The 576,716-nt window shown below is 33.3% G+C and overlaps 20 protein-coding genes and 2 long non-coding RNA genes across 86 annotated transcripts; 13 read left to right on the top strand and 9 right to left on the bottom strand.

The window, feature by feature from the left end:
- The first annotated feature begins 29,080 nt into the window (after window positions 1–29,080).
- LOC145318243 (uncharacterized) lies at window positions 29,081–61,601 on the top strand. The gene is made up of 9 exons (XM_080159570.1): window positions 29,081–29,138; window positions 34,242–34,300; window positions 38,226–38,358; window positions 57,959–58,033; window positions 58,478–58,540; window positions 59,479–59,601; window positions 60,146–60,249; window positions 60,506–60,630; window positions 60,714–61,601. The coding sequence occupies exons 1-9, from the start codon at window positions 29,085–29,087 to the stop codon at window positions 60,965–60,967; spliced, it is 990 nt and encodes a 329-aa protein (XP_080015696.1). The 5' UTR covers window positions 29,081–29,084; the 3' UTR covers window positions 60,968–61,601.
- Window positions 38,946–57,254, bottom strand: LOC145316224 (uncharacterized). 3 transcript variants are annotated; one of them, XR_013878379.1, is made up of 14 exons: window positions 57,234–57,254; window positions 56,285–56,401; window positions 55,526–55,718; window positions 54,608–54,699; window positions 54,144–54,286; window positions 53,382–53,854; window positions 52,579–52,635; window positions 50,443–50,507; window positions 46,572–46,756; window positions 46,162–46,261; window positions 45,296–45,368; window positions 44,352–44,715; window positions 39,298–44,123; window positions 38,946–39,190 (listed from the first exon to the last, which is right to left on the bottom strand). XR_013878379.1 is itself a non-coding variant. In XM_080156602.1 (13 exons), exons 2-13 carry the CDS (start codon window positions 56,337–56,339, stop codon window positions 43,107–43,109), a joined length of 2,817 nt encoding a protein of 938 aa, XP_080012728.1. In that variant the 5' UTR covers window positions 56,340–56,401; window positions 57,234–57,254; the 3' UTR covers window positions 38,946–43,106. The 3 variants fall into 3 exon arrangements, 1 of the variants encoding a protein (XP_080012728.1); XR_013878378.1 differs by having other exon boundaries at window positions 39,303–44,123; XM_080156602.1 differs by having other exon boundaries at window positions 38,946–44,123.
- Window positions 47,938–48,971, top strand: LOC145318242 (uncharacterized). 3 transcript variants are annotated; one of them, XR_013879269.1, is made up of 3 exons: window positions 47,938–48,043; window positions 48,452–48,501; window positions 48,803–48,971. It is a non-coding gene; the product is annotated as an uncharacterized LOC145318242 (long non-coding RNA). The 3 variants fall into 3 exon arrangements; XR_013879267.1 differs by lacking the exon at window positions 47,938–48,043 and adding an exon at window positions 48,064–48,112; XR_013879268.1 differs by lacking the exon at window positions 47,938–48,043 and adding an exon at window positions 48,065–48,116.
- Window positions 61,602–64,216: 2,615 nt separating the features above from the next.
- Scox (Synthesis of cytochrome c oxidase) lies at window positions 64,217–65,292 on the top strand. The gene has a single exon (XM_080156601.1). The coding sequence runs from the start codon at window positions 64,217–64,219 to the stop codon at window positions 65,078–65,080; it is 864 nt and encodes a 287-aa protein (XP_080012727.1). The 3' UTR covers window positions 65,081–65,292.
- On the top strand, window positions 65,189–76,552 carry mrn (general transcription factor IIH subunit 4 marionette). Of its 14 annotated transcripts, XM_080156591.1 has the most exons (16): window positions 65,189–65,325; window positions 65,737–65,830; window positions 66,385–66,529; window positions 66,670–66,930; window positions 67,526–67,618; window positions 68,189–68,296; window positions 68,755–68,838; window positions 70,072–70,163; window positions 70,708–70,803; window positions 71,290–71,404; window positions 72,466–72,701; window positions 73,654–73,747; window positions 74,140–74,629; window positions 75,193–75,250; window positions 75,709–75,793; window positions 76,059–76,552. In XM_080156591.1, the coding sequence occupies exons 1-12, from the start codon at window positions 65,295–65,297 to the stop codon at window positions 73,679–73,681; spliced, it is 1,383 nt and encodes a 460-aa protein (XP_080012717.1). In that variant the 5' UTR covers window positions 65,189–65,294; the 3' UTR covers window positions 73,682–73,747; window positions 74,140–74,629; window positions 75,193–75,250; window positions 75,709–75,793; window positions 76,059–76,552. The 14 variants fall into 14 exon arrangements, with proteins under 14 accessions (XP_080012717.1, XP_080012720.1, XP_080012719.1 ...); XM_080156594.1 differs by lacking the exon at window positions 75,193–75,250 and having other exon boundaries at window positions 75,709–75,787; window positions 76,098–76,552; XM_080156593.1 differs by lacking the exon at window positions 75,193–75,250 and having other exon boundaries at window positions 75,709–75,787; window positions 76,078–76,552.
- LOC145316222 (lysocardiolipin acyltransferase 1-like) lies at window positions 76,465–93,049 on the top strand. 14 transcript variants are annotated; one of them, XR_013878374.1, is made up of 15 exons: window positions 76,465–76,605; window positions 79,420–79,580; window positions 80,841–80,938; window positions 82,444–82,516; window positions 83,417–83,607; window positions 84,423–84,496; window positions 85,093–85,190; window positions 85,669–85,683; window positions 87,624–87,692; window positions 88,083–88,229; window positions 89,472–89,586; window positions 90,203–90,254; window positions 90,615–90,666; window positions 91,199–91,602; window positions 92,921–93,049. XR_013878374.1 is itself a non-coding variant. In XM_080156596.1 (14 exons), the coding sequence occupies exons 1-14, from the start codon at window positions 76,572–76,574 to the stop codon at window positions 91,226–91,228; spliced, it is 1,209 nt and encodes a 402-aa protein (XP_080012722.1). In that variant the 5' UTR covers window positions 76,465–76,571; the 3' UTR covers window positions 91,229–93,049. The 14 variants fall into 14 exon arrangements, 4 of the variants coding, with proteins under 4 accessions (XP_080012722.1, XP_080012725.1, XP_080012724.1 ...); XR_013878373.1 differs by having other exon boundaries at window positions 92,886–93,049; XR_013878372.1 differs by having other exon boundaries at window positions 91,199–92,123.
- A 3,398-nt stretch (window positions 93,050–96,447) lies between these two features.
- LOC145316240 (centrosomal protein of 192 kDa-like) lies at window positions 96,448–102,872 on the bottom strand. The gene is made up of 5 exons (XM_080156628.1): window positions 100,048–102,872; window positions 99,484–99,591; window positions 98,823–99,023; window positions 98,396–98,488; window positions 96,448–97,683 (listed from the first exon to the last, which is right to left on the bottom strand). The coding sequence occupies exons 1-5, from the start codon at window positions 102,799–102,801 to the stop codon at window positions 97,519–97,521; spliced, it is 3,321 nt and encodes a 1,106-aa protein (XP_080012754.1). The 5' UTR covers window positions 102,802–102,872; the 3' UTR covers window positions 96,448–97,518.
- A 129-nt stretch (window positions 102,873–103,001) lies between these two features.
- LOC145316236 (uncharacterized) lies at window positions 103,002–114,649 on the bottom strand. Of its 2 annotated transcripts, none has more exons than XM_080156622.1 (19): window positions 114,533–114,649; window positions 114,213–114,245; window positions 113,755–113,837; window positions 113,251–113,334; window positions 112,708–112,770; window positions 111,929–112,014; window positions 111,156–111,424; window positions 110,882–110,971; window positions 110,313–110,398; window positions 109,731–110,041; window positions 109,487–109,581; window positions 108,921–109,289; window positions 108,461–108,621; window positions 107,662–107,951; window positions 107,413–107,493; window positions 106,958–107,011; window positions 106,620–106,669; window positions 105,004–105,141; window positions 103,002–103,763 (listed from the first exon to the last, which is right to left on the bottom strand). In XM_080156622.1, exons 1-19 carry the CDS (start codon window positions 114,578–114,580, stop codon window positions 103,026–103,028), a joined length of 3,129 nt encoding a protein of 1,042 aa, XP_080012748.1. In that variant the 5' UTR covers window positions 114,581–114,649; the 3' UTR covers window positions 103,002–103,025. The 2 variants fall into 2 exon arrangements, with proteins under 2 accessions (XP_080012748.1, XP_080012750.1); XM_080156624.1 differs by having other exon boundaries at window positions 107,413–107,487.
- On the bottom strand, window positions 114,623–117,491 carry DCTN6-p27 (dynactin subunit 6). Its single transcript, XM_080156627.1, has 4 exons — window positions 117,285–117,491; window positions 116,814–116,923; window positions 116,248–116,370; window positions 114,623–115,167 (listed from the first exon to the last, which is right to left on the bottom strand). The coding sequence occupies exons 1-4, from the start codon at window positions 117,427–117,429 to the stop codon at window positions 115,006–115,008; spliced, it is 540 nt and encodes a 179-aa protein (XP_080012753.1). The 5' UTR covers window positions 117,430–117,491; the 3' UTR covers window positions 114,623–115,005.
- On the bottom strand, window positions 117,458–128,389 carry LOC145316237 (uncharacterized). The gene is made up of 13 exons (XM_080156625.1): window positions 128,278–128,389; window positions 126,743–126,873; window positions 126,081–126,216; window positions 125,495–125,645; window positions 125,225–125,350; window positions 124,705–124,796; window positions 122,977–123,158; window positions 121,969–122,232; window positions 121,378–121,701; window positions 120,958–121,034; window positions 118,922–119,011; window positions 118,370–118,430; window positions 117,458–118,104 (listed from the first exon to the last, which is right to left on the bottom strand). The coding sequence occupies exons 1-13, from the start codon at window positions 128,357–128,359 to the stop codon at window positions 118,084–118,086; spliced, it is 1,737 nt and encodes a 578-aa protein (XP_080012751.1). The 5' UTR covers window positions 128,360–128,389; the 3' UTR covers window positions 117,458–118,083.
- On the bottom strand, window positions 128,366–139,724 carry LOC145316235 (uncharacterized). The gene is made up of 17 exons (XM_080156621.1): window positions 139,638–139,724; window positions 138,825–138,899; window positions 136,200–137,659; window positions 135,949–136,015; window positions 135,439–135,648; window positions 133,910–135,159; window positions 133,589–133,673; window positions 133,012–133,200; window positions 132,468–132,579; window positions 131,950–132,076; window positions 131,497–131,603; window positions 130,932–131,173; window positions 130,704–130,817; window positions 130,240–130,356; window positions 129,467–129,535; window positions 128,973–129,047; window positions 128,366–128,741 (listed from the first exon to the last, which is right to left on the bottom strand). Exons 1-17 carry the CDS (start codon window positions 139,719–139,721, stop codon window positions 128,586–128,588), a joined length of 4,539 nt encoding a protein of 1,512 aa, XP_080012747.1. The 5' UTR covers window positions 139,722–139,724; the 3' UTR covers window positions 128,366–128,585.
- A 2-nt stretch (window positions 139,725–139,726) lies between these two features.
- Window positions 139,727–142,049, bottom strand: Nse4 (SMC5-SMC6 complex kleisin component Non-SMC element 1). The gene is made up of 5 exons (XM_080156626.1): window positions 141,788–142,049; window positions 141,341–141,568; window positions 141,045–141,225; window positions 140,627–140,784; window positions 139,727–140,347 (listed from the first exon to the last, which is right to left on the bottom strand). The coding sequence occupies exons 1-5, from the start codon at window positions 142,010–142,012 to the stop codon at window positions 140,156–140,158; spliced, it is 984 nt and encodes a 327-aa protein (XP_080012752.1). The 5' UTR covers window positions 142,013–142,049; the 3' UTR covers window positions 139,727–140,155.
- A 16,889-nt stretch (window positions 142,050–158,938) lies between these two features.
- Pkn (serine/threonine-protein kinase N) lies at window positions 158,939–303,361 on the top strand. Of its 8 annotated transcripts, none has more exons than XR_013878340.1 (25): window positions 175,243–175,830; window positions 200,106–200,216; window positions 220,437–220,577; window positions 222,976–223,156; window positions 226,636–226,673; window positions 227,914–227,988; window positions 228,417–228,512; window positions 228,863–229,207; window positions 231,108–231,211; window positions 232,030–232,099; window positions 232,802–232,886; window positions 233,185–233,235; window positions 234,574–234,751; window positions 235,516–235,591; window positions 236,370–236,565; window positions 275,853–276,040; window positions 280,451–281,173; window positions 292,981–293,160; window positions 293,685–293,836; window positions 298,950–299,137; window positions 299,648–299,787; window positions 300,099–300,239; window positions 300,650–301,179; window positions 301,385–301,629; window positions 303,221–303,361. XR_013878340.1 is itself a non-coding variant. In XM_080156572.1 (23 exons), the coding sequence occupies exons 2-23, from the start codon at window positions 200,184–200,186 to the stop codon at window positions 300,791–300,793; spliced, it is 3,525 nt and encodes a 1,174-aa protein (XP_080012698.1). In that variant the 5' UTR covers window positions 158,939–159,021; window positions 200,106–200,183; the 3' UTR covers window positions 300,794–301,629. The 8 variants fall into 8 exon arrangements, 3 of the variants coding, with proteins under 3 accessions (XP_080012698.1, XP_080012696.1, XP_080012697.1); XR_013878339.1 differs by lacking the exon at window positions 303,221–303,361 and adding an exon at window positions 302,221–302,514; XR_013878343.1 differs by lacking the exons at window positions 301,385–301,629; window positions 303,221–303,361 and adding an exon at window positions 301,748–301,917 and having other exon boundaries at window positions 300,650–301,115.
- On the top strand, window positions 202,411–326,630 carry Hem (Nck associated protein 1 Hem). Its single transcript, XM_080156573.1, has 11 exons — window positions 202,411–202,450; window positions 318,606–318,747; window positions 319,100–321,074; window positions 321,237–321,474; window positions 321,912–322,021; window positions 323,197–323,492; window positions 323,925–324,013; window positions 324,595–324,723; window positions 325,178–325,288; window positions 325,531–325,743; window positions 326,116–326,630. Exons 2-11 carry the CDS (start codon window positions 318,642–318,644, stop codon window positions 326,227–326,229), a joined length of 3,381 nt encoding a protein of 1,126 aa, XP_080012699.1. The 5' UTR covers window positions 202,411–202,450; window positions 318,606–318,641; the 3' UTR covers window positions 326,230–326,630.
- Window positions 202,411–331,405, top strand: HSPC300 (hematopoietic stem/progenitor cell protein 300). The gene is made up of 3 exons (XM_080156580.1): window positions 202,411–202,449; window positions 330,433–330,605; window positions 331,225–331,405. The coding sequence occupies exons 2-3, from the start codon at window positions 330,451–330,453 to the stop codon at window positions 331,322–331,324; spliced, it is 255 nt and encodes an 84-aa protein (XP_080012706.1). The 5' UTR covers window positions 202,411–202,449; window positions 330,433–330,450; the 3' UTR covers window positions 331,325–331,405.
- LOC145316219 (prostaglandin E synthase 3-like) lies at window positions 304,632–308,058 on the top strand. Of its 2 annotated transcripts, none has more exons than XM_080156577.1 (5): window positions 304,632–304,810; window positions 305,609–305,795; window positions 306,254–306,366; window positions 306,808–306,872; window positions 307,516–308,058. In XM_080156577.1, the coding sequence occupies exons 1-5, from the start codon at window positions 304,794–304,796 to the stop codon at window positions 307,677–307,679; spliced, it is 546 nt and encodes a 181-aa protein (XP_080012703.1). In that variant the 5' UTR covers window positions 304,632–304,793; the 3' UTR covers window positions 307,680–308,058. The 2 variants fall into 2 exon arrangements, with proteins under 2 accessions (XP_080012703.1, XP_080012704.1); XM_080156578.1 differs by having other exon boundaries at window positions 304,635–304,739.
- On the bottom strand, window positions 309,539–317,841 carry emei (transmembrane protein 161-like emei). 3 transcript variants are annotated; one of them, XR_013878367.1, is made up of 14 exons: window positions 317,319–317,841; window positions 316,683–316,779; window positions 316,235–316,353; window positions 315,937–316,002; window positions 315,457–315,583; window positions 314,867–314,975; window positions 314,063–314,228; window positions 313,447–313,587; window positions 312,901–313,009; window positions 311,925–312,050; window positions 311,076–311,195; window positions 310,567–310,711; window positions 309,920–310,109; window positions 309,539–309,759 (listed from the first exon to the last, which is right to left on the bottom strand). XR_013878367.1 is itself a non-coding variant. In XM_080156576.1 (13 exons), exons 1-13 carry the CDS (start codon window positions 317,420–317,422, stop codon window positions 310,024–310,026), a joined length of 1,515 nt encoding a protein of 504 aa, XP_080012702.1. In that variant the 5' UTR covers window positions 317,423–317,841; the 3' UTR covers window positions 309,539–310,023. The 3 variants fall into 3 exon arrangements, 1 of the variants encoding a protein (XP_080012702.1); XR_013878366.1 differs by having other exon boundaries at window positions 309,539–309,742; XM_080156576.1 differs by having other exon boundaries at window positions 309,539–310,109.
- Window positions 331,406–335,857: 4,452 nt separating the features above from the next.
- On the top strand, window positions 335,858–344,694 carry LOC145316216 (uncharacterized). 23 transcript variants are annotated; one of them, XR_013878362.1, is made up of 11 exons: window positions 335,858–336,050; window positions 336,713–336,815; window positions 337,136–338,460; window positions 338,865–338,981; window positions 339,438–339,668; window positions 340,173–340,317; window positions 341,456–341,587; window positions 341,920–342,090; window positions 342,367–342,428; window positions 342,776–342,869; window positions 344,565–344,694. XR_013878362.1 is itself a non-coding variant. In XM_080156574.1 (8 exons), the coding sequence occupies exons 1-7, from the start codon at window positions 335,962–335,964 to the stop codon at window positions 341,555–341,557; spliced, it is 2,112 nt and encodes a 703-aa protein (XP_080012700.1). In that variant the 5' UTR covers window positions 335,858–335,961; the 3' UTR covers window positions 341,558–341,587; window positions 341,920–342,433. The 23 variants fall into 23 exon arrangements, 1 of the variants encoding a protein (XP_080012700.1); XR_013878359.1 differs by having other exon boundaries at window positions 342,768–342,869; XR_013878356.1 differs by having other exon boundaries at window positions 342,753–342,869.
- Window positions 344,695–356,417: 11,723 nt separating this feature from the next.
- Window positions 356,418–465,067, top strand: cac (calcium voltage-gated channel subunit cacophony). 2 transcript variants are annotated; one of them, XM_080156566.1, is made up of 44 exons: window positions 356,418–356,555; window positions 373,621–373,766; window positions 374,074–374,138; window positions 374,464–374,559; window positions 379,477–379,591; window positions 382,888–383,015; window positions 393,952–394,107; window positions 394,542–394,762; window positions 395,253–395,356; window positions 396,402–396,517; window positions 397,515–397,752; window positions 400,388–400,515; window positions 401,062–401,161; window positions 401,752–401,808; window positions 402,911–402,982; window positions 403,228–403,345; window positions 406,183–406,269; window positions 407,816–407,880; window positions 408,368–408,500; window positions 408,773–408,975; window positions 409,285–409,474; window positions 410,718–410,824; window positions 413,838–413,937; window positions 414,554–414,625; window positions 416,381–416,470; window positions 417,808–417,953; window positions 418,450–418,651; window positions 420,785–420,949; window positions 423,775–423,885; window positions 427,798–427,881; window positions 428,333–428,449; window positions 429,046–429,111; window positions 446,334–446,425; window positions 451,738–451,783; window positions 452,281–452,408; window positions 452,866–453,000; window positions 454,819–454,902; window positions 455,266–455,374; window positions 456,338–456,452; window positions 456,656–456,762; window positions 457,192–457,301; window positions 457,829–457,878; window positions 460,803–460,835; window positions 463,289–465,067. In XM_080156566.1, exons 2-44 carry the CDS (start codon window positions 373,669–373,671, stop codon window positions 464,227–464,229), a joined length of 5,700 nt encoding a protein of 1,899 aa, XP_080012692.1. In that variant the 5' UTR covers window positions 356,418–356,555; window positions 373,621–373,668; the 3' UTR covers window positions 464,230–465,067. The 2 variants fall into 2 exon arrangements, with proteins under 2 accessions (XP_080012692.1, XP_080012693.1); XM_080156567.1 differs by lacking the exon at window positions 460,803–460,835.
- LOC145318241 (uncharacterized) lies at window positions 431,488–443,661 on the top strand. Its single transcript, XR_013879266.1, has 3 exons — window positions 431,488–431,753; window positions 442,362–442,437; window positions 443,309–443,661. It is a non-coding gene; the product is annotated as an uncharacterized LOC145318241 (long non-coding RNA).
- Window positions 465,068–473,482: 8,415 nt separating the features above from the next.
- On the bottom strand, window positions 473,483–479,564 carry LOC145316213 (myophilin). The gene is made up of 5 exons (XM_080156568.1): window positions 479,494–479,564; window positions 475,494–475,622; window positions 474,865–474,987; window positions 474,155–474,334; window positions 473,483–473,838 (listed from the first exon to the last, which is right to left on the bottom strand). The coding sequence occupies exons 1-5, from the start codon at window positions 479,533–479,535 to the stop codon at window positions 473,800–473,802; spliced, it is 513 nt and encodes a 170-aa protein (XP_080012694.1). The 5' UTR covers window positions 479,536–479,564; the 3' UTR covers window positions 473,483–473,799.
- Window positions 479,565–513,720: 34,156 nt separating this feature from the next.
- On the top strand, window positions 513,721–519,806 carry LOC145316210 (uncharacterized). The gene is made up of 9 exons (XM_080156565.1): window positions 513,721–513,913; window positions 514,982–515,048; window positions 515,488–515,598; window positions 515,884–515,956; window positions 516,579–516,636; window positions 517,240–517,320; window positions 517,671–517,714; window positions 518,105–518,179; window positions 518,968–519,806. Exons 1-9 carry the CDS (start codon window positions 513,899–513,901, stop codon window positions 519,032–519,034), a joined length of 591 nt encoding a protein of 196 aa, XP_080012691.1. The 5' UTR covers window positions 513,721–513,898; the 3' UTR covers window positions 519,035–519,806.
- The last annotated feature ends 56,910 nt before the right edge of the window (window positions 519,807–576,716 follow it).

Raw genomic sequence — 576,716 nt, 5'->3', positions numbered from 1 at the left:
TAATAATTATCAATCGGAATTTTTTTCAATATCATTTCATTGTGTGGAACAGGACGCCAGCAATTTTGCTGGATCATCAAAAGCTTTTGAACTATAAAATATAAAATGATTGGTGTTGAGGAAAATTTCAAGTTCCAGGCACAATCCTGCGTGTCCAGATTCCCAAGTTTCCAGGTAATTTTTAATAAATAATGTGACTCAGAGAAAATCATATTTAGAATTTGGATGCTGTCTCTTTAGTTATCAGTGATTAGGAACTGGAGCATCGTTTTTTGGAGCGACTCTGCTTCCTGGAGCCCCATCCAAAATTCAAGAAGACCAAAATTAAGTATAACTTCTACATTTTTGGGGGATTTATTCAAAATTATAATCATTTACATCTTGTTGTATAATTTATAAAAATATATTAGACTAGCGGCTTCGCCCCAAGAGGTAATTAAAAAATATGCAGTACCACTGATGCAACAACCATCACATATAAAAAGGGGGGGGGGGGTTGTGGGTGTCCTACCCCCAAGAAAATAGCCTAAAACCACCACAGGAACAGTAAGTATATTCCCTGAAGAGTAGAATCCTATCGGTTCTGTGGACGGACATACATCAAGCTACTTTGTATTATAGATTTTTTAAAAAGCTTGGACGTCCCTAGTGAAATGTCAAGATGGCATGAAAGGATAGCGTACATGAAATGGGACTGAAGTCCCCCCCCCCCCAACTGTGTTTGGGTTTTGATATTTAGTGTATAGTCTCCCTTCCTTAAAATTTATCTTCAAATTTACCCCCCTTAAAATTTTCTCTCCATCTCACACTGAAAACTTTAAATCCATGTGATATGAAGAATATAAAAGAATAAAAAGCCGTAAATCTACCCACCCGGGTTTCTTGCTCTCACTCTCCCGTGTCTGCAATGTAATGAACCACGGAGAAGATAATATATCTATTGGTCTCTCCCCCCCAACCCGGCCCCGCTCCTCTCGGAGACTCAATATTATTAGCGGAGATTTTGTGAGTATGTACATCTGTTTGGTTACCGCACTGTGCCAGTCTTTGAGTAGTAATCAAATCTTTTGGTTCCCCACGAATGAAAGAATCATAAATTGATTTAGGTTTAAGTGAAAAATATTTTTTAGTAGCAAAGCTACTCTGTAATTCACTTAGTTTGTCCGTCCGTCAGTAACGCTTTGGGGGAAATATTGCTTTCTCCTCTTCTAAAATAGATAGACAGCTGAAATTTTTAGTGAAGATTCCTGTGACCTAATCTATACATTTACATTGTTTTGTCCGTTTTTGTCCGTCTATCTTTTGTTGTCATGATTCTAAAGATGTAAACTTTATTTTCTTAAGGTTTAGTGATTTTTTAAATATTCTCTCTCTTTTTTCCTTTGACATTAAAACTAGACATCTGCTCTATAACTCACTTTATCCTTATGTCCATTCCATGATTTTCTGTGCTTCGCTACTTATGGATGTTATCATCCTTGTTTAATCATTTATGTAAGTAATTTTATAAAGTTTTAAACGACAAAAATTTATAGATAAGACTATTTTAAGAGTTTATTTTGGTAATATTAGATAGCATCGGATGGGTTCACCTTGAAATATGCATCTTTTCTGAGTATACCCAAGCAAGATGGTAGATAGTTGACGTACATATGACGTAGATAAAGCCAATAATGTATTAAAAGTGGTTTTGTACAATAATAGATTTATTATTACTTGGACTCTAATAACGTGAAACTCGTAGCTGGCTAAAATAACGGCTGCCCCCAACTACCCCCTTTGGGGAGTTATTTTAGCCAGCTACAAGTTTCACTTTATTAGAATTCCATGATGATCTGGGTTAAGATCCAAGTAATAATAAATCCATTATGAACATAGAAGTATTAGAATTGCTGCAGGGCAAAGATAAAAGTAATAGGCCCATGTCTACTCAACAAGGACATGACAATGCCTAAATTTTGTTAAAATTGTGTCAAAAATGATCCATGTGACGTAATAAAAATGGGGGATTGTCAATCTCTTTTTTTAGGGGTTTTCTTTCCCACTTCTCCTATCAACCCCCTTATTTTATTACGTCACATGGATCACGTTTGACACTTTTAACACATTTTGGACTTTGTCCCAAAAACGCACTGTATTCCTTTTTGGAAAAAATAATTTTGGTCTTATAAAAAGTTTATTTTATTACATGCCAGAGGCAAACCTCTAGATTAAAAAAAAATATATTGAAGTGAAAAGCGTTGGTAATTATTAAAATGAAATGGGAATACATGCAATAGTTTGCAATTGTCATTTTTAGTTTTTATGCAACTAAACCAAATTCTAAAATGGCAATCCCTCTTTTCATCCAAATTTCTGGGACATCCAAACGGGTTTAAATTGGAGGCCTAGGCGCAGCTGCCGAGCTCTGAATTTTACAGCTGCTTGTTTTGTATATTATAAAATATGCAAAATAAATATATATTTCTGTCCCTCTTGTGAATATTATGTGAAAAATTGTTGTCAATTTAGGTTGCTAACATGGAACTCAATTTGTTCGTTCATTCAGTAGGAGGTTAGGGGATGGGTAGAGGGGGTGGATGAGGGGCAATGTTATTTTAGCCCACTACGAGATTCACTGTATGTATAAACATCCTGTTCAGCCAATACCACTGGAATGGAATATTCAATTTTTTTCAAACTTAATATTAAAATATTAAGGGTAATAAGTTTAGTGAAAATTATGGTAAATTATCCACATTTGTTTATATTAACTTAGTATAATGGATGTAGAATATACGCAGATATTATGAAAAGGAAAAAAATGTCTTCATTTAGGTAGCTATTTCTCTTAGGTTCTGAGGTTGAGGGAATGTTATCTTATCCCACTACAAGGTTAACTTTATTAGAGTACATGATAATCTGGTGTAAGATCCACGTAATAATAAATCCATTCTTAGGATTTTGCAGTTATTATATTTGTTCATTTACTGACAGGAATATCAAACATTAATAAAGGGAGAGGTAGGTTTCGGTTAAAATCCGTAAAGGTTATGTGTTATAAGTTAAAAACAGTAGTAGAACGATAAAAATCTATGTTAACTTTTAAAGAAAATTGTCTATAATTCTTTTCAATAAGAAATACACATATTTAGTGAATATTATCGTTCTACTACTATTTTTAAGCCTTAAAACACACACCTTTACGGATTTTACCAGAAACCTACCTCTCTCTTTAAATAAAATTTGACTGCATATATTCTATGTATCCTATTATATAAAGTAGTGAGTTTTTTTTTGTCTGAAGTTCAGATATCGATAACCTGAACCGATTGAGTACTGTATATAGGACATTGGGCTGTTTATTACACTAATCTCCGAAGTTTTATAACAACGTTTTTTTATTCGGTGGCTCAACAATTTTGGGGACCTCCATCATATTTTGATTGGTTGAATGATTAAGTTGAGTGTCCAAACCTTTCAACAACTGATTGTAATCTACAGAAGGGGTAATTTTGAGTATCATCATTGGGTATGTACATCAATTTATCAGTCATTGTTTTATCCCTTTAGATCCCTGGGTAGTATGTGAACCCTAAAATAGTGAAAATGAACATGAAGTTTGATTCTTGTTGTTTTGTTTTGTTGATATGCATTGCACTGTATGCCAGTCAGGGTGTATTTACTTAGGGTTAGGTAATCAAGTTGATATGAATTGCACTGTATGCCAGTCAGGGTGTTCGTACTTAGGGTTAGGAAATCAAGTTTATACAAATAAATAGATGTAGAATATACGTGGATTTTTTTATCTTGCTAATACGGACATTTATTGGTCAATTCGTTTATCCAGTAGGAGGGAAAGGGATGGAAGGGGGGGGGGTCGATTTTTTTGCCCGCTGCGAGTTTCACTTGATTAGAAAACATGAAAATCTGGTGTAACATCCAAGTAATAATATATCTATATTTAAATAAAATTAAATAAGGATGACAAAATCCATAAAAAGAAGCTTTAAATATATGAACAATAAACAATAATGAAAAAACAAACAATAATGCTAGTAGAGTATCAGAAAATTAATTTGTCAGTCTAAACAAAATTGTGCATAGTTTTGTTGCATAATTGCATAAATACTGGATACATAAAAAGAACATTCTTTTATTTTCGGATTTGATTATAAAGATGCCTCGCTTATAATATTGTACTTTTTTTCCCTAAGAATTATTATTCCAAAAATCAGATAAATAGGTTTATATACCAAAAATTGTTGTCCAAAAAGTTAAAAAATCGGCATGTTTAAAATAGACGTATGGACTTTCTGATAGCAATTAAAGAGTTGCTACGCTTACTAGATTGTACTTTACTATTACAGGAATCATCATGCAAAGTTTGAAATTAATAGGAATTATAAAATGAATTGTTTTATCTGACAGAAACTATAGGAGTAAAAATATCGCATTTTTAATGTTTTGGTCTCTAGGAGCATGTTTAAGTAAATTTACCCTGGAATATGCAATGCTTTTCACACACATGAACAAATGTTTAATTTCATTCTATCTTCCATTCTAAATTTAGCTTTAGTTATTAACAAGTTAGAAATCTAAAGTTTTGTTTACACAATCTAGGGGCTCTGATAAAGGGGAAGGAAGGTTAGAAAACAGCCTTGAATTTTCCAAAGGCTCAAATCTCAGCAAAAAATATACTAAAACCATCCTAGGACCTATGTGAGGCTTTCCAAAATGAAGAACTTAATCAGTTTAATGATTAGTAAGAACTTATCAGAGGTGAATTCTTAAAAAAATTTGCCTCACTTAAATCAGTTTGTCCCACTAAAATCAGTGAGGCTCGCTAAAAATTTAGAGGGGATAATTTAACCTCACTAAAATTTGAGTAAGGCAAACTGATTTTAGTGAGGCAAAAGTTTTTTTTAATAATTCACCTCAGATTAACAAAAACCTAACCACTTTATATAATACAACTAGCGGCTACGCCCCTAGAGGCCTCTAGTGGCACTTTGAATATGTTGCGTTTGACGTTTGTGTTTGCGTTGAACTCTCTTTCTAAAATCGAGAACGTAAAAAAAATTTCGATTTTTTGTGATTTCTCTTGGGAGTGTGGTGGTACCCTCCCCCAAAAAAGTTAAAACCTTCCCTTTTACGTATTTTACATCTCCTTGTACGTATTCTTATTCATGATTTTTTTGTGCTCCGCTACTTATAGATGGTACTACGTCAAACCCTAGATACGTCAAACAGTAGATGCGACAAACGCTAGACAGACAAACAGTAGACAGACAAACCCTAGACACGACATACGCTAGATACGACAAGCGCTAGAATGCGACAAACGCTAGAATATGACAAACGCTAGATTTTTTCTAAAGGCGACAAACAATAGATACGACAAACGCTAAAATTAATCCTTATAAAAAGTAAAGTTTGTTTGTCTATACCGAAGGATCTCGCTAAATGCTGAACCGATCGGATTCTCCTTAATAGGGTAGCTTCTCATAGGTCCTGGGAAGGATTATAACTATTTTGGGGGAGGGTACCACCACCCTCCCCTGATATTTCGCCCCTAGAAGAAATTACTCCCCCCCCCCCAAAAAAAAAACAAATAATATTTTTACATATACTAAAATAAAAAATGAGGTTGATGGGGGGGTCAAACGTTTTATAAGAAAGTTTTCTTATTATGGCTAAACAACTTTTGACACTTTAATGAATTAGATTGGTTGGTTTAATAAGTTGAGTGTTCAAACGTTTTAACCACTAATTTTATGCTATAGGGGATGTACATTTTCGGCCATTATCTTATCCCTTTAGATCCCAGCATTGATAGTAATATAAATTTAGTATTTATGAACGAAAAAATCTTTTAATATTTTTTTAAGTTTAAATTCTAGCGTATGTCGCTTCTAGTGTTTGTCGCACTTTAAAAATTCTTCTGTTTGTCGCGAAATTGAAAATTCTACTGTTTGTCGTAGTCTAGTGTTTGACGCATCTATTGTTTGTCTGTCTAGCGTTTGTCGCATCTACTGACGTATCTAGTGTTTGTCGTATTACCTTATAGATGTTGTCATCCTTGTTTTGCTCTTTTCTTATTTAAAGAAGATTAATCTTCCACTTAGCGTTGAAATTGGCAACGATCCCAAACTATTTTTTCTCTCACTTTCATTGTATGAAAAACAAAGTTTTAAATTTTCAGAGTTTCTAAGAAGCTGGACAAAGTGTCTCAAAAAATCTGCTATGTGACGTCATAAAAATGAGGGATTATCCATCTCTTTTTTAGGGGTTTTCTTTCCTACCTCTCCTCTCATCTCCCTCATTTTTATGACGTCACAGGGCTGATTTTTAAGACACTTTGTCCAGTCATGTTTCTAATTTAAACAAGAATGAAAACATCCATAAAAAAAGAAAATAACAATAAATTTTAGTGATGTTAAGAAACAGAATATTCTTTCATGAAAAATACGTCTAAATCCATCTCTTTTTTAGGGGTTTCCTTTCCCACTTCTCCTCTCATCCCTCCTTTTGAGACGTAAGAGTTTAGGTGATACTATATAATTGTAGAGTAGATCCGCTGCATGGCTCTAAAAATAAAGCAAGTTTAATTTCCTCTTTATCTCCCGGACACTCTCCCACTCATTTATAATAAAATAAAACAAGGAAAATTATGTTCATAGGTAGCGCAGCATTATTGTCAATACTGAGAGAAAACATGGGAGAATGGATATAAAAAAACGTGGAGAGATTCTCCCATACCCTGATAAAAATGTTTCTTACAGCTGGTTAATATAACCACCCTCCCCCCCCCCCACTCCTATGTATTATCACATCTACTCCCCTGACGATGTAGGAGACAAAGACCAAAGTGTGTCAAAAATCACCCATGTGACGTCTTAAATATGAGGGAGTTTAGACGTGGGAAAGAAAATCCTTTAAAAAGAGATGGATAATCCCTCATTTGTATGACGTCAAATGGGTGATTTTTAACACACTTTGGTCTTTGTCGATGTAGGAAAGTATTGACCAATATCTGAGGACTATAGTAGTAACCTAAATTAACGATTAAAACGCCCCCTGTCACAATATCCACGTATTCTATACTATTCCAGGGAGGGAGGGAATTTTGGATTGTAAATTATGCTAGTACTAAAAGTTTTATAAACAAGTTTTCTACTTCGTAGGCTCAAAAACTAAATTAGATATTGATTGTTTCCTTTAAAGAGTAGTGTCCAAAGTTTTAATAATTTTAGATAACACCAGGGTAATTTTGTTTATTGTATACAATTTATCATCCATTCTCCCTTAAGATTGAAGGAAAAAAAGTAGATAGATATGCAGGGGCGTCCAAGCTTTTACATTAGGGGGGGGGGGGGTAAAAATTAGAAAATAAAAATTTTGGGGGTGGAATATTCCTTATATCATAGAGGTATTTTTTTATTTTTTTTTGGGGGGGGGGGGTAAAAATTGAAAATCCAGAATTTTTTTTTTTGGGGGGGGGGTAATCACCCCTTTCCCCCCCCTCTTGGACGTCTTTGTAGATATGAATTATTTTAAAAGATTAGCATTGGTCTTTGCTGGTTTTAAGTTTTTAAAGAAAAATTACCCCTTATCAGATCCGAATGATTTTATTTGGAATACATTCTTGTGTATAAATTATGAGCTGGCACTGAGAAGCAAATATTCAAATTATATTTCTAGTATTTTTGGCTCCCTTGTAATATCACGGTAACAAAAAAAATATAGAAATATTTTTTAGTTTGTAATTTAAATTCTTTTAAGTATTTATTTATAGATATTTTTAGATCGATGCTTTTCTTTATTTAGGATTTGTACTTCCGTAAAAGGTAGCTCTGACCGTTGATTTAGAATTATCCTATTGATTACAAACTAAGCATGATGATTACTGTAAAAGTTAGATACAATTTATTAAGCGTAACAACTCTATAGGCAATACTAGAAAATCCCTTTAACATTTCCGTTTATCAAAATGTTTTAAAATTATTTTTTTATTATTTGGGTTTGGAATAATGATTTCTAGAATGATTAGGCATATTGTAAGAAGCCTTATGTTTACAACCCAGGCTCAAAATGTCTTTATGTCCGAATTAAGCATCCTGTATTTAAGAAATTCAATTTATATTAAACTAATTCTTAAATTAGATATCTAAAAATCATCGAGTAACCTATGTAAGCATCCTTGAAAAGACAAAACAAAAGCCCTACTACTTTATATAATAGAAAAAGTAGAGATTTTCAGCGAAGTAAAGATATTTGACTTTCATAACCCTCTTCATTTCTGGGCCCCTGCTATCATAGATTTCAGGGGGGGGGGGGGGGGGGTTGAAAGGTTGTTCAACCCGCCTAGACTTTAAAACCCTAATTTTATTATCATAAATTTAAAAATACATTAGAGTAAAATGATTTAAATATAACTTCCAAGAGGAGGGGGGGGGGGAGGTTAAGGGGTGTCCAACCCGCTCACACTTTGAAACCCCTCATTTTAACCCGTTTAAAAAGTAGCTTGTATGTCCTTGCCTGCTATGATATTATCTTTATGCAATGTAAAATATATGCATGGATCTGGATGCCAAAGGCAAGTACTATAAATTACAAAAATGTTTGACCCTTTTCATACATGTGCATTGAACACTAGACAAGGAGAAATGCGTCTATTAGATGTGCAGCTACAACAAAATAAAAATATTTTCAACAGTGTTTGTTAAAAGCGAAGCTTTTCTATAATTAGGGCTGGGTCGTCCGTCCTCAACTATAGCTCTTTTCGTTTATTTATGCATTTTACATTAATTTAGAATTTAGATTCCTGTAATAGATAGGTACGATTTAGCAAGCGTAGCAACTCTACCAAAATGTCCGTACGTCAATAATTTTGCTGTAATATAATTTCCATATTCATTTGATTTTTGGAATACTAATTCCTATAGGTCGACAAAGTACAATGTAATAAACAGTATCCTTTATTTAAGCAGTTGTGCAACAAATTTACTTACAATATTGTTAAGACTTTTACATTTATATTAGGTATGCTTATTCAGCTTTGATACTCTTCAAGAATTAATGTTCGTTTGTCTTACCGGTTCAGAGCTTCGATTTTATGAATGTTCGAAATCTATTTGAATGTTAAATGCATTGTTACTCTTCATTTGTGAATGTTCGTTTGCCTGACAGTCTGATTTATTGAGTTTTGCTTGTATGAAAAATCCCGTCCTTAATTAAAGGATTTTTATTCTATTATCTAAAAAACGCAAAAAATTGGATCATGGAAAGAAAACGAAGTAGCGGGTTTACAGTAGCTTTTAATAGGTTATTTTAGGTTAGGTAAACGTTTATGATTGCCCCGCAGAGTTTGGAAATTGGTCCCGCCGGGTTAGAGCCCCCAGTAGGGGCTAGAAATATGTAGAAGAATATACAGGGCGTTTCAAAAAAACTGCGTTTTCCAGATTTGGGAAACAACCATTAGGAGTACAAAAAAAATAATTATATGTCCATATTCTCTATAAAAATATGCATCGAATTTGTTACAGGCGTTTTTTAATATCTCTTAAAACAACAGCGCATTTTAGAGCCCAAAGAATTCGAAATGTGTGTGTGTTATTGCATTCTTAATAATTTTTTGCTATAACGTTGAATTTAATCCTTTTTTTTACTTGAAAACAACATTATAACATAAACTTCAAAATAATCTAATAATTACATTTAAAACCTAATTTAAAATGCCTTTTTTAAAATAAAAAATCAATATTCTTTTTGCTTGGATTTTAATTCTTAGTATTAAAATTGTTCATATTCGTTCCTCGCCCCTCCCCCCTTAATCTCTTAATCTCTTAATTTGATTGACAGATTATAAGAGATCATCTTAAAAAACATGAGTAATTAATGAAAACGCACTTTTTACGAACAATTTCAAACCATGATAACTTGCTTATTTTTAAAGATATTGAAATGAAATAAAAAGTGTTTTGTTTTATTTGTCAATGCACACAGTATTAATAGAGATTTTTTTCTAAAAATGACTTTGTCATAGAGAAATAGAAAAAACTAAATTCTGAAGAACCTAAAAAGGTCTTTGCATGGAGCCAAAAAAGAAAATATGTAAAAAAAATTTCATATGAGGACATTGATTTAAGCTTTTACTACTTTGATATTGTACTTTTGAAACAATATGTTGCAAAATATACAAGTTATCTCAATCTAATTGATATCTCATATTCAACATCAAGCATTTTTACCCTACATGTACCAATCAGTACAGCCGCATTTTTAGAGATATCAAAAAACACCTTAAGTAAATCTGATGTACATTTTTACATAGATATTGGACATATTCTCCTTTTTTTCATATTCCTTCTGGTTGTTTCTCAAAACCGGAAAACGCAGTTTTTTTTTGAAACACCGTGTATACTGTGAAAATACGATGAAACCCGCTACTTCGTTTTCTTTCCATGATCCAAAAAAAATTTCTTCTTTGAATGAATGACAGGAGAGAGATATCATAAATAAGTTTTTCTCGTATTCATTCGAATCCGGTGGATAGGAACCAGTTCTCATCCATACGAAAAAACTATGTCTAGCATCGTATTATATCCTGCTTTCTACGAATATAAAAATGTACAATCATAAGATTAAAACCAGTGTTTTTAGCCGGTGCCTTTGTACATTCTATATCCGCGGAAAGCCGTTTATAATACGATGCGAGAAATACTATTCTTTGTTAAAAATCATAAAGAAGATCTACTGACATAATAAATAAATATTTATGAGGTAAAGACTAGGGAAAAAGGTATAATTATTACCTAAAAATAAGGCTTAATATACCATTTACAAATGTTTATAAAACAAAAATAATATTAAGAAAAATGTGTGTAGGTGTGTTTAAATTATTTATTAATTCTTTTATAAATTAAACTTTACTTTTTTGAATAATTTGTTAATTTCAACATTTGTTAGCTTGGCCTACTTGAATTAACAGAGATGACAACATCCATAAGAAGCGAAGCTTAAAAATTATGGATGGACATATGGAAAAAATGAAACCGTTTATGATTTATAATGTGAAAATCTAGGAATCGATCTAGCACCACAACAAATAATTAAATCTTAAAGAAACTTTGAGAAAATATGTAAAATGTGAACTTATTTAATCCCTGAAAATTTCAGCCGTCTATCTTGAATAGGAGTTGAGAAAAGCATGAAAGCTTAAAATATAGGAATCGAACAAGCACCCCAATTAATTGACATATCATAATGAAACTTGGTGAAAATATAAAGAATGTAAACTTGTTCAATTCCTGAAAATTTCAGGAGTCTATCTTCAAAAGGAGTCGAGAAATCACGTTTCCCCCAAATTTACCAAAGAAATTTATATTTTTATATATAAATAAACAAGGATGACAAAAAAGCACAAGCAACACAAAAGTTTTATCTAATTATTTGAAATACCAGGATATGATTGAAGCTCCCTATGTGCCTATAAAAATGACGTCATCCAATACAAATGACCAATAATAGGGTAATACACAGACTAAATCACCAATGACAGGCAAGTATACATTATAGTTGAGCATTGGTAGGTCAGTATGACGTCATTTTATGAAGGCACTATAAAAAACTTCAAGTTGATTGTAAAAATTTTAAAAGCCAAGACATACAGCAGCAGTTAACAGTCACTAAAATCAGACGATTATTTTTATTAGGATCTTTTGACAGTGTTATCCAGCTCTATTTAGTATTCTTTTTATATATGTAAGAGATAAGTCTTTTTGGGAGAAGTGATATTGCAACATTGTTGATGGGTAGTTTTGGGGGTAGTGATATTGCACCATTGTTGATGGGTATTGTAGTTTTGGGGGTAGTGATATTGCACCATTGTTGATGGGTAGTTTTGGGAGAAGTGATATTGCACCATTGTTGATGGGTAGTTTTGTTGAAGTTATATTGCAACATCGTTGATGAGTAGTTTTGGGGGTAGTGATATTGCACCATTGTTGATGGGTAGTTTGGGGGGAAGTGGTATTTCACCATATTTGATGGGTAGTTTTGGGGGAAGTGATATTGCACCATTGTTGATGGGTAGTTTTGGGGGAAGTGGTATTTCACCATATTTGATGGGTAGTTTTGGGGGAAGTGATATTGCACCATTGTTGATGGGTAGTTTTGGGGGAAGTGGTGTTTCACCATATTTGATGGGTAGTTTTGGGGGAAGTGATATTGCACCATTGTTGATGGGTAGTTTTGGGGGAAGTGATATTGCACCATTGTTGATGGGTAGTTTGGGGGGAAGTGGTATTTCACCATATTTGATGGGTAGTTTTGGGGGAAGTGATATTGCACCATTGTTGATGGGTAGTTTTGGGGGAAGTGGTATTTCACCATATTTGATGGGTAGTTTTGGGGGAAGTGATATTGCACCATTGTTGATGGGTAGTTTTGGGGGAAGTGGTGTTTCACCATATTTGATGGGTAGTTTTGGGGGAAGTGATATTGCACCATTGTTGATGGGTAGTTTTGGGGGAAGTGATATTGCACCATTGTTAATGGGATGTTTTTGGGGAAGTGGTATTTCACCATTGTTGATGGGTAGTTTTGGGGGAAGTGATATTGCACCATTTTTGATTAGGGTGGGTCGATTTTAGACATTTTTTTCTGAGGCCAAAGCGGGGATCTGCAAATGATTTGTATGAGTATAATACACCTCTGGATGATTTAAAATTTAACCTAAGTCTTAAAACCGCTGACGACCAGACATTTAATTGTATAGCTATTTGTAAATGGGAGTCAAAAATTTATTGAATCAGAACTATGGCTTCATGGTGCGTCCAGGAAAGGCATTGGGGAGTAGAATCAGGAACTTTTGACCGTTTCAAAAAATCTCGTTCCTAGCCAGAGAAAATCTAAAAAACCTCTACAAATTGGACAATTCTCAATAAACCTTTAAAAAATGTGATTTTTTAGTGATTTCTAAGGCTAGGAACGAGATATTTTGGAACGGACAAAAGTTCCTGATTCCGCTTCTCAAGGCCTTTCCAGGGAGCACCATGAAGCCATAGTTCTGATTCAAAAAAATTTTGAATGTCGTCTTTGCATATTAATAAGTAATCAAATATATTTTTTAGTGGTCACGTTCTAAAACTCAATTTTTTAAAATTCTTTTTCGGTCAGAAATGTTTTAAAGGTTAATTTTATCTGTTGCATATCCCCTCTTTGTCTAATTATGATATGAACCCGCCCTATTGTTGATGGGTAGTTTTGGGGTAAGTGGTATTTCACCATTGTTGATGGGTAGTTTTGGGGGAAGTGATATTGCACCATTGTTGATGGGTTGTTTTGGGGGAATTGGTATTTCACCATTGTTGATGGGAAGTTTTGGGAGAAGTGATATTGCACCATTGTTGATAGGTAGTTTTGGGGGCAGTGATATTTCACTATTGTTGACAGGTAGTTTTGGGGGTAGTGATATTGCACCATTGTTGATGGGTAGTTTTGGCGCTTGTCTCAAGTCATGGATTAACATTTACTTGGCAGATGTTTAGATAGAGACACAAGTAAACATATATATGAGTACATTTGTTAGCATTATATTCTCAATTCAATCTACTTTAGTGAAATTTTAAAAAATAATAGCCGCTGCGCCTCTAGCATCAAGGGTCTCATAATCTAAGAGGATGAAAAGAAAAATAGCCTAAATTTATACCAATACTATATTCTAAAATTAAAGTAGCCTAAAACCAGACAAGAATCTATTTGAACCTTCCCTATAGTTAATAATCCAATCAGGTCAGAAGTCATCAGAGACCTAAGCTTCGAACAAAAAAAAACCTTACTAAAACTTTTAGTAAAACGCTCTTCTTAATTATTACCATTTCATATAAATACGTTTGGTCATAATTAGGAACAGTTTGACTTAATAAGAGCATTTGACAGAAAGCTTACACCCCAACTTTACGGAAAATTCGCGAAATAAATAAATATAATAGATAGGGTTTGAATTTTAAATCAAATAAAAGTACTGAAGTTTTTACCAATAAAAATAAAGCTCTAAAATTAGACGAAATGACAAACGAACATAAACACTTGAAGAGTGTCAGAATTTTCAGAAAGATTCATTATGGTCTATGGAAAATTTGCAACAGTAAATATATCCTAACATCCAAAACTTTTTTTAAAAGTAAAAATAAATATATTAGGGTAAAGAAACTAGTATATAGCATACTAGCTGCTGTGCCCCTAGCATCTAGGATATCTTTTATGTTTTGGAAGGGGTAGAGAAGATAAAATAGCTTTAAACCACCCCCATGACCTATGTAATGCTTGCCTAAAATAGAGAACCCAATTAGTTTTTCAGTATTGAGATCCTAAGCTTGAGACAAAAAAAACCTTACTTCTTTATATAATAGGATAAGGCCTTTTTGCAAAACATTTGTTGATACTGTTGAAAAAAAAAGAATATTATTGGTCTGCCCAATGTTTCGTTATGGCTGGTGATTTTATCCTATTCATTGCCAAATATATTATTCTTTTCAGCTTACACTCAACAACAGCTACAGTTTTTTTTACAAGTAAAGCATTTTTGCATTTAAGGTGAGTTCGAATGTCCGTAATGCTTAGCACTAGTCATTTTAAATACAAACTTTGCTGTAGGATTCCTGTAACAATGAAGAATAAGCTTTAAAATGTAGGTATGTTCATTAAGATATATAAGCTGGAAAGAATTTTAATGTTAGAGGGAGATTTGAAATCTGCATCAAATTTTAAGGATTTTTTATAAAATTCGTTTTTTGTATAATTCTTTATCTAAAAGCGGAAATACAATTTAAGTTAATTCATTTTGACATCTGTGATTAGTGGATTAAAAATTATATTCGCTCTGATAGGAGAAGCTTAAGTGTCGCACATCATTCAACCAATTAGAGCGCAGGTAGTTTCTAATCCACCTATCCTATTGGTCAAAATTTATTAACTTAAATTGTATTTCCGCTTTTAGATAAATAATTATACAAAAAACGAATTTTATAAAAAATTCTAAAAATTTGATGCAGATTTCAAATCTCCCTCTAACATTGAAATTCCTTCCAACTTATACATCCTAATGTTCATATTATACATCCTGGCGAGTACAGAGAATAGCTTAAACCCATCCTAAGGCTTAATTCTAAAAATTAAATAGCCTAAAACCATCACAGGACATATATGAAGCTTCTTTAAAAAGGAGAACTCAATCAGTTCAGTAGTTATTTAGATCCTAAGCTTCAGACAAAAAAAGTGATGTTAGGGGTGTCCAATCCACGAAGAAAATAGCTTAAAATCATCACAGGACCAGTAGGTGTATTCCCTGAAGAGTAGAGCACAATCAGTCCAGTGGTTACTAAGATCTTAAGCTTCAGGCGGACAGACGGACGGACAGACGAACAGAAAGACATCGTTCTACTTTATATTATAGATGATAAAATATGTATGATCTATCTTCAATGAATTAAAAGTAATTCTAGACAACATTCCTTTTTTGTATGTTGTCCTCCTTGTTTTATGAAGCAATGTAATCTAGGTAATGGAATTTATTGAGATTATTACTTCTAATTGGAAGAATTATATAAATAATTGATATGATCATTACATCCATTATATTCACACACACACACACAAACAAACCCACACACACACACACTATTCATTATGCTTAAAGTTTTTAAAAACGAAGCTTTTCTAAAATTTAGGTCTTATCGTTAATTTAGGCAAGTTGTAATTGATCTTTCGATTTTATATCAAATATATCAATATATCATTAAAAGTCCCCAAGGTTGTAAAGCCAATGATTAAGAAAACGTTATCATATAAGACTTTGGGGACTAGTGTAATAAACAGCCCAATGTCCCCTCCCTCCCAGAATATAAATACTTTACTGCATATGTGTATAAAGAAATAGGGTCATTTATAACAGGATAAGAATTATAATGTGCAGAGTTAGGTAAATGCAGGGAGAGAGGGAGGGGACATTAGGCTGTTTATCACATTAGTCTCCAAAGTTTTCAAACAACGTTTTCTTTTTTGTTAGCCTAACAACGTTGGGGACTTTAATTAAATTTTGGTTGGTTGGTTCATTAAGATAAGTATCCAAATGTTTCAAACACTAATTGTAAGCTACAGAAGGGGATATTTTGTGTATTATAAATGGAAATGTACGTCAATTAATCGGCCATTTTCTTATCCCTTTATATCCCTAGAAAAAATGTGTGTAATATATTGCTAACAATTATGCAAATTTATTATGTATAAGTACACGTTCTTCCTTAATCAAGTCAACAGTTTTTTCAAAGTCGTAAAAAATAAAGGCCTAAATAGCCAAGGAATTGATTATTCAATTCTTGCTCGTCTTTGTTCTTTAAAGAATATAAGAATAGTTATTTATCGCATAGTATTATAAACAGCTTTCCGAAGATATCAAATTGTACAATTATAGGATTAAAACCAGTTTTGTTAGCCTTGAGATGCCGAAGGCACGGGCTAACCCTTGTTACCTTGTTGTAATAGGAATCAGTATTCAAAACATTCATGTAAATAGGATAATTATATCACATAAAAAAGGTTTAAAATTCACTATGTTTTAAATAAATCTACTAACGTTTTGGTAACGATTAGAGTTGTTCCGCTTTCTAAATCGTACTTAACTTTTATAGGAATTGTCATACCTAATTATTAACAAAAAGAGCTAAACGTTACAGACGGACGGACATACGGACTGACCATAAGCTTCGCTTCGCTTTAAAAATATTTTTGTCTAGATCAAGAAACTATTTTGATCTTATTAAAGAAGATAGTAAATAATCTGCAATAAGAAAGTCAAATAAGAAAAATAAGGCAGTAGAAAACAGATAATCGATAGATGATAAGTATGAAAATGGTCCCATTTTTTTGACTGCCTGTTTGTTAGTTAAGTAAAGCATTAAGTAAAATTGTGGTGCTTTTTCTCAATTTGCCCAGCGAGCACAGAAACCTCCTCCCCCCCCCCCCTTGTACTTAAAGGGAAACCGCATGATTTTTTTTTCTACAAAAAAACAATTTCAGATACTGGAACGATTGATTTCTTATTTTCTAGTAAAGCTTACAAATGATTTCGTAACTTTTTTTAGGCTCTATGCTTTATTAATACAACTTAATACACTAAGACAAAATTAATCTTGCTTATTTAAGTGTAAAGAAGGTCCATAGTATATAATATGAATACCTCTTTTAAGTCTACCTATCTAACCTGCCTATAATCTACATACACATTTCTAAATAATTTGTGGACATAAAGAATTCATGACAACCCATATGTCTTACATGAAATACTTGGATCATGTCTAGAAACCCATAGTCTTACATAAAACTCATGGATAATGTCTAGAAACCCTTGGGTCTTACATAAAACTCATGGATCGTGTCTAGAAACCCTTGGGTCTTACATAAAATACTTGGATCATGTCTAGAAACCCATAGTCTTACATAAAACTCTTAGATCATATCTAGAAACCCTTGGGTCTTACATATGATACTTGGAACGTGTCTAGATTTCCATATGTCCTACATAAAATACTTGGATCATGTCTAAAAACCCAAATTATTCATATAAAATTTTTGGATCATGTCTAGAAACCCATATGTCTTACATAAAGTACTTGGATCATGTCTAAAACCTATATGTCTTACATAAAATACTTAGATCATGTCTACAAACCCAAATGTCTTATGTAAAATTTTTGGATCATGTCTAGAAACCCATATCTATAATACAAAGTAGAACGATGTCTGTCCGTCTGTCTGTCCGTCTGTCCGTCTGTCCGTCTGAAGCTTAAGATCTCAGTAACCACTGAACCGATTGGGCTCTACTCTTCAGGGAATATACCTACTGGTCCTGTGATGGTTTTAAGCTATTTTCTTAGGGGGTGGGACACCCCCAACCCCCCCAAAAAAATGAAAATACCCCCCCCCAAAAAAAAAAAAATTTTTTTTTTTACTTTTTCTTTTTAAATCTAAAATACGAAAAATTAAGTTGATCAAACCTCTTGGGGCAAAGCCCCTAGAGGCTAGGGGCGAAGCCGCTAGTGTCTTGTATAAAGTACTTGGATCATGTCTACGAACCAATATGCCTTACATGAAATACTTGGATCATGTCTAGAAACCCATAGTCTTACATCAAACTCATGAATCATGTCTAGAAACCCTTGGGTCTTACATAAAACTCATGGATCATGTCTAGAAACCCTTGGGTCTTACATAAAATACTTGGATCATGTCTAGAAACCCATAGTCTTACATAAAACTCTTGGATCATGTCTAGAAACCCTTGGGTCTTACATATAATACTTGGATCGTGTCTAGAAACCCATATGTCTTACATAAAACTCTTGGATCATGTCTAGAAACCCTTGGGTCTTACATATAATACTTGGATCGTGTCTAGAAACCCATATGTCTTGTATAAAGTACTTGGATCATATCTACGAACCAATATGCATTACATAAAATACTTGGATCATGTCTAGAAACCCACATGTCTCACATAAAATACTTGGATAAAGTCTAGAAACCCGAATGTCTAACATAAAATTCTTGGATCATGTCTAGAAACCCATATGTCTTACATAAAATACTTGGATCATGTGTAGAATCTCATGTATCTTATATAAAATACTGGGATCTTGTCTAGAAACCCAAATGTCTTACATAAAATACTTGGATCATATCTAGAAACCAATATGTCTCACATAAGATTCTTGGATCATGTCTAGAAACCTATAGTTTTACATAAAACTCTTGGATCATGTCTAGAAACCCTTGGGTCTTACATAAAATACTTGGATCATGTCTAGAAACCCAAATGTCTTACGTAAAATAATTGGATCATGTTTAGAAACTCATATGTCTTAAATGAAAATTTTGGATCATGTCTAGAATCCCAAATGTCTTACATAAATTAATTGGATCATGTCTAGAAACCCATATGTCTTACAGAATATTCTTTATGTCTAGAAACTTATGTATCTTACATTAAATACTTGTATCATGTCTAAAACTTTCAGTGGCGTGCGAACCGAAGGGGGCATTTGGGGCAATCGCCCCCCCCTAGCGACCAAAACGCCCCCCCCTGCCCCCCCCTAAATGTTAAAAAATGCCCCATTTTGCCCCCCCCTGGTCAACAAAAATGCCCCTTTTTGCCCCCTACCCTACAAAAAGCAAAACTATCCCAGTTTCCAAAAAATAATCAAGAAATAATCCAAAAAAAAAATTTTGGCGCTTCGCGCCAAACAGACAGTTACTATTCATTTAACCTTACCAAATTTTTAAATTAGTGTAGAAATTAGGTTATAATCTTTTTTCACTGAACATAACAAACCAGGTTATAGGAAGTATTTTATTTTGTATAATATAAACTTTTTACCAAAGACATTTTGTACATCCCCAATGATGATACACAAAATTACCCCTTATATAGATTACAATTAGTGGAATGTATGGAAACTCGAAACTCGACTTAATTAACCAACCAATCAAAATTCCATTAAAGTCCCCAAAGTTGTTGAGCCAACGAATAAGAAAATTTTATATGAAATATTGGGGACTAGTGTAATTAAAATAGCCCAAAAACCCTTCCCTCCCTGCATATTTGAAGAAAAAAATTTGCGCTTCGCGCCCTTCCAAATGGTTTCTGCTATGAAATATTGGGGACTAGTGTAATAAATAGCCCAAAAACTCCTCCCTCCCTGCATATTTGAAGAAAAAAATTTGCGCTTCGCGCCCTTCCAAATGGTTTCTGCTATGAAATATTGGGGACTAGTGTAATAAATAGCCCAAAAACCCCTCCCTCCCTGCATATTTGAAGAAAAAAATTTGTGCTTCGCGCCCTTCCAAATGGTTTCTGCTATGAAATATTGGGACTAGTGTAATAAATAGCCCAAAAACCCCTCCCTCCCTGCATATTTGAAGAAAAAAATTTGTGCTTCGCGCCCTTCCAAATGGTTTCTGCTATGAAATATTGGGGACTAGTGTAATAAATAGCCCAAAAACCCCTCCCTCCCTGCATATTTAAAGTAAAAAATTTGCGCTTCGCGCCCTTCCAAATGGTTTCTGCTATGAAATATTGGGGACTAGTGTAATAAATAGCCCAAAAACCCCTCCCTCCCTGCATATTCGAAGAAAAAAATTTTCACAATGAAAGGACAAGTAATTTTTTTAAAATTTTTACACAGTTCATTATATCTTTGGTTTTTATGGTACGATAAATTTTTTTGTGGATTATAATGCTTAAAAAAATAAAATTTCTTGCTGTTGCGAGCATCCAGTATGTAATTTACTTTGACTGTCATCACACAACATACAGGAAAAAGGATTTGTGACTTTTTCTACCTAAAATATATATTTATTTCAACTGATGCTCTTTAAATCTACTTGTCTGTATTCTTATTAATGATTTTTTGTGCTTTGCTACTTAAAGATGTTGTCATCCTTGTTGTCAAACAATAAAGAAATAGTTAATATCATTTTTTCATATTAGGTTATTTTTTGGTAAATTATTTCCAAAATGAGTGTTTTTATCTCCCCCCCCCCCCCCAATTTTTTTAATGGGGTTATTCATCCTTCCTGCTGAGATTTTATAACATCCCCTTCCACCCATTAAAAATGTTTTGTGGTGGAGGGGGGGGGGGGGAGGTTAATTTATCTTCTGTACTATTTTTTCGAAGATGCTTTCTAGCTCCCTTCCCTTCGGTCATTGCAGGGTGGGGAGAAGAGATGGGGGGGGGGGGAAGAGATTGGGGGGGGGGAAGAGGTGGGGGATATAAATGGGAAATAGGGATGGGGAAGAACGGATAAGGACTAGGAGGCCCATAATCAAATAATCCCACCCCTTAAAACGCCCTTATTAAAAATTAGTATATATAATCAAAATGCCCCCCCCTAAAGCAAAGTGCCCCCCCGGGGCACTTTGATTTAGGGGGGGCAAAATTTTACAAAATCTTCAAAATGCCCCCCCCTAGACAAAGTGCTTCGCACGCCACTGAAAACTTTAAAACTTAATGATATTAAAATGATTTTAATGCTGGATGGGATATTGTAGGGTCTGGACATGATCTTAATAATTCTTTCTATTCTGTCATTTCTTCAAGGACTTGAAGCAAGAAAAGAAAAGAAGAAATTGTGATTCGAATTGATAAGTTCTTACAATCATTTTAAGATAAATCTTTTTTATATGTGGAGTATGATGGTACTTTTGTATGAGGAAGACTCTTTTTATTATAAATTCAGACATGTTACAATGGTCTTATTGCTTAAAACCTTGTATGGGGATTCCTGCGATACAATTTTGATAATATCAACTAAATAATTTTGACCAGAAAATCCGTAAGTCCATTTTTACCTCATATTACAAACTAATTGTTATCTCATAAAATTTGCCTTGGTTTTTACATGCTGATTAATGTTATGCAGTATTGCTATAAATTCTAGATATTTGTAGAAAATTTGAAAAAGTTTTGTTTTGTAGTATGAGTGTAAAGCAAACTTTATTACCTACTTAACATAAATGCGGCTAAATCTCAATATTTTGGTAATGGACCCCCCTCCCTTTATTAAATATCATACAATTGGAGAGGTTGGAGGGTCTACCTTTTGGACAGTAAAAGGGACTTTCACATAATTTTGGCCAAGGTGGATTTAATAACATCCCCGACCCCTAAATTTTAAGAGAATTTTAAAATTTTTGGTTTGCCCAAACTTAGTAAAGATTGAAAAAAAACACTTATAGATTACAAATTCATAAAGTGTGAGGGGGATATGTTTGGTCCATTAAATAATTAAAGGATCCTACCATAAATGTTTTCTCCTTGAGCCCAACACTTTATACAATACAATGGCGTAAACAGATTGGGTAAAAATATTCTTTTAAAACAAGGACGATAGTTTTAATAGTTGTTAAAATAGGTAAAATAAAGTATATTATTTTAGTTTTAACAGCTTTAGTTTATAAATTAGAAATAATTACAATTACATTCACAATTTGCGAAGCCTAGCGAGCACAACCATCTCCCCCCCCCCCCCCCCGGCCACTTATTTTTTAAATAAATTAAATATAAGCGGGTATGCCTTACCATTGCAGCCTGCAGGGGGGGCATAACCCGGATAGGCCTATACCTGCGGTGATCCAAACCAGCGGGGCTAACCTGTATTAAAAGTTTGTAAAAATGAAGGGTTTTGAACCTAGAATAGTTATTCATATCATCATGTTATAGACAGCTTTCCGCGGAAATTAAAATGAAAATTATAAGATTAAAACTAATTTTGTATTGTAAAATTGTCTGCAATACGAGGCTATACATGATTTTTTAATATTGCTGGAACCGGTTCTACTCCAGCGGATAAAAATCGGTTTCGAATCCATACTTTAATTCTAATTATGCCCTTGCATCCATATATTGACACCATGGTGGGTCTCAGCTTACATCCTACACACCTCGTAAATAAAATATACCCAGTTAAACTATGGTCCTAATATTATATCATAGTGAGAGTGCTCTAAGCTTACATCCTACACACCCCATATATAAATTATACCCAGTTAAACTATGGTCCTAATATTATATCATAGTGAGAGAGAGGTCTAGGCTTACATCCTACACACCTCATATATAAAATATACCCAGTTAAACTATTGAAAATGAAACTAAAATATTTTTTCTATTAGAAAAATTATTTTTTATAAAATTTATTTTAAGGATTTTTTACTATTTCTTTAGAATATGTATAGTTTTAGACATGTAATAGCACATAAGCATCAGCTTAACACCGCATCATATCTAAAGACGTTAAAAATGGTTCCTATTGCTGCTATGTTAGGTTCGCGACATAAATTGGTATTGGAATACCTTGGCCCAAAACAGGGACAACGCATTACCATGCACATTACAGGCATTGCATACTTCCAGATAATGATCGTGCAATCAAAGAGTTGGTTGTCTGATGGGTGTTACCTTACTTAATACCCTGGGGTATTGACCGCGTTACATGCACTGCAATTCACACTCAGAGTATGTCAGCCCAATTCTAAGAAGTTTAGCAGGGTATCATCTCAGACACAGAGAAAAACAAAATGATTTTCACAAATTTGAGATTTAGCTGAAAAAAATCTATTGTTGTGATACACAATTTATATTGTATAAATGTACATACTTTCAACCCAGGGAGGAAGAGTATATTGGGCTGATAATTACACTGGTTCCCAAAGTTTTAAACACCTTATCTTCTCAAAAACTTTGAATTGAATTTTGATTGGTAAGTATGATACAAGTAGTGTCCAAACGTTTCAACCATATCATCGTCCATAGTCTTATCCCTTAATTTCCCTGTTTTCAGCCACACAACCATTTTCCATTCATTTTCCATTCAAGCGCTAATAATTTTTTGATGAATTTCAATGTTTTTTTGGGGACGGGAGGAAAGGGGGGATATAATATCCCCCAAAACATTTTATTGTGCCTTGCCTATAGCACCTACAACTTGTCGTAAATCTAATTTGGTGAGGAGAAATAATATATTTTAATTTTTGAGGGGGATGGGGGTAACTTGTAATACCTCTTAAAAATCCATTCCTCCCTTTGGCCAAAACACAATCTCCTTAATAAGATATATATGCCAGGTTTTTTCTTGAATTTTTTAAAATATATTTTTTTCAATTGAGAAATAAATATCATTTCAAATAAATTTCACTAAATTTGAAAATGCAGAAACATTAAACGTAAAAAAAGTTTTATAGATTAGAGTTCAATACTTTTTCATCTTTTTTTTCAATTCAGCAGGCAAGAGTTTTCAACTTTTTTACATACACTTTTCATTTTTTATATTTTGTTACAAAATTTATTTTTAATATTTTTTTCTAATAAATAGAATTGAATTTTTGTAAGAATGAGTTGAATGAAAATGTATATATGGCTACATTTCTTTAAATTTGCATTCAAATGAAGGAGGGTATTACCAATCTTTGCTTAAACAAGGATGACTACTTACACTATAAGTAAACTAAATAAATAAGACAAAAATATTTATTAGTATAAAACAGCAGAACTTCCAATATTAAAGAAACAGTTTTCACTTTGAAGTGAAAAAAATGTGTAGCAAAAGTGACTAAATGCAAGAATGTTTATGTTGATTTATCTAAAATTTTATGCATAGAAATAGACACTTCACAATATTGAAATTATGTCTAATCGCCACAGCAATTTCAATTTTTAAAATCAAGTAAAAAGGCTAAATTTATTCTGACAAAGGTTTGTTTAAGATATATAAAAACAAGATGTATAAATAAAACGTAAGAACATTAGATGATTTCATAGTTGCTACGCTTCAAAGGGTTACACTGATCGTCACAGGAATAGACCGATAGGACACACCATGATTGTAGGCAAGTGTTGCTTCTAAAAATTGCATTGAATATCTTTGTATTAGAGGGAATTTGGTTATATCCCTTAAACTATCATTGGAACGCAAACCAAGAAAGTCAAAGCTATTTTTTGAGGGGAGGGGCTGGGAAATTTGAAATTTTATAGTATGGTTGGTTCTAGGGGTTAATTAGATTGTTTAGGAGAGAGGTAATTTTTTAATTCTATTTTTTACCCTCAAACTTTATTAAAGTAGACGCCCCTTTGTTCCCTTGCTAAGCTTGCTAATATGGACCGTATTTATTAGTATTTTCGTTCATCCAGTTGTAGGGGATGGGAGGCATCTTTATTTTAGCTAGCTGTGAGCATCAGTTTATAAAAATATCTGGTACAACATCCAGGCAATATTATATTGATTATGTCAACACAATGTTTCCTAAGCAACAGGAACTTTTCTCCCCTAATATCTTTTTTTCAGCAATCAATAAAGTTGATGAAATGTATTTTCTTTTTATAAGGGGTCGGCAGCCGCGCGTCAGCCGTACATAAGCCTCAAAGTTAAATCTTTTAGTGTGACAAATTTATTTCTCTAAAATGGATTGTCTGTTTAATAGGTTTAGACATCCAGATGAATTTTAAAGTTAAAATAAGACGATGTCACTAAGGCTTAATCGCGGCTGACCCGCGGCTACCGAGCCCTGCTTTTTATTTATGAATAATATTGCATTATGGATATTACCTCTCCTAATATCTTTCAACAATACAATAAGATAAGATGGGTGTGTCATCTTTTCCACAAAAAAATCGCATGGCAAGTAGGGAGGGGACATTGGGCTGAATATTACACTATTCGTTGGCTTAACAACTTTGGGGACTTTTGTAAAATTTTTATTAATTGGTTCATATAGTTTAATGTCCAGTCCAAACAGTTCAACCACTAATTGTAATCTACAGAAGGGGTAATATCATTATTTATCAACCATTGCCTTATTTTTTTGAATCCCTAAAAAGTATTGCATGGTCAAATCATAAGAACCAACGAATAAAAAATTGCTTTCAATCTATGCTAATCGATATATTATTACTTAGATATTAACCAAAATTTTCATGAACTTTGATAAAGTGATGCTCTCAGCTGGCTAAAATAACGATACCCCCATCCACTACCTTTACCCCATCCCCTCCCCTCCTACTGGATGAATGAACTTAAGATGAGGTCCATATTAGCAAGCAAATCCTCGTTTATCCTATATCTATTTCTATGCTTCATTTGAAGGACCAAGGGATCTGAAAGAATAAGACAATGGCCAATAAATTGATGAACGTTTGGGGACTAGTGTGATAAACAGCCCAATGTCCCCTCCCTCCCTTGCAATACTGAATACCCTTAATAGTACAACTGCGATTTTCAAACACTTTACAGATGTTGCACTATGCGGTAGGGATGGTACACTCAAGATAAGATATATGGGTATTCAATATTCTTTCAATACATAATCGAGAAAAGATTTATTATAAATGAAAAAACCCACATTATTGTGATAAAGAAAATTACCAGAAAATAATTGTATAATCATAAATGCGGGTTTTTAATATGTTTTAACAAATTAAAAGATAAAGTTTATATATTAGTTAAAACTTAGTTTTGTAAAACCTATTTAAGAAATAGGACATTTTTTATTAATTACCTACAACCCTCCCACCCCCTCAAAATGCATGACTTTTTTGGTGCGGCATCTATTTTTCCTGCAATATTTTACTTTAAAGTTAATTGTCTGTATACCTGTCCATCCATATTAAATAGAAGTCATCTGTAATGCTTTCATTTCAATCTGGTCCTACATTGTTTTTTTGCTACTTTCTTAGAGACTATCGGCTACGCGCTTAGAGGCCTTTATGAATGCTTGATTTTAGTGATAAGGGGATAAGTTGACCCTACACTGCGAATTTTAAAAGAAAAAAAGTTGACTCTCAAAATTTCACCTTAAAGTGATACTTTTCTAATAGTTTATAGTCCACTGAGTCGTAAGCAGTAAGAATTAAAATCTATTAAGTCCCTTCTAACGAGATATTGGCAACTTTTTGCACACATTTTCGCAAACGGCAATTATTTCCTTTATTTTAAGTTTTTGTTAATAACATTTTCATAAAAGTTTTCAGTAATAATCATTTTAGATCCATTGTTGAGAAGAAATAACTGAAAAAATGTGTTTCCATGCAAAATAAGCTTAAAATCTAATGATTTTAAATATTTGCGATTTAATGGTAAAAAAGAATATTTTTTGCTTTTTGATAGCCTGAATATGTTTAATTTCGTTTTTTATTTAATCTATTCTTTGAAAAGACATGCATATTCTTTCAGATTTGAAAAAAATTTAAAAAATTAAAAATCGGAATTAATCAAAATTAATCTATAGCCTTTAAAAAATACTTTTAATATTTTGAACCTACATAATCAATAAAATCAATGGAAAATAAAATAGTTTTATAAAATAAACTTTTGGAAAAGGTTTAAGATAACTTCATAAAAGTAGCATTAAAGTAGGATATTTTACTTGTCTTTTTTAAAAATGCAAATTAAACATAGTTAACGACTATTTGATTATCAAGAATTGTAATAAAATATTTCAATAACCACTTAAACCTTTTTGTGGCTATGTTATTTACTTAAACAGAAATTCTATTTTGTCAGAATTATAAAAATAATGAAGTATTTTCCAAAAAGCTTGCAAAAAAAACGTAATTTTATCAAACTTACTCACAGTTTATAGCAGATATTGTTGTAAAATATTAATTATCAAAATAAAATCTTCAATTTACAACGTTTAAAACACCTGAAAGTTAATTCTAAGCAAAATTAGATTTATCCCCTAGATTTAGAGTAGCTGCGCTACTTAAAAAAACATCTAGTATTCAAACCAATCAGCTGATCAAATTGCTATAGACATAATTTGTTGGGTTGTTATTATCTGAAACATTTATTTTCTTTTTAATTTTAAAATGATGCTTGACATACTTAAAACAAGCAGCTACGCCCCCAGCGCTCATTAGGGGCACTAGAATTTGATCCCCTCCATTTTTAAATTTAAGTTTTACAAAAAAAAAACCAAGGACTATATCTGTTCAGTGGATAGCGAGTTCCTTTGTTACAGACAGATATACATACATCTCATTATTTCCATATAAGGACTATTTGCTACGTACCCTTAAAGTCTCTAGGGGCACTTGGGGTAGGGAGGGGAGGGGGGGGGGGTGTTGAGTCCTAACTATACTTAAGATAATTGTTTTTAAAAATTTTTAGAGGGTTATTTTTTGTTCAGGAGCAATTTTTATATGGTGGAGGCACCCTTCCCAAAATAGTTATAAACATTGCCAGGACATATAAAAAGCTTTAATGTAAAGAAAAACCATATCTGTCTAGCAGTTAGCGAGATTCTTTGAGACAAATAGATAACTACAAGGACGTCCAAGGGGAGGGGGTAAAGGGGTGATTATTCCCCCCCCCCCAATACAAAATTTACCCCCCCAAACAGTTTTTTTAATTGGGGGGTGAATATCCCCCCCAAAAAAAATAATCATAAAAAAAATTTAGAGAGCTTCATGTGCATTTTTATGTCCACTATCAAGATTTTTTACCACAGCCCAAATTCAAAATACTTTATGGTTCCGCTAATAAATTTTGAGATTTCTAATATAAAATAATAATAAAGATAAACATCTTCTGAAAAAATTGTTTTTCTAACTTTAAAGATAAAAAAAAAGGCAGCTGTTTGAAATATTTGAATAAAAAGGACCTAAAAACAAAGGTTGTTAAATAAAAGGGTTAAGTAAATTATACGATATGATATTTAGTCAAATTTCAAACAAATATTTTTTCATTAATTCATTTATAAAAATCAATATTATAAATATGAACTCACAAAGAGACGTTGTATATTATCATAATATATTTAGTCTGCTTTGTAAAACAAAACACACATTTTTCTTTCTTTAATGCAGGGATGATTTTGGAACAAAAAAAACATAAAAAATAAATTATTTTTAATTTAATTTGATATTATCGTACAATATTTTTTTAATACGTAATTTAAGAAATATATTCATAATATAATAACCTGTCATAAAGACGACATATAAAAACATCATCCTGATAAGGAATTAAAATATATCTTCAAAATTTTCAAATTCATTTTATATTCAAGAAGGAACGAGAAGGATTTGAATTTCAACATTAACTTGTTATTTTGGTTGTATATTTATCATATCTCTTTACAGTTTATTGGTAAAGTTTGGTAATACTTTATTTCGAGTCTATGCCATTGTGCCTATGCTTGATGCTGTGAGTATTGGTGCAAAAAATATGACGTAACAAAAAAAATTTGCTAATGAGAGGCCACTATAAATTTTACCATTGGTCAATAACGGCCTCTCATTGGCTAATTTTTTTTGTTACGTCATATTTTTTGCACCAATACTCACAGCATCCCTATACTTTCCATTGTGGTTTGAATAATTTTTTTTTATTTGATGGAGGCTATTTTTTTCTAGGTCCGATTTCTCTTTGGAGGTTGGTGGTATCCTACCCCAAAAAAGTTATATGCACAATATACAGGGACAGACAAACAGTCTGTTACTTTTATATAAAGATAAATGATTTGAAATTAAATTTCAGAAGAAAAAATGTTTGGGGCTCGCGCTATTAAAAGAAGAAGAGATAAAGAGGCAGAATTAAAGGTATTACTCTTTATATCTAATAATAAAAAATAATTTGTTGAAAAGTTTAGACACTACTAGTTGGGAACCAACCAATCAAAATTTAATAAATAATAATGTTTTTGAGTCAACGATTAAGATAGCGTGGTTATAAAACCTTGGGTACAATGGACTGTAAATAATACTGGAAAAGTTTTTTTTAAACACGTTCTCTTATTCGTTGTTTTCATTTTTTTTAAATTGGACACTTTTAATAAAACTTCATTTGTTGATTCAAACTAGAAGTGTTTAATCTTTTCAGCCACTAATTCTAATCTACAGTGTTTATCCAAATTGAGAATTTTAACTTTCATTTTAATCAGAGTTGATCTTGTATATATGTACTACTTCACCACTAATTTTAAATGATAGAAAGAAAATAGCTTAAAACCACCACAGGACCAATAGGTATATACCCTAAAAAGTAGAATCAGATCGGTTCAGTGGTTACCTAGATATAGAAGAACAGGCGGACAGACAGACAGACATCGTTCTACTTTGTATTATAGATATCAGACCACTCCCCCTCTCCCCCAAATCCACCCTTATCGGAAAGCAGAAGCACCGAACTTTAAGATTAAAAATGTTTAAGTGCTTTTCTGACAGTGTATTTGATAATAACTTTCTGTGTGTAAAAAAAGTATATTGTTTGGTCCGAGTATGACCGGTGTTTAATCTTGTCCGCTAAATAACTTCTAGTTCTTGTTAGCAAATCATAGATTGGTAGGCAAAACGCCTTATTGAAAGCTGTCAAAACTGCAAAAATTTAATATCTTCAAGCTAATCTTGTAATTAAGCAGAGAAATTTAATGAGGTTAAAAAGTTTTTTTTCCCCACTCTTTCTTTATATTCACTATATACAGGGGAAAAGTTGTCGTCAATTTAGCTTGCTAATATGGAACTTATTTATTAGTCAGTTCATTAATTCAGTAGGAGGGGAGGGGATCAGGTAGAGAGGGTGAAAGGCGAACATAGTTATTTTAGCCCATTGCGAGTTTTACTTTATTAGAGAAAACGAAAAATTGGTGTAAGATCCAAGTAATAATATATCCATCTCCTAAACCCACTCTTACAATCTTATTTATTGGTGCGAATGTTTAAACTTTTGCCAATCTGATATTTGCAGAATGAAGTGAACACCATATGAACATTAAGATACCATTAAGGTTTCTTTACTAACATGAAAACTTTATCACAAGGAATGAATTACAACAACTCTTGAGCCATTACAATAGATTTATTATTACTTGGATGTTGCACAAGATTATTATGTACTCTAATAAAGTGAAACTTGTAGCTGGCTAAAACAACAATTCTTCCACCGACGTCCCTTACCCCATCTCCTCCTATTGGATGAATCAATTGACTAATAAATAAGGTCCATGTTAGCAAGCTGAATTGACGAAAAATTTTCCCCTGTCAATACATCCACGTATATCCTAAATCCAATATTACAAAGCAGTCAGCTCCAGTTTTATTTCAAGATCCACCAAGGAACAATACGTCATAGAAATCTAAACAACATCATGCTTTAAAAAAATTACAATCAATTTATATAAATCCTATTGTTTAAAGTAGTAAGGATTTTTTGTCTGAAGGTAAAGATCTCGGTAATTACTGGTCTAAGTTGGATTTACAATTTAGGTCAGCTTTTTAATTATATAGAATGGTTTTTAAGCTATTAGTTTTAAGCTAGTTATTCCTAATTGTTTGAAATTTTAAAACAACATTCACCTTAGTTTTCTGCAGCAAGCAGTTTAACTCTGTGTTTGTGTGTGTTTATGGGTCTGCTGAATGATTTTGTTGAAATACTTACGGTTATACCCCATATTAAAGATTGGCTACGCTCCTAAAAATTCTTTTGTGTTGATATGGGGTCACTTTTCTTATTGTAATGATTAAAAACATTGAGCTAAAAACCTTTTGTTATGGTAATTTATAGACAATATCCAGGCGCGTACACAGTTATTGGTTAGGGTGGGAAGGGGGGGGGGAGGGTGAGCCTTAATGGGGTTATCAAAGAGAAGACCATGATTGTTGATAAAAATGGATGTAGAATATACATGAATGTTATGACAGGAGGAAAATTGTTGTCAAGTTGCTATTTCCCAGGCTATATATTGGTCACGTCGCTCATTCATTAGGAGATGATCGCGTAAAGGAAGGTTCGTTATTTAAGCCTACTAAATGTTTCACTTTAACAGAGTACATGTTAATCTGGTGTATGACCCATTTTGATAAAATATAATCTTTATTAAAATTTATATTCTTTTGGCTAATTTACGTTCTAATCATAATAATCAAGTTATATGAATAACATTTTTAAAAATTATGTATGCCGTTTTAGAGATCTTGTAGGAACAAACATTAAACAACGATTACAGCATCCTTAAACTGTTTTTAACCTATTTTTAAAACGTATATAAAAAATATACTATGACACCAGTAGAATCAGACTGCAGAGCCTAAATTTGAATTAAATCCCCAATAAACTTTTTTGGGGGTATTTAAATATTAATTTTTACTGTTGCCGTGATCATTTTGACCGAAGCAAAAGGTTTTTTTTTTATTTGGGTAAAATTCGTAGCTTTTAGAGTGTTTTGCTTCATAAATATTGTATTCTGGTATAGAGTAAAATTAGGCCTTATGATTTTACTATAAAAATTCACTAAAAAGTTAATTCTTTATAATATATCAACGAATTAACATTAACATGTTTGTGTTCTCTCACTTATTTTAAAAACATAAAAAATGGCTGTAAAGGGTTAAATGACAACAAATGTTTATGCAATACAACAAATTTATTTTTGTCACATATACAAATGCGTTATAAAATAAGATTATTCAAACTTATTTTTTAAAATAATTTTAAAAAGAATGTATCTTTTATGTGTATGGTTTTCATTCTTTTCATTTTAATTAAATAAAAATTAATTACCTACATTGGAAATAAGTCACTTTGTGAAAACACTCTTTTTTTGAATTGTTAGGAATTGAAATAAAACAAGACTTCTTATTGGTTAGATTTCAGAATTATTTGTTTTATTGTAAATGTTAGATTTTTCAATGAAATTAATTGTTTTGGGAAAAAAAAATATTTCCAATGAACAGAGTAATGTTTTTTTATTGTATCAATATAAAGTGAATTATATAAAAATGTTCTGTAAGCCACAATATTACCCGAAGTAAAAAAAGAGCTTTTGCTTCGGTCAAAATGATTACAGCAACACTAAAAATTAATTTTTAAATCCCCCCAAAAAAGTTTATTGGGGACTTAATTCAAATTTGGGCTCTGCAGTCTGATTCTATAGGTGTCCTAGTATATTTTTGGCCCCCCATTCAAAAATAGGTTAAAAACAGTTTAAAATCAGACAAATTCGCTTATACAATTGTACATTACTTTTAATGGTCCTTTTTGGTAATGATTATGGAGTTGCTGCGCTTTCGAAATTGAACCTTACTGTTACCATGAAGCTAAGTTAAAATGGTTGGACAATTCTAACATACTCTGCACGCCAATTTTATTTTAAATATCTATTTTTAAAATGCTCTCCCTCCCCCCTCCACTTCTGTGGTTAAAGCCTTTAAGATTATTGGCGCATCCACAACAAGTATAAATTAAGTAGGTGTATGTTATATGTATCTGTATGTATTATAGTACAATGTTAGTTTTCCTTTGTATTAATTTGAAAAAGTTCTTACTTGAAAGAAGAAAAGATATCATTACTTCATACTATCTGTCAAACACTAGCGGTGACAAAGCTGATTTAAAAAAACAATATTTTACTATTAAGACATTGAAGAAAACAAGGACAATTGTAGCAAAGTTAGATAGTGAGTGAATGATAGAAAGGGAGATATGTCAAAAACTGTGTCATAACCATTAGTGTATACCCTGCAATGATTGCACCGTTACCACCCTGCAATGATTGTACTATAACCATGATTATGTACCCTTTAATGATTGTACTATAACCTTGATTATGTACCCTGCAATGATTGTACTATAACCATGATTGTGTACCCTGCAATGATTGTACTATAACTCTGATTATGTATCCTGCAGAGATTGTACTATAACCATCATTATATATCCTGCAATGATTGTACTATAACCATGATTGTGTACCCTGCAATGATTGTACTATAACCCTGATTATGTACCCTGCAATGATTGTACTATAACCCTGATTATGTACCCTGCAATGATTGTACTATAACCCTGATTATGTATCCTGCAATGATTGTACTATAACTCTGATTATGTACCCTGCAATGATTGTACTATAACCATCATTATGTATCCTGCAAAAAGCGATAAAATAAATTTATACTGAGCGTGAGAAGATAAATTTTGCACAGTGCTGCCAATTGCCAAAATTTGTGAACTGCTTATTATATGATATTATATTAATCCCACATAGGAAGATATCCTCACTTTCTTATATTAAACTATTAAATATTGAATAGAATTAATCGTCCGTGATATTAATTTTCAACGTTATAACAAATATGATGATTCTATTAAATGATAAACCATTTTTTCTATAACTTAATGAATATCCTCCTATACTATAAAGTAGCAAGTTGTATGTGAGTATATCAAATATGATCTCGTTAACGGCAGTAAAAAAAGTTTTATTATTTTTAGGGAAGTTATTGGCCAAGGGGTGTTGAGGCTATTCGGAGCAGGGGGGAGGAAATGGACCTTAGAGATATGTTTCCCAAGAAAGAATTATAAGGCACATTAATACTTAAACATAGTATAGCTAATTTTAAAAAAAAGTTTACCCTTATTATTTTTCAAAGATCTTTTACAGAGTTAGAGTATATTTAGAGAATAAGTGTGTGCTTGCCAAAACAAAATATAAAATAACAAGAATGAAAAGGCTCAAAAGTGCGATTGTAAGACAAATGTCTCAAAAACTATTCGAGTAAAATGTATATATATCGTATAGTATTATAAACAGTTCTCCACGTATAGGACAATGAAAATAAGGTTTAGAACCAGTTTTAATCCAGAGGAAATGGATCGGATTAGAAGCCATATTTGAAATTTGTAGTACTTTTTAAAATTATTTTTAGGCTGCCAAAGCAAATGGTCCACCTCCAGCATTTGAGCGCCAGGGGCCTCCAGGAGTCAGGTAGGAAAATTTTAATTATTCATTAGATTTTAAGTAAATCTAAATAAAACGATATATTAAATTGCATTTTAAGTTTGTTATAAGTAGCGAGGCCATTCTATATTTCCGAATGTTCGTCTGCACCGTTGGGAAAGGGAGAAAGCGGGGAACTAAAGGGATAAGACAAGACCGATAAGTTGATGTACATTACCCCGTCCCGGATTTGAAAAAATTTGTTAAAATTTTTGCCCCCAGCCAAAATATGGTTGATTTATGCATAAAAATGACCCATGCAAAATATTTTTTCTGTAATGCAAAAATTAAGACGGTACAAGCACTGCAAAGTTTTTAAAATCTGCAAAAAACCCTGTTTTTATGGCTTTTTTTGGGCTTTTGTACCATCCCAATTTTAAAGATTTTTACGAAATTTCAATTCGAGTGTGTTGATATATACCTGAAATTTACCAAAAAAAATGGGGGCAGTCTCATTCATAACATATGAAGGTGTAGCAAGTAATCTTCCAAATACAAAATTGTCAAATTGCATACATATATATTAGGGTTGGGCCGGATTCTTTTTTGGATGGATATTGGATATCTGGCTGATTTATAATGTCAGATATCTAGCAAATATCCGGTAATTTGGCCGGATATCTGGTTATTCGGCCGGATATCCGGCAATTTGCCGGATACCAAATATGTTGCATTTTAAATCATCCAGATATCCGGTATCCGGCCTACCTCTATTATATAAGTATGAAATTTGTTTGATACACAAAACTATCCCTTCTGTAGATTAAACTTAGCGGTTGAAACGTTTATACACTTAACTTAATAAACCAATCAATCAAAATTCAATAAAATTCTCAAAAGTTGTTAACCTAATGATATAGAAAAACAATTATAAAACTTCTTGGGACAAGTGAAATAAAAAGTCCAATTTCCCCTCCCTCTCTGAATTATACCAGAGTGTACCAAAAGTCTAATAATAACTAGGGAGGCAGAGCACAATGGGCTGTTAATTACACTAGTCCCCAAAGTTTTTTTCAGATTTTAAAAACTTTGCAGTGCTTGTACCGTCTTAATTTTTGCATTACAGAAAAAATATTTTGCATGGGTCATTTTTATGCATAAATCAACCATATTTTGGCTGGGGGCAAAAATTTTAACAAATTTTTTCAAATCCGGGACGGGGTAATGTACATCCCTAATGATGATACACAAAATTACCTCTCCTGTAGATTAATATTAGTTGTTGAAAAGTTTGAACATTCAACTTAATGAATCAACCAATCAAGATTCACTAAAGTCCCTAAAGTTGTTAAGCCAACGAATAAGAAAACGTTATCATAAAACTATCGGAAACTTGTGTAATAAATAACAAAATTTCCTCTGTAATACTACATATGTGGGGTATGAAATTTTCTTGGGATAGATGTAATTCAGCTGCTGTATGACATAGAAACATGACATATTCTTGAGGTTGACCCAGAACAGTCATATATTAAATCATTTTATAGTGTTACATAGTTTATAGGGCATTAGAGTTGGGATATCTTCCTGATAAAACTATACATTATTAAATAACACCACCCCCTTAAAAAATAACATTTTGAAAAATATATATACAGGGTGCGGCACATAAAACTGGACTTTTTTTAAAACGGCCATAGCGTCAAAACTACTTGACCAATCAGGACGTTTGACCCTACTATAAAAAGCTTAGGTAATGACCTTTTAGCACAAAAAAATCTTTGGACGAAGATGGACGTGTATTCTGAGCTGGCCTCGCATATGTTCAACAAGGCAGATTCAAAATGCGTTGGTGGTTTAATCTTGATTCTAGACTAGGGCCCACTAAATCTGACCTCAGCCCATCTGTAGGTGAGATAGGCATATGAAACTTGCTGGAGATATTGTTAGATACATAAGTAAGACACTAAAAAAGACTAGAGCTCTCTATCTGAAATGGCTTGGCCGTAGTACTCCAACAAAGTGAAACGTGGCAAATTTTAAGATGTCAAAAACGTCAAAATTTGTGAATATTTCTCGGTTCTCGATTTCAGTGACCCATATGGAACTTAAAAACTCATTTGGGACTATGGATTGCGCTGACAACCCTAGCTGAATCGTCATGCCATTTCCAAAAAGGCAAAAAACGTCGTTATAGCTCAACTGTGGTCCAAATAAAAGCCTCCGTGTCTAAGGGTAGCTTAAAAGTTAGGTCAATTTGGATCCTGCGGTTACTCACGTTCTTAAGGAAATGTGGCCTTCAAGCAGCCTGATCTTAATTCAATGGAATTTTGGGCCTAAAGCTACTTTAAAGCATGCACCAATAGACGTGCTCATATCACAAAGACCTCCCTCATTGCCACTATCAAGGAGAACTTCGCCAGATTGGACAGGTACATTTTGACCTGAGCCTGCCGGCGGTTGAGGAGGTGGTGAATGAGACTGGCGTCCAATTTTTTGAATAATCTAATAGTCAAATACCTATTCTGCCTCTCAGTTTTTAAAATTCAACAAAATCTTTAAAATTGACGATTATATGTTCATTTGTTTAAAAATTAGAAAAAGTGCGGATTTATGTGCTGCACCCTGTATATTGGGAGGACCCTCTACCAACCACCCAGATGGGTGAAGCCTCCCAAGAAAATCTAGGAGCGAAGCCTTTAGTAAGATAATTATAGTCTCAATATAATTATTTAATTAACATTATTTGTATCCCAAATATAATTAAAAAGTATATCCTGATAAAGGTTCATTAGTACAAGAATTTTCTATTAGAAACATTACATTCTATAAATGGAATATTCTCTTCTACAAGGAGAGCTTGCCAGGGATCTAAAGGGATAAGACAATGGCTATAAATTGATAGACATCCCCAATTATGATACACAAAATTACTCCTTCTGCAAAATACAATTATTGGTTGAAACGCTTGACCCGCAACTGAACGAGTCAACCAAAATAATCAATAAAAGTCCCCAAAGTTATGCCAACGAATAAGAAAATGTTATTATAAAACTAGTCGGGGACTAGTGTAATAAACACTAAACAGCCCAATGTCCCCTCCCACTCTGATAGCTTTGACAGTAAGTAGCGCAGCTTTGAATGTCTGTTATAGAACAGTAAACTATAGCACAGTAACAATCAATGGTAGTTTTTGATCTAAAAGAATTCACGTTACTTGAACCGAATCTTTCTTTTTTTCTTCTTGAATAGCAAGGACTCAATAATAGAATTAACTCGCATCGCATATAAATGCGCGAAAAAGACCAATTTTTAAGGTAATTGCTATGGAATATTTATACGTGGATATTATGACAGGGGAAAAATTGACGTCAATTTAGGTTGCTGTAATGGACATCATTTATTTTTCTGTTCGTACATCCAGTAGGGTGGGAGGGGATGAGGTAAAGGGGGTGGATGGAGTGATCGTTATTTTAGACAGCTACAAGTTTCAATTTATTAGAGTACATGATAATCTGGTTTTAGATCCAAGTAATAATAAATCCATTTTGTTGTGTAAATTTTACTATATTTGAATACTTTCTTCAAGTTAGGCAATAAATTTTGATTTTTGTTACAAAGAAAAGTAGAAACATACATAAATCTCATGAACAACTTTAAAAAGCTGAGCCAAGGTCAACTTATATCCATGTTAGACCCAGAGGCATTTGGATTCACAACTTTTTAAATGTTTTTTTTCATTATTCTACTTTTTATTTTACCAAATAGATTGATTTGATCTTACACCAGATAATCATGGACCCCAATAAAGTGAAACTTGTAGATGGCTAAAATAACGTTTCCTCCATATCCTCCAACTGAATGAATGAACTGACCAGTATATGTTAGCAACCAAAATTAACAACAATGTTTCCCTTTTCTTAATAAATCCACGTATATTATATATTCATTAACAGTAATTTATACTTTTCAGGGGCGCCAAGGCCAAGGGTGGAAAAGGGCGCGGAAAGATGAAGGGAAAGTGCGCCATGGTTGGAGGAAAGAAAGAGATGTATGATCTCATTGTCAATATTGATCTGGAGGAGTGGAAACTGTCGGATCAACAGGTATAATGGATCCATTGGCATGCCAAGTTTTGTTTTGTTTACATGGGCGTGTAGGGAAGTAACAGGATGTGTGTCTGTGTTTATCTCTTCAACAAATTTGTATTTGCCGAGGTAGGACACATGTCATATTCATACCAGGATTCATCTGGAGATGTGGAAACTATCGGAACAAGATGACCAAGTAAGGGGGGGGGGGGTAGAGGGTTTTTTAACCCCCTCAAAAGTTTAAACTTCTCATTTTAGCTCGTCAAAATTTAAAATGAATACATTATGTTTCCTTCCCCCCCCGCCTCAAAATAAAAAGCTTGCACGGCCCTTTATAGATGGAAAGGAATAACAAGTTTTTTTAAAAGATATTTGATTAACTTGGTGCAAACATTGTTTTTTTACCTTGTTTGAAATAGTATATAACACTTTGGTACAATGAACAAGAATGACGGACTGGCGTGAGCTATAGAGTTCATATTCTGATTATTCAGTTCTATCACATACTGCAAGTGTTAATGTTTGTTTGTCCTACCGTTTCAGAGCTTCGCTTTCATGGATGTTGTCATCCTTGTTTTTAACTAAGAATAAACAGAAATATGTAAATGGTCACATTGTATTGACTTGGTATGACAAATACAAAAATATAAATACAAATACTAAAATACAAATATTAGGATATCATGTCTGTGTGTGGGCCTTGTCTGCAAATAAAAAAGAAAATTTTCATTTTTCTTCTTCAAGTATTATTTTTGAATTTTGCAAATTTAAATTACCACGAGAGAAGTCACCATTGACAAATAAGAAAATGTTATTCATATGTTGCAAACGTATAGATACAGAGCACCTAAAGAATAAAATATTTGCCACTTGAATTATTATAAAACAATTCTTTACTAAATCTTTTTAGAATCCTTATTGAATATTTTAAGCAAAATAGTATTTTTTAGGTACCTTACCTCTCTCGGCATTAGAAAAAATATTAAAAACAGTTCAAATTAGGATTAAAAACTGAAACATAACATTCATTGGAAATTTTTAAAATTATTATCATACATATTACATGACCATAAATTCTCGAAAAGTATAAATGAGATTTTGTGTTGTCAAATGCCTTGTTATGTTCAAAAGAGCATTAATTAAAAGAGCGATAATAAGTAACATAAAAAAAAACATTCCTTACATAAAAAATTTCCAAATGAAAAAATATGTGGATTTAAAAAAAAATGAATAAGACAAACAATAAAACTAATGTACTTATTTAGTGAATGAAAGAATAATTCCCCAAAACATGTTTCAAAATGACAATTTAAAACATTATTTTGCTGCTATGAAATAAATCGTTCTACTGGTTATTAGCTAGGTAGGTATAAGGGGGGGGGGGGTTAATGCAACCAATTCGTAATCAATGATTAAATGGCACTTAGAATTCGAATTTCGATCTGAAATTTTTCATGAGTAATCCTTGGTAGGTCTTTTTTTCCCTAAATCGAACAAAAAGTTGGAAAAGTAAACGGCTGGCGGCTCAGCCGTTTTTTGCCTATTTTCAGGGCAAATTCATCATTAATTACGTAGGGATCAACTTTTTAAAACATATTTTTGGTTTAATTCATGTTAAATGATAGCAATAACCATTTTTTAAATTTCTAGTACCAACAGCTACCGGCTAGAACCGTTTGATAAGGTTTTTGAGCAACAAAAAGCATTATGTGGAGATAGGTTTCGTGACTAATATGCTCTTAAGATTGGCAAAACAGCTGAGCCGCCAGCCGTTAACCGTTATTTTTCCAACTTTTTGTTCGATTTAGGGAAAATAGACATACCAAGGATTATTCATGCCTAAATTTCAGATGCAAAGGGATAGTTTCACGAAGTGCATTTAAAAAAAAAAATAGTGAACTGGAAGTTTTTTCTATTTTAAATTATGTAGTAGTGCATAATATAAAGTTATTGATTAAAATTTAAAGATTTGACCAGGGATTTTCCTTAAAAAATGAGTTTTCATTTTTATTTTCAACTTCGTTGCATGTTATATATGGCAAAAACTTTTTTGTCATAAATACAACTTTAGATAGCATTTACTAGTTAATAGAACTTCAAACTTTTTATACAACAAAATACACATAACAACAAAGAATGACCAATAAAATATTTAGTATAGTACTTAGAGTAGTGATCTTTTTATATGTCTTAGTAGAATATATTAGGCATTTGATAGATATGATTGTGAAAAAGAATTTTAACATTGACCTGACCGAACTTTTTTTATTTGACAATATCTAAAAAAGTTAGTGATTTGCAACATAAATTACATGAGAATGGTCTTTTTATATATAAATATATATATATGGTTATATATATATATGGTTTTAGTTATTTTCGCGTGAGATAATGTGTATATTGTAAGTAAACCGGACGGTTTTCTTTATTTTTAAAAAAAGAATCTATAGAAAACCTGTCCTATAATGAACCGGACGTTATTTTTTATGTTTTTTAAGTAACTTGTCCCAAGGGGAACCCCTGTTCAATTTTTTTATAACTCTTGTGAAATATGTGGAAAAAGATTCTCTGATATTGGTGTTTTGGCTATACATATTTGGAAAAAATAGACCATTCTCATGTAATTTATGTGGCAAATCACTTTAACTTTTTTTAGATATTGTCAAATAAAAAAAGTTTGGCCTGGTCAATGTTAAAAATTCTTTAACATATAATCATATCTATCCAATGCCTAATATATTCTACTAAGACATATAAAAGTTCACTACTCTAAGTACCTTAACTCTTTAAATACACTTCATAGAACTATCCCTTTAAATTCTAAGTGCCATTTAATCACTGATTACGAGATGGTTGCATTAAAAAACCCCTCCCTTTTATATTACTAATGTACTTCTTTAATGATTGAACATTGAACAATGCCCAAAAATATAACAATATAACAATATATTACTAATGTACTTCTTATTAAATGAACAATGCCCAAAAATATGCTTTAAAATGACAATTTAAAACATTACTTTGACGCTATAATATTAAACTGTCAACTGGTTATTAGCTATGTAGGTATAATAATATATTACTAATGTACTTCTTTATTAAATGAACAATGCCCAAAATTATGCTTTCAAATGACAATTTAAAACATTATTTTGACGCTATAATATTAAACTGTCAACTGGTTATTAGATATGTAGGTATAATAATATATTACTAATGTACTTCTTTATTAAATGAACAATGCCCAAAATTATGCTTTAAAATGACAATTTAAAACATTATTTTGCCGCGATAATATAAACTTTCAACTGGTTATTAGCTAGGTAGGTATAGTAATATATTACTAATGTACTTCTTCATTAAATAAAACAAAGCCCAAAAATATGCTTTAAAATGACAATTTAAAGCATTATTTTGCCGCGATAATATAAAACTTTCAGCTGGTTATTAGCTAGGTAGGTATAACAATATTACTAATGTACTTCTTTATCGAATGAACAATGCCCAAAAACTCGTTTTAAATGACAATTTTAAACATTATTATGACGCTATAATTTAAAACTAAAACTGGTTAATAATATTATTACATGCAAAAAAATATAAGATATTGAAATCATCTTTCAAATTGTGCTAGATATTCAACAATATTAAAAATATGACTAAATATATTTACACTTTACCTAACAAGTTTAGGAAAATTAGAAATGGCAGTATTTTTTTATAGGCACTTTTTACTAGGTACACGTATCAAATCAGACTTAAAACAACACCTAAAGCTCTGTTCTATAAAGGGATGGGAATTGTGGTGGGCATTAAAGCTTTTTTTTCTGCCGTAAAGTAAAGTGTTTCAAGACTTGAAAACAAGATAGCACATTTAAGTTTGGTTAAGCAAAAAAAACCGGCGGGAGATAAAAGCCAAACTATAGCGTTCTACTTCTGTTTTATATTCTTAAACGCTTACCCTTACGGCAAAAAAGCATAAATGCACCCCGCCCCCTTGTGAAATTGAAGATATTAGGGAATTACGTTAGAAAAATATCCAATAAAATAGGTAATTGTTTTTTCAATAAATATTTTTGGTTTTTCAAAGGGGAAGGGTAAGTTTCTTTTTAAATCCAAACCTAACAAAGGAACATTTGTGATCCTTAAATTGGAATAATATTAAACATATTTTTCATCCATACAATCAATCAATAAACTACATATTACAAAAAACAGAAAATATTTGAAGCCATAAAAAATAGGGGTGTACCTAGGTATATTTTCTATTTTTTTAAATAAGGATTTATTGTGTATTTCTACTATATGAATTGGGAAAATAATAAAAAGAGGTAAGGGGAAAGAAATTTTCATTTCTTGAAAAATATATCCCCCTGTATAATAAAAAAAATAACCACTTACAGTTATACATTGAAAGAGAATAAACTATTCTTATGTGTAAATATGTATACTGTATACTATAGTAGTTATATTTAGCTCAAACCAAAATATTGCCAAAAAAATTTCAATAGTAATGCCAACACATTTAACTGTAAGTGGGATATGTTGAATTAAATTATAAGCATAAATTTCGCCAATAAATCTTCTAATTAAGGGCACTTTTGGCAATGTAGAACATGTAACTAGCATGGCTTTTAATATTGAGTAGATAATTATTTTATTTTAAAAAAATAGGTGTTTACATATTAATAACTGCAATGGTTTATGAGAATCAAATAAATATACAATGGAAAATAACATTTACTGTATGACAATGATTAATCCTAAGTTACAAGCTCTTTCTCAGCTGGTACACGACGGTAATTATCCAGCCATCTCTTAAACTCAGCTCCATAGTCACTGGATGAAACACTTGTGTTGGAGTCTTTGCAAACTTTCACTGATGGTGATTGCGGCGAGTCCTCTAGACGATTAGTAAAGTTTGCAGAAACATCCACTAAATAATCTTTTTCGGACTCATATTCGAATGATGTATCACTGAAGGTAGATAGTTGAACAGCTGGTTTTGAGCCGCCGGATGATGCCGAGCTTGATTCAGGCTTTGGTGAGCTGGGTTGCGATTGTGCAGTTGTACTGAGGGGCTCATTTGCAGAATCATTTTCATTGGCAGGTGTACTTGCTAAGATATCATCTATTTCACTTGAGGTAGATGCTTCATTATTCTCATCACAAACAACTTTCGAGATTTTTGAGGCAGATGAATCTATAAATTTTTGTAAAATATTGACCAACTCCAAATGCAGAGCACAGTCAATGAGGCCACTGTGTTCCAAGTTTGTAAAATGTAATATGCAGTTTCTGTATAAATTTTCTTGTATTATTGCACCCCCATGGATGTGTAGAAACTCTTTGCAGAGTTGAGGCAGATGTACAAAACCCGCAGCACTCTTTCTGATCATAAAATCATTCCACATCAGCAAAATTTGTTTCTCACCCCTGTTGACGTCAATAAATTCCTGAATATTATTTCTTAACAGCTGGGGTACTCCATCATAGCATTCCTGTAGAAATATCTCCTCAGCTTGGTTCCATGGCACACCATTCCTGTTCTGAATAATAGACCGCTCCGACAACTCTTTAAAAACTGATTTTGGAAAACTCTTTTTCTGCTTCTTTTTTGCAGAATTTTCTTTTGTTTTCTCTGCAGACTTCTTTGTTTTCATTTGAATTGTCTTTGCAGCTTCAGGCTTGGATTGAGTATCATTTTTACTTGGAGAATTATCATCTTTACAACTGCGGTCAAGAGATCTTCTAGCTTTCTTTCTCTCTGGTAGGCTAGTCTGAAAAAAACGGTGGTATAATTTACCATACTTTTAAAACCGGAAATTAATGTTTTTTACATTTTTAAAATAGAAATATTTAAATTATAATAATAAAGTAGCTTCGCTACTAAAAGGCCACATAAAAGTTTTAGTTTCTCTAAACCCCCCTCCCTCCAATCTATTCGGGTTAAATATAACCGGGTTTATTGAAAAATAGATAGCCATTAAAACTGATTAAAAATTTACCTCCTTCGATCCATCCCGTTTTCTTTTTCCTTTATTTATACCGTTCTGTTCTTTTGTTGGGGTTCTTTTCATCTTTGCATCCGCCAATTCAGCTGATTTTCGACGCGGCAATTTTCGGGACCCCTGGTCAATATCAGCTGATTTTTCTGTGACTATGCTGTTTCGTTTACTCTTCTTTACACTTTCTTTGGGAGAAATTTCTGTTCTTGAGGTTGATGATTTTCTTGTAGATTTGCTTGAATCATCTTTTTCTCTTTGGTTTTCATTCTTATGATTTGCTTTTTTGTTTAAATTTTGATTGTTTCTTGGATTATCTGAGCTACCTCGAAGTATTTCACTAGTATAGAACTCATCTTGTATGTCTCTATAAAAAGAAAAAGATAAAATATGAATTCAAATGCCTCTTTCTTTTATCAATACATCATTTTTTAAAAATAAACTAGAACGGTCCATTTTAAAGATTTTACGTGTTAAGTCCCTTTCATGACAACGCCTCTTAAGGAGCGTTTCGTAGTATTTTCACAGTAGCTTTTGATAGGTCATTTTAGGTTATGTTAGGTTATTGACCCACAGGGTTAGGCAATTAACCCAGCATGGGCTAGAAATAGGGAAAAAGCTACCGTGAAAATACCTTGAAACGCCCCTTAAGTGGCGTTGTCACGAAAGGGACTATACCCGATTTTACTACAAAATTACCACTAGAATTATTCCAATTAGGCAAAATTAGTAAATAATTTCAACTAATTTAACAATATAATAGGGGGTGATCCTTTTAAATTGCTCAGTATTAAAGGAGTTTGAAAAATAGCCTAAAACCTTTCTTGGACCTACGTATCGCTTCCTTTATATGTAGAACTCAATCAGTTCAGTTATTGAAATCTTAATCTTCAGACAAAAAAATCTTTATATAATAGGATTATATTTTGTATTAATAAAATAACTACCTTTGCATATCAATATTGCAAACATTTGTAAAAGGTTGATTAGAAATCTTGTCTGTCGGATCAATGTGATTCACTAAATATAAATCATATTAGTGGATATAGAATATACGTGGGTACATTATGACGTGGAAAAAATTGTTGTCAATGGACATAACTTAATGGTCAATTCGTTCATCAGATAAGAGGGGAGGGGTAGAGGTAAAAGGTGATGATGGGTGGGGGGCTTTATTTTAGCCAGCTACATGTTTCATTTTATTAGAGTACATGATAATGTTTTGCACCCTAATTTTTATAACTACGTTATATTATTTGTTGGCTAAAAAACATTGGATACGTTTATTGAATTTTGACTGGTTGACTCCTTACTAGTAGTGTACAAACTTTTCAACCAATAATTTGAATCTTAAGAAAAATTTAACTTGATTTTTTTTACAAATGAAATAAGGAAGGATATATTCAATAACAGGTAATAAATACAATTTCACAAAGAAAGATAAAAAAGGGAGAAGCCATTGCCAAAAAGAGAAAAAGAGGTGAATTCTTTTTTAAAAATTAGGGTTGCTGCATCGCTGCCTCACCACAATTGTTTTTGTGAAAAATCCTCATAACTCACATGAAAAATCTACAATTTTTTAAAAATCATAGAAGGGTTATTAACACAAGATTGGATTTGATTTTATTTTTGTAGATTTCTCATGTGATTTATGAGGATTTTTCACAAAAACACCTCAGGAGAAATGGAAAATAGGAAGTGAATTGAGAGAAAATTACGAGATAAAAAGTATGAGCGTTACTGACAGAAATACCGACACAGGTGACTTCTAGAGAAACTCTACAAAAAAAAATATTAATCCTAGCTTAGTCACCTGAATATGCAGGTCTTGAAAGGTGACTCGTGTGACTGATATCAGATCCCATAAACTCCTCAATATTATCATACTGGTGCCAGGATTCTCTCTTGGCGTCCTAGATTATCAGATGTTTATTGTTCGTTATCAACAACTTGAAACTAAATCAAAGGTGACTTTACATTAAAGATTAGCTGGAACTACCAAATATTTTTTTCCAATTAGTTCAGTTGTTGGTTACAGCTGCTTATTTCTATTTTAATATTTAAGCTATCTTGGTAAAAAAACAGAAATTGGCAGCTTACTACTGACTATATTGGCATATAATAATGAAAAACCCGCAAAACTAACAGAAAAAGTCTACGAGATAATATATATCAGTTAGAATTTATTGAATCAAGCCTAAGAAGCAGAAAGAAATATTTTACCTTGGTATTGCCTTGCTCAGAGCCGGTTATACGTGAGCTAAAACTAGGTCTAGGTGAGTTGTATGGTGTGGAGACAGGTGAATCCAGGGGCAACAGCTGGAGGCCTGTATCTGCACTGCTGCTAATACTGATTATATCATCAACTTCATTAGTCACACTCTCAACTTCATTGCAATCATCCTTCTAGTTTTGAAAAATCAACTCTTATTCAACGTGTTTAAATCTTTTTAAAAATAAAAAAGGAAGGGAAATAGAGAGAAATTTGAAAGTTATGTTAATCTACAACCCGTTCTCCCCTCCCCCCAACATAAAACAAAATTTGAAACATTGAAGATTAAGATAGCACTTATTGTCCTATCCAAGTGTCTCTGGATAGGACAAAGAATAACCACTTATTGCTAGTTTTTCAATAACTGATTTCATAAAAGATTTGTCTTATTATTTTTTATATAGTTATTTATCATATTTTCGTAATATTGTGAATGTGATAAAGGATTTTAAATTTATTTCAACAATTTGGTCATGTGATCAAAAATTTGAATTGTCCGTCTACTGTTGCCCCCCCTGTGGGTGGGGGCGAAGTAGGTGGAAATTAAAATTTTTGTCACTTGACCTTAATATTGATGAAATGATTTTAAATGACCTTTATTGTATTAACAATATTATTAAAATACGATACTTGGGTTTGTTGGATTTAAAACTCTGTCTTAAAAACTCAAAACTGAAATAATACATATTACAAGGGTAATTATACTGTACGTTCATTGGTTCTCTGTGCCTTTCTTTCCCTCTCCTCTCTCTCTTTCTGTCTGTTTCCTTTTCCCCTCCCTCCCCATACCCCGTCTCATTCTCTCTTCTTTCACTTATATATTAACCCCCCTCCCCCCACTTCATCTAATTCTTTTTTTCTCTCTCACTCACATGCTATTTCTATCTCTTCCCCTCTCTCTCTTCAAAAGATAAATATTTTCTTCAAAAATATATTTTTTATACCTTCCTTTTTGTAACAATGAAATTTTTCTGTTTTATGAAAATAACTTAATTTTTCATTTTAGCTAATTATTTGAAATCTTTATATTTACCCCTTTTTTCTGAAAATAAAATGATCAACTAAAAATTGATTACCCGTTTGTTCCCTGATTTCCAAAGTTGTACGACAGATTACATAACTATTGCAAAAGCTATTATCAGCTAATCCAGTCAAAGGGAAAAGCTGAAAGGAAAGGGGGGGGTATAATAGTTTTTCTATTAATCCCCAACGCCCCCCCCCCCTACCCATAGTATAAGTCCTCCCTTTTTTTAATTGGAACTCCATTTAATAAAACGTAAAAATAGTTGTGAAAACTAAATTTTGATTTTTTTAGAAGTTTGAAGCTTTTTAAACTAGTAGTAAATATTTAGATAGGATGACGGTGACACATACAAAATCGGAAACTAAGATTCAGCTGACCTATAAAGTTCTTTAATTTAATGTACGACAATATTTTTAACTTAGTAATCATTTGAACATTGGTTTAGGCGGAGGTTATGTGAGATAAAACGTAGGTATTTTGTTCAGTGTTATTTTATTATATAAAGTACATTGTTTTTTTTGCCTGAAGCTAATTATCTAAAAAAAATGCTTGTTCGATTAAATTGTACTTTTCAGGGAAGCTTTATTAATGTCTTGAACTATTACATAAAGTATTAATGTTTTTTGTCTGATACTTATGATCTCAGAAATTACTGGTCCGAATGTTTTTTTTCAGTTTAGCTTTACATAGGTCCTGGGATGGTTTTAGGCCATTTTTTTCTGTCCATTCTTTGTACATGGAAGCTTGGGGGCGCAGCTATTATTATCAATATTTTTATAAGAAATATAATTATATAAAATATTTTAGGCTTGTCAGAAAACTTGAATCTACCATTTTTTGCTGCGAGAGTTTGCATGGTAAGTTTTGGTAAATCTAGCTTCTCTATAATTAATGCCCGTTTGTTCATTCGTCTGTATGACACTTCAACTGTTTATCCACATCTGTCTGTTTGTAAATCTGTGTCCGTAAGTCTGTCTGTCCGTGTGTCTGCCTGACGGACTTTCTGTTGGTAAGTACATCAATATTAACAAACTTAGACATGTTATAATTGTCCTATAAATATTAAACTTGTGATTTTAAAATTGCAAAGATTAATGCTTTAATAGAAAGACAAATAGATTTTATTACCAACCTATCAAAATAATTGTTATATTTTAGGAGAATTAGCTTCCTTCCATTCTGCTTGTTATTGGTTATGTAAAAGTCACTTGGAGATGTGGCAACGATTTTGGTGTCTGCTTGCAAAATTACACATGAAGAAATCAACTGGTTATTTTATATCTATTTTGTTAAATGTTTACCCTAAAATAAATGTTAATTTGATTTATTTGTGTATTTATAAAATTTTTGTTTGGCAAACCTACTCTATAACTCGAGTTTTCCTGAATGTTTAAACTTTTGTTAGTTTTAAGTGTAATGTTTTAAAAGATTCTGTGAGCGTCGGGGGGGGGGTCGAGGGGGGTTTCCCCCCTCAGGGGAAGGGGGGGTTGAGGGGGGTCTCCCCCCTCAGAAAAAGCTTGGGCTTTGTCTGTAACAAAAAATATACCCTAAAATAATTTAGCTGCATCTTTTTTTTAATGTTGGAATACTATGTTCTTTTAATCCTAGAATCAACCAATAAGAAATAGGCATAATATAGAAAAAGTTAGAAATAGAAATTATTTCTTTTGTATAAATTCCTTTTTCAAAATAAGAAATTTCCTAATTGTGTAATGTTGGAAAAAATATTATTTTTTTAACAATCCTGATGTCAACCAAGAAATAGGCATGATGTAGTAAAAGTTTGGAATAAAATTTTTTTTATCAATTCCTTTCTTTAAAATATGAATTGTATAATTATGAATATGTTGGAAAAAATATTATTTTTATTTAAATCCTGGTGTCAACCAATAAGAAATAGGCATGATGTAGTAAAAGTTTGGAATAAATTTTTTTTATCAATTCCTTTCTTTAAAATATGAAATTGTATAATTATGAAAATGTTGGAAAAAATATTATTTTTTTTAAAATCCTGGTGTCAACCAATAAGAAATAGGCATGATGTAGTAAATTTTGGAATAAAAATTATTTTTTTTTAAAATTCCTTTTTCAATACGTGAGACTTTATAATTATGAAAATGTTGGAAAATTTTTTATTCTTTTTAAATTCTGATGTTGACCAATAAGAAATAGGCATGAGGTAGTAAAAGTTTGGAAAAAATTATTATTTCTTTGTCAATTCCTTTAATTTTGATAATGTTGGAATAAAAATTATTGTTTTCTAAATTTTTATGATAACATGCCTATATCTTATTGGTTGATAGTAAAATTAAAAAAAATTAATATTTATTCCAGTATGAAGAGAAATAAATTTGAAAAAAAATAATTTTCTTTCCCCTATATTTATTATTCCAATATGCCTAGAATTAATTTTGAAAAAAAATAATTTTCTTTCCCATATTTTTATTCCTTTTTCTTATTGGATGTCATTTTATGTCCAATAAGAGACTAGTGTTTAAATATTTTAAAGGTTATTATTGTATTTATTTTGAATATGATAATAGCAACATTATCTCATTAAATACAATAAAAACTATTCCGAGACTTACTAAACCACCTATATATTTTGTTCAGGTAAAACTAGCGGCTCCGCCCCGAGCATAAATAGGCTTTACCAGGATATTATTAATAAGGATATGTATAAAGCTCCTCTATCTAACAACCCATATCGGACTAGCTTGCTTGATTTTAATAAAACCTTTCCCCTTTCCAATTATTATTTTAATCAGCAAAAAAATAGAATTGATCTTTAAATTCCTGTTTTGATGATAGATTACTATTTGTCAGCCATCTCTCTACCTTTCTTCTCTTCTTGTGTCCAAATCTAAAATCAGAGATTACATATTCTAATGATTATAGAATATACCTACGTGGATATTAAGACAGGAAAAATTGTCGTTACTTTAGGTTGCTAAAATGTACACCTTTTATTTGTCAGTTCGTTCATACAGTAGGAGGGTAGAGGATGGGGTAAAGAGTGTGATTGGAAGCCTGGGAGAGGGGACGTTATTTTGGCCAGCTCTGAGTTTTACTTTATTATCTAGAGTACTTGATAATCTGGTGCAAGATCGAAGTAATAATGAAACTCAAAGTTGATCAAAAGACACTTCGAATCGAAAGTAATATTCTATTTAGCAAATAAATGTAGTAATCTTAATATTGGGAATATAATAAAACCACTCTGTTAATTTATTTGCTCTCTTTCCAAAATGAAAATTGTAATTCTGTGTAAAGATTTATTTATTCAGCAGGAAGAACAAATATCGGAACAAATAAAGGTGTTTTATCAATTCGGCTAAAGAACGTGTCCTAACTTTTGTGATTTTGTTTTACCCATTCGTGACGAGCAAACAAAGTTCAAAGTTTTGATTAAAGGGCTTCAACAAAATAGATTTTTTCAATAAGGGGGGGGGGGGGTTAACCATCTCGTAATCAATGTATAAATGGCACTTAGAATTCGAATTTCGATCTGAAATTTTGCATAAATTGGTAGGTCTATTTTTCCTAAATCGAACAAAAAGTTGGAAATGTAACAGCTAACAGCTCAGCCGTTTAGCCATTTTTTGGGCAATTTTATAGGCAAATAATCACGAAACCTATTTCCACATAATACTCTTTGCTGCTCCAAAACGTTTTCAAACGGTTCTAGCCGGTAGTTGTTGGTACTAGAAATCTAAAAATGTTTTTTTTGTATCATTTCACATGATTTAAAGCAAATTTTTTTTCAAAAAGTTGATTCCTACGTGATTTATGACAGATTTGCCATTTAATATTTATACATTGATTACGAGATGGTTGCATTAAAAAAAAACCTTACTTAACAGAATTCAAAAAGTAAGATGTCAAATTAAAGATCATACTATTTTGGAACATAATGGCAATTTTCTTCTTTTTTTGCTGCGTTTTAGTACCTTAAAACCAACTTAATTTTTTTTTGAAAAACCTAAATTACTTGAAAATTAGAGGTCTACAAAAAACCGATTGCATATCTTAATTCTATGGATCATTTTACATCTACTACTTACTACAAACACCGACTAGCTATTTTTTTTTAAATCACAAAAGTTAGGACACGTTCTTTTGAGATTATTATGAAATAGATGTCTGTATTATAATATCACATTAGAAAAATAACATTGTATAAGGGTAAGGTAAGAATCGATAACACCCATCCCATTCTACTAGATGAACGAACTGACCAAGAAATGAGGTCAATATTAGCAAGCTTATACTTTAATTAAAGATTAATATACTGCGGTTTTAACGGTTCGCTATTTGTTACAATTGAGCTTTTTCTAAATATGAGTATTTTGATTGGATGTTTATATGTATTATAAAATTTTTGACTGTTTTTACTGAACATTTTGAATAAATGCTCTAATATTCTCAGCATCCTTTTAATATTTAGTCACGTCTCTGATATTATATGTTTATAACTATTGATGATGTTGATGTAAGCATAGTTTTTTTTCAGCTATTTTGACTGATAAAGAGACATAAAACTAAACATAACCTACTAGATTACATTTCGCTAGGTATAGTTTTCCCTAAAATTACTCGAGGGAAAATGTGCTCAATTGTATTTAAAAATATTTTACAGACGACCTTATTAGTAGATAAAAAAAATCAATCAAAAATTGTAAGCAGTATATTTTCAAAAGCGAAAGTGAAAATCTTAATTTCGAAAAAATGTAGCTTTAAGTCATAGACGTCCCAGGGTGGGGGTAAAGACTTGTTTACCCTCCTTCTCAAACATTGAAACCCCTTATTTCATCCCATTAAATTTTAAAATAAATTAGATTACTCCCATCATACATTTTAAATCCATCATTTTACCCCCCTTGAAATAAAGAACTTTGACGTCCCAGCTTGAAATGCAGAAAATGTTAACCTACCTCGCATTAAAACTACTGATAGATCCACTAGCAGAACTACATGTGTCTGATTCATCTAATTACAACAAAAATATCATTGCGTGTTGATCAGATATTGTTCGGCCTAATTGTTTATTTTTGTCATGTTAATTGTAAAATAAAGGTGGGGGAATAGTATTTTTATTATCAATTTAGGTCAGGTTCGGTTATGTTTGGTACTGTGTAACCCGCAGGGGTTAGCAATAGGGGAAAAAACTATCCAACTCCTTATTTCCAACCTATTTTGTAAATGAGTAGGGGGAGGATATCTGTGCTCAACAGGTCATTAATAGGAACGCTTCAGTTGGCTACCCTCCCCTCCAGATTTTAAGGAGGCACACGTAGGTCCACAGCCTTACAAGTATTACAAGTAGGTATTATATACTGAAGGCTATTTATGTATTATCTGAGTAAGGGGGGGGGGGGGAAGTTTGTACAGTTATAGGAAATGAAAATTCAGTATCAAATTTTGCCCTGGCCGTGTGGGCTTGATATCTTTAAAAATAAGCTCATAACTTAAAATTTTAGTGTTTGGGGGGGTCTTTTGCCCCACTAGCCCCTAGAGGGAAAGTCCCAAAATTTAATTTTCAAAATTTTACAGGTAGATCCAATCATATAAGAGAGCTTACAAAAAGAATTAAGTTGATAACTATAAAAACAAGCCCACACGGCCAGGGCAAAATTTGATACTGAATATTCATTTCCTATAACTGTACAAACTCCCCCCCCCCCTTAATGAAAATTGGACGAAATACTAGCAACATGTTAGAAAGATATTTTTTCCTGTTGAAATAATGATAGTATCCAGAATTTCCCTTTCTTTGTGAAACATGTTTGAATCATCTTCGGTGAAACTTTTTCTTTTCTGGCCTCGGTTGGCAGCAATTTCAAACTGAGAAGTTGAGTCATCGCTATCAATGCATATATCTTCAGATATACATGTAACCAGCTTGTTCACAGGTGTTGCAACTTCAGTCTCATTTATATGACCGTTAATAGGAATAGTATTATCACATTCTTCTACTGTTTTGTCATGATTGATGTTTCTAGGTCTGCCTGTTGCCTCGATAATAGTAGAGGCTGAGGTCACGCTGCTCTCAAATGATCCATTGCTATCACTGCTGAGGTTAATGAGTGGTAAAACCTTTTCTTTTATAAATATTTCTTCAACACATGTTTTAAATTCTTGGATAAATTGTATTTGTTTCTTGGTTCCAGGAATATAAACACCATTCATCTCAAGATCTATCTGGAAATCCTAAAAAAAATATTTAATGTATATTGTATAATCTTTTTGAATTAAGTTTTTTTTTGCCAACCAATCATAATATACAACTGTATATAAATCAGGGCTGCATTCTTATATGAGTCTTTATGTACCGGAGGATCTCGCTAACCGCTGAACCGATAATGTTCTCTTATACAATATAGCTTCTCATAGATCCTGAATTTGTTATGGGATATAATCTAAACTTTCAATTTGATCCGTCGGACAGGCCCTACTAGGAGAGTAACTGCTGAACCATTTTATTTATCAAAAAAGTTACCTCCTTGTCATCACAGTCTGGACAATGGACAAAGTTTGATAGGGTAAGATCCCAGGCACACTTGACATGCAAATAGTTGCTGCAGCAGAGCAACAAGAATCCTTCCTTGTCAATCACTTTCTGGTTACACTTGCAACACTCACCTAAAAATAATCAAGTCATTTAATAATAATATCACTTTTGCTTTTGAATGCTTTCTTTGAAGCGAAACATTTTTGTTTAGCAGGTAGGTATTATTTCTCCTTGGAAGGTAGTATGTACGATCCCCTCCCAAAAGTAATAAACCTTCCATTGACCTATGAGAAGCTCCACTGTTAAGGAAAACCATTAAGGCCCAGCAGTTAGAAAGCTCCTTGTCCTGTTTTATTGATATAAGGATAAAGTTTTCTTTTTAATTGGTAAGTCTTAAAAAGTTAAAACCTAATACCTATTTATCACTGTCAATAATATGAAAAATAGTTTACCTAATCTTTTCGTAGATTTTCTTAATGTGTGATCTTTACAGCAAATAACCAGTTTTTCAAACTCAATGTGTCCCTTAGCTGGCAATATACAACTGAAAAAAAATATCCATTGGTACTGTATTATGTAAATACTGGAAGATACCCACAATGCCTCTAGGGGCTTTGACCTATTAGTGGGAAGAATATTAACTCTATATAAATTTGAATCGGTACTTGGGGGATATAATTTTTTTTCCTGGACCTACCCAGGGAGAGTCGGGACATTGAACTTTGAAGTTCACTGGTACCCAAAGTTTTATAACATCGTTATCCAATTCCTTGGCTCAAAAAATTTGGGTACTTATATTGAATTTTAATTGGTTGCTTCAAACCGTGTTCAAACATTTCAACAAATAACTTAAATATACTGACGCGATAATTTTAATTATTATCACTGGGGATATATTGTATATCAATTTATCGTCCATTGTCTTATCCATTTAGATTACTGAACCTATCAAGCATAGCAGAAATAGAAGATTCTGCCCAGTAAATATAGCGCAGACATACACACATCAACTCTCAAAGTTTTCAAAATAAACAGTCCAATGAACAAGGAAGCATTTAAGACGTAATAATATATACAAATCTTTAATAAATAAAAGAGGACGTAACGAAGACATACTCTTATTAAAGAATGGGCTGGCTATTAGGTTTCAATAATAGTTTGTACCATATTATAGACTACTTTCCGCGGATATTATAATGGAAAAGTATTAGATTAAACCGGTTTTATTCATTTTATGATTATTATTTAATATTCGTGGAAATTTGTCTGTAATACGATGCTATACATGATTTTTCAGTATGACTGAGAATAGATTCTAATCCAGCTGATATTAATCGGTTTCGAAGCCATACTGGTAAAATAAGCCTTACCTAAGATGATATGTTTTTTGACAAGAAGGCTCCCGACATTTAGCTAGTGCCTGACTTTTGTGACAATGATTACATTTACTGGATAGTTCATTATTTCTATTTGAGTATTCTTCTTCATCACACGGCAGTGACAGTTTCAGCAGGCGAATACAATTAACATGAGCATAGCCTTTCCAGGTTTTAATAGCCTCGCCTAAATCACGTCACATACGTATGAATATAAATAATATTTTTTATTGTTTTTTTACTTTGATATCCGCTATATGGTAGTGTGTTCAGTGCATTTAGAAATATTCTTTTTAGTTTGCTTAAAAAAACAGACATTTAAAGTATTGGTAGTAAATAATACGAAACTATTATCTCTCTAAATTTGTATGTGGCAATATTTTTGACTCTGCAAAGCATTTGTGGTTAATAAATGGATAAAAATTATGGGAATTAACGATACATGGTAATAGGGGGTAAAAATTTAGATTTTCTTCATTTCACTTTTAAAAATTCAATGAAAATACCAAGGACGTCCAAGCTTATTATTTTTAGGGGGGGGGGGGGGGGGGGTAAAATGAGAGGTTTCAAAGGTTTGAGAGAGGTAGTATAATATATTTTTTTAAAAATTTTAAGTAGGATAAAATGATGGTTTTTCAAAGTTTGTGGGAAATAAACACCACTTTCACCCACCCTTGGACGTCTATTTAAGATACCAATTTATGAGTTATGGAAGATACTTTGTTTTAATTTTAATATGTGACGTTGATTTACCTAACACAGGATCTGGGCCTAATTGGCATAATTCACAAGGAATATTATCACACATTTTTAGTAATATAATTCGTTCAGCAGCTTTTAATTATGAGTGTCATGGCCCCAAGCGTGATTCTAAAATTAAAAGAGTAATATTAATGAACGAAAACATGAGATTTTTAAGCCACTTCCGGGAATGATGCCAAACTTATATACATTAAATCAAAACTATATACCTATTCATAAAAATAGCCCATCATTTTTTCTCATAAAACCGTCGTTGTGTCTATGTATAATTTTAGTTTTCGTCTGAAGCTAAATATTATTTAAAATCAGCTGTATTTTTTAGAAATTCTTTATAAATGTCTTGGAGTACATTTAAGATATTTTCCTGATCACCACCATTCTCCATTAAATTAAGGCTAGGGGCGAAGTAACTAGTTTAACTATATAGATAACATAATACATTTTATTCGATGAAGAATATAAAATTGCCAATTAAATTTAGATTAAAGGGGTAGTGTTGCATGATCGAAATACATTTAAACATGAAATTAGTGAACTGAACATTTTTTCCTGGTCAATGGTTTAAACTACATGTATAGAGCATATTTTTAAAAGAATTTCAATTTTCTGCGCTATCAAGACTTGAAAATCGTATTTTTGTGATAAATGAAATTTGAAAGCTGGCTTATCTTTACAAAAACAGCATGACGACTTATTTAGTGATGTCTAATTGTTTAACAAAATTGTTGTAATACAAAATTATATGTTTGATGGCATATTTGTAACTTATGCTTAAAATTATCTTTTTGAAATGCACTTTGTGCAACTATCCCTTTTCACTTATTTTCAATAACTCAAATCAAACAAAAATTAAAAATATAAATTATTTTTTAATAGAAAATTGATAAAAACATACTAAAACAGTAAAATACAAAAAAAAGTCTGATAACCAAGAACTCACGGTTTTAACTTAGCGCGGTTGGTTCATTTGTTGTCTGTTGTGTTTATCAATCAGCTGATCACATATTTTTCTTGTTTACACGATTTTGGACATTTTATATGCAGACATTTCCCCCCTAATGGATATATCTTGGATGTTACACAAGATATTGATGATCTCTAATAAATGAAACTCGTAGCGGGCTTAAAAATAATAATCCTATTTCCCTCCCCTCCTACTAGACGAACGATTTAACCAATAAATGAGTTCCATGTTAGCAACCTAAGTGCACGACAATTTCCCCCTGTCAAAATATCCACGTATATTCATTTTCATTTGCTCTTTTTAGAAATATTTTACGTCAAACATCGAACATAGTGATTTATTTTTGTAAAAAAATCAATTTAAAATGTGTTTTTTCTTGCCAAATTGCGCAAGCGCAATTTTATTTTTCTTCGATATTATACAATATGTCTATAAAAAATTAATAAAAAAATATCATAAACTTCAAAACTTACCAGTTGATTCACCCATAGCTTTTGGGCTATGTTAAAAACCTTACTACTTTATATCATAGGAAACTAGCGCAAAAATAGTTATAAACAATTTCCCAGTACATTGTAAAGGAGAACCATATCGATTCAGCCGCTAGCGAGATCTTTCGGTAAAGACAGACAGACAGAAATCCTGTTATTTTATAAGCATTATAAAAGGATTTAAATTCAATGCAGTTTATTTTATCTAAGGTTGCTGATTATAAAGAGGTATTCATGTTGTTTGATAGAGATGAAGATGGTGTTTTGTCTTTCTCAGAATTACAGGTAAAAATTATGATCTATTAAATTTTAAAAATATCATAATATTTTCTAAATATATTCGTTAGAAGAAAATAGCAAAATTAGAGAAATTGTTCTGCCTTTATAGTTCCTTAAAATCCAGAACAATTTTCTGGTGTTCTTTACTTGGGCTGAATATATTTTTTAGTATTTCTATATTACATACCAGCGAATACGCCACTAGATGAATCTTTTTAGTTTTTTAATAAAAAAAAATATTTGTTGTCATTTTTTCGATTTCTCTTGAGAGGGTTGTTGTACCCTCTCCCAAACTAGTTATAAACCTTTAAAGAACCATGAGAAGTGAAGAATTATAACGGTTCAGTGGTTAGTGAGATCCTTCAGTACAGACCGACAGACAGATAAGTACACAGAGATTCTGTTACTTTTTTGTATAAGGATTGTCTAGAAAATTACAAATAATTTTAGGTTGTTATGAAATCTCTTGGACAAAGACCAACAGAAGAAGACTTGTTATCTGCTGTCAGAGAGGTAAACTTGTCAGGGATATAAAGAATAAGACAATGGCCGATAATTCGATGTATGTCCCCAATGATGATGCACAAAATTACCTCTTTTGTAGATTACAATCATAGGTCAAAACGTTTTGACATCAACGTAATGTACCACCCCAAAGATGTTATCTTTTGAACCAACCAATCAAAATGTAATCAAATTCCTCAAAGTTTTGAACCCAACGAATTAAAAACTTTGGGGACTAGACTAGTGAAATAAACAGTCCAATGTCCCTATCCTCCCTGATAAACTTAGTCACCTCGTCTAGGGCGTTGTTCACATTATATTTGCAAGGGGAATAGTATGGGATTTTCGAAATTCAGAGCTTTTACCCCAACATGAGCAGCTATGTCCTTTATAAAAATTGTGAAAATTTATAGGGCTAAGATTGAAGCAAAACTTTATATTAGACACTCGTGAAAACAATCGAATGACAACATCCATAAAAGCGAAGCTCTGAGATAAGACTTGGTAGAACAGACGAACAGTAACACGTGTAGAGTATTAGAACCTAAAAAGCAGAATAAAATTTTCAAAAAAAATTCTCTGAAATTTCTTGGATTTGATTATAGAGATGCTCTACCTATAACACTATACCATGTTGTTATTGAAATCATTATTCCAGAGATCAGATATATATGATAATTATATCATCCAAAAATGTTAAAAATCATGATGTTTGAAATGGACAAGTAACTTTATGGTTTTAGAGTTGCTACACTTTCTAAATCGTACCTAACTGTTACATTAATCATCATACAAATTTTAAAATATATGGGCCAATTCTAACATGCTTAAATAATGAAAAAAGCTATCCGTTACGTACGGGTAGACGTATGGACACGGACAGACGCAAATTATAGAAAAGCTTTGCTTTGAATAAATTATATACAAAATGTTTTGTTTATTTTTAGGTAAGCGAAGATTACATATATGACACAGTTGAATTCAATGAATTCCTTCAGCTAATGTCGAAACAACAAGAACATTCTTATTCACAGGATGATTTGGTCGAGGCATTCAGCTTATTTGACGAGGTATGTTTTGTAAATGGAACTATTTTCATTTATTCAGACAATGGCCGATAGATTGATGTACATCTACAATGATCATACACAAAGAAACCCCTTCTGTAGATTACAATTAGTCGTTGAAAAGTTTGGGCGCTCAAACTAATGACCAACCAATCCAAATTCAATAAAACTCCTCAAATTTATTAAGCCAAAAAGAAAACGTTATAATTAAACTTTGGGGACTAGTGCAATAAGAAGCCCCAAGGTCGTATCCCTCCCTGTATCTTTTGCCAATGTTAGAAGTCAAGTAGGTGGTTCAAGGGGTATGGCTTCACTGAGTTAGGCCATAGTGTTAGTCTGTATTGCATATTACATGAAATTGCTTTTATCCAATTTCAAAATCATCAATATGTAAATTCTTTCTCCAGTATAGCTTCGAAACTGATTAATATCCGATGAATTAGATCCGGTTCTCATTTACACTGAAAAATTATGTATAGCATTGTATTATATCCAGTTTTCTTAGCTGTTTATAATACGATGCGATAAACAACTATTTCAATTGCAGGATGATGACGGACTGCTCACAGTTTCAGAGCTTTCATTGGCTCTCACACAACTTGGAGATACACTCACTAAAAATGAGCTCAAGCAAATGCTAAGACAAGCAAAGTAAGAATTTTCAATTATTGCAATAAAATTATTGTTTTTATACCAAAGACAATAAAGTACACTACCAATCTATTATGGAAGGATGCCTTAGCTATTCAACGGGTGCAACTAATTGCTAATCTGATGCATAAACTTCCAAACAAAGTAATATGTTTGACCGAAAGTCATGGGTGTTTTAGTGTAAAGAGTAATATAAATACAGTTTTCAATAATTACTACTTTGAAATTAATTTGTAATGAGATCTTTTATTGCTAGGTATATAACTGAACATGATGTTAGACCACTTGAGCCCACTCTAGATTCATCTGAAGATAAACCAAAGGAAATAACTGAAGTTTTGGACAAAGCTGATATTGAAGAGGAGACTATCAATTATAAAGGTAACAATTGCAAACTAAAGCCACAAAAATTTTATGTTAAATTTATTTACTTTCAAAGTTTAAATTCTTTATTATAATTTCAGCTTTTGCTGAGTTCATGTGCAGCCAACTTTCAATCAGCAACCCACCACCACAAGCCTCAAATAATGCTTCTTCCCCCAAGGAAAACAAGGAAGTTGAACCTGCAGAAGCTGCTGATTCTGCTAAGCAAAGTCAAAATTGTGATGGAAAAGATGAGTCAGAAACTGACTTAGCTCAAGCTAGTTCTCATGATACTACTGCAGTGAAGGCTGCAAAAGAAGTAACTCTGGTCAGAAAGTGTGATCCTGTCCAATAGAAATATGAACATGATCCATAGTAATCCTTATAAAAAATTGTATGGATATCAGTCTGTGTTTCTGTCGGGAGTGATTTCACATCGTCGGATCATGCTAACCGCTGAACCGATATGGTTCTCCTTTATAGACTGTATCTCCATTTGGTCCAGAAAAGGTTTTTAACTATTTTATAAATATGGGAAAAGTACCTTCACTTAAGCAACAAGGAAAATTTACCCCAAGAAAAAATACCCTATCCCAGAATTATTTTTTAATATTTCAAATTTAACTTGGAGGGTCGACTTGCCCCTTCCCTCAGTTGCCCCAAGGGGCGTAGCCGCTTGTAATTAACACTTAGTCATGAAAATTTATTATTAATTAGTCAAAATAAAATTATAGTATAGCCATGAACGTGATGAAAATTGTATTTGAGAAATATTTTACCCCACTAAATTGTTTAAAAATTTAATTTGTAATAAATGTAATTTGTAAATTGATCTAGCAATTTTTAAAATATTCACACCTATTTTTAAAATCCAAAACTTGTATAAATAATTTTTTTTTCAAATAGACAATCTAAATATTCTGGTGATACATAAAGATTAATAAAAATGTAATGATTATAAATGAAATACAGATTTTAATAAAATTGTACCTACGTGTTTTAGTTGTTCCGGCTGGATCTAAATTCCGAGTACATATATATTCTCTTATTTATGTTTGTTGTAAATTGTAATTTGTGCAGAGATTTTAAGAGATAAGACAATTGATGATAAATGATACTTTATCCCAAAGTATAATAAACAGGAAAACTCATTCTGAGATTAGAATTTTTACTTGAAAAGCTTGGACACAAATAATATGTAAAGAATCAATTCAATAATATTATATAACAATACCCAGTTTTTGAGTTTTCAAACTTCGGGTACAGTATGAGTTTATTAATATTTTATTTATATCTTGTAAATGGAAGGCGTACAAAAAATATTATTTGAAAACAAAGATTACTCAAATCATAAATGAGAAACTGAACAAATTACATGGGCAGACTAACGAACTTTGAATGTAGATAAACAATGTATTCATGATCCAGTAACATTCGGAATAAACATTCTATATATTCCAATCCCAAAATTTACCTAATTAATTTCAAATAGATTGGAAAATTCTAACATGACTTAATTAACGATAGAGATAGAGTTTGACTGACTGACTCTAAATAAGAAAACTATCGCTTTTAAAAATATCAAATTCTAAATGCCCTAAATTCCTTATTGGAAAAAAAATAATAAGACGACATTGATCGGTTTGTTTCAAACTATTACGTGGCATTTTACATAAATTGCGAAACAACAGAAGTGCCGTATGATTAGTTTGAAGCTGCCTAATTTTTTAGCCTAATAAAAAAAACAAGAATTTTATAAAATATTTAAATTAATGGAAGATTATAGAATGAAAAATTGATTTTAGTTAAAACAATATTAATAATACATACAAATCTAAAAAAATATTTGGCACCTCTGTCAGAGACTTGTAATATATTTGAGTTGTGAAATGAATCAATTCTAAATATTTTTTTATTATTTTGTTTTGATGGAATTAGATGAATTTTACATTAAACTGTTTTTAACCTATTTTTTTATCATATATCAAAAATATACTATGACACCAGTAGAATCAGACTGCAGAGCCCAAATTTGAATTAAGTCCCCAATAAACTTTTTTTGGGGGATTTAAAAATCAATTTTATATGTTGCTGTGATCATTTTGATGGAAGCAAAAGCATTTTTTAGTTTAGGGTTAAATTGTTTCTTACAGAACAATTTGATGTGATTCAGATTATATCAATACAATAATAAAAACTCTACTCTGTTCGATGCAATTAATTTTTTTCTAAAACAATAATTTATAAAGAAGAAATTTAACATTAAAATAAAACATATTATTCTGAAGTCTGAACCAATTAGAAGCCTTGTTTCATTTCAGTTTTTTACAATTCAAAAAAGAGTGTTTTCACAAAGTGACTTATTTCCAATGTAGTTAAATAATTTTTATTTAATTAAAATGAAAAGAATGAAACTATACACATAAAAGATACATGCTTTTTAAAAATATTTAAAAAAATAAGTTTGAATAATCTTATATTTTATCATATTTGTATATGTGACAAAAAAAAATTTGTTGTATTGCGTAAACATTTGTTGTCATCTTTCACTATTTAACCCTTTACAGCCAATTTTTTTGTGTTTTAAATAAGTGATGGAAAACAAGCACGATAAAGTTAATTCATTGATATATTGTAAAGAATTAAGTTTTTAATGAATTAATTTAGATGAAATCAAAAGGCCTAATTTTACTCTATACCAGAATACTATATATATGAAGCAAAACACTCTAAAAGCTACGAATTTTACCCAAATAAAAAAAGACCTTTTGCTCTGATCAAAAATGACCACAGCAACAGTAAAATTAATTTTTAAATCCCCTCAAAAAAGTTTATTGGGGACTTAATTCAAATTTAGGCTCTGCAGTTTAATTCTACTGGTGTCATAGTATATTTTTGATATATGTTTTAAAAATAGGTTAAAAACAGTTTAAGAAATATTTTTTTTAAGAAGCACATACATTTATATATATATTTTAGAAATAAGAATCTATATATCTAGGATGGCTCGAAACTGTTATTTTACACGTAAATTTAAATTAATTAATGATAAGAGGTGGGCGCGCCGGGTTCCCATTTTTCTTCTATCCATGAATCTGTTACTTTCATCAAAGAGACATGTCTGGATTTACTTTTTTTAATTATTATGATTTATCCTTTTATGAATCTTACAGTTGTTTCTAAACTAAAAAAATGTTTTCAACTCAAACTTAAAGTACCTACTTGATTTTTATTTTATCTTTTGGAAATGTATTAAATATATTATTTTTCTGTTCTTGTTTTTACGATAGATGTTTTAGTGAAAAAAAACTTAATGTTATACAACGTATGAAAAGTAAGGGGGAACATGTAGGATCCTTTTAAACAAAATTCCCAACCTTTTTTTATTTATGATATACACTTAATTGTTGAAACGTAGTTCTAGACAAGTTTTCCGCTAGCTAAATCCCAGAAACTCGATAATTAGAAATCCTGAATATAATCAATAATTCTTTTAGTCGTTGCCCCAGTAAATACTCTTATATTATTAAACAACCCAATAAAAAAGAGGTTGACATTTAAATAATTTTTTTATTCACTTTCTTTTCAGAAAATAATTTTCAATATGTGGATGCGTGGCTTAAGCAGAATATGCAGCATTAAAATAAATCAACCTTTAAAGGCACATCAAATGTTACTGGTGCCAAGATGTACACCAACCATATCAAAGTTTATGTACTGTACCCCAACCCAACCTAATTCAGAACAGAAAGTTGACAGACCTCAAGGAATAGGGGGCAAAGGAAAGCAGACAACAATGAAAGGTCCCATTAGTTGGAGAAACCTAGCTGTTAGTGGTGTTTTTATGGGCTTTCTGTACGGTGTTTATTACTATGCCCGTAGTTTGAAAGAAGACGCAATTGCTAAGGAACGTAAGAGAATAATAGGAAAAGCTAAAATTGGAGGAGCCTTTGAGTTGGTGGATCACACAGGCAAAACAAGAAAAAGTGAAGACTTTATTGGCCAGTGGATTCTACTTTACTTTGGCTTTACACACTGTCCAGATATTTGCCCTGAAGAATTAGAGAAAGTTGCAGAAATTGTTGATTTGTTTGAAAAAGAAAATAAAGTTATTCAACCTTTGTTTATTACAGTTGATCCCAAGAGAGATGGTGTTAAAGAGGTTGCTGAATACGTTCAGGAATTTCATCCTAAACTCATTGGACTGACAGGAACAGAGGAGCAGATCAAACAAGCGTGCAAATCTTATCGTGTTTATTTCAGCCCTGGTCCTGCGGATGATGATGATGATTATATTGTTGACCACACAATTATTGTCTACCTAGTAAATCCTGATGGAGATTTCGTAGACTATTATGGACAGACTAAAACTGCTGAAATGATTGCTCGTTCTTTGCGACACCACATGGCTAAATTTGATATGGATACCAAAGGAATTTTAGACCTTATTAAGGATTTTAAAAAATAGGTTATGTTTTGTGATTTTCCAGATGTTTTTCATGGATTAAATCATTATTATTACTAGATTTTAAAAATCTGATTTTTTGTAATACTTATTATAAGTAATTATATGTGTTGATTACTGTTTCACACGAATATATTTATATTTTTAGCTTCTCGTTTTGCACACCTTAATAATTTGATCTAATGTAAACTATAACTGTTCTCTGTTTTTCAGAATCATGTCAAATAACCGGAAGAAACCATCAATTGGTAAGTCATTTATAATCATATATAAATGGGGGCGTCGTGGCTCAGTGGTAGCACTCTGTCACGTACATGTTATCAGTACTACCCTTTTGTTTGAACGTTAAGATTGAGCTGGCCATAGTGGTTATACAAGAGTATCTCAACCTACTCCATAATGACTAAGGTCCAAACTTAAAGAAACTTTGGCTTATCATTGTCAATTAATCAAATCGTAACCTTTAAAGATTTTTTATTCCAAAGAGGTATTTTCCTAGCTTTAATCCATTACTTTTAACATTACTTCTAAAGTTTTTGTAGATTATAATTTGTTTAGTAAAAAAGGAAAAGTAAAATTAAAATCATCTAGAAAGCTTTTTATGGATGTAACTCTTTAATACCTAAATATTTATTTTAAAATCATTTTGTTTTGTTTAGAATGCACTAATTTGCACGAGTACCTGAAAAGTTTACCACAAGAGATTCTTGACAGTTTATACAATCATCCTGCCACATGTCTGGCTGTTTACAGGTACTTCTCAATAAAAATGATTAGGTATAATATTATCTGCTTGTAATTAAGTGGCCACTGCACTGATAGTAACTATCAATTAATTCATACGGTCGGGTATGCTGTCCATGACACGTGACTCTTATGTTAGGTCGAACAATCAAGGATAAGTAAGGGGAGCCATTCTCTTTATTTTAGTCACCTGGGTTATTGACAAGAAACTGGACTTAAAATAACCTTGCACCATAAAAGGAAATGAACTACTTAGGTATCACAACAGATCTATAGTATAGATGTATATACAGTCAACTACCTCCCTTCATTTTTCAAAGACCTCTTTCGTCTGCTTCTAAATAATTTTCTGCTACTTAGCTGTGTTAATATAAGTGATACCATTGGTTGATTTTCAATGACCCAATAGGATGGTGGTACAAGACGATTGCGATGGGGAGATACAGTTATTCAACCATTTCTCCCTCTAGTGTTTTACTCTCTAATGGTATCACACTTTATAAATACTTGTTAATTTTCTTTTCTTCTCACAACATGTTTCAAACAATATTAAATTTATTTAGAGAACTTCCAGCCCTAGCCAAGCAGTTAATAGTGAGATTACTGTATATAGAACAATCCATACCTCAAGCTGTTGTCAGCTCTTGGGTTAGTCATCAATACCAGTCACATAGTAAAAAGACACAAGAAACATTAACTAGTCTTCGAGTAAGTAGTTTTTATATTTTTAAAAAGATTAGGTAATTTAGAAACTTGAATAAGATTATATTTCTCTTTAAAATTATATCACTTGAATACCTATCAGTTTTTTGCACAAGTAAAAAACATTATTTTTTGGTTATTTTTAGATATGGAAAGAAGCAATAATGCCAGGTGGCTTAACTGCTTGGATGCTAAACGCAACATTCCGTGCCAACCTAAGAATAGCCCTAGTGGGCGGAGGCCGACCCTGGACAATGTCAGCGTATTTAGAAGAGGATCCCAGGGCCAGAGATATTGCTTTTCTGGATAATTATGCAGCTGAAAGGTGGGAAACTGTTCTACACTATATGGTGGCGAGTAGTCAACAAGCTGGCATCTCTGAGGACGCTTCAAATACATTGCTACAGGTAATAAGATGAAGTTAAAATGATTTATGTTTATCGTTTAAATACGCATATTATCAAATAATAAGTTTTAGGTAAAAAGGATGAATAATAATTCCACATAAATTCTTGTTATTTCATAGATTATAAAGTCATCACATCAGTATTTTAAATTATTAGTGAAGATCAAAACTGCCACTTCTCAATTACTTCATTCATATCATATAATTGAAACTCTTCTTAGTAGGAGTTTTCAATCCTCTAATGACAAAAAGCAAAAAGTTTGAAAAGCCAAGTTACATTTTTTATTACCTAAAGTTTTTCTTTTCTACTTTTGGACACAAATGTCATTGTTCTCAATGAATGTAGATTATAAGTGTATATAATGACAGGGGTAAAATTGTCGTCAATATAGGTTGCTAACATGGAACTCATTTATTGGTCAGTTTGTTCATCCAGTAAGAGGGTAGGGGATGAGGTAAAGCGGGTGGATGGGGGGAATCTTTATTTAAGCCCGCTGCGAGTTTTACTTTATTAGAAAACATAAAAATTTGGTGTAACATCCAAGTAATAATATATCCAATTTGTTACGGGAAATCCTGAGAATTTTTTTATTTAGTCTGGTCTGATGGCCCGTGATGAAACACAAGACAATGCACCTGTGATAACAAGATCTGGTTTTCAATTTTTACTTATGGATAGAAGTAGTCAGGTACACTACAATTTTTGATGAATTAGCAGCTCCAAAACGGATCTAATTGATTTTAAACCCAACTACAAATTTGAGACAACCTTATATTTTGTGTAAGTTATTGTTGTGAAAATAAAATCGATGTCATTTTTATTATTTATAAATTTTGCCTTTGATATTTTGACATGCTTGGATCACTACCATGGTTGCCCCGAGCCAAGATGGTTTTTTACGATGTCTTTTTTTTTATTTCTAAAAGCCTAATATATATAAAAAGGAAATTGACCAAGGAATGATAGGTGCAAATCTGTATTAAATCATATTTTTTATGTATAAAATCGAAGAAAACTGTGAAACAAGGATGACAACATCAATACGTAGCGAAGCTCAAAAAACTTAAAAGGATATCTAGTTATTTATGCTCCATAATGATAGGAATGTTGGAATGAAAGTTTCAGCCTTAGCTCTTAAATAGGAGCATAGAAAATCACATTTCCCCGATTTCGTGTCTTACGGACAGACAGACGGACATTTAGGCTTATTGAACATAAGAACACATAGAACACCTCAGTATTGTTGAAATGATTTTAGGTTTGGTATTTTATCCTGCAGTATTTAAATTCTGTGAGTGCCAGAGGAATGAGTTTAGTAGAGTGTTTATCATTTCTCTTTCAGTTATCATTTTCTCAACTAGGCAAGGTATGACATTTCAATTATCTCCACATTTTTTTAATCTTCATAGAAAAGAAGTAGGATGTCTGTGTATGTGAATGTCCTCCCAAGATATTGCAAACCCCTGGACAGATATGTTTTTTTGCGTGGATCTAAAGAAATAAGACAATGACCAATGATTTGATGTACATCCTAAATGATGATACACAAATTACCCCTTTTGTAGATTACAATTAGTTGTTTAAAAGTTTGAGAATTCAAATAAATAAATTAACCAATCAAATTCAATAAAAGTCCTCAAAGTTGTTTAGCCAACGATTAATAAAACGCCATTATAAAACTTTGATTACTAGTGTAATAAACAGCTCAATGTGTCCCTCCCTCCCCGGGTTTTGTTTTATAATTTTTGATTATTATTGAAAGCAGAACAGAAAGCTATTTTCAAATCCATTTATAAAAGCAAACCACAAATGATAATATTTTAGGATTACAGTACGGATGGAATGAGTCAAGGTTTATTAACTTTCCTTCAACATTTACGAGAATTTGGCCTTGTTTATCAACGGAGGGTAAGTGTATTTTTTAAAAGCGAAGCTTTTCTATAATTAGAATCGGTCCGCACGTCCGTCCGTCCGATATAGTTAGCTTTTATTCGTTAATTTAGGCATGTTAAATTATCCTATCGATTTTAAACTTTGCATGGTGATTCCTGTAGTAGTTAGGTACGACTTAGAAAGCGTAGCAACTCTATAATCGTTACCAGAATGTCCATACGTCCATATTAAACATGTTGATTTTTGTACTTTTTTATTAACATTTTTTATGTGATAAAATCATCCGATCGATCTGATTTTTTGATTACTGATTCCTATTACAATAAGGTACAATATTATGAGCAAAGCATCTCTATAATCAAGTATTAAAAATGTCAGTATGTCCTTAAACAGAATTCTGTATTTAAGAAGTTTTGCAACAAATTTACGTATAATTTTGTAAAACCTTTTATTTTCATATTTTGTATATTCTCAACAAAAATTAATGTTCGTCTGTCATATCGTTTCAGAGCTTCGCTTTTATGGATGTTGTCATCCTTGTTTTTATGGGGATAATATAATAGTTGGATGAGTGTTAGTTTGACCTCCAACCTCTCCCGTTTCTTCCCTTCGATATAGCACTTCTCAAAAACTTTATACTTTATGTAGTCAACTAGAGGCTGTGCGTCCCCAGCTTCTATGTGTGAAACTTTCCTAAAATGAATAACTGTCAGAAGTTATCTTATGCTATACAAAAACAAACCTTACTTTTTTGTATAGTAGGATAAAATTATAGATAAAGCCATTTTTTAATTATTTTCTGGACCTATTTTCCCATCCGCCTTGTTTTTCAGATACCAGCATACTAATAACAAATAATTGCAAACATTAATATTCAACATGGAATATGAAATACCGAAATTTTTGTCAATTCAGAGGTGTATATTCTACATGGGATCCCCGGCTCAGGGGGGGGGGGGGGGATAAAAAACAAGTGGTTGGAGGGAAAAAAATGTAAAAATTAAGAAAACTGAAAACATTTTTTCTATTTCCCCCTCCTCCTTGCTGAAAAAAACTTAAAAAATGTGTGGTAGGAGGGATAAAATAAATAAAATATAGAGTTCTTTAAATATTTTTCCATTTTCCCTCCTTCTTGGTGAGAAAAAACTAGGGGGGGGGGGGGGGGGAATTAAAAAATTTGTCGCCGAGAAAAAAAATAAATCTTGTGCAGAATATACACCTCTGTGTCAATTATTACTAAATGTTCAGAGGACCTCTGGCCGTTTTTACCCCACCCGCCTTGCCTTGAACATTGCATCTGGAGATACCAAAGCCAAGCTTGCTGCAGAGCCAACGGAAGGGTCAGATTTATATTTTTATATAATATTTATTCATCGTGTTATGGACAGTTTTCCGCAGTTTTTATAATAAAAAATTCATGATGGAAAATAGTTTTGTTAGCCCCTAGTGGCCGAAGGCCAGGGCTAACAATACTGGTATTAATTTTATAGTCTCTATTTTGATATTCGTGGAAAATTTACTGTAATACGATGCTATACACGATTTTCAGTATAGCTATGAACTTCTTCTAATCCAGCGGATATTAATCGGTTTCAAAGCCATACTCTATATTATATTCTATAACGGATAAGCTTTTTAAAGATTTACTGTCAAATTATTTGGAACTATAACTGAATAGGATTTGTACCTCGGTGATAGTCAAATCCTATTTATTTAAGAATATACCTATTTTTTTATATCTTGCTCATTAATTATGACTAATACATCATGTAAGACCCCTCAAATAAATTTGGTAGGAATTCAACCAAAATTAATCAATCACCTAAATATTTAAAGTTTAAATAATTCTTATATTTGTTTTTAGATATACATTTTTTTTATTAGGTACATCGTTGTGGAGACAAATTATCGTGTGTATGCGTACACTGATTCTAGTTTACAGCTTGCCCTTATTGGACTCTTCTCTGATATGCTCTACAGGTATTATGTCATATTGATGGATATATTATTACTTGTACTCAGATAAATTGATGCTCGCAGCTGGCTGAAATAACGATACTCCCATCCACTTTCGATTACCCCATCCCCTCCCCACCTACTGAGTGAACGAATTGATCTATAAATGAAATAATAAAAAAGACGTTTTTTTACCCATTTCCTCTAGAAAAAAAATATTTTTTTTGGTAAAATTGGGAAATTATGTCTTAACGTCACTCTCACGTATTAATGTTCTCGTTAGTCAATTCAAAATATTTTTGCCAGGAAAATAAACATTTAAAGAGTTGCTTCACATTTAAGAAACTTCATTTCATTTAAGGTAGCAATTTTATTTTCTAAGTGTTTATTCCATCCCCTCCTACTGGAATAACGAACTGACCAATATATGATGTCCATGTTAGTAACCTAAATTGACGACAATTTTTCTACTATCTTAATATCCACTTATAATCTAAATCTATTTTTTAGGTTTCCTAACATGACTGTAGCCCTAATAACCCGAGAATCTGCGAGGAATGCTTTCCGTGGCGGTATCACAGCAAATCAAATTATTACTTTTCTAAATCTTCACGCACATCCAAAGGTATTCTTTTAAATGAAATTAAGTACTAATACTTCTATTATGTTTACTATTGACCACGACCCTAGAGACACTTTAGGAAGTTGGTTGGGAAGACGATCCTCCACTTAAAATTTTAGTTTAAAAATAATTTTTCTTTATTTAGGGGGATGGGGGGCAGTAGTAGTACCGTCCACTAAAATAAGTGTAAAACAAAAAGTAGAAATAAAAACAAAACTTTGGGATGTAAATTTATATAACAATATTATTTTAAAAGTCATTCACAATATTCAAAAAAAAATTGGATAAAAATTATTTATGTACACATATATTAAAGAATATTATATCAAGATTACATTGGTTATAAGAAAAGATTTTTACATACTGTGACATTCCCTGTGTTCAGTCATAATTTACGTCTTCATAAAATAATAATGGATCACATTTAAGATGTGATTGGCAGACTGAATAAGATGTAAATTAGTTTCCTTTTTTGCAATTTGTTTGAAGTTGGGGGCGGAAGTGACACTTTTTGAAACCAAAACTAAAAGTCAAAAGAACTCAACTAAATAAAGTGTTACAGCTCTGAGATTTAGCATTATAGTTGCATTAAAAAGGTACAATGTGGAACTGTGAAGAAACGGCGGCGTAATCTCCACTCCCGCCGAAAACCACCGTTTCACGCTGAAATTTTGTTTGCCTTTTCTTGCCAAATTAGACAATTATCAATCATTTGAGACAATCTTTTTTTCAACCAAAAAATTCCTAATATTTGTACATGACATTTTCTTGAATAGGTATGTTGAAAATGTTTGAATAAGGAAAAAATCACAAGTGTCAAATGAAAATATATGACAAATTTTATAAAAAAAATAAGTTTGTCTCAGATGATTCCTAATTGTTTCTTAACAGTTCCATATTGTACCTATTTAAAACAACTGCCATGCCAATTCTCAGAGCTGTAACACTTTATTTAGTTGAGTTCCTTTGACTTATAGTTTTAGTTTCAAAAAGTGTCACTTCCGCCCCCTCCCTTAGTATTTCAACCAGGTCAATTATAAGAACTAAAATAACTCTGAATATAGATGCTGAAGGACGGCCTATCTCAACTACCTGCGACAGTCTCCGACCAGATCCGGTTGTGGGAGCACGAGCGAGACAGGTTCACATTCACCGAGGGTGTCCTGTACAACCAGTTCTTGTCCCAGAGTGATTATGAGACAGTGAAGAACTATGCTGACCAGCTGGAGTGTGTTGTCTGGAGCTGTGACACCAGGAGGACGCTGGTCGTCTCACAGAATGGCCACAACTCTGTCAGAAAGTAAGTAACAATTAATAATCGCATCGTTTTATAGACAGCTTTTCCTGGATATTAAAAAAAAATATAAAACTAAAATCTGGTATTGAAAATGATTTTTATTTTAATATTCGTTGAAAATTGTCTGTTATTCTATGCTATATGTGATTTTTCAGTATGGCTGAGAACCGGTTCTAATCCACCGGATATTAATCGGTTTTGAAGCGAAATTGGAAATGTTTGGTCCTGCCTTGCTTTTTTTTCTATAGCAAAGCTGCTCTAAAAGTCAATGCAGTTGGTAGTTCTGTTTTTTTTTCACTATTAACCTCTTCCATACTAAAAATTGAACGTTGAACATTTTAAATTGATATTTGATTTTCAACTAAATTTTATTAATTTGATATCTCAGTAATATTATAAACTTTTCATTATTACAAATTTAATTGTTATTATCTTTTATATATGAAATTGTATTTATACAAGAATATACTTATTGTTTACTTGAATGTCATTTTTTATCTTTATTTTTGAAACCCACATGCAAATAAATTTTTTTTCTCTCTCCAGTACTTTTGGACACCTGCACATTTGTTCACAGTAGTTAGTGAAACGTTAATCCACATCTGAGTTGATAATAATAGTTATTTAACGCATCGTATTATAGACAGCTTTCCGCGGATATTAAAATGAAAAATTATTGTAATAATACCAGTTTTGTTAGACTCGAGGTGCCAAATGATCGGATTAACAAAACTGATATTAATTTAATGATTTTTATTTCTATATTTGTAGAAAATTGTCTATATTACGATGCTACACATGATTTTTTAGTATGGCCCAGAACCGGTTCTTATCCATCGGATATTAAATGGTTTCGAAGCTATTCTGGAATATTTATTTCACTTTTTGTGTAATTTAAATTATATGTATTAGGTAGTGAATTTAACAACTTTTCAAGATGATTTTTGATATGTAGGTTTTGGAAGCAGAATTGTCGAAGATAGCAACCAGCCGGCCTCCATCCTGAGGAGGAGGAGGTCGACCACAAGCAAATCCCTGCTGGCATCGAGGTCATTAATGTGCTCCAATGTTTACTACGGATAACAAAAATCCTATAGAGGGGGGAGGGGAGGTTTAAAGGTCATCTCTTTCATGAATTTTTTTTGAGGGAGGTGTAGTAATGACTAGCGATGTAATAAATTTCAAAAAATCATCTGTGGTTTTAATTAAAATTTTTAGGGCATCTCCACTATCCCCCTCCCTCCCACTGTCTTTGAAGTCCTTCATTCTTTTATTATTATTATTCTATATTATTCTTTCTTCTTTACTGGATCAAACCTTTATTTTTTTTAATACGTGTGTGTTTCATGTTAGATTGTCTTGCTTTGGTTTTCGTAACCCCTTTACTTTCATTTAAAAAAAAGCAATTTTTAAATATTTAAGCACATTAATAAAACTGCAGGTTGTCGATATCGACTGAAATCCTAGGCTTATGATGAAGCTTCTCCTCTTGTTGACAAAGTATTGACCCCCCGACCCCAACTGCAATACTCCTGAACAGTGTACAACAATCAAACCTCCGCAGAGTTCACTCAATTCAATGTGTTAACACGTATGGGCCAATCAAAATGTGTTAACACGTATGGGCCAATCAAAATGCATATTTTCACAAGTTGAAAGGTCCTTTTGTCGAAACGATAAATCCCCGCCTCTGTTTTAAAATGATAAAAGTGACCTGCTAGACTAAAAGTGTTCAAATCTATTGTAGAACGTTGGTAAAATGTGTTTAAAATTATTGATACACAATTCACATGAAAATACCTCGCAATAATCTTTCTTTTTGTTAATGTTTTAGAAAATTAATAGTTCAGTTTTAACTATGTTATTGTGTTCAAAAACATATGAATATCAACAAGATAGCAAAATTTAAAATATTCGTCTAAAATTTGGAAGTAAGTAGAAAGAATTCTATATGTAATGTATCTGGGCATTTGAATTTTAACCCAGTTTTGATTTAATACCTTCCGATGGTTTTAATGTTTTTTTTGCCTCATTAAATTTTTTTTTCATAATTGAGCTTTAGTTATAAATAGATTACCTAGGTATTTTATTTAGTAATTTATTTCTTATAAAAAGGCATTTTTGTGATATAAAATATTAACATGCGTTTATTTATCCTACCTATATAGGATTTTAGAAAATATTAGGATATTAGGTAGATTATATTATTTTTATTTAAATCAATGCTTTATCATACCCTACCTACCCAATTTAGTTAAAAAGTGCCTTATTTGCAGATTTTTTAAACTTTAATAATTTAAACCCAATTCCTATGACATTTAATCTATTTGTAGCGCTGCAACAATAAGCATATGCAAAGTATGTATTATGTAACAGCAATAAAGACAAAAATATAATTCAAAGAGTCAACCTATTATGCAAAGTATTAAGGTTTTATTTTGTCTTAAGCTAAAGATTTATTAAATTGCTTGTCCGAATTTATTTTGCTTTTTAGAGAAGTTTTCCTGACCTCAGTCACCCTCCCCTAGGAGGCAAGGAGCAATAATAATGAGGTAATAAAATGAAAACCATTGGTAGTATTTTTGCGAGAGCAAGCGAAAATAACGCAGGTCAATAGACGGACGTACGGTCATATTGACGTACAAGAGTAGCTTCGCTTCTTCTGAATAGAAACTCATTAGCCTCAGAATTTTTTTTCAGTTTGGCTTCGAATCCGATTAATATCCGATGGTTTTACAACCGTTTCTGAGCCATACTGAAAAATCGTGTATATCACCGTATTACAGGCAATTTTCCACGAAAATTAAAATATAAATTATTATGCTAACAAATTTTTTAAAGCTTTTATTTTTTTATTTTAATATCTGCGGAAAACTGTATAAATAACTATTATACCTTTTGATAACAGTTGGATCATAAAGTTCGTTTTATCTCAGATTCTGTGATAATTGAAATATAAACTTTTCTCTCCAGTCAAGTTTGTATCTAAATTCAATATGTTTTTTTTAAGATATTAAATGAAACCCCATATAATCTTTGATTAAAATATAATGCTTTTTTTGAGCAAAGTTACTTAATGAGTTTGATTGGTAGTGGTACTTAAAGTTTCCTTAAGACCAGAGAAAATTATGCTTGTTTTTGACATTATGAGAATTATACCTATTATTAAAAATATATTTATATTATTAAAAATATAATTATATTATTAAAAATGTTTTTAAACAGTCATTTATTTAAAATGTCAACATCCACAAGTTTAAAAGCTCAGTAATAAAAATCAAGAACTTAAACCTTAGGTTATTTAACTTAAATGCCATGCGAAAAAATCACGTTTAAAATCATATGTTTAAAAACGTTCAGACTCTAAAAACTTACTGAGTATCTTCGCTAAAAAAATAGCATAATTTTGTGAAGGCATAACTTTATTGTTGTATGTACTATTCAACCATGAATTAAATATTACGTAATAAAACAAGTCAAAATAATATTACGCAATATATGCAGGGAGGAAGGGAAAGGATCATGGCATAAAAAATAATCTTAACCCTATTATTAACAATATTAAAAAGGCAGAATTTTATATGAAAGAATTTAGGAGCGAAGATAAATTTGTAAACCATTGTCTTATCCCTGAATCCCTGAGTAATACCTCTTCTACAGTTGTAAACCAGTGTTGTAAGAAATTGTGTGCCCATGTAACATTTCATCTTTTTATATATTTCTAATATTTGATATGGTCATAATATCTTACATAGTACAAGTGATTTATAGTTTTGGAAAATGCAATAAACCGGTAGCTTAAATACACGCAATTATTATTATTATTATTGTTTTTTTTGCAAGTTTTTTTTCAGTGAATATGTTACGAATATAATGACTGTTATAAGCATACTTAAGAAAATTCACGGTAAGTTGCGTGTTTTTAGCATATTTTTGTCATTTGAGATACAAACCAAGATACTCTAAAACTAATAATTTCATGATTTTTTAATATGGCTTTGAAATTGATAAATATCCGCTGGAAAAACCTGTTCTCAGTTATACTGAAATTATTGTCAGTATAACATCGTATTACGCACAATCTTTCGCGATTATTAAAATAAAAGCCATAAAATTAATAACAATTTTGTTAGCCCTGGACTTTGGTCATTCGGGTCTAACAAAACTGGTTTTAATCTCATGATTTTCCATTTTGATATCCGCGGAAAGCTGTCTATGATACCATGCGATAAATAACTACCTATTCAATTAATTTTATGCATTTAACTAAATGAATTAAAATGAAAATTATTTTAAAATACATGGTTTATAAAAAAACGGCAACGGGTGTTCAAGATTTTCTAGGGGCTGTTGATAGTAAACCCCGAACAAACATAGTATGCAAATCTGAATTTTCAAAATAGCAGCTTTATTATTCATTTAGGATGATATTACAATAAATATGAAATGTAGATGCCTCTTTTGTTTACAAAATTCCACTGTTATTTTTTAATTATCAGCACCAATAAAGCACAAGATCTCAAAAACAGCATTTGGGAGAAATACTGGTGAACAAACATATTTTGCAAATCCAAAACAAAGCAAAAAAAAGGTTTTTTTGGCACTTTTCTCCTCTTTTAAAGTTTGATTGTGATAAAATAATAATTTTTTAAGGGATTTATGCATTAATTATTATGAAATATAGTATAAGGTAGAAATTAATGATTTTTCTAAATAAGAAATGTTTGAAAAAAATAAATTCGATCCCTATCACTTTAGAGGACAGCTGCTGACCCCCAGTCTTATGGATGAACCTAAATACATGTTAAAGATAAAAATTAACCTGAAAAGTATACAAAAATGTTTTTTTATGTGTTAAAAAATTCATTTTAAAATCTTGATTTTGAGGATGATGACCTTTCAGATGCTCCTGTTGGTGGTGATGGTGAGCCAAATGTTCTAAGTACATGCCCATTACAACAACTTGTCTGTTAACCTATGTACCATTTTTTGTAGTCATAGCAGCCTCCAATGGAGCCTTCCAACAAGAAATATAACCATCTTCTAAAAACTACAGTATTCACCTTATAAATTGAAGTAAATAAAATTGCAATTCTTTTCTTTTTTAATAATGCTGGGCTGGAGGATGCTATAACTACAAAAATTGGATCATAGTTTAATATATAAGTTGTCATCATGGACATGCACTTTGATAACATTTGGCTCACCATCACCACCAATAGGGGCATCTTAAAGGTCATCATCCTCAAAATCAAGATTTTAAAATAGATTTTTTCAAAACACCAAAACATATTTTTGTATAATTTTCAGGGTAATTTTTATCTTTAACATGTATTTAGGTTCATCCATAAGACTGGGGGTCAGCAGCTGTCCTCTAAAGTGATAGGGATCGAATTTATTTTTTTCAAACATTTCTTATTTAGAAAAATCAATAATTTCTACCTTATACTATATTTCATAATAATTAATGCATAAATCCCTTAAAAAATTATTATTTTATCATAATCAATCTTTAAAAGAGGAGAAAAGTGCCAAAAAAAACTTTTTTTTTTGCTTTGTTTTGGATTTGCATAATATGTTTGTTCACCAGTATTTCCCCCAAATGCTGTTTTTGAGATCTTGTGCTTTATTGGTGCTGATTAATTAAAAAATAACAGTTGAATTTTGTAACCAAAATAGGCATCTACATTTCATATTTATTGTAAAATCATCCTAAATGAATAATAAAGCTGCTATTTTGAAAATTCAGATTTGCATAATATGTTTGTTCGGGGTTTAGTTTGAAATATAAACGTCGTCGCGAAGAATTTAAGCTGCGTAAGATGATTTTTATTTGGTCGTATTTCACGTTACATTGTTGAGGGGAATTTTTCTGAAATTACGTCGGGGGAATATTTTAGATTATTCTTGATAAGGATTCATTTTAAAGGGGGAATTATTTTTATCTTTCTAATAAACAAATAGAATAAGAAGTGCCGAACAATTTAGAAAAAAATATAATATTTTTGCCTAAAAATATATAATTTTGTGCTTTTTACTTCGACTTTTATCTTCTTTTAGTTTTAATAAAAAGGATAGAAATTACTTCATCTCAAATTATTACCCAAATATTTCCTCTCCAACAGTTTTTCTCTTTTCTTTTAACACAAAATATTCCCCTTTTGGTTGCTGAGCAGAGGTTAGATTAAGGGATGGGGTTATATAAGCCGGTCCGTTGGGGGGGTTTCTAGGGGGGGTAGGGGGTGGGGGTGGTAGTAACCTCTGATAAGTTTAGAGGATGTAGAGTGCAGATATACCAGTCTAGTCTGCTCAGATATACATACTATACGCTATGTAAACAAAGAAAATAGTATTTTATGCGCAGAATTATTGGTTAAGTTTTGAAAATGTTAAAATATTGTCCAGAATCAGTAAAAGGTGATCTTTATTTATCTTAATCATAACAATTAAGATAGATAGGGTTATTTCCTATAAGTAAATTTTAAAAAATAACATTCAATGATTCCTATATTATTGTCTAGTTATTATTATTTAATAATAGATTTTTAATAATTTCATGTTTTAATGTGTGCTACTCTATTGATCTAGTGGATAAATAGCATAAAACTTGCTCTCAAATAAAACAAACTACAAACAATCCAGAAAAATAGTAGAGTGATCAGTAGTCCATTGAACATGAAACCCTTTTTTTAGTTTTAATAATTTTATTTCTTATTGTTAGGATATATTCGAGGTCTGGTGTACTGTACATTATGGTACGGTTCAATATGCCTCGGATTCTTCTTCCTGTACGCTCCCGCGCTTCCGCTCATGCTCTTCTGGCCAGCCCTCTTCCGCAAGATTATAGACATTATACAGGCCTGCTGGGAGGCTTTCAATACGGTTAGTACTTCAAAGAAGCGACGCTACTTTTTAGTTTGAGTTTGTCGGTCCGAAGGTCCATCTGACAGACACTTGTTCGTTAGCATGGCTTTGCAGACGCGCGTCAGCTGCAATTAAGCCTCAGATCAAATTTGTTTGTATGATTAATTTTTTTTAAAAAAGGGATTGCCATATTTGGGCCTGGTTTAGACTTTAAGCTGATTTATAAAATTGTAAAAAGTCTTTTCGCTTAGTCTTACAGGCGGCTAACGTTTTAAGAATTAATAAGATGAATTAATATAATCATTTATACTGAATAACTCTATACTGTTAACCACTTTTCTTTTTAAAAGCGAAGCTTTTCTATAATTAGGGTCGGTCCGTCCGTACGTCCGTCCGTCCGTACGTCCGTAACGGATAGCTTTTTCCGTTAATTTAGGCATGTTAGAATTGTCCTATCGATTTCATTTTGCATGGTGATTCCTTTAGTAGTTAGGTACGATTTAGAAAGCGTAGCAACTCTATAATCATTACCAAAATGTCCGTACGTCCATTTTAAACATGTTGATTTTTTTACTTTTTTAACAACAAATTTTTATGTGATCAAATCATCGGATTGATCTGATTTTTGGTATATTGATTCCTGGAACAACAAAGTATAATGTAAAAGGCGAAGCAACTCTATAATAAAGTCCTAAAAATGTAAGTATGTCCTTAAAAATTATTCTGTATCAAGCAGTTTACAACAAATTTACTTACAATTTTGCTTTGACTCTTATAGATTTATATTATAATAATTAAGAAACACTAAGTGTTAATGTCCGTTTGTCCTACCGTTTCAGTGCTTCGCTTTTATGGATGTTGTCATCCTTGTTAATAAAGGAGTTACAGACAAAAATAAAAAAATGCAGGGGACACTTGTCTGAAATTATACTGGTCACCAAAATTCTCTTATTCGTTGGCTTAAAAACTTAAGGACTTTTATTAAATCTTGATTAGATTTTACAAATTGACACTGTCAAAACTTTTCTACAAATAATTTTGATCTACAGAAGGGATACTTTCTTCATGAAAAAGAGAGGGGTTTCTGGCAAAATTCGTAAAGGTTATGTGTTATATTTTTAAAAAAAAATTTTGTCTATAGTTCTTTTTAATAAGAAATACACATATTCAGTGAATATTATCGTTCTACTACTATTTTTAAGCCTTAAAACACATACCTTTACGGATTCAACCAGAAACCTACCCCTTTCTTTATAATATTAATATTCTTTTGTTTAGAGTCTACTTCAGCTCATCTTTGGAGTTGAGTTTGTATTTACTGGAGATAATATCAACCATCTGGACAATGCTGTCATGGTTATGAATCATCCTACAAGGTACATATAACATTTTTAGTACTTTTACGGCTGCGCCTCTAGAGGCAGTTCATACCAAGCTACTAGGTCTTATTTCCGTCTATACTGAAACTATTTACAAAAAAATATTAAATAGTCTAAAAAATAACAGCTAGGTACTTGCTTGTTCTATTTTGCAGAAAACTTAATTGTTTCTTTAAAGTACAATGCTACAACCATATTGCCATGGTCGTGCAGATAAATAAATATATTTAAACCAAAGGTGGATTCTTAAAAAAAATTTGCAACACTAATAGCTTAGTTGGGCAAAATTGTTTTCGTGAAATATCCACCAAAATCACATTAAAAATCTACAAAAATTAAACAAAATTATAGAAGGGTTATTAACATAAGATTTTATTTAATTTTTGTAGATTTTTTATGTGGTTTTGGAGGATTTTTCACGAAAACAATTTTGCCCCACTAAGCGATTAGTGGGGCAATTTTTTTTAAAGAATCCACCTCTGAACTTTATTGTACGTTCCACTTTTCAATTTTTTTTATAAATTTAACTCTAGCATTTACCAATGATTATATTTGGAATTGAAACTAAAAAACACAGATTAAGATAAGCTAAACTATAATAGAATAGGTATAATTTATCATAAATTTCATAGCAAGATTTAACTAAGCCTTAGAAATACCCCTTAATTTATGTATAAAATATTAAGGATACATATTTACAAATTACATAATTTAGCACTAATTCGTCAAATACATACGTATTTATTAATTAGTAGGGTTGAATTAAATAAATAACTATTTACAGTTACAGAATTAGTACTTACAGATTCTATTTCCTAAATTGTTTTTTTTTAAAGGGGGGAGGCGGATGAGCCACTTTTTGAAACCAAAAGTAAAACATGCATGATCTCAGCCCATAAAAGAGTTACAGCTCTAATTCGGCACAGCAGTTGCTTTTGTGGAGATCAATATGAACTGCGAAGAAACGGCGGCGGAACCGCCGCTCCTGCCGAAAATCGCTGTTTCCCGCCAAATTTTTTTTTGCCTTTTTCTGAGCATTAGACAGTTCTCAATCATCTGAGATAAACTTTATTTCTCATAAAAATTTCCCTTATATTTTCACGTGACACTTGTAATATTTCAAACATGTCAATCGTTGAAAAAAAGTGTAAAATCTTACAAGTGTCAAGTGAAAATATAAGCGAAATTTTTATGAAAAAAAAAGTTTATCTCAGATGATTGAAAATTGTCTATTATGGCGAAAAAAGGCAAAAAACATTCGGCGGGAAACGGCGGTTTTCGGCGGGAGCGGCGGTTCCACCGCCGTTTCTTCACAGTTCCATAATGTTCACCACAAAAGCAACTGTTGTGCAGAAGTTTAGAGCTGTAACTCTTTTATGGGCTGAGATCAAGCATGTTGTACTTTTGGTTTCAAAAAGTGGCACATCCGCCTCCCCTCTTTGTATGTTGAAAATACCTATTTTTAAACAAAAACTTACGAAATATATAATAAATAATTTTAGGACAGACTGGAACTTCTTCTGGCCAGCACTTTTTCATACTTCATCATCACACAATAATAAAATAGTACTTAAGGTAATTTGAAGTAATCGATATGTAATTCCTTGGTTGTTGCACCAGATTTTCATGTAAAGTGAAATTTGTAGCTGGCTAAATTAAGGATTCCCCCATCCCCTTCCCTCCTACAAAAAGAACGAACTGACTAAAAAATGATCTTCATGTTAGCAACCTAAATTGGCGACAATTTTTCTCTTGTCATTGTATCCACGTATATTCTACAAGGCAGCATACGGTCATGACACACATGCACACCCTTTTTCTTCTAACTATTTATTTAAAGGTTTTTGTCTCCCGATTTTGAAAATATTACTTTGTTCCTGTTTTACAGTATTTTTCTAAAGAAATACTTAGAAATCAAAACATACTTTAGTGAACAGTAAAAAAAGTCTAACATACCTTAGAGTATCAATTATTTGAACGCCAACAAGACCTACCAAATAAAATAAAGATAAACTAATAAGAAAAATGTGAAAAATATAAAAATTGCTAAAAATCGGTCCAAACGCCAATGATGTTTTATAGTCAATTGTGCTCCTTAATGATGGGAATGTTGTCAAAAAATTTCAGCATTCTATCTTTTATAGGAGCTGAGTAAATCCAATTTCCCCCATAGCGTTACGGACTGACTGACGGAAGGACGGACGGAAGGACAAAGTGAATTATAGAGTAGCTTCGCTACTAAAAATTGGATTTGTTACCCGACGTTTTCACCATTGTTAATCGTTAAACGTAGCTATTTTTCGGGTTTTCCAAAAAAGCCCTTAAATGAGTTGGTTTTTAGGCTTGATTAGAAAAAAAGCTTTAGGTAGAACTTGCCAATCTAACAATAATTAAGCAGGACAGGCGTGAATTCAACCTTTTTATCAAAAAATCAAACTAATTTATATGTTCCCTGATGAACGTATTCTTTTCTAGGAAAGCATCCGAAAAATTCCCGGAGCAGGTTGGGCTATGACCCTGTCCAGGTTTGTGTTCCTGCAGAGGGACTGGAACCAGGACAAGACAACCATGGACAACATGATGGACTATTTTGCCACAACCAAAGACGAGGGTCCCAAACAGATTCTCCTGTTCCCGGAAGGAACTAATTTAACTCAAGAATCTAGGTATGGTTCATATTATATTATAACAAATAATCAGATGTCATTTTAAAATATTTTTGACATCAGTGTTATCATGTATACTAGATTAGACACAACAGTTCTTGGATGGTATTCATATTCATTGCCATTTATCTCTTTATCTCTGAGTAGGGCAAAGGTTTTTCAATTTTCTTCTGAAAAGGCACGTCTTGACGCATCGCTGAAGTATCTTAGCTGATTATGATTAATCATAATACCCGCCTTCCTGAATCCTAACTGAGGTCTTTTCACAAATACCTAAACCCTAGCTTGAAATTTCAAAAAGTTAAGATACTGAAAAACTTTATCATTGCCTTATATCAAACTTAAATATACTCAAAAGTCGCAACTCTTACATTTTTCCTCTGTAGGTAAAAAAATTGTTTAGGTTAACTTAGGTTAAATAAAATTTTTCTATGCTTCGAAATCACCCTACAACAGTAATTAGTAGAGATAATGAAGTGGACATTAACAAAATAAACAAAGTATTATCTTTATAATATTGCAAAATGCACAATACTTACATGTAAAAGAATAATTACATATTCCAGTATGGCTCTAAACCGATTAATATCCGCTGGATTAGAACTGGTTTTCAACCATACTAAAAATCATGTATAGCATCATATTACAGACAATTTTCCACAAATATTAAAATAAAAATCCTAAAATTTATAATAGTTTTGTTAGCCCGGGCCTTCGGTCCTACAAGATAACAAAACTAGTTTAATCTTATAATTTTTCATTTTCATATCCGCGGAAAACTGTCTATAATACGATGCAATGAATAACTATTATAGGGCAAAGAGCAAACAGTTTGCAGAGAAGAACAATCTCAAAGAGTACAAACATGTCCTTCATCCAAGAACTGCAGGTAAAATATATGGCCGCACTAATCCGCTTATTTTTTCTCCGGCATTGAACTGGTTCCAAACTAGAGAAATATATAGGATTTTCTATGAAAATGTTAATAAAATATGCGGATTATTCCATTTTTCGTTGATCCCGGGTGTTTTATTTACGTGTCTGCTGACAACTATCTTTTACAACACTAACAATGGGGAGGGGAGAAATACATAAAGTACCAGCAATTTTGTTTGTTATGCTTTTTCCTTAGTTTTAGAGATTGTTAAGTGAAACATTTTTGATACTATCTTTCATAAAAAAATATCGGTGGGATCACCGACCATTGCCGTTACCCGCGCCAAGAAAATTTTTAATTATTCCTAGCCGAATTAGACTGTTATACATAAATAACAATGGATGTTGGATATGCGTGGATATCATGACAGGGGAAAACTCTTTGATTGGTTTGTTCGTTCATCTAGTAGGAAGGGGGGAGATTGATTAAAAGAGGGGAAATATCGTTATGTTAGCCCACTGCAAGTTTCATTTTTATTACAGAACATAAAAATCTGGTGTAAGTTCCAAATAATATTATATCCATTTCAATGACAATGTTGTGTTTAGGATTTGTTCATATTGTGCATGGTTTATTAGAAAGAGAAATGTTGAGTGCTGTGTATGATTGTACAATTGCTTACCCAGACGTCACACCACACAGAGAGGTAAATAGGACAATGGAATATTATTTTGTGTTCAATTATTTCAGAGAGTGAATGGATATGGAACAGTAAATGATATCCCCCCCCCCACACCACCTCAAAAGATTATAAACCGTTCCGCTATTTGCTAGCTTAAAAACTTTTGGGGGTAGGATTTAATCTCAATTGACCAATGCACAAAGCTGGAATGTCCAAATTTTTCCATCAATAATTCAATTTTATTATAATTGGGTCCCTTTCCTTTAGATTGCTGGTATTGTCTCCTCCCTTCCTTATTTATTTAGCAACTTAAACTTTGAGCATCAAATATTGTCGCTTACTCTCGTAATTGATTGATCTGAAAGAATTTTTTTACTAAGAAACTATACCTAGTTAATTTATATTTTAACTTTGGGTTTTGATAGGTTATTAGAATTAGGAAGCAAGAAATGAAATTTATATTTTGTTTATTTATATAATATTTGTTTATTTTTATCTAAAGCCTTCACTAACAATAGTAAGTATTTCTATTTTTAACTAAATATTTTTAAGTAAGTAGTTTGCATGATCTATCATATTAAAATATTCATGGACTTTGGACTATTTTTATATACTTTTTGTCTATCCTAATCATATAAAAGTAACAGGATGTCTGTCTGTATATACCGAAGGATCTCGCTAACTGCTCAATTGATATTGTTCTCCTTTACAATGTACCTTCTCATAGGCCCTGGAAGGTTTTAAACTATATTTGGGGGCGTTCCACCACCCGCCCAAGAGAAATCGCCACAACCCTAATGTTTACATGAAACTGTTCAAACTCCCCATCCTACAATTAAGCATATAAAAATAATCTAAAGTCTATAGAATAGCATTATATAAAAGCTTTTTTTAACTAGGTACCTAGGTTTGGTAAAGTAGTTAAGAAAAAAGTAGAAAAATGTATGTATTGTATCTTTTCAAGCAAGATAAAGGACTCTTGCAGTACTTGCTTATGTTTGTTGAACAAAGTATATTAGGAATAGTAGTACTCGCTTATGTCTGTTGAACAAAGTATATTAAGAATAGTAGTACTCGCTTATGTTTGTTGAACAAAGTATATTAAGAATAGTAGTACTCGCTTATGTCTGTTGAACAAAGTATATTAAGAATAGTAGTACTCGCTTATGTTTGTTGAACAAAGTATATTAAGAATAGTAGTACTCGCTTATGTCTGTTGAACAAAGTATATTAGGAATAGTAGTACTCGCTTATGTCTGTTGAACAAAGTATATTAAGAATAGTAGTACTCGCTTATGTTTGTTGAACAAAGTATATTAAGAATAGTAGTACTCGCTTATGTTTGTTGACAAAAGTATTTTAAGACCAGGCTTTGCCGACATTGTATTCTTGATATTTTGCACTACATAGGACTATACACGAATGTTAGCAAGTGATTTAAGTTACCTACTTTTTAATCAATGGATATTTATTGCTTGGATCTTACACTAGTTTGTTATATTCTCTAACAAAGTGAAACTTAAACCGGGCCAAATTAACGAATCCTCTTCCATCCCCATTACACCATCCCATCCCCTCATACTGGATTAACTAACTGACCAATAAATGAGGTCCATATTAGCAAGCTAAATTGACGACATTTTTACAACGTTGAACTCAAGCTTTTTTATGCTAAGGGTCTGTTAAACATAGACAAAAAGTGAAAAAATATAAAGGCTATACTTTGTGTAGGTACCTACTAGTTTTATTTTTCACTTGCTAACATTTGTGTCTAGTCCCCTTAAAGTTTTTTGTAATTTCTTTTATTGTCATTTGTTTCCTAAGTTAGTATTGTTGTATTATTTCTGAAAGTGAAAAGTTGTCACTGTGATGTAAATTCACTGTAAGTTGTCGTTCTTAGAAACCATAACAATTAAAATTAACTAAGCACTTGTCTTTCATTTAAGAATAGTTATTTATCTCATCGTATTATAAACAGCTTTCTGCGGATATAAAAATGAACAAATTTAAGATAAAATATAGTTTTTTTTGCCCCGAGATGCCTAATGCACGGGCTAACAAAACTGGTTTTAAAATTATGATTATACATATTTATATTTCTAGAAAACTGGATATAATACTATACTATACATGATTTTTCTGTATTCCGGGTCTAATCCAGCGGATATTGATCGGTTTCGAAGCCAAACTGGAAATGTTTGGTCCTGCCTTGCTTGATTTTTTTCTATAGCAAAGCTGCTCTAAAAGTCAATGTAGTTTGCAGTTCTGTTTTTTTTAACTCACTTCCATACCTACTTAAAACTTAACTTTGTTTGGTAGAGACACTTTTATATTTTGTTTTTATTTTTCTATCACATGCTTGATTCATTTTATTTACTTTCCTAGTCTCTAAAGTCAGACATAATCCTTCGTTTTAATTTGATATGTGATTTTTTATCTAAATCATATTGTTTTTAGACTGATATTATGAGGGGACAGATTCCTAGGCGGGTGAATATTCACATTGTCCGACACCCCCTTCCACAGGTTTGTAGTAATCAAATAGATGTAGAAAATATTATGACAGGGGAAAAATTGTCCTCAATATACCATGAACATAATTTATTGTTTAGTTCGTTAATCCAGTAGGAGGGGAGGAAATGGGTTAAAGCCAGCTACAAGTTTCACTTTATTTGAGTACATGGGTAAACTACTCCAGTAACCATTCCCTATAGGACTTTTTAAGATAAATACCTTGCAATTAAAGGGTTGATTGGTTATATTAGTCAGAGTAACCCTGACCTCTCAATTACAGTTTTAAACCATGCACAAGGTTTAAGATCGAAGGACATGAGATTAATGGAATGCCGCCATTGAATAAGAAAGATGATTAAAATTCAAAATAACAATAAGTTCAACTCTGCCATAAAATTGCAGGTTCCTACAACTTTTGTTGGTCTGGAGAAATGGATCCAAGAGCTGTGGCAGCAGAAAGAGGCGCAGCTGCAGAAGTTCAGTGAAACCCAAGAGTTTATGCCATTAACCTTGGAACAGAGACTGCCAAGAACGTCCACTACTCTTCAGGTAGTTACAATGGATATATTTTATTGGTCAGTTCGTTCATCCATTAGGAGGGGAAGGGATTGGGTGAAGAGAAAAGATAGGGTTATCGTCATTTTAGGCAGCTGCTAGCTTCAATTTATCAGAGTACATGAAAATCTGGTGCATTCATCCAAGTTGTAATATATCAATTGTATTTACATATTTTTCATTTTTTGTGAAGAAGTTCTTTGCAGGTGTTACATGTTTTAGAGGGGGGGGGGGGGGAGGATAGATCTATACAAGACTATAAAGAAGTAACCTGAACAATGGCTTATTTTGTCTTTTATTGATAGTTTTATTTGTAGTCTCTGAATGTGATGGCTTGGCTGACCTTCATGTATTGGAGCCTGACTACTCTATTCATATCTTTATTATTATTTGTAGCCTCTGTGTGTGATGGCCTGGCTGACATTCATGTATTGGAGCCTGACTACTATATTAACATCTATATTATTATTTGTAGCCTCTGTGTGTGATGGCCTGGCTGACCTTCATTTATTGGAGCCTGACTACTCTATTCATATCTCTATTATTATTTGTAGCCTCTGTGTGTGATGGCCTGGCTGACCTTCATGTATTGGAGCCTGACTATTATTATTTGTAGCCTCTGTGTGTGATGGCTTGGCTGACCTTCATGTATTGGAGCCTGACTATTATTATTTGTAGCCTCTGTGTGTGATGGCTTGGCTGACCTTCATGTATTGGAGCCTGACTATTATTATTTGTAGCCTCTGTGTGTGATGGCCTGGCTGACCTTCATGTATTGGAGCCTGACTATTATTATTTGTAGCCTCTGTGTGTGATGGCCTGGCTGACCTTCATGTATTGGAGCCTGACTATTATTATTTGTAGCCTCTGTGTGTGATGGCTTGGCTGACCTTCATGTATTGGAGCCTGACTATTATTATTTGTAGCCTCTGTGTGTGATGGCTTGGCTGACCTTCATGTATTGGAGCCTGACTATTATTATTTGTAGCCTCTGTGTGTGATGGCTTGGCTGACCTTCACGTATTGGAGCCTGACTATTATTATTTGTAGCCTCTGTGTGTGATGACTTGGCTGACCTTCATGTATTGGAGCCTGACTATTATTATTTGTAGCCTCTGTGTGTGATGGCTTGGCTGACCTTCATGTATTGGAGCCTGACTATTATTATTTGTAGCCTCTGTGTGTGATGGCCTGGCTGACCTTCATGTATTGGAGCCTGACTATTATTATTTGTAGCCTCTGTGTGTGATGGCCTGGCTGACCTTCATGTATTGGAGCCTGACTACTCTATTCACATCTCTATACGCTGCTCTCTGGTTCATCACTATTTCTGCTATTTTCTATTACACGGGTAATTTGTTTGTTTTTATCCTATGATATAGAGAAGTATGGTGTTTTTTGTCTGTAGCGAAGGATCTCGCTAACTACTGAACTGATACGGTTCTTCTTTACAGTGTAGCCTTTCATAGGTCCTGGGAAGATTTTTAGATATTTTGAGGAGGGTTACCATAAACCCCCCAAAATTTATGTTTACCCTCAAATTTTGTATACTTTTTCTTTTTGAAATTAAAATACCTAAATAAATAGGGGAAGGGGGGTCTAATTTAAGGTTCATTACCTCAAGTGCCCATAGTGGCCTCTAGGAACGTAGCTACTAGTTATTAACAAAACAATAGGAAAAAAATATATTTATATCTTTTGACAATATGGAAACCTGATAAAATCACAAAATTAATTTATCATCTATTATAAAAATTTAAATATTGTATTATCAGAGCCTTTGACTTGGGGTCAGCGTTAGTATTAAAATTGTACTAAGGAATGATATAGGAATAGGTTTGCACATTATTCTGTCTCAAATAATCACATGACAAAAATGTTAATTTCTATCTTCGTCATCGATGTAATGTGATAAAACATTTACATAATATTTAGAATACCCATTATCAATATTTGTAATTATTTAGAGAATTATACACCTGGAATTCAGAAACTGGAACTGGATTTACACTTCAAAAGGTAAACAAATTATAATAAAATGTAAGTTGGTGTCTTTTAGTAACCATACACACTTCATTACTATCAAAATTATGATTAAAATTCCCAATCTTAACAAGAATAATGCCATCTACCTGTACAAGATGCGTACATTTCAAATCTGGCAACCAGAAAATCCATATAAAACCAAATAAAAAAAAATTAAAGTTAGAAAATTTCAAGTTCATGTTTTGATGACAGTGGTCTATTTAAGATTTGGAATTTTAAACTAAATTTTTACCGTGTTGTGCTGTGGTGCATATAAAATTTGCTTCTATTGTTGTATTTCTTTTTAAACCTTTGTCAATAATGTTCTCGTGCTTTTAATTTCATTTTATTTAGATTGAAAAAGAACAGTAAAGGAAATGCAGAACAGCATGAAGAAGATTCACAGGTTTTTTTTCAATTTAATTTAATTTGGGGCAATGTTAATAAAAAAATGAATGATTACTTCCCGTTTGTGATGATTTAGAGAGCTTCGTCTGTCAGAAGAGCAACTATTTTGCGGCATTCTGCGCTAGTGCCGTATCCAAAGTACAAGACAAAGAAAAAATGAATTTTAGATCATTGTGGCTTCCCTATTCATACTTAACATTAAATTTTATTTTTTAATACTTTTCATATCCCGACATTATAAAATTACTATCCCTAAACGGATTTAAGTGGATTTTATTGTCGTCAATTTAGATTGCTAACATTGACATCACGTATTTGTAAGTTTGTTCATCTAGTAGGTGGGAAGGGGATGGGTTAAAGAAGACATTACTTATTGGTAAGTTTATTTATTCAGTAGGGGGGAAGGGCATGGGTTAAAGAAGTTTAATAGGAGGAACATTATTTTAGCTAGCTGGAAGTTTCATTTCAATAGTGTACATGATAATTTGGTGTAAGATCCAATTAATATTCATTTATCCCTATATTTTTAGGACGATTTTGAGCATCTAAAGGAAGACTAAGAAAAAAAACGAAAAACACACAACATTGTAGCCAGCTTCTTTATGAAAAAAGAACAACTGCATTTTTAGCTCTGCATGCATTTAAAATTAATTTTGCATTTTTTGTGTATTTTTTATGTGTTAAAATTTACATTAAGCTTATAAAATTCTCTGGAAATAGTTGATGCATTTTTATCTTTATTTTTACAGCAATATGATCAAATTTAATATTCATTTTCATCATCTTAATTCTAGTTATATGTATTAGATTATTTTTGAAGCCGAATATTCTAAAAATTATCTAAATTAACTCATATTGTATGTATATGTATTTAAGATTATTAACTATTTTTTTCTCAACTTTTGTTTTATGTTATGCATGGTCGTAGTGAAAGGTTAAATTAATAAGGAACGCGTTCATTTTATTTTTTTTGTTCAAGACATAGATTTTACTCACGGTTTTGAGTTCGTTTATTGGCTGATTAGCCTTAGTTCTCAAGTATTTTGTTCGAATCATGTCCTTGACTTTCTCTTAACCGTCAGTGAAAACTATATCAAGCTTTTTACGGTATTAGTTGTCCAGAGAAATGATAAATATTTTTTATTTAGTTTCCACGGACAACTGCCTATAAAATAATGCCAGAATTAGATACAAAAACCAGGGCTCGGCAGCAACGAATAAGCCTCAAATTTAAATTTGCTTGTGTTCAAAAGAAAAAAATAGATGGAATGTCTGTTTGAGAACAGGTTTAGCCATTCAGCTGAATTTTAAAGTTCAAATATGACTATATCCATTAGGCTTGCACGCGGCTGCTGAGCCCTGGTAAAATTCACGCAATCATATTAAAATAATCTTGAAATCTTAACTGACCTGATGCCAAAAACTTCGAATGATCTGAATATAGAAGAAAACAAGGTAGCTAGAGTGGAAAAAAAATATTGAACACAACCTTATAAAAAAGCTTAAAATATCAGTAAAGGGTTTTGTCAACTTGAGAAAATCAACTAAATGATATAAACAACTTGATTTTGTCTAAATAATATTATTTTAGTCTGCGAAATAAATTATGTTAGGGCATAACCTATTTTCTGTTGCAGCTTTGTTAAATCACACAATAACATCACAAATAATAACCTGAATGGATTATCTAAACAAATTTTAATGTAGGTAAACTGGCGTTGTTACAAAAGACCTAATCCTATTAAAGACCTATTCCGACAAAAGGCCTAATTACAAAATACCTAAATGACTAATCTGATGACTAATCCTACAAATGGTCTAATCGGACAAAACCTAACTTAAATTTTGTCGGATTAGGTCTTAAGTAGCAACGCCGTTAAAATTGCTAAATAAAATTCAAAACAAATGTACCACTAAAAGCTTATTCAATGGAAGCATTTAAAATTCTGCCAAATCTAGAAACATGTTTTTGCCAAGTAGTTAATCATTTAATAGTTATTTATTGCATAGTATTATACACAGCTTTCCGCGGATATTAAAATAAAAGATTATATAATTAGAACCAGTTTTGTTAGCCCCGAGCTGGCAAAACTTATTAATTTTGTGACAGTTTAATATTCGTGGAAATTGTCTGTAATACGATACTTTACAATTGCATGCATTTTAGTATGGCTAAGAACCGGTTCCAATCCACAGGCTTTTAATCGGTTTGTGAAGCCATTCTGGAAATAACATTAATCAAACCTTTCTAGCCAAGTTTTTATATGAAATATTTAAAATTCAAATAGTTTATTGCTGAAAGCATTTATTTGTACCCCCAATGCATTATTATCATTATATAAATTGTTGCTGATTATATTGAAATAAATTTTTACGTAAAACTGATGATTTTTAGGTCGAGAAGCTACTCTATAATATACTTTGTCTGTCCGTAGCGCTATGGGGGAAGTGTTATTTTCTATGCTGTTATTCATGATAGACGGCTGATTTTTTTTTGTATGTTCATGTTATATGTTAGTTTTACTTTTATCAACTTCAAAAAAAATAAGTTTCACCATAGGCTTACAAAAATTGTACTGTTTAACGCTCTTGACGATATATATCTAAATGTTCTGTTTGAGATGAAAGTGCAAAATATTATCTGATGCTATACGTTAATCAGACTTTTTACATTGTTAACATTACTGATACATATACATTTCTCGTGGCCAAGTATACTTTTGTGTACTTTACATGTTAAATTTTTGCAAACCATGGTAAATCTAATTCTTTTTGTTCATGTTTGTAGTCCTCTATGACAGAAACCATGAATATCAAACTAAATGTCTTAATTCACAGCTGGAAGGTGCTTAATATCATTTGCTCTTGTTCGTGCAAAGTTTCCATTTCATTAGGAATGGATGCAGAATATACATGGATATATTGAGGGAAAAATTTGTCGTCAAATAAGCTATCTAATATCATGGACTTAATATATTGGTCAAGGTTCTTCCATTAGGAGAAGAGGGGATGGCTCGTTATTTTAGCCAGCTGCGAGCTTCACTTTATCAGAGTAAATGAAAATATAATGCAACATTCAAGTAATAATAAATTGATTTAAAATAGAAAAATTAAAAATCATGGAAACAGGACAACTACGTAACGGAACAAATTACTGTCTAAATTCTAGTGATGGCAATCCGTCAAATTATTGGACCGGTACAAGAATCCGTCCAAAAAAATGGCGGATTCGAATTCTAGCAATATTTTAAAAGACTAAAAAAAATAAGTGCTTGTCCTAAAAATTGATGTTCTTGGTGTTTTCTGTAATTCACTTCCGAGAATCGAAACAGATTTTAAAGGGACTGTGAACGTAAATTCTTCTCAATTTAATATCAAATCTTAACATCATCTCATTCATAATATCTTACAGATTGAGCAAAACGCGCTTTTGTTTGCTTAAAAAACGGCTTTTTCCGACGATTTTTATAAGGTACAGGGAAAGGAAGAAATTTTCCGTATTTTATCAAATATGCATTAAATTGCTTTTTTCTCCCATTATAGCTAAAATTAAACTTTTTCACATAGTTCTAGATTTTTCCTAACGGTTAAGCTGACTTTTAACATAATCCTTGCTTTAAAACAATGTATAGTTACTTAGAAATTGATAAAATAAGCAATATTTTTTATTGAAAACCAAATACAATAACAAAGCCAGTAACAGGTTTTTTATTATTATTTAATTAACTTTAGATGGCCCATCTCTCGCCCACCTTTAATTACAAATTTGTAAAAAATAAAGACGCAATATTTTTTTATGAACAGTCTGATAAAAGTGTAAACTAATTCTCCAAAGTGGGTTATTTATTGTCCAACACAATAAAAAAGGATATTATTATTTTAAATAACCTATGAGATTCAACCCTTTGTAGACAGTGAGGTATTTTTTTGTCAATAATACGAATTTAAAATAGGTCTTTATTACCTAATTACTACGTTATAAAAAAACTAATTGGCAATTTTATAGCATAAAATAAATCCTTAACAGTAAGTAAATTGTTTCAACTATATATGACACGTTAAATATCCCTACAAACATTATAAGAAGTAAAAATGTTCAGATTTTCCCTATTTTTTCCTTTTTCCCTCCCAAAATACCATAAAATCAAGGCATTATTCCTGGATATTTTTGTTAATAGGACGTTTTTGGTTGATCAGTGTAGTGAAATGTGCTTAGAAAATGTTAAGATTTGATAATCAGATGAGAAATTTTTACGTTCACACTCCCTTTAAAAGATATTATATATAATGATGGATAATGACAAGAATTAAAAAACTCAAGACGCTAATTTTAGCCTACCAGTTAAGAATCAGAATCCGCTATTAAAAACGGATTCCAAAATTGGCCAAAAATTGTGCGGATTATGAATTCGGATTGCAAACCCTGCTAAATTCATTTTTTGTAAATCAACAGTTGAAAAATGGCCTAAAAGACGCTTTGGTGTCGTTACCCCATCCCGGTTTAGAAAAATTTTGTTAAAACTTTTGCACCTAGCCATAATATGGTTGATTTATGCAAAATAATGACCCATGCAAAATAGTTTTTCTGTAATGCAAAATTTGCGATGGTACAAGCACTGCAAAGTTTTTAAAATTTTCAAAAAGACCTGTTTTTAAAGCTCTTGTACCATCTTAATTTAAATTTTTAAAAAAAAGTTTCAATTCTAGTGTGTAGTTATAAAACTGAATTTTACAAAAAAAAATGGAGGCAGTCTCAATTATCTATAATACAAAGTAGAATGATGTCTGTCCGTCCGTCCGTCCGAAGCTTAAGATCTCAGTTACCACTGAACCGATTGGATTCTACTCTTCAGGGTATACCTATTGGTCCTGTGGTGGTTTTAAGCTATTTTCTTTGGGAGTAGGACACCCCCAACCCCCCAAAAAATGAAAGAATTCCCCCCCAATTTTATTTATTTCTTTTTTTTTCTTTTTCTTCTTTTTTTTTCTTTTTTTTTTCTTTTTTTTTCTTTTTTTCTTTTTTTTGCAGGAGATTTCCTAGGTCCTTTTTTTTGCAGGAGAATTGCTCCTTTTTGGTTTTTTTTTATGAAGATTTCCTTGGTCCTTTATGAATTTCGCCAAAATTTGATCACCTCTTGGGGCAAAGCCCCTAGACGCTAGGGGCGAAGCCGCTAGTAACATATAAAGGACAAAGGTGCAGCAAGTAATTTTCCAAAGTAAAAATTGCCAAATTTCATACATTAATAATTGGGTTGGGCCGGATTGGACGGATACAGATATCCGGATGATTTATAATGCTGGATGGATATCCGGTATTCAGGTTTATATTGACACACTAGAATTGAAATTTTGTGAAAATCTTTAAAATTGAGATGGTACAAACTTTTTAAAATCTGCAAAAAGATCGTTTTTAAAGCTTTTGTTCCATCTCAATTTTAAAGATGTTTACAAAATTTCAATTATAGTGTGTCAATATAAACCTGAATACTTGATATCCGGCATTATAAATCAGCCAGATATCTGCATCTATCCAATCCGGCCCAACCCTATTACATTACAGAAAAACTATTTTGTATGGGTCATTATTTTGCAAAAATCAACCATATTATGGCAGGGGGCAAAAATTTTACCAAATTTTTCTTAAACGGGACGGGGTAGTGTACATAGATTACAGAATTATTAGGCCTTCAAAATACTTTAAAGATCATCAAGCAGACATACGAACCATAACTAAGGAAAAGCTTTTTTTTTTATAAAAAGTACATTGAACGCTTCATAATTGTTCATTAAATATTTATTATCTAGGTATAAAATTATTAAAATATAAAATGTACAACTACAGTGTCGCTGAATCAAAACATAATATTATAAGCGTATTATATGTTAACTGGTGGCGCAGAGATCATAGTAGAAAATATTTTGGATCTAGTGCAGTTCACGGAACAATGTTCAATGTTCCTGCCAACGATTATCTCCAAAAAATCTATGAACTATCAAGGCTAAATGATTAAATGTGCTGGTATGACATCTACGTATGTTCAGCTGTTTGACCATTTTACCGTGAACTGCACAAGATCCAATATTTTAATTTATTATAAGCGTATTGGTTACTTCGTGATCCAATTCAGAGATAAGGGAAGTTTAACCTAGGATTTTAAAATGTGAATTCTTTGCAGAGAGAGGGGACAATGTCCGTTTAATTAAACAGGAACTGTTTCTTCCCCACTACTATTGAGACCGGCTTTATTTATTAACATCCAATTTACTATAATTTTAGTATGAAGGTCCAATATATATTTCTGATTAAAAGCCTAGATTTTACCTCCCTTATCCCTTTAAACTAGAATATTTTAGTATAAAGAAGTGTTAATTTATAAACTTACAAATTAGATTGATAGTAAAACTAGTTTTAAATACAATACATTTAATAAATACATTTTTCTATAAAATTATGCATATGAAGAAAACTTAGGAGTACTACAAATAGTTAGAGCAAATTGATGAGGGAAAGTGTGTAAGGTAATATTCTTTTTAGGACAAATTAATGTCTAATGGCTATATTTAAGATACTTCGTGGACGGGAAAATCAATAAAATATTAAAGCAGTGGCGAGCACAGCGTTTCTCATCGAGGAATGTAAAGTATTGTGGGTTTGAAAAAGGGGAAAACAATTCTTCCTAATATCTAGTTTAATGGGGTATAATTTGACACCCCTCTATCACACGGTTCTGAATAAAATTATCAACAAAATTAACAAAAAGGTTTTCGTTTAAAATCATGCATTGAAAATGATCTGTAAGTTTTCTCTATTCCAAGTGAGAAGCTGCCTCAGTGCTGTGCACCAAAAGTCTCAAACATTCAGTGCCGCAGTCTCTTCAGCAATGACCCCTGTACCATGGAGAGTGGCCAATGTGCTCCAGCCAGTATCGGAGCTGATCTTCAGGTGGGCTCCGAACCTGCCACTACAGGTTGGACGGAAGTACACGGGTATTTTGGAGAAGCTCTGACTTTTCATCTGAAAGTAATACAAATTTATTTATCTATCCTAAAACTAAATTTAACTAAAGACGTGCTCTCTAAATAAACAAATTAGAGAAAAGTGAAAGTACATTCCAGACATTTCATTGGTGGAATTGTGTTCAGATTTTGTTAGAAAAAGGCATAAGTTTTTCATTTCATTCGAATAATGAGTCAGCTATAAATAGCCACATTTCTTAAGATAAAGCTTTTCTTGTGTAAATCAAATCGTGTTAAAATTTATATCCTAGTATAGCGTGAAGCACATGACAAAACCTATATTAATTTGGCCATGAATAGTTGAAATCCTTGGGATAAAGTTGGTTTTCTATAAATTATATCCATATTACTTGAATACAAAAAATAAACAAAGGTGTTTGTCTGCTTAAGAAATTTCTTTTTAAACTTTGGGGTCATATGGTCCATTAATAGATATGATTTTTGAAATATGATTATAGAACGTTTTGGCACCCTGTATTTAGCAAGTTATCTATATACTCTTGTCTAAACATTATGATAGCTTTCTTCCTTGTTTTTCTTACCTTTACGAATCTAACTACATATAATTTGAATAGGATGTAACAGGGCTCGGAAGCCGCGACTAAACCTTAAATTTATGCTTTGAATTTTTTAAAGATAGATTGCCATATTTGATAGGTTGATAACCCTGAGGCTTACATGCGGCTGCCGAGCAATGGTATGTTACTAACCTCAACTTTATCATGAATAATAATGAATGGAGATCCAGGTTCTAGGGATAAATAAATCATTTGGGACTGGCCGGTTTTGTTCTTCACTGTCACCTTAAAATATCATTAAATTGAATACACTTAAAGTAACAAGATTAGTATTTAAGAGAACTGATGCCGTTTTGAAAAAAATGTTATCTGAAACACAAGCAAATATTTGAATAATTTAAATCAAAAGAAAAAAGAAAAAGATATGTAAATTTGTTTCAGACAGACACACGTACATCCTACTGATATCTTTCAATTACGTATTTTATTCTATAAAGCATGATTAATGTTAGCTAGTTAATAAGGAAAACAGTAAGAAATCCTTAACTTTTAAATTATCACTGGTAGATTTAAAAAAAAATGGGGAAAAACATCAGATATTCATAGCATGCGTTTTTACCTTGGAAATTTGGCTTCTTCCAACAGGTACAGAACCAAAGCTGATACTGTCAGACTCCAAACTCAGTACAGCCTTGGCCTGGCGTTGCTGGCGGCTTTCGTCAACCTGTTTGGGGCCACCGTTTACTGGCACTGACACAGTTGCAGGTTCTTTTAATTTAGGATTTATGGTGCCGGCTTCAGCTGCTGCCACAGATTTGACCTAATAAAAATAAACAAACGTAAGAGAGAAGCATATGTACTGATGCAGCCTATAAATGTTAAAAGTTTTTATTATAATATTTTATTTCAAAATATTTCTCTTGGGTATATCACTTTATTTCTCTTAAAGCTAATTAGGGCTAAGCCTAAAATATTATATTTTTTATTCAAGGCAAAGTTTGCTTCATGGTTGTCCCAATTTGTTATCAAACTTTAATTAAAATTAAATATAACTTTAACATTTGCAGGTTAAAAATGAATAAATCTCATTTCAATTATGCAGTAAGTTAATTTTTTTTGTTAAAACCAAAAGATCTATGAAGTGGTTGGACCAATGGGGCTCTGTATTTCATGGAAGCTTTCAAAGATGCCAAGATTGGTATATACTGAAACACAGCCCAAAATTTAAATAAGCCTCTAGATGCTAGCACGAAACTGCTGGTATGAAGAAAAATAGAAACCTTAACCACATTGTTTTGTCCTTCAAGTTGTATTGGGGCGACAGCAACACCCTTCATCTCCACACTTGTTGTCAAATATTGACTTTCACCACCTTCTTTTAGTGAACCCTAAAATAACAATAAGTTGTAAAATATTCAGAGATTAAGGTTGGGAAATATCAATATTGTCTACTTTTAAAATTCATTAAATTTCTCCGTGTCTTTCATAATTTTGTCTTCCCTGGAACACTTAGTGGATAGCTATATTTTTTTTATGGTGACAGGTAAAAAATAGCCAAAACCTTGCTTCGCTCATATCATTTTGATGTAATGTAAGTCTGTCTGTGTGTACTGAAGAACCACTTAACCGATATTGTTCTTGTTTACAGTGTATCTTCTCTTAGGTCCTCGGAAGGTTTACAATTATAGGGAATGTACCACCACCCTCTTAAGAAAAATCACCCTTAGAAAAAAAAGAACCCAACACAAAAAGTCAAGTGCAATGGTAAGGGAGATCGATAGACATCCTAGATTTTTGCAGTAAAACTTAAAAAAAATAAGTAAAGTAAAAAGTAATTAACGTACCTTGACAATCTGACTGATGATGTCGACAACAGCTGAAACAGGCCCAGCGTGCGCAGGTTTGAATGAAACTGCCAGGTTAACCGTTTGAGTAGGATTTAGAATGCCAGCATACTGGGACAACTCAAATATGTCACTGCCATTTGGAAAAGCTTTCCACTGCACCATTGCCTCCTGTGATTTGTTGGTCAAGCTCAACACCTTCTTCTCGTTGTTGCCTTGGGAAACAAGACCAAAGTCAAGAACTGACGGACTTGCCTCTAATAAGCATTTAATATTGACGGTCTTTGGTTTCATCACAACATTTATGTAATCTACGGTTTGTTCGCTGAACACCTCCACTCGGCCCCGCCACCCTTGGGCTCCCACAGCCGCGTCGGCTTTAGCGGACACAAGTATAATTGCCTGACCTCCTCTTGCCAACTGACCGGCAGGCGGCGAGCAGTCCAGCATCTCTGCTGGCCAGTTTAAATCCCAATGTAGAGTATCGGAGCTCTTGTTTATTATCTTAACAATAGATTCGGTTCCAGCGGTTAAACTCAGATTTTGTGGCAAAATATGAAGAATTCTTGAAATTGTTGAACAGTCGGGAGTGGGTGGACTAGCTGTAAGTTGATCCCACTTGTTCTTTACATTCCCAATTGCCGCCATTGCGGTTGTTTCTAACCTGCTTGCGCTCATTGTCTCTTCCACTCCCAGTGAATGAAAATCCGCCTGTTTTTCCTTGAGGCTCACTCTGACTTGAAGCTTTTGACTCTTGTTATAGAAATGACTTGCATCTTCAAAAGTGATGTCACCAGTAAAGGTAATATTGTCTTGGTCATCACCATCACCAATTGGTTTGGTAAAATCTAGACCTAGCAAAGCCCGACTGCCAGATAATCGTACACTTCCAGGTAACTTTCTAGCACGGGTGTACACATGTCTCACAAGTTCTGTACCACAAAATATGGCTAGGTTGGCCTCCAGTGATGTGTATTCAGCACCAAAAGTCAGGTAGATTAGCTTAGAGTCGCCACTTTTCAGCAAAAATTCGCTTGGAGAAATAGTAACACTTGAATCTTCTGAATGACTCATGGTTTCCAGACAAACAATTTTAACGAAGCCCGTTGCAGTGCCAGAGTTTTCTATTTTGAATTGTCTGCTAACGGGTGGCTCCTGATCTATGTCTAGGAAAAATTTTGCCTCGTCCGTAGATTTCAAGTCAATGAGCTTGATAGCGGCTGCACCAGGGTGTCCCTGCAATGTAATGCTTGCCTTGAAAATTTTGCCACCAATTTTAATATTAGCAGGTTTCAACACGAGCTTGCCTTTGACTGGCTTCGTGGTTTTGGGACGATAGACAACTGCGCAAGTTTTAGTTTCATGAGGTTTAAAAGAAAGCATTGTGTTTGTATCAGATTCTGTGGCTTCCTTCAAATAAAATTCATCTGTATCACGAATCATGACGTTCAGGGTGACCGGAAAATTGTAATAATTTCTAAGGCTAATTTGTTGTGCTTCCTGTTCGCCCACAGCAACAGCAAACCAATTCATCAAATTTTTATTTGCATCCACAGGAAATCTGTCAATACTTTCTTCAGCTGCCAGAAGTCCAAGCTTAAGTCCTGGACTAGCATTTGTTGCAAATATGCTTTCTTGCTGCTTGCTTAACACCTTTGTACGTATCTCAACCTTGTAGGATATTCCGCCAGGCAACATTTTCAAATTCAGGTTAGAGCTGTCGTTTCCAGTGTATCCAGGCCGTGACACAAATTCAATTGCTAGAAACTTTGACACCCCCGGGAAAACCTTAAATTTCTTGTCAAAAATAAATGTTCCTTTGGTATTAGTTTCCATACTAGCCTCGACATCAAGAGGTTGGTTTCCTTCGCAAGTTATTTCCAGCCTCTGAGAACATTTCTTTCCTTCGCCACAGGTAAACTCCAACATATTTGAAGGTTTCATCACCAGGCCAGAGAAACAAACTCGGAGTATGATCTGTACTTTGCCCAAGACAACTTTACTGTCTTTGGCACCCAGCTTGATTTCTAGCTGACCAGTGTAAACACAGGGCTCCACATGCTTCTTATTAATTGTGTTGGTAATTGCCCAAATTTTTAGCTCTTTCATTATTCCTTCTCCCTGGACCGATGTTTTAGCACATCCCGGAATAACAAATTGTGTAGTTTTTTCAGCTTTGTCTTCGCTGAACGAAAACAAGTCCGAGTCAGATATAATTTCTAATGAAAGATTAAGATTTGCACTTCCACCGTTGACCAGCATAACCTGGGCACTTGATGATGCCTTGTGGACAACTGTTCCAAAATCCACAGTGTGGCCGTTGCGCGTCAACAGTCGCAAAATGGGCTCTTCAATTTGGAATCTGACAATACCTGAACTAGTGTGACCGCCAGGCGAAATGAGACCAAGGTTTATGGCAAAAGCTCCTTCTCTTCTGGCAAAAACACGTAGTTCCAGAACATCCGTTGCGGGTCCTATATTAATGACTGACTCTGTACTGGACATGCTGAGAATTTGGTTCCAGTATTCTGGAGGTATCTCCACACTGCCAATCCAGATGCTGGTTATTTTCATAACCGCTTTAAACTGCTGCATGGCCGCATGTACCACTGGAATTTTCAACACCTGCCAACAGTGAGAACTCAGAACTTGGTCAATGTTGAAACTGTCGCTCATGTGCAGTACTGAGCTGTGATGGAGGGAGTCAGACCCGACCTGGACCTCTGTATAGCCGCTGGCGGTGGTTGGAGTCATGTGCTTCACTGGAGGCAGTCCACCTACACCTTTCTGCGCGTACAAAATATATCTATATTAATTTCAAAAAAATATTCTAATAACTATTATATAAACTACTCAAGAAAAATATTTGGTTTTATTAACCTTAAATTGTATTTTAAAAACAACTGAAATAATCTCAGAATGCATTATAATGATTAATATTTGTTATAGTTAAACTATTTTTTTTTGTTTTTCAGTACCTAATGTACTATCATAACATAAATATATCTTTCCTGAATAGATGAATAGAGATCAGGGCTGACCAAACTAACATCAAGATTTGCCGCGTTTATGGACAAATCTGGATTTACAAATGGTGAAATAGATTTGTCACCGGTCACCAAATTATCCATTATTACGCTGGACAGGTTTAGATTTGGATGGTATGGGGTGGAGGTCTGTAGGTGCTTTCTGTGTGTGACACACATGCTGGGGGTGTGGTCACCTGACTCCAGTAGGTCCTCGAGTCCCTGGGGAGTAACAGTTCTGATTACAACCTTTTTCGGGGATTTTTTGGGGGAACTGTGCTTTGATCCTGAAGGATTTCTGCGCCTGCCAGAGGATTCTATACTGTAAGGCACTGAGGAGGACTTGGATAATGGAGGGACTGGAGTATCCCTTGGGGTTACAGGGGCACTTACTGAACTAGGCTGCTTAGACCCTGATGATAAAGGTTTGATATTTTTTCTGATAGATTCTGTGATCATATCAGTAGTTGGGGATTGAGGTTTATTTTCAGCAATATTTCGTCTTGCTTTATAGTTCAATGAATCATTTGCTGCGCTGGTTTTGGGAGTTGCTGTAATAGCTTCGTCCTTGGCAGGTTGTCCAGCTGTAACGGGTGCTTTGGTTGATGAATCCACAAATGGGCTGGGAACAGGAGTTTTATCCTCATTCTTACTTCCACCCTTTGTTTCAACTTGGGATCTTTTCTGAGCCTGAAAATAGAAAAAAATATTCAAAGAACAGATATACAGAAAAAAAATTATTTATCTTATGTAAAAAGCGCGGCAGTTTAACGTCTGAATGAATTTAAACCCTTTCTTTATGTGTTGTTTATCAAGGTTTGAAGAAATAATCCCATGACTTTAATCTGAAAATAGAATGGCCTAAAACCATTACATGGGCTATGTGAATCTTGCCTACAAAAGAAAACTCAATCGGCTCATTAGACCTTAAGCTTCACAAAAAAAACGTAACTTTATATGTTCGGATAATACTAAAAACAAGGATGACAACATCCATAAGTAGCGAAGCACAAAAAATCGTGGATGGAAATACGTAAAAGTAGATTTAAAGTGTATTTATTAAAAACAAGAATAGATTTATTGGAGAAAATAAACACGAAACCTTGTTTTATTTTTAAAGATGACGACGGTCAAAGTAGATTACATAAAAGATTCTCATAACAATGGGAAAAATTTTTTTGATACTGATATCCCAAAAAAGTTTGAAAATTGGACCAAAAACATCAAATATATGGGAAAACGTGTTAAACATATAAAAATAGCCTAAAACCTGATAAAAGGCAGTCTGACCGCCGTGGTTGTTTTCTTTAAACGACGGGAAATTTAATTTTGATATCTATAACTGAAAAAATTTTTGGAAAATCGGACCATAAACACTGAAGATATGGAGAATAATGTGAAAAAATACAAAAATAGCCTAAAACCTGCAAACAGGCAGTCTGGCAGTCATGGTCGTTTTCTTTAAACGACGGGAAATTTAATTCTTATATCAATAACTGAAAAATTTTGAAAATTGGACCATAAACACTGAAGATATGGTGGAAATGTGAAAAATACAAAAATAGCCTAAAACCTGCAAAATGGCAGTTTGGCCGTCATGATTGTTTACTGTAAACGACAGGAAATTTAATTTTGATATCAATAACTGAAAAAAATTTTAAAATCGGACCATAAACAATGAAGATATGGAGAAAGATGTGAAAAATACAAAAATAGCCTAAAACCTGCCAAAAAGCGGTCCGACCGCCCTTGTTGTTTTATAGTTAATTGTGCTCCTTAATAATGGGACTGTTGTCAAAAAATTTCAGCTGTCTACCTTTAATAGGAGCCGAGAAAATCACGTTTCCCCTATTCTGTTTCATGACGGACGGACAGACGGACGGACGGACATTGTGAATTATAGAGTAGCTTCGCTACTAAAAAGACTAACCGTAAAAGTATTCTTGATAAGATTGACAAATTGTTGAGGATCCAAGCTGACATTTGCATCGGACAAAGCTCGACTTATGGTCGACAAGTTTATTTCTCCGTCCACAAAGGATGACAGCGACTTCTCAAATTCGCGGCTCTGAAAATGAATCCTTAAAATAAAGTAACAGGGTCTCTGTGTGTCTGTCTGTCTTTACCGAAGGATCTAGCTAACCGCTGAGCCGATATGGTTCTCCTTAATAATGTAGCTTCTTAATGGCCCTGGAAAGGTTATGTAACTAATTTGGAGAGGTTACCACTACCACGCTTCCAATAGAAACTGCCCCTAAAGGCGTAGCCGCTAGTAAGAAATAAAGAAATACAAAAAAAAGGGTTTTAACAAACTAATGAACAAAATATTTGTGTTAAATGATCTAATAATTGCAAACTATAATATTAAACAAAAAATCATTAAAATCAATTTAAAAAGAACAACAAAGGAGCGGGGAAAGCAAAGATTTATAGAATTCGTTTTTAATGTTTCAACTTTTTATCTATTACATAGGTATTTCTTTTATTAATACTAGCGGCTACGCCCCTAGAGGCCTCTAGGGGCACTTGAGGAGAGTCGATTTTTTTTTGAGGGGGGGTGCCCCCCCCCCTCATTTTTAATTTTAGTTAAAAAATTCAAAAAATATTTTTTTTGGGGGGGGGGGATTTTTCATTTTTAGGGGGGTTGGGTGTGTCCACTCCCCCAAGAAAATAGTTATAAACCTTCCCGGGACCTATGAGAAGCTACCCTGTTAAGGAGAACCCGATCGGTTCAGCGGTTAGCGAGATCCTTCACTACAAAACATACAAACACACAAACACACAGACACACAAACATCCTGTTACTTTATTATAAGGATAAAGTAGGTAATTTTTAATAGTACTTTGTATTAAATGTGTCAAAGGAATGAAAAATGGCCATTATACCTATTTTAAAGGAAAATTCACAAATAAGAAAACAAAAACACTGTTAAAAATTCAATAAACTGGCTTGAATAAAAAAGATGATATTAGTAAGGGGGGGTGGGGGGGGGGGGGGGGTTAATGCAACCATCTCGTAATCAGTGAGCAAATGGCACTAAGAATTTGAATTTTGATCTGAAATTTTGCATGAGTAATCCTTGGTTGGTAGGTCTATTTTCCCTAAATTGAACAAAAAGTTGGAAAAGTAACGACTAACGGCTCAACCGTTTAGCCATTTTTAAACTATTTTGAAAGCAAATCATCACGAAACCTATTTCCACATAATACTCTTTGCTGCTCCAAAACGTTTTCAAACGGTTCTAGCCGCTAGTTGCTGGTACTAGAAATCTAAAAATGTTGTTTTTGTATCATTTCACGTGATTTAAAGCAAATATATGTTTCAAAAAGTTGATTCCTACATAATTTATAAATTTGCCCTAAAAATAGCAAAAAAAAACCGGCTGAGCTGTTAGCCGTTACTTTTTCAACATTTTGTTCGATTTAGGGAAAATAGACCTACCAAGGAATACTCATGCAAAATTTCAGATCGAAATTCAAATTCTAAGTGCCATTTGCTCACTTACTACGAGATGGTTGCATTACCCCCCCCCCTTAAAATGGTACCTGATTAATACTTGCTTCAACTACATCAGGGTAACTTACATTTGGTCCACCTAAAGCAATAATACATATGTAAAGTATATATCTAATTTACTAGATAAAACTTCTGATATGTACAGAATTTTTATTTCATTTAAATAGGTATTAAGAAGTGGTAGTGTTTTAATCTTTAATTTAAGTTACTTTTGTCGCTCCTTGAACTAAACGTTAGTAACGGAAGATCTTATGAACAGGTAAAATAGAAGGTTAAACTTCCCCTCCTATTAGGCGAGTAGCCGCAATAAATTATTCATAAAGTCACAAATAATAGGTAAAGGTATTTCAGATTAAATTAAACTTACCGCTATCTTCTGTCAAAGCCTCCAGTCTTTGAGCCAGATCTTTAAATTGTAGATCTAAAAATATATAATTCTACAATGTATAATTCTTTTAAAATGGCATTTCATTTGTGAAACCTAATTTGTAGGTTTCAAGAAGTTGTTGCATTCAAGTCCGGGACAAACTACGTCATAGTCGTGAAGCTATAAATGGTACAAACTCCAGCAGTCTCTGGTTCTTTATATCAAAAGGAAGAGTAGGGGAGAATTCCCTAGCCATTAATCAGGGATATTTATTTATATTAGAACTTCAAAACAAAGCTTATACAATCAAAGAGGTTGGTTGTCGTTTGGTGATATTTAAAAAAATCTCATAAAGATGGCATTAAGACTTTTGGTGCTTATATGAAATCTCAATTAAGTTTGGTCGCAGTGTCAAAACTTTTCAACTAATAATTTTAATCTCAAAGGTTATTTACCTGAACTATTCATAGATGTTAAAGTTTTGGTACTATCTCCAGAGTGTAAATAAGAGCTGTCAGCAGAACTGGGCACTGTTTCTAAATTAAATAGCTATTTTAGATTCTTATAAGTTAAAAATAAACGATAGGTAGTGGTACCTAAGTCTTTCTATTGCATGCTTTTTTTTGGTTGTATATCTCATGGGTTTTTAAGGAAAAAATTGTTAATAAAGGAAAATTCCCTTAGATAGAAGTAAAAAGATTTACCTTGTCCATCCGTTAATGATGGTTTACGATGTGCACTGTTGTTGCTGGAACCAGAAATATTAAAATACTGGGGAGGCAGTTCACATTCATTGTCATCCATCCCTCCACTAGCAACTTCAGGAGTATCAAAGGTCGGGGTGGCAACATTGTAGGTATTCCTGTTGGATGATGAATCACTGCAGGATTCATCCAGCAGAGGAGATGGTTTGTGTTCTGGAGACCGGATCTTGTGCAGGAATCCAAAGTCAGGACGGTCAACCTCGGTCATGGAGCCCTCCAGACAGCCAAGTCTAAATTTCAAGAATCCTTTTGTTACGGTCCATTTCCGGGGTTTAATATTGTTTCCCATTACTTTTATAAATGGCTATTACATTTGTAAACACTACTTTAAGAAGAATTTTTATTTTATTTCAGTTAAGTTTCAACATAAGCACAGAAAAAATATTGGATATTTAGATACCTATATCTTGAATTAATATCAGAGTTGCACGAAGTGCATTTAAGCTTGAATTTAGTGAACCGCATATTTTTTACTTTTCAGTTGTTTAAACTACATCTATAGGGCATGTTAGAATTTCAATTTTCTACTACGTAGTTTTTAAAGACTTGAAAATCATATTATTGTGATATATGCAACGACTCTTATTTTCTCAGAAAATCAGTATGACGACTATTATATTGGTGCCTAATTGTTTGTTATTCAATGTAGTACAAAATTATATATGTTAAAGTTCACTTCTCTAAGAATCCAAACTAGTTAAGTGCACTTCATGTAACTACCCCTTTACAAAACTGCTACCTTGAAGATTTTAATCTAAAATATTCATCTCTTGATAGCCTGGTCTCTTCTCTAAGCTTGTCCAGGTTGACTTGACTTGTATTGCCAGCCCAGAGTCCATTGTTGCGCAGGACAATACTTTTATCTGATACTCCAGACATCATGGAGGTATCTCCAGAATCCTAAAAAAACATAATTCTAAAATAAATAATGGTGGAGTGGGACGCAGAGGCTTGATCGCCAAGTAGCCCAAAATAACAAACGATATTATTAAATGAAACCTATATTAAGATTAAAAATAAATTCTTTTGAATACATTAGAAGCCTATATAATTTTGCCACTTCCTAAATTTAAAATCAGATTCAAAGCTCGTTAAAGAAACTACGATTACCCAACCACACATATAAACATACACACCCACACAAGCTCCAAGATAATAACAATAAGACATAATTTCTTTTATAAATCTTAAAAATTAACCTTATCCATATCTTCCTCTTGAATAAAATTATGTTTCTGCAGACACTCAGCCTCCTCAGCGGCAAGAAAATCCTCCATATTATAGCTGGCATCCATCTCACGGAACTCTTCATCTACAGGCTGACTGCTCATGTTGTGCTTGTCTACATCAAATGGATTGTATAAAGCGCTTGACTTGCTAGTCTGGAATGGATTATCAAAGCCTCCAGAAACAGAACTGCCCGACTGCCTTAGAGAAGGATTGTCAAATGGGTTTTTCTGCTGTAGGGACGCAGAGAATGGTTGTCCGCTGTGCTGGAGGGAGGCAGAGAATGGTTGTCCGCTGACAGACATTATTGGTGGAAAGCCGCTGTGCACAATACTTTCATCCTAAATACATTCAACAGTTGAATGATAGTGATAATTCAACTACACAAAAATACAATGACTGTTAGATTAGGCCTCAACCCATTTGAAATTGGATATGGAGATTGATTTACAAATCAAACCAACATATGATAAATAAATTCAAAAAGCTAAGACTGCTTCATTAAAGGCAAAAAGTATAGACAAAAATTGTATTTAACCTGAGTTGTATAATTAGAAGAATAAGAAGATCTAAAACTAGCTGGCTTCGAGAAATCACTGAAGTTATCATCCAAAGTTCTGTCACCTATTTCACCTAAAATTAATTTAGAAATTCATGAAAATTATACCTAGGTGTTTTATTTTTTATGTACATAATAGCTGTCATTATTTACTTTTCAATAAACTACAAGATTTTTATAGCTTTTAATAATTGTAACCTAAAAATTTAAAAATAGTATTCACCTGAGGGTCCTAATGAAGTTGACCTGGCCGAAATCTTGCCCGAGTAGAAACTTGGATCCAGAGGCCCCATACAGCTGGTCTCTAGAGCAACACTTGTCTCCGCTGCTTTGCTCATATTCATGCCTGTACCACCTAGCGATTGATTTTGCCCAGGAGAAGCTTTCTCTTGGTCCATACCAGGTACGCTGGTGTTTCCCGCATCTTTTGGGACAAGCTGTTCCCAAGGAAAGCCAGAACAGTTGAATGATTGTTGATTGGAGGCTGGCATGTTGGAACTTTTATCCAAAAATGATCCCCATCCGGTGGGAGCCCTTAACAAACACTTATTATAAAATTCTGTGTTTTTTATGGAAAAAAAGATGTTTGGAAAAGGATTTTTGCAAAGAGTAAGGAAAATGGGTCATCTCAAAAAACGCCTATCTCAAAAATTATTTGGTAATTCAACTTCAACTAAAAGTGGACCACAAACTAAATTCTTAATTATAAAAATATGTAGGAATCTTTTTGGAGGAATATATAACTTCTCCAAATTACCTACATATTCTTAATAAATGTACCTTTCGTATAGAAAGTTTAGAATACCTTGGGGGCAGCGATGGAGTATGCTCTACTTCTTGTCTTGTTACATTGTGACTGTCATTAGGAAGGAATAATGATGCTGGGATACCCTACAAATTCACAAATTGATATTTTTATAAATACATTGAAACAAGATTTGTTTTTATTTAAATGAAAAAAAGACTAGACGAAAGTCCGCATTGTCCTAGATTGGTTAGTCTTGACTCGACGATATCCTAGTAAGGTTTTCTGTCTGTGGTTAAAATTTGGCTACTGAACAAATTTGATTATTACCCATTATGGTTTTAGGCTATTTTCCTGTCAATCCCTGCCCCTATAAATAGGGAGCACCTATATGCTAACTTTGCAGACACTGGTAAGTACATATATCTTATTTGCCCCCTCTTTTTTGTTAACTTATTGGAACGGACGGACCAACCTTTACTATAGAGTAGCTTGCACTTCTAATAAATATTCGTCAATTATCACACCCTTTAAAATGAATAAGGGCATACCTACAAATGTTGATTTACTTTTTTTTAATGTAATAAAGAACTATCTATTCACATGATTTGAAATCACTTAAATCTAACCTGAGTAGAAGTATTAATACAGGGCCTTGGTCTAAGGGCAGCGCGGGGGGTTGTACAGTCCCCAGGAGGCAATGGTCGTGCAAACCCATCCTAAGTTATGAAAAGTTAAAATATTATTGAGACTGTCTGCATTTTATTAGGGAAATGTAATTATAAAAAAATCTACATATCTGTTATTGTCTTAAGTCCCAGAAAGAAACATTTATTAAGTAGGTATATTACGATCCTTATACTTTTTCATCTTTTGTCGTACAAATAATGAAATTTTAATTACCTTATCAACAGGAGAATTATATGTTCTCTCTAAAGGCACAGCCAGCTCATCTGAGGAACTCCCATAGTTCACACCCGCATTTTCTTTCACAGCACCCAACATAGCCCCAGATCTGATTAGGCCAAGGCTTGCCCCAACAGGTCCTGGCGGCTGTTTCACAATTTTGGAGGCCGCCTTTCCTTCATGGTTGACAACTGTTTCCTTTCCACTGCAGGTTGACATCACATCTGAATCTGAATCGCTGGTGGTAGCTGGAGTGTACATATCATCTATATAATTTTTTTTTAAATTCATTTTTTAGTCTGGCTACGAAACCGATCAAAATATGCTGAATTAGACCCGATTCTCAGCCATACTGAAAAATCATGTATACTATATAGCATTGTATTACAAACAATTCTCTACGAATGTTAAAATAAAAATCGTAAAATTAAAAAGTTTTGTTAGCCCGGGCATTTGTTCCCTCGGTGCTGACAAAGCTGGTTTAAATCTTATAATTTTTATTTTAATATCCGGAAAGCTGTCTGTAATACGATGCGATAAATAACTATTACAAGTTTATCATTCACAAGCAAGACAAAACAAACATTATCACATGAACACTGTCTTCTAAATGGCCATTTTTAATACTAAACCTTCTAAAAAATTCTTAAGCGATCTGTTTAGCTGTTTATAAGATATTGAATACTATACATACAAATTACAGACCGTTACTTTATGATAAAGGATTGCTGTAGTAACTATTACTAAGAGGGAAAATTATAAAAGTTTACCTAGCTGTTTAATATCCTTATCATCAAGAAAATTTTCCAGATCTGTTTCTCCATCCTCATCCAAGATACCAGATTCTATTTCAAATCTATAAAATAAATAAAAGTTTTCACTTTTCATAAAAAACCATACCTACATATACAATTTGATGAAAAAAAGGTTACTGTCCCATTATGTACAGACTTTCAATAGGCATAAAAATAAGATAGAATTACCTAATAAACATGCAAAAATCACAGGATTTTTTAAAAGTGTTATTTCGACCAAGTGATTTAATTAAATGTATTACAAAAGGAGACGATACACGAACGAGAATAAGTGATGTTCAGCACCTTTGAGCATTAATGTTGAAATTTATTTTAATGGATATTCTAGTTTTCTTTTAAATACAGTTTTATCAACAAAATAAAGTTTCGCCACGGTTTTATGGAAAAAAATAATTTATAAGTGATTTCTGTCAAAGTGATATCAAATGTTTTGTTGAGTTCAAGGTGTATTTAAAAGATCACGACAATAAAATCCTTGAATGCTATAAAAGACAGAAGTACATTTATCATACTATTTATTTAATGATTAAAAATTATCATCTCTTTTTATAAATATATCATATGCCAATTTTTCATTGTGCACCTTAATTTTTTAGTTCATTTAGCTAAATTAAAAAAAAAATCACGTAATTCACTAAGAAATATCTAAAATTACTACTGAAAGGGGCTTAACATAACTTCCTCTCGTTCGTACAAATGTAAATCTATTCAAATTAATATCATAAACATATTACCTGGGTTTAAAGAACTTGGGAGGGATATTTTCACTATTGCCATCCATATCATTTGGTGACATTCTAAATATTAACACTCATTAATGAATTTATAACATAAAATCACATTAAGACACTATCATAAGTTAGATAGAACAGTACTTTATTGTTAGTTTACTAGTATATAATTTTTTGAAGATTATATACAAAATAATTCCATATATCCATGCACTGTTTTTTTTTGTGGGGAGGGTGTGGGCGTATTTTTTTCTAGGGGCAATTTTTCTTGAAAGGGTGGCGGTATCCTCCCCAAAAGAGATAAAACCTCTCTTGATCCCATGAGAAGCTTCATTGCAAAGGAGAACTATATCGGTTCAGCGGTTAGCAAGTTCCTTCGTTACACACAGAAAGACAAAAAGACATCCTGTTAAATCTACGTATAATACGTGAAATAACCAAGAAAAATGTTTAGTCATATAGGGCAATAGGTTGAGAAAACTTTTAAAATTTTTTTTGGAGACTTTATAATGAGAGGAAAAGTATAATAAACTAATAGAAACTTACTTAGGAAAATGAATGGATCCATCTACAGAATCTACAATGGATATGTTCTCCAGAGCTCCGGGAGGCAACAAACCAAGGGAAGATCTAACATAAAAACAAGTTTAAGGAAAAAAAAATTATAATAGTACATTTTCTACGTCAAAATAAGAATAAAAAATCGTAGTAATTTCTTACGTAACTAAAATACGAAGCTTGAATTTTGTTGCTTAATTAAAAATATCAAGCAACAAAAGAAAGATTAATCAGCCTATTAAATAGTTATTTATCACATTGTATTATAGACAGCTTTCCACGGATATTAGAATGACAAATTGTGAAATTTAAATCAGAGGAGTCGAAGGCCAGGGCCAACTAAACTGGTTTTAATTTAATGATTTTTATTTTAAAATTAATGTAAAATTGTCTGTAATACTATACTATAAATGATTTTTTAGTATGACTGAGAACTGGTTCTAATCCAGCAGAAATTAATCGGTTTCAAAGCCATACTGGAAAAAATTTTACCTTGTGGACTTAGTTGGACTTGGAGAAGCTTGGGACCCGGAAAAGTTGTTTCTACCCAAACTATTAAATTCACTGCCATCATTCTAAATAAATCATGTTTGTCGTGGGTTCAGAATGTCAAAAATTTTTGGAACAAAAATCCATAAAAATCGAAGCACATAAGTCTAAAACAAATAATGAAAAAACATCTAAATATTCTAACAAACGTACGGTCAACGTATATTTTGACAAAAGAGCTAGAGCATTTTGGTAGAACTGACAAAGTTATTAAATAGTAAACGATCAGCGTTATGTGGAATATAACAAAATTGCATTTCTTACATCTTTGATATTATCATAGTAAAACTGAATTACAATTTACTATTCTTTATATCTAAAATTACATCAGCTTATCATCTTCACTACCCTAAAACACGTAATTCCTCGTTTTTATAGAAGTAAGTTAATAAATGTCTTACCAAATCAAGATTTTTGAGGACTGATGAGAAATCCTAAACAAAATTAAGATAGTTAAGTTTTTATATGGATCAAAAGGGTTAAGACAGTGAGCGATAAATTTATACCCCCCCCCCCCCCCCCTCTAATAAACTACTAACTAATAATATAAAATTAATAACGAGCTTGTAAACTTGAGGGGGTAGTGTGTTTTACAATTCACTTCCACTCCAATCCTAACCTTTGTATAAAACTATCATCATTTTTCGGTATGACTGAGAACCGTTTCCATTCCAGCGGATATTATTCGGTTTCGAAGCCATACGTGGAAAAAAACTCTTACCCTCAGGTTTTGAAACCGTGGTGAGGATTTTCCCTTTTCTTGAGCCATCCTGTATTTTTAAGCACAAATCTAGCCAGGCTTAATTCATTCTTTTCTGTAAACAGTAAAAATTTTCCTACATTAAGGGCTTAAATTTGATTATGAAATCAAATTAATACAAAAATCCTGGCCCATTTATAAAAGACGTAGATATTTTGTAAAAATGCAAAACGATATTTTCAAAGCAATTAAGATGAATACATACAAGTGATGTTACAGTGTTTAAATTACAATTAAAAAGTATATCATGAAAAAGAGATTGATAATTTTGCCAAAGAATATGCTTTTGATTGATTGGTTTTAAAAAATCAATTCTAAACTTTAAACCTTAGAACTGAAAAAATGTGCATCAAAAGTCTATTTACCAATCCCTGTATACATAAAAACAATACAAAATTATTTGGTTAATGGTTATATTACGATCACAGATAACTTTAAGCAGGTTTCTTGCTAGATTTTTTCAAATGATGATAATTTGGGAGCACTTTACATAGGAAATCAATTTGTAGATGTTGGGGCACAGGTTTGTCTAATCCTTTTCTTCTTTTACAATCTCCACCATATACAACAATGTTCTCTTCCATAGTCTCTTCTGTCATTCAATAATGTTATTTCAAAATAATCTTGACCGAATAAGAGGGTAATTTTTTCGCGCATTTTCCTAAAAGTTATGAGTTATCGTTTAGTCAAATTAAGCCATTAAGCTAAACTATTCTTAGTTTTGACCATTTTATATATGATATAGTACATATAGTACCTAGTTTGTCATATAGTACCATATAGTACAAAACTTTGACTATATAGAACATATAGTACATATAGTACACCGTGGTCACCCTGTATAATATATACATTTATTCAAAATTAGGAACAGTTTGATGTAATAAGCGCATTCGACAAAAAAAACTTAGACACAACTTCACGGAAAATACGCAAAAAATGTCCATCTTTATCAAGATTTTGAAAAGTAAAACATATTTCTTTTCTCGTAGATTTGAGTAGGTAATTTGTATGAAAAGTATGATAAATAACGATAAATTCCGGTATTTTATTTAATATTTTGATTAACATTTCATTTCAGATTTTAATATCTATTTATATGAAGCTATATTTGAATTTTTAACAGGGGTGTATAATATATTCTACATGGGATCCCCTGCTCGGGGGGGGGGGGGGGGGGGGGGATAAAAAATAAGTGGTTGGAGGGAAAAAAATGTAAACATTAAGAAAACTGAAAACATTTTCTTCCATTTCCCCCCCCCCCTTCTTGGTGAAAAAAAAATAAACAAATGTGTGGCAGGAGGGATAAAATAAATAAATATAGAGATCTTTAAATATTTTTCCATTTTCTCCCCTACTTGGTGAGAAAAAACTAGGGGGGGGGGGGGAATAAAAATTTTGTAGCCGGGGGAAAAAAATGAATCTTGTGCAGAATATACACCCCTGATTTTTAACTATCTAGGATGTCTAAGATGTACGGTCATTAGGGATAGTATCTTAAATCCTCCCCCTTCTGCTGCAAGTGTTTTTGCGAGCGTAAGATTAGGAGATTTAGTCTATTAAATGGTGGTGGAAGTTTTGTAAAGAATCCATTCTTTAGTGATTAAACTGTCGGACACAATCAACTCCACTGCTAACAATTGAACTTCATTCTTAGTAAAATAATATTTTCCTGTATTTATTTTACATCCAGCCCCTATGATACATCCATTGGAAAGGTTTGCCTGTCTTCCTAAATAACTTTTAGCTTCTACTATGTTGTTGTCTCCTATCTTCAGACAATTCACCTCACTTCCAACCTGAAAATTATTTTAGTTGGAACAAAACCAGAGATTTTAGTCAATGCTCTTTTTCCTCTCATACAATTTGATTAGGTATATTTCTTTAAGTAAATTTGTACTACACTCATTAAAGTCGACAAGGCATTTCGGGCATTTTAAACCAAAACTTTAAGAGACAGGGTCATTTTTCGCGTAATTTCGTAAAGTTGGGTTGTAGTCAAATGATCTTATTAAGTAAAACTGTTTTTAATTATGGACATTTGGTTATAAATAAGAACACTTTTACTTAAGAACATTTGACTACATTCAAACATACAACTTTAAGAGAATTACTCGTTTTTTTGTCTTTTCTCTAATTTAAACAATTTAGACCCTAAATCTCGACATTACTGTTGTAAGATTAAATGCTCTTGTTTGTGCATAGTCCCCTTATGGTCAATGAAAATGTAAGAATCACCTACCTCAAAAATATTGTTATTTCCAATGATCATGACAGATTCATTTTGATTGTTTGTAGGTGAAGGATCTATGTTTAAAATTTCACATTGTTCTTCTATCAGATTATTCTCCCCTTAAAAAATAAATATTGAGTTGTGTTTTAGCATTATATTCCCAAAACGGAAAAAAGATCAACAAGGATGCATATTTTACTGCTGAAAAAAATCTTTCATCCCACCCCCCACCCCACCAATTAAATTTCCCATCATTCTAAAGATTTTTTGGTGTCTATAGATGAGAGAACAAGTGGCTTTTTACTGATTTTTCAAATATTTCCCCATATATTTGGTGTTTCAGGTCAGATTTTTCTTGATTTTAGTATCAGCTGATTTTTTCAGTACACTTTTTTTTCATCGACCCCCCCCCCTCTCCTTTTAGCAGAGAAATTTGTTCATAATGTTCCCATAAATAAGTTTCCAGAAAAAAAACCTTACCTATAATAATAGGACCAGACTCGGCGATTATTTTTGCCTTGGGATGGATAACAGTTTTCGTTCCAATGGTGATATCTCCCTTCAACTCGCATTCATTACAAACTATGGCCCCGGGGGCGATCTTTATATTATATTTAGAGCTCATTTTTTTATCAACAGTAATTTTGCATGACTCTGAAAATAATTGCTATGATAATTTAATAACAGCCTAAAGATAACAGTGTTAGTATAACATTAGATATAGGTTTAACAATAATAACACAGTTTTATAAAGTTGGATTAATTTTAAACATCTTAGAATCTAATACATTAGTGAGAAGTTTAGTTAATATGATTTAAATAGTGTTATATTTATATTGAGAAAGGTTTTATGATATGCTTGAAGGTTAATATCAATTATTAAATGCTTATTACTTAATTTTAACATGGTAAATATATATATATATACTCTTAATTTACTTATAATATTAAATAACTATTTTTAAATGGGGATTGCAATCCGCGGCGTTTTGAAACGGATTGGGATTGCTATTCCGAATTATAAGACCAACAAAATATTCTCAATTTGTAAAGAAATAAATTAATCTAATATAAAAACAGTTTGAGCAAGAGAACAGCTTTTAAAATTCATAACATTTAGGTAATTAAGTCAAACTTTTCAAAATATATGAAAATTAAAACAAAATTTCTAGAATGACAACAAATAACAAAAAAGGTAACAAAATTATATAATCAAGATGTATGTAAAAAAGTAAATAATCAAGGTGTAAGTACCAAAATTGCTCCGCATTCTTCAGAATTATTCATCGGCATCTTCAAACTAAAAATAAAAATTGTCAAAATAGGAATTGTCAAAATAGGAATTGATAAAATATTATTATATTAATATTCAGCTCTAGCACCATTTAATACTTAATATGTTTAAGTTAAGTTATGAGCTCAAATAGCTATTTTAAAATAAAAGGCAATGACGAAATATTACTTTCCTTCTCCCCACTTAATAGAAAACATTTCTTCAGCATTTATTATTTGGGCATTTTTTCACTATTTCAAAATGCGTGTAAATATTTGAATTAAAATATTACCTTGCCCTCTGAGTCAACAATTTCAGCAGGTTTCTGATTCAAGCTGCTTGCTCTTGCAGTGCTGACAATTTTAGAAATATGTAAGTTTCTTCATTTAAAAAAAATTAGCAAGAGTTTGTCCATGTCCATGTATTGTCAGTCGACTGAAAAATCGAGCTTGCGCATTTAGGATTCTATAGAACATTGCCGGTATTGAAGATAAATGTGGAAATAAGTGGAAAAGACAAAATAAAAGGACAAAAATATTACTTTTACGCTTAATTATAATATATACAATCCTTAAAGTAAAGTAAAAGGATCTCTGTCTCTGTGTATCGAAGGATCTCGCTAACCACTGAACCGATATGGTTCTCCTTCACAGGGGAGCTTCTTAAAAGTCCTGGGAGTGTTTATATCTATTTTGGGGGAGGGTAAGAATTGTTTTTGAACTTTTCTTTTTAAAACTACAATTGAAAGTTGGGTGATTAATTCTATCCACCCTCAAGGGACCCTCGAGGCCTCTTGGGGCATATTCGCTTGAAGCAAATGTTGTACAATAGGTAATAATCATACCTGGATGTTTTGACTAGGGATAAAGGATGTGATTCTGCTGGACAAAAAACTGCATCTTTTGTTTCAGTATCAGGATAAGATTTATATTTCCTAATAGGATACATTATATTAGATTTATACACAATAGATCCATATGCAATTTAGGATAAACAAGGATGACAACATAAATACCTAAGTAGCGAAGCACAGAAAAAAAATCTTGGAATGGACAAACGGACAAAGTTATAGAGCAGATGTTAAGTTTTCATAACTAAGAAAAGGGATCTACTGCAGTTCACGTGTGCTGGCTTCGCCACAAGCATTCATGTTCCCTATTTTTAGAATCCAACAAGAAAGAAAACGTTCATTCCCCCTGGTTAAATGTAATGTAATATCAAGAAGCCAACCATCACTCATGTAAAATTATTTTCATTTTAAAAAGATTTTTTGAATTTAAATAAAACAATTAAATCCATTTCAGAAAGTTTAACAAAACATCAAGACTTTTTTAAGCTCCGAGCCACCTCGTTTCTAAACAGCTGGCTAAACAAGGAGAAATCAAAACAAAGTAAGATTTTGTTACAGAAATCAATTTAAAACATAAATTTTAATTCAGTCCTTCATATGTATAAGATATTTATTTTTTTAGAATGATTGTATAAACTGTTAAGCTGCTCAAAGTGATCAAAGCCCTAATAATTAATAGGTATACTTTTGTCAAGCAGACATTTATTAAAAAAAGAAATTGTTAAAAAATAGTGAAGAAAAAATATAAGCCCGTGCAATAAAGTATTATATTTAGAAAATTGTACCTACTGTTGCTGTGATAGATTGTTGGAACTTAAAAAAAGGTAAAAAGAAACCAAAAGTCAATATGTTTTTTAAATATTATATTAATAAGCTTTATAACAAAGTAATTAGGTAATTATTTAAATTTTAGATTGTGCTGTTATTTTGATTTTATCCTGAATATTGTTGGTATAGCAGCCCTTAATACATTTTCTGGTAATTATCTTTATAAAAAAGAAAAAGAAATTTTTATTTTCAAAAAATCAAAATGCAAAAGTGATTTAATTTTTGTTAATAAATCGAGCGCAGTGAGAGTTTGAGTTCAAATTACCATCCCAGGCTCTATATATAATATACCCCCAGAGGTAAATCATATTTATTGTAATAATGTTATTTTATAAGCTCCGAGAAATTTATGTAATGAATCCAGTCATTCTAGTTTTGTGAAAGTTCATGAAGAACATTTTCCATTTCAAAGTTAAAAAATGTCAAGCTGTCCACTAAAAATGGGGAGATCTGCCTGGTGACGTCCTACACCTGGAGCTGCTTGCTGACCACCGACCGGCAGTAAGGCGGATACAACCCTCCAGAATCAACAAAATCACGGTAAAATATTGCTGGTAACGAATATTTCCAAAAATCTATAAATTAAAGGCTGCTAGCTGCCAAACGGCTGAACGTACAGATCATGCCCGCACACTGTTTTAAGCGGCATAAGAAGGCCTACAAATAATCTGGAATAGCCATAAATCAATAATGCATAATTATCTCACAGTGCAGAGAAATGCGCGAAAAATCCTATTCTACGCGTTTTTCTTCAGTGAAGCTTTCCTCGTGCATCATTGGATCTTGGCTATTCCAGATTATTTGAAGGCCTTCTTATGCCGCTTAAAATGGTGTGCTGCTATGGTCTGTATGTTAAGCCGTTTGGCAGCTAGCAGCCTTAAAAATTCATAGATTTTTGGAAATATTCGTTACCAGCAATATTTTACCGTGAACTGCAGTAGATCCGAGAAAAGAGAGAAATTATGTGAAATTTGAAGAAAATCGAGAAACCTTTATAAAATAAAGTTTCCGTCTTTAAAAGCATAACTGACAACACGCAGAAAAAAAAACAATACAATAGGAATATTCACTAAAAATTAAGCTGATTATCTTAAATAGCAGCCAAGAAAATTATATTTCTCCCACAGCGTTAATGACTGTCTGACGTACAGACAAAGTAAACTATTGAGTAGCTTCGCTACTAAACATAGTTGTGTACAAACCTAGTTTTGACTTTGTTTGAAGTTTTTCTGACAGGGATGAATTGGTCCCAATCTTCTTCATCATCTGTTTCTTCATTCTAAATAATTTCTATTAGAGCAGCTACTCTTTAACTAAGGTCTTTATACAAATTAAAAGAAGTATTATGTGTATCCTTTTGTAAAAGTAACAGAATTTATGTCTGTCTGTATCGAAGAATTTCGCTAACCGCTAGACCCGACATGGTTCTCCTTTACAATATAGCTCCTCTTAGGTCCTAGGAAGGTTTAAAACTATTTTGGAGGGGGATACCACCACCCTCCCAAGAGAAAAAAATACCCCCTTTCAATTCATTTTTTACTTTTTCTTTAAAATTAAAATTGAAAATGGGGAGGGGTGGAAGTAATCGAAAGTAAAAACTAAAGTGGAATTGTTTCAGTCACCTGTTTGTCTTCTTGCTGCGTGGTAGCGATGTTTACCACTTCCTCCTGTTCAAATGAACATTCATCTGAAGAGACATCACTCATACCATACTTGATAGATTCACTTATCTCCTCCAGCATCTCCTCAACATTACCTCTCTCCTCATCCAATCCATCCAGGTTATCTCTGAGTGCCGCCTGCCAGCGGTCATATTTATCCAGAAACTCTGGACCATATTTCTCTATCAGATACTGCTGGCTAATTCGGTTTTTGGCAAGGTCTAACTTTTGTATGCTTACTGGTAGATCTATTTCTGTCAGTCGATTGGAATATACGTCAAATTCCTGAAAATTATAGTTTGCTGTAGATTAAAATTAGTGCTTGAAAGGTTTGGACACTCAACTTAATGAATCAACCAATTAAAATTAAATAGAAGTTCGCAAAGTTGTTAAGCCAACGAATAAGAAAACGTTATTATAAAACTTTGGGGGGATATTGTTATAAACAACCCAATGTCCCCTGGGCCCTCCCTCCCTGATATGCATAGGTTTGTATACCATACCTATTCACCAATAATATAATCAACACAATATAGATGTAAACAAACTCACCAGAAGTGTATCTAACTTTTCCAACTCTCGTACATCATAAATTTTGTTGTAGGCCAGGTTAAGAACGGTCAACTTATGGAGCTTGCCCAGGCCTCCGGGAAGAAAAACAAGCTCATTGTCACTAAGATTCAAATGGATAAGGTTGACTAGATCGAACAGATGGTTGGGAAGGCTCTCGATGGCGTTGCTGCTGGCATTGAAGTGCTTCAGATTTGTGAGACAACAGAAGGAAGATGGTATTATACTCAACCGAACATTGCTAACCTGTAAGTATAAATAATGAATTATTAATAGATTTCGAAGAAAACCTTTTAACCTAAGCAAAGAAAGGAAAAAGAAAAATTTTTTAGGAGATAATTTCACAGGCCAAAATAAAAAAAAAATATATAATTAAACAAAAACATTGTCTTAATGATGACGTATGATAAACTAGAGAAAAATAGTTTTTTCAGGCACATTATCCCTTTATGTAAAACTAGCGGCTACGCCCCTAGAGGCTTCTAGTGGCATCAAAATGTTTTTTTTTTATATTTTAAATATCTAATTTGAAAAAAAATTTGTCTATGTTATCAGCTGTTAAATTCATGTCTCTACGCAGCGCGACTACGCTGACGACACTATGCGGCGGAAATATTTCAATTTTTTTCCATTTTATTGTGATTTCTCTTGGAAGGGTGGTGGTGCCCTCCCCCAAAATAGTTATAAACCTTCCCGGGACCTATGAGAAGCTACCCTGTTAAGAAGAACCCGATCGGTTCAGCGGTTAGCGAGATCCTTCGGTACAGACACACAGACAAACATCTTGTTACTTTAGTATAAGGATAAAGAACAATAAAACCTGGGAGTATTTATATATTGCATAATTTCCTGAATTTTTTCCTCAACACTTTATAAATTGTGTAAGGAAAAAGAGAGGTGCTGGACAAGAAATTTAACTACATTGGAAAATTTAAACCTCTTGAGCCTGCAATAATATAACTTTTTTATCAAATATCTAAATTTTCTGACCTCAAAATGTGTAAGAGCAGTAAGACTGGCCAGATGAGTGGGTATCTGCCATACCATGTTCATGCTCAGGTCCACATCAGACCTGGGGTTCAGCTTGGGGGCTGTCCTGGTGTTGGACAACCACAGGTATTCCAGATCCAGCATGGATAAAACACACTCTGGAAAATCTCTTAATCCAACTCCTTCAAACAAATAATTAAGCTACAAGTTGGTTAACTAAAGATAAATCTTTATTCTTTACACACAAAAATTAATTTTGTTCATCCTATAACTTCAAAAAGAGGGAAGTCATTTTCTAGTAAATCCCGTAAAGGTGTGTGTTATAAGGCCTAAAAATAGTAGTAGAACGATAAGGTGCTCTATATAGTGGTATCATGTCGTTTCTTAATAAGTTGTATATTGAGTAAGAGGGAAGTCATTTTCTAGTAAATCCCGTAAAGGTGTGTGTTATAAGGCCTAAAAATAGTAGTAGAACGATAAGGTGCTCTATATATTTGTATTCCCTATTGAATAGAACAATAGGGAAATTTTTTTTTTTTTTTGATAACTGTACCTGGAATATCTTTAAAAAATAAGAAATTTCTATCAAACGTTTTGTTTGGCTCAAACTGACAAAAATTAAAAAAAATATAATTATAATTATAATGTTTTCTATAGGTACAAGGTAAAGGTTAAGAACAATCTATACCATTAAACAAAGGAAGAAGCCATTCTTTACAGGTTGATTTATTCAAGGTGACAAAAATTAGTTTTATGTTTGTGGAATTTCATGTTTGTTTGCTTTGAAGTAGAAGGTTTCAATGTGCATTGTTTCATTTCAATTTCACAAACTACATTTTAGAACATTTTTTTCTGTAAATTAAACTTTCATTATCAAAAAACTAACTTGTTTTTCAACTATATTTTGGTCAATCTTTATTATAAAAAAATATTCTGGCTTTAAAATAGAATTTGAAATTAAAAATGACATACTACACAACAAGCAAAGAAAGAATATGACATGCAACCTCCACTTTGAATCTCTTACCTTCTTATATAGATTGTATATCTGAATGTTTTCAACATTGTCTGTATGTAACTTGTTGTGTTGGTTTGTTTCACTAAGTCATTGTATTAATGATTTGTTAAAGTTACATTTTAATGTTCACTGCTCATACAACCTGTAAAGAATGGCTTCTTCCTTTATTTAATGGTATAGATTGTTCTTAACCTTTACCTTGTACCTATAGAAAACATTATTATTATAATTATATATTTTTTAAATTTTTGTCAGTTTGAGCCAAACAAAGCATTTGATAGAAATTTCTTATGATAAATATTCCAGGTACGGTTATCAAAAAAAAAAAAAATTTCCCTATTGTTCTATTCAATAGGGAATACAAATATATAGAGCACCTTATCGTTCTACTACTATTTTTAGGCCTTATAACACACACCTTTAATTTACTAGAAAATGACTTCCCTCTTACTCAATATACAACTTATTAAGAAACGACATGATTTCTTTTTGTTTCCATTGTATGGAATTAATAAGCTCTCAAAATTTTCTAAATAAGTTTGTGCATTTAAGAATTTATCACATGATTCTTTCATCTCCTCAGTTGGAAATATTTATTTTTTTAAAGGGGACAATGTAAAAAAAACTAAAACTTACAATTAGTGATATTTAATTCTTAAGGACAGACGGTTGAACGCCCTAACTATAGAATAGCTTCACTTTAAAAATACCTCTAAGATCAAGTTTAGTTATCAATCTACAGACATATCCGATATCAGTTGGGATATTCTCCATTAAACAGCCAACACAAGTATAGGCAAAGCTGAAAAAAAACATTAGCCAAAATTATTTAATCTTACGATCTTTTTATTTATAAGGAAAATTACAAAGTAATGTCCTATGGGATGATGGGAAGTCGGTGAAACGTTTCGTGCTGTGTTTGTCGGTATAAAAAAAATATTACTATTTTTACTTTTTCTTTTTAAAGTGGAGGGTCGACTAACCACCCCTCCCCTTTCTCATGTGTCCCTAGTGGCCTCTAGGGGCGTGGCTGCTAGTTTATTATAAAATAATAATGTTTTTTTGTCTTGAGCAAATACCTCTAAAACGACTAGGCCTTCAAAATTGTAATTGTCATTGCCGATTCTTAAAGTCCCCAATGTGGTTTTGGGCTATTAACAATGCCCCAACCTGTAATTAGAGCCTCTAGAGTGTAGGGGCTCAACCACAAGTCTACTAACAAGAACTTACCTTATCACAGTACAACGCTTGACATTGAATAGCCAGTATGGTAGTTCAAACATGTGGCTAAACTCAATACGCTCCAGAATTAGATGGCGGATTACTTTGTAACTTTTAAACCAACTAGGAAGACATCTAAAAAAAAATATAAAAAAACTTATGTTTGAGTTTTCCATAATTCTTAGAAAGCTAGAAGCAAACGTCTATCTTCAAATAAAATACCAACAATTCACTCAGCAATTTAATTTTTGTTCTTTTGTCAAAACAATGTTAATATACCTGATAGGATTACCCGACATGTTAAGTTTAACAATACTTCGGGCTTTGCAAAGACTTTGTGGAAACTCGAAGTAACTATTATCACTTAAATCTATCTTGTATAATTTCGGCAGAAGGCACAAATTTAATTCTTGCTCGTTTTGGACCGCACCTAAAAAAATCATTTTTTACAGTTACCTAAGTTTTGTACCTAGATCAAAGTAAATTCTTGTAATAAAGTAACAGGATCGCTAACCACTGAACCGATACGGTTCTCCTTGCGGGAAAGCTTCTCATTGGTCCTGGGAAGTTTCAAAAATATTTTGGGGGAGGGTACAATCACCCTTCGAAGAGAAATCACCCTAAGGAAAAAAAGATCCAAATTTTTTTAAAACAAAAATGAAAGAGGGAGTCGACTCCCCCCCCTCTCATGGGCTTTATAGACAAGAACATAATATAGATGGTAATAAAGTGAAGTTGGATAGTACAAAGAAAAAACAAATAATAAATATTCTCAGTCAAAATCAACACATTACAGTTACAACAGATTAAGGTAAATAATACATACCCTAGTTTTATAGAACAAGCTGTGTGTGTTAAAGCTCACCTGACGCGGTTGTGCTATTTAATTCTTCATCCGTATAGATAGAATCTTCACTAGGCTTAGATTCTGGATCACTTTTGAAATGCAAGTTCAGTGGTTGATATACATTCGACAGTAGATTATGGTCAGCTATCAACTCCTAATAACAATATACAGATTATTTTTATTACACGTTGTTCTGTACCCAGGACTTTTAACGACTTGGTTAAAGGAGAGGGGGGGGGGGGGTCAAAGGTTTGTGGGTGAGGGTTTCCTAATTTCTTCCTTGGACGTCTGGCAAACAACAAACGCATTAATGAGAGTCATAAGTCTCTTAAGATGGTTTTGTTTCAGTGATAATGGACTTAAAACATTCTTTCTATTCGAGTCACGTCTCTAACATAGTTGAAACAAACATTTTCTGAAGAGGCTAAAGGAATAATAGAGCCTAAATCCTCTGGAAAAAGGCAAAGCCAAGAAGGGAAATAAATCTAAAAAAACATTTGGGAGGTAGATAAAAGATAGTCAATTCTACTATGTTTCGACCCCCCAACGACAGCTGAAAATCACGTATACGTTTCGTGATTTTCTCTCTCGAATTAATTTCATTGTTGGTATAAGCTGCTGAATCATCCCTTTATGAAATCATATGCATTACAAGTTTCCCATGCAAAGAAATTATTTACCTTGAGTTGAAGTAGATTTTGGATAAAGCTTGGAATAGTTTTGAGTTTATTGTTGGATAGAACTAAGCTTTGTAAGCTCATCAGTTTACCAACATCTTCAGGTACACAGGATAAACTCTGTCCAGACAGATCTAAAAATGGATGTAGAAAATACGTGTATGTATGTATGTAATGTAGCCCTGATTCTCTGAATTAGGGATTCAGATTCACACGGAGATTGGAAGTGAGAATCATTTGACCAATGTTGGATTGGTAAGCTTGGCGCACAGCTGATTGTATTCTATGATACATTAAAAGCTAACCCGCAAGTCTCTTGGAAGCTACTCAATTATTACATCACCCTGGCTTAGAGTTTTGGCAGGTGCTCCAGAGAAAATACGTGGATAGAGTTCTGCGGTTAGCGGATCTTTCAGTGTAAGGCAGACACACTAGAGAAGTAAAGATCCTGTTTCTTTTATATAAGGATAAATATTTTTTTGTAGAGCTTATTTATAATGTAACTAGTCATCCGTGTTTAAGCAAAGAATACCCTCCCTTCAATTGTATGCAGGGGTGTTTATTCTGCACAAGATTTTTTTTCTTCCCCCGGCTACAAAATTTTATTCCCCCCCCCCCCCTTATTTTTCTCACCAAGTAGGGGGGGGGGGGGGAAATGAAAAAATATTTAAAGAACTCTATATTTTATTTATTTTATTCCTCCTACCACACATTTTTAAAATTTTTTTTCACCAAGGATGGGGGGAAATAGAAAAAATGTTTTCAGTTTTCATAATTTTTACATTTTTTTCCCCTCCAACCACTTATCTTTTATTCCCCCTCCCCCTCTTAGCCGGGGATCCCATGTAGAATATACACCCCTGATTGTATGCAAAGGGAAAGTTGCATGAAGTACATTTAAAAAGTTTGATTGCAAGCGTAAGTTACAAGAATACCATCTAATCAGGGGTGTATATTCTGCACAAGATTTATTTTTTTTCCCCTGCTACAAATTTTTTTTTATTTTTTTCCCCCCTAGATTTTTCTTAAAAAGTAGGGGGGAAAATAGAAAAATATTTAAAGAACTCTATATTTTATTTATTTTATCCCTCCTACCACACATTTTTTTTAGTTTTTTTAACCAAGGAGGGGGGCAAAATGGAAAAAATGTTTTCCGTTTTCTTAAGTTTTACATTTTTTTTCCCTCCAACCACTTATTTTTTATTTCCCCCCCCCCCCCCCCCTGAGCAGGGGATCCCATGCAGAATATACACCCCTGCATCTAATATATAAAATTTTGTATTACAACAAGTAGCAATCAATTAGGCACCAGCAAAAAAGTAATCATGCTGTTTTTTGTGAAAACAGGACAGCCATATAAATTGGATATACCCAAAAAACATGATTTTCAAGTCGTGATATTTTTGAACTACCTTGTAGAAAAATAAAATTCTTTCAAATATATGTCCTATAGATGTAGTTTTAACTATTTAACACTTCGTGCATTTAAACTTTAAGTAAATTATCTATATATTTCTTTTAAATCAATGAATATTTACCAAGTTTTGTAATCTTCTGAAACATTGGCTCTGAGAGACCATCAATTTTAACACAAACATCTTCCTTTTCATTCCCATCCATTTTAAATTCTGAAATGAAAAAAAAATAATGCATTATCAAGATTTCATTTTACCTCACATTCTTCTTAAACTACAAATTAATAAATTTTCAACAATTCACTGGAGCAATACTATTCTTCATTAACACTTTTAAAAAGTAAAATTAAAAAAAAACATTTTACAATATAATTTATATTAACATCACTGATATAAACAGATGATATAGTCCGTAATAATAACTTAATTCATTATTTATCATTTCTTGATCTGGGTGGACGACGACCTCCACGCCCCCTTCTGCCGCCCCCACGAAATCCACCTCTTCTATTTTTTCCTCTTTGATTACTGTTGGAAACTTTAATGGATATTTGCATGTGCTTATTACCGCGGGTTCCCATAAAATCCTAGATTAGAAACACAAAAATCAATCTTACAAGAAAAATATTAATATTAGTTAGGTACTTAATATGAAAAGAAAAAGTTTATGAAGTCAAGTAATAGAAAAATTTATATAATACATAGTCTCTTTTTCATGATTTCATGCCATGATAAAGCATTTTAATGGAACGTCCAAGGGCTGGATATTAATACGCACTTTAGTAGCTGTGCTACGATACAATAAACAATTTTAATACCTCAATTTTTGTTCTGAGATCTGTTGAAATGTCAAATGTCGGCTTCCATTCCAAAAAGAACTTGGTTACTTGATGCTAAAGTTAAAAATATACTTAAATTAGAAGGAGTTAGCTCATAAAAAAACTTTACTATCATCCTTACAATAATACAGCACAGATGCAAGTTTTTTTTGAAAGGTAATTTTTCAGTTGTAATCTATAAAAGTCTAATAAAATAAAAGAGCCAATCAGAACTCCCCTTAAAAAAATCAATTTTGCTTGAGAGAGACAAACCATTACTTGAGGTGTGGGAGAATCCGACCCCCCCCCGCACTATTTTCATATTTAATTTGAAAAATTAAAACTTTTTTGTTATAAACCTTCACAGGACCTATGAAAAGCTACACTGTAGGGAAGAATCAAACGGTTTAGCGGAGATCGATATCATTCGGTAAAGACAGACAGATACACAGATAAGACCCATAGACATCCTGTTACTTTTATATGGAGATTACCTGTAAATGATGGCCAATGTGTAAGATAGCTTTGGCACATGACTCCACAGTTGACCGCTCAAAACTTTCCTAAGTTATAGTGAATTAATGACCACATTCTATTAAGATTGATCAAGAATCTCTTCCCTTGCGTCCCTAAACGGAATGTATAGGTAGACGTGCCGTGCCAGTGTTTTTGGAATGGGGGTGTTCGATTTCTTCCACATATAACCTGATCGTGTCTCAAAAACGCAAAAAATATACGAAAGCAAATAAAAAGAAAGAAATGTTGTAATTTTGTGTAAAAAAAAACTTCAAAATTAGGCATAATAATTTTATTTCTTTGTTAAAAATAATTTTATTTATAGGGTGGGCCATAGAAGATTTTATAGATACATATTTCAAGGTATAGCTGGCATTGCACTGCTGTAAAATCTTTTAAAAACCCATGTTTTATTAGCAGCACTGAGGTGACTACGGCTACAGCTACGGCTACGACTACGACCACGACTACGACTACGGCAACAGCTACAGCCACGGCTACGGCTACGGCAGCGGCAAAGCCAACGGCTACACATTTAAAGATCCAGCTCAAGTTAATATGAAAATGTATTGTACATTTCTAAATGTCACGAAAATTTTATTTAATTACAACTTCAATATATAAAAGGATGACAACATCCATGAGAACGAAGGACAGTAATCAAACCAATCAATGATAAAATGTCGAGTACAGACAGACGAAAAAATTCAAAATCAAATATTTTCTCAAAAAAATTAAAAATACAATTAACCTCGAAATCCATCAAAGTTTTGATTTCATTGAAGAAAACTTCCAGAGTTTCTCTTCCCTCCTGTGTATACAGCCGCGATATCAATCCAATTGTTTCTAGCGTCCAACGCAAAAGGTTCTAAATAAATATCATAGGTAGTAATTAAAAATTAAAGATAACTTAGTCCAAAAGAAGCGCAACATCTGTGTTAAAAAATTGATATAGAATACGTGGATGTTGTGAGATATTCAGCATACCTTGATAAAACATATCTCCAATCTGGATAATATAACGATATCCCCATCTCCATCCACCCTCCTTGTTACTTTACCCCCATCCCCTACCCTGAACATTAATTAACGTGTTGACCAAGAACGGAAGACCATATTAACAACCTCTAAATTGACGGCAAAAATATCCCCTGTTGTATTATTGGTAAATTCTAAATATAAACTTGGTGAAAACTAAAAGATTTTATTTCTAACCTCATCTTTAGTTTCGGGGTTTGTATATGATGTGTTGATACATTTGAACAGTTTATTCATTATATTGTTGTTCGACCATTTGTAGTCAAACCCACGTCCAAGCAGTAGGAAAGCCTAAACAGAATTTTTGTTCGAAACTTGAATGTTCAAGCATGTTTTATATCAATGAAATCTTTTTTTTTATTTCAAAAATGTATTTTTTTTACAGAATTGTAGAAAAAAAGTGACCTGTTTCACACTAAGAAGATATTCAGGATTTTTGCTCATGGCTGGCAGCTGGTTAATATACTTATCAACCAGCAGCTTGGCATCAAACGTGGTTCTCGAGTAGCCGTGTCTCTCCTCCAGTTGACTTCTGACCAGAAAGACCTTCATCTCCGACGTGCTCTTGGTGTCTCCTGTATGAAATATGCTCCAGAGGATTGCCTCTTGGACAGGAAACAATGGCTGGTCCTTGTGATCAAACACCTCTGTAAAAAAAAACATATTTCTTTATAGGAGAAGGACATAATAGTGTTTTTATTGATCATTGAGGTTGGGATTTTAATCATATGTGATATTTGGACGCATAATTCTATTTTGGGGAGAAATAAGATGTAGATTTTAATTTATATTTTCATCTACATTCAAAGGAAAACTTACAAATCATTGAGAGCAAAATAAATACCACACCATTTAGTAGTTTTTGGTTGCATTAGAATTTTTAAAAAAGTAAGTAATCGAGAAAAGTAATAGTGGTATAGAACTCAAATCGACGCCGTTCTATCGCCGCTGTGACCCTTTTGTTTGTTACCTGGCCAAAGATCTGTGATGACACCAACTACCAGGTGATTGCGCGCATTTTTAAAGTAAAACAGATCGAACAAAAATTTTCTCATCAAGGTTAGATTGTCAGTATGCCTGTAACATAATGAAAAAATATTATTACAATAGATTATGATAACAATCCAGTAAAATAAATTTGAATTTGAGTGAAAAAATGCTTAATAAATACTAAGCACCCGTTTCAAATTTTTATACTTAACACCGCCAAAATGCAGTTAAATGTAAAGTATAAATGCTAGCTGGAATTTTAATAAAAGATTTAACTCCCTAAAATGTCATTTTAAGAAGCATATATCTTTTTTGTTATTAGAGCTGGAGGCTTCAAATTTTGAGTATTTGGTATGCTTGGGGCAGTCCTCAATCAGTTAGAGCGATGTTTTTCCTACACACATCCTTTAAATGACAAACTGAACATATTTACCTTGCACAAAGCACCAAAACTCTGGCGATGCTAAGAATATTTGACATGGACATGTTGTACATACGTCCATCACCAAAGAAACAACAATAGAGAAGCTGCGTCATTTTGTCCATCATATTTCCATATCCTTTTAGAAACAAACATAATTATTTTGATAAATTAAAACTAATTTAAAAACGTATATTCTGTACTTATTGCAAATAACTGGTTGCGCAAACTAACCATCTCCTATATTTACAACCAGGGTTGGCATAAAAAAAAACCAAGCTGCGCCTCTAGAATCTTGGGACTCTTTAGCCGAAGGGTAAGCGATAGAAATTAAAAAGCATAAAACCACTCGAAGACCTAAATCTAGATGATAAAATAGCATAAACCATCTCAGGATCTATGTGAAGCTTCCCTTAAATGGAGAAATCAATCGGTTCAGTAGTTATTAAAATCTTAAGCTTCAGACAAAAACCTTTCTACTTTATGTAAAAGGATAAATGAATGTTCTCACCCTAACCACTATTGTATACCTGGTTTATCAGAAATGACAGTGAGAAATGTAAATATTCTGTGCTGTGTCCTGGTAACTGGAGGAGCGTCGGGATTAGAATCACACAATAATGCAACCTTTTTATCCTCTTTCTAAAAAATTATTTAAGTCAAGACTATGAAAGACTTTTTATTTTAAAACGCAGAGCTAAAAATATGAAGAAAAAGGAAAAAATATTACCTATTTTGTTTTTAATGTAGGCGCCTCTAGAGGGAACTAAATTATGGGGGAGGGGGCGGAGTAGACCCTTACATTTCAACTTTTCAAAGAAATTTTTTGGGGGAGGGTAATTTTTTAAATTTGGAGATTCTCGTTAGAGGATGGTCTGGTTGTAACCTCTTCCAATATAGTTATAAACCTTCTCCGGACCTATTCAAAGCTTCACTGCAAAGAATAACCCAAAGGTTAGCAAGTTCCTTCACTACAAACGGACACCCTGTTACCTTTCTATTAGGACTATACAACAGATAAATGATAATTTGCTATGTAGGCACATAAAAAAAAAATTTGCATTAATTTCTTACCATTAATATACTATAAAGATGGTCACATAGGATCTCCTCTTTTCTATCAGCCACCATCTCACTCTTTATAAATGTTTCACAAACATCATTCAGACCAGATTCAGAAATATTTGATAGAACTCTGGTCACATTCTCAATGACTAAAGCCTTGAAAGCTGGAAATTCATCTGTTTTTCGCATATCTTCCAACTAAAAAGAAATAATGGTTATTTATCGCATCGTATTATACACAGCTTTCCACGGATATTAAAATGAAAAATTATTAGATTAAAAAAAGTTTTGTTAGACCTGAGGGGCCGAATGCTTAGGATAACAAAACTGGCAAATTGTCTGTTATACGATGCTATACATAATTTTTTAGTATGGCTGAGAACTGGTTCTAATTTAGCGAATATCAATCGGTTTGAAGCTATACTGGATCACAATACACTTAAAAAGCGTGGCCCAAGAAGGCCAACGTAAATTTTTGTAAGTAGACATACCTAAACAATTTTAAATTCGCAAAAAAGGTAAAAATATTGGCTCTCTCTTTGGTTTTAATAGCTTTTGGAATATGAAATTAAAATAATATACCAACCTTGCTACGTATTCTGTACAGTTTTCTCACATTTCTGTTGAATCTATCTAGAAAACCTTCATTGTATTCTTCTAGCTTGTTTTGTCTAAAAAAAAGAAAAAAATTTTTATTCTTTCTTTCAATAAACAAAAATAAAATAAAGGGGAAATATTATATTGTTTATTAACTAGCGTCTGCGACCCTAACATCTAAACACTCAAAGGTATTGAAAAAGACAGAAATGTAGCCTAAAACCATCCTAAGACTTGTTAAAAGCAAGAAGGAAGTTCGAACGGAATTGACCTCTATAAATTATCCCAAAATGAAAATAAAATAGCCTACCTATTGAACATTCTAAGCTGATTATCAAATGACCTTTGATCTCTAAAAGTTTGTTTCTTGTCGTCTGAATGAGATTCCCGTTTATACAATTTTGGCCTTGAAATATCTTTCCTGATTTCGGGGGTTTTATCTGACAATGGCAATGAGTTGGATGATATAACTGGTTCGGTTGAGTTTTCAGGTAAATTAGGGGAATCCTCACTATTTGAGGGTAATTTTGGTAACGAATTTGTATTGTGCTGAGTGGGTTGACTGTCAATATGTCTTTTTTGAGGAGAGTCTTCTTGGATCTCTGAAATTAAAATTTCCTTGTTCTTACATTTTCCAGAAGCTTCATTTGATGGTGATTTTGAGCTTATACTATGTTCATTTGATGACATTTCAGCAATTTTGATAACTTTACCCTCGCTATAATCCTCTTTAACCTTTGGCACTTTGACTTCAGTTTCTTCTTCACTCTCAGTAAGGTCTAGATCCTCATCTAGAGAACTTCTGATCTTCTCTAGTTCACTTGCACTATACCCACTCACAGATTTGTCAGAAGAATTATTAAAAAATAACTCCTTTTCCTTCTCCATTTCTTTTCTCTTTTTAACCTTATTTGCAATTTCTTCAAATGCTTTTCTTTTCTTTGTTTTATCATCATCCTCTTTACTCATAGTTTCAGAATCAGAAGATGAAAGAGATGATTTTTCAACAAAGGCCATGGCTGTCTTCTGAGCCAAAAGTTTTTCAACATCAACGTCACTCTCAGATGAAGAGTCACTATCAAGAGCTGACCTATTTTTGTCAACAGATGAGAAAGAGACATCGTTGATAGTTATATGATTATTATCCTCATCATCACTGTCAATAATTCTGCTCCTATTGTGCCTAGCAGGTGTTGTTATATCATTGTTAATATCGTCCTTAGTCCCAGATTTTGTATTAGTAATTGATTGTTTTTGTTTGAGCAAAGCTTCCGGGTCAAAATCGTCATCACTTGAGCCACTATCACTCAGTCCAAGTTGATTTGTTAGATTTTCAACTTTAGATTTTTCTTCTTTTTGGCTTTCTGTGTTTGATATACTTCCTTTCTGTTTATTTTTATCACAGGGTTTATCATCTTTTTGAGTAGTATTCTCTCCGCCTTTGGACAAGTTTGGATTAAGGACTTCAGTGGATTTAGAATTTAGACTCCTTGGTTGAAAACGAATTTTAGCAGGTTGTGTTTTCCTTCTTTCTGGTATTCCTTCTTCATCAAAAGATGCCTAAAGTCAAAGGTGTCAATTTTTAAATAGATCATCTTAAACATGGATTATAGAGCTTTTTCAAAACAGGTTATCCAAATAGTTTATCCAAATGTTTAAACATAGGTATTAAACCTCTAATGCGATTAAGTTAAGGCAATAATTTAATATAAATTCTAATTTATAAACAAATAAATTCAACAAAAATTGTTTTTAAAAATAAAAATCATATACCTAGGTATTTATCTCAGTAAAATAAAAAATCCTAATTTCAAATGCAAAGTTCTACAAAAATGTTACCTTTGGTTTACTTCTATTGACTACTTCGGCTGAATTTGTAGATGTAATGTTTGTAGTGATCTGACTAGCTGACTTTACTACTGGTTCTGATGATCTGAATCCGTTGACTGATGGTCTGTTGGTTACACTTGGTGGGGCCCGTCCAACCATTCGTTTCCGGACTTCAGCCTTCTGGGCCTCAGTCAACTTCTGTCCAACCGACATCGGAGTCTAAAAAAAAGGTATAAAATGTAAATATTCTGTATCAATGGATATTAATTTAAATAAAATGATGTTATGGTAGGTAATTTGTAAACAAGTACAATATTGTCCATGAAGTCCACAGCAGCAAAAAATAATTTGCTACCTAATAAATATACCTATGTAAAACAATATTATATAACCTAGTCTAAATCTTAATATATAAAATGTGGATAATGTGTTTTCTCTTTGTAATCTGCATACACAAAAAGAAACTGTACATACTCTAGTTATAAGGAAGCTGTGTCTAAAACACTTGTATTTACTCACCTCTATCTGCACACCCTGGCTAAGTATCTTTGCTCTGGCTTGTGATACACCAGCTGGTACAGTTATTCTTAACAATAAGTCATAGGAAAATCGTATAATCAAAAGAAAAAAACTAATAACCTATCCCTAGATTTTAAATGCTTTAACTTAAGGACAAAGAATTTATCACAATTGGGCATTATGAGGTATTTAAAAAAAAACATAGTAATAAGCAAGTTCAGATTCTAATTTATTTCATAAAAAAAACTTACTTCTCAGTTACTGTGTTTTGAATGGGTTTCCTTGGACTTTTACTTCCAGCAGTTTTAGCCAGCTTTTTTTCATTAGTGCCATTAGCATCCCCTTTCTTCCCCTGTGATGCTGATACTTCATTATCTAGTGCAGTTTGATATGTTGTTTTCTTTGCCATTGGTATAGACTGGAGCTTTCCATGAGATCTTCTAACTTTGGAAGGATTGGGGTTTAGATAAATAGAATCATGATTTTCCTCCACCTCTCGATGTTCAACTCGGGAAGCTGCAGCTGGGTGGGATATTTGTCTTGGCTGAACCACAGGTTTATTATACATTTGCTTGTTCAGGACAGCTTCAGAGCCAAAATGAGTTTTTGAATGTGGTGGAGCAGCGAGACTAGTTGTAGAGTGAATGGTTGGTATGCATTTAGAGTCTTCAGAAACATCTGGATCCGAATCTGTGTCCATACTTGAAATATTATTGTCTGCCTGCATGTTCATACTATTGATCCTGTCAGGACTCATTACTTTGATTGATGACAATGCATGCAAATTAGGGATGTGATTTCCTTTTAGGCGTTTTCTTCCCCTTGTGCTCTGCGAGAAGCTGGTTTTTGGTTGAACCGAAGCTTGGCGTTTCCGTTTCACAGACTCTATAATATCTTCTAAATATTGTACATCATCATGACCCAACATTCTAAACTCATCAGTCGTATCACTTTGTTTATGATCAGAAAATGATATGGAAGGTTTGTGGAAGTAGACATTCGGCGGGTCAAAGTAGGAAAGGTCACTTAGCTTTTGAAAAGGAACTTTTTTCTTGATTTTCTGACGTTCCTTTCGTAACATTAGAATTGGAAATCTATTTTGCTCCACAGGCTGCAGAGCAGATTCCAAAATTTCGTCTAGTGTGATATTTTCTTCAACAGTATCACTGGCAAAAACATAATCTTGATCATTGTTGATTTGTTGAAACAACTTTCTAATTTGAGCTTCAGCCCGCGTTAGCTTTCTTCGCAGGGCATTGATTGCACGGTCTTTCTTGTTTTCATCAAGTTCCTTTTTTAATTCACAATTCTCCTTTTTCATCTTTTCAAATTCTTTTACATCGATTGTTGATTTCTTAACCTCCAGCTCCTGTTGTTCAAATCTTACTTTCAAAGCCTCATTTTGTTGAGTCAAGTTTGAAATGTCAGCTAAATTTTTCCATTTTTCATTCTCATAAGTTTCTTTTAGTCTTTTGATTTCAACATTATTCTTAATCTTATCTTCCAACGATTCCTTCTCTACCAAAAGTTCATCGATTTTACTCTTTAGTGTGTTGCTTTCCACTTTGCTGTTGAGGAGCTCACATTTAGCTCTAGCTACTTCTGTTTCAAGTTGACGATAGTTGTTGGATTGTTCTTTTTTACCAGACTCTATACTTTTCAATTTGTTACATTTTTCTTCGTGTGTTTTTCTCAATTCCTCTAATTCACCCTAAAATATAAAGGGGTAGTTGAACGAAATTCATTTAAACTTGAATTTAGTGAACCACATATTTTTTCCTGTTTAATAATTTCAACTATATTTTTAGGGCATATAGGTATTTGAAAGAATTAAAATTTTCTACGACGTTGTTTTAAATATATCAAGACTTTTACCTACACAAATTGGACAATTTAAGACGTAACTCAAAACTGCCTGGTAAAAGCTTATTTCTATTTTAAATATCTTCATGGATAACCTACATATGCCATTCTACAAAAACATTTTAAGGATTACTTCTACAAGTACCCTTAACTCGTTAAATGCACTTCGTGCAACTTTCTCTTTTACCTACTTAAAATTATTGACTTCATTATTTATAGTCTTGACATAAAATAAAGGAGTAGCATAAAAAATAGGACTAGGATTTTTCAAAGGGTGTTTTTTTCAAAATAAGGGGGAGGGGGGTTTTAATGCAACCATCTCTTAATCAATGAGCAAATGGCACTTAGAATTCGAATTTCGATCTGAACTTTTGCATGAGTAATCCTTGGTAGGTCTATTTTCCCTAATTCGAACAAAAAGTTGGAAAAGCAACGGCTGGCGGCTCAGCCGTTTAGCCGTTTTTTTGCCTATTTTCAGGGTAAATCCATCAATTACGTAGGAATCAACTTTTTAAAACATATTTTTGGTTTAATTCGTGTTAAATGATAGCAATAACCATTTTTAAAACTTCTAGTACCAACAGCTACCTTCTAGAACCGTTTGGTAGCGTTTTGGAGTGGAAAAGAGTAATATGTGGAGATGGGTTTCATGACTAATTTGCAATATAGATATCCAAAAATGGCAAAACAGTTGAGCCGCCAGCCGTTACTTTTCCAACTTTTTGATCGATTTAGGGAAAATAGACCTACCAAGGATTACTCAAGCAAAATTTCAGATGAAAATTCAAATTCTAAGTGCCATTTGCTCACTGATTACGAGATGGTTGCATTCCCCCCCCCCCCCCACCCTTTTAGCGTAGTTAAAAAACTGCCACAAAGCAGAGCCAGTTCAGGAAGATATAGACATCCAATTATGTTATGTCAGAGTAATTATCTAGATTTTCTATACAAAAACAACAAGTCTAGAAACTAATTTAAATACAGATAAAAATCAATTTACATAAAATTCTCACCTTCAAGTCCTCTATCTTCTTATCTTTCATCAAAATTTCTGAATTTAGCTCTACAGTTTTACCTTCCATCTTTTCCTTAATTTTGTATGGTTTAAGAAAGATTTCTGTAGGTATTTTGACTCAAATCAATTAACTAAGTATACCTACTATGAACTCGGGTAGCTGAGTTATTGCAGAATATGGTTTTACAAAAACATAAATTTCTTTGCAAAGTTATTTTTTTGTGAAACAGGACACCTGTCATAGATTTTTAAAGAAAGAATGTATTAGTTAGAAATTTAATTTATGTGAAATAGCTGAAGAATTGTCTATCAGGAAGTGGAGGTAAAAATACTCCATTCCTTCCTATCAATTTATTTCATCCTTGTACATGAAAATATTATAGTCAAGTCAACACGAGAACTAAATAAACGGAACTAGTGCAGTTCGTGGTAAATATTTCTGATAACGATTATCTATGATCTTTAAAGGCTGCTAGCTGTCAAACGGCTGATTGTACATAGCATACCGAACACAGTGTTAAGCAGAAAATGAAGGCAAATAAATAATCTGGAATAACCTAGATCTGATGATGCACAGAAAAAGCTGCAAAAGGAAAAACGCGTAAAATAAGACTTTTTCGTGCATTTAAATGCACTATGAGATAACAGTGCATTAGTGAGAAATGACTATTCCAGATTATTTGTAGGCCTTCTTTTGTTTAGGCATAACCTATAAGTTCCACAGTTGGGCCTTTAGCAGCCTTTAATGTTCATAGATAATCGTTACCAGGAACATTTTATCTTGAAGTGCACTAGATCCAAGTAAACTTACAATATGCTTTAAAAGCTTGTCAGTGGCAACAATTTTTCTTTTGACGAGTTTAAAGTCGTCTTCCTCTGACTCTCCACTCTCCATTTTAGTCTGAAAAAAATACAAGAATTTTGATACGAGATACATATATATTATACCTACATTAACTTACAGTATTTAACATGTTAAACTTTACATAGAAATATTCTAATGAAAGGCTCGCAGATTAGCATTTACCTATTTACTTAAAAAAAAATATTTTTTGCAAGCATCATGAAATATAAAAAACATTAAGGTTGAGATTTTTAATAAGCGTATTCATTTAAGTTATCACAAATTAGCTAAATGCTTAATGTGGAAGACTAGTGTAAAGCTCCAGTAGACAAAGATAAATTGATAATTTAGAAAAAACAAAAGTTAGTAAAAAAAAGCATTTTTTTTATAAAGAATCGTATAAGATTTGGTATCAGTTTGTTCATTGCAACTACAGCAACAGTAGAATATATACACAATACACATGAATGAAATCTTATTCAGCTTCAGTATTTTCTTCCAACCAAAAGAGGTTTGAGCTTGGCATCCTTCAGTAGTGCAGACATCCTCTCCCACAGGGCCATGTTTATGTTCATCACAATTTGGTTGTTATCAGCACTGTCGCCGCCCTTGTGTTTTTGCTTCAGTGGGGTGATGTAGGGTATTTTATCCTCAAGCTTGATGGATACTTTTCCTTCCTATTTTTAAAAAAGATTAACAACTGACATAATCCCTGTAAATTTGAATATGTTCTTTAAACTGGGGGCCTCTAGGGGCAAATACGTTAGTATTCAATTAATCAATAAACTTTAAACAACTTAAATCATAATCAATTTCTACGTTCCTAAAACCGAGGAAAACTTAAAATAGACCACTGAGTTATTCTCCTCATTTTTTGGCATATACCTTATGTAGGTATGTAAATAACATTAGGTAAATTTTCGTTTAATTCTATTTTATTTATAAATATTACTCACCTTGACCAGATATGAAATATGAAAAATGTTCTGAACCGTTGTTGCAAATGAGTTGGGGTCAATAACGAGCTGGAAATAGTTGATTGGACCTTTGCAACTCTTGTATATTTCCACTACGATCTTAAACAGGTTGACGACTTTTCTATCACTTTGAGCATCTGAAAAAAACTATTATTCAGAATTCTTAATAGTATTTTGTTTATAGAACTTAAACTAGTATAAAGGACTTTTATTACAAAGGAAAATTTAATTGAATATATGTAACGTGTTCCTCCATATGTAAGAGATCCCATAATTTATTTTGAAAGTTAAGGTTAGTTAACTTTTGTAAATAGATCTTTATGTTGTTTGTTGATAAAAGAAATTAATAATTATATATATAAAAAAGCAGGGCCGCTAATTTCAAAGAACCCTATACCTGTAGTTTCAGTTTCCTGTAGAATAGTGGCCTGGGTAGCCACCAGGTCACAATCCCTTGTCCGGGCTTTCTGTCGTACTTTACGCTCCTTAGGTGGTGGTTTATTCTCAAACTCTTCTTTAGTGCGTAGCGCTCCTTTCATAACTTTCAAGCTTGGGCTTTTCATTATAAACTTTTTTGCCTAAATTCATAGTAATTTTAATCAAAATTTTACTAAAACCTATTTGTTTTTAACAATAAAATAAAACAAGAAATGAAACGGTAAAAGAAATAAATTGCTGAATATTAAAGGTTACCTGGAGGCCTAACTTAATCAGCATTTCCTTGTTCATTCCTGGACCTTCCCCATCTTTCTTGTGCTGTGCCAGCATTTCAATAATTTTCTTTGAAAAATCTTCATAGCGGAACGTGATAGCATTGGTTGATACTTTACTCATGTTGTTTTGTACAATGAGGGACAGGTTTTTGACTAGTCTGGCGTCATGCACACAATCTTCAACTTTTTCAATTTTCTTAAACAGGATCTAAAAAACAGAATGGGTATGTTTTTTTTTTTTAAATTTGATCATTGAAGCGCAATAAGAGTATTATAAAAATAACCATACGAGTGCTATAAAAAAACTAAAGTCTTTACACCTTTAAAAAAAAATTGTAGACATGCTTCAGAAAAGTAAAACCGTCCCCTGAATAATATAAAAATAAAAGTTTACATGAAAACAAATTAACCGGCTTTAAATACGTACCTCATTTTTCATGATTAGTTTTCGCACTTCAATAGGTGTAAGTTGAGTATGTGAATCAATTTCCATGTTTAGTCGTCGCATTTCTGCACGAACTTGATTCAGATCATAGTCTTCATACTGCCTTAATTCTTCCGGGTCAATCGTTTCTTCTTCAGGACCTTGAAAGTTTTCAGTTTCTTCGATGAGCTTGCGCAGCTCAGGATCGCGCAAATTAAGTCTCTGCATTTTAGCTTTAAAGCGTCTAAAAATATGGATTAGTATGAGTGATGGTATACATTATACAAACTATTATCAAATGTATTAGAATGAACAATAACTTTTATTTATCTATTTATATTGTTTGGTTTATTTTATGATAAATTAGCGACATTCAACAATAATTATCTTTACTTGAAATTAAGATAGTTCTAGATTTATTTCAAATTATAGCTTCGGTGCCCTTAGCATCCAAATTTGTGGATTATATAGAAGAGGATTAAAGGGGACAGAAAATAGTCTACATAGTGCCAAATCTGTAAATTAGAGGTAGAGTTGTCTAAAAACCAACTTGAAATAGGTAACACATAAGTACATGTACATCTTCTATACTTAATTTGGATAACTATCTATCTATGTTATAGAGTGGTTAAACAATAGATTTTAGGCTTCTAAACTTTTATCTTGAAAACTACTTGCTAAACCCTTTCAAATATGATGAAAGCCTACAAATAATATTATAATTTTTGTTTATACATATATGATTCGTAGGTAACCAATAAATCAATTGAGATTAAAAGTACAAATATACAGGGCCGGCCACACCTTAATACAAAAAGATAATTTTAATTAAGATTAACAATTACAGGTTGTAAAATAATTAAAAGGGGAATAAAAAAAACACATAGATTATTTAAGTCAATATTAAAAAAAAAACATTTTTATCATACAAAAATAGTAAATCTATAAGGGAAATCGTTTTAAACTTTCAAGATCAATTATTCTATTATCAAAAGCTTAAATTTTAACATATTTCGTTATTTTCATAATTTTAATTAATTAATAATTTAAAGTTTCTAAGGAAGTTTCATATCAAACTTAAAATGAATTATTCACTTTTCTTGAACAGTTAGGGAGTTGAATCCATTTTTATAGAAGCAGAAACATAATCTATGATTATGGTTTGGACCCTATAAAACTGTAATCTACCCTTTCACTTTCCCCTCTCTTGGTGAAGATATCTTCAACGCCGATACGATTTTTGAAATGTAAGATTCCACTTTCAATAGAGGCGAAACTGGAATCATACATTCATGTTTACATATCAGCGTTTTCATAAACATTGATTTCCTTATTTATATCGACATAATAGTAATGTATCATTCTACTTTCAATAGAGACAAAACTGGAATGATACATTCAAGATAACATATCATATATTTAAATCGACATAGTAGAAATGGTACATATTAGTTAGTTTTTTTATATTTTTATTAGTTTGAAGTTTTTAAGAAAAAAAGGACCTAAAAATAAAGGTTGCTAACACTTAACAACCAGGCCCATTTCCGGACCTTAATAGTTCAACGCTCCCCCCCCCCCACATATCATCTCAGCTCCTATTAGAGTTAGATGGCAAAAAAAATTGTGCATGTTCTCTGTTAAATAATAAATTTCCGACTTTAAGTGAGAAAAAGTCATTTTTTGCTTCCTTCACCCTTTCATTTAACAACTTTCTTTTTAAGGTTAATTAAAATGTTAAATGGTTTTAATTTCCTTATTTTTGAAGCTAGAACAATTTTTTTCAGAAAATTTTTATCTTAAAGTAAATTTTATATTAGAAATCTCAAAACATAAATTTTTTTATTCGTTGGCTTAACAACTTTGGGGACTTTTACTGAATTTGGATCTACTATCTATAATACAAAGTAGAATGATGTCTTTCTGTCCGTCCCTTAAGATCTCAGTAACAACAGAACCGATCAGATTCTACTCTTCAGGGTATATACCTATTGGTCCTGTTGTGGTTTTAAGCTATTTTCTTGGGGGGTGGGACAACCCCAACCCCCCAAAAAATGAAAATTCCCCCCCCCCAAAAAAAAAAATATTCTGGTGATGCTCATAAATTATGGGCGCAGCACCAGAATTTTTATTTTTTTAAAAATTACCTCATGGGGCAAAGCTCCTAGAGGCTAGGGGCGAAGCTGCTAGTACTTAATAACCTAACCATTCAAAATCCAATAAAAGTCCCAAAAGTTGTTAAGCCAGCTAATAAGAAAACGTTATCATAAAACTTTGGGGACTAGTGTAATAAACAGTCCATTGTCCACCTCTCTCTATGCTAGTTCCCAAAGTTTTACAATAACGTTTTAATTTTTGTTTGCTTAACATGTTTGGGGACTGTTACTGAATTTTAATTGGTTAGTTTATTTAGTATAGTGTCAAAACGTTTCAACCACTGAAGGCAAATTACAGTAGGGGTATTTTTGGGAATGTACATCCATTTATCGGCTATTGTCTTAAACTCATCAGATCACTGGTGGCGATAAACTTGAATTAAAGTACCTAGAGGTTTTGGACCAGCTAAGAAGGTAATTTCAGTTCAATGTTCCCTACCTCCCTGGGTACAATAAAAGTTGTCTAAAGGGAGGGAAAGATGGACGAAAAATTAAATAAATTCTGTCTTTAATAACATGAGAAAACAGAATGAGAAGGACAGTAGCACCCTGTAATCGTTATCAGAAAGTCCTGAATGTCCATTTAAAACATTTGACGAAGCTTATTATAATAAGAGTTATGACAATATAAATTGATAAGATACATACAAAATGTTATTGCTTCTAAGTGACGTTTTCTACAAAAAGGGTTGGTAGAAGTCTATATGTATGTCTAAAAAAATCACTCTTATGGTTTGCAGGTTTCTATAACTATGTCTTCATAATAATGCCTATAATAAGGAAGGGTTTAAATTTCAGTAGTACCCAAAGTTTTATAAACATTTGTTGGATTTATAAATTTTTTTACTTTTATTTAATCTTAATTGGTTGATAAAAACTGGCATTGTCAAAACTAAACAGCCAAGATTAGTTGTTTATTGCATCTGTTTTTCCAGTTTTGTTAGACCTGAAGGGGCGAAGACCCAGTCTAACAAAACTGGTGTTCATATTACAACTTTTTACTTTACTATTTGTAGAAAAATGTCTATAATACAATACAATACATGGTTTCAAGTATGGATTAGACAGGTCTGATCCAGCAGATATTAATTGGTTTTGTAGCCATACTGGAAAATCATAAAAAATCATGGACAGAATGGCAGACAGGCAGAAAAGTGAATTGTAGAGTACCATCGCATTTTATTCTTTCTTAGTTAGTATTCGTATCCAGAGAGGGAGGAGACAACTGACTGTTTATTACAATAGTACACAAATTTTTACAACAACGTTTTCTTATTCATTGGCTTTGGGGATTTTTACTGAATTTTGATTGGTTGATTAAATTGTGTTTATAAACGTTGGAACCACTAATTTTAATCTACAGAAGGGGTTATTTAGAGCGTCATCATTATGGATGTGCATTAATTTATCGGTCATTGTCTTATCTCTTTATATCCCTGATATGTTTCATAATTTTATTTGTTTGCTTTGCTTAAAGGGACTGTGAACGAAAAAATTTCTCATCAGATTATCAAACCTTAACATCATATCATTAATATAATCTCAAATATAGGGCAAAACTGTCTCTTGTTTCCTTAAAAAACGGCTTTTTCCAACGATTTTTACTATGTCCAAGTTTGGGGAAAAAATTTCCTGACTATATAAATGTGCAGTTAATTGTCTTTTTTCCTTCTATAGCTAAAACTAAACTTTTTGACATAGTTCTCTATTTTTCCTAACGGTTAAGCTCACCTTTAACAATATCCTTTCTGTAAACCAATGTATAGTTACTTAAAAATTGATAAAGTAATATTTTTTATTGAAAACCAAATACAATAACAAAGCTAGAAACAGGTTATTTTATTAGTATCCAAGTAACTTTAGATGGCCCATCTCTTGCCCACCTTTATTTACAATTTTGTAAATAATAAAGGTGCAATATTTCTTTATAAGCAGTCTGATAAAAGTGTAAACTAATTCTTCAAAGTAGGTTATTTATTGTCCAACACAATAAAAAAGGATATCATTATTTTAATAACCTATGAGATTCAACCCGTTGTAGACTTTGAGGAATTTTTTGTCAATAATACAAATTTAAGATAGATCTTTATTACCTAATTACTACGTTATAAAAAAAACTAATTGGCAATTTTATATTACAAAATAAATTCCTTAACAGTAACTAAATTGTTTCAACTATATATGACAAGTTAAATACCCCTACAAACATTTTAAGAAACAAAAACGTTCAGATTTTCCTTGTTTTTTCCTTTTTCCCTCCCAAAATACCATAAAATCAATGCATTATTCCTAGATATGTTTGTTAATAGGACATTTTTGGTTGATCAGTGTAGTGAAATGTGCTTAGAAAATGTTAAGATTTGATAATCAGATGAGAAATTTTTACGTTCACACTCCCTTTAAGTGAAAGCTTTTCATTACATTAGGTTTTATTAAGTATGTGTTATTACATATAACATAGGCCAAAGTTTAAACTTTATCTGAGAGTGATAGGACAATGTCAGATTGGTTATCATACCTTTTTACATAAAAATGAAATGGTTTGGCAAGGGTAATTAATATTCCATTGTCCTTTACCATTATCCCAAAGTTAATTAAATCTATAAGGCCTTTGAATCTAATTTATTAAGATCTTAATGCTAGCAGACATATGTTTATCAACATTAGCAGAAAACTTTTTTCACAAGAAAAATTATTCAAGTTTCTACTTTATAATTTAAAATATTTTTTCTGATAAAATGCTTGACATATATCGTATAATCATTTACCAAAAAATTATTTTAATAATTTAGATTTCAGAGAATATAGATCCCTTAGAAAAACTAAGACCACATTTTTCATCTTCTACTATGACATTTTTCAAAAACAATAAAAAACCAAAATTTAGTATAAAAACTATTTTCATCGATTTTTCTGAAGTTATTATCATATTTTATGGGTTTTTTATTATCATTTACTTATATCGAAAGTGCCAAACATTGTACCCTAACTTATTCATTTAATAAAAAACAAACCGTGATGCTATTTGCTAAAAAAAACTCCAACCAATGAGAGTCACACTCGGAGGAAGGGGGTAGTTACCAAAATTTTCAAAATTGATAAAAAAAAATTCTAAGAGGATAATTCCATTTCCTTTTATATGCACAGATACCAAAAAATCAACAGAAAAAAATACTTATTTTTTTCTTTTCTCTCAGTGATAATAATCAGCCCAAAAAGTAAAACATAATCACGCATGGTATATTTATCTTTTCTTAGACAAAGATTATTTTAAATGTGCATTTATTTCAAACCAATAAAAATTCAAACTGAAGTACAAAATAGAATTCAGAAGTTTTGCCTGATATTCTCTGAAATCAAAATTATCAAAATAATTTTTTGGTAAATGATTATACGATATATGTCAAACATTTTATCAGAAAAAATATTTTAAATTATAAAGTAGAAACTTGAATAATTTTTCTTGTGAAAAAAGTTTTCTGCTAATGTTGATAAACATAAAAAAAATTAAGTTTAACTCGCATTATACCGAGTGTACTGTAGATATCAGAAAGCTGAATCAGCTAAGCAACCAAACACAGCTGAGCTTGTATTAGTTTACCCCTTTGTTTCCTCTATGATTTTGGTTTACAAATGCAATTTAAAGGACGCCTGTAAGAAATACCACGCTTTAACTGCTGAAAGACTGCCACAAGTAGACCCAATACCCGAAATTTAAAGCCTTCAGCTTCAATAACAAAAAAGTTCTAGGCATTTCAAAATAGCATTTTATGTACAATGAAAATTTTGAAAGATTTACAATGCTTATAAAAGAAAAAAACAATATTAAATTACGTCGCCTAGATACAAAATTATGACTTTATCTTTGTCAGAAACTTAGATTGCAGGTAACTGATTACATTTTTACAATAAAAACACCACATCTCAAAGTCAAAATCCATGAAAAAAATTTGATTTAAATTGCATTTTTAAACGAAAATCAAACGGAAACAAAGGGGGAAACTAAGACAAGCTCAGCTGTGATTGGTTGTTTAGCTTATTCAGCCTTCTGATTGGCTACAGTACACTCGGTACAACGCAAGTTAAACTTAATTTTTTTAATGATTTTGATTATAAAAATGGGTATTTTTATTGTAAAAATATAATTAGTTACTGGTTGCCTAAATTTATGACAAAAATAAGCTTATAATTTTGTTTCTAGGCCACGTAGTTTAATTTCAAAATTTCTAACATTAGCACTGCATATCTTTCAAAATTTCCATTGTATATAAAATGTCATTTTAAAATGCCTACAACTTTTTTGTTATAGAAGCTGAAGGCTTCAAATTTGGGGTATTGGGTCTACTTGTGGCAGTCTTTCAGCAGTTAAAGCGTGGTATTTCTTGCAGGCTTCCTTTAAATCGAATTTTTTTCATAGATTTTGACTATGAAATTTGGTGTTTTTATTTTAAAAATATAATCAGTTACCAGCAATCTAAGTTTCTGACAAAGATAAAGTTATAATTTTGTGTCTAGGCAACATAATTTAATATTGTTTTTTTTATGAGCATTGAAAATCTTTCAAAATTTTCATTGTACATAACATGTTATTTTGAAATGCCTAAAACTTTTTTGTTATTGAAGCTAAAGATTTTAAATTTGGGGTATTGGGTCTAATTGTGGCAGTCTTTTAGCAGTTAGTGCGTGGTATTTCTTGCAGGCGCCCTTTAAGGGTACTTTTAGGGTCTCAAAGTTGGACAAAATAGTAGGTGTTAAAGATCGACCTACATAAAAATTGGTAAGACCTAGAACTAATCCGTAAAAACCTTTTTAACTAAGAATTGTCCATACTTTTCAAATCGGTTGAGAGCTTTAAAATAGAGTTAATATTTTTTTTAAAATGTCCAGAGTTGGTGGCGGGACATTTTCAGGTAATTTAGAAAAAAAATTTAAATTTGATTTTTAAGGTCCATTTTCAGGTTTTCAAAAATTCAATATGGGCTTTTTAAGAATTAGGCCAAAAAGTGGGTAGGACAGTGGATTTTTATGAAAATATTTTATTTTTAAAGAAAATTTTTGCAAAAAAAAATAAAATTTCCCATCTTTAAAAAAAATGATTTTTGACATAGAAGGAATAGTCTAATCCTTATGAAATTTTTTGTGGATAATCCCTCTAACCTAACCTAATTATGTTTGATTGACTGTTTTTCATTGATTTTTTTTAGGTTGAAAAAAACGTTATTGGTTTAGCCCCCCTGTGGGGTATTAATCAGTAACGACTTTAAGTCCAATTATATCAAACTTCTAAAATCCTAGGATAACCTGATAGTCTTTTCCGTAAGCTTTCTAACATTCTTGGTTTCATTTAATACCTATATTTGCGACAACTTTTATTCTATAAATTCTTCCAATTTTTAACATCAACAAAAACCCCGCCCCTCTCGGAGAGAATCGAACCCGGTACTCACGGATTAGGAAACCAACATTCTATAATTAAGCTATGAAAGAATCCAATTATCAATGGTGAAAAAAGACATAGTAAACAAAAACTTATTTCTTATAGTATACTTTAAAATTTCATGGATTTTCATGTCTGTCATTTTGGCTCAGGGGTAGAGGTGAGGTTCCAGTTGGAAGGTTGTGTGTTCGAATCTACCCAACCTCAAAATATAATTTTCAATGTCTGAGATAACAAATAATATTTGGTAAAAGTAATAATATTTTTTAAAACTACATTATAACAACATTCACTTAAAATATAAAAAAGCTTTTTTATAATTTGCTTAGAGAGTAGATATCATGACAATTGATAAAATAGTAAAACTTTAACTTTGGAGGAGTTGAACCTGCAACCTTCCTATCCATACCCTAGCGCGATAACCCCTACACTAAAGAAGACTACAAATTATGCAAGAAAATTTAGGTATAGAATACAATAACCTCTCTCCTGTACTCTGCACATAATTTTTCAGTATGGCTGAGAACCGGTTATAATCCAACGAACATAAATCGGTTTCGAAGCACTACTGTTATATGTTATTTTTAAAGGAAGAACAACTTGATGTCTATTATCCCATAATCAAATAATAATTTTTCCTGCACGGTCTAGATCCTGCAACCATTGTAATACAACACTTTGACGCTAACCACAAGACTAAAAAAGAAAAGAATTTTTCCAAAAAACATTGACTAACGAGTTATGCATTGTATTATAAACAGCTTTTCACGGAGATAAATATGTACAATTACAAGATCAAAGCCAGTTAAATTAGTCACGAAATGCCAAAGGCAAGGGCTCAAAAATTGGTTTTAATTTATTCTTAGGAGGGTGGTGGAACCCTCACTCAAAATAGTTACAAACCTTACCAGGAACTATGATAAGCTAACCTGTAAAGGAGAACTATATTATTTCAGTAGTTAGTGAGATTCTTTGGTACAAATAAATAAACAGAGAGCCAAACAAACATCCTGCTATATGGATGATAGCTACAATCTTTTAAGTTACTTGCCGGGATTTGAACTGAAATTCTTAGATAAGTTACGTAAAAATTTGCCCCAAGACTACAGCGGCACAATTAATTTATTGTGATTTTTATATAAGTATGGCGAAAAAAGACAACATAATCATTTTCATAACATTTCTCTCTCTAATCAAAAAGAAGATTAGCTGACACGGAGTTAAAACCTTCCAACTAGCACGATAACCTTTAAAATCTTGGAAAAAGCAATTAAAAAAAAAGAGAGAGAGAGAGAGAGAGAGAGAGAGAAAGAGAGAAACCTCCAATCTTTCATCAAATTTTTGGGGGAGTTGTGATTTTATTGGGTGGGGTGGAGGGGGGGGGGGGGGGAAGGCCAATTAACCTCCATTTTTAATTTAAGTTTTTAATTTTGGGGTGGATTGTAATTTTTTTCTAACGTGATTTTTTTGGCAGTGTGATAATACCCTCCCCCAAAATAGTTATAAACCTTCCGAGGGCCCATAAGAAACTATCCTGTATAAGAGCACCATATCGGTTTAGTGGTTAGCAAGATTCTTTTGGTACCAACAGATAGACAAACAAATGGACATCATATTTTACTTACTGATGTAAGAATAGGACAGATTTTCTACTAAAACAATTTAGTTCTAATAGTTCTTTGGTACAGTGACTGCAGAGAACCATCTATCATCCAGGTTCTAATCCCCTAATTGTTTTTTGGGGGAAGGGTGATTTTAGTTATTTTTTGGTGGGAAAAGAGAGGGGAGGTCAAGCAACCACCAGTTATAATTTTAGTTTTTTTAAAAAAATTCAAAAATTTGGATTTAAAAGAAGAATTAAATCAGTTCAGTTGTTATCGAATTCTTAATCTACAATCAAAATAACCCTTCATACTTACTACAAGGTTTTAAAAATATTCGTTTTCAATACTTGGAGGAATAGAACCGAAAACCTTTCTAACACGAGACTGCCGCTCTAAGCCCTAGACAGTAGGTATAAAGATATGATAGACGAAAATTTAGGTGATAATAATAAAAATAAAGTAAGTTTTGCTAGAGCAAATCTCCTCTAACTTTTTTACACCTTATATTATTATTCAACCTTTATTTTATATCTTTTTTTTCTTGAAAGAAATATTACTTATAAATGAGAGGAAACACTACATTATAGTCCATTGTCCATTGCAGAATAAAAACCTATTGACATTTAATTCTTAGTGGGATTGAACCTCGAACCTTTCCAATACAAGACTGTCGCACTAGCCCCTAGACTAAAGGTGAAGAGAAATTCAGGAACTTATTTAAATCAACTAATTATAATATAACAATCTATTTAACAGAGAAATAGGAATTTCTACAATACCCCCTCTCATTCCCTCTCTTTCTCTCTCTCTCTCTCTCTCTCTCTCTCTCTCTCTCTCTCTCTCTCTCTCTCTCTCTCTCTCTCTCTCTCTCTCTCTCTCTCTCTCTCTCTCTCTCTCTCTCTCTCTCTCTCTCTCATGCTGTATTAATCACGGAGGTTTAGTGGGCATAATTTTTGCATAATGGAAATAATAAACAAGGATATTATTATAATGAATTTTTTTGTGTAAAATCTTATATATTGTAAAACCAAAAGAAAGTAAATAAAACATTGAATAAATCTAGCCAATCGCGTGATAATTTTAGAACGCGGACTCTAATAGTTATATAAGCAGACGCCTTAGCCCTCAAAATCACTCAGCCAATGCAATAGAAGAAGGAATCTTTTAGAATACTGAAATTGTTATAGATTTGTGTTTTGAAAAGAAAGGTTTTATCAGGGAGGGATGAGACATCATAATATAAACTTAAAATCCCACTAATTAATTTTGAATGCTTCGTACACTAAAAAAAATATAGAAATCTTCCTTGAAGGGTAAATAAAATCAGGGGGGTTGCGTGATTTTACATTTAACATTTTGGGAGTTGCGTGATTATCGCAACACAACATTTTGAGTTTTATAACATGTTTCCTTTTTCTAAAAAAAAAATTTAAAAAATATAGTAGGATCCCATACCTAATATTTTTTAAAAAGAGAGGCAAAATTATAAATATGTTTTTAAATAAAATAATGAAACTAATAAAGAGACGGAAGAAAAAAGGGATGATAGAAAGGGACATTAAATCTTTAAAAAATATGAATATTTGTAGTTTGATTTTTTTCTTACTTTCTTAGTCAGAGATAAGACAATGGAAGAAAAAGTTTAATATTCAGGGATAATACAATGAAAGAAAAGATTTAAAAGGCAGTGATAAGACATTGGAAGAAAAGAGTTAATAGTCAGGTATACGACAATGAAAGTAAAGGGTTAATAGTCAGGGATAAATAGCTATTAGTTGGGGATAAGACAATAAAAGAATTGAATTTTTTAGGTGGTGCCTGCACCACGATTTTTCTTGAAAAATTTCAAGAGTAAGATCACCAGAACATTTGAAAATTGCATTAATTGATGATTATGTAAATAACATTGTATTCAAGGATGTATTAATTTGAATTAATATTTGTAATATATAATAATTGAAATACAAAATAATATTTTGATCCTACAAATAATATATCAGAAGATAGTAAAGAAACGCGCAGCCAATAGCGCGCTCATAGCGCGCTCTTGGCTAGTTAGAAAATATTAAACTGTTTTTAACCTATTTTTAAATGGGGTGTCAAAAATATACTAGGACTCCTATAGAATCAGACTGCAGAGCCCAAATTTGAATTAAGTCCCCAATAAACTTTTTTGGGGGGATTTAAAAATTATTTTTTAATGTTGCTCTGGTCATTTTGACTAGAGCAAAAGGTCTTTTTTACTCGGGGTAATATTGTGGCATTTGGAACAATTTATATATAATTCACTTTATACAATAAAAAAACATAACTCTGTTCAATGGAAATATTTTTTTCTAAAACAATTAATTTCATTGAAAAATCTAACATATACAATAAAACATATAATTCTAAAGTCTGAACCAATAAGAAGTCTTCTTTCATTTCAATTCTTTACATTTCAAAAAAGAGTGTTTTCACAAAGTGACTCATTTCCAATGTAGTTAAATAATTTTCATTAAATCAAAATGAAAAGAATGAAAACCATACACATAAAACATACATACTTTTAAAAAATATTTTAAAAAATAAGTTTGAATAATCCTATATTATATCAAATTTGTATAAGTGACAAAAATAAATTTGTTGTATTGCATAAACATTTGTTGTCATCTTACATTATTAATAATATATTTAACCCTTTACAGCTGATTTTTATGTGTTTTAAATAAGTGATAGAAAACAAACATGATAATGTTAATTCATTGATATATTGTAAAGAATTAACTTTTTAATGAATTAATTTAGATGAAATCAAAAGGCCTAATTTTACTCTATACCAGAATACAATATTTATGAAGCAAAACATTCTAAAAGCTATGAATTTTAACCAAATAAAAAAAGAGCTTTTGCTCTGATCACAAAGGACCACAGCAACAGTAAAAATTAATTTTAAAATCCCCCAAAAAAGTTTATTGGGGACTTAATTCAAATTTAGGCTCTGCAGTTTGATTCTAATGGTGTCATAGTATATATTTGATATATGTTTTAAAATAGGTTAAAAACAGTTTAATATTTTCCCTATTTTCTTTCTTCAAAAACTGAAAAAATTACCGGTTTAGTTCGCCCTCACCCTAATGCAAGAAAATTTAACTCTTTCATTTTGTACAAAAAGAACTTTTGATTAATTGTTTATAAGAAATTAATGAAAGTTTTTGTTTATTAGGCTTTTATACCAAATCATGCCATTTGTTGATAAATTACTTTCAAGCAATCAATCAAAATTTTTGCTATTGTCCAAATCATGGTAATTTTACGAAAAAAATACTCATAATCAATTAATAAAAACTATTGCTTATTTGGCTCATATACCAAATCATGCTATATTATGAAAAAATACTTTTATGTAATCAATTTGATTGATTAGCCATAGTTTTGTATAGTTTTGACCTGGAGTAGGCGGAGACACTTTTCCATAGAAATAGGGCTATCAAGCTCCATGTTCAAGCACATTTTGACTTGACTTGCTATCTCATAAGATCTATTCTTACCTTACCCTTGCCGAATATGGCCCAAATTAGTCCCAAATTAAGTCATGGTAATGAATGACGCTCTCCAAAGAGGAGCTTGGGTTAAAGGTAGTACTGTAAGTAAGTGACTATTGGGTATCCAAACTTACTCAATAATCCCCATCTTACACAACCTGGGGATGATGCACGATTAATGTTGCGAATGAGAAATTAGAGTCAACCTATAGAGAATTGAACTTGAACTCTCACCAATTTAGCTCAGTGTGCTACCACTAAGCATGACACCCCTACTAAGTAATCAATGAAAATTATTTGACTTATATATATATACAAAATCAGGCCTCCAGGTGGTCTCTCTACAGGTAAAAATGAAAAAAAAAATTTTTTTTAAGAGTTAGAAGTCAGCTTATGAGACAAAATATGTATGTTTTTTCTTCAAATATGTGAATAACAACAAAAAAGAAGCATATTTTGTTTTATAAGTTAACCTTTAACCCTTCAAAAAAAATCTTATTTTTAATTTTTATCTGTACAGAGACCACCTGGAGGCCGGAAGCTCCGGAACCTGGAGGCCTATCCAAAAAATCTTAAATCTGGGGGAAATTCATCATATAAGAATGATTTTATTCCTAATAACCTATCCTCTCAGTCCAAAGATAAAGCCTATACACCAGGTTTACGCAAATGTGTCAGAACTTCCCCCCCCCCCCTTATTACTCCTCCATCTTTTTCTTCACTTCAACTGATACAAGCAACTTTTACTTTAAATGTCCATTTATTTACTCCATCCACTTTTAACTCACAAATCAGACCAAATTGTTCAGTAATTGATCAGTAATTTACCACAAAAATGTACAATTAGATCAGCAACTAACCTTTAAGTGCTTACTTACACGGTGAGAGATTACTAGGGAAATATTAAGATGAAATAAATTGAACAAAAAAATTACAAATATATACAATTGAATTAATTAATAAACGACTTTCTTAAAATAATTTTCATTACTCATTTGATACACTTTTAAAAGTATTTTTTTAAATAAACAAAACATCTTTTATAAAAGGCTCTTTGTATGTTTTGTTTACTTATTTAAGAATATACAACAATGTTTAAATTATGTATAAAATCTATGCTTTTTTTCACAATTGACATAATTTTAAAATAGTATGGTACATTTCTATTATGTCGATGTTAAAAAAGTAATGGAAGATTACAGAAACATGGATATTAAAAATGTAAACCATGATTCTAGTTTCGCCTCTATTGAAAGTGGAATCTTACATTTCAAAAATCGTATCAGCGTTGAAGATATCTTCACCAAGAGAGGCAAAAGTGGAATCTTACATTTCAAAAATAGTATCGGCGTTGAAGATATCTTCACCAAGAGAGGGGAAAGTGGAAGGGTAGATAACAGTTTTAGAGGGTCCAAACCATAATCATAGATTATGTTTCTGCTTCTATAAAAATGGATTCAACTCCCTAACTGTTGAAGAATGTCATAAGCTGTCTAATTTGCAATGTTTTGAACTGGCGCTAATGAAATCAGAGTTACCATGTTTATAATCAACGATACGCAAAAGAAAAATATTTCTAAAAATAACCCAAACTTCGAATTAATTTATGGTAATTGGCAATTTATTCTATATCCATATGATATTACTTTATAAAAATATATTATTTTCAGCAAAATTGAGATGCAAGTCAGAGAAATTACCAAAGAAAATTAAAAAATTTGAGTCAATTCGTTGTAAACTGATTACGTTGATATCGCTGTGCGCGTTGCCGCAAATTATTGTCAATGTTATTTGAAAAACTACCAACACACATACAAATTCTATATCATTTTTCAAAATGTAAATAAGAAACTTGTCATAAGAAGGTTTGGAGTATACATTTTAATAATCAAATGAACCAAAGTCTACACATTTGAAAGATATTTTAAATTTAAGTTTTCTGTAAATATTTATTTTTTTCCATTTTAATTTTGGTCTAACCTATCCTTGGTTGGTTAATCTCTGCTGATATTTGTAGCAGAAATATTTATATTTGAAATGAATAATAACATTGCAAGTCAGCTTAGAAGATTATAGTAGAGAAAGCAATTTTATTAAAACATTAATTTGCTTTAAGGTTTTCCATATAATCGTATATTACATTATTTTTTTCTTTTTTTATATAAAGAAATATTTCTAAATGTCGTATTCTTTGCCTGAACATTCAGGTTGACAGATTGTAGTAAGTCGTGGATAAAGAATAGTTTTTATTTTTTTATTCGTGGAAATTTGTCTGTAACATGATGCTAAAAATGATTTTATAGTATTGTAAAGAACCAGTTTTAATCCAGCGGATATTATTCGGTTCCAAGGTCATGCTGGGATTTATTTTACAGGCATTTGCAGGCAGCTACGAGCACTGATTTACGCTAAGCCCATGAGAAAATGTACATAACACTGCCATACCAAACTTAACTTATATTGAAGTGAAATTTTTATCAGTTTATTTTTATTTATGATTAATGCATTAAATAATGATATATTTTGTGTAGGAATGAAATAAATTCAATATAACAGTACCATTTATTTCAAATATTGTAATAGTTTTTTATTGCTGCGTTTAACATATTTGTATTGTTATATTTGACATATGTATTGAATTGACCGGGTTGCCTTAATTAATGATCCAGATTTTTATCTAAGTGCCCTTCTTTCAGTGTGCTGCTTAAGATCTCTAACTGACTACCCAGAAATTGATAATGATAAGAGAATTTCATATTTAAGTAAGCAGATTTAAGAGATTCCATTTTTGGTGGAGCTTTAAAGCTACATATCATCTCCAAAGACAAATTTCAAATGGCCGTAGTGAAATAGATCGGTCGACAATATTCATGCACATTATAAGGGTATTATTCTTTTACACACCTCCAAAGTGCGTACTGACTAAAATAAAAACTGGACGAGGACTTAGTTCTGAATGTCCAGAACTCCATGATTAATTCTAATGTAATAGTCTCAGAACTTAGTGCAATATGTTAACACAACAAAATTATTTTCTTATGAATTGTTAACGTTCTCAACAAGTTTTGGCCTCACAATGAAAAAACTATTTGTATCTGGTATTATGGACCTCTTCTAGGCTACTTTATATATAATATATCTTTCTCTAAATAAGACCTACACTACATTAACACTTTTGTAAGAAAATATGAGCTTGTGATTTGTGCTGCTATATTCATTAGTTAGTTATTGTCAAGGTAAATCATTGCATCTAATATATTAATAAAACTACCAATTAACTCAAACTTTCTTTTAGTTATCCTGTATAATTCTTTGAATTATAAGACGTGGAAGCTGCCTAATATATAATACACTAGCGGCTTTGCCCCTAGCCTCTAGGGGCTTCGCCCTATAAAGTTGTGGGAAGTCAACCCTCCTTAATAGAAATATCCAAAAAAAAATTATTCTTTGTTTAATTACTCTGTGGTAAAATTAAACCCAGGTTGTGCGCTTTATGCACAAAAATTTTAATTTGTACAAAAAATTTTCAATTCGTAAAAATTAAACCTAGGTTGTTCGCAATACACAAAAATTAAAATAAAAAAATTTTTTTTTGGGGGGGGAGGATTCATGGGGGCTTCGCCCCATGTTGCAGTGGGGTTCCCCCACCCCAATTACTGGTTTTTGTTTACAAAAATTTTTAAAAATTAAAAATTTTGGGATTTTTTATTTTTGGGGGAGTTGGGGTGTCCCACCCCCCAAGAAAATAGCTTAAAACCACCAGAGGACCAGTAGGTATATTCCCAGAAGGGTAGAGCCCAATTTGATCAGCAGTTATTGAGATTTTACAAAAAATGTAAAAAAAAATTTGGAGGGTGGTTTTTTTTATTTTTTTTTTTGGGGGGGGGGTGTCCCACTCCCAAGAAAATAGCCTAAAACCTCCACAGGACCAGTAGGTATATTCCCTGAAGAGTAGAATCCGATCGGTTCAGTGGTTACCGAGATCTTAAGCTTCAGACGGACAGACATCAAACTACTTTGTATTATAGATATATCAAGAATCATTCACAATCTGTATAGAGAAAGATAGGTTACTCAATGAGATGAAAAGGATTAGAACTAATCATGGTAAAATACAACGAACATTAATAAATAGTTTTTAAAATTGTCCTTGAGTGTTGTAATGTGTACTTCATGAATTTGGAAGCCAAATCCTAAAACATTTGTTTTGTTTTTTTATTGTCAGTTTTTAGCATATTTATTTTAGTCTAGTGAAATTTTCATTTGATAAGGTGACTTTTATCTTTTCAATCTTGTTTATTTTTTCCTCTTGATTTCTTGTTTTGCAACCTATACGTCTCACAATCCCCTTGAAATGCATTGCATTGATGTAAAAAAAATGGTAATTGCTGTAAAAAATTTCTGCGCGCTTCGCTTATTCGCTTAACACCATAATTAAAGTTATCATTTCAGAAACTATGCTCAAAGTGATAATTAGTGATTAACGACAATCATTTTATCAACCAACTGACTTTTCAAGGTAAGCTTTCTTCTATCGGATGATTGTGCCATTGTTTTTTTTATAATTAATTTTCGTTGGTGTTTATCTAAATTTTCCATTTATTTGTTTTTTTTTCGTACTTAAAATATCAGAAATCTTTCATTTTGAGTTATTTGTCTCATTAATTGTCACTACTGTTTCTCTGTAAGTTTGGATATGTTATACACAGGGTGTCGGAGCCGTATAATTTTGATGCGGCTCCGGCTCCTACCTTAAAATTAATATATCAATTTTTTTTCATTATTGAATTTGATAAAATAAAATAAATAATAGAAAATATTTTGCTTCTATTTGATTAAAGCTATATAAAAGTAGAAGGATGTGTGTCTATTTGTTAAGTAACAATAGTTTTTCAGTTTATTATATGGAAATATACCGTTGCCAAATTATAATATTACTTAAAAAAATCATTTTTAGCTAGTCCGGAGCCGGAGCCGTTTTTAACGAAAAATACGGCTCCGGATCCGGCTCCACCAAAAATGTTGCTGCTCCCGGCTCCGGCTCCGGAACCCTGGTTATACACCTATTAATCTAAGCTGCAGAGGGATTGCCTTCATTTTGTAGTTGCAATTTCAAAACAGATGATTTTTGCAGTTGTAGCTAACAACTGAATTAATACAAAAAAATAGTTGGTACTTTCTGCTGATTTTTTTTTGTGATTTTGGGAGGCAACGCGTCTTAGTAAAGACGCCTTTTTTTTATCTGTCTCACAATATTATTTAAGATTTATCTCGCTTGTTGGCTATACCTCATTCCTTTATTTTTTTACCTTAAAGGTTGCAGGTTGATTTTACGATTAAAACCCCAGGTATTGCCTTCCCCCTTCCTGTTTATCTTAATTATAATATATTTTCTTAAAGTTAAAGGACACCTCTATACACTACTAATTCAATTCTACACAAGTATTAATCACAGTTGTATATAATATATGAATACGTTTTTATACTGAATTATTTGTCTATAATTAAATTAGTCTGAAATGCAAATGAAAATATGAAATAGAGACACTACTACCGGATTCAAATTCTTGAGAATCTAGAGAATTGAATGCAAAAAACCTTGGGATTCTAGACAGGAATAAAGAGATAAATAAATAAGGGGATAATTGATTGGTTTACGTTTCACAAATCTCATTTAATTTCCAACAATTTTTGCTTATTTTCTTAATTTAAGAAGGTTTTCAGTTCAAAAATTGAATCATAAGAAATATAAAATTAAAATTGCTTTAACCCTTACAGCTCGGGCCCCAATTCCCACCTTAATAGATCGGGGGGGGGGGGGGGGGGGGGGCTCCAAGAGCCCCCCCCTCTATCTCGGCTCCTGTTACAGATAAAGACGTAAATTTTTTTTCTGGTGGTTCATGTGTATTTTTAGAGAAAATTACTTTTTCTAGTCATAGCAGCCAGGCCGCTCCTTAGCCGCTTTTTAGCGGCCAGCCGCTAAATTTTAAAACAGCTGTAGAGCGGCCAATTTTGCAGCTAGGATGACCAAATTTTAGGACGAACTTCTATTTTTCATATCAAAAAAATTACTTTTTCTGATCATCGCCAAAAAACGGCAAATAACGGAAACCGCCATTTTCGGCGGTTACGGCGGTAAAACGGCGGTTGGCGGCGCCGATTAATATTTTTATCTGTTTGATGTTGCTCAAGGATTTACCAAAAAAAATTATAGGACTCTAGCTGTAATAGAAGCCACGATATTCATGATATATGTCTGTAGTAAAAGCCGGACAAAAATCGGTCATAAAGTCGGTCAGGGAGCGGTCAAACGGTCATAACACATTTTTTCTCAGAAGGTCATTGTTATCTAAGTATTCACCAAAAAAAATTTAGGTTTCTCCTTATACACAAAAGTCATAATGTAGAAATTAAGATTTTTTTAGAATTTTTTTCTAATTTTGGTGCTACCCAACCGACTTTGACCGGACACCACGACCGACACAGACCAGATATCCTAATAAAATCAACTCTTGCCGACGTATAATTACTAAACTTAAAAAGTCATGAAGTCACAGCACTCCATCTTACCTACAAAAAAAATGAGATTGAAAAAACTAGAGGGGGGGGGGCTCCAAGAGATCTGTAAGGGTTAAAACTATTTAGTTGCTTAATTCGTTAAGACGGTAGAGTTTAATTCATTGGATAATTTATATATTCCTAAAATCCTGAATTTTTAACCACTTGGTTTTTAGTAATTATGATATCTGTGATTTTCCATACTGGCCTTATTCCTTGATCATACTTTTACCCAAAACTAAGCTACACGCGAATTTTCTATTTACATTTTCAAATATAGTTATAGTTTTACATGGTTTTTTATAATGAATAAGATTTTAAGAAGTTAACTTAAATTGATTTTATAAAATAAAGACAAGTTAGGATTAACAAAATCACTGTTATGATTTTTCTATTAAAAATTCGAGCTACTAGTTTAGTTGTTTGAAGCACATTCCCTTCGGTGGTTCTCCCTAAATTTTCATATCCTAACCCAGCCTTTAAACGTATGAAAGACAAAAAACTATAATGTCAAGTTTTGTTACATATTAATTTTTCATGTAAAGAAATATTTTTTCATATTTTTATGATAGATATTAATATGAAAAACCCTAGGTTTGCACATAAAGGTCAGTTTTAAACATATTTTTCATTATCATGTTCAAATAAAGAAAACCATCTCAAAAGAGAAGTGTGTAAAATTGTAAATAATATATTAAGAACAAACATACTTTAACAACCATGACTTTTTTTATTATATTAAACCCTTTAGTTTGAGAAAAATTGCAAATTAAGTTCAGTTTAAAAACTGTGTTTTGGGTGCTTGTATTATTGCATGTCGATAATTGGAGCCCGTGTTTCTTCTTGCTCAAACTAATATTCACTGATGTCAGGTTATGTAATGTGCCAAGTACTTTTTTAAGCGAAGCTTCTTCTCATTAGGATAGTTTTATTAGTCTGTCCTGTTTAATTTTAGGGCACTCTATTATGAAATATTATGCTATACCCTTACCCTGTAATACCTATATAGAGTTTTTTTTTTGTCTAAAGCTTAATATGTCAATAACTACTAAATTGAGTTTAACATTTTAGGGAAGCTTCATATAGGCCCCCGGATGGTTTTAGGCTATTTTCTTTCCTTCCATATAACTTTGAATAAAGAGCCACTACTAAAGGCTAGGAAAACTGCCGCTATTTAAATTAATATATTTTAATATTCATGCTATGTATTAAATGATCCTTGTTTATGAAAATCCTTAAAGACCTTCCAATGCAAGTTATCTTGTCTACCAGTAAGTGCACTTTCTCCCGGTACAAACTTTTTAGTAAAACTTTTTTTTTCTTCTACATTTTCCTAGTTCCAAGGGTTATTTACAACCTCTGTATAAGTTTATTTATTGTCATTGTATATTGAATAAACACTGATTAATGAAGTGGATCATATTACCAGGCTTTAAACATTTCTTATTAGTTTTATGCTTATTTTTGTGCATATTATTCATTTTCAATTATCTTATCTCTTTTACAGTTGAACTTGATTTCTTTTTTTCACATGGAGTATTATTAGCAGATATTAAATTTTTATCGTAAAGGTCAGTAAAACATCACACCACATAAAGCATTTTTGTCAAATTGTCATAAGCCATTAGTTCTGAAAATTTCAAATCCCCCCCCCTCCCCCTTAAATTTTCTTTCACTCTCATATACCTAGTTAAAACCTAAACAACGAATTTGGTTTTTATTATAAAGGGGGGGGGGGGGCGAAAGTGGCACGGTTGCGCCGCCGTTTCTTCACAGTTCTATATTGTACCCCTACAAAGCAACTGCCATGCAAAATCTCAGACCTGTAACTCTTTTTTTAGTTGAGTTCCTTTGTTGACTTTTAGTTTTGGTTACAAAAAGTGTCACTTTCGCCCCCCCCCCCTTTTTTTATTGTATAAAACATATTTTAATTTTGGAGAATTAGCGGTAGTCATGGTACACCCAAAAGATAAGATAATATCCTATTTAAAAACGTTATATTTCCAATTGATTTAAAAATAAATAAAAGCTGAATGACCTAAATAAAAAAAGTTCAAAAAATAATAATATCCACAAAACGAAGATTATCCAAATAGACTAAAGGACAAACGAAATGCTACATCAGCAGTGTCGCTGCGCTTTAATAAATTTAGAAAACTAAATTATTACTCAAATTCTATAGTTGTAGATTACTGTATTGGACATACTTAGATTTTAAGCTATATTTGTAGAGATGTTACGAAGCGAGAAGGGGACAAGTTTATTATACTAGTCCCCAAATTTTCATAGCATCGTTTTTTATTCGTTGGGTTACCAACTTTGGGGACTTAAATTGAATTTTGATTGGTGGGTTCATTTATTTGATTGTCCAAACGTTTCAAACACAAATTGTAACCTACAGAAGTGGTAATTTTATATCATCATTGGGTATATACATCAATTTATCGGCCTTTGTCTTATCCGTTTAGATCCCTGGATGCTACGATATAACATCGTGTTTAATCATCCTAATTTAAACAATTTCAAAAATGAATATAGTATATAAATACTGCACCCGTTGTACGTTCATACGGACACACCTCAAACGTAGAAAAACTTTACAGGAAGCCATTGTCTCATACAAAATCCTAATTTTAAAATCACCAATTGCAAAAAAAGACTTGTTAGATATTTTTAGTTTTGATTATTTTATTTTACTAGGCAAGTGACTATTCAAAGTGTTTTTAAAAGCAAAGCTTTTCTATAATTAGGGTCGGTCCGTCCGTACGTCCGTCACAGAGAATTAGCTCTTTTCGTTAATTTAAACAGGTTAGAATTGTCCTATCGATTCCAAACTTTGCATGATGATTCCTATAGTAGTTAGGTACAATTAAGAAAGCGTAGCAACTCTATAAACAATACCAGAATGTCTGTACGTCCATTTTAAACATGTCGATTTTTAACTTTTTTGACAACAAATTTTTGTATGTTAAAATTATCCGATTCTTCTGATTTTTTGAAAACTGATTCCTATTACAACAAAAATTTAAGTATGTCCTTAAACAGTATCATCTATTTATGCAGTTTTGCAACAGATTTTCTTAAAATATTGTTTGTACTGATGCATTAATATTCTGCTAATTCAGTTCTGACAATCTACAAGTGTTAATGTTCGTTTGTCCTTCCATTTCAGAGCTTCGTTTTTATGGATGTTGTCATCCTTGTTTTTTTTATAAAACCATGGTGAAACTGATTTTAGTTGATTTAACTATATTAAACATATACCTAGTATTACACAATAAAAATCTTCAAAATCACTGCTTGAAAGGTGCTTAAACACACTCGTTCGTGCATAGTCCCCTTAAGCCTTTTTTTATGATACAAAAAAAAGAGAAATAATAAATCAGTCTAATGTAGAAGTATAAACACATATTGGTAAACATAATCCAGAACATAAAAATTACCATGTTGTTGATTACATGATGATAAAACCTATTGTGGAAATAATTGATTTATTATTAATTGGATGTTGCACCAGATTTTCATGTACTCTGATCAAGTAATATTCGCAGCTGGCTAAATAAACGATACCCTCTTCTTTGCCCAATCCTACGAAATGAACGAACTGACCAATGCAATAATGTCCATAGTAGACAGCTAAATTGACGACATATTTTCCCGTGTCAATATATCCACGTATATCATATATCCAATGTGGAAATATTGCATGTTTCCTCAACCCTGTACTGTGTCTGTCTATCTGCAAACAATATTCTTGGTTTTAAGCGTTTTTTATGCACTTTATACAGTGAAGTTTATAAAAGTCGTACAATTATTTTACAGAGAAATTTTTACTGTTTTTTGAGAAATGTAAGAATCTTGTGTAAGGAAGAATATTTTCATATCATCTTAATTGGTACATTTTAGCCGATTTTTAATTTTTGACAAGGATGACGAACATTCACAAAAGCGAAACTTAAAAAATATAAAGTACATTGGGGTGCTGCCACTTTTACCACTAGCAAAAGTACAGCCACTGTGTTTTTGACAAATATTGGGTGTGTTTTTGTCAATTTCGTTTTTAGCTGTATTTTTGGCAATATTTTTTTATCCACTGTCAAAATTACACCTTTCCGCTGTCATAAACACAGTTTTACTGTCAAGTTTACACCCATGAAATTCAAGTATGCTGTCAAATTCACAGTTTTGATGACAAAAATACACCTACTTTTAAATTAATATTAATTATAAATATTTTGACCAAGTTGTTAAAACTTATAACTATTAATAATAGTTAAATCAATCTACTAATTGTTTAGAACAAAGCCATGTTTAAATGAAAGATTAAATAGGTGAACAACAGGATCTATAATACTTGGCATAATTTCTTTTAAAAGTTCAGTAGAAATATTATCAGGTCCACAACTTAGTTTAGGTTTTAGTTTATTGAGAGTAGAAGAAATTATTTGAGGGGTGATTTTTTGAAAGACAAAATTTTCATTGACTGGAACCCCAAGGTAGTCATCATAGAGAAAAAAAGAAAAGAGAGGAATCGAAGCAACTAGAAGACGAAAATAGGCAGTGGGCCTAGAGGCCTACTTAGCGCTGTTGCCGCGCTAAAATTTATTGCTATTCTACTACTTTTCAAATGGGAGGATTAAAAATTATCAAAAAATATTTTTTTACTTTTTACTATTTCCATATTTAGGGCAAGAATATTAGATTAGATATTTTCATTTTAATTAAAAATTACATAGAATTTTATTTTTATTTAAAAAAATTTGTTCATGAAAGATGAATCTTTCTATTTCTAAAAAGGGGGAAATTTTTTTCATAATGAACATTCAGCTGATTCTGACCGCCCACGGCTGTTTGCTAAATATCGCTTTTCTTCTTATTCACATTATTATTTATGATTGACTTACAAAAAGCCCTGGGCGGCTTTTGATTTTCGTCTGCTTCTAAATTTAGGGATGGGGAAGTAGTATTTTACCAAGAAAAGGGGGTGAGTATTTATCCTCTTATCCTTTTTCCTTATGGTAGTCATTAAAATCATTTTTGCAAAATGGAATTTCATCTGCTAGACTGGGACCAACATTAATAAAAAATTGTTAAAACCTTCACAAATATCTTGAAAGTTTCATAAGATCTGTTATCTTCAGTAAAAAGATTACTTGAAATTAATTCTATATCATCATCAAAGACCTATTAAATTAATTGTATAAGTTATACTACTTAACCCCAAAATAATAAACTTGTTTTAATCTTTAAATTTAGATTCTATTTAATTCTTTTTTACATATTTTGGCTTTGTGTCAGATTTAACACCAACATGTTTAGGCAGTTAGCTGTCGATATCACTTATGGTGTAAGTAAACGAATTTTCACTTTTAGGATAATAATGTATCTATATGTAATAGATGTATTAATATTATGGATAAATAAGTAGGTATAAATTTAATAGATGTTTATTTGTCAATATGTAGGTGTATAATTGACAAATTATAAATTTAATAGATGTATTTTTGTCAATATGTAGGTGTATAATTGACAGCAAAACTGTGAATATGCCAGTGCAATAACTGTATTTTTGTCATACCCCCTAAAATGCAGGTGTGAATTTGACATTACATTTGATATTTAACCTTTTTTCGTAATAATATACCCCAATATTATAGAAAAAGATAATTAAAACACAGCACACAACGTTTTGAGGCTTTAGTATGATTACTTTATGTAAAAATGTCGAATTATCTGTAAAGTTTTTCTTCAAAATAGACACACGAACTTGTTGGTAATATTTATATAGTTAATACACTTTCAATGTCTAACTGCTATAGGAATCTTCATTTCAAGTTTTGAATATTGATAGGACAATTCTAACATGCCTACGTACAGTCTTAATTAAATAAAACCTTCGCTTTACCTGGTCTTAGGCCAGTTTTTATCGAATTGTTTCGCTCTTTGCTGCTCCCTGCCTTAGCAAAATAATACATTGCTTTTATGTTTATTATTTTTGAAAATTAGAATTTGTATGAATTTTTTTTCAATTTATCTTGCTAATAAGAACCTCATTTTTGTTCTTTCATCTAGTAGGAGGGAAGGGGATTAGGTAGTGCATCATTTATTTTTAGCTAGCTGCGACAATCATTTCAATAGAGTTAATGAAAATCTGGTGCATCATCCAAGTAATAATATATCGATTAAAAGACCTAAAATCGTGCCATTACTAGCCTATATTTGTTAAAAGTTTTTCAAAATTTTTATGGGTACCTTCTCTTTAATTTTGTCAGTCCAACAGCGAAATGTATGTTTTTTAGCTACCCTTTTGTGTGTGTTGTCATCTTTGTTTATAAACTGCATATAATACATGGGGTTGGTATAAGTTATGGTAGTGTTTTGTGGGAGGGTTACACAAATGGATTTATTATTTCTTGGATCTTACATCAGATTATCTAGAACTCTAAAAAAGTGAAACTTGTAAGCTGGCTTAAATAACGATCCCCCACATCCACCCCCTTTACCCAATCCGTTCTTCTACTGGATGAACGAACTAACCAATTAATTTTGTCCATGTTAGCAACCTAAATTTGTGATATTTTTTCCCCTGTCATAATATCCACGTATATTCTATATCCATTGTTACAAACAATGTCTGCAAATATTTATTATTCACAAATGAAAATTTGGTCTGAAAACAACCAGAATAGCTTGAGGACAGTGGCACAGTGGTAAACCAAGGCATTCAGGAAGCAATATACGTTCAAGGGTGTTATATTAGAAGTAGGTGAAGTAAGCCAGGAGTAATACCACGAGAATGGATGTATAATATACGTGGAAATTATGACAGGGGTATAATTGCCGTAATTATAGATTGCTATTTCCCTGTTATTTATTGGTTAGTTCATTAATCCTGTATAAGTGGAGGGGATCGTTATTGTAGTCCGCTTCTACAAATAGTTTAATCAAATCAGGGATAGGACTCATTTTTCACAATTTTGTTTTGGGTTTGAAACCAAAATTTTGGAAATGGTGATTTTGTATTAGATATTTCGTTCCAAAAATTGGCAGATTAATGTTAATTGGATTCTAATTTTAATTTATTGAAAAGGTTGCACGATTGAAAGGTCTGCTTGTTGTTTAATTTTATAAATGTTAAATACAGTCCTGACGAGTAATTTTTTTACTGCTGACTTTAATAATAAAAGTAGGAATATTCCCTAGCAACAAGCAGGCGCAATTTCATTACCCCAAGCAAAAGGTCTTAAAGTTTTCTGCTCTTATAGTATTATTTGTTCTTGTTAAGAATAACTTCCTGCAACACTTTGAAGTAACATGATTCTATTTTATTATGTATTGTAAATAAGAATATGAATTTTTTAGTTGTTTTTCTTTGTTTGCGGGTTAAAAATTGCAACAAAAAAATATATTGAAAAGTATATAATAGCCGGCGGAAGGGGAAGGGGGATTGAGGAGTTTTTTCATATATACAGAATTCATATCATATCCACATTAAATAATTTTTCAATTGTTAAACCCCTATTAATGTACTTTTCATAGCAACAGAACAGCTACTCGATAACTTTGGTATGTCTATCTAAAAACTTCCAACTTAAGAACATCCAAGTTCATTGTATATATTTTTTTTTTGAAAATTGCAAAGTTGGCCCCCCCCCCCCCCAAAAAAAAAAAAACTTGTCATAGAATTAAAGGACGTATGTCGTAGTAGGTGATTAATTGACATAAACTGCTAAAAATTAAAAATGATGTTAAAACTGCCCATTTTTTGGACATTATATTATATACTAGCAACTTCGCTCCTTGCCTCTAGGGGCTTTGCCCCAAGATTTTTCGTATTTTAGATTTAAAAGAAAAATATAAAAAAAAAATTTTGGTGGAGAAATTTTTTTTTTTTGGGGGGGGGGGGTTGGGGGTGTCCACCCTCCAAGAAAATAGTTATAAACCTTCATGGGACCTATGAGAAGCTACCCTGTAAAGGAGAACCCGATCGGTTCAGCGGTTAGCGAGATCCTTCGCTACAAACAGACAGACAAACAAACAGACATCGTTCTACTTTGTATTATAGATGAGGATATGTATGTTTTTATCCTTAAAGAAAATTCCAATTATTAGTGTCTACCTTTTTTATATGGACAGGTTTCATTTTGTAAATTCTACTTTCACTCTTAAATGAATATATCTTCATAAGATTTAGTGACATTAATATTTTTTTATAAAATAAGTAACTTATTTTGTGATTAAAGCAAATGATAAATGATAAATAGTGGATTTATTATAAAGTTTTCATTTCTTATTTATTCTGCCCTAAGCATATTCCCATTTCTTGGAACTTGAGATTTGCAGGGCCTGGGTCCACAATTATTATGGTTGCGTTATATTTGCAAAGAGAGTGAAATCATATTCTGCAAAAACGAGCCATGGTGTTTAATATTTTGCATCAGTACAGAGAAGCCATTAGTGCACCTTTCTCGTAGCGCGGCGCCGATCTTTCCCTACCCCCCGCCCCTTCCCGCTCTCTCCCACTCTCTCTCTCTCTCTCGCTATGAAGATTGAGACAGAGAGTGACCAGGTCAGTTTTACAAGATTTTCACTCTGGCCATCGTGGCTCAAAGTCTCCGTGTGTCTGGGTTTCACTCAAAACTAGCCTCTTTACCCAAAAAGTCTGCGCACCCTCCACTCCCATATTTCTATCCCTCCATTTTTTTTATTCCATAAGATGCAGTCTAAGATGAAATCATGGTGTCCAAACTTATCATTTTAGAAAAACAACACTTCCATAAAAAATTAGATTTTCAATGCATTTGCCAAATAAAATTGCAAATGTTGGAATATTACTTATTTCATCAAAAAAATAACTTAAGAATTTTAGAAATGGTTTATTCTTTTTGATTGTTTAGTTGTTCTGACTTTTTTCTTTTGTAGCAGAGTTTAACCTTTCCTATTAGAGGGTTTTTGACATGCTTTGCTTCAGACAGATTGATTAGAAATATTATTACTATAGTTTAGTTGCTTTAATTTTGGTTGCTAATATGAACATCACTTATTTGTCAGTTCATTCATCCAATATGAGAGGAGGAGATAGTGTAAAAGGTTTTGGTATAGGGGGGGGGGGGGTATTTTAACCAGCTACAAGTTTCACTTAATAAGAGAATATGAAACTCTGTTGCAACATCCAAATAATATTATATCCATTTTGGCAACCATGTTCAAGACTCTTTGAGTATTTGAGCCAGTGGCAGCGACACATCATGCTTGGTGCAGTTCTCCATTGTCAAGTGATCAATTACATTAATTGTGACGGCTCCAGGCCCCCATACCTCATATTTGTATTCAGTATGCCCCAGCCACACGGATATGCCAACTGCAGAATAAATTTATTTTGTCCCTGACCTATCCGTTAGATAATTTTACTCTCTGTTGTTCATTCCTATTTTAGAATGCTGATTTAGAAAAAAATATTTTTTGTCCTGTTAATCAATTTATGACTTTTAATGTATTTGCAACAGAGTAAATTCTCATTTTCAAGATAAACTGTAATGTAGTTTTGATTATTTTTTTACAAATACCAAAAAATTACAGCTCTTTGAAGTATTCTTTTGTAAAAAAAAATTTTCTTCGGGTGTTATATCCAATGTCCATGTCTGTGATTTTATACAGATAGATGGATAAATAGTCTATTAGAGAGAGTGTGTCAATCTAATAGATTTATTATTATTTGGATCTTACATCAGATTTTCATATACTCTAATAAAGTGAAACTTATAGCTGGTAAAAATCACGATCATCCCTATCCCACCTCTCCCCTCCTGCTGGATGAACGAATTGAGCAATAAGTGATATCCATGACAGCAACCTAAATTGACTACAATTTCCCCCCCTGTCATAATATCCACGTATATCCTATATCCATTGTGAACCTATGCAATCAGAGTAGTGTAGCAGTGGTGTCATATGATAATCACAATTTTTTTAATGGAAGGATAGAAATGCAAATTTGTCCTGTATTTTCTAATTGATCAATATGTGAATAGTATTTATGTTATATGTCATACTAGCGACTAAGCCCCTAGCCTCTAGGGGCTCTGTATTAGAAGAGGCAGAGAATGGCTAGAAAAAACGCTTAAAGCCTTCCCATAATCTAAATCTGAAAATAGAATGGCCTGAAACCATCACAATAGCTATATGAAGTTTACCCAAAAAAGAGAACTCAATAATTAAGTAGTTATTGAGATATTACGTTTCATACAAAATACCTTTACTACTTTATATAATAGGATTATGAATTACGCCTATTACAAATTTAACTCCTTTTTTTTATGCTATTTAGAGACTAGTTGGTTTTAGATTTTATATTTTGTTTTTAATTTCTGGGTAAAGAAAAATAACCAATTTTCTTACTTAGATGACAAGGGCCTAGGTTATAAAGAAGCTGCTCTTAAATAGAAAGAAATTGCGCCATAACTTAAATTTCTAAACTCAAAGGCGGTACCAAAATTAGTATTACCAATATGCCTAGAGTATTATTATTAATTTTGGAAGCTGAGACTATCCAGTGTGTAATTTAAATGGAATAATGTAAAGTTATTAGGCTTATCTAATGTTCAAATCTATTGTAAAAAGTCACCTACTAGTTTAATAATAATTTATTTGCTTGTATTCATTCGAAACCGATTATAATCCAGTGGATTAGAACCGGTTCTCCTCATAGCTAATAACAATTTATATCCGCGGAAAGCTGTTTATAGTACGATGAGAGATAATAACTATTACCTTACCTTATGAAAATTAAAGAACTACTTAAAGGCCTCTCCCAATTTTTTTGTTTGTTATTTCGTCATGAATATCAAATACCTTGTTAATAATTATTGTAGTTTAATTTTTTTTTAACAGTAAAGAAACCGCTTAAAAGGACTCTCCACAGAAAAATCAACTTTAGATTTTTGAAAATCTAACCTGAAATTATTATTCTCTGTTCAATTTTAGGCATTTTTTATTTTTGTGGCATCGCGATCGAAGCCCTTTGAAATTTTTTACCTCCTTTAAGTGAATCCTCCCGCCATTTAATTTGTGCTGCTTTAGTGATTTTTAGCTTCTATTTTTGCCGCCGTTGCCGCATTCATCGCCCTTCTCCGCCGCTACTCCGCTGTACGTCGCTTTTTAATACATGCTCCCCTCTCCCTTGTTCAGAAATTAAATGGAGGCTGGGGGTGTTGTGTATAGCTACGTACGCAATGTATAGCGGAGTAGCGGCGGAGAAGGGCGATGAATGCGGCAACTGCGGCAAAAGATGGTTATATTTGGCGGAGGCGAACACAAAATGGAGGCGGCAGGATTGTCCAGTCAAGGAAGAGGATAAATCGTAGAGCGGCCGGTTGCAATGGAGCAAATGTTCTTTAGCGGCGAACACATATTGAGTGGAGGAAAGTGTAGTATATATTTCTATAGCGGCAGTACAAATAGGCGGCGGACAAAATTTTCAAAGGGCTTCGATCGCGATGCCACAAAAACAAAAAATGCCTAAAATTGAACAGAGAATAATAGTTTCAGGTTAGATTTTCAAAAATCCAAAGTTGATTTTTCTGTGGAGAGTCCTTTTAAGTAGACAGTAGTCCATTTAATCCCAAGACAAAGAAAAATTTTAAGTATATTAGCCTCATAGGTTAATAATAGTGTATTTAACTTCCTCACTGATAGCAGAAACTAGTAATAGATATCAAATTATTTACAACCACCCTAAGGTTATGCTTTCATAAAATTAATTTACCATATAATTACATTTTCATAGGCAAGATAATTGGTTTATTTATTAAATGAATGAGGTGTTTTTTTTTTGTATAAATGCTTGTTTAAAAAATGGATTTTTTTTAGAGTTTTTAGCAAGGGGGGAGAAAAACAATTCAAATGTTTTGATTATTAAATTTTTGGTTATTTGTCATCTTTGTGTCAATATTACTTATCTTAGTTAGTAATGATATTCTTTGGTATGTAATATAGATGTTATGGGTAGACACTACAAAGGTAGAGGTAGGTTTCGGGTAAAATCCGTAAAGGTGTAAGTTTTAATGCTTAAAAATAGTAGTAGAACGATAATATTCACTAAATATGTGTAATTCTTATTGAAAAGAACTATAGACAAAAAAAATTTTTTTAAGTTAACATAAATTTTTATTGATCTACTACTGTTTTTTAACTTATAACACATAACCTTTACGGATTTTACCCGAAACCTACCTCTCCCTTTTTGTTAATGTGGTACAATGTGGACCTCGTATGAAATGCCACCGAAACTGCTATTTTGTCGTTTTTCGTCAAATTATATTATTTAATTGAGTTATATATTTTTTTAATCTCTAATATGAGAACTTAGCACCTTTTTGGGTTTTGCAAATATTATATAAAGTCTTTTTTGAAGAAGTTATAAGAATGTTTCAAATGAACAAAAAAAACGGAAGTCTTCACACATTTTGTGTTGAGATGGATTTTTAGCAGTTCCTCAATTTTATAGCCGTGCCAAATGACTAGGTATTTTCTATTTAGATTATCTATTTTTCATTAAGGATGGCAATCCGTCAAAATTTTGGACCGGATCTTAAAAGAATCCGTCCAAAAAAAGATATTTAAAGATATTATAAATAATGATGATAATCTTTGCCTTCAAAAAGGCGGAGTTGAAAGAAAAAACTTAAGACGCTAAGTTTAGCCTACCAATTAAGAATCCGAATCCGCTATTAAAAAACGGATTCCGGGTTCGGATTCCAAAATTGGCTAAAAATAAGAAGGATTCCGGATCCCGGATTCGGATACGGATTGCCAACCCTAATTTTCATCTGATTTATTTCTATTTACTTTTTTTCGAAGAAAGAAATCCATTGTTAATTCTCATCACACTTAATCAGTAATTAAGATTTAACTGTTAACTTTACACTGACAAATACTTGGGCCTTGTCCAAATTCATTTCCAATCTTGTTATCACAAACACATTCGCACAAATAAGACTTTTTTTTCGCAAGAAAACTTAATAGATTTCGCATCATATAATCAACAGCTTTCCGCGGACATTTAGATAAGAAATTGTAAGATTAAAACCTGTTTTGTTAGACCCTAAGGGCCGAAGGTCCGGGCTAACAAAATTGGTATTAATTTTTTGGTTTTTACTTTAATATTTGTGGAAAATTGTCTGTAATTCGATGCTGTACATGATTTTTCAGTGGATATTAATCGGTTTCAAAGCAATAATGGAAAAATATTCCTTTGAGCTAGCTATTAGATATGCCTCCAAGTTTCTAATAAACAACTTTTAAAGGAAAATCTAAATCATTTTGTAGATATAACGAAGGCAACATAGTTATTCTTTCATTGGTATATCACTGATTTCAATCAACGTTTATTTTTTTAAAAAGATTTATTTTTAACAGAAAAATAAAAAAAAATTCATTATTCATGTTTTATGTATTATTTTTCGGTATTTTTAAAATGATTTTAAAAAATTTAGATCAATCTTTGAAGTTAAAACCTATTTTATAATCATTAGCACGATCAAGAATAAGATTAGGTATTGGTTATGTAATTGAGTAAATAAAAAACAAGATTCTTTATTCTATTTCTGGTTCTAGCCTACGGGTAGAATTATTTGTTAATCTAATTCATATCTTACCAAATAAAGAAGCGAACTATAAATCTTCTTTTATTAATTTCAAATAAAAACAAATTCTTTTAATGGTTATTATTTGGTCCACTTGTCTATGGAAAAAAAATTATTTTCGTAATATTTACGCAATCTTGTTATTATGAAATGTTACCTTTGAAAACCAGGTCATTTCAAATGTAATTTTTGTTCTCGTGTCATATTTGCAAATGAATCCATGTACTTGCTCTGATTGTATTTGTGTGAAATGTTGGTACAAAATACATATTGTGTGATTGCAAATGTGCCTCAATTCTTCAAACTTTATGCAAAAATACTTGTTCCCACTCTCTCTCCCTATTATGTGTAAATCACCTATCCTCCCCGTGTCCCATCGCCCCTACCATAATTCCATGAAAAATCTTAAAATTCAGCCCTCCTTAATCTTAACCCCATAACTTGTTTATATAACCCCTGCCCCATCTAGTCATTCCCTTATGCTCCTTCCCTCCACTACCATGAAGTCCCCTCTCTCCTCGCACCCCCCTCAAGTTTGTGAATACTTGTCTCATCCTCGCTTCAACCAGTGTCAGTTTATCCTACTAGAGAACCAACTTTTTGATTCATTCGAGCTCAGAGCTCAGTGCACTTAATAGGCATTTTATTCCATATTGTATGCTAAATACCCAGCCCTGAGTGTATGTATTTTGTTTGCCAGTTTTTGCATCAAGTTAAAATATGACATCTTTTTGTTGAACCTTGATAACTTGTAGGTGACTTTTTATTATAATTATTAATTCTTTTAAAAACTGAAATACTTGTTACTAGGAATCTTATTTAGGAAATTTTTTTAATGGTCAATACTTGATGCAAAAAAGGGCAATCGAAAAGAATGTGAAAGTTTTGCAGTGATATTACTCATTTTTTTATTAATTCTGCAGAAATGTATCCTATTAAGAAGCGAGATGGACATTATTATTTATGTGAGTGAAAATTGTGCTCGCGCTACGGCGGCTTTTCTTCTTGATGTTTGTGGCAAACTTGTCACCCGTCAGGATTAGTAGTGACACTAACTTGTGATAAACTTGGCTTACTGTGATATTAGAGAAATAGTAATATTTGTAAAAATGAGCTGTATGTACATGGTAAGAAATTTCTCCTTAAGAATGTTGATTTTTAAATATTGAATGTACTCTGTTAGGGAGGAGACATTATGCTGTTTTTAACACTAGTCCCCAAAGTTTTTATAATAACGTTTTCTTATTCGTTAGCTTTACAACTTTAGGAATCAATTTAACTTTTTGGTTCATTTAGTTGATTGTTCAAATGTTTTAACCATTAATTGTAATTTACAGAATAGGCAATTTTGTGTATCATCATTGGATAATTTATCAGCCATTCACATCCCTTGAATGTACTAGATTTTTAAGAAAGTTTTTTTGGGTTGATATCTATAATTTTAATTTTTTTTATTTTGTTATTTTTAATCCTTTTGTGAATATTTATGGGTAATCATTAAATCTGTATTGCAAATTAAGTATTGCCTAATAAAACTGATTAATTTGGCATCAATTAATCAAAAATATTTAGCGATTTGAATCTTCATTTTTAAAAAAATGATACACTTCTTTTTAACTTCAATTTTTAGGGGGGATAAATGAATTGTACCAAAAATGCTATTTTTGAGTTAGATTTACACAAATATATTTTGATTAAAATGAACTAAGGCCACTGATTAACATTCCCTTTCAAATACTATTTTAAAATATGGACAGTACTTTTTATGCCTTTTTGAAAAAAGGCGTTAATTGTTCGGTTCCTTCACCAATTAAAAAAATTCTTCTGATTATCATGATGCTGAACCTATCTTTTTGGGTATGATTTTTTGCATAAAGATGATTGCAATTAGCAAAAAATGATTTCATGTTGTTCTTTATTTTTCTTTGCTGCTAATGACATTATCTGGAAGTAGTTACATATGATTTGATTATAATTGGTTTCATTTCTAGCACACACACACACACACACTCACACATACACATACACACACACACACATACACATATCAAAGATGAAATACATTATTCCGTGACAAATGCAATTCCTATCTACGAAGGAAAGGTTTTTGTAAATCCTTCCTGTAAAGGCCTTCCTTCCTGTCCCCCTATGCCTGCCAAAATACAGAGTGTCCCAAAAATTAACACTACAAAAATTACTTTGACCATCCTAATGTTTACCACGACTCATTATTTATATTTCATTTTCTGCAATTGATCTAATTTTTTGTGAACCCGGCCTAATTTGAATGACAATATTTGCAGGCTTTATATTTTGTTCTATTTTCCAATGTCACTTGCAAATACATGAAAAGATTGTGTTGCGAAAAGTTTGTGCACCCCTTCACCCCCCCATCCCCCTTAGTCCTTTTTTCCACTTGTCATACACTTATAATTTACTAGCTCTCATAACCCCATATAACGCTCTATCCACTGCCCCTCGTTTTTTTCACTCATTTTTGGCTCGCCAAATTTTAACCAAGCAAAGGAGGATGGCTTTTAGTTATGTCAACATTCAAATTTTAGCAAATGTGAACAATGACAAATAGGTTGGTCCACATTATCCGTTCCACATCCAATTTTTAAAATCGCAGCTACTCTATAATTATACTAGCGGCTTCGCCCCTAGCCTCTAGGGGCTGTGCCCCAAGAAGTGATTTAAAAAAATAAGGTGAAATTCGTCCCACCCCACAAGAAAATAGCTTAAAACCATCACAAGACCAGTAGGTATAATCCCTGAAAAGTAGAGCCCAATCGGTTCAGTGGTTACTGAGATCTTAAGCTTCAGACAGACAGACGGACAGACATCGTTCTACTTTGTATTATAGATGTCCTAAAGTGAACCACCAATACGTAGATTTCAGACTTTCAAATATCAAGAAAAAAAGTATTTTTAATTTGTTAACATTACCTACCTGCTTACAAGTTAATTTACTGTTCTCAGCATCAAATATATTTTTAGCTTTATATTAAAGTAAAAGAATAGAGGGGGTCCGAGCTAGATGTAACTCTATCTACGGATAGGGGGCCCTGTGCTGACTTTAACTGGTTCTTTGAGTATCAGCCAATAGCGTCAGAAATATAAACACAGCCAAGTCGCTACAAAAGAGCAGAAAGCAATTTGCTAGCAGACGAAAAAGGTCCCACACCCAACTACTTTGGCCTGACAGTTATCTGGGTTATACAACTATACTTATACAATTATTAGCTTTATATTGATGGATATGATTATTCTTGTTGTTACAATAACCATTCTAATTTATTGAACATTGAGATAGGGAGATATTATAGCTTGAACTGCATTGAACAACACTCAAAATCAAATTATTTTTATTTAGCAGCTTGAGAAACATATCTGATCTTGTATATTTAAATTGCTATTTGTCTCACGACTCTAATGCATTATTGATTTGGGAACTAATGGCCTTTTAAATTTGATATTTAGACTAACCTAAAAGTGATTCAAAAAATTAAAAATATTAGATATATTTATTACATTAATATTATTACATGGACGTTACACCAGATTTTCATGTTCTCTAATAAAGTAAAACTCGCATCGGGCTAAAATAACGATGCCCCCCATACATCCCCTTTTCCCTATCCCTTTCCCTCCTACTGGATGATCAAACTGACCAACGAGTTCCATGTTAGCAACCTAAATTGACCACAATTTTTCCCCTGTCATAATATCCACGTATATTCTTTATCCATTATTGTACATAAAATATTTTTCTGTTTTAAATAATAGGATGTTTGAGTCATTGCAAATTAAAATATTATGAGTAATATTAAAAGTGCATGTATCAGGGAATGGGGATACATCACCTGAAGAAAATAAAACTTTCTCAAAAATTTTATTACAGATACTAGCTTTGTTGTTTTCTAAATAAAACTTTCTTTTTATAATTTAAAGTTGGAGGAAATAAGTTGTTAATCAGATGTCATATCCCCTTGTCCTATACATGTATGCATTTTTGTGTCAAAGGATTTTATAGCGGGAGGGGGTTGATAACAAGATGTTACCAGTAGTTCATACAAAATAACTTTCAATATTTTTACGCCGGCTTTGTGAATTTTTTTAATAGCAAAGTTAATCTATAATTCACTGGCCGCCAATAAGTTCGTTATAGAGGAAATATTTTCTAGGCTGCTATTTAAGATACACAGCTGAAATTTTCAGTGAAGATTCCTCTGGTCTGTACGCATCTAGTCTATACATTTATCCGTATGTCTGTCGTTCATGCTTCAAAATCTGTATTCTAATTTTGCCATATTCTCTCTTTTTTTGACAACTGAACATCTGCTTTATAACTCCCTTGGTAATGGTATGTTTCTAAATCCATGAATATTTGGGCTTTGCTAATTATGGTTGTTTATTTCTTGATTATTTTTCAATATGATTAATTTTCATGTATTTATGTTAGGTATGTTCAGACTTTAATTAGAATTTCAACACTTAAATGGATTTATATTTAGACTAGTAAGGTTTTCTTGTTTGTCTAAAGCAAACGAGCTCATAAACTGATATAACAAATCCCCCCTCCCCCTTTTGCCGCTTTGGTAGTTACTAAAAAATTTACAGCCAAAAAATAATATATTTAAAAGAGGTACATCCTAATGTATGGAATGATTTAATTTAATATTTTAAAAAACATTTTTGCAAAGTATATTATAAGCTAAATAGGTATATTTAACAAGTGGTTTAAAAAGCATTTTACAAAATGTTTTTTTCTTGTATTTTATGGTAAGAACTACAGATAGGTCAATGGACGATAGATAAAGGGCTTTGTTGTTCCGAAAAGGTTTTGCTTTTCATGGAAGCTTTAATAATGCCTGGAGAGAAGGTGAGGCTATTAACCTGATCTCCCCTATTTTCTCTCTCAGGATAGGTGATAAATGAAATAGCTATAGTAAATATTGTTCTCTTTCCCAATTGTAGAAAGGTGAATTTATATTAAAAGGGAAAAATGATTCCAATAAAATATTATTCATAACATAAGAATTAGCTTAGCAAATGATATTTTAAAAATATATTTACATACATACGGTGAATTTGTGATATATTGCCAAGAAAATATACAAATCTCCCATAAAAAGAATCCTTCCTTGTTATTTATTCAATGCTATCTGTCTGTCTAATGCCTAGAGCAAATATTTGTAATAAACTAAGTTTTATTATGCCTTTTGAAATAAAAGGCATTTAGTTTATACAATTTCTGCCAAATTGAAAAATTGTAAGAATGCTTTATGAACTTTGCTTGGCCTTAAAAATGTTATCTTCAAAGTTTTTTTATAGCAAAAAATGCGTATTTTGATAGTTCTTCACTTCATATGTATTTTTTGTCTTTTTGAGGGAGGAGGGGCGGCTAAATATAATAAAAGGCATACGTTTTAATGAAAACTAATTCTGTTATATTTGCATTCATACATTTGGTAGACTAGTTGCTTTTAAGGTTCTGTTATTTCAAAAGTATTTTGGTTCGACTAAATCGTATCTTAATACCAATTCATTTCAATAAATAGTATTCAATTCAATTCAGACGCAAATTCACAGTCAATTCATAGTATTATTGATTATGGCGGCACCTTACAAAGTAGTAACTGGGATTATGAACTAATGAAGGATTAGTTATTTATCGCATCGTAATTTAGACAGCTTTCCGCGGATATTAAAAAAAAACTATAAGAAGAAACCAGTTTTGTTAGACCCGAAGGCCCAGGCTAATATTTTATGTTTTTTTATTTTAATATTCGTGGTACATTTTTTGTAATTTGAATCAATACATGATTTTGCAGTATGACTGAGGATCAATTTTAATCCAGCGAATATTAATATATTTCCAAGTTATTTTGGAATAATCTTTCACTGCAGAATTTTTCAAAAACAAAGTTTAAATTCATAGATGATGGTACAATGGAAGATAAATTAATCTTTCCTCCAAATATAATAATATCTGCTTATGACAGATGTAAATTATAGGTGGCACTTCCCCTATATTCTATCTAAATATTTTATTATTGGCACAGTTTCTTAAATTTTAGTTTATTTTTGATGTAATCTGTGAAACATTTTTCTTTTCTTTTTTAAAGAACTGTTATGGATAAATATTGATATATGGAATACAAAGGTTTAGACGCTGTATTGTTTAGCGTGCATCACTGCGTCTTGACGATTTGCGTCAATTTGTCCAATTGTTTGGGTAACAATTCTGTATCAATACATTGGTGAATAAACTAGTAAAATATTTTTACTAAAAAATAAATCTACATTTTTGCTCTGTCTTTGGTTTAAAGGGGAGTTATTTTTTTTAAATATGCCAATTTTGTCTTTTCTATTTTAATAGGAATCTCACGGGATGGTACATTTTAATATTAATTGAAATTACGTCCCGACATCCCTGTAGTAATCTACGCCCATCTTTGTAGTGGCGATGCTACTCTACCATTCACTTTGTCTCTCCGTCAGTCCATCCTTAACGCTATGAAGGGGAATGAGATTTACTCGGCTGAAATTAAAGCTAGACATCTGAAATTGATTCCTTTGACATAGAAAACAATTTATACATTGTTTCATCCATCTTTCTGTCAGCCAGCTTTTTGGTTTTTGCATAGTCTCTATTTTTAAAATATACTCTAAAGTCGTCAAGTCTGTTTGTCCATTTCTTGCTCTTTTTGCTTCGCTACTTATGGATATTGCAATACTTGTTTACTGACAATTCACACACACTGTATTGAATCAATGTATATTAATTACTAGATAATACAAGATTCGAAATAAAGGTAAAATAATTTAAACATTTTACTGTTGATTTTGATTTTTGAAAACATGAATAATGAATATTTTAATTAAAAGCAGTACCTAGTATTTCTTATTTTTTTTTCTTTTCAATTCTTAGACAAACCCGCCCTGATAAAGAATATACGGTATGATATAGGTTATTTGCTATTTTTCCCTTTTACCAATTTAAACCCTTTTTGGATATTTAAAATGTTGAATGTGATGGCGCTCTGAATACTTTCTTTTATTAATCATACTCTGACATGAAAAGTGTACAGAATGTTCAAAAGGGAAATTTCACTAAAAACTGTGTTGGAGGCAATTAAGCATCTTAATTAAAAGCTTTTTTCTCAGTGAGAGAACTGGATTTTAATTATTTAATTAAGAATGTTGAAGTTTTTGTAAATGTACTTTCTCAAAGAGTTAAATATTCTTCATTAACATGTGGCTTTGCTCTAAGGGGTGGTGAGTTGTCTCGCTCCACTGCACATATAGGTATTATGTTTTTAAAAAATGTATATTAAAATAAAGGGAGGATGGCATTTTTATAAGGATATGTTTATGTGTCAAACCCTCCCGCCACCCTGTAGCCTAAAACCTTTTTTTAAAATTGTGTAATTTAATATACTTTTTGGTATTCACTCAAAACCGATTAATATCCGGTGGATTAGAACTGGTTCTCATCCGTACGAAAAAAACATATCTAGCATCGTACTATATCAAGTTTTCGGCATCTTGGGGCTAAAAAACTGGTTTTAATCTTATAATTGTGTACTTTTTATCCACGGAAAGCTGTTTATAATACGATGCAAGAAATAACGAATATAGAATTGGGTATATGGTCAACTGATGTAACTTATTATAAAGTTTTAAAATTTTAGTGTATAAAACAAGGATGATTGGTGATTAAAGCCAAAAATAAGTATAGCTTTTTGAAGAATTAAGGAAAATATACCTAAGAATTTGAAAAAGGCGAAAAAAATTAAAATTTTAATTTTGTTTGTAGCTTTTGAATTATCCCAAGTGAAGAGATGAGGTTTGGAGTCAATAATAGACGAGAGGAAAAGCAAAGAAATTAAGGTTGAAACGATATATCATGTGCTGGGAGGGAAGACAATTTAGGCTGATTATTACGCTAGTCCACAAAGTTTTATACTTACGTTTTCTTATTCGTTGGATTAACAACTCTGGGAACTTATTGAATTTTGAATTGTTGGTTCATTAAGCTGAGAGTCCAAACGTTTTAGCCACTAATTGTAATCTACAAGGGAAATTTTGTGTATCGTCATTGGGGATGTATTGTACAATACATGAATATATCGACCTTTGTCTTATCCCTTTAGATCTCTGGGTCAAGGGGCAAATATGGAATAATTAGGAAATAATGACAGCTAAAATAGTTGGACACAGATGACTTGAAGAGTAGCTTCACCACTAACAACTATTATTTTTCTTTTATCGCCTTTTCTTCATATTTTAATATTTCAATATTTTAGAACATGATCAAATGTTTCGCTGTGCTTTGAAAAATGATAATACACTTTAGATAACTTTAATTTTTGCATTCTCCAGCCTTTTAAGGATAAACGTAACCATTAGAATTGATGGGATGTAAGTTAACCATTATTTCTAACCACCTTCTTTGTTGGTCAGAACTAAATCTTTTTTTTCAAGGTCCACAAATTTACCCTATAACAAGGGTAATAATAACCACAAGAAGCACAGCTTACAAAAACACAAGCCCTGATACACTAAACACATTTGATTTAATGTTGACTTCGCAATTTTAGTTGATATCCTATCATATAAACTAGTAAGGTTTTTTGTCTGTAACTTAAGATTTCGATAACTACAGAAGCGATTGATATCTGCATTTTAGGAAAGCTTTACATAGGTCCTTGGATGATTTAGGCTACTTTATTTTAGATCATAGTCTTGGGATGGTTCTTAGCAATTTCTGCCCTTTTCTACTCCGTTGAATTCAGATCCCCTAGAGGCTAAAGTGACAGCCGCTAGTTTAACACAAAATCAAAGCATTTTCTCTCAAAGTTTTTAACCAAGCCCTTAAGCTCTTTACCCAGTTAAAAATCTCTAAAATGGGTTATCGATAATTTGGAGAATATTGAATAATCTTCCCTGGCATTTGTAAAAAAAAGTCCAAAATTAGATCATTTTGTGCTTTTTTTTGGATAAAATTTAAAATAGAATTTTATTTTCTAACTTTTGGGGTCCTAAAAAAACAGAAATTAAAACCCTTTATTGTCTTTATGTTGAGTTAAATATAAGATTTTAGTGTATCCTTCTTAAACATTAAACAAGGACAATTTATCTTTGAGATTCGGAGAAAATACTAATATTTAGAAACGAGTTATAGTTTTTAGTATATTTGGTGTGGTAAAATTAGATTGAATGACTTTTTGTTAGAGGTTGTTGTTTAAAAATTGCTGCATTTAAACTAGATCACATTTGAAATGGTTTTGTGAGGTGGACTTTAATTTAATAGGTTTTCTGTACCAAGCCTTTTCTAACCATGAAACATTAGAGACAAAGTTTCGCAGCCACAGGCATAAAGAAATATATAAACATGCCATTATGTGTGGTATTAGTAATTTTTTTCTTCTACGAAACCTAATGATTTTAAATTTATTTTGATGGAAAATTAAAACATTAATGCAAGCTGAGTTTTGTCTTGGAATATTTTCTTTCAGAATTTATTTTGTTCTATTCACCTTTACTTTATCCCTGGACATATAAGTGAACAGTATTATGCAACTATTTAGTTTTATTTACCTTTACTTTATCCCTGGATATATGGAGGTGCAGTATTATGCAACTATTTAGTTCTATTCACCTATCCTTTATCCCTGGACATATGAGAGTGCAGTATTTTGCAGCTATTTATTTCTTTTCACCTTTCCTTTATCCCTAACCATATGAGGGTGCAGTTTTATTTTTACTATCTAGGCCAACTCGCCTTTATACAAGACTTTCATCTTAAAACAGTAAAGCAACTATACAAATTAAAAGTATTATTAAAAATATATTTATTAAGTAGTTTGATGTCTTTCTTGAGCATATAAAAAAACTTTACTAAATTGTTGTTAAAGTGGTATTTAACAAAAGACTGGAATGTGCCGACATCTAAATTGTTGTTTAATTAATTTTCTTTCAAGATCCTTCATTACTCAAATAGATGAACCATTACCCCCGTACATACACACCAGTGTGGTCAACCTATACCACCTATGTTTTTAATATATGAAATAAGAATTATTTTAGGGTCCCGCAGGTTTATATCCTATGTAATATTGAGCCTAACTTTGTTACTATTAAATATTTTACTTGTATGGATATAGAAAACGTGGATAATGTGAGATATTCTCGCATAACCTGATAAAATGTTTCTCCCAGCTGGCCTATTATAACGGCCTCCCCGCCCAGGGCCTTTTTGAATTTACCCCAACACCTTCTTTAACAATGGAGGAACGTATTGACCAATATATTAGCAACCTAAATTCACAACCAAAATTGCCCTGCCATAATATCCACGTTTTGTATATCCATTTTACTGAATAATTGAGCTGGGGTGGGAAGAGTTTACTTTCAATATAAGGGACTTTTCTGAACTTTAGACAGGGCATAGTGAAGCCTGTATTCTGATTGATTTTAAGATAAGTCATTTAAAAGACCATTTTCAAGATAAGACATCAACCTATCTCGACAAATATTGCCTGCAGTTATGATTTCTATCCTAAGATTAAATTCTATTTGTTTTTGCTTAATTTTAAATGGCTACTTTATATTTAAAGATAAATTAGAGTCTATTAGTAAATACATAAATACTTTGACTTAAAATAATATTTAGTAAAATTGGCATACCTAATATACGTTTTGATTTTGATAGCCGCATTAACATTAAAGTTTGCAATTAAATGATCTAAAATGTTAGTTGGTAAATACACGAAATTGAAGTAAAGTATTTGACACAATAGATCAAATGTTTGTCAGGAAATCCTTTTCTACATTTTATTAAGAGGGTGTTTAAAATTCTTTTTTATTACTTCATTTAAAAAACTAAAAACTCGTCGACCCAATCATATCGGCCATTTCTGAGATATTTTATGCTGTCTCTTAAAAAGCACCACCCAGTATCCAAAATGTCCCAAGTGATCTAGTAGTCATACGGTCATAATACCAACAATCCTTACTGCTTTGTATTATTTAAAACCAAAGGGATAGAAAGAACACTTTTTCCCGTGTTCATTCGAAATCGATCAATATCCGGTAGATTAGAACCGGTTCTCAGCTATATGAAAAAATTATATCTTGAATCGAATTATATCCAGTTTTCTAAGAATATAGAAATGTACAATCAAAGATTAAAACCTGGGCTAAAAAAGCTGGTTTTAATCTTATAATTGTAAATAACATTATAATTTTTATATCCGCGGAAAGCTTTTTACAATACGATGTTTAAACTAGCTACTATCATACAGAAAATGTTAAAACATTGAGGCAAAATTATGTTTTCAAAGGAAATATATCTTATGAATTAGACTGTATAAAGTATTCTAATAAAATTTTGATGATGAATTTACGAACACCCTGTCTATGATACTCGCCTATACTTTTTATTCCACATTATATTACTTTCTTTCCGTATTTCATGTAGCGCAGCCTAGCAATGGATTTATTATCACTTGGATCTTACACCAGATTCTTCTCTAATAAAGTGAAACTTGCAGAGGGCTAAAATGAGGATAACCCTATCTACCACCTTCATCCCATCCCCTCCCCTCCATCGGGATAAACGAACTGAATAATAAATGAGGTCCATATTAGCAAGGCTAAGCAAAGCTTCTTGAAAATTTAATATCAATCATAATTAAAAGTAATATAAGATACAAGAATAGTAAATATTTTAATGAAGATCACTATTAATAAATATTCTACATGAGCTGGTAAGTTTTTACAGGTTAGCTTTATGCATGTCTTTTGGTGGTTTTATGCTATATTCTGACCTCTCCCGTTCTCCCCTAGGGGCTAGGGGAGTAGATACTGTAAACAATATAGAGGTTAATATGTGAAAACAGTTTAAATTTTAGTTTGAAATTTTATTGCAAAAATGAAGTGAGAAGCTAAAATTTGGTGCTAAAAGGGGGGAGAAGGAGTAAAAGGGGCTTAATTTTTTTCTCACGAAGGCTTCCTTCAGGGAAAACATTTAGACAACTTATGGAAAAAGTGAGAAAGGGAGGGGGGGGGGGGGTTAAATCTTCTCTCAACGCACTCCAAGCATTTAACAAATTCATAAACTAGAGTACGGTAATTTAATCGGGGAAGTCAGAAAAAAGTTTCATAATTTAATTTCCCAATGGTCATAAAAATAGAAAATAAAATATTAATAAAGATATTGATATTAAGATTTTAATATTTAAAAAAATTAACGGTAAAATCACTGATTTTTTTCTACCCACCATAAAAGAATCCGAAAATATGCCTACTCCGTAAAATTTGTTTCAACTCTCTCAACTTTTTACTCTGGTGTTATACGTACAGTGTGCAACATAGAATTTGGTCCTAAAACATAAGAACATTTTTATATCAAGATATGAGAATTTCTAATGTGGTCTATTATTGTTTTCTTTATAGAAATAGAATAGATATTTATCGCATCGTATTATAGACAACTTTCTGGGGTTATTATAATGAAACATTTTAAGATTTAAACCAGTTTCGTTAGTCTGGCGGTGCCGAAGTTCCAGGCTAACAGAACTGGTTACCCCTATAGAGAATTGAATAGTGTTTAATAAACACCAAAATTTATTAGGTATTAGTTTTTTTTACTATTTGTGAATGTAGAAATCTATGAGGGATAAAAAATAAATTTCAATTAAAAAATGTAAATAAAATATTGTAAATTATAGTAAGAACAATAATAAAGATTTTCTGTACACGCCACTGATTTAATGCAGTTTCGTTGTGGACAATTCAGTTTATACACCCTGTAGTCTGGCCTCCCTTTCACTAACTTGCCTGGCAGAGCTTTGGTTTAGCCGGTACACCTCCTCCTAGTCTAGTCACCTGTTACATTTCCGTAGTTTGGGAACCATCTGCAGATAACACACACACACTTTACTTCCGCAGTTTTAAATTCACTCACAGCTGACCACCAAGTATATACACTTATTGTAGCATGTTAAAGATTTTGCTAAAAGCTGTATCATCATGAGAATTAATTTCTAATAGTGTTTAAAGATATATAAAACTATATTTTAGTGAGAAAAAAAAGATTTGTGATAATTTTTTTAAAAAATAGTTATGATGGGCACATATCAGTCTGAGGTACACAATTTTTTAATTTTGAGCAGTATCTTTAGAGTTTAACGATTAAAAAAAAGCTATAGTCAGATATATTATGGTTTCAGATGTTCTAAAAGTACATTTGAAGTCGTTACAGGGGCCCTTAGGATGACCTCTGCTTTTATTAATCCATCTTATTTCCAGCGGCGGTAAACTGTAATGTAATGATTTAGGAAATTTCAGTAAAGGCCTCATAAATATTATAAATAGCTATATTAATCTTAGTTTTCAGTAACAATTAATAAACTAATATACATAAAGTTGACTGATTATTTTTAATTGAGTGACATATATTAACAAAACTAAAATCATTTGTTGCAAAAGTGTAATTTATTGTTTTATAAAAAGCTTACTGTTCTTCATTTTAATCTTTTCATTGAGAGCTGTCCTATTCCATTTTATTGATTCTAAGCTTGCGATTTCGTGACCAATTTTATTTTACGTAATTGGAATTTAAGTTTAAATTTCAGTCCACGTTACCGACTAAAATATCAAGCAATATATATAATAAGTAAAAGTCCAATTGATATTACATCACCGTCCCCTCCCCTAAATATTTTTAAAAAATAGAATGAAATAGAACTCTAAATAAACTCATGCCCCACGTAATGAAAACTCTGTGCACGCCTGTAAGTGCATAAATCAGCTGCAAATCCATTCGTCTTTGTTTTGAGGCCATACAAATTCTAATCCTGATTTAACAAAATTTTTCTCTTAAACTACAGTCTGATTTCTTTATGCATTTTAATTATTGTTTCATATTTTTCTATTTTTAGGTAAGGATTGTATTAACCATGGATCGAGGAAGATGAAATTTGGCTAAAATTGCAATTTTTTTCGATGTTTGAATTCTCTAAGCAGTATGGATTCTAAATTATCCACTTTTTAACGAATTTTTGTTTGAAGCTGAAAATCATAGAAATTGCTGGTTCGACAGGGTTGTACTGTTCAAGGAAACTTTATAAATATTCCTGATTGGTTTTAGTCTACTTTTCTGACCTCCCCTACCCTCGCCAAGAGCCTAGAGGTGAAGCAACTAGTATATTCATAAAATATTATTCAATCAATCATAATCTAAATTTCCTTGTCCGTTTTCGCATTCCATTATCCTTGACTGCTTAATTTGGATTTGTTTTTCATGATTTTAAAATTTTAACATATGCATTCTACCAAGTATGTGAAGAAGCCAATAAAGTTTTTTTTCTTTATTGTGTGCTGTGCATATTTTAAATTTTTTATATAACTAGGTATTACGTTTTGATTATCAAGTTAAGATTTTGATTTAAGAATATACTAACTGTTAAAATCTACCTAAAAAATATGAGATTTGTAAAATAAAATAAAAATGTATATTCCCTTTCGCGACAACGCCTCTTAAGGGGCGTTTCGTCGTTTTTTTCACAGTAGTTTTTCCTATATTTTAATAATCTAATCCTGCGGGGCCATTTCCTATCCCTGCGAGGCAATCACTTAACTTAACTTAACTTAACCTAACCTAAAATAATCTGTCAAAAGCTACTGTGAAAAAATGACGAAAAGCCCCTTAAGAGGTGTTGTCACGAAAAGGACCATAACTATATTTCTTTTCATTTTAGGTATTAAATATCATCTTAAATTTAATGACTTAAATTGCAAAACTCAGAAAAGGCCCTGGTCATAAAATACGCACGTAAATTAGGATGGCTGTCTTTAACAATGGACAATAAGGGATAAGAATATGGAAAAAAAATTATCTACGATGCTAATGATGATTAGCAAATATACCCAACTGTAAATAATAATTATGGGTTGAAAATTTAGGGCACTGCAAGTTTATAAATCCAAAACTTTTCGTCCAAAAATTTAAAAGAAACTTGTTCATAAACATTTGGGTACCTTTCCCTCTCTGAATTTAGCAGTTTTCTAACCTTTTAATGTACTTCAATATTCAATGATAGAACCCCTCCACCCTTACTTTTTTTCACCAGAAAAGGGGGTGTACTGTACACCTAATCCCTCCTGCACTCCTCTGTAAGAAATGGTTAAATGCTGTCGCTCAAGTTTATTTATTAGTATCAAATAAGGCTATCTATTAAATATCAAAATACAGGCTTTCAAGTTGCCTCTTCATTTTGGAGCACAGCTGCACTACAAACAGAACATCTTCTGTCTATCTGTCTGTCTATCAACTTGTAATAGCAATCCAATAAATTAAGAAATAATAGTATTTTTATATATCTGTGTGTATTTCTAGCTTACGATAGCGCTAACCACTGGACTGATATGGTTTTTCTTTACAGTTAAGCTACTTACAGGTCTAGGAAAAGTTTTATAACTATTTTAGGGGAGGGAACTTCCATCCTTCCAATAGAAATCGCCATGCGAAAGTCATCCCCCCACACCTCCTAATGAAATTACTTTTTCTTTTCAAAACTCAAATTGTAATTGGTTGGTCGACTTATGGTACTTTATTTTATCTTTGCGTGTTATGACCGTAATCGGACTTGTTTTTCATAAGGATTACTAAAACGCCTGCACGATATTTTTATTCTTTGTTTATTTTTGTGCCTAATATATGGTGATGTTAGTCTGGTAACCCTTAAAAGAATAATATATTTAGTGTTATTCGAAATTAGGATGACAACATCCATAAGTACCGAAGCAAAAAAATATTGAAAGATTTGAGAAGTTTTCATAGGAGATGAGTAAATAACGTTTCCACAAAACGTTTCAGAATGGCATTTCTAGTTATAGAGTAGCTTCCCTAATAAAAAAACAATTAAATGAAAGCGAAGCTTATGTGCCCTAGTATCAACATTTCGTTAATTGTAGAAATTCTTTAATTAAATAATGCTTTAAATGTCAAAAATAATAAAATTTGATAAAATGAATTAGGCATTAAAATTGCTTCAAATCCGCATAATACAAAATGGACACCCTCCTATTAATGATAATCATTGAATAACTTTAAGTAAAAAAGAATTTAGTTTTATAAAGTGTAATAGTTTGAATTTAATCATAAGAAGAAGAAAAAAATGTGTAACAAGTTTTTCTAGCCACAAACGGTATTTGTTCTCGCAATAGTTCTGGTTTAGATTTACCTATTCGGAATAATTAAAATGTCAGATGGTTTTTATTATAAACTTATATTAATTAACATTTTTTTTATTCAAGGACTTTTCCGGCGATTTTATTGATATTATTTTTATTTTAAAAATAGATCAAAATGCATAAACTATTAAAGGTGTAAAAAAGCATAAAATTTGAGAATGTTTTCTTATATTGTTTTTCAGTATGACTTTAAAACCAATTAATATCCGCTGGATTAGAACCGGTTTCGAGCCTTATTGAAAAATCATTTGTATCATCGTATTGCAGACAATTTTCCACGAATATTAAAATAAAAATGATTAGGTAATTAATAAATGTTTTTCTAACACATCTTCCCCACGGGGCGAACAAAACTGTTTTTAATTTTTTTTTCTTTCATTTTAATATCCACGGAAAGCTGTCTGTAATACGATGCAATAAATTACTATTAACGCGCCTACCTGACTTAGCAGCGACTAATTGAAATTAACTGGGACATAACATTTTACTTCACTTTCATTGTAGAAAGTGTTCTCAGAAGTTTAATTAAAATGTTTAACTCAAATGATGTCTTACTTAAACAAATTAACTTTGGATTTCAAAGAATTAAATTCTTTTTTTTTATAGAAGAGAAAGTAAAAGGAATTATATTTAGTGTACATAGTTTGTTTTTATTATGAAACTTATCATTTTTTTTAACTTTATGACACTGGTTTTAAAACAACACATTTTGAAGTGCTTTTTTATTATTCTCTGTTTAATTAAATATGCTACAGAGTAGATTTACAATCATTATATTAAATACTAGCGACTACACCCCTAGACGCCTCAAGGGGGTACTTGAGTTAGGAAGGAGAGGATAAGTCGACCCTTCACTTTTGTTTTTAGTTCTTTTGTGCGGGGGGATATTTTTCTTTTGGGTGGGTAAGTTTCCTTCCCTATAATTGTTATAAAACTTTCCTTGGCCTTTAAGAAGAAGTTTCACTGTGAATGAAAATCATATCGGTCCAGCGATTAGCAAGATCCTTTAGCACAGACAGACATTCATCCTGTTACTTTATACAAGGATTAAGAAGAATTAATAATGACAGATACACACACCTCCTGTTACTTTGAAAACAAAACGGGTCATGTTATTGTTGCTCCCACTATTTACTCTCAATTTTAACGTTTCAATTCACATCAAATAGATGAATAGCACACCCCTACGCCACACAGGGGGTGTTTTTACTACACAACAAAAAAAATTAAGACTTTTTTTTCAGAGAGTGACGACTTTGGGCTGTTTATTACACATTATTCCCCAAAGATTTGAAATAACGTTTTCTTATTCGTTGGCTTTACAACTTTGAGGACCAATAATGAGTTTTGATTGGTTGCTTTATTAAGTTAACTGTCCAAACGTTTCAACTACTAATTGTAATCTACAGGAGTATTGGTGATGTACATAAAATTATTGACCATTGTCTTTTACCTTTAGATTCAGTTTTTTCCTTATATCAAGCTGTTTCAATTAATCATCCATCGTCCAATATTTGTAATCATATTATCAGTTTGTTATCTAATACATTTGTGTAACTGTTAATTAAAACCTCTAAAATGACTGATTGGTGACTGATTAAGCTTTTTATGTCTTAAAAAAATTTTGTACAATTTTTTTACAAATATAACGTCATTATAATTAGCTGTTTTTAATAAAATACTTAAATAAACACCTACATTCATACATATGTGCTGCCTAGATACTTTTAATTGTGAGAAAGAAACATACTATACATTGATTTTCATAACATATGCTTGTCTCTCATTCTTATTTCTCAAAGGCACATCACTTTTTTCCACTCTAGACGTTTGCCCGACGACTCTGGACCAATTACGGTTTGATCCAATTTGATATAATTAGTGGTCAAAATATCAACAAAGTAAAACAATAGCGAGAACAAATTTCACTTTCTCTGGCGCCCAATATGTTCTTTACCAGGCAGGGAAAGGACATTGGGCTATTTATCACACTAGTCCCCAAAGTTTTATATTAACGTTTTTTTTCATTGGATCAACAACTATGGGGACTTTTATTGAATTTTAGTTGGTTGGTTCAATCCCTAATTTTAATCTTCAGAAGGGGTTATTTTGTGTGTCATCATCGGGGATGTACATCAATTTATTGACTATTGTCTTATCACTTTATATCCCTGGTTCTTTATAACAATAGATCTACAGAGAGAGAGTGAAAACCATTTGGTAAGAAAAAGTTTGGGCTAATTACTATTAGGCAATATTTCTTTTATTTCAAGCAATAACATTTTAAGCTATACAATCTGAAAATGAAATAAAAAAAAAACAATTGACAAGACAGTTTTGAAGGAGAATTTATTTCAACCATTTTTGAAAGTATTCGTATTTATATCTTTTTTGCTAAAATAAATTCTAGTACTAGTTAAATGCGAGTTTTCCAGAAAAACTTAAATAGGCGCATGCAGAGCATTTGATCATTAGATTTTTACCGTTATTGATTATTCTAAAGCAATTTTTGACCAACTTTAAGACCCCTAAGACCCTCCTCCCATATTGACAATTTTAAATAATAATATAGCCTCTTTTTGGAGCATTTTCCCTAAAAAGTATTTACCTCGTGGGGCTTTTCTGAATTTACCTAACTTAATATAAGCATCAAAAATAGTTTTTAGTTAATACTCATCTTTACATAAATAAAATCACTCGGAAATCAAGTTTTTAAATGCCCAGCATAGAAACTCCATATCCTTGATTTTGAGTCGCCTTTATTTTTAACATCATTGTATTTTTCTATAATATTGAAAAGAAAAACACTAAGATATTATTAGTGTTAATATTTTTTTATTTTTAAAGCAAAGCTTTTTTGTACTTGTGTCTTTTCTTACATACACAATTTAGACTTGTCCTATCGTTTTCAAATTTTTCATGAAGATTCTTTAAGTTTAAATCTTTGGAGTGAAGCATATCGGTAAGTAAACATGAGGATGATGATTGTTTCTTGGGATGATTAGGCAACATTTGTAAGCTTAGCATATCTTTGATTACGTCGGTAAATGTAAGTATGTCTTTATAAGGTATCTTGCATTCTTATCAATTTTACGTCAGATTAACATTGTTACATTAATGTTTCTTTTTTTTCCTTTTTCTGAGTTTTTAAGCTTCGCCTGTATGGAATTTTGACACGAGCTTGTGTTTTTTTCAACTATTAAGGGTAGGAGTGGCAAATTGCAACATTGAATAAAAAACGATAATACAAAGATTGAACAAAAATACATTTTTCTATTTATTGAAAATGTTTTTAGCCTAAAAAAACTTAAAGGGCTATCTTCTGAAGAAAAAAAAACATTATTAAAACATTATCCAACAAAGAAATTAAACAGAGCTGTAAAATTTTGCTAGTTGAAATAAATTTTTTTGCTTTCCCTCAAAATCTTGAATTTGGGATGGGGGGTGGTGGCTTCTCCTCCACCCCCATTATTTTTCAAATTGTTTCAAAACAAGGGAGGTTGGGTATGTGCTCGACAAGTCACTTTGAGGGAAAGTCTGCATGATATATCGAGCTGAATTATACTTCTTCTAAATTAGTTTCTAAGGCAGACATTATTTTTAATCCAATCTTTTTTTACATAGATTGTTTTTCAACAAAGATATCCCCATATTCATGCAACTTATTTAAACAAAAACAAATTGAAAAAGAATTACATAAAGGACAAAAGTTAAACCATGATCAATTAATTATGAGATGCCATCTCTTTAGTTTTGTACCTCGCCCACATTATTTTGTTTTAAATTATGTAGATAAGGCTTGGATGCATGCTTCAGAGAGACAGATATTGCTTTTCTTATAATTTTTATTTGCACTTTGTGTTTCTTTTGTTATCCAGAAATGTTTGACTTTATTGGCAAGGGTTTTCTTTTACTTCTTATTGGTGTAACTTTTTGAACATCTCTAAAATATCTCTAGTAATGGATAATGATATAGGATATACCGGGGATATACTGACATGGGAAAATTAGTCGTCAATTTAGATTGCTAATTTGAACCTAATTTATTGGTCAGTTCGGTTATCCAGTAGTAGGGGAGGGGAAGGTGTGTTTTGGGTTAATGTTATTTTAGCCAGCTGCGAGTGCACATGAAAAGTGTAAATGAAAATCATCCACGTAATAAGCGTTCGACCAAGGCTCAAAGATTTAACCCCCCACCCCCCTGGCCCCCAAAACAACTAGAAGAATATTTTAAAATGAATCCTTATCTTTTTCCATGGAGATTACCAACTAAAAAGTTGTTGGCTTTTTGTTGTATTAATGCTACTTCAACAAATCTTATCAATCCAAATAAAATGCAAGAAAAAGATTACTGTAAAAACACCTGGGAATCAATATATTCAAAATATCATTATTTTTTTCTTGAAATATTTTTGTTTTTAGATGAATCGTCAAGCTCACTTGAAATGAAACAGAAAAAAACTTTTTAATGCCTTTATTTTGGTTAGGTTAAAAGCAAGGGGTAGTTGGTTTTATGGATTATACCTATTATATTTAGTGTGTATTTTTAAGAGGGTGGGGGGGGAGGGGCAGGTAATCAAAGAAAAATGTGTTTAAAGGAGTGAAATAAGACTATGAAAAATTGTTTATGAGCTTGTTCAGTATTGAATTCATTAACTTACACAATACATAATATTTATGAATTAACAAGGAAATTATTTCCATGAATAGTGCAGCATGTCTCATGTGTTCTATTTTAACTTACATAAATAATTTTAGATATCATCTTTAGAAATTCGGAAAATTAACACATGTAATAAAACCGGCTAAAAAGCAGCTAATGAGCGGCTACTTATTAGAAAAGGGGAATCTACACAGTAAAATCAAGATTCCTAGATTTTTATTAGTTGAGTGGATCTGTTAATTGTCAAGATCGACGGCCCCTTTACACACACCCAAGTTGTAAAGTAGATGTGCTACCATTGTAGATGAACTAAATGTCTATACTCCCATATCTATTGATTCTTATCCAGTTTTGACATCACATTACGGAGCTATTTAGATGGATAATTATTCTATAAAACATTCTGTAACAAGACAGACATTATACATACTTAAGTATCTTAGAAATAAGCTAATGTCAAAGTCCATCTTTAACTTTATAATATTCATATTTAGTTAATAATACATCATAATATTATTACCAGTATTGTTAGCCAGGGCCTTCGGCCCCTTGGAGTTAACAAAACCTGAATAAATCTTGTAATTTATCGTTATTCTGGGAAGCTGGACACGATGTGATAAAAAATTAATAGATTTTAGAAAATTTAGAATTATGAAATAGTTTACCTAATAATTTTTCCTGTCCTTGGTCTGGGCCTTAAATTATTAACCGGCTATTGTTACAGTTTCAGATAAAATAGGGTGATGTTACATATTACATTTTAAAACATGGATGGTGCTTAACAGTAACATGGTTTGAAATATATTTTCACACTTCTTAAATTATTTTTCAAAGTAATATTATAATTTTTATTAACCTGTTCTCAACCATGCTGAAAAATTATTGTTTCGTTTTTGACAATTTTCTACAAATAGTAAAATGAAAAAAATATATAATTATTAATTGTTTTGGTTAGCCCGCGACTTCGGCCACTCGGGACTTACACAACTGGAATTAATCTTATAATTTATCGTTTTCAATCCGCGGAAAGCTGTCTATAATACGATGCGATAAATAACTATTCTTGTAAGGGTAGCACCACCTGAAAGATGGGTAAGGCATGGGTGGTCTATGATAGAATGGAGATGTGTCTTATATAAAATGTTTAGCACAACAGTTTAAATTAAATCTCATTAAGACTCTCCAATGAATATATGTATACAAACGATTTTTCCTATATTTTTGAGATCTCAACTTACATCCAATTACTAATATGAAATAGATGAAAATTTATTTTAGTTAGTTATGGTTTTGAATGCCATTTTAATTATATTATTAGTTATTTCTCGTATCGTATTCTAGACAGATTTCCGCGGATATTAGAACGAAAAGTTGCAAGATTAAAATCAGTTTAGTTACCCTGAGATGTCACACAAAACTGTTATTTCGTGATTCGAAGTAAATTTGTTATAATACGATACGATACATGATTTATCAATATAGCTTAGACCGGTTCTAATCCAGCGGATATTAATCTGTTTCTAAAAAAGTTATCTTTATCTGTGTCCCCGGGTCTGTAATGGTCTCACCGCCCAGCCGGCACATTATTATTATTATGGAAATGCCGCCATTTTAAAAGTAAAGGATTATAGAAGGTGCCAGAAATATCCAACAATTTTTTAAAAATCTTCCTTTTTTGGAATATTTCTTTTAAAGATCAAATTTGGGTTCGTTACGCCACGATGAAAATAATTTTTTTCTTTTGTTTCAAGAATTTTATTACTTCGGCTATTTCTTGTTTTTTTATTATTGTAGTAAAATATTAAAATTCTCAGTGTTAATACATAATTTGCATAATTTAAATAAAAAGTTTTAAGCAAAATGAAACTTGAATTCTTTCAAATAATAATTTTTCTATGAATATTTGGAATGATAATTATACAACGATTATATTTTGTCTTAAAGGATTTAACATTGATTGCTGTATAAATCACTATAAAAGTATCTTGATTGCCATATTATTAACTATTTTTCAGTAATATATTCCAGGGAGGGAGGGGACATTGGGCATATTATTGCACTAGTCCCCAAATATTTATAATAACATTTTCTTATTCGTTAGCTAAACAACTTTGGGGACTATAATTAAATTTTGATTGGTAAGTTTCTTTATCGTTGGCTTAGTTACTTTTGGGACTTTTAATGAATATTGATTTGTTGGTTCATTAAGTTATGTGTCCAAACGTTTCAAGCACTAATTGTAAACTAAACAAAGGTTAATTTTGTCTATTATCACTAGGGATGTTCCTCAATTTATCGGCCATTGTCTTATCCCTTTAGATCCCAGAATATATTGATATAAAATATTTGAGTAGCTCTAGATAAATATTTATCATGTATCTGTTTGGCAATACTTAATCCTAGTCTAGCTAGCAGCTGCGTCCATAGTCTCTAAAGGAATACTATGTTACTAAGCAGTGAATCCTAAGGATTCTTCTTTAAGTATAGCTACTTAAGAATAGGTTATCCCACCAATTTTAACACAAACAAAAATATTATTTTCGACGAATTGTCTAGCTCATGTTTTGCATTTCTGATGATGAAATAAAAGTCAGGGCTAAAAGGGACATTGGGCTGTGCACAGTCCCAAAAATTTTGATTGGTTGGTTCATTAAGTTTCATCCACTAATTGTAATCTATAAAAAGGGTAATTTTGTGCATTATCATTTGGTATATTGGTATATATATATATATATATTTATTGGCCATTGTCTTATCCCTTTAGATCCCTGAATGAAAGTGAATGTGATGGTGATGCCCCAGATAAGAATCTGTAATTGTTCATGGCGGCGCTCCTCTACAACCTGTTTTATCTGTACATCTGACAATTTTTTTACTATCTAGTTTTTTTTATCGTTGGCGGCTGCGCCCCCAAATGAGGAAATGGTTTGATATTTACCTTTCCCCTACGCTTTCAATATTAGTTCCCTAAAGAAAGTTTCAAAATGTTTTGAAATAAAAAAATTCGGTGCTTGCTTACATGTGAAGACCGGAGCACCGAAACCCCCCCCCCCCCGCTTAGTTTTGACAAAAATCAAAAATAAGGGGGGGGGGGTAGTTTTTTAACCCCCCACTTAGTTTTGACAAAAATCAAAAATAAGGGGGGGGTAGTTTTTAACCCCCCCCCCCCTTAATTTTGAAGAAAATCAAAAATAAGGGGGGGGTAGTTTTTTCACTGTACAACACGCCAGAAAGTTGAGTGAGGTAAATCAAGTAAATCCAGTATACCAGAGGGGAAACCTTATTACAAGGATATTCATGTTTTGGGGCATAATTTCCTTATTTATTGACTGATTTTAGTAATTGATGTATCCCTGAACAGAAAATGAAAATAAGGAGGAGGGGGGCCAGTAAAAGGTTTTTGATTTCACTTGAGACCATGTGTTACTTCTTTTTCTTTTGGGCTATTTTTTGACAAGGTGTATATTCATTTCTGAAAATTTTTTATTATTGAATCTCAGGGTTGGAGGGGACATTGGGCTGTTTTTTTCACTAGTCTCCAAAGTTTTATAATGACATTCTTATTTGTTAACATAACATCTTAGGGTACTTTTAGTGAATTTTGATTAGTTGGTTCATTAAGTTGAATGTCCAATCGTTTCAACCACTAATTGTAATCTACAGAAGAGGTAATTTTATATATCAATTTATCGGCCATTTTTTGATCCCTTTAGATTCCTAATTAAATCAATAAAACTACATAATATTTCAATAGCAAAAGCTAAACTTTTTTGAGAATATTCAGCGGAAGAAGATGCACACCATTTTATAATACCCTTTTCATCAACTGAAAAACACGTAATCTTTTTTTTATCAAAGTACATAGTTGAAATATATAACAAACTGAAAAATTACGAAATTACACACAAAAACTAGTTACCTAAATGATATTCAATTTATCTAGCGGCTTCTATAGTATATTAGCTCTGTATTGGTTGGGTTAGGTAAGGACTGAAAAATAGCTTAGAACCATCCGAAGACTTAAATCTAAAAATAAAATAGAATTCACTATGGGACCTATTTCAATCTTCGCTAATGGAGAACTGAATCGGTTCAGTAGTTAATGAAATCTTAAGCTTTCGACAAAAAAAAAATAATTTCTTATATCATATATTGATACCTATATATGATCATATATTTTTCAAGTAAACAAGGATAGACTAATCCACAAGTCAAAATTATGTCTGTCTGTGCGTGAAATATTTTGGGATGAAGCTTAATTTTCCATCAATTTACTTATTGCTGGAATTCTTAATTTTATGGTAGCAAGGTTGCGCGATTTTTAAAATCGTACTTTGAAAATAAAATTATTTCTAGCTTAAAGGTATCTGAAGTTAAGAAATAAAATAAATCAAAAACCTGCCTGGTTATTTCAAAAAGCTTTCCTGAATTTAATATCTTAACTGACTAATATTTTTTTTATTATTTTAGGTATTTACTGGGGGGTCTAGGAGAGACCCGAGCAGTCTGTATCGGTCAACCTCACTCAGCCTGTTTCCATACCTAGACATGGCTGATCTTGGCAGTGCTGCTCCATACATTGTAAGTCCTGTTTTATTATATGCAAAGATTTTCTACAAGCCACTGGAAAGGGCAGTCTGTTAATTTAGCATACATGTTTGGGTTTACCGTTTCAAAGCTCGATGGCTTTCCTCCAACAAGAGCGATTTTTTTACTTTTTTTGCATTTTATTTATAGCGTTGGTTCGAAATACATTTTAAGATTATTATCCGCCGAATTAAAACCGGTTCTCAGCCATAGTAAAAAATTATGTATAGGATCGAATTACAGACAATTCTCAGCGAATATTAAAATAGAAATCATAAAGTTAATGCCAGTTTTGTTAGCCCGGTCCTTCAATCCATCGGGGTTAACAAAACTGGATAATATTATAATTTTTCATTTTAATATCCGAGAAAAGTTGTCAATAATACGTTGCGTAAAATAGCTATTATTCTCTTTTAAATTTAAAAAAGGGTGTCTGATATTTTGGTGCTAAATAAACAATTTTTGAAATTTTTGCACCATAATAATAATATTTCTCTTGTATTATGAAAGTGTTTAGGATTTAATATTCATTTTCTATTGTCCCTTTTTAACATGCCTTTTTCTCATTCATTAGGAGGGATACAATTTATTAAATTTTTGGCGGATATCTTTTAACAAGGATTACAACATCCATAAAGGGAAGCTCTGACACGGTAGGACAAACCGAGTAGTTTTGAAACTATAAAAGTTGTTTATCGCATCGTATTATAGACAGCTTTCCGCGATATTAAAATGAAAGATTAAAACCAGTTTGTTAGCCCCGCGGGGCTGATGGTTAACATTTGGTATTGATTTTGTGATTTTTATTTTAATATTCGTGGAAAATTGTCTATTATACGATGCTATATATGATTTTTCAGTATGGCTGAGAACTGGTTCCAATTCACCGGATATTAATCAGTTTCGAAGTCATACCGAAAAAAAAATATATTAATTACTTTCTTGCTTTTGAGGGGCTTTTAGTTGAATTTTGTTTTGTAGTTTTTGTATCACCTTTAAATTCATTGTTGGGGATGACTAGTTGTTTTTAGCATCAGTATTGCGGATCTAGATACACATCATTGCCAGGGATTAAGGATATATTTTCTCTAAATCAATTTTATAAAAGAGGGGATTCTTTTTTGGGTAATTTTATCTTTAATAGCACTAGAGAAATTATATATTTCCTTATGTAATTTAAATGTCTTCCGTTTTATTTCCGACGGATTAAATTGATGTACATTTCCAATGAAGATAAAAATATACCTCTTTAGATTAATTTATTGTTTGTAATAAAATGGACATACTAGTTTGAACCAACAAATCAAATTACCTAAAGTAATTAGGTGTTTTTGTTAAACTTTGGGTACCATTTTATGTTACAGCCTAAGTCCCCTCCCTCCCTTCCTGCGATTTAGTGCATATCCTATATAAAATTAACAGTATTTCTGTCTGCGTGTGTATGTGTGTCTATTGAAGGATCTCTTTAGCCGCTGAACCGATATAGTTTTCCTTTACAGTGTAGCTTCTCATTTGTCCTGGTTAGGTTTTTAGATATTTTGGAAAAGGTTACCACCACCCTACCTAGAAATATAGCCTCTAAAAAAGAAACATAACATAAGCATAGAACTCTTTAGAGTGTCCCGAGATATTAATTATTTATTCTTTTCATAACGCCTTTTCTTTTATGGGTTGGATCTTCTATTCAAAGCCTAGATTCCGATTCCGGATCCACTTTACTGGTGTACAAAAGTACATAGTTACACTCTCTCTCTTTATTCATCTGCATTTCTAGTTACGTAACATCTCTATATCTAAGGTTGTCCACACGTCTGTATTGCTCATCCTTTAGTCTTTTGTAACATTAGAGGGTTCATATTGGAAATTAATTTCAAATACAAAGTTAAGCTTTGCTATGATTTTATTATTATATTTGTTTTTCAATTGTCAATATTCATGGATTTAGAATATATGTGGATATTATGACAGGGGAAAAATTGTCGGCAATTTAGCTTGCTGACTAATTTATTGGTTAGTTCGTCCATCCAGTAGGATAGGATGGGGTACCGTTATTTTAGCCCGCTGTGAGTTTTACTTTTTTATAGAACATGAAAATCTAGAAAGATCCAAGTAATAATATATCCATTTCAACAATGAACTCAATTAAAGAAAAAAATCTTTGCCTGTTAAGTATAACACACATTAAAAACGACCAAGCTAATATTGCTTGATTCACTTCTACAAGAGATGCGATTGATAATGAAGATTTTTTTCTTTGAAATATATTTTGTTATGAAGCAGCAGTAGTTACTAATTTATAAATGTTATGGTTGAGATAGATTTATAACTGTTAAAAAACACATTACGATGCCTGTCTACTATGGCGTTAATTTTATTCCCAATCTACTTAACAATTAACATTTATTGAATAAGACTAATAATCTTTCAAAGGCTTTAAATAGTTTGTTTTTTTTATATTTAAATATCTTTGCATATTGAAGGATTATATTTCCGGTAGCTTAGGCAAGAACTTTAACTTCTTTTGTATAGAGCGTCTTAGTCGGGATGATGTAAAAATTAGCATATTCACAAGCATAAGAATACTTGGTAGTATCCCTCAAATTGACAAAGGAACACCAATAAATCCCCATGATGTAAGATATTATTAATATATAAATACAACTTATTTTTTATCATTTTATTTATGGAATACAACTGTTTCACTACTAAATAGATCATCAGTTCCAATTTAGATGTATAAAATTAGTTTTAAAAAATATATGTCATTGCATTCAAATCCTATGTAAGATAAGGGAAATAGTCAAACCCTAGCCCTGTGGGACAACGTGTCCAAAACTTTACCTAGTCCTACATCACTAAAAATATTCCTCTTTTTACGGACTTACACCCCCGACATATTTCTAAAATAATGGGAAAGGGGGTCGGTGGACATATAAGCTCCACTTTTCATTGGAGGGATAATTCATAATACTCTTGTTGTATATTTAACATGCTCAAAGATTATAGAACAATAATTAGCTAGAGTGGGTTTGGGTTAACAATTTAATATTATATACCTAGATTTCGTGAATTTTTTGGGTTAAATTGGATGATTTTTGTTGAAAAGTTTCCTGTTAAGCTGTTTTTACTGTAAAAGTATAGCAGATTATGAAAGGGATTTGGTGGTTTTACGTCATTTAAACTTAAAATATTTCAAGGGTGGGGAGATAGTTAACGTTAACGTTGTTGTAGTTATTTTTGTCTTAGGGTTCTGTATGGTTTGAGCACGGGTTGATTATTTTTTCATGCTATCCCTATCTTTTCTATAATTCTTATGTTCCAATAGCATTTTGTATCAACCAACCTACAAGTGAGAGTTTAAAAGCAGCTTCGCTTTAAATGACACACATATACGTTAATCTTGTTGGTCAAAAAAAGAGTTTTTCTCATGTATAATAAAGTTTTTATATTTTGGTTAAGATTTTCAATCATTAAAAATTCTAGTTCTCATGCACTAGAGAGAGAGAGAGAGGGGGGGGGGAGTATATTTGATAGGGATGGGGTGGGGGGGGGATGAGTTTCACCGTATGTATGCAGTTATCAAGCCAATGTATCTATCCATGTATACACATATATGAGAGGAATGCGCGACGTCTTCCTTTCACCCCCCCCCCCTCAACGCTTCCTCCCTCTCTGCCATTCTTTCATTTTATGATAACCCCTCTGCAGCATATGTGAATGTATCATATAATACGATTCTGTGTGTTTGTGTACTTCTGTGTGTGTGTGTGTGGGTGTTTATGTTTAAATGCATGTATGTGTGTGTGTGTTTGACGTATACATGTGTGGGAGTGTGTATGTTCATGTTTTCATCGACACACAGAGAGCAGGGGGGAGTCTGAGTGCCGGGTATCCCCCATGTGGCTTGTTGGTCCTAGTGGTTGGGAGGGGTGTTGCATTCACTTATTATGAAAAAAAAAATTTAATGCTGAAAATATTAGCTGTAAAATTTGTATTTATATTATTCATGGAAATGAATTAATTTAAAAGGTTTTAATGAAATTTAGATTTGAGATGTATTATCCCCACAGGTGTAAGGGGGGGTGGGGGAGCAGAAAAATAAATTAAAACCATCCCTAGAGTAAAATTTTTATAAATAGCCCAAAACCATCTTAAGCTTCAGACAATAATCCTTACTACTTTTTACAAGAAGATAGTTTAGTAAACTTTTTTAATATGTTATTATCGAAAGATTTTTTGGGATAAAATAATTGCAGCTATATTCTAGCCACACCCTGAGCATGGAAGGTAGAATATGATGCCCTAGCTTTACACAGGCGCAGCTTAGCCGCACCAGGGGGAAGTGGGCGGTTTGTGCAGGGGGGTTGTAAGGGGGACGGGGGACTAGGAGAAGTTACCATTCTATGACCTAATATGTTGGAAAAAAGGGGGTGTTAAAAGTTAAGGAAGAGGGGAGCTAGAACAGGGATGAGAATATAGTCATGGTTATATTTAGTTTCACAATCTTTTTCTTGTCAAATAAATCCGGTATTTTCAGCTGTATTTATTTGTACTCAAAGTGCCCATAATCTTGTAATATCAAGCATGGATTATTAACAGATATAGTGTGTTTATTATATCCATTATTAAATGTATAGAAAGTTCATGTTGCCTTCCCTAACTATGTGATAGTGATAACGGGTGACTTCAGAAAAATCTGTAATAATTTTTTTTTACACAAGAAATGAATAAATTATGAACCAATGCATAGTGAAATTAGATATAGAGCTAGTGATTGGTTCTTAGGCATGTCGCCGAGATCTTCTTTTACACAGCTAAATAACATGGTAAGAAAAATATATATATACCCAACTCGATCCCACCCCCTTTTCTTAACTTAGTTATTGGTCAGCTGTAGATTTAATATACATACACATAATATCATATATAACTTTAGACTTTCACATTTTTGGTTTAGAATCATGAATCTTCAGTTTTTTTTTATATCCAGATTAAAAGATATTTTGCTATAATCATATTTGGATGTACTAACTTCTTGAAAATAGGAGCAGGATATATGACATTATCCCGTAAAACCAAGTTGTATTACGTTAAGAATTGTCCTAAGAAGTAAAATATAGCTTTCTTTTTTTTTACTTTGCTACGCCTTTGATGTTACCAAATTGTTAACAATTTTCGATAACTTGATATTTCTGAGGTCTTTAGCTTCAGACGAAGAAACCTTGTTTCTTTCTTATAGGACTTCAGGCCACGCTTCTAGCCTTTAGAGGTGAATAAAAAATATAAAACCACCCTAATCCATTCCCTGAAAAGTCCAACCCATTTGGATCAGCTATTTCCGAGGTCTTTAGCTTTAGACAAAAAAACTTTATATTATAGGATAGTAAGCTATTTGGCTGAAACTTATTTATATACTAACATTAATAAATTATATCAAATATTAAAAAAATATAAAAAGTTAGCGGTTATTGCTTTTACTGGCATCATTTATCTACCATATGGGCACAACTAATTTAAGAGAATCCACTTTTACATGCCAGGTTATTAGGTGAATAGTTAGGTCGTGATACGGCTGTAAATGGCCATAATACTTTTCTTCTATTTATTCTTAATGTGCCTTTTTATATTTTTATTATTGTGCTGGGATTCAAGTAGCTGTTTTATTCATTCTCATTATATCATTAGCTTGTTATTTTCTTGATTTAATTCAAATAGTTTAGAATTCCTTTTCAAACTTAATTCAAAGAATGTTATTCATGTTTATGACGATAAAAATTATACAAAGGAGTAAGTTTTTTTGTCTGAAGCTTAAGATTTTATTGACTGCTGAACTGATTGAGTTCACAATTTTAGGGAAGCTTCACACAGGTCCAGAAATGGATTTAGGCTATTTTAATTTCATATTTAGGTGTTGGGATAATTTTAGGCTATTTTGGTTAATTGTAAGTTTCAGATTTAAGTCTTGAAATTTTTTCAGACTTTTTTTCTCCTCAACGCATTAAGAGCCCTAATTGCTAGGGGCGCAGCCGCTAGAATGATAAAATATATAGTCCTTTTAAAAAACAAACCATCTTTACAATAAAATAATACTAGTGGTTGTGTCCCTAGCATCTGGGGGCTCTGTAGTCGAAAGAGAAAAAAGAGTTAATCTTGAAAATACCCTAAAACCATCCTAAGACCCATATGAAGATTCGCTAAAATGGAGAACTCAATCGGTTCAATATTCATTGAATTCTTAAGCTTCAGATATAAACTTTATTATAATAGGATTGAGGAGAATTTAAATGACTAATTATCCTTGACAAGTGACAAATCAGATAGGTCATAATATTTCACAATTGATTGGTAAATCGATATATTATTACTTGAATGTTGCACCAGATTTTTTATGTACTCTAATAAAGTGATGATTGCAGCTGGCTAAAATAAAGATACCTTCCTTTCCCTTCCCTCAAATTAAGTGATTAAACTGATCAATAAAAAAGTTCCATATTAGCATCTTAAATTGATTACAATTTTTCCCTTGTCAATATCTCCACATATTTTATATCCATTGATTGTTAAGATATGAAATAATTTTTAGTATATGTCATCTGTCTCTTTCTTAAACATGGGTTTTCACTTATTTTTACAAGATATGAATATTTTGATCCTCGATAAACTACCATTCTGGGAAATTCGGGTCTTTCAATTTTCATACAATAAATTGATTAGACTAAATTAGGTTACAAACAAGGGGAATTAGGTAAAAAGAATATAGGTTAAAAAAATATTTTTCCCTACGCCTTTGATTTAGCTCAAATATTAGTTATTTAGACGAAATATTCTGCCTTTTAGAATTTTATTTATAGTGCCATGGAAGTTTTTATTTGTTCAATTGTTAAAAATTAATGAATTTTTTGGAACAAACAATTTATTTTCAATGAAATATTTATCTACATGGATTTGTGTAATAATTTCTATTAAGTTGAGGACCTTAATATTGAATATTCCAAAGATTTGGAAAAGATGAAAGTGAGAGATGCTCGCGTCTCTCTCCCTTTCTCTCTCTCTATGTCTCCTAAAGTCAATAATATATATGTATATATTGTATATAATCTGACACACGCCATGATTGATCTCTTAGCTTCGAACACGTTTTTCTCTTCTGCGGAGCCAAGATCCTAAATAGCTCAGTCTTACCTCCATCTTAGCCTGTAAATTGTTAAAGTATTTTTTTTGTAAAGATCTTGTTATCCTCAATTTAGGTTTCTAAAATGGACTGCATTTATTGGTCAGTTCGTTCTTAGTCAGCTACAGGTTTCACTATTATTGTACATGATAATCTTTTGAAAGATCCAAGTAATCATAAATTCATTTTCATAAAGTTATTAAGGACACTATGAAACATAATGGAAAGCTGAAACTTTCCATATTGACTTAAATATATTTTGACGTTTTATAATTTGATGTAATGTGAAAATTGTAAGCCAAGACTTTTTCTTTGTACGATTTTTTTAAGGATTACTATTTTTATGAAAGAAAACAGCAAGCAAAGAACCCAACAAAGGGCTGCACTGCTTTTGCAACTGTAATATTTAAAATTTCTTGTTATAAACCCCTATGTGTGAATTTCAAACCTAAAATATTCTCACGTTCTCTAAAAAAAATTAAGTTTTGTTGTTATATTTTAATTTTTTTACAATTTCTTATTTGCCTCTAGCATCTGAAACCTTTCCCTAAGTTTAAGGACATCCAAGTGATATAATTTGTGTATCCTATAATATATAATATTATGGGTTTTTTAGTATGAAGCTAAACATCTCGAAAAGTTGCTGGTCCAAATTAGTTTTACTTTTTCCTGACCTACCCCACCCTTACCTAGAGGCTAGGGGCGAAACAACTAGTATATTATGTGAAGCTTTGATTGATTACAGACTATTATGATTAACATATCAATTATTGAGGAAAAGGATATTTGTTTATCAAAAGTATTAAATAACCCCCTCGTAAACGTCAAACAACTAGAATAATAATGTCCATAAGTATCGGAGCAAGATAATTACATTTTGTAAAGAATTAACAAGTGTTTATTAATACAAAGGAGTCAATTTAGGATTTAAAAATTCATGATAAATAACGGAATTTAAATATCTTGTTAACATTTATATCTACTGATTTTTGCAATCTGCTAACATACAAGTAAAGGTCAATATACTTTTTGTAATGGACAGTTATAGGTATGCCCCTTGTCGTAAGAGTAGCTTCGCTACCACAACACAAGTGATTTAAATACCTGTATTTGATAGGGAAACTAATAATGGATATAGGATATTCGTGGATATATTGACAGGGAAAAATTTGTCGTCAATTTAGATTTCTAATATGGACCTAATTTATTAGGCAATTCGTTCATCCAGTAGGGGGTGTAGGGATGGGGTGATTGTTATTTTAGCCAGCTGCAAGCATCACTTTATTAACATAAAAATCTGGTACAACATCCAAGTAATAATATATCGATTAGACTAATATAGGCAGATAGAGGAGGAGGAGTAATAATTGTTTTCCCTGTATTTCCGGGACAAGAGCGGAGGCAGTCATGTGAATTTTTACCTTAATTGCTTATGCCTTCCCCTGCTAAGTTTTTAAACAAGGACAATTATCTCCATGGATAGTCAATTAATAATAATTTAGATGATAAAAATACAGTATATTAAGAAATAGTTATTTCTCGTATCGTATTATAAACGGCTTTCCGCGGATATAGAGTGTACAAATATAAGATTAAAACTAGTTTTTTTAGCCCCGAGGTGGCTAAAAAAACTGGTTTTAATCTTATGATTGTACATTTCTATATTCGTGGAAAACTGGATATAATACGATGCTAGACATAGTTTATTCGTATGGATGAGAACCGGTTCCTATCCACCGGATTCGAATGAATACGAGAAAGTAAATTATAAAGACAAAATTTTAATTTTTGTTGTATATATAACTACATATATGTATTAAACAGCACTTTTATAATATTGTTAACTCTTTCCTTCGTCCCTAGCCTAGGGGGAGGTATGGAAAATAGCATAATACGTTATTAAATCGTCGTTAAAAAATAAGACCAATAAGAACCGGCAGTTTCCGAGATCCTTTTGTTCAGACAAAAAACGTTACTACTTTACATTATAGGATAGACTTTGTAATTTCCATTTTATTTAAATGTTATATACCTACTGATGTACTTACACACTAAACTTATAGAGTAGCTGCGCTATTAAAACCACATTTGCAGGGGAGAGATTGCTTTAAGACATTGTTTTCTATGGTCTACAATAGGATTTATTTGCCATTTACTTTACTTCATAGGATAACAAAACAATATTTCCTATATAAAAACCTGAACAAAAAAGTTTTATTCGTTTCATGACGTTTTTTTAAACAATATGATATTAATATATCAAACAAACATTTATTTTACACTTGCTTTTAATTCTTTTGTTGTCAAGACAAAAGTTATTTTTTTTTTACTTTTGGTGGGGTACTATCTGTTGAAAAAAACTTTTTTCCCAATCACAAATGTTTTTTTTATTCAAATAAATTAGCTCTAAAAAATATCTTTGTGTCTTTAGCTAACTGTCTAAAATAAATGCTTTTATTCTAAGTTCATAATATAGGCAAATTTTGTTTTCATTCCAAATGTTCTGCTAAAATAGTTATTTATCACATTATAGCTGGTTTTCCGCAGACAGAATCAAAGAGAGGGGTAGGTTTCTGGTAAAATCCGTAAAGGTTATGTGTTATAAGTAAAAAACAGTAGTAGAACGATAAAAATTTATGTTAAAAAAAATTTATTTGTCTATAGTTCTTTTCAATAAGAAATACACATATTTAGTGAATATTATCGCTCTACTACTATTTTTAAGCCTTAAAACACACACCTTTACGGATCCACCAGAAACCTACCCCTCTCTTTGTATTATTTGTCTCTGGGTCAATAAAATATTTTATTTTATTTTATTGTTCGTGGAAAATAATAAGTGCTGGTTCTAATCCAGCGAAAATTATCAGAATTGAATCCAAACTTGAAGAAAAAATAATTTATGGTTGTTGAAGGTATTGCATATTTTAAAGCAAGTTATTTGAATGACTCATTAGTACAATATAAAGGTTAATAATGATTGATTTTATCTTTGCATCTTTGTGTAACAAAATAGATTAATTATTATTTGGATCTTAAACCAGATTATTATGTGTTCTAATAAAGTGAAACTTGTAGCTGGCTAAAATAATGATCCCCTACAACCACCCCCTTTATCCCATTCCCTCAATTCCTACTGGATGAACGAACTGAACAATCAACAAGTTTCATGTTGGCAACCCAAAGTGATGACATTTTTTTCCCCTGTCATAATATCCACGTATTTTCTACATCCATTATAGGTTTGTAGTGCTGCCTTTTCAATAAACAAATGATTTTATCTATGTGCTTTAAACAAGGTTATTTATTAAGTCCTTTAGTACTGGAGCTTATAGGAGTCCATAAAGCAATAAAAAAAACTAATAAAGGGGGGGGGGGGTGCTTATTTTACTATATAAAAATAATTAGATTGTGTTTTAAACTTTTTTTTGTAAGATTCTCTATTTTACTGCTGAACTTATTGGTTTCTCCATTTGGTCCTTGGATGGGTTTATTCAAATTTTTCTTTCAATCGCTTCCCCTGCGAATACAAAGCCCCTAGATGTTATGGGTAGTGAATAGTATTGAACTAATTCGATTAAAAATTTACGCGGCCAAATTCTTATTTTGCTTTAAAAAAAAGAAAATGAATTAAATATGACATTTTTTTACAAGAACGACAAACAAAGATCGTGACACTTCGTACATCAATAAAACTAATGACGATGACTTGATTACTCGTGTGTGTGTGTGTGTTGATAGCAGATGTGTGGGCTTCTACCAGTGTGTGTGTGTGTAAGTATGTATCTATTGAATTGTCATTAGAGCAGCTACTCTATAACTTGTTTATATCCGTTCTTTTTTTTTGGATCGAGACATTTATCATAATTGACAGCAACTTCCTAGTCCGTATGTAAAGCATACTTTAGTTCAATTTGGATGTATTATATATGTCATATTTATCAACATACCAACTCTTTTTATTTCTCTTATAAATTCTCAAATGGGGAGAAATTGCTTATTTTAGCCTGCAAAAAACTGCATAAAACCAATGTAAAGCATTAAAAAAAAATATTCCATTTAGCACCGCGGTTATTCAGAAATTACGAACATATGTAAAGCCGCACAAACATAAAAAGCTTTCTATTTGTCAAAATCTCTTATTTTTATCTCACTTGTCCACTAAAATATTATTAGCTTATTGCTGTGCTATTTATGTCCAAAATTGTGCTTGTTTAGGAATATTTTGCTAAAGGTTAAATAGTCTCTGTATCCTATTATCCTTAGTGTCTCCTTATTTGGAACACTTTTTACATGAATTAAGATTCATCCCCCTCCTTTCATCCCTCTCTATACTTCAATGTTAATTGATAACAGTGCTGATATTGTTAATGCGCAACTTAAGTATAAGGACTTTGAAGTGACTTTTTAGGGATGGATATTTGATTGTAAAACCTTCTTAATTTGAGAATAAAGTAAAAAACCATGATTCCTTCATTGTTTGTAACAATAAATGTTTGAAATAGCTCAACTTTGATGTATTGATAAGATTCTTAAGGCATTAATATGGTTTCATCTTCCTGTTTCCTTTCATTCCCACCTTGTATATCCATTTATATGCTCTGCTATATAGACATTAGCTTCTTTGGTTTACACTTAGAAAGTTGGTTTCATTATCAGAAAATTATTTGATACATTAAAATTTGGATGTTGCACCAGATTTTCATGTACTTTGATAAGTAATACTCGCAGCTGGCTAAAATATCGATACACTTTATCCACCCTCTCTACCCTGTACCCTCCCCTTCTACTGGATGAACGAACCAACCAATAAATGAGGTCCATATTAGCAAGCTATAATGACGACAAATTTTCTCCTATCAATATATCAATGTATGTAAAACTTTATAGGAGTTTATTTTTATTTTCTCAAATATTGTGTCTAGACCTAGAAAGCCCATTACAACTTTTTTATTGTAACCCTCCGGGGTGCCCTATATATCTGTAGTCACTAATAGAGTTCTTCTGGGTTATCTTTTCATTACTTAACCCTATTTAAAATACTAGATTTAAAAAACTTTTTATTTTCACACCTATGACTTTTATGAAAAACTGGTAAAATTCACATACAAAAATTTAAACTTCTCTAAAAGTTGAATTTATTTTTGTTAAATAATGCTATACATACATGTCTCTTGTACAAGTAAGATTTTTTAATGATCTGTATTGAAAAATATGATTGAATGAAGTTTTAGCTTCCTTTCTTATTTTTATATGCTTAAATTTTTGTAGTTCCTTTTCCTAGAACAGATATTAGTATTGGTCTGAATGAAGAATAAAGAACAATATACCACTAAATTGCTCTTTTAGATTTAATAACTACTTTATAATAATTCTATTCGCTAGTTTTGGGATAGATGCTTTGTGAAAAAATGTACTTTCCTACTGGCTTTATTGGGGGATATTTCTTGAGTGATTTTTCTTGGAAGGTGGGTGGTACCCTTTCCCAAAATAGTCATTTACCTTCCCTGGACCAAAGCGAGGCAATATTTTAAATGAGAATCATATCGGATTAGCGGTTAGAGAGATCCTTCGGTACAAACAGTCAGACATCCTGTTACTTTTAAATAAGTATGAACCTTTTTCATGGTCCTTTTATTAAACTAATAAGATAGCGGTTTATAGGTCTTTGATCATTATTATTTTTTGTCTAATGCCTTTGATACAAAAATGATATGAAAAGATGCACATATCTTTGTTATTTTTTTTGTCATCAAAACATAGCAATAATAATTTAATACAATGCCAAGCTTTTTTGCTATTGTTGGCCCTGAGAAGAGGAAATTAAAAAGACGATGCTTTTGTATTAGTTTGAGTGTGAGTGTGTGTATTTGTATTGATGTTTTTTGAGCAATGTATGTACTTTGAGGCATTGAAGTTTTGTGCATTAAACTAGGGTTGGGCCGGATATCCGGCCATTTTCAATATCCGGCCGGATACCGGATATTGAAACTATCCGGCCGGATATCCGGCTATAACTTTTTTTATATTTTACACCAAAAATATCTGCTTTTTAAAATTTTAAATGGCTATAATTTTCTTATTATTGAAGCTAGAAGAACATTTTTTGAATATGTTTATCTTTATGTAAATTTTATTTATGAAATCTCAAGAGTTTATTAATAAATTTTTTTTGCTACTTTAATATCTGGTAATTTAGCCGGTTATCCGGCCGGATATCCGGTAATTTGGCCGGATAACCGGATATTTGCCGGATATCCGGCGTTGGCCGGATATCCGGCATTCGAAATCAGCCGGATATCCGGTATCCGGTATCCGGCCAAAAAAGTATCCGGCCCAACCCTACATTAAACTAATGTTTGGTTTTACCCCTCGAACTTGCAAGTAAACTATTTGAATATATATTATCAACGTGTTCTTAACCCGTGGACCATCCTTGTTTTAACCATATTAAACCATTAAAAAGTTATTTGTATATTTTACAAAAAAAGTTGTGATAATACCAAAGGTATTTTTTTTTCCAAATTACAGTTTTTGACCCTTATTGCTAGTTGTACAAATGCCATATTCTTTTTTTGTCCTTTAAGTTAAAGATCAAAGAGACTGCTTAACTTTAGATTTTAATGTAAATATTTCTAAGCAATAGAATATTTACTAAGCCTCAAATGGGTACGGGCGAAGCTGCTTTCAAAATAAAATATTGAGAGAAGACAGTAATATTTGAAATGCAATGCTGTCGTTGAAATGTGAGAATTTAAATCAGTTTTGACTAACAAGAATTCAATCAAGCATATAAATAATACTATAGCATAATTAATAATATTTCTAATGGATATAGGATATACGTGGATTTAATACAAAGGAAATTTTTAGTCAATTTTGATTGCTGATATGGACCTCATTTATTGGTCAGTTCGTTTATCCAGTAAGATTAGGTAAAGGGGGTGGTTGGGGGAAAGTGTTATTTTAGCCAGCTGCGAGTATTACTTCATCAAATAAAGTGAAACATCCAAGTAATAATAAATCTCAATTTAGGTTGCTAACATGGACAACACTTATTTGTCAGTTAGTTAATCCAGTAAGGGGGGTGGAGAATTGTTATTTTTGCCAGCTACAAGTTTCACTTTATTAAAGTGTATTAAAATCTGTTGCAACATCCATGTGATAATAAATCCATAATTATTTTCTAACTGTTTGTCCATGGCATGAAGATACAGATTTTCTCTCTGGTGAAATGAAAGGATGTTTGGTCAAGATTATTTCCCACAAGTTATTACTACGCGTGGTCAAATATAGCGGATATTTAACTAGATGAAATTTTGTTTCAACAAGTTTTCAACAAATACCTAGAGATAGGAAGATATTTTGCGCAATTTTCATCTACTCTAACTGTGCTAAAAAGTCTTATTTCTTGATTAATTTATCTATGTATATATATTTATTTATTTCATCCTTTGAAATTTAAGAATTTTAACTTTTTTTGGTTTGAGAAAAAGATACAAAAACACATATCCTTACTATATTATGATAGTTATATAGCATCGTATTATAGACAGCTTTCCGCGGATACTAGTTTTGTTAACAAAACTGTTATTGATTTTATCATATGATTTTATTTTAGATTCGTGGAAAAATGTCTGTTTTACTATGCTATACTAGATTTTTCAGTATAGCTAAAAACCGGTTCTAATCTAGTGGATATTAATCCGTTTCACTGTATAAGAATATATCTTCTAATAAGCTATCGATGATGAGGTTCATTAAATATTTTTTCCAATATATATACATTTAAATTATGCCCTGAAGCAGATACAAACATAGAAATAAAGTATTTAAGCAAATGATTTATTGCTTTTCTTTCCTATTTCATCATTTATGGTTTTAATATTAATCCTTGATTTTTTTAGAATATTGCATGTTAATAAGCATTAATAAACAAGAATCAGTTTGTCTAAAGTTAGTACAGTGAAACAATAGAGTGTAACACAGTAATAATTAAGAAGAGCAGCTTGATCCATATTCAGTAAATGTATTAGTGGTTTAAGAGAAGGGCTTTGGAAAAAAAGACAGTTTTTTTTTGGATGTGTGATAATAATATTTCTTAGGGTAGTTTACAAACGGCTGGACATACGATAGTTATGTAGAGAGGGTGCTTGTAATAGTTATTAAAATCAAAGCTTTTCTATAATTAGGGTCGGTCCGTCCGTACGTCCGTCCGTCCGTCCGAGATAGATAGCTTTTATTCGTTAATTTAGGCATGTTAGAATTGTCTTATCGATTTCAAACTTTGCATGATTATTCCTGTAGTAGATGGGCACGATTTAGAAAGCGTAGCAACTCTATAATCATTACCAGAATGTCCGTACGTCCATTTTAAACATGTCGATTTTTCTACTTTTTTAACAACAAATTTTAAAGTGATCTAATTATCCGTTTGAATTGATTTTTGGTATATTGATTCCTGGGACAACAAAGAACAATATTATAAGCGAAGCAACTCTATAATCAAGTCCTAAAGATGTAAGTATGTCCATAAACATTATCATGTATCAAGCAGTTTTTCAACAAATATACTTACAATTTTGCTTCGACTCTTCTGATTATTCAATTCAGACACTATACAAGTGTTAATATCCGTTTGTCCTACCGTTTCAGTGCTTCGCTTTTATGGATGTTGTCATCCTTGTTTATTACAAAATATTATAAGATTAATTCCCGTTTTGGTAGTTCTGAGGGGCAGAAGACCCGGGTTAACAAAACTGGTATATATATTATGATTTTTGTGTTAAATATTCGTAGAAAATTGTTTATAATACGATACGGTACATGCTTTTTCAGTATGGCCGAGAACCGGTTGTAATCCAGCGGATATTCATCGGTTTTTGGGCTATATTTGAATAACTATTATGCCATGTTAAGCCCAACTATTAAGTGAAAAGTTGATAAATATGCTTAATAAATCATGCTGACAGGGATTGACTATTGTGAGCTAAACAAATCATTAATTTCAGCCTTGATACAATCCAAAAGCTATATGTATAATATTCAGGGGGGAAGAGACATTGGGCTGTTTATTACACTAGTCAACAAGGTTTAATAACAACTTTGATTGGTTGGTTCATTAGGTTGAGTGTCCAAACGTTTCAACCACTAATTATAATCTACAGAAGGAGTAATTTGTGTATCCTCATTTGGAAAGTACGTCAATTTATGAAGCCAGAAGTTTTTATTTATACCATCTACTAAAATTTAACCTTTCACAAAAAATTTTATTTGATATTCCATTTGTCAGAAAACTGCAAAATTATTGTTTTTTAAGTAGTCCACAAATTTTATGGGAAAGGGGGGTTTGAGGGCTTACAAATATTTCAGGGATTTGGCACGAGAATAATATTTCCACATGATCTATCTAAAAAGTATCATTATTGAAACAAAAGACATTGATTGTACTCTGTATTTTGATTTAGTTAAGTACATAAAACGTCGCACTGGGTGCAATATTATTTGTTAAGTTTAGGTAAGTGCATAAAATATACATATATATACATACAAACATGGTAAGGTTTAGTTCACTGTATTAGGGGCAGAGATATAGGGATAAGTCTATAGACCATAAGTCTGCTTTCACTCTTAGTGCATATTGAGCACTGAAATCTCTTTTTTTATAAATATATTAAAACCTTAACCCAGAGGGACCTATATTTAGAGTGTCCGAACCCTAGGGGACTAACCAGTATCCAATATAACCGAACTGCTTTAAAGTAATTTCAAAAACTAACCCCCCCCCCCTTCATATTTTAAATTTAAAAAAAAAAATTATAGGAGAAAGGTAAAAGATTTATATAAAGGAAATATTTGATAGAATTTTTATTTTTATGATAATTTAACATAAAAAAGTAGACGATTTAAGGAAATATTTGATAGAATTTTTATTTTTATGATAATTAAACATAAACTTTGGTTAGCTAATAATTTCCAGTTTCCAAAGGCAAAATTATTCCTCCTTTGTCCTTTCCCTATCTCCCTGGATAGAACCATATGTAGAGCTACAAATAATTCCCTATCTCCCTGGATAGAACCATATGTAGAGCTACAAATAATTCCCTATCTCCCTGGATAGAACCATATGTAGAGCTACAAATAATTCCCTATCTCCCTGGATAGAACCATATGTAGAGCTACAAATAATTCCCTATCTCCCTGGATAGAACCATATGTAGAGCTACAAATAATTCCCTATCTCCCTGGATAGAACCATATGTAGAGCTACAAATAATTCACGCACTCAGATCTAAATTTATTCCATACTCACGGTCATTCTACATCATGTTGGCTCGTGGAAATTAAAAATCAGGGAAGCTTCCCTGGAAAGAAATTTGTAATAGTATGGCTGTTTTAAAATTAAATGTCATTACAACCTAAATAAATCGAATATGTTTTTACTTTTGATATTTGTGAAGGTTACTCTGAACTATTATCTATAATACAAAGTAGAATGATGTCTGTTCGTCCGTTCGTCAGTCAGGAGGTTAAGAACCGATTATCCTGTACTCTTTAGGGCATATAGAAACCGTTTAATAAAAAGCTTTACTACAATAAGATTAAGTATACAATACAGGTATATTAAAGTAATCTCAATGAAAACAATGTCCTTGTATTGTGAAAATGTGTATTTAGTATTTCGTAAGATGAAAGTATTGACGTTGGTACAGAGTAGCTGCGCTACTATCTCTTAAATGTTTGGTTATACTGGTGTGCATGTTCTGATTACTAAGAAGATGCACATATACATACACTAGAGTTGGCTCGATATAATTATCTCCCTATTGGCTAGTTTTCTATATGCATATCTATTTCTCAATAAATCTTTTTTCCTCACCCGGTATTACTATCTAAAAGAAAGTAAATATTTAATAATTTAAATGATTTTTAAAAGATTTTTTTAAATTATATTTTTTTCTTTACATTACCATCACCAAAGGGTTAATGATGATGATTACAATTTTAGTTTAATATTTGAACACACAAAATGTCGCCACAATCGAATTCTTTTAAAACATAGTTTTCTTAAATTTATCATATTATAAATTTAAATTTTCTTTTTTATGATTAGAAATTAAATACATCAATATAAGGTAAATAGCAACATGAAATGAAAAAAATGAATTTATTTTTAATAAAGTAAAATAATGGGTCTTATCGTTCTGGGCAATGAGAGTTTATTATGGATTATTGGAGCACTATGAGTTTTAATCATATATTCCTTGGAAAACTTGAGCTCGTTTATAGACATTTATTTCCTATATAGATCTGACATGGATCTTGAAGCAATTAAGCAGGCCGTTTTGTACATGTTAAAAATTGGAAGATTTCATTAAATAAAAGTAATCGCAAATATACTTAGTAAATAATATTCTATACATCCTATTTGCATAAATATGCTTACATTTTGGACACACACACACTCTTACTCAAATGCGCAGGCTTAAATATATTTAGCTTAAGATTTCAGTAAACACTGAACCGATTGAGTTCTCCATTAAGAAAAACATCACGTAGGTCTCAGGGTATTTTTGTTGGCTCTCTCCTATCCCTTCAAATACAAAAGCTTTAGTAACCGCTGTACTCCTATCTTTAAAAAGTTTCCAAAATTAATAATAGTTATTTATCGCATTGTGTCGTAGACAGCTTTTCGCGGATATTGAAGTGGAAAATTTTTTAGATTTAACCAGTTTTGCTAGGCCCGATTTTTCAGTATGACTAAGAACCGGTTTTAATCCAGCTGATATCAATCGGTTTCGAATCCACACTGGAAAATATATTTTTTGAAACACCTTGATCACACCTTTAAGCGTAATATGAGTATTAATATTAAACGCTGTATAGAGAAGTGTCGTTTTCTTAAAAAATCAATATTATTACTTATTAGTTTCAACATATTATCACAACATATACTTATTAGTATCTTAGAAATATTGGAAATACATAAAATAAATGTGAATCATATCATTCTTAATTTCTGAATGATGATGGGTAAGCGAATTAAATGTTTTTGTATCAACAAGACCGTAATCTATCATAGGTGCGAAGATTACACACTCATATTAGTTTTTAATTTTTAATCATTGTGACAGTTTTTATGTAAATAAATTACACCATTCGCCCATGGGGCGGGGAGCTATGATAGATTTTGGGGTCTAGTTCGCAAGGAAAAACTAAATTAAAACTGAGAGTAATCGAAAAGAAACGAAAAGGGTCGTTTTAGTAATGACGGAGGACATAGATAGAGGTGCTTCGCAGCTTTAGATAAAAGCCTTATGCTTTCGAGCTAACAAAAATGGTTTTAATCCAATATACTTTTTAATATCCGCGGTAAGCTGTCCATGATACGATGCGATAAATAACTATTTTAATCTGTTTTTTATAATGTTTTCCCTGTGAATGAATTAAAGCGGGAAGTATTGATTAATCTAGTTAAGGATGTTGTGTATGTATCACATAGGATGTGTATTACCTACTACACAATTAGATACTTTCAGGGATAACTGGGATAGAGCCTATTATTTGTCCTGAAATGTTTCGTTTTTTGCATCTTTGGTCTGTTTATTACACTAGTACCCAAAGTTCATTAAGTTGAGTGTCAAACGTTTTAACTAATAATTGTAATCTGCAGTAGGGGTAATTTTGTGTATTATCATTTAGGAGGTATATCAAATTATCGGCCATTGTCTTATCCCTTTAGAGTACTTGTGAAGTAATCTGTTCCTCTTGTTAGCGGAAAGTATATCTTAAATGCTTTATCCCTGAAGAAAAAAATATATCTTGTGTGTCGATTATTCTATACTAGCGACTGCGCTCCTAGCTTCTAGGAACTAAGTATTCGAAGGATTAAGAAAATTAGGAAATAGATTAAAACTAAACATAGATATCAGAACTATCCATGGCCTTTCCTGTAGGCCAAAGCTACTAATCAAGTTAATCTTGTTAAATATAAAAAAGGCTCTTTGATTATACAACCTTTATATACAATGTTTTTTTTTCAGGACGACAATCTCTCGTTAAGCCTGCTGAACGAGCTGTCGGTCAAGTATGGGATCCAAACTCACCTGTCCCACGCCCCCTTGCCACAAAAACTGGAAGAACTTAGGGAATATATTAGAAGAGAAATTAAGAAGGAACTTAAGGTAACCTTTTTTATTCAATTATCTTAAAACTGGAATTTTTGCATTGATATATAACTTTTTAACTATTCTTTATTCTTTTTACATTTTTTTAGCAGCGAAGCTACTCTATAATTCACTTTGTCCGTTCGTCCGTCCATAACGGTATGGAGAAGCGTGATTTTCTCGGCTCCTATTCAAGATAGACAGCTGAAATTTTTAGGGATCAAACAAGTTCACATCCTACATATTTCAACCAAGTATAATTAAGATTTGCCATTAATTAGGGTGCTAGCTCGATTCCTAGGTTTTTAGGTTTTCGTGATTTTCTCAATTCAAATTCAAGATTGACATCTAAAATTTTCAGGGATTAAATAAGTTCACATTCTATAATTTTCTTAGTCCTTATTTTAAGAGGTACAAGAAACTATTCTGTTAATATTTATTAAAAGTTACTTTTCTGCATGAATTGCGTAATTTCACTTATACTAAAATCTAAAAGGGAAGATTAGGAGAGGATTTAAGTTTTTAGGTTTGGTTTATGCCACAACTGTATTTTATTTTAGTATAAACAAACCATAGTTCATACATACGAGTTTGTCCTATCATTTGCGCTTTTCATAGTTATTTATCGTATCATAGACAGCTTTCCGTGGATATTAAAATGAAAAATTGTAAGATTAAAACAAATTTTTGTCAGCCATTAATTTTATTCGTGGAAAATTGTCAGTAATACAATACTTTACCTGATTTTTCCTTATGACTGATAACCGGTTCTAATCCAACGGATATAAATCGGTTTCGAGTACATTCTGGAAAAAATAACACATTTTAATTTAAAATTATACAAACTGATTAGAAATAAGTAATAACAACCAAGGATGATTACATCTATGCGATACCATAAATAACTACTCCTATTCCTGAAGCATATGCAAGAATGAACGGACAAAGTGTCCTAAATATTAGATTCTTTTAAGGAAAGGGGATTTACCAAAAAATATTCCGGCGTTGTAGCTTGAATAAAAGACGAGAAAATCAAAAAAAAAAAATAACAGCGAAAAGCCTTTCAAACAAGTCGAAAAAATTATGAATGGATTTTGCACTAATAAATAAAGTAAGATTACCGTTTTCTCTGGCTGTAATAATATTCCTTAATCACATTCATTCAAAATATCACAAACATCGAGTTAATCTTATCACACACAAATTTATTCACTTTCACATTTTTATTTCATGGTTTTAGCTGCAAAGCTGCTCTATGACTTGTGTTAGTCTGTAGCTGACTTAGAGATGGAATATACTTGACTGTTATATTCTTTGGGAAGATTCCCCTTTTAATAAGTTCTACTAAATCTTACCTCTGCTTGTAACAAATATAGATGATTGGGTTATTATTAAAGATAGACGGCTTAATTTTTTCATCAATAATCCTCAGAACAATGGACATTTCTTAAATCGATGGATTTAGAATTACAGGGGATATTATGACAGGGGGGAAATTGTCGTCAATTTAGGTTGCAAACATGGTAAACATTTATTGGTAGGAGAGGAGGGGACTATGTAAAGAGAGTGGATAGGGGGGTATCTTTATTTTAGCCCGCTGCGATTTTCACTCTATTAGATAAAATGAGAATCTTGTGATAGTTATAGTATATCCATTAAGTAAGTTAGGAGTTTCTCGGTTAATGTTAAATGTTGTCATCCTTGTTTTTTTTTGCATTTTTTATGTGATTGTAAAAAGGATACCTACATCGAAAATAAAGATTTTTAAGAATTTATATCTTACAGTTTATGTCTGGTTCAGCCGTGCGTGGTTTGAATTATGGTATAATAATAATCATTTCTGTATCAAAATGTCAAAATATCCGAATGTCTTAAAAGAAAAAGGTTTTTATAAATGGCGAATGTGTCTTTTAAAAATCTAGCATTAAATATGCTATTTTTGGTACATCCACCTTCGAAAAAATCCACTCTACTAAAAGCCGATGGTTTTATTTGTAGAATATTTACCATCATAAACGACATTAAATTATCATAGATGGAAATTAGGATCAGCAAAAAAGGATTTAAATTTTGGTTGTTTCCCTCAAACTGTCTAATCGAATAAATTGAAAATAAGGGTGGGTATGTTTTTTTTCTGGTATTAATGGTTATCTTAGGTTATGTTATATTTGGTACATGGTAGCCACGCAGGTTGAGGGAACATCAGGTATACGCCCCGCAGGGTTAGAACCTAACGCAGGGGTTATGTATTAAGTGAAAATTACACATACATCTCATATTTTCAATCTTTAAAATTAAGAGAAAGTAGGCGCTTGTGGGAAAGAAATTACATTTTATTTATTTTTCCTAACAATCTATCCTTAAGACCATAGTAGTAGTATATATTTTTATTCATTAGTAATAATATTATTTGTAGATCAAAGAGGGAGCCGAGAACTTGCGGAAAGTGGCGAAGGACAAGAAGTCAGTCTCTGATGTGAACCACATAGTAAAGAAGTCCAACACGAAGTTGAGTGAGTTGCAGGCAGAGCTGCAGGAGCTGGACTCACAGCTGCTGGTCACACAGGGAAACCTACCCAACTCGCCAATGGCTCCAGGTATAGCTTTTGATTATATCCAAATCCATTTGTAGAATCACGTAAAAAAACAACATCTAGTCATCAATACAACTAAAGATCTACATAAATCAAATCTGGAATGTTATAATAGTAAAATATACGGACTAAGTAAAGCTATAGTGAAGCATGAGGTTTTTTTTGAGTAGTTCAGCTACAATAAGCTGATATCTTGTAGTATATAAAAGTGCATATTGCTTAATAAATAAGTGAAATGTTAGCAAATTGAAAATCTGCTGCAAGCGTGGTTTAGTTTGAGTGAATGTGTAAACTGAGGTCTGTGTGACAGAGAGAAACTGTTGGCTGTGTAGAGACCATAGAGATCATTATATAGTAACTGCTTTATCTTCTTTAACAGCTATTTTTATATTTTGATGTTGCTAATGTAAACAAATCATTAGAATCTGAGTATAAATAATTCATATTTACATATTTGTTGTAAATTATGCACAAATGTACTTAGATAGTGGAAATGATGATAGCCATTTTAGAATTGTATAATCCAGAGAAAAGGGGATCGAAATTGATTATTATTTTAGTAGTGCAGCTACTCTAAACTTATCGCCACATTTTGTCTTGACTTTGTCTCATTAAATCACACACAATGTAACTAAATAATAATTTGCTTTTTATTCATATTTGAAAAATGATATGTTATGATCATCTGATTCTTATTGATATTTCTACGATACTTGCGCCGCCTGGCGGCAACTTTTTAATATTTTTAAGTGATTCCTCTTGTGAGTATGTTTGTACCCTCCCCCAAAATAGTTATAAACCTTTCTATGACCTATTCGAAGCTACCCTATAAAGGAGAACCATATCGAATCGGGAATAAGCGAGATCATTCGGTTCACACAGACACACAGAGGTCCTGTTACTTGTGTATAAGGATTTACAACTTATTCATTTACCCACTCATTATCTATTGATCTTTAATAAAAAACATCTATCTAAACAGCTTATATCCAATGCTATTTACACATTATCTGTATATCAGTACATAGCACATTTGGCATAGAATTTGACACCGAGTTTCGAAAGTACGTGTATGATTAATGATTGTATATGTATGTTTTAAACGGGGATGGACAATTGCTGATAGAATAGATTAAAATTATTGGTTGAAAAGATTCAACACTGCCAATTTGAACTAACTAATCAAATACCCAAGGTTTTTAGACCAACGAATGAGAAAAGGTGTTTATAAAACGTTTGACAACATGGTTATGAACAGTAGTCTCCTTCATATATTATTTTTAATACATTTATAAACATCAGATAAAAAAATTGTTACTTAAAAATATTATCTTTTTCAAAATGAAGAATGCATATATTGTTAAAAACTGCAAGTTTATAATTGACTCCATATATTTGCATGGTAAATATGGATGAATATTAAATAAATGGATATAGGATATATTGACAGGGAAAAATTTTTCGTCAGTTTAGCTTGCTTACATAGAACTCTTTTATTAGTCTTTTCGCTCATCCTGTAGGAGGGGAGGATGAAGGTGGTATCGTTATTTTAGCCAGCTGCGAATATTACTTTATCAGGGTACATGAAAAAACTAATGCAACATCCAAGTAATAATACATTTATTATTAAATATGTCTGACTAATCATGCATAAATGCCGTATGCTCTGCCTAGCCTAGTCAAGAGGTCAATTTTTTGGTCATGTATGCTTACTAGACTGGTTCATTATGCCCACTTTTTTGATAATATATGCTTAATAGCCCTGTTCATTATGCTCAATTTTTTGATGAAATATGTCTACTAGACCTGTTCATTATGCTCACTTTTTTATATAATGTATGCTTACTAGACCTGTTCATTATTCCAATTTTTACTTAGTCTAACACATTAATTAAATTTTTAGAGAATACATTTTTAATTCTTATAGATGATCCTTACAATTTTTGATTTGCTCATTTCATAAATAAATCTCTGTATTAATAAACGTTTGAAACAACATAATTGCCCAGAAGAAAAAACTTTTAACATTTTGAACGTGCCAAATGGTGACTGACCTCTCTACCCTTTTCTTTATTCTCTCCCTTCCTTATTTCCTTTTTATTTATCTGTCATAGTTTTTAACCCGTAGTACAAAGGATAAGGAAACAAATAAAATGTCCAAAAAAAATATTTAATTTGATATCCTATTATATAAAGTAGTATGGTTTTTTGTCTGATTTTAAGATTTCAAAAACGACTGAACCAATTGAGTTGTCTTTTTTAGTTAAGCTTCACATGGTTTTAGGCTGTATTATTTTTTTTAGCTAATAAATGTAATAATGCAAAAGTTATTAGAAAGTCTTTTTATATCAAAGTCTGTAACATTTTACCTTCTAAATTTTTGTTTATTGGACTTTGTTGGAAGTGTCCTTAGCCTTTTTCATTCTATGAACATTGAAAATATTGTTAAATATAATTAAGAGCACCAAAAGACCCCGTGAGGGCTGCATTCTTAAGTACTTTTAATTGTTGGTCTAATAGACATGGCATTATTGACAGATTATTAGAAGGACTATTTATAGAGAATGTACATATTTTCGGTCAATTTTCTTATTCTCAAATTCCCTTGTACTCAAAGCCCTCCTCCCCCGTAAGTGTCATCCCCTGTGTAATGGATATAGAATATAAATGGATATTATGACGGCGGAAAAAAATAAATTTAGGTTGCTTCCATGAACTTATTCGTTCAGTATGAGAGGAGTGGATGGGTAAAGGTGTTAGATGGAGTTATATTTATTTTAACCAGTAACAAGTTTCACTTTATTAGAATACATGATAGTCTGGTGCAAGATCCAAGTAATAATAAATTCATTCCCGGTCTAAAGTTGAGATGGAAAGTGATGATGGCTGATCACTTGGTGCACGTTGGCGTCCTCGTATGTGCGTATAATCGATATATTATTAGTTGGATGTTGCACCAAATTTTTATTTATTGTACTAAGTGATGCTCACAGCTGGCTAAAATAACCCCTTTACACCATCCCTTCCCCTCCTACTCTACTGGATGAATGAACTGACCAACAAATGATGTCCTAAATTTGGGACAATTTTTCACGTGTCATAATATCCACGTACATTCTAAATAAAATCCATTCTTGGCGCATTGTTGTTTGTGCGTTTGTCAGCGATTGATAACGCAAATTTTTTATTGCGAAATTAGATTTAAATCATTGTGTGTTTGTGTGTTTGTGTGTATGCGTGTGTGTATGTTTGAGTGTGTGTCCTCTACTCTAATTTCATTTTCTATTTTTGATAAATGATCAGATTATGTTTATTTATCATAATTAGATAAAAATTAAACACAAGACAAAACTGACAACATAAAAATTCGTATATGATTTCGATAGGATGATTCTTTTTATGAAATTTTAGAAGGTTAAAAAAACTAGTCGCCTTTATCTATAAAAATGTTATTTAAAATTAATAATATATTTCTTTTTCAGATTCGATACTCTCGCCAAGATATGCCAACACACCAGGAAACATAAAATAAACCAACAGTTTGTCTTAAGTTTTTAAAAGTTTCGCACAATTTTTAAATAAATTTTTATATAGTTAGCTATAGATATTCAATTTCTCTACATTGATATAGTGTATTTTTAAAATAAAAATTATATGCAATGTCAGTCGGTCTGTCAGTCAAACGGAACTTCGGGAACGTTATGATAATTTTTTAGATACATCATATCATCATAGGCTTGTTCCAGTCAATCCCTAACCCCTGAAAAATTCCAGAGCATTGGAAGAAAACGAAGTATCGGGTTGTGTCGTATTTTCACAGTACCCTTTCTCCTATTTTTAACCCGGCCGGGCCAATTTCCTAGCCCTGCGGGGCAATTATTAACATTTACCTAACCTATCAAGAGCTACTGTGAAAATACGAAGAAATCCGCTACTTTGTTTGTTTCCATGATCTAAATTGTCTTATAATAAGTACTTTCAATTCAAACCCTGTTACGCAAAAACAAAATTTTCCAATAAATGAAATATCATGACAAGGTGCATCAGTTTCATAAAATTAAAAACTCAATGGAAAATGGCTGAATGTTTAGGGATAGAGCAATTAAAGATAGATTGATCATACCAATTTTTTCTTTTAACACTATGCCCTAGCTTTAATTCATAATTGTAATGGAGTAAGAAAGGTTTATTTTACTACAATTGCCATCTCCCTCCCAGGGAAATTGCAGAATAAAAATTATATAAGTTTAATTTCACAAACTACGTAGAATATAGTTATGGTTTTGATATAATTTTCCATTTAGTTTAACCTCAAAAGGGAAAGATATTAGATTTATTTTATCAAATGTTCATTTATCTTAATCATATTATATGAGGATTTTTTTGTTTGTCTTTTAAGATCTTGCTAACGACTGAACCGACTATGTTTTCTTTTTTTATAGTAAGCCTCTCCTGAGATCCTGGGATGGTTTTAAGCTACTGCATTCAAGACTGAAATAAAGATTAACATGAATAACCAATTCAGTATAATCCCTTATACCGACGACGAGTGGTATGCCTGCTGTCTTAATATCAAAATGAACTTTAAAAGCTCTAACCAGCGGGTCTCTTAGTTAGCCTAACCTGAAATAAGCATCAAAATACACATATTTTCTCAAAGTTTGTTTTTTTCCACTAGAAATTTAAGAGAAATTACCAACAATTCTTTATTTTTCAATTTTGTCAAAAATAAAAGTTTTATTTTGTGTTGATGATCAGGAGATGAACCTGAATCTTTGTCCCTGGCCGAGCAGAGGCTCTTTCACCTTCAACGTCAGCTCGACATTGAGACAAAGGTTTGTCTATCAAAAGTTTTAAATTAATTAAAATATAGTTTTAGTATCGAATTTTAAAGGATAATTCCAGCTTGTATTTATAGTTTTTTTACTCAATTTTAAAATTGCAATGGATATATTATACTTTGATCTTACGCCAGATTTTCATATTCTTTAACGCAGCTGTCTAAAATAGGATTTCCCCCCCCCCCCCCTTTACCCCATCCCCTTACCTCCTACTGGATAAACCAACAGACCAATAAACTGACAACAATTTGTTCCCTGTCGATATATCCCCGTATATCATATATCCATTTCAAAATACTACAACGTTACTACTCAATGTTAATTGTTATTTAATTAATTAGATTATATTGCTATTCATGTACTAAGTTATGCCTCTATTTGATCTAAATTTGATTTTGTATTTCAATAATTTTGCTTTTTAGGTGAAGCAAGGAGCAGAGAATATGCTGTCTCAGTTCAGTGGTACCAAGGATAAGAAGCTTCTCGTTGAAGCAGAGGAACTACTTCAAGATTCAAAGGTTTGTATTTAACATATTAGTGGATTTTCTTTTCTTGACTTTTTAAAAAAATGTAGTTGTATTTATTATGACATTTGGTCGTGGTTGAAAAAAAAATTGTGTAAAATTTTGAACTTTTGACAAGTATTATGCCTGGTAATTTTACATTAAAATTTTGAGCCCCCTCTCCCTTACAGAGCCTAAAAAATTAATGCATATGTTTTAATATATATATTGCTCCTAACCTGAAAAAAAAACTAAAAACACCAGTTTTGGGTTTTATTTGAATTAATATTATTCCTTAGTTCAATGATTCTTAAAAATTTTTAATGAGAAATATTTAAAATATCAGAGATTGTTCTTAATTTTAGGCCAAAATAGAGTACCTCCGTATGCGCATCATGAAAACAAAACAACAGATAGAGGGAGGTGACACTGGCTCCGAGAAAGGCTCCGACAACAAGAGTGGGGACAGCACAGCTGTGGAGGAGAGAATAGAGGAGCTCAGACATCATCTCAGGATCGAGTCTGCCTGCCTCGAGGGGGCCAAGAACGTACTTAAGATTCTGAACACGTCCAAGGGCCAGTCTGACAAGAAGGCGCTGGCAGACGCGCAGCAGGCCATGTTCGAGTCCAGCCAAAAGTTGGATTTGATCAGGCACAGCCTGGAGTTGGTCAGACAAGACCTTCCGCCAGGATCTACTAAATCACAGGAAATAACATGATTTTCAATACTTGTATTACCATCTGACTTACCTAAGTAATAGGATGTATTGTGTATGCTCTGGTCATAGTTGTTATAAAATATTACCCTTGAAAGAATATTTTAAAATCATACCATGAAAACTTCACAAAATAACAGACATAACATCGCTTATTTTATTACCTAAAATTCTTCCACAAATTTACTCTTTTTTGGAGTTCTGATATTAAACCAGTAAATAATGGAATTCATATATATTGACGCATTTGCGTACACCATGTTTTACAGTAAACAGAGTTAACCTTAACCAAATAAAGCGATTCAATTTATTGTTGAAACTAATTATCTAAAAATCTTGCATCGTGCAGAACCCAGGCGTCTTCTCTTGTTTACAAACTAATTACAGGTCGTTACTCTTAATGACTCCCTTTTAAAAGTATGTAGGTGGATTCAGGGGAAGTAAGAGATATTCGGAAAAATAAAAGGCAATGCATATGAAATTTAATAATATTTTTTATGTAAAAGGACGTTATCCTAGGACTTTGGGAAGTTTGTCAAAATTGATTTTAAAAACGGCACAGACTTCGCTCCGCCTCGAGGCGAAGTCGGTATAGCATTTTCAAGCTTCAACAAATCGATGACGTATTGGTTTTATTACAGCATGCCCTAAAGGTAAAAGTTGGTAAATGTAATAAAGAGCATGCACTACAAATTTACGAAGATAGGTTAAATTTTTCTACCGAAAAAAAATTCCGAATCGAATGTCAATTTGTGAAGAAAAAAATAATATACAAGCTTTTTAAAAGTTTTAAACGGAAAAGGATAGCCAATTAGATGCTTATTTAGTCCCCTGAAGACGTCTAAGCTCTAGCTCTAACCAGTTTTTGTACAACTAATTCTTTTTCCAACAAAAAAAAAACACCGAAATTTTTTTTCCCTCCGACTTTGAGACCCAATAAGTACCCCAAAAATTCATCTCACAAATATTTTATACTTTTTTGTAGGCAATTTAATAAGGAACAAATTTGATTATATGTTTTTTCGATTAGAACATTAAGAAAAATGTCATTTAATGAAAGTGTGTCAAAAATTACCGACTTCGCCTCGACACAGATATATTATTTATTTGGTTACAGTTTTATAATGATTAAAAATGCCATGCCTTCAACTTGAAAACAAGAAAAATAAAGTATTTGATCATGAAAACAAAACAAAGTAGAGAGTTTCGTTGTATTTTTACATTAGCTTTTCTCCTATTTCTAGCCCATATGGGCACGAGGAGCTCTAACCCTGCAGGGTCAATTTCCTAACCCTGCTGGGCAATCATTAACATTTACCTAACGTAACTAAAAAATATAACCTATCAAAAGATACGGTGAAAAAACGACGAAACTCGCTTCTTCGTTTTCTTTCCATGATCTTAAGTATTGAATGAAGATTAAAGATAGATATTAAACTGAGATAAGCTTTTAATTTGCATAGACCAGTTTTATATAATGAAATAAAAATTGTAAAATTTCATCGATGATTTATTGCTGGTATATAAAATATAAATTGCATTAAACAGCTTAATATATTTTCAATTAATGAAATTTTTTAATGTTAATCGTTAACCTATAATTGAGAAACAAAAAATACCTAATATATCTACAACAACGTTGGGGACAATGGACTGTTTATTACACTAGTCCCCAAAGTTTCATAATAGGTAACGATTTCTTATTCGCTTGCTTAACAACTTTTATGGACTTACAGTGAAGTTTGATTGGTTGGTTCATTAACTTGTTAACCTACAGAAGATGTAATTTTGTGAAACATCATTAGGGATGTACATTAATTTATTGTCTCTTGAGGTATGTAAACAGTAAAGTTTTGGAGAGCACGTTTTTTAAAATCATGTTATTGGGCAGGAATTAAAGAGTGAAATAGAGTCAACAGTAACCATGTCCCCGGGATCTTTTAATCCAACTGGAGATCATTTTCCAGCTAGAAACACACCTTCATTAAATCCAAGCAGGTCAGTCCAGAATTTCAAATCATAACCATTGTGGCTTAAAAACCTATTAATATCCGCTGGATTAAAATCAGTTATTAAGATAATTATTTTCACGAATATAAAAATATTAATTATAAAATTAATACCAGTTTTGTTATCGCGGGACTTTGGCTCCGTGAGATTAACAAAACTGGTTTTTATAATATTATAAATTTTCCTTATATTCTTGGAAAGATGTAAAATATACGAAACGAAAAATATTTTTTAAAAATAAATATGTTTTAAGCTTTTGTATTTTATGTACGTTCAGATTTTGCTTTTTTGCACATAGTAACTATATTACCAAGTTTTATTCAAACCATTGCAGTTCTAATTTAAATGCATTTGTTTTTAATTTGTTGGGAAGTTTGAGCACAAGTAACATGCATACACAATTTGACCCACTTGAACATTTTTTATGACGATTTCCTAGTCAAGAAATATGACCCAAATGTTTTTACCATCTTCACTTTTCTACCCTTTTTTAAAAAAAAATAGTTATTTATCGGATCTCAGCTCTCAGGGGATAATAAAATGAAAAATTAAAACCAGTTTTTAATTTTATGATTTTCATTTTAATATTTGTGGGAAATTGTCGGTAATACGATAATATATATTAGTTTTCAGTAGTATAACATGGCTGAGAACGGGTTCTAATCCAACGTTTATTAATCGGTTCCTAAGCCATTCCAGACAGAAAAGTTTTTAACATCTATCTTTTTTTGTGGTATATACCAAAGAGGGCTTAAATAAAGGTCCATTTAAACCAACTTGTAATATTACAATTAAATTTTTTCTAGATCGTTATCAAGTTTTTCTCGAACTGCGGCTGTGACTGGTAAATTAGAAGTGAGACTTATGGGTTGTCAGGTAAGATTAGGCACTTGTCAGTTATATACAAAATACCAAGGATCTAAAGGGATAAAACATTGCCGAAAAAATTGCTGTACAGTACATCCCGAATGATGACACACAAATTAAATTCCTGTATCCTTCAAAATTAAACTAAAGTTTCCAAAGTTGTTGAGCCAACGAATGAGAAAATGTGATTATCAAACTTTAGGGACTAATGTAATACACAGCCCAATGTCCTCTCCCTCCCTGAAAGAAAAGAGAACATATGTTAAGTAGGGCTTAGGTAATATTTTTCTCCCACTAGTAAGAATAAAAGGATAGGTATGTTTGATGGTTAACAATAACAAAAAATAAATAAACATTTTTATATTAACTCCTTATCTTTTTTCAATATCTCTTTAATTGTCTTGTTGGGTTCCACCAAGCCACTTAACCTTAGTTACCTTAATTTGTCCCCAAAGCATACAATTGCTTATTTTTTTTAAAGGTCCTCAGACAAGCCTTAATCAATTTTAACGTCTCCTGTCAATTAAATGTTAGATTAGTTATAGCAGTAAAGATGTTTAATCCATTATCTTCCTGATATTTAAAGACCCAATTGAAAGTTGGGCACAGGGTCCCAACCCCGTGGGTAAGGTTACATATAGCTCGTGCCCCCTCTATTCTTACTTAAATATTTTAAAGGAACTATGCTAATATTCTCCTAATATTGTTTAGGATTTGATAGAGGATGTACCTGGAAGATCACGTGGGCAGTCATCAGTTTTCTCATCACCTTCAGATGTCAAATCAGTTTTTAAGGAAATCATTTAATACCTAACAAAAAGCAGTTTTTAGGCGCTTAAATCAAATTTTTAATTGACTTTGTATTTGGCGCAGTAAAGTTTAACGGGGTATTTATAGCATTTTCCTTATTATGACAGTTAGCATAGTTCCTTTTAAAACAATTTCTATAACTTCTATTTTTTGCAGTTGTTTTAGGTTTCGTGATTTTTAAGCGTAAAAACAAGGTAAGATGCCGGCTTGCTTAACATGACAAGTTAAATTTCTTTTTAAATTAAACTCTAAGAACTTTAATTTAATGATTAATATTACCCAGGCTGTAACTAGAAGTAGCTCAAAAAGCTATAATATCAAAGATGAAACCAGCAGTAAGTATTTTTTTTTACATTGACAAATGTTTAAACAAACAACAATGATCAGTTGCCTAAACAGTGTCCTACAATTCCAATTGTTAATAAGAAAAATTGTGATATAAATATAATATCTAAATCATCTAAAAAAACACAAACATTAAGGCACAATAGACGGCTAAAGAACTAGATAAATTCTTTGAATTGCAGAAAACTAAGAGATAAAATAGTTTTCTTAATATGACATATTCCATTCTGATTAGAATAGTTACTGTCTCAGTACTTTGCATGGTTTAATGTTATTGTATTCAAATGAATCAATTGTAACACAACAATGCATTATCCACTCAAGCTCTCAGTAGGACCACAAAACACCCCCTCCCAACTTCCCTGGATATATAAAATATTTCAAATGTAGGTTATCAATTTGATTAGGCTAGATTTGATTTTTTCTTTGTGTGTTTTATCTTTTTAAGTATGAATTTTGCACAGTTAAGTCCCTGAGCTAAAAAATATGTAGTACTATTGATCTAAATACTAGTGGGTAGAATTTATTGACACTGACTCCCCCTCCCCTTTATTTTGATTTTTAGGGGATGAGGGGGGGGGGTTGTTGTAGTCTTTTTAACGATTTGAAGGAAAATACAAATGATATGGGGAAAATCTCATCATCACAAAAGATTTATTCAGAAAAATGGTGGAACAATGTAAAGAAACCAATTTCATATGATTCCCTTACTGCACAGTTACTCTTTCTTTGTTTTCACATTTTCATTTTAAAAAATAACAAATGATAATGCATACTTTTTAAGAAATTAATTGAGGTAAAGTAAACAAGTGAGATTTTTTCTCATTGTGGATTTAATGTCAAAAAGTAAACGGTTTGCAGATTCTTGGATTTATGTTGCGAGGTTTCGTGATTTATAAACAAAATTTAGTAACAATATTTTAGTTTATGGATAAGAGATTATAGCAATAAATCTGAATTAACATCTGGAGACGTATCCATTAAGAATATATATTTGTTGACCATTCTTCTTAAAACTAAATTTCAAAACACCAAATGATATTTTTTTATTAAGTGCAGTGGTGAATATTTTTCAAGTTATCCAGTGGCCACAAGCAAAACGAGTCAATTTTAAAACTGATTTACTCACTTGAAGTACTTCTCGCCTAGGATTTCACTGTTTAATCTTATGTTGGTTCTTATAAAAAGAAATAAGTATCGCTGTATCGGCTATGGTAGCCAAATTATCTTAATTGTATTTATAAAAAAAATTTCTATTTTCATATAAAAAATCTTTAAAGAATTGACCTCTGATAAAGTGATCAATATTAATTCATTGTTGTTTTTAGATGAAATATCTGCTGTGTTAAAATTAGACAATTGTGAAGTTGCCAGGACAAGCTGGCGACCCTGTTCACAACAGGCCTGGGACCAAAGGTTTTCCATCCAGCTAGAAAAATCCAGAGAATTAGAAATATCCATCTACTGGAAAGACTGGAGATCGTTGTGTGCTGTTAAATTTTTGAGGTATTACTTTTATTTTTCTTCTGTCTATTGTAGGACTAGTAGAAAATCTTCAAAATCGAGTTTCAGAATAGGGGGGGGGGGGGGAGAGGATGCAATCATCTCGTAATCAATGCTCAAATGGCACTTCGAATCCGAATTTCGTTATTAAACTTTGCATGAGTATTAAAGTAATCCTTGGTAGGTCTATTTTCCCTAAATCGAACAAAAATTTGGATAAGTAACGGCTAGCGGCTCAGCTGTTAAGCCATTTTTGACTATTTTCAGGGCAAATTTGTCACAAGCTCTATCTACACACCTTACTCTTTGCCGCTCCCAGACGTTATCAACCGGTTTTAGCCGGTAGCCGCTGATACTAGAAATCTAAAAAATGGTTTTTAGTATCATTTCACATAAGTTAAAGCAAAAATATGTTTCAAAAAAATGTAATAATAGATTTAATCTAGAATAGCCAGAAAAAACGGCTAAACGGCCGTTAGAGTTCCAACTTTTTGTTCGATTTAGGGAAAACAGACCTACCAAGGATTATTCATACCAGTTTCATAACGAAATTCGGATTCTAAGAGCCATTTGCGCATTGATTACGAGATGGTTCTATTAACCTCCCCCCTTTAATATATGTTTATGGTTTGTATGTCTTTACACGCAAGGTCAGTAATTTATTTTTATTTCAAAAAGGCATCAATTTTCATGTTTTCTTGTTTATGTTCTAATTAAAGTTTCAAATCAACTTTATATTATTACTATTAATATCATTTTATATTTAGACTTGAGGAATTCATTGATGACGTCAGACACGGAATGGCCATGCAGTTAGAACCTCAAGGATTATTATTCGCAGAGGTATGTTTCAATAAAATTATATATTTTTAGCCGATTCAAATTATGAACGGCTAGAGCTTTGGCTTAAAGTCGGTTGTGAATAAAATGGCTTTCACGTTGTAGATTTTTTAGTCATAAAAAAGGCATCTAGAAAACAGCTCCAGTAACATTAAAGGGCCACTAGCTACGTTTTTGGATCGTTCATATAATGAACTAGTGGGAGTGATTGCTATTTGGTAAAAAATGGCTGCGATTGCCGAGCCCTGGTAATTTTTTGTATATAAAACATGCCAGTAGACTTGCTACCTAATTAATTTATTTAAATGTACTCACTCATTTTGTCTATAATTAGAATTTATGTAACAAAGAAAACAGATTTTTTCAATTTTATTGACGAAAGAATTTTCTATTCCGTCTGCAAGTTGAAACTATTGGAATTTCAATTAACTGTTTTTAGAAATATTTGTTTTTAATTTAAACCAAGGGCTATTTACAATTTTTAAAAAAAAAATAGGGGGGAAGGATGTCAGTGTTGCTTACAATCATCCCCGGACCATTACTAAACTTAACCGTTATTTTTAAAATAATTGGTATAGCCGTTATGAGTTTTCTCAACACACTTACACACAACTTACTACTTTATAGAATAGGATAAGTTTATGTGATCTTTTTAATAGTAGGAGTTGAAATAAAAATGGAAATTTCCCTTTTCAGATACAAATTATTTTAACCCTAACAGTAATTCTTAGGTTGTTATATAATAGTTAAGGCAATTTTTATTAAGGATTCTTTTATTTAGGTAAAATTCTTGAACCCCTTGATAACACGGAAGCCAAAACTGCGTCGTCAGCGCAAGATATTCCGTCAGCAGGGTAAGATCCCCCGGCCTGACCAGATGAACATCAACGTGGCTACCTGGGGCAGACTACTGAAGAAGAACATCAACATGTCTAAGAGTGTTCAGGACTCCAGCAGGGCCTCAGATGGAGGAACAGGTAGGAATAGTTAATTATCACATCGTACTACAAACAGCTTTCCGCGGATATTAATATGAAAGAATATAAGATTTATCTTATGATTTTTTTTAATATTAGTGAAAAATTGTTAGTAATACGATGCTATACATAATTTTTCAGTCTGGCTAAGAACCGGTTCTAATCCAGCGGATATTAATCGGTTTCGAAGCCATACTGGAAATTCATTTGCAATATTGGATTGGAGGCAAACAGGCAAGATAAAGCCGTTGATACGTTTATGAAAAAATAATTCTAGACCCATTAACAATAGTCCCGTTTTGAGGGTAGAACGGCTTTAGCTTCTGACTTTTTGCTATCAGTTCATAATGAACCTATTTGAAATAGTTATTGGCAATGCTTTTACAAAATACATACCTACTTTTTTCCATAATATGAACATACAAACTTTGGCAATGCTAAGATAACTATTTTAAATGGTTTTTAAGTTACATTAATTCATTTTATTTATTTGGTGTAAATATGAATTTAAAAAATCACCAAACCTTTTAGCTTATTATAACAATAGAGACGTTATAATTATTCAACATTATTAGGTATTTATTACTTTGTACTAGAGTTCTACATATTATTTTGTTAGTTATTTTATATAATTGTATAAACCAGCATTTCCAAATTTATTAAAGGAAGAAATTCATACTGTTAAGCTAAAAACAACATCCTAAACCATTAATATATATTTATTTATTTTAAACTCCAAAGACGACATTTTAAGTATTATGAGAAATATAATGAAAATAATCACTAAACCTCTCAACTTTAAATATTTCAAGTCTTCTGACCTTAAAATATTTTAAAGAAAATGTTTTTATCAACTATGCAGTGGCGTGCGAAGCACTTTGTCTAGGGGGGGGCATTTTGAAGATTTTGTAAAATTTTGCCCCCCCCTAAATCAAAGTGCCCCGGGGGGGCACTTTGCTTTAGGGGGGGGCATTTTGATTATATATACTAATTTTAAATAAGGGCGTTTTAAGGGTGGGATTATTTGATTATGGGCCTTCTAGTCCTTATCCCTTCTTCCCCATCCCTTCCCCCATCCCTATTTCCCATTTATATCCCCCATCTCTTCCCCCCCCCCCATCTCTTCTCCCCTATCCCTTCTCTCCACCCTGCAATGACCGAAGGGAAGGGAGCTAGAAAGCATCTTCGAATAAAAAAGTACAGAAGATAATTTAACCTTTCCCTCCCCCCCCCACGACAAAACATTTTTTATGGGTGGAAGGGGATGTTATAAAATCTCAGCAGGAAGGATGAATAACCCCATTAAAAAAAAATTTTTTTGGGGGGGGAGATAAAAACACTCATTTTGGTAATAATTTACCAAGAATTAACCTAATATGTAAAACTGATTTTAAATATTTCTTTATTGTACGATAACAAGGATGACAACATCTTTAAGTAGCAAAGCACAAAAAATCATTAATAAGAATACAGACAAGTAGATTTAAATAGCATCTGTTGAAAAAATATATATTTTAGGTAGAAAAAGTCACAAATCCTTTTTCCTGTATGTTGTGTGATGACAGTCAAAGTAAATTACATACTGGATGCTCGAAACAGCAAGAAATTATTTTTTTTAATATTATAATCCACAAAAAAATTTATTGTACCATAAAAACCAAAGATATAAAGAACTATGTAAAAAATAAAAAAAAATTACTTGTCCTTTCATCTACAGATATAAAAATCTCTTAGAAATATGGAAAACTTTGGGGTATAGTCTCTTGTGTGGCAACGCCTCTTAAGGTGCATAAGGGGGGGCAGGGGGGGCGGTGGCTAGGGGGGGGCAGGGGGGGGGTGTTTTGGTCGCTAGGGGGGGGGGCGATTGCCCCAAATGCCCCCTTCGGTTCGCACGCCACTGCAACTATGAGTAGGAGTTTTAAAAAGCCTAAATGTATTTATCAGTAGCTAATTATCATGTTGATAAAAACTAAAAAGTCTCTTAATGATGTTAGATTTTGACATAAAAAATATGTCTTTTTAACTCGGCCAAAAAGAATATTCTAAATTTTAGTTCCTAATTCTTAGATAAGCAAGTATAATTACTATGTATGGGATAAGATGTACTTTGTTTAAATTTATCTTCATATGATTTACAAATATAGCAAGGCTTAGGAGTGTGGATCTGGGAATATTTTTACGTTTGATTTTAATTTTTAAGTTTTTATTTATTTATTGACTAGGTAGAAATGTTTAGATATTTGATATTGATTTTTTAGAAATTTTAAACTCTTCTGTTACAAAAGTAAATACGCTATTTGATCTCCATGTTTTGTTCATTATGTTACTTTTAAAAACCATGATAAAACGAGAAAGAATCTTCCCCCAAAGTATTTAAGATTATGGCTCCGCTCTACTGTTGTATTAGGATAATGGATTTATTTTACTTGGATCTTACACCAGATTTTAATTTTTTTGATAAAGTGAAACTTGCGGGCTAAAATAACGATCCTCCCTTCCACTCCCTTTACCCCATCCCCCCTCCTTCTGGATGGACGAACTGACCAATAAATAAGTTCCAAGTTAGCATGCTAAATTTACGTCAATTTTTCCCCTGACTTAATATCCACGTATATTCTACATCCATTACTGGGACATGTAAATGAATTGAGTCTATCCTGTTTCCTTTTCAATTTCATGTTACATCTTTATTTTGGTGACAACTTAATTAGCGTAGCTCGTTTTACACAAACTGTTATGGTTTAGTTTTAAACTTAAAGCAGGGATAGAGCAATTCAATTAATTTGAATATCTTCTATTATACCAAAGTTTACCAGCTATCAAAGTCAAAATGTTAGGGGAAACATTAATTACTGTTCATTTTCTCATCCCTGAATTTAATGCATTTAAACTTCAATGTACTTTAAAATATAGACAATTTTTTTTCAATTTACTTCAAATAAAACATAAAATTTTAAACACGGAAATTCTTAAATTGAGCCGTATGCATTGTTAATTGTATGACAAAAGCTTTATAAGAAAAAATGACCTTTAGGATCACTGCATATTCTAAATCCAAACCCCCCCCCATACCCCCCAATATATTGAGCTATTTTTGTATACATATGTCAAATAATCGATTTGATAGGATCGCGTGAAGAACAAAATATCACATTCACATATATTTCACATCAGAAAGGAAGGGAACAACGATCTGTTTATTACACTAGTCCCCAAAGTTTTATAATTCGTCGGCTGAGCAAATTTCGGGACTTTTATTGAAATTTGATTGTTTGCTTCATTAAGTTGAGTGTGAAACGTTTCAACCTTTTAATTTGTGTTCATCATTGGAGAAACACATTAATTTATCGGCCATTGCCTCATCCCTTTAGATCCTGATTTCATATACAGCCAAGCATAAGGGATGTATGTTACGGGACATAAGAATAAAAAGTAGAGGACGATTTTTTGTCAATTTATGTTAACAAATTAAGGAATGCATATTTTATTTTGCTGTTATTATAAATCAATCACTAAAAATATAATCATTAGATAGCAAGGTTGCAATTTTAATGTTTTTTTTTGTAATCTGTACATAACACATACAATCAATTTTCTTATCTTTCTTGGGCATAGTGACGGACATACCTTCAATGCAGTGTAGCTGCGCTACTAAGGAAACATATTGTAAGATCCCTGATATTGCTTATAGAATCATCAAACACGTCTTGATTTTGAGAAATGTATTTTTATGATCCATGTTAAAAAATATTGGCTGTGTGTGTATATATTGAGACATTGCATGAAATAGAAGCGTCCATTTCCTTCTTTAGACCCAATTAGTGACGCTCTGTATAGTTTGAAGGTTTAATGGCAGTATCCCTTATTTTTAGTAGTAGAACAATCATACCCCCTTTCTCCGTAGAGTGCTTTTGAATTCATTATTACCCACTCAAAATATGTAAAAAAAATATCATAAATTTAGGGAAGGAGGGGACATCAGGCTGTTACACTGGTCCCCAAAGTTAATAATAACTTTTTCTGATTTGTTGGCTTTTAGGAATTTTTTTGTTTTTGATTGTTTGGTTCATTAAGTACCACTACCACTAATCGCAATTTACAAAAGGAGTATTCTGTCTATCATCATTGGGGACGTACATTGATTTATAGGCCATTGTCTTATTCCTTTCATTCCTGCCTTTTCAACATTAAAGGTGGGTGTGTTATGTGTTCCAGCCAACAAAATAAGGGTTTTAACTCTTCTTTTTGTCCTTTAACTGTTCATTCTCACATACTCGTTCAGATGAATCTTTCAATTTAACCTTTTGCCGGTAATATATTATTGGACATTTAATTAGGTTATGCAACTGCTAGCTATGTTCATTTGGTTCCTCAAAAAACTGCATTGTGATGGTTTTAAGCTATTTTCTATTAAATTATCGTACAGTATATTCCCTCAACCCAAAAAGATTAGGGCCTATTATTTGTTAATTTTTAAAAGCGAAGCTTTTCTATAATTAAGGTCGGTCCGTCCGTACGTCCGTACGTCCGTCCGTCCGTCCGTACGTCCGTACGTCCGTACGTCCGTAACGGATAGCTTTTTTCGTTAATTTTGGCATGTTAGAATTGTCCTATCGATTTCAAATTTTGCATGGTGATTCCTTTAGTAGTTAGGTACGATTTAGAAAGCGTAGCAACTCTATAATCATCACCAAAATGTCCGTACGTCCATTTTAAACATGTTGATTTTTTTACTTTTTTAACAACAAATTTTTATGTGATCTAATCATCCGATTGATCTGATTTTTGGTATATTAATTCCTGGGACAACAAAGTATAATTTAATAAGCGAAGCAACTATATAATCAAGTCCTAAAAATGTAAGTATGTCCATAAACATTATCCTGAATCAAGCAGTTTTTCAACAAATTTACTTACAATTTTGCTTTGACTCTTATACATTTATATTATGATTATTCAGTTATGACACTATACATGTGTTAATGTCCGTTTGTCCTACCGTTTCAGTGCTTCGCTTTTATGGATGTTGTCATCCTTGTTACCAAGTAAAGCTAGTAAATGGTTTTTACCAAATATCGTTTGATTTCACCCTCAAATTGACATCTCCATGATGCTAAACTTAAAAAACTTAATTATTAAATTTTAAGTGCCGCTGGTGTTATAACTTATTATTATTAAAGCTGTGCATTGTTCAAAATTTAATCTTTTTGTTAGAGGACAATAAATCCATTTTTTATCAAGTCCAAATACAGAGACAATATTCATTTTGCATTTTATAATACTCACACAAAAAATGTGGATAACATCTGTAAATGTCACTTTCTACAGATATTAAAAGTTTTCAATTTTGGCAATTTTCTATATTTTTATTGTATTCTCTTTTTAGAGAGCTTTGTTTTATATCTGTTTAATTAGATCATTACAATCGATATATTATTACTTGGATGTTGCATCATATTTTCATGTACTCTAATAAAGTGATGCTAAAATAACGATACATCCACCCGCTTTACTCCATCCCCTCCCCTCCTACTGGATGATCGGACTGACCAATAGAGGAGGTCCCTATTAGCAAGCTAAATTAACAACAAATTTTCCCCTGTCAATATATCCACGTATATCCTAAATCCATTATGATAACAATTCATGCATACTGCCAAAAACTATTTTTACAAAAAAATTCTGTTTTATGTAATTTGTCATTTTTAATTTAAAAATGAATGAAGTAAAACATATACTTCCATAAATTAATGTTGATAAAATTTGCTATTTAATATACCATGAAACAAAATTTAAGCAAACGCCCTCTCTTTTAAAAACAGAGCTCCTCTATGAGTTTATTTGTTATATTTACCACCTTCCTTAATGGATATAGGATATAGGCGGATATAATGACTAAGGAATTCGACCTCATATATTGGAAAGTTCGTTCATCCATTAGGGGGGTAGGGGCGGAGCTAAAGGGGATGGATGGGGAATATCGTTATCTTAGCCAGCTGCGAGCATCACTTTTTCGAAAGTACATAAAAATCGGATGCAACATTTAAGCAATAATATATCGATTTATATACATAATATTATTGAAATAAATTGAAATATATGAAGTTCTACTTTTGTATAACTTGAAATATTGTCATCCTTTTTTTCTTTCTTTTTCTTTCATGCAATCCTTGTTAAAATTACAAGTATCAAAGTATCAATGGATAAAAATACCAATTAAAGCGTTCAAAGTGTGACTGAAAAGGCTGTTGCTAGTTAAATTATTGGGTTTGCAATCACTTATTATATTGTTCTGCTTCCTGGATTATATTAAGTTCTATTTTTTTAATAGGGAGGACATTGGACTGTAAATTACACTGGTACCCAAAGTTTTTAAAGACGTTTTCTTATTCGTTGGCTCAATAGTTTGGGTACTTTTGTTGAATATTGATTGTTTAGTTCCAAACTTTGAATTTTTTACCTTTTCAACCAATACTTTTAATCCAAAGAAAGGTAATTTTTTTGTATTTTGTAATTATGAATGTATATAAATTTATCGTCTTTGTCTTATCCCTTCAGATTTATTGGTCAAAAATAGTTTTTAGCACTGTGCTTCGGCATGAAAGCTGTTAAAATGATATTCAATACGAAACTGCGAGTTAAGAGATGGTGGTTGAATCACTGCGGCCGATAAAATAATATTTGCTTTTGAAACTTCATACATGATTCTACTTTATAGATAACAAAACTTAAAATGCTATGAGCTTTTGAAATTAACTTGATAACTATACTTATCTATGATATTTATAGCCTAATGACCATAAATTGGGAGTTGAAAAGGTTAAACCTTTGGTTATTACATTTACATTATCTAAACTGGTATAATTGGTATTATCTTTTTTAAATGATCACTGTTTACTTCATCAATAATAAACTATTGGGAGTGAGGTTATGATTTATTTTAGAGAAATACTTAGGTATTATGTTAAAAAAGGACATTTTTAAAGTTAGTTATCACTTTTTATTTATTTTTATATTCATTGTAACTGAATAAATTTAACATTTTAAGACACAGCTTCTTACTCAAACACAGTATTTCTCCATAAATAACTTAATATTAAATTGTATTGTTAATACGGTATTGGGGCAAAGGATATTATTAGCAGGAGTGCAAACTGTCCTTCCCCCGGGCCATGTAGTCCACTCATAGCCACACAACAGCATAAAAATGGCCAAAAACCTGGCCAATATTTAGAAAATTCTCCACCCATCTATCTTGATCAAATCATTTTATAATTTAAATTGTCACAATTTTGATTTATTCTTATTATACTTTTTAAATATTGTTATTTTATCTTATGAAGCAGAGCTTTATAAATATCATTAATTAAACCACCTTCTTCAACGTAGTAAATTAAAGATATGGTGATTCTCTCAGACTCATATCTTCTTAGAGCGTTAAGGAATTTTTTTGTCATTGTTTGGACCATAGTGCTTTTAAGCAACATTCCAATATTTGAGCAAATTGGTTTGTGTTTTTACTCCATATTTAATTCAATTCTAGCGCTCATTTTGGCACCAATTTGTAAAGCTTTTCAGGCCAATTTCATGTTAGATTAATGATTATCTAAAATTTAGTTCTAGATATCCTTTGTTTTAGAATTTTATCTTTTTTCTCTACTTTTAAATTATAGATGATTAGAAAAGATTTAGAACGCAACTGTGAGCTACTAAAGAATATTGGTATTATGATTTCCAGTATGGCCCCTCTTGACTAACAAAACTGGTTTTAATTTTATAATTTTTTATTTAATATTCACAAAAATCTATAATACGATGCGATAAATAACTATTACTTGTGCTATCAACTGTCCATGGTCTGCAAATTCGTCTATCCTTATGTTTGACCAAGTCACTTCTGCTTGCTGTTGCAAATTAATAAATGCCGGTTTTTATGTCGCTTATTGAATTTTGATTGGTTGGTTCATTAAATTGAGATCAAACGTTTCAACCACTAATTGTAATCTAAAGAATAGGCAATTTTAGTATCATCAATGGGGATGTGCATCAATTAATCTGCTATTGTCTTATCCCTTTAGATCCCTAACATACAGCACACTGTATTTGTTAACGTTTTGATTAAAATTCTTTTTGTAAGCTAAATGTAGCTGTACTACTTATAGTTATGATTGTTCTTGTTCTACTAAGTTTATTAAACCTTAAATTGAAATACAATAAAAAGCAACCTAACAATTCATTTCTTGTTAAGTAAATTAATATCAAACTTCTTTCTTACTCTTTTTGATTTGCTTTTTGTCAATCATAAACCTTCTACTTGTATTTTATTTATATGTTTCACTTGTCAGCTGTATAATGTAAATGTTATTTAATTGGGGATAATAAATTAAAGCAAAAACAATAACTTGCTAAGCAACATCGTTATGTCAAAGTCAATATAAAAGCTTCCTAATAAACCATTGTAAGCACAGGGATTTGTCAATGCAATTTAGATTAATCTCAATCAAATGATTTCAAACTTTTTATGCTATTAAGATGGCATGCAATAATAATAATAATAATGTAATTTGATCAAAACTCTCTTTGTAATATTAATGCATAATATTATTTTCCATTTACGTTTCCCTGTTTTGTAGTATAATATAAATTAGAACTAGGCAAGGAACTCGAAATATTCGATGAATGGACTGATAAAGATCGCTCATATAAATAAATATAACAAACATATAATAAACATACAGCTATACATTTGGTACCCACGGATAGGTACATGCTGAAGTTGAAAAACTGTATACAATCATTAAGATGGAACCTGTGGATCTAAGGGATAAGGAAATGAATAATAAATCGATATACATCCCCAATTATGCCTTATGTAGAATAAAACTAATGTTTGAAAAGTTTGGACACATATAGTTCAGATCAACCAACTAGAACGCATGTTTATAAAACTTTGGGTACCAATGGAATTTACATTCAGAAATCCCCTTAACCCCTGGGATACGAAAGAAGGTATGCTGCAAAACTCATAAATGAGAGTAAAGAAAATTGGATGCAACATTTTTCTGGGCCCACTTTTAAAATTTAACCAAAATCTATGGGTATTTACATGTAGCATATGTATGTGAATCTGGTTTATTTTTATTCTAGAAGATTAGATAATAGATATGGCTCTGAGATAGCTGGCCCAGACTAAAGAGTATACACTAAATGTTGCCTCCAGCTGTCACTAAGCACCCAGGGATAATGGATGTGGGTTTTATACTTGGATATTATGACAGGGTAAAAATTGTCGTCAATTTAGGTTGCTAACATAGGAGGGGAGAGGATGGGGTAAAGGGGATGGATTGCGGGTATCATTTTTTTAGCCAGCTGCAAGTTTTACTTTATCAGAGAACGTAAAAATCTGGTGCAATGTATTGTTTATCATATCATTGAAAAAAAACAATAAAAATCGGTGTAAAATAATTTTTCTTTAGATTATTCCTCCCTTTATCCTAAATGTTTGTTTTAACAGTACATGCAATTATATTCTTCTCCTAAATGCCCTAAACATAGAGTAATTTTACTAAAATATAATAAATTATAACTTTTTTAAGACTTAAATTATTTAAAACTTTTAAAAATGTATGTCTATTTTAATTATAAAAAAATAGAATAATAATAAAAATAAGAATGACTCATAATTCTAATTTAAGTTTATTGTTTTTGCTAGCTAGTCCCGAAAATTAGGAATTTAAAACCAAAAAATATCGGGCAAAAAATATTTAGATTAGGATGACAAAATCATAAAAGAGAGGCTCAAAAAAAGTACATTGAATTCTGAAAATTCTTGTAAACATTATACATTACTGTTAAAAACGATAAGACAATTTTAACCGGATCAATTATTTATAAATGCTAACTGTTACGTATAGACAAACAACCCCTAAATATAGAAAGCGTTACTTTTAAAATCAATAACTATCAATACCAAGGCCTTGGTGATGTATTTTCCTTTGTTTTTTTGATTGCTGGTCATTTAAAAAAAAGAAATATCAAAGTTTCGCTTTTAACAAAATGACCCAGTCTAAAAAGTACTGGAAAAGAATATGTATAATGTATGTGGTCGAACTTGTTTCTACTTTATGTGTTGTTGGCCCAAATTTTGCACAAAAAATATATCGGTAACCAAGTTTAAATTATGATCTTGATTTGACATTTTAGCACATTTCTGTAAAATACTTCAAAATGGCCGCCTGTGGATATATTATTACTTGGATCTTACACCAGATTTTCATGCACTCATGATAAAGTGATGCTTGTAGCTGGCTAATATTTACCACGTTCCCTCTCCTACTACTGGATGAACAAACTGAACAATAAATAAGGTCCATGTTAGCTACATTAATTGACGACAATTTTCCCCTGTCTTAGTATCCACGTATATTCTACGTCCTTCAGCCAATTATGTAACTGATTTGGAAAATATTTTTATTTTGATTTTCTTATGCTTTAGTTCTTTTATTTGGAATTATTATTTTATTTAATTACATGTAATTTTAAAGGTTAAATTTGATAAATTATTGGTTTTAATATATGTATTCATGATTATGCAATATTGGTTTATATTCATTAATATTATGCATTATTAATGATAAGTTTTTTAGTAAGTCAATATTATGAAAGGTCTCTTTTATATACATGAATAATCGATATATTATTACTTGGATGTTGCAACAGATTTTCATGTACTCTAATAAAGTGATAATCGCAGCTGGCTAAATTTCCCCTACCCACCCTCTTTACCTCATCCCCTCCCCTCCTACTGGACGAACAAACTGGCCAATAAATAAGGTCCATATTAGCAACCTAAATTTTTCCCTATCAATATATCCATGTATTATATATCCATTGAAAGTATCTAAGAAAGGTTTGCTGACAAATAATCCATTCTTTTCCATTTTAAATTTTAAAACTGTTTCATTTCAAAGACCACATGTTCTTAAGGTCCAAGTGTTTTTTTATATCTTAAAAAACTCCTGATTTTACTAATCCTAGCTGTTATTATATCTATATATAAAAATTTCGGTTGTTAATTATTAGATATAATAAAGCATTAAGAAAAAAGTTACTTTTCTAAAATTTGTCTTCATTCTTGTTTTCAAAAAAAGAATTGAATATCATGTCCCTCTCATTAATACTATTGTTGTCATTTTGTTATCAAATATCTTTTTTCACCAGAGTTTCAAAGAATCATTTTTTACCCCTTTGCTTTCAGCATTTTTTTTGCATGAAAGAGTTCTGAAAAATCCTATGCCTATTATTGTTATATTTGTACCATCTACTATAACAGCATGTTTATGTTTAACAATTTGCTTTCCCTCTAGCCACGAGTATAAGGTTTGTGAGGTCAACAAAATAGTCTAAAACCAACCCAAAACATTAATACACCTTTCCTCAATATTAAGAAATGTTCAAGATTTTTAGCTTTTAAGATAATGAATTGATGATGTCTAAATTATGTTAATTGGCCGATGAAAGGCAAAAATTTCTGAAAGTGTCATATTAGTATTTCTTTAAGCTTACCAAAATTTATATTGGCTAGTCTGAGCTACACAAAATTTTAATTTCCAAATCAATACCTTATTTATGCTGATACACCTGGATATTTTGACCATTGTAGCCTGTCCTCGGAGGTCTAATTGATTTAAAATTCATTTGTTCATGTTTGTTTGGTTTCATGACACCAAGAAAATTCTCATGGACATCATCCTTTGCTCTCTACACTAACTATGTGTGTCTGTGTGTGTGTGCACTTGTGTGTGTGTGTGTGTGGTTGTGGGTAGCACATGTTAATGTATTTATGTTCGTGTTTACTGCTGATTTATGATAAATTACAAATATTTATAATGATGCTATTATTCACTTACAAAGCTTTGTAACATTCGATATTTTGTTAGTTGGATGTTGCACCAGATTTTCAAGTACTCTATATTAACGATTCCCCCTTATCCACCACTTTCATCCCATCCCCTCTCCTCCTACTGGATGAACGAACTGACCAATAAATGATTTTCAGGTTAGCGAGCTAAATTGACTGTCATAATATCCACGTTTATTCTACATCCATTACAAGGGAGTTTCCACCTCCACACACGAATATTCGCAATTACAGTTCACTGCAAATTCTTATGTGTTCTATAGCATAAATCAATATTTATATTTTAAAAGAAAAGCCTTTAAATGGGAAAAATATTTAAAATGGCTGTTTTAGATAATTATTTTATAAACGAAGAAAATATCATTTAAAAAAAAACTATATTTCAATATATAGACTATTAGTGTTATCTTATTTTCTGCTTAATAAAACATCCCTTTAGAAAAATAGATGGAGGGGGGGGGGGGGGCAGGTGGTGGGGTTGAACTCACGATTGTGCTAGAAGCAAATCTAAGTCAAAACTTCATCCCCTAAATGTAAATATTAATTCTTACAGGGAACTAAAGGGATAAGACAATGACCGATAAATTGATGAACACTCTTCATGGTTATACACAAAATAGAATATTTGACAAGTTTCCAAAGTTCTTATGCTAAACAATAAGAAATTATTATTATAAAACTTTGGGGACTAGTGTAATAAACTACCCAACGTCCCCTCCCTCCCTGAATTCTTATTTCATATTTTGACAGCGGGCAATGGCCAACAAGGCACCCTTTGATTTAGTTTTATTAGCACAGCTATTATTTTTTTGGCTATATTTTACCGTTCGTCCGTCTGTCATTTTACAACTGGCTGTACTCAGCTTCTCAAATACGTCTTTTTTCCTTCATTTTCTACCATAGAATCTATTAGTCCTTGTTGAGAAGAGAAAAATATTTTAAAATGTTTGTTTTTTTACAGAAAACATTTTTGATATTTGTTTGTATTCCACCCACTTAAACCATATCATGTCATACTTATCAACTTAATTTATGCATTTCATAACTTTGCAAAAACAACAAATATTTGAAGAAAAAAAAACTATTTGTTATATAATCTGGACAGTTTGATCATATTTTTTTATTAGATGAAAAGATAATGATTTTAATAATTTAACACACACACGAGATTGCAATAATTTTGGACCTGATAAGATTCTGAAAATCTTAGTTTTTTTCAGTTGTTTAAAAAAATATTTCCTATTTTGGTTTTATTACATATCAGTAAATAATGCAAAATTTTGACAAAAAAAACTTAAAAATTTACCTATTTAAAATTGTTCTAATGTTACACCATTTAAAGCATTTAAATATGCAGAAAAATCAATTTTATGCATTGAACGTGTTTTTATATTTTTAGCTGGCGGATATTTATAGGCAAAACAGTTTACCCTGGGATAATAAATCCATCTCAAAATACAGCTTATTTACCAATAGTAACTTATGTGTGTTTCTAAGATCTACTTGTATATTTTTCTTAGTAATCGATATATTTTGTCTTAGATGTTATTGTTCATATTTTTGTACTCTGAACAAAAACTTTCAATCCACCTCTTTTACCCCCCCCCCCCTTCCTTCTTGATGAACGAATTGACCAATAAATGAGGAACATATTAGCAAGCTAAATTGACGACTAATTTTTCCTGGTCAATATATTCTATATCCATTAATTTAGCCCCTTTCCTTTTTCCTTCATCCCTGAAATAGCATCCTTCTTTTGACAGCCAGCAATCTTGTAGTTTGAGTTGATGAAATATTGTCCGGCAAAAATTACTTGCTTGTACCCATTAGAACATGATGAAAAAAAAATATTGAAAGGGACGCTACCTAGGTATTTTCTTTCAAAGTTTCTTTCTTCGTTTGTCCTCTTTTAATTTGAACTAAGCTATTTTGCCCCGTCAATATCAAATATCACTTTATTTCACATTGTTGACTGTTAGTGGATAATAGTTATTTGTCATATCGTATTATAGAAGCTTTCCGTTAGTATTAAAATAAGATTAAGGCCAGATTGTTGGCCCCGAGTGGCCGAAGGCCTAGTTTGAGAAAACAGTTATAAATTTTATGATTTCTAATTTAATATTATTGGAAAATTGTCTGTAATACGAACTGTTTTATTTCTATTTGTTTTGCATAACATGCATAAACTTATTCCTGTTTTCATAAAATTCTCAAGTTCTGAACTTCCTCTCAATGCTGTGCCACCTGGCGTGGAAAGTGAAATGACAAAAGTTTTTTTGGGGGTATTAAATGAGCGGGATAATTGATTTAACTTTCCTTATCATGTGGTCTTTAGAATTATGTAATACATTAATGCTGATTTAATGTGCTTAATCTGTTAATAGGTTTAAGAATTTCTTTAATTTGATTTAAGCGTCATTCCTTCCCGGGTGAAAAATACCGAAAAATGAATATGGTCTTTTATGATGGGTATTATGAGTATAAGCAAATTCCTAGAAAAACTTAAGAATCTAAAAATAAACATGCACTAAGGCGTGTTTAGGATTTAAGGTATAAGTAATGTTTTCTCGTTTATGGATTCGCAAGTATTAATATTACAATTTTTATCCTTAAATAAGAATTTCTATGTAAAAAGCAATTATTAGTAAGTAACTTTGAAATGTATATTTACTCTCGACTTGAATAATATCCCTGAAAAAGCTTTTGATTAGGTAAGATATTTTGAGACAAAATTCGTAGACTGCACGTCCATTAACCCTGGGTAAAACCACTTTACCAGTATTTGTAAACATTATCCAACCTCAGGGAGGAAGGGACAGTGGGCATTTTATTACACTAGTCCTAAAGTTTAATCATTACGTTTTCTACGTTTGCTCAAAAGCTTTGGGGATTTTCATTTAATTTTAATAGGTTGGTTCACTAAGTTGAGTGTGCACCAAACGTTTCAACCACTAATTGTGTATCTTTATTTGGGATGTACGTACAATGTACATCAATTTATCGGACATAGTCTTATCCCCTTAGTTCCCTGATACAGCCCTCTTAAGGAAGATATTTTTAAGACAGCTGGAATAGCAATGAGTAAATAGTTATTCTGGTAAAGATGGGAGTTAAAGAAAGATTATGAGCATTAGAACTTGTTGTGTACCATAAAGAAAGAAATGTGTACCCGGAAACTTGGAGTCCAACAGAATCTCTTTTAGAATTCACAATAAATTTAAATCCCCTCTTTTTACATCGGTTTCATGGGTAGGAATAAGTATCCACAAAAAAAATGGTATTGCATTAAAAAAAAGTTATTATAGAACTATAAAAACAGTTTTTGCTTAAAGCTTATGTTAAAACCAAAAAATTATAAAGGTCTGAAATAATAAACTAGCTTCTTTTTAAAAAGAAATTTAACTAGAAAGAATGTGGAACTTTTGTGATTTTTTTAGTAGCTAGTCAGTGCTTTTAGTATGTAGTAGATGTAAAATGATCCATAGAATTTAGATATGCAATCGTTTTTTTTGTAGACCTCTTATTTTTAATTACTAAAACGCACAAAAAAAGAAGAAAATTGCCATTATCAACAAAAATAGTAAGATCTTTAATTTGACACCTTACTTTTTTAATTCTGTTGAGTAATTATTGAAATAATCTATTTTGTTGAACCCTGTTGAATCAGAACTTTGAACTTTGGAAGGTCATAACGAATGGGTTAAAAGAAAATCACGAAAGTTAAGACACGTTTTTAAAAAAATAATAATTAAATAAATTAAAAACGTCTGAATTGTTTTTTTAATATTTATTCTTTTCCCTGCATTGAATTGCTATTTTAGATATTTTGCCCCACACGAAGTTTTAAGGAACATTACTTGACAATTTTTTATAATCACAGCAACTCTATAAGTATAGTATGTCCACTAAACTTACCGTACATACACAATACCGTACACATGGTAAAAAGGGACACATGGAGGGAGGGGACATTGTGCTCCTTATTACAGTTGTCCCTAATTTTTATTCGTTAGCTTTTATTTGATTTTCATTGGTTGGTTTATCATTTTGAGTGTCCAAACATTTTAACCACAAATTTTACAGGGGGGATATTGTGTGTACCATCATTGTTGATGTACATCAATTTATCGGCCATAGTCTTATCCTTGTAAGTGACATTTTATGTTTAGTAATAAATACAACATTTACTTAAAATGTAAGAAGCTTTTCTAAACTATTACATTTTTACAGTTCTATTTTAAAATTATTGATAGTTTCTAATTGCGCTTCGCATGGACATAAGTGCCCTTGTTTTCTTGCAATTACGTAAAGACTTTTTTGGTCATATATTGTCTTCAGTAATAAAAAAATATTTTTATAATTTATCATAACGTAAAAAATAGCAAATGATATATTTTATCTAGTTACAATAAATCATTTCATATGTAATTATGAAACCTTTGTGATCATACAAGGGTAAACACATAACAATAGCGAAGCCTTGCATCAAAATATAGAAATATGGTTTTATTTTAAGACCAACTACTTATATGGTATTCTTAATAATAAGATAAAGGTCGTGCAATCAAAGAGTTAGTTGTCTGAAGAACATTTGACTAATTTTCATGCACTAAGCTAGCAATATTTGGTTTAGAGACACACTAATAAAGGGCCTAGTGGTATATCCAGACTTATTCATGACGGTGGAACATATGTACAAACCTTATTGTAGAGAATCTTCGTTGATAAAATTGTGAATGGCCACCTTGATTTTCCGTTAACTAAACTAACAATCCTATGATTGATATACTTAAGTCTTTGTAACAAATATATAATCTTTCAACAATTTATTATAGAAAATATATCAGACCGTATTAATTTTGTCTTCAAGCTATCTTTTTTGTGGTTAAGTTTTTTCTTATTTGCCATTTAGTTTTATATATTTTTTATGGCATGATAGCAAAAAGCATGGAAAACAAGGATAATTTTGTTTATTATAAGCACAAATTAACAGAAATTTGGGTCCTTTGTTAATATCTTGGTTGGTTAGAAGTGTCCAAACTTTTCGATCAATAACTTTAATTGATATAAGGGGCAATTTAGTTCATCATAATTGGAGATGTGCATCATTGTACTGTCTATTGTTTTATCCCTCATAGGGAGATTTTTTAATTCCCAGTTATGATTTTTTTTAATTTTTATAGCTTACGTATCGACGAACCAAAATTTGCAAATTGCAGGGTATTTTTGCTACTCAGAAAATCATTGTTTATTTACATTAAGCTGAAATCATCTTTTTTTTAGTAATTCTTTAATAACAATGATAAAGCTAGAACTTAGATATATAATTTGAAATTAAAACTTAATTGTTGTCTTAAATTGGCGGATTCCCTCATACCGTGTATGGTACATAAAAAAAAAACCTTTTGGAGATAAACTTATTTTAATTTAGTTAGGTTAGGTTAAGTTAATGCTAGATGAATCCCGTATGTATGGTAACCCATAATATAGGGCCTAGCGGGGCTAGAGTTTAAGTTGTAATAGGTGTGAGTTAGGGATTTGATCAATTTATAATAGCTAGAAGGACCCCGCAAGGATAACAAACCATAGGGGCTTGAAACCTTATTGTTAGGGCGGTTGGGTGTCCATTTTTAAGCAATATTTTATTAATACCTAAAAAGATTGAGACACAAAAATTTTGATTGCGAAGCTAACATTAATAAGGAAAAGACAAAAATATCTGGGAAACAAGAATGATATTTTCTAGGAAAGCGAAGCGCAAAATTTTCATGTATGGAATGAAATACATTTGTTTGAATTATATAAAATCCTATTGAGAATCACTTTAAAGCTCAAATTTGCTAACATTATATTGGCTTGTTTGGCATTTAAGTTTATAAAGCAATTCCATCAAAAAATGTGAGTAAGGATATTCATTTTAAATTAACGACTTACTAGCACTAAATTAAGAAAAGCTTCGCCACTTGTAAAAAAGCTAGTGGAGGAAGGTAGATAGATGTATGTCTCATTATATGACAATTCATTGATTATTCTCGCTAGTGTTGCTCGCAGGGATCTAAAGGGATAAGACAATGGCCGAAAAATTTATATACACCCCAATGATGATACACAAATTTACCACTTTAGATTTTGAATAGTGGTTGAAATGTTTGGACACTAAACTTAATTAACTAACAAATCAAAATTCAAACCAACGAAAAAGAAAATGTTATTATAAAACTTTAGGAACTAGTGCATTAAGCAGCCCAATGTCCCCTCCCTCCCTGGTTGCTCGAGACTGAATAGCTGTCATAACGAGGCATAATTACTAGAATTCAAATTGAAATAACATGACACAGCTGTCAAAGAAAGGCTGTCTGCCATTTCAAGAACTTTTAGTCTTAAGATTTCTTCATGTTTTTAAATTAAATAGTAGCAATATTTTATAGTACCCTTTCGATTTAAACCCCTTTAAAATTGGACTTAAAAGAAGCTTCCATGAGACCCAGAACTTTTTGGTATTGCTTATTAAAAGTGGTTAAATTAAAAAAAAAAGATATTTTCATATCATATCGGTTAAAGAGGGGGACATTGAGCTCTTTATTACACTAGTCCCAATAGTTTCAAAGTAAAATTTTCTTATTTGTTAGTCCAAGAACTCTGGGTCCAAAGTTTCAACCAATAATTGTAATATACAGATCGGGGATGAACATCAATTTAAAGACCATTGTCTTATCCATTTAGATCCCTGAACTTTAGTGATGTTTGCCCATTCATAGTAATAATACAGGGTTCATTATTAGATATGAATCTTTTTCAAGATCTTCAGATCAATAAGAGAAACTAATAGAAAACAAATTATTATTGAATTAATTTGCATATTTGCCTGTCTAAACTAAAATCATTCAAATTTGACTGATGAAGATATTACGCTTGACTTGAGATTATAAAGATATATCCCGTGGTTATAGAGAAATATATTTACTTCCCTCTACTCTGGCTTTACACAGGGAGGGAGGGGACATTGGGCTGCTTATTACACCAGTCCCCAAAGTTTTGTAATATCGTTTTCTTATTCGGTGGTCTAGCAAATTTGGGGACTTAAAATTTTGATTGGTTGTTCATTAACTTGAGTGTTTAAACGTTTCAACCAGTAATTGTCATCATAAACGGGTAATTTTTGTATCATCATTAAGGATGTACATCAATTTATCAGCCATTGTCTTATCCCTTTAGATCCCTGATCCAAGCCCCTATTTACCCCCTACTGTTATTTGATATTGATCTAAACACACAAGAACACACTTGATTACATGCTTTTTGATTGATAAGAGTTGATACTAATTAAAAGATTATTGTCTCGGGCTCGGTGGCTAGTTTTCAGATTAGATAACACTCCTATTTGCAATTCAAAAGGACAATACGATAACATTAAAATTATAGAAAAAAATTAAGAACAAAAATGTTGTTCCTCTCTTCTTTTGTAGCGTAGGTATTCCAGAGCTAGGAAATGTCTAAACGTACGTACGTGTTATTAGATGATTAACGCATACGTTTTAAGACATAAGTTTCAATATTATGTTAGGATAAGTTTAAAAAATTTTCAAAAAGTTAATTAGAACTTGTAAAAATAGACATTGACACTAAAATATTGATTTGTAGTATCCTTTGAAACTGACTACCTATCCATTCTTAATATTTCTTTTGTATTTTCTTTTATTTGAAAAACTTCCTTGTATGTGTTGGTAGGAGTTAAGTTGTAAAGAAGATTATTTTAAATGATAATCTAGACATTTCATTTATTATTTTTCTCATACAAATGGATGTATTATTATTTGGATGTTACACCAGATTTTCATCTAGTAAAGTGAAACTCACATGTTAATGACACCCCCATCAACCCCTTTGTCCCATCCCTTCCTTTCCTAGTGAATGAACAAACTAACCAATAAATGGGTTCCATGTTAGCAAACTCAATTGACAACAATCCTTCCCCTGTCTTGACATCCACTTATATTCTATATCCATTGTCATACATTTCTTATGGTCTAAATTTTGTTTTAATTTAGCTATTTTGGTGTTTTCCCTGAAATTATCAGTCAATCCCTCTTTTAAACTAAATTTAAATAAGGAGGTTAGCTTTTCATTGATTTGTTACTCAAATTAGTGAAAATACATACTAAGTTTTTTATGGAGAAAATATCCATAACATTTAGATGAATATAATCAAATTATGCAGACCTACTTGGTGGTTAGCTAGGCTTATAGAAATGCAAAAAAAAACAATGCAAAAATTTCTCCTTTCTTGCATAAAATTTTGGCAAAATTGGGTGTTTAACAACGTGGAATTCATGTTTTAATTGAAGGGTTTTTAGGTTGAATTATAAGGATTGAGGGACCAGATCTTTTGTATACTTTTCACCCACGCAACAATTTTTTATTTAAGATAAAAGTCATAGTAAATAGCTACTAATCAACCCAGTTACCCAACCTATACAATATACATACACTTTTCTTTATAGCCATTTTAATGAATAATTCGACTTAAAAACCTGTTTGACCAAGCTATAGTTAAAAATTGAAGTTATGCACAGAGCCCTGAGTGCAGTTAATGATGATGGTTATATAATAAAGCAGAGGAATAATTATAATATCATAATATGGCGGATGTTAAGTATCAGCATACCTTTAATTATTTTTGACCATATAACAATTAGATTTCAGTAATATATTTAATTTTTTTTTCTTTCCCCAATGCCTTACTTAAGGATTGGGCTACCCTCTCCTAAATAGATGATAAATCATAACAGGGCACATAGGTGGAAACCAATTGGTCCAGCGGTTTACGAGGTCTTAAAGGACATAATTAACTTATGACAAGTTAATTTATAAAAACCGTCACATTACCAAGTGAAAAAATGTAGTGAAAATGACACCTACAGAGTTATGTCATATTTCAACAAGTTTTATGTTGTAGGCGATTTAATAAGTAGCACATATGTTCATAATTAGTTGGCTATTTTGCCTTTTTACTCGAGGCACAGTGTTATTTTTTGCACTGCTTTATAGGAAATGTGCTTGTAATATGGTGCTAAAAAGGAGTTAGATTCATTTTTAATGTGAGTTATTTTTATGATTAATAGCGCAGCTACTCTACTTTTGTCTGTTCGCCCATAATTATAAAAAAAATTCTTTCGAATATACTTACACGGATTCGACTTCATATTAGATATTTAATACCATAAGCTAAGATTATCAAAAAAAATTCTGTATTTCATGCTTTTTGTGTACATATTTGTCCTTATTATAATTGATTCTGTGCTATGAATTTCATTTAATTTTTTTGGCAAAATATTACTATTCCTTATGTATATATTACACATAATAATATTTTAATGGTCGTAGTTTTAAAAGCTATTATCCTAATGATTGAGGAAATAGAAATTCAATTTTGGGGGTTGGCAACAAACCATACTGTTGTTAATGATGGTCCTTGCATATAAATTATTTTTATATGAAACCATTTTCTGACCATGATGGTAGCTTTTTTTTAAACGTGTGGCTTAGATTTTGGGGGTGGGGATTCGGGAGGAATGTTTAATTCTTGTATTCAAAAGCTGTTGTAAGCATAGACCATTAATATCCTGTACTTTGTTTGATTTCCTACCCCTCCTATAACTTGCTCTCTTACACTCATACTTCCCCCTTGTTAAGCTTTGCCTTGCACTAAGGGTTAACTTTTCTCCCGTGATATGTGAGAGTGTGTGTGTTGCTTTACATCTACGTTGGTTTCATGTGCAGGGGGGTAAATGGTCAAATAAACCAAGTTGCGTCGGTTCGCTTAGCGAATAGGGAAGGGCGCAACACTTAAAGATACGTGTCTCCATACCCCTTGCCTCTTTACCCTATCCTACTTCATCTTGAATACTCGAGATTAAGAAACAGAGAACTAGAGAGAGATTCTGGGCGCACAATTGTTGTTCCGTGGGTTCAGATTTGTGGATTCCTGGCGCATATCTTGGATTTCAACAACCAGAGTGCCCAACTATTTTTAGTGGACATTCAAGTCTTATTGTGATGACATGGTGATGCATGTGTGTGATAGTTTTATGTGTGAATTTTTAAAGTTATATATATAAGAACTAATAGTATGTGATTATAATTATATAAACATTAATTTAGTTATATTAATGTCATAGAAAAAGATTCAAAGGTGTATGTAAAATATGAATTACGAGACGAGTTTCCAGTTTGTGTGGTCATTTCCTGTCCCTCTCTCGGTGACAATATATGCTGTTTATATGAAGGGGGGGAGGGGGGGTATGATGTCTTGATATAATCAAGAAATGACATCAAGTGATCTGTATATGGATGGTCAACCTATTTTGATTTATAAAGTGTTTGCCCATAGTATTGTTTGCTTTATATTTTCCTCAAGTTTTATCTTTTAGAAAAATTAAAGCAAAGCTTAAAATTTAAGGTTGAAACATCTAGAATAATGTATATATAATAAGTGGATTTATTTATAGGGGAAAATTTGTCGTCCATTAAGCTTGCTAACATGGACCTTATATATTGGTCAGTTCGTTTATCAAGTAGGAGGGAGGTGGATAACGTAATTTTAGCCAGCTGGCATTATCACTTTATAAAAGCAACATCCAAGTAATAATATATCGAGTTCTAGAATCTAAAAAAATACAATCATAAAAAGACTTGAAACAAAATCCAATGTTTGTCTGCTGTAAAATGCTTGATGGACTTAATTTTCAGACATGATTGCTACGCTTATCCTATAACGTGTTCAATTTAAAATAGATCAAACAAAATATACAGACGGACGGACGGACTAACCTATATAAAGAAATGCTTCGCTTTTAAATATTGATAACCAAACCCAAATTATCTTATTTATTTTCATTTGCATTATATGATCGTAAGGTTGGGGAATTAATCTATCAATGATATCTACTAATTAATGAATTGAATAAGCCAATCTTTATGGATATTGAATGGTTTCAGGCTATTTCAATTCAGGGATAAATATAATAATATTTACTTATCTCATCGTATTATAGACAGCTTTCCGCGAATATCAGAATGGAAAATTAAAAGATTTATATCAGTTTTGTTTTTCACGAGGGGCCTAAGGTACAGGCAAAGATATTGCTTTTCATTATCAATTTAAATACTAAAATGTAAATATACAGCCCTGATAATTTAAAAAGCTCAATTTGTCTTACAGAAAATAAAAGCTCAAAATGATGTATCTAAATCTCATGAATTTTAAAATTAAAATATCTCCTGTCAAAATTAAATAATTTGAAAATTTAAATGTTATTAAAGAGGCAAAAATAAAATAAAAATAACAGTTTTATACAGGCTTTAAAATTATGTAATCTGACACCCTGTTAAATCAGAAGGCACTGTGCAAAAACATTAATGAAGCTTCATTGATAATCTATTCTAGAAACTTTAACCTTGTTCTAATAATGATAAATAAAGGGAACACATAATGTTTAAGTTCACCTGTATTTTCATGTGATTTAAGCAATTATGAATCTATTTTTTGTTTTCTTATGTTGATCTAATAATAAAACTTAAGCATAATAGGGAATGCTCATTGTTGTAGGATAAAAATAAATCCATTGTTCTGGGTTAAATATTTAACAAGGACAATCACTTCATTAAGCAGCCAAGCATTGTATTTTAAATCTAAAATTTTGTTTTTTGAAATATGAGCTTCCCAAAAATATTTCAATATGTACTTTTAGTTCCAAATACTGTCCTTTTTATTACAATCTAAATGACTGTAGGCCAAAAGGACATTCCCAAATTATAAAGTAGTTGCGATGCTAAAAAGTTGTCAAATCCATTTAGAGAATCTGGTTTAATGACCAATCAAATTTTATTCTTTTTTAAGTCTTTGTCACAATGAAAATTGATTGCACTACAAATCTTAGCACAGATAAAAAGTTGTTCAGATTTCTTTTTGAAAGAGAAGCTTATCTACATTTAGGACTTGTTTGTTCGTACGTAACAGATAGCTCTCATCGTTAATTTAGGCATTTTAGAATTGTCCTAAATGTCTACATTTGTTTATGTGTACACTAGACTTAATGAACTTCATGCTTTCATCCTTGATTTTTTTTTGCAGCTTCTAGTATTCTGTTTAGAGCTTAGCTTTTATATTATTTAGTATGCTTTTATTTTTGATCAGGCTTCTTTAAATTGAATCGTTCTATGAATTTCAAACTATTCGATGTTTTTTTTTAAACAACTCATATTCTTTTTTATGACTGTAATATTCTAGGTTTAGATAACATATTGAAATGATTAATTTGAAATAAAATACAACCACTACCTTTCAAGAATTATTCCAAGCAGCGCTGTTATGAATATTTCCATCCTTGTTTACTTTTATTATTCGAGTAGGCATACTTTTCTCTTTCTTTTGTGCATTTTTAAAATAAACTCCACCCTTTTAAGAGAACAATTTTTGTCGCCAATACACCTTAAACCTGAACTAGTAGGAAGGTCATATATAAAGCATGCAGTTTTATCGTTCGATTGATCTTAAGTAACAGACAAATTATATAATAACAAATATTTGGAACAATTATTAAGAAAAATGTTTTAAATTATGTAACAACTTTTCTTAGTAAATTTTTTGTAAAAATATATTGAGATATATTTGCTAAATATTTTGTATATCAGACATGAAAGCTTTTAAGTAACATCTTATTAAAAATTTACCCTAAAAATATATTTTGTATCCTTAGGGCATTGTAGCCTTTTTAGTATTATAAGCTAAAATAAACCGTTTAATAACTTAGATAAATCAGGTTTATTATTATGTTTAATTTATATATTTATGGTTAGTTGATATTATCTTGCGTAATCTGTTCTTTTTCAGACAGCCATGAGATTGCAAAAATAATATTTCAAGATAACAATTGGTGCATAATTATGCCTATTTTAAACCTAAATCGGAATAAACACTCATAATATGACCAATAAATCTTTTTTTCGTAAAAAAATAAAGTCATTTTGTAAGGTCACACTTTGTTTCTAGCATTTTCTGACTATGTTGATAATTTAAAAACTGCCAATTGGAATTAAAAAGTGGCCAATGGATTTATTATTACTTGGATCTTACACCAGATTATCATGTACTCTAATACAATGAAACTTGTAGCCGATAACAATTAGTTATCTCCATGCTAGCAACCTAAATTTACGACAATTTATCCCCTGTCATAATATCCATGTATATTCTACATCCATTCGAGTAGCCAAATCTCCAACAACAACAAAAATAACTAGTTTATCGCTGTCTACAGATAGCCATCTCGTCATTTGACAATAATAATTATTTTTAAAAATATTGTTAATAATACATATTTTGCATCGTGGTGGTAAAACCAACAGGGCTCGGCAGCCGTGCGTCAGCCGCCTGTAAGCCTCGGGGAAAACCACCATATACAAATTTTAAAAATCAGCTGTAAGTCTTAACCTGTCCAAAATATGGCAGCATTCTTTTCCAAAGATTTGTCAAAGCATCCAAACTGGTTTAAATTTGCGGCTTTGACGCGGCTGATGCGGGCTGCCGAGCCCTGAGTAAAACTAACCACAATATTTACTGTCAAAATTCTTTTAGCAATTATTTTTACAAGGCAAAAGACCACGATGTTTTCCAATACAAATAGGAAAAGGTTAAGGTTAAATTAGTTTCTACCACCTAGGAATAATGAAAATAATTTCAAATATGGCTTCGAAACCGATTGATTTCCGCAGCATTTGAACTCGTACTAATACATGCTGAAAAATCATGCATAGCATCGCATTGTAGACAATTATCTACGAATCATAAAATGAAGATGATAGAATTAATACCAATTTGTTTACCCGGGCCTTCAGCCCATCGGGGCTAACAAACTGGTTTTAATCTTATAATTTTTAATAATTTTAATATCCGGGGAAAGCTGTCTATAATACAATTTGATAGATTTTACCACCTAGAAATAATGAAAATAAATTACAGGCTTTTGCATTTAGATTTTGTCTAGATAATTACCCAGTTTGGCCAGCCATAATTTTTAAATACAAAATCAATGAATAATGAATAGGAATGAATATACTACCTATTGTTGGATGTTGCACCACATTTTTATTTGCTCTGATAGAGTGATCCTCGCAGCTGGCTAAAATACTGGAGTATCGAATAAACCAATAATTGAGGTCCATATTAGCAAGACAAATTGACGACATTTTCCCCTGTCATAATATCCACATATATCCTATATCCATTTGGATAGGCAATCATCCAACACTTTATAATATAAATAATATTTATACAACAATTTTCATAAATCCTTATGGCGCTTTCTATTATAATTCACTAGATAATATTATGTATTATTATCAGTACTTAAATCATTGCATTAGTTGGTATTACATATATTTAATTATATTCAATGTATTGTAATTTATAGGGACACTTAAGAAGATTTATTTGATGAGTTTTAGATAAGGAAGGACAAATTCTTGAATTCATAATTTATACTATTTCTAGGGTCAAATTTTAATAACTAGTGGCTTCGCCTCCTAAATTTCTAATATTGATTTGTGGAAAAGGCAACTATTATTTCTTGGGAAAATAATAAGGACCAATACAAAGCTTCTCAATGAATCATATTCAATCGGTTTGTCTTTGAGATTTTACTGTAGCTTTATATGACCGTATTTAAATAATGAATTTCTTAGAAACTTTTTTTGTGAGAAATTTCGTTATTTTAAAAACTACAAACTTTTTGCCTTATATTTTGGTATGAAAAGGTTATGTTTAAAATTCCTCTTTTTACCCAAGAAAATATACAAAAAATGTATGTAAACATTGAGATTTTTACATATTTTATTAGTTTTTTTTCCTATCAGCTAAGTTGAGGGGGGAAGCAGTTTTCTCTGCTGTTATTAAGGATAGATATCTGGAACTACCATTTATTCATATTATACCATTTTCTCGGCTAATATTAAAGATTGTTGTCTAAATTTTCTGAAAAATACTTTTTAATTTCAATTGAGTTATCACATAGGTATTATACAATTTTCTTCAATTTTAGTCCTTGAAAATGTCATGTACCAACAAATATTAAAACTCTGTCGCGGGTTACCATGCTTAATTTATGGCCAAAGTTCATTTATATAATCACTTCTTAAATGATGTATTGTTAGCAACAAGTGAAATTTTTTACGTCTTTTTAAATGGCTTAAACTTGTATGTGAAAATAAGCAAAATAAATAGTTTTTTTAAACTTAGCTATCAAATGTTAAAATTAAATAAAAAACAGGGGAAAATTTGTCGTCAATTTAGCTTGCTAATATGGGCCAAATTTATTGGTCAGTAAGAGGAGAGGGATTGGGGAAAAGGGGGTGGATGTGGGGTTTCGTTGTTTTAGCCAGCTGTGAGTATGAAAGTCTATTGCAACATCCAACAATCGATTCAAATGTCCTTTTATTTGAATATTTCTATATGTGAGAATGTTTGCATTTTTTCCGCCAAAATCAGTCATTGAATTTAGATAAATTGATAGCGAATTATGTAAAGCCAACGGTAACTATGAGAAAATTTCCAGATTGTTCACTTAATTTTTACAAATCTTTTATAAATAATCATATACATCGTGGTGACAGTCAATTTTGTTGCCATTTTTATTCCTTTTTACAGTTTATTTGATTATTTTTATTCGCATATTATTATTTTTTGTACACAATAACAGTTATTATTATTCGATTATTTTCATGTGTTTTTGTTTGTTTGAAACATGATATAAAATTATAGTTAAGATATATGATCAATCATTTATAATATTTTGACTGGTGCCCATCAATAATCCAAAACCAGATTAAATTCTTAATATAAAAAAAACTGGTCAACGATTTTACAGCCCCATAAACAATTTATTTTCAACTGAAATGCAATAAAAATTAAATGTAAATTCATAGAAAAAGTTTATTTTGATATTGTAGAGAGCCCTTGCTTTCAATACACTTTAAAAATGTGACCAAATATGAAAGTTTTCTCTAAAAGGAGTGCCTTTTGTTTTCTTTTCTATGAGTGGTGGTGGTGGCTTCCATTTAATTCCTTCCCCTCCATTTTAGCTTCTACAACCTTTTATTGTGATTTGGGGATTAGTATAATTAAAGGATATACCGAAAATAGAATTTTTGAATAATTTTGATTGAAACATTTTAAGTAACCTTTGTAAAATATTTTAATTAAGGGCCAGCAATGTATATAAGATATACGTGGATATATTGTTGTCAATTTAGCTTGTTAACACGGAACTTATTTATTGGTCAGTTTTCTCATCCATTAGGATGAAAAGGGATGGAGTAAAGGGGGTGGAAGAGGCCAATCTTTATTTTAGCCCGCTGCTTGTTTCACTTTATTAAAATCATGAAAATCTGGTGTAAGATTCAAGTAATAATATATCCATGTAAATACTTTTAAAATTTATCATGACAACCCTAAAAAATATTATTAATAACAATGTTTGCATATTCTCTATCTCCCCTCTTTCTTTTTGCCTTTCCTCTTTCTTCTCTCTCTTTTAATTTTTGATTGAGTAAAGGCAAACATTTGGAAAATTAATTGAATTCTGGCAAAATTTGTCATCGAGTGGGTTCTTTGAATGTGCGCACACAATGGATATAATTACTTGAATGTTATACCAGATTTTCATGTTTCCCAATAAAGTAAAATTTGTAGCGTGCTGAAATAACCATATCCCCCATCCACTGCCCTCCTACTGGATGAATGAACTGACCAATGAATGAGTTTCATGCTAGCAACCTTAATTGACGGCAATTTTCCTATGTCTTTTTATCCACGTATATTCTATATCCATTGCGTTCACAGAGCAAGCTCATATTCTTGGATTTCAGAGGCCACCAGCGATCTTTAGATGCGAAACTTCTCCATCAGTATATTAGTCTGTCAGTATTGAAGTTTAAAATGATCGTCAAGTGATTTGAATTCCTAGTACTTTAATACTAATATATAACTGATCCTTTGCTTTGCAGTTTTAGATTAACAGTCTTCGTAGTAGATCCTATTTATACTATTTATGAATTCAAAGTGCAATTTAGATACATATGTAGCTTTTCAATCAACTTATTGCAGTTTTCATTTGCTATTGTACCTTGAAGGAAGGTAGACTTTATTATCGTGTAAATTTATTAAATGTACACGATTAAAATTTAAACATTCTATCTAAACTTTTTTCGTTGGTCTTATTTCAATTGTAAATATATTGATTTCAAATTTTTTTTGTGAATTGTATTAATTTTCGTGTCGAGCCTAAAAATCGATTTATTACTTGGATGTTGCATTAGATTTTCATGTACTTTCAAGTAATCCTTGCAGCTGGCTCAAATAATGATACACTTATTAATCCCCTTTACCCCAACCTACTGATGCTCGAACTGACCGATAAATGTAGTCCATATTGGTAAGCTCAATTGACGACAAATTTTTCCCTGTCATTATATTAACGTATATTTTATATCCAATGTTAAGCCTAACCTAAATGTTTACATCTGAATTTAGAATGATGAATTAATATGAGTTATATTAAGCTGTCAGTTAGTTGATATCATTTTGTCAAGACCTGTCTTATTTATATAAAATATGCTATGCATAAATTTGCCTTAAGATTGGATTGCACCCCTCTCCACGCCCCTTATATTTTAACTCCACCCTAATCCTTGTTGTTAGGGGGGGGGGGGTGCCGGTTTGTGCCAGGGTTTAAAGGGATAAGACAATGGCCGATAAATTTATGTACATCCCCAATGATGGTACATAGAAATATATCTTCTGTAGATTGAATTAGCGGTTGAAACGTTTGGACACCCAACTTAATGAACCAACCATTAAAAATGCATTAATAGTCCCAAACGAATAAGGAAACGTTATTATAAAACTTTAAGGACTAGAGAAATAAACAGTCAATGTCCCCTCCCTCCCTGGTTTTGTGCCCCAATTTTAAGTTAATAAGCTGCACAAAGGATTACAACAGTTTGGTTGTTTGTAGGTGTTGGCTATTCTTGACTTTGAATTTTTATGCATTTAAGACACTTTCCTACATTTTTATAATATCAAACTTATAATATTGGCATTAAGAACAGCTTAAAACCTGTCCATGATCTTTAAATGTTTACAAATAAAAAGATTTTATGAAGCTTTAGAGATCTTTTGCTACAAACAAAATTAGCTTAATATATTATCTTAAAAATACTTAAATTAAAATATTTTAGGTAGAAAATAGTTGATTTTAATGATCATATTTGAACACATGTGAAAAATTAAATGAGGAAACAACAACAAGAGAGCATTAACAAGATTAGTTGAATTATTTAAGACATGCAATAATTGTCATGAAATGGGGACATTTTGTGCAACATGTAAATAGCTAGTTTATATATTATACAGGGTGTTACACACAAAATGACAATAAATCGTAAAATACAGAATGAAACAAGATAAATTTTATTTGAAGGCTTTGATAATATTAGTTCTGATACTATTTTATTTTTAACCATGGGTGTCGCCATTAGCCTCTTTAATCTAGAAAAATAGTCTAAAAAGACTTAGGTTTCTTAAAGCTTCACTGAATCGGTTCAGTGGTTAGCAAGATACAATCCAAAAAATTGTAAAAAGGGTTAATCAAAAAAGTACAACATCCACGAGAAAAGTTGTATAAAAATCCTGTAATTTAAAAATGCCCCTTAATTTTTTTATTCAATTGACAATAAACCTGTATCACCCTGTACATATATACGGTGCATAAAAAGTTAACAATCATTCATTAGTCCTGTACTTATACTATACCAGATGTCCATTTACAGTGCATGTCACTTGACACACGCACGCACGCACATACACCAGGGATCTAAAGGGATAAGACAATGGCTTATAAAATAATGACTATATACAAAATTACCCCTACAGTAGATCACAATTAGGGGTTGAAACGTTTAACTGAATGAACCAACCAAAATTCAGTAAAAGTCCCCAACGAGTAAGAAAACATTATTATAATACTTTGGGGACTAGTGTAATAAACAGCCCAATGTCCCCTTCCTTCCTGCATATACACACACAAACACACTAAGCAAATACAAGATAAAAACTTGAATTTTCGATTTGGTTTGATTCAAATTTAAAAATTATTATTTGCCCCTCATATTATTATTTATTAATTATTTTTATTAGGATTATAATTGAATAGTAAAAAAATATTAAAATGACTACAAATACGTGTTTTTTTACGATATCGTAAAATTTAGAAACAAGATCACCTACACTCGGATGATATTTTGATCTGATTATAAAAGTTGCTACCCACGAATATTCACTACAGACATAACTTCTTAATTTAGACAATTTTAGCATCAATTCTGTGTTGCGTAGCTACTCAATGTCATGGTATGTTCGTGCGTTACTGGATAATAATGAGTTTCGTTAAAATTATTGTGTTTATCTTTTCAAGAGATTTTAAAAAGGGAGAGGTAGGTTTCTGGTAAAATCCGTAAAGTTGTGTGTTTTAATGCTTAAAAATAGCAGTAGAACGATAATATTCACTAAATATGTGTATTTCTTATTGAAAAGAACTACAGACAAATATTTTTTTTTTAAAAGTTAACATAAATTTTTATCGTTCTACTACTGTTTTTAACTTATAACACATAACTTTACGGATTTTACCAGAAACCCACCTCTCCCTTTGTAGATTAAACTTGCTACATATTAGTAATTTATTTTATTGATTGATTTAGCTACAATGCCTGCCGAAAACTAATAAGATTAAATAAAATTGGTTTCTTAACAAACACGAAATATATTTGCTATTTATATGTCTGTTAAATTATCAAATTTTAATGATTGCTGCGATACCTATGAAAAATATTATTTAGTGCTACTTTTTAGAGTTAAGCGCTAAATAGAACAACATCGTTAAGATGTTTATTTTTAAGCAAATATCATTAAATTACCTCTTATTATAAAAGAAGTATTTTAAGTATATAATGACTTATTTTTTGCTTCTTGTACATAAATTTTCTTACTCATTGTTTTGAATTATGGTTGATAGTATAAGAATTTACACTTTTGAATTCCATTATGGTGTTTGAAGTTAGAAATAATTTCGTTAAAATTCTTAATGTTATATATACATATTTTTTAGTTACTTTCAAACTTTCCTACAAAAACTTTTAGTTTAAAGCATGGGTAATTTTGTTTTATCATCATTGAGGGTGTTTCATCAATTTGTAGTCAATAATCTTATTCTGATTTGTTGCTTAACTCATTCAACAATTAATGTAAAAGTTAAAATCTGGTGCCAGTGGTGGGCAAATTTTTCGTCTGCTAGCAAATTGCTTTCTGCTTTTTTTGTAGCGACTTGGCTGTGTTTATATTTCCGACGCTATTTACTTTACTCATTTAACGTTCTCAATGGAACAATCCCTTTTATAAAAAAGAGTTGTACTCAAGGTCAGGTGAATTGTTGTCAAGATTTCTGTTGTGTGTTGTAAAGAAAACATTGACAGCATCCTTTATTTTCTAAGTTGACCAACCCTTTCCCCCCCACCACTAAATGAATAAAAATGTGCTTTATTTGTTTTAAAATCCTGATAAAGCTATTGCAATCAGATTTACAACAATGGATATGGAATATACGTGGATATTATAATAGGGGAAAAATTGTCAATTTAGGTTCGTTTAGGCCAGTTCGTTCTTTTAATAGTAGGGGAGGAGATAGGGGTAAAGAGGATGGATTGTATGATCGTTATTTTAGCCAGATACAAGTTTCATTAAGATCAAAGTAATAATAAATCCATTGTTATTACTACTTACTGTCTTATATTATAAGAAGAGTTTGGTAGGGGCATGTGAGGGGTCCAGTTTCAAAATAGGCAAAAAATATTTGACTCAGCAATATTTAGAGGCCAGCTGATGCTGCTGAGTGAGTCTTCAATAAAAATATTTTAATATAAAATATATTATCATCCTTTTTTTCCAGTATGGCTTCGAAACCGATTAATATCCACTGGATTAGACCCGGTTCTGAGCCATACTAAAAAATCATGTAACGTATTATATTACAGACAATTTTATACGAATGATAAAATAAAAGATCATAATACTAATCAAGGCAAACAATTTTCTGTTCTTTTCAGAAAGGCTTGTCAAGGAAGTTTCTTATTAATTATGGATTTTTCTTCTACCTATAAATCCTAAATTCACATATTTTAATTTTCTTTCCTATTAAAATTATGAATTATAAATATTTGGGAAGAGACAATTTTAAACAATACCTAATCCATTATTTAATTGTGGGTATGTGTGGTATGTCAACCGTTATCACCTCCTCTGCACTGGAATAGTAATTAATTAGGCCCAACTATTTCTGCAATAATTTGCAACCATTTCTATCTCAACTGTTCTTATTTGTACTGCGTGCGAGCACCAAGATATGCAAATTTTAAAAAGAGACAAAATTTTCAACAAATATATTAGGAAATGCTATCGTCACTTACTAGAGATGTTAAGGGAAAAGACAATGGGCGATGAACTGATATACATCCCAAAAAAGTAAAACAAAATTGTCCTTTCTGTTGATTGAACTAATTGGTAAAAAAGTTTTGACATTTAGGGCAGTATAATAAAAGTCGTAATTTGATTTATAGTTCATTTTGTGTCTGTCCATGATTTTGTGTGCTTCTTTCCCTATGAATGTTATCATCGTTGTTAGTTAAATTATTGAAAAAAACAATTTGAATTTTATATTTTTGACATTTTTAGCTCATAGTGGTGAGTGCATTGAAGATAACATGCAAACTTGACTTCAAATTATACCTTTCTATACTAAGGACATGTCTGTAACTTGTTGCTTAAATTAAAATGTGAAAATATTCTGTAGTATATCTTCCTTTATTTTTTTTATTTGCTAGCTTCTAGGGGCTGTATTTGTAGGGTTTGAAGGGGCAAAAATTACTTAGTAAAACCATCCCTTAACATATTTCAAGCTTTTCTAAATCAGAGAACTCATTTGACATTTGGTTCTTTAGTTATCGAAATCTTAAGCTACAGACAAAAAATCTTAATCCTTCATATAGCAAGATATGAAATCGACACGAATGTCAATTAATCCTTGTTTTTATGAATGTTGTCGTCCTTGTTTTTATCATGAATTGATTCTAATTAGATTTCTCAAGTCATCTTTTTCACGCGCTACCAACAACCTACAGTTTAAGATGTGTAGCATATTTACAATTAAATTCTTATTTTTGAATATTTTTGGATCTAGTACAGTCCATGGTAAATGTTTCTGGTAATGGTTATCTCCAAAAATCTATTTACTAGACCTCTAGCTACAAAATGTCTGAAGTTACATATCATGCCCGCATACCGTTTTAAGAAGCATAATAAGGCCTAATAATAATCTAAAAGAGCTAAGATCCAATGATGAACAATGAAAGTTTAGCCGTTAAAGTTCTTAGATTTTAGGAGATAATTGTTACCAGGAACATTTCACCGTGAACTGCACTAGATCCTTTCTTTTTTGCTTTACATTTGTGGCAGGGTCAGCTATTGACTATTTTTTCTTTATTAATTACATTAAGAGCATGCTCTATAAATAGATTGAATTATGGTACATTCTACATGATTTTTTAAACATTATTATTAAGATAAATAAAGATAAATTCAATATCATGTAGAATTATTTTGATGTAATGGTACCTATCTGTTGAAAAAAATACGTTTATTTTTGTGCTTAAAAATGTGTAGGCATGTAATGTGGATGTGTGTACTTATTCAATCTTTATTTAGTACAATGAATGAATTCAACAAGGATTGAGATTCTTAAAATTAAATTATGGAATTATAGTCGTCATATCTTTTAAAGCCTGAAACCAGACCAATACTAAGCTTGAAAATAAGAAAAATGCTATGCCAATTTTCTGTTTCTTAGCTTCAGTCTTTGTTAGAAATATTCAAACATTATTTTACTGAATCATTAATTCTATCCGTGGGGTTACACTAGAATTGATGATCTAATCTAAAGAAATTTTTGGCAAAATCTTTCTTTTTGCAGATGGGCCTCCCAGACCAAACATTTTTCTTGTCATTTATCTTAAGAAATTACTGCTGATGCTTCTGTAAGTTTGAGTAAGGTAGAAAAAAAGCACAGGGCCTTAACCATTTGAGCTGTTAATTGGCTGTATAAGACACGAAGGAGGGTTAGTGTAGGCCAATTGCAAAAAAAGGGATTTTTCCAAATTTTCATGCAGTCTATCTTGAGTGAGATGATTATTTTGTTTCATGGTGAGTGGTAAATCAGGCAATCAGGAAAAGGATTCATTCCACTTAGGTAAACTCTTGGACAGGGATATAGTATATGAAGAAAAAATCATTATGTTCTTCTAAATTCAGTATGCTATGAGTTTCATTTTTAACTAGTGGCAAAGTTGAATGCAAGATAGTTTTCTTCTCGTTTCCTGTCTTTTGTAAATATGAGATAAGAAATTTCATTTGAAAAATATATTTTCTCAAAACTATAAAAAAAACGAAAATTATACCAAATTTTTTTCTTTTTTTGTTATATACTACTTATTCTACAAATATATTATTTTAATAAATGATAAAAACATCTATTATTTAACAAGAGAATTTATTTTTGTGCAAGATATATTAGTATATTAACTAAGACAATTAAAATAAACAATACTTTTTTATGACAATTTCTATTTTTATTATTGTTATCTTTGTTCTAAAAACCAATTATTTTTAAGTAATCTTAATCTAGATAAATGAAAACGTTATTCTTGTAGAATCAAAGCATTTTTGTTAGTTGTAAAGCTGCTCTTAAATTTATTTATTCCTACCGTCAATTTGAATACTTTGTTAGTATATCTAAAGTACCTATTCATAATCATTAAAAATAATGTTTTGATAATTTAAAATTGCCAGGAAGGAAGGGGACACTGGGCTGTTATTACACTAGTCCCCAAAGTTTAATAATAACGTTTTCTTATTCCTTTCTTAATATTTTTGGGAGACTATTATTAAACTTTGTTAAGTTGGACGTCCATACGTTTCAACCACTTACTTTAATCTAAAGAATTTTGTGTATCATCATTGCATCGGGGATGTACATCAATTTATCGGCTATTGTGTATTATTGCGCTTTTTGTGGACATTATTATCCTTGTTTTTAACTGTAATGAATTATCTAAAAAGACCAATATTTGGCACTTAACTAATTAGTTTAATTGCCTGTTTTGATAAGAGAAGCACTAAGCTACAGCGTGGCCATTTTATTTTAATTTGTTCATTAATAAATACTACCCTAAGGAAATTATTGTTGAATATATAATCGATATATTATTACTGATGTTGCACCAGATTTTCATGTACTCTGATAAAGTAATATTCGCAGCTGGCTAAAATAACGATACCCCCTTTACCCCATCCCCTACCCTTCTACTGGAGGAACGAACTGATTAATTAATGACAGGGGAAATAGCAACCTGTCATAATATACTGCATCTATTTACACGAGTCAAATATTAATTACCTTAACTTCAATAAATGGGATCTTCTTGGTGGTATTACTGTCCGTCAGTCGCTTTGTTTATACAGATGATCTTTTGATTTTTAGTTTTAGGATTTGATTAAAACCATTCTTGTTAGAATGCTGTGTATTGTTCCATAACTTGATATTAAAATTTAGCATAATTGTGTATTTTAACATGTTATTAAAAATACAGAATGGGTATAATTATTTTTTTTGCATTAATATTCAGCCGTTTTTCTTTTAATTTGAAAATATCTGCCTTTGGGGCGATAATAAATAGCATACGTGCAACATTTTTTTAAGCGAAGCTTTTTTACAATTAAGGTCTGTGCGTTAGTAAAAAGAACCTCTTTATATATTCAGGCATAAAATAATTAACTGGTCTGTAATGATGTACTCTGAAATTTGATTACAAAGTACAGTACATACTTTATTAATACAGAAAGGTTTTAGCAAGGAATCATTTAAAATATAAATATTTTTATTTAAGAGCTTCGCTTCTGTGATTGTTGTTATTCTTGTTTGAACAATAAAATTAACAGGTCCAACACTAGTTATTAGCAGGAAGGGAGGAGACATTGGGCTGTTTAATACACCAGTCCCCAAAGTTTTATAAGGGATGGAGGGGACATTGGGCTGTTATTACAATAGTCCCAAAAGTTTTATAATTACGTTGGCGTATAACTTTGCAAACCTTTGAAGAATTTTGATTGGTTGGTTCAATAAGTTGGGTGTCCAAACGTTTCAACCACTGTAATGTAATCTACAGAAGGGGTAATCTTGTGTATTATAATTGGGGATGTACCATCAATTAATCGACCATTGTCTTATCCCTTTAGATCCCTGGGTTATTAGCGTTTAAATTTGCGTCAATTTGCACGTATCAATAGCGCGGCCACAAAACGCTAAATTCCCCATAATTTACATACACCTTTGAATGGAGCGGGGGGGGGCTGGTTTAAGGTCTGAAAATAAGCACCTTGGCTTACTTTATTACTCAAGTTGTGTGATAATAAGTGGGTATTTTATATACATACACTTTTTTATATTATTCTTTCTGAGATACAGTATTTGAGGGGGTAATATATAAAGATCTCGTATTTATAAAATTTCCTGTATTGCCTCAATTACGAGATCTTTACTGCAAACAACCCCCCACCCTTTATCACATTTTTATTGCAATAAATGTTTCTAAATTCAGATAATATGAATGAGAAGCGTGTAAAAAAGCACGCTAAACTTACATTCTCGTGATACTACACAAGCAGCATGTAATAATGAAAAGAGAGCTTCGCTCTCTACAAATAATTCTTCCCTGGTCAAGGGAATAATAAGTTAGTTGAAAATGTTTATAACATATGATCGAGGTATTCCGGCTAAAATAGGATTAACAAAAATTAGCAGAAGAACTAAGATTTTGGTTTATGGTAAGTATTAATAACAATCTTTAAATAAAATAGAGCTGTAATTGAAATTTGCAATAATTTTCATACTTATTTTTTATTGATGTAAATGAGCTATTATAGTGAATTTTTATATACATTTAATGGTATATTTTTATTGCTTTGCATACTGCCAAGGGTTGAGCTTAAAACGTGGTAAATGAAGTTGTAGCTATATTTATAGCACTGCCACAAAAGGAGGCTCAATACATTTAAACCTATTATTGCTCATATTTTCAAAGCTTATGGGTTTACAATGCATGTACGCGAACCATTTGTCAATTTTAGTATGGTTTAGCAAGGGCTGGGCGGGCAATTCCTTTTATTTCGTTTGTGGGCCAATATAATCTCTCCACTCTATTATTAAAACATACTTTTAAATCGGGAGCTACTACACTTAGGAACCTTTTTTTAGGGCTTACTTATGCTTTCAATATAGCCTTTTTTATAGTCATATAAATTAAGAGAGTTGAGGTAGGGGGGGGGCGATTGATCAATTGTCGAAACAAGGAAATTTTTACCTTGGAGAATCAGTAAGAAGGGGGAAGTATTGCAAAATTGGTTGTTCAATAGTTTCAGAGACAGGGCTATTCATTGTGAAAATTAACATGAAATTTCAAAATATATTATCGCTTTTTTATACATAGAAGACCTAAAAAGCCAATATTTGTCTATTTTTGTGAATATATTACCCTGTTCTTGATTAATTCACATATTAAAATCAAGTTTATGATGTTTTATTAGATAATCTTTGCTGAAAGAATTCGTATCATGTTTGATCTGTGTACAAATCGAGTATTTGTCTGGATTTTGACCCAACCATACAACTTATTTAAAAAGTCTTAATTGAACATAAACAATGTTTTATTCAACATAATGCTTTTATTTAAATTACTTATTACAATTCTTTGGATTTTTCTGATCACAAATAGGAAATGCAAGTTTCTTGTCTGGGAAACATTTTGGCTTTTTATTTCAAGAACTGGAAGTTTGTATCTATCTATCTCAAGTAGATTTTTATCTATCTATCTATTTCAAGGTCAAAGTCGTTGACATTTAAATTTTTCCTTTAGTATATTGACCATTTAGACATGTATGTACTTTATGTATTCTTTGCTAAGAAGTCCAAGGGTGGGGGTAAAGGGGTACCCACCCCTCAAATTTTTTAAAACTCTTATTTTATCCCCCCTCAAAATTTAAAGCTTGGACGTTCCTGATTCCTTGTATAATTGGAAATGCTGGTTTTAACTTTGTATGTTTGTTAGACATCTATCATTAATAATTTGTAATTTTTTAAAATCTTTTTAGGTTTTGTGCCGCGACCAACCCGTCTTGATTTTGACCAGGGCAGCGACGGAGCCAGCTCCGTTCCCTCGTCGGAGGAGCTCCTCCCACCTCCCATACGCTCTGGGTCAACCTCGGAGAAGAGGCAAGCTCCGCCTCCGCCAGACAAACCAAAATATGACAACAATCAAAACAAGTCCAAGAAAGTTCCGGTGAGTTGGATTTTCAATAATGTTGCTACCCTTTTAATTATTTTAAGTCAGGTTAGGTTATATTGGGTAGTTGGTAGCTCTCCAGGTTTATGGCCTCCCACAGTGGTTAGGCATAGAAAAAAACTTCCACCCTTATTACCAATTTCTATCTAAATATGTATTTGTGGAGGGGGGGGGGGGCGCCAGTGCTTAACCAGCATTTTGAATGAAAGTACCTATTATAAAAAAATTTCGTTAACAAAGAAAAGTTAATTAAATTATTCACCACCTCCTTTATTATTTAATCGTAGTTATAATTTTTATTTCTCTGTTAATATAATTCTTGATTGCATTGGCAAATGAAATGATTAAAGAGAATTGCAGAATTATCCTGAGTATAAATTGTGATGGTATTTAAGCATGGCTAAAGGGCATAGTTGACCTAAGTTACTAGGAGGACCCATTCACTAAACATCTTTTGTTTGGGTTGGTTGACCCTGTTGCTAGGCGGACTTATTCACCAAACATTGGTTTGGCTTAATTAACCTCATTTGCTAGAGGATCTTTGAATAAATTTTAGTTTGGCATAGTTGATCTTACAGGGTGTCCCACGTAAACTGGTTTTTTTGAAACACTTATTACATCCTTAATATTTGAGCTATCTTAGTAAAATAAAAAGTATTTGGCAGCCTACTACTGACCATTTAATGATATAGTGATGAAAAATCCGCAAAGTTAACAGAAAAAAATCTACAATGTAATACATAACAGGCTGATTTTAGTGAATATAAGACTAATCCACCAGAAAAATATGCCTTCGTTAACTTTAAAAGCAGCTGGTGGTCAAACGTTGGATCAAAAAGACTCACTTCAGACATTATAAGAACTGGCATTGTAGTCTAATTAAAAAATCTAATATATATTAGGTTCTTGCGTGCATTTGAAGCGAGCTCACATGAAAAATTATCAAAGAAGACCAATATTATGCATATTTTTACATACTGTTCACTTATATTACACTTCAGAATCTTGAATATTGAGAATTTCTGGTATGCCATGTCAAGACTGTTCAATTTTAGTGCTTAAAAAGTCAAAGCGACCAGCCGTTTGGACCCTAACTAATCTTAAACTTTACAAAGCAAATATTTTCTTTTGGGTTAGTCTAAATTTAATAAAATGAACTTCTTATGTAATACCTCGTAGATTTTTTTTCTGTTTATTTTGTGGATTTTTCATCATTACCCCATAAAATGGTCAGTTGTAGGCTGCCAAATACTTTTTATTTTACTAAGATAGCTCAAATATTAAGGGAGTAATAAGCGTTTCAAAAAAACCAGTTTACGAGGGACACCCTGTAGTTGCCAGAGAGGACCTATTCACAAAACATATTTTGTTTGGGTTGGTTAATCTTGTTGCTATGAGGACTTATTCACTTAACTTCTCTACATAGTTTGGATTAGTTTTTAAGGGAACAATTACGCTTGCTTTTAGTCCCACATCGTTCTTTACATCAATTTTTGTGTAAGTAACCCAAGGGTTGAATTGGATCTAAGTTCCTTTTTTATTAGAATTACCAAAAGACTTAACTTTACTATTCTTTGATGAAATTATCCGTTTTTGAGGATTTAGATCTTTTATTAAGCAAAATAAATCAAAATAATTTTAGGAATTTTTCTTGATTTCTTGTAACATCTCTAGATCATAGAGTAATGATAGGGAGCAAGTTTTTACATTTTTTTGTCCAGTTTTTGTCAAATTATAAATCGCTAGTCTCAACTACTCTGCACAATGGATTCAAATGTGCATTTTTAATGGCACAGCTACTCAGTAATGGGATAATATATGTACATTTGATCCTTTTACAACGTCACTTAGCCGCAGTTCTAATGAAAAAAAGGGTATAGTCCCTTTCGTAGCAACGCCCCTTAAGGGGCGATTCTTCGTGTTTTAAAAGTAGCTTTTCTCCTATTTCTAGCCACTGCGCGGGGCTCTAACCCTGCAGGGCAATCACCTAACCCAATATAACCTAACCTAAAATAACCTATTAAAAGCCATTTTAAATATACGACGAATCGCTCCTTAAGGGGCGTTGCCACGAAAGGTACTGTTCCTGAAAAAAAATAATTTCTTGGCTAAAATGTTACCCAAAATCAGTTAACTTAGTAAAAGCATGGTAGAAAATGAACATATCTAAATCAAAGGTCACAAAAATAACACTGTTGTAAAATCAAGTGGTCATGAAATATTATCTTCTTTTAACACAAAAAGTGTTCAGATTCAAATTATAGTAGCTGGTTAATCTGGGATAAAATAAAGAGTAAATGAGCCCAAAATTATTCCTCTATTGCTTCATAACTTAGGTAAAAAATGTATTTTGGATTATTTACCAGCGCCTAACTCTATTTTAAAGGATACAGAATTTAAAAATCTTACTTAGGTGTAGATTTATTGGCTTTTTCAAAATCAACGTATTTATTATATACAATATCTGTCGTTTTTTGTGTGTAAAAATTCATAAATGTCCAATCCACTTTTAACAGTCCATAAATTATTAATTGGATGTTGTACCAGATTTTTATGTACTCTGATTAAGTGATGCTCGCAATTGGCTAAAATCCCCATCCTTTCCCATTCTATCCCCTCCTACTAGATAAAAGAATTTCCAATAAATGAGTTCCATATTAGCAAGCTAAATTGACAACAAATTTTCCCCTATCAATATATTTTGTATAACTTATTTCCATTACTTTAATCCTGATATCATTGATGTATCCAACTGTTTTTGTTATTTCTTCACTACCACTTAAATTGTCCATGCTATTCTGATTTTATTTGGCTCAACTTCTTCATCGTAGTATAAAAGTAGTAAGAATTTTGTTTGTTTGTACACTAAGATCTCGCTAACCACTGAACCGATGGAGTTATTCATTTTAGGGAAACTTAAAAATGTCTTGAAATGATTTTTGGGATTTACTTCTTGGGAAAGTTGAGTGTCAATACGTTTTACCACTATTTTTGTGATCTAAAGAATAGGTATTTTTGTTTATCATCATTGGAAATGTACAGTACATCAATTATCGGCAATTCTCTTATCTCATTAGTTTTGATATTTATATTTTCATATGGTACAATTCTCTACTCCTACCCTTCAATAGAAAATGCAAATAATTACATTGAATTGAAAGTGATGTACATTTTTAGGCCATATAAGCAAGCATTGATTACTATTATAGCATGCATATAAACTGGTAGATAATCATAATCCTCTTGCTATCAACCATCAGATAGTGATACCATTATAGAAGCTTAAATATTAGCCAGGCTTACCAACTATCTACCTATCTTTATATATATACACATACGCACTCAGTTTGCACGCTAAACTTGTATGAAAATTATACTCATAAGGTTTTTAGCAGGGTTGCCAGGTTGTTACACAATTTCTTTATTAATAACAATCAGTTACGCAGTTCAACCACCTACATTCCAATGAGTAAATAAAAGAAGGTAATCTCCCTCAAAATAGTTAAGAACCTTTTCTAGACCTATAAAAAAAGCTTCTCTCTAAGGGAGAACAATACCGGTTCAGCATTAAGCAACACACAACAGCAGTCAGTCAGACAGATATCCTGTTATTTTTATTACAATTGTTATTTATATTTAAAGGAAAAAATATTTTTCTATAATTGGTATCCCTGACTTAACACACACACACACATACTCAAATGTTTTAACTTCCGCATTTTCTTTTGATATGCATTGCAGAGCTAGATATGGATATATTTATATATGGTCGTGGTCAGCATGTATGGGCAATGCCTAATACCGGTCAGGTTTTAGGCTATTGGCAAAAAAAGACAGAAAACTCAAAACATACCTTTTTTTGCAAAAGTTATTAATTTAGCTTAAATCTTTTTTAAAAATATAGTTTTGAATACTTTTTCTCTTGTGGGCAGGGGCAGATATTTTTCTAGCTATTTCAAGCAATAAAGCGAATAATCATCATTTTAACCAAAAACAACAAATTACGAAGAAGAAAAAATGCACAAGAATATCAACAATAAATCCTCCATTAATTCAATGAATATTCATAGTTTTAAAGTTAATTTGAACGATATTCATAGATCTTCGGTATATAAAAAAGATACAAAACGGTAAAGGGGGATATTTTTCGTAAATAATCTCCCAAATGGATTTTACTGGACTATAAAAATACCCTACTAATTTTATTAATAACTTGTGTATTTTTGTTGTTTAAAGCGTATATTACGCATTTAACTAGGTAGAAAACCTGCTCATTTGTGTTTGTAAATATTTGTTTTTCTCTCCAAATATTTTATTCGAGTTAAAAACAGCAATAAACTTAAATCTTATATGTTTGTGCACAATTCTTTAAATTTTTGGGATTTTAATTGATTTTAATTTTTGTAGGAGTTCGAGGTGTGGAATCTGGGTCGGGAGCCAAGCACAGACGACCTAACCGTCACTTCTGCCTCTTCTCCCCATCACTACTCACACAACAATAACAAATCTAGCAACCAAAAATCCCTGGAGGCGTCCGCGGCAGCAGCCGGCAGCCTCCGACCTTCCGCCCTTCACCTACCTCAGGCCCAGCCCGACATTAGTTTGCTGGAGGCGCAGCCCGATCCCCCGGCTCCGTTCACGATCGACACGTCGCACTACAACACCAGCCGGGTCGTCATCAATCCTGGCACCCCGACAGAGCCCACGTATGAGCTGGAGAAGAAGGGTCATACCTCGGTCATCCGTGTGTCCTATCCTGGACCCGGAGATCATATTCACCACCAGCCGCCACCTCCACATCAACAAACTGTTCTGAAGAGCTTCCAGCCCGGCGGTGGCGTGGCTGCCAGTGATAGAACCTCAGCCAGCCAGCAGCAACACCACCACCACTCCTCCTCTCATCACCAGCAGCAGACCAGCTCGTCCAACAGAGATGTGACCTCCGCCCCGCCCAAGCACAGATCTCGTTCTCCGTCCTCATCCTCCTCACTGACCGCCTCGTCTGGCGGTCCGGCGGCAACAGTGCCAATTGTGCAGCGAGTCCCGCCGCCCCCGATCCGCCAAGACTCAGCTATGGGCCTAGAGAGCTTTCATTTTGTTGCAGTCCTCGGCCGGGGGCATTTTGGAAAGGTGAGTGAACAATTTTTTTTCATAGTGCATGCATTTTTAACAAGAAAGCAAGATTTGGCAAATTGATATGCAAAGTTAAGCAGGGATGAAATTGGCACAAAAATTTGCCCAACAATGGATGAAATTGGTAAAAAGAAGAAATATCGTCCCTTGTTAAGACAACAGTATCATTAATATTTTAAAAAGATTACATCAAATGTCAGCATTTTCTTGCTTGCTAATATTTTAAAAGAATATGAAGATTTGTGATAAATTTTGTATATTACTGATCCAATTTTAGTATTATCATCAAATTAATCCTAAGTACTTTGGTATTAGTGAGAAAGGAGTTGATATTGGGCTGTTTATTACACTAGTCCCAAAAGTGTTTTATTTGTCTCATTTGTTGTCTAGAAATTTTGATCGGTTGGTTCATTAAGTATGCAAACGTTTCAACTATTAATTGTAATCTACAGAAGGGGTAATTGTATGTATCATCATTGGGGATGTACATCAGCTATTGTCTTATCCCTTTAGATCCTTGGGGTGCTAGGAATAATATTGGTCAAAATATGCCAACTATCGTTGGCATGCAAAGCACATAGTAAACAGTCATCAAGCGATCTCATTAAACCTATTTACAATGATATATTGATGATGGCTTACCCCCCGTCCATATCCCTCCCCCCTTGTTGTTCTTGGTTTAGTTGCCTGTACGCCCTATTAAGAATCCCTAACTAAATATTCAGAGTGGAAGGGGAAATTGGACTGTAAATTACACTGGTACCCAAAGTTTAGTAAATCAATTATGCTTTCTTATTTGTTGGACCAAAAAACATAGCCTACCTTTACAGGATTTTCATTGGTTGTTTCCATACTAATATTGTTTAACTATACTACCCTAAATGTTGTTTATTATCATTGGGGATGTAAATCTATGTACCTCCATTGCTCTATCTCTTATGTTATGACTGTAAATCAAAATATCTTGCTTTAATGATTTTAAAACAAAAAAATATGGTAGTTTTTTATGGACCCGTTCTCAACACATCATTTTGCTATGGTCACAACATAAACAAATTTAGTTCGTTACCATGGAAAAAATTCTTTTGAATACATTTTTATTTTTCAGATTAATGTTATTTGTAGAATTATTAAAGTTCATTTGAGCTGAGCATTGATGATTTTTAGTTTAAAAATCGGTTAATCCATTTAACATTAGGGCGCCTGATTCTTAATAATGTGAATGTAATCAATATATTTTCACTTGGATGTTGCACCAGATTTTCATGTACTTTAATAAAATTATACTGGCTCCTTTACTCCATTCCTACTGGATGAACGAAATGACCAATAAATGAATTCCATATTAGGAACCTAAATCGCCGACAAATTTCCCTTGTCAATACATCCACTTATACTATATCCATTGTGAAGGTCGACGATATTAACCCGTTTTTATTAAGGTCAGGCCACTTCGTGCCGTTTTAATTATACACCTTCTCTGCAGACGAGTGGCTACCACGGGGGCAATTTTGGCACTTAGAAAGCAAGTCGTGAGCGTGCACTGCTGCCATAACATACGTTTTACGCCCTGTATAAACAAGGACGTTATGTTTACAAGAGTGCAGTATTAACACAGTAAGGCTATTAGACTTTTGGACAAATAACTGTACACAGTTTTTTATTACTTAGTTTAAACAGAATAGGTATTTATTCATAGAAGAAAATACGCTGTGTTTTTTTCTAAACGGTTAGTTAATTCTCATTTTTATATGTGGTGGTATCGGTTAAGACTGAAACTGACGTACAGACACATCCTCAGTATAGAGTAACTGCGCTACTTTGAATGAAAACGAATGTACAGGTGTACTCAAAATTTTTTAATGAGGAAGCAATAAAAAGGTTGTATTTTAAATGCTAAAATATATTTTTTTTTCAACAGGTTCAATTTAATAAACCAGGGCAGACAAAATTCTAAGATTTCTAAATATTCTATTTCCTTAAAAAAATAGGTTAACACCTTTATAATAATATTGTAATAAAATATGTAAAATATAAAAAGATAACACCCATAAGTCTTAAAATGCGCAGCTTCTCTGAAACTCAAATTGTCTGTATTATGATGCTCTGCATGATTTTTCAGTATGGCTGAGAGCCGGTTCTAATCCATACATATTTGAGTGTACACATTTTGGTAAGAAATGGCAGTTTTTTATTTCATCCACATGTATAAACAATTGAATTTCTTAGAATTAAGCTTTTTGCTTGATGAACTTCTGTTTTTCAGATATTTCTTGAGCTTACATTAAAAGTTATCTTGATATAAATAAAATCCTCGTTTGTAGCACTAAAATGAAGCAATATTATTCTCTTATACTGCCCTGATTATGACTCTACATATATACCCAAAATTGTAAGCGAGGCAGGGTAATTCACTTTTTACAATGTGCGAATACGCGCATAATCATGTAACGTGCATTTTATAACAATTTTGTAATTTAAAGTAAAAAAAACAAGGACATATAAATTATTTTTGTATATGTGTAGCATTTTCTAAACATGCCTGTAATGGTATTATATAAGGACTAAAAAAATAAATTTCAAAAGGCTGAATTATTTAAACTTTTCATATCATGACAAAAAGATCAATGCAATTTGTTAGGCCACCAAATATAGAATAATTTGACGTTGTTTTATATTGTCTTGTAAAATTTCTGTCATAATAGGTCCCCTACCATCCATCTATCTATATTTTTACCCCCCCCCCTTTCATTTTAACCATGTTATCATTAAAGAATAAATGATAAAAGTTAGTTTAATATGTTTTGAAGTTGTTTTATTTTTTCATCTTCAAATGTGCCCTATTATATACGTGGAAAAATTGTCAATTTAGGTTGCTAATATAGACATCATTTATTGGTCAGTTCGTTCATCCAGTAGGAGAATTGGTGATTGGGTAAAGGGGGGAGGGGAGAGGTGGGATCGTTATTTTAGCCAGCAGCAAGTTTCACTTTATTAGAGTAAATGATAATCTGATGTAGGATCCATTGCCCTCCTTTAAATTTCAGTATACGCCACAACACTCAACAAAAAAAACTGCACTAAATGAAGATTTGCAAATGATAATTGAAACATTAATTCTGCATACCAACTTAAATTAAAACAATTAGTTAGGTGTCCACTTCTGTAGTTAAAAAAAAGGGGCGCAGCAGTTATTAAAATGATTAGTATTATGATAATCATTAAATTAAGATAATATATTTCTGTTTCCTAATATCATGGCTTAAAAGTAATAGCAATAAAAATTTTTTTTCAAGAATATAGGATGTAATGTGTTTTCATAAGCTGTTATCGGCCAAACGACTAGACAAACCGTGCACAAAGCTAGGATTCTTATGAATGCATAAGGATCCCACAGTGGTATTCAAATGATCGATTTTACGCGAGTTTTCTTTAGACACGAGCATTTTGGCTATTTCCTTTGGTAGCTAAATTAACCGTTAAATACAAATATATAGACGCTAATTCTACTACAGGAATTTTAGGAACCTTTTTGGAAAGCTCTTTGAAGAAACTTTGATAATAGATTATTAGCAAAGTTATGTGATTTAAATTTTAAGGCATAATATTAAAAAATTGAGGGAAGAGTGAAGTTCGTTTTAGGATATTTAGTGTAATTTGACGTAAAATCTTAAAATGGCCTGGATTTTGTCCCCAACGCCCAATTGTCCGAATGTTTGGGATATTTCTTTAATCAAAGTTCGGTTAAGGATGAGTGTGTATAGAAAATCCTTGTTATTACAATTTAAAAATGTAAATTATTTCTGGTCAAGATAATTTAATTATTACAGATACAATAATGATTTGTTAAATTTTTAAATGTGTCTCGGAATGCGAGCATTGTTGGATGCAACAATGGATATATTATTACTGGATGTTACAACAGTTTTTTTATGTACTCTAATATAGTGATATTCACAGAAGGCTAAAATAATGATACCCAATAACCACCCTCTTCACCCCATCCCCTCCCATCCTACTGGATTAATGAACTGGCCAATAAATGACTGGGGAAATAGCAACCCAAATTTTTCCCTGTCCTAATATCCACGTATATTGTATATCCATTGTTGGATGCAATATCATGGCGAGCAATATTTTTTTCTAGTATTTTGTATTTTATCAATTGAAATGATGAGAATTATGAGGGCAAGCAACAAGCAGCAGTAAACAAGTCAGTTCTCCGTTATTGTTTGTTTTAGTAGCGTACCTACTCCTACACTAATGCACATTAGCGGCTGCGCTTCTAGAATCAAGGAGCTCTTTTTTTTAAATTAGCAAGGTAAGTAGCATAAAACCAAACTTAGATATAACAATTAAATTGCCTAAAATTATCTAGGGACCTTTAAGAAGATTTCATAAAATAGAAAACTGAATCGGTTAAGTAGTTATCGAAGTCTTACTGTACAGACAAAAAAAAACCTTAATACCTTATATAATAGGATTAAGGCCCAAAGGTAACTGATTTCTCCCTCCACCAAAACAAATTTACTTTTATATCCTTAAAGATATTGTTAAATCTGGAAAGTATCAAGACATGGCTTCCCTTAAAATGAACAGCCATTTCTATTTCATGTACAAAGCCTAAATTATACTTTTATTTTTGTCTTATGATATGCTACTTGCTTCACTTATAGCCTCTTAAGAAATAGCATAAAGCCACCCCAAGACATTTTTAAAGCTCCCATGAAAAGTACAGACCATCACAGACCAGCTTCAGACGAAATAGCTGGAATTCCCTTTACTATAGGATGTTCTTAGTTATATTATTTGAACATGTTTGTTCTTGTTATTTGCCTGGATGGTTATGTAAGATAATGATATTGTCCTGGCTTGCAAAGAAGACATGCAACTGTTCTATTGATTTTTTTTAGTATAGCTTTCTTACAATTAGAATCTGTACGTACAACTTGCCAAAACAATTTTTACTTTTCTATTTGAATGTTGAATTAAGATTATTTTGTCTAAGGTATTAATAGTTATTTATCGCATCGTATTATTGAGAGCCTTCCGCGGATATTAAATAAGAAAATTACAAGATCAAACCAGTTTTGTTAGCCCTGAGAGGCCGAAGTCACGGGTTAACAAAACTGGTTTTATAATTATTTTTTTTATTTTAGTAATCCATGGAATTTGTCTGAAATAACGTGCTATACATGATTTTCAGTATGGCTGAGAACCGGTTATAATCAAGCGAATATTAATAGGTTTCGAATTAGCCCCGCTGGAAAAAAAATATTTTTGTGCTTGACTTCAATGGATGTTGATATTCTGTTTCTTTGAATTAATTCTTTTCCTTTTCATGTTGAAGAGTTATACTTTTAAATTATAATTTTGTCAATAAAACTATTACTCTTAGTTTGCATTTCAAAGTAATCAGGACTTTATAGATAGGTACATGGAAAATTGAATATTTTCAAAATTTTAATTTGATGATTTTACTTACCCTTATTTTTTTCGGGAAATTTTTTTTTATTAAAAACTAGTTGCGATTGTTTTTATTAATTTAAGGTTGGTTTATGAAGACTTTTTTCCATTTTTGTGATCAGATGCATATAAGTAAGGAGTTCAGTGTGAAATGCGAGTTTTTATTTATTATTCTAAATCTAAAAACGCATCCAATCTTTAAAAAAAAACAATAGAACTGACCAATTGTTGAGTTTTCATATAATTAATCAAACATGCCCCACATAGGCCCAAAAAAAGAGAACTGATATATATGCTCGCCTTCAGATTCAGATGTCGGGTCAGGGATCTAAAGGAATAATAGAATGGCAAATAAATTGATGTACATCCACATTAATTATACACAAAATTACACCTTCTGTACACCAAATTTAATGAACCAACCAATTAAAATTCAATGAAAGTCCCTAAAGTTGTTAAGCCAACGAATTAGAAAACATTATTTTAAAACTTTGGGGACTAGGGTAATAAACATCCTAATGTCCCCTCCCTCCCTGTATGAGTGGTGTACCCTAGCTTCTGTAGATTTAAAGGGATAGTTTCACGAAGTGCATTTTAAAAAAAATAGTGAACTGTAAGTTTTTTCTATTTTAAATAACGTAGTAGTGCATAATATAAAGTTATTGATTAAAATTAAAAGATTTGACCAGGGATTTTCCTTAAAAAATGAGTTTTTCATTTTTATTTTCAACTTCGTTGCATGTTATATATGGCAAAAACTTTTTTGTCATAAATACAACTTTAGATAGCATTTACTAGTTAAAAGAACTTCAAACTTTTTATACAACAAAATACACATAACAACAAAGAATGACCAATAAAATATTTAATATAGTACTTAGAGTAGTGATTTTTTTATATGTCTTAGTAGAATATGGCATTGGATAGATATGATTGTGATAAAGAATTTTGAACATTGAACATTGACCTGACCGATTTTTTTTTTATTTGACAATAATATTTTAAAAAGTTAGTGATTTGCAACATAAATTACATGAGAATGGTCTTTTTATATATGTTGTATGGTTAGTTGGTATTTGCGTGAGATAATGTGTATATTGTAAGTAAACCGGACGGTTTTCTTTATTTTTTAAAAAGAATCTATAGAAAACCTGTCCTATAATGAACCGGACGTTATTTTTTATGTTTTTAAGTAACTTGTTCCAAGGGGAACCCCTGTTCAATTTTTTTATAACTCTTGTGAAATATGTGGGAAAAGATTCTCTGGTATTGGTGTTTTGGCTATACATATTTGGAAAAAATAGACCATTCTCATGTAATTTATGTGGCAAATCACTTTAACTTTTTATAGATATTGTCAAATAAAAAAAGTTTGGTCTGGTCAATGTTAAAAATTCTTTAACATATAATCATATCTATCCAATGCCTAATATATTCTACTAAGACATATAAAAGTTCACTACTCTAAGTACCTTAACTCTTTAAATACACTTCGTAGAACTATCCCTTTGTCAACTGTTTCATATTCGCAAAAAATAAGATTGATGTTATTTAGATATATTATTACTTGATCTTACACCAGATTTTCATGTTATCTAATAAAGTGAAAAACGCAGCGGGCTTAAATAACGACTTCTTCCTTCCACCCTCTTTACCCTCCCCTCCTAAATGTTTAAATATATTATAAATCTACCCTGAAATAAGAAATAAATCAGTTTTAATCCGTCTTATAAATCATCTTTTTCTCGTATTCTTGAATATATGTAGATACATCTCGTTTCAACACAGATTTTTAATTTTTCAAAATTCTCTACGTCTGATACAGTGTTGGATCTTTATTCTCACTAACTAGACTATATCTTCGCTGCTTTATAAATATTTACTTTTATAACTCAGTTTTTTACCTTGTTGACTTGTTATTGCTGCGCTAATTTTAAACATATTTGCCCTTTTTGTTCTAAATTTTTTCTATTTTTATTTAAATGTAGCAGGATGTGTGTCTTTCTGTGTTTACCAAAGGTTTTGCTGAACCGATATGTTTCTTTTTTTTCTCATGAATCCTGGGTGGGGAGGTTTGTAACTTTTTTTGATAAGGGTACGGCCACCCTCCAAAGAAAAATCGTCTCAAGAAAATATAACCCTGCGAATACTTTTTTCTTTTTGAAATTATAATGGAAAGTCGAGGGTTTTCCCCCTCCTCTCTCCTTCAGGTGCCCCTAAAGGCCTCTAGGGACGAAGCCATTGGTTATAATAACTGTGTGACTGTTTAGAAAGACTGAAGTGTGTTCTTTAATACTTGTTAATTTGATAAATTAGTATGTTTAACATTTCTTCATTGAAGGTTCTAAATAAAATACTTCCGCCTTCTAATGTTATATCTTTTTATAAGGTTTAAATGCACGCAAGAAAATGAATCCTATAACTGGTTGGGGATAAGGAAACATATTGAGAAAATAAAATAAAACTAGTATTAGAATGATTTAGGATTTAAGTAAAATTCTCGAAAACTAACTTTTGGATGTTTATGGTTTGCTTTTTAAAAAAATTTCATAATTTTTTGATCATTGGACTTACACGGTGGGTCAAAAGTAATGAGAGATCTTAAGGGATAAGACAATGGAGGATAATTTGAAACACTTCCCTAATTATGATTAACAAGATTACCAATTCTGTAGATAAAAATTATTTGTAGAAAAGTTTGGACAAATCTTGATTGTAACCCAACCAATTTAAAATCTATAAAGCCTTAAAAAATCTATGAAATCTTAAAGAATAAGATAACGTAGTTATAAAACTTTGGGCACCAGTGTAGTCCCGCCTTTCCTGGATGTAACCCACCAAAAATTATTTCAATAAACAACTACATTCGTATGGCGAATGAATATCTGAAATCCTGACTAGGGTGCTGATCATTCGTATTTCTACAAGATTAAGGTTGATAGTTATGAGAGTAAAAAGTTGTTGCAACTGCCTCATATAAAATTGGAATGAAATTAGTTTAGTTCTTACTGTTTCATTAGAGTGTTTCAAAATTCAAATGTTTCTATTTTGTTATATCTTGCTAAAATAAAAATTGGAAGAAAAATATTTTTTTGCAGGCGTTTATTTGATTTCTAGTTTTACAAATTATACTTCAATTATATATAAAATTGTACTTCAACTAAGCGTCAATTCATAATTTAGAACAGAAAATTTTTTTCAAACCGTCTGCCTTTTAAACTACTATATTATTATTATGAGTGCAGTTCCGATGGCAATATACATTAAGCATAATCCATTTTGCAATACCAAAGGTTAGTACTTTGTAAAGCAGAGGAATTTGTACATTTGTGATTTTCCGTCAGGCATAATTCATATTTAGTAGCTATGTTCCTCCTTTTTTTACCTTAGCTGGATCTTTAAATCATTTTAGTGGTGAGCCAGATCGGGGTGAGCCAACTTTCCACCAATGAGAGCACAGCATTTTATGAAATGCCGCGCTGTGATTGGCTGAAATTCGGCTTAATTTGCTATTCGCAAAGCAAATTTTGTTTCATAATCATTGGATAAAATGTTACTTTTTATAAGATTTTTTTTTATAACTTATTAAAAACTAAATCCTCGAAAATACAAGGGCTTCAATCTTTTTTTTGTTATTTTGCTATTTGTTAGTTATACAAATTTTGATAAGCATATTTTAAGAAGGCCAAATTTGGAGTTTTTGAAGACTAAATAGATAAGAAAATCCTTTTCCTTCTATATTAATTTTCTTTTTTTTAGATAGTCTGTGATTAATTTTTAAAACATAAATAAGCTTTCTTCACAAATCGGGTCAGCCATTTTACAGATAACACATACATCCAACTACCTTGGGATATAAAATATCAAAATCCAATGGAATAATATTTTTTGGAAAAAAATGAGTTTTCATGTTGACCTTCTTTTCCTGAGTTTTAAAGCAGGATCTAATTTCGACCCACGCAAATTTTTTTAAAATATGTGCAATCATACACATTACATTCAGGGAAGGGTGGGGGGTGGGTCATTGGCTTTTAAATTAATATACAACCCTTTATTCCTCCACAGTATTCTTCAAATGACAAAATATTATTTTACAAAGTCTGAATAAAAGGGTTCTTTTTGTTTATGAACGAAATATATTTCCGTTCTTGTTGGTGCATGTTGTTTAGTGAATAAAACTCATGATAAAATGTTGAGGTTAATTATCCCAAGTCTTATCCCTGTTCCCTGCATTTAAATTACATCTGCATATAAAATACACTTGCAAAATTATACTCAAGGATAACATTAACTAGCTTTACGGACGAGATATAAAGTGGAAAAAAACTCATAAATCTATTAATTTGTTGGTTAAAGTAAAAAAATGGGTTTATTTTAAAACTAATAAAGCTCTATATCTCTTTATTTTTTTACTTGTTTTGATATACTGTTAAATTTTAGCTCGCTCCCTTCCTATCTTGTTATCTATTTTTTAATTTACATATGCACCAATGCCTGGCATATTGTCTCAGGAATCTTCTATCTATGATAATTAATCATTTTTGTTTGCAATTTATCTCAACATTCTAACTAGATTTAATTATATCCCTAAATAACAAGGATCATTAAATTCTGGAGGAATCCCCTGGTTCAATCCAGGACCCCTGTTCATATTAAAATGTACAATCCTGATTTATATATCTTATTTTCTTATTCAAAGATAAAAAACCTTACACGTAAAAGATCTAAAAAAAGGAAAATGAAAAATTGAATAAAAACTGCATTGAGACAAGACACGATGATGGTAACTATTTGATGTGCACAAACATTGAAAATTCTTAACCTTCACATGACAGCACATCTTGGATTACGGACATGTTTAAGGCTATTTTAATCAGTTGGAATAGGAATTGAATTAGTTGAAATTTTACTTATGATCTTACTTTTGCATAAATCACATAGCAGGATATCAGGGATCAAAAGGGATTAGACAACAATCCCTTCCTTCTAAATTAAAAAAACTATAATGTAATTATGTAAATGAAATACAAACTAGAAGTGTCTAAATTTTTGAACAAAAAATTTTAATCTCCCAGAGGGATAATGCTCATCATCGGCATGCACATCAATTTATCTGCTATTGTCTTATCTCTAAAGATCCCGCCCCATACATATATACCTTGATTTGGGAAGAAATTGTCGTTAATTTAGGTTGCTCTTTTTCTCTGTCATGTATTGGTCAGTTTGTTCATCATGTAGGAGGTTAGGGGATTGGCTATAGGGAGGAGGGGGGTGGGTGGGTTGTTATTTTAGTCATCTACAAGTTTCAATTTAAGTAAATAATAATTATTTGTAAGATCCAAGTAATAATAAATCTATTCAGACAAATATCTGAACAAATGACCCCATCCTTGAGCACAGCAAGGGGTTCTAAATGATGAACATTCCTTGAAGAAAGTGTAAAAGAAAAATTATCTTCTTTTCCACATGCGTCTGTCTGTGCAAGATAAAATTATTAACTCACATTCTTAAACAGATAGTAGGGATATTCAAATGACCACATTCCATAAATTTGATTAATATTGGGAATTTAGTAAAGCTACTCAAAATTACTTAGTGGATATACTTTTTAATTGCAGCTCTGATTGTCCAAAACAATGAATCCTTTGATTGGAGACATTGTTTTGATTTTTTAGTTGTGCCATTTTCTCATTCAAGACATTTCACTCGTTAGATTTTGTATCTGCTATCAAAGATTTTAAAGAATACAATTTTCTTATAAATAATAATAAATTTAAATATGATAATAACTTGATTCCTGAATTAAAATGTACATTAATAATTGAAGGACATTGCAATTAAAGTACCATCTGTAAAAAAAATGATTATCTTAATTTTGTTTATTATGCTTTTAAATGCACCCATTCAAATATTTTGCATCTTCAAAATTTTCCAAAATCATCTAAACATATTTTCGTGGAAAAATTTTCTTTCAAATCCAACAATAGATTGATTGTGGTGATAATATTTTGAAACTTGCATAATTTTTATTTGTCCCAGAGATTTTATGGGATATCGCAATGTACATCCCCAATGATAATACACAAAATAACACCTTCTGTAAATTACAATTATTGATTGAAACGTACGGACACTCATCTTAAGGAACCAATAAATCAAAGCCAACGAATAAGAAAAAATAATAATCAAAAAACTTTGGGGACTAGTGTAATAAACAGCCAAATGTGTTCCCTCCCCCCATGGTTATTAACATATTCTAATTGAGCTTCCTAATGCCTGATTAAATGAAGGTTATGATAAAAAAATAACAATAACTAATAATTTCTTCTTAATTTTAGGTTATCTTGGCACGGTACAAAAATACTGGCGAATATTTTGCCATCAAAGCTTTGAAGAAGGGCGACATCATCGCCCGGGACGAGGTGGAGTCCTTGCTGGCAGAGAAGAGGATATTCGAGGTGGCCAACTCCATGAGACATCCATTCTTGGTTAATCTCTTCTCTTGCTTTCAAACAAAGGTAAAACATTATTTTCTATGTAATCCAGTATTAAAGTAAAAAAAATCATGTATAGCATCATATTGCAGAGAATTTTCCATGATTATTAATAAGTCATAAAACTAATAACAGTTTTGTTAGGCAGTGTCTTTGGCCTCTTGGGGCTAACTGGTTTTAATCTTTAATTTTTCATTTAAATATACACGGAAAGCTGTCTACAATACGATGCGATAAATAACTATGTATTAAACGTATGAAATACCCAAACTTAGATATTTGACAAAATGGTGTAAAATAGTTGCAAACTTAAAATCCTAAATATTTTTCCAATCGATATTTTATTACTTGAACGTTGCACCTTATTTTCATGTACTTTTATAAAGTCAAATTCGCAGCTGGCTAAAATAACGATAACACATCCCCTCCCCTCTTACTGGATGAACAAACTTGACCATAATATGAGGTCCATATTAACAACCTAAATTGACGAAAAATTTTACCCTGTCAATATATCCATGAATACTCTATATCCATTTTTTTTCCAGAGCCACGTGTGTTTCGTGATGGAGTATGCTGCAGGTGGTGATCTGATGATGCACATTCATGCTGATGTCTTTACTGAGCCAAGGACTGTCTTCTACACAGCTTGTGTTGTACTCGGTCTTCAATACCTTCATGATAATAAGATTATCTACAGGTAAAGAATCTTTTAAAGTTATGATTCAACCAGCTATAACAAACAGCGAAATTAATTCGGGAAAAAAATCAAGAAACCTATACGTGGTTGTCAGCTGTCGTTGGGTGGGGGCAACACTTGGTAAAATTGACGACCTTTCTATCTACCCCCTAAATATTATTTCATATTTCGATTGTTGACTAAACTTTATTCCTGTGATTCAACACTTGCTAAATATTTAGGCATGTTAGAATTGTCCTTGCAATTTTAAACTTTCTAGGCTGATTCACGTAACAATGTGATATTTTTTAAAACTTTAGAATGTTGCCACTTACTTATATAATGTTATAATAATACCATCATCTCGAATTTTTGAATTGTTATTCCTAATACGATGTGACACAATGCTATTAGAATTAAGTCTTACAATATTTGTTTGTTTTGATCAGCCATTTTGAAATTTTTGTATCCGATAACTTTTATGAAAAATAATAGTTTTTAAAAAGTACCTAATTTTTCTTATATTTATTTTATTTTAGATTTTTTCGTACTCTTGTTTAAAATACCTACCTAAAATTTTGGTGTTTAATTAGTTTATTGACATAATTTATGCTAATTAACTGTCTTGTATCTGAATTTATTTTAATGATCTAATAAGCATAACACGAGTTGTGTGTACGCTGTACTTTGAATCACCAGGGGTAAGGAAATAATTAAATGATTTTTTATTCAGACAAAAAAATGTAAAAAGTATCCCTGGATAGTTTATTGATATTGTATGGTTGATTATACAGTTGTCTGCGAAAACTTACATAAATTACTTTTGGGCACTGGCAATTTAGTGTGGAAAATTTCAATAAAACCATAGTATATGAACACACATGGTTCCCCATTCCGTTGACATAATGACCGGATTAAATACCACAAAGAAAAAGTTTTGTAAGAATGGCTTTCTCATGTTTATTTAAATATTCAGCTTTTGGGAACTTTTACTTATTCCTGGCATCCCTGAGCTGAGTTTATTTGTGATTTGTACAATATTCAGCTTTGAGAACTTTTACTTATTCCTGGCATCCCTGAGCTGAGTTTATTTGTGATTGGACTCTCTCCAAATTAACAAATGTCCAGATAAATGATAAATTCAGGTTTATAACGAAGAAAACGCCTTTTTCACTTTTGGTTCACCTGTTTTTCTTTGCTTCAGGACACAGAATTAAAATTATCAAAATTATTTTTAGTTTGGGTTGTTTCATAAACATTAGTTTAAAATCCTATAGGTATATACATTATAGTAGATTAATACGTGCTTTAGTTGCTTAAGATCCCAAAAACTTCTACAAATTCAACGTTTTAAGTGAAGGTTCGATTTTATCTTTTTCCATAAATTAAGACAGTCCCGACATTCAAATCCATGTTTTTGAGGGGAATTTTTATGCTAGGTCTGTTTATTATATGCACCCTTTATCGCCTTTATTTAACGAAGCAAGCTTAAATAAATAACTTTTTATACAGAAGTACCTCTTTTTACTTTCAAATTTGCGTCCAGCCATTTAAATTAAAAGTAAAATCCCTTATTTTGCAAGTAGTTTCCTCCCCCCAAACCTCTTATTACAATATTATTTCATTTGTATGTTGTTAAGGATAATACAATCTTTGTAAGGTTGAAAAAGGAGAAAGTGTGGGGATGGATTATTAACAGGGATCTTAATGGATATGACAATGGACGTTTAATTTAAGGACATTCCCAATGATGATAAACAAAATTACCCCTTCTGTAGGATTGTTGTTTGAAAAGTTTGAACACTTCTAGTTTAGAACCAAAAGATCAGAGCCTAATTAAAGTAACCACTAACTTATATGATAGTGTATATATAAAACTTTAGGTTCCATTGTAATTTAGGGATTATTTTCCACTCCCTACCTGGTAATTAATGTTTCACAGGCAAAATGTTGGATTCTACCAAATTTATTTACAGTTTTGATTGTTTAGATGACTTCTTATTGCCAAATTATTCAACGTTTTTTTCTGGTTGATTGACAGAATTTGTCCAGAAAAAGGGTCAGCCAAGTGATTTTATCATTTCCGGTTTTTCATACCGTTATTGCTACAGTATTTAATATTTTTAAAAATATTTTTCATTTTATTTATGGTGTTTTGGTTTTAGAACAACGACTTCAGATTAACTTTAAAAATAATGTTGGTAAGGGTGAAATTGATTGGTTGGTTCATTAAGTTGAGTGTGCAAATGTTTCACTCACTAATTGTAATCTACAGAAGGGGTAATTTTGTGTTTCATCAATGGGAATGTATCAATTTATCATCCCTTTAGATCCTGGAAATTGAAGTAAAAAGTCTTTTCCTTTATAAAGCTTCTTAAAAAGTACAAGTTGACCAACAAAGCCGTCTTAGAGATCTAAACAATCAGCTGTTCATTAATATAGAATTCTGTAAAATAGAGTTTTAGTATACTTAAAAATATATCGTATTTGATAACATTTTTCAACTTCGTTGAAAAGTAAAAAAAAAATCAACTAAAAAAATAAAAATCACTGTTTTTCTTATACCTTATTTTTAGCTTACTAGAATGTTTAGTAAAAATACAAAACACTGTTTTTTTACGAGATCCTTCATAAATGAACAATCCCTTTGTATAACAATTAAAATTTGAAATATCCTTGCAAGAATTTCTTTTTGAAGATTAATGGATTTTAATCACTATAGTTCAAATGCCCAAATGAATTAATTCATTAATATTTTCTCCCCCCTCCCTCCCTTCACCCTCCCCCCTTGGCTATTTTTCTGCGCGCGCGAAATTTAATTAAATGAGATTGCATCAACTATTTTTATCCAGATGAGTTGAGCAATGGATGTAGGATATACGTGGATATATTGACAGGGGAAAAATTGTTAATTTAGCTTGGACCTCATTTATTGGTTCGTTCATCCAGGGGGGGGGGGGGGGTAAAGGGGTGGATGGGGAGTAACGTTATTTTAACACACTGCGAATATTACTTTATCAGAGTACATGAAAATATGGTGCAACTTCCAAGTAATAATATATCGATTAAAATTTTTATCTTGTTTGGTTGAGCCCACTTTTGTTTTGATTTAGCAAACACAGTCTTCTCCTTTGTTTACAGGGCTAAATATATATCTATATTAGAAAGACAATTCAATGACTGTTTAGCAATTTCACCTATAAGGCATATTGAAATGCGATCTCTAAATCGTTGGCTTAAATTTTTTAGTGATCTTTATTAACACAAAATCAGTGCCTAAACTTTTATCCAATGGTTTTTTCTATATAAATATTTTGTTTATCGTAATTGCGGGTGTGTATGCATCGTCTATTGTCATATCCTTTAAGATTCCTAAGTTTGAATACTAAGTATAAAAGTAGTAACATTTTTTGTCTGAAGCTTAATAGTTTCAATATTTATCGAAATTTCATCTTAGGGCGCTCATATAGGTCACGTGATGGTTTTAGGTTTTCTCATTGTTTATTTTTAAGTCTTGGAAAGATTTTATGTATTAGATAAAGGATTCCCCCTGAAATTAGCAGACATAATATGGTAATGTAATTGCTAGCCATTCATTTCAAGATGTTTAGATTTATATCAGATTTATCAGCTAGCATTCAATTTACTTTGTTGGTATGTTTCTCTGTAATGATTAAGCAATGAATATTTTATTACTTCACCAGATTTTCATGGATTCTAAGCGGGAATAAAAACGATACCCGCTATCCATTATCTCTACCCCATCCCCTCCCTTCCTACTGGATGAACATACTAATCAATAAATGATATCTACGTTAGCAATCTAAATTGATAATTTTTCCGTGTCATAATATCCCTGTATATTCTATACCATTACTATTTTATATTTAGAAATTTCTCTACAGTTTAAAACATCTTGTGTTCTAGTTGAATTTTTGAAAATTCTTTAAAATGTTTCTAAATGATTACCTAATTCGAATTTTGTTTTTGTTAATATGTTGTCAATGTCAAAAGGATATTTCGGACTTTAATTAAAAATTACGAAATGACCTTCATGGTTCTTTTTGTATGGTTGTTTAAAAGTCTCTTTTTAGGCAAGAAATTGTGATGTCCGTTTGGTCCCAGTGAGGGAGGGGTCATTAGGCTGTTTATTGCACTAGTCCACAAAGTTTAATAATAACGTTTTTTTATTCGTTAGCTTTGAGGACTTTTAGAAATTTTTCATTTTTGTTGGTTTATTAATTAAGTGTCCAAACATTTCAGCCAATAACTAATCTACATAAGGGGTAATTTTGTGTATCATCAATGGGTATGTACAACAATATATCGGCCATTATCCCTTGAGATCCCTGCTCTGGTCCATATTACTCGCAATTAAAACCACATTTCAAGTTTTGTTTTTGTGTGGGCGTTCTCAATAGGGAAGGGAAGGGGGGGGGGCAATGATATGGGGAGCATTTTATATGGAGAAAAGGATAAATTAGGGAGGGGTGCATCATTGATATTCAAAAAAGCGAACAGTAGGAATTGGAGTATTCGTGTTATAAAGGCGTTAAAAGAGGTGACTTTTTACATACGCAACAAGTGCCATGCACCTCTTTTTTTTAAGGGGGGGGGTGGTTATAAATGGAGATATTAAGAAAGAAAAAGGGACAAGGAAGGTTGGAAAAAATGAGAGAAAATGAGTTAGGAGAAAATGAAATAAGGCTACATCTGGACCAAGAAATATTAAAAATTTTCAACATGTTTTTAACAATGTCTTTAGAAAATTTATCGGTTTCAAGATATGATATTCGGGTTTGATTTTGAAAAAAAACTTTGGTTCATTTTATCTATTTTTTTGTACTAAAAATCTGGTACTTTTTAACATCTTTAGAGATAAAACTAAATTAAATTGTAAATATTACGTTGGATAATTTTAATAAATGTTAATTTAAATTACAAGTGTAATTTGATTTAAAAAAATAAAATTAAAAATTGTGGGGGAGGGATGTCCTATCCCCAAAGAAATAGCTCATAACTACTACAGGACCAGTAGGTATTTTTCCTGAGAGTAGATCCCAATCGGTTCAGCGATTACCAAGATATTAAACTTCAGACAGACAGACTATTTTAAAATTTAAATATTTTTCAGAGATTTGAAGCTTGACAATCTGTTGTTGGATACTGAGGGGTATGTCAAGATTGCCGACTTTGGTCTGTGCAAGGAGGGTATGGGGTACGGGGACAGGACTGGCACTTTCTGTGGTACCCCGGAGTTCCTGGCACCAGAGGTTCTCACGGAGACCTCGTACACTAGAGCTGTCGACTGGTGGGGTCTTGGTAAGTTGCAGTTTTTATTTCTCTCTTATTTATATGAAGTAATAAGGTTTTTTTTATCCGTTAAGATTTAGCTGACCACTAAACTCAATTGTAGGGAGCTTCATAATATCCCAAATATATTCGCCATAATATTCCAAAGGCAAAAATCCATACATAAAAATTGTTGGCCTGATTAATTGTAAAAGATTTATAATATAAGTGGATATTATGACAGGGGTGGGGGTAAAAAAAAATTGCGGCGCGATTTTACCCCCCCCAAAACCGAATTACCCCCCCCCTTAAAAAAATTTTACCCCCCCCCAAAATAAAAAGCTTGGACGCCCCTGGTAAAGGGGGTGGATATTATGGATTGTTATTTTAGCAAGCCACAAGTTTCACTTTATTAGAGTACATGACAACCTGGTGAAAGATATACCTAAGTAATAATAAATCCATTGCTATTGTTATATTTAGTGTCAAAATTGTAAATAGCATTATTCCATTTTTTTTACAAATCGAATCTTTTTTTAGGTGTATTGATATTTGAGATGCTTGTTGGTGAATCTCCTTTCCCCGGAGATGACGAGGAGGAGGTATTTGACAGTATTGTCAATGATGAAGTCAGATATCCAAGATTCCTCTCTCTAGAGGCTATTGCCATCATGCGACGGGTAATAATTTTTTCCAGTGTTACTTCGAAAAGTATGAAGGAGGAAAGCTTATGGTTGAAACAGCAGTGTGAAGGAAAACCTGAAAGGCATTCAAAATCGTTTAAATCAATTTTTATGACAAATTATATTGGAATAAATAAATCTCTTTTTTAAGACGATCCATTTAATGACAAAATTATTTCTGTTTTTGACTTATTTATTTCTCCTTTACCACTTGAATTAAGCTTATTTTAAAGAAAAAGTGTTTGCCCGTTTGAGGCGATAATTAAAAAAATGAATATAATTTCTCTAAATCTAAATATTTATTTCAGCTGTTACGGAAAGCGCCAGAGAAGCGGTTGGGTGCCTCTGACAGGGATGCCGAGGATGTCAAGAAACAGGCTTTCTTCAGAAATATGAACTGGGAAGATCTTCTCATGAGAAAAGTTCCTCCTCCATTTGTGCCAACCATTGTAAGTTTTTATAGAAAAAAAGAATGGTTCATTGAAAGAAAACGAAGTAGCGGAGAAAAGCTACTGTGAAAATACGACGAAACCCGCTACTTCGTTTTTTTTCTTCATGATCCTAAAGAATTAATTAAAGATTATAGAATAAAGAATAAAGAAGGTAAAGTAAGAACTTTGATGTTCTCTATGGCAATGAATTTTTTTATTTATGGAGACTCGGAGGCAGGGACGTCCAAGCTTTTTATTGTGAGGGTGGTAAAATGAGGGATTTCAAAGTCACTTGGACGTCTAATCTCTTCCCAACGGAAAAAATCACTCTACAAATTTTACTTATAGAGAAACCTAGTGTTTGATCATTGATCATTTTACAAGATAAACTAAATTGATAGGTATTAATTTTCCTAATTCTTTTTCAGAATGGTCTGGAAGATGTATCAAATTTTGACGAGGAATTTACAGCTGAGCAGCCGAAGCTGACTCCCCCCAAGGACGCCAGAAACCTGACTGACGACGAGCAGCTTCTCTTCCAGGATTTCACCTTCCTGGCGGACTGGTGCTGAGTTAGGTCAATATTTGACATCTTACCAGATGAAACAAAAAAACTGTCAATAAATGTGATTACAAAAAAATAAATCATTTCTTCCCTACAAAGCAGATCATCACAACAAAAATGACAAGTGAAAGTTATTTAGAATTTTTAATAATTTTGTATAAACAACTGGTGGAAATGTGAAGAAAAAATGTGGGAAGCATTGAAGCTTCCAGAATTTTTTGTTCAGCCTGTAATTGCCAGAACATGAATATTAATGCTCTAGAGCTCAAAGTGTACTTAGTAATTTACTTTTTTTATTTATAGATATAGAAAGAACAACAAATGTACTTGTGAGATTCAGTTTTTGTCCAATTATAATCGATCAGTTTTTTTTACCTATGTTTGTTGATTCAGGCAAACCAAGTTTATTAGGTATACCTATCTAAACCTAGATTTTTTGGATATTCGAATCCTCATTCGAATCAATTTCATATTAAGTCTTTAATTTCTGGATCAAATGTATAAATTAGAAGTTGTAAAATATGACTTAACATGCATGCCAGGTTATATTATTTAGGTATACCTATTAAAATCTTGGTTCTAATGCTTGATTAAACAGACGTAGGTTTGTCTCAACTGAAATTGCCTTCTCTAAATGTGATAAACAAACTTTGAACAAGTCGCCTTACAACACAACAATCTTCTGTCTAATAAAAGTATATTTTATCATAAAAAATGACAGATTTAAATTTAAAATTTTCTATATACTTATTTTTAACAATTTTCGTATGTAATTACGGACAATCCAAAGAAGTAAACTTATATAATAATAATATATTCATAATTTTATGATAAAACAAAAAAGTGAGGGGACATTTTTTTAATTGTTTTAAAATATCTTAATTTAACATCCAAGAAATGCCCCCATTAACTTTTTTTTAACTGGACAAATCTAAATAATCCATCCATAAATTATGTTTAGTCAAAACTTCTATCGTCCAAAAATTTAACCCGCCTTACAAGTTGTTGATTATATTAAAATCAAAATTGTTCTTTTTTGAAGATAATTACGTATTTAAATTAGTATATTTTTTTAAAATGTCACAATATTTTTAAAAATTTTTCTACAAAAATTTTAGATTCAGATTTTAAGTAAACATTTTATATACTAATTAGTTTTTTGTTGACTTATCTGTCTTCCTGAGAAAATTTGATCAAAGTAGGGATTTAAAATCTTACTATTTCTATTTAAATTAAAAGTAAAAATACATAAATAAAAATGCTTTCATTAGTAATAGAAAGTTTAAATATTAGTTAAAGAGCAATTTAAAAATTTTAATCTTATTTTTGACGTTTGCAGAGTGTCCAATTTTAGTTTGGTTAAATATAGCAAGGATTTATTTATTTTCTACATACACACATATATTTAAACTTGAAAATCAATCTCTCCTCTAGTGCAATGACTCCGTCCTTTTGAATATGAATCCAGTTTATAAGAATAACTTAATTCCATCCATGATAAAAGTTTTACTCTCGCGTATTTTTAAATTTAAACAAAATTAACTTGTGATTATTTTTAGTAAATAGATTTCTTTTTTTTAGTTAGGTAAATGATTTTTGTTACATTAGTTATTAGAATATTTTTGTTATATTGTTATCAAATGAATTGATAAGGTTTTCTGGATCTGGTAGAGTTCGCTGTAAAATGTTCCTGAAATCTAATATTTCCTAAAAATTAGAAACATGAATGTGCAAAAAAAAACTTTATTAAGACTAGTTTTCTCAGCCTAGCATTTCTCAGTTTGTTTTTGAACCTTCTCATGTTGGGTATTGTAATGTACGTTCAGTTGTTTGACGTTCATTTACGTGTAAACCCCCTAGTTTTTGTGAAAGGTTAGATTCCCGCTACATTTTAAAGTTTACTTTACCAGTTTGATTTTTAAAATCACTTATATTATTTTGATAATATCTCAAGTTTTATTGCGATTCATTATAAACATAAAATTCAGTCATATGATCTGTATTTTTGAAGAAAAAATGTCTCAATTTTATACAAAAAAAAATACTTTTTTTTATGCTCACAAAAATATAAAACTCGTGAATTTTATTTTAAATATGTAAAAAATGAAATAGGTTAGTTATGTTGTATTTTTATTTATTAGCTCTTCTTTCTCTCACTGGCAACTCATCATTTTTAGTCCAATAATTTTTATTAGCTTTACAAATTCAGGTTTATTTTTAAGTTAAACCATATTTTTGCCTTTAATACAAAAAGAATTTCTGTTTTTTAGGTTAATTTTATTTATAATTAAATGATATTAATAATTTTTCTATCTAAAAGATGTATTGTAATAAAGTTTGGATTTGAAAGTTATGTGTGTTAATTGTATTTTATGTTGTTTACATATGATACAACCCGGCCACATACATACAAACTCTTATTAAACCTAACCAGTCAAAAATAACTGAATATTATAATAATTTGTGATGCAGTGGTGTAGTAGTATTATCAACCTTTAGATTAGAAAATGATTATGACAACAATATATATTTCCATCTTGTAAATTCATATTATAATAAAGGTATGTAAAAGAAATTTTCTTTTTGAATTCTAACAATCGATATATTATTATTTGGATATTACACCAGATTTTCATGTGGTACTAGCAGCTGGCTAAAATAACGAAACACCTACTCACTTTATCCCCATTCTCTCCCCTCCTATTAGATGAATGAACTTAGAAATGAATGAGGTCTGTATCAGGAATAAGGTATAACCAACAAGCAAAATAAATCTAAAATAATATTTGGGGGGAAAATGGAGAGGTCGTAAATTTTAAGATGTGTTGCCACCCAACGACAGCTGAAAAACATGTATAGGTTTCGTTATTTTCTTCCAAATTAATTTCGTTACTGGTATGAGCTGGGTCTGTATTAGCAAGCTAAATCGAGGACAATTTTTTTCCCAGTCAATATATCCATTTTTTAACACGCAAGGCGCTTTATATGAAGCTCAACTTCCCTTGTTCTGTCAGTCTGTTACGACTGTATCATATTCTAGATATCCCTAATCTTAATACCCTAAGAGTAACAGTATGTCTATTTACCTGTGTTTTTGTATCGAAGGACCTCCGTTGATTGATTAGAATTAGAAAACGCTAGAAATAAAATCCTAGTTTTTAAAAAGTTTTGATAGATTGTAAATTACTATAGAAAGGTTAGATAAGATTCTTTATAAATAGAAAGTCGATAAACACGTTTCTAGGTTTTAGTAGAAAGCAATGTGATTATGTGCCGTGTAGCCGCGCCGGGTATATAGGCTAATAGACAGGCACTAGGGGGGAAATTAATGATTCCCCCCTTTCCTTTTCAAAGTTAATACACAAAAGTAATACACAAAAGGATCTCGCCAACCGCTGGACCGATATGGTTCTCCTTTACAATGAAGCTTTTTAAAGGTCCAAGAAATTTTTTGTGGGTGGGTATCTCCACCATCCCAATACAAATGACCCCCCCCCCCCCCTTTTTAAAACTTAAGTTGAAAATGAGGAAAGGGGTAGTTTTTTCCTACTACCACCTTAAGTGCTCCTAGAGGATTCTAGAGGCGTAGCCGCTAGTAAGGTGTATATTACAATAGAAGATTCTTTGGATTAGAAGCAGGTTCTAGGCTATTCCTAAATCAATCTAAATACCTCAGCCTATTCTTTCCTACCCAAAACATTTATCATTTATGTCGACTAGTTGACATAACTTGAATCTAATAAAATTTTGACTTGTGGTGATTTAATAGGTATACTAAATTTGACATGAGAAATTACCCCCCTCACACACCTCTATGCGCACTTATAAGGACTACTAAACTCTCTTTTATAGGCTTTGATGAAAAATATATAATTTTAAAAGCTTTCTCGTGAAAGTTCTGGATTAGTCTGTTTAGTTAGCACATTTATAAATATCACAGCTATGGCTCAAAAGTAAGTTTTATTACCAAATATCAGTTAAAAAGCATTTACCATCAAAAAGTTAAAATGTCCCCTGATGAAAGGTGAAATAGCATTAGTTTTACAATTAATAAATTTTGTCTTTAAAATCATAAGCTACCTAATTAATTTTGATTCTTTGAACTAAACTTGATCACAAAAATTTGAATTCAATATTGTCAATTATAAGGAAAAAGATTTCTTGAGAAAAAATCTTCAAGAAAACTTGCATTTGCCTAATAGGGAATCACATAATTGCAGGGCTCGGCTGCCGCGCGTCAGCCACGACAAAGCCTCAAATTTTTAACCGTTTTGATATTTTGAAAATATTTTTGGAATAGAATGCTGCCATATTTGGGTCAGGTTTAGACTTCTATCTGATTTATGTCGAGACCTGCATAATTGTTATGCATTCAGATATATTTAGATATACTATAGGTAGACATACGTATGATATAAAAACATTTAGGTGCTCACGCCTACACTGTTATGGGTCAAAATGTACTTTTTGGGAGACCAGTGCAGTATGAAAAAACTTTAAAAGGCCTAATTCTAATATGTATTTCTTATGCTTAAAATACTTCATAAAGTTTAAAGTCTTGAAGTCGATTGCCTTAAAAACGACATTGAATCATTTTCAAATTAGTAGAATTTGACCATTTTTATGTAAGTTATTCTCAATTTTGCATATTTATGTTATTCCATCAATTAAGAAATATTTCTTTAATAATTACTTATTACTTATACATTGTATATGTTTATTTATTTACTTTGATGACAATTTTTTTGGCTTTTAGATTTAATTCAGATCTCAGATATCTCAGACTATTTGAATAAATAAAAAAATATATTGAATAATTTAGATTACCCCCTCCCGGCTGCATGTGGGCGCAGCGCCCCAAGCACATCATCCTGTCCATCCAGCTGACAGATGTGAAGGACCCTGTGATCAAGGTTGAGCCCACGAAGCTCTACTTCAAGGGAGTGGGGGGCACAGAGATGAAGGAGCACGAAGTTGAAATGGAGTTCTTCAAGAAAATTGATGTTGAGGTAATTTTTTTTTCATACAAATTGCCGGGTTGAGAACCTTTTCCCTCTTATTTTTCAAATAATGCAAAAGGGGTAGTTTTTTTTCCTATGCCTAAACCCTTCAGGGGTCCCTAACCCGGTGGGGCTACCAATTACCCAATATACCTAACCTAAAGTAATTATCAAACAATCGAAAATAAACATAGTTTAAAAATAGAAATAGAAAACTCAAATGCATAGGATAATTATACTATACAAAAATATTCCGTAAAAAATAAGTTAAAATTGAAAAAATGACTTTCTGGTAATGATTGCTGTTCTTAACTTATTGTACAAAACTGGTACAGGAATCATCATGCCAGGTTTAAAAGTAATAAGACAATTCAAACATGCCTAAATTAGCTTTACCGACGGATGGACCGACCCTATATGAAGAAAAGCTTAATTATTACTAATAAAAATATGAAAACTCACTTTAGAAATCCAAGTATGCTGTGAAGCCTCGTGAAATTTCCTTTATCCTTGAGAAGGAAGAGGAAGGTCCATACTGGGACAGACTGCTGGCAGCTAAGGTCAAACAGCCATGGCTCAGGTAATTACATTTTATTAGAGTGGAAACTTTTAGAATAGCTTTTTCATTATTGGGGAAACATGAAACAAGTTTTGAAAAGAAAAAATTTTGTCCAGGTGCAAATTTACTCTTAGGAGTAAGATGGTACTTTTCCCTAAAATAGTTATAAACCTTCCTAGGACCTATGTGAAGCTTCACTTGAAAGGATAACCATATCGATTCAGCGGTTAGCGAGACACAGATCTTTAAAGAATTAAAATATAGGGTAATGGATTTAGAATATACATTGATGTATTTCCAGGGAAAAATTTGTTAAAACTTAAGGTTTCTCAATTATTGGTCAGCTCGTTCATTTAGTAGGAGAGGAGGGGCTTAAGGTGGTGAATGGGGGGTATCGTTATTTTAGCCAGTAGTACATGAAAATCTGATGCAACGTCCAAGTAATTATATATTGAATTTTAGGGTTGACTTTAAGAATTGGAAGGATGAGGATGATGATGAGGAGGAAGGACAAGGACAAGATCTGGGTGAGTACAGAGTTCCTTGGCCAAGTGGGGGCGTTTTGTGTGTAAGGGGGGGGGGGGGGTTGATAAAATTGAACACAAAAAATCTTCATATTTTTGTAATTTTTATACCCCTTGAAATTTTTTTTTTTAGTCGTCCCTTTCAAAAAAATTTAAGCTGGCAATCACTATCTTTGAAGTTTGAAAAACTTTTTCTGTCACAAGTCTATTCTTTCTTTCATTTGTTCAACTGTTCCCTATTTATTTTTTTAATAGCGTAGCTACTTTATAATTCACTCTGTCTGTCAGTCCGTAACGCTATGAAATGTGGTTTTCTCGACTGCTTTTAAAAATAGACAGCTGAATTTTTTAATTTTTAGTGAAGATTCATATGACATATGCTCATCTAATCTATACATAGTTTTGTCCGTCTGTCTGTCAGTAATGCTTAAAAAGATGTAAATGTCATTGTTTTAAGGTTAAGGGATTTTTTAAGGTTTTGCATATTCTCTTTTTTTTTGTTATGAGAACTGAACATCAGCTATAAAACTCACATTGTCTGTTTGTCCATTCCATGATATGTTTTTGCTTCGCTACGTATGGATATTGTCATACTTTTAAAATTATTTTCATTCCAAATATGTAACTGACTGTTCCAATATTTCAGAGGAGATGATGAGACAGATGGGCGGACTTGGCGGCGCACAGGGAGCAGCTGCAGCCGCCGCTGCCAGCGGAGGACCACAGATGGGCTCCAAGGGCTACCAGAGACCAAGCCTGGATGATCTGGACATTGAGGATGAGGAAGATGACATGCCTGACCTGGAATAAAGATTGGACAATGAAAGACAAATAATCTTTCTTCAAATATTTGAAGATTAGGATATATTAATTTGTCCTAAATTGTTGACAAATAATATCCACTTTATTATTTTTATATTGCTCAAAAGTTGGAGTAATGTTATTATATGAAATTTTCAGTTTTTCTTTTAAATCTCCACTAAGAAGAGTACCTTTTTGTGTATTTTTTCCATAAGTTATTTAAAATTAAATTTTGTAAATCTATTGATGAAATTACTGTAAAATCAGGGTGATGTGTTATAAAAACGACTGATACAAGCTTCTCTGAAAATTCTGCAGCAGATTTGTTAATTATTTTTCTGTAAATATTTGTGCATTTTATATCTCAAATAAAATCTTTTAAATTGTGTTTTATAGTATTCTATTCACTATCAAATCTATATCTTCTTAAGGATAAGTAAAGGCATGGCTCGGCAGCCGCGACTTAACCTTAAATTAAAACTCTTTTGTTTGCTGTGAAAAGTTTTTTGGAAAGAGATATTGTCATATTTGGGTCAGGTTTAGACTTTAAGCTGATTTTCAAAATTGTAGGTTACATTTTTTTGTTACAAATATTGGCTAACGTTATAGGAAGAAATGACCAAATATGTGTTTATAAAATACCTTCTCTACAAAAAACGTGGTTATAGCCCCTGCGTGGGTATCAAACTCGGCTGGGCTTATACTTCTAAGACTTTTCTTAATAGTTTGCTATGGTCAAACTTAAAACATTTAGAGTAGCTTTTTAACAAGGATAACAACTTCTATAAAACGAAGCTTTAAATTCAGAAAGAACAAAAGAAAAATAACTCCTGTAGAGTGTCGGAACTCAATAAGCAGAACATTAATTTATAAGTATAAATAGAATTAAATAAATAAGTTGCAGGATACAGTAAAAGGACATACTTTAATTTTTAGGATTTTTTTATTGAGATGCCCTGCTTATAATATTTAACTTGTTGTTCCAGGCATTATTATACCAAAAATCGGATAAATAGGATAATTATATCGTACAAATAGTTGGTTAAATTTTTTTTTAATCAGCATGTTTAAAATGGACGTTCAGATTTTCTGGGAACGTAACAAACTGTTATAGGAATTATCGACCACAGTTGGAAATCGATATAACCTATTAAGCATGTCTAAATTAACAAAAACAGCTAAGCGTTACGGAGTGACATGGCACCATGATAATAAAAAAACCTTAGCTTTTTAAAAGCGAAGCTTTTCTATAATTAGGGTCGGTCCGTACGTCCGTCCGTAACGGATAGCTTTTTTCGTTAATTTAGACATGTTATAATTGTCCTATCGATTTCAAATTTTGCATGGTGATTCCTTTTAAAACATGTTGATTTTTTTACTTTTTTTAAATAGCTTTATTCGTTAATTTAGGCATGTTAGAATTGTCCTATCGATTTTAAATTTTGCATGGTGATTCCTGTAACAGTTAGGTACGAGTTAGAAAGCGTAGCAACTCTATAATCATTACCAGAATGCCCGTACGTCCATTTTAAACATGTTGATTTTTTTTTACATTTTAACAACAAATTTGTATGTGACCTAATTATCCGATTGGTCTGATTTTTGGTATACTGATTCCTGGGACAACAAAGTACAACATTATAAGCGAAGCAACTCTATAATCAAGTCCTAAAAATGTAAGTATGTCCATAATCATTATCCTATATCAAGCAGTTTTTTCAACAAATTTACTTACAATTTTGCTTTGACTCTTATACATTCGCATTCTGATTATTCAGTTCTGACATTATACAAGTGTTAATGTCCGTTTGTCCTACCCTTTCAGAGCTTCGCTTTTATTGATGTTGTCATCCTTGTTAAAATACATGTTTTTATATTCTTCTTAAGTTTATTAAATCAATAACAAAAACTACAATAAGTTAATAATGAGATTATTCTAATTTAACAGATTCTAACAATGCCCAGGGGATAAAAAAAACTAAGGCTACAGAATTAATTTTAACAATAAAAAATCAGAATGGACAAAGTTAAATTCAAATTAAAGATATGTTTCGATTATTCGGGTATAGTCCCTTTAGTGGCAACGCCTCTTAAGGGTCGTTTCGTCGTATTTTCACAATGGCTATTTTAGGTGATTGCCCCGCAGGGTTAGACCCCCCCCCCCCGCAGGGGCTAGAAATAGGAGAAAAGCTACTGTGAAAATACGAAGAAACGCCCCTTAAGAGGCGTTGCCACGGAAGGGACTATACCCGATTATTCTTAAGCAATAGCTTTTAAATCAAAACTGAATGTATTAACAAATAATAATAAAAACAAGGGTAATAATGTCCATTCTGATGGAGAAAATATAATTTTAAGCAGTTGTAAAATATGTTTGATATCCAATGCCAATGGCGGCTGACAGAAACCAGGAGAAACAGCACCACCAAGTGGAAAAACCTAAACAAAAAAACAGCTGATTAATATCATAGCTGCGTCCATAAGATAGTTAGCAAAAATGACTAGATTAAGAGAAAGATTTATTTAATTTTCAAAATCAATGGGAAAAAACAAGTCTTGATATATTTCATTACAATTATAGTTTGCAGTTACCATGCCATGCCAAATTACAAATGCCACAATTTGTTTTCTCGAATTTTTGTGCATCTCTAGTTGGGTTTAAATATAAATAAAAATCTGCCCAGGATATTTATAAAGTTTCATTAAAATAGAGAATAGCATATAATAATGAGGGTTATTTATTGCATCGTATTATTGACGTCTTTCTGTGGATTTTAAATTAAATGAAGTCTGTAATACGATGCTCTACATAATTTTTCAGTATGGTTGAGAACCGATTCTAATCCAGCGGATACTAATCGACTTCGAAGTTATACTGGACGATAATTTGACTGACCTAGAAGACCCTTGAAAACTTGTGGTGTAAAGATATGTTTGAATGAGGCCCAGGCGAGAGAAAATTGCTCCTTAATGGCTCCGACAGTCTCCTCCTGGTTCAACATCTCTCCCAGACCAATATCTGGTGCTCCTTCTCCGGGAGTCTAAACAAAGCATTCATCATAATCATAGTCTAGGACAATGTAATCTAGAGACACACTCTCTAAATCAGTTAATAGCAAAACAATGGAGGAACAGCCGAGTTTTACATCGAATTAAATATTTAATAAAGTCTTAAATATTATTATTACTTTGAGTTACAACAAATTTTCATGTTCTCTAATAAATAGAACTTGTAGCTGGCTAAAATAACAATCCTCCCATCCACCCCCTTTACCCTAACCCCACCCCTCCTACTGGATGAACGAACTAATCAATAAATGAAGTCCACGTTAGCAACCTATGCTATTTGACGACAATTTTTCCCTTGTCATAATATCCACGTATATTATACATCCATTAATTTACCTTACTAATTGGACATTCGTCCTGGTCTGGTATCTTAGTGGCAGTACCGTTCCAGGAACCATCTCCCAGGCTCTTGTACAGAAAACTCAGGTACAGGATGAGAATCATCGGTGCAACATACTAAACAAACATTAAAGTATAAGAATAGGGAGGGGGGGGGGGCACGAGTTATATGTGACTTTGCCCTATGTGTTAGGTCCATGTGCCAACTTTAAATTGGGTCTTTGAATACCGGCAAATAGCGTCGAAAATATTCAAACAGCCAAATCGCTACAAAAGAGGAGAAAGCAATTTGCTAGCAAACGAAAGCGGTCTCCACCAGGTAATTGTCGGCCAGTCGTGGTTATACATGTAAACTTATAAAACTAGTAAGCAAACATTCAAAGTCAAGCATGATATTTGTTTTCTCAGATCATTAACTTTAAAATAATTTATGGCAATTTCCTAAGAGGAGCCAAGTCGAGAACCCTAAACCCGCCTTAATTTGAAATAGATTGAAAGTTAGGGGAAGGGTGTAATTTTTTATTTGTTTATTTTTTACTTTATGTCAAATTAAGTTATATTATACATAGAGTACTGGTTATCCCCCCAGGGTTAGGGCACTGCATTTATAGGCCATGCAGGGGTGAGACATGGGAAAAATCTAACCCCTCCCCCCGCCTCTCTTGTTCAATAAATTTAAAAAATAAATAGTGTACTGTTCAGAGCTAGATAGACTTTGAGGGAAAGCAATTATTTTAAATTTTTTATATCATATAATTTTGAATTAGAAAAAGAAAAGATAGTTAGTGCAGCTCACGGTAAAATGTTTCTGGTAACGATGCACTAGATCCAATAAATATTCTTTACCTGAAGAGTGACAACACACAGGTAATAAAAGACCCTGATGACCAGTCTTTGTAGATCTATATTTGAAATCTTGCCAGCCTCCTGCTTCAGGTCCTGCACCTTCTGGTACGCAAGGTTCAGGTACGCCTAAACAGGAATATTAGAAATCTTGCCAGTCTCCTGCTTTAAGGTCCTGCACCTTCTGGTACGCAAGGTATATAAAATAAACAGGATATCTATCTGTCTGTAACGAAGGAAACAATATACCTAAATCTTGAAAGAAAGTCTCTTATTGGTTAAAAGCAAATTTTAGATTGTATTAAGTAGGGTTGGGCCGGATATCCGGTGTGGCCGGATATCCGGCCGGATATCCGGCCATTTTCAATATCCGGCCGGATACCGGATATTGAAACTATCCGGCCGGATATCCGGTTCTATAATTTTTTATACTTTACACCAAAAATCTCTGCTTTTTAAAATTTTAAATGGCTATAATTTTCTTATTATTGAAGCTAGAAGAACATTTTATCTGAACAAGTTTAACTTTATGTAAATTTATATAAGATTTATGAAAAAAATTTTTTTTGCTACCTTAGTATCTGGTAATTTGGCCGGTTATCCGGCCGGATATCCGGTAATTTGGCCGGATAACCGGATATCCGGCCGGTTACCGGATATCCGGCGTTTGAAATCAGCCGGATATCCGGTATCCGACCAAAAAAGTATCCGGCCCAACCCTAGTATTTAGGTGGGGTATTAGTATTAGTATAAATATTTAAGAAAATTTCTACCCCGTCTATAAAATATAAGATTTTAGGAGGATTCTGGAAATACTATTAAGAAACCTAAGTCAATAATATATCAAAATAAGACAAAATACTTTTTTAAGGGTAGTGAAAGTCTTAAGGAAATAAGAGCAGAATTATGTTACATATATCGAAAAATAAGAAAGAATAACTTCTGCGAGATAATAAAAAATTCGCAATCGTGAACGTACCTGTAAATAAGTTGGCATAACAGCTAGTCTGTATACAACACTGAGTATTATAAGATAAAGTCTCATAGTCTCGAACTGGGCCCCTGTCATCAAGGGTTTGCTCATATTCCTAAATCATTTAAAATAAAACTGCAAACAAATATGGTAGAAAATATGGCATATCATAAACCTTAAGTTACATAAGGTTTTTCCTTCTGTGTGTCCGTCTGTCTGTACTAAAAGATCCCGCTGACCCATCCGAAAGATTTTTATATGTCCAGGGAAGCGTTTTGAAAGCACTAAACAAGATAAAAAACCCGGATTTTTCCGAAATATACAATAAATTGTAGCATTAGATGTACTTAGTCTGCCCATATGACTACGAAAATATTATATTTTTGTTCATATCCCATAGACAATATGTGTACTTACTACTTATAGGAGGGAAGGATTTCAAAATAAGGAAATATTCTGTATTTTTACTAGATACCTATAAAAATTGGGGATAAAAATTCAGTCGGAAATTTGGAAATGTATATGAAGAATTAGGATAAGAATATTACTTACCTATAAATTCTTTGAGTGAGTGGATCTCTAGTGAGAGGTCTGATCCATAGAGTTGTTAGCAGAAGAGGAAGAATAAATCCAACATGAAGCAGGACATTACGAACATTACTCTGGCTGAACTTTAGAGAGTCCCAGTGCATTCTGAATTATAAAAAAAACATTAGTTTTGATATCAATGTACATATCCTCAAATAAAAGTAACAGGAAGTCTGTCTTTGTGAGTCTGTTTGCACCAAAGGATATCCCTTGCCACTGCTACGATATGGTTCTCCTTTACAATGCAATGTAGCTTTTCATAGGTCCTTGGAAGGTTTACAACTATCGAGTGGAGGGTACCAACAAACTACCAAAAGAAAAAATGGCCACCCAAGAAATTTTCAATTCTTTCTTTTATAAACTAAAATGAAAAGTACGGGGGGGGGGGGGCGGGGTCGACTACACCCCAATCAACATCAAGTGTCCCTAAAGACAAAGCTAATAAGAATAGTGTTCAAACATATTTCTTTATAAGTTCCCAAAAAACATACCTACTAAATTACGCGTAGTTTTTTTTCTCTCTAGATAACTAGAAGAATTATTACCTTTCCTCTTCCTTTAAATAAGTTTTAAAACCTACTTCGCAGTTCTGAGGCCAGGGAAAGTGAAGAGAGCTCCAATCAAGGCACACCAGAGCGCCAGGAAGAACTTGGTGACAAGCTTGCTGGCAGGTCCTGACGAGTCCAGACCAGCATTACTCTCCAGAAAGGCGGCAGCGCTCGCATTAAAACTTCTGTATGCCTCATCTACAATATTTTTGAAATTAAAACCGATAATTTTGTAAAAAATTGGTAAGCACATTATTATGTTTAATGAAATAAATAATTTCATTTTAAAGATATCATAACAAAAATTGATGAATAATTTTCAGGCATAAAAAATATTTGTGATATCACTATTGTAGATTAACCTCTAAAACACCCAAGACAGACCAATAAATGTAAGACAAAGGGGGGGGGGGCGGAAGTGACACTTATAGAAACCAAAACTAAAAGACAAAGGAACTCCACTAAATAAAGAGTTACAGCTCTTAGATTTGGAATGTCGGTTGCTTTAAAGAGGTACAATATGGTAGTGTGAAGAAACGGCGGTGGAACCGCCGCTCTCGCCGAAAACTGCCGTTTCCCCCCGTTTTTTCTGCCTTTTATCGCAAAATTAGATAATTTTCAATCCTCTGAGAAAAAAACTCTTTTTTGCATAAAAAAAATATATTTTCACTTATATTAGGTATTTAAAGGGATAAGAATAAGGCCGATAAAATTATGTACTTCCCCAAAGTTGTTAATCTATCGAATAAGAAAACGTTATTATATAACTTTCGAGACAAGTCCGATAAACAGCCCAATAATGTCCCTTCACTCCTAGGATATAACTAATATATGACCTAGACCAGTCTCAAGGTTGGATTCATCCACAACAAGAACAAGCATCGCCACAAGAAGGTAGGCTAGACCCATCACAAGAACTAAAGATCTTTCACCTCCTTCATCACCCTAAATAAATATCGCAGTGAATACAAAATATGTTATAAAAGATGAATTTATTTATTTTTTCTCAAATAGGGTCGGGTTCATCAAGGAAAGCTTAAGTTAAAGTCATATTCACTAAAAGCTGACTAAATTAAAAGCAATCTTGTAACCATCCATTATACGGGCTGTTAAAATATAGAGACATTGTATCTACTCAATTTATTGTAGTACAGCCTCCGATACTTGCACCAGCAGCAGTTATATTTCTAAAAAATTAAACTTAAAACAAAACATTTCCATTTCTATGTATTTTTAAGAAACCTAGTTGAGTTTCTTTCCTCCAACCCCCTCTCTATTTCTTTCCCCTAATAAAAGCAAAATACGAGAAATTTCCTTATTTTGTATTTCTCCACCACCCCTCGGAGGTCGGGAGAATTTTTGGAAAATATACACCCTGAAGTAAGATTAATTCTAAGGTAACTGAAAGTTTTAAAATTGATCTAACCTCAAAATATTGACCAGTGAGTGTGAGGAGAAGCCTGAATGAGAAACCAAGGACGAGAATGAGCCAAACCAGGGAAAGATTCACCTCCTGATTAGCTTTGTCAGGTAACAAGAAGATATAAATCTCACTAAATAAAAAAATAGTATTAATTCTAAGGAGGGAGGGGATACTGGGCTGTTTATTACTCTGGTATCCAAAGTTTAATAATAACGTTTTCTTATTCGTTGAATAAAAACGTTGGAGACTTTTATTTATCTTCATTGTTTAGTTCATTAAGTTGAGTGTCCAAACATTTCAACTACTAATTGTAATCTACATTAGGGGCATTTTATTTTGTATATTGTACATATTATTCCTAGTTAATTCAATAATTTTCATAGCAACAAAATAGAAAATGCAATTGCAAAAATTTTTTTTAATGTTGTTTGTTTCCAGAAATAAATAGTCAGCAATTTGAAAATGAATGATAATATTTCTCACCTTAAGGCATATGTGAAAAACGAATAAGCAGCAAAGTCTAAAAGCCACTGATACTCAGAGTAAAATCTAAATATAAAAATAAAATATAAATAGCTAGGTATATAGTTTAATAACTGTCTGCATATTTCATTTTATTTCTGGGGAAAATGTCTTTCCTCTGAAGTGAAATTGCTTTGGTCCTAAGAATTTTTTTATAAATCCAGTTTCCAGTGAACAATACATTTGATTGAGTATAATCAATACTTATATATTGTAATTAAAAAATACAAATACATATTATAATGAAACAATGAATAACCTGAGTTGGACTAAATCTCCCACAACCACGGGAGCTCTATCCAGGCTGAGGTCAATATTTCTGGGAACATTAAAAGTTCCGTCGTTTTTAGAACTTCCATTCTTTTCAGCTTGTTTACCCTGAAAAGCAAAAATCCTCTGAACCTCATTAAATGAAAGTAAAAGTACTTAAAATACCGTTCATTCCTCCATTATTTAACAGCAGAATTTCACAAACTTTAGTACCTAATCTTTTCTCTTTATATTTACATAATTAATGCAATGAAACTTGGAAAGTACAATAATTAAAAGAATTGGCAAGGATATTTTTTCATAAATTATTTTATATGAAAATAATTCTTTTGGTATTCCATATTCATTAAGAACATGTGACTGATTTTTTCCTCAATATTACACATTACACATAAAAAAATTAAAATGCATGATAAAATCCTTAAAAATGAATTTACCCTTCTTCTTTCTTTTTTGTCCTTCGTAATTGGATTTGGTGCATATTGTCTCAATTCTTCGTCAGATGGGTGTAAATATCTCACGAGTCCAGCAAATCTAAGAAAATAAGAATTTAAAACTTTAGATAAGGATATGTGTAATTGTATATGGAAATAAAAGATGTTAATTACTGATCCGAGTATCTTAATAATATATCCTTTACTTGGACAATATACCAATTACCATTTATAGATATATGATGACATAAATCAACGGAGAAAGTTTACACATAACAGGATATATTGTTAAAGTCGCGTAAATAGGATGCCTAGAAATATGACAGAATGATCGAGCATCAAAAACGAGTTAGAGGTTTCGGGTAGCAAAGTGTATGTGTGGTAGGTTAGGTTTAATATAGTTTAAGTTGACAAGAATCAGTCAAAAAAATGGCGGATTCCCGCGGATTTCGGATTCTTATTTTTGGCGGATTCTGGATTCGGATTCCGGGTTCTAGTAATATTTTAAAAGGCTTTTTTTTTAAAATGTAAGTGCTACATTATATATGTCCTAAAAATTAATGTTCTTGATGTTCTCTATAATTCACTTCCGATCGAGAATTGAACCAGATTTTAAAGGGGATGTTTTCATCTGTATACCTTGATGTGAGTAGCCACCTGGCCAGAGAGAAATGCGCGCCAACCCTGGACAAAATTGTTGCCATCATCATGGTTATCACAAATTGAACACCTAAAACCGCCATTCTCACTCTTTTCTCTCACTATTACTGATGTTTATATTACGTTTTTCTTCCAATCTAAAAGTCAACAAATTTCAACTTTGTTTCATACACATATTATCTGAAAAATAATATAATTTTTATCCATATCATATTTTTGGCCATATAGTTAATTAAAGGACAGGTGAATTTGATTTTAAACCAACTTTGAAAATAATGGGTTAACTATTATAAAACACTTAATTCAAAGAAATATCAATCATTTATGGATAAAAAAGGTTATTGTTAGATAAATATTATTCAAACAGGTAGATTTATATATTTCTACTTTATTATAAATAAGAAAAGATGCTTAAAACACGTTATAATAATAAAAATTTTAATATTCCCCTGTTTGTGCTAGCAGGCCTGGATGTTGTGAGCTCAGCTGATCCGTCTGCAAAACATTGGCAAGCCGTGCCAGGGGTAACAACTTTTATTAGTTTTTTTTTTCATGAATTATTTTAATTTTTATTCGCAAACGAAGATAATATTTTATATAGCTTAGCTAAAGCAAACTTGGGGTATATAGGGTTGCAATGTTTAAATCTTTCTCAGTTTGTCGTCTGGTTCCCGGGTAATAAGGTTAAATTCATTGTTTTTAAATCAGAAATTATAATTTTTATATTGGGGTACTTAATTGAGATTTTTAAATTTTGATTATTTGTTTCAAATTATATTTTAGTTTTAAGATTTATTTGTTTTTTTTTAAACAAAATATATTTCCAAATCTAATAATTTTAATATTTTTGTATTTTTGAAAAAAGTTGTATACTCTGTTATTCCAAGGGCTATACCAAATAAACGCGGCATCTCGCATTACTAATGTCAATCCGTTTCGGGGATAAGGAAAATTAATTCAATTTTATCGAATTTATACTCGAATTTGGCTGTACTTATCTTTCAGTTTTGTGTTAACTATTTATTTATACGTTTTACTCCAACTAAAGATATTATGAACTTTCTTGAATAAGTTACAATGAACTAAAATCCCCAAAAATAAATCTAGGTCAAAATTAATTTTAAAAAACATGTCTTTAATATTCCAGTTTTTCATGTATTAAATACTTTTTTTTTCAATTTAAACTGTACAGTTGTGTTTTCGTGAAATATATTTGATTTATATATAATTTTTTGAACGAACGCTTTACACTATTTATTTTCAGATTATTTAGATATTAGTTGGGGGATATAAGATTTAAAAATGCAGAAGCCGTTCTTGGTAACGGAGCAGAAGCTGGCGGAGAGGCTGGTCATCCTACGGGACAGGGGACTGGGCATGCTCACTAGGATTTATAACATTAAAAAAGGTACCTAATTGAACATCATTGTTCAGTCAGTGAATGAATATATATATGTATGCGCTGTCAGATGTCTTTATGCTCTGTGTGGTATATGAAATGTGTATTACAATTATGATTAATTGTATTATTATTATTTTATTTAATAGTCTTATTTGCATGGTACGACAGTTGGAAAGCCATATAAATTCTACATAATATCGATTAATTACTTACCTACCCCAATTTAAAAGTTATTACATAAATTTAGTATTTTTATAAAATTGAACCCTTACCTAATTTTAACTTTTTAAGAACTACAATTAATTTTATTTTAAACTGACATATATTTTATTATTTCTTTATCTTTGTTTACTTTCAGCGTGCGGTGACACCAAGTCTAAGCCCTCCTTCCTTTCCGAGAAAAATTTAGAAAGTAGCATCAAGCTTGTTGTAAGAAAATTTCCAAATGTCGACATCAAGTCACTGAACAACATTCATCATATTCGAGATGAAATAGTCAAGTCTCTGTCACTCTACTATTACACATTTGTGGATCTTCTCGACTTTAAAGATCATGTTGGGGAGCTGCTCACAACAATCGACGCCTGCCAAATCAGCCTGGACATCACAGTCAATTTTGAGATGACAAAGCTTTACCTGGAATTAGTGACAGTTTATGTCCAGCTTATGATCCTGTTATCCAGAGTTGAAGATCGTAAAGTTGTTCTTGGTCTGTTTAACGCTGCCTACGAAATGGTTCATAACCAAAGTGATCCCGCCTTTCCTCGCCTCGGCCAGATGGTCATGGATTATGATCCTCCCCTCAAAAAGTTATCTGAAGAGTTTGTGCCTCATACGCGCACGATTACTCAAGCACTGTTGTCACTCCAAAATGTTTATCCACGTCGAAATTTATCAGCCGAACAATGGAGGGCTGCGCAGATGCTCTCTCTGGTGTCAAATCCTTCTCAGCTGCTGAATCCAGCTCACACAGACACCATGCCGTGCGAATATCTTTCTCTTGACACAATGGAAAGATGGATTGTATTTGGATTCATGTTGTGTCACTCTTTCTTATCACAACAGCATGCAATGGATTTATGGACTCTGGCGTTAAACTCTAGCTGGACGACAGTTCTGTATCGCGATGAAATAATTTACACTCATTCTTATGTGCAAACATATTTTGAATCTATTCGCGGATATAACAAGCGTGTAAACGAGGTAAAGGAATGTTATAATGTTGCTATTACTACGGCTGCTGCAAACCATCGTGAACGAAGAATATTTTTAAGAACAGCTCTTAAAGAGTTGGTTCTCATCTGTTCTGATCAGCCTGGACTTCTAGGACCCAAGGCTTTGTTTGTCTTTATGGGACTATGCTTTAGTCGCGATGAAGTTTACTGGCTGCTAAGACATCACGAGAACCCTCCACCTAGGCAGGGCAAAGTAAAAATCAATGAAGATCTTGTGGATAGATATCTTCCAGAGTTACTCTTTCACATGGAAGAATTACGTGCACTTGTTCGTAAATACAGCCAAGTTATTCAGAGATATTATGTCCAATACCTTTCTGGTTACGACGCCGTGGCTCTGGCTCAAATGATCCAATCAACAGCAATGTCGAGCGAGGAAGAAAATGTAATTCTGTCCTCTATCTGCACACAAATATCAGCACTGACTGTAGACAATGTCGAGGATCCGGATTATGTTTTTGATTTCCGAGCCATGAGGTTGGACTGGTGTCGGCTCCAGAGTTATTTGTCTGCCGGCAGGTCTCCAACACTTATGGTTAGCCAGAAAGAACTTGCTGCTTTGCTTAACACAATAAGCTTTCATACTCAAATGGTTGACGATTTAGACGAGATGATCGTGAACACTTCTGATTTATCAATATTCTGTTTTTACAGCAAAATATTTGAGGATAATTTTCAAATGTGCCTGGAATTTCCTGCCCAGAATAGATATATCATTGCATTTCCTTTGATTTGCGGACACTTCTCTAATATTACCAATGACTTGTGTCCTGAAGAAAGAATTCATATAAGGGAAAGAAGCCTAAGTGTTATTAACCTATTTCTGGATGAAATGGCCAAAGAAGCTAAGAATATTATCACAACCATATGTGATGAACAATGCAACCTGTCAGACAGACTGCTGGCTAAACACTGTGCTCCTATCATAGCCACAGTGGCCAATAAAAAGAGAAGAGAGAAGGCTCCAAAGAAGTTTGAGATGGAAAAGCCTGGCTCTGAGAGCTACAGGAAGACAAGAGAAGATTTGACCACAATGGACAAGCTACACATGGCTCTCACAGAATTATGCTTTGCCATTAACTATTGTTCAACAATAAGGTAACATTTTTTAAAATGGATAAAAAGGAGTTTAAGAATTTATTATAATTTTTTACCAGCCTATCACTGTGCAGTTCGAAGAAGAACTCTTTATATTTTTGTTGAGGTTTCAACTTTTTTCATTCAATTTGTTGTGTGGCATATAATAGGTTATTGTTTCAGTGTATGGGAATACACCTTTGCTCCCCGAGAATACCTTCACCAGCACCTGGAGACCAGGTTTGCCCGCGCTCTGGCCGGCATGGTCATGTACAGTCCAGAGACAGGTGAGATCGCCAAGCCCAGCGAGCTGCTGACCTCTGTGAAGGCCTACATGAACGTGTTGCAGACAGTTGAGAATTATATCAATATTGATATTACCAGAGTTTTCAACAATGTTCTTCTACAGCAAACCCAACAGGTTACACAAATTTTGTTTATAAAAAAAATAACGTAATTTTTAGCTGAGTAAATCGGACTTTTACTGTCACTATTATGCACAACCCTCTTAAATATTGTAATGATTAATAGCTAGGATACTCTAGTGGAGTTGAGCATTCGTTCATGTACAATACTTTACGGTTAGGGATTAAATTTACACTTACAGTCTACGTTTTAAATAAGATTTTACTGCTAATTCAGATATCAACATCCATTAATCGATATATTAATACTTGGATGTTGCATCAGATTTTCATGTGGTAAAACTCGCAGCTAACTAAAATAATTACTCTTTCTCCTCCCCTCCTACTGGATGAATGAACTGACCAATAAATGAGTTTCTTGCTAGCAACCTAAATTGACATTTTTTCCAATGTCATAATATCCACGTATACTTTAAATCCATTTTTCTTGTAGAGTGATTCCAACGGAGAAGCAACCATAGCGTCCCGCTATACACAGTGGTACAGTGATGTTCTGCTCCGGCGAGTCAGTGCCGGTCATATTGGATTCAGTAATACTATGAGGTCAGTTTATTGTCGTTTTTATGTTTCACATAATCATTTTAAAGTCTACTGTTTTTTTTTATTTTGTACTAGAGGCCACACCCTAGCATCTAAGGGCTCTATATTTGAAGGGCCATCCATAAGACCTAAATCTGAGAATAAAATAGCTATAAACCAGCACAGGACCTTAATGAAGCTTTCATAAAAGAGAACTCAATTGGTTCAGTAGGTAGTTATTGAGATTTTAAGCTTCAGACAAAATAAAACCTCAATACTTTATTGTATTTAATGAAACTATAAATAGTATATGTCAATTCATTGAAGGTTTATATTTGAACTTAATTTCCTTCATGGTTTCCAGTATTCTTCAAGTCAGGATAACTCGTAGGTATTTCAATATTTTTTATTATTAATACTTCTTACTTACAAACTATTTCGCCACACAGATCAATTTTGTGTTTACGTCTTAATTGCTAACGTAAGCCTCTAATATTAGAACATTTAATAGTTTAAAATATAAAGATGTTATTTATCCTATTATATTAAGTAGTAAGTTATTTTGTCTGTAGATTAAGATTTATATAACTGCAAAAGGGATCGAGTTATCATACTAATACAGTGAAAAGAGTAATCATGAACAACGAACCAAATAAGGTCCTTAGAACCCGCCCACCTGAAATCAACAAAACAGAAAAGGCCCTCCCACGAACTACCAGATCCACCCTCGCTCAACTTAGATCATGTTACAGTGTTTATCTAAACTAAACAGTTTCAAGGCCCGTATAGATAAAACTGGCACGGTCGTAGACAAATGCCCTAACTGCGACAGTTCACATACTACAGAACACCTGTTCAATTGCCCCAACAACCCTACTAGCCTCACAGTCCGAGACCTATGGAAAAACCCTCCGGCAGCCACCAGATTCCTAAATTTGGCAGCAGATGATGATCATGGTTGAGAGTTGGGCTAAAAGAAGAAGAAGTTATCACTTTTAGGGAAGCTTCATATAGGTCCCAGGATAGTTTTGAGAAGATTTTTGTTTATAAATAAGTATTTGGATGGTTTCAGGCTATTTTCTGACCTTCCTACTTCTTCAAAAACTGAGGCCCTAAATGCTAGGTGTGCTGCCACTAGTACTTAGATAAAGTACTGCTATTCGACATAAATCCCAATTGACCATATCATTATTTTCTAGATCCTTTGTGTCCATCACCTTGGAGGGAAGTATGCAGTTCAACGCAGAAGAATTTACCGACCCCACGGAGCTGCGAAGCCTAGCAGAGATGCTGGGACCCTACGGGATCAAGCTGCTGAACGAGACCTTGATGTGGCACATACAGAGTCAGGTGACAGAGCTGAGGAAGCTGGTGGGCATCAACAAGGAGATACTCATAGCCCTCAGGACAAACTTTGACAAGCCAGAGATGATGAAGGAGTTGTTTAAAAGATTACAGAATGTTGACAGTGTCCTGCAAAGGATGACAATTATTGGTAAGTTTTTCTCCATTAATTTTATTTCTCTTTGCTAAATAAAGGTTGATAATGGAAATATCTATTGAATGTGGTAAAGGCCATGTGTTTAAAGGGTTAAAGTGATATGCAACTTGATGTAAAAAAAATCAACGCTTAAAATATTGATTCTGAAAAGAAAAATTAGGTCTAAAGATTTGATTTTATCCTTTTAGTTGCGCTAAATGCTGTACAAAGTTTGAGAAGTGCCAAAAAATCGAGAGCATTTTTTGTTGATAATTTCACCTGTTCTTAATGCATGTTTTGGGCAGCTGTATTAAGTTTTAGCATTCTTAACAAAACAATAGGTTTTAGCGGTTCTCTGAATAGTTATTTCCCTGTCCCCTGTTAACAGACGTAACAGAAGCTATTTTTGTTTAGTTACATATTTAAGAATTTCATTGTTATTTTCAGGTGTAATATTATGTTTCCGTGGTCTCATACAAGACGCACTAACAGAGCTTCTAGAAGAAAGAATTCCTTTCCTTACATCTTCCATAAGGGTAAGTATTATATTGTATCTGTCTATGTAATCCTCATAATAAAGTAACAGGATATCTCTTTGTGTGTCTTTCTGTTTGTACCAAAGGATCTCGTTAACCGCTGAACCAATATTTTGCTATCTAGAAATAAGAATTATTTCCCTTACATCTTATTAGGGTAAGTATTATAGTGGATCTATGCAATATGGTTAATGCGTATAAAAATAAAGTAGATCTAGATCCCTTCTCAGTAAATTGGACCAATAAGAACACAGTGTAACTGTTACTGTACACATGTTTATACGAAATAGCAGTTATTTTGATCATATCATCAATATGTATAAATCAGCTTTGAATAGGTAGTTAGAATTCTTAGGTTTTAGCAAGCTTTGGGAAAACATATGGTCTCCAAATTTTTTGCACTCGTATTATTGGAATAAATTGTATCATGTGACTAAACTTAAACAAATGTATTCGTTTGCTAGAAATTCCTTTTGATCTTAATGATTATCCATCTACAAAGAAAAAGGTCATCGAAAAATAAATTATAATACAACGATTTTTTTTCATTTCTAAATAACAAAAACACTTCAAACATTTAGGATTTCCATTCTCACGGGAGCAGTCCCCACGAGTCGAGTCTGGTTGCGGAGCTTGCCTGTGCTGCAGGATATTCCAGCAGAGTGGATCCTGCACTCCTTAATACCCTCAGACAGATGCCGGGAGCTAAGGTATGTGTTTGAGTGTATCACTTGGATCTTACACCAGGTTTTCATGTTCTCTAATAAGGTGAAACTCGTAACGGGCTAATATAACAATATACCCTATCCACCCCCTTGACTCCAACTTTTCTCTTCCTACTGGATGAACGATTTATTCACAATTTTCTTTCTGGCGTGAATAACAGACTAACGGACTAAGTAAGTAATTTACTAAATTAAATTTACTAAATACTCAAAAATGATTAATGTGCATATCTTAATTAGCAGCTGAGAAAGTCACGTTTCCCTTATAGTGTTACGGACAGACAGAAAAGTTGATCTATAGTGTAGCTTCGCTACAAAAAAGAGAGTACCTAGTATGAAATGATCATTCGCATTTGCGAATTTATCCTTAAATCATGAAATATTTGCATAAAAGCAAGTGCAATATCCCTCCAATCTTAAAATTGTCCTATTTTTGAAGGGTGAGGTTGAGGATGAATACCTGGCGTCCTGTTTACTCATGGTGTTTGTAGCTGTTTCCATACCAAAGTTGGCCAAGAGTGACTCAAGCATGTATCAACCACAGTTAGAGGTCAGTTTCATATTTTGTTATCTTATGCAGTTGTAAAGAAAACTTTTAATACTTTTTAATTTAGTTGTTTAGTAACTGCTATAGCTGTACTAATAATAATTAAAGTAGAAGAAGAGTATTGTATATTGGTGTTGATCTTTAATCTTTATATAAATCCTTTTACAGAAATTAGATTCAAGATTTTTTTTCTGGAAATCAATTGAATAAAAGTTACAGTAGCAAGTTTTGTATACATTTTGTAGGGACATACCAACAACATTCACTGTCTTGCACATGCTGTGAACCAGCTGCTGGGCTGTCTCTTCAGTCTCGGAGGTCATGATGACACAGAGGACAGACTGAAGGAGTTCCTGGCCCTGGCCTCCAGCAGCCTGCTCAGGCTTGGACAGGAGGCAAGCCCGCAAGAAACTAAGAACAGAGAATCTGTGTATATTTTACTCCATCAAATTGTACAGGTGAGTCATTATTTACTATTTAATCAGGGAGGGAGGGGATATTAAACTATAAATTACAATTGTACCCAACGTTTAATGATCACGTTATATTATTTGTGGGCTCCTAAACTTTAGGTACCTTCATTGAAATTTAATTGGTTGATTTTTGACTTTCATTTAGTAATTTTAATCTATAGAAGAGGGTAATTTTGTTTATCATCATTGGTAATATATGTAAAATATACAATTTATCGTCCATTTTCTTATCCCTTTAGATCTCTGACTATCTCGGTTGTAACAAAACTGTTTTTAAACTTTTAATATTTCATTTTAATATCCGCAGAAAGCTGTCTATAATACGATGCGATAAATAACTATTTTATTTTGTTTTAGGCTTCACCATTCCTATCTATGGACCTGCTAGAGTCATGCTTCCCCTATTCCTTGCTGAGAAATGCATACCATTCTGTACATAAAGTCGTGCAATCACATCTTATTCCAGCGTAATCATTATCAGTAGCATCAATAGAATGTTTAGCTCAATAGCATTTTTTTTAGTGTTCATCTATTTTATTAATAAAAACGCTAGAATCCCCAAAATGGAACTATGGATGGACAAAGAATAACCAAATCTTTTTTCATAGTTTACAACCTTTAACCTATCTTTAACATAAACCTAACAAAAGTAAATAAGTTTTTACCAAGACTGTTATGAATGAATCTTATTATGATAACATAATTTTCTTTTTACAGTATTTTTAAGGTATGTTAGACAATTAAGATTTTACTATCTATTTTATTTGTATAAAATGTTTGAATTAAAATGAATCTTTTTGAAGAATTGATTATTTTTTATCAAGGGGCTTGATTTGAATCTTTATTGTAAATTATAAAGGGGGGGGGGGGGCGTAATGACATTTATTCGTAATCCGTGAGCAAAATGGTCTTAAAATTTAGCTAGACCCTTCAAACTTGGTATATAAGCCCAGTCCTATAGGTATTACATCTAAATGGCAAAAAAATCCAAATTTTTTTATTTTAAGGTTAGGTTAGGTAAGAAAAACCCTGCGGAAATGGGGTTTTTAGGCTTTTTTTGGTCTATTTTGATGTGGAAACTTACCTTAAATTATTTTTTCTTAGGGTTTTAACTTAAATACACTGTATCTATTCATATGGACATTATTTAAGATGATTCAGCAAGTCGGGGACCGACCCCAGGGGGCTAGGTGGGTGGCCCGCAGGGGTTAAGTGCCTTTTTCCCAATCCATATGTTGTGATACATCTAATTATAGGTTTTTTAGGTCAAGGAACTCAAATTCAGAGCTAATATAAGCATTAGATTAATCTGAAGCTAGCCCCATCGGGCTAGGTTGGTGGCCCGCAGGGGTTAAGTGCATTTTTTCCAATATATATCTTGTTATATATCAAAATATAGGTTTTTTAGGTCAAGAAACTCAAATTCTGAGCGAAAATTAACATTAGACTAACCTGAAGCTAACCCCCCCGGGCTAGGTTGGTTTTCTGCAGGGCTTAAGAGCATTTACATAACCTAACCTATAAACTTACTTATATTTTTACATGTTTTTTCTTGAATAAACTTTGTCTATTAATGAGGACTTTATTTAAGATAATCCAGCAAGTCGGGAACCGACCCCAGCGGGTTAGGTTGGTGGCCCGCAGGGGTTAAGTGCATTTTTCCCAATATATATGTTGTGATACATCTAATTATAAGTTTTTTTAGGTCAGTTAACTCAAATTTAGAGCTAGAATTAGCATAAGACTAATCTGAAGCTAGCCCCAGCGGGCTAGGTCGGTGGCGCGCAGGGGTTAAATGCATTATTTTGCAATATATATCTTGTTAGGTATATATCAAAATATAGGTTTTTAAGGTCAAGAAACTAAAATTTAGAGCTAAAATAAGCATAAGTCTTACCTGAAGCTTACCCCCGCGGGCTAGGTAGATCTTCTGCAGGGCTTAAGCGCATTTTACCTAACCTAGAAACTTACTTATTTTTTAGTTTTTTCCTTGAATGAACTGTGTCTATGAATGAGGACATTATTTTAGATGATCCAGCAAGTTTGGGACCTCCTTGGGTCAGCCTCCTTTATGAAGAATCTTTTAAATGATGGCTTTAGGACTGAACACTGTGTATCTAAGTAAAACCTAGCCCGCCTGGGTCAGTCCCCGACTTGCTAGATCATCTTAAATAATGTTCTCATGAACAGTTTATTCAATTAAAAATCTTCAAAAAAGTAAGATTCTAGGTTAGGTTAGGTAAAATGCATTTAAGCCTTGCAGGCAACCCACCTAGCCCGCAGGGGCTAGCTTCAGATTAGTCTGATTCAATTATTAGCTATAAATTTGAATTTCTGGACCTAAAAAACCTATAATTTTATGTATGACAGCACATACTTTTAAAAAATGCACTTAACCCCTGCGGGCCAACCACCTAGCCTGCTGGGGTCGGTCCCCGACTTGCTTGATCATCTTAAATAATGTTCTCATAAATAGACACAGTTTATTCCAGAAAAAAACCCTAAAAAAACAAGTAAGGTTCCAGGTTAGGTTAGGTAAAATGCACTTAAGACTTGCAGGCAACCCACCTAGCCCGCTGGGGCTAGCTTCAGATTAGTCTGATCCTTTTATTAGCTGTAAATTTGAGTTTCTTGACCTAAAAAACCTATAATTTGATGTATGATAACACATACTTTTTCTAAAAAATGCATTTAACCCCTACGGGCCACCCACCTAGCCCGCTGGGGTCAGTCTTCGACTTGCTTGATCATCTGAAATAAGATCCTCATGAATTGACAGTTTATTTGAGAAACAAAACCTAAAAAAATAATATTAAATGTAGGTTTCTAGGTTAGGTTAGGTAAAATGCACTTAAGCCCTGTTGGCAACCCACCTAGCCCGTTGGGGTTAGCTTCAGATTAGTCTAATGCTTATTTCAGCTCTGAATTTGAGTTCTTTGACCTATAAAAACCTATAATTGGATGTATCTCAACATTTATATTGTGAAAATGCACTTAACCCCTGCAGGCCACCCACCTAGCCCGCTGGGGTTAGCTTCAGATTTTTCTAATGCTTATTTTAGCTCTGAATTTGAGTTATTGACCTTAAAAACCTATATTTTGATATATCACAAGATATATTTTGGAAAATAATGCACTTAACCCCTGCAGGCCACCGACCTAGCCCGCTGGGGCTAACTTCAGATTAGTCGGTCCTCGACTTGCTGGATCATTTTAAATAAAGTCCTCATTAATAGACACAGTTTATTCAAGAAAAAAACCTGTAAAAATATCAGTAAGTTTATAGGTAAGGTTAGGTAAATGCTCTTAAGCCCTGCAGAAAACCAACCTAGCCCGGGGGGGTTAGCTTCAGGTTAGTCTAATGTTAATTTTCGCTCAGAATTTGAGTTTCTTGACCTAAAAAACCTATATTTTGATATATAACAAGATATATATTGCAAAATAATGCATTTAACCCCTGCGGGCCACCAACCTAGCCCGCTGGGGTCGGTTCCCGACTTGCTTGATTATCTTAGATAAAGTCATCATTAATAGACAAAAATTATAAAAAAAAACATGTTAAAATATAAGTAAGTTTCTAGGTTAGGTTAGGTAAATGCACTTAAGCCCTGCAGAAAACCAACCTAGCCCGGGGGGGTAAGCTTCAGGTTAGTCTAATGCTAATTTTCGCTTAGAATTTGAGTTTCTTAACCTAAAAAACCTATATTTTGATATATAACATGATATATATTGGAAAAAATGCACTTAACCCCTGCGGGCCACCAACCTAGCCCGCTGGGGCTAGCTTCAGATTAGTCTAATGCTTATTTTAGCTCTAAATTTGAGTTCCTTGACCTAAAAAACCTATAATTAGATGTATCACAACATATGTATTGGGAAAAAGGCACTTAACCCCTGCGGGCCACCCACCTAGCCCCCTGGGGTCGGTCCCCGACTTGCTGAATCATCTTAAATAAAGTCCATATGAATAGATACAGTGTATTTAAGTTAAAACCCTAAGAAAAAACAATTTAAGTTAAGTGTCCACATCAAAATAGACCAAAAAAAGCCTAAAAACCCCATTTCCGCAGGGTTTTTCTTACCTAACCTAACCTTAAAATAAAAAAATTTAGATTTTTTTGCCATTTAGATGTAATACCTATAGGACTAGGCTTATATACCAAGTTTGAAGGGTCTAGCTAAATTTTAAGACCATTTTGCTCACGGATTACGAATAAATGTCATTACGCCCCCCCCCCTTTAAGCTTTGTGTTACGGTTTTTTTCTGTAGTTTAGGTATTTTTTATCTTTTTTAGATCAAGAAATATTTTTAGAATCTATAAGGAAAAAATATTTTTTTTTCGTTGATGAAAGAGTACAAATAATTTGCATTTTTACCATGTGTTGACATTTTTTTACCCTTACTTGAAACTAAATAAAATACTTTAGTTAAGTATATGAAACCCCCAAAATATTTAAAATTATTAAACTTTCAATACTTGCTAGTTATAAATTCCAGTTTAAAATGAATCATCTCTTTTGAAAAATGCTTCCCAGTTGTATTAATATGTATTTAATAATAAGACAATGATAATATGTATGTATATTTAAGATTCCTATGTTTCATTTAGTATGTAATTGTAATTTATTCATAAGGTATTACAAAATTTTTGACATCTTTTATAAAATTTCAGAAAATAATACTTGTTAAAAATGACGATGTCAATGAGCAACGCGACCCAAGCCCACCGGGAGAATTTACAACGTCAGACCCAGGCTGACTGGGTCAATAGAGAGTATATTGATCTAATTGCTGGATCAATCAAACGGATTGCGGATTTTCTCAACAGCTTTGATATGTCCTGCAGGTATAATCTTTTTTGATTAGTGGTATGTGGGTTGGTTTATATTACTATAATGCTAAACTATAATTAAATTAAGCTTTTTTTTAAACTTAATGTTTTAATCTCAGAAAATTATTTTTAGTAGCAAAGCTACTTTATAATTCATTGTTCAGTCCGTGACACTTTGGGGAAAATGGGATTTACTCAGCAGCTATTAAAGATAGACCTCTGATTTTATCGGCCAATATGGAAGATAGATTACTTAATTTTTTTGAAGAAACGATTTTCAAAAGTGCAACTAGTATATTACTTACTTTGTCTGCCAGTCCATTGTCTTGCAACAAAAGTGCAACTAGTATATTACTTACTTTGTCTGCCAGTCCATTGTCTTGCAACAAAAGTGCAACTAGTATATTACTTACTTTGTCTGCCAGTCCATTGTCTTGCAACAAAAGATATAGAAATATTTTTAATCAATGTTTTATGATTTTCTATCATTCTTCATATCTTCTATTATTATGTTCTTCTGTCTGAATATTTTTATCCGTTTGACAATCAAAGAATTTTGTGCCTCGCTACTTCTGGATGTTGTCATCCTTGTATTTTCTTCTTTAAAACACTTAAAATAAGATTATACTTTTAGATCCCGTTTGAGTGTGCTGAATGAGAAGTTGACAACCTTGGAAAGGAAGGTGGACTACCTAGAGGCCAGGGTCGCCAAAGGAGGGGAATCTCCGTGCTAGAGTTGGCAACCGTGGCTATTCTCTAAATTTGCATTCGTATATTATTGTCTATTCTTGCATCTTATGACATTATTTTCTTTGTCATTAAATGACACTTATAATCCTAAATTATGTAAACTTACTTGCTTTGAAATACAATATTTTTACAGGACTGATTCCTCTCAAAGTCTCTCAGAATGAACATATTATTTTCTCATCTACTCTGTACTTTGTAGGTTGTCATTTTTATTTTATTTTTCCATCTTTTTTCAATTTAGGGACATACCAAATTTCTTAGCAAAATTCGGTTTTTAAGTGTCAGTTTTGCACTAAATACGAGATGGTTGCATTCTGAGCTCTCCTGCCCTTATGTAATAATTTTAAGGGTACTTTTACCAAATTCATTTTTTCATTTTATACCATTCAGCAATCAATATTTTACATTTTTACCGCATATATGTATACTTTACTGTTTAACAGTGTACTGTATAGTGTCAATTTATAAATTAGATCGTTTACTGCTGTATACATTAGGAAATAATAAAATTGTGATGTTTTTATAATACTAAGTATAATATTTCCAATATTTATTATATATTATTGCACTCTATAAAATAAGGGGGGGGGGGGGGGTAATGCAACCATCTCGTAATCAGTGAGCAAATGGCACTTAGAATTCGAATTTCCATCTGAAATTTTGCATGAGTAATCCTTGGTATGTCTATTTTCCCTAAATCGAAAAAAAAGTTTGAAAAGTAACGTTTTGCCATTTTTTGGATATCTATATTGCAAATTAGTCACGAAACCTATCTCCACATAATACTCTTTTCCACTCCAAAACGCTATCAAACGGTTGCAGACGGTAGCTGTTGGTACTAGAAGTTTTAAAAATGGTTACTGCTATCATTTAACATAAATTAAACCAAAAATGAGTTATAAAAAGTTGATTCCTACGTAATTGATGATGGATTTACCCTGAAAATAGGCAAAAAAACGGTTAAACGGCTGAGCCGCCAGCCGTTACTTTTCCATTTTTTTGTTCGATTTAGGGAAAATAGACCTACCAAGGATTACTCATGCAAAAGTTCAGAACGAAATTCGAATTCTAAGTGCCATATGCTCACTATTACGAGATGGTTGCATTAACCCCCCCCCCCCCCCTTAATTGAAAGATTAAAATCATTATCCACCAAATCTATCATAGAATATGAAAAAATATGAAAAGTTATTTAATGCATCGTATTATAGACAGCTTTCTGAAAATGTTAAGTGAAAAATCAATAGATCAAAACCAGTTTTTGTTAGCCCCAACATTCCGGGTTAACAAAACTGGCATTACGCCTATGATTTTTATTTTGTATTCGTAGAAATTGTCTGTAATACGATACGATATATGAATTTTCATTGTGGCTGCGAACTGGTTCTAATCCTAAGGATATTAATCGGAATCGAAGCCATGCTGGAAAATTTGACTTAACACATTTATTTAAAATAAATAGTTTTTGACGCGACGTTGCAATACTTTTTATAGCAAAGTATTATGATTATTAACGAATATTTGTCACAAATTATGTATTTAATATGTTTAATTTTTAATACATTATTGTATTATATCTTAAACTGTTTTAATGACCTTGTTTAAAAGACAAAAAGTGGTAAGTTGTACTCCTAAACGCGTAATATTTGAAGAAGTTAAAAGTGGTTTCTACTGTTGCTATGTCCGAAGCCTGAAGAAAAATAATACCGGGGGAATAGGTGAGGGTGTAATTGTGGTATCCGCCTAGGTTAAATGGCAGACACCCGAGTTCAAATGACTACGGCAGTGCGAACAGACGTGGACACATATATTATAGAGAAGCTACGCTTCTCTAGCAATCACTAAATAATAAACAGAGTCTATTCAGATGTTCCTTTATTCAGGGTCTAAGGTTTACTAAAAATGTACAACATAATATAAATACATATGGATTAGGAATAGAGATAGTTAAAGGTAAATCATACAAGTAAAACATAGATAGTTGCAATGGTTAGGTAGATGGCTATCCCTGTCCGGGGGAGGCAGGATAGCCCATGGAACAGCACAATAGGTAGATAAGAATAGAGGGGTTGAGTGGTAGGTCTGGGTACTAAAAGGGAAGGTTTGATGATTACTATGACAACAACAGTCTGTGTGGGTGGTGAATCTATCGGGTGAAGGAAGGCTTAGAACCTTTATCCTCAGGGCTGAGGTGGTGCTGATAACTTGGTGGTTGAAGGGGAAGGTTCCGGTGCTTAAGAAGGGAGAGGGAGGGGTCACACCCCTCCCTCCACTTGCAGGACAACTGAGAGATGAAATCAATACTGTTATCTCACATATTTGCAGGTGGCTTTACAATTGTAGAATAACAGAATTAGCTGGGTGCGTAGCATCACTATAATATCTTGGTTTCCGCATGGCCCAGAGTTGCCGAATACCACATAATGTATTGGCCAACAAATTAAATAGTTGTCCCCAAAGTTTTGTAATAATGTCTTATTCATTGGCTTAACATTTTTTGGGACTTGTATTTTGATGGGTTGGGATATTAAGTCAATTGTCCAAACGTTGCAACCACTAATTGTAATCTATAGATGGAGTAATTTTGTGTATCATCATTAGGGTTGTACATCAATTTATCGGCCAAAATCTTATACCTTTCGATCCCTGCTTAAATCCGCTTTAGTAGCGGATGTGTCATTTATTTTGGAAAAAATCTTAGGTTTTTTTTTATCAATTTGCATTATTTATAGGTCAATGAAAATTTAAGTATTATATAATATAGAAACGAAAATAAGATTTATAAGTTTTGGCCAAAGATCTTTATGCTTGTTATTTGCAGTCAAGGTCGCTCCAATTCAACTAGCTTTTGGTTCTAAGCTACAGTTACTGGGAAGCTACTTATTTATCAAGGGAAGATTTTTTTTTGTAGGGAAGCAAAGGGACAATTCTAACATGTCTGAATTAACGAAAGGTGCCAACCGCACGTACGGATTGACGTACATACCGACAATAATTTGCTTATATTAATGGACATTAATTATTATAGGGGCGAAGACTACAAATATTTTAATTTCAAAAGTAAAAGTGAACTTTTATAGAATCTTTTATTTGAAATGTTAATGTTGTAAATTGCGCGCATATTTGGGAGATCTATATTTGGTTCTACCATAAGAAGAACAGTTATTTTATTATTATTTTATTTTATTTACGGAAATATCTTGAAAGGAAAGTGTATAAGGGGGGGGGGGTGGCTCATTCACCTTTTAATTGCCCCCCCCCCCCCTCCCCCTGTAGTATTGTGCACAACCCCTTTGAAAGTATTTCCACCCCCTTCCTACCATCTCACTTTATATACCCCTCCCATTTCCTATGTTATTGTTGGATTTAGGCGGGTCAACAAACTAACCAGCCATAATCTATTCATTTTATACAAATTCTAATAATATTTTTACTAAAATTCCATATAAATTTCATATGAATATATATTTTTTCCTATTATAAATATAACCCACTGAATTATAGAATTTTAAGGTCCTAAAATTGTCTAGAATTTGAAAAGTTTTTATGAATTGACAATGTCGCGTATAAGAATCATCTTGTTCACTCTTGCGCCAAAAATTTCAATATCTGTAAGACGACTTTGGGAATAACATTGAGCCTATAATACACCACTAATTTCCCCAAAACCGTTATTTATTAAATATTAGTTTTTACACATTTTCTTATGATTATATAGGATATATTAATTTGTATATTTGTTAGAAACATTGAAACTAAAAGTAATTTTTTATATTTTTAATTATTTTTTCTGATATAATCTTTCTTTTTAAATGATGAGAAAAAATAAAATTTCCTCCCTTGATAATATATTGTATGCAGATGTTTTAATTTGGGTTTCATAAAAATTTGTACAACATGCTTTTATAAACCCTATTTTGTAAAGCACATACAGTAAGTTAATATTGAAATAAATAGAACAGCATTTGTTTTATATTTAAGATATGAAAAATCATGTATTGAGGGAAAATATTTCATATAATTTTTTGTCCAAGGTCTTACTGGGGGTTTTAAAGAGAGGGTAGAAAACGAATTATAATGGACAGGGATTCAGAGACATAACAATGGACATTAAACTTAAGCTTTCCAACAACTTTTGTTTTAAATTTTGTCTCTGGTATTTTGTGTTAATATTTGGGAAAGAATGGCCCTTGAACAAAGAATCTGCCATTGTTCTCTCCCTCCCTGAAAATACAAATTCATATATGTGTCTACCTGCTCTCTCAAGGACTCTCTCTTTCTATACGAGAATATGCATCAAACCCCCCACTAGAATTGTTGAACTCCACACCATATCTCCCACCACCACCCCCCCCTGCTCTCCCCTCCCTCTCCACACAATTTCAAACTAGAAGCGCGTCCTTTTCCACATTACAAAATATGAAACAAATATTTTGGCTTTATTTGATTAAAAATGCACTTTTTGGTGAAAAAATTATGTTTTTTAATATTATAATTCTTTATATTTCATTTCAGATAGGTTAAAATGCATTTTTAATGACAATTTTGGTTGTTTTATTCTGTTGATTTTATTACATTTACATTTTAGTATTTAAATATTTTTTAATAAAAATTTATAAAGATGAGCAACTTTTTACCAGAGAAACTGCTGAAGCAGAGATTAAAACTTCAGCTTCAATCTTTAGATTCCCCAACTGAATTCAACTCAAGGTATTTTATTAATATTGTTTTTTTTAGTTCTAAATTAAGTTAACACATATCCTATTATATAAAGAGGTAAGGTTTGTTTTGTCTCTGTGGCTTAAGATTTCATAAACTACTGAGCTGGTTGAGTTCACATAGTTCCAGTAGTGGTTTTAGGCCATTTATATGTACGTGAATATCACCCACTATGGATCGAATGTTACATTTGTACCAATTAAAACATAGATTTTAATTTTTTGTTAAAAAACATTGTATCTATACCAAAAACGCATTTCTAACAAAGTTAGAGATTTTCATTTGTTGAAAATATTCCTCCCCCCCTCCCCGTATTGAAAGTACAAACATATTTAATATTTATTTGAAATTAGAGCTACAGATACAAACACTTGATTGGGGACTTGAGGTGGTGGGAGTTTGAATTTAACACCCCCCCCCCCCAATTTTATTTTACAATTCGCCCTTAATTTTTTTTGAGTGGGGGTACACTCCTCCCACCAATACCTTCCAGTACTTACCAATAGTTAAATACCTTCCCAGGAGCTATGTGAAGATTATTGCTATCAGTTCACCGGTTAGCGAGATTCTTCGGTACAGACAGACAGATACACACTCGGACACTCATCCTGTTACTTTCTAATTTTCAATTAAACAACTTTGCTTGTTTTCAGGGGATGTGGTGTAGTAGACGCAGGTGTAAGTCCTATGACAGATCTGGCTATCAACCTCAGTGATACCAGTCTAAATAGTCTAACTCCAGTTCAAGATTCAAAGGTACTAGTCTTTTACGGTTACATGCCAAACGTAGGAGTGGAAAAACATCGGAGTGGACAAACGCAGGAATTTTGGGACAAACATCGGAGTGGACAAACACAGGAGCCCCAAAAATTTTTTTTCAATTTGAATTTTTTTTTCAATTTTGAATTTTTTTTTATACAAACCACTAATGCTCTAAGCCTAGTCTAATGTTTATTCCATTGTAAAACATCCATGTATTTTTTATACTTATCACTATTATTTAGTTAAATATATACATCCTTTCATATCTGTTTTGATTTTATTTTGTTAAATATTTTAATACTTTGTCATTTCAGCGTCGGTTATCTATGGGAAGCGACTCATCTACCCCGAGCCCTGAGGACAAACTGTCCAGCATTGGCCTACACCCACACACACCCCTCACAAGCCTTACAAATAAGCCAGCCCGTAGGATAAACCAGCCATCCAGGCTTTCCTTCGACCTTCATGGCAACGATGACAGCGACCCGGAGGCAAACAAGGAAAATATGCCGTTCCCAATGCCAGCTGGGAGTCGGCAATCGCCGGCCAAGGGCTACAAATCTTCACCGGCAAAGGTTAAGTCTGAGCGCACGAGAAAAGTTGCCATTAAAACTGGAAGCCTTAACTTTGCCAAAATGTCTCCATCGCCTAGCAAAAGTTCTATAATCCCCCGTAAGTTATCAGCTCCTGCCGCTGTATCATTTTCCTCCTTGTCAGACGATTTAGTTCTGCGGCAGAGTCCTGCTAAAAAGCCCAAGATGTCCTTGCTGAAGAAGCCAGATTTTCAAATTCTTGATGACGTTGAAGACTCGAACTCACGTGACAGCGGATACAATTCACAGACAATTCTAGATGACCTGGACAAGCAGGCAAAGGATAAGAAGAAACCTGCCTCGCTGGAGGACATACTTGCTGAGTGCTCCCCAGGTAAAGATGAGGATGGCGTGACTCCACTCAAATCCTCTCCGGAAAGAGCCAACAAAGAGCGAGACGAGGCCAAGGCTAAGACTGACGGATTTGACTTCTTTGCCCTGGACACAATAGCTGAAGACAAACACGAGGATTCTCCCTGCATAGACTTGACTTCTTTACTATCAAATAAGTTTCTGATGCCCGAGGCTGATAATGGAAAGAACAAACCCGAGCTAACAGCTGGAGCTGGATTATTTGAGGACACCTCAAATGAATCTCAGGACATGAATTGCTTCAAAGAAACTAGGAAATTATTTAATGGGGGTCAACGTCGTGGAAAGTTCAGGCGAGCTCTCTCAATGTTTGACCGGCCAGCCTGTACAGGATCACCAGTGTCAAGGTTTAACGAGCCGGCGGATCTCAACACTGCCGGATCTAGGTTTAAGCGTCCAGAGCCGCCACGTCCAGAATTTTGTGATGACGTGTCCAACAAGCGCCAGCGCATGGATTCTGGAGCGGCAGGTGGGGTCATTACTACAACTACAACATTGACAAGAACGGCAACATTAGAAATCTCGATAAGCAGCAACACGTCAAGGCTGACAACAGGGGGTGGAGGACCAAGTAGACCAAAGTTTTTCCGTTCTTACTCAGAGAATGAAATTAGTATAATGAAATCTTGTGAGCTTAAAGAAAATGTAGACAATATTTTACCAGACAGTTCAAGGTCAGTTATAGTATTTCTATTCATAATTCTAATTCTAGAGAATGAATCAATTCCTTTACTGGATTTTACAAGCTGAATCAATTTTGTATATCTTATACATATACCAAGGGAGGGGAATTTTCATTTCACTAGTCCCATAGTTTTGTAATAACGTTTTCTTACTCGTAGGCTTAACGAATTTGGTGACTTTAATTGAATTTTGATTGTTAGTTTAAATTCTACAGACGGAGTAAATTTGTGTATCATTATTGGTAATGTACATGAATTTATCAGCCATTGTCTTATCCCTTTGGATCCATATTTATTATTTACCAACAATGACTAAATTGAAGCATATATTTATTTTTTATCCTACATATCACAAATCTTAAACAAGTGAAATATTACCTAATATTTTTGTTCAGATTGTATGCGCTGCCTGCCATAGAGGACAAGAGACATCCTTGTTTGCGGAGCATCTCTTGTGATACTCTGGCGCATCTGATTAAAGGAGATTATAATCATGTAGTCAATTCATTTAGGTTAGTTATAAACAGTTTTTTTTTGTATGGTAATTGGAGTGTGTACAGGAGTTTTGGGTGTTTAAACATGTTTCCAGTATGGCTTCGAAATATTAATAATCGATCAATATCCGGTAGTTTAGAAGAACCAGTTCTCTGTCATACTAAAAAGTTATATATAGCATCGTATTACAGACCCTTTTCCACGGATATAAAAATAAAAATCGTTAAATCAATACATCTCGGGGCAAACAAAACTGGTTTTATTCTTATGATTTTTCATTTTTGTATCCGCGGAAAGCTGTCTTCTATAATACGATACGATATACGGTTTATGCCCATACTTGAACTGAAACTCTCAAGTACAATGTTTCTTCCGTTATAATAAATCATAAACTTTATAAGTTTCAAACATTTTTTAAGTACTTCAAAAATTAAACCAAAAATTATCAAATCAATGTTTTTTTTTCTTTTTAGGATAATAGATTGTCGCTACGCGTACGAATATGCTGACGGTCACATCAGACACGCAGAAAACTGGCAACACGGAGAGGATGAAGAGTTCTTGAAAGAGTTCCTGCCACAGAATCCTCTGACGGCCCCGCCAACCTACAACCCTAGCTGCCAGAAGAAACGGGATATTCTCATTTTCCATTGTGAATTCTCAAGTCAACGTGGACCTGACTTCTATAGGAAACTTAGAGAGAGGTATTTTTTACATACTACATTATTTACTTTTTTATTGCTTAATCCCTATTTTCATTGACCAACGAAGTTGAAAAATAGCAGAAAAAGAACTGTCGATTTCATTATGTCTGCAATGAATCAAAAATTAAGTTCCTAGCTCACGTTAACTATACTTTAATCCTATCTTTGCCCCTCTGTGCATTGTATAAAAAAAACGAATTACTTTTTGTTTTGGTGGCGGTTTCATGTCAAATAGCGCTGCTTTTATGAAAAAAATCAGGGAGGGAAGGAGGGGACACTGGGATTTTTTATTACACTAGTCCCCAAAGATTTTTGATAATCTTTTATTATTCGTTGGCTTAACAACCTTGGGGACTTTAATTTTGATTGGATGGTTTATTTAGTTGAGTGTCTAAATGTTTCAACCACTAATTGTAATCTACAGAAGGGGTAATTTTGTGCGTGATCATTGGGGACGTACATCAATTTGTCTTATCCTTTATTACTAAACTTATTTAAATTTAGGGATCGTCAACTAAATCAGCACGTGTACCCGGCCCTGCACCATCCGGAGATATATCTTCTCCACCTGGGATACAAACAATTCTTCACTCAGTATCCGGATCTGTGTGTCGGATCTTACACAACTATGGATGATCCTAGACACCAGGTATACATTTTATTTTTTTTCATATGTTTTTGGGTGTTCACTCCACGCCACTAAATTTTGGTATTGCCACAATTGCACCCTTATGCCCCTACCTCCTTGGACGTCCTTTGGTGACAGGTCCATTCCTTTATCATAAAGCATTGGTTACGAGAGGACCAAGTATACATCAAGTTTCTAAATATAGTGTACGTACAGTGTTTACCTCACGTACCATTTCTGGAAATTAATAATAAGTATACAGGCTAGGTATAATATACAGATCACGTTTAAGGGAAACAGAAGTGCGGTTAATTTTGAAGTCTTAGTAATAGGACTCTCATCTAATTAAAATAATGTTTTGCCTGACTTCATAACAAATCTTAAACTCACCTAATTTAAAGGAAAACTTTAGTACCTTTAATGTATTTTACCTAACACTCTGTTAGGTAGGCAGGGTTTCGGATCCGCATTGATTGTATCCGGATCCGGATCCTCAAAATTTAGTCAGTGCGGATCCGGATCCGGTTCCGGATCCTTGACAATAAAAATAAAATCACCAAATTTTTCAAAAAAATTTTTTTCTTTAATTCGAAGTCAAAAATACTTTTAATTTTCAAGTCTGAACCTAAACCTTAAAGATTGGCTCTCATCAAGAGAATGTCTGAGATTTTATATAAATTTAGGTAGATTTTTCCATTTTTTCCGCATTTTTTTGAGTCCAAGGATCCGGATCCGCATTTTTTTGCGGATCCGGATCCTTGGACTCAAAAATATGCGGATCCTTGCGGATCCGAAACCCTGTAGGTAGGTCTACCGGCTACGCCCCTATCTTCAAGAGTCTCTGTTTTCAAATGGAAGTAAAAGCAGAAAATTCGCGAAAAACAATCCCAATACTAAAATATAAGATCTAATAGCTTAAAACCATCCTGGAAAGTAGATATGATAAGCTTCCATTAATAAAGAACTCAATCTGTTCTGTAGTTAATGAAATCTTAAGCTACAGACAAATAAACTTCTTTGTATAATAGGATGATATTTTGATAAGTGTATTACCCTATATATCTATTGGTATTATAGGAGAGATACAGAACTATTGCATTACTGTCTTTAATAGATAGATTACTACTATTATATACGCATTAACCTATAAATATTGTAGGAGAGATATAGAGAGATGAGAGCAAAGAGTAAGTCCTGGTCCGGAGCTGGAGGTGGCACTATCATGAGAACTGGCAAGTTGAACAGAAATCTCTTAATGTGAATCAACAACTCTAGATTAATTGTAGTTTAGGTAATATTAACATTAGTTCGTACAGGGAGGATAAATGTTTTTGTTAATCTTCATATTTTTTCCAGCAGAGAGGGGACATTGAACTGTAAATTATACTAGTACCCAAAGTTTTACAATCTTATGCGTTAAAATTGGCTATTTTATTGATTGGTTTCTAATTATTAGTGTTTAAATAATATTAATCTAAAAAGGGGTAATTTTGTTTCTCATCTTTGAATTAATTTCCACACTATTGTTGCTTTAAGCCTTTACATGAAAGGCCAGTTATCCCCTCTTTAAAATTCCAAAAGAATAATTGAATTGGCATTGAAACTAATCTTTTTCTATTTCAGGTTACTTCTGTATTTTAAGGAGAAACAAATATTGCATGAACAAAAATGAACAAAACATATCTTACAACCAAACTCAAGTCATGTAGACAAATTGTGACTTTTACATTAATATGAACTTAAATTGTAGTTAAAAGTGAATAAAATCCGTTCGTACAAAAAAAATATACTGAGGTGGGTTCTTAAATAGTAGAATACGAGAATTTTTAAAGTTTACCATAATATTTTATGTTTTTTTTCCAGAATAACTTCGAAACTGATTAATATCTGCTGGATTAGAACCAGATTTGAGCCATGCCGAAATCATGTATCGAGGACTGTTGTTTATAATACGATAAATAACTATTACAGAATTAATTTTGTGGTTCGGATTCCCTTTACCTAGCGAGTCAATTCTCAGATCCTATCTTTAAGAATCCAGCTCAGAACTAATATTTATATTATTATTAGCGTATGTAATAATTTATTTGTGTTTTCATTATATTATGTCATTGTTTTATCATTCGACAGTGGTAAAGGGAACTATGCACGAATAAGAGCAAATGATTTTAAGCACCTTCCATGAGTGATTTCCAGTATTTTTTGTGTGAATATAATAGGCAAGTTTCTTTTCAACATAGTTATATAAAAATTTACTTTTCTTTTTAAATCTAAAATTGGGTTTATTAAATTAAGTTCATTACATCTTGGGGCAAAGCCTCTAGAGGCTAGGGGCGAAGCCGCTAGTAGTTTTATAAACTAAAAAAAAAATAAGTTTCACCATGGTTTTAACTCGTTATACATTTCATATTTCTGCTGGAAGGTGCTGAACATCACTTGCTCTCATTCGTACATAGTCCCCTTTATATAAGATTTGTAGTTAGGACCTAGTACAGATTATTATTTCACCTTTTTTTGTTGTTGATAAAAATACCTTTACAAATACTTGAGATTTAATTGAAAAATTTAAATAGGTTGGTGCTTAAATAGTTAACGTATTTTTATTTTTTTTCAGGAAAAAAAAATAACCCAAACTTTATATTTAATTTATTAAGATAAGCTAATATCATTTATAGATTCATATTTAATCTTCGAAGTTGAAGAATGAATAGGCTTATCTGTAAGAAAAAGTTTATCTTGTTCAATTTTATTATTTATTTATTTTTAAAAAATTTAACACACGTGTCCCTTATAGCACAAATCTACAAAAAAAAATCTATGTCCTAAATATTTGCATGTTTTTATTAGTGATTTTTTACCCTGACGTTTTTTTTGTATAGGTTAAATTTAGTTTTTGGATCTAGTGCAGTTCATGGTGAATTGTTCCTGGTAACGATTATCCCCAAAAAACCTTGGAAAGGGGGGAGGCGAAAGTGACACTTTTTGAAACCAAAACTAAAAGTAAACAAAGGAACTCAACTAAAAAAAGAGTTACAGGTCTGAGATTTTGCATGGCAGTTGCTTTATAGGGGTAAAATATGGAACTGCGAAGAAACGGCGGCGCAACCGCCAAAAACCGCCGTTTCCCGCCGAATTTTTTTTTGCCTTTTCTCGGCGGTTTTCAGCGGTTGCGACGCCGTTTCTTTACAGTTCCATATTGTACCCCTAAAAAGCAACTGCCATGCAAAATGTCAGACCTGTAACTCTTTTTTTTAGTCGAGTTCCTTTAACTTTTAGTTTTGGTTTCAAAAAGTGTCACTTTCGCCCCCTCCCTTTAAAGGCTGCTAACGGCCAAGCGGTGGAGCGTATAATTTATGCTTGCAGAATATTTTAACCGACAAATAATGCACAATTATCTAACAGTGCAACTGCACATAAATGCGCGAAAAAGACTTCAGCCGTTTGGCAGCTTGCATCCTTAAAGTTCATAGATTTTTTGAGATAATCGTTACCAGAATTTTTTTACCGTAAACTGCACTTGATTCTGTTTTTTTTTGTAGCGTAGCTACTCTTTAGCTAGGATGTGTCAGACTCTCTTGATTCGTCAAACTATCGTAGAAACTTAAATTCTATTTTAATAAGTTTTCAATTCACTTACTTTTTTCGTATATATTGAGCTATTCTAACACGTTCCAATCCACATGTATCGCAAGAAAAAACTCTTCAATTGGTTGTTGCGCTTATAATGATTATAACAGTTCTTGTTGCGTAAACTTTTATTCCAATTTAGACCGTGGTTGGCATGTTTTACCAGATGTCCTAAACGTATAGGAGAACAATCTGGAATTTATATATGTCAAAGTGTCCCAATTATCTCTCTAAATTTTTTTCCTGTTTTTTTTTCATGATATCAATGAAAGGCTCAATTTAGAGTTCCAAGTTAGGGTTCAAAAAATGATTTTTAAAAAGGTTAAAGATTACATATTAGAAAAAATAGCAGTAGTTATAAAGGATAATTATCATTTTCATTTAAAATCAATGTAAAGGTTTTTAGAAAATAAAATTTATCATAACATTTGAAATTTTTGTAGAAATAACATTAGCCTTGCCCCTTAATTGATGACGTTATTTTTAATTTTTTTCTCTCGTGATTTGGCTATTTATTACCTTCGTAAAGATTAAGTCGTTACTGAACTTATGTTTTTAAATCAATTGATGAGATCTACTGTGAATATTAAATGAAACATGTTGATCTATTCTTAATTATTAACAATTTTATTTAACTAAAGCCTAATTAATCGAATGTAAACTGCATAAATTGTAAATAGTGATTGTTAACATGTGATGACATTTTTCGTTGCTTTAATGACTTCTGTATTTTGGACCTTTTTAAATTAATAATACAATATTTTTCTCTGCTATCTTTGTTTCTATCATTTGATTTAAATGTTATAGCTTTATTACTAGCGGCTGCGATTCTAGCATCTACGGGCTATTATAAAAAGGGGATTGGTAGGGTAGATCTATGGCCTTAAAACATCTAAGACTTAAAAATTCCCGGGACTTGTCTGAAGATCTGTTAGGTAGTTAATGAAATCTTATACTTTAGACAGATAAAACCTTACTACTTTATACATCACTAGCGGCTACTCCCCTAGAAATTGCTGAAGATTTTTAGATATTTTAGTGACGTAAACATTATTTTCTGTTGTAACTAAAGGGAATTAGAGTGATAATTCTTTGTCAGAATCCTTGTCCCTGGAATTGATGAATTGTCTTATCCCATTGGGCCATTGTCTATATCCCTTGAAAACATTAATAGGTTGAAGCACTAATTGATATAGGATATACATTATACATGGATATATTGACAGGAAAACTTTAGCTTGCTAATATGGACTTCATTTATTGGTCAGTTCGTTCATCAAGAAGGAGTGGGTTATTTTTGCGAGCTGTAGGCATCACTTTTTAGAGTACATAAAAATGTGGTGCATCATCCAAGTAATAATATATTGATTTCTCGTATTTATTCGAATCCGGTGGATAGGAACCGGTTCTCATCCATACGAAAAAACTATGTCTAGCATCGTGTTATATCCAGCTTTTTACTAATATAAAAATGTACAATCATAAGATTAAAACTAGTTTTTTTAGCCCGTGCCTTCAGCACCTAGGAGCTTAAAAAACTGGTTTTAATCTTATTGTACATTCTATATCCGCGGAAAGCCGTTTATAATACGATGAATAAAATAACTATTCTAGATCTCTAATTTTGTTGAGAATTTTGAATTAACTGGAAGCTTCTGCAGAGAATAAGAACAAATCAAGAATTATATCATCCATCAGATGCAAAGCTCTGAAATTAATTTATTAAGATCCTTTACAATCACGATCTGTAGTGTAACAAACATTGTCCGTATGTCTCTCTATCATGGATTACTAGGCTGATATTTAAGAAAGCTCAAAAAAATTTAATATAATTCCTTTATACAAAAGAATTCACTATACAATTTATTTTATTCAGACGTCCTATGAAAGTTATGGAGTAGCTTTTATACTAAAAAATTGTGTATCCTTTCAAGAGATGGTGCAGTAAATTAATTCTACTTGTCAGATGCACACTAGTTCAGATATTAATATAGATACTTTCCTAATATATACACTAAATTGTAACTTTGAGAGGCCAGTAAAAAGTTTAGACTACCTGCGCAAAAAAATGAAAGAATCTGGTTCAAAACTCAAACCCTTTCTTTATAAGAAAAAATATATATGCGCCCAGGAATAGTTATAAAAAATAATATTTGGGGGGCAGGTAAAAAGGTCGTCAGTTTTATCATATACTGCCCCCAAAAGCGGCTGAAAATACGTTCAGGTTTCGTAATTTCCCCCCGAATTAATTTCGTTGTTGGTATAAGCTGATATGCGATAACTTTTAAAGTTAAGGTAAAACCTTGATTTTAAAATTTTCATTGAAAATATTTTTAAAATTATAAAATACCTTTCTACTAGCTGTTTAGTGTTAAATTTTGCTGCCATGTTCCCTCCCTCCCTTTTTTTATTGAAGTATTTTCCTTCAGGGATCTAAAGGGATTAGACAATGGCCGATAAATTGATGTACAATCCCAATGATGATTTACAAAATTTTCCCTTCTATAATTTACAATTAGTGGTTGAAACGTTTGGACACCCAACTTTACCCGAGCAATGAAAATTCAAATACGTCCCCAAAGTTCTCGAAAAGAAATAAGAATAAGAAAATTAGTGCAATAAACAGCCCAATGTCCACTCCCTCCCTGATTTTCCTTTGAATCGTATAAAAGTAAAAGTCTCGTGTTACAGTTTATTTTTGTCGATTAAACCCAATCCCACACAAACTCATAACGAGGTAAAGAAAAAGAAAAATTGACCGAAAAACTCGCAGATTTTTGTAATCAATAGGTTCGAATCTCGGCCTAACACCACAATATAACTAAAAACGTTAAAAATTCTTCCATTGCATTGCTGTTATGGCAGGTGCGTGACTTTAATAGTTAAAGTAGGGGTTTGCATTGGCCCAAACAAGCGCAACTCATAAACATGTACACTGACAGTTTGAATGTTGGGTAGAGATTATTTATTTGTCAATTCGTTCATCTAGTAGGCGGTTATGGGATTGGGTAAAGGGAGTGGATGGGTGGTATCGTTATTTTAGCCAGCTATGAGTTTCACTTTATTAGTATACGGGATAATCTGGTGTAAGATCCAAGTAATAATAAATCCATTCTACGAGATTCTTACGGACATTTATGCATAAAGACATCCTATTGCTTTAGTATGTAAAACTAAAAATTTTCAACCCTACTAACTAATGATTTAACCCTGAATATAAAAAAACTTACTGATTTCTTAGTTAAATACTCTGAACACTAAACTGAACAGTGCATTTAATCACGGGAAAGGGAATAAATAACTGAGGTTAGACTTCTTTCAAAAATCAACCTATGCTGAGGAAATCCTTGTCATGTCGCCAATAAATTTAAAACTATAGATGTAAATCCCAGACAACTTCCTGGCCCAAGTGGTGTGGATGTTTTCGTCTGTTAGCAAATTGCTTTCTGCACTTTTGTAGCAACTTGGCTTCTGACACCATTGGCTGACATTCAAAAACCCAATTGAAAGTCGGCACGGGGTCTCCAACCCGTGGGTAGAGTTACATACAGCTCTTGCCCTATTTATTCTTTTACTTTTATTTTAAAAACTATTTAACCCCCAATTTTGCAGATTTTTGGGGGGCATTTAAACTGCAGTGATTAAAATACATTGATCTTCAAAAAGAAATTCTTCAATAAAACATCATATTTTTGTTGCTCTAGTAATTTCTATCTATTTGTATAGCATAGCAATTATTATAGGATATACGTAGGATATAGGATTGGGGGAAGAAAATCTCTTCAAAAGAGATGGGGAAAACCCCCTTTTCTCCCATTTCTTTTTTCTTCCCCAATTCCCTTTTTTTTCTTTCCCCCTTCCCTTTTTCGGGAAAGAAAAATATGACGTAACTGGAGTCTTGTTCCTCAAAATTAATACAAATTCGGGACAGTTTTCTGTGTGTCAATTATTGTAACACACAGAGGAGGAAATTATTGTAAAAATAATGATAATTAGTCAGATAAAAGATGCTGATTAGTAAGTGTCCTGTTCAGGTTACATAGCCATTTAATCGATATAATATTACTTGGATGTTGTACCAGATTTTCATGCACTTTGATAAAGTATTGCACTGAGCTGGCAAAAATAACGATACCCACCTATACACTCCCTTTACCCCATTCTCTCCCCCCCCTACTTGATTAACGAAATGGCCAATATATTAGGTCCATATTAGCAAGCTAAATTGACGACAAATTTTCCCCTGTCAATATATCCACGTATATCCTATATCCATTAAAGAGAATATTGATTATCTTTTGTTCAAAACCATCTCATTGTTATTGTCACCACTAAATATAGTCCATCTTTTACTTTCTTATTAACAGCAGAAGCCTCGCCTCTAGTATCTAGGGACCTATATTCAAAGAGATACGGAAGTGCTTAAAAGTAGCTTAAAACAAAACCCAGGCTTTTTATTATAAAAATAGAATAGTGTATTTTTTTAAAAATGGGTTGAAAAATAAAGTAGCCTTAAACCATCTCGATACCTATAAGAAGCTTAACTGTAAGTGAGATCCTTCGCTACAAACAAAAAAGCTTACTACTATATATAATATAGAGTGATCAACACAGTTTAATTAAACATGATATTTTTATTTGATAAGTCCAATACACAGTGTTTCATGTTAAAAAACAATCTTCAGTTGGTTATATATAAAAAGACATGATGCTTTAATGAGCATAAGTTTTATACTGTTTATTAAAAAACAAAAGATGATTTTTTTCCTCAAGTGGAGGTAAGGAATGAGGGGGGGGTGATTTTGCATAATAAAAAAGGGGAAAGGTGGTGAGGTATTTAAATTTTACCATTTAATTATGACTAATGTTTCTTATTAAACACATAAAAAGGCAATATGTACTTTGTAGTAATGAATATTATGCATGATATATATAAAAAAAAATTGCTATAATATGGCCATACAAGGTTAAGTTTGGTCCAGTAAGTACTTTTTCCGATGTATGCAGTGGTTGAGGACTTCATTTCTCATGTTGAGTGATGTTGTGGTTGATTTTGAAGCATGGGCAATGGAAACGCATTCTGTCAGGCATAATTGGCATTTCTTGAAGTTTTGGTTGTAAGTCGTTGCAAGGGCTTTTATTGACCATTTTAGGCTGTGTGGCTTGTTCTGTTCTTTAAGCTTTGAAATGCAGTCAGAAAGCTTAGTACCATTGTTGTTGTGTCTAAATGAGTGCAAGTGTTTGTAGTATCTGTTTTTAAAAGGTCCAGATGACAGCCCTATATATTGGTATTTAGTTTGGTTTGTTTCATCTGTGACAAGGGCTTTGTACACCAAACTTTCTGTAAGGCATTTTCCATCCAGGGGGCAATCTTGTGGATTTCTACATTTGCAACCCTTTTCTGTAGGTAGGTTTGATTCACCCAGTAGTTTTTTGTTATGGCTTTGGATTATACTTCCCATGTTAGCCATTGTTGAATATGAAACTTTCAATGTGTTTCTGTTGTAGTATTTATGGAGTGGTGAGTTTTTAGGGAAGTGTTTGTCAACTAGCTTTAAGAACTCCTTAGCAATGTTAGTTTTTACTGCAGAGTTGTATGGAGGATTGAACCAAATTAGTTTCCTTTTTCTGTTCTTTGGCAAAGTGTTTCGATTTTGTTGTTGTAGTTTGTATGTTAAAGTATGCTTGTAACATATATAATAGGATAGTTAAGTTACCTCTAGCCTTTTAGAATCTATTATGGGACTTTGAACCAAAAGCAAGGTCGGTTCAACGTTACCCCAAAACTTTAAATTTTGAATTTTTCTATTTGGCTTGACCCTCAAATTTAAAATTTCCAATACAATTAAAAGAAGCTTTTCATAGTGCCTATACAATGTGACTTGCCTACCTTTGGTCAATTAAAAATACATACTGGCCTGTCATGGATAATTTAGTCTGTGTAATGGCATATCATTAGTCGTTTGTATTGTAATACGTCAATTCTTTTATGGGCACTATAAAGAGCTTTCAATTAAAATGGTGGCTTGTATATTGATATTATTTTATATTTAGATGTATATTAAGTTTATGTATCCTAAAATGAAAATATTTAGTATTAGAAGTTTTGCATTAGGTGATCATTTGATACAAATAAGTGAATAATTGAAGCGTATAAATGTTTAATAAACATTAAGTAATATGTTTAATTAATTAGATTAATTCAATAAACCTTATATGTATGTATTGAATATGTTTAATGTACAAGACATGATTCATTTTTATGCTCTTTGCCTTACTTAAACTCAAAGAATTGCAAAATTGATATATTTTTACTTGGATGTTGCACCAGATTTTCCTGGTCTTGGATAAAGTAACGCTCAAAGCTGGCTAAACTTATGATACCCCCATCCATCTCCTCCCCTCCTGCAAGATAAACGAAGTGACCAACGGAAGAGGTCCATATAAGCAAGCTAAATTGACGACAAATTTTCAGCTGTAATTGCTTTACATGATTTTTCAGATTTAGTTCTAATCCAGCAGATATTAATCGGTTTTATTAAGTCATATACTGGAAATTTATTCAACCGTTATAGACTCTCCCTGAGTGGATTTCTAATTTCTAAGATGAAGATACTGGGATATAGGGATGGGGCAATGGACCCAAAATTCATATTTCTGCTTTTCTTAGACTTTGGGTACTAGAACATGTGCAACTTTTCTTTTGAGCCTAAGGCATAGAATGCCGCTAAAAAAAATATTCTCCAAGCAGACGAATCTTACTGAACATTACCAACACAAATACTAGTAGACCATTTGAAATAACCTTGATAAAGTTTATTTTGGTTTGTAACCAAAAGTTTTTTTTCTTCTCAGTATGGATGGCATGTAACAGAAATTTTAGTGTGATACTTCTGTAATTAACTATTCTAATCAACCCCTTGTGCAATATGAATACTAACCCCGAATTTGTTATTATTTTAAAAGAAACTGCCAGTTCTAAAGTCAAACCTTTTATGATCAATTACAGACTATTCACAGAAAAATGAGACATGATAACCCAATGTTAAATATCTTTCTTTTAACATATACTTATTTCTGATTATCCAAATCTAATAAGATTGTTCTACCTAAATTGTAGAATAAATCTGGTTTTAAAGATATTGAGCTGAACTCTAAGATTGAATCAAATGCCCATTATTCCATTCCTATTTCCCTGTAAAGAGAGGAAGGGTTAGAGTATTAAATTGATAAAGCTAAATAACTTGGTTTATTAAAAACATCAAAACATACTTCAGCAGATGAATTGAATTGACCAAAGCAATTAGTAACTTTTATTATTATCAATCAATTCAATACAAAAGTAAAAGGATGGCTGTGTTACTGTCTGTCTGTCTGTAATGAAGGATCTCGCTAACCGCTAAACCCATATAGATTTTCTTTACAGGTCCAGTAAATGTTAAAAGCTATATTTTATTTTATTTTTTATTTTTTTTTTTTTTTTGGGGGGGGGAGAGCTGTATGTACACCCTTACAAGAAAAAAATAAAGTCCACCCACCAATTTAAAAAAAATATGTTGTCATTTCTGTAGACTACAATTAGTGCTTTCAACCTAATGAACCAACCAATCAAAATTCAGTAAAAGCTCTCAAAGTTTTTAAGCTAACGAATAAGAAAAAGATTATTACAAAACTTTAGGGACTAGTGTAATAAACAACCAAATGTTCCCTTCCTTATTGTATTTTGCTCTCTACATTTATATGTAAAACATACATGTGCAAATTTGTAAGAATTAAAGTTTGCTGAATTGAAGAAACGTATAATCTAAGTGTAAATGTGTATGAGCTCATAGAATCAACCTTTAGTTCTCTTTCCCAGAGAGGTAGGGGACATTAGGCTGTTTATTACACTAGTCCCCAAAGTTTTATAATAACATTCGTCGTTGGATTAATAACTTTAGGGACTATTATTAAATTTTGATTGGTTTGTTAATTAAATAGATCGAGTGTCGAATCGTTTAAACCACTAATTGTAATCTACTGAAGGGTTAATTTTCAGTATAATCATTGAGGACATACATCAATTTATCGGCCAAATTGTCTTATCCCTGTAGATCCCTGTCTATTTCCTCTTCTAAATAAATCCATATATACTGTTTCACACCTCTCCAGAGACTAGTGTGGTAAATAATAATTCATCAACCACCACTAATTTCAAATAATTAAAAAAAATTTTTTTTTTTTTTGGGGGGGGGTGTCCCATCTTCCAATAAAATAGCCTAAAACCACCACAGAACTAGTAGGTAATTCCTGAATTCCGATCGGTTCAGTGGATACCGAGGTCTTAAGGGACAAATAGACGGACATGCAACATTTTACTTTGTATTATAGATATAAAAGAAACATAAAGTCTATCTGTGTGTTAGTTTGTTCCGAAGGGTCTCGCTAACCACTGAACCGAAAGATTTCTCCTTAACAGCATATCTTCTCATAGCTTCTAGTTCGGTTTATATTAAAAAATTATTATACAAAAGAAATCGCCTCTAGATAAATGGCTCCTCACAGAAATTTTAAAAGCGAAGCTTTTTTATAATTAGGGTCGGTCCGTCCGTCCGGAACACATAGTTTTTTTCGTTAATTTAGGCATGTTAGAATTGTCCTATCGATTTTAAACTTTGCATTGAGATTCCTGTAGTAGTTAGGTACGATTTAGAAAGCGTAGCAGCTCTATAATCATTACTAGAATGTCCGTACGACCATTTAACAAATGTTGATTTTTTCAACAACTAATTTTTATGTGATCTAATTGTCCGATTGACCTGATTTTTGGTATATTGATGTCTCAACCATGACACTTTGGTTGAGTGTGACTTCCGAATTAGCAGGAAGTTCTAGAGATCTTGTTTGACGTACACACAAACCCCCAATACCAGGAACCATCAAGTTTCAACAGCAGGTTTGATTATAGATTTATTGAGGCAAACTATTTCAAAGTCCTGAAAATACAAAATCAATTAACACAAAATTCCAGTTTTTATAACCACGTAATCTTATTTGCTTTTTTAAAATCTTTTTTTCTACGGTTAAGAATCTTTGGAAACTTTGGCTTTAAAGGAAAATTATTTGGTTTAATAAATCATTGTTAAATGCAAAAATAAAAGCACATAAAAAATTACTAAAACATAATAATTAAATCATAATAAAGTTTCATGTTTAGCTGGCTAAAGCCTTTTAAACTAAATAAAATCGTCCTATACGCCATTCAATTTAAATAAAATTAACAAATTCTACCTGAAGTTCTTATGGTTTAAAGCCCCTGGTATACTAGGGTCGTTCACGCACTATGAGACCAATGATAGGCCCAACTTTGTTCTCCGAAATCTTCACACACTCACATATCATTCAAAAGTAAAGAACGTGGACGCATCAAAACATAAACAATCCATGCCGCGTCTCTTTAGAAAAGGAAAGTCAAACAAAGACGACATTTGCGCCTAATTTGGGATAATGAATAAGGAATTAATTTCGATCTTGATAAACACAAAGCTTCCTCGAAAAGAGGTTAAGACAATTGATTCTTGGGACAACAAAGTACAATATCATAAGCGAAGCAACTCTATAATCATGTACTAAAAATGTAAGTATGTCCATTAACATTATCCAGTATCAAGCAGTTTTTCAGCAAATTTACTTACAATTTTGCTTCGACTCTTATACATTTATATTCTGTTTATTCAGTTCTGACACTATACAAGTGTTAATGTCCGTTTGTCCTATCGTTTCAGCGCTTCGCTTTTATGGATGTTGTCATCCTTTTTTTTTTTACTTTTACCATGTCCGTTTTCATTTTCACCTCCCTCAAAGTTAATTTTCAGAAGCTGCTTAAAGTGCCTATAAAAAAAATGACGTCCTACAATACAATACACAGAATAAATTACCAAGCGAGGCCAGTATACATTTTGATTGACAAATGGCACTTTAAAAAGCTTTTATTTTATAATCCACAGAACTTATTATCAGAATCCTCCTCTATATAAGTGTGCATAATATGGTATAGATGTATAGATATATGAATATATAATATTGTACAATGTTGTCCGCCGTTCACACGCCCATGGGGATTAAACCACGCCATCATGGAGATTCTATTTATCTCTCAATCTCTCTCTCTCTCTATCTCTAACTCCCTTTCTCTCTTAAATATATCTATTCCCTCTCATTCTCTCTCAAAATTATATTGTATATTGTTTTGATTAAAAAAATAAAAAAAATATTTGTTTTTCAGTGCACTCGCTGTCAAATATTTCTATGGAAACTGATCATATCAATTACAATTATTTAGAAACACATTAATAAAACGTAAACTTTAAGAATTCCAGTTTACAGGATGGCTTCGAAACAGATTAATACCCGGTGGATTTTAACTGGTTCTCAGCCATACTAAAAAATATATTAGCGACAATTTTCTATGACTAATAAAAAAAAATCTTAAAATTAAGAACCTAATAGTAGTAATAGTGTCTAACTTTTTATCTTTGTGACGTAACAAAAATCTCTTTTTTAGGGGTTTCCTTTCCCACCTCCCCTCTCATCCTTCGATTTTTGTTACGTCACAAAGATAAAAAGTTAGACACTATTACTAGGTTCAAAATTAATAACAATTTTGCAAGACCGGGCCTTCGGCAACTCGGGATTACAAAACTGGTTTTCATTTTATTTTTTTATATTAATATCCGGGGAAAGCTGTCTATAATACGATGCGATAAAATAAGTATTCTACATATTCTATTCAAAATCATATTGAAAGATGTACTAATTATAAGATTTTGTATTAATAGTAAAAATATTTTTTTTCTAAATCAAGGGTAAAATTATTTATTGTTTATACTGATGAGTAAACTGCAGGGAGGAAGGAAACATTAGGCTGTTTACTAGTCCCCAAAGTTTTATAATAACGTTTTCTTATTCGTTGACTTTACAACTTTGGGGACTTTTATTGAATTTTGATTGGTTGGTTCAATAAGTTCAGTGTCCAAATAATTCAATAGAAGGGATAATTTGGTGTATCATCATTGGGGATATACATCAATCAATCTGCCATTGTCTTGTCCTTTAAGATCCCTGGTAAACTGTGTGTATAGAAAGTGAAAGTACATGGATGTGTATATAAGGAACTATGGAACATGAGTGTATCAACAGATTTCAACAAACATATTCTCAACACTCTGTCTCTTACCGAGTATGAAAGAAAAGAGAGTTGTTTAAGGAAGATATAACAGAGATGACCCCCACCCCCCTTGTATCCTCCCATCTGTTCATCAGAAGAGGTGTGTGGTGGCGGGGGGAGGGGGGGGAGGCCTCCTCGTGGTTACACCTCCGAGAAGAATTGCTCTTCTCTCTGTCTCTGTGTATGAACTATAACTCCGGTCAGTAGTATTCTCTATAATTTCATTACATCAAGTGATCCCGCATCATAATTTGTTACAATTATAGATTTTTTTCTTTTTAATAAATTTCAATTGCATTTCTGAATGCATTTTTGGATAAAAAAATGTTTTAATAATCTAAAATTGATGCGTTTAAAAAGTTATTTTGATTATAAATGATTAAATAAAAATTTAATAAAACTATTGATAAATTTTACTTATCTGTTGCTTTCAGTTCAGAGAGAAAAGTAATTTTTGTAAAGTGATAATTCAGAATTAGTTTGGGTTAAGTTTAATACAAACAAAATATAATTAAATTGGTTCAAAGGGAACCTAAAATTAAAGATTAAATAATATATAATAGTTATTTATTGCATCGTATTATACCCAGCTTTCCGCGGATATAAAAATGAAAAATTGTAAGAATAAAACAAATTTTGTTAGCTGGTATTAATCTTTTTTATTTATTTTATTATTCGTGGAAAATTGCCTGTAACATTGTGCTATACATGATTCTTTAGTATGGCTGAAAACCGGTCCTAATACAGCGATTAATTAATCGATTTCGAAGCCATACTTGAAATAGAACTTATTATTTGGTCACTATAGAGAAAAAAAAAGAACGGGGGTCTTAAAAAATATTTGGATCTACAGCAGTTCACGGTAAAATATTGCTGGTAAGCAATATATCCAAAAATCTATGAATTTTTAAGGCTGCTAGCTGAACGTACAGATCATACCCGCACACCATTTTAAGCTGCACAAGAAGGCCTACAAATAATCTGGAATAGCCAAGATCCAATTATGCATAGGGAAAGCTTCACTGAAGAAAAAACGCGTAAAATAGGCCGCGCATTTCTCTGCACTGCGGGATAATTATGCCTATTTTAATCCAACCAGTCTTTTCCATTAATTGTATGTAGATTTAAGTATTATTGAATTACTTTATTTTGGTTAGGTTCGGTTAGGTTAAGGAGAGAACCCCAAGAAATACAAGGGGAATATGGTTAGAAGCGAGTTATATAATATTATCTTTTACAAAAATAACAATATCTTTACAACAAATCACATTTTCATTATTTTAGATTAAAATTTAGTTAATTAGTGATAATTGTTATAAAAATTAGTTTGAAAATGTCCACAATAATGTCTGATCCAATTAAGGATGGATAGCGGTGTCCAATTAGATCTCATAATTCTTTACCACCACAACAATTACATATATAGGTTAGTTATTTTTAATAATGTCTTTTAATGTCATAGGCTGCGCCCTTAGCTGTTAAGATTTTCTTTTCAAAGTGTGGAAAAGGAAGTTAGGACTTGTTCTACCTTCAAAAATTGTATTTTAAGATGAAAGATATTTCTAACTCGAAATTAATAACTTACTAATAATGTTATTCTGATAATGATGTTGTCGGCTGCACTTTAAGTTGTGCGGTTGGTGCTGATTGCGCGCGGGGAGAGCTGCAGCTGAAAGCGGGGTTGCAGCTAAATGGCTGTAACTTATGAGGTCTGTGGCTGATTTTCCCCCTATTTCTACTTTTGTTTTGTCTAAGCTGTTTGATTATTTATTGAGTATTTTTGAGCGGCTACAGCTGCAAACTAGCCGTGTGCATTGTTATGGATATTATGAATATAAAAAGAGTCTAATGAAATTTTAATCAATGTTTTTTTTATCTTTTAATAATTGATATATTATTACTTGGAACATCAAATATTATGTTCTCTAATAAAGTGAAACTTGAAGCGGGATAAAATAACTATCCTGCATTCCACCCCCTCTACCCTATCCCTTCCTACTGGATGATTGAACTGACCAATAAACGAGTTCCATGTTAGCAAACTAAATTATCGAAAATTTCCTCTGTCTACATTCTACATCCATTCTTTTAATAATGTCCATTCGACGACAATTTTAAGATATTCTTAAAAAGTAAAAATTTTACTTTTAAAATTGTAATATTGAGCAGAAATTTGAAATTTTGTCAGGGTAATTTAATTTCAACTTCATAAGAAAAAAAGGAGAAATTTTGTGTAAAATAAATTGTCTAGCAAATATGTTACAAGACTTGAAAACAGAAACAATAATTATTTTTCTTACTAAACAAGAGTGAAAAAATGCATTTTTACACGGAGCAATAGATGTTTTTATTGAGGTTATGTTTCTACTACTTACAAATAAATTTGAAAGGTATTAATAAAACATTGAAAAACCTAATCTTATGGGAATCGCTATAACTTTTCAAGGATTCTAAAACATTTTTTATTTAGTAGCAGAAAATGTACAAAAGTTTCAAAATTTGCTTGAAGATAATTTTCATCAAAAAAAAGTATAAAATCTTTTTTTGTAGCCACTCTCCTTCCCTCCACAGCTTGTGATATTGATTTTTGAATAAAACCTATAAAAATGACGTCATATTGCCCTTCATTGGTCAATTAAAATGTATACTGGCCTGCCATTGGTAATTTAGTATATTGTATATTGGGCTATCATTGGTAATTTGTATTGTATGACGTCATCTTTTGATAAGCTCTATAAACAGATTCAAAAACTTTTTCTTCTATCTGTTCAGCTTTTGCTGATATATTAATAATTTTGCCCTTATTTCTGTTATACCCCACTTCTGGATGTTGCCATCCTTGTTTCTGTAGAACATTTGCCACAACAAAGTAGTACTCATGAGAGAAAAAACCACATAATTAATAAATAATTATGAATGCTAATTGAATTCTTTCATAAGTTTATTATACAATATTTATAGTATTATTATGTATGTATTCTAAAAAAATTAGCGATGTAGGAAAATGTAGGTCAACCAAAAAATATTTAAGTCTTTCTTAATTTTTTTTCTATTTATAATTATTTATGAAAGCTAAAATTTTTTCGAAGGATTTGCATATAATTTCTATAACCAATGCAATGAATATAAGATATACGTGGATATAATTATATTGACTGGGGAAAGTTTGTCGTCAATTTGATATGGACCTTATTTATTGGTCAGTTCGTTCATCCACTAGGAGGGGCGGGGTTGGGGGTATTGTTATTTTAGCCAGCTGCGAGCAATCCGGTGCAACATTCGAGTAATAATACATATTGATTTATAAAACATTTTTTTGGTGTAATTTACATATGTTTTTATTGTTTTGAAACATTTCTACAGGTGAATATATATTTACATCAAAGTTGTCATAATAACTAACAAAAATAATAATGCGCAAAATGTATTAGTTTTTTTTCTGAGATATAAAGGGCTAAGACAATGGCCTATTGATATACAACCCCAATGTTGATATACAAAATTACCCCTTCTGTAGATTACAATTAATAGTTGAAACGTTTGTACACTTAAAATTCAATAAAAGTCTCCAAAGTTGTTAAGTCAACGAATAAAAAAAATAATATAAAACTTTGGGGATCTGTGTAATTTAGAGCCCATTGTCCCCTCTCTCCCTGTTTGTTAATAGCTGCACAGCTATTCTATAGTTAGTGTCTGTACGTCGCGTGCAACGTTAATCTGTCACTAGGTTAGAGTAATTTAATTAAATTAGCTATAAGTATCTCTTATTTTTTTTATGGAGGTTATGGTTATTACACAAAATTATATCCATATAAAAGCTGCTGAAAGATGCTTTAAAGCAGTCAGACGGCCATGCATAGACGTCCAAGGGGGGGGGGGGGTAATGGGGCGATTACCCCCCCCGTAGGCACCCCCAACCATTTAGGAGGGGGTATTTACCCCCCCAAATAATTTTTAATACTAAATTTTTAATAAAATTTAAATTACCCCCCCCAAAAATTACCCCCGGGGGTAAATTTTGGGGGGGGGGGTAAACAAATTTTACCCCTGCCAACAGATTTCAGGGGGGGTAATTACCCCCCCCCCCCAAGCAAATTTTACCCCTGGGGTAAAAATTTTTTTTTTTTTGGGGGGGGGGGGGTAAAAAAAACTTGGACGCCCCTGCGGCCATGGTTGTGATATACTTCAATATACTCATACTGGAATGAGAATCATGACAAGAGGTCAAGCTTTAATTGCAGTTGAGTAAATCACTTATATCATAGCGTTAAGGACTGGCGGACGGACAAAGTTGATTATAAAGTAGCTTCGTTAGAGTTAGCTTAGAATAGGTAGGTAGTAAGAGAGTTCCATAGGGTCTTGGACCATTAAGAGTTTGTTAAAGTCCTCAAAGTTTTTTACCAAATTGTTGATCTAAAATCGCAATATTACTATAAATACTTGATTTTAACTAACTTGATACACTTGTTGTTCTATGTCAATCGATATATTATTACTTGGATGTTGCACCAAATATTTATGTATTCTAATAAAGTAATGCTTGCAGCTGGCTAAAATTATGATACCCCCCATTCACCCCTTATACCCCATACCCTCCCCTCCTACTGGGTAAAAGAACTGGCCAATAAATGAGGACCATTGTACAACCTAAATTAACGACAAATTTTCTTGTGTCAATATATCCACGTATTGTATATCCATTTTTGTGTCCCTGATCACACTTGCTCTTTGTTTATCAGGGAAGATAGGGACATTAGCCTATTTATTACACTTAGTCCCCAAAGTTTTATGATAAAGTTTTCTTATTCGTTGTCAAAACATTTTTGTAAACTTTTATTAAATTTTGATTGGTTGGTTCATTACTTTGAGTGTCCGAACGTTTCAACATCTATTTGTAATCTACAGAAGGGGTAATTCTGTGTATCATAATTAGGGAAGTACATGAATTAATCGGTCATCGTCCTATCCCTTTAGATTCCTGTTTGTTTATACATATATTCATCATAATAACAAACTTAGATTAGGATCATAATTCAGACCTTACATAGTACAGTTAGGAGCTTAGATTAGGATCATAATTCAGACCTTACATAGTACAGTTAGGAGCTTAGATTAGGATCATAATTCAGACCTTACATAGTACAGTTAGGAGCTTAGATTAGGATCATAATTCAGACCTTACATAGTACAGTTAGGAGCTTAGATTAGAATCATAATTCAGACCTTACATAGTACAGTTAGGAGCTTAGATTAGAATCATAATTCAGACCTTACATAGTACAGTTAGGAGCTTAGATTAGAATCATAATTCAGACCTTATATAGTACAGTTAGGAGCTTAGATTAGAATCATAATTCAGACCTTACATAGTACAGTTAGGAGCTTAGATTAGGATCATAATTCAGACCTTACATAGTACAGTTAGGAGCTTAGATTAGGATCATAATTCAGACCTTACATAGTACAGTTAGGAGCTTAGATTAGGATCATAATTCAGACCTTACATAGTACAGTTAGGAGCTTAGATTAGGATCATAATTCAGACCTTACATAGTACAGTTAGGAGCTTAGATTAGAATCATAATTCAGACCTTACATAGTACAGTTAGGAGCTTAGATTAGGATCATAATTCAGACCTTACATAGTACAGTTAGGAGCTTAGATTAGGATCATAATTCAGACCTTACATAGTACAGTTAGGAGCTTAGATTAGAATCATAATTCAGACCTTACATAGTACAGTTAGGAGCTTAGATTAGAATCATAATTCAGACCTTACATAGTACAGTTAGGAGCTTAGATTAGAATCATAATTCAGACCTTATATAGTACAGTTAGGAGCTTAGATTAGAATCATAATTCAGACCTTACATAGTACAGTTAGGAGCTTAGATTAGGATCATAATTCAGACCTTACATAGTACAGTTAGGAGCTTAGATTAGGATCATAATTCAGACCTTACATAGTACAGTTAGGAGCTTAGATTAGGATCATAATTCAGACCTTACATAGTACAGTTAGGAGCTTAGATTAGGATCATAATTCAGACCTTACATAGTACAGTTAGGAGCTTAGATTAGGATCATAATTCAGACCTTACATAGTACAGTTAGGAGCTTAGATTAGGATAATAATTCAGACCTTACAGAGTACAGTTAGGAGCTTAGATTAGGATCATAATTCAGACCTTACAGAGTACAGTTAGGAGCTTAGATTAGGATCATAATTCAGACCTTACATAGTACAGTTAGGAGCTTAGATTAGAAACATAATTCAGACCTTACATAGTACAGTTAGGAGCTTAGATTAGGATCATAATTCAGACCTTACATAGTACAGTTAGGAGCTTAGATTAGAATCATAATTCAGACCTTACATAGTACAGTTAGGAGCTTAGATTAGGATTATAATTCAGACCTTACATAGTACAGTTAGGAGCTTAGATTAGGATCATAATTAAGACCTTAAATAGTACAGTTAGGAGCTTAGATTAGGATCATAATTCAGACCTTACATAGTACAGTTAGGAGCTTAGATTAGGATCATAATTCAGACCTTACAAATAAGGTTTATAAAAGTAACATGGATTATCAAATAAATAAAGCGAATCTCAATTATGCTTTATTGTCCTAGAAAAAAATATTAAATAGAAATAATAAAAAAGTCAACAACTGTTAAAAAAAATAAGAAAACAATTTTGTCAATCTTTATAATGAAATACCTGTTTTGGTTAAGGCTTTGAAAAAAGAGGGCAAAAATAATAAGAGTAATAATATTCCGTCCCAAGTATCATTAGGACAAAAGAAAACTTTGATTACATCTTCTATATTGAAGTTGTTTTAAACCTCCCGACTGTAGTGTAGTAATATATTCAAACATGTACTTGTACTATATTTCTCAAATTCAACTTTGTTTAGGATATTACTGTTCCTTTTTATATAATTAGCGGCTACGCCCTTAGAGGTTTCGACCTTCCACTTAAATTCAAGTTTTGAAACGAAAAAAAAGACATTTAGAAAGGACATTTGGGGAGGTTTATATGCTACTGGATGTCATTACTCTTATACTTCCCCAAAATAGCTAAAAAAACTACCTTGGACCTAAGGAATTGTTAGGCTTAGAGTTAAGGGATGAATCTACTAGTTCGTTGATAAAGCATACAAAAACAATTAAATTTCTAATTACTTAAAAAAAAGATTTAGTTTATTGATTCATTTCTGCTAAACTATTACATTTGATGGCTGTGTTAATATTATTAATATGTTAAGACTATCCCATGTCAATGGATATAGAATACAAATGGATATTATGACAGAGGATAAATTTTCGTCAATTTTTTAGTCAGATCGTTCATCCAGTAGGTGATGAAGAGATGGAATAAAGAGGGTGGATGGGGAGGGTCAGGGCAGTCTTTATTTTAGCCAGCTGCAAGTTTCACTTTATTATAGAACACGAAAATCTGGTGTAACATTCAAGTAATAATATATCCATTGATAAGACTATCCAATTTCTTGTACTACAAGTAGGATAATCAAATTATGACAATAATCTTCCGACATTTATAACATGTCATAGGAAACGAGAAAAAGAAGAAAAAAGCGGAATTGATTTTACTTTTATTATATTTTATTTAAATGCCACATAGTCGACATAATAGTTATTTATAAAATTATATTATACACAGCTTTCCGCAGATATAAAAAAATAACAAAATGTTATGATTAAAACCTTCGGCCTTCGGGGATAACAAAGCTGGTATTAATTTTTTTATTTTGATTTTAATATTAGTGGAAAATTGTCTGAAATGCTATGCTATGCATGATTTTTCAGTATAGCTAAGAACTGGTTCTTATCCATCGGATATTAATCGGTTTCGAAGCAATACTGGTAACATTTTAAATAATTGGGTATTTTAATGATACGTTAAGTAATATCAAATTTTGTTTAAATTAAGACAGCTTGACTTTAGCAAAATATTTGTTTTAGGATACCTAAAAAATATATATTACTTTAAAAGTAAAACTTTTGTAAAAATATTTGATAGTTCCTTTATCCTTCATCTATACAATTTAGTGTAGTCCTCTCCTGGGGTTATGAGGTTAATGATAATCCTTTCCACTTATCCCTGATAATCCTTCCATACATATATACCAGTAGTTTCTACTTATCCCTGATAATTATTCCATACAGATATACCAGTAGTTTCCACTTATCTCTGATAGTCCTTCCATAAAGATATACTAGTAGTTTCCACTTATCCCTGATAATCCTTCCATACAGATATACCAGTAGTTTCCACTTATCTCTGATAATTCTTCCATACAGATATACCAGTAGTTTCCACTTATCCCTGAAAATCCTTCCATACAGATATTTCAGTAGTTTCCACTTATCCCTGATAATTCTTCCATACAGATATACCAGTAGTTTCCACTTATCCCTGATAATCCTTCCATACAGATATTTCAGTAGTTTCCACTTATCCCTAATAATCCTTCCATACAGATTTACCAGTAGTTTCCACTTATCCCTGATAATCCTTCCATACAGATATACCAGTAGTTTCCACTTATCCCTGATAATCCTTCCATACAGATATTTCAGTAGTTTCCACTTATCCCTAATAATCCTTCCATACAGATATACTAGTAGTTTCCACTTATCTCTGATAGTCCTTCCATACAGATTTACCAGTAGTTTCCACTTATCCCTGATAATCCTTCCATACAGATATACCAGTAGTTTCCACTTATCCCTGATAATCCTTCCATACAGATATACCAGTAGTTTCCAGTTATCCCTGATAATCCTTCCATACAGATATTTCAGTAGTTTCCACTTATCCCTACTATTCCTTCCATACAGATATACTAGTAGTTTCAACTTATCCCTGATAATTCTTCTATACAGATATACCAGTAGTTTCCACTTATACCTGATAATTCTTCCATACAGATATACCAGCAGTTTCCACTTATCCCTGATAATCCTTCCATACAGATATACCAGTAGTTTCCACTTATCCCTGATAATCCTTCCATACAGATATACCAGCAGTTTCCCTCATATTGGATTTGGACCTCAAATGAATATATTTTTTTAAAATCTTATTTTTCATGCATAATAAGGGATAAGTAAATGTTAGAAGAGCCCCGCAGTTTTAATACCAAATAGGGTTGAGGCCCTGTGGGTTAAGAGGGGGTTTAGAAATATTTTTTTCTCAAAGATTGAATATCTTAATATAAGGGGAGTGGGTTGTTCAGTGTTTAAGGAATGGATCTATGTGAAAGCACTGTTATATTCTTCACAATATCATTTACAATATTCACGAATATTGCAATATTATAAAGTGTAAACAGTTATGTACATATAATGTAGACATACACCATTTTTCATTGTTGTAAAGCGAAGCTTTTATACATTTAGGGTTGGTAGATTTATCCGTAATCTGTAGCTCTTATAGTTAATTACATTATGTTAGAATTGCTCCTTATATATTAAACGTGGCATGATAATTTATTTAAGTAATTTTGTGATAGATTGAATGCATTAACACTCTACATATAGGTATTTGTTGGTGTTAGTTCGTCTGGCCATCTTATTTAATTAATGAGCTTCGCCTTTATGGATGTTATTATCTTTGTTTGAATAAAATCAATCCTATTGACTTCAAATTATATATGTAGATTCTTCTAACGATAAGATACAAATTGAACATTAACCATACATTATAAGTCCGTACATTTACTCAAATATTAGATTCCGAATTTTTATTTGAATTTTGAAAGACTTGTTTTACTCATTTTGGCTGATAGAATCGATACAAGTACTGCACATATTGACACATTATCTGACATACAAGCAATCAAATACAAATAGATTCACACACACACACACACACACACACACAGACACACACACACACACACACACGTACACAATCAATTATGTTAACATATCCTAATGTCCACCCATTGCAAGTGTGAGTATAAATGATTGGTAGGCTGGCTTGTTACCAGGGCTCGGCAAGTGTGAGTATAAATGATTGGTAGGCTGGCTAGTTACCAGGGCTCGGCAAGTGTGAGTATAAATGATTGGTAGGCTGGCTTGTTACCAGGGCTCGGCAAGTGTGAGTATAAATGATTGGTAGGCTGGCTAGTTACCAGGGCTCGGCAAGTGTGAGTATAAATGATTGGTAGGCTGGCTTGTTACAAGGGCTCGGCAAGTGTGAGTATAAATGATTGGTTGGCTGGCTTGTTACCAGGGCTCGGTAAGTGTGAGTATAAATGATTGGTAGGCTGGCTAGTTACCAGGGCTCGGCAAGTGTGAGTATAAATGATTGGTATGCTGGCTTGTTACCAGGGCTCGGCAGCCAAGCATCAGCCGCGTGAAAGCCTCAAATTAAAACCAGCTTGTGTGTAAACTTTTTTTACGAAAAGATGGATTGTTTAGGAAGATGTTTAGACACCCAGCTGAATTTTAAAGTTATAATATAATGATTTCACTAAGGCTTACTCGGGCGGTTGCCGAGCCCTTCTGTATGTTATCATCAGATGATAGCTTCGGTCCACCCTTTATTGATCACTTCAATTACATTTTATGTATGTATGTACTAGCGGTTACGCCTCTAAAGGCCTCTAGGGACGCTGGGGAGAGAAGGGAAATGGGAGTCGAGCCTCAACTTTCAATTATATATTTAAAAATAAACATGACCAAATTAACAATCAGAGCTAACTATTCCTTATTATAAAATGCCATAGATAGAAAAAAAAACATTTATTAAACTAATTTTATTCATGAAATACGATTGTTTTACTAATTTTATAGATCATTAGTGATTAGTTAAGAATTAATTTTTTTATAGAGACTGTGTAAAAATCTTTCCTTTTAAAAAGCAATAACAAAATAATTATATTACAACAAAAAAATAATTTCAAAGGTTTAGTTTGAGGTTTTGGCAGGTATTGTAATGTAGTGACTGAATTTTACACACTCTTTATATAACAGAAATTTGAAGAAAACCTGAGTTTTTAACTTTTTATTGAAAAACGCAATTAAAAAAAAATCAAATTTCGTTACTTTCATTTTTTCTTTACGCGGACAAAACTAGGGCTAGGCAGCCGCCTGCCTGAAAGACCCAGGAAAATCAGCTGGAAGTCTAAATCTGACCCATATATGGCAAGCACTCATTAAAAAGTCTATTCAAAGCTTCCAAACGGGTTAAATTTAAGGCTCCGTGCGGTTGACGGTTGATGTTCAGACAGAATATAGAAAAAGAGTAGCGGCGCTACTGAAAAATTTTGAATTAATTTTCTTTTTAAACCTCACACAAACAAATGGATTTATTATTGCATGGATCTTACACCAGATTATCATCTACTCTAATAAAGTTAGACTTGTAGCTGGCTAAAATAACGATACCCCCATACACCCACTTTACCTCATCTCCTTTCCTTCTACTGAATGAAAAAACTAACGAAAAAAAGATGTCCATATTAGCAACCTCAATTGACGAAAATTTTTCCCCTGTCATATTATCCACGTATATTCTAAATCCATTCACCTACATCGTTGTTAATTAGAGGAAGGAAAAAGGAACTATTAAGTTTAATTTGTTTTAATTAACCACATAGAGAAAATAATAAAAGAGAGAAATCGAGGTATTTGAAGGACTAAAATAGGCAGTGGGCCTAGAGGCCTATATTGAGCAATTGCCGCGCTGAATTTTTAATGTTATTCCACCACTTTTCAAAATGGGAATATCTTAAAATTAAATATAATTTCAAGGCAATTATAGTTGCTGTTTGAAGCATAAATCTAATTTTTGTAGGATGAAATAGAAATATTTTGAATTATCATCCATTCTGATGAAACCTAATTGAAGAATATAAAATTATCGTTATTAATTTTTCATGACTTTGCTACTGACTTTAATCATAACACTCATTATTAGCTTATAAGATTTATATTGCAGTCTATCTAACTTATATTTTTTAATAAATAAACGTTTTTACAAATTTAATATGAACATTTGATTGTAAATTATAATAATCAGTTTTTCAGTGCCATCTAGCTTTGGATATATAACTAGAATATCAAAGCGTTCATAAAATTTTATTTTGCCTGTATTTTTCTTGTTTTGGATTTTTGTCACTAAAGGGCCAAACCCTGAGGGGTAAATAACATCACTTGAAAATGTTAAAAATATTGTATAAACGAGTATTGTCTGAGAAAGAACATAGATAGCATTACAGATTATTCACTTATTTAGATTATTTAGTTATGAAATTTTTTATTTAATATTTAGCCTTAGTTTTAATGTATGTCTTTGAAGTAGACAACTAGCGAACCTGGTGGCTGAGAGCTAAACTATTAATTTTTTATTAGTAAACATTTAAAAGTTTTATCATGTTAATTAGATTTAAATATTACATTTAGGCTAATTTGAAAAAAAATAAATTTTTGATCATAAAAGGTGAACCCTCCTATTTTTAAACTAGGCGAAACATACTTTTCTGCTGCACTAAGACCGTCCGCGGCTGTTTGTTTTTTAAGATTCTAAATCAAATTGTATTTAAAATATTTTCTTTAATTTTTTTAAAAACATAATAAATTACAGAAAAATAATAATAATTAATAAGATAAAATTTTTTTTATTTTTTTTTACATATATTGAATAGGTTATGATTAAGATGCAAAAAGCCGCGGACGGTTTAGATAAATAGCAGACAAATTATTTTAGTAGGGGGGAAGTAATATTTTACAATGAAATTGGGGTGAGTATTAATCCTCTTATCCTTTTTCCTTATGATTAACCAACTAATACAATGGTTAAGTAGAAATAATTAAACTAGCCGCTGTATTTAAAACTGTTCATTACATTTTTAATAAATTGAATTATAAATTTGTTTTCAAAAAAACTATTCTTAAATTAAATTGTTTTTTACATCTGGCATATGAAAATAAATGATAAATTTATATAGATTAATAACGATGATAAAAAATTACCCCTTTTGTAAATCTAATTAATAGTTTGGAACCAATCAATCAAAATCGGACTTTCTCATATTCATTATAGTATTGCTAAGCTTTATAAATTGATTTAAACTGTTTTAGGAATCATTATTCAAAGGTTGAAATTGGTAGGACAATTCTTACATGCCTTAATGTATCATGCTATCCATACGGACTGATCCTAAATATAGAAAAATTATTTTATAAGAATTTAAATTTATTTATGTATTCATCTATCTAGGTATATTGAGGAAAATCATAAGTTGTGCTGATTCAGATTAAATTTGCATAATATTGTAACAAAATCTTAACATAAGAAAAAAAACATAGAAATAATATGATATTATAAGAAGTAAGTTCTTTGTGTATATATTTGTACAGTAAGATCTCGGTTACGGAAAAAAATCCATATATTAAGGCCAGGTCATGTTTAGCTTTCTTTCATAAGGAGAAATTTACCAAAGGAGCGAAGCAATGTGTTTTGATGTCAATTTGTCTGTTTTTTAAAATCCCAACCGTGTCCGTCAGATGCAAAATCTAAAAGCTCAGATTTTGGTCTCTAAAGGGAAGTTACCTACTGATCTACATATGATTACCTACAGCTACCTCTCGGGGTTTTTACTTTCCTGCATGCACCTTGAATAATACTCTTGGTAAAGCATCTTTGGGTATGATTGGTTATAGGCAACACCCAACAGACAACCAACACCTTTCTAACGTCTTAAGTATGACCAGGTGTTGTCCAAACTTGGACCAGGCTTCTCCCCGATAACGTTAAGCTGACACGTTACCAATTATGCTAAATCCTAGGGTTGAATTCCATATGTGATTGTTTTAGGCTATATCACTTCGACAAAAAAATTCTTTAAGGAAATTCCAAATCCACAAGGCTACAGCTTATAGGCTAGGGTCGATGCCACGGGTACTTTATATTTCTTAAAGTTAATGTAAAAGAAATAAAGTTTTGACTAAATCTTGTAAAATATCTATGCGCATATCTTCTTAGTGTTCCATTCATTTCACCAAAAAAATATTTAAACATATGAATTCGCATGGCGTTACAATGGATATAGAATATACGTGGATACTAGGACAAGGGAAAAATTGCCGTCAATTTAGCTTGCTAACATGGAACTCGTTTATTTGTCAGTTGGTTCATCCATTAGGAGGGACGGGAATGGGGTAATGAGAGTGGAAAGGGTGAATTGTTATTCTAGCAAGCTGAAAGTTTCACTTTATTGAAGAACATGAAAATCTGTTGTAGGATCCAGGTGATAATGAATCCATTTAAGCAATATCTAATAAATTTACACAGCTAGACTTAAGCAAAATATTTGTTTCAGTATAGCCATAGCTTGATAATATGGACCTCATTTATTAGTCTGTGTAGAGCAGAGATAAGATATAAAATCTTATTTTTGTGATCTTGTTTTCCTTTTTCTGACATCTTGAAATATAAGTCTTTTTGTGGACGTGATGGGGGACCAATTTTCTTCTTACTTATTCTTTCAGGACAAACAGTAATATTTCCACTTTTTTCCGAAAATTTTGAGAAGTAAAACGTGAAAAGGCAGGCCGGAACAATATTTTCCAGCATTGGAACCGATTATTATCCGCTGGATTAGAACCGGTTCTTAGCCATATTAAAAAATCATGTATAGCATCGTATCACAGCCAATTTTCCACGAATATCAAAATAAATCCCATAAGATTAATACCTGTTTTGTTAGCTCGGGACTTTGACGAACATACCATTATTGTGTAAAACCTTTTATTTTTACAACTTTTATTCTAAAAAAACTATTTGACCCAACAGAAGTAGTAAGAAACTGGAATATTCAGTTGTCTTAAGGGATAAGACAAAAGACGATAAATTGATTTATATACACAATGATGATAAATGAAATTGCCCTCTTGAAAAATAAAATTATTGGTTGAGAAGTTTGGACACTTCTAGTTTGAAACCAACTAAATAAAATTCAATAATAGTAACCCAAGTTTTTAAGCCATTGAAAAAAAATATATTACTTTGGGTACCAGTGTAACTTAAATTCCAATGTTCCCCCCCATCCCTGGAAATATTGGATTCAATGTTCCAATAATATTTGTTGGTCAGACAAAAATTCGCCAAATGTAATTGCGTGATGAGGAGACATTTTTAAAAGCAAAGCTTTTGTATGATTACAGGTTTCTCTACCTATTCCAGATAGTTGCCCTATCAATATGTTGTTTAATGATAATTCAAGGGACGATTGGACATGATGTGATTCGCATTTTTTTTTGTAATTTACAACATATGAAAATTATTTTTTTTTGTTTAATTTAATAATATATTTACCCTATTAAGTTGTAAGGTTTTTGTTTGTCCGTTATAATTTCGATAACCAATGAACAGATGGACAATTTCTCATCTTAGAAAAACTTCACATAAGCTATGTAATGATTTTAGCACTGTGACGACTTTCAATTGGGTCTATGAATATCATAAAATAGCGACGGAAATATTAACACAGCCAAGTCGCTACAATAGAGCAAAAAGCTATTTGCTAGCAGAAGGAAAAGGTCTTCGTCAGGAAGTATTCTAGGTTATACATCCATATTTATTCATTTATTAGAGGGGTGCATCCGTTAGTTGAATAAACAGAGGTTAATCCTTTGATTTTTTTAAAATAAAAAATTTTTTTTTTAAAACATTTTAGATAGAACTACAGAATAAGCAACAGTTTTTCCTGAGCTTGATCTTTAAATCGTTTTTATGGTGCGCTGAATCGGGGCGATTCAGAGGTGAACCGTAGGTGCGCTGGTGGTAAGCCACAGCGCACCTGATTTTTTAAAGATTTTCAGCGCGGTGTTGTTAAATCGCTTGCGCACTCACTAAAATATCGATCCACGCCAGTACAACTTTATTACTTAAGCAGTGTCAGTAAGGTATTTTATATAAAACATTAATATATAATTTATTTTAAAAATAACTATAAAAATGTTTTCACGATAGTTTTGCAATAAAATATTAAAGAAATTAAAAAAAAAAATTATTTATTAAATAAATCACCCCGATTTGGTTCGGCAATGCCACTCGGTACAGCGCCACTGGGCGCGCCAAATCGCCCATGCAAATTCGATTTAAAGATTGGTATTTAATAATTTGATGGTGCGCTGAATGAATCGCCCCGGTTTAAATCACCTATAAATGATTTAAAGATCAAGCTCTGTAAATTAAAAGTTTTATTTTTCTTTGAATGTTGTCATCCTTGTTACAACACTTTTACTTACAACTAAAAAAGAAATATTATATCCATCAGAAGTGGAGCCTATAATACTACTGAGTTCATATCTAAAATACAAATTAGAACGATTTCTGTCTGTCGGATTAAGATCTCAGTAACCGATTTTTTAACAATTATATATAGAAATATGTATGTATAGTACAACAAATTGTATAAAAAGAATATAAGATTAGTTATTTACGCATCGTGTTATAGACATCTTTCAATTAAAAAAAATATAGGAATAAAAGAGTTTGAAGGCGTGGACTAATTTAGTCCCGGCTGGTATTAATTTTGTGATTTTTATTTAAAAAATTCGTTATGTTATGCATGGTTTTTAGTATGGTTGAGAACAGGATATTATTCAGCGGATATTAATTGGTTTCGAAGCGATACTAGAAAGATAATTCTTAACCTGTTGTCAATTGTTACAAAATATTTTGAATCAAATTCTTTTTATTCTCTTTTCCTTCGACAGTTAGGCACTGAATATGATCCTTCTGTCATTAGAATTGCTACGCTTCCTAAATCGTACCTAATTATTATAGGAATCTTCATGCAAATTGTGAAATCGGTAACCTGTTCAAATCAAAGAAAAGGGCTAATTGTACCGGACGGACAAACCGACCCTAATTATAGAAGAGCTTCGCTTTTAAAAATACATCAGAAGCGTACTGGGGATAAACATTAAACAATCACCCCACTGGGAGATTTGGGGATGTTTAGAGCCCCTATGTGCAATAGAGGTATATTTATTCCCTAAATAAAATACCTAAAAATATCTAAACAATCATTAGACATCCCCTGAATATTATGAGGGGGGGGGGGGGGAGGAGAGAGAAAGTAGCTTCACAATTGGTAATGATTCTTTTGATTGAATATAGAAAATCTACAATTCTTTGTGAAACTTCCCCTCCTATTGTGAGTTAAAATTATATAAGAAATATTTTCAAGCTGCCCACTGTTTGAAATTGTCTTGAGAGTAGAATAAAATATTGCAATATTGACCAAACTTTACAGAATAATCACTTTTTTCGATAGTAAACCATCCTTAGGACATCCCCCCTATATTAAAAAGACTAGTTTTTTTAGTTTGTCCGTCTGTTAGTTAGTCAGTCCGTAATGCTATGGGGGAAATGTAATTTTTCGGCTGCTATTGAAGATAGAGGGCGGAAATTTCTAGTTAAGATTCCTATGACATATACGAATCTATTCTATACATTGATTTGATCGTTTGTCTGTCGGTTATGCTTCAAAATACACAAACCTTATTTTTTAAGGTTTCGTGAATTTCTTTGAGTTCTCATTTTCTCTCATTTGCTCTCATTTTCTCTGTTATAAGAAATGAACATCTGCTTTATAACTCACTTTGTCCGTTTATCGATTTTATGATTTTTTGTGTTTCGATACTAATGGATGTTATCATGTTTCATCATTTGAAGCAATAACTCTACAACAAAAAAATTTTTTTTTTCTAAAAATTTTAATTGAAGGGAGGCATATGTTAACCACTGACGAATATAGAGATTAGATATATTGTCAAACTTTATTTATAAATCCTGCTTCTAGATATTTCTTATTGTTCCAGAAAATTAGTTCAATGTCAGTACCATATTTATTACATGCATAGCTTTTCCCAAACTTTGACCTGGTTGTCATTCAAAAGAACAGAATTGTGTCAGAAACACTTAATTTTTGTTTTAAATTTTATGTGGACTATAAGACTATTTCTACCCCCCCCCCCCCCTCTTTAATTATTGTAAGATATATATATTTATATGTATCTGTATATGTTACACTAGATTTTCCTATCTATAATACAAAGTAGCTTGATGTACCTATTGGTACTGTGGTGGTTTACGCTATTTTCTTGGTGGGTGGGACAACCCCAACCCCCCCTCAGAAAAAAAAAATCCTGATGCTGCTCATAAATTATGGGCAGTACAAGTATTTTTAAAAATAATTACATAGGGGCATAGCCCCTAGAGGCTAGAGGCGAAGCCGCTAGTGCTCGGATAAAGTAACACTCGCAGCTGGCTCAAATCACGATAACCCCCTTTATTCTATCCCCACCGTCCTACTGGATGAACGAACTGAAGTCCATATTAGTAAGCTAAATTGACGACAAATTTAACCATTGTCAATATATCCACGTATATCATATATCCATTGCTCTTACTAGATAAAAACTAATTCATACTTGTTTCAGGTTTTTCTATGAGCGTGTAGAAAAGGTCGAGATTGCCATCCCAAGCTGATGGGCAGACGGGGGACGGGCGCTTCCCTTCCACCTCCAGGTGAGGGGGGCATGGGCCCCTCCTCCCTCTTCTTATTCAATGAACAAAATATAGTCAGGTTGGCATGAAAAAACAGAGCAAAATTTTATTATTGAAATAATATATTTCAATTTTTCTATCTCATTAATAAAAGAATTAAAAAAAATATCATAAACTAAAATATTTTAACAAGTGTTTTGTAATGCCTTAAAAAAATGATGTCATACTGGCCTACCATTGGTCGATAAATATGTATACTGGCTATTGGCATTAAAGAGTTTTATTTTTAGTTTAATAAATTCAATCAAATAGGCCTCAGAAAATCTTGAATAAAAAATTTATATTTTTTCTGAAACACTTTTTTATGCCACATATATTTTGTTCAGACGCACGACAAGATTTATTATAGAGTGGCCTCCATTTGAATATACTGTTCTTATTACAATTATAGGTAATCCTAATATAAAAGTAACAGGATGTCTGTCTGTTCATGTGTGTGTCTGCCCGTACCGAAGGAGTTAGCTAACTGTCGAACCGATTTGGTTCTCCTTTACAATGTAGCTTTTCATAAGTCCTGGGAAGATTTTAACTATTATAAGAGAAGAAACCACCATCCTCAGAGAAATCACCCCTAGAAAAAATATCCTCCCCCCTCAGTTTAAAAAAAAATAAGATTACCAATTGGGGGCAGGTTGACTTCCCAAGTGCCTCTAGAGACCTTTACTTATATCGGGAGTTCTATCTTTTTGGAATATTTATCTATCTTTATTATCTAGCATCATGTGTGGTAATGTCTTTGGAGGAGCATTTACCAAATGGAGACAAGACGAACTTAGCCATCCAGCTAGAATCTACAGAATCTTATTTCTTAGGTAAAAATTTAAACTTAAAGGGAGGAGCACCAAAAAATTAAATCTAATTTTAATTACAACTGGTATTCATTTTATGATATCTATTTTGATATTCGTGGGAAATTGTTTTTAATACGATGCTTTAAATAATTTTTCAGTGTGGCTAAGAAACGGTTTTAATCCAGCGCATATTAATCGGTTCCGAAGCAGGGAGTAAGGGAGGGGACAATGGGCAGTTAATTCAATTTTATAGTTGTGACCCTTTAAGGTTGAAAACCCAGATATTTCCAGATAAAACAAGTATTTGCAATATAGCAACCTTTAGTGGAAATTTTTGACTTGTTTTTAATTCGAAATGCACCATCCTTAAACTGATGCTTTACTACAAGCTTTTGATTCTAGAGATCAAAACCCTTGTTTACAATTCATTTCCATAATTGTTATTATTTAAACTTCGGAAAATTAAGGAAACATACCATTTTACTTTTACTACATCTTTTACCCAATTTTTTTATTGTATTTATTATAAAGCTTAGACATGAAAAAGCCTTTAAATAATTATATTACAAAAGAAGGTGTATCAACTTTTTTTTTTACAGCTAGCCGGTTCTTTTAGTAAGTAGTAGATGTAAATTTTTCCATAGAATTCAGATATGCAATCGGTTTTTTTGTAGACCTCTTATTTTTTAAGTAATTTAAGTTTTTTAAAAAAATAATTAAGTCGGTTTTAAGGTACTAAAACGCAACAAAATAAAAGAAGAAAATGGCCAGTAAGAACAAAAATAGTAAGATCTTTAATTTGACACCTTACTTTTAAAATTCTGTTGAGTAATTATTGAAAAAATCTATTTTTTTAACCTCGGTTTAATAAAAACTTTAGACCTAAATATTTTCTCAAACAGACATAAAAAACATGGGTTCATATATACCTTTAGAATCAGAAAAATATTACGAATCCATTGTAAGCAAAATTGAAAAAAAGTAAAAAAATATAAAATTAAACAAATGGCCAATTGTATTTTTTGTTCAGGCAACACTATCGTCTTCCCTTTTTTACCCCCTCTTTACCCCCTCTTTACCCCCTTTCCATTTTTATACTCATTCAAGAATTAAGACGTTGCCTGTTCAATATAATATGATATTTTCATATAATTCCTTTTATTGTAGTTTATATACTATATTGTAAACTTTTTTTTCAATTTTGCTTACAATGAATTCGTAATATTTTTCTGATTCTAAAGGTATATATGAACCCATATTTTTTTATCTGTGAAATAATAAAATTAAGTTCAAAGTTTTTATTCTCGTGGGTTTAAAAAAATCGATTTTTTCAATAATTACCTGACAGAATTGAAAAAGTAAGGTGTCAAATTAAAGATCTTACTATTTTTGTTCATAATGGCCATTTTCTTTCTTTTTTTTTGTTGCATTTTAGTACCTTAAAATCGACTTAATTTTTTCTTAAAAAATAAGAGGTCTACAAAAAAACCGATTGCATATCTGAATTCTATGAAAAATTTTACATCTACTACTTACTAAAAGAACCGGCTAGCTATAAAAAAAAGTTGATACACCTTCTTTACTAAAACAATTACCTTCCTACAGAACTTTTAACTCAAGTTATTTCATTTAACGAAATAAAAATGAGATACCTTGCGTCAAAATTTCATACTACATAAATAAAATAGTTGAGAACATAAGTACATCTTAATTTTAAAGATCTTAAGGTTTAAGTAACATATCTTAGGATAACTGGTAGCTGCGCTCCTAGCATCCAGAACAGAAAAATAAAATAACACCATCTTGAGATTTTAATGATAAACAAACCTTGAACAACTCAGGACTTCGTGAATTTTCCCTAAAATTTTGAAATTAATCGGATCATTAATTACAAAAATATTAAGCTAAAGACAAAAAACTTTTGCCTTTACATTAAATCAATAAGAAACATCTAACATGTCTAAAGTAACGAAAAGAGCTAACCGTTACGGACGTACAAATGTGCGGGACCTAATAATAGGAAGGCTCTGCTCATAATAACTAATAATCTTAATATAATTTCTTTCTACAACGCACTAATCGGAATGAATTAACATTAAACAAGAATTAGATATAAAAAATGGGATCTACTGCAGTTCACGGTAAAATATTGCTGGTAACGAACATTGCTATGAATTTATGAATTTTAAAGTCTGCTAGCTGCCAAACGGCTGAACGTACAGATCATGCCCGCACACCATTTTTAGCGGCATAAGAAGGCCCTCAAATAATCTGGAATAGCCAAGATCCAATGATGCACAGGGAAAGCTTCACTGAAGAAAAACCGCGTAAAATAGGTCTTTTTCGCACATTTTCCTGCACTGCGAGATAATTATGCATTATTGATTTATGGGTTTTCCAGATTATTTGTAGGCCTTCTTATGCTGCTTAAAACAGAGTGCGGGTATGATCTCTACGTTCAGCCGTTTGGCAGCTAGCAGCCTTTAAAATTCATAAATTTATAGCAATGTTCGTTACCAGCAATATTTTACCATGAACTGCAGTAGATCCAAAAAATGTAATGATTCAATTTACAAAATAATTTTCAAAATCAAAATATTCTGTCTGCTTGTTATTGTTTATCTTTTTGTTGACGCGCTAGTTTGCCGCGAAATTATGCATGATTTTGCGTGACGTCATTCATAATTGGTCCCCAAGATTGGTTAGAAACTGCTAAATTCTTGCATGTTCCCTTTAAGCCAGTCCCCAAAGTCTGAGACTCCTAAAGATTGAATATTCGATCCATTGTCCCCTCCCTTACTCCCTGGTTCCTAAGCCATACTGGAATAAAGACACAAGAAATTGTCCAACTTAGAAACTATCTGTTTTTTTTAACTGTTTTTAGCTGACTCATTATTCCCTTTCGTACCAAGTTGTAACGCTTTCCAACCAATAATGTTAATGGAGTGTTCCTACTCTAACTATTGGTCTAAAAATGGATTGCATTGATTATCCATACTTTTGAAATTTGTAATATCCATTATTCGATCTCTATATTCATGAAAACGATATATTTTTACTTGGATGTTGCACCAAATTTCATGTACTCTAGTAAAGAAATGCTCGTAGATGGCTAAAATAACAATAGCCTCCATCCAACCCCCGTAACACATCCACTCCCCTTCTACTGGATTAACGAACTTACCAATAAATGAGGTCCATATTAGCAAGCTAACTTGACATCAATTTTCCCCCCTGTCATAATATCCACGTATATCCTATATCAATTGTCCTGAGCTAAAGTTCTCGTTCTCAGGTTTTCCTTAAAATATGAAATTCCCTTCTATTTAATAAAAAAGAATATTTAAAATAAAATATTTGTATAATAAAAATATAAAATATTGAGAATGAATGTTTGAAAATGTAACAATAACAAAAAAGACGAAAAATGTAAAAAGAAAACACTTGTATTGAAACATATACATACAAAATATTGATATATGTTCACAAACATCATATTAGTATTTGATACTAGCATCAGCGCCTCTAGCATTTAGAAATAAAATAGTTAAAAGAATATATAAAATTTATTTTTCATCTCACTATACAGTTGCACTGAGGAATTTAAGTTACAGTGCCACCTATCTAAGAACTGCTTCCTAAAGGGTATATGAACAAATAAAACCTTTGGGCTGATATGTACATTTTTAAGGCCCTACCCCTCCAAATTAAAAAAAATAAACAAGGGGGGGGGGGATACACAAATACCTCTCTATCTATGGCAAATATTGTTAGGATAAGGAGGGATCTAGTGACAAATATTTGATCATCCAACCCCTGGATTTATTTACCCCACCCTCCTGTGAAATGTTCCACTCTTTGGAAATAGTCTGAGGTTAGGATAATCTAATCCCCTCCAAGTGTACGCCTATCTCTGAAATATTGAATGTTTACGTACTTGTTTTTGTTTTTATTCTGGTTATGACAGTTCTTTTCAGGGCTTGATAGCTGCCACTTAGTCGCTACCATTAAAAGCTAACCTTTTTTTGATTAGGGTTTGTCTGAACGTCCGTCTGTCCGTACATAGCGGTTAGCTCTTATTGATAATTGTCATATCAACTTCAAACGTTGCATGATGATTCCTTTAACAGTTAGGTACAAATTAGAAAGCGCAGCAACTCTATAATAGTTACTAGAACGCCCTTTAAAAACATGCTGTTTCTATACTTTTTTTAACAACAACATTTTGTATGATACAATTATCCTATTCATCGGATTTTTTGAATATTGATTCCTAGAACAACAAGTTACAATATTATAAGATAAACATATCCGTAATTAAGTCCTAAAATGTAAGTATGTCCTTAAATTTCAGTAATTTTTATATACAATTTTGATTATATTTAAAACTTATTATTCTGCATAATAAGTTTTAGATAATATATAATTTTAGATGTTTTTCATTCATTTTTTTCATACTGTAATATAAAAATATAACCATCATACTTTGTGACTACCAAATTTCGATTAAAATGCAGCTTACTGTTAGATATAACTGCGGCTGCCGAGCCCTGGTCCTATTTTTTCAAATTATTTTATACCGTGCAGTTTAGGTTCAAAGTTTGGAATAAATTTTACTACCAGATTTCATCATGAAAAAAGAAGATTTAACCAACTATGTATTTAATATCATTTCCAATATGGCTTCGAAACCGATCAATATCGGCTCGATTAAAAACGGTTCTTAGTCATACCGAAAAATCATGTATAACATCGCATTACAGACAATTTTTCACGAATATGAAAAAATGATAAGATTATTGTAAATATAAGAAGGGTAGACGTCCCGTGTTAACAAAACTGATGTTATACATGATGTTTCTGTATGGCTGAGAACCTACCTGTTCTAATCCAGCGGTTATTAATCGATTTTGAAGTAATACTGGAATATTTTTCCAGGTATATTTTGTGTGGAATGTATTTTGAAAATCCTGGCCCTGGGATTTGTTCTCCATCCTGGCTCCTATCTCAGAAATGTCTGGAACATTATGGACTTTGTTGTCGTGTGCACAGGGTAAGTTAGCCGAAGCGGAGCTTCTCTATAATTTAAAATGTCCGTCAGTCCGTATGACAGATACATTTATGGGTGTATATATTTTTTTAAGGCAGAAAAAACTTTTTTTTGCGAAGATTTTCTTTATCAATGAGCAGTGAGCACTCCTGTATAATTTGTAATGCTCTTACGATTTATTTAGGCTGATATTTTAAAAGTAAATAATACAGACAACCAACTCCTTTATTGGACAACCTTTAACCTTAAAGTCCTAACAGTGCAATGCAATGGGACAAGCCCTTTTTTGGCCTAGCCCCTTATTAAAACTCTCAAATGATATAATGAACCAAAGTTAGAATCTTTTTTATATACATATGTATATTTACGTAATTTTTACAAAAAGCTATTTTTCAAAACATCTTTTGATATTAGTCACAGTAAGAAAAAAATCAATATCATTTACTCTGAGTCAACTAAAATTTTCGTATTTGTCATCTAGGAATAAATATTTCAGATTGTTTACTTTCATTCCCTGATCCTGAAAAAAATCAGAAATTTGTTTTTTTTAGGTTAGGCTTTTATTTTCAAAGAGTTATGTATATTCATTGTTTTAAAAAATCATTTAAATAACCTAGAAATTATCTAAATTGGTAGAATTATCAGAAAGAATATGAAAAAAATCTACAGAATACGGAATTTTTCTTAAATTTTTTTTTCTTTTTTTTAATTAAGAGGCTAAATCCTACAAAATTTGCTAAGCCAGCCTGGGAGATTGTCATAGCCTTTAATGGATTCCAATTAGATGGCAAGACATTAAACACAAAAACATTTTCAAAGTAAAAATAAATTTCTAAATAAATTTTCATCATTTTGTCCATGAGCCACAGAATACATAAGAATTATAAAACAGGGTACTGCTGCCGCTTTTAAGGGCGACTTTAAATCATTTTAAAAATGCGGATTAGCAGCGGCTCTGGTTTAATAAAAATGTAGAAAATAGGGCTTCTAGGATAAAGATGCTTCGTATTATATAATAAAAAATATTCCTTCAATTTGGCGGTTTTAAGCCAGATGCAATCAGCGTGGCTGACAATCCATGTAATAAAATAATGGTCCATTTTTTCTTAAATACTATTGTCTTACACAAGAAGTTGATTTTGATGAGAACTCTTTGTCTTTATCTTTCCCCTTTGTTTTACATTTTTGTTTTAACAATTTATTAAAAGCATAGCTTTTCTATGATCAGGATCGGTCCGTCAGTCCGTAACGGTTAGCTCTTTTCGTTAATTTAAACATATTAGAGTTGTCCTTTCGATTTCAAAGTTTGCATTATGATTCCCATAACAATTAGGTTCGATTTAAGAAGTTTAGCAACTCTATAATTAAGTCCTGAGCTGGATCTTTAAATCATCTTAGTGGTGAACCGGATCGGGGTGCGCTAGAGGTGGGCCGGAGGTGGGCCGACGGTGCGCTACAGCCACTGCTAAAAAACATTGATTTTTAAAAGATTTTTGGCGGTGTCCGATCCGCGCTGGTACAACTTTAGCCGTGTCAGTACGATATTTTATATAATATATTGTACTAACACGTTATACAAGTTATATTAAAAATATTATTTAAAAAATAATTATAGAAATGTTTTCACGATAGTTTTGCAATAAAATATTAAACTAATTGAAAAAAATATTTATTTATTAAATTCAGTTCACCCTGATCTGGCGCGGTGGTTACAGAGGCGCTGGTTGCGCTAGTTCGCCTATGCCATTTAGATTTAAAGATTGATATAAGGTGCGCCGATCTGGCGCACCACTAAATGATTTAAAGATCCAGCTCTGAAAATATAGGTATGTCCTTAAACAGTATCCTGCATGTTAGCTGTTTAGCTTATTTACTAATTTACTTACGATTCGTTTGTCCTACCGTTTCAGAGCTTCGCTTTTATGGATGTTGTCATCCTTGTTGTTTTAACAAATTTATTTGAAAGAGATGAATGTTGTTATAAAAAGAAGTTTTAAAAGTTTCTCCATATTGTGGTTGACAAAAACCGAATTGAAAATTTCTTTCGACTGTTGGTGGATAAATTTTAAAATTTATATATTTGTAGAAGTTTGGAAAGGATAAATTAAATAAGGACGATTTTGGACATTATATATTATCCTTATACTAAAGTAACAGGATGTCTGTGTGTCTGTGTATCTGTGTGTCTGTACCGAAGGATCTCGCTAACCGCTGAACCGATCGGGTTCTCCTTAACAGGGTAGCTTCTCATAGGTCCCGGGAAGGTTTATAACTATTTTTTTGGGGGGTGGGACACCCCAAACCCCCCCCAAAAATGAAAAATCCCCCCCCCTAAAAATAATTTAAAAAATTTTTTTTTTTAACTAAAATTAAAAATGAGAGGGGATGCACCCCCCTCCCAAAAATTTTTTTTTTGCCCCCCCCCCCAAAAAAAAATTTTTCTTTACTTTTTCTTTAAAAATTTAGAATAAGAAATTGGGTTATTAAATTTGACTCTCTCCTCCTAAAGTGCCCCTAGAGGCCTCTAGGGGCGTAGCCGCTAGTAGATTTTAAATAAACAAATGAATTTTATTTTAAGAAAATTAGCGGGGCACTCCTAGATTCTAGAGGCTTTGCATTCGAAAGTGTAGGTAAAAAAGGCAGATATGACATAAAACTATTGCAAGACTTTTAAGTGCCATATCGTCACCCTTCCGCCCTCAATCTAAGCTTAATTATCACCTGGACAAATATGAAACTTTCCTTACAATTATTCAAAGATCAGTCCAACTTTATAGGAGATCGTAGCGGAAATACAACAGACAGACAGACTACTGTTATAAGTATTATTTGGTCAAAAATAAAAATAAATCAAAATATAAATATCTAATTATTTTTTGTTGATAACAATTACCGACAAGATTACATACAGAAAATAATACATTTTGTCTAAATATCATTCTTTTACATATGAAAATTGGAGGCGAAATGATTTTTTTCTTATGAAACATTTATAACATTTAATATATTACTTTTTTATACTATTCGCCCTGGTAAGTTGTATAAACAAATGCATAAGTATAGATATACAATCCAGATAACCCCTGAATCCAGAGTTGGGGACCTTTTACATCTGCTCTTAAATTATTTTCTGCTCTTTTGTAGCGACTTGGATGTGTTAATATTTCCGACTCAGATATTCAAAGATCCATTTAAAATTCGGCACAGGGTCCTCGGGTTGTGAACATACAGACATTTAACCCGTTTACCCTATACTCTTTTACTTTAATGTTGTATAAATAAATTTTTTATTTGTTCAGGTTTATAACAATTCTGACAGAAGAGAAAGAGGAGGGTGTGAAGGCGGAGGCGGCTTTGCCTGTTGACCTCAGGACTCTCAGAGCCATCAGAGTACTCAGACCTCTCAAACTTGTCTCTGGCGTTCCAAGTAAGTAATTACCTAATGTAACTTTTGTACTGCTTACATTAAAATAAAAGAAGAGAGGGGGAGGGGGGGGGGAGGGCTCGATATATATGTAATTCTACCCACGAGGTTGTGATCCTCTGCCTACTCGATAGCATCGGAAATATAAACACAGCCAAGTCACTAGCATTCGAAAAGGGTCCCCACCATGCACTTGTTGGTAAAAAAGTCTTTAATAACAAAGATGTAATTTAGTCATATTACGTTTCTGCGTTGTACGGTAGGCTGTTAGTGTTCAAGAGGGTAACCTTCTCCTGGTCAATTAAGCTACATATAAATTAACTGTTCCTTGTTATAAACTAAAAAAGCTTGAAATTTTAATCCTTTAATGCTCTTCTTTTTTATTTAGTTTATGTTGAGCTAGAAAAAGTTAAAGATTGGGTATTTGTAAATATTGAAAATTCTAAAATAATTTCTAGAATATTGTGAGCATATTTATCCTCCCAATTCTATTCACGTTATGTCTGCAATTTTACTACCGACACCACTCTATTTGTTGCCCTGAAAAACCTAAATTGGAATAGAGGGGATAGAACAGTAGCTTAAAACCATCCCGATACACATAGATCCTGAAACCATTACATGATCTATGTGAACTTGTGAAGCTTACCTAAAATAGAGAACACAATCGTTTAGTAGTTATTGTGATGTTAAACATTGGGCATAAAAACCCTTATTTCCTTATTTAATAGGATAATTACTTTAAACATAATGTGGTAAGTTGAAGCGTTTCAACCTACAGTCGCGAGTTTGAGTCAAACGAGCCCCTAGCCTTAAAGATTCTATCAATAAAGAACTAGCAGTAGTTACTACTACAAAGATATATTTTAAACTGAATACATTTACAATAGGATTATTACTATATATACAAAAATAGATGATAACATAGGTTAGGTAGAAGGGGGTGTGGGGAGATGAGGGCGGAGCCCTGCTGCGGTAGATATTTGTGGTGTAAGCTGCAGTCAGGGGAAGGCAGGCATCTCCCGGTAAGATAGTTGACTGGGGCTTGGGGTTGTAGAGGGGCCGCGCCCCTCCCACTATTAGAGCTGTCCAATCTGACCGCTGCTTGTGAGGTCTCGGCAAGGCCCCGGAGGGGCAGGGGTGAAATGGTGATAATAGGATTAGCGCTGGGTGGTGATTTGATAAGCCGCAGCATAGCAACTCTATGAAAGGCTTGTCCGTATACTGCCGTCTTACCACATCCTCCCCTTCAAGGGCTGCGGGACCACTGGGACATCAGGCCTTGAACCGTGGGGGACGGCAGATTCTCCCTGGGGCACAGCGCGGTGTAGGACAGCTCGGGCTACACAGGCCCCTTGGGAAACTTGTTGCTCGGTCAGACTGTGGTTGGATATCAGCATGGTCAACTCCCGGTTGGTTCCCAGCTGAGGGTTGGCGACGGCCAGGCCTCGGCGTTGGAAGTTAGGCCTTGTCTGCAGAACTATCTCTGTCTTGGCAGGCAGCTGGACACGGAGACCCAGGCTCACTCTAGAGGCTCCCAGGGGAGGGACAACGATGGTAGTAGGCGCGTAGAACTCCATAGGGGCGCCTGTCTTGTCCAGGTTGCTCGGCCTCTTGGCTCCTACCCGGATGGGGATGGCTGTCATCTGGAGGGGGCACATCGCTTCTGCTTCGCCCTCAGGGGCCGCTACTTCCATCTTGGTGGCAACTTCTCTCCCTGGGGGCTCGCTGCTGGCAGGTAGGGGCTCCATGTCCAAACTGCATCAGTGGGTGGTTCTGGGGCCGGCGGCGCCAGCTGTGGCTCGCTAGGCTGGTTCTCTTCCACCGGGTCACGATCCTGGCGGCTGGGCTGTGGGGCTTCTGTTGCCGCGGCAGCCGGCTGATACACGGGGAGCTGCCCTGGTCCACTGGATGGCACCGCCGCGGCTCCGACCGGCAGCTCGGTGGCGTCTTCGTCGCCGTCCAAGTCGTCCTGAATGTCCGTTGGAATCTGCTGGGCGGTGACATCTCCCGTGTATTTGCGCAGCCGGCCAACATGCGCGGTGATTTCTGAGATCTTGGCTGTCGGAGAGGCGGGGCTGATGACGTAGTGGACGTCCGTCGCCTGGCTCACTATCTTCCAGGGGCTGATCCACCTCTTGGTAGTCTTGGCTGCTTTCCCCGGCACCAGGCGGGGGGCCAGATACCAGACCAGGTCTCCAACCTCGTACTTGGCCGTTCCCTCGTAGGCTGCCGCGCTCCTTCAGATGGTCCCGTCTTCTCGTTGCTGGATTGCATCAAACACGGCTTGGTATCGCTGCAGGAGGGCCTGGACGTTGGCTGGGAACGACGCATACTCAGTGTCCGGCAGCCGGAGCACCAAGTCCACAGGAAGCTTGGCCTCTCTCCCAAAGTAGGCCAGAAAGGGGGTCACGCCTGTGGGCCTGCAGGTCTTGGTGTTGTAGGCAAAGGCAATAGCAGGCAAGTGCGGTTCCCAGTTGTTGTCGTCTCGGTCCAGGAACATCCGCATGCCTGTGTTGAGCGTCCGGTGGAACCTCTCGACTCGGTTGGACTGCGGGTTGTAGGGCGGCGGATGTGTCAGGCCAATCTCAAGCTTGGAGGCCAGTTCCTTGAATACCTGGCCGGTGAACTCCATCCCATTGTCGGAGTGGATCTTCAGGGGACATCCGAACGTGGCTATGTGGCGGTGCAGTAAGGCCTCGGCCACCGTGAGGGTGCGCTTGTTGGGGATGGCGTAGAGGCTGACAAACCGGCTGAACCCATCTTGACAGGTGAGGATATAGGGGTTCCCGGCTGGCGTCTCTGGTAGGGGCCCCACCAGGTCAATGAACAGGACTTGCTGTGGATACCCCTGCCGGGAGGGCACGTGTACCCCGGCTTTCAACCGCTCCGTGGTGACCTTCTGTACGCACTCAGGGCAGGTCTGGACCATCAGGCGGACGTCGCGGGGCATGTTGGGCCACCAGAAGTGCATGGCGACGCAAGCTTAGTGGCGTCCATCCCATGGTGTCCAGCCATGGGGGCTCCATGGGCCAGGAAGAACGCGTCCTGCCGGAGGGCCGAAGGCAGCAGGTACAGAGTTCTCTTTCCTGTCAAGGTCTTGTCAGTGGTGGTAAGGCAGCCATGCTGTGAATCGGCTGGCGCACTGCTGCTCGTCTGGGTCCTTGCCCCGGAGCTCAGCCTTAGTTGGGGGCTTTCCGTCAGCCACCCATTGGCGGACATGGAGCAGGAGGGGATCCTGGGTCTGGGCTTCCAGGACTCGTTCTGGGTCCAGCCGTACTGTGGAGGGTCTGCCAGGTGCGGACTCCCCTAGCTGGCAGAGATGGTGGAGATACTCGGCCTGCTCTGCTAATTCTTCGGCAGACGGGGCAGGCATGTTGTCATCCTCCCGGCGGCTGAGGGCATCGGCGTTGGTGTTCTGGGCGCCGGATAGATGGCAGACGGTGAAGTCTAGGGCCGCTAGTTCCTCCTGCCAGCGGGCTACCATCCCTGTGGATGCGTTCAGTGACTTCATTTGTAGTAAGGCAGAGGAATCAGTGTTGATCTGGAAGCTGCAGTAGGACAGGATCCCATGGAATTTCCGGATCCCATACATGATGGCGGCCATCTCTCCCTTCCAGGACGGGTAGCGGGTCTCGGGGTCAGTCGTCTTGCGCCCCACGGCGGCAATGAGCCTCTCCTTGCCGTCCTGGCACTGGCTGAGAATGGCGGAGATGGCCCGGCTGCTGTAGTCCGTGGTGAGCTGGAACACGGCTGGTAGGTCAAACCTGGGTGGCGCTCAGATCGGGGCTTGGCGGAACTTATCCTTGAGCTGTACCAGCTGGGCCTCCATCTCAGCTGTCCATGTCAGTGCCTTGGCCGTCTTCTGCCGATTCATCTCGTAGGTGAGGTCGGCGTACTCCGGGATGAACAGCCGGTAGTACCCAAAGAACCCCAGGAGCGCCAGCAGGTCCTTGGGGGTGCTGGGGGCTGGCCAGTTGAGGATGCGGTCAATGTAGTCCTCCTGCATGGCTATGCCTTCGCAGCTGAGGGTGTGGCCCAGATAGTCTACCTTGGCTCGGAACAGCTTGGTCTTGGAGGGCTTGAGGCGGATTCCTCCCCGACGGTGGGCTTCCAAGACCTCTCGGAGTCTAGCCAGGTGGGCCCAGGTGTCATTGTGGAAGGACAAGACATCATCCAGGTATAACTGGAGGTTGGCCGTGCCCAGTGGGTTTAGGACCCCGGCGATGAACCTGGAGTAGACGGAAGGTGCGGTGGCTAGGCCAAAGGGCATCCTTTTCCACTGGTACAAGCCTCTAGGTGTGGTGAAGGCCGTGCAGGGCCAGCTATCCTCGGACACTCGGATGGTGTAATACGCGGCCACTGCGTCTAAGGCACTGTAGACGCGGTGTCCCCCGGCTCGTTCTACCAGTTGCTGGATCTTGGGCAGGGGGTAGCTGTCTAGCTCGAGACACTTGTTGAGGGCCCGGTAGTCGACAGCCCAACGGGTGCTCCCGTCCTTCTTCTTGATGGGCACCAGGGGGCTGCTCCAGGCCGAGTCCGAGGGCTCTATTACTCCTTCCTTCAGCCAGGTAGCCAGCTGGCTTTCCAACTCAGCCTCCTGCCGGGGGTTCAGATCACGAAATTTCTGGCGGATTGGCTGGGTCCCCGGCTTTAGTCGGAGTTGCAGCTCTACTACGTCGGTGCAGCCCGGGGTAGAGTTGGAGAATACGTCTCTGTACTCCGATAGCATAGTCCAATCCTCCTTCTTGAGCAGGGGGTCCTTGCGTAAGAACTTGTTCTCTTCCATCTCAAGGTCTGCCCACAGCTGCTGCATATCTTGGGGTTCAGAAGGCTCTTGGATGGAGTGGAGGCGAGGGGGAGGCTCGTCAGAGACCTCCAGGATGTCGGGCTTCACCAGCTCCCCTGCCACGGGGAGGCCAGCGTTCAGCAGGAGAGGCATCTCCCCCTCATTCACCACCAGTACTCGGAACACGTACAAATGGACGCTTTACACCGCAATCATAGGGCTTAGGGCTGACAACCCTATCCCATATCCATAAGCCACATTGTTACAGAAACACTGACGAATTATCAGCGGCCTATGCTCCCCCCTGTGGAGTGGAAAGGGCTTGTTACTGTTTTTTACTCGGAACACGTTAGCGGAGCCAGGCCGGTGCGCATACAGGCCTTCTGGGATGACAAGGTACTCCCCAAACTTCTGTTCCGGGGCAGACAGCTGGATGGCGTCCTTGGTGCGGTGTCCCACCAGTTCAACAGGGACAGCCATGATGCTGCGCCCAGGCAGGGCCACCCGCTTGGCCGTTCAGAGCTGGGGTGGTTGGCCATTGGCTGGAGTGACGGCATTCAGCTTGTAAGTGGTGGTTGGCGCGGGGCCAGCCTTGGCTCTGGGGGCGTCCGGCCACGACTTGACGGGCTCGGCGCCGGGAGTGGCTGAATTGTGGGGGTCGGGTGCGGCTCCGAGTGCATCAGACCACGACTTGACGGGCCTGGTCTCGGACTTGGCTGACCGTGACTTAGCGGGCTGGGCCGCTGGGGGCCCCAGGTAGAGGGGGCCAGGTGGACACGGCTGGCCGTTGATAAAGGTATCTGCAGAGAAGATGGGCTCTGGAGGGCTGGAAATCTCGGGGAACGTCGTTGGCAGGTTCTCCAGGGGCACCAGGGGCACTGGGGGCACTCCCATGGCTAGCAGGTTGGTCCCCCTGTGGGGACGTTCAGCGCAGTATCCACCTAGTGTGTCCCTTGCTTGACTACGCCCGGCTGCTCTGGCAGAGGGCCTGGCAGGGGCGCCTCGTAGCTCAATTCTCTCTCTGCGGTCTCCTGGTCCACAGGGACGCCGCGGAGGGGGATGAACTCCCCACGCACCCACAGACAGGGGGTTTGCATGTCGAAACAAAGCCTAGTTCCGAATTCACGCAAGAAGTACCCCCCTAAGTTCAGTGGATGCGAGAGATTCCGTACCACGGACACGTGGTACAGATGGAGTATGAGAGTATGACTAACTGCCATATACAACTCATGTAACTTCCCAATTACCTGGAGGGGCTGCCCTTCCTCATTAGCGGTCAGGATTTGGGTGTTGTCCGGAATCAACATCCTCTGCACGCCCATTGTGTGCATGAGGGACTCGGAAATAACAGCAGACCCTGGTACACGGTTGCCAGAATCAACCATGGCATCAACCTGTACGTGCTGGGCAGGGTCGTGAGTGGGGAACCTCACCCTGATATGGCAGGGGAAGTGGAGGTCCTGGCCATTGGACAAGGGGGCCTCCCGTTCTGCCGGTGTCGGGCGGAACTTCGGCGGCAGCCGGGCCGCAGCTATTGTGCTCTCGCCTACCATAGTGAGTGCAAACCTCTAGGGGTGGTCTACACTTGAGCTTCGAACCACTTGAGCTTTTTAAATCACTAGGTCAACAATTTATACTTTATCACTTGGTTGACAGTTGGAAACACTTATGTGTAATTATCACTAGGAGCTCTAAGGGTGATTCTGGAAGCGGTGGCAGCAGGGAATGTTTGTCCTGCAAGCGCCGGTAGGTTGTGTCCTGGGCTGGTTCCAGCGACACAGTTGGGAAGAGGCAGCGGCGGCAGGGAAAACCCGTCCTGCTAGCGCCGATGGTTCGTATCTGGAGTGGTGGCGGCAGGGAATGTCCCGTCCTGCAGTGCCGCGGGTTCGAATCCCAGTAGTGGCGGCAGGGAATGTCCCGTCCTGCAGCGCCGTGGGTTCGAATCCAGAGAGGTGGCGGCAGGGAATGTCCCGTCCTGCAGCGCCGTGGGTTCGAATCCAGAGAGGTGGCGGCAGGGAATGTCCCGTCCTGCAGCGCCGTGGGTTCGAATCCAGAGAGGTGGCGGCAGGGAATGTCCCGTCCTGCCGCGCCTTGGGTTCGAATTCTGCTATCCGTCGCAGTGGTAGGCCTTACTTGTGTGCTGGAGCTTCGCAGCCACACATTGCCTTCTCCGGGAGACCAGCTACGCAGCTGTCCATCTCATAGGTTTGGCCTGGGTGTCCTGGGGCTTGTCCCAGCTACACATGCCAAAATAGACTCGGTTCTCTAGCCGTCTGGGCTAAATTATCCGATCACCGTGGTTGCGCACCTAGCGCAGCTCCCACTTGGTACGGAAAACGCCGTTAACTGGCGCTTTTAGCAGGCCAAATCTGCCTGCAGTAGGCCCGATGCCTACGTAATGTGTTAAAAAATGATGGAAAATTGACCTAAAAAGGCCGTCTCTCGGGTCAGTTGGCTTCTTAGTTGGCGGCTGACTGTCCCCTTACTTGCAAAAGGGTCCAATCAGAGATAGAATTGGCTAGTTTTAGCAGGGCTCGATTGAAACACGCTGACACCAAGATGTGGTAAGTTGAAGCGTTTCAACCTACAGTCGCGAGTTCGAGTCAAACGAGCCCCTAGCCTTAAAGATTCTATCAATAAAGAACTAGCAGTAGTTACTACTACAAAGATATATTTTAAACTGAATACATTTACAATAGGATTATTACTATATATACAAAAATAGATGATAACATAGGTTAGGTAGAAGGGGGTGTGGGGAGATGTTGCCTTATCAATCGTGCTGTTGTGGTAACTGGACAAAGTTTCTAAAAATCAGCCATGTGACGTCATAAAAACGAGGGGTTTTCTTTCCAACTTATCCTCTCATTTCCCTCGTTTTTATGACGTCACGTGGCTTATTTTTGAGACACTTTGTCCAGTTACGCTGTTGTGTCCTTGTACACATAGAAATATATTGAATAGTATATAAAAAGAAAAATAAGAAACAAATCTAATATTTAAAATTGTCAGAACAAGAGCTAAATATATTGTTCTAAACCAAACCTTCTCCACTATTTTTATTGGATGTAGCCATCCTTGTTATTCTTGAATGAAAATAATTTTATATCAGTTTTGTACAGACGAGATTATCTTAATTTAATTCTCTTCAGCTTGTTTTCATTTTTAAACATGGATGTCAACATCCATAAAAGCAAAATTCGTCATATCAGATAGTCAGACAAATAAACATTAAAAAATTATTTAGTACCAGAGAAAGGGCTCGGCATCCGCACGTCAGCCACCGGTAAGTATCAGTGAAATCAACCATTTGCAATTTTAAAAACCAGCTTAAAGTCTAAACCTAGCTCAAATATGGAAATTCTATTTTTAAAAAAATATTAGAGCATCCAAACGGGTTTAATTTAATGATTTTTTCATGGATGACGCGCGGCTGCCGAGCCCTGACCAAGTATAAACGAAAATGAATATCAATGTCGAACATCGCACATTTGATTAAATACAGCTAGATTTTTTTACTATTATGCTTATGTCATAATGTAATATAGTCAATGGAATTATCATGAAAAATCAAGTCAAAACATCATATTGAATAATTGGTCGTAAAACTTTCTGGTATAAATGATAAAGTGTAACTAACAGGCAGGGGCGTACAAGCTTTTTATTTTGGGGGGGGTAAAATTTTTTTAAGGGGGGGGTAATTCGGTTTTGGGGGGGGGGGGTAAAATGGCGCGCGAAGCGCGCCGCAAATTTTGTTTACCCCCCCCAAAATTTTTACCCCGGGGGTAAAATTTGCTTGGGGGGGGGGGGTAATTACCCCCCCTAAAATCTGTTGGCAGGGGTAAAATTTGTTTACCCCCCCCAAAATTTACCCCCGGGGTAAAATTTTTGGGGAGGGTAATTTAAATTTTATCAAAAATTTAGTATTAAAAATGCGCGCGAAGCGCGCAAAAATTTTTTTTGTTAGAGATTTTCTATTTTGGGGGGAGTATTTACCCCCCAAAAATTGTTTGGGGGGGGGCGTAAATACCCCCTCCTAAATGGTTGGGGGTGCCGTAGGGGTAAATTTTAAATGGGGGGGGGGGTAATCGCCCCATTACCCCCCCCCCCCTTGGACGCCTATGCTAACAGGTGCCATAACACTATGCAAAGTTTGAAATCGATAGTATGATTATAATCATTCAACGATGTTAAATATAGAAAAGCTTTGCTCACATGAAGGATTTAGATAGACCTTTTAAATCTGTAGAAAAATAGATTTATTATTACTTAGATATTACACCAGATTATCATATACTCTAATAAAGTGAAACTTGTAGCTGGCTAAAATAACAATCTCACTATCCATTCCCTTTCCATATCCCCTTCCCTCCAACTATATGAACGAACTGACTAATAAATGATGTCCATACTAGCAATCTAAATGAACGTCAATTTTTCCCCTGTCATAATATCCACGTATATTCTATATCCATTATTTAAATATACATTTTAAATCTATAGAAGAGAGTTATATTTCTCTTCTTAAAATCTTCTTATGTATATAATTTTCAAATATAAATTAAATTAGAATTTTAAATATAAACAAGAATGATTATATCCAAGTTTGCAAGTATTTGCAAAGAAAAAAGTTAATCAAATACGGTTGCTTTCACACAAAGTACCTGTTTAATACTGAAACCCCGCACATTAATTATAAAATAAAATGAAAAGGGAGGCGGGGTATTTTTTTTCTATGCCTAAATCCTGTAAGGAGTGTTAACCCTGAGAGGTATATATGTGAAGTGCTACCTAGCACTCAATATGACCTAAACAAACAAGAAATACTGAAAAGTCTCGACATTCAAATAATGGATTTATTATTACTTGGATCTTACACCAGACTATCATGTACTCTAATAAAGTGAAACTTATAGCTGGCTAAAATAACGATACCTCTAATTCACCCCTTTATCCCATCCACACCACTTCCACTGGATGAACGAACTGGCTAATCAGCAATGTTCATGTTAGCAACCTTAATTATCAACAATTTTTCCTCTGTCATAGTATCCACTTATATTCTTTATCCATTATTAAAATATACACATTAAATTTATACAACACTTGAAATATTTTACGTTATTTTTAAAATTTATTATTTGTTTCCAAGGATCTAAAGGACAATGGCAGATAAATTGATGTACATCCACAATGATGATCAAAATTCCATAAAAGTCCCCAAAGTTGTTGAGCCAACAAATAAGAAAACATTATTGTATAACTTTGGAGACTAGTATAATAAACAGCCCAATGTCTCCTCCGCCCCTGATTTGTTTGTCAATGTGTTTTGAATCTTACGCGGGGGGAGAACTTTTAAATTTTCAAGTTTGATTAGAATTTGAAATACATAAAATAAATGTTCTTTGAGTTTGCAAAGAAACGAAACTCATCAATTTATAAATGTGACAAGGACAATTTTAGGCGCAGAAACAACATGCTGTTATTAATTTCAAAATAACAAGAACGGATAAACACCACGTAGCTTCAATAGCGCAATGAATATTAAACATAATGGATTTATAATATACTAGATAAATTTTGACTAGTTAATTCATCCAGTAGTAAGGGAGGGGATAAGGTAAATGGGGTGGATTGGGGGGATCGTTATTTTAGCCAGCTACAATTTTAACTTTATTCGAGTACATGGTAATCTGGTGTAAGATTCAAGTAATTATAAATACAATACTCAAAATCATTTCAAAATAACAAGAACAGATAAATTCCACTACATCTGTAGCTACAATAGCTCCATAATTAGTTTAAATGAACTGGGCGATTTTCTGTAACCATAATGTCCCATTTCATAAGAAAATCTGCGATTATTTTGAAGTTTAGAAGAGCGATGGACGGACATTGTTACATGTATTGATAGCAATTTCGCCTCAAAGGCTTTGTTGTCAATGTGAGAAAAAAGTAAAAAATAGCCAAATACCATCTTCATACTTTTGCCCAAATAATCAACCCAATCGGACCAGCATTTACTAATATCTTTGCTTAAAACTAAAAAAAACATATATAAACCTTTCCCCTAAAGATCAACCCAAACTGACTGGCAGTTTCCGAAATCTTTTACTTCAAACAAAATTCCTTAATTATTAATATATTAAGGTTTACAAGTTGTGCTGAAGTCCATAATTAAGGCGCTGGCCCCGCTGATGCAGATTGGTCTTCTTGTCATGTTTGCCATCGTCATCTTTGCCATCATAGGCCTGGAGTTCTATTCTGGAGCTCTACACAAGTCCTGCTACTCCCTCTCAAATCTTGGTAATATTTTGTTTCTTTTGGCTCCATTTCTGTCATTTAATTGTTTTATCTGCAATAATACTTTTCTATTCATAATGCTACATATCTATATTTAAAAAATAATATTTATTCATATTTTGAAGTAGAAGTTCTTTATAGTCCCTATAAAAATGACGTCATGCAATAAAAATGACCAATGATAGGCCAAAACACAGACTACATTACTAATGGCAAGCCGGTATACATTTTAATTAATTAATGGTAGGCCAGTATAACGTAATTCTAAAAATCTTCTTTTAGGTATTTTTAAACATTTTGAAATCCTAAGACTGGTCCAATCAAAGAAATCATTGATACACACACACCCAAATAAAGTGCAAGAGAATCGACGCTTTCTAGCAACTAAAAATTATAGTTCAGGAATAATTAATTTTTAATCAATGTCTTATTTTTAGACGAAATAGTGACAGAGGGGTCTAAAATGGTTCCATGCTACGAGGGGCGGGCAGACAACGCGCCGCACGGGTCCTATACCTGTGACCCCACGGTGTCGCAGTGCCTGGAGAAGTGGGAGGGACCCAACCATGGGATCACCTCGTTTGACAACATTGCATTTGCCATGCTAACTGTATTCCAGTGTGTTACTATGGAAGGATGGACTTCTATACTTTATTGGGTAAATATTTAATTCTGAATAGTCATATCCTCTTGCCTAACCCTGCGGGGCTAACGAATATAACCCAAACTAAAATAATAAACATACAAACTAACCCCCCTCCCTTTACTTTCAATTTATGGGATTATCCTTTAGGGTTTTGGTGCCTTTAAATTTTTTTTTAGAAGGTTTCGTGATTTTCATTTAGATTTTGCCATAGATTTATTCCTTGAATCTATAAGATGTACTTAAAGATTATCATTAGGACATGAAAAAATATCATTATAATGGATATAGAATATACGTGGATATTATGACAGGGAAAAATTGTCGTCAATTTAACTTTCTAATATGAACACCATTTATTGGTCAGTTCGTTCATACAGTAGAAGGTGAGGGGATGGGGTGGAAGGGGGGTATCGTTTAGCCAGCTTCAAGTAATACTTTATAAGAGTACATAAAAATCTGCTGCAACATCCAAGTACAAGTAATAATAAATTAATTGTTTCAGACGAACGATGCGCTTGGAAGTTATTTTAACTGGATTTATTTCCTTCCTTTGATTGTTATTGGCTCCTTTTTTATGCTCAATCTTGTTCTTGGTGTTCTCAGTGGGTAAGTTTGTTTGGAGTAGCGAAGCTATTCTACAAGTGTTTGTGTTTGTCTGTCCTCCTTTTTCCAAGTTAAGGTGGCCAGGGCGCGCTCAAACCTCCATTCGACTATGATGGGTGAATGTGTGTTAATATGGATATGCACCGCTTTCTCTCTCTTTTATATATTAAGAAAAATATTTTGTTTTACCATTATTATTTACAAAAAATCTTCAACAATATTTTTAAAAAATCCTCTAAAATTATTTTTTTATTTTAAACTTTAGTTTTACATTGAAACATGAAGAAAGCAAACATGCTTGAAAAATGTCTGAATAAATATGTAAAATTCATTTTTGTATGTCTGATTTTATTTAATTTTAAAAGTTTCAACTAGAATATTATCTTCATTTTTCTTGGTAATCTTTCTGTTTTCTTTTTTAAACTGATTCAATGGCGTGCAACTATATAGCTTTTAATATCAAACAGCTTCGCTAGTGTTGAACGTACTCAACCTCTTTTTACAACAATTTTTTCATGTTACAACATCTATAAAAATGGAAGCAATACTGCAAAATATTGAAAGCCTGGGATCAACAAATAAGAAAAAGTTATTATGAAACGTTGGGGACTAGTGTATTAAACATCCCAACACCCTTCCCTCCCTGATTGAAAGCAGAAAAGAAAGATATTGAACTAGGAAAAAATTTATTCATTTTCGCATGATTTGTTTGTTTAATGACAAAAATTGCATACAATTAAGTAAATTATTGGTGATAAACTTCTAGACAATTAAAAGAATAAAATGGTTATTTTGGTTATTTCGCATCGTGTTATAAACAGCTTTTCGAAGATATTTACAATTATAAGATTAAAACCAGTTTCGTTAGCCCCGAGATGGCTAAGGCGCGGGGTAACAAAACTGGTTTAAATATTATGATTGTACATTTTTATATTCGAAAAAAATAGATATAATACGATACGATACATGATTTAGAATCGATTATAATACAACGGATATTAATCGGCTTCGAAGCCATACTGGAAATGGTATACACGTGTAATTGTAGAGAGTTTGCCCGGGAACGAGAACGTGTGGAGAATCGTCATGCTTTTCTCAAGCTGAGACGTCAGCAACAGCTGGAACGAGAACTCAACGGATATGTTGGATGGATTTGTCGTGCAGGTCAAATAGTTTTAATAGCACCGTTTTATAGACTGGTTTCCGCGGATAATAAATTTAAAAATAAAATTTTGTACAATTTTTTCATCTCTGAGGGGAAAATTGTCTGTTATACGATACAATATATGATTTTTCAGCTCCAGGATGTAATTGGTCATACAGAAAACCAAAATAAATTGTGAAAAATAACAGAATATGACTGAGAAAAAGAAAGATATAGAGCGAGAGATAAATAGATAGAGAGATAGACGGGAAAGAGAGAGAGAAAGGTATAGAAGAAAATGAGAGAGAGAGAGAGAGAGAGGGAGAGAGAGGGAGAGAGAGAGAGAGAGAGAGAGAGAGAGAGAGAGAGAGAGAGAGAGAGAGAGAGAGAGAGAGAGAGAGAGAGAGAGAGAGAGAGAGAGAGAGAGAGAGAGAGAGAGAGAGAGAGAGAGAGAGAGAGAGAGAGAGAGAGAGAGAGAGAGAGAGAGAGAGAGAGAGAGAGAGAGAGAGAGAGAGAGAGAGAGAGAGAGAGAGAGAGAGAGAGAGAGATATCTTCACCAAGAGAGGCAAAAGTGGAATCTTAAATTTCAAAAATCGTATCGGCGTTGAAGATATCTTCACCAAGAGAGGGGAAAGTGGAATCTTAAATTTCAAAAATCGTATCGGCGTTGAAGATATCTTCACCAAGAGAAGGGAAAGTAGAATCTTACATTTCAAAAATCGTATCGGCGTTGAAGATATCTTCACCAAGAGAGGGGAAAGTGGAAAGGTAGATTACAGTTTTAGAGGGTCCAAACCATAATCATAGATTATATTTCTGCTTCTATAAAAATGGATTCAACTCCCTAACTGTTAACTTTTATTAATTTTGATTTAGAAATGGGGTAATTTTTATAATAATTGGGGGTTTCCAATTTCAATCTATCATCTATTGTCTTACCCATTAGATCCCTGAGCTTATATAGATCAGTTCATTTCATTGTAAAACTTAGATTTGATATTTTTAAAAAAATTGCAGAAGAGGTTATCCTCGCCGAGGAGAGGACAACAGAAGAGGAGAGACTGCACATCCTGGAGGCCAGGAAGAGGGCGGCAATCAAGAAGTCCAAGGCGAAGGCGAGCTCTGGCGGTGGAGGAGGTGGACAGAAGGCAAGCTCTGATACAGAAGAGGAGCTGGAATTACCTGCAAGAAATTCCAAGAAGAAAAATAGTTCTCAGGGGTTCTCTAGTTTTAAATCTACAGAAAAAAGAATAAGGTATATAAATTATATACTTATATTATTAACAGGATGTCTATTTGTCTGTCTGTTTGTACCAAAGGATCTCGCTAACTGCTGAACCGATATAGTTCTCATTTACAGTGAAGCTTCTTGGGTAAGGTTTAAAACTATTTTGGAGGAGGTTATCTCAACTCTCCAAAGAAAAATTGATATTTCTCCCCAAACTTTTTGCATTTTCTCTTAAAAACTTAAATTTAAATGGTGCCCTAGATGCTTTTAGGGTCGTAGCCGTTAGTGAGGTTTATAAATTGATATGAATAAAAGAAGGAAATATAAAGATTTTTTTCCCATTAGTATGTAGTAGCGAAGAAAAAAAAACAATATAATCTTTTTTTAAAACCCATATATTATCAATGTGACAGGGTTAAAATTAGAAAAGCAACAAGGATGACAACATCCATAAGTAGCGAAGCACAAAAAATCGTGGATGAAAATACGTAAAAGTAGATTTAAAGTGTACTTATTAAAATCAAGAATAGATTTATAGGAGAAAATAACCTTGTTTTATTTTAAATGATGACGACGGTCAAAGTAGATTACATAAAAGATTCTCATAACAATAAGAAAAATTATTTTGATACTGATATCCCAAAAAAGATCGAAAATTGGACCAAAAACACCAAATATATGGGGAAATATGTAAAACATATAAAAATAGCCAAAAACCTGATAAAAGGCAGTCTGATCGCCACGGTTGTTTTCTATTGATATTGTTGATATCTATAACTGAAAAATTTTTGAAAATCGGACCATAAACACTGAAGATATGGAGAATAATGTGAAAAATATAAAAATAGAATAAAACCTGCAAAAAGGCAGTCTGGCCGTCAGGGTTGTTTTCTTTAAACGACGGGAAATTAAATTCTTATATCTATAACTGAAAAAATTTTGAAAATTGGACCATAAACACTGAAGATATGGTGAAAATGTGAAAAATACAAAAATAGCCTAAAACCTGCAAAATGGCAGTGTGGCCGTCATGGATGTTTTCTGTAAACGACAGGAAATTTAATTTTGATATCAATAACTGAAAAAATTTTGAAAATCGGACCATAAACACTGAAGATATGGAGAAAAATGTGAAAAATACAAAAATAGCCTAAAACCTGCTAAAAAGCGGTCCGACCGCCCTTGATGTTTTATAGTTAATTGTGCTCCTAAATAATGGGAATGTTGTCAAAAAATTTCAGCTGTCTATCTTGAATAGGAGCCGAGAAAATCACGTTTCCCCCAATTCATTAATTACGGACGGACGGACGGACGGACGGACAGACGGACGGACAGACGGACAGACGGACGGACGGACATTGTGAATTATAGAGTAGCTTCGCTACTAAAAATGCAGCCGACTTACACAGAGCTAAAAATCTATATTATAGAGAAGTATGACAACAAGAAAAAAGTAAACTGAGTGCTATTTAATTTTACGCTGAGCAATATTAGTTTCCGCGGGAGAAAACTTTCAATTGTAAAATTACTTTTGTCAAAAGTTTTTCTTTTTTTCCCTCACAAAAATGTAATTGCCATTTTGTATAAACGAAGCATTTATCTACAAAAATGGCCGGTCCGTCCCATAGGCGTCCAAGGGGGGGGGTAATGGGCCATTTGGCACCCCCAAACGATTTTGGGGGTGCCGTAGGCACCCCCAAAATTTTGTGAACAATACCCCCCCAAAAAAAAAATTACCCCTACCTTGGGGGTGCCGTAGGCACCCCCAACGATTTTAGGGGGGGTATTTACCCCCCCCAAACCATTTTGGGGGGGTAAATACTCCCCTCAAAATAGAAAATCTCTAACAAAAAAAATTTTTGCGCGCTTCGCGCGCATTTTTAATACTAAATTTTTTATAAAATTTAAATTACCCCCCCCAAAAATTTTACCCCGGGGGTAAATTTTGGGGGGGGTAAACAAATTTTACCCCTGCCAACAGATTTCAGGGGGGGGTAATTACCCCCCCCAAGCAAATTTTACCCCCGGGGTAAAAATTTTGGGGGGGGTAAAAAAAATTTGCGGCGCGCTTCGCGCGCCATTTTACCCCCCCCAAAACCAAATTACCCCCCCCTTAAAAAAAGTTTACCCCCCCCAAAATAAAAAGCTTGGACGCCCCTGGTCCGTCCGTCCGTCTGAAACGGTTAGCTCATTTAATTTAGATATTCTATAATTGTTTTATCGATTTCAAACTTTGCATGATGATTCCTATAACAGTTATGCACGATTTAGGAATCGAAGAAACTCAACAATCGTCACCAGAAAGTCATTTCGTCCATTTAAAACTTGATCATTTTGACAACAGAAGTTTGAATGATATAATTATCCTTTTCATCTGAGTTTTTGAATACTGAGCTGGATCTTTAAATCATTTTAGTGAGCCAGATCGGGGTGAGCCAACTTTCCACCAATGAAAGCACAGCATTTTATGAAATGCCGCGCTGTGATTGGCTGAAATTCGGCTCACTCCGATCTGGCTCACCACTAAAATGATTTAAAGATCCAGCTCTGATTCCTATTGCAACAAGGTACAAGAGTTATTGTTTGTTTGTCCTTCCTCAAGATTGAAGAGCTTCGCTTTTGTGGATGTTGTCATCATTATTTTATGTGTCACTATTTGTAGGTATGTGATAAGATCAACTGTGAAACAGCAGTGGTTCTACTGGTTTGTTATCATCCTTGTTTTTCTCAACACTTGTTGCGTGGCTGTTGAACACTATAACCAACCTGACTGGCTCACTCAATTCCTAGGTAAATCTAGCGGGTTTCCTCATTTCGCATTTGGACCACAAACGATTTTTCATTATTGTAGTTGAGGTTAGGTTTATGTTAAAAGAACTCCGAAGGGTCACGCAAGTTTAAGTCAACTTTTTCTTTAAAAAATTAGAAATTGGTCAATAAATATTTATGTGTAGCTTGAATTTGCTTCTTTTATGTCAACATTTAAACAAAAGCGATTGACAGCCATATGTTTCTGATGGTATTAATATTTACAGCAGTTAAACTTAATTTATATATGATATTTGTATACTTATAGATAATTTTTTATCACCAAACAGAAAACCAACCTTTTGCTTGCACGACTTTTGTCTGTACAACCTAATGAGTTGCGTCTATTTCGGGCCATGGCATTCCCCCTACTCTTACTATTTATGTCGCACACCTGACATATTAACAGTAGGAACCATTTTTAACACCTTTAGATAAGACCTTTTTTGAACCTATCTGACAACGAGCGCATGCGTTAAGTATTATGTCATAGTCGTGGGTTTTATCAATCATGAACTTTTTATTTAGAAATAGCCGAGTATGTTTTTCTCTGCCTGTTTTTAACAGAGATGTTTGCCAGGATGTATGCCCTGGGTACAACTATATACTTTGAATCTTCATTTAACAGGTTTTAGTAAAAATTTTTAATTGATATTACAGTATGGCTCCAAACCGATACTGAAAAATCATGTAACGTATCGTATTAAAGACAATTTTCCACTTAAAATAAAATGGAAATCGTAAAATAATACCAAACCAACAAAACTGGAATAAATCTTATAATCTTTAATTTTACTATTCGCGGAAAGCTGTCTGTAATATGCGATCAATAACAATTTGGATGAAAAGACTTTTGATTTTGTCTGTTTGTTTCTTAAGATCTTGATAACTACTAAACTGATTAAGTTCACATATTTAGGAAAGCTTTATATAGACCATAAAAAAACATTAATATTTTTACATAGACTAGAAAGTTTTTAGCGAGGATGATTAAGATTTCAATGTTTCATGATTTTAATGTTTCAAAAAATATCTTCAGACAAAAAGAGAAACTATTCGAATGTCTTACAATGTTTTTAATGTCTTACAATGTCAACCAAACAATTGTTATATGAAAACATTCAATTATATTAATCTTTTAATTGATTTTAAATTCTAGTAATAATAGTTTTACTTTTATTAATTGATAATAGTATTTCCAATGCTAATATTGTTTAGATTTGATTGTGTAGTAATCTGTGCTAGTGTATTTGAAATGGTTTACACCTCTCTAAGGTTTGTTTCAAAATGAAGTTTATACTTATCGTTTGTCCGTCCACTCCGAGAGACACAACCCAATCTGTCCCGATTTTGTATCACTTTTGAAAAGTGCGATTCCTGTGACGTCATATAAAAAGGGAAGGGGGGAAGAAAATCTCTTCCCTTTTCTCCCATCTCTTTTGAAGAGATTTTCTTCCCCCCTTCCCTTTTTCTTTCCCAAAACGTATATGACGTAACTGAAATCGCACTTTTCATAGTGATACAAAATCGGGACAGATTGGGTTATGTCCTCAGAGACGTCAAAGCTTTTTATTTTGAGGGGAGTTTCAAAGGTTTTAACTGGTAATCTAAATTATTTTTAAAAAAAATATTTTTGTGGGGGGTGAAATGAGGGTTTTTTAACTTTTAGGGGGAGGGGGTTAAACACCCCTTCACCCCTACCCTTGGATGTCTATGCGTCGACTGTACCCAACGCTACTGATCGTAATTTTTTTTTGTATGGTTGATTATTCTTGGGTTCAGTGGTTAGATAGATCTATATAAAAAACACATACAGCCATCCTGCTAATTCTCCAATATGCTCTACCATAAAGCCAGTTCGTCCATTTGGATATGTTGATTTATTTAGCAATTAAGAAAATTAAACCTATTTAAGATAATTTATATAATTTTATTCCAGACAAATAATTCATGGTTCTAATTAAAATAATCTAAATGTGAAACAAGGCTCTCATTGCTACAGACTAATTCTAATTAAAATGGTTTAAATCTAGATTTATTCTCTTAGTTGCATAATCAAATTATTTCATTTAATGGATATAGAATATACGTGGATATTATGACAGTGGAAAAATTGTCGTCAATTTAGCTTGTTAACATATAACTCATTTACTGGTCTTTTCGTTCATCCAGGGAGGGAATGGGGTAAAAGTGTTGGTTTGGGGGTCTCGTTATTTTAGTCCGCTGCTAGTTTCACTTAATTAGAGAAAATGAAAATCTGATGTAACATCCACGTAATAATAAATCCATTATCCTATTCTACTTGTTGATAACGCTTTCTTGAAAATACGGCAGTTTATAAAAATAATGATTTGAATAAAATGTAAAATAATTGTAGGCCTGACGCTGGTCAGTTTGGACTCTCTGTGTTGAGGGCACTCCGTCTTCTTAGAATATTTAAAGTTACAAAGTAAGTTCTATTTTTTATAATTGATTATTTCCATGTGAGATCTTTATGTACAGACATACAGGCACTCACATTCAAACTTATGATATAACTTGTGGCTTCATCATTAGCCCAAAGGGGCGTCATCCTAGCTTAAGAGACATTAGCGAACACACACCAAAACACTTTTTTGTGTACGATTTATTATACTTTTTTATCATATAGATAACTAAATCCGCTCATATATTCTATGTTTAATATTATTGTAGATACTGGTCGTCTCTGCGTAACCTTGTGATATCCCTGCTCAGCTCAATGAAGTCCATCCTTTCTCTACTACTTCTCTTGTTTCTATTTATACTCATCTTTGCTCTGCTAGGCATGCAGGTATAACATAATATCCATACTTCTACCTCTCTTTGTTTCTATACAGGGGCGTCCAAGCTTTTTTATTTGGGGGGGGGGGGTAAAATTTTTTTAATGGGGGGTAATCACCCCTTAACCCCCCCCCCCTTGGACGTCTATGTTTCTATATATACTCATCTTTGCTCTTATTCTTTATAAAATTAAATTTCTTTCCAAAATATTTTTTGGGGGGGAGAGAGAGGGTTAAATATATCTTTACCCCCTCCCCTAGACGGCCAACACTTCTTTACAGAGGCCTAAGTAAAAAATGATGTCGAATTTGTTTTTAAACGAGTTTAAACAAGTAAATTCAAAATAGACTAAATATAAAATATAAATCTTGAATTGAATGGTACAGTTTTGAATTTAAAAGACAAACAAATGATTGTTTGTAGAAACTGAATTGTTAGTCCTTATTTGTGCATTTAAAATCAATTCTTTTATAGAATTCAGTGTATTTAAATTATATTTATTAAAAAACAAGAATGATTTTGTCGTATAGCTTTAAGGTTTAAAAAGGGAGATTGACAGACAGACCGATAGGCCTTACTGCGATGCTACCAAAATGATTATAAATTCTCTGAAATCCTAATTACATTTAAAATAAATATATATGTGTGTATATTTGTAATCTGTATCATGAAACCAGGAGCCGGCAGCTGTCCATTAGTATGACAAATAAGTATAGTTGATCAAGATAGTCATTCTGGTCCTCTATTTTTATGCAAGCAAACTTTATCCAAAAAAATTATTATAAATTTTGACATATGCTTTACATTGAATTTCTTCACAATATAATTTACACAAGCAAAGCCTTATCCGACGATTTATAGCGGACTCTTTATGCGAATGGAATAAAAATATAGCTGTCCTTTTGTACCAAAACATGTACATTTTTTAACCAATAATATGACCGGATTGTTCCACCACTGTTTTTTCTATTGGTTATTTTAGAGATTTTGTATTATTATATGTCAACTTGCAATAGTTGAAAAAGTATAGCTGTACATTGAATTACTGATGCAGCAAAAAAACAGCTGTATTTTTGTCTGCTGCTGAACAATCTACTAAAACAGGAGGTTGTTTAAACTAGTTCGGCGCCATATTTTATTATTTTATGGCTGCTGAACAGCTTGCTAGGGCTGCTGGCTGCAGAAAGGAAAAGTTGGCAACTGTAGTAATAGCTTTCTAGGATGAATACTGACCGCTGCGGCTGCCATACCCACCATGTAACACACAAATTCAACTCTTTTAATGTTGAAAATAGAAAATGTAAATTTTAGAAACATTTGTTTTGAATTCAGGTATTATACAATATTAAAATATATGTTTTTCAAGGATAAAAGAATGTAATGGGAGAGTATTTATGCTACAAAAATTCGTTTCCAGTGTGGCTTTGAAACCGATTAATATCCGATGGATTAGAACCGATTCTCAGTCATACTGAAAAATCATATATAGCATCGTATTACAGTTAAGGTACACGTCTTTCTCTGAAGTTTATTAACACCTGTAACACCTCCCTAATCTCTGGAGTATGTAGCAGGGTATGTTGGGTTAGATAAAGGTTTACATTGGCGGTGAAATACACACACATACACACACACACACACATACACACACATATATTTAAAGAACAGGATTATATTTCAATTTTCATTATTCAACTATTCAATATAGGATAGCATAAACGTTGCCTAAAAATGAACAATGCCAATGAACAACTTATTTAATTAAGAAAGAGCCTAAAAAGATTTATTTCTATTTATTCACAAAAAATATTAAAAACAAAGGATTAGACTTGTCTATTTTTATATTGAAAATCAATATTGAATGACTTGACGAAACATTCATACTTTTGAATTAGGCTCACTACATAATTGAAATTTAAAGTTTGACTAAAGCAAAACATTTAATGGAGTGTGACGTCTTTAATATCAAATATCTGTGCGTCCGTTCGAGTAAAGCTTAAATTGTCGGTAATGATTGACACAATTAGGCCAAGCTTCTCAGGGAATATACTTACTTACTTACTCTTCCGAAAATGGCACCAACTTTTCTCCATTAAAAACCTAAAATTAAATATGGGGGAACTTTGAGCCCCAATCTTGGATCGAAAACCCAGAAGGGAGGCAAGTAATTGATCCTTATTATTTAATTAATATCCATAAACCTAAGTGTGTACTATATAACTTACTAGCGGCTACGCCCCTAGAGGCCTCTAGGGGCACTTGAGGAGGGGAGAGTCGAATTTGATAACCCAATTTCTTATTTTAGATTTTAAAAGAAAAAGTAAAAAAATAAATTTTTGAGGGGGGCGAGAAAAAAAATTACGGGGGGGGGGGGGGGGTGCCCCCCCCTTATTTTTATTTTTAGTTTAAAAAATAAAAAATAAAAATTGGGGGGGGATTTTTCATTTTTTTGGGGGGGGTTGGGGTTGTCCCACCCCCCAAGAAAATAGTTATAAACCTTCCCGTGACCTATGAGAAGCTACCCTGTTAAGGAGAACCCGATCGGTTCAGCGGTTAGCGAAATCCTTCGGTACAAACAAACACACAAACATACACACACACAAACACACAGACACACCTCCTGTTACTTTAGTATAAGGATAGAACAGTAAAAATATGAATTTAAACGCTTAAGTCCCTCTAGTGGCGTACCCGCTATTAACTAACAATTTATTAAAAAATGAAAATAAATAGGACTATGCATTTTCCGTGTTACCTTTATTGTTCAATTAATTCTAATTAAAATTAAAAAATATTCTGCTATCATCATTAATACAAATTAAGTAAAATGAAACTTTCCTTTTTCAGCTTTTTGGTGGAGCTTTTAATTTTGCTGAGGGTACCCCTGATGCCAACTTTGATTCTTTTGTTATTGCTCTTCTTACTGTTTTCCAGGTAAACTTTTATTTCATTAGTTTGTACATTGTACAGGCGGAGCTTTATTATAGGGACGTCCAAGCTTTTTATTTTCAAGGGGGTAAAATGAGGTGTTTCAAAGGTTTAGGGGTGGATAATTCAATGTATTTTTTAAAATTTTGAGGGGGGTAAAATCAGGGGTTTCAAAGATTTAGGGGGGATAATTTAATATATTTTTTTAAATTTTAAGGGGGGTAAAATGAGTGGTTTAAAAGATTTAGGGGGGATAATTTAATGTATTTCTTAAAATTTTGAGGGGGGTAAAATGAGGAGTTTAAAAGATTTAGGGGGGATAATTTAATGTATTTTTAAAAATTTTGAGGTGAGTAAAATGAGGGATTTCAATGTTTGAGGGGGGGGGGGTAAACACCCCTTTACACCCACCTTTGAACCTTTTGAACATGTAAACAAGAATGACAACATCCATAAAAGCGAAATTCAACAAATCAGACAGACAAATGAGCATTAACAACAAAGAGTGACGGCTCTTTAAAAGAAACAAAATTTTTTCTCAAAATCTGAGCAAATATGCCGTTAAACATATTTTATATCGACTTACTGACGTTTTTAGACTTGATAATAGGGATTCATCGCCAACTACAAGATCCCCTATCGTCATAGGAATCACTATATTGAATATTCATGGTAACAGGCCGATAGCTACCTCACGGAAATATTATTATTGCAAAGTTGGCGAACTTTTTAACTGTTAAGGAACACTCTTGCAAAGATTGAAAAATTATAACATGCCAAATTAACGCCATAGCTATCCATTTGGTACAGACGGATCGGTCTTTAATCAAGAAAAGCCTTGCTTTTCTAAATTTTATAATATGAAAAGAAAATATTTAAATTGAAATAAATTTACAAATGTTAACTTATTGAAAGAAGAATGTTATGCTCCATCAATTCCGAAAAAAATGTTGCACCTCAAAAAATAGATGATATGATTAAAGGAATGTGGAATATTAAATTTAAAGTGTTTATGAACGTTAATAGAAGAGTTTTGCTGCTATAGTCTTGACAAGCGGATACTCACCTAGAGGCCTCAAGTGGGGATGAGGGTTAAATTCGAAGACCCATTCTTTATTTTAGTTTTTAAAATAAAAAGTAAACCATTCCTCGCGTAGAAAATAAAATTTTAATTTTTTGAAATTGTTTTTGCTTGGGGAGATTTCTCTAGGGGGGGTGTTTGTGGCACTTTAGGTTGGGATGTGGGTGGGAAGGGGGGCCGGGGGGGGAGTAGCTTGTTATTCTGGGGGCGATTTCTTTTATGAGGATGGTGGTATACTGCCTCCTCGAAAATAGTAAGAACCTTCTCTGGACCTATAAAAAGCTACCTTGTCAAGGAGTGCCATATCGTTTTAGCGGTGAGCAAGATCCTTTGGTACAGACACAGAGACACAGCACACACTCACAGAGATCCTGTTACTTTATTATAAGGTTTTCTACCGTATAGTTTTGACAAATAAATTTTACTCAAATCTAGCATCATACAGAGTTGATGTAATACTATTCTACCTAGATATTAACTGGAGAGGATTGGAATGAAGTAATGTACAATGGAATAGTTTCTCAAGGAGGACACAGGTAACAATCAGGAGGGAGGTTACAATGGCCATTTTATTAAACTAGTACCCAAAGTTATAAAGTCATGTTTTCTTGTTCGTTGGATTAAAAACTGTGGGGACTTTTGTTAAATTTTGATTGGTTGGTTCATTAGGGTTATTCCAAACGTTGCAACCACTAATTGAAATCTACAGAAGGAGCAACTTTGTTTATCATCATTAGGGATGTACATAAATTAATCGGCCATTGTCTTACACCTTTAGATCCCATGATAAATTTAGTATCTAAACGGAATGATCTAGCAGAACCGTAAAAAAGTCCTTAGTTAAGTCATACCTGTATTTTAGATGGATTTATCAGAGGCGCCGCTGATAATAAGAAAAAAATTGCCAAATTAGTGTCAGGGAAACGAAACTTTATGGAACACACTTTACGTATTGAAAAGTACCGCACACTTTTCATTAGTTGTTATACTTTCGATTTATAAATATTTTTTTTTAAAATTTAGATCTGGAATGATGTATTCTGTGTACTTTATTGTGTTGACCCTGTTTGGTAACTACACCCTGCTCAACGTGTTCTTGGCCATTGCTGTCGACAACTTGGCCAACGCACAGGAGCTCACCGCCGCGGAAAATAAGGTATTTGACACATTAAGTTTGAGAAGCTAAATATTTAACCCCCCCCCCCCCATTAAGAACGATTTTTAGGGGTATGAGTTGTGGGAGGTGTAGGTAAATAAACATTTTAATTAGGTTGAGTGTTTAAACGTTTCAACCACTAATTTTAATCTACAGCAGGGATAATTTTATGTATCATCATTGGGGATGTACATCAATTTATCGGCTTTTGTACATCCCTTTAGAACCCTGGTTTCTGTGGTTCATTTTTGAACACCAAATTCTAATTTCAGCAACAAGCATTGGAGGAGAGAGAGGAAAGAATGGCTAGGGAACTGGAGAGACAAGCTGCTTACTATGAGGCAGGAGAGCTAGATGTCATGACTCTGGAGGGATTAGTTGATGGTATACCTGTACACGAGGCTGCCAACACAGAGGAGGGAACAAAGGCCATTCTTCCTTATTCTTCCATGTTCTTCTTATCTTCGGAGAACCCGTGAGTTTTTTTTTAATGCCTAGTGTTGGAAGGGTAGAGCGATAACATAAATAATTTTCATCGAACTTCTAGAGTGTCCGAAAAAATAAGCCGTGTGACGTCAATAGATCCATCTCTTCTTAGGGGGTTTCCTTTCCCACTTCTCCTCTCATCCCTCATTTTTATGAAGTCACACGGCTCATTTTTTCGGACACTTTGTAGAGCTTCCTTTTCTTCTAGTTTTACTTTAAACAGACATCTTTCTATTTTGTAATACATATAGATTGCTTATTTTAAAAGAATTTTTAAAAATTAGGTTTTTTTCTTCAGATTTCGACGTGCCGTGCACGCGATCGTGACCTACCACTTCTTTGACAGCTTCATCATGATCATCATTGTTGCCAGCTCCATAGCCCTGGCTGCGGAGGATCCTGTTGATGAGAAGAGTGCCAAGAATGAGTACCTGGCATACTTTGATTACGTATTTACTTGTATCTTTGCCGTTGAGATGGTGTTGAAAGTAAGTTTTTAATCATTTATTTTATCAATGAATTTATTATTACTTGGATTTTACACCAAATTATCATGTTCTGTAATAAAGGAAACTTGCAGCTGGCCAAACTAACGATCCCCTAATCCACCACTTTTACCACACCCCCTCCCTTTCTAATGGATGAACGAACTGACCAATAAGCAATGTCCATGTTAGCAATGACAATTTTCAACTATCATAATATTTACTGTAGGAACAATCTGACCACATTCTAGTGCACATTTTAGTACAAGGGTCATTTTTTTCATTTAATTTATGTATTAGGTTAGTGACTTAAAGCCCCTAATCGTATGTCAGAACCGTCTTTCAATTTCAAACCTAGCCTACGATTTTGGTTTCATCTAAGCTAAGCAACTCTTTAAACGCTAGAAAGCCTATTACCTATCACCTGTTATTTTAATTTTTAAAAGATATATCACCGTTATGCTCCTTTTTATTTGTTGCACTGCACTGTTATGTTTATTGTTTTCCCTATTTTTAATTGAATTTGTTTGTTATAAAATTAAAGTTCTTAATTTACGAAGCCTCTAGACCTTAAAGAGAGAGGGTGGAGGGGTTGGCAAGATCGTAATATTTTTTTAGATAAGTTGGTTATTTCTGGTTAAGTTAAATGAAAGAAATAAGAGAAAAAAATAATTTTCATGACTGGCTGATTATGTGTCATAAGAAAGAGAAAAATTATAGAAACGCAGGAAATAATCATAGTCTACAATGCGCGATTCATACAAATAATGTCATTAATCAAAGAAAAAAGAAAAATAGAAAAAAATACTTTTTTTCTCAAAAAATATGAAAGTGAAACATTGAAATAAATGAAAGAAGTTACTTGTGTTATCTAGACAGACTTTTTAAGATTCTTTAGATCCAGGATTTTGGGGAGAACCCTTAATCCTGGTAGGAAGCTCTTTATAGGGCCTATAAAAATGACCTCTTACAATACAAATAATCAATGATAGGCCAATAAATACATAGACTAAATAACCAATGAAAGGCCAATACACAAAACAAATTACCAATGGGAGGCACGCATACATTTTAATTACCAATGGTAGTCGTTCCAGTATAGGCACTATAAAAAGCTTCTCCTGGTACTCAATAGATGTAGATACATATGAACCAATATTTATATAATGTTCAGATCTTGGATTTAGTAGTAATTTTTACTTAGCTCCCATAAAAAAATCTTGACTGATATTTATATAATTTTTAGATCCTGGATCTTGGAGTAATTCTCCATCCTGGGAGCTACTGTCGAGACATCTGGAATATCCTGGATGCTATAGTTGTCTGCTGTGCCCTGGTCGCTTTTCTATTTGCGTAAGTATATTTTGACAAGTATGGCTTCGAAGCCGATAATTATCCGCTGTAGTAGAACCGGTTTTGAGCATAACTGAAAAATCATATATTGTTTTATAACAAATTTTCACGAATACTAAAGCAAAAAAAATATAAAATGCCTTCCCCGCTCGGGGCAAAGCTAGGATTAATCTTACATCTTAAATTTTTTAATCCGCTAAATAGATATTCTGTCTCTCCTCATCCCTAAAAAAACTGTATTGTGCAAATGGATTTTTTAGTATTGGATCTTACACCAGATTATCATGAACACTAATAAAGTGAAACCAGTAGCTGACTAAAATAACAGTGATGTTAGTATCCTAAATGAACGACAATTACTCCCCTCTGTCATAATATCCACGTATTTTCAACATCCATTGCATTGCATTGTTGTGTATTGCATGAAGAAACTCATTTGTCCACATGTTGTTATTTTTACACCATGTATTTATCATGCAATTATACTTTATGCACCCATAGGAGATTTTAGTAAAAGTAGAAAATCACTAATAAATTTATAGTATAGATATATACTTGATCCCAATGTGAAATACCTTTTTCGTCTGCTAGCAAATCGTTTTCTGCTACTTGGCTGTGTTAATATTCCCGACACTATTGGTTGATTTTCAAGGACCCATTTGAGAGTCGGCACAAGGTCCTCGGGATGGGGACATACAGTTTTTTAACCCCTTCCCCCTCTTGTGTTTTACTCTAATGGCCTGATGAAATTATATAAAGACTGCCGTTGATTGTCAAGATTAGTTTAAAGTAAAAAAAAAACTAAAGTTTTTATAGTAGTTTTTTAGTTTATAAGTTATGAGCAATTTTGTTTTATTGTCTATTATGAGAAGCATGTTGTTATACATAATATAAACTGAATGAAATACTCTGCCTAGTAATTTATCTTTTTCACAATAATAAAGGATAATAAGTGTCTCCTTTCATCCCCAGGGAGGGGGGGGGGGCGTTGGGTTGCAAATTATTTCGATCCCAAAGTATCTAAACACGTTCTGTGATTCGTTGGCTTGGTTGATTAATGATTGGTATCTACAAAATAATTGGAATGTACTTAAGTTTTTTGATTAATTTATTGTCAATACATGGCCTCGTCCCTTAATTTTCCTGCTCTCCCTACACAATATCAAAAATAAACAAGAAAAAACACTAAGCAAAAAAGTATATAAAAGTATCCAATTAACCACCAGCAGTTTTTTACAGAGGGGGTGATTTTGTTTATAGTAACATCAATGTCCTGATATTTTGTGACACAAAAATCAAATTAAGAGTAAGAACCAACAACATTATTTTTAAAAATTCTGTTAGTTTAGTTACACTTTCATTATTTTAAAAAGAAAATTAAATTTTTTTTAGTATATTCAACTTGGTCATATTACAAATAGTCTTAAGTTGTGAAACCTTTGAGATTGGCTAGTCATTTACCTCAAACTAAAAGTGGACCACAACCAAACTTTTTGAAAAAAAAAGTTTTTCCGTGATTTTTTTTTAGGGCTTCGCAGGGTTAGAGGACCCCGTAGGGGTTAGAAACACATTTTAAAAAGTAAAAAAAGGAGAGGATGGCTGTGGGGAGGATAACATGGTTTATTTTTAATGGATTGAACTGACTGTTGTAGTAGTACTTACAATTTATCCAACAAAGTTAAGCCTCAACTTCCACAAATCAAATTACTCACATTTGTGGCAAAGTTTTGACCCGGTCCTTGGAATGTGTAAGTCTGATTGCAAGTTTCATTGTAGGTATAGTACCATGGATATTAAGGGATAAGACAGTAAATTAATGTACAACCCTATCAAAGTAAACAAAATTACCCCTGTAGAATATAAGAGTTAGTGTACAATTTAAGATTCTATAATAGTACTCAACATTTTAAGTCATCTAAAGAGAAAACTAGTTTATAAAACGTTGGGTACCAATATGATTTACAGTCTAATGTTCTCTTCTTCCCTGGTATAGTAGATACTGTAAAAAATCAAAATGACTAAACCTACGAGAACTTACTATTTTTAAAAAAATTTAAAAGTATTTCATTTTCTGTGTTGATTAATTAAAATAGATAAAGTAAATAAATGAAGTAAAAAAATAAAGATAATATGTTGAATTACGCAGATATGGAGGGGACATTCTGCTGTTTATTTCACTAGTCCCCAAAGTTTTCCCATAATGTTTTCTTAAAATCGTTGGCTCAACAACTTTTGGGACTTGTATCTTATTTTGATTGGTTGAAGTGTCCAAACGTTACAACTACTAATTGTAATCTACAGAAGGGGTAATTTTGTGTATCATCATTGGGGATGTACAGCAATTTATCGGCGAGTCTTATCCCTTTAAATCCCTGGGAATTCTGTAGATACATATATATATGAACTATGCACCAAATTTGTAACAATCAAATATCTGGTTCAAGTCACTTAAATTACAACAAATAATCTACATGCCATTTGAAAACATTTAACATCTGCACATACGAAGCAAATTATCCCTGAAACGGCTGTATTAAATCCGTTGGCTATAAGAGCAGAGCTTTTTTATGTATTTCTTGGAGGAGCTGTATGACTTTAAGAAGGAGCTTAGAGTCTAAATAAGACATTTTGAACTAAAATAGATAAAACTTGGCGAAAAACAACGAATATATGTCGACATGATTCAAAACAAAATGAAAAAAAGTATCCCTGAAGAAAAAAAGTATTGCAAGTTAAATTGAGTCGCGTGCGCAGAAATTTGAAAGAGGTGTAAACCTTGGGGGAATGAAAGAGTAAGGACTGTTTCTCTCCAATCTCAATTTTCAACCCTATACACCCTTGCGGGACTAGCCAGGACTCAATGTAACATAATCTAACCTAACCTAAAGCAAAAAAATTAATCAAATGAAACACTACCTTCCCTTATTCATTTATTTTCAAAATAAAAAGGGAGGGGGTGGGTATCAGTGCGCAACAAGGAACTTTGTGTGAAAGCACCATCTATTTTTTTCAGAGGAGGAAGCGCGGGCTCAAACCTGAGTACAATCAAATCCTTGCGAGTATTAAGAGTTCTCAGACCATTGAAAACAATCAAAAGAGTACCAAAATTAAAGGTAAATTTTTATCCATAAATAGTCAAAAGCTTTCTTGAAAAGCAAAACCTAATCACCATATTTAACTTATTTGAAGGTGTCTGGCATTTTTACAACTAATTCTAATTTTGAACTAATTACTTTAGACAATATGTATTTTAACTGTTAATTAGAAAAAAACGGCATTATACAATAAGGATTTTCCCCACCAAATTTGAAATTTTTATAGCCAACCCCCCCTCCTCCGCTCCGTTATTTTTAAAAATTATTTTTAGGTTAGGTTAGGTTATTTTATAGACAAGTGAGAGGGAGAGGGTTAAAATTTTTTTTTTAATTAAAAAAAAAATGTAACACCAAAAACCTTATATTCGTCTAAAATAATGCTATCCTTTTAATGATATTACAGTATTTTATTTTGATTCTTTAACAGCACAAAAGTTTGCCAGCATCGTTTTACAGACCATTTTCTACGTATAGTAAAATAAAAATCATAAAGTAATTATTAGTTTAACCCGGGCCTTCGGTCCCAGGGGCTAACAAAACTTAATCTTATAATTTTTCATTCTAATACCCGCGGAAAGCTGTCTATAATAAAATGCAATAAATAACTATTTAAAGATTGCAAAACATATTTCAGGCTGTGTTCGATTGTGTTATCAATTCTCTGAAAAATGTTTTCAATATTCTGATTGTGTACATGCTCTTTCAGGTGAAATATACATTTTATTTTTACCATCGAAGCTACTCTATAACTCACTTTGTCTCTCTTTGTACTTAATTTGTTTTCTATGTGTTGAGATTCAACTTACTAATTACCATATCTTATAATATAAAGTAGTACGGTTTTTTCACAGTAGTGTAGCTTAAGATTTCGAAAATTACCAAACTGATTGGGTTCTCCATTTAAGGGAAGCTTAACATGGGGCTTGGGATGCTTTTAAGCTATTTTATTTATTAGAATCATGTCGTTTGATGGTTTTTAGAATTTTGTTCTCCCCTTTCCTAATCCCCTTTCTATATTCGAATACCAAAGCCCCTAGACGCTAGGGTTGCACCCACTAGAACTTTATAATTCACCTTGTCCGTAAGTCTGGCTATAATGCTCCAGGATATCGAAGTTTTGGTAATAAATAGGCATCTTTTCTTTACTTCGTTTTGTCCCTCAGTCCGTCCAAATGGATGATACCATCCTTGTAAGGTTAAAATTTTATTTTTATTCTTTTTCTTTTTTTGTCTGGATTTTTAAACTTTATTCTAATACAGCCTTTTTTTGTTGCATAAATCTGGAGAGATAAGACAATTGACGTTGAGTTGTTGTACATTCTCAATACTGATAAACAAATTTTGTATATTATATCATTGGTTGGAAAGTTTGGACACTTCTAGTTTGAACCAACCAATCAGTTTGAATAAGTTTGAAGAGTAATACAATTTTTGGCCTACAAACTTACAAAACTTTGGGTACCCTAATTATTTTCTTATTGTTAAATTTTAAGAAAATTATTTCCCTCACGGCTTATAATACACTTCTATTCAATGGAAAATATATAGTTTAAACTGTGAAGATAATCCATGTCTTGCATGGGTTTAAACCATATTAGCTTCTAATAATATAATAGGATCATCAATTCTTAGTATATACCTAAGTTTAAGCAACTTCGTTTTATACACAATCCAGAAGTAATGTCATGTCCAATTATAAACACAGAATACACCTGCTTCTAATCTTTACAAGGTTACAATTGACTACACCATGAAAATATGAACTAAAAGTAAATAAGGATTTAGCTAATCAGTTACGTTTTATTTCTTACATCTGGAGCTACAAATGGGTCAACTTTTTGGCATTAAAATCCACTAAAATCCAGTATGACTTCGAAACCGCTGAATTAGAACTGATTCTCAGGCATACTAAAAAATCATATATAGTATCGTATCATAGACAATTTTCCATGGATATTAAAATAAAAATCATAAAATTAACACCAGTTTTTGTTAGACCGGGGCTTTGGCCCCCTCGGGTATAACAAAACTAGCTTTATTTTAATACCCACAGGAAACAGTCTAAAATACAATGCGATAAATAACTATTCTCAAATGGAGAGGGGAGGGATAATCTTTATAGAACACACTTGTATTGTTAAATAGGACAATCTAAATTGACACTGACAATACTTTCAAGGGAGAAGATTGTTAATCTTATTTGTTTGTCTCATCCGAGCTGGAGTTTTGTCAAATGTAATTTATTAAAAAATAGCTGAGAAAAGAAACATAAACAATGCTTTTCTTATACTAGAATAGGTAATAGAGAATTTAATTTATTATTTCTGGAATCTTACACCAGATTATCATGTACTCTAATAAATTAAAAGTTATAGCTGACTAAGATAACAATTTTAAATGTTGATCAAATCATAAGAAATTGAATCTGAACATATAAAATAATAATACATTTTATTTTTAGTTTATTTTTGCTGTAATCGCTGTACAATTGTTCAATGGAAAATTTTTCTACTGCACAGATATTAGTAAACATTATGCTAAAGACTGCCAGGTACGTAAACAAAGACGATTATGGCCAAAATAATTAAGTTCCTAGATTTTATTCCATATGACAAAAGACTTTCAATTATCAGAAATTTAATGTGAGATAGAAACAAGGATGACAACATCCATAAAAGCGAAGCACTGAAACGGTAGGACAAACGGACATTAACACTTGTATAGTATCTGAACTGAAAAATCGGAACATAAATGTATAAATGTCGAATCAAAATTGTAGGTAAATTTGTTGAAAAACTGCTTAAAAACAGGATAATGTTTATGGACATACTTACATTTTTGGACTTGATTATAGAGTTGCTTCGCCTATAATGTTCTTCTTTGTTGTCCCAGGAATCAATATATCAAAAATCAGATCAAACGGATAATTAAAACACTTGAAAGTTTGTTGTTAAAAAAATTGAAAAATCAACATGTTTAAAATGGACGTACGGACATTCTGGTCATGATTATAGAGTTGCTATGCTTTCTAAATCGTACCCAACTACTACAGGAATCATCATGCAAAGTTTGAAATCGATAGGACAATTCTAACATGCCTAAATTAACGAATAAAAGCTATCTATCTCGGACGGACGTACGGACGGACGTACGGACGGACAGACGTACGGACGGACGGACCGACCCTAATTATAGAAAAGCTTCGCTTTTAAAAAAGGTAAAGAAATATTTTTAAAAACTCATTATTTCATCGGGTAAGGTGTAATTGGCCATGCTGAAGCAGTTTACAGTGTCTCTTAAAAATGACGTCATACAATACAAATGACCAATGTTAGGTCATCATACATTATAATTGACCAATGGTAAATGTATACTGGCCTTTCATTGGTCATTTGAATTGTATGAAGTCATTTATTTTTGGAGGCGCTATAAGATGCTTCGACACTGCTAGAATAGAAAGGAAGGAGTACATAGCTAAAAATGCACACAAGTTTACAGAAGTATAGAGGCAAATAACCAATAAATTACTGCTTTTTAAATAAGAATTTGTATTTTTCAATAACTCTTTGTTTTGCTTATCATAGGAAATAACCCTTTTTTAAAGAAGAAAATATGTCTATAAACCTTTTTGTTTTAGTGTTATGAAAATAATGTATTTTCTCGTATTTATTCGATTCCGGTGGATAAGAATAGGTTCTCATCCATACGAAAAAACTTTGTCTAGCATCATATTATATCTAGCTTTCTACGAATATAAAAATGTACAATCATAAGATTAAAGCCAGTTTTTTAGCCCGTGCCTTCGGCACCTCGGGGCTAAAAAAATGGTTTAATCTTACAATTGCACATTCTATTACGATGCAAGAAATAATTATTATTGACTTTTAGGGTGAGTTTTTTGAGTACGGGGGGCGTGGTGATGGTCCGCCCAGCGTGTCCAAAAGAGAATGGAGACAACAACAGTTTCATTATGATAATGTTGCTGTTGCTATGCTCACACTATTTGCTGTTCAGACCACTGAAGGATGGCCGGCGTAAGTTTATTTTATCATTACAATCGATACATTATTACTAGGATGTTACATCCGATTTTCATGTACTCTGATAAAGTAATGCTCGCAGATGGATAAAATAACAATATCTCCCATCCACCCCCTTTACTCATCCTCTAATCTCCTACATGATGAACGAACTGATCAATAAATGAGGTCCATTACTTAACCCATCCTGTTACCTTCTACTGGATGAACGAACTGATCAATAAATGAGATCCATTACTTTACCCATTCTACCACCTCTTATTGGATGTACGAAATGAGGTCCATTACTTCGACAGCGAAACGGCATTGCTACCTTTATATCAAAAGATCTTATCCTACAAAAGACCACTACCACTTTGATGCAAAGTTTATTTCAGAATTAACTTCATTTAAAGTATAAGTATCCCCCCTCCCCTTTTTTATTCAAGTAGATTTAAATTACTACTAAAATTTTGTTTTAATGCATATTTTATAATTTAAATTATTTCAGAGTTTTACAACACTCAATGGGAGCAACCTTTGAGAACCAGGGACCTGACCCGCTATTCAGAACTGAGATGTCAATATTCTACATTGTTTTCTTCATTGTCTTCCCATTCTTTTTTGTCAACATATTCGTTGCTCTTATCATTATCACTTTTCAAGAGCAGGGCGAGGCAGAGCTACAGGATGGAGAAATTGACAAAAATCAGGTACCTCGGTGTTTCATAACAATAATTATATCAGTTAATAGGGCAGCGGTTTCCATCAAAGTGCCTTTTTGAGCACAGAACCCCCCCCTCTTCCCCCCCTTTATCCTGAAATAAATAGAATATAAGGGATGGGGATAGTAGTTTTTAGTATTACTTCAGGTAAGGTTAGGTTCTTGAGAGCCCTGTAGGGTCAGAGCAAAGCAGGTATAGGCCCCGCATAGTTAGGGTTAAGCAAATGAAAAAATATTAAACATAAAAAATAAGGGGAGGGGGCAGGTTACAATGGTCTTATGGACTTTGAGGGAAATCGCCAGCAAGGCATGAATCGTCATTTAAACCCGTTTAGGAGCCTAAAAATGTCACTGTCAAATGAGGAAGTGGTTGTAGAAACAGGATGTAGTTGTACTTGTTAGAAAAGCCGCTGCGGTAAATTTGCAAACCAAAAATTATATTCAGGTCATGCAAAAATATTTATGTGAAAAATATTCAGGGAGGGAACTCTCTTCTAAAGAAAATTTTTTGACCTGGAAACAATTTTCGTTAACCCTTACAGCTCGGGCCCCAATTCCCACCTTAATAGATCGGGGGGGGGGGGCTCAAAGAGCCCCCCCCTCTATCTCGGCTCCTGTTACAGATAAAGACGTAAATTTTTTTTCTGGTGGTTCATGTGTATTTTTAGAGAAAATTACTTTTTCTAGTCATAGCGGCCAGGCCGCTCCTTAGCCGCTTTTTAGCGGCCAGCCGCTAAATTTTAAAACAGCTGTAGAGCGGCCAATTTTGCAGCTAGGATGACCAAATTTTAGGACGAACTTTTATTTTTCATAACAAAAAAATTACTTTTTCTGATCATCGCCGAAAAACGGCAAATACCGGAAACCGCCATTTTCGGCGGTTACGGCGGTAAAACGGCGGTTGGCGGCGCCAATTAATATTTTTATCTGTTTGATGTTGCTCAAGGATTTACCAAAAAAATTTATAGGTCTCTAGCTGTAATAGAAGCCACGATATTCATGATATATGTCTGTAGTAAAAGCCGGACAAAAATCGGTCATAAAGTCGGTCAGGGAGCGGTCAAACGGTCATAACACAACTTTTCTCAGAAGGTCATTGATATCTAAGTATTCACCAAAAAAATTTTAGGTTTCTCCTTATACACAAAAGTCATAATGTAGAAATTAAGATTTATTTAAATTTTTTTTCTAATTTTGGTGCTACCCAACCGACTTTGACCGGACACCACGACCGACACAGACCAGATATCCTAATAAAATCAACTCTAGCCGACGTATAATTACTAAACTTAAAAAGTCATGAAGTCACAGCACTCCATCTTACCTACAAAAAAAATGAGATTGAAAAAACTAGAGGGGGGGGCTCTTTGAGCCCCCCCCCCCGATCTGTAAGGGTTAATGATGCGTTAGATAATAATCTAATAATAAAATAACGATGCTCCCAACCCTTTACCCCAATCCGTCCCCTCTTAGTGGATAAACGAAATGACCGATAGATGAGGTCCATATTAGCTAAATTGACGACAAACTTTCCCCTGTCAATATATCCACGTATTTCCTATATTTTAGAAATGTTGAAGGCAAAATTGTTTTTTTTTATTTACGAAATATTTCTCCTAAAATATTACAAATATGGTACAAATCTAGAATATTAAGATCATGCATTTAAGTAAACATTTTTGGCACTTTTTTTCTGTCATAAATACATAGATTGTATATGAATAATTTAAGGACAAAACATTATGTAATATTAGGAAAGATAAATACATCAATATTTTTTTTGGCTTAGATTCATCAAAAGTTAATCTGTTCTTTAGTCATTTTGATATTTATATCAGTTAAAACCTTATGTTGTATCATATTTATGTGACTTTTTTAATAATTCTAATAAAATAGGATTTGATTTGAAATTATGTCTTCTTTGTTTAAAGAAAATCTAAATTACATAATATAACTATCGGTTCAATCCCTAGTCTATAGGGGATTTACCCATAAGGAAATTAGCTGAAAACTACCACAAAACTGATAGATATAATAAATTCTTAAAAAGCAAAACCGGTTCAGTAGTTAGCGATATGATAAGAAACGTACTTTCTTTTTTGAAATTAATTTTTGTTTCTAGAAATCCTGCATTGATTTTGCGATCAACGCGAAACCTTTGGAGAGGTACATGCCGAAGGAGAGGGACAGTTTCAAGTACAAACTGTGGAGGGTTGTTGTCTCCACCCCCTTTGAATATTTCATTATGACTCTCATTGTTCTCAACACTGTTCTTCTCATGATGAAGGTACACACACATTTTTTTGTTGGCGAAGCTACTCTATAATTTTGTTTGTCAGCCTGTCAGTCTGTAATGCTATGGGGGAAAAGTGATTTTATCAGCTGCTATTCAAGATAGATGGCCTTTTTTTTGTAAATATTCACATATGTTTTTTTTTGTGCTTCGTTACTTATGGATGCTGTCATCCTTGTTTTAACAAAGAAGTGAAACTACTATTTAAGTCAACTTTTTCTACAACGCCCTTTTGTCATTTATGCTTGTCTATTTCTTTTACTCGATCTTTTTTCCTGTATCTCTATTTTCTTGTCGTTGCAAGCCTTTTTTTCAATTTCCCCCCATTTTTTCGTGACTGGAAACTTGATATCTGCTTGGTAGAACAGGGAATAGAATATCAACCATTTTGTTTCAGATTACTTACAAGCATGGGATGCAAGTGTCCTTGTTATTTTGATCTTTGAATATTATTAGTCTACAATAATATTTTTTTATTTACCTTTAGGATGTAAGTAGACAATAAGATATAATAAAAATTAATGTTATAAGCAAAATATAAAATGCGTAAAATGCGAAAAAAGTAGTGTAGGTGCACAGACTAAAGCATGTTCACACAAATGCTTTGCTTGTCCGTCCACCTTTAACAAATTAATAACAGCAATGACAAGGACCTCCAAGATTTTTTACTTAACCACCCCACGTCCCCCTAAATTTGTACACCCGGGATAAAGTATACATGTTGTGGTATTAAAATGGGCATAGCGTTAGAAATTTTTGAGTGGGCTTCAGAGGTTATTTAGGGGTTTTACCTATGAGCACCTCCAGGGAGTAAGGGAGGGGACAATGGATCCAATATTCAATTTTTAGGAGTCTCAGACTTTGGGGACTGGCTTAAAGGGAATGTGCAAGAATTTAGCAGTTTCTAACTGAGTTTGGGGACTTGCGCATGAAATGCCGCTACTCGTTATGTATGTTTTGAATATTGCAGACGGGGAGAAGGGATAAGGGAAGTGGGGGCAAGGGAAATAAACACTCGTTGTGTTAGTTTGGAATGTAGCAGACGGGGAGAAGGGAGAAGGGAGGTGGGGGCAAGGGGCAAGGGAAATAAACAGAATAAAAAGGGGCAGTCATATTCTTGCTAGCAGCTGGCCGGGTCCAATAATCTTTTAATATAAAAATCACACCAAAAAACCTCAATATATTTCATCAAAAACAAGTTGTGATTTCACTTTACATGACGCTATGGAAATCTATTATTCAATTAACAATCCCTTTATAATTTCCTACAAATTTATTAGATTAAACTGGATTTCATGCCCTTTCTTTGATAACTCTTATATTGAATTAATTGCCCATTGTCCCCTCCCTTACTCCCTGGAGCACCTCCAAGATAGGGGTAAAATTTTTTAAAGGGCACCTTAAACCTTTTACCCCCCTCCTTTGCACGTCCTTGGAGAATGGTTAATCATGAATAGCCATTCTTCTGATAAATACAAATATTTTCACTTGCTTTAAAAATATTTTAACCAAGGGCTCAGTAATATAATAATTAAAATTATTAATTTCTACAAATTTGATCTTTAGAAAATTTATATGTATTTTGATATCAAACAAATTCAACATTAAAATTTTAATTAAGACAGTAATGTTTTGCTTTTATATTATACAAAAGTTTTCAAAAGATTTTTAATTAAATTCTAAAACTTTACATTAGTTTAAATAGAATCTCTTTTTCCTTGGAAACCTCTTTTTAAGAGGATTTCAATTCAATGATCAAATTATTTACAATTTATATCAATTATTGGTGAAACGATTTTAAAGTAAAAATATGTTTGAAAATTGTACAATTACATGCAAGAAAAATCTATATATGAAATTTTTTTTTTAAATTTTTATATTTTTTCGCCCTAAATTTGATTTTGATTAATTTTTCTTGTAGTTCTACTACACATTTTTTTGTTTTTAAAAATCACTCATAAAAGACAGTTTTTCAACAGTACCTCGAACAGATATAAAAAAATGACGAAATATAAAATCTTTTTGGTTTGTGTTCTTCACAGATAAATGCATGCTGACAGATCTTTAAAGTATAGTTTGAATAAATCATTAATTTGAATGTTTAAAGACAAAATATAGATGCCATGCACCTTAAAGTAATAAAGTGAAATCAGTTGGGTGTTTGAAACCAATTTCCCTGTCTTTTATCTTTATGAAGTTAATAATAAGGATATCAGATTAGGTTTTTCAAAGAAACCATGGTTTGTAATTCACTCACTGTCATAAATACATATTTACATATGAAGGTAGGTTGGTATAAAAGTATAAATATAAAACATAAACTATATCCAACGCTGTAATAAATCATATTCCTTTGGTATCTCAGGCGATATTTTTCTTCAAGAAAAAAAAACATTTAAAGATACAAAATTTATGTATCTTTTAGATACATAAATTGTATGTATGTAAATACTTAATAGCTGTTTTGTAATTTTTAGATAAATCTATAGCTTAATAATACTAAAAAAATAAATCAAAATTCAAAGAATAGAAAAAAACACAGTTCTGCGGTATAAAGCTTTATTAGCCTATTAAACATGGCAGCCATACCTTCAGAAAGTGAAATAATTCTAGTTTGCAGAATGGTAAGTTCTGTTTCAGAGCTATTCATACTTTAGGTGCTTGTCCTTGATTAAAAGAATATTTTCACCCATTTTGTAATTAGGAATTTTTTTAGTATTAACAAAATCTTTGTAATCATAATTTTAAAAAACCTTTTGTTGTGCACACTTTTTCATTCAAACTAAGATATTTACTAAGAAAAGCTAATTTGTTTGTAGTACTACCGTCAATCAGAAACCTACAAGACCATCCTACATTACATGAACTCAACTCTCACTGGACTTTTCACCCTAGAGTGCCTTTTCAAAATATTTGCATTTGGATTTAGGGTAAGCATACTTTGCCTGCATACTTTTGTTAAAGGCTGTATGCAAACACACCTTCGAGAGAAATATTAGTAATTGTTTTTATCTTAAAAATACACCAATAGTAATACACTAATCCTGTATTATTCAATCCCTTTTTGGGTACTTTACTATACCATCAGACCCTATATTTAACCCTGTATATTATTTATATACTAGCTCCTTTATTATTAAATCTTATTTTAGGTACTTCACTAGCATTCTATTTTAAGAATATGTTAGATATATTTCTGGTCCTCTTTATATAACCCTAAAAAAATTAATACTACACTATTTCTTTGTGATTAAATCTGTTATTTAGTTTTACCTAATAAGCTGTTAATATGATAGTACTACACCTCTATATTAAACTCTGTATTTCAGTAACACAACAGTCCTCTCTTAGTACAACACCTCCATATTATACCCTGTATTTTAGTACCGCAACAATCCTCTCTTAGTACTACACCTCTATATTATACCCTGTATTTCAGTATCACACCAGTCCTCTCTTAGTACTACACCTCTATATTATACCCTGTATTTCAGTAACACAACAGTCCTCTCTTAGTACTACACCTCTATATTATACCCTGTATTTCAGTAACACAACAGTCCTCTCTTAGTACTACACCTCTATATTATACCCTGTATTTCAGTATCACAACAGTCCTCTCTTAGTACTACACCTCTATATTATACCCTGTATTTCAGTAACACAACAGTCCTCTCTTAGTACTACACCTCTATATTATACCCTGTATTTCAGTATCACACCAGTCCTCTCTTAGTACTACACCTCTATATTATACCCTGTATTTCAGTAACACAACAGTCCTCTCTTAGTACTACACCTCTATATTATACCCTGTATTTCAGTAACACAACAGTCCTCTCTTAGTACTACACCTCTATATTATACCCTGTATTTCAGTATCACAACAGTCCTCTCTTAGTACTACACCTCTATATTATTCCCTGTATTTCAGTAACACAACAGTCCTCTCTTAGTACTACACCTCTATATTATACCCTGTATTTCAGTAACACAACAGTCCTCTCTTAGTACTACACCTCTATATTATACCCTGTATTTCAGTATCACAACAGTCCTCTCTTAGTACTACACCTCTATATTATTCCCTGTATTTCAGTAACACAACAGTCCTCTCTTAGTACTACACCTCTATATTATACCCTGTATTTCAGTAACACAACAGTCCTCTCTTAGTACTACACCTCTATATTATACCCTATATTTCAGTATCACACCAGTCCTCTCTTAGTACTACACCTCTATATTATACCCTATATTTCAGTATCACACCAGTCCTCTCTTAGTACTACACCTCTATATTATACCCTATATTTCAGTATCACACCAGTCCTCTCTTAGTACTACACCTCTATATTATTCCCTGTATTTCAGTATCACAACAGTCCTCTCTTTCTGACCGATGTGCTAGTTTACATGAATATGCTCTTCACCTTTCTATTTACACTTGAATCTGTACTCAAACTTTCTTCATTTGGGTGGCGGGTAAATTTTCAATGTTGTCTTTATGTTATTTTTTGTCAAAACAAATAATGTTTTTTTTTTGTAAACAGATCAATGGTTTTTTTTTGAAAAAATACAGTTATTTGGTTGTTGTTTCTATGTCTAACTGAATTTAGATGAAAATTAGCCAATGTTCGGTAAAAAATAAATACTTTGTTTTAACTCAAAAAATATATACAAAATATCTTTAATTGAGTTTTAATGTTTTTAAAAGCTTTGGCATTTATAATCCTTTCAACTACTCACAGTTAATGTAGTTTTTTCTGGCAAAAGATTGTATTTTTATTTTATTTTATTTTCAAGTTGTGAATGAACATGTTTTTAAAAAAAATGTTTGAGTCATATGTCTTTAAATTATATTATTTAGATTGATTATGTAGTTTATTTTATTTTAAACTTTTTGTTGTCTGAAATATAAGCCTAGACAATAGAAACAAAAGTATAATAGGACCTTAAGGCCAATTTACATTCGACATTTGAATTTATTAATAGTGCTTTCATTAATAATTTTACAACATTAAAAAAAATAATGGGGATATTATAGCAAATATGATTCTCATTGATGCCCTAACTGTAATATAAACAAAAATTAAATAACAAGGATGTCAAATTACACAAAAGCGAAGCTAAAAAAATCAATCAAATGTTAAAATAACAAATATACAATGACTAATATCATAGTTATAAAATGAAAAAAATATACTCGATTTGAAAAACATACCTTATACAATATACATCTAGCAGAGATATAGATAAACCCTATATGTTGAAAAGCTTTGCTTTTATAAATGTTGTAAGAAAACTGTGAGTTTACTTTGTAATGGAGATTAAATTTGAATAGATGGGGTTGAAAGAAAACTGATGAGCTCTTTTCCTCGATGCATTTCATTTACGTCAGGCCAGATATTTTTTTTATCTAACCTCAAATTCTTTTTCTAAATAATGATTTTCATTTGGATTTTGATATCTACCATAACGCCTCGAAATTTTTAAAAACTCTTTAATTCTAATCAAGTATAGATATTTTGATAAATATAATCCTTATATAAAAAATAGGATGTGTGTGAGTCTGTCAGGTCTTTATAAAGAATCTTGCTAAGCGGTGGATCAATATGGTTCTCATTTACAGTGAAGATTCTGGGAAGGTTTATGGCTATTTTTAGGGAGGGTTCCTCTACACTCACAAGATAAATAGCCCCATGAAAAATAACCCCTCCTCCATTTATTTTTAAAATTTTCTTTTTAGTACTGAAATTGCAAACGGGGGCATGACTGTTAGTAAAATATATAACATCATGGCTTAAACCCTTTTCCTTTCGAGTGGATACTTCCCGTGATGAAAAAGCATATCTAGTATGGATTTATATAAACATCTCAAAAAATTACATTAACCATTTTGTTGTGATATAATAAAATTTGTGTATTTTATGTATTTTCTTATTTTGTAGAAGAATAAAAATTAAATTCATAAATATGGAAATCATTTATGGGTAGGAGAAGGTCTATCTCTCGATGTTGTGTTTGCATGTGGCTATATTGTTTATTAAAGGGGAGGTAGGTTGTGCTAAAATTCCGTAGAGGTGTGAGTTTTAGGCTTAAAAACAGTAGTAGAACGATAATATTCAATAAATATTTTCACTAATATTTTTGTCTATAGTTCTTTTCTTTAAGGAATATACATATTTAATGAATAACATCGTTCTACTACTGTCTTTAAGCCTTAAAATTCACACCTTTACGGAATTTCAGCACAAACTACCTCCCCCTTTAGAACAAAATTTTAGATAAATTATAACAAAAACTTTTAATGCAGTAATGGGGAGGTAAAACATGAGTTTCTAATAACAAAAATTATTGATATCTTTAAGTCCCATATCTTCGTGGGACCAACGTTTTTAAGTGAAAAAAACTCGTGTTTTACCATCTAAAATGAAAACATACCAATGTTTACCTATCATTCAAGAAAAGAAAACAGTTTAAGGCCTTTTCATCATCTAAGCAAGTTTTGGATCTAGTGCATATGTTTCTGGTAACGATCATCTCTAAAATTTCATGAACCCCAATATTTCGCAGTGCACATAAATGCGCGAAAAAGACCTATTTTACGTTTTCTTCAGTTCTGCTTCTCCTGTGTATCATTGTATCTTCCAGATTATTTATAAGCCATCTTCTGTCGCTTAAAACGGTGTGCGGGCATGATACATACGTTCAGCCGTTTGGCAGCTAGCAGTCTTCACACTTCTTAATTGTTTTTGGGATAATCATTACCAGGAACATTTTATCGTGAACTGCACAAGATCCAAAATTCTTATTTCTCTAATTTCTTTTTCATACTTTAGAGTTATTTTAAACAAAGCTGGAATCTTTTTGATTTTGTGACTGTAGTCGGAAGTATTGTGGATGTTCTAATGGTCGAGTTTGTGGTAAGTTTTGAGTTTTGGTAGCCTAGCTACTCTACATTTACCCATGTCTTGTTCTCCCTATTTTTGATATGTTTAACCTTTTTATTACTACTTCCACCAATTAAGTTATATGACCCTACAGTCTTGAAAAACAGTGGTCTCGAAAAAGTTTTCTATTTGAATGTTAATTTAACGTGGCCTGCTACTTTGACAATTTTTATCGGATTTCAAATTTTTCCAGCTAATCGTATTAGAACTTTCGATCTATGGATGTCTATCTGATAAAGTAGTTTAGGATGTATGTATGTCTGCCTATATGATATTTTTGATAAGTATACATTTTCTTTGACTTTACATTTTTATGATCGTAGGCAGAAATCAAAGCTAGAAAAAAATTTATTTGATGTCCGAAGCCTTTTTCCATATAGGTTAGCGTCTTAAATCATTTTTATTTTTTTTTTGTTTATTTTAGAATAACTTTTTCAACGTGGGCTTCCTTCGTTTGTTTCGAGCAGCTCGGCTCATCAAACTTCTTCGTCAAGGGTATACAATTAGAATACTTCTATGGACATTTATACAATCTTTTAAGGTAATTTTAGTTTATATTTAGTTTAGCTGTTAGCGAGATCTTTTGCTACATACAAACAAGCTGCGACTTTTATATAAGAACTAGCGGCTACGCCCCTAGAAGACTCTAGGGGCACTCAACGCTCGACCCCATCTCATTTTAAATTTGGGTTTTAAAAGAGTAAAAAAATATTTTTTTGAGGGGGGGGGCGGGGAGGGGGGTGAGAACACACTCCCCAAAAATAGTTTAAAACCTTCCCAGGACCTATAAGAAGCTTTATTGTAAAGGAGAACAATATCGGTTCAGCGGTTAGCGAGATCCTTGGGGACAGACAAAAAACCCTTACTACTTTATATAATAGGATAGAAGCACTCTATTCCATCACGTATCAAAATCTAATTCAATTCAGCTTGATAAAAACTGGTTTTAAGACGTCATGGAAAAATATGTCATTTGGTTTTATACATAGAAAATAGACAATCGACAGAAGGTGAAATTAGTATTTCATCATTGGGGATGTAATCAATTTAATGGACATTGTCTTGTCCCTTTAGATCGCTGCTAATTTTAACAATAAGATAAATATATTGTATGACAACTATTATTTCAAATTGTAGGCCCTGCCATATGTTATTCTGTTGATTGCGATGCTTTTCTTCATATATGCCATCATTGGAATGCAGGTATATTTATTTAACAATTTTTAAAAAAGGATGAAATCAAATGATAAAATGGGTAGGATGTTTGTAGGTATGTCTATTTTTCAGTTCCTTTAGATCTCAAAAAGCGCTTGAAAGGTTAAGTCCCTCTTTTTGGGCAGGGTGGGATGGGGAATTCGGTCCACCACCCCATTTTCAATATTTTTTAAAGAAAAAGGAATTATTTTGCTCAGGAGGGTGTTGGTACCCTTCTCGAAAATAGTGATAAACCTTTCCTGGACTTATGAGAAGCTACGTTGTAAAGGAGAACTAAATCGGTTCAGCAGTAAGCAAGATCCTTAGTTACAAACAGACAGACAGACAAACCCACACCTCCTGTTAGTTTATAAGGCAACCTTTACATGACTTTTCTATCGTTTTGGTTATATACATAAAAGTACAGTTTAGAAATTCAGAAAAAAAATAGTGTTAGTTTAAATATTCTTCAAATATACCTTGTTCGTTTAAAATACAAAAATTGGGAGCCTATTTTAAGTTAAAATATTTCTGATTAATTTAAATAAAATTTGGTGTGGGTGTATATTTTTAATTAAATATAAATATCTCAGGCTATATTGAGTTACAACAAATACCAGTCCAATTACAATTTCAGATCTTTAGTTTAGTTAAGAAACTTCTCTACAAGTCTTACATGTTGAATTATGGGCAATTAGGCAATTAGAAGTCGTCGCGTGTTTTGTTTTTTATTCCCTTAATAGTTTGTGGTTTAGTGTCTCTCTCTGTTTTTATTTTAATTTGTTATATGCTACCCCATAATCGATTTTTAACTCCTTTTTTACATAGCTAACGACTACGGCCTCTTGGTGGGGGGTCAATCAACCCCCCCTCTTCCATTTAAATTTTTAAATAGACTTTTTTTTTGGAGGGGTTGGAGTAAATTTTTTTTTCTTCTTGGGAGCTTGTGATGGTACATTCCCCAAAAATAGTTATAACCCTCCCCAGGACCTATGAGAAGCATTTAGCGAGATTCTTTGGTACAGACATTATCCTGTTACTTTATTATAAGGATATTAAACTTCCTTATATTTAGAGTGCCTATCCTTAATCATTTTCAATAATAATTTTGGATGCAAACTTTCTTGTTATTCTTTAATTAATATTACTTAATCTTATTTGAAATTTTGTAAAGAAAAACGTTTCTACATTAATATCTTCTTAATTTTGTACAAAGTACAGATTTGAATTACACTGTTAAAAATAATTTTTTTTTTTAGCATCAGATGATACTCTATATTCTTCACATTAATGTATAGTATCAATCCGTACGTAGTAGGAAAAAAACGTCATTACGAAACAAGGAAGTTTTCAATGCTGTATATGGTATTAGGTAATGTTTTGTGAAGTAACAGGTAGTACTAAATAATGTATTTGTCTGTATAGTATTGTCTAATACGCTCTTGGGAATATAATTCAATACGGTACAAGTAAATTTTCATTACGCTCCATCGCAATTGTTATTACGCTCATGGAAATTAACACTCTCTTATCTAAACCCCCCCTCGCTGTCGACTAAAATTTCTCTAACAAATTTTTTTCGCCAATCTTCAATCACTTATATATTATATTATATTAAATATTATTTTATTGTTGTGTAAAGGAATTATAATTTATTCAGCATGTGGGTTTTAAAATAAATTTGTCCAACATTGTTGAATTAGTCCGAGAATTTTTCTTCATTTATAAGGGAATATTCATCACACAGAAATTGTCCCGTCAAAGTTTGTGAATCGTAACAGCTGATTTTACAAAATAATGAGAAGATTAAAGATTTGATTAAAAAATTTAAAATTTTATCTACCCTTTCTGTGAAGCTTGCCGTAGTGTGTTTAATTGATTGATTTATAAAATTATGCGATCTGAATGCTGCAATTTATTGTTCAATATATTTTTCACAACGTGACGTGCTTATGTTTTTAATCTGTCTAATTATTTTCGTTTAGTCCTTAAATAGTTTATTTTGGAGCTTCAATAGTTAGTTTAATTTTAAATTCTTATAAAAGTAACTTGTTTAATTTGCATATTTTTAAGTTGTTTAGTTTGGATAAGTGATTCGGTTTTTATATAGTTACTTTTATAATTTTCTTTCATGTTTGAAGTGAAGATTTGTTGTAATATTTTATATTATTTTAATACGATTCTGTAAATATTTAAACCTCAAATACAAACTCCTTTTCTTTAAATTAAAGATTAAGACATCGTATTATTTTCCTATCAATTAATTAAATACATGGAGGCGCGGAAAAGAAATCGTCTATTTTCAGTGAAGCCTTATGTAGTAGCGGAATTGAAAATATTTCTAATCAGAAAATTGAAGAAAGATAGGATATAAATTAAAAAAAACATTGTTTCAAAAGTATTCTTCTATAAAATGTTATGGACGGACAGAATTGTAGAAAAGCTTCGCCTATCTCCCTTTCTTTTCAAATAATGAAATTATTATTTTCACCTAGCTGTGTTTCGGAATTAACCAAATATTGGCAAAATCTATGAAAGGGATACATTTCAGACAACCATATATACACTCAAAATGCCTACCACCTAAAGCTTCCTTCGTGTATACAGCCAAGAAACAAGAATTAGAATGGTTTATATACTAATACTTGCAGGTTAGGAAATTCGTTTAAATGATCTTTATGTACAAAGTTTTCAAAAAAAAATATCAAGACTTTGAATTGTTACATAACGGAATTGTAATTTGCAAACGTTTAGAACACTGTTAAAAAACAGTTTTAAAAAATATGTGGTTGAAACGTTTGAACACTCATTATTAAACCAACCAATCACAATCCATTAAAGTAACAAAAGTTGTTTAGCCAACGATTAAGAAAACATTCTTATAAAACTCTAGGGACTAGTGTACTAAACAGCCCATTGTCCCCTCTCGCTTTCTTATCATTGTCCCTTCCCTGCAAAAAATGTGATATAAAAATTAGGGTTGGGCCGGATAGTTTTTTGGCCGGATACCGGATATCCGGCCAACGCCGGATATCCGGTTATCCGCCCAAATTACCGGATATCCGGCCGGATAACCGGCCAAATTACTAAAATACTAAAATTACAAAAATACGTGGTTGAAACGTTTGAACACTCATTATTAAACCAACCAATCACAATCCATTAAAGTAACAAAAGTTGTTTAGCCAACGATTAAGAAAACATTCTTATAAAACTCTAGGGACTAGTGTACTAAACAGCCCATTGTCCCCTCTCGCTTTCTTATCATTGTCCCTTCCCTGCAAAAAATGTGATATAAAAATTAGGGTTGGGCCGGATAGTTTTTTGGCCGGATACCGGATACCGGTTATCCGGCCAAATTACTACATATTAAAGTATCAAAAAAGGATATAGTCCCATTCGTAGCAACGCACCTTAAGGGGCGATTCGTTGTATTTTTAAAATTGCTTTTAAAAGGTTATTTTAGGTTATATTTAATTAGGTGATTGCCCCGCAGGGCTAGGCAATTGGCCCCGCAAGGTTAGAGTCCCCTGCAAGGGGCTAGAAATAGGAGGAAAGCTTCTGTGAAAATACGAATAATCGCTCCTTAAGGGGCGTTGCCACGAAAGGGACTATACCCGCAAAAAAATTCTTCATAAACTGGTGTTTTATATTATACTAGCGGCTGCGTCCCTAGTATCTAGGGATATTAGAAAGGACATGAAAGTGCAGAAAAATAACTTAAAACCTTACAACGACTTTTTTATAAAAATTAAACGGACTAAAACCACCCTGGGACCTAAAAAGGAGAAACATATCGGTTCATCAGTTAGCGAGATCCTTCGCTACAGACAAAAAAAAGCTTACTACTTTATATAATAGGATAAAATTAAGGTTAAAACTTAAAAATTAAGTAACTATTAAATCTCCATAGCAAATAAATCTAATTAACTATTACTACCCTCAATATGTAATATCAACCCCTAACGGTTGGAGGATGGGCGGGGAGGTGGCGTTAAATGCCTGCCCCCCCTCTGTTTTTTTCTATCCCATTTTCTGTGTATAAAAGGTAGAGGGCTACAACTGAGTGACTTTCGAAATATGGGTATGACACATAACTAAGAGTTGAAAATTTTTAATACCTCCTTCCTGGCGGGCACAGGATGCCAGCAAATCTGGTAAGGTCATTCAGGTTTAAAAGTAAAAATATTTTTTTTACTTAAACAAAGCATTTCATACTAAAATATCCTATAGTCGTACATCCTCATATGTAATATAGATGTTCAAGTCGATTTCAGGTTCCAGGTATAATCCTGCAAGTTCTGAACCTTTAGGTCTCCAGAAATCTTTAAACGGTTTCTGTGACCGCAACTTTTTACTTGAAGATTTCAAATTTTAAACTTTAGCTTTTTATATATCTTCATGACTTATTACAATTTTATAAAACACGTTGCCTTTTACCTGCCAACCGTCGGTTTGCGGCTGGCAGCTGCCAAGTACTGCTGCCACCGCCAAAATTTATGTTTTGAGATTTCTAATATAAAATTTACATAAAGATAAACATATTCAGAAAAAAATTTTCTTCTAGCTTCAATAAAAAGAAAATTACAGCCATTTAAGATTTATAAAAACAGAGATTTTTGTTGTAAAATATAAAAGATTATATTGCCGGATATCCGGCCGGATAGTTTCAATATTAGCCGGATATCCGGCCCAACCCTAATAAAAATGAAAAGGTGATTTTGCAATACAGTTAAAACTAAACCAGCTTATTTTTTTGTATTTATAGACATTAACAGTTTTTTAGATACATCAAAAAAGGTTTATTAAATTAAGTCTACTATAATTAAAGAGATAAAGAATTTTAGTAATTTAAATATGATTATTTTTAAATGACATGTGTGTATTAAGTTTTTTTACAGTTGCTTTGTTTAAACATCAAAGGGAGATATAAATGGGTGGAGTAATATAAGCTGAGAATGAGCAATATTTTATGAGCATTAATTATTTGGCCATCTATGACATCCCCTTACAACACTTTTTCAACAGTGCAGCTATTTAGTAGTAAGTGTATTTGTGTACATCTATAATTCTGACAATCTGTTGCTTGACTGACACGTTTTACAGAAATCTATTTCACCTAGGCCATGGGTTAAATCAAATAAATCTAATAAATATAAATTAATTTCAATTGTATTGAAATTTTTCTTTTTAAATTCATACTACTTACAATACTTGTTTATTACAAGAGAAAAAAATCTTGCTTTAATGTTGCTGCACTACTTACATATGTTATTGTCCTTGTCTTTGAATCAGTAAAGCGATTCATCTGGGGTCATTTTGGGGGAAAATAGGGGAAGGCAGGCAATACTAATTCAAATTTCAATGGTGTGTTGTCACCTCGCTACAAACCCCTACCACAGGCACTACTTTAAATAATAATCACCTTATAATTTTATTCAGTAATAGGCAATATAATTTAAATTTCACAAAATTAGTTAAAAACCTTCTGGACCTATATGAAGCTTCACTTTAAAGAAGAAACATATCAGTTCAGCGGATAATGAGATCCTTTGCTACAGACAAAAATGCTTATATCATTTTCTTTTAAGTTTTAAAAAGGTAAATTATTTTTTTTTTGTGGGGGGGGGTAGATACCCTCCACAAAATTAGTTAAAAACCTTCCCTGGACACATATGAAGCTTCACTTTAAGGAGAACAATTTTGGTTTAGCGGTTAGTGAGATTCATTGCTACAGACAAAAAAGCGTATTACTTTACATAATAGGATTAATTCTAGCCTTTGTCGTATCTATTGTTTGTCGCCTTTAGAAAAAATCGAGGGTTTTTCATATTCTAGCGTTTGTTGCATTCTAGTGTTTGTCGTATCTAGCATATGTCGTGTCTAGGGTTTGTCTGTCTACTGTTTGTCTGTCTAGCGTTTGTCGCATCTACTGTTTGACGTATCTAGGGTTTGACGTAGTACTGTAGAATATACATCTAATATCATGGAAAAATCTAGATTTTAAAATTTTTGGGTTCTATCTCTAGTGTTTTTTTTAAAACAAAAGTTTGAATAGTTTTTAACCACCAACCCTTTCTCCTTCAGATTAAGGGGTTTTGAGGTTGGGTGGAGGGTCAATGATATTTCAAAAGCTACTTTAGGCCTACAAAAGTTTATTACTAAGGTTTGATCCATGTATTAGATGTGGTATATGAGTAGTACACACTAGTATAAAATAGTATTAGGCCTACTAATATTAAATCCAAGGTTTGCTCCATGGTTCTCAAGTGGTTTCTAAGTTATACACCAGCCTCCCACCTCCTTCCTTTGCCATAAGAGGGTTTGGGGGTGGGTGTGAGTGGGGGGTGAGCAATATTTATAAAAGTATTAAACACCAGCCTCACAGCCCCCCCTCAGTTAAGGGGGATTGGGGGTGGGTAGGTAGTCAATGATAGTTCTGAAAGCAACTATAAGCCTACAAAAGTGTTATCCTAAGGTTTGCTCCATTTATCTCAAGTAGTTACTGAGAAACACCCTATAGTAAAATCAACCTGCCCCCCCCCCCCTCATTTTAGAGGGTTTGGGGTTGGGTGGGTGGTCAACAATATTTCTAAAAGCAACTTTAGGCATACAAAAGTTTTATCCTAAGGATTTCTCCATTTATCTCAAGTGGTTACTGAGAAACACCCAATAGTATAATTTACCTACCCCCCCTTCTCCTCTTAATTAAGGGTTTGGGGGTGGGTCAACAATATTTCTAAGAGCAACTATATGCCAACTAAAGTTTTATCCCAAGGTTTGGTCCATTTATCTCAAGTGGTTACTGAGAAACACCCAATAGTATAATCCACCTGCCCCCCCCCCCCCCTTGAATTAGGGGTTTGGGGGTGGGTGGGTGGTCAATGATAGTTCTAAAAGCAAATATAGGCCTACATAAGTTTTATCCTAAGGTTTGCATCTTTTATCTCAAGTTATTTCTGAGAAACACCCTATAGTAAAATCCAACCTCCCCCCCTAAATTAGGGGTTTGGGGGTCAGTGGATGGTCAACAATAGTTCTAAAAGCTATTATAGGCCTACCAAAGTATTATCCTAAGGTTTGCTTTATTTATCTCAAGTCGTTACTTAGAAACCTCCTATAGTATAATTCACCTGCCCTCTACCCCCCCTAAATTAGGGGTTTGTGGGTGGATGGGTGGTCAATGATAATTCTATAATCAAATATAGGCCTACAAAAAATTTATCCTAAGGTTTACTCCATTTATCTCAAGTTGTTTCTGAGAAACACCATATAGTATAATCCACCCGCCCCCCCCCCCCAAAAAAAAAAAAAAATGGGGGGGGGTGGGGTGTCGACGATAATTTTAAAATTAACTTTGGTCCTATAGAAGCTTAAATCCAAAATTAGCTCCCTCTAGCTCTAAGGGTTCTTGAGTACCCCCCCCCCCCCTGCCCAAAGGGTTATTTTCCACATCCTCCTTTCACAAAAAAAATCAGCAACTTTACTACAGAAACAAAAAAGTTAGAAGGGGTTTTTTAAAATCACCTCGTTTTTCTTGATTTTCCAATTTTGTAGAGCTATACCAGCAAACGGAAGTAAGCAAAACTGCCTGCTCCAGGGGGAAATGAAAACTAGGGTAATAGAGGGGAGAGGGATTCATAATGTCGAATGATGAAATTAAGAAACTAGGAACCAGTTTTTTTTTGGTTTTCTATAACCGGGAGATAAAAAACGGTTCTTCACTAATGACAGATTTAGAAAAAAATCTCTTTATTAAATTTGTTTATCTATAAGTTTAGAACATACTTAAGGCTAAAAAAAACTTTCTTTAGTGTTCCTATTTTCACCTTATACCTGAAAAAGCAGTTTCTTACATTTTATGATAAAAAAAGGTATACGAACAAAAAATATGTTCTTTCTTGATGTAAACACAATAATTGGCATAAAATATATCATCCTAAATGTTAAAATCAAATATAGAATCTATTTTAGAGTCAATATAGTGCAAAAAGTAACCAAGTATGAAAATCTGAAGAAAATAGTTCTTTTTGCTTTTTATATACATATCACCTAAATGTATATAAAATTAGTGATAAAAACTATAAAACATGTTATAATTTTTTTAATCACTGTCATCGATTAAATTGCACTTTTAGGTTTAAGAATTACCAAAGTAGTGCAGAAAAACTCTTTTTATGGAGTAATTAATCAAAATAAATGCCAAAAATATAACTACAAAATGGTCTACTGCATTATAAAAAACGCCTAATTGTTTATTTGAATTTATTTTGTTAAATATCAAGAGTTTTTATCAGGGTTTTGGATCCGCATTGATTTTTTGCGGATCCGGATCCGGATCCTCAAAATTTGGTCAGTGCGGATCCGGATCCAGATCCGGATCCTACCGGATCCGGTTCCGGATCCTTGACAATAAAAATAAAATCACCAAACTTTTCAAAAATATTTATTCTTTAATTCAAAGTCAAAAATACTTTTAATTTTCAAGTCTGACCCTAAACCTTAAAGATTGGCTCTCATCAAGAGAATGTCTGAGATTTTATATAAATTTAGGTAGATTTTTCTATTTTTTCCGCATTTTTTTGAGTCCAAGGATCCGGATCCGCATTTTTTTGCGGATCCGGATCCGGATCCTTGGACTCGAAAATATGCGGATCCGAAACCCTAGTTTTTATGTGCTACTTTGGTAATGAGTAAACCTAAAAGTGCACTTTAATCAACGATAGGATTAAAAAATGTAATAACTTGTTTTATAGTTTTTGATCACTAATTTTATATACATTTATCTGATATGTATATCAAAATCAAAAAGAACTATTTTCTTTAGATTTTCATACTTTGGACCAGTGTTCTGGAGCCGGAGCTGGGAGCAGCAACATTTTTGGTGGAGCCGGAGCCGGATCCGGAGCCGTATTTTTCGTTAAAAACGGCTCCGGCTCCGGACTAGCTATAAATGACTTTTTAAAGTAATATTATAATTTGGCAACGGTCTATTTCCATATAATAAACTGAAAAACTATTGTTACTTAACAAATAGACACACATCCTTCTACTTTTATATAGCTTTAATCAAATAAAAGCAAAATATTTTATATTATTTATTTTATTTTATCAAATTCAATAATGAAAAAAAATTGATATATTAATTTTAAGGTAGGAACCGGAGCTGGAGCCGGAGCCGTATTTCCAAATATGGCTCACCAGAGCCGTAGCCGCATCAAAATTATACGGCTCCGGCACCCTGCTTTGGACAAATGTCTTGGTTACTTTTTGCACTATATTTACTCTAAAAAGGATTTTGCATCTGATTTTCACATTTACAGCGTGGCCATATTCTTCAGTATACTGAAAATCTTCAGTATTCTTCAGTATTTGGAAATTGGGGCTTCAGTATTTTCAGTAAGTACTGAATATTCAGTATTTGAAAATTTTATTCAGTATTTTTCAGTTTTTGGAATTTTCATGATTCAGTATTTTCATTATTTCTTAAAGGGCGAATATAGGTTCGATATGATATGAGCTTATATCAAAGGTGCCATTACATACTTTTATAATATCTATGCCAAATTTAAAAATTCAAAAAAATCCTTAAGTAGATTTTGCAATTTTCTGTTTCAATTGAACATATAATAAATGAGATTGCCGACAAAATCGTTTATTTTAGCCCTTTACAAGACTTTTTTTTGACTATTATGCTTAAGTTTGATTGACTATTACATTGGCACGCACCTTAAAAGATAATTTAAATGTTTATTATTTTAGATTATATACTAGTTTATTTAATTTTTTTAAAAGCAAAAAAAAATTTGCGTAGAAGGGCGTCAGGAGTATTGACAGGGTAAATAATACGTCTTAAAGTTTATTTTCTGTACAGAGATCTTTGATTAATTCATGAAGATATAAACAACCCTTGTATACGCACTTTTAACACACACACACACGGCCACAAAAAAACAGGGATTCGAAATCATTCTTCCTCCAAGAAAATTTTATCGATTATTTTTTTTACTTTTTACATTATTTTATGTTTTTTTTTAACTTTTAAATAATTTACTTTATGAAGGTAGAAGGAGGGTATATTTACCCCTGATTAATTGGTTTCCACGTTATTACAACTATCATTTAACGAAAGCTTTTTAATTCAACCTTGCCACGAAGCCTTGTGTGATGCTAGGGTGTTTGAGTTCTTAGGGAACCACACTCATTACAAAATATTTTCTTCGAGATTGATGGGTTTTAAGCTATAAACAGACTTATACAATTGAATATGTCAATATTTTTAAGTTATTTATAATCTATGGAATTGCACCTTTGATATAAGCTCATATCATATCGAACCTATATTCGCCCTTTAAATTCCAAAAAAATTTGCTTAAATAAGATGTTTATTTAAGTAGTTGATGTCAGATTTTTTTCGGCGCTTTGCGCCTCACTTTACTTTCCTTTAAATTACCCTATAACTTTGTACATTAATTTTTTTTTTTTTATGGTATTATACATTTTTTTTCAATTCATCTCAAATATAATTTTTTTAGATATTTGAGATGCTTTTATACAGTATTTTTTTGTCTATTAATAGAATGAATAATCTAAGGTGAGTACTTTGCATGATTATTGAAGGTAAAGTTTTTTAGCATGCTCTTAACCATAGACGTCCAAGGGGGGGGGGGGGGGGGGTAAAGTAACCCCAAAATTTTTTTTTCATTTTACCCCCCCCCCCCATTCATAATTTATAATTAACAAAGAAAATTTTTGCGCACTTCGCGCGCATTTTTAATACTAACTAATTAATAAAATTTAAATTACCCCTCAAAAAATTTTACCCCGGGGGTAAATTTTTTGGGGGGGGGGTAAACAAAATTTACCACTGCCAACAGATTTCATGGGGGGTAATTACCCCCCCCCCCAAACAAATTTTATCCCCGGGGTAAAAATTTTGGGGGGGGGTAAAAAAAATTTGCGGCGCACTTCGCCTCCCCTCCAAAAGCGAATTATCCCCCCCTTAAAAAAATGTCCCCGCCCCCCCAAAAAAAAGGTTGGACGTCCATGCTCTTAACTCAACTAAAAAGTATTTAAGTTTTGTAATCATTTGAAATATTTATCAGTCATTTTCTGCTTAATTGGTGCAAGAAAATCTAAGAGGCAAAATTAAAAGATCTTTAGAATATTCCACTAATAACAAAGCTATGATGATATGAAATTTTGAAATGAGGAATCATATAAAAAAAATACTTATTCAGTATTTGTATTTTTTGTTCAGTATTTCAGTATTTTTTCTTATTTTAGGATTCAGTATTTTCAGTATTTCCTTTTTTTTCTTCAGTATCAGTATTTTTTTGGTTGTGGCCACACTGCATTTAGGATGATAAATATTATTTTATTGTCTTAAGTATGTTCTAAACTTATAGATAAACAACTTTCGTTAAAAGATTTTTTTCTAAATTGGTCATTTAAAGCATGAAATTAAGTTATTATTGCAAATTTTTCCAAATAACTTGCAAATATGATTTCTGCGGATTTTCTAATTTACATAGGCGTTTTCTATGTATATTCCTCTTTCCAAAAATACCTCTCTTGTTAAGATTGGATAAAAAATCTTTATGGTCGAGACTCCATAACTGTGGGGGGGGGGGGGGGTTAAATGTGTTGACTCGTGCCACGACATACCAGCAATTTTATTTTGGATGCTACTCCCTTAGTTTTAGAGATAATTACTCCAAGTTTTGGTATCTTTTGAAAAAAAACGGTGGCGGGACCGCAATTTTCCGTCGCCGCCAAAAAAAATTTTTTTATTGGATTTCCTGCGAATTAGGCAATTTGGAATCATTAGAGATCATGTTATTTTTTTCAAAAATTTTTCCCTTATAACCAATCCTGCAGAGGGAATTTTCGTTTATCAAGGTATATCTTACATTCAGTGCCTCTCCTAAGCTTTTAAAGATATTTAAACAAATTTTTTTTAGATAGGTCAGTAAAAAATATTTAAATAAAAAATGGCAGCGGGACCGCCGCTCCCGCCGTCATTTTCCGCCGCCGTCGCCAAAATTTTTTTTTGCATTTCTTAAATTCAGTGCTTCTCCTGTGCTTTTAAAGATATTGAAATAAAATCTTTTACGGTAGGTCAGTAAAAAATATTTAAATAAAAAATGGCGGCGTTTTCCGCCGCCGCAGGATGACTTGTAAGGGGAAAAATTGTTGAAAAAAATAACATGTTCTCAAATGATTCCAAATTGCCTAATTCGGCGAGAAACGCAATAAAAAATTGTTATTTGACGGCGGCGGAAAACTGGATATATCTGGATAAACGAGAATTTGAAAAATATTTTTTACTGACCTACCTCAAAAGTTTTTTTTTCAATATCTTTAAAAGCACAGGAGAAGCACTGAATTTAAGATATACCTGGATAAACGAGAATTTGAAAAAATTTATCAGGGGAAAAAAAAAATAAATGATTCCAAATTGCCTAATAAAAAAAGCAATAAAAAAAATTTGGCGGCAGAAAACGGGGATGGATGGCAGGAGCTGCGGTACCGCCGCCATTTTTTATTCAAATATGTTTTACTGACCTACCTAAAATGATTCCTAATTGCCTAATTCGGCGAGAAATGCAATTAAAAAAAAATTTTGGCAGCGGCGGAAAATGGCGGGGAACGGCAGGAGCGGCGGTCCTGCCGCCTTGTTTTTGAAAGATACCAAAACTTGGGGTTATTAGTGACCCAGCCCAAAAGATTTTACCCAATTATCTCTAAAACTAAGGGAGTAGTATCCAAAATAAAATTGCTGGTATGTCGTAGCACGAGTCACCACATTTTACCCCCCCCCCCTTTTCTCATTAGATTTTCATTGATCGCTTATAATTTTTTCAATATTCATACATTTTCAACTTTAAAAAAATTAGAAAGTGCAAAAGTAAGAAAATATTGTAGTAGAAGAAAAGTTTTATTTAGGTATTTTAATATTAGGCGCTTCTCGCAAATTCTTCTCCATGTAGTTTAAGTTTTCACCTAGCAATATTAAATATTAAGAAAAATCCCATTTCTCGCTTACTCGTGTAAGTTTTAATTAGGTACATATTCTAGTTTGGATTCGAATGATGTGTGAGTGTCAGTGGTTCTTTCTATTGATAACACTATTTTTTAGCCAGTGTCTTCGGCGTCTCGAGACAAAAAAAATGGTTTTTCATTTTATAATTGTACATTTTATATCCTCGGAAAGCTGTACATAATATGTTGCTTAAGAAATAATAAATATTATTTAGAACGTTCCTGGGTTGCCCATCAAAGTAGTGGGCGAAACAAGCAAGACTCTACTGAATTTAAGCAGTTAGTATACAGGTATACTTACTCTAGTATGGCTTCGAAGCCAATTTATATCTACTGGATTAGAACCGGTTCACAGCCAAATCATTAAATCATCGTATTACAGACAATTGTCTATGAATATTATAATAAAAATAATAATATCAATACAAGTTTTTTTTTATCTAAAGAAATTAGGCCTTTTCGTGGCTAACAAAACTGGTTTTAATATTATAGTTTTTTATTTAAATATCAGCGGACAGCTGTCTATAATACGATCACAATGTTTCGAGAATTCCAATATAAAACAGAAACTCATAATTCAGTTAATTTTGCTTCAATTTAGGAATTTTTTTTTTAATAAGAGATGGCAGTCTGTCAAATTTTTGGACCGGATTCTAAGTCTTACAAGAATTCGTCCATAAAATGGAGCATCCTTGCGGATTCCGGATTCTAGCAATATTTTAAAAGGCTTTTAAAAAAGGGGGGGGGGGGGGGGTTTCAATGCAACCATCTCGTAATCAATGTATAAATGGCACTTAGAATTCGAATTTTGATCTAAAATTTTGCATGAGTAATCCTTGGTAGGTCTATTATCCCTAAATCAAACAAAAAGTTAAAAAAGAATAGTTTTTTCTCGTATCGTATTATATCCAGTTTATAACTATTCTCGTATAGATTCAAAACCGATTCTAATCCGGTGGATTAGAACCGGTTCTCATCCATACGAAAAAACTATGTCTAGCATCGTATGACATCCAGTTTTCTACGAATATAAAAATGTACGATCATAAGATTAAAACCAGTTTTTTTAGCCCCGAGGTGCCAAAGTCATTTTACATTTTTATATCCGCGTAAAGCCATTTATAATACGATGCGAGAAATAACTATTATAAATATTTTTAAGGTTTCAAGAATGATAATATGGCAGCAATTTGGCTGGAGCTTTAGACCTCAGATAAGTATTTTATTATCTCAATAGGGGGAGGGGGGTGAGGTGTAGGGCAAATGTTAGTAAACCTTAAACATGTAGGAACATATGTAATCCTGCGGCCATTTTTCTCTCTCTCCATATCTCGTTAAATTAAACTGTTTTAATTAATTTTATTTTTTGTCCAATTTTTTTTGCCTAAAGATTCTTTGTGTTTTTTTCTTTTTAGGTTACACAGGAACAATTGCCATTTTCATTCAAGAACAGTAAGCAGGTAAACAATATCAATAAAAGTGCTTTTCGTCAAAGTACCAAGTGAGCACCCGTAAAACCCCTACCTCCCACCTTTTTTTAAAAATTTAATTAAGCATGGATGTAGTTTTCTTTATTTATTATTGACCCCTGCGGGGAACCCTTACCCTACAGGGATATCCTGCATGTATTTTAACGTGAAACACTTGGAATTTTGAGGGGAACCACCTGAAAAAAAAATGGCTTCGCTTTTATTATACTTTGTTGCTCCAGGAATCAGTATACCAAAAATCAGACCGATTGGATAATTAGATCACATAAAAATTTGTTGCTATAAAAGTAAAGAAATCAACATGTTTAAAATGGACGTACGGTCATTATGGTAATGATTATAAAGTTGCTAGGCTTTCTAAATCTTTCCTAACTACTAAAGGAATCACCACGCAAAATTTAAAATCGATAGGACAATTCTAATATGTCTAAATAAACGAAAAAAGCTATCCGTTACGGACGGACGTACGGACGGACCGACCCTAATTATAGAAAAGCTTCGCTTTTAAAAATCAGACCGATTGGATAATTAGATCATATAAAAATTTGTTGCTATAAAAGGAAAGAAATCAACATATTTAAATGGACGTACGGACATTCCGGTAATGATTACAAAAAAATGGTACCTAAATACTATAGGAGTCATCAAGCAAAGTTTAAAATTGATAGGTCAATTCTAACATGCCTAAAAAGCTATCCGTAAGGACGGACGGACGTACTGACAGACCAACCATAATTTATAAACTAGAAGGTAGGAATTATTACTAAAATAACAAGGATGACAACATCCATAAGCAGCGAAGCACAAAAATTGTGGATGGGAATACGTAGAAGTAGATTTAAAGTGTATTTATTAAAATCAAGAATAGATTTATTGGAGAAAAAAACAGGAAAAAGTTTTAATAAACACCAAAGATATGGGGAAATACGTCAAACATGTAAAAATAGCCAAAAACCTGCAAACGGGCAGTCTGACTATCATTGTTGTCTTCTTCAAACGACAGGTAATTTAATTTTGATATCTTTAACTGAAAAAATTTCGAAAATCGGACCATAAACACCAAAGATATGGGGAAAAAAATGTGAAAAATATAAAAATAGTCAAAAACCTGCAAAAAGGCAGTCTGACCGTCTTTGTTGTTTTCTTCAAATGACGGGAAATTTAATTTTGATATCTTTAACTGAAAAAATTTTGAAAATCGGACCATAAACACCAAAGTTATGGGGAAAATTTGGAAAATATAAAAAATAGCCTAAAACCTGCTAAAAAGCAGTCCGACCGCCATTGATGTTTTATAATTGTGCTCCTAGATGATGGGAATGTTGTCAAAAAATTTCAGCTTTCTATCTTTTGTAGGAGCCGAGAAAATCACATTTCCCCCAATTCATTAATTATGGACGGACGGACGGACGGACGGACGGACGGACAGACGGACGGACGGACAGACGGAAGGACGGACAGACGGACCGACATTGTGAATTATAGAGTAGCTTCGCTACTAATAAACTATTCTGCAACGTATTGATTTTTATGCTAGAACATAGGAAATCCTTATACTAAAGTAACAGGATGTCTGTGTGTCTGTCTGTGTGTCTGTCTGTGTGTCTGTCTGTGTGTACCGAAGGATCTCGCTAACCGCTGAACCGATCGGGTTCTCCTTAACAGGGTAGCTTCTCATAAGTCCCGGGAAGGTTTATAACTATTTTGGGGGAGGGTACCACCACCCTCCCAAGAGAAATGACAAAAAAATCGAAATTTTAAAAAAATTAGGGGAGACTTCAACGTCAAATAAAGAGGTATCGTCATAAAAATTAACTTTAACAAACAAAAACATTTAAAGTGCCACTAGAGGCCTCTAGGGGCGTAGCCGCTAGTTATACTATATAATAATACACATTTCTGTACCGTATTCTCCAGTGTCCTAGAGCGTATGAAATAGTACTAAATTTATAAACATTTCTGTGTAGCGTATTCCCCAGTGCCTTAGAGCGTATAAAGTAGTACTAAATTTATATACATTTCATTAGCGTATTTTCCGATACCCTACAACGTATAAAATATTACTATTTTAATATACTTTTCTACAGCATATTCTTTATTACCCTAGAGCGTATCAATCGATACTAAAAAATGTTGTTATTCTATATCGTAACAATTATTGTGTTATACAGTATTACATAGTGTTATATATTAATTATATAGCTGTAGCGTACTGTCGGGTCCAATACTCTCCAGAGTATCATTTGATACTAAATAAAAAAATTATTTTTAACAGTGTATAATTGACAATCATTTAAATTTTTTCTGTCTGTGTGTGTATACCAAAGGATCTCGCTAAACACTAAATCTATATGGTTCTCCAGGGTAGTTTCTCATAGGTTCTTGGAAGGTTTATAGTCAATTTGGGGGAGGATACCACCAGTACGACCAGGGTAGTTTTAAAGAGATAGATTGCTTGTCGTAATTTGGTTGTTTGTCTTTACCGTCTAAAAGAAAGAGCTTCCTACAGAATGGATTTAGGTCTACTCCTAAGGATTGCTTGGTTTAGGTTTAATTATCGTTTTTACTCCCAATCTAAAAACTTTTCAAAATAGAAATAGTAGGAGCCCCTATAGTCATAAATAAAATAATATATGTATGATTTGTATGACAACATATTTAAATCATAAATTTACTGTAATCTGTAAATTTATGAAGGTATTTGGCAACCTGAAATACAACCCTGACTCGGATTACAACCGGCATAACAACTTTCAAACATTTATTGCTGGTCTCCAGGTTCTTTTTCGGTGAGTCAGAGTGGCCTGGCCAGGACAAGGGGCTGGCATCAGTGTGTTTGTGTTTATATTGTTGTATCTATTCTTCTTTTCGAATGCATTTCTGTTTAGTTTATTTTCCTTTTTTTTTTACCTTTCAGGTTTGTATCTGTATATATTATAACCAAGCTCATAGACGTTTACCCCCCTTAAACTTTGAAACCCCTCATTTTACCCCTTAAAAATTTTTAAAAATACATTATATTACCCCCCCTCCTCTCTAACCTTTGAAAGCTCTTATTTAACCCCCCCTCAAAATAAAAAGCTTAGACGTCTCTGACCATGCAACAATATACCGTATTGCTCTATTTTGGGACAGAGTGAAATGTCAATCGGTATATCATTACTTGGATGTTTGACTAGATTTTCACATACTTTAATAAAATGTTAATCGTAGATAACAATACCACCCATTCATCCCATTTGTCCCATCCCCTCCTACTTGACGAACGAACTGACCAATAAATAGTCAATGTTAGCAAGCTAAATTGACGAAAATTTTCCCCTGTCAATATATCCACTAAATTCTATAGACATTTAACTGCCATTGTATTTTTTGATGTGGTTATCTGGTCTATAATTAAATTCTTTTTAAAGATTAAAAATTAAATGTTACTATTTATAAGTTTGTTTTGTATACTTTATATTTTTGTTTTTTTAGCACAAACATGTGTTCTATAAAGCTTAGACTCCTTCACTCCTCTTGTTTGTATGTATATAAATGCTACGCATGTTTTCTCTTCAAAATATCTTTTGGTGATAGACAGAATTTCTATTAAGTAGGTGTCTTCTTAAATTTAGCTACAGATTAATTCATCATCAAATTTTTATTTTTTAAGTTAATTGTTCAAGTTTTGAATGTTATTCTACTTGATATTGCCTTTTTTTTTTCTTCATTTATTTATCTTTTTTACTTGTGTTATTTTCTATTCTTTGCGTGTTATGACCATATGTTATATATTTTTTTCTTTACTTATTTATAGATGGGCTCTTGGTTGCTTTTTCAAATTTTTCTCTTTTTTAAAACCTTTAATAATATAGAAAAAATTTAAAACCCTGTATATAATAATCTCAGGGAGTAAGGGAGGGGACAATGGATCGAATATTAAATTTTTAGGAGTCTCAGACTTTGGGTACTGACTTAAAGGGAATGTGCAAGAATTTAGTAGTTTTTGACTGACTTTGGTACTAGGGCACAAAATACCGCTAACTCGTTTGTTAGTTTTGAATATTGCAGACAAGTATCAATAAACTTAATTTGTTATGATGTGGCTGGTTTTAACAATTTTTTTCTCTCCAGAAAATATCATTTCATAGATAAAAACTTTATTGTGATATTTGTTTAATAAACGATCTAAGAATCCAATTAAATTTTTGGGTTATTGGGCTATGGGTTCCAGGGAGATTTTTCTAGTTATTAATTACAGAATGGTTAAGTCAGTCTGTTGTGCTTGTAATATAATTTTCAAATGTATGCTTTTTTCTTGGAACTTTCTTCTTAATTTATAGTTTTCTGTATTGTATTAACTCTTTACAATTTCCTCGATATTTTCTGGATTAATCTGGATTTCAAAGTCTTTTAGCAAATACTCCTAAATTGAATTAATTGCCCATTGTCCCCTCCCTTACTCCCTGTAATAATCTATTATTTTTTTATTGCATGGGTTGTTTGTTTGTGTAAAGGTTGTTTGTATATATCATATTATTTTCACACTCTATGTTTATAATATTTAGTATTTATCGTATTAAAGACAGCTTTCCGCGGATATTAAATGAAAAGTTTTAAGATTAAAACCAGTTATGTTAGGATTCCGAGTGGCCAAAGGCCCGTGATAACAAAATTGGTATAAATTTTATTTTTTTTATTTCATTATTCGTGGAAAATTGTTTGCAATACGATGCCATACATGATTTTTTACTATGGCTGCGAACCGTTTTCGAAGCCATACTGTAATAGCTGTTATGACATATTGAGGATATTTTAGGACAAGTTGACTTTAGCATGATGTTTGATTATTTTTAGAATAATGTAAAATGTAATAATTAAGGACGTTTACTAAAATAACATTTTGTTTTACCAATCTAGGAAATCGTTATCACCACGCCTTAAGTAAAATTACTATTTTAGTTGGCATACTTTACAAATGGACGTACGGACATACCATTGGATTTTTTAATATTCTGAATAAATAATAATTACATTTTCCTACTTTTTTTCTCAATATTTGTAGAAAATGTGAATAATAATGGCAAAAAAGATAGTGAGCAAGGATGAAAACATCTAAAGAAGCGAAGCACGAAAAATCATAGATGGACAAACTAACAAAAAAAAACGGAAGAAAAAGAAAAGAGAAGAATTACAGAAATCTTCTCAAAAATGTTCAACTGTTTATCTTAAATAGGAGCCGGGAAAATAATTTTTTTTCTCAAAAATTTTGTTTTGGCAGACAAAAAAACTAAAAACTTACAGACAGACATTTCGAATTATAGCGTAGCTTCACTACCAGCAATATGCATAATATTGATGCGCTTCTATACATAATAATATTTGTCATTATAGGAATATTATTCTATAAATATATCATGTTACTATAATATAAATATATTACAACACCTTATATTATAAAAGATACCAGCGGCTGCGCCCCTAGCCTCCAGAGGCTCTGTATTTGAAAGGTTAGAAAATAACTGAAATAGCCTAATAATATCCCAAGACTTAAATCGAAAAAGAAAATTTCCTAAAACCACCCCGGGACCTATGTGAAGGTTCTTTTAAATGGGGAACCCATCGGTTCGGTGGTTGTTGAGAGCCTTCTCTACAGACATAAAAGACTTACTACTTTTTATATTTGGATGAATAATGATTAAATACACTTTTTTCTGTCATTTTAAAAACTTTTCTTTGGGAGATTTTGCAAATTTTCATTTTAATCTACAAGTTGTTTTTTAAAGGCTATGGCTAACAAAACTCTTATTAATCTTATGCTATTTCTGTTAATATTCGTGGAATATGTTTGTAATTCAATACTATACATTATTTTTCAGTGTTGCTGATTACCAGTTATAATCCAGGGAATAGAAATCGACGCTGGAAATATTTCTAAGAATTTACTGACATGTTTTAAGTGGTTATATTTAAAAGATGAGATTTCTTTTGGGAGTGAGAAGGCACCCTACCCAAAACACATAAAAATCTTTCCCGGGACGTATAAGAACCTGCACTATAAAAAGAAAGCCATAACAGCCAAGCGGTTAGGAAGATTTTACAGTACAGACACACAGACATCCTGTTAGTTTAGTATATTGGATATCGCTTGACATGTACCCCCTTTAGATGTTTGGTACAATTGGACTATCCCCGAACGAAGAAATCTCAAGATGGAATAACTTTCAAACTTTTGTTGACGGTCTTTTTCTTCTCTTCAGGTTTTTCTCTAAAAAGTTAAACACAACATAAATTGTAGTGGTTTGCACAACATCTTGGCGGCTAGCGAAGCTTTACAAAGTGTCTTAAAAGATCAGCCATATGACGTCATATAAAAGTAAGGGATGAAAGGAGAAGTGGGAAAGGAAACACATATAAAAAAGAGATGGATTTTTATGATGTCATACGGCTGATCTTTTGAGACGCCTTGTAAAGCTTTGGGGCTAGCAATTTTTTTAGTCAATACACTAAATAAAATATACACTTAAATATTAAGGAATCATACAATACCAGGTAACTTAAAGCCTTATACGATAAAGAAGTAAACCTAATAATGCAAACCTATACAGAAAAAACAAAATATTTCGAAGCTATTTGCTTTTTGACTTTGGTTCTCCTCCTCCTATTTTAAATAAAGCTGTTTAGGAGATGTTATTGTTCAGACACATAAAACCAGACTTTTAAAGAATTTTAAGAATGTAGTTAGTTTTAGTTTAATGAACAATTATTCATTTTATTTATTTTTTGCATGTTTAAGTTTTGCATGATGTCTGCATGACAAATTTAGAATAATATAAAGGTAATTTGTAAACGAAAACGAAAAAATTACAAGAGATAACAATTATTTTTTAATGGATTTACTTAAGAATTTACATGTAAAAAATCTTATGGGTTAGACCAGTATTGTTGAAAACATTGGATTGAACAAAACTTTTTGGTATTATTCCTTTTATAGTTGTATGGATCACCTGCACCCTCTACTTTTTTTCTTTATAATGTTTATCTTATTTCTATTCCCTACAAGGCTTTAACCCTGTGAGGATCCTGCCCTCGATGCTCTAAAACTTTAACCAGGCGAGGCATGGAACATTGGACTGTAAATTATATTAGTACAAACAATTTTAGAAACACGTTGGTTTAAAACTTTGGGGACTTTTACTATTTCTTGATTGGATGGTACGAACTAGCAGTTTCCAAACTAAGCCACCAATAGTTTTTTTCTTCAGAATTTTTAATAATTGGTGGGTGTTTATCAATTTATCGTCCAATGTCTAATCCCTTAAATATCCCATTCTTAAACTAAGCTTTAAAAGCATTAAAAAATACTTAATTATCCAAAAAAGGCCACCAATTGTTTTATGGATACTGCAACCTTTTTTTTTGTTTGTCATTCTTTTGTTGTATATTTAGATAAACTTCTCTATCTTAATTCTTTGTTTTTCTGTTCTCTTACAGATTATCTTTTCAAACTTCAACAAAAACTTTTTTTTGCGATGGAATGAAAATTGCAATATTTAGCTAAATATTTTTACAGTATTTTGAGATTTTTTATAAAACAAGGATGACAACATCCATAAAGCAAAGGTCTGAAACGGTAGGACAAACAAGCATTGACACTTTTAGTGTGTCAGAACTGAATAAACCGAATATAAATGTCGAATAAAAATGTAAGTAAATTTGTTGCAAAACTGCGGAAATACAAGATCCTGTTTATGGACATACTTACGTTTTTAGGATTTGATTATAGAGATGCTTCGCTTATAACATTGAACCTTGATGTAATAGGAATCGATACCTAACTGTTATAGGAATCAACGTGCAAAGTTTGAAATCGATAGGACAATTATAACACGTCTAAATAAATGAAAAGAGTTATCTGGACAGACGGACGGATGGAACGACCCTAATAATAGAAAAGCTTAGCTTTTAAAATTATTTTAGTTTAGCAAAGCTGAAAAAAATGTCGAACCCATTTCATGTTAAATTAGCTTTTTAGTTGTAGAACGTAAAGATTAATCGTAAAATATTTAGGCTAATGTTAAATTTATAATATTTTTTAATAAATTTTATAAATTTGCAGGTGCGCTACTGGAGAAGCCTGGCCAAATATTATGCTTTCTTGTTCGGTAAGGGAAACTTTTAGATATTTTTAAATATATATTCAAGAGATCCTATTTAAAAAATCTATTAAGTCGAATCTCTACAATTTTCTGGTGTCGGCAGCCGCGCGTCAGCCGCCTGTAAGCCTATGGAATTTTTCTTTTAAATACAAAGAATCCAAACGGGTTTTAATTTGAGGCTTAGTTGCGACTGACGCCCGGCTGCTGAGCACTGAAAATATCTTTGTCCTTTCTCTATATGTTAAGCAAAACTGTAAGTATTTGGATGTAATCTCGATGAAATTTTTGTTTTTTCAAAGACAAGCTAATCCTTCTCTTCTTTTCGTGCACAACCTTTGTCTGTAAGTTCTAACTTTACTCAGTAGTGAATAGGCCCTGTTTTAGTCAAGGCATTTATATAACTTATGTATTAGCAGCAGTTACATTTTGAAAGTCTTTTAGGCCCATATTCAACCCCACGACCTACCGGCAACCGACGCTAAGAGCTTTTACTTTATTTTCAGGGAGGACGTCCCTGTGACGTGAGGTCCCACCAGAAGAACGAGACAACTGATGAGATATTGGATCCAGATAAAAGATGTGGCTCACCATTCACTTATGTTTACTTTGTCTCATTCATATTCCTTTGCAGGTATATACATACAATTCTAGTTTGGCTTCCAAACCGATTAATATCCGATTGATTAGAACTGGTTCTCTGCCATACTGAGAAACTATGTATAGCATCGAATCACGGATAATTTTCCATGAATATTAAAATAAGAATCGTAAAAATAATACCAGTTTTGTTAACCTGAGCCTTCAGCCTCCTTGGGAATAACAAAACTTGATTTTCTTTGACCTTTCCCTACCCTTCGAATTCAGATACAAGGGATTATTCATTGATATATATCTAGATTTTAAGCTACTTCGCTCCTAACCTCTAGTATAGGGTGAATGAGGACAGGAAAATAGCCTAAAACCACCCAAAGATATTGATAAAGCTTCCCTGAAAAGTACAATCGATTTGGACCAGCAGATTTCGAAATATTTATCTTTAGGCAAAAAATCCTTTCTACTTTTCATTTTAGAATATTATTTAATTTTAGTTTCCTGATGTTGAACCTGTTTGTTGCTGTCATCATGGATAATTTTGATTACCTGACCCGTGACTCCAGCATCCTCGGAGCTCATCACCTGGAGGAGTTCATCAGGATCTGGGCGGAGTACGATCCAAGTGCCACGTAAGTTTGGTCGCTATTTTCACACAGGCGAAAAAGTTAGAGGAAAAAACATATTCTTATATTATTTAAGAATAACAATAATAACCACATCCATAAGCTGCGAAGAACTTAAATCGAGTCTTTGCTTGGCATTTTAGACGGACAGAAAGAAACATGAATACAAATATTTAGAGCATTTCCTACAGACCCACACTTAAAATAATGTACGGACGGATAAAGTGAGAAAATGAATGTTGGTAGGATCGGGTTGGGGTTGCATATTTAACCGAATATCGTCTTTCATAGGATCATGATTGGAATATACACAACCCCCTGACCAATACAAAGCTATCTTCAAATACAGTTTGTACGAACGTATCATATATCTGTAAAATATAAGAAATATTATCTGACCGTCCTACAACCTGTTGCTTTAGTGCTTTAGTACACAATTTAAGTAGATAAATGTTAAATTGACAGACAAACAGATAAATGGAATGTTAAGCAGAATTGAATCTTCATAATAAAAACATTTCTGCTTATAAATTATATGCTCTCAAAAGCACAATATAGACCGACAGACCATGTAAGTTATAAATGAGATACTCATACAGGGTGAGTCAGAAAAAACTGAGTTTTCCGATTTTCTGATACAACCAGTAGGAATATGGAAAAAAACAATTATAGGTTCTTGTTCTCTATAAAAATATACATTAAACTTAGAAAAGGTGTTTTTGAATATCTCTGAAAACAACGGCGCTTTTTAGAGCATAAAGATTTCAAAAAGTGTGTGTGATGACTTTTTCGGCCATTATTTTGTACTTTTTAAGTAGATTTATTTATAATAAAAATGTCTACCATTCTAAAAAGATAAACAAACATATTTTTTGATTATTAAAATTTTTATTCAACAGATTGTAAATAGTTAACATCTTAAAAATACAATTTATTTAAATTAAAATATCACATTACAAATCAAATGTTAATACCCCATGACCGGAAAACCAGCTCATGACCGGAAATATTTTATCTTGTTACCTAGATTCCTCCCCCCTCCCCCTGAATTTCTTCTATATTTGGTGCATGACCGGATTTAATCTCCTAAATCTCCGCCCCCTTTTGACAAATTATACTTGTGTGTTATAATCCATCATAACAACTTCATTTAAATAGGCCGGGTAGGGTTTCTAAAAGGCACTTTTATTTTAAAAATTCAAACCTTGATAACTTTTTTATCTTAAGAGATTTTTTTGTCTAATAAAAAGGTTTTTTTTTCTTTTTACTATAAGCTACGTTATTATAAAAGATTCTTTTAAATCACATGCATCACAATCAAGAAATATGAAAAAATGACAAATTGTAGTATTCTAAAAATGCTTTTGTGAGTAGCCAAAAAGCATTTCACCTTTAAAACTCTTTAAAATACTTTTCTTAGACCTTTTTCTAAATAAATATTGAAATTTTAAGATTTTTTTATACAAAATAGATGATTTATTTTAATTTTTCTTGATTAACATTTTTCACACAAGGCATTTTTTGACACCATACACCTATCATAGAGGCCGCATTTTTAGAGATAATGAAAAACACCTTTTACAAGTTTGATGTGCTTTTGTACAGAGAACAAGGACATATAATTATTTTTTTCTGTATTCCTTCTGGTTGTTTCTGAAAATCGAAAAACTCAGTTTTTTCTGACTCACCCTGTATATCTATGACAACTGCCAAGTAAATTGTATTTTTCCTGAAGAAGACAGACAGACTGACGAATGGACAGACAAAATAAGTTATGGAGTCGTTTCACTACTAAAGATTTCTTTCTAATTTATTTTTTTGCAGGGGACGAATTCATTACACAGAAATGTATGACATGTTGAAGAATATGGACCCACCCCTCGGGTTCGGCAGCAAATGTCCAGACAGGTATAATTTTTTTTCCAGTATGGCATAGAAACCGATTAATGTCCGTTGGATAAGAACTTGTTCTGAAAAATCATGTAAAGCATCGAGTTACAGACAATTTTTCACGAATATTAAAATAAAAGATTAGGTTATATTTGGTACATTGTAGCCTTGCAGAGTTACGACATAGCTTTAGGCTCTGGAGGATTGGAACCTTTATGTGGTGTTATGTACAAGGAAACAACTAACTTCCCTTAAATTTAATTTATTTAAAAACTAAGAGGTGTTCTGTTGTCGAAAGTCGTTAAGGCTTCAAAATTATCGGATTATACAAATTTTTTTTTCTGGTAATAACTATCCTGAAATAAAGTATAATTGTTTTAGGTTGGCATATAAGAAATTGATCCGTATGAACATGCCTGTGGACGAGGCGGGGAAGGTCAACTTCACCACCACCCTCTTTGCTCTCATCAGGGAGAATCTTAATATAAAGGTAAAGAAATGGAATCCAGGAGTAAGGTATAGCAACAATCGAAATACATATAGAATAATATTTTGGGTGGCAGGTAAAAAGGTTGTTATTACTACTAAGCGTTGCCCCCTCCCCTTAAATTTGCTAAAAATCATGCAAAAGTTTCGTGATTTTTTTTCTAATTCAATTAGTTGTCTGTTACAGCTGCTGAATTGATCCCCAGTTTTTTTTCTATTGTTTCGATTGTATAGGGTCTTCGGGCAGTATTAGGTCACTCTCTATTATGGATAGGTATATCCTATTATTAAAGTAGTAGCGGTTTTTGTCTGTCCTAAAGGATCTCGCTAACCGCTGAACCGATATTGTTCTCCTTTACAGTGAAGCTTCTTATAGTTCCTGGAAAGGTTTTAAACTATTTTTGGGGAGGGTGTCTTTACCCCCCTCAACCCTAAATTTTTTTTTTCTCTTTTGAAACTCAAATTCAAATAGGATAAGGTCGTCTTTTCCTCTCCTACCTTAAGTGCCCCTAGAGGCTTCTAGGAGGCGTAGCCACTAGTATTATATATCATCTGTAATGTGTGCAGTTCAATCAATTTTTAGCCTCTATTATTCAACTTTATTTATGGGCATTTCATATTTTATCCTTAAGTTGCCGCACATTTTTAATACACTGCTGACTAACCGAGATCTATAGGAATAAGACAATAGCCGATATATTGATGTACATACCCAATGATGACACACAAAATTACACCTTCTGTAGATTATAATTAGTGGTCGAAACGTTTGAAAACTCGACTTAATAACCAATCAATCAAAATTCAGTAAAAGTTTCTAAAGTTGTTCAGACAAAGAATAAGAAAATGTTATTGTAAAACTTTGGGGACTATATAATAGTATATTAAACAGCCCATTGTCCTCTCTATCTCAGCTGACCAACATATAGTATAGAAAAGCTTGCATTAAAACGGTAATTATTTGTAGATGAGATCCGCTGAGGAAATGGACCAGGCTGATTTAGAACTCAGGGAAACAATCCTCAAAATTTGGCCCTTTACTGCAAAGGACAAAATCCGTCTCCTTGTCCCAACTGTTCAAGGTGAAAAAAATCCTCAAAAATATGAAAATGATTTTTTCATAGCATTGCACATAAAACACCAAACCACGATTATATTATGTTTGTGATGGACCAAAAAAGCGACTTTTAACTAGTTTCAACATAACAATAAAGATTTGATAAATCTTGTATTACTTGCCCATTGGACAAAGGAAATATTTTTAATTAACAATTCTTTGTTTAAGATATTGGACATGGTAATTTAACAGTTGGAAAGATCTACGGAGGAATATTGATTCTGGACAACTGGAAGCATACCAGGTTCCAGGATATACACTCCAACATGTTCCAGGTATAATATTGATTCTGGATAACTGGAAGCACACTAGGTTCCAGGATATCTACTCCAACATGTTCCAGGTATAATATTGATTCTGGATAACTGGAAGCACACCAGGTTCCAGGATATACATTCCAATATGTTACAGATATAATATTGATTCTGGATAACTGGAAGCACACCAGGTTCCAGGATATCCACTCAAACATGTTCCAGGTAGAACTAATTACTCTTGAACCAGATTTGAAAGCTGCCCATAAGCCTAAGAAAATCAACTTTTTATATATCAAATCAGCTCTATTAAGAAATTTTTTCAATCGGGATAATTTTGAGGCTTCGTCGCTGGCCAATAAATGAGTTCCATGTTAGTAACCTAAATTAAAGACACTTTTTTCTAGTCATAATAGTTACGTATATTCTTCTATATCCATAAATATTTAGACTCCTGGAATCTCAACAATAAAACCTGATAGCTGGAGTCTAGCTCTCCATCAGGCGGATCACAAGACTCAAAATAAATATCCACCAGTATTTTCTTCCTTACCATCCAGGTAGTAATTAATTCTCTACTCCTTACCAGGGAGGGAGGGGACATTGGGCTGTATATTACACTAGACTCCAAAGTTTTATAACAACGTTTTCTTATTCGTTGACAAAACAACTTCATTAAGTTAAGTGACTTTAATTGTTTCAACCATTTATTGTAATCTTCAGAAGTGGTAATTTTGTGTATCAACATTGGGGATGTACATAAATTTATTAGCCATTGTCTTATCACTTTAGATCACTTTACTGAGAACATTTTTGCCTTGAACGCAAATGCCTTAATCAGTTTTACTCGTAGCTACTCATAATTCACTCTGTATGTCTGTCCGTTAGCCTGAAACGTTTTAGGTGGATTATGATTTTCTTCCCTGCTATTCAAAATAGACTGCTGTTTCTCTGTGAATATTCCCCATAGTAAAGCGTATCAAGCATATAATTTACTTCTTCCATTGGTCTGTCATTTATGCTACTGAACTATAAATATTAAAACATTATTTCGTATAAAAGGTTCGTATTTCCATTTCAATTTTAGAAGAGTTGGGCCAAGCTACGGGGAAAGTCATTTTGCCCCACCAATAGCAGGTAACCATTACTATAAAAATATGAGGGAAATGTTTTTTTTTGTGCAAAGTGTTCCCTCTACAATTCTGATAAAGCCTAGTCAATTAACAGGATTGATTAAAATCATTAATTCCTTAAACTTAATTCTTGTCCTTCCTTTCGTCGCGGCATAAATAAAGTGTTAAACAATTAATTTGGGTTGAAGGAGAGGGGGAAAAACACAATAATTTCATAGCATTAACAAACGTTATACCAATGACAAATTCTTTGATAGTTCTTTTGTAGAAGGAACACTTTACGTTGTGCAATTGTGTGTTTAAATAGATATACACGATCTTGATGCTTAATCTGGCCACAAAATCCTTAAAACTTAAATAGGGATTCTTATCGAACAAATTCCCTTGTTTATTTATAGTTATGTACGATTTATTCCTACCATTATAAAGAAATTTTACACGATTTAATTAAACCAGGCAAAACTTTATCCTAAGAAATGCCATAAATTATGGCTGACCCATTATGCGAAACAAATCTGCTAAAATCTGTACACTTTCTAACCAATAATATGGCTGGATTGTTCCCCTACTGTTTTCCTATTGGCTGTTCTAGAGAGTATGTATCTAGATCTTGTATATCTATTTGTGTGTGATTAGATGTCATGAATAAGGAGATATGAAATCAAAGAAAAGTGGTCTTAGCTGACTTGTTATCGACATGACATTATTCTAATGTTCATCATTTTGATGTCATCAGAGCTAAAGTCATAAAGAAATAATAGAAAGAGCTTACACTTATTTCTTTTTATATCTCTTTTTCCCTAGACAAAAAATGTTAATATTGACACTTATTTCTAGAAAAAATACAATTAAAAGGTCTTCGACAAATATAACAATAATCTGCGGTTATAAAATTATTCAAATTTACACATTTTCTGGAATCAAGTGTTTTTCATTGATAAAAAGTGTGTTAATTATGTTTTTTTTTCAAGAGAAATTGTTAAATTAGGGTTGAGAATAGTTATAGCATCGTGTCATAAACATTATATTCGTAACAAACTGGATATAATACGATGCTAAACATAATTTTTACGTCTGGCTGAGAACCGGTTCTAATCCACCGGATATTAATCGGTTACGAAGCGATGCGGGAAAATTTTAACCCAATTATCTAATGTGCATCTTTAATTTTGATGTCCCCTTTGTATACTTGCATATTAGAACAAATTGTAATTGATTTGATTTTTTAAAAGCGAAGCTTTCCTATAATTAGGGTCGCTCCGTCCGTACGTACGTCCGTAACGGATAGCTTTTTTCGTTAATTTAGGCATGTTAGAATTGTCCTATCGATTTCAAACTTTGCATGGTGATTACTGTAGTAGTTAGGTACGATTTAGAAAGCGTAGCAACTCTATAATCATTTCTAGAATGTCCGTACGTCCATTTTAAACATGATGATTTTTTTTACCTTTTTAACAACAAATTTTTATGTGATCTAATAATCCCATTGATGTGATTTTTGGTATACAGATTCCCGGGACAACAAAATACAATATTATAAGCGAAGCAACTCTATAATTAAGTCCTTAAAATGTAAGTATGTCCATAAACATTATTCTGTATCAAGCAGTTTTTTAACAAAATATCTTACAATTTTGCTTCGACTCTTATTCTGATTATTCAGTTCTGACACTATACAAGTGTTAATGTCCGTTTGTCCTACCGTTTCAGTGCTTCGCTTTTATAGATGTTGTCATCCTTGTTAAATGTTATGTTTCTACTATCTGTACCCTTGTAGAACAGTGAGAGAAAAATAGCATTGTTGGTTTTCTTATTTTAAACAACTTTTATATAACTTTTATTTCTACTAAAAATATAATGATTCAATAAAACAAATAATACTTTTTTGTATGGATTTTGGTAGAATCCTATTTATAGCTTATTGGATTGCAAATAAATCACCCCCCATAACTGCTTAATGTTGTTTACTATTCTATAACCAAATTGTTAGTCATCTCAAGGCTTTTACCTCACATTCAGGGACAAGGGACCGGGATTCGGACAAACAATTCTAAGTGAAATTTGCCAAACAACTCTCTTCTTTCTGTTATCCCCTTCCTACCAACTTCCTTTAAATTACAGCACAAAACAAGTTTTACGCTTACATTGCGCCGCTAAAAAGACCAAATTTTCAAAAAGTTCAAATGGAATCAGTTTGCTGAATCACGGCCCCTGCCTCGCAGTGCCTTAGTTGATTGGCAATTACCCAATTTCAGGGACAATGTACAAGGATTCTGACAATCAAATCAAATAATTCTTCCCCTTCACACCGTTTTCCCCTAGAAAAAAAACGATAGTGGACAAAATAATGCCACTTCTCGCGGTCGTTTACTATTTACTATTTTTCTTCATAAGATAAAAGCATTGCTATAATATAAAGATAATTTTTAAATCGCAAAATCCGGGATCTGAAATTTGCGTCACCCTGCCAACCTGAAAGTGGGGAAGAGAATAAGGGATGGGGTAGAACCAGTTATCATAATGTTTTATTTTCTTGACTTTAAGTTAAACTCTATCAAAAAAAAAAAAATGGTCCCGAGTTAACCATGACAAATTTTTTGAAATGTTCAGCTAGTGTAAGTTGAATTAAATAGGTGAATCAAGGAATCTCAAAGTTTAAATTAAGTATATTAGGATTAGATTATTATTACTAACTTAGCGCTTGAAGACATTTTCCTTACATTTTTGGAAATATACATTACAACAATTGCTATAAACAAGTGTTATCAAAAATAAAGATGTATAAAATAAGAAAACCTTCAATGTAAGTTGTCATGACAAATATTTAATCAACATATTATTTTTTATTAAAAAGCCTATAATATATGGTATAGGAAATTAATAATTTCTAAATGTTATGACAACTTTATTAATGTTATTTGTTGTTAGCTCCAGAGAGGATCACACTTAGAAGATTAAAAGGTAACTTAAATAGTTTTTAAAAAGTATTTAATTATCAGTTTTTTTCAGGACAAAATATCTTATCAACAAGAGATGATTTTGAAAAAAATATGTATTATAAATTGTGTGTTGTTTGACATATATCAAAGAAAACTAAGATCTGCGATGCTTTGTTTGTTTCATGTTTTAAAAACACAACAATTGTGACATTTCGATCTTTATTATCATACAGTTGGGTAGAGTAGAATAATTCTCCTCTCTTTATAAAAAGTTTTGGGTCATGTAACGAAAATTTTCCAAAAAAAGGGGCAGACATAACCTTCCTGAGATTTGACAACAGATGGACTAGGTATGAGCTAAAATCGATGTTAAAGGGACTGAGAACGTAAATTTTTCTCATCTTTATATCAAATCTTAACATTGTCTCATTCATAATATCTCACAGATAGAGCAAAACGCGCTTTTGTTTGCTTAAAAAACGGCTTTTTCCGACGATTCTTATAAGGTACAGGGAAAGGAAGAAATTTTCCGTATTATATAAAATGTGCATTAAATTGCTTTTTTCTCCCATTATAGCTAAAATTAAATTATTTCACATAGTTCTTGATTTTTCCTAACGGTTAAGCTGACTTTTAACATAATCCTTGCTTTAAACCAATGTATAGTTACTTAGAAATTGATAAAATAAGCAATATTATTTATTGAAAACCAAATACAATAACAAAGCTAGAAACTGTTTTTTTATTAGTACCCAATTAACTTTAGATGGCCCATATCTCGCCCACCTTTAATTATAAATTTGTAAATAATAAAGACGCAATATTTCTTTAAAAACAGTCTGATAAAAGTGTAAACTAATTCTCAAAAGTCGATTATTTATTGTCTAACACAATAAAAAAGGATATTATCATTTTAAATAACCTATGAGATTCAACCCTTTGTAGACAGTGAGGTATTTTTTTGTCAATGATACGAATTTAAAATAGGTCTTTATTACCTAATTACTACGTTATAAAAAAACTAATTGGCTATTTTATATCATAAAATAAATCATTAACAGTAAGTTAATTGTTTGAACTATATATGACAAGTTAAATATCCCTACAAACATTATAAGAAACAAAAACATTCAGATTTTCCCTGTTTTTTCCTTTTTCCCTCCCAAAATACCATAAAATCAAGGCATTATTCCTGGATATTTTTGTTAATAGGACGTTTTTGGTTGATCAGTGTAGTGAAATATGCTTAGAAAATGTTAAGATTTAATAATCAGATGAGAAATTTTTACGTTCACACTCCCTTTAAGGTGTCTATAGATGCGTCTTGGTATGCTCTACTATTAACTCGACACCTAAGAGTACTTTGAACTTTGTACGAGTAAATCGGCTGGAAAAATAGCTTTAATCAAACAAAGTACTTAAAATATCAGAGATACCTAGCCCATCTGAGGTCAAATCTCAGGAGGGTAAATTTGCCCTTTTCAGAAAATTTTCGTCTTCTTTACATGATCTAAAGTTTTTCATTTTTGATTGAGAAGAATAAGTTACATTAGCAATATAAAAAATTTATATCCTAGATAGAGGAAAAAATTGCTCTATTTAATATTTAAGATAGTTAGTTTCTTATAAGAAGACTGAACAAATCTCATATGCCTTAATATGCTGTTATGTACATGTAGATCTTTAGTTTAGAATATAAAACATAAAGAAATGAATTAGAATTAGCAGAATGTTGAGAATCAAAGAATGCAAGGAAAATGGCAATTTTTATCATTTTGAACTATCTCCTCACTAAATGTGCCAGACACTAAATAAATAAATAATATATAGAAGATATAATTTATCATTCATTACCCTATTTCTGAAGCTCTGTTAAAACTGTAAATTAGTTGAACAACACCATATCCCTAATTTTCCTGATTTATTTGTATATTTGAACCACTCCATATAGTGCATGGATGTTAAATCATAAAAATTTCCAGTTAGATTACTGTTAGGTATCTTAAAACCAAGAAGTATTTATTTAATAAATACACAATGTTTTGGAAAGTAAAAAATCTTTTATCTGAAAATACTAAATCCTTAAAGAACGTGTTCTAACTTTTGTGATTTTTAAAGAAAAATAGCTAGTCAGTGCTATTAGTAAGTAGTAGATGTAAAATGATTCATAGAATTCAGATATGTGTTATGAAAAATTAAGTTGGTTTAAAGGTACTAAAATGCAACAAAAAAAGAAGAAAATTGCTATTATGAACAAAAATACTAAGATCTTTAATTTGACACTTTAAATTCTGTTGAGTAATTATTGAAAAAATCTATTTTGTTGAACCCCGGTTAACAAAAACTTTGAACTTTGGGAGCTCGTCACGAATGGATTAAAAAAACCACAACAGTTAGGACACATTCTTTAAACATTTTAAACAGTAAATGTTTTAAAACAATATTTTCAAATCTTAATAGTTCTATATTATTTAGAAGAATCAGAGGAAGATGATTGGATGGCAGATGAACCAATCCTGAGTGAGCATCCTCTGGGACACAATTACCACCATGATAAATCCTCGCACAACTATCCAGACTATAAAGACCAGCCTTGGTACTACGAGGACAGCTTTCAGGATGATATTGGTCTGGACCGTCAGCACAGTCCTCCGGGACAACACCGCCATCATCATGGAGGCAATCACTGGCGCAGCAGTCATCATCACCAGCCTCTTACGGCCCAGCCGCCGGCCCTTTACAGGCCTCAGCTCACGGTCGCAGCCTCGCCTACTCCTACACGTCGCAGTGCCACTGATCCGAATTTGTCTTCTGTTTTAAGACCGCCACAGCTGCCGCGGAGAAGACTGCCGCCAACTCCACGCCAACCGTCCAATTTAGATATAGATAAATTACAGCAACAGCAAAAAGGCAACCATCTTAGCAAATCCTCAACTGATCCAAACATGCTGGAGGCCACAGTTGACGAAGCCAACAAACAGGCAGTGCTCGAGTTTAATTTCCCGCGGCTCAATTTTAGCCCGTCGCACAAGGCCGCCTCTTCCGGACCATTCAGCATGGTCATGCGGCCATTTCAGAGCAGCATGATGGGCTATGTGCACGGGAACGGGGTCGGTGCCATGCCCGGTAATGGACCATCTGCAATCAGCAATGGAATAAGAGCTCTGCACACGCGGAGAGCCCTGCCAACTCCCGGTCATTCAGAATTACAGCGACTGCGGGGCGGGGGAAGACAGTTGCCTAGCCTTGCTCAACATTTGGCGGGGGTTCCAGGCAATGGGGTAAAGAGTATAGGCGGAGATCCCTGGCCCGGATCAGGATTAAGGGATGATTATGGATTAGCTCCCAGGGAGCATAACTCAGGGATTAGAGGGATGGACATGACAGAAGAATATGAAGAAGAGGATTGGTGTTAGGATAAATTTTAGACAATTTTATAATCAAAACAAGAGTGAAATTTTGAAGTTGTTGTCAGCTCATTAATGTAGATTGTAATATAAATAATTGTAAAACAAATTTTATATTGAGAAGATTTTACATAAATCTATTTGTTAATTGTATAAAAATCTCTAATCTTGCCTCTATTACTTCTTTTCTTGTAATGCTTTGTCGCCATTATGAATCCGGTATGACTTCGAAACCGATTAATATCTGCTGGATTACAACCGGTTCTCAGCCATACTGGAAAATCTTGAATAGAATTGTATTACAAACAATTTTCGGCGAAAACTAAAATAAAAAAACATAAAATTAATGCCAGTTTTGTTAGCACGGGCCTTCGGCCCCTCTGGGCTAACAAAAATTGGTTTTTATTTTATAACTTTTTCATTTTGATATCCGTGGATAGCTGGCTATAATACGATGCGATAAATAACTATTCCCTATTCTACGGGATTATTGAATTTCCAAGAAGATTTTATGAAATTAATATATATATTACTTAGACATGAAATTTATGTGCAATAGTAAATTATTACCTTGAATTTACAAATGTTTTTTGCTGCAAAATATATTTGCTTAGCTGCCATCTTTGCTAGAGCTTCAATATTATGCAGGGCTCGGCAGCCGCGTGTATGCCTCAGTGAAGTAGTCATAATTTAAATTCAAAATTTAGCTGAATGTCCAAACCTGTTCCTAAACAGACAATCCATCTTTTGAGAATTTTTAAAAGGAAATTAGGGGCTATGCGCAGCTGAGGCGCTGCTGCCGAGCCCTAAATATTATAACATATCAGGATATTTCTAAATGTAAAGGCCATATGTCTCAACCATGACACTTTGGTTGAGCTTGGACTTCCGAATTAGCGGGAAGTTCACGAGATCAGTTGGCGAACATACAAAACCCCCAATACCAGGAACCATCAAGTTTCAACAGCAGGTTTGAATATAGATTTATTGATGAAATTATTTCAAAAGACCTGAAATTACAAGATCAATTAATAAACAGAATAAAATATTATTCGTTATCTTAAAACTTTGAGCACTAAAAAAATCTTTTTCTTTTCATATGGTTAAAGAATCTTTGGAAACTTTGGCTTTTAAAGGAAAATTATTTGGTTTAATAAATCATTGTTAAATGCAACAATAAGGCACATAAAAATTACCAAAACATATATTAATCATAATTAAGTTTCATGCTTAGCTGGCTAAAGCCTTCTTTTAAAACTACATATAATCGTCCTATACACCATACTTCTTAATCAAATTAACAAATTCTACCTGAAGCTCTTATGGTTTCAAATCCCTGATATACTAGGGTAGTTCACACTCAATGAGACCAATGATAGGCCCAACTTTGTTCTCCGCAATCTTCACACTCTCATATCTCATTCAAAAGTAAAGAACGTGCGCTTCAAAATAAACAAACACTCTATGCCGCGCCACATTATGAAAGGAAAGCCCTAAAAGACGACATTTGCGCTTTGTTTTTGGTTTAATGATAAGGAATTTAATTTCGAACTTGATAAACACAAAGCTTCCTCGAAAAGAGGTTAAGACACACCCCCCGTTTGAAAGTCAAATTAACTTCCTTAACGAGATTCAAGGTTTTTTTCGCGCTGAGCACTAGCAACATTTCTCACTAAACTCAACTCACCATAATCACATGAGAATGGCCACATCCCGAAAACGTGACAATTTTGCTCCTAACTAAATGAAACCCCGTGAAATGCATACACAATATTATACTCCTCACTAGGACTCATAATACCTCACATTTTTAGGATAGAAGGATGGGGATTGGTTTGTACCATACAACATTCCATGCACATGACAATCACAAGATCACATACACAATCCTAAATAGATAATCCTATTAATCATGATGTTGTAAATATAACAACTATATTAAATAATAATCATTTCATAATCAATAGGTAATAAATCATTATTAATAATCAATAAGTACCTACGAAATCAGGTTGAAATGCAAATGTAAACAATAATGGTAAAAATAAAACGAAATAAATCTTAGACAAGAAAATTAAGATTTATAGGTACTTAAAACTAAATTTGTTAAGCATCAAAAAGAGTAGTAAGAAAAAATTTTTCAAAATCCTTGGGCAGAAAGTTTTTCAAACCTAATGAATAAGAACTGTAATATCTTAATCAACAATAAAACTTTTTAATACTTAAAGAATAGCAAAATAATATCTTCGTTAGAATTTTCATTGAAATTATGAAAAAATACCAATTTTTCTTTGTAAAAAAAATATGAGACTTTAAATATGAATTTTCAATCATTCCTTGATCTAAATAAAAATGTTTTACTTGATTGAAATTCATATATAATTTTTTAAAAAAAATCTGCTAAAAAAAAATACTTGATTTTTTTCTTAGAATAAATATCGAATCACGCAACCTCGACACATTTATTCCTTTTTGTTAAACTTTTCAGGTAAGTTTTAAAATGAATTGTACTTTTGAAAAGAAATTAAACTCAATAAAATTAAATTTGAGCATATGAAATAGAAGAATATTTAATCGCATTTCATTTGATTCTTATTTTAGGCATAAAAATAGGCATATGAAAAATGTGGCTTTTTACTAAAAAAAAACTCAATTTCCATAAAATAAGAATCAATTATTAATCATAATTTTTAACAACTGCCTGACTGATACAGCATGTTCTTCTAGGGGAGATTTATCTGTCAGTCTGAACAAGACTCTTGCCGTCTTTCTTCCATCCTCAATTCTCGTCACTCGGCCCATCCTCAAACATCTCATCAGCGGATTGGTACTCGTAACCAGAACTACATCTCCATCAGCTAGTGGCTCTGCCATCTCATCCTTCCACTTGGACATCCGTAATATCTTCGGTAGGATCTCCTGGCGGTAGGCAGTCCAAAACTGGGCAGATAAATCTTCCAACAACTTCAACCTGGAGGAAATTTGGTCCTCCGGTTTCATCGCCACATTGCACAACGGCTGGCGGTCAACATTTCCCAGCAGCTGGCCAGGGGTAATCAGCCGCCAATTCTCCACGTCGTTCGCAGCTTCAATCGTCAGTGGTCTGCTATTCATAATTTTGCTGACCTCCGCCAACAGCACCAGGAGCTCGTTGAAATTAACAGAACTATTCACCAACTTCTTGGACAGCAATCTCTTGGTTAATCCCACCATTTTCTCAGCCTGCCCAATATAATGGTGGGCTCGGGCCGGGATCTGAGACCAAGAAAACTCTACCTGGCTGCCCAACTTCTGCTCTAAAACCTTGCGAGCACCGGATAATTGTGTGCCCATGTCGCTTACTATGATCTTCGGCAGACAATGAACAGCTTCCAACTTGCGCAGGGACAACAGGATACTGCTGGTATCATACTTTTCCAAGGCATCTAACCACAACGCCCCTGAGAATCTGCAGACCACCACGAACACCCACACCTTCTTCGTTGCTGTCTGACTCCTCGTTTTGGCGGCAGCTCTCCTCGTAACCAGCGGACCCATCAGGTCGACTTGCACAGCTTCAAAAGGCCTGCTCGGGACCAACTTGTCAGGTAACACCTCCTTCATGGTAGCACGACATTCCTTAGCCCTCTCAACACTGCAGGGCCAACACTTCTTCACTTCCATGATGGCCAACCTCCTTGCCTTCACAATCCAGCACCAACGGCGGCTCTCAGCTAAAGTTCCACGAACACCAGAGTGAAGCTCAACATGCGCTTCTCTCATAAAAACAGCAGCTAACCAATTACCAGGCTCCAAAATTATTAAACCTGGCATGTCTTCAAATATCATTTTACGGCCGCCAGTCATGGCGTCAATGACTGGCTGTCCTCGACCAACCATTTTAAGAATCCTCATCTCCCTGGTCACATAATTTCCACCGGGACCAACGACAGGCCAGGTCAATGATACTTCATGCACTAATGGATTTAATGACGCATAATTGCCTTTAGCGTCATTTATCCACTCATCCTCTTGGCTTCGTGACACAATGAAAAGTTCCGCCGCCGCCATAAAATTGTACAAAGACGGCTTGTACACAGCATCTGCGGCTGCTACATGACTACCAGCGGCTGTAGCCTTACCTTCTTGTCTGCTCTTTAGCTTCTTCAACCAGGTGTTCGCAACTTGCAGGACAGCTGCCATAATACGCTTGGCCTGTCCAAATGATCTCCTGTGCTTAAACCTAAAGACATCTTCAGCGGCTTCTCCGGCAACTTTCATTGAACATAACTTAACCATTTTGGTATTCAACTCCTCTGGGGGTAAAACCTGCTTGACTTCTTCGGCAGTTTTCACCGGCCACGCACTTTCATCCTGGCGCAACCATTCTGGGCCCAATCTGTACCTGGAACCTGGTCCCAAATCTGATACTTTGCAGGTGCTTCTGGTGCCCAAATCTGCAACGTTTTGCGTCCCCGGGACCCACCTCCAGTCATCCTTGTTGGTCGCAGATTGAATTTCTCCAATACGATGAGAATTAAATGTGTTCAACATAGCACTGTTGGAAACTATTTGTGATAAAACACACGATGAATCAGTAAAATACATCACTCTGATAATATCAAAGGGCAGGGCATCTCTGACGGACTTTGCCAACCTTGTGGACATCTGGCACCCCATCAACTCAAGGCGTGGAATTGATTCACACTTGACCGGCGCAACTCTTGACTTGGTGGCTAGCAGAAACGTTTCAAATCCTTGTCTAGTTGGCCACCTCAAATATGCATTACTTGCATAAGCCTCTGATGACCCATCCGAAAACATCATCAAGGATGGAAGGCCAGTTGGTTCATCCGGAACCACACAACGGTCAAACTCCAATTTAGCGACCTCAGCTCTGTCCTCCAGCGACTGAACAAGTTCATCCCGTAGACTTTTTGGAATGAAATCTTGCCAGCCCAAATTCAGCAAACAGGTTTTCCGCAGGACAAGTTTAATTCTCAACAGAATAGGGCTGCAAAGCCCGATCGGGTCGAAGGTTTGGGCGGCGAACCTATGGACCATCTTCTTTGTCAGATTCTCGTCCAAGGCGTCCTGGAGGTTGTACAAATCAGCATCCTCTTTCACCTTCCTTCCCTTGACTTTACCATCTTGGTTGACTCTTGTGGCGATGGACAACACATCGGTGGCTGGCTTCCATATCAGCCCGAGAACCTTGGTATGCTGGCAATCATCTCCAGAATAAATGACTTGTTTGAAGGAAAAACTACCTTTACCGATAATCCTGTCGGCCTCTTTCATCATCTCCTTGGCTTCTGGCTTCGATCCTGCTCCCGAAATAACGTCATCTATGAAGCTGTGCTTCTCAAGCTTGACTGCAACTGGAATCTGAGGTAACTTGAATTCCTCATCAGGGTAGGTAGGTATTTGTGGCTCCTTCCATAATTCAGGTTTGGCAACAATTTCACTACCATTTATTTGTCCCTCTCCATACATCTCCTTGACCTCTGCTTCACTCTTTCCGCCGAACAGGCGGGACGTCAACTTCAGGGCTGTAACTGCCAAATTTCCCGCAGCTAACTCGCCGAAATTTACAACTTTGGTCAGGTAAATTTCAAGTGGACCATCTGGCGTCGGGGAAAACAAAACTCTCTTCATCTGGCTGTCGAACTCTGTGGCCAGGATGGAGTTATAAAACTTGGAGATATCCGCGGTTATACCAACCTTGTAACCGCGGAAAAGCATCAAATGATAAAAAATCTTCTGCATTGGCGGCGGGCCTCCCAGCATTATGTTATTAAAACTGGTACCCTTGAACGTCAGAGAACTATTTGCACACAATCGCATGGGTGTGGAACTTGAATCCTCCTTGAAAGCAACCACTATTGATGAACAAGACTTAGGTCCTTCATACTGCAACTCTTCAGGCGTGGCTTTTTGGAAAACGCCTCTTCTTATGGCGTCGTTGAATACCTCCACATACATTCCATAGGTACCTTCCTTGACCATCCTGGCACGATCCTTTTCAGCAATTTTGCGGGCTAAACTTTCATTGTAGGGTAAAGTGTGAGGATCTTCAATATAAGCATATTGACCTGTCCACTTGTTGGACTGCAAGTCTAGGGTTAAACCTGCCTCAATTATCCTCTGCCTCTCACGCTGGTCCCAGGTAGTGCCGTCGGCCATAGCCTTGCACTCTTGACAAGCAGTACATCCTGGACAAAGTGCCTGCGGCTGTATGCCAAACGATTCAGACGTCAGAAAGTCTGGCAAAGTGCCTCCACTGACACTGACAGCCTTATAAGCCGACTTTTGATCTCCAGCTCCACCATCAGCACTCGTACAGATAAAACCACTACCAAAAATGGTTCGCCACAACATAGACTGGCCCACTTTCTGGTAGGTTGAAGGAAACACGTCAGGATGTGTATTTCCAATGATGATATCTAAGCCTCCACTAATATATGTAAACCTTTCTGGCGGCATTTTAAATATCTCGGCGGCAGTTTCGGGGTGGACCGAGCGCATCTCGTTGGCCCCGCCGAGGGTAGGCATGACAGCTGCCTCAAACTCCCTCAGATTGCCGTCCCTATCCTTCAGATAAAACACAACATTGCGGCAGGAAGACTCACTGCCATCAGCTACAGAAATAGTTGTATATCTGCCAGTAGATTTCAGCTTCAACTTGTTGGATAACTTCTCAGACACAAGTGGCAAATTTGCCCCGGAGTCAAACATTACCGTGGCGTGGCAGGTGCCGCCGCCAGGTGCTACAACAGGAACTAACTGAAGTAAGAAGGTACAGGGGCTGGGTGCAGAACTTGACTTGTAGACTGTATTCACACCAGCACTAGCCTCATGGAGTAACCTGGAATGGTATCTGTCGCAATTATTAGTACCACAAACACCAAGCTTCTCAGATTTATTACACTTGTCAGCAGTATGGCCGTCGCACAAGCAGAGTTCACATAACTTCTTCTGCTGGACAATTTTCTTTCGGTCAACCACATCCATCTTCTTAAACGTGAGGCAACGGAAAATCGGGTGTTTCTCCTTGCAGCTCTCCACAGGACATGCACTGTTCCACTTGGAAGCCTTGCCCTTTCCAGCCTTTCCATTCTTATCGTCGCTGCGGCCAGATACTTGCGCGGCGGCAGCTCTATCACGATTTCTCTTGCCGGCGCCACTATCATAGGACATATCACCGGCCAACATGGCACCTCTGGTCCTCTCCAGCAGTTCAACAATCTTCGGGATGTTTGGTTGGTTCATGCTACCAAGCTCCATCATAATTTTATCCCTCAAATTTTCAGGGCACTTGTCTTTAAAAATATGAATGAGAGTTAGGTGGTTGTAATCCTTAGCTGCAGAACCAACGATGGCTTCTACCTCCTGCATCATGCTCTTGAAGGTAGCAATTGCGCTAACCACGTCCACAGGTTTATCCACAGGTTTCATCTTGTTCAACTTAGTTAAAATCCTCATGAACCGGCGAGTGTTTGATAAAAACATCTGGTCAAGAAACGCCCATTGTTCATTGTGATCTCTAATCGCTGACACTTGCTTGCGTAGTTCCGGGTTGGTTATCACCTTCTCCATACACAACATCAGGCTTAACCTCTGGTCAGCAAATCCATAACCAGAGCATAGATCCTTAAAGACCTGTTTAAAGTTTGGGTAATCCGTGTCAGTACCGTCGAACGACGGCAATAAACTGTTGTCCCAGCGCCCATACTGCGGGTTGGAACTCCGAATATCCACGGCAGACATACTTCTGGAGAGCATGGCAGGTGTCCCACTCTCATCCAGATTAGATGAACGACGTTCCATCTCTCTAAGCCTTCGGTACATATCACGTACTTCTTGGCGCAACTCCACGGAAATTTTAAGCACTCCCATGTCCATCTTCACCTTCTCAATGACGTCGAGGTTCCTGGCGACAGTGCTTGACCTCGCGTCATCTGAATCATTGTCAAGCCAGTACAGAATTTTTGTACACTGCTCCAACGACGCATAAACTTTATCTGCAACAGTTTTTTGCTCACTAGCTTCATCCAAATCACGCTTAAACTCGCGCAGCTCACTAGTCTCCACGGCAGGTTTTAGACTTTTTATTAGGTCAGATTGGTCCTTGACCTCACTAAAAATGTCACGAATTGATTTTACATTCACATTTTCACATGAACTAAAACTTTGGCAGGCTTTTAGATTGTCATAAAACAATTTTAACTGTTCATCAAAAACTTCTAGCCTTTCACTGCCAATAGCGATTGCTCGCTCAATTTTCTGCTTTTTGGTTAGTGGCATATTGATTCACTAGGTACTTATTTCACAGAAAAATTGTCACAGTTTATTGCATCAATAATTCACTAGATGCTATTGATCTCTTGATGAATGCTAACGCCTATTCATCAGATATTTTGAAATTGTCTCAACCATGACACTTTGGTTGAGCTTGGACTTCCGAATTAGCGGGAAGTTCACGAGATCAGTTGGCGAACATACAAAACCCCCAATACCAGGAACCATCAAGTTTCAACAGCAGGTTTGAATATAGATTTATTGATGAAATTATTTCAAAAGACCTGAAATTACAAGATCAATTAATAAACAGAATAAAATATTATTCGTTATCTTAAAACTTTGAGCACTAAAAAAATCTTTTTCTTTTCATATGGTTAAAGAATCTTTGGAAACTTTGGCTTTTAAAGGAAAATTATTTGGTTTAATAAATCATTGTTAAATGCAACAATAAGGCACATAAAAATTACCAAAACATATATTAATCATAATTAAGTTTCATGCTTAGCTGGCTAAAGCCTTCTTTTAAAACTACATATAATCGTCCTATACACCATACTTCTTAATCAAATTAACAAATTCTACCTGAAGCTCTTATGGTTTCAAATCCCTGATATACTAGGGTAGTTCACACTCAATGAGACCAATGATAGGCCCAACTTTGTTCTCCGCAATCTTCACACTCTCATATCTCATTCAAAAGTAAAGAACGTGCGCTTCAAAATAAACAAACACTCTATGCCGCGCCACATTATGAAAGGAAAGCCCTAAAAGACGACATTTGCGCTTTGTTTTTGGTTTAATGATAAGGAATTTAATTTCGAACTTGATAAACACAAAGCTTCCTCGAAAAGAGGTTAAGACACCATATCTTTTTAAAATTTTGTGACAATCAGCATCTAGTCAACAACAATTATTATATGAGAAAATTCGATCAGATGAATGTAATACAACTATCTTGTTATATTTTATAAAAACATTATTAATATTATAAATATTGTTTATTAATAATTTTACATTGAATAAATATGGTGTATATAAAATTGTTTTAAAGCTTACCTAACATTAACAAAATAATACAGAAATGGTACAAGATTACAATTGAATTTATATGTAAATGCGCAAATTTTTTTTGAATCAGTCTATAAAATCCTTTTTTAAGATGTACATTTGTGTTCAAATAAGTTTAATTTTTGAATCAAAATAACTTTTTTCTGTCTTAAAAGGTATTTTGATGCCAAAAACTTGATTTGAAATTGTTTTGAAACTAGACTGAAGATGGTATATGATTGTTGTAGTTTACATGTGTCTGGTGTTTCCCATTCCACCGTGTCCGGCCTGAAATACAATTTGGAGTGAACAAGAATGACATCCATAAGTAGCGAAGATCAATAGTAGTAATAATTAAAGTGAGCATTAAAGAAAGGTTGACATAATGAATAATGCGTCATATAAATATTCACAAAACAAGAATGACAACAACCCTAAAAAGCGAAGCTCTAAGATCAGAATTTGATTATAGAGATGCCTTACATATCATATTGTACGTTTTACGGCTTACAAAACTGTTTTTTAAAAATATTATATGTAATTTTTTATTTAATTATCCGCAGAAAGCTGTATATAATACGATGCGATAAATAACTATTCTAACCTGTGAGGCCCCCTTGTTGCTGCCTGACTGGAGGCTGATCTGTGAGTTCCTGCCAGCCAGAATCTGCTCCTCCGTGAAGTTCCTCACATTCTTGGTGGCCATCTTAGGTCCTATACCGGGTCCCTCGTACTCTGGGTGCTTCTGGGTGGTCCGGCCCAGGGAGTATAAACACAGGACAACCTACAATGTTAATTTTGTTCGTCAACCGCTATCAATCAAGGTACAAGTAAAGGACTGTCACTACATCAGACACCAGAAATAAATAATTGAAAGCAGCACGACTGTGATGGCATCATCATCGCCGCTAACTGACGGCTTATTTTCGGCGACCAAGCCTGGACTAAAAGCTGTCCTAAGAAAAGAAAAAAATAAGTGAACCTGAACTTTATACCACTTTATTGATGCTTTCTTACAAATTGCCTCATCCACAACCCCCTTTATTCTACAAATAAATTGGAAATAAGTGGGGTGGTTAATTTTTTGACTAACTCTAAAGTTACCTCTATCGGCTGTGCAATGACCCTGTTGGGCTACGAAGTACCCAATATAACCTAACCTAACATACCCACAAACATACGAAAAACTACCCCCCCCCCCCCACTCATTATCAACTCGTTTCAAAATAAGATAGTAGATTGGCGGTGCTGAACAGGCACTTTAAAGGAATATTCCAATTAAATTTATTGGCTGTTTAAGTGAAAAATTGTAACCTGTGGAATATTTCTGGCCTCGAAAAGGTCCGGAGTTTGGAAAACTTCCTCGTCAGGGACACCATACTTTTTAGCAGCTGTCAGGAAGGACTGAACATTCTCCATTAACAAGAAAGCGGGGCCCTTAAATAATTTATATTTATCGTATAATTGTAATATACAATAATAAAATGGCCTTATTCGCAGGCAAGGGCGTCCAGGGGGAGGGGGGTGAAGGGGTGATTAACTTTCCCCAAAACAAATTTGGAGATTTAGAATTTAACCATCCAACAAATTTTACAGGTTTTGGTAGGGGGCAATATTGAATTATCCCCTCAACCCTCCTAACGAGATTTTTGTACCATCCCCCTAAAATAAAAAAGCTTTTGATTGCTCGCCGATCGCCAATATCTTCAGTCTAGAAATATAAATTTTGTGTAAGTTCCCCAAAAGAATAAAATTAGCTAGATATACTATTATTTCGGAGAATATTTTACGAAATATAAATCATAAAATCAGTCCCTGTTTTAATGGTACGAGTCTAAGGCCCTTTTGAGCAAATAAAACTGTAATTAGAATCATTTCATAATTTTTTATTTCACTATCCACGGAAAACTGTGCTATCGTGCTATAAGAAAAAATAACGTTACCTTTTCTTTAAATTTGGGGATGCTATTGGCAGCAATCTTGTTCATAAGCTTGCAGAGAACAACTCCATTCTTTAGAATATCAGCAAAGTCACCCTCAGGTACAGGTTCATCCAGAACAGCGTACACCCACTAAATTAAACAAATATTAATGTTATAAGCTAAGAATCTTCATAAATGGATATTGACAGGGGAAAATTTGTCGTTGATTTAGGTTGCTAACATTGACCTCTTTTACTGAAATGTATAAAAGTATTAAAACCTATGTGCTGTTATCATATCAACATAATACTATATTCGAGTGTCATTAATATAAATATACTTATATAGGTTATACATTATGTTGGTCGTAATGTCAACAAATATGTCAGACACTCCTCTGAAACGATCTAAAGTCGCAATGAACCATTAATATTAATTCCTCCAGGTTTGATAGGGAAAAGTTGGTAAAAACAACCAATGGATTTATTATTAATTGGATCTTACACCAGATTACCATGTACTCTAATAAAGTGAAACTTGTAGCTGGCTAAAATAACGATCAACTCTCCATCTACTTTACCTCATCCCCTCCCCTCCTACTGGACGAATGAACTGACCAATAAATGATGTCCATGTTAGTAGTCTAAATAGACAACAATTTCCCCTGCCATAATATCCACGTATATTCTATATCCATTTAACAACCTAATGTGTATATTCAAGAGGGTTTCAGAGAAAAGGTTTATTTAAACTCATGGCTTTGCATGAGAAAATCTTGGGTCAGCCAACTTTTAGAATTTGATAATTTTTAGGCATTTTTTTATCCTATTATATAAAGTAATAAGCTTTTTGTCTGTCTGTAGCAAAGGATCTCGCTAACTAACGAACATATATGGTTTCCTTTACAGTGAATCTTCTTAAAGGTCCTAAGATGGTTTTAGGCTATTTTTTGCCCATCCATATCCCTTTGATTATAGAGCCCCTAGATGCTAGGGGCGCAGCCACTAGTAATTAGTATACAGTACTGAGTTTTAGAAAACTATAAAAGCTTTTCTTATAACCTAAAAAATAGTTAAAAAATTAAGGGATAAGAAAATGGGCAATAAATTGATGTGGAAACGTTTAGACTCTGCTAATTTTTAACATTAAATCAAAATTTTATAAAACTGTCCAAAGTTCTAAACCAATATAAGAAAAGTTATAAAACTTGAAGAAATAATATAATTTATAGTGCAATGACCTCTACCTCCTGGTTTTATTAGAGCAACCTAAATAAAAAAGTGCTTTCCAAACGCCAGACTTTAAAACTTTAAAAAAAATAACAACTAAAAAGAAATGATTGGCTTTAAAAATGTTGCAATAAAGGGCTAGTTAGGTTAGGTTTTTTGTGGGTTGATAAACCCAAGATAAATAATGCTCAAAGGTTTCAGGCCCGAGTGAAATTTGATCTTTGACCACACAGCGCAGACTTACATAAACATTTCAGGAATTTAAAGGGATAAGACAATGATCGATAAATTGATGTTCATCCACAATTATGATGCACAAAATTATCCTTTCTGTGGATTAAAATTAGTGGTTGAAACGTTTAAACGCTCAACTTAATGGATCAACCAATAAAAATTCACAGAAGTCCCTAAAGTTGTTAAACTAATCAATAAGAAAACGTTATTATACAACTTTGAGGACTAGTGCAATAAACAGCCCAATGTTCCTTCTCTCCCATTAAACAATTATATTCCACACAACAATACACAATCTTTTCATTATTGTTTAAAGGTTTGCTAGATATATATTATACATATTTATAGTCGGTGGCTTCGCCCCTAGAGGGACTTTGCAGTCCCACTTCTCACACAATATTTGCTTTTCTTTCAAAAGAAATGGAATTTTTAGCAAGAGAAATTATTTAGGGATCATTTGTAATTTCAGGAGAGAGTTGACCTATGTCTTCTATAAAAATAGCTAAAAACAATTTTAAATGCTTCATGTAAAGAATACCAATTAGGAAAGACAGACAGACATCATAGCTGAATTAGTATTTGTTTAGAATCATATATATAGCCTAATCTTTATACTCTTCCCTAAAAACATTTTTCTTATTATTTTTGAACAATTTCGGCTTTTAATTTTACAGGAAAGATTTAACTAAGTCCCAGAGAGAAAATTATGATAAAACTTTCTGTTTTCATAAGTAATTCATGTTTATCTAACAAAATATGAAAAATTTAAAAAAAAAAAACTTGGTTGGTGGGCCAATTTTAGCTCTTGTTACAAATTACCAATTAAAGGAAAGATTAAATGGTTATATTTTGCCAAATTAGAAAATTTACAAGAAATCTTGGCTAAATGGATATAGAATATACGTGGATATTGTGACAGGGGAGTTTTTTCGTCCTTAGATGTTAGTCAATACGTTCCTCCGTGGTCATGGGAGCCTGGGAGGGGATGCGAGGAAACCGTTGTATTAGCCAGATGGGAGAAACATTTTATCAGGGTATGCGAGAATCTTTCACATTATCCACGTATTCTATATCATCCATTCTTGGCTATTAGGTAGGTGCATACTTTAAGTTTTAATCAAGATTCATTAGTAAATTTACGACAATTTTTTTCTTGTCATAATATCCACGTACATATATTCTATATCCATTCCCACAGTTACTATTTTGGTTGAAAGTATATTTTAAAGGAAAGATTTGTTTTAGATTAAATTATCTACCATTGTTATTTAGTTCCCCTGTTAGCAATGTCATATATGGGTTATATATATGTGCATATGATTAGCATATTTAGTATTACTTCTATCATACCCCATGCTATACGAAAAAGAAATTTGGGGAAATCCTTTTAAACATTTGTAGACCACACAAACTGAATGAACTGAATGATTTATCAATTTCAGGGAAGCTTCACATATATCCCGGGAAGGTTTAAGATATTTATTTATTAGAATTATGTCTTAGGATGGTTTTATTCTATTTTTCTTCTCTTTTCTGCTGCCCCATCCATACATTACAGAGCCTCTAGTATATTTATAAAATGTTAAAAATAAACTTTGAAGGAGTTAAAGGACTAAAAAGATTATCCGACATAAAGTTGGTTTAAAAATAACACCCTGCTTATACCAACAATGAAATTAATTCGGAAAAAATCACGAAACCTAAACGTGTTTTTCAGCTGTTGTTGGGGGGCAACACATCGTAAAATTGACGACCTCTCCATTTACCCCCTAAATATTATTTCATACTTATTTCGCTTGTTGGTTATACCTTATACCTGAATAACACCCCAATTTAAATAAAAAAAACTACAAGAAAAACATCATTTTAAAATTATTCTAACACGGGGGGGGGGGGGGATGTTGTTCATTTATTAGAAAAATTTGAACCAGCCCACGCAATCAATTTTACACTTTCTACATTATCTTAACCCAGAGATAAATATGAAATTTACCTAATGGAATGCACCAATAAATTTGATGAGTTCTTATGCACTAGCGGCACTTATAAGCCTCTAGGGGCATTTGAGAGGTGGGAAGTAGAATAAACCTTCCCAGGACATACCAGAAGCTATACTGTAAAGGAGAACAGTATCGGTTAGGCGGTTAGCGAGATCTTTTGGTAAACACAGACAGCGATTCTGTTACTTTTATAAAAGGATTGTATAATTTTTAAAAGTATTTTACAATCTTTAAATGGTTTTATAGAAAGAATATCTTATTTTTTTGGGTTGAAATAATTAGTTTAGAAGAACCCCACAGGAATAGAGCCGAAAATAGTTATTAATTGCATCGTATTAAAGACAGCTATCCGCGAATATTGAAAGGAAATTTATAACTTTAATTACTAGCTTGTTGGACCTGATGGGCCAGAGTCACGGACTTACTAAACTGGTATTAATTTTAGGATTTTAATATTCATGGAAAATTGTCTAATACGATGCTATTCATGATTTTGTTAGAACCGGTTATAATCCAGCGGATATTTATCGGTTTCGAAGCCATACATATATTACTCACCTCCAAAACTTCCTTCTCTTGTTCAGCGTTTCTTGGAGCCATTTTTAAATCTGAAATGAAAAATAATTATGTTTAATTTTTTGGGGTTTCAAAAAGTGTTTGTTTTGCTATGAGCTCTTTATTTTCTTTTATTTTTTACATTTTTTGATGAATAGATAATGTAATGTTAGCAATGAAGAGGTATAATCAGGATAAATTTATTTGTCGGATTACGTTAATTTTGGCCTTCCTATTTGAAGCAACAAGGTAAATTATGTCAGAAGGTAGTGGTGCTATAAAGATTCAGAATTTGTTGTTTTATTTATAATCCACCCAAAATTTTCTATCTAGGAAGGGTTGGTATAAAATAAATATACTTATCTCTTCAATAACTCATATATCTTAGTAGATTGGTAGATCTAAATTTTAGGAAATCCCATTTCATCTTTTGAATACTTATTAGATCTATGAAATACAAACAATTATAAAACTAAAATAATTGTGAGAAGCCTAAATTGCCTAGTTGATGTTGGTTGTTGAGCAAATAACAGTACATCAATTTCCTCATTTGGTGATCATCATCATACAATCATTACAAATACACATTCACTTTTCAAAAGCGAATCTTGGATTCAATGTGTCCGTCCGTCCGTTCGTGTTAACGGATATATTTGAATTTAATGATAGATTTATCAATTTTATTGTCACAAGGTTAACATGTCAATCCTATAATATAAAGTAATACGATTTTTTGCTGTAGCTTAAGATTTCAATAACTACTGAAACGATTGAGTTCTCCATTTCAAGGAAGCTTCTTATAGGTTCCTGGATGGTTTTAGGCTATTTATTTTTATATCTAAGCTTGGTTTTAGGCCATTTTCCTACTTTTCTTACAATTTCAAATAAAGAAGACTTCTTAACAATAAACTTTTAAACGGCTTTAACAATAAAAGCGTTGATACTCTATAATTGTAATAAATGCTAAACTCCTTTTTATTTGATATGTAAAACTTTATCTTATTGAATATTGTGATACTTGTTTTGATCTTTGTTACAGGGAGAAGTAACCACTTCCCCGGCCCTCTAATTGTAAACCTTCTATCCTGTAACAGATAATTACAGGATTGGGCATGTCAAAAAATATCATTGAACTTTTTATTTTCCAATAAAACATTAATTTCAATGTTAATTTTTAAAAAAACTTTTATTAATGTTTATTATAAAATTTTAAAAGTCCTATCAATTTCTACATTTAATTTTTAAAGTTTTTTAAGATTAGGTTTTTCACATAGGTTAAGCATTTTTGTTTGTTGTTGTTTATTCCTTTTTTTACGAATTCTTTATACAAATTATCCCTACCCTATACAACATAAATTATATAAGATGTAAGAAGAAGGAAGGAAACAATATTCCCATTTTGCTCTTTTTTTCAATGCAATATCCTGACAAGATGTTTGTGTATAATTGTGACGCACATGTCACAAGTATTTGTTTAACAAGAATATGCAATTTAATTATAAATGGCACAGTAATTTTGGTAATGCATTTGTTCATGTACTCAGGGAAAAGACAATGGCCGATAAATTGATGTACATTCCATACACAAAATTACGCCTTCTGTAGATTACAATTAGTGGTTGAAACCTTTGGACACTCATCTTAATGAACCAACCAATCAAAATTTAATAAAAGTCCCTAAGGTTGTTAAGCCAACAAATAAGAAAAGTTATTATAAAACTTTGAGGACTAGTGTAATAAACAGCCCAATGTTGTCTCTCTCTCCCTGTGATATAGCTGCATTTTAAAATTCATGCACTTTAAGAATTGGCATACAGACATTTGTGCTCGTTTCCTGGAATTTGCCAAAGAAGTTTTTTTTTGGATCTACTGCAGTTCACGGTAAAATAACTAATATTGCCAAAAATCTATGAATTTTAAAGCTGCTAGCTGCCAAACGGCTAAACGTACAGATCATACCCGCACACCATTTTAAGCGGTATAAGAAGGCCTACAAATAATCTGGAATAGCCAAGATCCAATGATGCACAGGGAAAGCTCCACTGAAGAAAAAAACGCGTAAAATAGGCGTTTTTCGCGCATTTCTCTGCACTGCGAGATAATTATGCATTATTGATTTATGGCTATTCCAGATTATTTGTAGGACTTCTTATGCCGCTTAAAACAGTGTGCGGGCATGATCTGTACGTTCAGCCATTTGGCAGCTAGCAGCCTTTAAAATTCATAGAATTTTGGCAATATTTGTTACCAGCAATATTTTACCGTGAACTTGCAGTAGATCCGGTTTTTTATCCTAAGAAAACATATTTTGCAGTCAATTTTGAGTAAAAAACAGGCCTTATTAAAACTAATCTAGTAAGCATTATGATAACTCTCATAGCATTACCGACAGACTTAGCAATGTATGTACTGGATGCTCATAAGTATTAGCAATATAAACCAAAAATCTCAGCTTTTTATATTGAATGGAAGCCGAGAAAGTTACGTTTCCCCTTAGCCGTACAGAAAAACAAAGTTAGTTGAACAGTAGCTTCGCTGCTAAAAATTGGTTACTTCAATGGATTTCTTATTCCTTGGATCTTACACTTGATTTTCTTGTTCCATGATAGGTTCCAGGACAAACGCAGGGGTCCCAAACGTCAAAGTGGACAAACGCAGGAGTGTTAAAAATTTATTTTACTAAGTATTTCTATACGGATTAGGTTAGGTTAAGATATGAATGAACAAATAAGCCCCCCGCAGTGGTTAGGCATTTAAAAACCTATAAGATGGTCTAAAATAGGTTAGGTTAGGTTAAGTGTCCACTCCGACGTTTGGGACTCCTGCGTTTGTCGTAGGGCCCTATGATAAAGTGAACTCTGTAGCGAGCTAAAATAACGACCTCCCCAATCCCCCTCCTTTACCCCATTCCCTCCTACTGGATAAACGGCCCGACCAATAAATGCGAGGGGATAATGCAAGCTAAATTTTTTCTCCTGTCATAATATCCACGTATATTCTACATCCATTGTTATTTTGCATAGTAATAAAGCAATATACAGGTAGGAGGCGTAAAATTAAAATATGTCACTATACATTCTTTTATGTTCTTGTTATCATTATTTTATTTCAACACCGCCTACACTTTAATATTAGATTTTATATCAGGGCTCAGCAGCAGCGCCGCAGCCGTTTATAAGCCTCATATATAAACCAGCTTGTGTGCAAAAGAATTCAGAAAAGATGGATTGTCTGTTTAGAAACAGGTTTAGACATCCAGCTGAATTAAATTTTTTTACTGAGGCTTACACGCGGTTGGCGCGCGGCTGCCGAGCCCTGATAATTTCAGCCACAGGAATAAGACATATAGGAAAAAACTTTATCCCTCAAGATTTTTTTTTGTAAAATTGTTCTCAATAATTACTACATAATGATACAAGTACCCACTAGTTTTGTAAGTTAAGAAAAGTTTTTTTTTTATCCCAGTGCACTATCCTTTGTTCTGCACATTTAAAAATTAAAATGAAATATGGGACTGTGGATTTTAAATGAACATTAAGTACTTGCACAGTATGTTTTTGTACGATAAGCTTTTCTATAATTATGATTATTAAGTTACGATGTAAGTTAGGTCTTATGCAGTTCAAAACTTGCAGAAATGTCTGATAGCTATGTAACTTTACTTATTGTTTATTTAGAGATTATTTTGATTTATTTTCTAAAGCAACTTTAAATGTGTAACCTACATTTTTTAGCCTTTTCTTTTATCCAATTTTAAATCTTTGAAAAGTATAACATCTTTTTAAGGTGAAAGGCTAAATCAAATATTTTTTTATATTACATTTAGCAATATTCCACCTTATTGATTATTAGATTTTGAGGATTTTTTTTTGAAAAGCATTAGTTAAATTAGGATATTCAGGGTACATATTCTATATTCTTTTAAAATAAAATTTTATGATTAGTTAATATAAGATCTTCCAGGAAGGGAGGGGACATGGGCTTTTTATGACACTAGTCCCCAAAGTTTTTAATAACGTTTTCTTATTTAAAACTTTGAAAACTTTTATTGAATTTGATTGTTTGGTTCATTAGGTTGTGTGTCCTCCAAACGTTTCAACAACAAATTGTAATTCACTATATCACCATTATGGATGTTCATCAATCTATCGGCCTTTGTCTTATCCCTTTAAATCCCTGACGAGCTTCGCTGTATGCCATTATTTATCCTTGTTAAGTAAAAAACACCAAGATAAATATCTCTGAATATTTAAAAATATGTTAAGAGACAAGGAAGATAACCACTGCACCAAGAATAGTTATTTTTCTAATTGTATTATAGACAGCTATAATCTGCGGATATTAAAATAAAAATCATAAAATTAATACTAGTTTTGTTAGCCCAACAAACAATCTAGTATAGATTTATATACAGATATCTACCTCCCTCCCTTTTTCAATGACCCTATTCGTGTGCTAGCAAATTGTTTTCTGCTACCTGGCTGTGTTAATATTCGCGACACCATTGGATGATTTTAAAAGACGAAATCGAGAGTCGGCACAAGGACAATGCTATGGGTAGATACAGTTTTTAACCCCTTCCCCCTCTAGTCTTTTACTCTAATGTTAGCCCGGCCTTCAGCCCCTCGGGGCTTACAAAACTGGTTTTAATATCATAATTTTTCGTTTTAACATACGCGGAAAGCTGTCTATAAAACGAAGTGATAAATAACTGAGCTTATATGAATATTTTGTTTAGTAAAATCTCTTCATTGTTGAAAAGTTAAACCAAGAAATTCCTAATTCTAAATCAAACTATGGATATAGATAATGATATTCTAGTCGTGCCTGTAGAGTTGCAACTCTTTGAAAAATCATGCAATTTTCAAATCAAAATTTAAATTCTAGTTATATTCAAAAAGACATTAATAGTATTCAATTGTGTGCTTTATAAACTTTGAAAAATCTCTATATAATTCATTATTTTTATCTAGTTTTAAAAGAAGGAAGACATTTTTATTTCTGTTAGGAAAAACGAATAAAATTAAAAATATACTTCATATAAAAGACATAGAAATGAGTGTTTGATTTAATTTCGTTTATGCTACCCAGAAGGAAGCTATATATAGTGCCTAAAAAAGGTTATACAATACAAATAACCAATGATAGGCCAATGGTAATACACAGACTAAATTACCTATGGCAGGCCAGTATACATTTTAATATGACGTCATATGACGTCATTTTTATGGACACTATAAAAAGCTTCACCCCGAAGTATATGTAATCTGCGCTATTGCAAAGCTTGTAAGGCAAATGAAACCTAATATCCCTCATCTAATTGTATAAAAAATTAATTAATATAATGTTAAATCAATGCTGAGAATTAATACTTGGCAATTTTATACACCAAGGTTTTCAAAGAAAATATAAACACAAGTGCATGTTAATTCTAAAAATCAATACTTCATATTTTTAAAGCGAGGCTTTTCTATAATTAGGGTTGGTACGTACGTCGGTAATGGTTGGCTCTTTTAGGTTATTTAGACATGTTGAATGTCCTATCGATTTCAAAATTTGCATAATGATTCCTAAAATAGTTAATTACGATTTAGGAAAAGTAGCAACTCTATAATCGTTACCAGAAAGTCTGTGCGTATTTAAAATATGCTGAATTTTTTACTTTTTTGACGGCAACTTTTTGTATGAAATAATTATTCTATTTTTATGATTTTTGAATTAATGATTCCTTGGACAATAAGATATAATATTATATGCGAGGCATCTTTATAATTAGATTAATATTCTGACACAACGTAGGTTATTGTTCGTTTATCCTACCTTCTTATTTTAGACCTTCGCTTTTATGGATGTGGAAGTTCCACATATGATATCAACTTATTTTTGGCTACTCCCCAAGCATCTTACATTAAAAAACAAAACTCAATAAGATTCTGATAAAAGTACAGTCTAATTAATTATTCCAGCCCTTTTAAAATTTTTCCTTTTTTTCTTCAAATCACTTTCCATTATTTTAATCCTGACGAAAATTCAACACAAAGAACAGCTTTGCTCGTAAAACTGTAATGTTAATACAAATGACGTCTGTGTCGTGTAAAATTTACTGTTAGCTAGAAATTTTTATATTTAATTTTGATGGTATGATTTAATTTAGTCAATTCATTTTGAAAGTCACCACTTTATGTCACGAATGAACCATGCTTTTGAGCCCCTCCTAACTTACTGTTGTCTCGGTAGAACAACTACTCTATAAACATGTTAGGTTCCTTAGTCTTTAATTATTGTGGAAATTATTTCCTTTGTTTTTTAGATTATGTAGAGTGCCCCTTCCCCTTATGCTACAATCCCTTGCCAAATCTCTGTAAACGAGCTTATTTCCAAGTCTGGTTTAATTTGTGTATACTTATATGGATGAGATAGGTTAACATTTACAAGGCAGCACTATTCAACAACCGATGTGTAGATAGGCTATAAATGTATAAGTCTAAAAAAATTAAGTAAATTTGTTGCTTAAATACTGTTTAAGGATACCGTATACCTATATAACTTGTGATTTTAGATTACAGATTACAGCGTAGGGGGAGAAAGTTACTCAAAAATCAGACAAGTGACGTCATAAAAATGAGGGAGATGAAAAGAGAAGTAAAAAATAAAAGCCCTAAAAAGAGATGGATAATCCCCCATGTTTATGACGTCACGTGGCTGATTTTTGAGTAACTTTCTCCCACTACATTGCAGCATCTAATTTTTAAAAATGTAAAAAGTTTGCTGAGCTATACTTTTCATGGATATAATCCTCCTAGTTCTAATTTAATATGATGAATGAATCAAAGGAACAAAGAAGTTCCCAAATTCTACATTTTTTATAAGAGAAGATTTTCTTCAATAAAGGTCTTTACGTCGCATCTTGGCATATTAGTTTGTGATTACTAATGTGCTGCATTATTAGTAATGTATATAAGTGTCATTACTTGGATCTTACATCAGATTAACATGTACTCTAATAAAGTGAAACTCGTATCGGGCTAAAATAACGATTCTCCCCATATAACCTGTTTACTCCGTCCTCTCCCCCCCATACTGTATGAATGAACTGACCAATAAATGACAAAAGAAATAGTAACCTTAAAATTTATACCAGTTTGTATTGCCTGGGCCTTCGGCCCCTCATGGCTAATAAAGCTGGTTTTGATTTTATAATTTCATTATAATAACTATTTTCGTCATGCTTTTATGGTAAGGATAAATAGGATCTAACTTTATTTTATCTTATTAAAAGTAAATATATGAGATAAAGCAATTCTAAAATTAAACATGTCAAAATCATCAAAACTTATCTTCATTATATTTTATTAAATTCCATTATAAGCAAACAATCTATATAAAAAAAGTAAAAATACAGGGAGGGTGGGGACATTGGGCTGTTTATTATACTAGTCCCTAAAGTTTTAAAATTATGTTTTCTTAATTGTTGGCTTGATAACTCTGGAATTTTGATTGGTTGATTAAGTTGAGTGTCCAAGCATTTCAACAACTAATTGTAATCTTAGAATGGTTAATTTTGAATTTTGTGTATCATTATTGGGAAAGTACATTAATTTTTTGCCCATTTCCTTATCCCTTTAGATCCGTGTAAAATGTCATAATCCCCGGATTTTAACGCTTTAAAACTTAATTTCTGCGGCTTGATTAATAAACAAGGATGACAACATCCATAAGTAGCGAAGCATAAAAAATCGTAGATGGGAATATGTACAAGTAGATTTAAAGTGTATTTATTAAAATCAAGAATATAGAAAGACGGGAAATTTAATTTTGATATCGATAACTGAAAAAAATTTGAAAATCGGACTATAAAAACTGAAGATATGGAGAAAAATGTGAAAAATATAAAAATAGCCAAAAACCTGTTAAAAAGGCAGTCTGGCCTTCATGGCTGTTTTCTTTAAAAGACGGGAAATTTAATTTTGATATCTATAACTGAAAAAATTTTGAAAATCGGACCATAAACACTGAAGATATGGAGAAAAAATGTAAAAAAATATAGAAATAGCCTAAAACCTGCTATATTGGCAGTCTGGCCTTCATGGTTGTTTTCTTTAAACGTCGGAAAATTTATTTCGATATCTGTAACTGAAAAAATTTTGAAAATCGGACCATAAACACTGAAGATATGGAGAAAAATGTGAAAAATATAAAAATAGCCTAAAACCTGCTTAAAAGCGGTCTGACTGCCAATGATGTGTTATGGTCAATTATGCTCCCTGATGATGGGAATGTTCTCAAAAAATTTCAGCATTCTATCTTTTATAGGAGCTGAGTAAATCCCATTTCCCCCATAGCGTTACGGACGGACTGACTGACGGACTGACGGACATAGTGAATTAAAGAGTAGCTTCGCTACTAAAAATAGGGATAGAACAATCAAAAATAAAACTTTACCCCCATTTTTATGCGCATGATTTTTACAAAGAAAAGGCCTTTCATTCTAATACCTTGTGTTAGGGGGTTAACCCCCCAACACCCCCTTCTCACGCACGCGTAAAGACGAAATTATACCTAAATGGCTTGATTACGTGTTTTAACCTATGAAGGGTCCTAAAAATTAATATAGCCAAATAAATATAAATAATTTTTCGAAGGGGAAGTTGTAATATCAATCCTCTATGAAAATACTTGTATATAATGGTTGAAATTTGTCAAATTGTAAGGCAATCTATATGAAAACTTGGATCAAGGTCCTTATGAGTTATTGAAGTGTTGTCTATAACTTGTTAATCGACATATTATTACTTGGATGTTGCACCAGATTTCCATGTACTCTGATAAAGTGATGCTCGCAGCTAGTTAAAATAACGATACCCCCCCCCCCCCCGGGCCCCCATCCACCCCACTTACCCTATACTAGATTAAAAAACTGACCAATAATTGAGGTTTATTAGAAGCTAAATTGACAACAAATTTTCCCCCGTCAATACATCCACGTATATCCTAAATCCAATACCTAGTTTAATCTTTATAATAATTGTCTTCTTGACACACTATTCATCATTTTAAACAGTTCTAAGCTTCAACTAGGGATAAGGAAATGGCACTCAAAGAAAAATTTTAGTCCAAGTCCAAAATTTCAGTTTTAATTTCTTTTTTTGACAATTGACTAAACCCTCAAAAACTGTACATAACCCCATAAAAATAGTATAAAAAGCTTCTAAATATTTGACATTATTAAATAACATCCTGTCGGTCCAGTTGTTCTAAGCTAAATAAACCAATACCGTTTGTCTCAATGCTGACAACGTTTTATCAATTAACAGCTAGATATAGAAAAGAGGTCAAAGAATCCTTTTAATTTTCCGTAAAGTAACTAGCTACCAATGGCAGAGTTTTAAGTAAAACAATGGTTAGTAAGATTAATTTAGCGTCCATTGTCCTACCTCTGTGTCCCTGAGTGAAGAAGAAGAATGGAGAAAATATGTATAGGGATATATCTATGTGATGAGATTGGGTGTCATTAGGTCATTTCCATTTATGGAATAAAGGGCGGGTACATTTATTATCATATACCTCCACACACCAGGGATATAAAGGGATAAGACAATGACCGATAAATTTATGTAAATCCCCAATGATGACATACAAAATTACCCCTTCTTTAGATTAGAGTTACTGATTTTGTGAGCACTAAAATTTATGAACTAACCGATCAAAATTCAATAAAAGTCTCCAAAGTTGTTTAGCCAACGAATAAGAAAACGTAATGATAAAACTTTGGAGGCTAATAAAAGAAAGAGCTCAGTATCTACTCCCTCCCTCACTATACCTCCACACATATACAAAGCGAACAATAGTTTACGTGATCCCTTAATCAAATCAAGACACTTTAGCGTATGATACGAAAATTACGCGGCATTGGCGCAAATTGCAACGTGTCGAAGAAACATTCCCCATGACACCTAACACGACTAATATCATTAAGGACTCCTAGAAAAAGGTCTTGTCATCAAAATGATGACTCTTTTTTTTAAGGCGTTAGATAAAATATTATTTTGCTTTTATCAAAAGTTTTCATTTGCTTAAAATTCTGTCGGGAGTAGTGTGTGGTTTGGGGTCTGTGTGTGTGTGAATTTGATTCTGAGTTTATGCGGTTTGCTTATGGCCTCATCTTAGACTTATTATCATAAATTTATTGAAGAAATGCTTATTTTAAGTGTCATTATACATATATCCACTAAGATCTCATAAACGGGTGGTAATTGTTTCACAACTTTGTTGCTGTTCTTTGTTAGGTTTAAGACTTAAGGAGGGGTGACATACCCTACCTTTGGGAGATATAGGCCCCTAGAAAATCTCCCCCCCCCCCTTCCTTTATATTATATAGTTATAAGTATTCAGTTTTTACTTTATCTTCTATTTTAAAATCATATTCTTGAATATTGGTTGACATTAGAAAGTTTTTGGTATATCAAGAAAATCGTGCATAATTTTTGAATTTAAAAACTACTTTAGAAGTCATTCATGTCGGTTGGTTTAAAACTTACTAAAACCCCATGTGTATAATCATAACTGCATTTCCCCTTTTCTTTGATTTGAGTTTGTGTATTTTTGTTGCAGCAATGGATTTAGAATATACGTGGATATTATGACAGGGGTAAAATTGTCGTCAATTCAGGTTGCTAACATGATCATCATTTATTGGTCAGTTCGTTCATCCAGAAGGAGAGTAGGGGATGGGGTAAAACGAGTGGAAGAACGCAATTATGAAAAAATACATGAACATGTTTTCTTATGAATTTTTCTCTTCTTTAACATAAATTTAATTTGTAAATATGAAAGATTTAAATTAATATAAACTGTAAAATATTTTTCTCAATTCAAATTACTAAAAACGATGGGAACCGATATTTTTTTTTATAAAAACAAAAGCCCAGGAAAAGTTTTTCCAATATAAGCGCAGCAACTATGAGAATCAAAGCAAATCAAAAATATTTGTCTTTCTGTGTGTACCGAAGAAAATGATTTTGGGGGATGCTGACTCAAACTACCAAGAGAAATAGCCTTAGAAAAAAATTCCCCCCCCCAAAAAAAAAACTTTTTAATTGTCATTCTTTCTTTAAGCTTAAATGGCTGTTCGATCCCCCCCCCCCCTCCACTCGAGTGCCTCTAGGATCGTAACTGCTAGTTGTAAATACAGACATTTATTGAAATTGAACTTAAGCGAGATTAAGAAAAAACCTGGCGGGCAATCAGACTTTCGGACTTAATGACAGATTAGGTTTGCTACAAAAAAAAATTTGCATGTCATGAGAGAAAAAAAGTCACGTATTGATGATGAACACGTTTATAACAAACTACTTCTTACTTTTCTTTACTTTGTTTGCTAGTCACAACAAGTAGTAACTTAAAGAATGGATATTACACGTTTTTTCTTCAATTAAAGAGATAAGACAACTGAACAATATTTTTTCTTACGCCATTATAAAATGCCAGTTCTTTATAAAAAAAATAATTACAAATACATGATTTTTTTCTGACTGGCAAAAAATTTCAGAATCAAAATGTTTTTCAGGTGCTATATCCCAGCCACATGTCATAAAATTAAATCATATTTTTCTTGGGGTTATTTCTTTTGTGAGGGTGGTGGAACCCTCTCCTATAATAGTTATGAACCTTCTCAGAAACTATGAAAAGCAACACTGTAAAAAGGAGCAATATCGATTCAGTAGTTAGAAGAAGTAAGAGAGTATTTTTTCTTGACAAATAAACATGCTTTTAGTGACAAAAATATGTAAAATAGTTGAAATATTTATTGTCTCCTCTTGTTAAAATAATTGTATGATAATATTTGCTTGTTATGCAAACATAAAATGTTATCATCATTCTACTCTGATAACATTCACAGGTATTAACCTTTAAATCGTTCGTAAACCGTGAAACCCATCCACCCGCGGTTTAAAAAAAATTAAAAGTAATTGTTAAAGAAAGAAAGGAACAATATTTTTTCAAACCTTGCAAAGATACTAAGAATCCAAAAAAAAAAACATAGAAAGGCTAAGTAAAATAAACACTTAGGGGCTCAAGTCCGGCCCTGTCGGGCCACCTTGCATCAAAATCATTGGCATGTGGTAGGGGGGGGGGGGGGAGTGTAGAGATATGTAAACACCCCTCCCCCTTCCAATAAAAATTGAGATCGGGAAGAAACGCCCTCTACTTTTGTCACCAACCAATCGTTTTTCAACCCCTGGTGAATCGCTGTGCACGCTAATGAACCCAAGGCTAAACCATTCCCCCCCTTAAATTCATTTTTTCTAAATATGGGAAAGTGGGGAAGGGATATGAAGTCCACTGTCTACTTGAAGGATTACTGCCTCTTCACACCTTTGCAGAGTAATAAAATAATAATTTTACAAAGTAACGTGTCACATACAACTCACTATTTTTCAATTTTTATATTTTAATTCTAAACAAATTGATAAGAACATGAAAGATCCAAAAACTGCAAAATTCAAATATTATATGCAAAAGCTATTGCAGTTAAACATATTGTTAAATTTCATCAAGAACGATATCATCCCATCGCAGCAAGACATAAAATAAATAAAGTAGAGGATTGGAAAAGAGTGGATGTTTGTTAATGAAAGTAAAGAGAAAAAATTACTTGATTAGCTTCACAGGCTGAATATAGATAACGATATGGGTGACTTAAAGCATAGCCTCGCTGTTAAAAATCATGCATTATGAGAATTACATTCACTTAAAAGCTGTCAATTAAATCCAAACTCAGGCTTGACTTGAGTGCAAACAAAATGGGGTATTTTATCCGAAAAAAAATGTTTTGCGAGTAAAAAATCATTATTAAGACAACATTAATTGTTTTCTCAAAGTATGTGTAATTTCCTTAGATGATATTATTTGTGTGATAAAATTGAGAGGGAAATACTTATCTTCAGATAAAATATTCCTTTTTTGAGTACAAATATTCATTTACATGTGCTATTATGATATGTTTGTCTGTTTGTCAAAAGGCATAAACTTTATAAAATTTCTAAAAAACATCTTTACCGTTTAATTTATTCTTATCTATTTTTTTACCGCCCGTTTCTGTGTTAATAGCACCTAGAGACTGGTGGCGCAATCGATATATTATTACTTGGATGTTGGACCAGATTTTCATGCACTCCTCTGATGACGCGATGTTCGCAGCTGCCTAATCCCATCCTTTACTCCATCCCCTCCCCTCCTACTGGATGAACGAACTGAGCAATAAATGAGGTCCATATTATAAACCTAACTTGACAACAAATTTTCACCTGACAATATATCCATTTATATTCTATATCCATTGTTACAACGTTTATAAACCACTCTCTTATCTATGCAGCATGTTGAGTGCCCCCTTTTCACCTTTAAGAGAAAGAAAAACCCGAATAAATTACTGTCTGGTGTCTAGTACTGATGTCACTCACATTTATATCTGTTTTTGCATACTGAGAGAGAGAGGTGAAATGACTCTCGACTAAAGGCCTGTTCATGCAGAGTACTACCCAATTTTTGTTATATCGAACCTACTCTACAATAAAAGTTTGTCCTTACGGTTTATTATGTATGTTTACTTTGAAGCTATCCATTTGAAACTTTGCACGATGATTCCTATAAGCGTTAGGTTCGATTTAGAAAATGTAAGAACTCTATAATCGTTAACATGCTGATTTTTAACTTTTTTGACATCAAAACGTTGTATGATAATTATCCATTTTATCTGATTTTTAAAAAATAATACCTTGGACAAAGTACAATATTATAGGCGAGACATCCCCTGCAATCAAATACAATAATAAAATGAAAGTATATCCTTTTCTCGCATTCATTCGAATCCGGTGGATAGGAACCGGTTCTCATCCATACGAAAAAAATATGTCTCGCATCGTATTATATCCAGCTTTCTACGAATATAAAAATGTACAATCATAAGATTAAAATTCGTTTTTTTAGCCCGTGCCTTCGGCACCTCGGGGCTAAAAAATATGGTTTTTATCTTATAATTGTAAATTCTATATCCTTGGAAAACTGTTTATAATACGATGCGAGAAATAACTATTATTATATCCTGTATTTTCGCAAATTGGAACAAAGTTATATACAAATTTTTTGTAGACTTACATATTAATGTATTATCAAGTTCTGACACTCTACAAGAGTTATTGTTCCTTTGTCCTTCTTTCTAAAATAAGAGCTTCGCTTTTCTACATGTTGTCATCCTTGTTTATTCATGCCTATGGGTCTACTTAACTCTCACTATCTCACTCCCTCTCTCTTTCCCATTCTCCCTCATCCCATATAGGTGCACTAGAGGGATTCAAAATACAAAAAAATGTGAAGTTTCTTTTGTTAAAGAATAAAATATGTAATTCTGAAAAACTTTGTTTTCATAAATAACAAAAATAAATGCTTTTAAATGTTTGTAAAGATTGAAATGGAAATACTAACCTATAACTCGAATTTTACCATGAAAAAAATTTATGAAACTTTTTAAAATCGAAGTATAATGTTATTTCATTTTAAATTTGCTTAAATCGGGTTTGGCTGGCATATCCTACTTATGGCACAAGCAAGAAAAAAATTTAAAAGTTTTTCAATCAAAAGTTTGTAAACACTCTACTGTGCTCTCTGTCTATACTATAAAATATAGTATTGGCAGAAATCATGAATGATGACGTCATAATTTTCAAAATTATTCAGGGAGGGAGAGTACAATTGCTTAAATATTCACCTTAGTCTGCCTCGAAATATTGACCAAAAAGTCTAAGCAAATTTATGTAAGATTTCCAGTGTGGCTTTGAAAACGATTAATATCCGCTTGATTAGAACCGGTTCTCAGTAATACTTGAAAATCATGTATAGGATCGAAACTCTTTAAAGAATATTAAAATTAAAATCATTTAATTAATAACAGTTTTGTTAGTTCGGGACTTCGGCCCCTTGGGGCTTACAAAACTTTTTTTGATCTTATAATTTTTCATTTTTGAATCCGCGGAAACCTGTCTATAATACGATCCGATAAATAACTATTCCATTGTCCTATAATTTTATCCGTATTCATGGACAATATTTGCTTTAAAATATTGAATTTAATTTAGTTTGGATGAATCAGCTTTTTGAAATTGCTATTTGATACATTAAATATAAATTTGGCATTTTTCAAATTAAACAATTAGTCAAAAATACTGCAATTAATAGGCCTAGAATTCATTTTTCTAACGGAATCAAACCAATTCTAACAGGTTAAGATAATCTTATCATTTTATAGAAATTATTTTTTAAAAACTTTTGTTGCTACACTTATTAATCATAAACTAATAAAAGCACTTTTATTATCACCTAAAAAATATTTTTAAAAATTACTCCTTCATTAAATAAAGTGTACTTTGTATGCTATCAACAAAATCATGATGAAAAATAATGATTTTTTACTACAAAATCCTTGTTAAATTCTATGTATTTAGAGACTTTAATTGATAATAGATTAAGTTTAATACACAAAAAAACTTACAAATTAAACAAAAAAAATAAATTATATAAAATCAGGGCTCGTCAGCTGCACATATGACTCAAATTTAAACTCGCTTGTACGCAAAAAATAAAATTCTGAAAAAATGGATTGTCTGTTGAGAAAAAGGTTTAGACATCCAGATGAATTTTAAGTTACATTATGACGATTTCACTGAGGCTTACACGCGGCTGACGCGCAGCTGCCGAGCCCTGTATAAAATGTACTTAGGAACTAGAACTGTATAGATACAAAGCCGGTGAAATTTTTGCAGACAGCAGAATAATAATAAGAGAGTTGGCAAAGGTATACAATCACGTCCGATTAACTTCTTGTATTTTCACATAAATAAGCAACTTAATCATAATATCAAGACCTATTAGAGCAACAATTTAAAACTACAACAGCATAACTATCCCTTCCCCTCACTCTTATAATTTAGCAAAGAATTTTGAATTTAATTTAATATTCTAATTTTTGCCAATGTGATGATCTTTGCAGAATCATTAAGTTGCATTATAAAATGGATAAATTATATACGTGGATATATTGACAAGGGGAAATTTTTCGTTAATTTAGCTTGCTTATATGGACCTCATTTATTGATCAGTTCGTTCATACAGTATAAGGGGAGGGGATGGATGAAGGTGTATGGGGGTATAGTTTTTTTTCAGCTAGGTTCGAGCATCACTTTATCAGAGTACATGAAAATCTGGTTCAACATCCCAGTAATAATATATCCATTATTATAAGGATACCTAGGCGGACGTGATTGGACACCCTTGCAGCACTTGATGATACTCACAACCAACTAAACCACCGCTCTGATATGACTATGGTTGACACACGGGTCTCCTCTGGTTGAAATCCAGCACTAAACTGTGTGTATACACACACACATATATTAGGCTGAGTTCACCCGGAGCACACACACACACATACACACACAATTACACAAAAGGACTATCTGCTTCATATTTTTCAATATCAACATCTTTTTTGCAAAAAAAAACAATCTAATATATTGATTTTAGTGCTTGCATTTTTCAATTATAGTGTGAATTAACCCTGTCTTTAACAAGTCTGCCCCAGTTAACAAAATAACCATAAACTGTCCTAGTTAGTGTTAAGGAACCCTTATAGTACCACGGCACTACAAACCAAGGAGCCCGTAGGGATTTTTATTGATTTTAATGTTTTCTTTTCTTCTTATAACTGGAAAAACAACGTCTTCTAACAATATTATGATTACTCTAAAACAGTTTAAGTCTAAAAAACTGCAGTCCTTTTGAAATGAGGCAGATTCACCCCTCTCTTCTCTCTTTGTAAATCCTTCTTTCCTGTGTAGTGTGAGTTAAGGTGCGCTTTAACAGTTGCCCCAAATGCCGGCGAAAAAAACAGATTCTCAGTTCAAGAGGTTTCAAATGGTTTTGGAACAAAAATTTAAAAATCACTCTTTTTAATTTTTTGAAATATTTAATTTTTAAAAACTAAATTAAAATTAAGTAAATTTTTAAAATAGAAATAAAATATAAAAAAAGGTATGAAAAATAGAGTTGGCTGATAAAAAGAGATAAATGGGGAGAGAGATTGTTGATAGAGAGATAGATAGAAAGAGAGAGAGAGAGAGAGAGAGAGAGAGAGAGAGAGAGAGAGAGAGAGAGAGAGAGAGAGAGAGAGAGAGAGAGAGAGATTGAGAAACAATAAAAGAGATACACAATGAGGGAGATATAAAATTTAAACTTGATACAGAAAATTGCAAAAAAGAGAGTTTCAACGAGAGAAACTTCTGAAGATTGTTTGAAGATATCTAATTTATTGTTACTGTAAAAAGCCCTGGAGAAAAAGTGCAGTTTTAATCGATAAAATTGTCATTAACAAATTGAAAACAAGGACTGATATATAACCATGTTGTAATTATCAGTTGTAAATAAACTCCAAGAAAACAAAAACCCTCTTTAAAAAATAATAATATTGTATAGGCTAGGGTTGGATACATTACATCAGGGATCTAAAGTGATAGAAAATGGACAATAAATTGATATACATCCCAAATGATGAAACATAAAATTACCCCTTCTGTAGATTTCAATTATTAGTTGAAACGTTTGAACACTTAACTTTATGAATTAACCAATCAAAATTTAACAAAAGACAACGAATAAGAACGTTATCATAAAACTTTGGGGACAATTTCATTAAACAGCCCAATGTCCTCTCCCTCCCTGCATTACATAAAGAATTGCATCATTTCTTCAATTCCTGCCATGGAGATTGATAATGCGAAAAAAATTGCAGCCGCGCGAATAACAAAACATAAGTGCCACGGCTATAACAACAATTATATTACAAGAGCATAACCGACCAATCGACCATCCATCCAAATAGCAACACACAAGAATTTTCATTCCAGTATGGCTTCGAAACCGATTAATATCCGTTGGATTAGAACCGGTTCTCAGCCATACAGAAAAAAATCATGTTTAGCATCGTATTACAGACAATTTTCCACTTATATATCAAAATAAAAATCATAAAATTTATACTAGTTTTATTAACCAGGGGCTTCAGTTCCTCGGGACTAACAAAAAAACTGATTTTATTCTGATGATTTTTCTATTTTAATATCCGCGGAGAGCTGTCTGTAATACGATGCGATGAAAAACTATTCCATATCTAATTGATAGTCATGTTTAGGATGTATATGTAAAGATTAGTTCATCTAGAAAAGATCTGTTACACTTTGGTGATGTTATTTTATCAACATATGACATATATCATTATTAGAATAGTGTCACATGGTATATAAAGGCGAAAATTCACAATATAATAAATAAAGCTTTTTGAAACAGTATGTTGATAACCAGCGGCATTAGCTTATCGGAAACGATTCGCCTTGATCTGGGAAGGTGTCGGGTTTGAGTCTAGACTATACAGCGTAATGCGAAATGGTATATAATGCCACTTCTACTATATAAGACGCGTGGCATAAATAGTTAGAGTATTGATTTTCCCAATAACAGGTAAAATTTATTACCATGCATAGTTACGACTTACAGACAATGGTTGTTTAAAAAATGGGTTGTTAGTTTGTTGGGTACTGAACCTGATACCTTGACGTTACTTTTTTAAGGTTAGTAGCCTTGTCAATACGAGGTAATTGAAAGGTAAATAATAAATATGCTTGCTGACTGATTTATAATAGATAGTATCTATATTTAAAGTACAAGGATCGCCATCTGTTTGTCTGTTTCGAAGGATCTCGCTAACCGCTGAAATAATATGGTTCTCCTTTACAATATAGCTTTTCATAGTTTCTAGGAAGGTTTTAACTATTTTTTTGTCCTAATACTAAAATTAAAATTCAGGGATGGTCGATTTCCCCTCCCAAAAAATGATCTTCCCCCTAACTATGTAATAAAGTCTACACAAAATTTTATGTCAAAAATTAGCTTCCATATTCAACTGGTATGGTACAAACTGTGAAATTAGATTAGAATATCATGGAGGCTTAAATGCAATACTTTTATGCACACAGAATGTCATCATTATGTCAAGTAATAGGATGTCTGTTTGTTATCCCCTTGTCATGATTTTTGAGTCATAATATAAGCTCAAAAGTATAAAATGAATACAAAGTATGAATTATACAAAATATTTTACATTAATAGATAAACTAGATGTTACGCCATAAAAATAGGTTAAAACCATCCTAAGACTTTAATCTGGAAATAGAATGGCCTAAAAAAATTACATGACCTAGCTAAAGCTTGCCTCAAAAGGAGAACCCAATCGGTTCAGTTAGTATTGATATCTTAAACTTCAAACAAAAACCATACTACTTTAATATATAACTAGCGGCTTCGCCCCTAGCCTCTAGGGGCTTCACCCTTTGAAGTAATGGGAAGTCAACCCTCCTAAATAGAAATATTCAAAAAAGTTATTGTTTGTTTATTTAATTACTCTGTGTTAAAATTAAACCCAGGTTGTTTGCAGTATCCACAAAAATTTAAATTCGTAAAAATTAAACCCAGGTTGTTTGCATATGTGGTAATCGACAGACAGACTGCCATTTCCTAGAGCACGCTATGCTCCGGGACTGCCGATAACACCCAGATGTTAATCCACTCCTTATCACAATTCTAGCCAACCCATTCTGCCATTGTTTGACCATCAAAGAAAGCGGTCAAACTTATCGCCCGCTGATAGGGGGAGGGAGTTGCCCCTCCCCCCTGCATGTTCCAGTAACCTTCCCTTTTCCGGGGGATGTCTACCTTACCCCCTACTGGAGCCTACCCATCTACTATTCACCTGGCTGAGGCTCCCCCATCTTCTCCACACCCATTCTCTACTTAACCCATTATTGTAATCTGTTTGTATATAAAGCCATTAACTTGTTGTGTATATTCAGTTCAAATAATACATTCAAACAGTAACTACTTGTAGTACTTTATTGATAGAATCCTTCAGGCTAGGGGCTCTTTTGACCGAACTCGCTCAGTAGGGTTGAACCGCTTCACCCTACCACAATTTGGTGTCAGCATGTTTCAATCGAGCCCTGCTAAAATAGCCGATTCTATCTCTGGCCGAGAGATTGGACCCTTTTGCAAGGAAGGGGACAGTCAACTGACAACCTGAGAAGCACTCCTGGCCGAGAGATTGGACCCTTTGGCAAGTAAGGGGACAGTCAGCTGACATCCAACAAGACCTCAAGAAGCCAACTGACAAGAGAGACGGCCTTTTTAGGCAACTTTTCCATCATTTTGAACGCACCACGCAGGTATTTTTGCCTGCTGCAGGTAAATTTTTGCCTGTTGAATGCACCACATGGCACCCTTAATGATTGTCCAAGCCGCTTTGCGGATTCGTCCTACACTTGCTGAACGCCTTAGCGTCTAGGCCAGCAAAGGTAGGATCCAACAGTGGGGCACTTTCGCAAATTTTGTGTCTGACAACCTGATTCTAGGGCTCAAAGGACCAAAGGTCTAGACACAACTGTAGCTGAAAGCCTCGTCCCCGAGCAGTTACACTAGCTGACACTCCTAAAAGCTTGGAGAATGCTAGCATAGTTGTAGTCGCCTCCTGCGAGTATCAACGCACTAAAGGTCCAGACGCAGCTGTAGCTGAAAGCCTTGTTCCTGAGCAGTTACACTAGCCGACACCCCTAAAAGCAGGGAGAATGCTAGCATAGTTGCAGTCACCTCCTGCGAGAAACAACCTAGAGGGGAGTCTTGAATAGAAACGACCACATTTGCCGCAATGTTTTGCGATTATGCTTAGGAAGGAGCATATGAACGCATTGTCGGAAGTGTGGGGCACCCTCTGCGGGGTGTAACAACTGTGCTTAGGAAGAAGCATAAGTATTGCATCACAGAGGTGTCCATCATTTGCCACACTGTTGGGTAGTCACGATTGGGGTGATTCTGCAGTGTTGGAAGTGTTGTCCACGTACTTTTCCGCAATTACTGGGGAATTGTACACCACTTAGTACAGCATTTGCCACACTGCTGGGTAGCTGTGATAGGGGCACTACCGCGGTGATTGGAAGTGTTAGCCCATACGGTTAGAGCGGGTTCTAACTTGGCACATGCAGCTGGGAACAAGCCCCAGGGCACCAAGGCCAGACCCATGAGACAGAGTGCTGAGTAGCCGGTCTCCCCCCCCCCCCCAAGAATTGGCAATGTGTGGCAGGGAAGCTCCAGGACACAAGTAAGGCCAGACCCCCGAGACGGACAGCTGAGTAGCTGGTCCCCCCTGAGAATTGGCAATGTGTGGCTGGGAAGCTCCAGGACACAAGTAAGGCCAGACCCCGAGACGGACAGCTGAGTAGCTGGTCCCCTCTGAGAGTGTGTTGCTGGGCATGAGCCCCCAGGACACCAACAAGTAAGCACCATTGTGCCAACTTTGACGGACAGCTGAGTAGCTGGTCCACCTGTGTTATTGTGTAGCTGGGACAAGCCCCAGGACTTGAACCCACGGCACCGCTTCGCGCCCGCCATCTGGCTTGCAGGACAAGTGTTCCCTGCAGCCACCGCCTCCAGGCCAGCCCCTGGAGCCCTGTGCCCCTCACCATGGTATGTGAGGTCACCATAGCTGCGGCCCGGCCGCCGCCAAAGTTCCGCCCGACCCCGGCGGAAAAAGAGAACCCCCTCTCTAGTGGCCAGGATTTACCCTTCCACATCAGGGTGCGGTTCCCCACTCATGACCCTGCCCAGCACGTGCAGGTCAACGCAATGGTAGACCCTGGCAACAAGTGTGCCCAGGTCTGCAGTAATTTTTGAGTCCTTCATGCACGAAATGGACGTGCAGAAACTGCTGATTCCAACATGTATGCGTATCATGACTGCCAATGAAAAGGGGCAGCCCCTCCAGGTAAATAGGGAAAATTCATGAGCTCTATATATACGCTCATACTCCACTTGTACCATGTGACCGTGGTTAGGAATCTCTCGCACCCACTGAACTTAGGGGGGAGGTTTCTGCGTGAGTTTGGAACTAGGCTTTGTTTCAACATGCAGACCCCCTGTCTGTGGGTGGGTGGGGAGTTCATCCCCCTCCGCGGTGCCCCAGTGGACCGCGAGACCGCCAAGAGAGAGTTAAGCTACGAGGGGCCCCCAGAGGCCAAACCCTTCGAGTCGCGGTCAGCTAAGTCCGGGACCAGGCCTGTCAAGTCACGGCCTGATGCCCCCGGTGCCACGCTCGGCCAGCGGAGTCCAGCCACCCCCGGAACCAAACCCGTCGAGTCGCGGTCAGCTAAGTCCGGGACCAGGCCCGTCAAGTCGTGGCCTGATGCCCCTGGTGCCGCGCTTGGCCAGCGGAATCCAGCCACCCCCGGAACCGAGCCCGTCAAGCCGTGGCCAGTGCCCGCCAGGTCAGAGCCCGTCAAGTTGCGGCCGGACGCCCCGGTGATGGGCCCGTCAAGTCGCGGCCGGCCATCACTGAGCCTGAGCCTGTCAAGTCGCGGCCAGACGTCCCCGGTGCCGAGCCCATCAAATCACAGTCGGCCATCCGTGACGACACTGAACATGAACCGAGCCACAAGGAGCCGCTGCCGGGCCTGAACCCAGAATCATCCCATGTTGATGAGAGTGTAACGCCAGCAAGGGAACCAACCTGCCGGCTGTGACCCTTCCACCTGTACCAGACACGTCAACGGTAGACTCGCCAACAGCCTTCCCGGAGACCGATTGCCTCCCGGAAGCCTTCCTAACTAAGGTTACTTTCATCAACGGCCAACCGTGTCCTCCCAGATCCATCCCCGAGTGCTCCTACCAAGCCGAGTCCGTCAAGTCGCGGTCGGCTACACACACCCCGAATGCCATTTTCCCCTTGAATGGGCACGCGGCCCAGCTGATCACGGCCAAGCAAGTCACCCTACCGGCCCGCAGCCTCACGATGGTCTCCGTCAAGCTACTTGGCCGACCCGTGCAGGCCGCAATCCGCTTGGCTGCCCCAGCGCAGCAGTTTGGGGAGTACCTCATTGTACCTAAAGGATCGTACAACCATCGGCCAGGATCGGCAAGCGTCTTCCAAGTCCTGGTGGTAAACCAAGGGGAGCACTACCTCTTACTGGATGCTGGCCTCCCTGTGGCTGGGGAGCTAGTTAAGCCTGATGTTCTGGAGGTTTCCACAAATCCACCCCAACATCTACATGCCAGGGGAGAACCTGTAGGACCACAGGCGGACCTGGACCTGGACAAGACCGAATTCTGGGAGACAGACCCCATGCTCAAGATGGAGGTACCAAGCGCTCCAGGACGTCAATTACCCTTTTAACCCAGGAGGATGGAAGCTCCAGCCCGATACAGCCCAGGGCCGTGGGAAGAGGCCATCACCTGGCACCAGGAGTAAGGGGGAGCCAGCCCCCCTGAGGAGAGTCCAGGCCCCCACAGGATCAAGGCCTGGGGAGGACCCCAACCTCAAGCCTCAGGACTGCCCGCCGGGGGAGCTATCTGTGACATCAACCCCGTACGGTAGGGTTGCCCCTGGAGGCCCCGTTGCAACCGTGTCCTTTTACTCAGACCCGCAACTACCTGGTCACCTGGCCCATCTTATCGCCTGCCTTGGACAAACAAGACGTCCCACCGTGCAGCAAGAAGTCAGGGATGGCCAGCTTGGGACCATCAACCACCTGGCATCAATGACCACCGCCTGGCTGCCAGTCATCGTATTGTTAATGATGAGTGGTTGTACCTGGCTCTTACCCCTACATCTCTTGATGTTCTTACAAATGTTCACCTGGATTGGAAAGTCAGCGCCTGAGTACAGCAGCGGTGGTATATGGCAGCGTGGGAGAGTCCAGGCATCCAGCCTGTTGCCATATCCGGCGCCATCACAGAAACCCAGAGGATCCCCTGACCAAGGCTCAGGGGGTTTGAACCCATGCTAGATAATTGGTAGCCTACGAGAGAGGTACCAGACCCCCAGGACGGGCCAGAGGCACCAGAGGTTGATCACCAGGCCAGCCCCGAGCAGCTGCCAGCCACTGCATCATCTCAACCTGCCCTGACCCAGTGCCACCAAGGGACAAGCCCCCCAATGGGAGAGGTGATGAGAGGAGAGGTGACCCCTGTCACCACCAAGGAGAGGAGAGGGGCAACAACCGTTGCCGCCATGGAGAGACCAGACCTACCGTACAAGCCAAGAGGAGGAGTGACCACCATCGTCCCCAGGAAACCAGCCAACGGGGATCTGCCAGAAGTTGGAGACCCTGCTTGGACGCTGGGGCCCCAGCCAGATGAACAGAAGGAGACTTTAGCTGAGGCCACCACCCCCAGCTGTGGACTGGGTCAGAGGTGCAAGGGGATAGCAGAACACCACTCCCCAAGAGGCCTAGAGGCCCCTGTGAGATGATCGGCCACCTGCCTCTGCACAGACCCAGTAGCAACCAACCTGCCTGGTCCTGGGAAGGGTTCACCAACTCTACCCTCAACTGCCAACGAGTGGTCACCTCTAGCCACACACCCCTGTCCAAGGCCAGCCAAGAAGAACTTGCCAGCCAGAGGAGACCTTCCAAGACCTACGCCTCCAGCTGATGATGTGTGGGACCCAGGAATACCAACATCAGCCACCTTCAGCAAACTTGAAGAAGCTGCCGCCGTCGCCTGGGGAGAGAGAGAGGAAATGCACCCAGTAACGAGCCCAATGGTCAAAGACCTTGTCCTAGCCCAGATGGAAACAGAGTACCAGGTCACCTCCCGGCTAGGGGAGAGATCTCAGGATGTGGTACCTTTAGTCCCCTCGCAGCAGGGACTGAGGAGCGGCCTGCCCAGAGGCCAGCTAGACCCCCGCCGGACCTTCAGACCGGCGCCAACCTCCGACACAGAGAACTGACCTACCCCTACACTAAAGATCTGACTGCCAGTCTCCTACCTGCCCCCGTCCAAGACAACCCTAGGGGAGACCAGGTGGCTGCCAAATTGCCACCACCACCTGCCAGCGTTGTCCGAAACCCTAGAAGCCGGATACTCCTGGACCAGTCCAATGGTGGAACGGTTGCAGCAACCGTACCAGCTAGCAGTCAACCTGGAACCATTGGCCAACTGCCCCTGTACCAACCAGCCAAAGTCACTGTCCTGCCAGCGCCAGCTGTGGACAGGAGTCTGACCAGCAACCCTAAAGAAGGAGGAGAGCATTCTGGACCTGCGCCTGCGCCACCAGCTGGGGCCATATGTAATCCAACGGACGAACTAGAGTTGGAGATACCTGAGAACCGGACCAACCACCCTGGAGGAGAAGAAGAGAACCTGACCAGCCAACCTGCAGAACTGGGAACAACTCCTCCGGCGCCGCCACCAGCACCAATGCCACCCGCTGATGCCATTTGGAACCCAGAGGCCAACATGGAGCCTCCACTGTCCCGCAGCAAGCCACCCGAGCGAGAGGCAGCCACCGATATGGAGGTTGCGACCCCTGAGGGTGACACCGAGGCCATGTGCTCCCTCCAGATGTTGGCAATCCCCATGAGGGTGGGAACCAAGGCCCCCAGCAACCTGAACAAGCAGGAGCACCAATGGACCTGTATGCGCCATTCACCCTCACCATCCCTCCTCTAGGGACCTCCAGAGTGTACCTGGACCTCCACATCCAGCTGCCAGCCAAGACGGAGAGTGTCCTGCAGACCAGACAGAATTTCCAGCGCCGAGGCCTGACAATCACCAACCCTCAGCTGCGAGCCGACAGGGAGCTGACCATGTTGATCACCAACAACAGCCACACCGAGCAGTGGGTGTCCCAAGGGGCCTGTGTGGACCAAGCTGTTCTACACCATGCTGTGAAAGAGTCTGCGGCCTACCATGGTTCGAGGCCTGATGTCCTGAGGTCCCTCACGCCTCGAAAGGGAGGTTGTGGTAGTTGGACAGACAGACTGCCATTTCCTAGAGCACGCTATGCTCTGGGACTGCCGATAACACCCAGATGTTAATCCCCTCCTTATCACAATTCTAGCCAACCCATTCTGCCATTGTTTGACCATCAAAGAAAGCGGTCAAACTTATTGCCCGCTGATAGGGGGAGGGAGTTGCCCCTCCCCCCTGCATGTTCCAGTAACCTACCCTTTTCTGGGGGACGTCTACCTTACCCCCTACTGGAGCCTACCCATCTACTATTCACCTGGCTGAGGCTCCCCCATCTTCCCCAAACCCATTCTCTACCTAACCCATTATTGTAATCTGTTTGTATATAAAGCCATTAACTTGTTGTGTATATTCAGTTCAAATAAAACATTCAAACAGTAACTACTTGTAGTACTTTATTGATAGAATCCTTCAGGCTAGGGGCTCTTTTGACCGAACTCGCTCAGAAGGGTTAAACCGCTTCACCCTACCACACATACACAAAAATTAAAATTTGTAAAAAAAATTGAAAATTCAATTTTTTTTTTGGGGGGGGATTCATGGGGGCTTCGCCCCATGGTGCAGTGGGGTTCACCCACCCCAATTACCGGTTTTTGTTTACAATAATAAAAAAATTAAAAAATTTGAAAGTGGGATTTTTTTTTGTTTTTGGGGGGTGGGGGTTATATTCCCAGAAGGGTAAAGCCCAATTTGTTCCCCCACCCCAATTACCGGTTTTTGTTTACAAAAAAAAAAATAAAAAAATTTGTTCAGCAGTTTCTGCGATTTTACAAAAAAAAATGTAAATAAACTTTTTGGGGGCTGTTTTTTTTTAGTTTTTTTGAGGGTTTGGGGTGTCCCACTTCCCAGAAAATAGCTTAAAACCATCACAGGACCAGTAGGTATATTCCCGAAAGAGTAAAGCCCAATCGGTTCAGTGGTTACTGAGATCTTAAGCTTCAGACGGACAGACGGACATATGGACAGACAGACAGACATCAAGCTACTTTGTATTATAAATAGGATAGGATGACAACACATCCATAAGTATTAATTATCCAAACAAAGATGTAAAAAAAACTCTTATTCAAATTGACTGAGGAACAAAGTATGTTAAAGAACAGACACATATTGTTCTAGAGTATCGTCAGTAGGAAAAACTCAGAATATTTTTCGCATCGTATTATAGACAGATTTCTGCGAATATCAAAAAGAAAAATTATAAGTTTAAAATCAGTAAAGCTAGAATTAATTTTATTATTTTTATTTAAATATTTGAGGAAAATTGTCTGTATAAATGATTTTATTATGACCTAGAACCGGTTCTAATCCAGCGGTTTCGAAGGCATATTGGAAAAGAGTTGTATCAATTTGTATGTGTCTATCAGAGAAGATTCTTATTGGTTCTGGAGTAGGTTATCAATCGCATTACCATTTTTTGTTTAGAACCCCTTTATGCTGGTGGAGCGAGTTTAAGTATTAATAAAATGTCACCAAAATTTAATTTTTAATTTTAAGGGGTTAAGAAAACAGCTTAAAATAAGATTGAAATAAAGGTAGATAGATAGATTTGCAAGAGTACTTATATGTATATTGTATAAGAATAATATTTGCTTGCCAATTTTATCCATCATATTTTCTCATTTTCCAACACACGATTCACAACTTTCTACACGCTAAACTTTATACCAAAATATTTACAACTAGCGGCTACGCCCCTAGAGGCCTCTAGTGGCACTTTAAATGTTTTTGTTTGTTCGATTTTTTTGTCATTTCTCTTGGGAGGGTGGTGGTACCCTCCCCCAAAATAGTTATAAACCTTCCTGGGACTTATGAGAAGCTACCCTGTTAAGGAGAACCCGATCGGTTTAGCGGTTAGCGAGATCCTTCGGTACACACAGACAGACAAACATCCTGTTACTTTAGTATAAGGATTAGAGGTGCAAAAATAAGATAAATTTAAAATTTTAATAACTATTGTTCTTTTTGTTTATTAGCGAATTAAAATTTTTAATTAAAATTAATTTTCTTCACTACATTTTAACCCTTTGGTAAGTCAAACTTTTGGCCTTATAAAAATTAATGCATTCCACCAAAACATGAAAATAGTATGCTTCAAATATCAGGCCAAAAGGCTACACAAAAATGTTTTATTTTTGTTTTGATGCGAAATTTCATTGATGTAATTCTAGTACAATTTTACATTCTTAAACACAGACTAGTTGTGTAAAAAACAAGGATGACAACATCCATAAAAACGAAGCTCTGAAATGGTAGGACAAAACAACATTAACTGTTATAGGAATCACCATGCAAAGTTTAAAATTGGTAGGTCAACTCAAGGCTTCTAGTTATAAGGTAAAAATCAATGATGGCCTCTGCATTTTCGGCTAGAAATCTAATACAGTTGCTACAAAACTTTTAAAAGAAGCTTTTCTACATAAACTGTCAGTCCGATCGTCCTACCGAAATATGTGTAATTGAAAACTTCTGATAATGTGAAATATTAAATGCCTTTTATATCTATATCTCGCTTTTATGTATGTTGTCATCCTTGATTTTCTCAAAATCTTTTAAACCTGATAAGTCTAAAATATAAAATTATGCAATGCTTGACAGGAACGTTGGGTATAGTTAGGTTTCCTTTTTAAATCAATAAAACATTAAAGATAAGGGACCTAAAAACTTTAAGATAAGCTTTGCTATATCAGTTCTAACAATATAGAACTATTTTAACAATTAAATAATTCTTTCAATATTTGGAACAACTTTGTCCTATGCGTACTGACACTATGACGAACAGACCGTAATCATAGCACAGCTTTGCCCTTAAAAAAAACACAAAAAATCGGACGGTTGGCAAAATCTGAATTAGTCATTCCTAGATGCTCGTCAGTTTTTTTTGCTAAGAAATTTAGTAACGGCTTGTTTACCCTGTCAGTCTTGGAGGTCACTTTTATGCTTCGTTTTAACCAAGAAATTACACACTAATTTTTGTAGCAAAGCTACCCTATAACTTTTTCTGTTTATTTCTGGTGAAGATTACTCTGAATGATTAGCATCTATTTTATATTTCCCTTAAGTCTTTAACGCTGTTGGTAGAATGAATCAACACTAGAACTCATTTTGCCCTTCTGCCTGTTTGACTTTTCTTTCTATTTTGACTTAAATTCTGTGATGGGTTGCTTTTATGGAAATAGCTAATGTTATAACGATGCTGTACGTATTGGTGCAAAAAAGGGGACAATTTTTAAATTGATTTGACGGGGCTGTTTATTTACGTCACAAGTGAGGGGAAAGAAAAGGGAAGGAGGAAAGAAACCCTCTAGAAAAGAGATGGGGGTAAGACGTCACACGCCAAAACAATTTGAAATTTGTCCCCATTTTTTGCACCAATACGTACAGCATCAATCTGATAAAGTGATGCTCGTAGTTAAATAACTCCCCTTCCCACCTACTGAATGATGGAATAGACCAATAAATAATGTCCATATTATCAAGCTAAATTGACTTCAAATTTTTCCCTGTCAATATATCCACGTATGTCCTATATACATTGTTTTAAGACCAAGAAAACTTTCTGTTATTTGTGTTAACAGGGTAAGCAAAATTCAAGAGGTTTACACAGTTTAAACTCATAACAAGAACAAAAAACATTCATACATACCTAACAATACAATAGTATATCGAATTTAAAATCACAAATGACACTTTTCAGGTTACTGTAGCCGCAGGCAATCGTTAAATTTTGAGAAAAACCTACCACTGCAATCTAAATTTAAGACACTTGAGAAAAGTGAACAAAAGGTAATCTAAAAAAAGAAAAAAGTTTTAAAAGTTAACATACATTTGAAATGAAGGACTTTAAAAGACAAGCAATTAAATAGAACTAAAAATGACATTTTGGTAAAAAATGCGTGATAAGAGACTTGTAGAGGAGCCACGCATCTGCTAAATTCCTAAGGAACGAGGTGATTTTTGAGGGGGAAGGAATTTTATGTGTAGATTAGTCATCTAATCGATTTTTTTCGTAACCGTTTTGGAATTAATGTATGGTAGCTTTACTGATATGTTCTTCAAAACTGACTTTTATATTATAATTAAAATGGATATCCGATAAAATAATATATATTTTAAGTATGGTTTTAAAGAAAGTTGATCGAAGAAGCGTAACTGAAAAATCATTGGCTATCTTTTAGAGATTTATATAAACAATTCTTAATGTGACAATCAATATAGCTTGGATGTGCACCATATTTTCATGTATTCTAATAGAGTTATGCCTGCAGCTAGCTAAAATAACTTTAATTTCCATCCACCCCTTTACCCCATACCCTACTCTCCTACTAGATGAACGAACTGACCAATAAATGAGTTTCATATTAGAAAGCTAATGTTAATTATTAGCAAGCTAAATTAACGACAAATTTTCCCCTGTCAATATATCCACGTGTATTCTAAATCCATTAATGTGACTCAAACTATTATTAATCAAAAGTACAGTGTTCGAACAAAATTCCAAATTTATCGTGTTAAAATCCATTTTATATTGAAATTAGGGAGGTAGGGGTGAAAACTAGGTTAATTATCAAAATGGGGATGATCCCTCCACAAAAAGCAAAGACAATCTAATGTAAATTTCTTAAAAACACTATAAGGGATAAAGGACTGTAAATTAAAACGCTCCAAACGGTTATACACTCGTATTTACATTCGTTAGCTTAATAACTTTGTGGCTAAAGATTAAATCTAGTTTGGGTTGTATAATCATCTTTAAAAGCGAAGCTTTTTTATAATTAGGGTCGGTCCGTCCGTCGTCCGTCTAGAACCGATAGCTTTTTTCGTTAATTAAGGCATGTTATAATTGTCCTATCGATTTCAAACTTTGCATAGTGATTCCTGTTGAAGTTAGGTACGATTTAAAAGGCGTAGAAAATCTATAATTATTACCAGAATGTCCATACGTCCATTTTAAACATGTCGATTTTTTTTTACTTTTTTAGCAAAAAATTTTATGTGATCTTATTATCCGATTGATCTGATTTTTGGTATACTGATTCCTGGGACAACAAAGTACAATATAATTATAGAAGCCACTCTATAATCAAGTCCTAAAAATGTAAGTATGTTCATAAACATTATTCTGTATCAAGCAGTTTTCAAACAAATTTACTTACAATTTTGCTTCGACTCTTACACATTTATATTCTGATTATTCAGTTCTGACACTGACACTGACACAAGTGTTAATGTTCGTTTGTCCTACAGTTTCAGTGCTTCGCTTTTATGGAAGTTATCATCCTTGCTTACAAATAATTTGAATCTGAAAAAGAGGTAATTTTGTTTATTATGATTGGGGTAATTCATTGGTATTTGTCCCATTCACTAAAATCTCTGCAGCACACTCAAAATTTTACAGTGTTTTATAGAAGAAAAAGTGTAAAATTTGAAAGGTTTTCAATGTAACAGGAATACGGCAATGGAAAATGGTATTCCTTAGAAGTATCAAAACATTAGACCAAATATAGGATTTGTCCCAATAAAAGTGGTCATGACTTACATAATATGCTATTAGTAATACTTTAATGACTTAGTGACTATTTTCTTATGTTGGTATAAGTATCTGTTTATAATACGATGCGTGCGATATATTACTATTCTAGTTTACCAGTGATCTTATTGGACAAACAAAATTGTGTGGCTTGTTTTGGGAATAGATATAGGATATGCGTGGATGTATTAAAATAGGGGAAATTTGTCATCAATTTGGCTTCCTAATATTGACCCCATTTCATGGTCAGTTTGTTCATCCAGTAAGACGAGAGTAAGAGTAAGGGGACAGCCTCAACCCAATACAGGCGCAACTCTTTGCCATGCACAGTTAGAAGTTCCAGCAAAAGGTCTTGCAGCAAAAGGGTTGGTTGTCTAACTTTAATTTTGGTAGTGAAGTTTTTTACGTACAGAAGTAACGAAACGGTTCCAGGACAAACGCAGGAGTCCCAAACGTCGGAGTGGACAAACGCAGGAGTGTTGAAATATTAATTTTATTAATTATTTCTATACAGATTAGGTTAGGAAGATATGAATGAACAAATAAGCCCCCCGCAGGGGGTAGGCATTTAAAAAACCTATAAGATGGTCTTAAAGTGTCCACTCCAAAGTTTGGGACTCCTGCGTTTGTCGTAGGACCAACGAAACTTTTACTGTAATTTAATTGATTACAAGATGAAACTAATGATATCAACTACGTGTTTAGATTTACCATATGCGTGCACGATTAAAAAAAATTAAGGAAATGGGGAAAAATATATATAAGGTAATTTGAATTTTTTACCTTAAAGACGACATTTATAGACATAGGAAAATCTTTAAATTTCATTAAAATATACCCCGCAATAATTAAATAGCAGGGTTCAATCACGACAACAGTTCTGCTGATCTTATATTTACAATTATTTCATAATAAATTATTTAATTGTTAATAAACATCAATATAAATGCATAATCAAGGTATAGGGACTAAATTTTAAAGACTTGTTCTGCTTTTTGTTGCTTCAAAACTTTAATTCTATTGTATTATGTATATATATATTTATATATATATATATATATGGTTATTTTAATTATCCTATTCTTTAAGAATGAGGTCAACGTTTTAATGGTAACCAATTCGCAGCCTTTTCGCCATAGTTACAATTCAACATGTTTAAAAAGTTCAAACATAATATAACATTTCAAAAGATAAAGAGATAGATGATGTTTTCGGGAAACAGAGATAGGAAAATGAACCATTAAATATTTTTTATCGGACATCTTTGCTTGAGAAACTGCTAATTTTCTAGAATTACAGTTTTGCGTAAAAGAGTATTTATAGGACGATGCCCAATCTGTACCACTTTTGACGTCATATTCAATTTACGCTTTTTTAATCTTCCAAATTTTTCCGTATACCAAGGGTTAAAAGTATTTTTAGTGATTTAATCAAGTGTCTTACCGAAATTAATAATGAAAAAACTAACGAAATTCGACGTTCGTTGACAGTCAATCGGAAATACCATAGCTATATAGTAGCCACGCTACTACCTAAATACTATACAAAAATATACGGGATTTAATTGTTTGCAACAAATATTTAATGCGAAGCTTTTATATGATTAGGGTCGGTCCGTCCGTCCGTCCTTTCGGAACGGATAGCTTTTTCGTTAATTTAGGCATGTTTGAAATGTTTAAAGGGGGTATATGGGGCGTGTCGTTATTTTAGCCAGCTGCGAGCATAACTTTATCAGCAACATCCAATTAAAACATATCGATTGTACATACACACGTAGCTACCTTTATTTTGAAAATAAATATTGCAATTGTGAAACCATTGACCCCCCCCCCCCCCCCCCCCCTCCTAACGCCACCCTCTAACCTATGACATCCTAAACCACCCCCGTCATTATTAAAGCTAGGCATTTCTTTGTGTGTCCGATAAATAATGGTGACACAAATCAAATATTTTTAAAATTACAAATTGAATTAATAAGGATTTAAGATGTGTATATAATAAAATTTGCTTCATTCCTCAATAAAGAACCAAAAATATGTTGATAGTTATTTATCTCATCGCTTTCCGCGGGTATTAATATGATAAATTATAAGATTGAAACCAGATGGTTAGCCCTGAGAGGCAGAAAAATAGCTTAAAACCATCGAAGAACATAAAACTAAAAATAAATAGCGTCAAACTATTACAGGACTTGCATGAAGCTTACCTCAAATAGAAAACCCAGTCGGTTAAAAAGTTGTTCAGATCTTAAGCTAAAAAACCTTGGAGTAACATTTACTTATATTTTTTCATTCTTAACCAAAATTTTAATAATTTTGTAACACCTTAGCCCGGATAAGTCCCACTTTAGTACTTACTCTCGCAATTGCTTTCTTATCTATATATATAGGTACTTCACCCCTACCCCCAAACACCCCCCAAAAAACACCTGCAGCCTCCCCCTCTATACGCGTAGTAAACCAAGCAAGACCCGAAATGAATGAAGAAATCTTTGCCCCATAATTTTCCCTCTCCCTTTTAACTAAATCACATTAAATGTTAAAAATAGAATTATTATTCTAGGCGGTCTCTATGTACTACTAAATTTATACTAAAATGACTTTTAAATTAGATGTTTTCTTCAAATTGATCTTTTAGTAGTAAATTATCAATACAGACATTTATGTAATATGAAACAAGTTTTGTTACTCTCCACCCAGGCCTTGTTATACCAGAAAAAATGTTAGGCCACACACAAAAAATAATAGGTAGAAGATATTGCGTAGCAAGCGCGACCAATTTTGACATGGGTTTAATTAGGGGGAAGTGCACGCAGCAGCCCTATACAGGAAGGCGCGGGCGCGCGGATAGAAGTATTCTTAGCAACAGTCATATTTATACATTCAAAACAATTGTGAATTATCAAAATTTTGAAAAAATGGTTTTCTGATAAAGTGATTTTATTAAATCTGTGATATAACTTTAATTATAAGACTTGAAATGGAGACTAAGGAAAATTACACAATTAGATATTAAATTAAATAAAGAAATTAAAAATCTACTAAATCATAATTATATACTATTTTATTTTATGTTTATTAATTGCGATCTAATTCTGTAACTTGACATTTCCGTAAATCTTTATTTTAGCCAAAGCCATATGACCTATTACTGGCACTATTTAAATTAATTCTGTGATTAAGAATATATGAATGGGAATGGTTATTTATAGCATCTCGTATTATAGACAGCTTTCCGCGGATATTATAAATGGTGAAATTATAAGATAAAAAGAGGCCTAACAATACTGGTATTAATATTATGACTTTATTTTAATTTTCGTAGAAAACCGGCTATAATATCATACGATACACGGTTTTTCAGTATGGCATAGAACCGGTTCTAAAAAAACTAAAAATATTCAAATGCAATCATTTTTACTACTTGTAACCACATGAAATAAAATAAGATATAAAAATTGCATTTTGTCAGTACACTACAAATTTTATAAATAATCAAGGATGACAACATTTATAATAGCGAAGCTCTAAAATAAGAAGTGTCAGAATTTAATAAACAGAATATTAACTTGTAAAGGTCTAAACAAAATTGTATATTTGTTGCTAATTGCTTAAATACAGGATACTGTTTAAGGACATAATTACATTTATTAGGACTTGATCATAAAAAATACCTTATTTAAAATAATTTACCTTGTTGTCTAAGGAATCATTATTCAAAAAGTCAGATGAATATGATAATTATATCATAGAAAAATAGTTGTCAAAATAATTAAAATTAGTATGTTTTCAATGGACATACGGACTTTCTGGTAATGATTAAAGACTTGCTACGCTTTCCAAACAATATTATACTGTTGGAAATAGGACATTTCTAACACATCTAAATTAACGTTGAGACAGACCTAATTTAAGTTTAGAAAAGATTCGCCTTTGAAAATAAAATACGCGCGCTGCTTATGTAACCATGCAACAATTAATGTTTTATTTCTTCACATTAACTATAACCCTGCTGAGGCAGTAATTGTTATTGTGTAATTTTTTTAAATGTAAAAAGCAGGAAGAAGAATTGTTTTTATGCCAACTGTTTGGACAGGACTGCAGATTTGTTAAATTTTTAAATAATACAGGTTAATATTACATTTTATTTACAAGAACGTCTTTTTTTGGAGGAAGGGGGGGGGGAGGGGTAAAAATCTTAAAATAATGCAATTAAAGGTTAAAAAGGAGAAGAGGGTGTTGGGTGCACGACGCATGACGAATGTTTTGTCATACCCCCATCCCCCCCATCTAAATATATTTTTTTAAATGTGGGATTATTTAGATTTATTATTTTAGCTTTGATTGCCATGGTTCCAATGGAATATACGTTGATATTAAGGCAGTGGAAAAATTGTCGTCAATTTAGATTGCTAGCATGATACTGATTTATTGGTCAGTTCGTTCATCCAGTAGGAGGGAGGGGATGGGGTAAATAGGGTTGCTGGTGGGATTGTTTCACATTATCATTATGAAAATATGGCTAACCAAGTAATAAAATATCCATTACTACTATTGATATAATTTTAGGACGGCCAGTTAAGTTGAGCAGTGAGTTAAAAATGGTGAACAATTCAAACATGAGATGGACATCTTCTGTCACTATTCTTCCTTTCTCTTCTTATACCTGGAGGTTTCTTGGTAAGGCTAGTAAATTTTCACAAATTCATCTAATTTTTCAATAATTTCTAGAATAACAAGGCACAATATTATAAGCAAGACATCTCTAAAATCAAATCCAGAAAGAAAGTATGTCCTTTTACTGTATCCTGTATTTACACAATTGCAACAAATTTATGTGCAATTTTGTTTGGACTTACAAATTAATTTTCTGCTTGTTAAGTTCTGACACTCTACAATAGTTTTTGTCTTTCCTTCTAAATGTGGAGCTTTTCTTTTAAAAGGATGTTGTCATTCTTGTTCTAGGTGAATCCAGTGATTCTGTTGTTTCTTGTCTTCTTCCAGATCCGTACACCATTGCTTTTACAAATCAGTACAGGTATACAATTTCGGGTACTACGTCAAACCTTAGATACGTCAAACAGTAGATGCGACAAACACTAGAGAGACAAACAGCAGACAGACAAACCCTAGACACGAATTACGCCAGATATCGATATTGGACTCAAAATTATACTAGTCCCCAACCCGCGACCGTGGCTTAGCACGTAGCTTATCAGTTCATTTTCGGGAAGGTTATAGGTTCGAGTAACCTCCCGACACCAAGTCATAATTAAAGACGTTAAATGATCCCTACTGCTGCTATGTCAGTATAGTTAGAATAGGAAGAAGGCCCAAAATAGGCGCAACTTTTTACCATGCTTCATGGATTAATGGGCTTCTCTTTGAAGGGAATATACTTAATGGTTATACTATAGTTTTAAGCCATTTTCTTGAGGGGCAGAACATGACATTCCCCACTTCACTAGGGACGAAGTTGTTATTAATCTTATGATTTTTATTTTGATATTTGTGAACAATTGTCTGTGCAATGCATGATTTTTCAGTATGGTTAAAAAACCGTTTTAATCCACCGGGTATTCATAGGTTTCGTCGCCATACTGGAAAAAGCATTAAATGTTTAATAGCCAAATCAATGATAAATGTAATATGTTGTGCAGGTGGAATGTTTGTTATATGGATACTGATGATACAGAACCTATTTTTATTGGACATAAGGTAAGCAATTTTAAACATGATGATTTTTTGCTATTTTGACACCAATTTCTTTCATTTACATCCACATGGTCAAGTCTAATTAAGTATGTACCTTATTGGCATCCTGTATTCAAGCAACTTTACAAATTTAAATGAAATTTTGGTTTAGACTTCTAATTACTATTCCATATAATATGTATATATTCCATATAATAAATTTTCTAGCTCAGTGCATAGACTGTGGTACAGACAAATCGAGTTACGTTTTCTGCAAAGCTTGTTGACAGACATACATTTTTAAACAAAGAGTAACTATGCTTAAATGCTATTGACAAACTTAAATTTTGAACCGCTTTCAATTGCAATTTCAGTTCTGATCTTTTCAACGCGACGCAAATATAAATTTTTACAATATGGATTAAAAACTGATTGATATCCGCAGGATTAGATCCGGTTCTCAACCATACTGATATATAATCATGTATAGCAACGTATTACAGACAATTTTCCACAAATATTAAAATAAAAATCACAAAACTGGTTTAATGCTATAATTTTTCATCCGCGGGAAGCTGTCTATATACAATGCAATAAATAGCAATTATTTATTCATGTTTATTTAAGCTGAAGAGTATTGAGTTGCAAGAGTTGAAAGAAATACCTCCAAATGGATCTAGGATTGTGCCATTACATACATCATCGAAGGTAAATTCAGTTATCTATTGGTGGAATAGGTAAAATAAACGTGGATATATTGACAGTGGAAAATTTGTAGTTAATATATCTTGCTAATATGGACCTCAGTTATTGGTATGTTCGTTCATCCAGAAGGAGAGGGGAAATGGGTAAAGGGCAGTGGATGGTGCCTTATCGTAATTTTAGCCAGCTGCGAGCACCACTTTATCAGAGTACATGAAAATCTGATGCAACATCCAAGTAGTAATAAATAGTTTATTGTTAGTTAGCTCTCAGAAGCATTTAGGAACAACCTCTTTATACTAGGTCGGCAAAAAACTTTATCATTTTTTTCATATTAGATTTTTTTTATAATTTAGGAGCCAGCTAGTCTGAAGAATTTGGTCCTTGATTACATCACCAGGGAAAAGCACAAAGTTTGAACATTAAGATCAATCTCGAGATTCCTTTGAGGCCTCTAGAAGTAGTTAGGGAAGGGGGAGGTTGTAAGTAAATTTGACCATCCTATTAAAAAGCATACAAATCCTCCCCCCCCCCCCGCCCAAATGGTTATTAAACTTCTGTGGACCCATAAAAAACTTAACTGTAAGGTTAAGAGAGGGGTTACGGGTGTCCTAAATACCCTAAATAAACTAATAGCAATATTCTCTGAAGAGTAGAGTCCAATCGTTTCAGTGGTTACTGATTTCTTAAACTTCAGTGAGAATGACAGAAATCGTTCTATTTTGTTTAATAGGTAATATTCAAATAAAATAATTACTTGCAATAAATTCTTACTTTGTGTCTTAAAAAGAAATAAATCCTGCACTGAATATGAAAAATTAGAAATTCCAGATGCCTTGAAATCTAAACTCACAAATCTTTACAGGTAAATCTTTATTTTAAATAGACTAAAGGTTGGTTCTTAAATATATAGAATTTGTATTAAAAGTCTTCTAAAATGAGAAAAAATCTTTAAAAATTGTTTTATACCTATGTTACGTTTCTATAATTTTATGAAGTTTCATAGTAATGAAGATATTTTGGATCTACTGCAGTTCACGGTAAAATATTGCTAAAAATCTATGAATTTTAAAGGCTGAACGTAAAGATCATACCCGCACACCATTTTAAGCGGTATAAGAAGGCCTACAAATAATCTGAAATAGCCAAGATTCAATGATGCACAGGGAAAGCTTCACTGAAGAAAAAACGCGTAAAATAGGCCTTTTTCGCGCATTTCTCTGCACTGCAATATAATTATGCATTATTGATTTATGGCTATTCCAGATTATTTGTAGGCCTTCTTATGCCGCTTAAAACAGTGTGCGGGCATGATCTGTACGTTCAGCTGTTTGGCAGCTAGCAGCCTTTAAAATTTATAGATTTTTGGCAATATTCGTTACAAGCATTATTTTTCCGTGAACTGCAGTAGATCCGACATTTTTATTCCCTTTGTATGTCCATCCGTTTGTCAGTCAGTCTGTAACGCTATGGCGAAGTGAGATTTTCTCTTGGTTGCTATTCAAGATAGTTGGCAGATATTATAAGTGAAAATTCGTTATACCAATAAGCATTCAGTATATAACTTACTTGTTCCGTCGGTCTGTCACTCATACTATAAAATGTTATTTTTTTTATAAGGATTACTATAATGATTTTGAATACATATTTCAGTGATTACGAAGAATTAAGAACTATAATTCCAACCTGCCCAAGATGTCAAGAAATACACGAACTTTAAGAATTATAATTAGCACAGTAATAACAAAAATAACATTTTAAACAACGAAAAATTTAACTTAATTCTTTAAATTTTTCTCGGGAACTGTCAATTTATAACAAATTATAACTTGAAAGGTCTGTTTATACAAATGTTACAGTCAAGTTATATAATCAACGGTCGTTCTTCATAGTTACAGAGTAGCTGCGCTACTAAAAATTAAACATCTTATCAAATTGATTTCAAATAGAATCAAAATAAATTTACAAATTTAACTTAAAATGGTTTTGCCTAATTATTATGTTAAACTCTATATTATTATAATGTAACTTTGATTAAAAAGTATATTATATTTCCAGTATGGCTTCCAAACCGTTGGATTAGAACCGGTTCTCAGTACTACTGAAAAATCTTGTATAGCATCGTATTACAGACAATTTCTCACAAAAATCATAAAATTAATACCAGTTTGTTAGCCCGGCACGGGCCTTCGGCTCCTCGGGTCTAACAAAACTGATTTTAATTTTTTATTTTAATATCCACGGAAAGCTGTCTATAACACGTCGTTCTTAAAATCAAAATCTTGCCATAATAATTCAATTCTATTTTTATACTTAATACACTAGTTTAAAAGGCTATAATTTTCAAAAATAAACAGAATATTTAAAATTTAGTATGATGCCTAAAATATCATGACAAAATTTAATTTAATTTATACCTGTGATTTATATTTATTTTTGTAATAAAAATGTAGAAAGATGTACCTAAAAAAATTTATGACTGGAAGACTACTTAAAATATATACATATATAAAATATATCACTATCTGTAAAGATTATCATATTAACATATTTATTAAAGTAACAGGATGAGTGTCTGTCTTTATGTAATACAGGATAGATATAAGTGGTTCACACCTTCTCCCCCTTACTCCTATAGAGTAGCCATAGGTTTCAATTATTTATTTGATAACAAGTTCTTTTTAGACAATCCTCTCCTAAGCTTTCCATCCTTCTGAATCAAAGCTCCTGGATACTAGGGACAAATCAGCTTGACCTATATTTTTCATGAAAACTTGAAAAGACAAGAATAAGATCCGTTAATTTAGATGTTGACTGGTCGCGACCAGATACACTTTACAGTTAAAATTACAAACTTAAGGTTCAAAATTATGTCAAATATAAAGAACATTTTAAAATTTCCACGTCTGAGGCTTGCAAAAGGGGAGTGCATCTATGAAAATTATTATCCTGTATATCAAACGTATATAAAACTTATAATTTTAGATGTCGCCTTCCTAGGAATAACCAGTAAATAAATTATATTTGTATACTTCACAAAGCTAAGGGGATACTCTATAAGTTTGACATGTTGATATGTCCGTAATTGTCTACTCGAAAAACCATTTGTATATTAAAGCAAAAGAATAGAGGGGGCACGAGCTATATGTAATTCTACCCACGGGGCAGGGATCCTGTGTCGACTTTCAACGGGGTCTTTGAATATAAGCCAATAGCGTCGGAAATATAAACAAAGCCAAGTCGCTTCAAAAGAGCAGAAAGCTTTTCAAACGAAATAGGGTACAGGACACAGCAGGTATAGACCTCGCAGGGTTAGAGCCCCCCCCCCCCCCTCCACCATCCCAACTTTACTTTTAATTAATTTAGATAACAGGCGAGGGGGTTTCTGTGCTAGCTAGTAACTTTTGGGGGACAGAACCAATGTGCGGCTTATGGGCCCTAGTTTTTATTTATTTCTTTGATAGCTTTTAGTGTTTAGAGATTTAATTTTTTTAGTAGCGAAGCTTCTCTATAATTCCAAATGTCCGTCCGTCCTGTCCTTCAGTCACGAAGTGGCGGAGACGTTATTTTCTCGGCTCCTATTCAAGATACAAAATAAATCTTCTTGTCAACATTTCCATCAATATGGAGCATAATTAAGTAAAAAACACTCATAGTGGTCGGACTGCGTTTTAGCAGCTTTTTTAGCCGCTTTTACTTTTTACAACAGATTTTTCGGCTCCTACAAAAGATACACGAACGAAACCTCTTGCCAATATTCCCTTCATTATGCACCATAATTTAATATGAAAAATCCATGGTAGCTGGACTGTTTTTGAGCTTCTTTGGCTCCTTTTCTTTTTACAATTTTCAAAGACATGAAACTTTTTTTAAGGTTTCGTGATTTTAAGTTTTTGCATATTCTATCTCTTTCTTTTCTTTGTTATGATAACAGATAATTTGCTCTATAACTCACTTTGTCCGTTTGTCTTTTTCATAACAGATTTTGTGCTTCTTCGATTTAAAACTCTGCATGATAATTCCCATAACATATAGGTAAGAACATTTAAAACATGCTGATTTTTATCTTATTTTTGACAACACGTTTTTTTTTGTATGACCTTATTATCTAATTCGTCAGATTTTTGAAATGATGATGCCTAGAATAACAATGCCATGTAAATTTTATAAGCGAGTCATATCTATAGTCAAATTCTAAAAATGAAAGTACGTCCTTTTATTTACACAATTTTGCAACAAATTTATTTAGGGTTTAGTTTAGACTTAATAAATTAATGTTCTGCTTATTAATTCTGACACTCTACAAGATTTATTGTTCGTTTGTTCTTTTTCTCTTCTGATTTCAGAGTTTCACTTTTTTTTTAGATGTTGTCATCCTTGTTTAAAAAGTATTTATGCCAGTGCAAAAATTTGAACATTCTTTTCAATTTTGAAAGAAGATTTTTTATCTTTATGTAACTTTTTATGTCTACAATAAATGTTTTCATTTTACATCTTTGACAGCTTACTTTTCTAGAAATAATAAAAAGTCAAAATAGAGATAGATTTTGTAGAAAAATGTATATTTAGGAATAGGATAGAAAGGTTGTCCTATTTTTTCTTAATATTTATGTCAAATAGATAAAACAATTTTGAAGAATGACCGACATACTGACGGACAAAGTAAACTATATACTGGGTGATTTTAAAATCTTCACCAAAAATTTCAGCTGACGCTTGAACTTGAACACCTGTATTTGATATTAGGTTTTACTACTATAAAATATTTTGGTATTTTGCAGGGGCGTCCAAGCTTTTTTTTTTGGGGGGGGTAAAAAATTTTAGGGGGAGAGTTCTCCTTTTTAGGAAAGCTTCACATAGATCCCATGATGGTTCCACACTATTATAGGTCAATCCTTTGAGTGGTTTTAGGCTATTTTTCTCCTCCCTTTTTACCCTTTAGAAAACACGAGTTCTTAGATGCTAAGGGCGCCACTACTATTCAAATATATAGTAGTATCTCACTCTTTAGAACATAAAAATACAATAATTAACTCACTAACCAATGAACCAATATAATTATACTTTAAAGTGAAGCGTCTTATAGGTCCTGGTAAGTTTTATAACTAGTTTTGAGACACCCTGACATCCTCCCAAAAGAAATCGCCTATAGAAATTCTTTTTCATTATTTAATGAAATATTTAATTTAGTTAGGTATCTATTTTATGGAATCTTCAGTGCTTTACAATTACATCATAGATCCCCGGGATGGTTTTAGCCCTTATAAAGGCCCAAGCAAATAAAACATGATCAAACTATTAAATTTTTTGTTATCATGGTTAAGAACTGTTTTAACTGGTTGGACTATATTGGGGTATAGTCCCTTTTGTGGCAACGCTCTTTAAGGGGCGTTTCTTCGTTTTTTTCACACAAGCTTCTCTCCTATTTCTAGCCCCTGCGGGGGGCCAATTGCTTAACCATGTGGGGCAATCACCTAAACCAATATAACCTATCCTTAAATAAACCAAAAAGCCATTTTAAAAATACGACGAATTGCCCCTTAAGGGGCGTTGCTACGATGCAAATTATGTAAAAGACAATAAAATGAGAGAGAAACAATTTAACAACAAACAACTTATGTTTCATGTAATTTTCTGTCAATCGATTAGAACATGGAGATAAATGTCATTTAATGAAGATATGTCAAAATAATAACGATTTCGCCTAGCAACTGACTTGGCCCTGCCCTACCCTAAAGATTTTATGACTGACTGACAGCTTGCAATGATATAAAGCTTGATATTTCAATGACTAATGTACTACTTATTTTATTTTTGGTAACACAGTTCACCAAAATAACTTTAAATCTTTTTTTTCAATTAAAATATAAATTCACTTTTTTATTCTCGTTTAGCATGTATGATGAAATTTGTAAACAATAACAATCTGTCTGCTATGAACGTATTCGTAAGAAACCTGTTTTTTGGAAGCCGGTTTAAATGTCGTCTTCAAGATCTGATTTAATTGAAACATTAGGATATACTTTTCATTAACTATTAGGAGACCAAACGAGGAACATAAAATATATTACACCTCAAGGCTCGAGTCACACTATGACTTTTTTTAGGGGGGGGGGGGGGCGGGGATTACTCCCTCCCCCCCCCAAAAAAAATTTTCAGTAAAATTTTTTTTTTAAGAACATTCAATTTGGGGGGGGGGTAAATACCCCCCCCCAAAAAAATTTTGTTAAAGAACATTTATTTTGGGGGGGGGTAAATACCCCCCCCAAAATCGTTGGGGGTGCCTACGGCACCCCCAAGGTAGGGTAATTTTTTTTTGGGGGGGGTATTGTTCAAAAAATTTTGGGGGTGCCAAATGGCCCATTACCCCCCCCCTTGGACGCCTATGGTATTTTGGTACGATAAAAAAAAACTATTTCAAAAAATTCAAAAAATTCCAACTCACAGTTATGTGTCATACTCATACTAAAAAAGTCACGCAGTTTGGGCTCTTTATCTATCACACACAGAAAATGAGATAGAAAAAAACCCCGACCGTTAAGGGTTAACAAATAAAACTTTTATAGTCTATTTCATTTGTGAATTAGAGAACTCAAATTCGCGTTGTAAAAAAAATATTTTAAAATTAAGCTCCAACATTTTTTTTTGTAAAAAAATATCTCTATTCCTGCGGTGGTCTCTGACTAAACGGAAACCTATTTTTAATGGCTTCTAACCCTAACTAACCAAAAATTTGCGTCGGTGATGTTATTGTGTATACCTGAGAAATTAGATAACGGATACATAAGGATGCTCGGTACGAGAATTTTTTTGAGGAATTTTGTATGTATTTTTTTCATTGCTGCATTCTGTTTGAAATTTTCTGTATAATTTTTATATATTTTACTTTGTCTCTACTTTCGTTGTTTTAAATTTTTTAATAAATCTTGATAATGTGCTTCGCTACTTATTAATGCTGTTATTCTTGTTTACTATTTTACTTGAGATTTGTGTTTTATTATAAGATTTGATATAATTAGAAATATTTGCGCTTAATTTTGGTATTATATTTTTGCACTTAGAATTATAAGTGTAATCCCCTCTTACCACATATTTATGAAAATAAAGAAAACAATTAATACTTTCAATAATATTTATTTTGAAATATAAAATACAATATTAAATAAAATAAATCATAATGGTTATTTATCACTACGTTTTATAGACCTTTTCCGCGGTTAGTAAAATAAAATAAATATAGGATCAATTTCAATTTCGTTAGTCCCAAGGGGCCAAAGACCAGGGACAACAGAACATAATATTTATTTTATTTTCCGTGGAAACACCTCTGTAATACGATACGATAAATGATTTTTCAGTATGTCTTTGAACCGGTTCTAATTCATTGGATATTATTCAGCTTCGAAGCCATACCGGAAACATTATTATATAATATCTAACAAGAACGATTTTGGTTACTCGCAGCGTAATTTGTTGTCTATCCTGAATTGAAGAGTATGATTGTTTAGTCACATTGTCGTGATAAAAATAGAAACCTACTTTGCCTTCCAGTCTTCGCCAGTAAAAAGTAATCCTTATAAAAAAGTATCAGGATGTCTGTCTGTCTCTGTGGATGTCTGCCAGTCTGTTTGTTTGTATGTCTTTTTACTTATGTGCCTGTATCGAATAATCTCTCTAACCGATGAACCGCTATGGTGTTCCTTTTCAATGTAAGTTCGAATTGGTCCTGGGAAGGTTTGTAAGTATTTTGTGGCAGGGTAACACAAACCTTTCAAGATGAATCGCCCTTGGAAATAATGACACCTGACCAAAATTTCTTTTATACTTTTTCTTCTAAAGCTAATTTTTTAAGTGGTGGAGGGGGCAACTACTCTTCTCTCCACCTTAAGTGCCTCTATAGGCCTCTAGGGGAGTAGCCGCTAGAAAAATACATATATTAAATTATTCTCATTTTTACAGTATCAAAAGAAATATAATGATTTCTAAAAAATAATCATTTTTGCTAACAAATTCTGATTTTTCCTGTCGTTCTTTTGAGCCTTGCCTTTAAGTAAGGTAAATGTGGCTCGGCATTTTGAGTCTTATACCTTTGTTACAAATGAATAAGCAATAAATCCTTATACTAAAGTAACAGGATGTTTGTTTGTCTCTCTGTGTATTTGTGTGTTTGTACTGAAGGATCTTGCTCACCGCTGAACCGATCGGGTTCTCCTTAACAGGGTAGCTTCTAGGTAGGTCCCGGAAAGGTTTATATCTATTTTGGGGGAGGATACCACCAACCTCCCAAGAGAAAAAAATTACCCCTTCCCCCACAAAAAAAATTTCAACTTAAATTTAAAATGTGGTGGAAATCCCTCCCTTAAAAAAATGTTTCTTTTCTTTTTCTTTTGAAATCTAAAATAATAAATTGGGTTATCAAATTCGAATCTCTCCTCCTCAAGTGCCCTTTGAGGCCTCTAGGGGCGTAGCTTATAGTTTTCAAATGTAGCAATGGAGTATATTATTCATCATGGGTCAGAACAACAATATGAATCATGCTGGGCTCATAGTATTTTAGTTGGGATGAAACGATTGAACTAAAATAAACAATTTAGAAATTTCTTGTAATCACTTAATGTCCTGTTATTAAAAGGTGCAAAATAAATCATGGGCGGACAAACGGATAACATATGTAGATGTAATAAAAATGGAAAAGAAAGAGAGAGATAATTGTAAAAAAACACAAAACCTTTATAAAGAATTCAGTTTTTGTCTTTTGGGGCCTGACCGATAGACCAAATGACCAAATAAGTTACAATCTTGATGCTTATTGATACAGGAAAGGAGTTGCCAATAGCTAACAAGAAAATGGCATTTCCTCGATCCATAGCGTTACGGACGGACTGACAGGCCAATGAACATACAGGCAAAATGAATTATAGAGTAGCTTTGCAACTAAAAAAATATGTACTTTTGTTTCTAAAAACGTTAACAATGTTTAAATTAAATCGTTTTTTTAAGCTGGAAAGTTAAACTGTGAGATTGGACAGTGCCCAAGCTATAAAAAAAATCGGCTGTGCATTTTTGGGCGGAGGGTTAAATAAAAATGCGCGGCTGTATCACTCCGCAAATAAAAAAAACATGCAAATTTACTTTGTATCCCAAATAACTTTTAATGTGATATTAACTAAAATTCAAAGAAAATAAAAATTTCAATATTGAAAAGCGGGAAAAACTTAAAATTAATAAAAATAATGATAAAAGAAGAAAGATGAAAAGTTTTGGAGAAAGTTTGGCCAGTATTTTTATCTAGAAACTTAATTAAAAAGGATTCTAAACCAATTTCATTTGTTGCCTTGACATCTGAGGAGCTGGCAGAATATACAACAAGACAAAAGTTAAGTTTTGTTCCCGCGGCAATGGATTTATTATTACATGGATATGCACCAGATTTTAATGTACTCTGATAAACTAAAAGGTAATTCTTGCAGCTGGCTAAAATAAAGATACCACCAATCCAACCACACATCCCCTCCCCACCTACTGGATGAACGAACTGACCAATAAATTAGTTCTTTTTGTTAGAAACCTAAATTAACGACAGTTTTTCCGCTGTCATAATATCCACGTATATTGTATATCCATTCCCGCGGCACAAATACAGCAGCATACAATATACACAATTCTTCTTTTCTTCTTAATAATTCTGAATATCTCTGGGTAGGGCCAGGGGCGCGGGGGACATGCTCACAGACTGAAGGTCTAGGGATGGAAGGGGGAGAGAAGGTTTTGGTTCTCCTCCCCTTCATCACCCAATTCATCATTTTATTTTGTGTCTTCATGGTCGTGTTGCTTCCAGTTTTAACACTTGCAAATTTTGAAATAATTTTCTAACATTTCGGCAATTTTTTTATATAAAAACATAAGACTTTTCACAAATTTAATAAATATGTAATGGAATCTTGTAATTTTTTTGTTAAATTTGCCATTTGAATGATAGAAAAATAGTTCAATGATTATAGATATTTACAAATTATCACAAAAACAAAATTGGAAAAATATTGTAAACGTATTTGAAACGATTTGCCATTTTATTTGATTTTTATGACCATAAAATGAACAAAAGTACTTAATGAATGACTTTGGAGTAAATTGGGTATTCCCGTATTTTTATTAACGCCTTTGATATTTTAGAAATATTGTTTCGTGTAATATCAAAGAAAAAATTTGGAAAAAAATTATAAATTATTTATGAAAGTTACTTTTGAAAAATCATTTAAGTAAAAAATGTCTAATTAATGATAAGGGCCGGGAAGTACATTTTACAATATACAACATTATGTCTATCCTTAGATGTAGTACAAGAAGTGGGGAGTTGCAAAAAGTGCAAGGGGGGTGCCGGGAGGGGGAAACAAGAGGTGTAGGCTGAGTAAGAGGATGGGTTTATATCGATTATTTGGGTGTAAATGTATGAGATGGACCCAGATGTATTATACATATGGGTATACACTAGTTTACAGTATCGATCCAATATAGGTAGATAAATACAAACAAATTTTACTCAGCCTAAGTTTAGAATATTTTCATTAATAATTACTTAAAATAAAAACTTATAATTATTACCTTTGGAAAAACACTATCATTTTTTTTTGAGTAGATTTGGTCAATGTCTGGGCCTTACCAGTCCTCCGTCCAGTAGGAATATCACCGGGCTTGAGGGTGATAAGGACCAGCCACAAACATTTTTAACTAAAAATAGAACCAATCAATCACTTGTACGTTGCTTGCTTTATCGTTTGCCACTGGACCACTGGAACATCCTACATTCCAGAAGATGTTAAACTGGCAGAGAGAGAGAGTGTATATTTTCTGAATGAGATTCTCCTCTCCTCCTCTCCGCAGAAGAGCTGGAGACTTCTTCAGGATAACCTCTGGAGACAAGGACTGTTTTCATACTATTCCCTGTGGGCGCCAGGCTGGAACCACATGGTTCTTCTCAGTGTGTGAGTGTGTGTGTGTGTGTGTGTGTGTCTTGGTATGCGTGTGTGTGTTTCATCTCTTCTCTGTTAGTGCTGGTTCTGTGTGTGTGTGTGTTTGTGTGTAGATATGTGTGTATGTGTGTGTGACCTCTCTACTAAGATGAGTGTGTAGAGGGGTGGTTTGGGGATCTTTCATCAGATGTGGAGGGATTTATCTCGGGGAGGTGAGAGGTGGGGGGGGGGGGGGACTATTGAGCCTCCGTATAGCTCGAGGATGAATACACAGATCTGCAAAATTAAAGGAAGGGGATGTATCCTTATTGATTGAAACAAGGATAAGAAAAAAATTGAAAAGTGTGCTATATTCTTATATAAATACATAGGGTTACCTATAAATTATATAACTTTACGCAACAATATATTATATTATATAAAATCACTACTACCCCCCTTAAAAAAATCTTTATTAAAACAAAAACACTTGCTCAATGTTTTGGTGGAAAATGTAAGAAACTTAATCTTTTAAATTGAGCGGTGATAAATTGGCCAAGTTTCTAGGAATGTAAACAAAATATATTTCATGCAAAAAGAGAAGAAAGATAGATAAATTTGTCAAGCCATTTTTCTTAGGAAAATATCCCCCATAATAATTTTATTACCCAAATGAACATTTGCCTAAATGTAAACACATATTGGGATATTAAAGAGTAGGGAATAAAGGGTAAAGCGAGACTTGTTTGGCAGCTAGAAGTTTAAAGGGAGTGGCTCACAAATAAAAAAAAAGCTTTTTTGATCATTATTAATTTTCTATTTAGTCCAAAATAGAAAATACCATATAAATAAATCTTAGTAATAGATATTGGACAGATATATCTATCTTGACGATATCAATTTGTCATCCATACCAGGTTTTTTTTGTTAAAATAATTATACTTTACATTATTGCTCTGAGGGTGTGTGTGTGAGTAGTGTGTGTGTGTGTGTGTGTGTGTGTGTGTGTATGTGTGTGTGTGTGTGTGTGTGTGTGTGTGTGTGTGTGTGTGGTTCAGATAGATCAACAAAGAAGATGGAATAGAGAAGGGAATAAAAAAGAGATGATTATGGTAAAGGGAATAAGATAAAATTTGGAGAATGGGGGTGGGGAGGAGGGGGGGGGGGTTGTAAGGATGCTGGGGGGATGGTTGTGACTCTATAGTAGAGTATTCAGATCAAGTCGGTAATAAGATAAACTAGTTTTTCTTTACTAACTTTTAAAACTGCTGGCTGCAAAACGGCTGACTTCAAAACCAACAGTTGCACATGATTGTATTTAAAAACAAGACATACCAATAATCTGAAATAGTCAAGATCTACAAATGCTCAGAGAATACATGTCTTCTGTAAACAAACACTGAAAAAAAAACCAGTTAAGTTCACGCCCTTTTATATTAGCCGCGCTCCCCTGCGTGATTGTGTCTTTTCCAATCCAGATTATACTTAGCCGATTTGCCGCTAGTCATTTGCATTTGATAATAATTCCTTCGAGTGTACTTTGAACCTGATCCTAGTATTCTCTCACTCACTAGCACAATAAAATGGTTCAAACTTTGAGCAAGGTATGAAGAGAGGGAAATATATAGATGATGTTAAGATGTGGGGGTTGAATACACCCCCCCCCCCTCCACTTCCCGTTAGTGTTAAGTTAAAGCCCACTAGAAAAGTTTAAAAGGGGGAAATTATTGAAGAAAATGTTTAAGCGCATGGGTGTGTTGTTGTGTGGGTGTTTGTGGGTAAGTATGTGAGTGTGTAAGTATGTGGGTAAGTATGTGTATGTGGGTAAGTATGTCTGTGTGTGTGAGTATGTGGGTAAGTATGTCTGTGTGTGTGAGTATGTGGGTAAGTATGTCTGTGTGTGTGAGTATGTGGGTAAGTATGTCTGTGTGTGTTAGTATGTGGGTAAGTATGTGGGTAAGTATGTGGGTAAGAATATGTGTGTATAAGTCATTTAGTATGTGGGTAAGTATATGTGTGTGTGTTAGTATGTGGGTAAGCATTCAAGTAGTATGTGGGTAAGTATGTGTGTGTGTATGCGAGTATTTGGGTAAGCATCTGAGTGTGAGTATGTGGGTAAGAATGTGGGTAAGCGTATTGTATGTATGAGTGTAAGAATGTGGGTAAGCTATTGTGTGTGAGTATGTGGGTAAGTATGAGTATGTGGGTAAAAATGTATATGAGTGTGGGTATGCAGGTGGTTTTTTTTGTGTGTGTCTTTAAAGTGGTTTTGTGAAATTAATATTAACAAGGACAACTATGTCCATAATAACACATGTTGAGTGTCAAAACTGAATGAGCAGAATATAAAAGTATTAGCCTAACCAAGATTGTAAATAGATTGTTGCAAAACTTCCTATTTAACGGATACAGGTTAAGGACATAATACAGTTTTAGGACTTGATTATAGAGATGCTTCGATTATTACATTTTCTTTGTTGTCCTAGGTATCAGTATAAAAAATAGACAGGATAATATATTTAGAGTTGCTATGCTTTCTAAATCTTACCTAACTGGTACACGATTTATCATGGAAAGTTTGAAATCAATAGGACAATTCTAACATACTTAACATAAGAGCTAAACATTACGTACGTACAGGCCCTAATTATAGAAAAGCTTCGCCTTAAAAAATTTAATGCAAAATAAAATACTTAATATGACAGGATCAAGGGAGGAGAGCTGCTCAATTATCTAATGTTTATGCAGAAATGTTAAAGAAAATCAATAAACATTGTTGTCATTAAATAGGTGGAGCTTAATGGCAGAGTAATAGTATTACCATTTGCCTTCTGTAGTAATTGCTCATACTTATATTCCCCAAGCCCAATGATTAATCCCCCCCCCCCCACACTATTTTCTGTCACTATTAACCCTTTTAATTCCGGAATAAGATTAGATATTATTACACACCTCCCCTGCAACTATGAAAGGAATAAATCTCTAATATGTGGAATGGGTTGTCATACATACTTGCTCAAATTATCTTAAGTACCAATGTAGTAGGGTTTTTGGGTTTATGAGAAAGATCCCAAAAATGGCAGACTGAAATAAAAGAAAAAGTACCCCATGATCTAAAAAGCGAAGAAACTCTATAGGACTAGACTTAACAGATACTTAGATTGAATCTATATGATCTATGACAGAATTATACTTTGCACATTATTTTTTTGACATGGTGTCTCCTTGATTGTATTATTGTTCAAGAAGGGGTGTATAGTACCCCCAACATTATTTTTCTATGGGGAGGGGGGGAGGGGGACATTTTTCTTGTTGTCCTATCTTTTAGTGTTTTGACCGCCTCACATCCTTTCCGCCATATAGCCTAAAACCTACATTAGACCAATACTAAATTGAATAATTTTTGGTGGTAATGCACAAACACAAAAAATATTGGGTATTTTTATTTACATCTGTTTATCGTAAATAAAATACCAGATAATAAACAGAAAGAAAAGAAAACATCTAGGAGTAATTATTTTTTGGATGCGACCGTAGATTACTGAAAAAGTGTAGAATAATGCTTTCCTTTAATGCTATGGCTTCGGATCGTTGGAAAAATCCGGACATTATTATGAATTAGTTGTTGTTTAAAGGAATACTGCAGGCTGGAAATACACCGCTATAACTGCTGAAAGATTGTCACAAGTAGATACAATACCCCAAATTTGACGTCTCCAGTTTCAATAAAAAAAAAGTTATAGGCATCTTAAGGTAAAGAAAAATTTGAATCTTAATTTTGGGCACAAAGTTAGAATGCCAGTAACTCGTTTCATTTTTACAATAAAAAAAACCTTGTTTATAGTTAAAATCTCTTAATAAATCGTTTTAACTTCTCTATTGAAACGTAAAATGTTAGTTTTAAAGTGAGTATTTTTAATTTTGGGGTATTTGGTATTTAGTTATGGCAGGCTTTTCAGGATTTAGAGCTTCCTTTAATGGAGTGATTATCACAAAAGCATCTACGGATGGAATGAGCGTCTGGTAATGATCAGAAAATTTTCGAGGCTGATAGCAGCAAAGGCGTTCTATACAATGAGCCGATTTACACAACTTCGGTTATTCCTTTCTAATCGATATATTATTACTTGGATATTGCACCAGATTTTCATGTTTTCTGATAAAATTACGCTTGCAAATTTTTTAATCTTTAGAAAGCTGGAACATTGTTTTATATTCTTCATTAGTGCTCCACATTTCAATTAGATTTATCTCTTAGATAATTTACAGGGTGAACAAATAATGAAATATTTGTTATTTCGTACTCTTAAAAATGACAATTATATCATTGACAGGGGAATATTTGTCGTTAGTTCAGCTTTCCAATATGGAACTCATTTATTAGTTAGTAGTTCACCCAAAAGAAGGGGAAGGGATGGGGTAAAGTAAATTGACGGTGGGTATCGGTATTTTGGCCAGCTGCGAGCAAAACTTTATTAGAGTACATGAGAATCTGGTGCAACTGTGGTATGCGGCAGCTCTGGACCATGCAGAAACCAAGACATTATAGTGATGCTACGCACCTAGCTAAATCCTGTTATTCTACAATTATAAAGCCACCTGAAAATATGTCAGATAACGGTACTGGTTTCATCTCTCAGTTGTCCTGCAAATGGAGGGAGGGGTGTTACCCTCCCTCTCCCATCTTAAGCACCGGAACCTTCCCCTTCAACCACCAAGTTATCAGCACCACCTCAACCCTGAGGATAAAGGATCTAAACCTGCCCTCACCTGATAGAATCACCCCCACACAGACTGTTGTTGTCACAAGTAATCATCAAACCTTCCCTCTTTAGTACCCAGACCTACCACTCAACCCCTCTATGCTTATCTACCTATTGTGCTGCTCCATGGGCTATCCTGCCTGCCCCAGACAGGGATAGCCATCTACCTAACCATTGCAATTATCTATGTTTTACTGTATGATTTATCTTTAACTATCTTTATTCCCAATCCATATGTATTTATATTATGGTTAACTGTATTCTTAATTCCCCCCACCCTTTCCAGGGATGGGGAATCATGATTGCCCAAACTGACTATTGTATATGTATTATAATGCTTTTATGTTATGATCATTTATTCCTATCCATGTAGTTATTGTTTGTTGTATATAGCTTTAGTATCCTTTAACCCTTCAATAAAGTGACAACTGAAATAGATGTTGATTCTTGTCTAGTGAATGCTAGAGAAGCGTAGCTTCTCTATAGTAAGGTGTCCACGTCTGTTCACACTGCCGTAGTCTTTATTCGAACTCTGGTGTCTGCCATTTACCCTAGGCGGATACCACAACTTTTGGTGACAGCTGTGTGAGATTACGGCGAACCACAAGTGTAGAGCAGACGCGCATCTGAGGCTAAGGTACTCCCAGCAGTGAAACTGGCAAAACTGACACAAGCAACCTGAATTACCCACCCTGGACAGCAAGTCTAACTCTGCATCCGGCAGTTGTGGAAGTGAAACTTGACGAAGAACCGCGAGAAGCGCCGACATCTAACGGAGAATTGAGCGCTCAAAAGGCTGAAACAGGCCTGCGGACCGGCTGAAACAAGCCAAATAAGTGTAAACGGCTGAAAATAGGCCAATTTTACTGCAAGAGATAGCAGGATCCGAACCAGTGGCGCTAGCAGGACGGGACATTCCCTGCCGCCATCAGCTGGATTTGGATAAGCGGCGCTAGCAGGACGGGACATTCCCTGCCGCCGATAGGCTGAAACACGCCACATAGCTGCAAGCGGCGCTAGCAGGACGGGACATTCCCTGCCGCCGATAGGCTGAAACACGCCACATAGCTGCAAGCTGCGAGCCAACATACGAGTGTAGTGCACCAGAACAGAGAAAAACTACGTCAACTCCGAGTATCCTGAGAGGCTACAACGCAGCCACCCATCTAGAAAAACAGATATTATGTCACATTGCAGGGATTACCCCCCTGGTGTGATGGCTAAACAATAGATTTATGAGCAAAGCTTGGCAAACAAATTGTTGTGTTGTGATAAATCTAAAAATAGAACAGGCTTGGATTTATTGTGTATTGTGATAACAGCTAAAAATAGAACAGGGTAGTAAACAAATCTGTTATGCAATTGTGATAAGGACAAAAATAGAAGCTAGATGTAATATAATAAAGACCCTGATATACAATCAAATCACCTCAAGCCTATAGCACAACAACAATACACCCCTTATTCCAAGGGAAAGGGAGGAGCCCCTCTCCATTGAAGGCAAATACAATCAGGGTGATATAATAGATAAGCCTAGGATTAAGAAGAAAAGGCACTATTACACCAGCACACAGTTACCCCCCTCCCTCACAGGGGGAACGGACGGAGTTACCCCCGTCCCCTCACGCGCTCCCCCCTACCCACACTAGACTAAGTCCGTCTGTAGTGTGGGGCTAGCGACCGGGAACACAAAGCGCCATTCACGGGTAGCGCAACAGAGTGCGGAAAATATCATAAGTTCAGAGGACAAAGCGGACCAACGAGAGAGCGAGTTGAGGGGCAAGTGCGCGTTTTATCTGTGTGCGCGGATTGACGGTGCGTAAGCGCGCTGCACGGAAAGGAGATTTCACGCACACACACACACACACCCACACAGGAGAGGGGCCACTCTATAGCATACATCAGAGATATTTTTTTAGGAGAAAAAACTTGCAAGCTCCTCCCTCCCTGTCTACAGTGTGATAAGGAAAACTAAACCAGTTCCTTAAACCCGCTCAGACCCTCAACATCTCCTAGCCCTGCCAACCCTACTTCAAAGCTGAGTGGTTAGTGAAACAAATATATGTATATATAAATACCCAAGTGATAAATAATGTTGTTTTTTTTGTATCATGGGTACAAGCAAGTGAATACTAACCTCACCAAACAACACTGGAAACTGATATGGTAACTGAACGAAAGTACGCCCACCCTGTGGACATAGCCTGACTTGCTGCCCCACACTGGGCAGTGGTGGTGTGTACCTGGACCATCGACCCTCATAGTTGTGAACTATATACAGAGGAAGCGTGATTTTTTTTGGAGCAAGGAGGAAAAGCTAGCTAGCTCCGGGGATATTCCTATACACGTATATATATATATATGGGCGTGTAGCCATGTATATATATAGATAGCCTACCTATCCATATATCTACTAGCGGATACGCTCCTAGAGACATCTGTGGATGCCTAACATATTCCCTGTTACCTTTAAGCTAAGATCCGCTGGTTACCACAGAAATCAAGAGCTATACTGGAAAGGAGAACAACTCAGGCTCAACAGTTAAACAAGACGCTGGCACCAACAGACCAACCCCCTGCTACTTATCATGGGGGCGCGCCAGCCACAGAAACTCTTGAGCCAGGAGGACCGAGCCTACGGCTACGTAGACTACCACCCTAATTACACAGCTATAGTATTTATACTAGGGGTGAGCCGGCTCGAACCTCCTTGCGGCGCGGCTACTCTACTCTGCTTCTATATCTACAAGATACTACTTCTGTTATTACTTTGGCCTACTGTGTTGAGTACAGTGAACATCAAACACATGCCAGGTCACAGACCCCTGGCCCCTGAGATGCCCTTGTCTGGAAGGGTGACTGAATGTCTGCTGCACAGCTCCTGTTCAGTTGGTGCTCAACGCACGAGAAATAGCAGTACTGGACTGGGGATTGCTGAACCTGTAGGTGTCCTCCTGGGGGTGTTGAACGATGCAACTGAGCCTAATGAGAAGGTGACAAGCTTCAGAGACTTAGTGGCCAGCCCCAAGATGGACACTACCACCAGAACTGAGACTCCAACGGGGCCCAGCCCTAGGGCCAGTACCACCTGTTTCTGGGGTGGAAAGGTCCTCCCTGGCGCTGGCCTCACCAAGCTGGAGGATGGGGAGCTGTCCCAGGGGAATAGGCTCTTCACCCAGATGCCCGACGCGTACCTGGGGGTGGGGGAGCCGCCACCCAAGCCTCCCTGGGAGCCCCCAGGCATGGAACGACTGGGGACCGGCCTAAGGATGGGGACTGGTGACCTGCTGCAGTGGAAGACTTTACCCAGCACGGAGGGAGCAGGGTTGACCAGCAGCAGTGAGGCTGTTTCCCCACACTCCAAGACCAGATGCCGCTACTCTGTTGAACCACTGCACATGTCCCAGCCAAGTTCCCCCATGCTGCTGAAGATGGAGGCCCACCAGGATGCAGAGCTCCAACCAGGGAAGTCAATGAGAAGGCCACCCCTTGCCAAAACCAGAACCACCGCAGGGGCTCCCCACCAGCAGCTGACGGAGCCTGGCAGGGACGCAATACCAGCTGGCAACTCTGGCCCAACTCAGGTGGCTACCAACAGTCTGCTGACAGTCCGGAATACAGTTCAGGCTACCATCAGTATGGCATCTTCTGGGCCTTGCTGGTCCACCTGTGGGTACCTGTCCACACACTGGCCACAGGTACCCCCCAGAGATCATAGCCCCCTTTCCGACTGGCACCATCAACGGCCTTTGCTACCAACCACCTGGCATACCCAGAGGCAGGATCCCTCATGTGGAGAAGCACCTGCAGAAGCTAAGGCCGAGGCTGGCCTCGCCACCCAGGGGAGGAGAGCCGCTGTTGGATGGAAGGAACCTGTGTGTATGGGGAGGAGGCTGAATGTAACCAAGGAGCCACCACAAGCAGCCCAGCACCGCCTGACCCCTAGTAGGGGAGACCCTGTTTGTCAGCTGGTGCCCCAACTGGAGGAGAGACCTGGCAGGTTGATACACCCTGGGGAAGCCGGCCTGATGGGACCTAGCTGGACGAAGGGGCGCTGCCGCTTCAACGGCCACACAGCCGCCAAGTGTAGAACCGGTGGGGACCGGGCAATGAAGAAACACCAGGCCGCCCAACAACCTGCATGCAACCAGTCTGCCACCCAGGTCCACCTGGAGGGAGATGACCAGCCGTCACCCCAACTAGCTGCCGCCGCTGGGGCCGCGGCTACCCAGGAGTCTGTGTCTCAGATTGGGACCATGGTGGCCAGGATCAACATGCTGGGAGGAACGGCTGAACCCAACCGGGTTGGCCTGGACCTCAGCCGCAACCACAGGGGACCGGTGTCCGTAACCCCTGTCACCCCCAGCAAGAGCCGAGGGGCGCTACCCAGCGCCACCGGGACGGTATACGAGGAGGCCCTGGCGGCCGCCGAGTGGGAGAGGCAAGAGGCGCTAGCCAGCGAGTCTGAGTCGATGTATGGGACGCCAACCGGCGTCGCCACCTGGAAGGAACGAGAGGTGCTTCCCTGCACCACCAAGCTGATGTCTGGGGCGACAACCGTCGCCGCCACCTGTGAAGACTGGGGGGTGCTATCCAGCGCCCCACGCTGGTGCCTGGGGCGACAACCGTCGCCGCCACCGAGAGACCTGGACCCCTGTGAAGACTGGGGGGTGCTATCCAGCGCCCCCACACTGGTGCCTGGGGCGACAACCGTCGCCGCCACCGAGATACCTGGACCCCGGAATGAGCCCGCAGCCCCAGAGGAAGGGGTGACACCCGTCACCCCCAGCCAGCCAGAGCCCCCAGCCAGCAGGGAGAGTCCAGCTGTCCCTCACCCTCAACTGCATCCAGCTGTCTACCTCCCTCAACCAAGCCAGGGTAATTGTATTGCACTGGTGTACCAGGAAGTTTGGGCTGGGCCAAACTTGCCTGCGCCCCCTGCATCTGCCCCAGGAGCCAGGGTATCAGCCATTACCAGCCAAACTGAAGAAGCTTTGACCGCTGCCTGGGGAGTAACACAACTAGATGCGCCAAGTGCCGAGCCTAACCATAGAAGTAGAGGATCCCCAACAATTATGTCTACCCAAGATGGAGACAATGTGCCTGGACCCCTTCAGGCTAGGGGAGGAAATCCGGAGCCTTGTGCCTCCAGTCCACCAGCAGCAGTGTCCGTGGATGGGCCTGTCTCCCAGCCAACTAGAGCGGATCCACCCTTGCAGATCCAAGACAGCCTCCGGCATAAAGGATGGACTGTTACCTTTCCCTACCCCGCAGGTCGGACTGCCATGCACCACCCTGCCAATGTCCAGAATGAGCCTGAAGGAGGCAACGCTCCTACAGTATGGCAACCACCACCTGCCCGCGTTGACAGAGACCCTGGAAGCCGAATGAACCTGACCAGCCCCGAGGGCGAAGAAACTGCGCCTGCATCCAGTAGCCAGCCTGCCAGCAGCAAGGTGACCAACACGATGGAGACCACCAGCCCAGTGGAGAAACCTGAAGAGGTGTATACCAGGCGGCTGTTGGTCCAAGCCCCCTCATGTGCTGTGCCACCCCTGGAGGTTGCCAGGGTGGCCTCAGAGGTACACATCCCACGGCCAGAATATCCAACAGGACCAGCTACTCCAGCAGATATAGCCGATTCTGTTAGACCTGGGGAGGGCTGGAGCCCACCACCGTCCAGCAACTGGTATCCTGGCGGACCCATTCCACAAGGACAACAAACTGAAGGCCGCAACCACTGTCGGAAGTCTGGCGGTGCAGACAACCCCTCCAGCCTTCCGAGGGGAGAGTTGTGGTATGCGGCAGCTCTGGACCATGCAGAAACCAAGACATTATAGTGATGCTACGCACCTAGCTAAATCCTGTTATTCTACAATTATAAAGCCACCTGAAAATATGTCAGATAACGGTACTGGTTTCATCTCTCAGTTGTCCTGCAAATGGAGGGAGGGGTGTTACCCTCCCTCTCCCATCTTAAGCACCGGAACCTTCCCCTTCAACCACCAAGTTATCAGCACCACCTCAACCCTGAGGATAAAGGATCTAAACCTGCCCTCACCTGATAGAATCACCCCCACACAGACTGTTGTTGTCACAAGTAATCATCAAACCTTCCCTCTTTAGTACCCAGACCTACCACTCAACCCCTCTATGCTTATCTACCTATTGTGCTGCTCCATGGGCTATCCTGCCTGCCCCAGACAGGGATAGCCATCTACCTAACCATTGCAATTATCTATGTTTTACTGTATGATTTATCTTTAACTATCTTTATTCCCAATCCATATGTATTTATATTATGGTTAACTGTATTCTTAATTCCCCCCACCCTTTCCAGGGATGGGGAATCATGATTGCCCAAACTGACTATTGTATATGTATTATAATGCTTTTATGTTATGATCATTTATTCCTATCCATGTAGTTATTGTTTGTTGTATATAGCTTTAGTATCCTTTAACCCTTCAATAAAGTGACAACTGAAATAGATGTTGATTCTTGTCTAGTGAATGCTAGAGAAGCGTAGCTTCTCTATAGTAAGGTGTCCACGTCTGTTCACACTGCCGTAGTCTTTATTCGAACTCTGGTGTCTGCCATTTACCCTAGGCGGATACCACACAACTTCCAAGTAATAATATATCGCGTCGATTAGAGGAGAATAAGAATGTAGAAACTCTGACTAGGATTCTTTTAATATTAGATTCCTCCTAAAAATTATGTCAATTCAGGATGCTGTGAGTATTGGTGCAAAAAATATGACGTAACAAAAAAAATTAGCCAATGAAAGGCCGTTATTGACCAATGGTAAAATTTATAGTGGCCTCTTATTGGCTAATTTTTTTTGTTACGTCATATTTTTTGCACCAATACTCACAGTATCCAATTCAGCGTTTTATTGCCATATTTTGAAACAGCGTATAATGTCCAATAAAAAGACGCCACACAATACAAATGACCAATGAGGTTAGTATACAGCGTAATTGGACAATCGTTAATTGTATACTGGCCTATCATTGGCCATTTGTATTGTATGACATCATTTTTTATTGGACACTACACGCTGTTTCCCATATTTTCAAACAGTTTTTTGACATAGCTTTGAATTTCATCATAAAATTTGCGGCTACCACATTCTATTTATGCGGCATAGTCTTAAAAAATAGTATTTAAGGATGTAATGTATTATTTACTTGAAAGATAATTATAATTTAGTCGTGAATCTACCTTGTAAGCGTTAAGGTCTGTCTGTATGTTAGTGATGCTGGGGCTGTCCGATTATAAAACTAAATATAGCTTCGAAACAATTGGACGTAATCGTCCTTGTTTTTCTCCCATTCTCCGCCCTGTAGTTATGTAGATTTTTACTAAGAAATGGTTATAATTTAATCAAATTAAATGGTGCAAAGACCTTAGTAGTTTAGGAATGGATTTATTATTACTTGAATCTTATACCAGATTATCTTGTACTCTAATAAAGTGAAACTTATTGCTGGCTAAAATAATGATCTCCCCACCCACCACCTTTCCTACTGGATGAACGAACTCGCCAATAAATAATGTTAGCAACCTAAATTGACGACAAATATTCCTTGTCTTAATATCCACGTAAAATTATATATCCATTAGTTTAGGAAATGCAAAGCTTGTCATATGAGTATTTTCTTCCCCAAAAATTTCTCGTCAATTGCTAACATGGACATCACTTTTTAGCCAATTTGTTCATTCAGAGGAGGGGTTGGAGTCTATAGGGGATGGATGTGTAAGTCTGTCTGAATTCATTTTATGAGAATTGAGACATGAAGTCAATGGATTTTAACGCTTAAAACTTTAACTTATTAGCTTTTCTCAACAACGTTTGGTCGGAAAAGGATATTTTTCCACCTACAAAATAAATAATAAATAAAAATTTAGGCAGATGAAGTTAATTTGTTGTAAATTGGTTGGGACAGCTTGGTTTTATTTATTCTCCAAGTTAATTTACATAATTAATCCACAACAAAGTGATAATTTAATTTTCACATTTCTCTCTAACAATAGCAGTTGGGGGCATCAAACCAAGAATCAGTATATTATTTCTTGGATGTTGTACCAGATTTTCATATACTCTAATAAAGTGATGCTTGCCGCTGACTAAAATAACGATACTTACCATCCAACCCCTTTAACCGTCCCCTCCACCCCTACTGCAAAAACGTACTGACCAATAAATGAGTTCCATATAAGTTACCAAAAATGGCGACAAATTCTCCCCTGTTCAAAATATCTACATATACTATATCCATTGCTGCCAGCGGCCGAACGGCTGAATGTATATGTTAAGTTCGTAAGAATGCCAACAAAATAATCTTTAATTTGTTAGCAATGTTTTCATAATCCCAACTGAATAGTATGGTTCTAGTAATATTGTAGGATTTATAGCAATGCAACAAAAGGACATATTTTTATCAGAATATTGATTAGAGATATATGAACAGTGCTTTTACTTAAACCTTATTTTGGAGTACTAAATTCTCCCACTCATTTATTTAAATTCTTATATGAAAATTTCTAACAACTTAAGATGTTTTTAACCCTACGGGTTACCATCTCGTATCTTTACTTAACCTAACCTAACTTTTCAATATAGAACAGCAAAATGTGTTCTAAAAATATACGTTATCCCAACCTTATATCATATGGATAATCTAAATCCTGTGTTAAAATGGCTGAACACCAATTTTGTGGGTGGATATAATTTATTTGAGACTGGAACATAAGAATTACAATTTTAAGCAAGCCTTTGTATAAATTGAAAGGATACTTAATTAATGATTTTAGAATGGAAGTTATTCTTCAATAAAGATGAAAAAGTATAATATTAACCGAAGCTATGTATCAAACAATAGGCATTTCTAATAACAATATAGGTAAAAGTGTGTCCGTACTTTATATGTTTGAGATGTTTAGATAAATAAGAACAGTAAAACATTCAGATATTATATTTGCCCTAATTGTAGAGAAGCTACACATCTAATGAGGTGGGTGGATGAAAAATTGAAAAAAAGAAGAAACACGTCACGAGGAGAAATGTTTTTAATTTTAGAATCGTTGATTTCATACCTTTGTTTGTTTAAGACCCATTCATGGTACATGGTGCAGCTTAATGCCCGATAAGTTTTTGTAGATCCCCAATGGTGATACACAAAAAATATCCCTTCTGCATTTAGATTACAATTTTTGGTTGAAACGTTTAGACACTCAACTTAATGAACCAACCAATCAAAATTCAATAAAATTCCCCAAAGTTATTGAGACACTCAATAAAAAAAGTTCTCATAAAACTTGGACTAGTCTAATAAACAGCCTAATGTCCCTAAGAAAAAAGAGTTACAGAACACATAGCCTAACTGACCGACTAACAGACAGACAATCCAACACTTTTTTGGACATTATTATATAAAATTACATTTTCAGAGATGTTAACTTTTTACAATATTCTAAATATTGAATACTTTAATTCCAAATATAAAAAAATGAATATCTAAAGAATTTCACCTTTTTCTTAAATATTGAAAAATTTTGTTTAAAAATTTGTATCTGGCACACAGAGGCGTGCTTAATTGGGGAGCAAATTGTTGTAATTTCATTCCAATTCCCCCCCCCCCCCTCCGATGGATTATTTCATATGGTTAACCCTTTCCGGAATTTTAACCTAATTACTACTCGAAAGTATCCAAAGAATTTCCATTCCCCCCTCGGAAGAAAACCTGTAGACGCCCTTTCTGACACACGGGCACACTAATACACTTCAACTAAAAAATGCAAAAGGGATTGAATTATTCACTAAAATAAGAAAAACTTTCTTTCTACTTATTTTTCTTTTTCTCTGGTATGTGAATTTGAGTGTGTGTGTGTGTGTGTGTGTGTGTGTATGTGTGTGTGGGGATGTATTATAAAGCTGAAAATTCAAGTTTATTTTTCCATTTTATCAAAAAGTTTTAAATAAAAGAAAAACCAGAGACTTTATTCACAATAGCTCACACCAAAATTTAAAAAAACATTGAAATAAAAAGCTTGGACGTCCCTAGTTCACATCCTAGTAGGATATAAAAGTAGTAGGATGCTTGTCTGTTTGTCTGTAACAAAAGATATCGCTGCTATGCCTATATGGATCTTCTTTACAGTTAATCTTATTATAGCTCCCGGGAAGGTTTTAAACTATTTTAGGATGGTATTTTGACTATTCCCAAATATACACCAAGAAAAACTACGTCCAAGGTTTCAGCCAAAAAAATTGGATGTCAAGTGTCAGGTATAGCAGCTCTAGGATAACACCTCCCCGACAGCTATCGGCCACGTAATTATTTAATTCAAATGTGGCCTTAGCTAAACTATAATTAAAAACAGTTTATTTCAAAAGCCTTACAGAAATTGATATATGTTTACTTGGATGTTGCACCAGATTTTCATGTCTATAATACAAAGTAGCTTGATGTCTTTCTGTCAGTCTGTCCGTTCGTCTGTATGTCTCTTAAGATCTCGGTAACCACTAAACTGATTAGATTCTACTCTTCATGGAATGTACCTACTGGTCCTGTGGTGGCTTTAGGCTATTTTCTTGGAAAGGGGGGGACAACCACAACACACTCAAAAACAAAAAATCCCCTCCCCCATTTTTTTAGGCAGTCAATTTAAAATGTGGTGGTCGCAGCACCAGAGGTACTTAATTTTTTTTTAATTACCTCATGGGGCAAAGCCCCTAGAGGGTAGGGGCGAAGCCGCTAGTACTATAATAAAGCAAAACTCGCATCTGGGTAAAATAACGATATTCACCTTCCAATCCCCTTTACCTCATTTCCTCCCCTCCTACTGGAGGAACGAACTGACCAATAAATGATGTAAGCAACCTTAATATACGAAAAATTTTCCCCTATATACCCACTTATATCCTATATCAATTAACATAATAATATTCAGGTTTCACAATTCACATATCATAACAGATAGAATGGTGGACATTTCTAATAATAGATTTGATTCGCAGCTTAAGAAAACAATCGCCATTAAAAGGTCTAATCAGCTATCTACCAAAATGACTCAACCAGTAAACCAAAAAGATTATATGTTGAGCAAAAAAACAATTAAAGAGACGCTTTGCCGCTTAAAATCTTTAAAAAAAGAAACCAAAATTTATATTAATGTATCCTAAAGACGAAAAAAGATTTGTTTAAGTTTACAAAAGATAAAATTTGAAAATGTTGTTTTTAAAGCTAAAACATAAACACAAGTTTACAAAGATAATATTTACAACCAATTATAATTTCCAGCTTCAGATTATTCACATTTTATAATCTCTATATAATTCCATCAGGATAAGAGAGAGGAGGAAGGGTAGCGGAGGAATATTTTCCTTTGGCGTCATACCTGTAGGAAAAAGGGCCAGCTGTGCCTGTAGGGTGGGTTTTATTTTTGGGTGGGCTGGAAAGGGACCAGCCTTTGAGGGATGGGAGTGTCCGCTCTTCCCAGGAGAGTTGTTCGGAATTTAAAGTTTGTATTGAAGAGTTGGGGAGTGTGTGATTGAAAGGGGTGAGTTTTAAATACAGGGGCTATGATATTGGGGGGGAGAGGAGAAGATGGATTGTGCCCGGATAAGAGGATTGTGCTGGGGATTATTTATTTACAAACATCACCTGGGTTACAACTATACATAAATGTGCCTACATTCTCTTTACCCCAAATATTAATTTTCATCATTATTTTGGAATTTAATGGTGCAAAATTTATCTGTTTGAAGGCAAATATCCCTGAAATGGCTAAACCTTTCATATTGAGCTTTTTAGAGAACCTAGGGATTTGTCTTGGGTACTAACCCGTTAGCTTTATAAATACAATTTGAAAAAAAAAAATATATCAAATAAAAAGCCAATGAAAATACAAGGAAATGTAAATAGCAACTAAATTAAAACGTATTTGCCTCCCAACGTTTCTAACTGATCTTAAATGACAAATCAGACTCTATCTTTTTGTCTTTGGTGACATTTATTGGACAATATTATGAAAAAGAACAATAAATTTATAAAAAATAAATGTTTTAATAATGATCTATTACTATTGTAAAAAATTGTCTGTATATTGTAGAAAATGTTTAGGTAAGAGTATTTAAAAAAGCTACATGTTTTAGGCTCTTTTGAGATGATATGACAAGACACATCAGAAGAAATGCCCTCTAGACAAATTAATATTATGTTACTCCCCTCAATGATATTTCAAATTTTAATTCAAAGTAATGGTTGGTGAATTGTACCTTTTAACTTTCTTGGGTTAAGCTCTTAAAGTCTATTAGTTAAATGAATTATTCTAATATGATGTCATTCGGGACATTTTGCCCAAAAGTTTATCCCCATTTTTATAGGCACTATAAAGAGCTTTGCAGCTAATAGTTAAAAAATACGTATCTTAATTTAATCAAAAGTTTCATTTAAAAATAAAATAGAACTAATATATAATGATTACTCGCTCCAGAGTGAGTAACACCGGAGATGAACTCCTTAAAAGTTAATGCACAACTTCTTCTGTTATGAATAGTAAATAAACAAGGACTTTTGGTAACCAGGGAACTAAAGGAATACGACAATGGCCGATGAATTGTTGTACATCCCCAATGCAAAAAATTACCCCTTCTGTAGATTACAATTGGTGGTTGAAACGTTTTGACACACAACTTAATTAACCGACCAATTAAAATTTTATAAAAGTCCCCAAAGTTGTTAAGCCAGTAATATGAAAGTGTTATTATAAAACTTTTGGGACTAGTGTAATAAATAGCCCAATTTTCCCTCCCTTCCTGCTTTATTAACACACACAAAAGTTTTATAGCATAATGCTTAGATTCTCTGACTCTGTATAAAATCTATGAGTTGCAACACCAAGTGAAAGGAAAATTCATCACTGTGGTCAGGTAATTTTTTTTTAACATTTAGTGCTTTAACTCAATAGACTTTTCTAAAATAAATAAATTGAACATAAGGGAGGGGAGAGGGCGGAATTTTTTGTAACCACTGCTGGGACCCTTACCCAAGTGGCTGCTAGTATTTAACATAACCTAACCTAATCTGACTTTAAGGTTTAAATCAACAAACGAAAATGAAAATTCTATGTCAATATATTGCAAAGTTGATAATATGCAGTTGATTATTGAGATAATTTTATTATTACAGCACTGTTCTTTTTTTTATTTCTCTTTTATAAGCAATGGGCATATCAATTCTTGTTGTTTGAGAGCCTAGCAAAACTTGTGTCAAATTTAAACTTTTCCAGGAAATGAATTAGATGAATAAAATTTATAATATTAAGCTACATATATTTAACTTTCTTAGCTAGGTGTACTTTTCAAAATTCAACGGAACTACAATTATTTTACAAAAAATTAGGTATGATACAGAGTAATCGGATGACTGTCCTTTGAGGTTTTTTCATTAACCATAACCGGACAGTTTGGCCATCATTGAGATCTTACTGGACACAAAATCACCCCAAACTTACTACTTCATTTCATCAGAAGGTACCAAGTTTTTTTTTTAAAAAGGTTTGCATGATTATTGCTTTTATCTAACAGCCAGCGTAGTTCCTTTACAAAACTGTATCTAGTCTGTAGATAAAAAATGACAGATGTAAATTATTATATAGAATTCTCTCTTCATAAAATTTCAACAATAATTTGAAGCATATTGCAAACTTAAAAACCAATGGTGCTTTCCCTCAAAGAGCCTGTTGAGCGTTGAACCCACATCTGCCTTAATTTAAAAAAGGGAGAGGGTAGTTTTCCCTCTATGCCTAATCTCAGGGAGTGGGAGAAGCCCTACATCTCTGCGGGTCCTTTAACTGCAGTGATCTAATCCTGTTGGGGGCCCAGTATAAAATATAACCTAACCTAACCTGCCCTAATGTATTAAATAAACAAACGAATCCCCCCCCCCTTTATTCTAAATTTATATAAAAAATAAGGCGAGGAGGGGGTTCAGTGCTCAACAGTTACTTTGAGGAACGCGCCAACGAAATTATAAATGTCTACAATAGCTGTCATGTAAAAGATAAATTTGTACTTGTTGGTTGGAAATGGTTAATGAGCTCAATATTTCTTGCTAAATGTTTGGTCCAGAGTTTTCAACTGTGGGAACCTTAACACAAGGGGTGCTTAAACACACCTGCAAAAGAAATAATTCAGAAAATAATCCAGCAAATGAATGATTCGGAAAATCTCACAATATGAGGGAGTTACATAGCCACATTTCCTTGTCCGTGCCTGTGTGCAGAAATTTTATGGGGGTAGGGTGGTTGCCCAAAGTTGAAAGAGAGCCTGTTTCATTAACTGGAGATTGTTGTCAGTTGTTATTTTTATCGAATAAATTTGCAAATCTGCAAGGATAAAAGAATACATGAATAAAACAACAAAAGATGAAATAGTTTTCCCTGATCCCTGAGTTTTTAATTTTGCCTTTAGTACAAAAAGAAAATAAGATCAATTTAACCACCAATGACCCCAACCACCAAGAAAGTAAATTTAGAATAATAAATTATTTGATATTTTAACAAATGTTTTGATTATTTGAATATGAAATTTTTTTTGCAGATTTGAATGCACACTGAACACAAGGCGAAGCCTGTCAAGCCAAGAATATAAAAGATCACCAGTTCAGGTTTTTTTTGGGAAAACAAAAAATAAAATTATTCATTTTTGCTTTTTTTCTGAAATAATCAGTTAAAATTCAATGAGAAAATATAGGTATATTTTCGTACAGGTAAACCTTATTTTACAGAGAGCTATACCAAGTTTTTATCTATTGAAAAAAAAAAAACATATTAAATAGATTAAAATAAAGTAAATTTTTAGAGGTATTCCTAATCCTATAGCAAATATACCTATCTAAATAAGTAAATATATATTTTTATTGTTGTATAAAATAATGATGGTTTGTGTATTTACCCCATGTTCTGTAAGCTTGGCCACCAGTTGATGGTGGCCAGTCATTACCGCATTTATGATAATAGAGCGAGATCTTTTAATAACATCAATGCCACTGTTATTCAAGTGTTTCCCGGCTCACCACTGCCATTTTGATACTAGGTGAGCCGCTTTCAAAATTGGCTGTGGCAGCACCGATTTAAAGATCCAGCTCAGTTATAATTCCAAAACTGTATGTGTCAGCAGTCGTTTTGCTGCTAGCAGCTTACAAAGGTTTAATTTACCCAACATCCAGTAATGTAAAGTGGAAAAGATTTTTTTGTCTGAAGCTTAAGATTTTAATAACTATTGAACCGATTGACTTCTCCTTTTGAGGATATTATACCAGAAAACTTTTCAATTTGCTAGCAGACTAAAAAGGTCCTTAGAAATTTGAAGGCAGGTAGTTGTCTGGTTATACATCAATACTATAAATTTATTGTTGAGTTGACAGGTGTGCGGAATTGCATGCACACCACAGTTGATAAACTAAATTTACTACTGGACATCTGTTTAAGAATTCTGCACACACTCTGTGGCTGTTTAAACAAGACATTTCCTCGGCCGTACATACATATATGCATTCTATACATAGTCACCAAAGTTCACTATAAAATGTGTAAAAAGATCCCTTCTAGAGTTGAATTCGTATTTTGAGCTAAAAATCAAAATACATATATAATTTTTTGAGCGGATTATTCTCTAGGCGTGATTCTTTTGTTAGGTGCTAGATACCTTCCCATAACTAGTTTTAAAATTCACGGGACCTATTAGTAGCTTCAATGTAAAGGAGAGCCATGTCGGTTCAGCGGTTAGCGAGATCTTTCGACGCATACACACGCACACACAAGCATACAATCATCTTGCCGCTTTTATTTGATTATGATAATTTTGTTGCAGTTGTATAAAATATTGTTAAAATATAGTTGGAAAAATATCTGTTTATCGAGTGGACGGACAGCGAGGGAAAGAATTGACCTCAATAGGGAGTGTACTAAGTATCCAATATATTTTGACAATAAAAGTAACAGGATGTATGTGTGTCTGTATGTGAGTAAAGCGGATGAGCTTACTAACCCTTGAACGATTTGGTTCTCTTCTTTTCCAGTAAAGCTTTTCCTAGGTCAAGGGGTTTCGGGGTTTCGGTACCACCACCCTCCCAAGATAAATTGTACCAAGAATAAGAAACCTCATCAATCTTTTTTCAGAACGCGAAGCTACTTTGCAAGAATTTTTTTTCAGGTCATATGTCCAAGGACGTCCAAGCTTTTAACTTTTTAGGGGTTAATTTTTATGTAAAAAACATATTTGGCAGTGGAATACATAAAAATACTATGACGTTGTAGGTTAACGTTTTAAAAAAAGATGGGGGGGGGGGTATCATTAAATTTATAGATATAGTAATAGATATATCAATGAATTTTAAAGAACAAATTAAACAGTTCAAAGAGACATACGGACATATATGGGGTATAGTCCTTTCCATGACATCGCTCCATATGGGGCGATGATTTTAATTGATCGCCTCTTATGACATGGGGCGATGTAATGGCTCCTTGAAAGGGGCGATTTAATAGCCCCATATAACAAGAGGCGATGTTATGACTCCTTGAAAGGAGCGATTTAATAGCCCCTTGCCCTAAGAGGCGATTAAATGATCCTTTATCGCTCCTTTATCGCCCCTTCTAAAGAGGAGATGATATGTCCTCTTATCCCAAGGGGCTATTTAATTAAATATCGCCTCTTCATGGCCCCTTCACTATTATATATATCTTAGTCCCTTGATGGCCCCTACATCGCTCCTACATCGCCCCTTCATCGCTCCTCCATCGCTCCTTCTCCAAATTTATATTACATTGTACTTTGATGGCCCCTACATCGCCCCTCCATCGCTCCTACATCACCCCTTCATCGCTCCTTCTTCAAATTTATATTACATTGTACTTTGATGGCCCCTACATCGCCCCTCCATCGCTCCTACATCGCCCCTTCATCGCTCTTTCTTCAAATTTATATTACATTGTACTGTGATGGCCCCTACATCGCTCCTACATCGCTCCTTCATCGCTCCTACATCGCCCCTTCATCGCTCCTTCTCCAAATTTATATTACATTGCAACTTGATGGCCCCTACATCGCTCCTACATCGCTCCTCCATCGCCCCTTCATCGCTCCTTCTCCAAATTTATATAACATTGCAACTTGATGGCCCCTACATCGCTGCTACATCGCTCCTCCATCGCTCCTCCATCGCTCCTACATCGCCCCTTCATCGCTCCTTCCACAAATTTATATTACATTGTACTTTGATGGCCCCTACATCTCTCCTCCATCGCTCCTCCATCGCCCCATCGCCCCTTAATAGCCCCTTACCTTAATTTATATAAAAAAGCCCCTACATAGCCTCTCCATCGCCCCTTAATAGCTCCTTACCTTAATTTTTATAACATAGCCCCTACATAGCCTCTCCATCGCCCCTTAATAGCCCCTTATCTTAATTTATATAACAAAGCCCCTACATAGCCTCTCCATCGCCCCTAATAGCCCCTTACCTTTATTTATATAACAAAGCTCCTACATAGCCTCTCCATTGCCCCTTAATAGTCCCTTACCTTAATTTATATAACATAGCTCCTACATAGCCTCTCCATCGCCCCTTAAAAGCCCATTACCTTAATTTATATAACATAGCCCCTACATAGCCTCTCCATCGCCCCTTACCTTAATTTATATAACATAGCCCCTACATAGCCTCTCCATCGCCCCTTAATAGCTCCTTACCTTAATTTATATAACATAGCCCCTACATAGCCTCTCCATCGCCCCTTAATAGCCCCTTACCTTAATTTATATAACATAGCCTCTACATAGCCTCTCCATCGCCCCTTAATAGCCCCTTACCTTAATTTATATAACATAGCCCTACATAGCCTCTCCATCGCCCCTTAATAGCCCCTTACCTTAATTTATATAGCATAGCCCCTACATAGCCTCTCCATCGCCCCTTAATAGCCTCTTACCTTAATTTATATAATCCTTACCTTAATATATATAACATAGCCCCTACATAGCCTCTCCATCGCCCCTAAATAGCCCCTTACCCTAATTTATATAACATAGCCCCTACATAGCCTCTCCATCGCCCCTTAATAGCTCCTTACCTTAATTTATATAACATAGCCCCTACATAGCCTCTCCATCGCCCCTTAATAGCCCCTTACCTTAATTTATATAACATAGCCCTACATAGCCTCTCCATCGCCCCTTAATAGCCCCTTACCTTAATTTATATAGCATAGCCCCTACATAGCCTCTCCATCGCCCCTTAATAGCCTCTTACCTTAATTTATATAATCCTTACCTTAATATATATAACATAGCCCCTACATAGCCTCTCCATCGCCCCTAAATAGCCCCTTACCCTAATTTATATAACATAGCCCCTACATAGCCTCTCCATCGCCCCTTAATAGCCCCTTACCTTAATTTATATAACATAGCCTCTACATAGCCTCTCCATCGCCCCTTAATAGCCCCTTACCTTAATTTATATAACATAGCCCTACATAGCCTCTCCATCGCCCCTTAATAGCCCCTTACCTTAATTTATATAGCATAGCCCCTACATAGCCTCTCCATCGCCCCTTAATAGCCTCTTACCTTAATTTATATAATCCTTACCTTAATATATATAACATAGCCCCTACATAGCCTCTCCATCGCCCCTGAATAGCCCCTTACCCTAATTTATATAACATAGCCCCTACATAGCCTCTCCATCGCCCCTTAATAGCTCCTTACCTTAATTTATATAACATAGCCCCTACATAGCCTCTCCATCGCCCCTTAATAGCCCCTTACCTTAATTTATATAACATAGCCTCTACATAGCCTCTCCATCGCCCCTTAATAGCCCCTTACCTTAATTTATATAACATAGCCCTACATAGCCTCTCCATCGCCCCTTAATAGCCCCTTACCTTAATTTATATAGCATAGCCCCTACATAGCCTCTCCATCGCCCCTTAATAGCCTCTTACCTTAATTTATATAATCCTTACCTTAATATATATAACATAGCCCCTACATAGCCTCTCCATCGCCCCTAAATAGCCCCTTACCCTAATTTATATAACATAGCCCCTACATAGCCTCTCCATCGCCCCTTAATAGCTCCTTACCTTAATTTATATAACATAGCCCCTACATAGCCTCTCCATCGCCCCTTAATAGCCCCTTACCTTAATTTATATAACATAGCCCTACATAGCCTCTCCATCGCCCCTTAATAGCCCCTTACCTTAATTTATATAGCATAGCCCCTACATAGCCTCTCCATCGCCCCTTAATAGCCTCTTACCTTAATTTATATAATCCTTACCTTAATATATATAACATAGCCCCTACATAGCCTCTCCATCGCCCCTGAATAGCCCCTTACCCTAATTTATATAACATAGCCCCTACATAGCCTCTCCATCGCCCCTTAATAGCTCCTTACCTTAATTTATATAACATAGCCCCTACATAGACTCTCCATCGCCCCTTAATAGCCCCTTACCTTAATTTATATAACATAGCCTCTACATAGCCTCTCCATCGCCCCTTAATAGCCCCTTACCTTAATTTATATAACATAGCCCTACATAGCCTCTCCATCGCCCCTTAATAGCCCCTTACCTTAATTTATATAGCATAGCCCCTACATAGCCTCTCCATCGCCCCTTAATAGCCTCTTACCTTAATTTATATAATCCTTACCTTAATATATATAACATAGCCCCTACATAGCCTCTCCATCGCCCCTAAATAGCCCCTTACCCTAATTTATATAACAAAAATAAGCTTATAATTTTGTTTCTAGGCCACGTAGTTTAATTTTAAAGTTTTCAACATGAGCATTGCAATTCTTTCAAAATTTCCATTGTACATAAAATGTCATTTTAAAATGCCTAGAACTTTTTTGTTATAGAAGCTGAAGGCTTCAAATTTGGGGTATTTGGTCTACTTGTGGCAGTCTTTCAGCAGTTAAAGCGTGGTATTTCTTGCAGGCTTCCTTTAAACTTTTTTCTACCGTTTCAGAGCTTTGCTTTTATAAATGTTGTCATCCTTGTCATCCTTTTAAAACTTAAATTTAAAACTGTAGAGGGTCACATTCCTTCCTTACCTTAATGCCCTACCTTCTATAATGAAGGGGCAATACAATTACAGAGGCTGTACAGGAGCCATAAAGGGCCTATGTTATATAAATTAAGGTAAGGGGCGATGAAGAGGCTATGAAGGGGCTATGTTATATAAATTAAGGTAAGAGGCTATTAAGGGGCGATGGAGAGGCTATGTAGGGGCTATGTTATATAATTAAGGTAAGGGGCTATTAAGGGGCGGTGGAGATGCTTTGTAGGGCCTATGTTATATAAATTAAGGTAAGAGGCTATTAAGGGGCGATGGAGAGGCTATGTAGGGGCTATGTTATATAAATTAGGGTAAGGGGCTATTTAGGGGCGATGGAGAGGCTATGTAGGGGCTATGTTATATATATTAAGGTAAGGATTATATAAATTAAGGTAAGAGGCTATTAAGGGGCGATGGAGAGGCTATGTAGGGGCTATGCTATATAAATTAAGGTAAGGGGCTATTAAGGGGCGATGGAGAGGCTATGTAGGGCTATGTTATATAAATTAAGGTAAGGGGCTATTAAGGGGCGATGGAGAGGCTATGTAGAGGCTATGTTATATAAATTAAGGTAAGGGGCTATTAAGGGGCGATGGAGAGGCTATGTAGGGGCTATGTTATATAAATTAAGGTAAGGAGCTATTAAGGGGCGATGGAGAGGCTATGTAGGGGCTATGTTATATAAATTAGGGTAAGGGGCTATTCAGGGGCGATGGAGAGGCTATGTAGGGGCTATGTTATATATATTAAGGTAAGGATTATATAAATTAAGGTAAGAGGCTATTAAGGGGCGATGGAGAGGCTATGTAGGGGCTATGCTATATAAATTAAGGTAAGGGGCTATTAAGGGGCGATGGAGAGGCTATGTAGGGCTATGTTATATAAATTAAGGTAAGGGGCTATTAAGGGGCGATGGAGAGGCTATGTAGAGGCTATGTTATATAAATTAAGGTAAGGGGCTATTAAGGGGCGATGGAGAGGCTATGTAGGGGCTATGTTATATAAATTAGGGTAAGGGGCTATTTAGGGGCGATGGAGAGGCTATGTAGGGGCTATGTTATATATATTAAGGTAAGGATTATATAAATTAAGGTAAGAGGCTATTAAGGGGCGATGGAGAGGCTATGTAGGGGCTATGCTATATAAATTAAGGTAAGGGGCTATTAAGGGGCGATGGAGAGGCTATGTAGGGCTATGTTATATAAATTAAGGTAAGGGGCTATTAAGGGGCGATGGAGAGGCTATGTAGGGGCTATGTTATATAAATTAGGGTAAGGGGCTATTTAGGGGCGATGGAGAGGCTATGTAGGGGCTATGTTATATATATTAAGGTAAGGATTATATAAATTAAGGTAAGAGGCTATTAAGGGGCGATGGAGAGGCTATGTAGGGGCTATGCTATATAAATTAAGGTAAGGGGCTATTAAGGGGCGATGGAGAGGCTATGTAGGGCTATGTTATATAAATTAAGGTAAGGGGCTATTAAGGGGCGATGGAGAGGCTATGTAGAGGCTATGTTATATAAATTAAGGTAAGGGGCTATTAAGGGGCGATGGAGAGGCTATGTAGGGGCTATGTTATATAAATTAAGGTAAGGAGCTATTAAGGGGCGATGGAGAGGCTATGTAGGGGCTATGTTATATAAATTAGGGTAAGGGGCTATTCAGGGGCGATGGAGAGGCTATGTAGGGGCTATGTTATATATATTAAGGTAAGGATTATATAAATTAAGGTAAGAGGCTATTAAGGGGCGATGGAGAGGCTATGTAGGGGCTATGCTATATAAATTAAGGTAAGGGGCTATTAAGGGGCGATGGAGAGGCTATGTAGGGCTATGTTATATAAATTAAGGTAAGGGGCTATTAAGGGGCGATGGAGAGGCTATGTAGAGGCTATGTTATATAAATTAAGGTAAGGGGCTATTAAGGGGCGATGGAGAGGCTATGTAGGGGCTATGTTATATAAATTAGGGTAAGGGGCTATTTAGGGGCGATGGAGAGGCTATGTAGGGGCTATGTTATATATATTAAGGTAAGGATTATATAAATTAAGGTAAGAGGCTATTAAGGGGCGATGGAGAGGCTATGTAGGGGCTATGCTATATAAATTAAGGTAAGGGGCTATTAAGGGGCGATGGAGAGGCTATGTAGGGCTATGTTATATAAATTAAGGTAAGGGGCTATTAAGGGGCGATGGAGAGGCTATGTAGGGGCTATGTTATATAAATTAAGGTAAGGAGCTATTAAGGGGCGATGGAGAGGCTATGTAGGGGCTATGTTATATAAATTAGGGTAAGGGGCTATTTAGGGGCGATGGAGAGGCTATGTAGGGGCTATGTTATATATATTAAGGTAAGGATTATATAAATTAAGGTAAGAGGCTATTAAGGGGCGATGGAGAGGCTATGTAGGGGCTATGCTATATAAATTAAGGTAAGGGGCTATTAAGGGGCGATGGAGAGGCTATGTAGGGCTATGTTATATAAATTAAGGTAAGGGGCTTTTAAGGGGCGATGGAGAGGCTATGTAGAGGCTATGTTATATAAATTAAGGTAAGGGGCTATTAAGGGGCGATGGAGAGGCTATGTAGGGGCTATGTTATATAAATTAAGGTAAGGAGCTATTAAGGGGCGATGGAGAGGCTATGTAGGGGCTATGTTATATAAATTAAGGTAAGGGGCGATGGAGAGGCTATGTAGGGGCTATGTTATATAAATTAAGGTAATGGGCTTTTAAGGGGCGATGGAGAGGCTATGTAGGAGCTATGTTATATAAATTAAGGTAAGGGACTATTAAGGGGCAATGGAGAGGCTATGTAGGAGCTTTGTTATATAAATAAAGGTAAGGGGCTATTAGGGGCGATGGAGAGGCTATGTAGGGGCTTTGTTATATAAATTAAGATAAGGGGCTATTAAGGGGCGATGGAGAGGCTATGTAGGGGCTATGTTATAAAAATTAAGGTAAGGAGCTATTAAGGGGCGATGGAGAGGCTATGTAGGGGCTTTTTTATATAAATTAAGGTAAGGGGCTATTAAGGGGCGATGGGGCGATGGAGGAGCGATGGAGGAGAGATGTAGGGGCCATCAAAGTACAATGTAATATAAATTTGTGGAAGGAGCGATGAAGGGGCGATGTAGGAGCGATGGAGGAGCGATGGAGGAGCGATGTAGGGGCCATCACAGTACAATTTAATATAAATTTGGAGAAGGAGCGATGTAGGAGCGATGTAGGAGCGATGGAGGGGCGATGTAGGAGCGATGAAGGAGCGATGTAGCAGCGATGTAGGGGCCATCAAGTTGCAATGTAATATAAATTTGGAGAAGGAGCGATGAAGGGGCGATGTAGGAGCGATGAAGGAGCGATGTAGGAGCGATGTAGGGGCCATCACAGTACAATTTAATATAAATTTGGAGAAGGAGCGATGTAGGAGCGATGTAGGGGCCATCACAGTACAATTTAATATAAATTTGGAGAAGGAGCGATGAAGGAGCGATGTAGGAGCGATGAAGGGGCGATGTAGGAGCGATGTAGGGGCCATCAAAGTACAATGTAATATAAATTTGGAGAAGGGGCGATGGAGGAGCGATGTAGGGGCCATCAAGTGGGTTGTTATATAAATTAAGGTAAGGGACTACGGAGGGGCGATGGAGAGGCTATAAAGGAGCCATCATGGGGCTATAGCATAGCCTCTTATCATAAGAGGCGATATGAACGCCCCTTCAAAGGAGCTATTAAGAGGCCATGAAGGAGCTATAGCATAGCCTCTTATCATAAGAGGCGATATGAACGCTCCTTAAAAGGGGCTATCACATCGCTCCATATGATAAGAGGCTATGCTATAGCTCCTTGAAGGAGCTATAGAAAATAATCGCCCCATATGGAGCGATGTCATGGAAAGGACTATACCCCATATATGATAGTAGAGTAACTATTATAAATGTGGATAAAATAAACACAATCAATGTGAAATAATGATGGTTTATATATTGGTTGCAAATATTTTAGGACATATACAAGATTATCTTTTAACATTACGATGACATGCTCACTTTTTTGTTAACAATGTAATTTTCTGAACAAGGACTATTTTGGCCTTAAGAAAAAAACAAGAATATTATAGGAGAAGAATAATACAACATTAACGTCAATAAAAACAGTAATTACATATTTAAAAATTTCGTATAGATATTTATTAAATACATACTTAATTTAATTTCCTTTAGTTTATAGAAATGATAGAAAAATGGATGTTTTGTAAGATTGACAACGTTAAGAAGTAGCGAAGAACAAAAAAATCAAGGAATGGACAAACGGACAAAGTGAGTTATAGAGCAGATGGTCAGTTCTCATAACAATGACAAAAGAGAGACAAAATGCTAAATTTCTAAGAAAATCTTTTTTAAAATCAGAAATATATGATAAGATCACATTAAAAGTCACCTCTTTTAAAATCAACGGCTTTACTAAAGTCAAGGTGAATGTAAATGTCATAAATAAATTATACTTTATAAATAATTTCAAAACATCCTATTATATAAAGAAACTAGTGGATGCGCCTCTAGCATAGAAGCTTTGTAGTCAAAGGGAAAGGGATGGAAAGAAAACCACTCAAAGACCCAAACTGGATAATAAAATAGCCTAACACCACCCCAGGACCTATTTGAAGCTTCCTTTAAATGGAGATCATAATCGGTTCAATAAATAATAAATCTTAAGCTTAGATAGCCAAAAACCACCCAAAAAAATAAGTGAGGCTTCCCTCAAAACTTAAAAAATTTAAATGCCACTAGTAAGGAATATTTCTTTTCGACTGATATATTCTTTTTAAAAGCGAAGCTTTTCAATAATTAGGGTCGGTCCGTCCGTACGTCCGTCACAGAGAGTTAGCTCTTTTCGTTAATTTAAACAGGTTAGAATTGTCCTATCGATTCCAAACTTTGCATGATGATTCCTGTAGTAGTTAGGTAAAATTTAGAAAGCGTAGCAACTCTATAATCAATACCAAAACGTCCTTACGTCCATTTGAAACATGTCGATTTTTAACTTTTTTGACAACAAATTTTTGTATGATAAAATTATCCGATTCTTCTGATTTTTTTAAAACTGATTTCTATTACAACAAGGTACAATGTTTTAAGCAAAGCATCTCTATAAACAAGTCCCAAAAATGTAAGTATGTTCTTAAACAGTATCATCTATTTATGCAGTTTTGCAACAAATTTACTTACAATATTGTTTGTACTGATGCATTAATATTCTGCTAATTTAGTTCTGACAATCTACAAGTGTTAATGTTCGTTTGTCCTTCCATTTCAGAGCTTCGCTTTTATGGATGTTGTCATCCTTGTTGCCTTATACCTATAATATATGTTAGTTTAGAAAATAACTTAGAAAGCTTGTTCTACAACGTTTAATCCCTATAGAAAGTACTAAAAGTTATCTTTAAACAAAAAATTTTCAAGACATTTCTTTGTACTTTTTGTATATTATTCACTTAAAGTATTTTTCCAAATTCAAGATTCTAAAATGATAAATATTTGATTTAGAGCAGAAATGTGTATAATAAAAAGAAAAATATAAAATCATTTTCTTTAGAAGTCTATACACTATTTACTTTTTCTTATGCAAGTAGAGGGAGTAAAGAATATATATATGTTATATATATATATATGATAATATATAAAGAAACTATTATTATACACATTTGATCTAATATTGGTTTATGGGGGCATTAGCAAGAGCATGGGAGACATATTACAACATGTGGGGGGGGGGGGGTGAAGACATAAAGTATTGTGCAGAAAGGAATAATATGATAATATCCCTGGGAATAAAGGAACGGAAATATATATCATTATCACTAAGATATGAAATTGTATTGAGGTGTGTAGATTGAAAATATATATGTATGTATGAGTATATAATATCATCAACTCAACAGTATATTTGGTTCGTATGCTGGGTTTGTAAAGAAGAATGAGAGAGGTATCCTGTTAAAGTTGAGCTGGTATTGTTTCAACATAAGACTTAGCACAATAGATCAATGCTTTGGCCCTAAAGAACTTCATGGTCACCATTAAAATGAGGGAGGGTAGTATTACTGTATCCCCAATACCAAAACAAATAATTTAAAACAATTTAAGTTTTTCTATCTCATGAGGGTGGAGGTACCCTTCCCTAAAAAGTTTAAGTTCCTTCCATGGAGCTATACCTTACTTTAAGGTTTTTTTTGTAGCTAATTGTAGCTAAAGATAGAGATTAAATGTCAACAATAACATTTTGGTTTAACAGAGAACAAGAGAGAGAGTGGATGAATGAAGCCTTTTCTTTGCGGATTTTAACTCAAACTTTTAATATTCTTTACATTTTTGTATAATCTCGAAAATGATAAAGTTGAGAAATATGTTTTCTTTACTTTAGGAGATCCACACTTTATTTAGATTTAATATTTGAATAGAAAATCAAAATTTAAACTTGGACAGTTAGGTCCAGAAGAAACATAAATTTTCCAAAATAAAACATACAAGAAATACGAAATTTAGGGCATTCCATTAAAAGGTCATGCCATCAAATGTTGTGCTATTAAAGGATGTTATTTACCCCATACCCAGTCATAATTAGTATGTTGATACAAAACGTTTTGATCGTCAATTTTTAAAAGTGAAGTTTGTCTATAATTAGGTTCGGTCCGTCCGTCGTGCGAAAAGGATAGCTCTTATCGTTAATTAGGGTAGTTAGAATTTTTCTATAGATTTCAAACTTAGCCTAATGATTTCTGGAGTAGTTAATTACGATTTAAAAAGCTTGGTAACTCTATAATAGTTTCCAAAATGTTGATATTAACGTTTTACTTCATTATATTTATCCTAATGATCTGATTTTTGGATTACTGATTCCTAGGACAACATCTCTATAAAAGTAAGTATGTCCTTAAACAGTATTCTGTATCTAAGAAGTTTACTTACAATTATGTTTCAACATAAACATTCTACTAGTGTTAATGTTAGTTTGTCCTATCGTGTCATATCTCTGCTTTTATGGATGTTGCCCTCCTTGTTTTTTAATATAAGTATTCATTATAATCAAATTAAAACTCTCTAAAATTATTTATCCTGAAATAATGTACATAAATTAATTTGTTAATCTGAGTAATCTTGGAATATAATTTATCACGAGCAACAATATGTGAGCAGAAAAATCACAATTACCCAACAATTTCCCTTTACATTTAATTGGACCCCTTAACACAAAAAAATGAATAAAAATCCTTTTCCATTATTATCTTTGCTATTTACAGTATTCTATCCTACGTTCTATCCTAGAAAATTAACGTGAAAATTTTGAATCACATTTTCACCCGTCACAGTTGTCAAATGAGCATGATAATAGTTATTTCTCGCATCGTATTATAAACAGCTTTCCGCGGATATAGAATGTACAATTATGAGATTAAAACCATTTTTTTAGCTCCGAGGTGCCCCTTATGTTAAATTTGATCAGTTATCTCGTATTCAAAGGGATAAATGATTGCTTGGATCTTACACCAGATTATCATATTCTCTAACAAAGTCAAACTCATAGCTGGCTAAAATAAAATTTCTCCCCTTCCACCCCTTTACCCTATCCCCTCCCCTTCTACTGGATGAACGAAGAAACCAATAAGTAATGTCCATGTTAACATGCTAAATTAACGACAATTTTCCCCCTGTCCTAATATCCAATTCGTATCCATTTAATTCGTATTCTTTATAAATTCTTAAGGTGGGATCAAAGTTAGGGTAATGTCAGCGTACTGAGGAAACTGGATAAAAATGTATATTCATTAGTGGTAAGAGAAGGTTATAGTGCTCTAATTTGCACTGGAATGGTTGTGTGCCACTCCTAAATAATTTAGTATGGTACAGCGTGACAGCTTTTCCCTACCAGGATGAATAATGTTGCCACAAGCTGGAGCCGAGAATATTATGAGCTAAACAGAGAAAGTAGAGGATTATAGATGTGTCCCTTAGGATAGATTACAATACCATTACACGTCAGCTCTCAACTATTCGTGCCCTCTCTCTTTCTATTTTTTACATTCTTTCCCATCTCTCTCTTTATCTCTCTTTCTTAATTATCATCTTGCCCGCCCTTTTCTCCTTTTCTTTTTCTTTTTTTTCACCTCAATATTGTGTTTTGTGTTTTTTTATATTTTTTTTAGTATAGGAATGTATGACAACAACTAAAAGATTTTACAGCTATGACTATATATCAGTTAGACAGTTATCAATATCTCCTTAAAACTATAAAGGCCATGTTTTCATTATTAGACCCTTAATATTCGCATATTTTCGTTTGTATTACATTTAATTTGGTTTCTAAAAAGTTTTATTTTACAAAGATTTTTTTTAGACTTTTTCAAAATCTTATTGAACTATCTCTCTGATCATATATATTTAGCGATAATAAAGGCAAATAAATTTGAAATTTAAAATCTGACCAATAAAAATATTGAAATATTTCTCTGTCGCATTGTTGACAATATCATTCTTGTTAGAATGGATATAGAATATACGTGGATAATATGACAGTGGAAAAGCTGTCCTAAATTAAGGTTGCTAACATGGATCTACCGTATTGGTCATTTAATTCATCCAGTAGTAGGGGAGGGGATGGGGTAAAAAGAGTAAAAGGGGTAAATCATTATTTTAGACCGCTGAGTGTTTCACTTTATTAGAGAACATGAAAAAGTAAAAAAAAATCCATTTATAAGAAAATGGTAGAAATTATGTTATGCGAATAGAACATTAAGAATATTACTTCACATACAGAATTGGTGTATAATATTATATTATATGGTATATATTGACAATTATATATACTTTACACATCAAATTAATATGTAATTCTAGATATGTATGTTGTTGTGTGTATTTGTATTCAGGGAGGGAGGATACATTGGGCTGGTTATTACACTAGTCCCTAAAGTTTTATAATAATATTTTCTTATTCGTGGACTTAACAACCTTTGGACTTTTATTGAATTTTGATTGGTTGGATCATTAAGTTCAATATCCAATCAACAGAAGAAGTAATTTTGTGTATTATCATTGGGGAATTGTTTATCAATTTATAGGCCATTGTCTTATCTCTTTAGATCTTTGATTTGTATTAGTATCTTACATTCAAGCCATCATATTTTCCTATTTACTGCAGAAATTGGATGTGTGTCCGTTTGTCAATTAAGGTCTAAAAACCGCTGAAGTAAGATATCTACTAACAGGTTTTAAGATATTTTTCAGGACGGGACAAGATTATTTTCTAATAAAAATTTAGCTGTTTGATTGCATGTAATTTCTCACATTCAAACCCTTTAATGAACTCATTTACTACAGTAGTTTGTTTGTATTCATAGCAGGGTCATGAAAACGAGAAACATACTTTGGCATATACAGTTTTCACGAAAGATTTGAATCGGTCTGTACCTTCTTAAAGGGTACAAGGTGCTTTCTCTCAAAGTTTCTATTATAAAACAAATAAAAAAATTAAGAGAGGGGATAGGTTTTTTATGTTTAACCTCTGCGGGTTGCACTTTCCATGCCAGGCTACCCAATGTAACCTAACTTAACCTGAACTAAAGTAATACACAAACAAACGAAAAATTAACACCACTTATTTTCATTTTTTTCTCAAAATGGTAGGGTATGGGGGGTTTCTGTGCTCAATAGACATTTTGAAGGAAACCATCGGGTTCATTTCGTACAAAGAATGCTACAATTAACTAACCCATTAAATATAAATTTTCTTTTTGAAACAGAAATTATATTTATTTATTTATAATTTTCTAAATAATGTAAGAAACTGAAATTTAATGGTTTTGCTGCGAAGTGTTTTTAGAGGGTAATAGTTTCCAATATTTATCGGAAAAGAAAAGTATTTCAATATTGCGAGTACATATATGGCCACACAAGACTAAAACCAGGCCACACACACACGCACACACACACACACACACACACACACACACACATACACTCACACACATATTAGAACACTTTTATATATACAATACATCCATTATTTTAGTATGGAGGGAGGGAGAGGTAACATTTATTTATTTATTTTATTATCGCATGTTTCAGTAGTAGGGCAACCCTATAATTCAAGTATGTTCTACAAGGTACGAGGCTGCTTTATAACTTACTTTGTCTATTGACCTGTCTGTCCTTACTATCTGAGATTAACGTGATTTTCTCTGATGCTGTAACAGATAGAAATATATTCTCCTGGCAATACTAGTTTGAACAATAAGTTTACTTATTATGTAAAATTTGTATTTCTCAGCTGTTATTTAAAATAAACAGCAGATTTTTTCACTAAACATTGCTTTTTCAAGTGAGTATTATGTCTGCATTTCTGATTGTCCCTCTGTCTGTCCTTCTGTTCATAGGCATGGAGAATATAAAAATTTTTGAAGGGGAAATGTAGTACATTTTTTACCTTTTTTACGATTCTTTGATTAATAAGCAACTAATCGTTCCTTTATCTGTTCATTGCGTTCTACTTTTGTTAACATTAAAATAATTTTTCCAGTAAGGCTTCAAAACCGATTGATATCCAATGGAGTAGAACCGGTTCTGAGTCATACTGGAAAATCATGTATAACATCGTATTAAAGACAATTTTACACTTTTATTAAAATAAAAATTAAAAGATTAATACCAGTTTTAATCTTTTAATTTTAATAGCCGTGGAGAGCTGTCTATAATACGATGTCATAAATAACTATTCTAAAATTTACGTGTTTCCCTTTTCTTTCATTTTTGTCATCATTTAAGTCTGTCTGTCAGTCGGTATGTAAATTCATATATACATTGCTATTTTTAGTTATTATTCAAATATACATACTCGTTAAACTTCAATTGTTTAATGACCTTTTTTTCTTAATATATAAATAATTTTTGTATTTATATTTTGTAAATAATAGTTTTATTTACTGCCACTGGATAAAGTTTATGCTTAGATATTCTACACCAAAGTAATTGTAATATGAAGTAGTAATAGTTGTTTATTGCATCGTATTCACGGCTGGACCCTCAGATGTCAAAACTTTATTTTAGTGTTTGGCCAAAATGACTTAGCAATTGTATCTGTAAGTACGTCTAATAACACCCTTTGCTATTTTTAAAATCCTAGAAAATTTTTTTTGCAAGAAAATTGCATAAATTTGCAACCTTATTTAGAACCACTACATAACTCGAGTTTTAAAACTTTTTATATAAAATCCTTTTTACAAAAAATATCAATAATTACTTAAAATTAAACCTGAAAGAAAAAAAATCTCATTACACGTGTTAATTTGCATGTTTTAGGTCTTTTTTTGAGGAAAGTATAACTTCCACATTTTTGACAATAATATATTTTTTTAACATTTCAAAGTAAAATATAATAAAACTTAAACGATTTTTCTTGAATTATCAGTTGAAAATTTCATCAAACATGCAATTTAAGTGATGAAAATTTAATAAAATCATTTTTTGAATGTTTAGAATTACCAATTTTCTACATTTGAAACAAAATGTTAACAAAATTTTAAAACATTTTAATATATAACTTTAAAAATCAATAACATTTTATAAAATGATGTTTTAAAAAATAAATCATTAAAAGGTATTAAAATGCATTTTAAGTTGCTTAAAATTAAAACGAGAATATCTTTTTACACTTTATTCTTTGTAATAGAAATTAATCGTCATTTGTTGAAAATGAAACATTTAATAAACTAATTGAATCTTTTTGTGACCATGTTTAAACTTTTTAATTTTTACAATATGAATTCAGCAGCCGGCTTCAAATCAGCTATTTTTTAGCAGTCGGCTGCCAAAAAACGAAATCTTAAAGTAATCTGTTTTTACGGTGTAGATTTTACATTAAGAATTCGTGTTTTTATAATGCAGCCAGCTTCCAGCCACTTGCTTCAAAAGAAGCCAAATTATTATGAATTCCAACAAAATTCTACTTTAAGAATTCAATAATGCAATTGTTTATGCATTTTAAGGTATTTATGAGAGACATTGTCTAAATTCCTTTTGCATTTTAAGTATTTGTGAGATTTATACATGCTAAAAAATCACCCAACTACTCCAATCTATAATACAAAGTAGAACGATGTCTGTCTGTTTGTCTGTTTGTTTGTCTGTCAGTTTGTCTGTCTGTTTGTTTGTAACAAGGATCTCGCTAACCGCTGAACCGATCGGGTTCTCCTTTACAGGGTAGCTTCTCATAGGTCCCGGGAAGGTTTATAACTATTTTCTTGGGGGGTGGGTCACCACTACCCCCCCCAAAAAAAAAAAAAATACCCCCCCAATTTTTTTTATATTTTCTTTAAAATCTAAAACACGAAAAGTTAGTTGAATTAAACCTCTTGGGGCAAAGCCCCTAGAGGCTAGGGGTGAAGCCGCTAGTATAACACAACAAAGTCTGCATATCAGCTAAGATCTCTTAAACCGCTGAAAAAAACTAATTATACAATTTTCAGGAAAACTTTGATTTAGTCCAGGGTAGTTTTTAGGCTATTTTTATATATTGCTAAATATACAAAATTTCAAGCTAAAAAATCACTCAACTACTCCAATATAATATAACAAAGTCAGAATGTCAGCTAAGATCTCTTAGACTCCGTCCTTATATTCGCTATCTTTAGGGGAAACATGATTTTCTCTTATTAGTAGCTCAGCTACTCTATAATTACAAATATCCGTCTTTTAAGAAACTTTTATTAAATGTCTTCAATGCTTGTTTAGCCTTGCTTTTTCAATTGTTGCCATACTTGTTTCTTCATTTCCGAAAAATGTTAATTTTAGTAGCGAAGCTAGTCTGTGATACCAATTGTCCGTCTGTCCGTATTTTCATATGCCCGTCAGCTACATTCAGGGGAAAACGTGATTTTCTGGGCCATTAGTTAAGATAGAGGCACAATTGTAAGAATATAGAAACATTTATTTTCAGCTAATTTCTTTTTCATTCGATTTAATAGGTCAATGATTGTTAGCATGATGATTTCTGTGATATTTAAGTACAATTTACAGAGCTTAGGAACTCTATAATTGTTAGAGAAAATAGGTTGACCTATAATTTGAAAAATATTGATTTTTAAATTTAAATTAAGTTTAGGCATGTTAGAATTGTTATATCGATCTCAAACTTTAAATGATGATTCCTGTAACAGTTTATAACAGTTGAATAAAATTTGTTTTTATAGAGAAGCAACTCCATAATTGTTATCAGAAATTAAATGTTATTTCAGATGGATAGATAGATAGATATATTGTATATTGAATGTCATATATATTGATAGGTATATGATTAGCGCACCTCCTTGGCAAAACCCTGTTCATGCCACTGAATAATGAATTCTACAGAGAGAGAGGAGACAATGGGCTGTTTATTACACAAGTACCCAAAGTTTTATGATAACGTTTTCTTATTTATTGGCTTCACAACTTTGAGGACTTTTGATAAATTTTGATTGGTTAATTTATCAAATTAAGTGCAAGTAAGCCTAGAGTAACCCTTGCCAAGCGGGAGAAGGTTAGACTACTCTACCCTACCGTCACCCGCTTATAGGCACCCTTTCTCTACTTAAACGTACTTAGACTACTGTAACCCAGCCTAAAGACACTCTTACTTAAGCCAGGAAACCAATACCCAGGTTAGCTGGTACCCAGGTGGGCCAGGGTACCCCCAACATAGCCCTCTCGAAGCTAGAACCAAAGATATTTAACTTTTGTTATAACCATAAGTTAAAAGTTATAACCAACCGTTGTATACTTATAAGCTTCCTTTACTACGCTAAGAGGGCTCTATCTACCCTCTAAAGAGCAGTTGACTAGCTTAGTAAACACTTTTTAGTTGTGATATTACACTAAAACCTCTACTGAGTTCATATAGGGTCCCCGTGGACTTTCGGAGATAGACGCACATCATAGTTCCCCAAGAAAATACACTAGATTTCAAAATTGCACTTATAAATGTTTAAAAACATTAAATACCAAATTGACAAAATCCATGTTTCTTCGATAACTAGCGAACGGATTGAGCTAGAATCGATGTTAAGGTGTCTAAATGACCGTCTTGACCCCAGGGACTCACACAAAAAATTTGGTGGACTTAGGACAATTTTTAGGGGGGTAGACCAAACGATGTTTGATTTTCTGATGCAAGTTTTGGGGATTTTTTTATCAATTTTTCTTTAAAAATCAGTTTTTCCTAGGAAAACTTTTTTGTTTCTTAACCGATTTTGGACTTTAAGGTGGCAAAATGTCCGTCTCGATGAGATACACACGTGTACAAAATTTGGGGTCAAGATTCCAACTTCTTCCCTGTCGGACCAAACGATGTTTGCTGAAAAAGATACGCCAAAACTTGTATCGATGGACTTACATCTTGTGGTCCAGCCCCCTAAACGTTGAGCTATCAACCCCAAATTTTTTGTGTGAATTCTACGCACTGAGACGGTCATTTTGCCGTGTTTAAATCTTCTGTAGTTCTATCCTAGCCTAAATGAGAAAGAAAATTAGATTATTCAGTGTTTGATTTTCTGATGCAAGTTTTGGCGATTTTTTTTATCAATTTTTCTTTAAAAATAAGTTTTTCCTAGGAAAACTTTTTTGTTTCTCAACCGATTTTGGACTTCAAGGTGGCAAAATGTTCGTCTCGATGAGATACACACGTGTACAAAATTTGGGGTCAAGATTCCAACTCCTTCCCTGTCGGACCAAACGATGTTTGCTGAAAAAGATACGCCAAAACTTGTATCGATGGACTTACATCTTGTGGTCCAGCCCCCTAAACGTTGAGCTATCAACCCCAAATTTTTTGTGTGAATTCTACGCACTGAGACGGTCATTTTGCCGTGTTTAAATCTTCTGTAGCTCTATCCTAGCCTAAATAAAAAAAAATGAGATTTTTCAGCGGCACCCTTCTGGGTTCACGCCAAAACTTGTATCGATGGATAAATGACAAATTTTGCCTCAAAGCCTCAACAAACTAAAACAAAATCAAAATTAATTTGCTTTGAAATTTAAATTTGCTAGACCGTAAATATACTACGAAATTACCTAATAGTAAACCATTAGGTACCCAAACAATAATACAGGGTAATTTAGTTATCTTTAATCGAAAAAATCAAAGATAAAATAAGTTAAAAACTACAACTTAAAAACTGCTGGAAAGAAAAAAATGTTTCAAACTGGATATAATACGATGATAGACATAGTTTTTTCGTATGGATGAGAACCGGTTCCTATCCACCGGATTCGAATGAATACGAGAAAATATCTTAATCATATCAATAAAGAATAATATTTATGTCATTCAAAAAGAGCCTCCAAAGTTGTTAAGCCAACGAATACGAAAACGTTAATTTGTGGACTACCTTAATAAACAACACAATGTCACCTCCCTCCCTGACTTGTTTTAAAGGTGGTTGACAGTAGACATAATATACATGGAGAGAGGGGACAATGGGCTGTTTATTATACTAGTCCCCAAAGTTATATAATGATGTTTTCATATTCGTTGGCTCAACAACTTTGGGAACTACATTAAAGTTTTATTAGTTGGATCATTCATTTGAGTGTTTAAACGTTTCAACCACTAATTTTACGCTACAGAAGGGGTAATTTTGTGTAACGTCATTGGGGATGTACATCAATTTATCGATCATTGTACTATCATTGTACTAACTGTGCATGGTAATTAGTGGCGCCTATTTGTGTTGCACACCTGACATAGAAGCAGTAGGATCCATTTTTAACGTCTTTAGTTTTAAAGTTATAATTTTTAGAAACATAACTTTATAAGAAATTCAACTATTTTCAGCTAACTTATAATATGTTTTGTCATAGGCTTCACTTTATACGAAACAATTCACCCAAGAAAAGCTTTATCCTAAGATATGCGTTAATCTACACAGAGAGAGAGAGGGGACAATGGGCTGTTTATTACACTAGTTCCCAAAGTTTTATAATAACGTTTCCTTATTGGTTTGCTCAACAACTTTGTGGATTAAAGTGAATTTTGATTGAGTGGCTTATTAAGTTTTGTGTCCAAACGTTTCAACCACTAATTGTAATCTACAGAAGCTTATAACGTTATACTTTGTTGTCACAGATTATCACTTCCTTAGATAGATAGATAGACAAAAAGATGGATAGATATATAGATAGAGATAGATAAAGAGACAGATAGATAAATAGATAGATGGATAGATAGATGGATGGATAGATTGATAGATGGCTATATTGATAGATAGATATATAGATTTAGATAGATTGATAGATAGATAGACAGATAGATAGATAGAGAGATAGATAGATAGATAGATAGATAGATAGATAGATAGATAGATAGATAGATAGATAGATAGATAGATAGATAGATAGATAGATAGATAGATAGATAGATAGATAGATAGATAGATAGATAGATAGATAGATAGATAGATAGATAGATAGATAGATAGATAGATAGATAGATAGATAGATAGATAGATAGATAGATAGATAGATAGATAGATAGATAGATAGATAGATAGATAGATAGATAGATAGATAGATAGATAGATAGATAGATAGATAGATAGATAGATAGATAGATAGATAGATAGATAGATAGATAGATAGATAGATAGATAGATAGATATATAGATAGATAGATAGATAGATAGATAGATAGATAGATAGATAGATAGATAGATAGATAGAAAAATAGATAGGAATATAGATAGATAGAATCAAATAAAATGAAATAGCCTAAAACCTGTCCATATAACAATACTAAGCTTCCCTGACAATTTAACAATGAATAGTTAAGAAAACGTCATCTATTAAACCGGTTTTAAACTGATTTTTTCAAATCAAAACATAAAAGCAAAGTTGTTAAGCATGAAAAAACTCTAGCATATTAAAAAGTTAGCCAGATAGCTTTATTTTTGCTTGTTTTATGATAAAATTGATTTTTTTTCTGTTCTACAGTTAAAACATATTCAATAATTTGAAGTATTTTAAGAGTTTTTTTCTGTCTAGAGTTAAAAATCATGAAAATTGGTGAACTCAACTAGTTGTTCTTTTAAGGGCAGCTTTATACATATCTTACTGGGTGGATTTAAGCTATTTTCATTACATCCCTCGCACAAATATATTATAATCTTATATAGGAAATAACTGCAGAGAGAGAGGGGACAATAGTCCCCAAAGTTTTTTATTCGTTGATTTAATAATTTTATGGCCTATAGGGAATTTTGATTGCTTGGTTTATTGAGTTGTGTGTTCAAACGTCTCACTCACTAATCTACAGATAAGGTAATTTTTGTATAATATGGGATGTTTATCAATTTATCGGACATCGTCTAATCCCTTTAGATCTCTGGTTATATAATAACAATTTGTTATTAAAAAATCGTTAAATGTCATTATGTTATATTCTTTTTAGTAGCAAAGGTACTCTATAAATAACTTTGTGTGTCTGTCCGTCCGTTCATCTGTACGGCTAAGGGGAAATATAAATTTTGTAGAAAGCTGAAATTTTTAGTTTTAACCTAAGAGAGAGAGGGGACAATGAATTGTTTATTACACTAGTCCCAAAATTTTAAAATAAAGTTTACTAATTGTTGGCTTAACAACTTTGGGAATTTTTCTTGTCTTTTGATTAATTGGTCGATAAAGTTGAGTGACTAAACGTTTCAACCACTAATTGTAATCTACAGAAGAGGTTATTTTGTGTATCATCTTTGGGGTTGTACATCAATATATCGGCCATTGTCTTTACAATTTTGCTTCGACTTTTATACTTTTATATTCTGATTATTCAGTTCTGACACTATACAAGTATTAATGTCTGTTTGTCCTACCGTTTCAGTGCTTCGCTTATATGGATGTTGTCATCCTTGTTTTTTTTATATTTAATGCAAGTATACTTAGAGATGGATTTTATGAAATAATCTATAATACAAAGTAGAACGATGTCTCTCTGTTTGTTTGTGTGTTTGTTTGTCTGTTTGTTTGTAGCGAAGGATCTCGCTAACCGCTGAACCGATCGGGTTCTCCTTTACAGGGTAGCTTCTCATAGGTCCCTGGAAGGTTTATAACTATTTTCTTGGGGGGTGGGACACCCCCAACCCCCCCAAAAATAAAAAATACCCCCCCCCAAAATTTTTTTTTCTTCTTTTAAATCTAAAATACGATTAATTGGTTTGATTAAACCTCTTGGGGCAAAGCCCCTAGAGGCTAGGGGCGAAGCCGCTAGTATTAAATAAAGTATAATAAAATAATTTTGTAAAAAATAATACAAATTTGAATATGTTTTGAAAAATATTTGACTAAAAATTTGAAATCAACAAAAACTATGAGATTAAAATCTAGGCTTTAAAAATATTATATCGTTGGCTTTGAAACATTTTGTTTGATTAAATGTTAGTAGCAATACTTATCTAAACTTGAGTGTCTATGTTTTTCTACCAAATAGGTTGACAAACCTATCCCATAGTTTAACTTTTTAGATACATCTATTTTTCTTAATGAAATTTCATTTTTTAAAAGGAGTCTCTATTTAAAAGTATAGGTTGACATATCTTAATCGATTCAAATGATCTTTTGCCACAATGATTTTATAGATGCAGAAAGAATAGAAATTGTTTTATTTTTTTCTGATGATGGTGAAATGTGACAGCACCGTTTAAGTAAAATGACACCGGGGGTATAATGGAAGCGAACCGGACACAAACTATCTAACTTGAGGCCCTTTAATTTCAAATAAGATGGGAACAAAACAAGGACGTCAAAACATTTTTATTTGGGGGGATACAAAATTTAAAAAAGATATTTTTTGGGGGGGGAGGAGGGGTGCGGGTAATCATTATATCACAGAAACAAGGACGTCCATGTATTTTTTATTTGGAGGGGGGGGGGGTAATCAACCCTTTACACCCTCCCCTTGAACATCCCTGGAACAAAAATAAAACAAAATATTTCCTCAAATACTCTTCAGTGAGGGTTAACTTAACAGGACAGGTTTTAGGCTATATTAGAGGTCCGTGGGAAAGATTATACCTTACTTATACAGGAATCTTCAAGTAATGCTACTAGGTTTTAAGATTAAAGGACGATTTTACTATGTCTAACATTTCATTTTAAATATGCTGTCAAAAAGAAGGGGAAGGGCTAGAGAGATGGAGTTTTGCTTACTTTCGGAAATAGCCTAAAACCTTTCCAATATATCTCTGTGTCTGTCTGTCTGTACCAAAAAATGCCACCCCCCCTCCTCCCAATTATTTTTCTAAAACTAAAATAAAAATGGGGGTCGAATTTGACATCTTCCCCCTACCTCAAGTTTCCTTAGAAGCCTCTAGGGGCGTAGACGCTTGTATTAAGATAAACCGCTGAGAAAATTCGTTATTAAGCATAAATATTTTATAGCAGAGCAGCTTTTTAGCTTATTATCATTCTAAATATAATTCTGGTAAGTCTTTATGTCTATATACATATCTGTGTTTATGTGGAACAAGATCCCTGAAACAGCTTTGTTTGGACATTTTTTTTCTATCTATCTATCTATATACATATATATCAATCAAGCATTCTATCTATCTAACTAACTATTAATCTTAAAGCACTTGCTACTCTGTAATTTCTAGTCCTTGTTATGCCTGTTGACTGTTGAAAGTAATATTTATGGCTCATATCCTATTATGTCTCAGCTATAAACTCTCTTCATTGTGCAATTTGTGTTCTATAGATAATTGCTTTTAGTTTAATATTGCTTTCACACAAAGTATCCTGTTGAGCACTGGTACATCCCCAAACCCAACAAGTTTTTGAACTAATTTGAAAGTAAAGATTATATGGTGTGGGGAAGTTTTTTGTTTATTGATTCAGGTTAGGTTATACTGGGTAGACCCGCAGGGTTATGGCACTTACACCGCGGGGGTGGGGGGTATTATAGTTCTAAAATGACACTTTGTGTGAAACCTTGAATAAGCTATGTGCATCAATCTAATCTTATTTTCTTTAGTTATGCTATAAATATGTGTTTCCTTGTAAAAATCAAAGTTTAAACATAAGAGGGGGTATTTTTGTTTAACGGACATTTTTAAATTCCGAAATTTGTAGATATTAGTATTACACAATTTCTATTTTTGTTTTTTTCTCTTTCCAATAGCTAAAATATGAGAAGGATAAACAAACAGCTTGATAGATATTTAGATGATATGATTAAAAGGTAGATAATACATTTTAAAATGCTTAGATTAACAATTAAACAGAAAAAAACTTTCCCCCCCCTACAAAAAAAAATGTTTTTTTTACCTTTGAGACTGGGAGGTCGACTTACCCTCACCTTAAGTGCCTCTAGAGCCCTCTAAGGGCGAAGCCGCTATTCTGTATTACAAATGTTTTTTTTTCAAATTAGATATTTAATTGTGCTGGTCTATGGGTTGTACTTTCCAGGTAAGTTAGATAGATAGATAGTAAGTTAGATAGATAGATAGATAGTAAGTTAGTTACATAGATCGATAGATATGTATATAAATAGATAGTTAAATAGGTAGATAGATCATAGATGACTATTATTAAAAATACTTTAGGACCAGCAATTTCTAATAAAAAGATGTTTCAGGGATCTTGTATTACTATAAATTGATAAGTATACTGGCTTCTTAAATTTTAAAATGTTCCAACTTTTTAACCAATAATTTTAATCTAAAGAATGAATAAATTTGATAATCATCATTGAAGACGCATAATGACAACGAAAACCGTATACAAAAACGCATACCCTTGATTTATTATATACTAGCGGCTACGACCCTAGAAGCCTCTAGGGGCATTTAAGGTAGGAGGAGGAAAAGTCGACCTAATCCTATTTTAAATTTAAGTTTCAATAGAGTAAAAAAAATATTTTTTGGGGGGGAGGGGGGTGAATACAACCTCCCCAAAAATAGTTTAAAACCTTCCCAGGACCTATAAGAAGCTTCATTGTAAATGAGAACAATATCGGTTCAGCGGTTAGCGAGATCCTATGGGACAGACAAAAAACGCTTACTACTTTATATAATAGGATATAATTGATTAAATATAAAAGAGAAGCACAATTCAGAAAGCGTAGCAACTCTATAATCCTTACCAGAAAGTCCGTATATATTGTTGAAATATGCAAATTTTTCACAAATTTTTTATGTATGACATGATTATTATAATAGACATGTTACAATTATCCTATCTATTTTATGCTTCGCATGATCTCTCTCTCTCTCAATCCCTGTCTCATTCTCATATTTTTTCATTTTTAAAAGCGAAGCTTTTCTATAATTAGGGGCGGTCCGTCCGTCCGTACGTCCGTCCGTCCGTCCGTACGTCCGTCCGAGATAGATAGCTTTTATTCGTTAATTGAGGCATGTTAGAATTGTCCTATCGATTTCAAACTTTGCATGATGATTCCTGTAGTAGTTGGGTACGATTTAAAAAGCGTAGCACTCTATAATCATTACCAGAATGTCCGTACGTCCATTTTAAACATGTTGATTTTTCTACTTTTTTAACAACAAATTTTCAAGTGTTCTAATTATCCCTTTGATCTGATTTTTGGTATATTGATTCCTGGGACAACAAAGAACAATATTATAAGCGAAGCAACTCGATAATCAAGTCCAAAAATGTAAGTATGTCCATAAACATTATCCTGCTTCAAGCAGTTTTTCAACAAATTTACTTACAATTTTGCTTTGGCTCTTATACTTTTAAATTCTGATTATTCAGTTCAGATACTATACAAGTGTTAATGTCCGTTTGTCCTACCGTTTCAGTGCTTCGCTTTTATGGATGTTGTCATCCTTGTTACACTTAAAATTGATCAAATTTAAATGGAAGATTTTTATAAATATCATTTGGCGGATTTTTAAAGTGAAGCTTTTTCTATAATTATGTTCGTCCGTCCGTCTGTACCTCCGTAACGCTTAGCTCTTTTCGTTAATTTAGGCATGTTATAATTGTAGTAGAGATTTCAAACTGTGCATGACAATTTAGAAAGCGTAGCAACTCTATAATCATTACCAGAAAGTCAATATATACGTTTAAGACATGCTGATTTTTTTTTTACTTTTTAAACAACATTTATTTGTGATAAAATTATAAAAAAAAGATATGTTACACTTATTTCATCGATTTAAAACTTTACATGAGGATTCCTATGACAGTTAGGTACAATTCAGAAAGCGTAGCAACTCTATAATCGCTACCAGAAAGTCAATACATACGTTTAAGACATGCTGATTTTTTTACTTTTTAAACAACATTTTATTCGTGATAAAATTATAAAAAAAGACATGTTACACTTTTTCCATCGATTTAAAACTTTATATAATGATTCCTATGACAGTTAGGTACAATTTAGAATGCGTAGCAACACTATAATCGTTACCAGAAATTCCGTATATCCATTTAAAACTTGCGGATTTTCTTGACACTTTGACAAAACTTTTTTTATATGACATAATTATCTTATTCATCTGATTTTTTAAATAATGATTCTTAGGACAACAAGGTAAAGTATTATAAGCAAGGCAACTCTATAATCAAATCCTAAAATTGAAAGTATATATTAGAGAGAGGGAAGAATGGGCTGTTTATATCACATGTCCCCAAAGTTTTATAAAAAGCATTTTCTTATTTGTTGGCTTAACAACTTTGAGGACTTTTCCTGAATTTCAATTGGTTGGTTTAGTAAGTTGAGTGTTCAAACGTTTCAACCACTAATATTAATCTACAGAATGGATAATTTTGTGTGTCATCATTTGGGATGTACATGAATTTAACAGCCATTGTCTTATCCCTTTAGATCCCTGCCTAACCTAAAAGTATAAAAGTCTGGGGCTATAAATTAATAACTGAAATTTCTTTAAAAGGATGTTTCTAATTTCATACCTATGGATGGGATACAATTTAGCACGGATCAAGTGATCGCCTAAATTACGTGCTCTTTTGTACCCAACCGTAGGCATTTTCGGAAAAGATGTTTTAAAACTGGGATCCTTATTTGCAAATTTTTATGTGATGTAATCATCCGATTGATCTGATTTTTGGAATACTGATTCCTAGGACATCAAAACTACATTGTTATAAGCGAATCATCTCTATAATCAAGACCTAAAAATGTAAGTATATCCTTAAACATTATCCTGTATGTTAGCAGTTTTTCAACAAATTTACTTAATTTTATTTCGACTTTTATACACATATGTTCTGATTATTCAGTTCTGACACTCTACAAGTGTTATTGTTCGTTTGTCCATCCATTTCAGGGCTTTGCTTTTATGGATGTTGTCATCCTTATTGAATTTAATATCCATGAGAAACTGTTTATACTACTATACGATAAATACCTGCTTTCCCAAATTACCTTTATTTATTAACTGAATAAGGAATTACAGAGAAATTTCGTGATTTTTTAAGCACATAAATATTCAGAACAAAATTTTGAATTCGTAATGTAAATCTGCAGCCAC

This window comes from Acartia tonsa, chromosome 4 (genome assembly GCF_053477335.1).
Source record: "Acartia tonsa isolate MP-2025a chromosome 4, ASM5347733v1, whole genome shotgun sequence".
Lineage (NCBI taxonomy): Eukaryota > Metazoa > Arthropoda > Copepoda > Calanoida > Acartiidae > Acartia > Acartia tonsa.
Note: the sequence above shows the minus strand (reverse complement) of the source record. Positions and strands in the feature narration are given on the sequence as shown.

Coding starts and splice junctions, on each gene's coding strand:
- LOC145316224 (XM_080156602.1), bottom strand. CDS start 56,339: ATGTGTGATAATATTCCTTGTGAATTATGCCAATTAGGCCCAGATCCT. Junction 55,719..56,284: donor AGGCCCAGATCCTGTGTTAG/GTAAATCAACGT, acceptor GACGTGATTTAG/GCGAGGCTATTAAAACCTGG. Junction 45,369..46,161: donor TTCAAGACCTGCATATTCAG/GTGACTAAGCTA, acceptor ATTTATATTTAG/TGAATCACATTGATCCGACA.
- LOC145316210 (XM_080156565.1), top strand. Junction 515,957..516,578: donor GCTTTTACAAATCAGTACAG/GTATACAATTTC, acceptor TATGTTGTGCAG/GTGGAATGTTTGTTATATGG. Junction 516,637..517,239: donor CTATTTTTATTGGACATAAG/GTAAGCAATTTT, acceptor TGTTTATTTAAG/CTGAAGAGTATTGAGTTGCA.
- mrn (XM_080156595.1), top strand. CDS start 65,295: ATGTCAAATAACCGGAAGAAACCATCAATTG. Junction 71,405..72,465: donor ATCTTCACGCACATCCAAAG/GTATTCTTTTAA, acceptor CTCTGAATATAG/ATGCTGAAGGACGGCCTATC. Junction 72,702..73,653: donor GGCCACAACTCTGTCAGAAA/GTAAGTAACAAT, acceptor TTTGATATGTAG/GTTTTGGAAGCAGAATTGTC.
- DCTN6-p27 (XM_080156627.1), bottom strand. CDS start 117,429: ATGAGCTCTAAATATAATATAAAGATCGCCCCCGGGGCCATAGTTTGT. Junction 116,924..117,284: donor GTCTGGTCCTATTATTATAG/GTAAGGTTTTTT, acceptor TTATTTTTTAAG/GGGAGAATAATCTGATAGAA. Junction 115,168..116,247: donor GGGCTGGATGTAAAATAAAT/ACAGGAAAATAT, acceptor CATTATTGAATG/ACAGAAGAGACTATGGAAGA.
- cac (XM_080156566.1), top strand. CDS start 373,669: ATGGGCAGACGGGGGACGGGCGCTTCCCTTCCACCTCCAGGTGAGGGG. Junction 401,809..402,910: donor ATGGTTTACACCTCTCTAAG/GTTTGTTTCAAA, acceptor AAATAATTGTAG/GCCTGACGCTGGTCAGTTTG. Junction 456,763..457,191: donor TACACTCCAACATGTTCCAG/GTATAATATTGA, acceptor ATAAATATTTAG/ACTCCTGGAATCTCAACAAT.
- LOC145316213 (XM_080156568.1), bottom strand. CDS start 479,535: ATGGCTCCAAGAAACGCTGAACAAGAGAAGGAAGTTTTGGAG. Junction 474,988..475,493: donor TCCCCAAATTTAAAGAAAAG/GTAACGTTATTT, acceptor AAATTATTTAAG/GGCCCCGCTTTCTTGTTAAT. Junction 474,335..474,864: donor AGGCCAGAAATATTCCACAG/GTTACAATTTTT, acceptor TTAACATTGTAG/GTTGTCCTGTGTTTATACTC.
- Hem (XM_080156573.1), top strand. CDS start 318,642: ATGCAGAAGCCGTTCTTGGTAACGGAGCAGAAGCTGGCGGAGAGGCTG. Junction 321,075..321,236: donor AACTATTGTTCAACAATAAG/GTAACATTTTTT, acceptor TTATTGTTTCAG/TGTATGGGAATACACCTTTG. Junction 325,744..326,115: donor TACTCCATCAAATTGTACAG/GTGAGTCATTAT, acceptor ATTTTGTTTTAG/GCTTCACCATTCCTATCTAT.
- LOC145316219 (XM_080156577.1), top strand. Junction 305,796..306,253: donor TCAAGAAAATTGATGTTGAG/GTAATTTTTTTT, acceptor AACTCACTTTAG/AAATCCAAGTATGCTGTGAA. Junction 306,367..306,807: donor GTCAAACAGCCATGGCTCAG/GTAATTACATTT, acceptor ATTGAATTTTAG/GGTTGACTTTAAGAATTGGA.
- LOC145316237 (XM_080156625.1), bottom strand. CDS start 128,359: ATGGATGGGAATGAAAAGGAAGATGTTTGTGTTAAAATTGATGGTCTC. Junction 125,646..126,080: donor AAATAGCACAACCGCGTCAG/GTGAGCTTTAAC, acceptor TGATTTTTTTAG/GTGCGGTCCAAAACGAGCAA. Junction 122,233..122,976: donor CTGCTCTTACACATTTTGAG/GTCAGAAAATTT, acceptor TTATACTTACAG/GTTAGCAATGTTCGGTTGAG.
- Scox (XM_080156601.1), top strand. CDS start 64,217: ATGTGGATGCGTGGCTTAAGCAGAATATGCAGCATTAAAATAAATCAA.
- HSPC300 (XM_080156580.1), top strand. CDS start 330,451: ATGACGATGTCAATGAGCAACGCGACCCAAGCCCACCGGGAGAATTTA. Junction 330,606..331,224: donor AGCTTTGATATGTCCTGCAG/GTATAATCTTTT, acceptor TTATACTTTTAG/ATCCCGTTTGAGTGTGCTGA.
- LOC145316236 (XM_080156622.1), bottom strand. CDS start 114,580: ATGGCTCAAGAAAAGGGAAAATCCTCACCACGGTTTCAAAACCTGAGG. Junction 114,246..114,532: donor CACGGTTTCAAAACCTGAGG/GTAAGAGTTTTT, acceptor AATTTTGTTTAG/GATTTCTCATCAGTCCTCAA. Junction 113,335..113,754: donor AGTCCAACTAAGTCCACAAG/GTAAAATTTTTT, acceptor TTTTTATGTTAG/ATCTTCCCTTGGTTTGTTGC.
- LOC145316235 (XM_080156621.1), bottom strand. CDS start 139,721: ATGGAGAGTGGAGAGTCAGAGGAAGACGACTTTAAACTCGTCAAAAGA. Junction 135,649..135,948: donor GCCAGGGTGTGCAGATAGAG/GTGAGTAAATAC, acceptor CCTTTTTTTTAG/ACTCCGATGTCGGTTGGACA. Junction 129,048..129,466: donor ACATTGGCCATCATTTACAG/GTAATCTCCATA, acceptor TTTTAACTTTAG/CATCAAGTAACCAAGTTCTT.
- LOC145316216 (XM_080156574.1), top strand. CDS start 335,962: ATGAGCAACTTTTTACCAGAGAAACTGCTGAAGCAGAGATTAAAACTT. Junction 336,051..336,712: donor CCAACTGAATTCAACTCAAG/GTATTTTATTAA, acceptor GCTTGTTTTCAG/GGGATGTGGTGTAGTAGACG. Junction 340,318..341,455: donor TGGATGATCCTAGACACCAG/GTATACATTTTA, acceptor TAAATATTGTAG/GAGAGATATAGAGAGATGAG.
- LOC145316240 (XM_080156628.1), bottom strand. CDS start 102,801: ATGACTCCAACCACCGCCAGCGGCTATACAGAGGTCCAGGTCGGGTCT. Junction 99,592..100,047: donor TCATCAGTCAGATTGTCAAG/GTACGTTAATTA, acceptor TTGTTATTTTAG/GGTTCACTAAAAGAAGGTGG. Junction 97,684..98,395: donor TTATTCATGATAAAGTTGAG/GTTAGTAACATA, acceptor TATTACTTTCAG/ATGAAAAGTCAGAGCTTCTC.
- LOC145316222 (XM_080156596.1), top strand. CDS start 76,572: ATGACTGTTATAAGCATACTTAAGAAAATTCACG. Junction 83,608..84,422: donor AATTTAACTCAAGAATCTAG/GTATGGTTCATA, acceptor TAACTATTATAG/GGCAAAGAGCAAACAGTTTG. Junction 84,497..85,092: donor CCTTCATCCAAGAACTGCAG/GTAAAATATATG, acceptor TGTTGTGTTTAG/GATTTGTTCATATTGTGCAT.
- Pkn (XM_080156570.1), top strand. Junction 220,578..222,975: donor AAATTAAGAAGGAACTTAAG/GTAACCTTTTTT, acceptor TATTATTTGTAG/ATCAAAGAGGGAGCCGAGAA. Junction 236,566..275,852: donor GGCCTCAGATGGAGGAACAG/GTAGGAATAGTT, acceptor AAATCTTTTTAG/GTTTTGTGCCGCGACCAACC.
- emei (XM_080156576.1), bottom strand. CDS start 317,422: ATGGCGGTTTTAGGTGTTCAATTTGTGATAACCATGATGATGGCAACA. Junction 316,780..317,318: donor AGGTGGCTACTCACATCAAG/GTATACAGATGA, acceptor TTATTTTCTTAG/ATTTGCTGGACTCGTGAGAT. Junction 316,354..316,682: donor ACAAAAAAGAAAGAAGAAGG/GTAAATTCATTT, acceptor TTTGCTTTTCAG/GGTAAACAAGCTGAAAAGAA.
- LOC145318243 (XM_080159570.1), top strand. CDS start 29,085: ATGTTTGGGGCTCGCGCTATTAAAAGAAGAAGAGATAAAGAGGCAGAA. Junction 34,301..38,225: donor CAGGGGCCTCCAGGAGTCAG/GTAGGAAAATTT, acceptor TATACTTTTCAG/GGGCGCCAAGGCCAAGGGTG. Junction 38,359..57,958: donor GGAAACTGTCGGATCAACAG/GTATAATGGATC, acceptor ATTTTATCTAAG/GTTGCTGATTATAAAGAGGT.
- Nse4 (XM_080156626.1), bottom strand. CDS start 142,012: ATGCAGAGACTTAATTTGCGCGATCCTGAGCTGCGCAAGCTCATCGAA. Junction 141,569..141,787: donor AACTAATCATGAAAAATGAG/GTACGTATTTAA, acceptor TCTGTTTTTTAG/ATCCTGTTTAAGAAAATTGA. Junction 140,348..140,626: donor ATATTTCATATCTGGTCAAG/GTGAGTAATATT, acceptor TTTTAAAAATAG/GAAGGAAAAGTATCCATCAA.